The sequence below is a fragment of the Sphaeramia orbicularis genome, chromosome 21 (assembly GCF_902148855.1).
Source record: "Sphaeramia orbicularis chromosome 21, fSphaOr1.1, whole genome shotgun sequence".
In the NCBI taxonomy this organism is placed as follows: Eukaryota; Metazoa; Chordata; class Actinopteri; order Kurtiformes; family Apogonidae; genus Sphaeramia; species Sphaeramia orbicularis.
The window spans coordinates 45,929,456-46,506,171 of record NC_043977.1 but is presented as its reverse complement, the minus strand read 5'-3'; the positions used below and the strand labels follow the sequence as shown (position 1 = coordinate 46,506,171).

The following is a 576,716-nucleotide window of genomic DNA, read 5'->3' as shown; positions in this document are numbered from 1 at the left end:
CCCCCCCTTCTGGTAATGGAAAAGGTGTCCCTAGAATTTGAATATGTGTATAGCCAACATGACAATGTTTTGTCTTTTCTTTCATTCTCATCGTCTTCAGGTACATTCAACTGTTTGCAGTTGTTTTGTAATATAACATTTAGAAGATGTACTGCATCAGTGTGATGATTTTACATTTATATTAGATAAAAGACAGTACTTTCATAGATCTATTTTTTTCTATCATGTGAGACTTTTACCATCAAGCCTTTTTCATAAAGCCCTAATTGTAGCTATTAAGAACCAGTCTGTCTCGGGGTTTTAAGATAATAAGGAAAGACTCTGCTGGTCAAAATATTAAGGTTGAGAAACAAATGAGGATAGAAAAAAATTTAAAACCATTAAGTTTTGCGTAAGGATAGGCATATAAATGCATATGTCAAACTTAATCTAAGAGAAAATAACTTCCAGTATCTTTGTTTAGCATGTGGTCAGGAATAAGCTAAATTACATCAGTTCAAATGTGGTGCAGGTGTAACCACCACCACCCCACCCCCCACATGAGTGGCAGATACCAGAAGTTTTAAGATAGGGAAAAGATTTGTCATGTTTTCTAGTTTTCTTTTAGTTTTTTTTTTTTTTTTTTCAGTTTAGTGTCTTTATGACTAACAAACCCTTGTTAGAAAATGTAATATCTGCAGGCCAGGGGTGACATGAAACTTCTGCCTCAAGTGGGCTCCATGCACCTAAAGGAAAATCAATTTTAGAGGAACATAAACTTTTTTCAATTATTATTGTGGTATTTTATGGTGTGGCTTTAACAGCTGAAAGAGAACAACAGACGAGCAGCAACAAAAGTATTAAACAACAAAGCATGAATTAGCACAAATATGTTTTAGACTTTTTGGTCAGGGCAAGACAATAATGCGTATGATTCAGAGCAAGCCTGAAAGTGTCTTACTCATATCTGTAGCCTAACCCTGACCTTAAAGGCTACCTGGAGCTATTTCAAAAGATCACATATAATAATAGCAGTTCCATCCTATAACTTACATCATAGCCATTTGTCAAGTACACACCAGTACTACGTCACTACTCCGTCAGTCATTCATTCTCAGTGATGTGTTGCCTCTTTCATGGGCTGCTCCAACACCGGTAGTGATGCAGTGTCATTGATTTGTCCGATTACCTGGGCTGCGATGGATGGGTCACTGACCCTGTGCAGCAGACACCAGTCTAAGATGACACATTATCGGCCAGTGTTGATAATGGTGGAGTGCAAAGCTGCACAAACAACAAGCGTAAACACATGCTTTTTACTCAGTCTCGCTCCCTGACGGCTGCTTGTTTACTCACACTTGATCACCCGGAATCAACACAGGTACGTCACACCTGACTGGCAGTGGCAACGGCCCCATAGGTTCTGCCCCTGTGCATAATTCACATAATAAAAAGGTCCAGTGTGGTGCATTTATGGCGATTTTTTTTTTTTTACTAAATTTGCGCTTCTCTTGTTTATAAGTAATACACAAAGCACTATTAATGTTGTAAACACAAGCAGTACAGGTGCACTTTAAGAGAAAGTTTGCTTTGGTTTAGGGATTCTTCAAATTTGTCTGAATCTGAAAAGGAACATCTTAGTCTCTGTGTTTAGCATGTGGCTAACACACAACCTAGACTATATGAGCTCAAACATGTCTTAACGTTAGCCCTAACCCTGATTGCTGACCACATGGATGTCAGAGGGTTTCATGTGCAGTTCTTTTTCAGTCACAGTAGGACCTGGTTTCCCTTCATTCTTTGGCTCAAGTCCCCTGACCGTCCTCCTGTCTTATCAACAGTGTGTTAGGTGGCGGTAGCAAGGGGCCATTGACGGTATTGTAAGGCATTTGCCTAATTAGTTACCAGCTGTAGTCAGAGGAATAATTGATTGCAGGATAATATGGTTGATTTGCAACTCAACCAAGCTAATAATTTGTTATTGATTGAAGCATTAGCAAGGAAAACACTACAGTGAGATGTAGCCCAGCCAAAGTGCTGCAGAAAGTTGATGCCCTGAGTTTTTAATCTACTTTAATGATATTACACCTCGCTAAGCTAACATCGTAAGGCGCGCAGGGCAGGAGATGATGAACTGCTGGTTTCAGCTCAGCACTGTAGACTCATATGTTATGACTAGAGGAGATTGCATTTACTCAAGAGGCAGAAGAAAAGTGTCTGTATGTGCGTTTTGCATTGAGGTGTTTGTGTGTACGAAACACTCGAAAATGGAGGTCACAGAAATGTCTGTAAGTCATTCATGTATTGATATGCATCGCAAGCGTGTGATAAAAGCTCTTTTGGGCAGGGAAGGAAAATGAGGCAAACGTTTTCCTAGCACATCTCTGTGAGCCACACATTTTAAGTAAATTCATTTCTGCTTCATTGACTTGTGCAAACTTCTGCCTCATTGAACAGTCCACTATTGCATTCAATTTTCCAATTTTAATCAGCCATTAAATTAACTTCCAAAGTTTAATTACACATTTTAGATAATTATCTTGAGGGTCAGGGGTTATGTACTTCTTTCAGGGGGCTCATTTCTGAAGTGTAAGGATTTTCTGGGTAGTTTTTCCACTCTGTCCTTCACAGCCTCTCGATCTCTATCCTTTCCTTTTTCATTTGTATTGTAGTTTACTCAGCTTTCTATCTGACTTCTCCAGCCCCCCTTTGGTTGCTTAACATCTTTGCTTTTATCCCACGGATATAGTGTCCTTTTGTGAAAATTTTTTAACCAAAATTTTATACCGCTGCATTCATTTTTTATTCTCTTCCTGTTCCTCTGAGCTGGATTCAATGCTTGAAGCCCCAAGGAACTGAAAGTTTGAAAGAACTGACTCAAAGAGAGATACTTTTCTTTAAAGTCAGGTGTGAAAATGGATCACAGAGTTGTCGGATTTATTCTTCTCATCTTCTTGTCCTTATACAGCTGCATCCCAGAGGCCCACCTTGGCAGTTAGAGGAGAGGTCATCACCATGACAGCGTCCTCGCAGGACTCCACCCCCTTGTCTATGGCCAGCCTCTTTCTGCTCCTTCTCCTCCCTAGTGTTTGCGCACAGAATTCTGCGCACCCAACGACCTCATCCCTGTTGTTGTTTGACCCACTGACCCAACCAGAGTGCACCAAGAGAGAGCATCCAAAAGTCACCATCCAAGGTCAGGCATTGAATATTCTCCCATCTCTCTTTCTTTTATTTTACATTTTCTCCCCTGTGCTACCAACCCTGTCTGAAGTCTCTGTCTTGTCTAAAAAAAAACCCACATACAAAAAAATAAACAATGCCATCCCCTTTTACTAGCTCAAAAACTTATGATATTCAGTACACAATAATACAACTGACACCACAACAGTTAAAGGATGATTAGTTGTTGTTTTTTTTGTTTTTTTTTTATAAACTGTTTACCATATGTAACCAGTCTTATTCTCTACTAGAACCCATCACTTGGGAATGAGGGTGTTACATCAGATACAGAAAGAAAAACATTCTGAGAATTATTTGAACAACAAAACAAAAGTCAATGAAAACATTATTATCTGTGTGAGCATTGATCGCTCACACTTTACAGATTGCGCAGACATCATTCTTTTCTTTTTCTCAAAATGAAGTGGTGAGCAGGTAATCTGGTTTAACTGTTGATATCTTTTCAATCCAACTCATCAATGGACGTGTGTTTCCAGCTTCATTCTCCCACTTGGTAAAATAACAACTTGTTCTCTACATCTCTACATTTACTCATGATTGCTAAAAGTAGAAAAATAGAAAACTATAACACACAAGGAACTTACTTAATCCATAAAGACCCAAACAGCCACTGGTGACCAAAATCATTTACTGATATAAACTGTTTAATACCTATTGAGCCACTAATCCTATCAATCCATGTAAATAATTGGTGTAAAATACAGTTGTTTGTCTTTTCATGGTCATCATATATGACCCATTTGGATGTTCAGAGGCTCCTCAGTGAACGTGGAAACACCGTCATCTTCTACAACACTGATTCACAAGTAAAACCCATGGAGTTGGATCAATGACAGTGGATGGAGACACTTGTTTTATGTTCAGTCACTTTTTCTTCAGTTTTTCTCTTTTTCTGATATAATATAACCCTCAGCTTTAATCAGAGCTTTTATGAACATCTACATGATCAGTGAATTAAATATAGGAAAATACATGATTTACACTGAAAAAAACACAAAGGATGATATGACAATCAATGGTGATAAATCACTTAAAAAAGCTTATATGTAGAGATACATTTATTTGGGAACAGCCGAAAAAGTAGCGCTGGGTTTTAAGGGGTTAAATCAGCAACAGTTGTCCTACATCAGCTACTTTTGCCAAGAGTGTCACAGTGATATATACAACTTGTTTTGCCTCAATATTATGTCACATGGCAACACAATCATTAAATTAAAGTATTCAGTATTCAAGTATTCATTTGCATACAGCACAAGAAGACAAATACAGACAGACCAAAACAAAACAGGTAGGTTAGTAACCAGGTTGACATTAATATGTATATATATATATATATATATATATATATATATATATATATATATATATATATATATATATATATATACAGGGTGGGGAAGCAAAATTTACAATGAAAATTTAGTTGTTTTTTCTCAGCAGGCACTACGTCAATTGTTTTGAAACCAAACATATATTGATGTCATAATCATACCTAACACTATTATCCATACCTTTTCAGAAACTTTTGCCCATATGAGTAATCAGGAAAGCAAACGTCAAAGAGTATGTGATTTGCTGAATGCCCTCGTCACACCAAAGGAGATTTCAAAAATAGTTGGAGTGTCCATAAAGACTGTTTATAATGTAAAGAGAATGACTATGAGCAAAACTATTACGAGAAAGTCTGGAAGATACTATTAAAGAAGAATGGGAGAAGTTGTCACCCCAATATTTGAGGAACACTTGCGCAAGTTTCAGGAAGCGTGTGAAGGCAGTTATTGAGAAAGAAGGAGGACACATAGAATAAAAACATTTTCTATTATGTCAATTTTCTTGTGGCAAATAAATTCTCATGACTTTCAATAAACTAATTGGTCATAAACTGTCTTTCAATCCCTGCCTCAAAATATGGTAAATTTTGCTTCCCCACCCTGTATATATATGTATATATATATATATATATTTTTTTTTTTTTTTTTTTTTTTTTTTTTTCAGAAGCCACATATATGTGCTTCAAAAATATATCAACACGCAAGTAACATATATAGTAACATCAATCCTGATATAGGCAGGATAATACATTGAAATAGAAATTATTGACTTAATTTCACAGGAAAACACATTGTAAATTACGCACATAAAGTACAAGAATGGAATGTAAGCCTTGGCTTAAATCTTGAATGCTCATATGCTTTAAAACTCTCTCACATAACCCTTAACATTGAAACAGTTTATGCTGTTTTTATGGATCTCCACTCGGCAACAGTACAGCATTATACTGTATTACTATCATTTATCCTGAAACCTGACATTCAGGCAGGTCAGCATGCCACCATAAAAATCCAACAGAAAGCAAAAGGGGACAAGATCAAAATGATTGTGTAGAATAATAGTAGTGTTCACTATCTGGCCTGTTCATCTGTACAGTGGGCCAAAAAACCACGTCTTCCTTGTAGCATGAAATAGAACAGAACGGTGTGGAGCACAGAATCACAGATAGATATGGCAGAATGAAAGGTAAACACGCACAAAATTGCTGTGTTTATTTTTGAATAGGGCTGTTTTGGTTCCCTCTGCAAAGAATGGGGAGCGTGATTGGAAGACTTACAAAAAAAAAAATTGCTAGTGAAGATCGAAGAGAGAAAAATGGAAGAAGTGACCTGAGTCTGTTCAAGTGATTAGAAAAAATGCTCCAGCATCTTCAAACTCTGTTGACATTTAGGTGAAGTTTTTCTTTTTTGTACTTGGGTACTTGTGGTTGCTTTGCCCATTTTGCCTATCCAGCCATAGAAACTAAACACTGACATGAGGAGTTTTCTATTGTCCATGTTTCTTTAGTTTTGGAGATTCATTCAAGCTGGTGCAGTGGCGGTCTGTCTTCCTCAGAAAGCCATGCAGGGTCACCTATACATAAAAGTTAAGCCTCTGCCTCTGTCCTGCTTCACCCAGCAGCTCTCCAGATGTCCCGATTAGTCTGAGGGTTTTTCCACTGCTTTACTTCAAAGGCTCTCAGCTTCAGAATGGCTCTCATGGCAGGGAGCTGCAGGGCCGCAGGCCTGTCAAAGCAGGCAGAGCGGGGCATTATGTGGAGGCAGCCATATAGAAAGGACCAGCACAATGAAAGTGCCAGTGAGAACCTGAGATTAGGCCCAGTGATTGATGAGCATTTTATAGGGGCTTGTTGAAGCGCTACCTCATTCACCTGGAGGAGGCCATGGAGCCAGCAAAGAGGGCTTTACTACAGGAATGCACTGAGCCTTTCAGAGGATGCATTCTTTAGGTATATTAGGTCCAGACAATGTAGTCACAAACAGACAGTGTTGTGCAAGTTACTTTGTCAGATTACAAGATTACTTGTTACTGTAATTTAAAAGTAATTTAAAAGAATTGTAATGCGTTACACGACTCCTGTATTACTTTAGAGTTACAAACAGACTCTTATCATAAATGGCACATTCCCACCCCACCCCCCAATGCAAGAGATAAGAGAGCCTTGGGACACATAAATTTGTGCTCCAATGTACATGTGGACAGATACTTTAGTATGTAACCCTACGGTCTACGATGTTCAAATCTCATCCTCAGTAAGTTCAATATATATGATTTGAAGTGTTTTTCCTTGAAAAGGTCCCACTTAAAGGTGGGGTACGAGATCTTAGAAATATGGTTTGAGCAAGCTACATTTTGAAAATACTCAATTCAAAAGTCCAAACGCCTTTCTTCAGACATCCCCCTGAAGCCACGCCTCCAGAGTACTGGCACGTGCAATGCTTGTTCCTGAGGGTTCACAAGCACTGCACAGCAACAATTCGCCGGCTCCAGCCCCGGCTCTAGCTTTGACCCCAGTTCCGACTCCAGATCGATCCCTGATCCATGCATACTTCATTCAGTCTCCTCCAACACCCCTGCTCTTACAGAACAGCCCCAGTTCATACCTATCTGGTTAACGTTACACGTTACACTTCTTCTTTGATAGACATATCACCGTTCAATCATTTTGATTGGGTGCTGAAAATGATTGGATGGTGTTTTTTCAGTCCTGTTCATTCCACAGGTGACTACGTTTTTTTTTTTATTTTTGTGTTAGAGCATTTAATTAATTGGTTGTGATTGGGGTATGAAGGGGATTTTAAGCAAAAATGTGCCAGGAAAACATCTCGCACCCCACCTTTAACATACAATGATTTGAAGGTTAGCTGATGATAAAAAACTAATTTGCAAATTGAAAACATCTGTAACTTTTTAAATAAGAAATTCACAAACTAACTGAGGTTCTGTCTGTGTTCACAGTGACAAAATCATCATGTTTAGAAACTCTGGTAAATTCATCTATTCTCAGACAAAAAAGATGTGAAAACTGGGACTTGAAACAAAGCTGACTGAAAACTCCAGGTTCTGCTGTGACGTGGGATGTGTGGCAATAAATGCTGTATGTTCAAAACTTTTGGAAAAACAAAATAACAAGAGACAGGAGAGTCCAAGGTCCCAGAGACGGTCTTTGACGATTAAGAAAACTGAACAACTAAATAATAGTCAAAGTCAACACAAAACAAAACAACAAAACCAAACAACCTCCTGAATAAAAATAAATAAATAAATAAAAATAAAAAATAAAATAAAAATTGAGTTAATTAAACATGAACTTCGCTCAAACTGGCCTATACAGTTGTATTTGTGTTTGATGTATATTTGGATGTGTCTAAGTGTGTTTATGTCCAAACAGATCAGCTTTAATCCCAACAGTGTGTATCTGAGCAGAGTAAAGGATTAGACATCCTGTTGCCCCTGAGTTGTTCCCTCCACTGGACCATACTATCTGCATTTAGAACCCAACTCCCTCCTCTGGCTCTGAAACATCCAGATAAGGACAAAACTATAAAAAAAAATTTTTCAAAAAAACAAAAAACCTACATGCATCTGCAAATATAACACCTACAAACTTACAACAAAAGTTTATTCATGTCAACGTTTCCACCTTTCTTTGACGTTCAGTCGGATTGTTATTTATTATTAACTTTATTGATCCCTTGGGCAGAGCTCTCTGAGAAATTAAGGTTCCAATTAAGGTTCCAGTTGTAGAAGTTCTAGTAGTAATAAATGATAAAGTAGTAATAATAATCATTAATACTACTACTACTACTACTACTACTAATAATAATAATAATAATAATAACAAATAGGCAATAAGAAAGTATAAGTAATAATAAGTTAAATATGTATCTAAAATTCAAAGATTCAGATATTCTTTATTGTCATTTCGCTAGATGCATAACATACAGAGAATTGAGATACTGTTTCTCTCACCATGTCCAACGTCATGCATTTATAAAAGATTTTAAAAAATAGAATAAGAATAAATAAACAGTATAAAGCGTAAACTATAACAGGATATAAAGTATACATGTCAGTCTATTTACAGTAGCAGCAGTAGTGCAATACAGTAATGGTAAAATAACAGAATTCTTCTTATTATTAATAATAATAAAAATAATTATTATAATTTTTTTTATTCTTCTGTAAGACACTGATTTTAATTGTATAGCTGTTTTATGTCTTTAATCTAGTCTTCTATTTTATTCTTTTATTTTGGGTTTCCCCTGTAAGTAAAAAATAGGTAAAATAAGTGTGTAGGTAGTAGTAATAATAACAATAAGAAGAAGAAGAAGAAGAAGAAGAAGAAGAAGAAGAAAACTAAATGAACAACAGACAAACATTGTACACTAATAAACACCACTGAACAATGACTGAACGTTAACTACTTATTAGTACTATATTTTGTTATTTCATGACTGGTATTACATAAGTTGCCTATTATTTTTGTTGGAATGACAGGGGAAAACATGACAGAAGTAACAACAGTAACTAGGGAGGTGGGACTAAAGAATCAGTTATGAACAGAAAGTAATGAGAAAGATAACCTAAATAAGGGTTAGTGATTGCAGCTGTGGGTGGAAAAATAATTGGTTGGACGTGAAATATACTTCCCTAAACAATCAGATGGCCTCTTTGATCCTCTGTACCTTCTTATCCATTTAGTATTAAATTACGACACCACCTGATAAGATCTATAATGAACTAAATGATAGTTTTGGATTTAATTCAGATATACTGTCGATCAGATCCCACAGAATGCACAGTATTTGTCATGTGAGATGTCTTTTAAGTGTAACATTTTAATTAAAAAAAAAAACAAAAAACAAAAAACTAGAAAAGCACTTGGAGAGCGCAGACCTTCCACAAGGCAGATCAGTCTCCCCCCTATCACCACCAAAATTTAATCATTTGTTCTTTGTGCCAGTATCAACATTTCCTGAAAATTTCCTCAAAATCCGTCTATAGCTTTTTGAGTTATCTTGCTAACAGACAAACAGACAGACAAACAGTGATGAAAACATAACTGTTCCTTGGTGGAGGTAATCACTGAAAGTATCAGTATCAGGTATCAAATATAGGATATGCCAAAAAAAGTCATCAGCATCGATCATAAAAGTGTGGTATGGCCCAGCACTACTTCCAACTAATAACAAAAGTGGCATAAAATATTGGACCCGAGCTGCCTGGAGGTGTCCTGTATGCCGGTATCTTCAGCAGACAGTCATGAAGACAAACAACTGAGACGCATCATGAACACAGCTGACTGTAATGTATGTTTATATGTTGGCTGTCCCTGTGTTTTATGTCAACCACACCTCAGATTAGTGTAGGGATACAGCTCTGGAATCACGCAGCCTCCACCTACAGGTACACGCTGTACGAGCCACAAGATTTAGATGGATGATAGCGGCTCGCAGCAGAAGACTGTAGGTCTGATAAGAGCGGGGTGCAAGGGCAGCGACTGGAACGCTCCGAGTGCAGATACCGAGTCTGTTTTGGGAATTTATGGAACTGGTTGCGCCTTATGTTATGAAGCCTGTGAGTGTGTGTAAAATGTCAGCCCACTGTGTAAGAGAAGTAGATAAAGTCTGCACCCTCATCATACCGGTGCACAAATATCCATCAAGGCAGCAAGATGTTCCATGAGGGAGTATGTGTAAGAAAGTAATGGTTGATAATAAGACTTTTGGCTCTCGCTCAAACAACCACCCTCCCCCTCCTCCTTCTTCAGCCATCGAGAAGAGGAGGAAAGTTATCTGATAGATGTGATGGCTTCACAGTCTGGGTCATCGACGCTTCTCAAATCACTGTAAATGTTCTTGTCTGAAGAGAGACAAAGGAGAGGAGAAACAACCAACGCTCATTTCCCTTTCAGTTCTTTTACTGTCTATACCTCGCTTTGTCTCGCCTGTACATTTCCTTCCACTAGAGGTGTCAAGTAACGAAGTACAAATACTTGGTTACCTTACTTAAGTAGAAATTTTGGTTATCTATACTTTACTGGAGTAAATATTTTTCAGCTGACTTTTTACTTTCTACTCTTTACATTTAAAAAATAGCCTTGTTACTCTTATTTCATTTTGGCTTGTCATCATTCAAATAAAAAAAAAAAAAAAAAACCTATCCAGATAAATGGTGTGATCTGGATAGAGTGAATTTGATTGTGGTTGGATGAGAAGTGTAAACATATACCATTCCAACACCCAATTGCTTTGAAATAAAACCGTCACACCTGACTTTTTGCACCATTCCAATACTTATATTCAACTAGTCATCATATCATCTGCTCCATAAACACATGTTCATGCTCAGTAGTACACATATATGGTTCTTTAATACATTTGCATTGGACTCAGATGTGTTAATTTTCAATGGGCATATATGCAGCTGAAGCAGGTAGACTAGTGCATCCACAATGTTTCAACATTTTAAAGCAGTGTATGACGTCCGTCACCAATTTTTCATCAAATCTGTAAAACCTCAGTCATAGCCTAAGTATCATGAATCCGTAAGTCTTTCTGTGATTACATACCTGAATCACTTCCCTCACAGTGAACAACTTTAAAGTTAACTCCATCACAAGCAGTCTGCTTGTTTACATACCAAACCGATGTCATTCAGGCCTTTTGGAAATTTTGTTGTGAAGTGCATTGTGGAAATGGGAATTCTACGCAGCCGCTGTATGGTCGCAGCAGCAACAAACGTGGAAAGGGCTTCATTTCTTCTTGCCGCTGCGGCTGCATGGAATTCCGAAAAGGCCCAAGTGACAGTTTGGTTTCTGTTTAGTATGTAAACAAACGGACTGGTTATGATGGCGTACACTTTGAAATTATTCACTGTGAGTGAAGTGATTCAGGTGCATAATCACAGAAAGACTAATGGATTTATGATACTTAGGCTGTCACTCGGGTTTTACAGATCTGATGAAAAATTGGTGACGAAAGTCATATGGAGCTTTAATATATCATTATAGTCATTATGGCCTTTAGAAACATGTTTTTTAGGAGGTGGGGTAGTGCACTATAAGCCCCTGTGGCACCGCTGAAGCTTTTGTCCTAATGACATTTTTTTCCTTTACATTTACTTTTATACTTTAAGTAGTTTTGAAACCAGTATTTTTACACTTTTACTGGAGTAAAAAGCTTTAGTTGATACTTTAACTTCTACAGAAGTCTTTTTAAACCCTAGTATTTATATTTCTACCAGAGGAATGGATGGGAATACTTTTGACACCTCTGCTTTCCACCCATTCTTAACTCTTTCTTTGGCTTCCTCCTCAGCTCTCCATCATTTTGCATCACTTTCTCTATCATAGCCCACTCTTTTTTTTGTTGCTGTATAATAGGTGGGGAAATGTATTGCCCACTTTGTACTAGTACCTCCATCTTTTTCATTGGCGGGGTAATGGTGTTATGCTGCTGCTGTCTGAAGAGCTCTTGAGCATCACAAAGCAATGTCTGTTTAACCCCTTAATGCCTGAATATATATACAAGTATATTTAAAAAATAATTATTTGTGTTTTTGCTTTCAAGTAGATGCAAAATTAAGTAGAGATTGTCAATTTGACTATAGCACATAAAATAAAGTTTTGAGTATGTTGCATATTTGCAACAACAGGTAATAAAAAAAACACATTTTGCAGTTTCTGGCATGGAGATGGTTTTATTGATGCCACATTATTTTCAGCATCCTGAAAGTAACACTAACTATTTTAAATATTATTATCCAAACAAACAGAGCTCAAGCTTTTAATTTGGAACGTTGGTGTCAAACTTATTTTAGTTCAGGTTCCACATACAGACTGATATTATCTCAAGGAGGCTGGACCAGTAAAATAATAACACAATATAAATAATGACAACTGCAGATTTTTTTTTTTTTGTGCAAAAAAAGTGAAAGTACATCATAAAGATGTTTACACTTACAAGTATCCTTTAACAAAAACCTGAAAATCCATGAAGTGCAATTTTAGCAATATTTTTACACATGTACATTATAAATGACAGAACACAGTGGATCTACAACAGTGGCGATTTCTCATAGACTGCAAGGGAAGCCTGGCTTCCCCTAAAATTACGAAAATTAAATGGTTAAATATGTATGGTTGTGTTGACATTTTATTGACTACAAATGCGTTAGAACACGTTCATCTCAAAGATGAGTTCGTTCAGAATCAGCTTTATCACAAACCAACGGACGCGATGTTGTTCACTTCTCATACATTCCCGTTGCGCTGTTTTCTCATACAATCTCTGCTCAGTGCATTTGCCCATAGACTGCGGGCGTCTATGGGCTTCAATGGGACTGAATGGAACAGTTTTTTTCATTGCGTCAAAACTGGATGGTAATTGGATAAATGCCACGATGTTGTCCCGCCCCCGGACGCCAGGCGTCTCTGGGGGTGAATGGAGCTGTGGGTGGAGCTCGGCCGGGCTGGACGCCAGAATCTCACGTGCTGATTGGAGGATCAGTCGAAAGGCTGAATCCCGTTTGATTGACAGCTAGTTTCAGATCTACTCCTTCACTGACACAGTTCAGTTTAATACTGTCACACATTCTGCTGTGAAATCAAGAGAGAAAGCACTACGAAATTACTCGTTCATTTCTTGCACTGTAAATAAAACTCACTCATTGTACTTCCTTGTTTCAATTTAACATAATTTCAGTGTTTTCTTGTTTCAGTTACATAATTTAATCATTTGTTGTTCAAGTTTAATATCGTTTTGTAGATAGTTAAATCAATCAAACTGTGGGCTAGGTCGGAGTGAAAGGAACATCTCTTGTTTAAAAAGGCTGAAGTCTTACACTCGCAACACAATGGGCCAAGGCAATCTAAGCAGCCCAGCTCTGATGATATTGAGAGGAAACTGGTCCAGTCCCTGGGAAAGACACCTACTTCGTACGATAAGGTCACTGAGCATTTTCTTATTTTTTTTTTTTTTTTATGTAAGATGACAATGAGCTTCCCCTGTCTGAAAGACGAGCAGCCGCCACTGATCTACAAATACACAAAACATTTAGAAAAATATAGCATTTAACTTATTTACATTTTGTTATACTTGGGTTTGTATGAAAAAAATCTTTGAACATCTTAAGCATCACAAAAGTAGTGGTGAAAAGAAAAAAGTATTCACCATAAATTTGCAATGTTATTTATTTAATTTTACTCTTCGTCTTCCGTCACCAGCTGTGAGTGCTGGTGTTCCCATTCATGATTACAGGGCTGAGTCTAATTGGAGCTGTGCTATCAGTGCGCCGCACTACGTTTGCAAGCCATCAATCAGGGAGCTGAACGGAGCAGAGCTTTAGCATTCGGCTCAGGCTGGGCTCTCACTCTCTGATGGCATGTCACTATATCTGATGTAGGGCTTGAGAGATAGCACGATCAGAGAATAGAAAACATTTAGAGGCTTTATTGCCACTTTATACCTGAAAAGCGGTGAGGCAGCGGCAAATCTACTCTGTTTGCTTTAGGAGCTGACATGCTACATCCTGTCCTGTTATAATATTAAGCCAGGTAGGATACGCGGCCTAATTGTGTAAATACGTCAGGGATTTTACATCATGGTCTCATGTTTGAATAAGGCTCTGAGTCCGTTTTCGGTAAACGTCAAGACATTAATCTTACAAGGTCAGAATAGGTATCGTCGTAGAAAAGGCCATCACATTAGCATAATCACTACAGCTGCACAAGGTTGTACACGAAAAGCAATAAATATAATTTTCAAACACCAATTTGCTTTAAAAAATGCATCTGTCCTTCAGATACTCCTGTTGTCAAAAGTAATCGCATGGCAGGAAGATTATTTTATATGTCTATCAATAATTCATGTTGATGTTTACACCTAGGACAAAGGTAAAACCCACACAGACCTTCATAACCACTGATCGAATGCCTAAATCATAATCCTAACCAAAATACTTTACAGTGTTAAGCCTCTTAACGTCCCCAAGGTATCTGACAACCCATTTTTGTGTTAAGGATTACATCTGAGGCAAACCGATCCTTCAGATTATCTTTGAGTCACATTAAATACAGAAATTAGAACATGTTCCTTTTACAAATGAAACTTAATTACATGTATATTGGAAATACAGTTTTCCAATTTAACCCTAACTCTAGTCCTAACCATATTTACCTCCGCCAAGGAGGTTATGTTTTTGCCAGGGTTTGTTTGTTTGTCTGTCCGTTAGTGTGCAACATAACTCAAAAAGTTATGGACAGATTTGGATGAAATTTTCAGGGTTTGTTGGAAATGGGATAAGGAAGAAATGATTAAATTTTGGTGGTGATCGGGGGTGGGGGGGCCCACGGGGGGGGGGCCACTGATCAGCCTTGGCGGAGGTCTGCGCTCTCTGAGTGCTTCTAGTTTAAGATTAAGATTCATGGAAAAGAACACATGCTAGAGGGTTATAACTGCTACTACATTGCAAAAAAGCAACTCCTTAACTCTAATGATGTTCATTTTGTCTTCTGTTAATAAAATTGTACTTTTCTTTTTTCTTTTGTTCAGACAGGGTATAGTTTTATAGATGTAATTCCTTTTCAAAATTTCCAAAGTTCTGCCTTCTTCCTCATCAATGACAGTCTTGTAGTGTCACTGGAAAGGCCTCTGGTGAACGAATTCCTCCCCCCTGGTGGATTATCTGTGTATTGCGTGTATCTAATTGTATACATTAGGTTTTTTTAAATATCACACTGATCATGTTGAGGGCTTCAAAACTCATGTATCAAATATGATACATTTGGCGTTATAGGGTTAATTTGCATACACCATTAACCTGTAGATAAAGTAAGTGAATGACCAAGTTTACTAAAGATTATAGATGTCTCACTCATATTCACATCATGACCAAGAGGTTATTTTTTACTTTAATAAATACAGTATACTACACTTACTGTATATAGAGGGTCTTAAAACATTCTCTCAATAAAGCAATTTTACTTTGCTGAGGTCAGTCATACTGTCATATCGATTTATAAAAATGTGTTGTATTGATTTTTCTTTCTTTTTTATGCTCGCCATACTGAGAGAAGATGGATAAAGCTCTCAGAAAACCACAATCATCATTCAGTTTACTTTTTATCAACATCTACATGGTCACCAAATGAAATATAGGAAAATACATGATTTATGCTGAAAAAAAAAAGGATAATATTACAATACATGGTGATAAATCACTTAAGAAAGGTAACATATAGAGAAAAATTCATTTGAGAACTGCCACAAAAGTAGCACTGGGTCTTTATGGGTTAACATAACCTTTAGGGTACAGCTGGTATTAAAAAAAAAAAAAAAAAAAGAAAAACTGCTCCAGAGTTAATTTGGACCTGCACTGATTTCTTCAGAAAGATCTCACTGTGGTTGTTTCCTAAGTGTGATTGTTCTGTTCATGTTGATCCAAGCAAAATGCAAACTAGGGTTATATCCAAGTGGTTATTCAGTTTCTAAAAATGAACCCCGACAACAGAACATTAACTACAACAGGTTGTAGGTTTCACTTCTACACTGTACAGTTAGCAACCTTGATATGCTAGTGCTACAAACAGTCTGGAGTGGACCATTGGGAGTTTAACATCAAACTTCATTCCAAGAGCTTGCTCCAGTGATGGAGGGCAACACTAATATTACCTCTTGGTTAGCTTCTATTGCTATAACGTCTTTTTCTTCAACACTGAATGTGGTTTCTTGTCTGCAGTGGGTAATGGTGATAATGGTCACTTAGCAAGCACTTGAGCCATCATTGTGTTTACTGCTCAGAGGCCGTCTGTCCTTCCACAAAGGTGAGAATAAGTCCTCTGGGCACCACTACTTCTTATTCTTGTCTTGTTGGACTGAGGGCAGACTCGATGCAGTAGTAGTTCACTATGCCTCATAACAGCATTAGCATCTTTGTGGAAATGCTGATGATATATGATGTCAAAAATGTTATTTCTGTACACTCCATTCATAAACTTACATCAAATTTTTGACAAAAAAGCCCATCAAATGCACCATTCACTGATGTTACGGTGATAAACTGCATTCAACTACAAAATAAGTCAAAACATCCACCCATTGTGTAACTTATAATCTCTTTTAGTATCATTATTATCCACCACCCTTTTTCTTGATGCATTGTGTGTCAGGAATTTTACAAGTACTGCAGATTACGTGGCATATACTGTTCATAAGGAGCCATAATGTTTGAATTCCAACAATGCTGAAGCTGACACTTTTACAGATTTCATGTCAAAAGGTTTTTATGATACCCCCCCATTTAGTCTCTCTTTCACACGCTGTAAAAATATTGCTCATGTTTCCATCAGTTTTCTAACAACTACACAGTGGGTTCTGGTAAAGTGTCAGCAATGCTGGATGTTGCTTCACTGCTGGTTTGTGCAGAGGCAGCAGACATCTTTACCGGTCACTGACTGAGAGGCTATTAGCCTCCTGGCCCCGGCTCCATTCCTCCTGTGGCTGCTCAGTCCCTGGTCTCTCCACACCCTTTCTCAGCACTGCCCATAACCCGCAGACCCCTCTATCTGAGTTTAGTCAAGTGGGAGGAGGAATGGGGGGGGGGGGGGGGGGGGGGGGGCTAAGAGGACACAGAGATAGAAGCAAAGCTATGCTCCACTGAGGCAAGGCAGCCTCTCTCAAACTATCGCCCTCTGCAAGTCGACGAGATAGTGAGCAACGGGACAGCCATGAGGGTGGAGACTGGAGTGCGAGTAAGGACAAATAGTGATATAAAGAAGACCAAACAAACAAAAAAAACATTTTTTCTAAGGATTTTGGCCAGATAAGGTTGAGATGTGACTGGAATTGGCACTGCATGGAATGTTTTTTCCCGCTTGAAAATGTAAAAGAGATTTTACATTTATGACGCCACTTTAGTTTATTTCCCCCAAAATGTCGACAATAAATGGATATTGTATGTAAATGTGTATTTTATGAGATGGATTTATTCCTGCACAATTATTTTGCCACAGTTGTTATTTCCACATTTCTTGATTTCAGCTTAGCTAAATCTATTCAGTCTGCAATTGTGTATGTGCAAAGTGACACTGGGGGTGATTCTTCATTCACAGAATTGTCTGCCAGATGGCAGATAGCAGTGAGTCTTCTTGTGACCCGTTTCATTAACAATATTGGATCGACCACCTTGCCCCGAAGATAACCATTTTCAATATTGCCTCTTTTCAGTCAGTCTTATTCCCATTAGCAAGACATTGTGTTCCTGTGTACCCGCCTGCAGGAAGATGATGATAGACAGTTACCTTTAGTACAATGTGTGTCATTCATACCTCATTAAACATAGCAGCACTTGAGGGCAGATATCAAAAAGATGCCTGATTGTAATGCTAATGATGAAAAATGTGATATATTGCAAGATATTATTAGCTAAATATGAAGAATAAAAAATTTAGGAAAAGAAGTTTTACCCTGTACTCGTGAGAAAAGAGCAAAAACTGTAAATCCAGAAGCAAAGCAAACAGTTTTGTAAATTAAACTCAGCAGGGATTCTTAGAATTTACCAAAAAGCTACTGGCCCATAGACACTGACATAAGGCCAGGAATTATTAGCCTGGTCAGCCATCCATCTTTCTCAACTGGTAATCTGTCTGGAATCGCACGGCCTGAATCCAAATATGAAAGCGGAACTAACAGAGTAAACCAATCACCGATAAGATGGACCTGACACTTTTTTCAGATAAACTTAAGAATACAGGGTGTCTGCTATATAAACTGTTGCTCTAAAAATTAAATTAAAAGGGTAACTTGATTTCTATTTCAAAACTGAAATCTAAATTATCATTACTATTAGAGTGTGACTATTATCTGTTGCCGCTTGTTGTTTGTCAGACCAACACCGGCAAAAACATAACCTCCTTGGTGGAGGTCATAAAAACTAAGTGTTAAAAAAAAAAAAAGAGAGAGAATACAGGCGGGACTAACAGGCACTGAGTAAACCAATCACAGATAAGACGGACGTGGTGCTTTTGTCAGAGAAACTTAAGAATACAGGGTGTCTGCTATATAAACTACTGCTCTAAAAATTTTATTAAATGGGTAACTTGATTGCGATTTCATAACTGTAACCTAAATTATCATTAATATTAGATAGTGACTATTATCTGTCGCCGCTTGTTGTTTGTTATGTTCTGTATGACAAAATGATAAATAACAAATAACTAATAAAAACTAAATGTTGCAAAAAAAAAAAAGAATACAGGTTGTAATCCAGTCCTTAATTTTGAATCAAGTAAACAACCGGCAACAGTTGTAAAGAAATTTGCAGACTTGGAACTGACTTTGACTCGTGATTAAAGAAGTCAGTGCATATGACGCATTGCGGAACACCTGCCTCCCTAGACTTGTGATTGGTTCAGTTTAGAATAGATCGTGCATATTTCATAGTAGTCACCAAAAGTCTCATTTTTCAATTAAAAGTTTTTGTGCTGACAAGAGGTGTTTTTTTGGGCTCAGCGCAAATGGTATATCACGTAAAACTGCAATGGGAAGACCTTTTTTTGCAACTAGAGTCAGGTGAATTAAAAAACCAGATGTTGACGGATGTTACAACAAGCAAAGAAGAAGAAGAAGAAACATGTCACGGTATGTGCGGACACACCAGGAAACCCAATCATTTTTTAATTTAGTACTAGATAGAGGGGTAATATATAATAATAGTGAATATATCTGTACATCAACACCATATTTACATTCGTTGCCATGTTTATGGAATGACTTCTCCTGTCATCTCGTGATAATAAATAATCAAATCATCGCATTTGTGATTTAATGGAAAATCCGACATTACATGTTTCTGTTTTTTCGACATTTAGTAAATATCGGTAAAGTTTTGCGCTGATGTCCAATGGAAAAGCGAATAGGGACTGGCCCAAGTCCAGTCTGTTTTCTCAGCATTGAATGCACTGAGAAAACCAGATGGCTGGACAAGCTAAGGAATTAGGTTTCCTAATATGTAAACAATCCTACTGCTGAGAAATACTTTCCCACTCAGTAAACATTAAGTAATACACGATGCATATAACCTGTGCATCTCCACTTTTTGTTTATTATAAAGCCAAGAGTAATAAGTTGCAGTTGTGAGTGGAAGTATCTGGATGTTCGTTTACTTGTAAATTAAACAAGTTTACTTGTAAATTAAACAGTAGTAACACAAAGGTCTCAAACTGTCATTTTTTACATAAAGCAGTGTTTTTTTTTACAAAGTGTTATGTTGAAATGAAGGCAAATAACAGACTACTAAGGTAACAGCAGTGACATACTTTGCAATTTCAGCTACATGACAGACCAAAGAGACATGTTTCCATGGCATCAAACTACACAGCCTTATTTTAGCTGTGGTTTTCAAGCTGAACGCTGCCACTCATCATGTTATTCTTTGTGGTACTCTGACTTTAACTGCATCAACCCTGGACTGCAGCAACATTACAGGCAGACCCTCTACTGCAGTGGTTCTCAAATGTCTTACAGCTGAGTACCCCTGAAATCTATTTTTTTAGCCAAGTACCTCCAACCTTCGTTTCAGCATTTTTGATCGAAAAAAATTGGCAAAATTTGTTCCTGTGCCAAAGGTGTCTGTTTTTTGTTTCAAAACTTTGCAAACAAACAATATATATTTAACTGTAACATATTAAAAATAACAAATCTTTATAAGTAAATTTTGAAAAATATAAACTGAAAAGTGCCCTCTCACTGTTAAGAAGAATAAATGAATTGGTCCTTAATGAATAAATTAACCTTTCGTCAACAAAAAGTAATTACTTAATCACTCAAATAAAATAATTTTGAATAATACAAAACTGACTTTTTCTTAAAATGTTACCAGAGCTTAGGGGGGCCTCTGAGTTTAAAAAAATGTTGAAATGAAATAGTCAGGAGTGTCCATTTTATTACCCCTGAGGGGAGGCAAGGGGTATTGTTTTTGGTTCGGTTTGTTTGTTTGCTTGTTTATTAACACTTTAGCAGCAAAAGTATTGGTTGAAGTCATACCAAATTGGGTTTATAAACTGACAGTGACCCAGAATAAATGTGATTACATTTTGGGAAAATTAGGCCAAAGTTACAATTTTTTTATGAATTAAAAAAACCCCCAAACATTTACTTATAATGGGCAAAATTGCAAAACATGATGACATCAGCTCAATCCTTGCCAAAATAATTTACAATACGTGCAAGGGGCGGGGTTTGTTGTGACTGGCACCACTTGTTACCCCGCCCTCCCGAATGGGAGGCAAGGGGTGTTGCTTTTTTCTTTGTTTGTGTGTTTTTTTGTTAACACTTCAGCAGCAAAAATATTGGTTCAATTCATACCAAATTGGGTTTATAGATTGCCAGTGACCCAGAAGAGATGCCATGACATTTTGGGAAAGGTAGGTCAAAGTTCAAATTTTTATGATTTTTTAAAATAAGATCTTCCCATTTACTTATAATAGGCGGAATACATGTGAAGAGTGGGGTTTGTTGTGCCTGGCACCACTTGTTTATTTTGTATTTAGTACATGACAACTTATTGAATGTATTTTTACCCCAAAAATTTCCAGTCCCCGCTGGGCTTCTTCCAAGTACCCCTGCAAAGACTGCTCTACTGTATAATAAGTGCCAGTGTCACTTCTCTCACTTCTGTTGGTCATTTCGTGTCCTTTTTGAACTGTTTTCCTAGGTTCTGTAGAAACACACAAAACTTGCCTCAACTGTATCAGTTGTGGTAATGCTCACTCTTTGTCCTGATGAATGGGTAATGGCAGAATTCAGGAACAGCACAGTTCTCTGAGGCAGTTTTATTAAAGGGGAAATGCAGGTCAAAGTCAATAAACAGACAAGAAACAATTTGGAGTGCCCAAAAATGAGGAAGCTTAAAAACCTTAAGTGTACCTTTAGTTCAGGCTGAATCGGTCCTTTGTACCTTTTATGGTGCTCATCTGGTCTCAAGAGGAGCCATTATGGGGCTATTATGGTATGCTTTTGAAAAATGTACTTTTCAGTACTAAATCCCCTCCTCTACTCTTTGAGTTTGCACCGTGCCCCTAATAGCCAACACCATTTTCCCAGCTCGATGATGGACAAAGTATGATAGGTTAGCTATGCAGCAGACCGACCCATGGGCTCAAATTCAGCAGGATTAGATGAGAACAAGATTGGGAGATTTATCAGACGGCCGTTCCTGTCTGCGTGAAGTTAAAGGAATCTCACATTCCATCAGGTTTGGAGCGATAAATGGATCAGATTGCGTTTGAGCAGTGAGGTTTTGTGTGTGTGTCTGGGCGTTTTTTTTTTTTTTTTTGGTGCACGATTTGTTGTGCTTTCATTCCTCTCAGCTCTATAATATGTTGGTATTTTCCAGCTTTGACTGCTCTTCATCCACACTCAGTCTAATAGCGACTCGGATCAGTCGGGGTGCCACTTCACTCCTCCCACATGCTGTTTGTGTGGGAAGAAGCCGAATGTTTAAAAACTGTTAGACGGAGGAAGACAGAAAGGTTATGATTTATGTCTCTGCCACTGTCCTCATCCCCCTGGCAGCCACAGGCTTACACATTAATCCGTCCGCCTGCCGATAGCAGAGGGGAAAAAGAGCGCTTTAATCGTTCATCAAGTCCAGCTTGAGGCCCATGGGGTGAACCAACCATCGGAGTTGGGGGGGTCATATTCATTCTGCTTTATCGTCCCTGTGTTCCCCCACCACCAACCAAAAGTTATGAGGAGAACCAACAAGCGGCTCATATAAAGCCACTTGTAAGCAGGAGGATAAATGTCAGTCATAGAAAGACCCCCTCCTCATTCACTGTCAGGGAGGTCTTTCTGAGAGCGTAAACAAACTTGGGCTTGCACGCTGCCGCTGAAGCCAATTCAGCCGCGCTTTTATTTTTACAAGCTTTTGAAGTGATATTCATGATGTGAGGAAAAGTTTATAAGGGAGTAATCCTGCTCTGTTCGAATTCCCGGTGATTTATGCTCCACATTAAACTCTCTCAAGTGAATGCTAACAGCTCCTGTTTTTACTGTGAGGTGCATAATGCTTCTGCGGGAATAATTCTCTTGTTATCTGTTTCTCCACTGCACATTCTTATTTTATGGTTTATGCCATATGCTCACTTTTAATGGCCTTATTTTATAGGGAGAATAAGTCACTTTTTAACTACATGTCATTTGTCCAAACATCTTTTCCTATTTCTGGATGTTCTCCAGAATATATTTAGTGTCTAATATATCAGGGCGGGGCTTTGGTTTGGTGAATTTTACCACCTCTACAGACTGGACGACATTTGCCTCAGGACACATTCTACTCTGTATGACCCTCGGTTTTACCTTTTGTGCTGTTATATCATAACACTTTTTTTCCAACTCAGATTGTTCTGTTGTACAGCACCGTTGGTAACTGATATTTTCTACAAGTATCATGAAAATGAAAAGACTACGTCATCACGCATTCACATACATAACACAAGAGTCAAGTGCTAATGGGGCGCCACTGACTAAGCCCTTTAATTAGTCTCCTTTTATTATAGCTCTGGAAAATTGCTTTCAGTGATTGCATTTCCATACTTACAGTATATTGCACACTAACACATGACCTGCAACTAGTACTTGGTTTTTAGATGCATAGTTAGTATCCTCCCACCAGGAAAGCTTAGGTAATTTGTGGTTTCCAGTGTTGGGGAGTAGTGAGTGACCTACATATATTTGCATAAACATCAAATTTATCACCTATATTATAAAAGGGAAGTGTTTGTCTGTGTGTCTCGATGATAGAAAAATTCTGTGATACACGCTGAGACAAAAGACAGAATCACTGGATTCTGGAATCAGAAGATGTTACTTGCAAGAGGTCAAGTACATACAGCAAGATGCAGCAGTTGACTGACTAACAGCAGGAAGTCTAAGTTCTTATGAAAGAATATGGATAATACAACCATTGGTCCAAGTCAGAGCCCTATAAAGAGAGTTATGAGACGCTTTGATGTCGCCACTCTGGTGATCACATGGCTCATGTAAGCCTGAATAGGTCCAAACAAACTAAGCGCTCCCATGTTATTTAAAGGGAGAAACAGCAGTGAGTATGGTAAATCTGAAAATAAACCACACACAACCATTGTGTCACTACTGTATGTACTGTTGTGTGTGTCATACTTTTGAGTAGTGGGGTTGACCACTGAAAGGACTGCATTTATTACTTTGAAAACTTAAATTTTGAGGGTTAAAGGTTGGTGTAAGCTTGGATAGGCCACTTCCTGTGAGTGGTGCTAACTTTACAAGTTCATTCATTCTGCAATTGGACTGTACTCGTAAGGAGATAGACTATTTACCATTTTTAAGTTTTACTATGATAGGACTGAGGTCCAAGCAGAAAACAGTGGTTAGCTGTGAACACTGTGTGTCTGCCAAGCTCTTCTCGGATGTCACAATGTGACATTAACCAGTGGATAGCATGTTAGCGTTAGCATGGATGCTAAACTCATTAAAAACTCAATATTAGCAAACTCAAAACTCAACAGTGTCCTTATTGGATGAGTCGGATCTTACAAGCACCAAGTGACAGAAGTTTTGCTTCCTTTAACTCATGAATAATAACTTTAATGAAGTTCTATCGGCAGAACTCCGCTCTACAGCAACTCTCCTCCTAATTAGCCCATTTCCTCAGCTGACAAACTTAACCAAACACCAGCAGGTTCAGCAAAACAACTAAAATAAAACCACCAATACCAACATTTCTACTAACGTTTCCTTATTGTACAAACGTCATAATTTGTGGTTATAGTGATTAAATCTCAACAGCTGGACAAGTCACACTAGCGAACTATAGGGCTACAGCTGAAAATTGAATGTAACAGTTGTTTAAGACATAAATTTGTACAAACCCTAACCAAATAAAACTGAATTTACAACATGAATGTGCACTAATACAGGAAATACACTTGATCATTTGAAAGATGACAATATCTTATCAACTTACCACTGGAGTTGCTAGATCAGCTGCAGTAGAAATGAATGTGTTCCGACAGTGTTACACTCAATGTTTGGAACTGTTGGTGACTCCACGACCTGGAAGAAGGTGCATATTTCGTTGACAACGGGAGTCTATGGAAGTGTCACAACTCTGATATATTTCGAGGACTCTAGTCCAGGTGTCCAAACAGATTGATGTCGATCAAGTTCATCATTGGCTTAGGTATCCAAAACACGGTGATGCATGGGTTTAGTGACTGCGTTTGCCCTCCTTTCCCACCCACTCTATGGCCTGATTTTCCCCAAGGGCAACAGGCTGTTCTGGTCCCAAACTGGATGGGAAACAGGCAGATAGAGAAGAAATGGTAGACGTACCCTGAGTGGATATGTCTAGACATCCTTACAGGATATGTCATCACGACCCATTCATGACTCGTGCTCTGGACACTTGGTATTTACAGAGAATAGTCTAATATAATTTTCTAACATTTTCCTCCTGTTTAGACTATTTTCAGTAAATATATATTCATATCAACAGATTCCAGAAAATGTTATGAATGTTTTTTGTTTGTTTGTTTGTTTTCCAAATAATAAAAAAAATCAAACTATAATCAATACAAAAATAACAAATGACCACAATATAATGAAAATTATAAAAAAAAAAATAATAATAAAATAAAATAAAATTGATTACAAATGTTTATGTCTGTGATAATATAAAATGAACTAAAATGATTCAGATTCATTCAGTGAATATAATCAACAATGTACAGTTCTTCACCTGTAAAACGTTATCAGTTGATTAACACAATAACATAACACACAAAATCTGGAAAGAGCTGACTGCTGCAGTTTGGCATATTTAGGTATTTTTAGTCAAGGAAGAGACTAGTGAAAACAGCAGGTTGATAAGACCAATATTTTAGGAGATATTAGTGATTTTGGAATACAATAGCCATACACTCACATTGCTATGCTCACAACAGCTGACGGAAAGTCCAGTACCCCATTGCATGATGGGAAATGAAGTTAAAAACAGGAACGACTAACTACTAACTTTAGTCCCTAGATATCGGTATTAATTTACTAATAATCATTTCAATTTTAAAGAATGATTTACTGAACTATTTTTATGTCAGTACTTGTTGGACATGTACATGTTGACTAAAATCCAGCATAAAAACTACCACATCTAGAACCCATGGTTCCCCACGGGTCAACCCACTAGTTTTCTTTTATATTTCGTTTCTCACCTGTTTGTGTTTTTTTTCTACCTGTCTTTTTCTTTGTACTTGTTTGTTGTATGTTGCTGTTCTTAACTGTGAAATTTCCCCATGGTGGTATAAATAAAGTCACATCTATCTATCTGTCTGTCTGTCTGTCTGTCTGTCTGTCTGTCTGTCTGTCTGTCTGTCTGTCTATCTATCTATCTATCTATCTATCTATCTATCTATCTATCTATCTATCTATCTATCTATCTATCTATCTATCTATCTATCTATCTATCTATCTATCCATCTATCCATCCATCCATCCATCCATCCATCCATCCATCCATCCATCCAGTTAAAATAGAAGTTTTACAACATTTATCAGCTCCTTTCCGGTAAATTCTTATGTTCACAATATGAATAAACAAACAGCTCACATGGGACATAGATTCTGTGCTATTCATTCTATCACCCAAAGATAAATTTCTGAACATTCTGACATCAAACTAACATAGTTTTCAAAGTTCGGAGAAAACTGACTTTGAAGAATTTACCCATAAAGACCCAGTGCTACTTCTGTGTTAGTTCCCGAAAGATATTTTCTCCTGATTTAACCTTTCTTGAATGATTTGTCACCATTTATTACAATATTTTCCTTTGTTTTTTGTGTCTTTTCAGTGAAAACCAGGTATTTTCCCATATTTGTCTACTGATCATGTAGATATTCATAAAAGTTCAGAAGTTATTAAGTCATTATTCAAAGTATTATTATTATTCAAAGGTTATGATATCAGAAAGAGAGAAAACTGAAGAAAATGGTATGTTTTGTGCAAAGATTTCAATAACTGAACATAAAAACAAGCATCTCAAGCACACTGGTGAATCAGTGTTGTAGAAGATAATGGTGTTTCCATGGTAACTACAGAGCCTCTGACAGTCCAAATGAGTCATATCTGATGACCAAGAAAAGATGACAAAGTGTATATTACACCAATTATTTACATGGATTGATAGGATTAGTGGATCAACAGATATTAGGTAAATCAAAGGAATGACAATTATAAAGACTTCATAGTGCTATTCCCTTGATATTTTGTATTAATTTGTTTATTTCCATTCATCCACACAACATTCTCAACCCTTTTGATCTTAGATAGGAAGTGAGTTGATATCATGTCTACACTGCTCTATTTTAGTATATAGACGATCTTTGTTTATACTGCTACTGACATTTTTTGTGCCCTCTTGCTGCCACACAACCACTTGTCAAATAAGCACTTTGAGAGACTACTTGTGTGTTGTATAAAAAGGAGACTCTGCTCTAAAAAGGAACAGATTGGCCCAATGTCCAAGCTGTTCATATGGCCAGGATATCTATCTTTATTTTTAGTCATATTTAGCTATAGGTTTTAATCTTTCGACAGTTAAACTTGAATAATACTTGATATGTCTTAAATTAGATTTTCCATTAACCCATAAAGACCCAGTGCTACTTTTGTGGCAGTTCCCAAATGAATTTTTCTCTCTATTCAATATTTCTTAAGTGATTATCTCCATTTATTAGAACATTATCCTCTGTATTTTTTGTTTTTTCAGTGAAAATCAGTTTTTTTCCCCATATTTAATTTACTGGCCATGTAGATGTTCATAAAAGCTCAGATTAAAGTTGACTGTTGTATTAGAAACAGACAAAACTGAAGAAAAAGTGACATTTAAAAAACAATATATCATTAACAGAACATAAACCAAGTGTGTCCATCCACTGCCATTGATCCAACTCTATGGGTTTTACGGGTGAATGAATGTTGTAGAAGATGACAGTGTTTCCATGGTGACTACGGAGCCTCTCTGATCTAAAGGCCATGAAAAGATGACAAACTGCATTTTACAACAAATATTTACATGTATTGATAGGATTAAACAGTTTATTTTAGTAGACGGTTTTGTTGCCAGTAGTTGTTTAGATCTTTATGGGCTAAATCCAAGAGCTTTGGGTTTTTTTTTTATTTTTTTTGCTGCCATGTAATATTTATATATTTAGATTGGTCTTGGACTTTGTATGGATGGCATCACTCAAGTTCTTCCACTGAAATGTAGTTGTTAGCTTGTAAAAATCTGTTAGCTGCGGAGAATTTGAATGTAAATTAGGAGGCTGACAAATTAATATGGACTATTTTAGCTTAAAAAGAATTAATGTGATTTGATAAAGCATGAAAAATATACAGGTTTTAGACATGTTTATAAGATAATCTGCCAGTCAGCCAAGATTAGTCAGAAATACAGTTATCAATGTAATATTGTGAGCTTCAGGGCCATTAGACTGAGGAATGTGAAGACATTCCTAGGCCACATGAAATAATTCACCCATAAAGACCCAGTGCTGCTTTTGTGTCAGTTACCAATTTTTTTTTTCTCTCTCTATTTAACCTTTCCTGAATAATTTATCATCATGTATTACAATATTATTCTAATTTTTTCCCACCCAGTTAAAGTCATGTATTTTTCTATATTTAATTTACTTACCATGTAGATGTTCATAAAAGCAGAGAAAACTGAAGAAAAGGTGAGTTTATCAGCAAAGACATCAATAATTGAGCATAAAATCCATCCACTGTAATTTTCCAAACAAATTTGTCTCTATTTAATCTTTCTTAACTGATTTTGCACCATTTATTATAATATTATCCTCATTTTTTGTTTTTTTCCCAGTTTAAGTCGGCTATTTTCTTATATTTAATTTACTGATCATGTATGTAGATGGTCATAAAAGCAGAGAAAACTATAGAAAAAGTCAGTTTTTCAGCAAAGTCATCAATAATTGAGCATAAAAACAATTGTCTCCATCCACTGTCATTTTCCAAACAAATTTGTCTCTTCTTAACCTTTCTTAAGTGATTTAGCACCACTTATTACAATATTTTGCTCTATATTTTCTGTTTTTTCAGTGTAAATTAAGTACTTCCTGCATTTCATTTTCTGATCATGTTGATGTTCATAAAAATTCAGAGTGGATTCAAAGGTTATTATATTAAAAACAGAGAAAACTGAAGAAAAAGGGACTTTTCGGGCAAAGATATGAATAACTGAACATAAAAACAAGCATCTCTTTCCACTGTCATTGATCCAACTCCATGGTTTTTACTGGCAAATCAGTGTTGTAGAAGATCACGGTGTTTCCACAGTAACTACAGAGCTTCTGAACGTCCAAATGGGTCATATCTGATGACTATGAAAAGATGACAAACTGTATTTTACACCAGTTATTTACATGGATTGATAGGATTAGTGGATCAACAGGTAGACATTTTAGGTTAGTAGATGCTTTCGGTCGAAGGTGGATGTTTGGGTCTTTATGGGATGCCTTATCATGTAACATGAAGAAGTGACTGAAATATCTCAATAAAGGGGTGCTGATGGATTTCTTTAGGACGTCTGAGCTCTTGTCTCATCTTTAAGCCCTAACAAATCCTCTCAAAGTCGACTCATTGCGACTTCTTTGATCTGCTTCCTTCTTCTTTTGGTCAGTTCGCTCATAGGTACAGGTGACAGGGTGAACACAGAGTGTATCAGCTAAACAGCTTCACTATCATTCTCATTTCCCTTAACAGATAACACCAGCCTTTTCATGCTCCATTAAAAATAAAAATTAGACAGCACTTGACACCCTTCAGCAATTTTACTGTCCTATAATATGTCACAATATGGAAACAGTTATAGCAGAACTGCTCCCCTGAAGCATCTGATCTGAAACTGATTTTCATGACACTAGAATTATTATGCACAATAATTATAGATATACAGTACATATTTAATCTATATATAGACTATAGATAGATTTCTTTATTTGACCTGCACAAAAATAGCAATAGAACTAGAATTAAAGTAATACAAAATTTACATAATAATAATTCTTAAAAATAAAGTAGAAGTACATGAAAGAATCTGGAAACCCATTGTCCAATTCAGTAAAAACAAACAAACAAACAAACAAACAAACAAACAAACAAACAAACATATGTTGGACAAATCTTACAGGAAATGTAGAACAAAATACTGTAGGCACCATTGTATTGTATTATGATATTATCATTTTTGTTCTGCGTCTGAAAGTTTTTTTGTGTTGTTTTTCCTCTTGCAACATATAATAAAATATAAAAATTAAGGTACCATATGTTTGTATTTCAAATCAAAACAAAGAGTATCAAACATCGCAGAATTTTAGCTCCTTAATGCGCTGACTATACTGTGAACTTTAATGCACTCTGTGTGTAAATATCTGCTTTGGAGGGTTTTAATTATCTCATTTGTGTGTTAGAAGGACGTTCTTGGTCAGCGGACACGCACAGGATTCTTTAAGTCAATTCCTGGTTTGTTTACATAAGACTGTGAAGCTAAAGATGTGCACTACCAGCATCCCCTCTGCTCCCCCAGCCTGGCCTTCTGCAACCATTAATCTGAGACTGATCTACAGATGGTCCCACTCGCCTCCTTGTACCAGCCTTGTATGGTTTTTACACCCACCCTGCATGTCAAAGATCAGCCCATATGAGCAGAACATCCAAATGCGTATATAGTGTGGAGGAGAATTAAAAATGGCCTTTTGTGGAGTTTGCGTGGTACCAGCATGTACAGGGACCTCTGTGATTTATTACATGGGCTGAGGTTATCAGTGATTTAATCCTGTGTGTGTGTAAAAGTGTTTTACATTCTATTATTAATTTTAAAAGGTTACATCTTTTCTCCGCTCCGGCTACTTGATTAAAACCCACAGTAGCTGTTCCCCATGCTGGTTTTGCTTGCTGATCTCTAAATGAGAACGGAGTTATTGTTGGTTTAATTCATCGTGTAGCCTATCCCTGGTAGCTTTAGGCAAAGTATGCACTGAAGATTATACTTCCTTTTTTTTCTAAGATGCCAGGTGCTACATATTAAGCTTAAGAAAAAAAAAGAAATTAAGAGACCACTACAAATTTGAATCCAACTAAAAACCTCTGGAAGACAATCAAGAGGACGACGGATGGCCACAAGCCACCAAATAAAGCCAGGCTGCTTGTGTTTGTAGGAACAGCAATAAAAAAAACTAACAGCAATATGAAAGACACATGGACTGTGTGAGTCTAAATTAGGATTATTCCTTTAACCCTGTAAAGCCTGAACCCTTAAATCATTGACAGAAAATCCCAGTTCTTTGAAACTGGAGCCTTTATTGGTCCTTCTGAACAATCCAAAAAATTTTTTACAAATGTCAATTTCCATGTATGAGTTTCAATTTTGTATTAAATTTGATACATCAGGTCTCAATGCTCAAATATTTGTATTTTTGAACAAACAAAAACATAATATAATACAAACATGTCTAACAAATTGGTAATTCCTTTTCAAAATTGGCAAAGTTCTTCCTCCTTCCTCATTAATGACAGTCTTATAGTGTCACTGAAAAGGCCTCTGGTGAACAAATTCCTCCCCACTGGTGGATTGTCTGTGTATTACATGTATCTAATTGTATACATCAGGTTTTTCAAGAAAAAAATATCACAATGATCATTCAAAACTCATGTATCAAATATGATACATTTGGTGTTATAGGGTTAAATCTTGCTTTATGAACTCTTCTGAAGGTAAAACATTTGTATTAACACTAAACTTGAATATGAACCTGTTTATTTTTTACTATTTTCTGACCAATTTATCTGATTATTATTATCATAATTACTATTATTATTAACTTTTATCACAGCACTAATACATTAGTGGTTTTTATCATTATGCATCACAAAACAATCAGAAGTAACATATTCTCTGTTCTGAATTCACTCTTGTGTTTCTTTTACATGTCCATGTGTCTGTATAAGTCATATCATTAGGTTTGACTAATGCTGACTTGAACTCGAGGATGAAACAATTTGATTTTGGTGTCCAAAGGTCAGAGGTTAAGGTTGTTGCGACCTCACAAACAGAAAAGAGCTGCATGAACAGATTATGATGCAAGGACAGCGAACAGATTTGTTGTTTCAGTTCTTTGGAAACATGCGCTGTGTGTCTGCAGTTGGATGAGTAGAGGGACAGTGATGAGACTGACTTAAAACAGTCAAGTGTCTGTTGACAGTAAAAAAGAAAAAAGATTCTTTTGCTAGTAATTAAAATCATGTCTGATGCTCTTCAGAAAAGAAAGGCTCTAAATATACTGAATATATGGACTTATTGCTCATCACGTTACAAAAAGTGAGTCAAGTTCAGTGTGACACCCGCATGGTTTCTAATCCACATCTGTAGAAACAGGTTGTGGCAGCTAATTCTCATTTCACTCAAATCCCCATGTCAATACCACCACCCTTAATTACAGTGTGTGTGTGTGTTTCCTCTTTCTGGATGTGTGATCGTCACTGTCTGCGTGAAGAACACTGTATCCTTCTGTCTTTTAATCACTCATATCTCCAGTTAAGTTTCCAGATGACAGAACCATATGGGTCCAATCAATCCTAAAACTGTCCCTTTCTGTGATGCAGAGGTGCTGTGCAGTTACTAGTGACGTTCTGGAACTCTTTGATGTAGTCTTCCTCCCACAGCCTCCAGCTTACACCAGCTTCTTTAATGTTTAAAGAAAATGAAGGTTTAAGGTTTTAAATGTTTGATGACAGCTTCTGTAATGAATAGAGTTATCAGCTAAATGTTATGTTTTTAATTTGTTCATTTTGATCAGCCTGTTCCTGCTCTTGTTGAAGTATAAATTGTGTAGTGTAATATGTAAATGTGACAAGAACTCTGAGGTGAACACTTCATTATGTAGCCTTAATTAATTCATGAACGTATTAAAAACATCATTCATTGGCTTTTTTTTCTCCTTTGCATAAATGGTGAAAAGCTTTTTAACACAGCTTTTCAACTTTGTTAAAACCTTCTGATTCGTCACTAACTGCTGTGATACAGTGTGCAGCATGGGAAATATGGTAAATCCCTTTGTGGTTCACCGTGTAGTAAAATCCGGTTAAAGATCTGCATCTGATTGAGAGAGGGGGAAAAAACTGAATTAAAAAAAGGCTTGTTTCCTGGAGTTTTCAATGTGACATTTCGGGCCCCGCCAGGCGGCCCTTCTGCTCCACTGCTTTGAAATTTTGATTTGTTAAAGCCAGTTTCATGCAGCGCAATGTCGCATGCCATGCAGAGCTGTGTTTGTCTGCATGTCAGGTCGGATCAGGCTCGACGTGGCTGATGTGGTCTGCCCAGCTTTGTCCATCTCTGCAGGAGACAACAGCACAGGCCATGATACATTCACTGCACGGTTCACTTTACTGCACTTAGTGTTGAAAGTGATGATAGAGATCCAAAAAAACCTTTAAAAAAACACTTAACAGCTGTTATTTCTTACTTGTCCCAGCAAAAGGAAGAAAAAAAAGAGGTCTTTAATGGACTTTTTGTTTTAAATGGTGTCATATATATATATATATATATATATATACCCCCCCAGCGAATTCGCATCAGAATTGTCAGCTTTTCTTAACATTTCTGTCTGTTTTTACCTCTTTTACCAACACACAGAACAACATTACTCTGCAAAACAAAAATACATACAATTTGAAACAAATCTACCTGTATCTACCTACATCCCCACTCACTCACCTATTCACCCTCATATACACCTACCCACCTTCCCTCCTTCCTACCTACCTACCTATCTACCCACTTACCTACCTCCCTCACTTCCTTCCTTCCCTCCTACCTACCTACCTACCTACCTGTCTACCTACTTGCCTACCTACCTACCTACCTATCTACCCACTTACCTACCTCCCTCACTTCCTTCCTTCCCTCCTACCTACCTACCTGTGACAGAGCGACCCCGTCACTGAGCATCAGCTGTCTCCTGCTGCGGGCGGAGCGCACACAAACCGGCACCGCACACACATACAGGCACGCACACGCACACTCAAGTCAAACATTCTCTCCCCGTTGATGTCTGTACTCATTCATTAGTTTTCACCACTCACACCCTTCTAACAGTAGCGCAACCGAGGGTGCACACTTGGGAGCTTTTCAGGTAATTTCATACACATTTACACTAGTTTCCAATCTCTTACCTGTGTCGGTATTGAAGCGGCGTTAGAGAACGGAGGGTCATAACCGGGTCGGTATTATAGAGAAAATCTCGCGGGATTTCGCATCACGTAACGTGTAATATATTTGTTTTTGTTTTTCTGATTTTAACCCAAGTAATAATGTATTTGGGTTTGGTAATTGATTAGAAAAATCAGTTGAAATATTAAGTGTTGAATGGTTATTCCTGTTGTGAATAATTATGTTTAAAAACAATGTTAAAAATATGTTTTGTAAAAAAAAGTCTTTAATTGACCGGCCCAGTAGGAAGGGCTTAGTGTTTAAAAGAATGCTGCTGAAGCCCTTAGTGTTCAGTGTTGGCTGGGTTGCATAGCTGGCAACTGTGTCCTGTGATTGTCGTGAGTTACTGAAGAACTCTGCTGATGTATGTTTTTTTTCTTGTGTTTTGTAAATTTGTAAAATAGTAGTGATGTTGAGATGAAGCCTCATGAGGCATTGAACCACTTGAGCCAATTGGTTCGAGAAAGGGTTAATTTCTCGAAGCTTCATGTGCACATGAAACCACCTACTGGCCATGTGTATAATCACAGGCAGCTGTGTCTAAACCACAGTGTGTGATGCATTGAATTTTTGCATGTTATGGCTCTTGGGAATGACTATGAATAACAAAAAATGTTTGACCAAATAATTTCTCTACATAAATTATCACATGTGTATAATAAAATAGTTTTGAATGTATTCTCTGTGTGTAAATTTTCCCCAAATGGTAGTAGCATATGTGGGAGGTTGTGTTATTTTTTGTTTTGTCACTTTAGGAAAATGTCATGGACTTAAACAGGCAGAGGACAGTGAAAGTGCTTGTGGAACTAGGAAGAGGGCACTGAACATGCTTGTGTAACTTGGACAATTATGTACAGGACAGGGAGGTTTTATTCATTTTTGTTCAGAAATAACAGATTTTCAATAGTTTTTGGTTTGAAGTGATTCCTTTTTTTTTTTTTTTTTGACACACCCCTCCGGTGTTTGAAAACACCCTTTCACATGGTACAGAACATGCACCAAACACAAGAGCAACATTATATAAATTGGGGCACAGTCATTTTTTGTCTCTCCCAGTACTCCAGATAACCAAACATTATGTGTCTGAAATAATGTTAGATTTAGTTTACCTTATTAGGAGTTATCAAATCAAAATGTTCCCACACAGGGGAAATCCTCCTCTTCTTAGCTGGCTCCATCCTCTTACTCATCCTTCTCTTCTCACTCTCCTAAATCTTCAAATGATCTCTCTCTCTCTAAACTCTTCAAACTATCTCGAAACTATATAAACGCTATCCAAACTCTAGTATCCAAACTCTGTTCAAACTCTGCACTGACCGTAACTCTCAATCAAAAACCCACATTTTGAACGGAGCCTGAGGGGTTTATTTTGTTGTCAAACCTGAATCACATAGAACCACTGCGCGAAGCAGTCACGTGGTACAGCCGGGCAGCGAGTCTTTGGATGTCATCATTTGCGGCTAATCTGCCCCTAAATGAAGCACGCCTCGATACGCGCTTGGCGGAAACACTCCCCCCATTACTCGACACGCGCTTCGAAGCCTTGACACATCTCGGAACATCATTAGTAAATAGTATTTTTTTGTTTTTCCATTTTTTGGCTACATTTTGTATATATATTGCACTGCACTTTTGGGAGGCCAATGGCAAATAAATTACCACCATTTTTTTGCACCTTCAACTACGTCTGTGGTGTTAGTTTTGAGCAGTTTGGGAAAGAACCCTGCAACACTATCTCCCTTCCTTTTTTCCTACCTTCCTATTTATCTACCTACCTTCCTAACTACCTACCTACCTACATACCTATCTACCTTCCTTCCTTCCTACCTACCTACCTTCCGTCCTTCCTACCCACCCATCCATCCTTCTAAACCGTACCATATACTGTATGCCTTTTGTCTGTAAATCTTGCTACTTTTTTCTCTTGACCCTTAACATTAGCCGGCTTTCACTAACTCCTTTCTTCTCCCTGTCTTTCAGCACTCAGTCCTTGGATTTCCACATTCTCCCACCCTGGTGTGAGAGACTACTCCCAGCTCACCCTTGACCTGACCAGGAATGAGCTCATCGTGGGTGCCAGGTAAGAAACTGTAAATCCACTCAGCTTTTTCACCCCCACAGACCACATTATTGAGAAAATGTGATACCCTTTCTGACTCACATATATGCTGTCGTTTTGGGATAATAATGCTACTTAAGAGCTCTGCTGAGACCTCATTCGACCCAATCATGCTTTGGATTTTGGCAGAGAGAGAATTTGGAAGAAATACGTCATATTGCAATAGTGCTCATGTGTAGACTTTCTCATGAGCTCAACTTTGGCCTGGTTTGACCCTATTAAATGCACATGCAGACACTACTAATGGTTTTCTATGTATTAAACCACACTGTTCTGACTCATGGAGAACATAAGACAATAACTTATACATGATGGAGACTTACAGAACAACCTAAATAATTTAGATCCACACTATCATAAAAACAGCTAAAATAGATTATCTTTTCATACTTAATGTTAAACACATTCAGTGGAGGGAGATATCTATGTTTTTGTCTTGTGCTGCTGCACTTAAGAAGAGTTTTCAGCCATTTATGCTTTACTTAATTATTTATGTTTCATATTATTCTGACAACCTTTTATTTTACTCCCTTCATTTTAACACAAACTGTATTTATTTTCTACCCCTTATATAAAAAAAAAAAAACCTTGTTACTTTATTGTATTATTATTATTTTTTTTTTTTACTTTACATAACTGTGCACATTGCTGACATTAAGGCTATGTTCAGACTGCAGGCAAATGTGGCCCAAATCCGATTTTTTTGCCCATATGTGACTTGTATCCGACCTGTTAAAGACTGTTTGAACAGCACAAATCTGACTTTTTTCAAATTCGATCCAGACCACTTTCATACGTGGTCCTAAATCCGATAGGTATCTGATATTTTGCAATGCGACTTCAGTCTGAACTGCAAGGTTGCATTTATCTGACCTTTGCGTTGTTGAAATGCGACAAACACAATTCTGCAGCCTAGCAGGAGGAGTGGCAGGAAAAATATATTTACTTCTGTAAACAGAGTATGTGTCTGCGTGGTCACATATTACGTCAGAACATCTTTTGCGCATGCTTCAGGGTCTCATTCAGTTCATACTCAAAACTGATAGAAGTCGCATATGAACGAACACACAAAAAAATCAGATTTCACCAAAAAATCCAAATTGTGCGTTAAGTAGGGATAGGAATTGATAAGAATTTAATGATTCCAATTCCATTATCGATTTTGCTTATCAATCCAATTCCTTATTGATTCTCTTATCGATTGTCATTGGGTGAGGGAATAATAGAGTACAAACGGGTGTGTTTGCATTAACTGTCTTTTATATTTCCATCTCTGCACAGACAATATAATATATACAGTATGTACAAATAATAATAAGAGATGACGCCGGGCCCAGTTCAGGGGGTGGGGTGGGGTGATGCAGTGAAAGTGAAATTTAAGATGCTTTACTATTTCCTCTGTTGCCGCATGTCCACTACGTGGAACCAGTTCAGCTCGGCTCGTTCAGCTTGGCTCCCATTATTGCGCACCTCATTTCCTTTCCCCTACCTTGTAGAAACCTACCTTGTTGAAACTTGTATTTGAAGGGGTACGATGTTTGTTGCCCGCACCGGAACCGGAACCGGAACTGGGCCCGGCGTTCACTCTGCCGCTACATTCACAAGCGCTGCTAAGTATCAAATACGTGACATTCCTGTAAATGAATCACTGTGGACAAAAGTTGGAGCATATTGGAGGGATTCCACCCTTTTGAAGAAATGGAAGCTTTGACAGTGTTTCAAGTGGACCTGGTGTCATCTTTTCAGACCGCTGGTTCTCAAAAAAAAAAAAAAAAAAAACGGTTCTCGATTCCCATCCCTAGCGTTAAGACCTACTGTCTGAACATAGTCTATGACTAATTTCAGCATATCACATACAACAAACACACTGTAAAGCATGATGAAAAAAGATGGAACCGGCAGTTGTGGCTGGTGCTAAATAAGAAATATGTGCAAAAAAGAACATGAACACAGCAGATATGAAATCCTGTGTAGAGTCAAAATTTCAATGTTCCAGTCAGCTGCTAGTCATGTTGGTCCACCTGCATTTTTGTGTTTTTTGGGAAAAATAATAAGTGAAAATGTAATGTTCCACATGGGATTCAAACCCCCATCCTTTTTTCCAGGCGGTAACCCTGTAACATTTCTAACCAACCACAGGCCAAATACTAGTATGTAGTCGAATAATGAGATGGCAGTCACTCATATTAACCTGATACCTGACTATAATCTGAACATATGCGTATATATTAATCTGAAGTCATTATCTAAATCAAGGCCAATTGGTAACCAAGAGAAATCACCATATAAAATAAAATAAAATAAAATAAAATAAAATATGATAAAATAAAATGAAATACTAACCTTAATCCTACTACTACTACTACTACTACTACTACTACTACTACTACTAATCATAACAATAATAATAATAATGAAAAAGAGATAGAATAATGATGGCATAACACATCTGATGGGATGAAGGGTAGATAAAGGGTGATTCTTCAATCTTCCAAAGACTCCACAGTCTCATGTTTCTGGAGAAGTTTGATATGAACTACAGGATGAGTATTATATCATAATATTTTAATTATTAATTAAAAAAAAAAAAAAATCATTATTTCAGATTATATTATATTCTTTTTTTTAATGTCAGTTACATTTTAGGTCTTTTTTCTTTGCTCCTCAGCCTGTACTGTTTTTTTTACTTTTACTTTTATGTAGAATCTCCAACAGTTCTTCAGTACATCTTTTCTACACATGTATCTGTACTTCTGTTTCGTTATCACCTCTTGAACATATAGTATCTTATTTGTATATTGTACCCAAACTGATGTATATGCTCTTCCTCTCTCTTCTTTCCAGAAACTACCTGTTCAGACTGGACCTCAGTAACATGTCACTGATACAGGTAGGCGTCTTCATCAATCTTTTCCTCTCTGCTCAGGGTTAATGGTTCCCTGTGGTTTTATTGATTAAGTCAGAAGCTGGAATGGTTTGGTGCTTTTTGCTGTTTGTTTAATGTCATTAGAACAGTAAAAGTCTTCTAAAATGAAGTCATAAAGTAAAGAGAGGAATATCCTGCTATTAGATGTACTGTTTCTGAGGGTCCCAATGTGATAACCGATTCTTACGGTGGCATGGAAATGTTTTACACAAGCTTTTCAGATGGTTTAAGGTGTTGAAGTTATGTTGGAGGAGGACAGTGGGACAGCTTTGTTCCATGGTAGAGACCTGAAAATGACCGTGGAAGTTTTGTGGAAGAATGTGTGGGGTTAAGAGCTCCAGTTTGGGTCTTGTGGGCTGGTAGATGGTCCATAAATGATAGATGAGTGTCACCCTCTGTGTGTGTCTCCATCTGCTATCGAGAAGCACATTCATCCATTATTAGTTTGGAACAGCTTTGGGACTTCAGCTGGTCATATCATCTGATTAGATACTCTGCTAGCAATTTATCACAGAAGTCTAATAAGTACAGTTTCAGCCAACACAAACTCTATGAAGACAAGGACCTGATACTTTTTAGAAGTGGACTGTTCTGTCTCTGGTAAAGGCTGTGAAAATTGACAAAACAACAGGCGAGATCTTCCAGCTTCTAAGAACTTGTTTTATCTTACAAGTATGAGAAATAAGATAAAACCTCTCCATGTTAAACCTCGAATATTGCACACGGGGGCTGTGTTATTCACATTTACAGCACATTTGTTTACAGACTCTCACGATGCACATCTCCCTTCCACGCCTCCTATGATGAATGTGAACCCTTAAAAATGATGAGTTGTGGTCTGTCACTGAATAATTGGACAAAGGATTTTAACTGCTGTTGTTGCCTTTTGTTGTGATTGATACACACATTTCTCTTACATAATGATCATGATCGCAGTTGCCATTTTTTGTGCCTCATTGACTGATTTCGTTTGACGTTTATGAGCACATGCCAGCATGCTTTGCTCCCTCATGCTTGGAGGAAATCACTTAATCATTTGTCACAGATAGTGGTCGGTTATGACGTAACATCTCTATGCTTGGATTTTGTACAGAGGAAGTAAATTCTGAAGGGGAAGCTTTTGAGTTTGGACAGCTATTATCTAGGCTTTTGTTTCACACAGCATTTAACTGCCTCAAAAGTAAAAAAAAAAAAAAAAAAAAAACCTTTTTTTTTTTTTTTTTTTTTAACTTTGAGTCCCTTTAATTAAGAAATAAGATAAATTGGAAGATAAGATCAATGTATAGTACAAAGGAATGGAACATACTTTGGAGAAGCTACTTCATGATAATTCTTATATTATAGGAAGAGTTAACTTAGCAAAATAATGTAAATAGAAGATAAATATTAACATCATTATATGCTATTGTGTCAGCCATGATCAAGGTTTTTGTTTCACACTGCATTTAACTGCCTCAAAAGTTAAAAAAAACAAACAAAAAAAACAATCCCCCCTCCCTTTTTTTTATTTTGTGTCCCTTTAATTAAGAAAATAGATAAGATAAAATAGAAGATAAGATCAATGTATAGTATAAAGAAATGAAACATACATTGGAAAAGCTATTTCACACCATAGCAAGAGTTAACTTAGCAAAATAGTGTAAATAGGAGATAAATATTAACATCATTAAATGTTATTGTGTCAGCTATGATCAAGTTTTTTTTTTCACACAGCATTTAACTGCCTCAAAGGGGGAAACAACTAAAAACTTTTTCTCCCTTTACATACGAAATAAGATAAGATAAAATAGAAGATAAGATCAATGAATAGTATAAAGGAATGAAACATCCATTGGAAAAACTACTTCATACTATTATTATTGCATAATAATCCTATATAATAGACAGAGTTAACTTAGCAAAAAATTGGAAATAGAAGATAAATATTAACATCATTATATGCCATTGTGTACAGTGTAATAAAGTATTATAATCTTGGTTGAGCAATAACAGATAAATAATAAAGGTGTAAAACAGCAATGAAGCCCAACAGATGTGTTTTTAATGCTGTTATTGTTATTATTATTATTATTATTTTATTCAAGAAAGGAAAACCAATATATAATGCATTTTAGATAGTGTCTTGAATTCTTTTTCTTAGTTTAACCAACCAAATCCCCTCCCACCCACTCTTTCCACTTACATATAAAATACCAGTTAACATGAAACAAAACAAAACAAAACAAAAAAAAAAAAAAAGAAGAAGAAGAAGAAGAAGAAGAAGAGGGGGGTGGGCACAACAATAGAAATCATGGTATGTATAAGTTAAATAAAGGACACTTTCATGTGTTCTCTCTAGCTTATAGGGTATATGATGCTATGGGAGGGTGTTGAGCCTATCAAAATACAAAATTAAGGGGTCCCATAGCTTATGGAACTTTGCAGCTGATCCTCTGGTGAAGCTATTATAACCAATGATTAAAAAAAAAGAATGAAAAGACAAGACAGTGACGGCAACAAAATATATGTTCCTTTCAACTTACATGCCTTTTTCTTGTATTATTTTATGTTTCCTTCTTGGATTATTTATTTATTTATTTATTTATTTATTGCCACTTAAGGGTAACTGCACTGACCTTGATTGTCTACAAAACATTACAAAATTTTGAACCTTTTCACAAAAGTAATAAAGTCTTGTTATGTCCTCACTAAGGTTGAAATCTTGAATTTCAGAGTATTTTTATGAGTGTCCTGTAAAAGGTTAACACAAACAGTTGTGTTAATCCATAATAATGCTTGTTAGAGTCTTATAAGTAACTAATATTTATTACAAGTGTGCTGCTGTTAAACAGTTATTGGATGAGTGAAATATACACAGGAGATGAACGCACATAGATGTTCTGTCATCTGTAGTGCAGAAGAAATAATTGAAATGTGTTTTTGTGTGTCTGCTCACACATGCACTGTGTTTTCACCTCCTGCCTGTGGCTGTGTGTGCACGGTGCATGTGTAAAGTACGCTTACAGTAGCTCTTGGGCACAGAGTTGCCGTACAGTTGCATCACCCGTCACAAATGACAAGACCCTGAATCTCAGTGGGATTGTGTAATCTAAACCGGTATATCACTGTCACCGTGTGTTTATATATCCCACAGCAGTACACTGTTACTGCACCTCAAGTCTGTACCATGGCTTTTTTTCCTCTCCTCCTTGTCAGATTTTCCCACAGCACCAACACGAATTTAATTACATATTTTGATTCTGTTAAGGATAATGTCATTTCTTTTAACTCTTGCTAAATCAAGAATCTCACTTTTTGAGTGTAAAGTAAATTCAGAGACAGGAAAATACAGGGCACTAGTCCAATAAAAACACAAATTATCAGACAGAAGTATGGAGTTAATAAGAGCCAGTGCAGGAATGATGCTGTCTGATTTTACAAAATAGTCCTACAGTGTCAAGAAAGATGAGGTGAAAACTGTAATGTGTATTTAATTATAACTATAACCTTGTTTTTAATTTGACTTTGTGCATATATTTTATTACCATTTCCTTTATTTGTTGAATATGTTTCTTCTTTCTGTGGTACCAAGTTGGCCTTTTGTATATTGCAGTATTATTTGGAGTTTTGCATATTGTCAGTTTTTTTTTTTAAATAAATACTTTCAGTAGAATTTTTGACAGTTTTTATACAGTTACAGAAAGACCACCCTTGTTTTCTATAATTTCTTGTTCATTTTAATGCCTGGTACAACTAAAGGTACATTTGTTTGGACAAATATAATGATAATAACAAAAATACCTCATAAGAGTTTAATTTCAGAGCTGATATCTATCCATTTTCCATGGCTGTCTTGATAATAACCAAAATCACTTAAGTTCATAAATCAATAGCTACTGCATTATACTGACAAAAACAATGCTTTTAGGCATTCCATGTTTTCTTTTCTGTCTGTTTTAGTCACATGATACACACAGGAGTTAGTACTTGATTGCATCACCACTGGTTTTGATGACTTTTGATGGTCTAATAATTTTTTCCACAACTGTAGATATATAGTCTCTCTTTTTTGGACTTTAAGAAGCTGCAGCTAAACAGAGTACAGATTCTATTCTATTCTATTCTATTCTATTCTATTCTATTCTATTCTATTCTATTCTATTCTATTCATTCTTTGTCTCCAGGTGAGGTTTTATTTGCATTTTAGAATATGATGCTTTTAATGTGATACCTGCTACTGAGGAAATGCTTCACTTTTCATGAAACTATCTAAAAGGATTCAAACACTGCTATACTGTTGAAAGAGGCAGTGGGACTTGAAAGGGGTCTATGCTATATTAACATGGCCTTCAGGGCATAATATGGCTGTTTCCATTAAAATACAGTTATGGTATTATGGGTAGTATAGTGTGACAGTGGTTATTCCTGTTTCCAGCTCTGACCAGTGCTGCTCATATCTAAATGGGTTCTCTGCAGGCTTCTTCACACCAAGACTTATGTGAATTGGTCAATCTAAGTTGTCCACAGGCAGTGTTGGGAGTAACTGCTTACAAAAGCAATGCATTCCAGTAACAGATTACTTTTTGTTGTAACACAGTAGTGTAAGGCATTACTAATCAATTTTCAGTCATATTTTACTTTGTACGTGTTCAATAATGCTGCTTACAACACACTTTTTGGCCATAATTTGGTAAAAAAAACAAACAAACAAACAAACATATAGAACAGAACAGAATAGAATAGAATAGAATAGAATAGAATAGAATAGAATAGAATAGAATGCCCTTTATTTTCATTAAACTGAATGTATGAGATTGGCGAGCTTCTCCTTTTTCAGTGCAAACAGGTAACTATATATAAAATATAAGTTGCAAAATATGTACGGGATAAAGTTCAGTTGAGTTGAGTTTATTTCAAATATGCAACAAAACAAAGTAATCCTACTTAGTCTTTACAAATGAAACAGATTATAAGAAAACAAAACCAAGAAAAAACAAAAACCTGTACATATACATGAAAACAAAGTATGACTTCATTTGCATGTTTGAAAAGGAGTGGGAGGAAGTATAACTTATTTGATCCCACCCCTTACATCCTGTAAAACAGTGCAGTTAGCTTTATATACAAATATGAAGATAAAAAGATAAAAAAAATGTAAAAAATGTATTGTACAGGATGGTTGAATGGTTAATCTGATCTATGTACAAAACAATCTGAAGAGAAAAGTCTGGGTTCTGGAAGTCAATTTCACTTCATACTTCAGTGAAATTGATAGCTGGGAAACTCAAATCTAAAAGGCTGTCATATACTTCTGAGACTTAATGCTGACTATCAGTGGTCTGCAGTTAACCAGTTAAAATATGTAAAAAGAAAAACAGCTCCAGTGAATTCCTTGAAGTATATTTTTTTTCAGCTGTATTTACTGATTTACAGGTTACAGGTTGTGATTCATGTGAGTGTTATTTCAGAGTAAGAATAGCTCAAAAATCTGATTTGCAGCATTAGTTACGTTGTTATTTGGAGAACAACAACATGCATTATTTTACACTACATTTCCCCACAAGATGAAAGCACATCGCCAGATTTGACTTAGTCTGACAAAGTCCCCTTTCACAGCAGCTTCGACTGAATGACATGATGTGTACAGCTGCCACCCGTGTGTCACTGCTGATATCAATGCTCCCTTTGTCTGCATGTTCTACTTGTCTTGCACTGGGAGAAGAAAGTTGACTTATGAGGGTTTTCATTTGTTTTCTCTCTGGTTGTGTTGTTGTCTGCAGCTCAATGGGGCTGTTCTTCTTGTCCTGAAACAGACATCTGCCATCCTAACATCCTCCTGACACACATACATTCACCCAGACGCCCACGCACATGCATTTATGCACAGCTACTGTCTAAATTTGTCTTTTCCCTCCCCTGCAAACACACTCTGTCAGCTTATTGTGAGCTGTAGGAATGAATGAGATAGATCCTTCCACCGTTTGGCCAACGTGGAGGTGTCATCCATGATGCCAAGACCAAAATCAATGAGAACGTTATACAAACTACCCAGTGAGGCAGAGAAGAGGGGTTTCTACCCCCATGCTCATTTGGCAGCAAACAAAATTAGACCAAAGAGATGGAGGAGGGCGGCATCTTAAAATACTCCTTCTTTTGGTTGGCAAAAGGAAAACAAACCCAAATGCTGCCAGTTTGAGCCTTTGCTTCACCATCAAAGGCTCATTTCTGTGAAATGTTGGGACTACGCACTGGACCTGGTGATTTGAGGTTCTAACGTCCAAACCACCTGTCAGAGACTAAGGCCAAGGCAGTGGTTCTCAAGCTTTTTTGAAGAAATGCCCCTTTATGTCATTATGAGCTTCCTGCCTGAGCTTCTGAAAAAAATGTGTGTGTGTGTGTGGTGGTGGTGGGGGGGGGGGGGGGGGGGGGGGGGTGTTACAGTGCTTCATAGGTAATGGCCCCCTTACCTCATCATTATCTTGTTGCATCCATCCCAACTACGAAACAAGTTGTCGAGCAGCAAGGGTCAGGAGGTGAATGGGTCTGACGGAGCTTTTATATGTACAATAGGTAGCCTAGCTCAATAAGTGCTGTGCCGGGGCGAGGGGGGGATTCACCAATGACATAACATGCTGCTTGATATTGATACTTACGCAGACTAACGCCCCCCCATTTTGCTCTCAGCCTTCTCATTCCAATCGTGCCCCCCCCCCCCTCCAACGGTGTCCCAACACCCCTTGTTGAGAAACACTGATCTGAGGTCTTCATCTGGGTTTGTTTCAGTCTAAACTTGAGTTTGATTTTCCATGTTCCCTCCAAACACTCCTGCATTCTTACTGTTGTTTACATCCACATTATATCTCCATTATATTTTCCTCATTAAAGTGGAAATCTTTGCCTCTGTTGTTGAGACACAAAATAGAGTGTCAACTATTCAAAGCACAGAGCCTCTTATATGTGACAGGGAAAATATCAGTCTCTTGACTGTTTCCATTAAGCATCGCATCACATACAATGCAGTGTTTTCGATTGACTTCAGTGAAACCTCGGCTCTTAAGTAGGCGTAGTCTTGTTTAAGATGCTCCATTCTGTGCAGTGAAAGACTCAGGGCCTCTTCAAGTACTATTAAAGATTAATGGCTCAACAAGCATTTATCTGAAACAGTGTAATTGTATCATGATTCATATGTGAAGAACATGGTCTTTCATTAAGCTTTTAAGGAGAAAAGAAGCAGACAGTGGATGTCAGAGCTCCTCCAGAGATTGTTTAGTCAACATACAGTATGAGGATTAAAGGTTTAAGAACACAGCTATAGTAACGCTTCTTAAGAAAGCAGACTATATCATCAACATTATTATCCTCTGTCTGCTCTGTGCCGTCTGATATTGAGTCTGCGGGGAGCTGATGTTGTTCTGTTTTTCTTGGTAAAGCTAATATCTGACTGTGTTCTGAATGCATACAAACCATAGGTGGATCTTTCTGAGCAGTGTCGGCTGTAGACTCTGATTCTGCAACAGTGGAGGGGCTGAGCATCAAAGCAGTGGAAAAGAGGTGATGAAGTCGACTCAGGGGCTTCTCCAAACTCTAAGGAATTCTTAGAGCTGGCAGCCTTAATGGTGATGCCACACATCCAATAATAATCATTCTTGTTTTTCCTTTGTGGTATGACATCAAGCCTCTACTGCCAGGATTTACTATAAAGGTGCAGTGAGAAGTTTGCACTGCAAAGGCATGGACACAGCATTTAAAAGATTTTAAAACACAGTAGTCAAATTGTTCCATATGTAAACATGTGTTAACAAATTTTGAGTCCAGCGTATTAGGAGGTGGCATCAAGAACAGAGCATTTCATCTGCTGTGGACAAAAAGACCTGTTATATAGTTTTTATTTGTATAATTAGCTCTTATCACATCAGTACCATAAGGTTTTTGTTATCCTTCACACCACAAAAGTTTAGGCCTGTATGAAGCCTTTAGCCCAGACATGGGTATTGTACAGCCCGTTGGCCACATACGGCCTGACAGCTGACCCTGACTGGCCCCCATGAGGTCATTCCCAAATTAAAAGTCAGTGCGAATGCATATCATCATAATAGATGCAACCAATACGATGTCACTGCTCTTATTTTGAAGGATCTGCTAAATTAAAGTTTTTTTGCCCATACTTTCCGTACTTAGCATAAGGCTTATGCACTGATTGGTTTGTTGGTCAGTTTTAGCCCATAAATATGTCAAGCTAATGTTCAAGAAAGAAAGACACATTCTGAATGCAGAATTTTTAGCAAGACATGGACTTTTAAGTTCTTGATTGAAGTCACAGGTAAAGAAAAAGAAAAAGAACTGAGATATGCAAACCAACAAACAAACAAACCTGGATGTATTCATTTTATTTCATGTGAAGTAAATGTGGAGCTGGTTTTGCCCATTTTCGAAAATGTTTTTGTGAATATCCATTAACCTCCTAAGACCCAGGACATGTCAGCAAAGTACAAGCTTTTTTGTTTTTATTAAATAAGTGCCTATATTGGAAACTTCATGATGCAACGGTTTTTTCAGATGCAGTTTTTAACATTTTTATGGAATGTCCTTTGTGGTGGACAGTTTTCTTTTCTTTTTTTTTCTTTTTTTTTGTATAAAGTTGTGAAACTCTTGTCCACAAATGTGGACAGTGGGTCCTAGGAGGTTAAATAGTTGTATTCTGTGCTCCACATTTTCATTGTATCATTGTACTGTTTCATTTACTGTTTTTATATATATATATATATATATATATATATATATATATATATATATATATATATATATATATATATATATATATATATATATATTGAGCAGAGCTGCAGGTGTATTGGTCCGCCCTTAGGAAATGTCAAAGTTCCGCATATGGCCACATAAGAAAATGAATTGCCCACCCCTGCTTCAGCCATTCCCATGTTGCTTTGCACAGATCAGGTCTACGGACAGCGCATGATGATTTACTTTAAAATGTACTTTATTCAAAATGTTTTGTGGATTGGATTGAAGTTCTACTTCATTTACTTCACTAACAGTTGTGTCCTAGATGTTCTTTTCGATTCCTTTTTCAATGTCTCAGGCAAGACTTTGAAGTATTTGGTCCAGTATCGTCTAAAATTCTTGCATGGATGACTATATGCTGTTTCCTAACAGAAACATGTAAAACACTTATGTGATTTCAGGTCACAAGTAACAAAATGTACATATAACACCCACACTCTTTTCAGGTCTACTTGTTTATAGCCATAGTGTTTAGTTTAGTGTAGTTTATTAGTTTGATCCCCATTAGCTGCTGCATACCCCAGCAGCTACTCTTCTTGGGGTCATCAATAACACAAAAGCACCAACAACTTCCCACAACTCACTCAACAAACAGGATGTACATACACTCAACACAACAACACAAAACCAAAAATCAGCAACAGCATACAATACAAAACAATTACAATAATAATACCAACAACAACAGAAAAAAGAATAAATAAACCAAAAATCAGAAACAAAAAAATAAACACATAGAATAAAAATAAAAACAATAAAAACAGCTCCACAACAAACAAAAAAACAAACCATCTAGATGATGTCATTATAGGATATGCAGTAGCTCAGACAGTTATTCTTGGGTAAATATGAAAATTCTCAACCTTTTAGAAAAACTAACTGCTTGAATTTCTGAAATTAAAAATTGCGGCAATGTATTCCATGCCACCATTGCCCCGTATTGCACACTACCCTGTATTTGATTCGTCCTACAAGCAGGCAACAGGAAACGTCTGTCCTCTGACTGACGTGTGGAATGTTGATGGATGTCACTGAAGAAAGTCAGTTTACAGTAGAGAAGTTCAGGTGTTTTTGTAATTATGATGTTTCTAATAAATTTAACTAAAGAGTATCTAATTCTGCCTTTAACATGTAACCAGGCCAGACGGGTGTGAATGTCTCTAGTACTTGTTCTAAATGGACAGTTTAGGACTATTCGAGCTGCTTTATTTTGCACAATTTGAAGTTTATTTAGATTTATTTCTGATGTGTTTGACCAAATGATTGAACAATAATCTAAATGCGACAGAACTAATGATTCCACTTGTGTTTTCCTTATTTGATATGGTATGCAATTCCTACATTGTTTAACAGCACCAATGCTTCTGCCCATTTTATTTAATATTTGCTTTATATGAGAATTCCAAGTCAACATACTATCAACAGTCACACCTAACAGCCTGGCCTCAGCTACTTTTTCTATGTCAGTTCCACCAACAGACAAATTCAAAACAGGGGAGTTTTCTAAAAGATGTCTTGACCCCAACACCATACATTTACTCTTTTCAGTATTGAGCACTAATTTATTTTCTCTCATCCAATTTGGAATTAGTATTACCTCTTCATTTAGAGCTTTTTTAAGTCTGTATCTGTAAGTCTGTATGTGAGTGTCTGTAGAAGAAGATGATGGAACTACTATGATGCCACCGATTAATTTTTGACCTGCTGTTTTGAGGCCTAGAGTATATGTTTTTAGCTACTGCCATGTTTGTTTTTTGGAGCAGGTACATTTATGGTGATTTTTAAAAAAAAATAAATTTCCGCCTTTCTTGCTTATAAATAATACACAAAGCATAATTAATGTAAGCATAGCCAGTACAGATACGATTTCAACTCTTTTCTGTTGAGACCGAGGTGAGGTATTTTGATGGTTTCCTCACCGTGTTGCTCTTCCAGCTGAACTGAACACTACCTATTTCATACCTGCAGAAATGGACCCATCCCTGTGGGACACAAAGCATGGCTGGCTTCACCTTAAAGTAAAGGTTGTCCTTTGAGGTTGGCTGAAAGTCATACTGATGTGATTTCAGAAAAAAAAAAGAAACAACTCACTGATTGACTGAAAAGCAAACCAGACAGGGTGGCCCACTCATGGTCTAATCACAAAGCTGCATTCTTTTGCTGTCCTATTCATCTGCTGGGACTGGACCATTATCAGTGGCTGTAACCACACACCGCTGTCACCATCACCATCCCTCCCCTGCTTTTAGTGTCCGCTTTCCTCCTCTGTGTGAAGCTATTAGGGATGTATGTGTGCTTTGTTTGTGTGGCATCCATTGGGTTTGCCATGACAGGACCAAATTAGCCAGACAGCCTTGCCCAGTCCAATTCAGTGAACACCTGAAGCCGAAACAGCCAGTGTCTGCTCACAAGCATAACAGATGACATATTTGTCTTTTTATATATATATATATATATATATATATATATATATATATATATATATATATATATATATATATATATATATATATATACATATGTACTGGGTGGGGAAGCAAAATTTACAATGAACATTTAGTTCTGCGTCAATTGTTTTGAAACCAAACATATATTGATGTCATAATCATACCTAACACTATTATCCATACCTTTTCAGAAACTTGTGCCCATATGAGTAATCAGGAAAGCAAACGTCAAAGAGTGTGTGATTTGCTGAATGCACTCGTCACACCAAAGGAGATTTCAAAAATAGTTGGAGTGTCCATAAAGACTGTTTATAATGGAAAGAAGAGAATGACTATGAGCAACACTATTACGAGAAAGTCTGGAAGATACTATTAAAGAAGAATGGGAGAAGTTGTCACCCGAATATTTGAGGAACACTTGCGTAAGTTTCAGGAAGTGTGTGAAGGCAGTTATTGAGAAAGAAGGAGGACACATAGAATAAAAACATTTTCTATTATGTCAATTTTCTTGTGGCAAATAAATTCTCATGACTTTCAATAAACTAATTGGTCATACACTGTCTTTCAATCCCTGCCTCAAAATATTGTAAATTTTGCTTCCCCACCCTGTGTGTGTATATATATATATATATATATATATATATATATATATATATGTGTGTGTGTGTGTGTGTGTGTGTGTGTGTGTGTGTGTGTGTGTGTGTGTGTGTGTGTGTGTGTAGACAGGCAAGCGTGTGGAAGCCAGATTTGTAGAGGGCTTTAGAGGGAGGCCATGCAGGGGGGCCATGCAGGGGGCGTGGGGGTGGTGGAAGAGGGCCGCCGAGGTGCTGATGCCAGAGTTTTTAAAGGCTCTGCCCAGGCCGTTCTGTTCAGGCATCTGGGAAAACACCTGCCATGGCCATTAGTGAGCAGGCAAGCGTTGAGGGATGAATGCATAGGCAATCAGTGGAGAAAGAGAGTAAGGGGGTTTGGGAGGGGGCACAGGCAAGGAGGGCTGAGGTATAAAGAAGTGAGGCGGGAGAATGAAGGGCAAGAAAGATAAAACAGAAAGCAAACTAACAGGAAACAAAAGCAGAGAGTGAGAGCAACTGTGAAAAATCAGACCTCCAGAGCTGAGATGAAGACAAATGAGAAACAGAATGTGAGAGACAGTGAGAGGGAGGTGACAAGCTTTCAGTCTTCTCCAAATTTTTTTTCTCTCACAGGATGCGTCTCTGTGGAAAGTCATATCGAATGATTTCCCAGCCTGTACTAACCTGCAGGATGTGTCTGTGGAAAGCTTCAAAGCCTTCAGAGACCATGTTTTTTTTTTTTTGTTTTTTTTGTTTTTTTTGCACACGTCGCCTCCCTGTTGTTGTGTTTTGTCGTAGAGAAGCAGACTTTGGCAAACTCCCCAGAGGTTTTCACTGGCCAAATAGGTAACGGGGATATTTTTCTTCAGCCTGATAAATCGCATCTAATACAATCATCTGTGACAGAATAGAGGTGTGTAAGAGTGGACGAGGAAAGGAAGAAACTACATTTTCAAGTTTCTATATCAAATTTTGGCTTTACAGTCTGTTCAGTAATGTGAGATTAGTTGTGTACTGGGATGAGTCAAATACACATTACAAGAAAAAGCTTGTTATCGTATGCCACTGGCAAAAAGTGCTGAATTTTATCAGCACAAAAGTCTTATGAACTCTTTTGATTTGCATATAATTGAAGCATAACTCCAGTGATCCCAATCTAGTATTTATACGTGCAGAAAGCAGTGTTAGCTGTGCTGCATACTTGCATCAAAAAGTTCTTTCTTGTCTCACAGTCAGGCGTTCATTCATCAGGTGCTTGGCAGTGGCCTTTAGAGCCTGCCATCTCACTGATTACTCCGATAACACCTTTCCACTGCCTATATGAGGCTTTTAACATGCATTATGTAACCCTTTGTATAACCCAGCCTGAAGCTCTGCTAAGTGTCCATTCCCATACAAGTCTATGCAAGAGTTGGGAGCACTGTTGAAGAATCAACAGTAAACCAGTGTTGTATAGACCATGTAGATGTTGGTAATAGTGGATTAAATTTATATAGCTCTTTTCAAGGCACCCAAAGCGCTTTACATTATTGATCCATTATTCATTTGTACTCACATTCATACTCTGGCCAAACGGGCCCTCCGACCACCGCCAAACATTCACACACATTCATACACCAGTGTGAATGACACTGGAGGCAAGGTGGGTGAAGTGTCTTGCCCAAGGACACAACGGCACATAACAAGGACAGAGCAGGAGTCAAACCGCCAACCCTTCGATTATTGGATGACCTGCTCTACCTCCTGAGCCATGGCCATGGTAAGCAGTGATGATGTATTTTGTGGGTGGGGCCTAACTGGTGGCAGAAAGTGACAGTTGTGGTGTCAACAGTACATGGAAGCTGGTGTAAGGAATGCAAAAATCAGGACAGAAACAGAGTAATGAAGATACAGAGGCCTTCTCTGATTATTTTAATGATCTGTCAATGAGAGACAAGGTGTCTTCCAAAGATAAGTTGGCCATTAGCAGTGGGGTAAAGTTTCCTGATCCATAATCACTGGCGGCTCAATGGGTCACAGAGCAAACAAAATGGCTGAAGGTACAGTGGTCCGACATCTGTTTATATCTTGTTCAAAAACCCAGAGTTTACACAAAAGAAAACCTCAAGACATACAAATCCCTCAATGCCTATAACTTTGTACTTTGCGGTCATGTCCAGGATATTGAAAACTGAGATTTGTGTGATGGTTTCGAGTGTTGAGGACCGACGTGCTGCCTACTCAGCAACAAAGACATAAAATGCAGTTTTATAAGATGTGGGTGATCATGGATAAGTTGACCAACTACATACTGACAGACCAACTGCACTTGCATGCTGAGTAAGTGTTGTTTAATGTACATACTGATATGAAATGGGAACTGTAGAGCCCAGATGATTTCATCAGTCCAGTCCGTACATTTAAGCATCTACGGTTTGCCTCAAAGGGCATCTTTAACGACGGTATTCGGTAAAAGTGAAGATCGCTTTTGTTTTCTATTCTGACAACCTACAGCACAACACAACATTTTTCTTCCTCTTTTCTCTCTTTTCTCTCAATTTACCTCCATTGATATACAGTATTTTCTTGCCACCAGTGTGTGTGCGCAACTGCGGTGACATAGACCGCAATGTCGACTCTGAAGTGGTCTATAGTAACAAAGTAATAATACTTCTAATACTTTTGAGCTTTCACACAAACATTACAAATAATACGTCTTTATTTTTTTAAGTTGTTAGTAAGTTGGATCCAAATGTGTTGAAGACTTGTTTTTGTTTACATACATAGATATTTTTATATATACTTTTATACTGTTGTTGTAGTTGTTGTTATTTCTATATAGATATTTTTATATATCCTTGTTCATTTTATACTTTTTGTGGTTGTTTTTTTTAGCTGTTTCTTGAATAAAAGGCATGTTGACATTTTCAGACATATCACTTTTTTTTTTGCCTTTTCAATGAGTTGTTTAATCCAAAAAAATAATTACAGGCTGCAGCTCTAGTTATAACTTATTAGTCGTCTCTTCAAAGCATTTTCTTTCAGCATGTTGTCAGTACTGTTTTTCCATGAGTCATTCTGGTTATTTCGTTTCATTTGGACCCTCTGATAAATGTTTTGGTGGTCCAGCTTTAAATAAATGTTCATTATGATGACATTTCAAGCTAACAGAAAGCTATGATGTGGGTTTTGATCGACAGGTGTGACTAACAGGCCTAACACATTTTGCTTCTACTTATTGGATTTACCTTTTTTTTTTCCAGAGAGATAACTTGACTGTAGTTGTGGTCAATAAAATATTCTAACAAGAGTAAAAGAGTTTTCTTACTCAAATGTTTGATGAATCTTATCTTTTAATGAGTAAGCATTTAGCACTAGCTCACCAACACTTCTTGTACTCCCTATGCTCCACCCTTTTGTCCAAATATGGTCACCTCAGGTTCCGCACGACTCACAATGGTGATGGACAAAACATAAACTTCAGTCCAAAAACTAATGGGTCATACATGTCACATTTGCTACTTCCGCAGCAGAAATAGAAGTCCCACAATTCCCATAAAATCTCACATTGACATCCATACATATTCTAAAGGCACTTAACCCTGTAAAGCCTGAACCATTAAATCACTCACAGAAAATTCCTGTGAGTGGTCCTTCTGAACAACCCCAATTTTTATTTATTTTTTTTAAATATCAATTTCCATGTATGAGTTTCAATTTTGTACCATATTTGATACACCGAGTCTTAATGCTCAAATATTATTATTTTTGAACAAACAAAAGCATAATTTTACACAAACCTGTCTAACAAATTGGTAATTCCTTTTCAAAATTGGCAAAGTTCCTCCTCCTTCGGCCTCCTTCCTCATTAATGACAGTCTTGTAGTGTCACTGGAAAGGCCTCTGGTGAACGAATTCCTTCCCCCTGGTGGATTTTCTGTGTATTGCATGTATTTAATTGTATACATCAGGTTTTTCGAGACAAAAAAATATCACACTGATCATGTAGAGGGCTTCAAAACTCATGTATAAAATATGTTATAATTGGCATTATAGGGTTAATACTGAGTATAAATAAATAAATAAATAAATAAATAAAATGATAATAATAATAATTATTATTATTGTCACCCATTTTCATCTATTATGGCTATTGTCTTGTTTATGCTTATTTGGGTGAAATAATATTATAAACCTCTTGGGATTTTTTTGTTTCAGCTGCACAAGTTATTATATTTATTGAAAAATCTTTGTTTTTCTTGCTTTCCTTTTTTGATTTTATTGTGCAAACCAAACCAAATCAAACCAAACCACACTACAGACTCTCAGAAGAGCCTGTTTACTACATGTCTATTTTGGTTCAATCATTCACTCAGAAACCCTACCTGCATGTGGTGCTCCACACCTGTTACATGTATTTCTTCGGTTCAAAATAACGAAAGCTTATAATTGTCATAGACATACATTTTGTCACAACCATGTTTTCCTCATTTTATTTCCCAGCCCTTCTACATCTTCTTTATACCGTGAAATGAACAAGCTAACTACACAAGCTCAAACACATCATTGTCGTCGTTTGAGCGATTAATGTGAATAAGTGTCCTCTGTCATGGCCTTCAGATCCTAATATGCCTGCACACACAAAAAAATCACATTGCTCAAAAACGATCACCCACCCAACTACCTCTCAGTGGGACCGCTCAGGCATCCCACTCAGGCAGAGCCGACACTGTGAACATCAGATGCTGCTGCTGCTGCTCCTGCTTCATACTGTATTCTTAGAATTTGGTGTCTCTGTTCTATCCTCCACCCTCCTTCTTCTCCTTTCATTTTGAAACACTCTCTTCTCCTCTGTCTTTTTTTTTTTTTGTGGGATGGAGTGCTGGTATTAGTGCTGGTGGTGGGTCTGATTGCAATCCACCCACATGTTCTGTCCTAGCGGCACCCACTGACAGAGCTCTCTCTTGATGTGCCGGTCGGCCTGAGCGCCGCCGCTTTCAGAACAGCGGGAGGAGGTCGGTGGGAGGTGTGTGTATGATTGTATGTGTGTGCGTGTGTGTGTGTGTGTGTGTGTGTGTGTGTGTGTGTGCGGTGGGGGATAAAACAGAGGAGTGGAAGAGTGATAAAACCAGCAGAAGTAGAGAAAAGCTCAAGTGGATGATGGATGAGAGAGGGGAAAGAAGTGTTACAGAAGGCTCTGTTCCTGTCATCTGCTTCTTCCATTGTTTATGTCTCTTTGCTTTAGGATGCAGATCTTCCAGATGTCCTGTAAGAAAAATAAAAACATACATTTTTCACGGGCAAACTTTGGAGCATCTTTGATTGGAATGAATGCTCACTGCTCTCTTTCCGCCTTCCTTATTTTTTTCTCACCTTTTTTTGTAGTTCCGAAGTAATAGAAAATAACACAAGTGCAGCTTAGCTCTTTCTTTCTTGCTCATGTCACAGAGACTAACAGGAGATAGAATATTGATTTGTCTCCTGCTAGCATATTTGTACAAGACCGCAGAGCTACAGAATTCTACTGAATATATTTTGTCTTTCGATTGGATTGCCTTTTTTTTTTTCTGGTTAATGGTAGTCAGTGTTGTCCTTGTCGGTTTGTGTCACACACTCTTTAGTTTTCCTTTAGTCAGCCAAGAAACACCTGCAGCCCATTTCTCACATACATTAACTCATAAAGACCCAGTGCAGACTGATCTCAATGAATGGTGTTGTATGTCACACCAGTTTTTATGGGATTTGGCATGCTATACCTAAGCATTTTCGATGTTTTGCATGTTATTCAACACCATTTGATCACGTGTCAATTTGCGCTAAGATCTCTGCTTCATATAACCCTAATGGCTTATTTATGCTCTATGTTAAAGACGCAGACAAATACAGATGGAGAGTTCTGTCCGTCCTCTGCGTATATTACGTGAGTAATTCTGTCCACTTTCCGGGAGTTTGCGGATGCGTATCGGACTAAACGGAGGACTACTATTGGGAACAGTGGAGGCAGTGTTGAGATTTGAACAGAATCATTTCCATAAATAGCGGCTTTCAAACGACTGTGCGAGTGAGTGAAAAACTACTGACATATTTATGACAACTACCCTTCTCAAAATTAACATTAGTATTCACATAAGTAAAACCTTCTCTGTCATCGCTGTGTTTGTTATTATTAACTTTCTTCTTCTTCTTTTCAAAAAACTTTACTCTTCTTCGTAGTGTTCGGCCAGTATGACAATTAAGAGCGGCGCCCTCTGGTGGATCGATTGAGAAACGCTCATTCAAACATACAGGACGCATGGCAGTATGAAGGCAGTGACGCATGACAACGTTACAAAACGGATGTACCTATTTACGTACGTAAAATGAGCATAAATGAGCCTCAACTCTAACCCTCAGTGTGTGGTATTTGACGCATTGATTCAGGTTGGACAGGGGGGCTAATAACAGCATGAAAATACATGCGGAAAGCTTATAATGTTTATAATGCTCTTTCCAGACTTTTTCAAAACTGCTATTTTTTTCCCCACAAGGCCTTGAATTTATGTACTTTTATACTTATGTGCCTTCTTTTTTGGTTGAGATTGTACCTGTTGTGTGTAATAGAAAAGTTCATTTTAATAAATGCATGTATGACTGAATGAATGCATAATTTGCAGTGAATTATGTTTGACTGACAGAAACATTTTCAAAACATATGAAAACCACAAAAGTGCATGGATATCACACAAACAAGTGTCAATAGAATCATTCCCGTACCGACCAGTTAGTGAAATTAAATCAAGTTTTTATATGTTTTCTTCATGTATTTCTTATCTTACAACATTATGTGCCTTTGAACATACTCTACAATTCGACTATGAGAGAAAATTTTATCCATACTTTATTAAGACTTTCACACAAAATTCCAGACTTTTCAAGGTCTGGAAAACAGCATTTCAAAATTCCATACTTTTTAAGACTTTCAAGACCAACGCAAGCGCCCTGTTGTTAAATGATTTATCTCCATTTATTATAATATTATCCTCTGAATTTTGCATTTTTAAGTGAAAATCATGTATTTTCCTATATTTAATTCATTGATCATGTAGATGTTCATAAAAGCTCAGATTGAAGTTGAGGGTTATTATATCAGAAACAGAGAAAATTAAAGAAAAAGGGACTTTTTCAGTACAATATAATTAAAACTAAACATAAACCAAGTGTCTCCATCTGGATGGACCTTGAGGACATTGTATGGAGTTATTCCTGAAACCATGAAGACCCAGTGCTACTTTTGTGGAGTTCCCAAATGATTTTTTTTCTCTATATTTAACATTTTCTAAATGATTTAACACCATTTATGATAAAATAATTTACTGTATTTTGCATTTTTCCCTTGAAAATCAGGTATTTTCCTATATTTAATGTACTGACCATGCAGATGTTCATAAATGCTCAGATTAAAGTTAATGGTTATTATATCAAAAACAGAGAACACTGAAGAAAAAAGGACTTTTTCAGTAAAATACATCAATTACAACGTAATAAATATAATAATGTGTCCATCCACTGTCATTGATCCAACTCTGTGGGTTTTACTTGTGAATCAATGTTGTAGAAGATGACAGTGTTTCCATGGTAACTATGGAGCCTCCAAACGTCCAAATGGGTCATATCTGATGACCATGGGAAGATGTAAAACTGTATGTTACACCAATTATTTTCATGTATTGTGTTAGTGGATCAACAGGTATTAAACATTTTGATCAGTAGATGGTTTTGGCTGCTGGTGGATATTTGGGTCTTTATGGGTTAAAGATATGTTTTTGTATTTCTGTTTTTTGGAGAAGACTCCAGGCAGGCAGGCAGTTTCCACAGGTTCACACATCTATTGACCTAACTTAAGTACTATCACTGACAGATGAGGACTGAGGGGATTGAGGAGAAAGAATGTGTGCTGCAGGTAAAAAAAAAAAAAAAATAAGATTGAGAAAGGAAATATTGCTTCTTTTGGTCATTTTAGAAGAATTCTTTCTTTTCCATCTTCTCGGGTAAAAAAGAGGGTTGCATCTTTTGTTGCAAGACAATAAAATATCACATTTAAGCTAAAAAAGAAATACTCTTGCCTTTTTTGGCATAACACTTAAATACAGCTGTGAGAAGTTTGTGTCTTGACAGTAAATAAAATCAACTTGACTTAACCGTCTCCAATGCTGCCTCCCAGCTGCCACACACAGCTGTCTGTTTGAATGTGCAGTATGTTCCAATCAATCTCTTGAAAGATAACTAAACCCCAGCATTTCTCTGTTGCAAATTGGCTGTTTACTTGAGTTAGATGCAGCTAAGCTCAGACAGGTGGAGACGGATAAAACACAGGTTTCACGTCCACTGAGTGATTCATCTCAGATTCATAGCTTTGTCTTTCTCAGGGATGGTAAACAGGTAGCTAGTCATTACTCAAGACCTATGTTTAACAAATGCAAATGTAAAAGTGAAAAGCTGACTAATGTGATGTAATTAGTTGTGACATTAAGAGGATTGTTTGAGATGTTTATGATGTGAGATGCAGTAAAGATTACAAAACAATTATTATCTTCCAGGACCATATTCCCCAGAGTCATGTCTGAAGGGAAGCAATAAACTACTGAGTAAATTAACTCATTTTGCTTTTAAGAAGAATGGAGATAAAACAGAAAAACAGGATCTAAGAGGCTTTCATCTAGTGACATGAAATTAATAAAGCAGTGATAATAATACAAGTTAGAAAAAAACAGACATAAGGGTGTCAACTGCACTAAAGAAATGTTAAAATAATAAAGCCCATAATACAATACAGTACAAGACAGACACTCATAGTAATAATATAGTTAGAATTAAACAAGTCTGGAGAAGAAGTTATATAATAGAAGTAAAACAAGAAAAGAAAAGAAGTATAGACCCCAATGTTAGAAAAGGCAGTAAAAAGTTTAATCTGTGATTTCTCTGTTTGCTTGAACTTTTATTTTTCTGAATAAATACCAAATAAAGTTAAATTTCAATGCCTGCAACACACTCAAAAAAGGTAAGACAGAGACATGTTTACCAGTGGACATTTTTTAATCGTGTAGGAGCTGAATTTATTATTACACCATTCCAAGTTGAGTTTATGTCCATTCTTTCTGTTTATAAGACTTGAGCTGCTCAACAGTCCGTGGTGTCCATTGTCTGATTGCCCTCTTCACGACATTTATGCTTTTTCAATGGGAGACAGATGTGGACTGCAGGCAGGACAGTCCAGGACCAGCACTCTGTGACAATGAAGCCACAGAATTTGTGGTGTCTGGAATGAGGCCGGGCATTGTCCTGTTAAAATAACCACAGCCTTCAGGGAAAAGATGTTGACTTGATGACGTTTTTCTCAAAAACAAGCTGAAATGTAGAATTTTCTGACCATAGCACATGTTTTCATTTTCTTTTGGTTCATCTGAGATGAGCTCAGGTCCAGAAAACTCAGCAATGTTCCCGCACTGAATTGATCTCTGTGCAGACTATGAAAGATGACAAGGGTCCCACTAATGTGACACACTTGGACCATCCTTATGTCCATTCAGATCTTGAAGGTTAGTACAGAGTGTTGAGCTGTAATCCATCTCTGTGAAGACCTGGTCGTCTAGTGCAGTGATTTTCAACTGGTCTGGCTTCAGGACCCAATATCACCCCTCAGTGAAAAGCCATGACCCAAACTGATAAAAGTTAATCTTCTCAAATTGATTTAAAGGAATGATATTTTGCTTTTTTAAATGGAATTATGCATTTCAAAACACTTTCCTGTGGTCTACATAAACTGTAAATGCTATGCTTGGGTCTGAATTCTTCATTAATTCAACTCCACAGGTCCATCTTCAACCCTGTTTCTGAGTAATGACACCAGAAAGGTTGTTTGGAGTGCTGGCCCTTTAAATGCACATGAGCCACTTTACGCCCCACCCCCTCCAGGTTGTTGGCTGTGCTGCTCTGTCCCATTCAACCAACAACTGAACATTTTAGGTAGTCGGCTCGAAGTTTGGACATATTTTCAGTATGGACTACAACTGCTGCTACTGACAAACAATTATGCTGTGCTTGGAGAAATGTTTATCAGAAGTCTTGACCTTATATGTGCAAATGTTGTGATGTAACTAGTTAAAGACGCAACAAATGAAGCAGGAATTAAAACAGGTTGTAGAAATCCACTCAATTTTTGCCAAAATGGATATAAAGATAGCTTTGCAGCACCTGGAGGTTTCAAATTCAAACTTTTGGAACTATTAGGGTCCAAATAGACAAATAAATGTATCAAAGATTAATAAAAGTGGGTTTAGCCAAATATGACCCCTTTAATGAAAAGATGGTGTGTTGTTTTGAGCCTGAGATAATAGAGAATATTACAGTATACCAACACAGAAGATAAGTTTAATGATAAACCAAACAGACCAGCAGGTGGTGATGCTAAATATGGTTTTAACCAAAACTAAAAAAATATACTCAGTTAAAAATTAGAAGTTCATTCAGTCACTTATTGAAGCATCAAACACACTGAGGTTTTTGTCCTCACTGTAGGTAAAACCATATCTGATGTAGTCGTTGTCAGACCTGAGTTTCACCGTGACACGAATAGAAACCTTCGGTTCTTCTTTTATGCTGTGAAATGTCTGGTGTTAATTAGCATTACAGTGCATTACCACCTCCTACTGTTGGGGAGTGTGAATGGATGGCGCTTGGTTCCATAAAAAAGTAAAGCACAGGATTTGTTTCTTAAAGGGGTCATATTTTGCTAAATCCACTTTTATTAGTCTTTGGTTCATTTATTTGTGTATTTGGACCCTAATAGTTCAGAAAGTTTGAATCTGAACCCTCCAGGTGCTGCAAAGCTATCTTCATGTTCATTTTAGCAAAAATCAAGTGGATTTCTACAACCTGTTTCAGTTCCTTCTTAATTTGTTATGTCTTCAACTAGTTACATTACAACATTAGCGCATATAAGGTCGAGACTTCTGATGAGCATTTCTCTGAGTATGACATAATTGTTTGTCACCAGCAGCAGTTGTAGTCCATACTGAAAATATGTCCAAACTTTGAGCCAGTTACTTAAAATCTTCAGTTGTTGGTTGAATGGGACAGAGCAGCACAGCCAACAACCTGGAGGGGGAAAGTGGCTCATGTGCATTTAAAGGGCCAGCACTCCAAACGACCTCTCCAGTGTCATTAGTCAGAAATAGGGTTGAAGATGGGCCTGTGGAGTTGAATTAATGAAGAATTCAGACCCAAGCGTAGCATTTACAGTTTATGTAGACCACAGGGAAATGTTTTAAAATGCATAATTCCATTTAAAAAAGCAAAATATCACTCCTTTAACATTATTTTTGGCCAAGACTAAGGCCCACGACCCACTGAAAATGGATCCCCACCAGTTGAGAGCTGCTGGTCTAGTGGATCCACTCTCCTTTGAATACTTAACCTAATAATCATGGAATCTGACACAAAACTGTTCATTATTTGATAAAATGTTCCTGTTTTGCTTCTATCCAAACTTTTTTGCAGGTGTTAGAGGCATCAGAATCAGAATGTGTTTATGCTTAAATATTTTGGTTTAGGTCAGTGCAATACTGAACATTGTACTTCTAGGTTGAATTAAGGCTGAAGTGAGGTAACAAACACACCTGTCAGTTTTCACTGCCTTGTGGAAAATGTCACAACGTTTAGGGAATTGGTTTGTTGTATTATCGTGAACCCTCTGTTCTTGGAAATGCGTGCGGGGGAGGGAGACAGGTCTTTGTCAGTCCATCAGATAATCCAGACATAGATAAGACAGCACTGACACTGAGGTGGAATGTAAACACCATATTACCGCCTGGATCTCCACATATGTGTCCGTCTGTGTCCGTCTACCTGCTCCATTCTCCTGATCCTATCAAGTAAAAGACAAGGCAGCAGACCTGTCCTCTGCCTGAGATGTGTCACCTCAGGAGAACATTAGGTTTTTTCCCGATGTGGAACTGCTGGCACATTTCTCACATGTCATTTCCTCCATGGATTTCTTTTTCTTTTTGGCCTGTCTATTATCTCACTCTACTAGTTTTCTATTGTATGGAGCTATTGGTTTGTGCATTAGTAGGAGGTCTGCACATTGACATCACTGTAGGTGAAGTTGCTCTAGTTACACCCACCGAGGGACAACGTTCAGACTGTACATGATGGGAAAGAATAGCATACGTATTTGCCTTGTATATATTTACACATTTTGTTTTAATGTTGAAAAAAAAAGTACAACCAGCAAACATTTGTATGCCCTCAGGCTTTTCCCTGGGGCTGAAATCAGGTACACAGCCTTTTAGTGTCTGGTCACATACCCAGAGACCACTGTATGATGGCATATTAGGGCCACATAAGAAAATGAAAATGCTTGTCACTACGAGAATAAAGTCGTAACATTTTGAGAATTAAGTCATAATGTAATGACAATAAAGGCATACTCACTCATCAAATAATGGAGAACTTGAAACATTTTGTAAAGTTATACTTTCATTTGGGTTTGGGGAGGAGAAACTTATGAAGTGGTCAGCTGCAGGGCTATCGGTGGTTACACCAGAGAACTATACGGTTTGTTGTTTCTCAAAAAACTGTGAGGATTCTACTCCGAGTTTTGGAGTCCAACAGAAGTGAAAGTTGCTGCTTCGCTTGTTGCGTTCACTGTAAACCTGGAAACTCTGTCGAATTTTCAAAACATTACGACTTTAATTTCATGAAAGTATGACTTCTCATTAAAAAATGATTTTTTTTTTTTTTTGAAACTACGACTTTATTCTCATTATATATTGTCTTCATTCTCGTTAAATAATGAGTTTTTTAAAACTACGACTGTATTCTCATTATATAATGACTTTATTCTCGAAATATTACGATTTTAGAGGGAGGGGGGATGTTTATGGCAGTGGCCATACATAATGGATTTCTGGGAGAGAATAGTACAGAATTCACCAGTGAGTTGTGGATTCAGACTTTCCGAATGACCCGGGCAACCTTTAATGAACTGTTATGTTATTGAACCTCTTATGGCACCAGACTTGTCAGGCCCCTGCCTAGTGAAAATGCATAAAATGTGTTTCCATTACACTTTTGCGCAATACCTCTATATCAAAACGTCTCAAAACATCTCAAAAACTGCCCCATATCCAACTAATTCTGTGAAGGCCTGTGTGTCTTTTTTTTATCTCATATACCTGTTGTGAAGCACATTGAGTCTGCCTTGTGCATGAAATGTCCTCTATAAATGAAGATGAATTGAATTGAATTGAATGAGAGCGTAAAAACAGTTTTTGTGACATTTTTGTGTTTCCATTACCAATTTTTTATTGCACAATTTACATTTTGCGCATTTCTGAGGGTAATGGAAACCCAGCTAGTGTGAGTAAACAAGCAGCAGTCAGTGAGCAAGAGTGAGTGGAAAGTCCATCTAAGCCCAGGTAATCGAACAATACAATGAGTCTGCATCACTACCGGTGCTGGAACAGCCTGTAAAGGAAGAAACATGTCTCTGACTATGACTGACTGACGGATCAGTGACTTAGTACTCACATGTACTTGACAACGGGATATAAAGGAACTGCTAGAATTAGATGTGATCTTTTGAAATAGCTAGTAATGAAAATTTAGTATTTTTAGTATTTATTTATTTGCACATCACAAACAAGAAAAAAAAAAAAAAAAAAAAAAAAACTTCCTTCAAGTAACACCATTGTGCAGGAGAGGATAGAAGCCAAAAAGGCTGATATAAATACAAACAATACACAGAAAAAAAAGAATAAAAATATGATATAACTGAAATAAAAATCAAAAGTAAACAAAATACAAATCAAATGATATAAAGCTTACATTTTTTTATAATAATAATAATAATAATAATAGGAATAATAATTTCATAAAAATTCACTACAGGTACCGTTTAATAGCATTGTTTTATTTTATTTTATAGGAGGCGGTCTAAGCAGTTTAACTCTTGCCTTGGAAGTACTGACGTCCAAATCCCCCAAACCCCCCAGTGCAGTTCAACAGTACCTATTACATACGTTTATCACTTTGCTCTCGGTTATAAAGGAATACACATGCTGTTGCAAACTGTGCTTTTATCCCCAGTTGTGTCTCAGGTCATCATACAAGCAACATATGGAGGGTGACGACTGCAAACCAGGCTTTGAGGTGTCGGAGGAAAGGACTTCAGTTTGACTTTTGATTTTGGATTTTAAGCTCCAAAACACACGCTGCCTCCCTGTGATGCAGTAGATGTGCTGCTGTAGAATTACAGTGTTCTGTGTGGCGGAGCACAGCCAAGCATTTCCCACTGATTGGTTTGCCCTTGTTGTAAATGCTTGGAGGAATGAGGATGGCTGGATAATGGAGTTGTGGAAAAGAAAGACAGTTGTTTTTTTTTCTTTTTTTATGATTCCACTCCCCTAGACTTTGGTTCTTTTCCCTTCCTTTCAGAGTTATATCCACACAGCTATTATCCATAATATGAAAGATCCAAAGTGGAGTCTTGACTGACTTGCTGTAAAGGTCACCTCTTTTTTTTTTTGGAGTTCTTATTTTCCAAGCAAGAGCCTTTTTTCCTTTGTTTCTTGTTAGTTTTCTTGCTGTGAACTTGTCAGAAGTTCTGAGACAGGAGGAGTGAGTGGTCCCCTGTGTGTTGGTGGTCTGGGATTTGTCCTTGACGTGCTGTTTGTGTTCAGGGTTGTTTGAGATGAGCTGTGGTCTCAGACTCCCACCGTCAGCTGATGATGAGCAGCCCCCAGGTGGCTGTCCTGCTGCTCTACATGATGGTCCGTCTCCTTGGAACTAAAGACCTCTTTAGCAGATGCAATGTTGCGAGACAGGCAGACAGTGGCACTTGAGCAAAACTGCACTGTGGCGTTGCACCAACATCTTCAGGAAAATAGAATAAGATTTACTTAGATGAACTGAGTCTTATTGTTAGATATTTTTACAGTCAGTTCTTATGGGTAGGTTTCTCACAAACCAACTATTCACACGAAACTGTACCATGTTTTTTCATGTTGCATTGGTGTTTTTGTTACTTTATTCTAGTGGATTTACAAATGTATTAATAAAAGCAGCGCTGTCAAATGATTACAACTTTATATCTGATTAATCATAGGGTTGCTGTGGATTAATTTCGATTAATTTCGAAATATAATTTTTAGTCTATATAATAATTTTAATCTATATTAAGCATTACCCACAGAATCCCTGACAAATGTATACTTCTCTTTAATAGGGTATTTTTACCTGGAAGTGCTTCGGTGAAAAACTCCTTCATGCAGAGTGTGTATAACACTTTATGTCGGTCGACTTTTCCATCTTGGGTTTTTTTTGTCCCCATATTTCCATCCAAAGGGCCAACATGCTGTTTAGCCTCTTCCATCTTTATTGGTTGGTTCTGCTGTCTGTCACTACCCGATCAACTGACCATTTTTCATGTGTGATGTTAACTCTGCTGGGACAACTGCCTGAAATGTGTTGTCAGAGACGTTCAGAGTCATTCAGCACTGCAGATGGGTTAGTTGCATTAAAATTTTTAATCAGATTAATCATGATGATGGATTAATCTGCATTAACGCATTCATTTTGACAGCCCTAATTAAAAGAAAACACACAACATTTCATGTAAAACTCCTGCATGGAGATTGATTGTATGGTTAATATTTGACATATATCCACCTATGCTGGATCATATTTGTTAAAACAAGCATTTTTGTGATAAAATTGGATTTTTGCGAGAAAAAATCAAGTAGAACCAACACATGGGTGGAATATACCATGTTTATCTTAAATAAATAGAAATAAGATAATATTTTCATCTCTGAAGTGTATTCTAGTGCTGAGCGATACCACACTTTTATGATTCAATATGATACCGATTACTTTTTTGGTATATACATTCGATACCCGACACCAATACTTTCAGCATTTTTTTTTTAATTAAAATGTTTCACTTAAAATACATCTCACATGACAAATACTGTCCATTTAACAGCTTTAATGTACATAACCTTTGGTGGCCATTTTTTTAAGCAATAAAATAAATTTAGAAAAACACGTAATATTAAGTAATTAACATAAATATGAATTAAAATATAAAAATAAAACACAAATAACAAATATAAATATGAATTAAATAAAAAGGTCAAAATAAAACAATAATAAATAATTAACACTTATGAATTAAATAAAAATAAAGAAATAATCCACATGAATGCAAAAATAACAGAATTTTAACATATTCATTGAATATAATGAGATGGTCACTCCTACAAAGACCTTTTTTTTTCAACAAGACCTACACATTTCACATTTTTATAACAGAACTAAGTTACAAAAGAATAAAATTGACGGAACTGGTACAAAACCTTGAAGTAAGTTACCCTATAAGACTCAGACGTGACACAGGTGCTTTTATTTGACATTTTTAAATTAATATCAATACTATATTTGTGTAATCGATCCTCAAATGCATAGTACCGATATATCAATAGCACAGAATCAATATGCCCACCACTAGTTTATTCCTTACACTGAACAAACTGAAACTTTTTACTGGAAAACACACGAAGGTTACATTGTATTTGTGTGCTGCTTGTGGATTTCTTGCACATTCTTGCACACACAACAAACCTCTGCTTTTCTATTTGACCATGTTTACTTGTTTTAACCTATAATTCCCACTCTAAAAACCCTCAGGACTAGTGAATCTGAACTCTGCATATGTAATATAAATGTGTAATAGGCAGCACAGCGTATACTTTCAATGAAAATGTATTCTTTCACTTGTTCTTCACTGAGCCAAGGCCAGTGCATCCCAGAGTAGTTCAGTGCACGTTTGTTTTTCTGATAAACCTTTAAAATTAAATCTCACATACCCAAACACTATTCAAGAATTAATGAATGAAGTTGGTTAATGTACTCTTAAAAAGCTGTGAACGTGTCCACCAGTCTGACAGGATATTGTAATTTGTCCAACATCAGGATTAAAGAGCATGTTATGTTGTATATAAATGTTATATAGTCAAAAATAGTGATGGACGAACATTTGTTAAAGTAACCTCTGCTTTGAACACTTCAGTCCTAAATCATTAGCCTCATAGCATAATTGCCTAAGTCATACACTATATGGGCAAAAGTGGGTTTAGCTAAATATGACCCCTTTAATGAGGACATCATAGCTACAGCTGGAAGATGTCCAGTTCATCCTGATCAATATAAATAATCAATATGATATTTACTACAATATAAAAAATGACATTTGTCATTGTTGTTTTGTATCCCAGACCCCTATTAGAAAAAAAAAAACACCTGAATTCAACATGTCCCAATACTTTTGTCCATATAGTGCGGGGGTCAGTAAGCTTTACAATCTAAAGAGCCATTTTGGACGCGAAAAAGAAGAAAGAATTCTGTCTGGAGCCATGAAAAAAATATCTAAACTCATCTATGTTGTGCCATGAGGAGGCTGTTCAGCAGTAGCCCATTTCTGATTAGTTTGTTATTTAACTTTGCTTTCCCATTAAAATAATGGAAAGTTTGGTGCATTTATGAGATGATATGACTATTATATATTAAAAAAAAAAAACAATCAAGATTTTTGCTGTTTTTAATGTAACATTGTTGGATAACAACCTCCATTTTCATGTTAATAGCCTTACTTTGAAACAGACAAACTATAAACAAATGAAAAACAAGTATGTCTTATTGAATTTTGAAAAAAAAAAAAAAAAAAAAAAAAAAAAAGAACTGTAGCATTGATATACACCTTAGTTGATATGATTAAAAAAATGTTGTCATTATTTCAACCAAAGTGTATGCACATTTTTGAAGATGGACAATGTTAGAATAGATTTAGGCCTACAATAATGTTAAAAAAAATATATTGATTCATTCAGTTAATTTCAACATTTTCCTAATGTTTCTTGACAAAGCCACAGGGAGCCATAAAGAAAAGTTAAAGAGCCACCTTTTGCCCAGGAGCCATAGGTTGCAGACCCCTGATACAGTGGATGATTTAGGCAATTATACTGTGAGAGTAACTAAATGTTTCCTTGTTCTTTGATGAGGGCTGGTGTCATCTTATTACAGACATCCATTAACACTCAACATCTGTTTAAAGCAGAACAAGTGTTAAATTCAAAAAGCAACTGATAAAAACCTTTAACAGATGTCCTGCTGTAAACTTTGGTTGTTTACTCCAACACTGTGAATTGGATTCCATGTTGAAAAAAGAAAATAGAGGAAAGACAGATTTTGCAAGATTTTACTCATTAAAAAAATGAAAGAATAATGAAGCAGTTCAAGCAAAACTGAAAACAGAAAATTATTACTTTTTTTTTTTACTTAAGTGATACCTGGAGTTATCAAGTGAATATTGGTGGATAATTTCTGCACTCAAAGTACAGAATTAAAAATCAGCCCTATTTGTCATGTTTTGTCTTTTGTCTATGTTGTTTCCGTCTTGTTGAATAAGAACATGGTTTCCACTGATTTTCACAGCAGTAAATCAGAATAAACAAAGTGAAAAAATATGCACAAAATAAAGAAATCAGACTTGTTTTCTTACATCTTGTTGCACTTTTTTTACGTCATTTTCTTCATCCTTCATGTTGATCTTCTCATGTATTTTAAATTGTTTTCCTCCCCGTCTCCTCTTATGTGTCATTTCTGTCTTGCTGTGTTTGTCATGTGTGATATGCACTGATGGATGCCCTGGGTATTATCCTGTTTTTCATCCATTTAGGTTGAAATCAGGGCTGATGTTGGGATGGTGCACAATGATCCAAAATACAAAAAGTGGATCATTCCCCCTAGATGCATTAAAACTAAAGTAACAAGCCTGTTTTGCAAATGTAAGGAGTATAATGTACATATGTTCAGGTTAAAATGAAAGGAATAAAAAGAAAAAGTTGTCAGAACAAATAAAATTCAGGTAAATTTAGAAATCTAAAAGCCCATATACTGTGATACAGTTTATAGTGTTTGTTGTTCTGTCACTATTCTAATTTACTTGGGTTATTCTGTATACATTTTTGGTTTGAAACTAGATTATTTAAATTATTGTTTATCAGCTTGTTATTTGTTTGGTGTTTTCTACCACATAATTACAGTGTTCCTGGTTATTTATTCTGTTTGCCGTATGCAAAGTGGTAATGAATGTATTTTAAATTTTTGTGTGTGTATGTGTTTCACTTTTCACCATGTTGCATTTAAGTATGTATGTCTGTATTTGTATATGGATAAATGAGTGTGTGTGTGTGTGTGTGTGTGTGTGTGTGTGTGAATAGATATATAAAAAGGAAGAGGGACATATATATTATTAATAATATTTTAAGGAGAGGGGGTGGGATTAAATAAATTGAACTTCTTTCCACCCCTTTTCAGGCATATAAATGGAACTACATGCTGTTCTTCTGTCTAAGATTGTCATGATCGTTGATATTTGTATTATTATGCATGTTTTGCTTGTTGCATGTTAAATTTCATTGCATGTTCGGAATAAATTGCTAAATCAAATCAAAACAAATATCAATTTCCATGTATGAGTTTCAATTTTGTATCATATTTGATACGTTGGGTCTCAATGCCCAAATATTATTTTTGAACAAACAATAACATAATATAACACAAACATGTCTAACAAATTGGTAATTCCTTTTCAAAATTACCACAGTTCGGCCTCCTTTCTCACCAATGACAGTCTTGTAGTGTCACTGGAAAGGCCTCTGGTGAACAAATCCCTCCCCCCAGTGGATTATCTGTGTATTGCATGTATCTAATTGTATTCATCAGGTTTTTCAAGAAAAAAAATATCATACTGATCATGTAGAGGGCTTCAAAACTCGTGTATCAAATATGATACATTTGGCATTATAGGGTTAAAGGATGAAAATCCATTTTGCCCTAAGTCTTTATTTGCTCAGTTAACCTTTTAAGCGCCAAAGTTGCAATATTGCCACACGCAACATAACTGAACGAAACAGCTTTTTGAAATCTTGATATACAAATTGAATATAAAAAACAAGCAAAAAAAACTCTGGTGCCTATAGGGTTAAGCTTGGTATTATTATTGTTATTATTATTATTATTATTATTATTATTATTATTATTATTATTATTATTATTGTTAATAATAATAATAATAATAATAATAAATATAAATCACAGAGGTACATAAAATAGCAGCAGACAAAAGTGAAAAAAAGTGAAGTGAAATTATTAATTCTGTCTCTGACACACTGCTCAATAAATCTAGACCCATTTCTCACTCAGTTAAATCTACCTACTATAACTTGCAAATCAACACAAGCCCTTAAAGATTTAAAGACTAAAGCTAAAAGCAAACGTGGACAAAGCAAACCAGCCTGTCTGTTCTGAGGATGTTAGGACCGGGTCCAACAGCTGCTTGGACTATTTGCTGTTGTTTGGTCCCAGGGTGCTTTGCTTCCCTGCCATGAGTCAAGGTCAGGAGAGAAAAACTGAGCCAGAGGGTCACAAGGTCAACTGTCACTGTTTGTTCCTTAAAACAGGAAATGTCCTGTGTAAACTCCCTTTTCAACACAGGCTGTTGGGAATGTTCCAGCAGCACTAGTAGAAAAATAAATACATTTGTTGCTTTAGGTGCTGCTGTTGGACGCTGAGAATCCCCAGTGAAGATACTTCCAGAATGTCTGTGTAATGGGCAGTGTTGTACAAATAACTTCCAAACTGTCTTCCAACTTATCCAAACTATCTACTACAGATTACTTGTTACTGTTAGTTAATTGTACTTCCTTACCTTACAATATTACTATCTCGGAATTGTAATGCGCTACATGACTCCTGTATTACTTTTGAGTTACAGACAGAGTCTTGTCATAAATGGTGCATCTGCAGTAGAATTCTAATTAGTCATAAATGGCTTTTTCATTGGACATCTGTGCAAAACTTTACCAATTTTGTTAAATGTCAAAAAAAACAGAAGTGCATAATGTTGTTTTTTCCATGAAATCACAAATGCAATGATTTATTTATTTATTGTCACAAGATGACACACGAAGTCATTCCATAAACATGGGGACGAACGTAAATATCGTGTTGATTTACAGATATATTCATTATTATTATTATTATTATATATTACCCCTCTATCCCATACTAAATTAAAATATGATTCAGTTTCCTGGTGTGTCCACACATACCGCACCATGTTTCTTTTAAAACTCTTCTTCTTTGCTTGTTGTAATGTCTGTCAAAATCCATTTTTTAATTCACGTGACTCTAGGTGTAGAAAAAGGTCTTTCCATTGTAGTTTTGCCACCTGTTGCCAGCGCAAAAGCTTTTCATTGAAAAATGAGAGTTTGGGCGAAATTGTCATTTTTCCATTTGGTAAATTTTTATATGCAAGTTATATTTGTGCAATTTGAGGGTCAATGGAAAAGCGAATATAGAAACGTTAGCTTACCTTGTCGTTGCTGATCACAGGGATCATGCTAACTAGCTTCTGTAAAGCAGTGTTAAGGTTAATAAAGAGCATACGTCCCATGTGGACAATGGACTGTCTTCTGCCGTCTCCACCCACTGGCTGAACACTAACAGGAAATAGAACTTTACAGACACATTTTTGATTCCCTAAGGTCTCATGGTCCTGCTGGTTTTTTTTTTGTTTTTTCATTTAAGCAATTAAATTATGGGCAAAAAGTGTGTTGTAAAATAAATATAGAATAAGAAAAAATAAAGTAAAGTATTGCTGAAAATTGATTAGTAATGCTTTACACTACTGGGTTACAGCCAAAAGTAATCTGTTACTGTAATGCATTACTTTTGTAACATGTTACTCCTAACACTGGTTAATGAGGATATGTACATTACGTATAGTTGTCATGGTACTGGAGGTCAGAGGAGGCGAAGGCAGAGGATCAGAACAAATGAAAGGCCATGGGATGGACATTAAGCTTCCTGCCTCAGACATTCATATCCTTAATTCGCCTGCAGTATCAAACTCCAGTTCTTTGCCCCCGAGTTTGATGAGTCATGGCTGATTTCATTCACACTCTTCATTAATTTCTGTGTGTGCTGCAATTTGGCTGAGATTTAATTATTGATGCGGCCTTTGTCAAAATGGTGGGATAATCTGAGCTGCAGAGCAGGAGGCAGCTGCTCGTCCAACTGGAATGTCTGTGCATCGAAGCTGGATTCAAGAACAATGACCCTAAATATCACATACAAGGCCAGACTCACTGTTTTCACACACCTGAAACTTGTGTCGTTTGCTCTGTTTTTTTCAAATGAAAGTACGATACCTGGGTGACACAGTGATCCAGTGGATAGCACTCGTACCTCACAACAAGAACGTCCTGGGTTCGATTCCAACACCAGTTCTGTGTGGAGTTTGCATGTTCTCCCTGTGTCTGTGAGGGTTCTCTCCGGGTACTCTGGCTTCCCCCAAACACATGCACTGATAGGTTAACTGGTTAATCTAAATTGCCCATAGGTGTGAATGTGAGTGTGATTGCTTGTCTCTACAGAGGGTAATGCACATGAAGTCACCGCGGTTCTGCCCACTGAGTGGGAGAAAGAGGGAGATGAATGTCAGCGTTGGCTTCAATACTGTCTAAACTTAAGAACAATATTTAATAAAAAAATGGGGAAGAGCTGTTGTGCAATTGATTGTATGAGCAGCAGTCGGAGCTATCGTTTTGCAGGCACCGAAAGCCAAAGAAGAGAGAAGTAGATGGATTCACAAATCCAGGAAGCCAAACCTAGATTTGTGGATCCCATTTTGTGCCAGGTAACATTAATTTATGCTGTATTTTTGGGTAAAATCATACCTTAAATTACGTATTGTTTTGGCTAATAATACTTCTTAGTAAAGCTCTTGGTTTCATCATCAGATCTTTCATGGTTTTTGTCTTCATTTTGTGATTATGAACCTTGTGCTCCTACATGATTTGTAAACTAACTTAAACTGAGGCTAACCCAGTTTTTCAAATACGGGGGAACTGGAGAATAAAGCTACAACAGTGTATTAGGGCCACATGAGAAAATAAGAACGCTTTTCACTACAAGAATAAAGTCATAGAATATCGGTATAAAAGCCCGTAATTTTTTGAGAATAAAGTCAAATACAAAAAGAATCACAATATCATGAGAATAAAGTCACAGTTATAAAAAAAAAATCATAATTTAACAAAAATGTCATTCGTTTATGAGATTAAAGTCGTCATATTCCGACAATAAAGCCATAATATTAAAGGAATAATGTTGTAATTTAAAAACAGGTGGGGAAAATATCATAATTGTACAAGAATACAGTTGTACCCTGCTCGTCCACAGCAGTAGTATCTGTGTTGTATAAAGTACATGATATTAACTAGACGTAAATATCCTCAGTACCAGTAGATCATGCATATATTCACTGGGGTCAGTACACGGTCTACTGTAAATGGACTTTGGATCAGTTGGTTCTCTGCCTAGTTTTGGACCCTGGTTGTCAGTGATGATGAAACCATGTATATTTGTTTCAGGTAAAAATAGCTATGATCCCCCACACCCTGGATGTCAGGATATGCAATTTCTGTCCTCATGTCAATGTTCGTGGACCACTCTTTCTTTGGTAGCTCGTATGGATCCATGTCGAGTCGAATTGTCCTTAATTTAATTTCATATTTCACATTTTCCGGGTCTCGTTGTGTTTACTGCTATACTCTGTCATGTTGAGCAGGTTGGTTTTTGACACTCAGTCTGACTGAGAGGGGCGTGGCCCGGGGGGGAAATGACATATGTGCATACCCTCTATATGTCAGCCCTGTGATGAACTGGTGACATGTCCATATGCCTTCCCCCATAAGTAGCTGGGATAGGCTCCAAGCAACCCCCGTGACCCTAGTGAGGATAGAGCAGGTTCAGAAAATGAATGATGAATGGAAGCATGATACCACTAGAACCACCAGGACTTTTGAAAACCTAAAACTAGGTCAAACTTACCTATTACACCTAAATATACTTGTTGTCTGGGGCACCATGAAGGCTAAACGATGTGAGCCCTTTATAAATTCAGTGTGTTATCGATTTGTCGGAGCGGGGGGGGAAGGGGGAGTATGTAGTACGCGGGGTAGGGGCAGCAGTTATATACGTGGGGGTGCAGTCCATGACTAACGTATCTAACTCTGGTGTGAAACAAAAGTGAAACTTAACATACTTTCAACATCTCTATGCCTCTATTATACAGCGGAAATTTTCACAACTTCTAACCTGTATCCACTGGACCCCTTCCACTGCTCTATGGGCCCTCCACAAATGCTGGGCCCCATGAATCTGTCACGTTTACCCCCCTTAACGGCACCCCAGTTTGTCATCATTCATGAAGTACCTCTGTTTACACAAGGATGTCTCAAGTCAGATCTGGAGTGTTTAATCCTCACCTCTGTGAAGTATCTCTAAGAACACCAGCTGCTTTGCATAGGCGTGAGTACAAATGAGTCTAAAATGGCTTTAGTTGTGGGTATTAGAAGAAAACACTTGTGTCCTCCATAAATCTCTGCCTCATTCATCGTAAACTGTTATAAATGACTCTACCAAGTTTTCACATCACACACAAACAAAGGCTATTGCATAGAAACCTAACAAACTAAGCTATATGTTGTATCTGGATCTATCTTGACAATATTTTAACAATATAGAGAGACACAGAACATGATTTAAGTAAAGTCAAAATCTGGAGGATTTTAATATTTTTAAAATGATATTAAATGCACAACTGTCAATACAACCACAAATCCTTTTATTATGACAAACACCTTCAAGAATTAAAATATGTGGTTCCATTTTTGCCCTTTCATACTCCTCTTGACTAGGTGTCAAACAATTTATATATAGACAAGAAGTGACTGTTTCATGGAAACATCAGTCTGTACCAGCAGTTACATCTCCAGAACATCGTACCAAAAGCTGTTGTTAAAAAAGCACCAGTTTCACCTTTTAACTTCTACATTCAGGCCTGGCGTCATTTTGGATGATGTAGACAGGAGTTAAATATTCCTTCTTGAGCAAGACTGAAACTGTGGACTATTTGTGAGGGTATAGATTATCAAGGTTTTTTGTGTGTTTGTTTTTTGCTTCTCGCACAAAGAATGGCCTCAGCTCCAAAATGAGGCCAATGCTTTCATGTATTATTTTATTTCTTTAAAGTTGCAATACCTCTGATGGCCAGTGGGGTTAGTTCTGGCTCCCAGAGGCTTCTGTTGAACTTCTCTCTAGAAATAAGTCAATCATTTATTTTCCTGGTGTCATTCTGGGCTGGTCTGTTTTATTTGGAACCTCTAAGTAATCTGGTCCATCTTTAAGTAGTTGTTCTGTTAATCTGATCTCAGAAGGGTTTTGATGTATGCTGTGTCTGTAGAACAGCTCGCTTACTAACGCCATCATGTTGGACTTTCACGGTGTCTATCTGATGTATAAAATACAGTTTTCCCGACTGTAGTTATTTCACCAATAAGTCTATAAAACTTTGTTTTGAAGGGCTGGATTAAGTATGCAAGTACTTGCATTAGCTCACCTCTAAACATTGCACTGAGAGTGCTTCAGAAAATAAGCACATGAACTTATTCAAGCCAAAAGAGGTACAAAGAATAATATATACTTTTAAATAACTGTACACGGTACAGAAGAGTCAAAAGGTCAAAGATAAAGACTAAGATGAATCTAACCTGGGCTGGTTTACACCCCATAACACAGTAGAACAGTGTTTTTCAACCCTGGGGTCGCAATCCCATGTGGGGTCGCCTGGAATTCAAATGGGGTTGCCTGAAATTCATAGAATTTGATTAAAAAAAGAACTAATAAAAATATTTTTTAATGATTCAGTATATATTTCATTATAATTAAAACACCACACACATTTCCTAATAAAAATCAAGTTAATATAAAATGCAGGATATAATATCTGAGGGGGCATATCTTGATTGACCCGACCATGTGACAGCGTGCGTTACTATGCTTCAACCTGCTGGGACACAGTCGCAGTCAGAAAACCGGACCGACCAGAGAATGGAAAGATTTCTTCACCAGCCTGGCCCAGCTAAGACATCTGTTAGAGAAACTGAGAAGCAGACACCAAAAAGCTGCATTATATACATTACATAGCCTTAATTTCGTCTAAAATTAATGTTTATTTGCAACATTCATTCATTATCTGAGCCCGCTTTATCTTCACTAGGGTCACGGGGGTCGCTTGGAGTCTATCCCAGCTACTTACGGGCGAAGGCAGGGTACACCCTGGACATTTCACCAGTTCATCGCAGGGTTGACATATAGAGACAAACAATCACTCACATTCACACCTATGGGCAATTTAGATTAACTAATTAACCTATCAGTGCATGTCTTTGGATGGTGGGAGGAAGCCGGAGTACCCGGAGAGAACCCACGCAGACACAGGGAGAACATGCAAACTCCACACAGAAAGGTCCCGCCCCCCGTTGACTGGTGTTGGAATCAAACCCAGGACCTTCTTGCTGTGAGGCACGAGTGCTAACCACTGCACCACCGTGTTGCCCAACATAGTATAGCAAACTATTACAGGATCAAAAACTAATTAATTTTAGCCAAAACATGTCTCTGTTTTGAATGTCTCGGATCGCCAGAAATTTGTGATGTTTCAATGGGGTCACGAGTGAAAAAAGGTGGGGGACCACTGCAGTAGAGTAATAAAAAAAAAATCCTTACTCTCAGCCTTAAGAACGACAAAAACCAAGCTTCAGGTCTTTGAGTTGCACCTGAACACACCATACAGATCTGTGTGTGTGGGGGCGTATGAAGTACAGTAAGTGTTTGAGGAAGGGAAGGAATAATCCAATTGTGCTGGTTGGTTGATCATGGAGAGACTGTCTGCTTTCACCTGCCAGTCTCCCTAATGTGGAATTACAGAGAGTGGGAGGCAGCAGCGGAGTAAGTGGGCCCCCGCATACAGGCTGTTAGCACACACTGGAGCACACAGTGTATTCAGCCCCATGCTTTTCCAGCACAGGAGGGGAAAACAGCTTCATGTGCCCGGTTGTGATTGTCACTTTTGTTGTAAAATGTGACTGTAAAACACCTTATTTGTCAGATTGACGCTCTGAAAAACTGCATCACACTCATTTACATAATGCATCTGTGGATTTCATTTCATTTTTTTCATGCAGATTACCTTTGGCCCAAGTGTATCTGACATTTGTATACAGTGTTTATCGCATCAGTGTTAAGTAATGAAGAACGCCGTGTTGGTTTTTATTAAATTTTATTGACTTTTTCACTTGACAAAAGGAGCAGCTGTGCCTGTTTCTCATTGTTTGTGCATAAAGTAGCCACAGGGACACAAAGTTTCATTGCTGCATCTTGCTGGCATGTTTTTGGCAGTTTGTCATAAGCTTTGAAGAGATTAAGTTTCTTTTTTTATTGAGAGAAAATGATTGTTTCTCCCTGCTATGATTGCAGAGTGGATGCAGCACCAGCCTGAGCAACAGACAGGCTAAAGAAACAGGAAGTAGCAAGGAAATACATTCAATAGGTAAAAGAGAAAACACCAGGAGCTTCAAGTTTGTTTTGTTTTTTCATATGCTTTTGTATCTGAAAAGACCCAAAATAAGCAAAATAAGCTGGGCAGAGTGATATCATAGTAATTTAACTCATAAAGACCCAAACAACTATCAACGAACAAAAGCATCTACTGATCTTAAGTGTTTAATACTTTTTAAAGTGCAAACTGTGCAGACTGGGCAACAACAGAAACACTGCACATTTTTCTTTTCCAGTCCGATTCTTGTCCGTTCTCCAAACCTAAACTCTTTGTCTGATCTAGTGACAGATCACCATGACAGTACATTTGTTTGTTGTATGTCCCTAAAATGAGTCCAGGATGCTCCAATGCTAAAACATTAATTCCACCTGCGACATGTTACAACCTGAAGAAACAAAAAAAACCCACCCATGACCCCTCTGCAAGCCATCACGCCTCCCCTAGGGGGCCTGCCCCACAGATTGAGAAACACTGATCTACTGCAACATTGATTCACCGGTAAAACCCATGGATTTTGATAAATGACTGTGGATGGAGACACTTGTTTTTATGTTAAGTTAATGGTATATTTCACTTTCAGTGTCACTTTTTCTTCAGTTTTCTGTTTTGATCGAATAACCTTTGAATTTTCTCTGAGCTTTAATGAACATCTATATGATTTGTGATTTAAAAATAGGAAAATGCTTGATTTTCAAAGAAAAAAAAAACAAAATACAGAGGATTATATCATAATAAATGGTAATGAATCACTGAAGAAAGATTAAATAGACAGAAAAAATAATTTGGGAACTTTCACAAAGTAGCACTGGGTCATTATGGGTTAATACTCGTGTAAACAAATTACTTCAACAGTATTTGTACATGGATGATTCTGTGTCTTATGAACAGGTAGGACTGTGACTGTGATCACTATGTAAGTCACAGGTGTCAAACATATGGCCTGCGGGCTAAAACCAGCCCACCAAAGGGTCTAATCTGGCCAATGGGATTAATGTGTGAAATGCAGAAAATTCACCTAAGATATTAACAGTCATTTTAGTTTAGGAGCCAAATTCAGAGCAAATTCAATCTCAAGTGGGTCAGAACAGTAAAATAATCATAATAACCTATAAATAATGACAACTCCATTTTTTTTTCTTTTAGTATTAAAAAAAAAGTTAAATTACATGAAAATGTTTTCATTTACAAATTATCCTTTCACAAAAAATGTGAATAACCTGAACAAATATGAACCATATAAAATGTTTTAAGAGAAGTAAGTGTAAATTTATCATATTATGTCAGGGATTAAACGTTTTGTGTCTTCGTAGATCCACTGTGATCTGTAACTTGTAATGACCACATGCAAATGAGAATCTGAGGCATTATATTGTTAAAATTGCACTTATTTTTCTTAATAAATTTTAGTTTGTTCACGGTTGTTCATGTGTTTCCACATTTTTTAAAGGATAGTTTGTAGATGTAAACATTTTCTTTTTTGTGTTTGACTTAAACTTTTGTTTTTTCAACAAACCAAAACAAAAGAGGCCAATGCTTTGAATTATCGATTTAGATACCTGTACAAAGTGTGTAGAAAAATAAATAAATAAATAAATAAAATTAGTGAAGAAAGTGATAGATAGATAGATAGATAGATAGATAGATAGATAGATAGATAGATAGATAGATAGATAGATAGATAGATAGATAGATAGATAGATAGATAGATAGATAGATAGAAAAAGTAAATTACAACGAGAGAGGGATTCATGTAGCTCTGTGAGGTGAGGGTACAAAGGATAAAATCAACAAAATCAAGGCCACTGGGACTATCTATCTAACATGGGCCAAAGGATGTAAACATTTCCTTAATGTGATTTAACTTTTTTCACTCTAAAACATAGTGAGCAGTTTGGAGTTGATAATTTTTTATTTATATATTATGTTATTATTTTACTGGTTCAGCCCATTTCAGATCATATTGTGCTAAGTGTTTCCCCTGAACTCAAATGAGTTGATGTGAGTTTCACTTCAGTTACTTCAAATAGTTAGTCTTACTATTTATTATCTTCGCAGCCATTCAACACTTTTCACTTTTTTAAAAAACATTTTTTTCCCTATTTTCTTGGTTAAAGTAGAGCTGCAGTGCTTGATAGTTTTTTTTTTTTTTTTTGTATCATTGAGCCAAAACTACATAATTATCTTCCAGCATATTGTAACTCTACCCCCTTCTGTGGTCTCTGCTTTCAGACTGTAGAAAATAAGCCTGTGACGGGAGGTTTTGGTCACTTGAAGATGTCTAAAGACAAGGACAGGGTTTAAGTAATTACAGAGTGACGGCTGCAATTACAACAGCTGTTAAGATTCAGTCAGATGTAATGTAATTTAACTGGTTGTATGTGTGGGATTTTCAGAGTGCAAATGCTAGTAATTGTGTGAATAAAGGCCTGAATGCAAGTGTTTTATTGCAGCGTGTTTTTGAAGATAACACTGAACCTCACTGTGTCCTTTGAAAACCATGATAATAAATGCTTTCTATCTTCTCTTTAGTTTTTCTATTCTATTCTTGACACAGAGGCTCAGAAAAGTGTCTTCTCTCCTCCATAATGGCATGAAATGTCATAATGCCATCTGAATTTATATTATGTTTGCAGCATCACTTGATAATGCTGTAATTCAGACGGTATTCCACCCTGTTATAGATGTGCATTTTCAACTCTTGATTTTTTCTCCTGCAGATTTAAAACTTTGTACCTTGTTCTAAGAAGGCTGTGCGCTCATAAATGATATGTTTTCATATATAAACTGTATATCCTAGGGATGCATCAATACCACTTTTTTGTACAAGTACTTACATTTGATTACTTGCCGATACAGAGTACCAATGTGAGTATTTAATAATCCCATTAAAGTTCTTAGTTACTTTTGAAAATGTGCTTTATTGTCGTTGTCATTAGTCTGACTGCAACAAAGTGCTGCTACTGACATTTAATGCGTTGGAATGAGCATTTTTCAATCAATCCACCAGGGGGTGCCGCTCTTAATTAACCATACTGGACAAATACCACGAAGAAAAGTAAAGTTTTTTGAGATGAAGAAGAAGAAAGTCAATAATAATAAACATGGTGATGACAGAGGAGGTAATACTAATGTGGATACTAATGTTGATATTGATGAGGGTAGTTGTCATAAATATGTCAGCAGTTTTTCACTAACTCACACAGTCGCTCTTTGAAAAGATCCTCTACCTCCACGGTACCCAGTGGTATTCTCCATCTGGCTAAGCATCCGCAAGCTCCTGGAAAACGGACAGAATTACATACAGAATGTAGGCAGAGGATGGACAGAACGCTTCATCCATATCCGTCTGTGTCTTTAACGTAACTTTCAGTTACCGTTACTTTTGTCACCATTGTTTATTTAGTTAAATCTCCACACATTACTCCTTCACCGCACACCTGCTGCACTTAACTGTGAACGTCACGCTGCTGTAAAGTGGTATCAGTGTGTTTGTATCAGAGCACTTTTACGAGTATGAGTAGAAGTACATGCGCTCAGTATCGGACCGATACCCGATGCATTGGTGCATCCCTAATATATCCTTTATTTAACCAGGTAAAAAATCTCATTGAGATTACAGATCTCTTTTCCAACAGTGGCCTGGCCAAGAAAAGCAGCAAAACACATAGTTTCTGACAAGACATGACATAATCAACACATAATACAAAAAAATTACAATCGATAATTACAAAACAATTATTTGTGCAAGTTTAAAAACAGCTACATTGACCAAGCTCATTGATTTCACATTCCTTTAAAATAGCTTTAAATTCACCTATAGTCACAAGTTGAGATAGATTTCAGTTGTTTTGCAGGACATTCCATGCAGAGGGTGCAGCATATTGAAATACAGTCTGACCCAACTGTGCTTTGGCTCTAGGAACCACCATCACTATGTTTTTCTGTGAACACAGAGCATACCGTTATTGGTTCTTCTGCATGTAAGTACAGAGTTAAGGTGGGAGGAGCCAGAGAATACATTTGTAAATGAAAATCAACCAACGAGACCACTTGCAACCATACTCAAACTCAGGTTCAGATTAGATCTGGGTAGGGTTGATATTTCTTACTTCAGCCTTATGCTGCACTTAAACATTTTTTTTTTTTTTTTTACTTTAATTCAAACGTTTTTCCCCACCTGTCCACCAGGTGTCCTCAGAGTTTTGCCATTTCCCGCTGACCTGACTGCACACCTGTGCTTCCTTCCATTGTGTTGCTTCTTTGCCCTGATATTAGACAGTTTTCAGTGGCACGTAACGGCATTTAATCTGTGAGGCCTTTCCTGTTGCCCATGCAATAAATGAATATTATTATAATATGAGACATTATTATGAATATAGGGTCCATAAAGAGTCTTTACAATTTAGAAATTTACAAAAGCAAATAGACAAATCTGTGGAAATGATTAAAAAAATGAAAAGTAGATATTGAAGTTTTTATGCCTCATTTAATTCACCTCTGTATGGGCAACATTACTTGCATGAAACATATCCAGACAGTACTGGGTTTGTTTCCATGTTGGCTGTATCGTAAGCTCATCATGGTGTCAGTGACATCAGTGATCTTTGCCTCAGGCCATTGATGTCTCATATCTTTGTTAGATCTCTTTATCACAACCCCACAAAAAGAAATTTTGTTTCAATAAACAGCGATACATATTGTGCCTATTCTTGAGGAGTAGCCATTTTTAGGGGTTTAACAGAGCCTATGTCATCAACAGGGTACCTAAAATACACAAATGCAATGTGATTGAAAACTTTGATATACACTGAGTACATAGAACAAATCTGACTAACATGTCTCATCACTTGCTTTTGTAATATATTTTTTTTCAATTGTAAATAGACTTTGTGGACACCCTGAATACTGGAGCCACTTTGGGATGAGATGATAAACAAACCAGTTTATGAACACAGTTTTTTCACACTGAAAACAATACATACATGTATTTTCACCTTACAATAGACAGATAGTTAAATTAACAGAATAATGAGGTTCATGTCTGACATTACACTTACAAACAGTACTGAGGGGCATCTGTTTTATACCATACAGTGGAATACATGGTGTTTTAGATGCAAAGTATTTGTTTGAATCCTGCTTTTCAGTCTTAAAGTGAAGCAGTTGTCAGGAAGGTTTGGAGTACACTGTTTACGGCTGAATGATTAGCTGTTGTTCACCTCTCCTGCTACTCTCTGCTGCTCCTACTGTATTTTTTTTTTTTTTTTTTTTTTTTAAATCAATGGGCGCATTAAGTCCCAGCTTTAAAGATGGTCCAATTTGAACTGAAGCACAGAGACAGATGTGGGATGATGAAACTTCAGGGTTTTTTTTCCTTCTGTCTCTGCAGACAGTTTGGAGATGAAGGTATGGGTTTAGTGACCTTCTGTTTGAGGTGTGTACAGAACAGGCAGAAGATCTGACAGGTGCACATGTATGTGGAGTGATGGCAGAGGATAAGACTGTAGCCATTTCTCAATACCAAGAACGCACAGTACGGTCTTGCAAACTCAGCAAGTACAGTCTTGGTAAGAACAGTCTCAGAGAACGTACTACCTAAGAACACAAGTCTATCTGTAATTGGAACAGCTGAGTACTTGTGAACTTTCCTCCCTGTCTCTGCTTTGTTTCCACCATCTGCTCCATAACGTATTTCCCTCAAATCACCACAGTGTCACTCGATTTGATTTCAATACATTTGTACTAGTATTTACATGTCATTTATACATTTTGTATATTTTTCAAAACTGCAGTACATGTTGTCGGTTCAGCCAGGCACAGACGCCCAGGTCCCGGTCGAGCCAGCACGTACTGCATCTTGGGAATTATTTCCCAGCCAAGTCTGCACAAGTTACCAAGCAGTGCATCCTTTGTTTAAGCTAGCAGACAAGAACAACATCTGGGTATTCCATGTATTCTTGGTTTATGTGAACTTGCAATTGGAACAGTGCTTGGGCCACGACTGATGATGTTTCACAAGAACGTGAGAACGGAAGAACAGACAAGAACACGTATTGAGAAATGGTCTCTGTTTGTGAGACTGAAACACAAAGGGGAGGATGTGGGTATGTGCATGTGCAGCTGCAGAGATGATGAGCTCCTGGTGTTTGTTTTGAATATGTCTGTCTTATAGAAACATAAACATGACCATACATGGGTTTACAGTAGCAGAAAAAATTATTAGACCACCCTTGTTTTCTTCAGTTTCTTGTTCATTTTAATGCCCGGTACAACTAAAGTTACATTTGTTTGGATAAATATAATGATAACAAAAATAGCTCATAAGAGTTTAATTTCAAAGCTGATATCTATCCATTTTCCATGTTTTCTTGATAATAACCAAAATCACTTAAATTCTTACATCAATAGCTATGGCATTGTACTGACAAAACAGTGCTTTTAGGCATTCCGTGTTTTCTTTTAGTGCTGGATTGCACAACCTTTTTTTTTTTTATAACTTTTAATGGTCTAATAATTTTTTCTGCGATTGTATGTTTCATATTTTAGAAGATTATGTGCCTTTGAACATACTCTACAATTAGACTGTGAGAGAAACTTTTTTAAAAAATGTATTTATTTGCACATCATAAACGGCAAGAGAAAAATAATAATAAAAAAACAACAACATCCAAACAAGTAACGTCATTGTGCAGGAGAGGTTAGAAGCCAAAACAGGCTTATGTGAATACCTCCCCGGAAATAAACTATACATAGGAAGAAGAAAAGGAAAAAAAAAAAAGAAAAGAAAAAAAATAATTAAAAATACAACATAATTGAAATAATAATCTAAAGTAAAAACAACTTTTTTCCATACTTTATGAAGAATTTCACACAAAAAATTCCAGGCTTTTCATCATCAGGACAACAGCATTTCAAAATTCCATACTTTTTAAGACTTTCAAGACCCACACAAGCACTCTGTTCTTGATTTATTTCCATTTATCATAATATTATCTTCTGTATTTTGCATTTTTTAAGTGAAAATCATGTATTTTCCTATATTTCATACACTGATCATGTAGATGTTCATAAAACCTCAGATTAAAGTAGAGGGTTATTATATCAGAAACAGAAAATTGAAGAAAAAGGGACTTTTTCAGTACAATATCATTAAAACTGAACATAAACCAATTATGTCCATCCACTGTCATTGATCCAACTTCATGGGTTTTACTGGTGAATCAATGTTGTAGAAGATGATAGTGTTTCCATGGTAACTGCTGAGCCTCTGAACATCCAAATGGGTCATATCTGATGACCATGAACAGATGATAAACTGTATTTTACACCAATTATTTACATGTATTGATAGGATTAGTAGATCAACAGGTATTAAACATTTTGGTCAGTAGCTGGTTTTGGTCGCCAGTGGATATTTGGGTCTTTATGGGTTAAAGATTTGATTTTGTATTTCTGTTTTTTGGGGAAGACTCCAGGCAGGCAGTTCCCACAGGTTCACACATCTATTGACCCAAATTTAAGTACTACCACTGACAGATGAGGACTGAGGGGGTTGAGGAGAAAAAATAAGTGCTGCAGGTAAAAAAAAAAAAAAAAAAAAAAAAAAAAAAAAAAAAAAAGATTGAGAAAAGAAAATACAGCTTTTTTTTTTTTTGTCATTTTAGAAGAATTCTTACTTTTCCATCTTCTCAAGTAAATAAGAGGGACACATCTTTTGTTGCAAGAAAATAAAATATCACATTTAAGCTGTATTTTTTTTTGTTTTAGTCACATGATACACACAGGAGTTAGTACTTGACTGCATAACCATTATTTTTGATGACTTGATGATCTAATCTTTTTTTCCACGACTGTATATACATGAATACTCACTTGTGTTCACTCCATATAGTAGATTAGATGCTTGACTCTGGCACATTTTCACACCACAGTCTGACTTCATTGAAATATTTTCAGTTTAACCAAAGTCATTTTAGAGCATTGGGAGCTGAGCCCATCTAGGCAATTCTTTTATGTCTTTCTCTTTTCTCCATTTTTGGATCGATGTCATCTCTGCAAAGCCCAATCTGTTTAGAATACGTACTATTCAGCTGCTCCAGTCAAAGTCAAATTGGAGTGTAGGGCTGCAACAGTCCTTTGATTACTGCTAATTCTAGTGATCATTTAGGCAGGAAAAAAAAATTGGAAAAAAAACCCCCAAAACTTTTGTAAACACACACACACACACACACACATATATATATATATATATATATATATATATATATATATATATATATATATATATATATATATATATATATATATATATGTAAGGGTAGAGACTGCAATCTGGTAGGATCGGCGATTCTACTAGTAGAAACACCGATCAGAGTCTCTACTGGTAGAAACTCCGATCCTGCTAGTAGAAGGGTTAGGGTTAGGGTTAGGGTTAGGGTTAGGGGTTAGGGTTAGGGTTAGGGTTCGGATCGGAGTTTCTACCAGTAGAGACTCTGATCGGAGTTTCTACTGGTAGAGACTACGATCGGAGTCTCTACTGGTAGAATCGCCGATCCTACCAGATCGCAGTCTCTACCCTGACAAATATATATATTTTCAGCTTTTTCCTCTTCAAACTGGAGGATTAGCTGTGTTTCTTCGTTTTGCATGACAGTGAAATATCTGGATTTGATGTGAACTGTGACAAACACAATTCCAATACATTTTTTATTTCTATTTCTGTATGAATTTTATTTATTATTGTTAGCAACTACACAATTAATACAGAAAATAACTAGGAGATTAATGAATAATGAAACTAATTAATACAAGTTGCCTTGTCTGAAAAGAAAATTAATGCAACTGCTTCACCGTTGGACTGGTTTTTGTTTGATTTTGTGAAACTAATACTTGATAGTGTTCCATGTTATCAAGTTTCTGTCTGTACAAACATCTCCTCCTCTCTAGTATTACACAGCCAGTTTTCCCTTCAGAACAAATTCTGAAAGTTTTTGCCAAAAGATAATCCTGCTGCAAAGTGTTACTTCTGGAAAAAACAGTACATCCGTCAAAATGATTACGTTTCCCATCGCTCCCTCCTTCAGATGACCTTGGTGTGGTAGGTGTCGGTACAATGTTCTGCCAGCTGCTTTGTTTTCACCTGTCAGCCAAAACCTTCACCTGCACGACTTCTGCAGCCTCCAGATCACAGCTCTGTGTCCACTGGTGTTGTGACAGGAACACTCACAGACTTTCTCCTAAATATTCTGAATGCATCCTGCATGGCTGATGAGCATCCACAGCCAAAGACCTTTGGCAGAGCCCAAATCTAATGTGTGTCTCAAAGCAGCACAGGAAGTAAAGGTGAAGGGGTTGAACCAGTGGGTGGGTGTAGAGAGTGTGTCCAGAGATGCCCTACAACTAAAGATGACGTCTTACAAGCTCTGGTATGAAATGATATACACTTCCTGTTTCTTAAGTGGGCATTTTAGGGAGAGTATTTTACCACTCTCTATCTATGATGTTCTATGTCTTTTACATATTCATAGTGTAACGTCTTGAACATATACCTTATGTTTAGTGTGATGAGATATTTTGACTAGAAATGAGAAAAATACACTTGATAAGATTTAGATTTTTGCAGTGCTGGTAGAAGTCAACACTAGTGGAACCTGACATCATGAGCCTGCTGATGTAGTTAAGCGGGAAAAAACCTTTAGCAGTGGGTGGTTGGGGTGCATATGGTGACGGATAAGAGACCCAGGTTCTTCATCCCATCACACACTGTGTTCAGTTTTCTTATTTTAGCCCCTCCTTTGACCTTTCTTCTAACCCCAACCCTTGTTTTTATGCCAAAAGCTAACCATGGCATTGTCTAGATGTCTGCTGAACATCAAAAAATGACAGCCTAGGAATATTGATATGTGATGCCTTGTCATTGTGTCAGTATGTGATGAGTTGGGATATAGTATATATCCACCCTTAAAAAACAGTCTGACAACCAGAATGCTAATTTCCAGATGACAGACACCTGGATTATCTTGCTCGTTAGAGCTATCAGTCATGGTTAATAATATCAGTTGACTTTCTTTTCCACAGTGGAAAGACCAGTGATTTAAGTGACTCTTTTCTTTTAAAATCATATAAATTCTGGCTCTGGTTGTGACAGAGTTTTGGTTGTGTCATTACAGAGTACAAAATATGTTGAAAAACCTATATTACATGTTGTAGGCAGCATACACAGTAAAGGAAAACACATATCAAAGGTACATTTCTTCTCATGTATCTGACTGAAACAACATTTTAGAGTCATAATCTTCATAAGATATGTGGTTTGTTCATCTTCTATTTCAATACTATGACCTAAATAGGCAGGAATGTTACTTTTATTTATTTATTTACAGTCTGTACAATGTACAACAGTAATTTTGTTCCTAGTATTATTTTAGAAGTAAAAATAGTATTGGATCCAGCCCTCCGGGTTCATATCCCATTAAAAATGTGCAATAATGATAATTACAAACATGATCCAGGATTCCTAGTATCAGTATTCTGCTTGACAAGTGGCTGAGACAAGCCCATGACATGCGTCATTGGTTTCCCACCTGTGAGCATCACCAGTGGTGTTCAGTCTCACGTGGATGATGGGTGGGTGGGTGAATGTTTCTCTCCTGCACCACCTGCCCACCAGTTTGTGCCAAACTTGGCCATATTGTCAAATTGTGGGAGTGTGTACATGTGTTAGGTGTGAGTTGCTTCTTAAAATAGCATATAATATAGATGGAACAAGGAGGGAAGTCACACTGGGTGGAGGGTTTTATGTATTTTAATGGAGTCGGATTCAGTAATGATTTTCCTAAATGTTTCTGCCAAAGAAAGCTTTCATTTTTAATCTTACTAATTAAGCTAATATATTCTCATATTTACATTTTTAATGCATTCTACATTGAGGCTACATCAAATTAAGAACCAAACCTGCATCATTGCTAAACAAATCTATCTGGACTGTAACAAGTGCCAGACAGATGCTATCCAAACAACCATTACTCCCCTGACACACTTATTTCCAATATTCATGAGTTATAATTAGTTGTCACACATGATGTTAGCAGTGTGTCAGTGAGAGGCGGCCTTATCAACATAGCGCCACATTTCAGGAACGACCACATTTTCAGTTGCCACTACTTGCGATCTCTCTTGACTTCATTAGCGATTCCAACTCTCCACTCCCCCACTCGCTCTTTTTTTCTCTCATAAAAATAGAATTCATTTTCAAACCCAGCCACCTCTGCAGTAAATGTGATGAATCCCTTTCCCTGCTACTAATTGTATTTTCTGCAATTTTTATTTGGCTATAAAAAATTCATGTTTTTCCTCCCTCCTTTTCCCTCCTTGAAGAAAAATGCTAGGGGCGAAAAGATTCTTATTGTGTCTAAAGAGTGGTGAAATTGGGAGAAATGGAGTGTCAGGCTTAGGTTGGTGGTGGGGAATTGATGGCAGTGAGTGCATGGTTGTTGGCCTTGCTAATAGATGGAAATGAACACCAACGTGCTTCTGAGGCTTCGGGCACGAATAATAAACAGGTTTTGTGTGGCCTTGGGTCATGTTCAAGTATGAAAAATGGGCTGTAACTTGAGTCTCAGAGTGGAAGTGTTAATTGTCTGCAATTTTGTGCATCATGTACAGTGACATCCACTACATTTGAAAAGGTGTGTGTGTGTCGTGCATCTCTAACAAACTCTTATGAATTACTAGTTTGTACATGTTGGGAAGATCACTTTTGCATTGAAGATAGATATTAGTAGTTACCCTGTTATAAAATGATAAATGATGAAACTATTCTAATTCATTTTATTTCTTACTTTTATAAAGGTTCAATACATTCAATATGTTACGTGTGTGTGTGTGTGTGTGTGTGTGTGTGTGTGTGTGTGTGTGTGTGTGTGTGTGTTCATGTGTGTTGGAGTCTAATGTCCTCAGAGTTGGTTGTTTATTGAAGTTACCTAACTCTGTGTCTTTCTTTTGTAGCTGCTCAGGCTGAAGGGGTCGGGGTTGAATTGATGGATTTTCATGGAAAAACCACCCCATCCTCTACATAGAGAGCAGTGCAGGGGCTGTTGTTATAGCGCTAGGCAACCGTGACAGTTGTTTGCTTAGATATTAAGTTAGCTAACATCAACAAATGACCAGCTTCAGTAAAAACTGAACACAGACTCAACAGCTAAATTCCTCACATAATCCAGTTATGTAATACATGTAGAGGTACCTACTCAAGTACAATAATTTGCACATTTTTATACTACTTTTATATTTTTTTAAATTGTGCCCGTTCATACAGTATATCTCTAATTTGCACATATTTTCGATTGCACACTTTTTAAAAAAATACTTTTTCAATATTTTGTGTTGTTATTTAGATGTAAGTGCACTGTCACTGGTAGAGACCACCTGCAAGTTCGTTGCACAACCAGTGTAATGACAATAAAACCTTTTCTATTCTATTCTATTCTATTCTATTCTATTCTATTCTGTTCTATTCTATTCTATTCTATTCTATTCTATTCTATTCTATTCTATTCTATTCTATTCTAGTCTAGTCTAGTCTAGTTTAGTCTATTCTGTTCTGTTCTATTCTATTCTATTCTATTCTATTCTATTCTATTCTATTCTATTCTAGTCTATTCTATTCTAGTCTATTCTAGTCTATTCTATTCTAGTCTATTCTAGTCTAGTCTGGTCTGTTCTAGTCTATTCTAGTCTAGTCTAGTCTAGTCTATTGTAATGCATATTTTTTTGAGCCAGGTAACCTCCAGGGGAGACATAGGGTCAAGATTTAAGAGTGCTTTGGGATGCACTGATCCAGATTAAACTAAAGAATAATTCAGTTCATTTCTAGTGTAAAAATTTTTTCTACACTTAAAACCATGGGACTCATTACAGGAAGTAACAACAGGCTGTCATCCTTGAAAGGGTTGGTAGTAATGCTGTGATAATAATAGTACAGTGGCAATGAAATAAACCTCTTCATTCATTTCCTCAAATGGAAAAAGCTCAGTTGACAACATGCCAACGTCAGATGACTCATCTGTGAAACCGTCAAAATCAAGCACAGGCAGATGCTGCTCCTATAGGTGATGACAACAGGATAGAAGGAAGGCAAGTTCATTAGCACATTCACGAAAATTAAAGTGTGTCAAATTTAAAGTCGATTTAAAGTAAGTGTGTCAAATTTTTAAAAAATGTATTGTTATCATCGATCTGTGGACCTGCTTTTCATTATGGTATGGTGTATGCTGCTAGACCTCTTGGCCAGGTTGCCCTTGTAAAAGAGATTTCGATCTCAGTGGGATTTTATCTTGATAAACAAAGGTTAAAATAATAATAACAATAATAATAATAAAAATTAGATTAGATTAGATTAGATTAGATTAGATTAGATTAGATTAGACAGAACTTTATTGATCCTTTGGGCAGAGTCCTCAGTAAATTGAGGTTCCAGTAGCAGCACAATAGAGCTGCACAATATATTTTATGAGCAACGTCATTGCAATGTATGTGCGCACAATAGTCATATCGCAGGTTCTGCAATGTAGGAGGCAAATGAACTCAATGTGTTCTCATCTAATTTCAACCTGGGTACCTGACACACACTGCGCACAGTGATCCACCAATCACATTCTTAATCAGTTTGGAGTGAGTCACTGGTAACAACATTAAAAAATGAGCAACAAACAACAGAAAATCACTGTAAAGGAAGACTTGGTACCAAAAAGAAAAGCAACATCAGTTATCTGGAATTATTTCGGCTTCAAGAAGGATGATATTGAAACACGTGTTCTGTGTCAACTGTGTCTTGCACCTGTTGCCACAACAAGAGGAAACACAACTAATTAGTTTGACCATTTATGTCGGCACCACACAGATATTATATACTCCTGAGTATTTTTTCGTATTGCAGGATTAAAAAAATTGCACTGTCAGTTTTTTCCAATATCGTGCAGCCCTACAGCACAACAATAAATATACAGACACAAGAAATACTACAAGAAAATAGCAAAACAATAACTCTGAAAAAACATAGTGAAAAAACAGGCAATTGCACGTTAGAAAGTACTCGTAACAAAGTAGTAAAATGTATATAACTTAACTAGCCCTAGCTCAGGTCTTAAATAGACTTTCAGTGGCTGTTAGTGTTCATAATACAGTGACAGCACCATAAACAGCATGTGAATCAGTTTACCTGTAACAGTATATAACAAACACATTTATATCCCGACTGTCTGTTTCTTACCATTGTTAGTTTTTGTGTTAACATGGATATTTGTTAGTGGAACTAAACTAAATAGTAGCGCATCCTGCCCACACATACAGCTTTTATTCATTCTGTTGATGGGAGTCAGACCATTCAGAGTTTGGTACTGAGGGAAGGTATTTGAGAGGGAGGATGCTGAGGCAGGCCTGCTATTCTCACAGGCTCTGTGTGAGTGTGGCTTTGTTCTACGCTGGTGTGAAGAGATGGACAGAGACTAGTGGGGGTTTGGAGTGGGGAGGGGGGTTCTGGTGAAGGTCAGCGGGTTAAGCCGATGGGGATCCTTGGAGATGGGGCCCCGGCGAAAAGGATGGCAAAGCCCCAAGCCATGATTCATCACGAAGGCATCCATCACCCTCTCTCTGTGTGTGTGTGGGTATGTGTGTGTTTACAATGATGTCACCCCATCAGTCCCCAGGCTGTCAGGGGCTGACAGGCAGGGGCTGTGGAGGAGCAGCGCTTTCATTTCAACAGGCGGAGTGATGGACTGCCTACAGAGCGGGCGGGGCTGCTCTCTGAACGGCATGTGCCACGCTGCTCGTCGGGCTCATGGGAAGTGGATTTGAGGTTGTTGTCGACCGTCTGCGTACCGCCATGCTGGCAGCATAAGCAGCGTGACTAGGCACCGGAGCTCTTGCACAGCGGATGAGCTTGTATTTGGTCTTTTTTTTTTTTTTTTCTGCATTTCTTCATGTAGTGCACATTCGCTGTCTGGAGCTCAAGTTTCATTTTAATCACAGTTTACTTTAAATAGCCGTCCCCTGCTGCTGCCTCTCGCTCAGTGCAGTCTGAGGCAGGTTAATTGAAGGGAGCTGCTGTGGGAGACAGGGAGATGAGCTGTAACTATCAATAAGGGCCAGACACCACTTACTGATACTCTTCTAGCTGCAAGAGCTAAACATAGCTTTATAACACTAATGAATTTGTCCCAGTGTTTCTCTCTAGCCTGTGCTTTTTCATGGAGGTAAAATGTTTGTACATTAACATTGTGAGATGAAAGGTGTCACTGACATACACAAACAGGATTATTACCCACTGGTCACAGTTAATACGTAATTGCCTTATCGCTACACTGACTCCAGTTATTATGAATAATCATGAGAACCATCTCCATTCACCTGAATAAAACAGCTGGATGAAGGGAACAATAGGATTTTTCTACTTTTAAGTCATTTATGTTAAAACTGTCCTGTTTAATATTTGTTTTCAAAGTCTCAAAAGCAAACTAACAAGCATTTTGTATTGTGTCTTTCAGTGTTCAATGCTAGCGAATGGTTCTTGTATATCTACCACCCACCCACTCCATTCTTCAATAACAAATTATCTAGAGATTTTATGTATCCATGGTTTGCAGAAATGTACAAAGGCAGTCTTTTTTTTTTTTAGTTACTGGATTGGTAAACAGGAGTGTGTCTGCAAACACACTGATTGTGACACCTGTATCTTATACAAGCCATAATAACTTTGTGCTTCAAAGGAAGATAAGTGAAAAATAATTTGAGTCATTTTTCAAATAAAAAATGTCAAACATTTTCTAGTTGCAGCTTTTTGGTTTGTTTGTTTTTTGTGGGTGGAACTGTTGGCTGAGAACAACAAACTCTGCGTCTGTGACAAATTACATGTTTTTTCACTTTTTCATAGAAGAAACAATTAATCAACTACCTCATCATTAGTTAATAATGAGTGTTTTAATTGTGTGTACAGCCTGTCATGCTTCTCTTTGCTCTTTAATCATTCAGTTTTCATCAACTCCTGGTAAAAATGTCTTTAGTTGCTAGATGTTTGCTTTGTTTACCCCCTTGTCTATCTCAAGTTAAAAGCTGAGGATGTTATAAACAGGCTGTGTATCATAGTTTGGTTGTTGAAAACCACTGACCACTGTCTGTTGCTGGATTCTACATTAATAAGAGCACAGACTTAACTGAATAGATTGTTAAAGCTCTAAGTTGTAATAGAGTGATGTCCCCTTTAGTGTTTTGGCAGGAACAGACTGTTCTGGGAGCGTGATCAATAAAAAAACAATCACACACTCTTGAATGGAATATAATCTCAGTATATATAGCAATAACAGAAATCCCAGGACAATGCACAGATGTTTGACTGGCTCATTAGCCAATGGACAGAACTGCTCAGACGGATGTTTTTGCTCATTAGCAAAAATTTATGCAGAAGCTAATCATCCTAAATCATGAACTTCTACTTCTGCTGGCATAGTTGATAAAATCCATGATCTGTGAAACAAGGGGGATCTATTTAAAGACTGCAAACACAAAGAAGTACTCAGCAATTTAAAGTCAAATCTTGTCATCAGAAAGTGTTTGGCAGCGTTCTTAACTTCTCATTAAATGCCCCTATAACATTGTATTTCCATTTCAGTTCCTGAAGAGTCATATTGTATGCACCGAGGAGCTAAAAAATCTTATTAACTTAAAACTATATTTTCCCAGCAGAATATCTCACTGTATCTTGGGGCTGTACTTTTTAAGTGTCTTCCGCTGAGCTTTAATTAAAGCAAAATGAGGCTTCAAAAAGGCAGACGAATGATATGACTGCGGGATAAATCCACACCCTAAAATCGCCTGCATATAGGTATGGAGGTGAATAAGCCCCTTTCCCCAGTGAAATGTCCTCTTTGGCTCGTGAAATACTGACCCAGTTTACAACTGACCCGACTGGTGCACAGGGCTCAGTGTTTGGTTGCAACTGTTTCCAAACTAGTTGTAATTTAACCCATAAAGACTCAAACATCCACCATTGACCTAAGCATCAGCTGATCTAAACTGTCTACTAATCCTATCAATACATGTAAATAATTAGTTTAAAATACAGTTTGTCATCTTTTCATGGTCATCAGATATGACCCATTTGGACGTTCAGAGGCTCCGTAGTGAACGTGGAAACACTGTCATCTTCTACAATATTGATTCACCAGTAAATCCCATGGAGTTAGATCAATGACAGTGGATGGAGATGCTTGTTTTATGTTCAGTTATTGATAAATTTCCTGGAGAAAGTCACTTTTTCATAAGTTTTCTCTGTTTTAATATAATCTTTGAGTTTTCATGAACATCTACATTAAATATAGGAGAATAAATATAAGGATAAAAACATGATTTACGCTGACAAATGCAAAATACAGAGGGTAATATTGTAATAAACGGTGATAAATTACTTAAGAAAGGTTAAATAGAGAGAAGAAAATCATTTGGGAACTGCCACATAAGTAGCACTGGGTCTTTATAGGTTAAGAAGAAGCAAAATCTAGATCTCGACCTGTGACGACGCTTTAGTGGAGGGTGTTGTGCATGAAAACATTCACTTTGGCAGAAGACAACATGACAGAGGTGGAGGTTTGGATAGATTGATCTTATCTAATGGCAGACTTTTTTAAAAACTTGTAGACACTTCCTACTTGGGTACTGACATCAAAGAAAAGGCGGACCTGTGGGAGGATGAGTAAAATGAGGCCAAAGACACACAACAACGGGGGGTCCTGTTGGCGACTTGCATATGAACAGTTCACACCAACGGAGGGACATCTCTCAGTTCTCTTAACAAGAGCCAGTGCAGCTCCGGTGGCCAAGGAGCATGTGTCCGTGCACATGAAGTAGTGTGTTTGCAGCGCTGTGCTGCCGCCTGCATCCATAATTAAGCACAAGCATCAACAGGAATGTAATTGGCCGGTGGGAGTGAAAGGGGGCCAGTGGAGTAGAGGCAAGTGCTGCAAACTTTCTTCCGAGAAAGAAAGATAGAGACTGGAAGAAAGGAGGAGAAGATGGCGAGAAAGCCATTTACATGCTAATGCCATCCTCAGACCTTCAGCTGCCTCGTACGGTACCTCGCCGGTTACCCTCAAATAAGCTCTTGGCTGCCAGGCCAGTCACCATGTTTACACAATAAACAAACAGCAATGAGGTTCAAGTCTTTTCATGCATCTTTCTGTGCGTGCCTACAGTATTAGCAACAGTCAGTTGTTGCGTAACTGTTTTGTAGTGTCTGAAGGACACAGCTGACTGCTTTTTCAGCCTCTTTGTCATCCTTGGGCTTTTTTCTTGTTTTTGTTTCCTAGGCGACAGAGTGGGCACCGGACGAGGAAACCAGGAGGTCCTGTCAGAGCAAAGGCAAAACAGAGGTAACCTCAATTCCGCCCCCAATTACAAGATTTTGTGTCAGAGCAGCCGGGCTTACAGCGAGGCCATCTTGATATCTTCTAGCTGTTCCAGTGAGGTCCTTATGAGCCTCATGGGAGGGCTCTGTACAAAACAGCTATTTCAGACCCTTCAATCAGGAGTTGTTTTGTTGCAGTGAAGAGAAGAGAAGGGGCAAAGGAAAGAGAAGGAAAATGCTCACTAGACAGCCCAGGGCAAGATAGTCAGACTCTCAAAATGACTGCCTTTCAAAAATGTCTGATAACCAAAGACATGATCAGCTGTCTTGTTTCGATTACTTTGTAGGAACTGATTGCTACGTCATTTTTATCTCCCACAGCGCCTTCAGTGTGAAAGCTGATACCAAATAACAAAAACATACAATCAATTCTTTTTGAATCCTCGCCGCAATTACCTTCCTTCTTCTCTGCAACACAAAGAGGCGCTATTAAAAGAAATTATACTTACATAAAATGGCTCATTACCAATAAATCTATTTCAAGTTTTTGTTCCAAGAGTGTCTGTCAGTCTCACAACTTGGCTTCCATTCACTTCTGAACCAGTATTCATATTTTGCGCCAATCAACTTACAACATTAGAAGCTGGAGATACTGAGTTGCTTTGGTTTTGGTGGAATGCCAGACTGATACCGGAACCCTCAGCCCATTGTTCTTCTCTGTGACATGTCGAACAGCATTTAGCTGAACAAGCCTTCCATCTTAGTTATTCTCTGCTGACTTTCATCTGCTGCATTCTTTTTAACCCCTTTGATCTGTAGACTGAATGTCAGAACTACATCAGAGTCCTGCTGGTGAACAAGACGGAGGTCATGACCTGTGGAACCAATGCTTTTCAGCCGCTGTGTATTAGCCGAGAGGTACAGATAAGTCTGTAATTTAAAATAATAGTTAAAAAGACAAAAACCCTAGAATATTCTAAGACTAAAATTAAACCAACCAAACCCTCACCTGTCTCTTTGCTTCTCTACTGTCCTGTCTGATCGTCTTTCGTAGGTGGGCAACATGAGCAGTGTGCTGGAACGGGTGAACGGTGTCGCTCGTTGCCCCTATGACCCACGACACAACTCCACAGCGGTGGTGACAGAGAGTGGTGAGCTGTACGCTGCGACGGTCATCGACTTCTCCGGCCGAGACCCCGTCATATACCGCAGCCTGGGCGGCATGCCCCCTCTACGCACTGCCCAGTACAACTCCAAGTGGCTGAATGGTACAGTAACACACCAACAAAACACACAAAGAATGTACCTCAACGCAGCTGTCAGAACTGAGTGTTGCATTATACATTTGACATGTACATAATGGCATTTTTGTGTTTTTAGGGAATACATGGAGGCTGTAATAACACTGGCATTAAGGCACTGACAGCTCTCAGATTTAAGGAAATACACCAGGGCTTGGTTTGATAGGTTTAGGGTAAGAGCTTGGTTTAATAATAAAAAAAAAATAGCACCATTAATATGACTATAACAAAATATTGACAATAAACCATGGTCTCCTCTCAACCTAAAACAATTTTTTTTTGTACTTTAACCTAAATATGTCGGGATAAAAACTTTCCCCCTTGAAGCAAAGTCCTGGATTTAGCAAATACACCATTAAGCCCAACTATTTCCAAATATGTTAGTAGCTTGTCTGCTACAAACAAAATGTGTGCCTTGTACAAAAGTAAAATGGTCAATGAAGGATTTACAGTTTACATTTACTTCTTTTGCTGTTCCTCAAGGGGCAGGTGGTAGGTGATGATCATAACACAAAATCTAAGGCTTTGTAATGTGGAGTTTACACCCTAATTCTTGTCAGTTCTACTTTTAGGCTGCCTACAAAGTAGACACGTGCAATGCTTTCATTTCCACAATGAATGCAAGAGAGCCAGGCGATGTGTAAAATGCAAAACATTACTCACACAATAGGAGGTAGCAGAGTCAGGTACATTCCGGGTGTCAAACCAGGTGATATTCAGATCAAAATGGCCACTGAGGAAGAGAGTATTCTGATGTTGATTTTGAATCAGCGGCACCAAAAAAAACATGCCAAATATAGACGGTGGTATGTCGGGCCTCTGAACTGCAGCAGAGATCAGGACGGGGAATTCCAATCTCTCGTTCAGTCTATGTGAATTTTAGACAAGGAGAAGCATTTCCAATATATCTAAAATCTGTCTCTAAATTTGACAGCCTGCTGGCTTGAGTGGCTCGCTTTCTGCTGGAGACTCTGGTGAACCCAGTTGGAGTTTTGGAGTTGATTACATTAAACTACATTGCTTGCGTATTGCCCCCACCACTGACATATATTACATGCATTGCATATTTTAAAAAATGGACAAGACATTTTTAGACGCAAGCATGCATCATGGCGGCCAATGCGTCTCGATGTGTCGCAATGCATTCACGTCTGCGTGCCCTTGTGTTGACTATGAAACAGCCCTTAGGGAGTAAATACACTTAGGAAAAGACTATGGCTTGCAATAACAACAAATACATTATTATTTTTTTAATAATAAGAAGAAATGAACTGGCGACATATCCAGGGTATACCCCGCCTTCACCCATAAGTAGCCGGGAAAGGCTCCAGCAACCCTCGTGATCGTAGTGAGGATAAAGCGGGTTCAGATAATGAATGAATGAATGAATGAATGAATAATAATAATAATAATAATAATAATAATAATAATAATAATAATAATAATAATAATAATAGAAATAACAATAATAATAATAATAATAATAATAATAATAATAATAATAATAATAATAATAGAAATAATAATAATAATAATAATAATAATAATAATAAATTGAATTTATAAAGCACTTTTCATATAAAAGAATCTTATCTTATCTTATCTCTAAAAAGTGCAACTGAGAAAAATAAAAATCTTTGAATAAAACACCAAGTTTCAAATAAACTGCTAAAAGATAATGGAGGCTATGAAAAGCCTGTCTAAACAGGAATGTCCTAAATATGAGCTGGGTTTGGAACGTTGTGAGACAGGTTCGTTTTACCCGACTGATGAAGTGTTGTTGCAATAGTAATGCTTTTGTCATTTTCTTCTCAGATCTTTGCCGACTGTTTTTGGTATTAAACCAAGGCCTAGTATCTTTAAAAAAAAAACGAACTATAGGAAGTGTAATAATGTTGATCAAAACGACCTTATTCATAGTTTACATGATGTTTATAATGAAACGAAGGCAGGATCTTGAGGCAGGGTTGACCACATGCTTTCACTGAGGAATGGCACAAAGGTAGTGGATTCTTCAGTGACAGATTATGATGATATTCTTAAAAAGTAGTTTGCACAGATGTACAATGACACAATTTTAGTCTGGCAACTGGACTGCGTCTGTTAGATATGATGGCTATGAATGGAATGAGTTACAGCTTTGTGTGGTATTTCCCAGGGTTAAAGTTACATTCGCATCACATCAGGTATGGGAAATCTGATCTAACAGGATTAGTAATCAGATCATATCTGTGGATTTTTAAATAATCCACATGAGGCTGAGTCTAAGAGTAAATACTTGTGTCAAACAATATCTGAAAACGCCTGCTGTTACTCAAAACATTTTCTTAGACCTGCTGGAGCGGCAGATGGGCCAAGTCTGCACTTTTGCTTCCATCACAATCGGCTCTTTTGTTAGAGCTAAGATAGATCAATTCAACAGAGGTGTTTTCAAAGGATTACAAAGGCTGTTTGGATATAATGTTTTGTGTGGAAAAACACAGTACAGGTTATGTGGAGGGATTGATAGGATTTAAAGAATAGTGGGGAACATGGAATGCTGTCAATTCTACTGGGGCTGGTGTCAATAATCTCTCTGCTGCTGATGCTGTAGCTTTTCCTCAGAGCTTTGAGCGCTAAAAAATCCATTCACATACTTCGTGACTCCAGGAGCAAAGTAGAAGTAGAAGTTTTTAAGTTAGGTGACATTCCTATTAGGGGGACTGAGTAACCAGGGTGGACTTGTAATACTCAAGGCTGAATCATCAGTATTCTTTGATAACAAGTAGAAGGTCAAAGCTTTATCCATTTGTTAAACCATGACGTCATTTACAGATTCTGAGGCCATATCGGTTCCTTTTTCTGTATTCAGGCTGCTGCAGTGCTGTGTCCCTGAGTCCATAACACACATCCAGCCGTCGTTCTACCACTTTATATCTGGTGACAAAGAACAGAGAATGAAGTGGATGAAGCTGATAAATAAACAAACAAACTATGTTAACTCACAACTATGCACAAAGTGAAAAGATTGACTGCTGTAAACATTTTAAACAGGGTTTAAGACAATTTAAAAGAAAACATGTAACAACAAAATCAGTTTAATTATGTGCTGTATTTAGATAATTTGCATGGTTTTATTCACCAGTAATTCTTTTGTGTCTGTCTCTCAAATGTATCCCTTTGGGCCATGATCTACTGCAGGCGAAATACTGACTTTGGAAAATGACATTAATCACTGTATTTGAACCAAATACATGAATGTAACCCTTTCCTCACTAAGGAAAGACATTATAATAAATACATTTACAGGACCCCCCCCCCCCCCCCATTCAAAAGCAAATATACAAAGGTTTATTCCTCTGCTGTTTCATTGTACTGTTGAAGATCTGGAGGTGGTCACCAACCCCCTTCAATGATAGCTCAATGATCTAAATGTGTTAATTGATAATGCTCTGGCTAGGTGCTGTGTGTAATATGATGGGTAAAATGTAAACACTGAATTTCCCTTCAGGAGTACATAGTAAAGGGTTAGGGTTATACATAGTGATAGCGGTGCATACATACATTGTGGTTATACATAGCACATAGTCAGGGTGCGATTTATTGGGGGGGATGGGGGGATCAACCACCCCCTCTGGTTTTTACATCCCTACTTCTGCATAAATGTCATCCTTGGGCGGGGGGGGGCAACCCCGTCAATGATTAAAAACTAATTGAAATAACAGGTAGGTTGGGACTGAGTTTTCTTACATTTATAGTCAGGCATACTCGAGGTGGACCCAAAGCAGATGCAGAGTCTGTGCCACTCACAGTCTGCGCACAGTGTGCCCATCTCTGTGGGAGCCTTAATTTTCACCTGAACCGAACTGTTGGCAGTCTCGGAATTCGCAAACGTCTCCATGCACATAAATACATTGTATACCTTACCTATCTCTCTCTGTCGCCTACATATCAGTGTCTGTCTGTGTCTGAAAGTGACATTTTTTTGACCCGACCCGCCCCGTCCTGCAGGTAACCCACTGGTCCACTCATCACTAGTACGGATGTACGTCTGCAGATGCTAATGTACATGTTCAACTGCATCTTAATCGATTAGGTTTTATGTTAGGTTTGAGTTTCTCATTGGCCATAAATCATCTCCCATGTTGGTGTGATCGGCCCTTATCCATGGTCCTGAAACTTAATTAGACCATCTCCCACATCGCAGGTGAGGCCGTCGCAGAAAATTAAATGTTTCATGTATTTTTAGCCTGTTGATTGCTTTTTTTTTTCATGATTACCCCCCCCCCCCTCCACACACACACACACACACACACAGTTTTTTGACAAATCTCACCCTGCACATAGTAAAAAACCACCAGTTAACTTGCAAACTAGCCAGTACAATGATGTCCTTTTGCCTCCAGAACTAACAGATCTATCTATCTATCTATCTATCTATCTATCTATCTATCTATCTATCTATCTATCTATCTATCTATCTATCTATCTATCTATCTATCTATCTATCTATCTATCTATCTATCTATCTATCTATCTATGCCTTTTATTTGTTCAGTGACTTCTGTCTTCATTCATGATGTGCATTATTAAACCTGTTATGTGCAAAAAATACCCACCGGTTCCACACAGCATACTCAACTTTCTGGTTATGATGGATTATTATGTACAGTGTGTACTGCAGCGTAAATCAACAAATGACAGGCTGACGGAATGAAAATAGTTCACACAGTTACATGAGAAATTGCAGGTAAATTAAACGTCAGTCTCTGCTAATCAGTCCCTCTGGACCAGCCGTTCTTGTCAAGTCATCGACTAGTGGCTCCTGCCAAAAGAAGCCGGTCTGGGACACAGGCTGAATGTAATATTGTTTTAACTAGCGTCATCAAACTACAGCATCAACCTGTGTGTTTTAAAATGATAATAAATGTTAATGTGCAGTTATGAGGACCCACATCTGAGTCTCCACAAAATACTGGTATCTTAAAAGCCCTTATTTTTTGTTGATCATTTTGATGTAACTGTGGGACTGTTGTGATGCCGAGAGACAGTGGGACATCTTGTTTCTGACAAACAAAAGCATCAAGGAAAGGGCCTCAGTGTAAATAATAGTAAACTCTGGCTCCTCTCCCACAGGAGAACTGTACAAAACAACAACACATATTTACAGATTTCAAATAAAACACATTTTAACCTGACAAAGTAAACACAAAATGAGTGTAAATAATATGATCCTACATACACAAATATAATAATAATAATAATAATAATAATAATAATAATAATAATAATAATAATAATAATGAATTATACTTCAAGGATCTCCTCAATCCCACTGTCATGTTTTCCATGGAGGAAGCAGAGGCTGAGGTCTCAGAGGTGGACTTGTCCATCACCGAAGCTGAAGCACCGAGGTGGTTGGCAAGGTCCTTGGTGGCAACCAGGGGTGGATGAGATTCACCCTGTGTACCTTAAGTCTCTGGATGTGCAAGGACTGTCTTGGTTGACACATCACAGTAACATCGCGTGGCAGTCAAGGACAGTACCTCTGAATTGGCAGACCAGGGTGGTGGTCCCGCTTTTTAAGAAAGGGGACCGGAGGATGTGCTCCAACCACAAGGGGATCACATTCCTCAGCCCCTCGGGGAAAAGTCTGTTCCAGGGTACTGGAGCGGAGGATCTGACTGATAGTCGAACCTCGGATCCAGGAGGAACAATGCAGTTTTCATCCCGGTTGCAGCACACTGGACCAGCTCTACACTCTCCATCAGGTGCTCGAGGGTTCATGGGAATTTGCCCAACTGGTCCACATGTGTTTTGTGGATTTGGAGAAGGCGTTCAACCGTGTCCCTGGGGGAGGGTGCTTTAGTCGTATTGGGTCCGGGGCCCTCTGCTAAGTGCAGTCCGGTCCTTGTATGACTGAAGCAGGAGCCTGGTTCGCATTGCCGGCAGTAAGTCAGACCTGTTGCAGGTGCATGTTGGACTCCGGCAGGGCTGCCCTTTGTCACCGGTTCAGTTCATAATTTTTATGGACAGAATTTCTAGGCACAGCCAGGGGCTGGAGGGGGTCCAGTTTGGGTAAGTCACATGTAAGTCACATAATAAAAAGGTTAATTGTAGTGTATTTATGCTGAGTTTTTACTGAATGTGCCTCTCTTGCTTATAAATAATACACAAAGCACAATTAATGTCGTAAGCATGACCAGCACAGGTACACTTCAATAAGTTAGAAAATGACTGTAGCTTTATAATGATAAATTGTATATTTTCACATGGAGGAAGCTGCAAATTACAAAAAACTTAAACAACAAATCTATTGTCTGTATTGTCAATGCATTTTTTCAAGTATTGGGTAAACATTCTCATGAATAATTTCAGTGTAAAACGCAACAAACACTTCATTGATGTAAGCAGCGATGATGAAACTTTGACAGAGTGTAGAGGAGGCTGGGCTTGAGGAGCTGGAATGGGAAGATAGGATGCAAGAGGAGCGACGGAGTGTGACAATGTGAAGGTGTGTGAGTGTGTGAGGGTGTACACGGTGGTGAGAGTGGATGAAGAGAAGCACTGGGTAGGGAAGAGGATGAGGACGAGGATGAGAGGGAAGCACAGGACATAGACTGAGAAGTCAGTGAGCGATGTAATTATTCCTCACGGCAGGGAGAGGGTGAAATTACAACACACAGCATGCTTTACACCACACAGGGATGAATGCCTGCGCGTGCACGTGAGGGTGTACTTGTATATATGGTTTTTCAATTGTACGCAGGCTTTTTTGTTTTGTTACGTGTGTCTATGTGTGTTTCAGAGCAATGCATAAAGTGAGAGTGTGTGGGAAGGGGAAGAAAGATGAGTGGTAAAGTAGTTCCTCATCAGCATAATCACAGCTTACTACACACACGCACACGGTCCAACACACACATGTGGGTCTACACTCCACATACACACACATAGCGTCACAGACAAAGCCTGGTTTGGCTTCATGGCTGATTGTGTGAGGGTTATGGAGTTCTGTTCCCAGTGGATTGAGAGTGTGAATGAAAATCTCATTTCCAGCTCTAAGCCCCTCCAGTTCAGGAGAACTGACAGCAGGGAGGGGTCCTGGATCTAATCAATCTGTTCCCTTATTGGATTGGTAGCTTGCCAGGTGCTGACCAACTGTTTCCCATCATGCATCTAAATGACATGAGGAGCTATAGCGTGAAATAATCTAAACAATTTCTGTGTGCTTCACTCCATTCCCCGAAGACTTTATTTGCAACAGCATATTTATTCGTACTGCTGTCATTCTCATCTCACACCTTCTGCTTTACTAAAAAGTGTTTTGGCATACATAGCAAAAAATAAAAAATAAAGCCAATGCTGCAGTGCTTCTTGTTTATAACACATCTGTCTCACACATATGTCAGCCCTGAATTCAGAAAATGCCATTTGCATTAGAACTGAGTATTTTAGAAAAGGTACAGCTGTCCTGATAACCATTTCATAAATATGACAAGAAATTATTTATGTATTACTTTTTTTTCTTTTTGTGTAAATATAAATTATTAACTTCTGTATTTTATTAGTTTTCTCTGCGGCATCTGCTCAGACATAGCTTTACTTCTGGCTGCAGCTGCATTATTCATGCATTATAATCAGTATTTGATTTATCAACTGCTTAGCTACCAGTGATCTGATTAGAACATGCAATCATAGGTTTACAGCTGTTTATTATCAGCTTTGTTACATTATCCAACATTGTCCAAACTCTTCTCAATAATAGTAATTAAAACTTTTGTCTTTACACCATACTGTAATAAATAGACACAGTGACCGCTCTTCAAAGGTGAAACCAAAACATCTTCATTTCCCCTGGCAGATGCCTCCATCGCACATTCCCCATTGAGACAACATGCAGGAAAGCAGCACTGTGAGAAGTAACACTAACACCCCCATTTTTGCCTCAGCACCCCTGTCTCAGCTTTCTCTTTCCAAACATCCACGACATTGTCCCAACGCCCCCCCCCCCCCATTGAGAAACACTAATCTAGAGCATAGTTTCAGTTAAATACAGAAAAGAAGAGGGGCCATATCCATGCTAGCAATGACAGTTGCTTATAGCCTGATGTTTAGTATGCATCAGTTTAATATTAACCATTTTAACCAGTTAAGATAAGGAAAGTCAGACCCTTTATTTGGCCTAGTAGATAAGGAGACCCTGGAGACCAACTCTAGGTCTAAGACAGTACCTGGGTCCTGGGCACTGGAGGAGAATTAACTTATACATGTTTTTGATGCATTGATGATGTTAGGACAAAACCCCCCACAAACACAGGAAGAATGAACAAACTCCACAAAGACCAGAAGCAGAGCCCAATTAGCATTTGCTAAACAGTGAGAGAGACAAAGAGAAGCTATTGTAAATATTAATATGATGCCACCATAATTACAGCACTACCGTGCTCATTCCAATTCATAATGAGACATCAAACTGTGAACAGAATTATTTGGTGGTGCCTAATGTGAACTTCAGGGTGGCCCAGTATCATTACACCAGGGCCTGGAATGTCTAAAACTTGGAATGTTGCTGTTGGAATTGGCATCCTTCCCTCATTTTCTAAGCCCCCCCCCCCCCCCACACACACACACACACACACACACACACACACGCACACACACACACTGACAACCTCTGAGCAACTACATACCGAAAAATGGTGAGTTTTGGCAAGGATTTGGGTGACACAATAAGGCAGGCCTGTTTAATTCTTGATGCTGTTTACTTTAGCAGATATTTCTGCATTTAGATTCTAGGGCTCACCTCCCCCCATGTCCAAATATTTAACCAAAATAAGTCTCCTTAACCTTTTTTGCAAAGGTATTTTGGCTGCTTCTGGCTTGACGTCACCCAAGATGACTGTGATTGGTTTAAAGAAATGCAAACCATTCATTGTTTGTTTGTTTTTTTTGCCCTGTTGTAGAACGATAATGGGTTCAGCTAGACCTTTATCCAGTTTTGGCACAGTGCTAAAATGAAGTTGTGGAGGTAGGTCTGACTATGTGAAAGTAATAATTCAGTGGTCAACCTCTGAACTTAGAGAAGCAACAACATTGTTATTTTTACAGTTATGTGGCTCAGAGAGATTTTTAGCAACACAGAGACAAGATGTGCTCAATATTTAATCAAAACTGCCATCTTTCGCTACCTTTAGTAAGCACTTAATTAACCAAAAATCATCAGTTGGGTTGTAAGATGTTGTAGTGTTCAGTAACAGTTTTTAGAGGTGAAGTATGAAATATTTAGGGGAATTTAAGAGGAAATGGAGATATATAGAATAATAGAATATTCATAATTATTTGTATTAGTTTTTTGTTCCCATAGAAGGAATCTTTTATATCTACAGAAAGTGTCCACTATGTTGCACCAGCATGCCTCTAGTTATTCAAATTATCTTATCTTTCTGCACAATTTTAAGTATCACTGGAGTAACTAAAAAGAGTGACAGCTATCGTTTGATCTACTAGTTAATTCTTCCCATTTTCTAATTAATGAAGCACAGATATTTATCCTTTCATCTTTGATTTTCAGGTATAAGTAACATCATAATGAGGACAAAAATGCAATTAAAAAGCCCTGAACAATGAAAATGGTTACTTTGTTCCTAATATATATTTCCTAATAGGCTCTGTGTTAATGTTAGGTGCTGTGTTTGTGCAGAAAATGCAGAAACTGAATTTATCCACAGGGACAATAAAGTGAGTTAACCTTAACCTAAAATTTAGTCAGGCCAATCAGAGTACGTCCCCATTCAGACTGCTAATTGGTCTTAATCAGGGCTTCCTCAGATCCTTAAAAAGTCTTAGGGTCTTAAACGTGATTGTCCTAAATTGAGGCCTTAATTATCCTTAAAATTGAAAATTGTTCCTTTCATTAACACTTAAAGGTCTTAGAAAGTCCACAAACTCAATAAATGTTGTTACCATTTGTCAACTTTGTAATTATAGTTAGTGTTTTAGCACAATGGAGATGGGAATAAGTGGAGCCACTAGCAATCATTTATGATTGAAGGGGTTCCAGTTTGTGCTTTAGCAGCTTAAGCATCAGTAGCAGAAACATTACTCATGAAGAAAAGTAAATAGAGGTAGACCGATACATCAGCCAGCTGATACATTGGGCCGATATATTGATTTTTTTCAGTATTTTATTATTTACATTATTTTCTTTTTTGAAAGCCGATATTTGATTAGTAGTAAAAATGTTATAAGATGTTTGATCAGGCACCTGTGTGGGCAGCACTTGAAGTTTAATAAATGTTAAAATCTTAATTATCTGAGTGTTTCAAATGTATTTTATGGTCAATGTGCTTTTTAAAAAAAATAAAAAAAATTGGCCTCAAAAATCGGCTGTAGATATTGGCCATCGGATGACCAAATTAAAAAAAAAAAAAAAAATCTCCATCAGACTTAGAAAACCCCATATCTGTCGACCTCTAAAATAAATGTAGCATTAGCTGGATTTAAACATGGTTAAGACTGGGTCAAGACACTAACTGAGGGCTATTCTGCTTTTATTGTTGTAAATATAAGAGCTTAAATTTGACCAAAGATGACCTGAAAAATATCTTTAAAAGACATTATTTCACTTTCATCAAACCTGCAAATACCCTGTTTATTTGAAAGAAGTGTAGAGTAGTAACATACAGTTGTCTTTTTTTCCTATCCTTCAGCTAGAATTAGGTTTAAGCTTATAACAGAAGAAGTGTAAGACCTCAGTGCATGTATTAGACTCCTTTTGAAAGGGAGTTTCTGTGTTTAACACAAGGTTAAAACAAAACCAAATTACATAAGCTTATACACGTCTCAAATATAACCTTAACCAATGAATGGGTCACCACTGACCTAGTGGATGTTAGGAGGTTTTAACCATTTAGATGCTGGAGTTCTTTTCATCCTGCCCCCCCAAAGGCAAGGGCTATTGTTTTTGGTTGTTTCTTTGTTTGATTGTTTTCACTGTAGCAGCAAAACTATTGGTTGAATTCATACCAAATGGGGCTTGTAGATTGTCAGTGTCCCAGAATAGATGTGATTATATTTTGAGAAAAGTAGGTCAAAGTTCAAATTTTTTTAATGAATTTTTAAAATCTTTTTTTTTTTTTCCCCATTTACTTATAATGGGCAAAATTTCATGTCTATAAAAACATCAATTTTGTTTCAATTTACTACAAACTTGGCACATATATAGCGACAATTGATATTCTGACATCAGCACACGCATAGACATGATGACGTCAGCTGCATCGACACCAAAATAAGCTACAATATGTGTGAGGGGCGAGGTTTATTGTGCCTGGCACCACTTGTTTGAAGTTTTGTTTTAAATATTCAATTTTGACATCAAGATTTCAAAAAGCACACTGTGGTGCAGTGAATAGCACTTGTGCTATCCAGAAGGTCCTGGGTTCGATTCCAACACCTGTCGATGTGGGTGGGACCTCTCTGTGTGGAGTTTGCATGTTCTCCCCTTGTCTGTGTGGGTTCTCTGGCTTCCTCCCACCATCCAAAGACATGCACTGATACATAGGTTAATATCTTGCTGGACAACACTCTCTAATGAGGGACTTTCACTTTTTTTTTGCATTCGTTGTAGCTGAGAGTGGGGGAAAAGAGGGTTAGCAATTATTTGTTATTGTTGCAAACTGAATATTAGTGATGTCTTACTTCAAATCCCCATTCAACCACATACTGAGACAACCAGACATACAACAGAGCAAATAAAACATAACGTATGGAGGGAGAGAAATATTTACATTCACCTGGAATCTTTTAATATCAAAATAGCTCCACTTTACTGTATGTGTTTGATCTGAAGCTTCATGCAACATAACTGATGGCGGCTTCACTCCTCCAGCACCCAGCCGGGATGAACAATCTGTTTACCGCTCAGCAGGGTGCTGGGAGAACTCTGGCCGTCACATTTGCAGCCCACGCTTTTGCGGCTTCTGTAATATTATGCCGAATCCGTAAGCCCCGCCTGCCCTCGCTCCCCCCCAACACTCAGAGTAAACACAGGTTTATAAAACATACAAAGACACGCATATGCATCCACACAGCGGCTCAGCCTGCCCACCCACTCATATAAACACACACTCCCTTATGTTTTCAGAGCTGATGCGCCGCACAGTTCACACACCAGCACAATTAGCTCCGTCGTATGGCCTTTAGCTGCAGGGAAATAAGCACTCGCACATCGGGATGGTTGTTTCATCAGCCTCACTTGTAGTAATTGTTAGTGACCCAACAGGCGTGACACCACTCACTTGTTCATCTACATGCTTGTTAGCACCAATTAGCAGTCTGAATGAAGACGTACATTACAGTCATTGGTTTGACTACATTTTTTTTATGTCACAGATATAAATATTATCTCTGACTTTCTGAATCTTGTAAAGGAATTTCATTTTCACTTTTCAAGGCTGTTTAGTTTAATGGTTTTTGCTTATTGCACCTTTATTTTTACGAGATAGCTATTGACACAGTAATGTGGCACGAAATATTGGTTTGTCTGTTACCACAGAGCCAATCAGTGCCCTCATTAAATCATGTCGAGACTGGTAACTTACACCCCGAATAAGTACCAAGGCAATCATATAGCAAATAGGTCAAACTGAAGCACAGTGGATGTTAAGGTCACTTGGTAACGTATCAGACTGCAATGTGGAAGACTTGGGTTCAATTTCTGGTTGGAGTAACATTTCCATTTTTTTTTTTTCCTAAATATTTTCAAATGGGGTAGGGGGTGGGAGGTGAAGGTAAATCCGACATTGATATAAATCAGCCACTGGGACAACGTTCAGAGTGCAGAATTCCACAGGACCACAGCACTCAATACACAACTGACACTAAACTGAAGTCACACAGCACACTGCCGCATCTAACATGTAGGTCCGCCCACCTTCTCCCGCCTCCAGAGCAAAGAACACCATAAAACAACATATTTAGTAGTAGTAGTAGTAGTAGTAGTAGTAGTAGTAGTAGTAATTAGAATATATCAAACGCAAAATGTCCAAAGCTGTTGCGATTCTTTATAAAACTTGAGACTTGTTAAGCAAAAAATGTTTGCATATGTTGTATTGTTCACTTGTAATGCCATATATGTCATACTGTGTGGAAATATGGGGCAATGTGTATAAAACTAATTTAGACCCAATAATTAAACTCCAAAAAAAAGCTATTAGAGTCATAAATAAAGCTGGTTATCTCCAATCAAGTAATCCACTTTTTGTAGAATCTGGTTTACTAAAATTTCTTGACATTGTATATTTAAAAACAATGGAATTTATGTTTCGCGTTAAAAGTAAACACCTTCCTTTTTGTATTCAGAAAATTTTTAAGTTAAGAGAAGGACATTATAATTTAAGAGGGATGTTTGTGTTTGAAAAATGTAAAGTAAGAACAAACATTAAATATCACAGTGTTTCAGTTATTGGTGTCAAGCTATGGAACGAACTGAAGGATGAAGTGAAATTGTGTAGCTCACTGTTGAGTTTCAAAAAGAATTTAATTGGTCAAATTATGAAGGGCTATGAAAGTAATATGATTACAAAATAACTTATTACACTGAATGTAGTATAATTTAAGTTTAAGTATTTATCTGCTGCAACTTAAGGTGTGGACATGGACTAAGGATGTAAATAGGAGAAGCAGAAATAAGCCTCCAGCTTCAGTTTCTTCCTTTTTCAGTCACAAAATATGTTAATTTTATGTTTGTTTGTTTTTTTAATATGTAGGTGTTTTGTTTTGTTGGGTTTTTTTATATGTATGTGTTTTGTATTTTGTATTTAACTGAAATAAACATTCATTCATTCATTCATTCATTCATAATTTATTTGTCCATTTAACAGAATACGATATATACATACATACAGTTTGGATTTCTATATTAAGCATGGGCGAAAAGGCGTAGGCTGAAGCAACAGCTTATTTATGCCTACCCTAAATATAGAGTATTTAGAATAATAATTCCTATTCTATACTATATACTATTACTAATTTATCATTTCTTCCATCAATTGCCACAGTACTATGGTAAAAAAATGCACAAAAAAATGAACTGAAGTATACTCCATATATGACCACAGTACTGTGGCAACAAGAGGCGAAAGAGTTCATGGAACAGTATCCATGATTGGCTCTAGTACAAATGCTAACATTTGATTGGCTCTGTGGCAATAGACAAACACATATTTTGTGCCACAGTACTGTGGCAGTAGTCATTGCCAAAAACATTACTATGTGAAATGGTTTTCTATTGTGTAATGCAGTGTTTCTCAACCTTTTTTGAACACAGTCCCACTAACGGCAACAAAGGGGTGTCTTGCAGAGGGTGTCATTCAAGCTAGCACCCCCACTGCTGAAAACACACAGTAAAGCAAAACCACTGAAGAAAAGGAACACAAGCACATACTCACAGCAGCCCATTTACCTGCAATAATGACCCAGAGGTTAAAGGGTTAAATGTATCAAATGATACTAGAATAACTGATTGGTGGTTGGTAGTAAAATGGGAAAAAATGTATTAGTGGTTCCATTTTTTTTTTTTTTTTGTTGCTCCATTGATGCTTAGGATTTGTAAAGCATTAATACTATGATCATTCGAGTGAAACAATGAATACATAAGCTGTTCTGCTAACCTCTGCATCATTTGTTTTCATGTTTGCCTTCACCTGTAGCTTCATTTTTTATCCATAAATAGGACATTGAATTAGAATTCTCCGGATGCTGTGCAGACGGCGCTTTTTTCACACTTTCAGAAGAAGATTCTCTAGTAAAAGGCGTTTTTAGTCCCAGAGGCATGTTCTGTCATGGATGCTGTGTCAATTCTGTATGCTTGTGAATGTGTTTATAGTGTCTTTCCCTTTTTCCCTGTTTTTTCTGGTCGGAATTTAGGGTTTATTCCTCCATTTATGTTTGGGTCTATGTAAATGTACAAGAATGTGCCAAAGTGTGTGATAGCACTACACAAAATGGGTCTCAGAGGAGAATTGAAGTGACAGCAGCAAAGAAGTGTTTTCTGTGTTTCATTGTTTCAGTGTGAAGAATCCCCCTGGAACGAGAGGAAAAAACTATAACAAAACAAACTTTGGTGTGATGAAACCAAAACCTACTTAAATAAAATACACTATTACCACTTCAGATTTGTCACTTTTGAAATGTATAACATGCTTGCTATAAAAATAGACATTTTGGGCTGATGTATCAGACTGCAACGCGAAAGACTTGGGGTCAATTCCTGGTCGAGGTTTTTTTAGGTTTTTTTTTTTTTTTTTTTGAAGATTTTTAAACAGCGGCAAGGGTGCCAGTAGATAAATCCGACATTGATATAAATCAGTCACTGGGACAACATTCAGAGTGCAGAATTTGGCCCACAGCACTGAACTGACACAGAACTAAGAAGTCACACGGCACACTGCCACATCTGAGATGTAGCTCCGCCCACCTTCTCCAGCCTCACTCTCACTGACTGCACAGAGCAAAAAACACCATAAAACAACATATAGAGAATTTAAAACAATAATTCCTATTCTATACTATACACTGTCATTAGTTTGACGTTTCTTCATCAATTGCCACAGTACTGTGGTAGTAAAATGTACAAAAGAATGCACTGAAGTATATGCCATATATGACCACAGTACTGTGGCAACAAGAGATTAATGAGTTGATGGAACGGTATCCCTGATTGGCTATAGTACATTTGTACTATAGCCAATCAGGGATATAGCCAATCGCTCAGGGTGCGATTTGTGAAAAAAAAATAGGGGGGGGGGGGGCAGCAGTTATATATGTGGGGGTGCAGTCCATAACTAACATAACTAAACTTTACATACTTTCAAGGTCCAACTCCTGGGTTCTATTCCTTTCTTATACAGCAGATCTTACAAGAAATTTTCACAACTTCTAACCTGTATCCACTTGGCACATAAATGCTGGGCCCCAGGAATTTGTCACATTTACCCCCCCTTTACAGTGCCCCAGTGCATGAGGACGTTGGTGAATTCTGATACTGCCGATAGTTCGGTTTAGGTGAATGTTAGTGCCAGTAATGTAGGATATAGGTGTAAGAAAACTGTCACAACCTGCCTGTTATTTCAGTTGGTTGGTTGTCCCCCCAGAGGATGAAATTCATCGAGTAGAAGTAGGGATGTAAAAACAAGAGGGGAGGTTGACCCCCCCGCCAACAAATCGCACCCTGCAAATGCTAACATTTTATTGGCTCTGTGGCGATAGATAAACCGATATTTCGTGTCACAGTACTGTGGCAGTAGCCACTGCAAAAAGTATTACTATGTGAAATGGTTTTCTATTGTTTAATGCGGTGTTTCGCAACCTTTTTTGAACAAAACCCCACTAACGGCAACAAACGTGTATCTCGCAGAGGGTGTCATTCAAGCTAGCACCCCCACTGCTGAAAACACAGTAAAGCAAAACCACTGAAGAAAAGGAACACAAGCACATACTCACAGCAGCCCATTTACCCGGAATAATGGGTCAGAGGGTTAAATATTTCAAATGATACGAGAATAACTGATTGATTGATGACATTTGATTCTAGATTTGTTATATTTTTGTCAACCAATGGATGGCATTTGGCAAGAATATTTTTTTTAAACGCTCATAAAGCCTAAGAGGAATGCAAGATTAAATATATAAGGTATGATTTATCACTATCCTGCAAATGTGAGATGATTAAAAGCCAAATGCCTGACATAGCTTGAGGTAAGTGAGAAAATATGGTTGGGGAGATTTGGGTGAAGTGACCATTTAATCTTTTAGCACTCCTCCCAAAGTGTTGCAGATGCTCATGGGTATTAAATCAGTCCAGTATGTTATAAAGCAGATTATCATGGACTTAAAACTCCAGGCTGTTTTTGTCTGGAGGTTTGCAGGTTTGTCTGGAGTATTTGTGATGTGTCATGTGTTTACAATGGATGACAGTAATGTCCCGGTCCCAGTGTTATGCGGTCTGCTTTACCTGATAACAGACCGAGTTGGGGCACCCATTAATCATTTGCTATGTCACCCACAGCAATAAAAGTGGCACAAGCACCCAGTTAAACAGACGTAGCCCCATGGATTTACCATCAAAACATCAGATAGATTTATTAGTAACTGCTTTTTTATCCTTATCTCCTCCCTCTGCACAGTTTCTTATTTACACATTTGACATTGAAGCTTGTAGCTGATGCTTTTCTGCAGACCTTCCTAAACAGTCAAGTTTTTATTACAATCAATATAAGCAGCATAAGGGTCAGAGCCACTCCAGAAGATAAATGTTGCAAATATTTCTGCTTCCCTGAAGTCACCATGTAATCATCCTCCCCCTCCTCCCGACAGAGCCCCACTTCATCTCAGCCTACGACATTGGCCTCTTCACCTTTTTCTTCCTGAGGGAGAACGCAGTGGAACACGACTGTGGAAAGACGGTCTACTCCCGAGTGGCACGAGTCTGCAAGAATGACATCGGTGGGCGCTTCCTCCTGGAGGACACCTGGACCACGTTCATGAAGGCAAGGCTCAACTGTTCGCGCTCCGGAGAGATCCCCTTCTACTACAATGAGCTGCAGAGCACCTTCTATCTACCAGAGCAAGACCTCATCTATGGCATCTTCACGACCAATGTGTGAGTACAAACCAGCAGATTGAAGCACTGTGTCTGTGGAGACAAGCTTAGCAAGGATTATATACAATAAGGCATCTAGTCTAGGGAGTAGTGGTGGGTATCGATTCTGTGGTAGTGATATATCAATACTCAAACACTACTCATTTGAGGATCAATTACGCTAATAAAGTAATAATAATAATAATAATAATAATAATAATAATAATAATAATAATAATAATAATAATAATAATAATAATAATAGGCTATGAATAATAACATATTCCTTGCCAAAATTTTAATTAAAAATAACACCTAACCTAACTTTCCTTGTAAATATAAATTGTATTTTATCTTAGAAATAGAATTTGATTTGAGCAACGCAGTACAGTGTTCAAGGATAATGGCATAAAGTATTTAATTATATAGATAAAAACTACAAGTATTTGGATTTTTAAAATCAATGCTTTGAAAGACTATTTCATTTTTACCTGAACTGGGATTTCTAACTCACAAAAAAGTTCAGAACTACAACTATTTATACATAAAGATGTTTCTTATTTTATTTTACACATTGCATTTGTGATAAGATTATGCTTTTTTCAAGAGAACAACACATTTCCTTTCCTTTCCTTTCCTTTCCTTTCCTTTCCTTTCCTTTCCTTTCCTTTCCTTTCCTTTCCTTTCCTTTCCTTTCCTTTCCTTTCCTTTCCTTTCCTTTCCTTTCCTTTCCTTTCCTTTCCTTTCCTTTCCTTTCCTTTCCTTTCCTTTCCTGTCAACCCTACAGATTTGTAGGTGTTTCTGGTGTCTTTTCATGTTTTTGTACATTCAGTGATAATGTGCTTGAGGCTCCTGCAGTCATCTATAGTTGATGAAACTACTTGATAAACCACCTGCATTTTTCACAGATTCCTCATTTTCTACACACATTTGTCTTAATAAGCTTTGGAGGTTCTGTCTTTTGTCAGTACATACACTCGGACTGTTTTTTACTAAGTTTCACAAGTTTGCAGCTGGGGTTTTTTTTCCCAGAAAGGGGAGTAGATTGATGAATTCCTGGCAGAGCAAAGTTGTAATTTCCTGGTATTCGACCCTAGTACAGATCTCTCCAAAGTTTATAGAATCAGTTAACACACCGTCCATAACTCAAATGTGATATGAGGCATCTCTGATTACATATTGCTCATTTGAAACCTGATATAGCATCTGTACCTGGCATATTTGGCTATAATTCTGCTAGAAAAAGTACATCTGAGAGAATACTTGCAGCGTGAAACAACATTTATAGTGACATTTATCTCCTAAATTAGCTCTGTGTGAGTCCTGGAGGTGAAACCTGTTCCTAGGTTTATGAAAAAGAGCGTTTCTACACAGTTTGTCATACATCCTCTTGAACTAAGCTATATAGAGTATGATTCTATGCAATTTTATTTAAATGAAATCAACTTGTAAACATTAACCTTGTAAAATAGAGAAAATGAACACAGTCCCTTTAAACCAGGGGTGTCAAACATGTGGCCCATGGGCCAAAATCGTCCAATCTGACCCGCAGGATGAATTTAGGAAGTGCAATTACACTGAAGATACTAAAGCTATGCTGTAGGACTTGGTGGGGGTGACACAGCTCCAGTATTCATGGTGTCCACAAAATCTCTGTACAATTTAAATAGATATTACAAAAGCAACTGGTGCAGTGGATAGCACCTGTGCCTCACAGCAAGAGTTCAATTCCAACACCAGTCGATGGGGGTGGGACCTTTCTGTATGGAGTTTGCATGTTCTCCCTGTGTCTGTGTGGGTTCTCTCCAGGTACTCCAGTTTCCTCCCACCATCCAAAGACATGCACTGATAGGTTAATCAGTTAATATAAATTGCTCATCGGTGTGAATATGAGAGTGATTGTTTGTCTCTATATGTCAGCCCTGTGATGAACTGGTGACATGTTCATGGTGTACCCCACCTTCGCCCATAAGTAGCTGGGATAGGCTCCAGCGACCCCTGTGACCCTAGTGAGGATGGAGCGGGTTCAGAAAATGAATGAATGTATGATGTGGCATTTTTAAACTTTTCTTCTGTCATCTTAAAATGCTCCTAATAAGCGTGTGTCAAACTAAAATGTAAAAGAAATCCACCAGGTATTGAAACATCAAAATGTTTAATTCTCATATATTCCTGATAAAAGTCTGGCCAATCATTTTATTCGGTCCAAATAAAATAATTGGCCTGGCTGAGCCTCCTGTCAGTTGTCTGTTACCGCCGTCCCACATCCCATTCCAGTACCTCTGAATCTGATGTTTCACTCACACTGTTCCTCCTGTCAAGGGCTGTGAATGGATAGAACTCAAACAGAAAAACCCGATTACAGCAGTCAGAGTCTGGTGAATGAAGGGTGGAGATAAAGTCCAGGAGTCGTACTTGACTCCACAGACACGTCCACACAAAGCTCAATTTTTACGATCATGCGGACTCCGCGTACACATAGTTGGTATCACACAATGTAGGATGATGTAGGATAATAAATGTATGGACTATGAAACCTCAAACGCGCAGAGTCTTGGCACTCACAGTATGGCACAGTGCGCTGACTATGTGGGAGAATTTATTGTAGGTGATGAGGTGCAGTGAAGACAATGATCCACAGACCAGACCGCTTTCCACTGCGTTAGGTGAGGAGGGGAGCATCAGAGCTCAGGCAGGAGGAAGTGGGCAGGCTTCGGAGGGAGGCGGCTTGTTCATCTTCAAATTTTTAGTAAGTGCTGTGAGACATGCCAGATCGGTAGGTATAGCTTTAACAGTCAAAGGTGTCGAATATGTATTAGTTCAGGGGTCACATACAGGCCAATTTGACCTCAAGTAAAATAATAGCATAATAACCTATAAATAATGATAACTACGAATTCTTTTCTTGTCTTAATGTGAAAAAATAACATTACACTATGAAAATATTTACATTAACAAACTATCTTTTCATAATAAAATGTGAATAACCTGAACAAATATGAGCAACCTGAAAAGTCTAAAGAAAATGAAGTGCATTTTTAACGATATTCTGCCTGATCCTAAATGTTGTATGTATTTGTAGACCCACTGCATTCTGTAAATTGTGTTAATAATAAGCTGAGACGTAATATTGTACAAATTGTTCTTAATTTAGTTCCAAACTCCAAAATTTTAACAATATTATGACTATTACCAAATGTTTGTGTAACATTGGGTGTCATGCGCATGTATAAATGATAAGTTGAAGCATAATATTGTTAGGTCGCACTTATTTTTCTTGTAAAATTTCTTATTTTTCTGAAAGGATAGTTTGGAAATGTAAATATTTTCATAATTTAATGTTTTTATTGCACTAAAACAGAGAGAAAAACTTGAGGTTGTCATTATTTACAGGCTATTATACTATAATTTCACTGAAGCCAAAACGACGACTTTAATATTTGATATTGAAAATAAAATTTTGCATTGAAAATACACCCTGAAACTGAAAAAAGAAACATTGGCATTGAAAACATGTATTGTAACAAATTGTAATGACATCAAAACAGGGACTGGCATTGATAACATTTCACTGAAGTTTAAAAAATGAACATTAAATGTTATATTATTTATTTTTCATTATTTTTTTACATTCTGATGTGTTTTTGAATGGGTGTGTTTTCAATGCGAAATTTTATTTTCAATATCAAACATTAAAAGCGGGATTTTGGCTCCATATCTGGCCCGCTTGAGGTCAAATTGGGCTGAATGTGGCCCCTGAAAGAAAATGAGTTTGACACCCCTGCTTTGAACAAATAACATCTGTGCTCAAGAGTTCATTCAGAAACAAGAATATTAATGGAGGTGCAGTGATAACAGAGATGCATCAAAACACTTCACCTTCTTTTCATCAGACCTCAGATTTCATCACTTCGTCAGGACTGCCACTGTGACATTGTCTCACCTATACAGAGAGTTTAAAGCTCTCCTGCTGCTGCTAATGATCATTGTGGATCCATGCAGCTCTCAGACTGCCGCCATACACAGACCGACTCGTACTCCCTCCACTGTTTGATTGCTCCAGGTGGGGGTGTTACACACTTCATTATAGGGAGGGAATGCTGACTGGCAAAGTGCACAGATTACAACTTCTCTGATGTTTTTTATCTCTGGTAAAATAGAATAGAATAGAATAGAATAGAATAGAATAGAATAGAATAGAATAGAATAGAATAGAATAGAATCCTATCAGTCCATGTAAATAATTGGTGTAAAATGCAGTTTGTCATCTTTAAATCATCATCAGATATGACCCATTTGGATGTTCAGAGGCTCCGTAGTGAACGTGGAAACACTGTCATCTTTTACAACATTGATTCACCAGTAACACCCATGGAGTTGGATCAGTGACAGTGGATGGACACACTTGGTTTATGTTCAGTTAATTCAAGTAATTGAGCATTTTCAAAATGTAGCTTGTTCGAACTGTTTTTCTAAGATCTCCTACCCCACCTTTAATAAGACTTTACATGAGGCTGTAATTGACAGGTCAATTAACCACTGAGTCAGACTTTCTGAATTTCAGTTTTGTGAATAAAGCATGGTTTGTGTGACAGATAGCTCACCTGTAACGCAGACTCACTAAACCATCCTTATAATTTTACATGAATGTCTGATGATGGTTTACAGTGTTAGTAAAGGTAAAGATTAGCATTAGCTCACCCATCACCCCTTGCACTCTGCCATCTCATAGTTTTTGTCCGTGTATGGTCATTTTTGGCTCCAAAAATGGCCAAAACACAAACTCATGGCTTCATGACAGAGGTACAAAATTCAGTGGGAGGTGTCATGGTGGCCCTAGTCTATAGACCACTTCAGAGTTGACGTCACGGTCTATGTCATCACAGTTGCGCACGCACTCTGGTGGCAAAAAAATACTGTATATCAACAGAGGTAAATTGAGAGAATAGAGAAAAAAGACGAGGATAAATGTCTTGTTGTGCTGTAGGGTGTCAGAATAGAAATGCTAAAAAAAAGCAACCTTTAGTTTTACCGAATATCGTTAAAGATGCCCTTTTAGGCAAACTGTAGACACTTATGGTAGAGGCCATTAAACGGACGGACTGGACTGATGAAATCATCTGGAATTCTGGGCTCTGCAGTGTCCATTTCATATCAGTATGTACATTAAACAACACTTACCCAGACGTGCAAGTGCAGTTGGTCTGTCAGTATAGAGTTGGTCGACTTGTCGATGATTGCCCTCGTCTTGTAAAACTGAGTTTTATGTCCTTGTTGCTGACTAGGCAGCACATCAGTCCTCAACACACGAAAACCATCACACAAATCTGGGTATTCAATATCCTGGACATGACTGCAAAGTACAAAGTTTGTTATATATTCCAACCTGTTATGTATTCTTTGTGCTCTTAAACTGAAGGGTCAAAGAGGATGTTCACTAATAAAAAATGGCACGGGCTCAATGAGTTCTTTTCAAACAGTACCGATGGCTGCGTATGTGATTTTTCTCCTGTAAATTGTGCGAATTACCGCTGTATTCTCACCCTTAAAATGTCCGGTGCAACAAAGTTATAGGCATCAAGGGACTCGTATGCCTTGAACTTTTCTTTTGTGTTAACGCTGGGTTTTTCAACAAGATATAAACAGATGTCTGGCCACTGTAGCTTCAGCCATTTTGTTAGCTCTGTGACCCGCTGAGTTGACAGTGAGTATGGATCAGGAAACCTCACCCCGCTCCTAATGGTTAACATATACTTGTAAGACACCTTGTCTCTCATTGACAGACCAGTAAAATAATCGGAGAAGGCCTCTGTACCTCCCATTACTCTGTTTCTGTCCTGATTTTCATGCTCCAGACATCGGCTTCCATGTACTGCACTGCAAAAATCAAAATCTTACCTCATGTATATTTTTCATTTCTAGTCAAAATATCTCATCACACTTAAAATAAGACATAATCATCTAAAGAGTAACTTTTCAGTGATATATAAGAACTTATTTTTAGACAATAGATCGTGAAAATCTTATTTCAAGATATCTTACCAAGATATTTTTCAGTTGTTCCATTGGCAGTTTTTGGTTGTTTTTTTTTTTTTTTTGCTTTTTTGCTTAATTCAAGATTTTTTTTTTTTTTTTGCTTAATTCAAGCAAAAAAAAAAAAATCTACTGATGCAACAAGTCAAAATTATCTTGGTAAGATTTCTTGAAATAAGATTTTCAAGATCTCTTGTCTAAAAATAAGTTCTTATATCTCACTGAAAAATTACTCTAGGTGATTATGTCTTATTTTAAGTGTGATAAGATATTTTGACTAGAAATGAGAAAAATACACTTGGTGTGATTTGGATTTTTGTAGTGTATTGACACCACAACTGTCACTTTCTGCCACCAGTTAAGCCCCTCCCACAAAATATGCCATCAGTGTTTACCAACACTGAAATGGTCTATACTGACAAAACACAGCAGCATAAAACATAAAACTAACAGATCTGCTGTGCAGTTCAGATTAGATACGAATAGTGCATGTGGCACTGATTCATGTTAGCTCAGAGCTGGTGTGTTCATGTGTGTGTACTTGGGTGACAAAGATGATGAGACTGATTGCGAAAGGAATGGCTCTTTTCTTGAGCTTGTGTGTGAGGCTGCCATCCTGGTCATTGCTATTCAGATGTATTCTGTGTTCTGTCAGGGGAGAAGTTGCACCCTGCCTCCCACCTTCTGCTCGCTCACCTGTTTAACTGCCCATACTCGCCACCAAAAGCCTGCTTCCCATTTCCCGTTGGCCTGTAGCCACCATCTTTAGTGACAGAGAGACAAGAGGAATTGGAGAATGTGGAGGGGTAATGAGTAAAATCAGTAAGCTCCAAAGCTTTTGTCCATCTTCCTTTGTCTCCACCCTCCTCGCCTCCTTGTTAGTTGGAAGCAGTTCGTCGATCCTCCCTTCCAAACCTACCTCCCTCATTGGGGTTGGATATGTAAATGCAATCACCAGAAACACTGTCTCCATCTGTCTGGCCTAAATTGAACAGGCTTACAGCTGCTCCCAGGAGTTCAGGGCTGTAACACAGAGAGGAAAGAGTTGGAACAGAGTATTTATCCTCTCTATGTGCTCACTGTGGGCAGGCCTCCATTAAGTAGACCGACCTCCTCTTTCAAATTGACCCCTTTTGGGCTCCTGTGATGTGCTAAAATGAAAAAGCATGGAGTCTCATTGAAATCTATGCATGCACTGTATGTTTAAGCCATAAAAACCCAAACATCCACCACCGACCAAAATCATCGACTGATCTAAACTGTTTAATACCTGTTGATCTGTTAATTCTGTCAATATATGTAAATAATTGGTGTAAAATATAGTTTGTCATCTTTTCATGGTCATCAGATATGACCCATTTGGACGTTCAAAGGCTCTGTAGTTACCGTGCAAACATTGTCATCTTCTAAAACATTGATTAATTAGTAAAACCCATGGAGTTCAATCAATGACAGTGGATGGAGACATTTCTTTTATGTTCAGTTAATGATGTATTTGACTAAAAAGTCACTTTTTCTTCAGTTTTCTCTGTTTCTGATATAACCCGCAACTTTAATTTGAGCTTTTAGGAACATCTATATGATTAATAAATTAAATATTGGAAAATACCTGATTTATACTGATAAATTGCAAAATACAGAGGATAACATTATAATAAATGGTGATAATGCACTTAAGAAAGCCCTTAACCCTTAACTTTAATTTGAGCTTTTATGAACATCTATATGACCAGTAAATTAAATATTGAAAAATATCAGATTTTTCCCAGAAAAATGCTAAATACAGAGGATTATTTTATAGGAAATGGTGTTGTTAAATCACTTAGGAAATGTTGAATATAGAAAAAAAAAATATTTTGGGAACTGACACAAATGTAGCACTGGGTCGTTTATGGATTAACTCTATAGTAAGATTACTGAAGGAGCTGAATGATTGGATTCAACTCAGATATCCCCCAGGAGCATCATAAGGGCATGAAGATTCTGTGTCGTGTACAGGTACCTATTTACGATAACATATGCAACAGGATTAATAGTATTCACAGTAAACATTGAAGTTCAGTAAGAAATAAATTGTCCAAGCATCCTTAAAATAAACAATTTTTTCATCAGTTACAATAGTTGGAGCAATGTGAGTGTGTACATAAATGGTAGGAAAAAAACTGTATTCATCTGCCAAAAAAAATTGTTAGTTTTGGCCACTTTTGTTGCTTGTACTCTTTCATGCGACTGTTATTTCAGTGTGAGTGATCATCAGACAGAACCTAACCAAAGATGGCAACAGAGGTAATTTTTTTCAACCAAAATGAATCAGTAAATGGGTACTCCAACAAGAAAACATCATTCAGGATAGAATAATTTAAATCTGTGTAGAAGAAAAATGTGGTAAAGGTAACAAAATGAAAAACGTGGATGATAGAAAATGAATGCCCATATTTTTTACACCGTAATGGTGTTTGTATGGTAATTAAATTACCCTGACTGACTTACTGTTTAGTGACATCAACTGGGTGACTCTATCCTTAAGTCACAGAACATATGATAAAGTGGCTTCTATGTGCTCATTGCAGTTCCACCTCTTATCAATTCCAAAAGGAAAATCAACAGTTTAATCAATAAAAATCACCACTGTTATGATAGTACTGAACCGTGCAGCCACCATAGGAGGCTATGGAGCACAGGGTTTAGCATTCCACCAGAATAAGGACACTTGAGACCTCAGAGCACGGCCAGGTCTTTTAATTAACTCCAGGCCCTTATTGGCAGAGTCCGTCTGTCATTGGAGCTGCAGTGAGATTCTCCCGCTGAGGTGTCTAACCTGCCATTACTTACTAATTATGAGCCTCCTTATCTATTTCTGGGATGACTTTGCTGACCTCTTCATTTAAGGAGTTCTTGAAGGGTCTCATATCTGCACAGACGAGTGCTCAAACAGTTCATTAAGTGATTAGTTGACTAATTACAAATTGTGATAAATTATTAAAAGAATGCAAATCACTGTCTGCACTTTTCAGATAGGACAATTGGCTACTTTTTTCTCCTTAATCTCACAAGAAATTAATTATCTGTTCATCTTTTTGTGCTTTCCATGCATTCCAATACAAAACAGTAGCGATGTACAGCTGTTTATCCAGTAAGGAGAGAATGATGAGCCTTTACCCGCAGCATGAAAATAGCTATGCACTACATAAACATAAATATCAGCTGTCAGAAGTGCATCCATTTTTATGATGAAACTTTAACGGTTATTGCACTTTCAGTTTCACCATGAAATTACATTAAAACCACAACAAATCATCAAATTTCATAAATGTTCCCAACTGACCATCTCAGATTTGCCTTATATTTTCAGAAATAATGTTATTAGTCCTAGTCCTTTTTCTACAGAAAGAAATGTAAAATACAGATGCATCACAAATATGTAATGCAGAACTATTTATATTGTTCCTCTATATTTTTCCACCTTATCTTTATGCTGCCAAGTTTTTCCATGCACACAGTTCTGTAACATAAACAAACTACAGCAGCAGTAAAAGCATGAAGGTTAACTCACTCTATTATCTCCGCAGGGAAATTTGGTCTCTGCACTTTAACCTAAACCAAACCAAAATTGTAGATGTTTGGTCCTCCACTGAACCACACTGCAAAAATCAAAATCTTACTGAGTGTATTTTTCTCAGTTCTAGTTAGAATATCTCATCACGCTTAAAATAAGACAAAATTACCTAAAGAGCAACTTTTCAGTGAGATTTAAGAACTTATTTTTAGACAATCGATCTTGAAAATCTCATTTCAAAAAATCTTATCAAGAAATTTTTGCTTGTTCCACTGGCAGATTTTTTGCTTGAATTAAGAAAAAAAAAAAAAAAAAAATCTTGAGTTAAGCAAAAAAATCTTGAATTAAAAGTGTGGGAGACTTTTGTGACCAGTTTTTCATCAAATCTGTAAAACCCCAGTCATAGCCTAAGTATCATGAATCTATAAGTCTTTCTGTGATTACTCACCTGAACCTCTTGCATTATAATGAACAATTTCGAAGCGCCATCCACCATAAACAAACCATGTGTTTACAAACAGAGCCCGTAGGTCACTCGGGCATCTTCGGAATTTTGTCGCGACATGCATTGTGGGAAAGGGAGGTTTGCGCAGCTGCCTGGCAGTGATAGCTGCAGAAGCAGCACAACCATACGATATTATATGGATGAAACAAACATGACGTGGAAACGGCTGAAACGGCTGGAGGAATATGCATAGAGGGAAGGGAGCTACTGCCATTTCTATATTGTGTCTGTAGCAGCTGCTGCTGCAGGCAGCGGCCGCTGCAGGCAGCTGCGCAATCCTCCATTTCCCACAGTGCACATCGTGACAAAGTTCCGAAGATGCCCGAGTTACCTCCCGGCTCTGTTTGTAAACACATGGTTTGTTTATGGTGGATGGCACTTCAAACTTGTTCATCGTGAGATTCAGGTGAGTAATCACAGAAAGACTTACAGATTCGTGATACTTAGGCTATGACTGGGGTTTTACAGATTTGATGAAAAACTGGTCACAAAAGTCTCCCACAGCTTTAAGCAAAAAAAAATCTTGAATTAAGCCAAAAATCTTGAATTAAGCAAAAAAAAAAAAAAAAAAAAAAAAGATTGAATTAACCAAAAAAAAAAAAAAAAAAAATTGAATTAAGCAAAAAAAAAAAAAATCTGCCAGTGGATCAAGTGAAAATTATCTTGGTAAGATTTCTTGAAATAAGATTTTCAAGATCTGTTGTCAAAAAATAAGTTGTTATATCTCACTGAAAATGTACTCTTTTGGTGATTTTGTCTTATTTTAAGTGTGATGAGATATTTTGAATAGAAATGAAAATAATACACTTGGTAAGGTTTGGATTTTTGCAGTCCAGATACAGGAAGTTACACAGGGCTGTTTTGTCATAGTAACTTGTCATTTGTTGACATTACCACACTCTTTTATAGACATAGAAACTTTTTACACACGACAATGAAATTATCTCATTCCGCAAAAGTTTAATATTGTTTCGGCTTTTTATCCACATGACACCAGCTTATTTCTAGATTTAACAATCTTAAATTGAAGAAATTTTGTCAAGTGAAATTATCTTGCTACATGGACAGATATTTCACTTGTTTTGAGTATCTTTTCCTCAGATTTAGTGTTTTTATCTTGTTTTTAGACACCCTTTTTTTGCAGTGCTACTTTTGTGTCAGTTCCCAAAGGAATTTTTTTTCTAGATCTAACTTTCTTAAGTGATTTATCATGATTTATTATAATATTATCCACTGTATTTTGCAGTTTATCAGTATACATTAGGTATTTCCTGTATTTAATTTATTGATCATGAAGATGTCCATAAAAGCTCAGATTAACAAATAATTACTACTTATTGGAGGGGAAAAAACTCTGACAAGGAAGTGGCTACAACCAGATGCACCACAACACGAAGACTGGTTAAAAGCAATCTATGAAATTTATGTAATGGAGAAACGGTCCTTTTCATTAAAAGTAAAACAGGATAAATGTATGGAAATGTGGTCAAAATGGACTGTATATATATCACCCTATTGAGGCCAGAATTAAATTAAATGGAAATGATAAGTTATAATTGAAGTGGTTGAATGTACTGGAGCTAAAACATGTATGGATTTTGGAATAATAGAAATAAGGGGAAAATGGGACATCTTTTTGTTCTAAGTTATGTTTAACAATATTCAGTGGTGATTTCTCATAGTCTGCAAGGGAAGCCCGGCTTCCCCTAAAATTACAAAAATTAAATGGTTAAATATGTACGGTTGTGTTGACATTTCATTGACGACAAATGTGTTAGAACACGTTTATCTCAAAGATGAGTTCGTTCAGAATCAGCTTTATCACAAATCAGTAGACTCGATGTTGTTCACTTCTCATACATTCCCGGTGCGCTGTTTTCTCACACGATCTCTGCTCAGTGCATTTGCTCGTAGATGCCGGGCATCTATGGGCTTCAATGGGCTTCAATGGGCTTCAATGGGACTGAGTAGAACAGTTTTTTTTCATTGCCTAAAAACTGGACGGTAATTGGATAAATGCCACGATGTTGTCCCACCCCCGGACGCCGGGTGTCTCTGGGGGTGAAAGGAGCTGTGGGCGGAGCTCGGCCGGGCTGGACGCCAGAATCCCACGTGCTGATTGGAGGATCAATCGAAAGGCTGAATCCCGTTTGATTGACAGCAATTTTCAGATCTACTCCGTCACTGACACAGTTCAGTTTAATACCGTTGCGCATTCTGCTGTGAAATGGAGGGAGAAACCACTACGAAATTACTCGTTCATTTCTTGCACTGTAAATAAAACACAGTCATTGGACTTCCTTGTTTCAATTTAACATAATTTCAGCGTTTTCTTGTTTCAGTTACATAATGTAATCATTTCTTGTTTGAGTTTAATTTCGTTTTGTAGATAGTTAAATCAGTCAAACTGTCAGCTAGGTTGGAGTGAAAGGAGCATCTCTTGTTTAAAAAGGCTGAAGTCTTACACTTACACACAATGGGCCAAGGCAATCTAAGCAGCCTAGCTCTGTCCTCTGTTGAGAGGACACTTGTCCAGTCCCTGGAAAAGACGTCTACTTGGTACGATAAGGTTACTGACCATTTTCTTAAAAAGAAATGGAGGGCCGAATTTATGTTTAAATAACTTGAAAATTTTTTTTTGAAGATGAGCAGCCACCACTGCAAAAAAAAAAAACCAACCAAATAAATAAATAAATAAATAAATAAATATATATATATATATATATATATATATATATATATATATATATATATATATATATATATATATATATATATATAAAGAAAAAAAACAAAAAAGTTACATGTATTGATAGGATTAGTGGATCAACAGGTATTAAACAGTTTAGATCAGTAGATGGTTTTGGTCAGCGATGGATGTTTGGGTCTTTTTAGGGTTAAAATAAAATGAAAAAAAGGATTCCATTCTGAATTTCAGGCATCATAAGTTGCAGCCCTAATTGTGTTCCTCAGTATTAATATCCTCAAACTGGTCATGCATTTCAGAAACACACACTAACAGTATGTGGTCCTTGGCACACACACAATACTCACACAACTAGGGATCCTACAAATCCTTTGTATCCATGGATATTATGCAACTCTCTCATTCTGTGATTCCATTGGACACAGATATAAAGCATGCGCTTAGCAGCCATGTAAAGCACGCCACGTAACTGTACAATGTTTCTGATTTTACACAAGGTTCTCATCTTGTCGCTGAATAAAATCTACCTTGAAATGAACTGTGGGAACCCTGGTGAAAGACCTGCCCTCACCTGAATACACCGACACTTTTATCCACAGATTTCTGGCTTTACTCGTTTAACAAATCTGCTTTTAGCGGACACAGTGTGAAAATAGGTCAAGTCAAGCTAAATATTAAAGAGTGCAATCAAATTTGGCTTCTGAGGTGATTAACTGTGACATTATGTTCAGTGAACTGTGTTCCTCCCTGCATTAGCCCAGATGTAACACCTGGATTCTTGTCCCTGCTATTAAACCTGTTGTGTTGTTTTATTGTTTGGTGTAGGTGTTGCTGACTCAGGCTGCCTCTGAATGTGACTGTTCTGGGCCAGAGCTGTTGCTTTTGCTGGCGTATTGTTGTGCAGTACAAAAATATGTATGGATAATCCTGGCAGCCTGAGTTCAATTTCTGGTCCCTGCAGCCATGCAGCTCTGCTGAGTGGGCCCTTTTTCCTCTTTTCTGCTGCGCTGCAGGTATTCACTGAGGTTGAAACATTGGCCTTAATGTAATTTTAGCTGTTCTTTTTTCCCACATACAATGAGGCTAGATGCATTAAGTAAAAGCCTGGGGATTCAGCTGGCCTTACTTATGTTTGCTATACGTGTATGTGTAAATCTGTATTTTCACATCAACTGCATTTCATTTTGTTTGTCAAGCACATTCAAAACAAACGCATGTACTGAATGGTTAAAAGGTCTCCAGTCACATAAAAGTAAGGGATGTGTAGGGAAATTCACAAATACAACTGCCTCTCCATTTGGTTTAAAGCAGGGGTGTCAAATTCATTTCAGTTCACGGGCCACATTCAGCCAGATTTGATCTGAAGTAGGCCAGACCAGTGAAATAACAACATAATAATATGTAAATAATGTCAACTTCAAACTTTCCTCTATGTTTTAGAATGAAAAAAGTAAAATTACATACAGACTATCCCTTAAAACAATGCAAATAACATAAACAAACTAAAATTTCTTTAGAAAAATAACTGCAATTTTAACAGTCTTATGCTCCAGTTTATAATTTACACATGTGCATTACAACTTACAGATCACAGTGGATCTACAAATACATGAAACATTTACTAACAGATGTTGTTAAAATTGCACTTAAATCTCTTAAGACAGTTCAGGTTGTTCACATTTGTTCCGGTTATTTGTGTTATTTGTGAAATACTAGTTTGTTTTATTGTAAATACAGTAAAATTACATGAAAATTTTTGCATTTACAAAGACAAAATTTTGAGTTGTCATCATTTATAGGTTATTATGATAGTATTTTACTGGTCTGAACCACTTGAAATTCAACTGGTCTGAATGTGGAACCTGAACTAAAATGATTAATATCTTAGTGTAATTTTTGCATTTTACAAATTCATCCCACGGGCCAGACTGGACCCTTTGGTGGGCCAGATTTGGTCCCCAGGCCGCATGTTTTACACTCCTGGTTTAAAGCGTGTATTAGCAGCTTTACCAGGACCAATGTGAAAAATGTGGTTATCTCGTGAGATGCATATCACCAGCCTGTGTCTAGCAGACAGACTCTCTGTTGTACTGATCTGTACTGATTGTGTCTTGCAGAGAGCCAAACAGCCAGACTCATTGCTCAGTTTATTACCTTTCTTGCTCCTTTTACTGGAGGTGTTAGACAGAATTGAGCTACATCTAGCTTTTTTTAAACAAAACAGCCGTAGTATCTGCAACAATGAATCCAGATGGCAGAGTCGCTGACAGAGGTGGAAGAGTAATGTGGGTCTCACATGAATAAAACAGTCTGTATTTTTTTAACTAATCGAATAAAAGAGACCAGCAATGTAGTAGTTCTTTCTTCCAGCAGATTTTATGCAAGGTCATATTTACACATACCTGTGTCCTTGCATGAAGTTTGTATAGAAAATCAGTCTATAGCAGTAGTTTCTACACATTTTCAGCGTGAGAGCCAAGAGAAAAATTGGATGTCTCCTTGGGACCCAAACATTTATGTCATAAGTTGGCATGAATGTACCTTTTTGCTGTCAAAATTCCATCTACTAAAAACCCCCTTTCTGTGACTTTTTCTATTTGTCTAAGTTGTTCCATCTTTTGTATCTGTCTAACCATTTGCATTTTGAAATCTTTTTACTTTTTTTTGTCTTTTACAACATTTTTCTCTTGGGACATCTTATTTGACTTGGCTTTGTTAAGGTCAACATCCATAAACACTTCTTTAGTTTTAATGAATTCACATTTTCCTAATTAAAACCCAACACACACATTGGCAACCTGATAAAAACAGGCTCATGACCCATTTTTGGTCCTGCCCCTATGTTTTTAATTAACCCTGTAACGCCTGGACCATTAAACCATTAACTGAAAATTCCAGTTCTTTGAAACTGGAGCCCTTATTGGTCCTTCTGAACAACCACAAAAAAGTGTTTTTTCAAATATCAGTTTCCATGTATGAGTTTTAATTTTGTATCATATTTGATATATCGGGTCTCAATGCTCAAATATTGTTTTTGAACAAACAAAAAACATAATGTAACACAAACATTTCTAACAAATTGGTAAATCCTTTTCAAAATTAGCAAAGTTCTGCCTCCTTCCTCATTAATGACAATCTTGTAGTTTCACTGGAAAGGCCTCTGGTGAATGAATTCCTTCCCCCGGGTGGATTATCCATATACTGCATGTATCTAATTGTATACATCTGGTTTTTTAAGAAAAAAATATCACACTGATCATGTAGAGGGCTTCAAAACTCATGAATCAAATATGATACGTTTGGCATTATAGGGTTAAAACAATCTCTAAGCTGATGTAGGCAGCCAAGACAGTCAGGGATTCATACACAGGAAATAAAAAGTGATTAGTTTAGGTAAATTTCTTCACGTATGTTGCATATTGCACTTTGAAGGGCCAGTGTGTAATATTAGGGGCATCTAGTGGTGAAAATTGCAAACAACTGAATAAAACACTCACACTCCCCTGTGGTGGCTGAAAAATACACAGAAGATTTCCATTAGAGTTTGAGTTTGTTTTACAGTTGTGGAAAAAATTATTAAACCATCCCTTGTTTTCTTCAATTTCTTGTTCGTTTTAATGCCTGGAACAAACTAAAGGTACATTTGTTTGGACAAATATAATGACAACAACAAAAATAGCTCATAGGAGTTTAATTTCAGAGCTGATATCTAGCCATTTTCCCTGTTTTCTTGATGATAACCAAAATCACTTCAGTTCTTACATCAATAGCTATGGCATTGTACTGACAAAAACAGTGCTTTTAGGCATTTCATGTTTTCTTTTCTGTCTGTCTTAGTCACATGATACACACAGGAGTTAGTACTTGATTGCATAACCATTGTTTTTGATGACTTTTGATGGTCTAATATTTTTTTCCGTGACTGTATCTACTCTGTGCTTTGTGGTTAAGAGGTTATTAACACTGGTCCACGCTCAAAGATGATGGGAATTGACAACATTTAGTGACAAATACTATAAAATGAAAAAAAGAAGAGGAGCTTCTTTGACCCACTTTCTGTGGATGTAAACAATAATTTTCATCTTCCTGACACACATATACACCATTGAAAACGTAATTGTCAATATTATATCTTATACATACCACTTTTACCATCAGCATGCAGTTTGTCACAATCAATGTCATGAATCGACAGGGAAAAAACAGGGAACCTCTTACCTCATGGTTGTGACACTGATGCATCTTCTGTGATGCAAAGCTCTGTTGGCCACAGTTTCTCACTGTACAAAATAACAATAATAAATAATGTTCCCCAGCTGGCTATTTATGTGTCACCCATCACGGTGCAGAGGACAAAGACTGTAATATAGCATATTCTCCCAAGTGTCATGTTTCATCACTGTTGATTGTGGCTAGACGCAGTGGATACCCGTGACCGCAGTCATGACAAATGCAGATCCAAACCTTTCACACTGAGCTGTAGTCACAAAACGTAAAGAAAGATATATTTTGTTGTTGTTGCAGTAGCGCAGGAACAAATAAAACCTTGGCAGACCTTGTGATTTTTTTCAAGATATACTTTCCTCCAATGTACGTGTCACACATTCAGGTTTAACATTTTATTTCATCCTTTTTTTTGTATTTTCTCTCAGAAAAAAAAATCAAATCTGATTTTACAGGCTTGTCCCATTATTGTGGTAAAATCACCATTAACAGTTAATTATTTTTCATTTTCTGCCAATTTCAGTGAATTGTTGCATAGAAAAACTGCCAAGGTGACATCACAAGGCTGCCTTTTGTCCAGCCAGTAGAAAAATACAAAGACTTACTTTTACATATAACAAAAAATCTGTACAAATCTGTAGATGGAACATTTTTCTATGGAAAATTCCCTGTCCTTAAGCAAACGCCCGAACCATTTAGAACTGTTACGCTATTGTAAACCAACGAAATATATATGTGGAAATACTGTAGTAAACTCAGGCCATGGTTCTCGACCGGAAAAAGGTGGTTTGCCCTCTCCGGGTCGGTGGGGAGTCTTTGCCCCAAGTGGAGGAGTTTAAGTATCTCGGGGTCTTGTTCACGAGTGAGGGAAGGATGGAGCGTGAGATTGACAGACGGATTGGTGCAGCGTCTGCAGTGATGCAGTCGCTGTACCGGTCAGTTGTGGTAAAGAAGGAGCTGAGCCGAGAGGCGAAGCTCTCGATTTACCGGTCAATCTACGTTCCTACCCTCACCTATGGTCATGAGCTTTGGGTCATGACCGAAAGGACAAGATCCCGGATACAAGCGGTCGAAATGAGTTTCCTCCGTCGGGTGGCTGGGCGCACCCTTAGGGATAGGGTGAGGAGCTCAGTCACCAGGGAGGAGCTCGGAGTAGAGCTGCTGCTCCTCCGCGTCGAGAGGGGCCAGCTGAGGTGGCTCGGGCATCTGTTTCGAATGCCTCCTGGACGCCTCCCTGGGGAGGTGTTCCGGGCATGTCCCACTGGGAGGAGACCTCGGGGAAGACCCAGGACACGTTGGAGAGACTATGTCTCTCGGCTGGCCTGGGAACGCCTCGGGATCCCCCCGGAAGAGCTGGAGGAGGTGTCTGGGGAGAGGGAAGTCTGGGCATCCCTGCTTAGACTGTTACCCCCGCGACCCGGCCCCAGATAAGCGGAAGAGAATGAATGAATGAATGAATGAATGAATACTGTAGTAAAATACAAGTACCTATTGAAGTTTGTGCTGTGGTATGTGTTGTGTTCAGAGCCAATCGTATGCATTCTGTTAAGTAAATAATATGTAAATCATTTAAAATGTGTGATAAATAATAATTCAAGTTGATTGATTAATTACGCCGACCTTTATTTTGAAATGCCTTTAAGAGTTGCACTATGCATTATGGGTTAGAGATGCATAACAGTGAAGCAGGTGGTTAGAGTCTGTACACGGATGACGCTCCATCTTTTTAACTTCTCCAACACCGTCAAAAGCAATGGCTGCAAGTTTGATTGTTTATTGCTGGAAATAATAATAATAGTCTGTTTAAGAGTCTGTTTAAGCTAAGTTTGTTTGGTAGTTCATTACAGACATTCATAGCGCATTATGTTTGTGCTAATGATGCTAACGATCTATGCTGGTATGTGTGAGTGTCTTCATTAGCAAATCAATAGTTTCACACCTTATGAACGACCTTATTAGCATATTAATGACGCCACATCAAGTCAATTCAATACTTTATTGTCAGTGTATAAAAAAACTACAAGATAGAAATTCAAGCATCTTTCAGGCAGATATAACAAGACAAATACAAAAGCAAAATTAAAGTACAACTCCAAAGTGCAAAAAACTAGCATCAAACACGCAAGTACAGGGTAGGGGGGCAGCTGAAAAAAGTGATGTTTATATTTATGTTCTTACATGTAATGATGTACATGCGTGTCTGTTTGCAAAAACAGGAAAAGAGGCTTTTCTGTCTCTTTGTTTTGTGTAGTTTCACTCATAAGTTTTCACCTGTCACATGAAGTCTGTAGGTTAAGGGGGCAAGGTGCTCCATATCCTGCATCATGAAAATGAGTGTGGTTTTCTGTTTAAGTAAGTTAACATACTGGTTGTATAAAACACATAGTGCAGTATTCATTCATCTTCTGAACCTGCTTTGTCCTCACAAGGGGGTGCTGGAGCCTACCCCAGCTACCTATGGGCAAAGGCAGGGTACACCCTGGATGAGTCACCAGTTCATCGCAGGGCCAACATACAGAGAGCAAATTTTTAGGTTGACCAATTAACGTCTTAATGTCTCTGGAAGGTGGGAGGAAGCTGAAGCATGGAGAGAACCCATGCAAACATGGGGAGAACATGCAAACACCACACAGAAAGGTCCCTGGTTGGAAATGAACCCAGGACTTTCTTGCTTTGAGGTGACAGTGCTATCCACTGCACCACTGTGTCACCCAACAGTGCAATATGTTAACTCTATTTCTATGTTACCTAATGTTGCTGCTGTAGAAGAGCAGAAGAGAGTTATTAAAGAACTCAGGAAGAAGCATAAACATTTTCATGGAAAACTCCTGATGTGCTAGAAATCAGTCTGTATACTGTTATCATGGATGGAGGTAACCGAGACCATCTATAGCATGGGTCATCAACACGGTGCCCGCAGTAACCAGGTCGCCCACAGGGACCACGGGAGTCACCCACAGGCCTGTTCTAAAAATGGAACTAGTCCAGGTGTCTCCAACACGTTGCTCGCGATCTTCCAGTGCTCGCCAAGGGTCAATAATATAATAACACAAAGTTGATTCGCCATTTGGTTAAACAAGTCTAAATTTCCACCCAATCAAAATTACAAGTGTCCTGCCCCCCTCCCGAGATGAAACGGTCAACTAGCTGTCAATCAAACTTCTGCACTGGTTTGCTTTCTGTTATTGGAGAGGGGCGGGGCCCAGGGGGAGCAGGATGAGCCAGATGCCAGGCAGGTAGTGGGTTTAGCCGTGCGACAATGTCAGCAGAGTATAGTCAGGGAGTTATTTTCACAAACAATGAGACACAGACTTCTGTTTGACAAATGTGAAAGACAAATGTGTGTCTGATCTGTAAAAGATGCAACGTGGAGCAGAATTTCACCAAAGTTCACAGCAACTTTTCTGGAGATTTTCTGGTGGGATTCAGCCTCCCAAGAGAGATCGTAAAAGAGCTGAAAAACTAAACCCCTAAAACAACAGTCCATGTTCACTAAACTGACCAAGGCCAGCACTTCAACAGAGGCATCAGTAAAGTGGTTCACATCCTGTACAAGTGCAAACATATGTGCGATATCTGCGCATGCGCTCAGACAGCTGGAGTCGGACCTGAACAGGTGCCTCTGCATTTTACTTTAGTGTGATGACTCGGTAGAAGTGACAGTGGGATGGCGGATTTATGTGCACAAAGTTTTGTTTTAATTGTTATGCTTTCATAGCATATATGAATTTAGAAAAGGTCAAATCCTTCAGAAATACAGCAGCACATGCTGGTGAAGTTTTATTGTGTGAGTGACAACGTTACTTTTCACAATTTCAGAGTATAAAAAATGCACATACGGGTGTGTATTATTTGTTTTTAATAATTCTATAAAATATGCAGGACTGTTCCATTTCATAATTTTGACCTAGTATTATAATATTTGGGAATACAGCATGCACATGCTTGTATTTGTTTTTTTTCTACTTTTGATTTTCTTAATAAAGGAAAAATAATAGTTTCATATTAACACTTTTTAAGTATTGTAAATGTTAAAACAAATAAATATAAATAAATAATAATAAATAAAGAACACAATGTTACAAACGTATTATACAAAATATGCGTATATATGAAAATTAGCTATGTCAATAAACATTGCTAAATTAGAGTAGCCCTTTGGCGACTTCATTATGTAAAAGTAGCTCACAGAAGAGAAAAGGTTGGTGACCCCTGATCTATAGCGTAGAAATGGAGTTAGCTAACATCAACAAGTGAATGGCTCCCACCACAAGACAGACTCTTACACAAACTTAATGTAACCAGATCCAGATTATATGTATTGAACCTACTTGAGTAAATATATTGATGTCCATTTGACCATTTTCTGTGGAACTTATTTGTTCTGCATCTTGCTGCTGTATTATGGAGGATTTAAGGACACCTCTGTATGCTGTGTTATCCACTGAGAGCCTCTGAAGAAGGATAAAGAAAGGGGTGAAATGGAAACTAAGCACATCTATTAGAGAGAAAGAAAGCATGAAAAACAAGACACAGAATCAAGAGAGATCTCCTCTTTTATTCCTGTCTTCTCTCCCCTGTGTTAGAAAACACTTTTCCCACCATTGGAGACATAACAACATGCCGGCTGCACAGCGAGTGCAGGCGCTGAAAAATCAGTTGGGATAGACTCTGTACAACAAGACAGGAAATAGAGGAGTATTTGTGAAGAAGAGCAGTGACAAGCTCAGACTGCTGGGATGAGATGAATCACTTGAAGAAAGTTGCCTCACTCATAATGAAAGTGATCTTTGTGACGAGGGACCTAGGAGAACAGCAGCAAACAGCACAGCAGATGTCAAACAGCTTTTCAGTCACTTTTTCGCGGCCTCAAAACATATGGGTTGCATCCATTAGCGCAACATGTTGTATTCTTTTTAATGCTCAGTTTTTCATGAGTTCTCTTGGCTTTTTGAGAGAAAAAGTGTGTCAAAGTAGTAGATTCCAAATAATCTGGACAGCATCAGACTTTCAGAGTTTGACTTGAGGGTGAGCTGTAGCTACAGTACAACCACAAACCCACACTGTAACTTCCTCTCATGTTAGACTGTGCTTCTGTGTTTAAACTCAAAAGCAGTTGTGGCCGCCGCTTAATTTGCATGTGGTTTCCTGTAGTCGAGGGTTTGGTTACTGCTGGCACACCACAGTGCACCACTCTGCTTCACACTCAGTCTCCGCAGCCCTGTCACTCTTGTTTCCACCAGAACCACTGCTGGAAAACTACAAGAGTCTTTTTGCTCAAGTCTGGAGGTTGTTCTCCTCAGCAGCCTGCTAAGTCAGTCAATGAGCCACCTGTTTGGCATCCTCCAGAGCTCATTTGGAGCTGCACAGCACTCAGCCACCCTGCGGTAATGACAGAACACATTAGTTTTCTGGATCTCCTAGAAAGCATCGTTCAAAATAAAACCAAACATAGAAATCACACGTCTCAAGGGGACTGAGGATGTTTGAGGCCATTAGGAAAGGAGCATTGGTTTGGCAGTACTTGGAAAAACCATGGGATAAAAAGTTTATGTTCTTGCTGCCATTTAGACCAAGACTAGAGTCAACTAGAACATGGTGTAATTTAATATTTGGGAAGTTTGATTTAGACAGCATGTACACAAAGAGACCTTCATCTGGTTGATTGTTACATAATACACCATATTATTACATTTTCATAATTAAAAACAAAGCAACTGCACTGTGTAATAAACTGAAAATCTGAAAACATTTATCGCAAAACATTGGGAAATCACATATGTTCAAGCTGGGTATTTCGAAATGCAGTGAATTATCGTAAAATGTATTTGAGTAGAAATAAAATTGAGTGGGAGGAGTTAAAATGGGAATATATCAAATAACAGCTTCTTGTCTGAGGCTAATAACATTCATTTTGTCGTCTGTTAATGTAATTATACCTTTCTTTTTTCTTTTGTTCAGACAAGGTATAGTTTTTTAGATGTTACCTGCTTGACAGTTTCAAGCAGGTAGCATCTAAAAAAAAACTATACCTTGTTTGAACAAAAGAAAAAAGGAAAATATAACATCTTCTTGTATTACATTAGTTATAAACTGGTACCAGTAAGTGTGGAAGGGACTAAGACTAAATACGACGATAAAGCAGTTTTGTTTTTTTGTTTTTTTTAATTTATCATTTCATGTCATCAAACAGACCAACTCAGGGGTATTATTTTCATGTTTTTTTCTTCTTTATTTTGAATAATTATGTACATATATGATTGTCTTGCAGTGCAGCAGTGTATTTTTACCACAGATAGTGTATCATGATCATTTCATATCATGAGTTACTGTGTGATTCCCACCTCTAATTAAAAAACATAAAATACCAAAGCTAGCATAATTTCTACTGCTGCACCGACAGCTGATGGAATATGTGAGCAGCCAAACTTTAAATATAGCCTGTAACATGCACAACTCTAGACTCTTTGTGACTAAAATATGAAAAAAATATAAATATAGACTTAAAAATGCAGTGTGTATTGAGTGCAAAAGCAGCCTAAGGGTTGATAATCTCACCAAAACTGTTTTCCAAGCCAGAGATACAGCCAAAAGCCTGAATCTCTGGCTCACTGTCGAACATTCCTCTTCTCCTCTCTCTGTGGATCTTGCTGTTTCTGTCTTGCTCTCCATAATGTTATCAGTCACTATCTTTTCACTGACGATTTATCAGCATCCTACAAGCGATGCCAAAGTAGCAGGCTGCTCCATGTGTTGTAAAAACTCTGAGTGTATTGTTGAATGTGTTGGAAGGCAGGAAAAGAAAAAAAAAACAGTCAGCAGTTGCAGGCAGTTAAGAAACTCATTACCTTGCAGCACATTATGTCCAAAGAGTCTCACGATAATAACTTTACCCACACTGCCAGTTTAGCCGGGGTTTACTCTGGCATATGACACCTGTATATGTGTGTGTGTTTGCACATAATCTGTGCAACTGCCTCCCATATCCTCGGCTTAATACTGTCCCCATTCACTGTGCAGCACTGATAGGATAGCTTAGCCTCCAGGAAAGCAAGCCAGAACCGTAGCGCCTGTTTAGTGTGGGTATAAATGATAGCACTTCCATTAAGAGGATGGAATCCACTGCAGAATGGTTTTATTGCACAGCTGGATGGACCTGATTCCTGATACAGCTATACGTTTACTTCCACCTTGTAGGCTGTAATGTATATTATTGTTAAAATAATATTGTTTCCCTCTCTTTCTCCATTTATTCCTGCCCCCCCCCCCCCCCCCCCCCACACACACACACACACACACAACCACACACACACACACACACACACACACACACACACTGTCTTCCCTTATATCATCCGTCCGTAAAGCAACAGTATTGCAGCATCTGCAGTGTGCGCCTTCAACCTGAGTGCCATCACACAGGCCTTCAATGGACCATTCCGGTCCCAGGAGAACCCTCGATCCACCTGGCTTCCGACACCGAACCCCATCCACAATTTTCAGGTGAGTTTATAATCCCAGTAGTAGAACACCCAGTCCAAGTTTTGAAGTAAAAAGGAACCCAAACACATAACAACACCAAAAAATGAAAAGGGGCTGACAGATGAAATTACAGTTGTGTTTTTCAGTATTCAGGCAACAGTAAGGTCTGTGCAATAGTCTCTCACGTCATCAATTGACAGCTCCAGTCCTCTCTGAAGTCTTCAAAATATGCAAATTCAGGCCAAATGAAACAACTATAATGTAGCTTGGTTTAACCCTTTAACTACCCCACTAAGAGGAACCTGATGAGTAACTCAACCATATGGTCAAACAGGCAGTTAAAGGGTTAAGATGTTCTGGTACCGACAAGTTGAACAATGACTAGCCAAGAAGTCCAACAACAACTCACCACTTATGTTCTGATCAGGAAGGCTGTTCCTCCCAGTCATTCTTCTCCAGGTTTCCTAGTCATTGTCAAAATGAACATTGACGTTTCCCACAGGAACAATGGGGTCTGTGAGTGGGACGACCTTTTGTCTAAGGCTGAACACTGCTGTTAGGCACGTAGGCAAACACAACAATGACAGTTATCTTTTCTGCAGCTCAAAGGCACATCAAAGAGACCCTCACATTTTATCAAACTCAAATGAATTCATTCGTATCTCTTAGCTATTCAACATCGCTAACCCTGGATAACTCTAAACAGGAAGACCATCCCTTATTGAGGAGTTTGGTTTCAAGCTGGTTCCTATTTCTTAAACTCGGCTACCAAGATCCAGTTTCCATTCCCAATGACCACCACACTCACAGTGTCCCTTTCCCTGCCTGTTGCTTGGCCAACTTTGTGCCAGACTCCTATTTTGGACCTTGCGTGTTGAGTCCTCATGACCCCATCCAGCCAGGTTCTGTGGGTAACATAGCTACCAGATGCTCACCTGCGAACTCTACCACTGGGCCTTGCTCCGACAGTAGTTTGCAGTTATTCTGTTACAGGGCTCATTGTAGATGATGTTTATCTGGATCTTCACCACAGGCTTGTTTGCCTTGGGCGAACCTGCCAGGAGCATTTAGCTCCAGACAACATAGCCAGAGGATCAGTCAACCATGCAAACCTTTCTGCCCTTACAACACATGATCCAAAGGGGGCCATCGTGGTTTACAAAATAAGTGCAAAGGATCAATTAAAGCTTCCAGCCCTTGTAGGATTTTTTTGTGACCAGAAGCAAGCACATCCATGCCCTGAGATATCTTGCTTTTTTTTTTTCAATTCCTTTGTAATGCAGGTTTTCTGCAGATGTTTGTACAGTATTTATTTTATAGTTGAAGTGCAGTGTTTAGTTATTACCACAATTCCATTCTTTCATTTCATTGACCTGAATGCCACTTTTTGATATGTTTTAAACATACGTTTATTGAGATTTTTATGTTAGATGTATTATTTTCTATGTCTGCATTTGTTGTGTGTGCGCCACAGGAGGTTTGGTTGTTTTCAATTTGGCAGCTAATGAGCAGGATCAGTAATAATAGATATTAAATAACTGAATCAAGTTTTTGTTTATTGTTCTACTTTCAAAGCCAAGTACAACTCCTAATGGCTCCCGGCCCTACAAAAGAATGAGCTATAAGACCAGCATTTAGCTCTGCACCCCAAAACTTTTCTGACGGATGTCAAGTCATTATTATTATTATTCTGTAATGCTGTGGTAAACTGATGTGTCTTAGACTGTTGTTTTATTGTCCTGAAAACCTGCAGTTACTGAAAATAGAATTATCAATTGAGACCAACTAGTCTGACAGTGTATTGATTACAGTGCCTGAATGTGTGAGGTACTTTTCCTTCAGCTTCTCTGTCCTGTATTGTTTCCCTTCTGCCTTTTCACATCTTCCTGACAGCTCACCCTTGTCTCCTTGTCCTCTTCTCTATGTCTAGTGTGGTACCATAGATGATGAGGGCCCCAATGAGGGTTTGACGGAGCGTAGCCTGCAGGATGCCCAGAGGCTCTACCTGATGAATGACGTGGTCCAGCCGGAGTCTGTTGATCCACTGGTCATGCAGGATGACGTCCGCTTCTCCAACTTGGTTGTGGACATTGTTCAGGGCATGGACACACTCTACCATGTTATGTACATCAGCACTGGTCAGTTGAAAAGGAAATGTGACTCATCTTAAATTAGGCTTGGGCAATATGGAAAAAAATCATATCATGATCATTTTTTTCATATCAGACGATAACGATATGTATCACGATATAAATCAAATCACTATTTTTGTCAAGCTTCAATTTCCCATTACTCATAAGTTAATTGTGGTGACATCAGAAGATTATTTTTGATTTAAATATGACTTATTTTCTGTCAGAGATTGAACATGACAGATGTGCTGAAGAACATTATACAACTGTTTCAGACAAATAAAACAGGTACATATATTTAAAACTAAATTAAAAGTCTGACCAGGAGGCAAAAGCTTTCAAGTTTTAAAAGAGAACACAAACAAAACAGACCATCTTCACCAAACAAAGTCAGGGGTATATATGTGGGGGTGCGTTCCTTAACTGCCAAAACTGGCATAAAACCAAAAGTGAAACTTAAGGAAAGGTGAGTGTTTGCGTTCTTCACATAGGCTACATATGTTCATTCGGTACACCTCTGTATTGTATTGAAGGCCCCAAACTGAAACTGTTTGCACCCTACTTTTCAGTAACCCGGTTGCACGAGTTCCAGGTCACATTTTCTCCTGAGGGAACACTCAGTTTCTACCACTGTAGCCCAAACATTAGCGTGTGTGCTGTGGCTGCTCCTATGCCTGTGCTGTGTGGGTCAACCTAATTTGATGTGGCTCTAGGGTGATTGGGGCGGTGCGGCGCTACTTAATTATGATTGGCTGTTCTTATGTCTGTTTAAACATGGACGAATGAATTGTATTGAAATTGTATCGAGCTTGTCTCATATTTCTGTCAAGGAAAAGTTATTTCGCAATATAAATCGTTATCATTTTATTGCCCAGCCCTACCTTAAATGTATAACCCAAGAACCTGAGCATTGAATCACTTCAGTACTGGTCTTCATGCAGTTTCTCTTGTCTTTCTTATACCGTCAGAGTATGGCACTATTCTGAAAGCACTGGCTACACCCAATAAGAACCTACAGGGATGCTACCTGGAGGAAATGGAGCTCCTCCCTCCTGGAGTGCGAGAACCAATCCTAAGCCTCCAAATTCTACACAGCGACAGGTCGCTCTTTGTTGGACTCAATGACCGAGTCCTAAAGATTCCACTGGAGAGATGTTCCACCTATAAAACTGAAACGTGAGTAAAGCACAAAGTATTAACATTCAGGGGAAATTTGCTCTGACCCAGTATCATCATACACACAGTGAGAAGAGTTTACTGAGTGTACACATTCGTTTTATAAGTAAAGTTAACAATGCAGTTAACAAGTCATAAAGATATAGTAAAGGTTTTAAACATCCAAATGTCTGTCTGGAGGGGTGAACATTTAGACTGAATCAAAGATCACACAAAATTTTCATCTCATGTTGACCCCTGGAGTTCTGTAACTATCGGTGTCATCAGTACTTCAGTGTTAGATCATTATGCCGGGTTTATGACCGTAAAGAATTCAGTTTAAGAACTATTTCACATACATACTGGATTTGATGGTGCGTCCTATGTGAATACCGAACAGTATTGGTTAATGGCAAGCACTTGCTTGCGGCTTTTTGTTGTAACTTTGGGATTCTGTGATTGCTTGTAATTTGAGTATTTTCATGGTGCAGCAGGGATCAACCAAGTACTAAATACACACCAACCCATGCACCACATTCCAACACACTGTGCTGACCAGAGTGCACATAGTCTGACCATTCATCCAACTTTGTGTAGGATTGTGTAGCATTTTTGTAAATGGACCCCATGTATACATGATACTAGTGTAGCTTCTGTCTAAAATGATCACAGTTTTATCACAATTTTCAGAAAACTTGTAAAAGAAAATGCATTTAAATCTGCTATACTTAAACATAAAGTGTATTTTCAGACTTTGTCAGTTGGAGTTAGCATTTCTGACAATAACATACTAGCCTGGCCAGCCATCCCGTTTTCTCTGTGTATTCAATACTGAGCAAATGGTCTGGAGCTGCTCCATGAGCTGTGAATTATGCCCAATCTATTTCATACCGGGCCAATTACAAGTCTTGGGGGCAGGAGTTTCATAATGACTTCTTTTTGTCACGAGTCAAAGTTAGTCCCAAGTCTGCAAATTTCTTTACAACTGTTGTTGGTTGTTTGATTCAAAAATAAGGGTTGAATTACAGATTACACCCTGTCCATCTTTCTCAATAAGGAATCTGTCCGGAATCCAGATATGAAGGCGGGACTAACAGGCACTGTGTAAACCAAACACAGATAAGACGAATGTGATGCTTTTGTCAGAGAAACTTAATAATACAGGGTGTAATTGGTAATTCAATCCTTATTTTTGAATCAAACAACCGAGAACAGTTGTAGGGCGATTTCCGGACTTGAAACTGACTTTGACTCATGACAAAAATAATTTGGTGCGTATGAGACATTGCAAAACACCCGCCCCCAAGACTTGTGATTGGTATAAAATAGATCGGGCATAATTCACAGCAAATGGAGCAGTTGTAGACCGTTTGCTCAGTATTGAATATTTATTTATTTCAGTGCTGGGCAGCGATTAAAATTTTTAATCACAATTAATCACGTGGATTTCTGCGATTAATCATGATTAATCGCATAGTTATATTGGGGGGGTTTGCCGGCATCAACAGCGTGTATTGCCTTTAAGTAATATTTCAGACTGGAAGTACTCCGGTGATGAAAAATAATTCCACATTGCAGTGCATCCAAACAACTTTGGCCTTATCAAGCCCACCATCTGAAGACATTTAAAATGAAAATGTCCTTGTAAAAGACCGGTACTTTTCTCCATGTTTATGTCCCCACCAGTTTATTTCCGGTTGTGAGTGATTGACAGGAGTCTTAAGACCACTAATAAGTACTAATACTAATAAGCCCAATAATATGTGATGTTCAGTTGTTAAAAGCAAGCAAAGGGGCCCTCTAGTGGTCGGAATACATTGCACTAACGTATGTTTTGTAGTTGCGGTGTTCCCATAGCCAGTTCGGACATAAGAAGGAACTAACAGACACATTTCTTTCACTCTGTTTGTTAAGCCTGAAAAACGTTTGCCTATGAGTATTTTATGTTCAGTTGTTGTAAGAATGAATAGTATAAAATATCTCTGATGGGAACCTTTGTTGCTGGATAACAAGACGTTGTAAATCTTACGTTAATCTGTAAATGCTAATCATTAGCGTGTCTATGGATTTTCCCATTCAAGTAATCATCGAGCTAGCGATCTTTTTCCCATTCATTTAAACGTATAATGCCATGTAAATGTACTAAGGCAATGAACAGAACTCAGACATATTTTGTATGTATGTTGCAGTTTTACAGTGAGTCTGAGCTGGAGAGCAGTTTTTCAGTGTCCAACTCTTCTTGGGAAACCTGTTGTCTATCTGCCGAGCTAACTGCTACACACAAGCAGGGGAAGAATAATATGAGTGATAATAAAACGGCATTAACGTGAGATTTTAAAAAATTGTCAGCGTTATTTAATGAATGTGTTAACGCTGTAATAATGTGTTAACTTGCCCAACCCTAATTTATTTATTTTATTTATTTGCACATCATAAACAGCAAGAGGAAAATTTAAAAAACAATTTTCATGCAAGTAACACCATTGTGCAGGAGATGATAGAAGCCAAAAAGTCTTATCTAAATACCTCCCCAGAAATAAACAATACACAGGAAAAAACAAGAATTAAAAAATATGATATAATTGAAATAATAATCTAAAGTAAAAGTAAAGTAAAACAATAGAAATTCAAATCAAGTGATATACAGCCTTACATTTTTTCGTAAATTAAAGTCCTTTTCACTGAGAAAACAGGATGGTTGCTCAGGCTCATAACATACTACCTAAACTGTTGATTGAGAAGCTCCTAGACATGACCTCCACCACACTTTGTCATATATTGTACATAAATAGAATAAACAGAAACAGTTTATCACGTAACACTCTATGACAATCGTCTTGCTCAAACTTAATTGTTTTTTTCGTTAATGTACCTCATTTTTAATGATCTGTCAAACCTTTTGAGGCTGATAAGTTAGATTATTGGATGTTAGAAGAACTCACAGAACTTCAATAGTGCATCTTTGGCTGAGTAACTAAATGGATCATACTGGACTGATGTGAGAAGTGGGTCTTCTAACTGGAAGTAGAAAGTGATGAGGCCTGAGAGGGAAAGCGGTCCTGACTTTATGGAAGCATTCATGCACAGCAGTACTCACTGTGTATGTTTTATTGTTCATTTTATGCCTTTTGGCAGTGGATTCTTTTGAACCTGGTTGGTCTTCCATTGAAGGTAATTATCTGTCCTCAACAAGGATTAATGTCTGGAAGACTTCGCCTATAGTCATTAAAGTCCTTATGGAACCAGACAAATGACTGGGGCGGTATCTACTTGCTGGAGGAAATTAATTTGTTGTGCTGTGTTTTTTCCTATTAATGGAGTTTCCGCATAATACAGAGACAGCATTGTTGTTACCTTTGTTTGTGTCTGAATCAGAGAACAAACAAAAAAACTGCATTGCCAGAGACATTTCTCTAACAGCACATTTGTGTGTGAGGAAGCTACAAAGGCAGAGACAGAGAGGAAGAGAGGGAGGAATACCTTTTTGCTCTGCCATCTCCAGTGTTATTCATGTGAAAATCTGTGTCTGGAGGGTGAGTCAGGGGAGAAGAGCTCACTGGCTGTTTGTCCAACCTTCAGTATCTCATCAGTGCTCTCAATCAGCATCCTTCGCCAGCCACCTCAGTCCTTCAAAGTCATCTTCATTTTAGCATACAAATAGCTTGATGCTTTCCTTTTTATTTTTTCTCTCTCTATGTGTATGTCTGCATGGAGGGCAGTCTACTGGGTTAGATTTATGTGTGGGTTGATGCTTGGAAGAATTCTCATGTGCACCCTGCCTGCCTGCCTGCCTGCCTGCCTGAGTCAGCTTGCTATTTCTACCAAACTTGTAGACACTAGGGAACACACACACACACACACAGCGCATGGAGTTCAGGTAGAGAAACTATTGCTTTTAATAAGACGTGGGTGAGATATGGGAGATGAGAAAGAGACACAAATGGAAGAACAAGATGAGAGAAAAGTCATGAGAAATAAAGATCTGTAGATACAGGGAAAAGCGAGCAGCAGAAGTCCTATTTAACACACTATTGGATGAAATGATAAGAACAATGACCTGCAAGGGCACCAGTCGGGGATGGAGGTGGGGGTGAAGTAGGACAGGCCGCCTTTTAAACCCAGTCTGCAATATTAGGCTGCGATTTAGTCTCCTCTGCTCACTTACTCTTAGGTTCTTGTTAAAAGCAGTACAGCCAAAGGCAAACTGAGCTGCAGAATGTGACAGATGTCAACCTGGCGTCAGTGTGATGCCTGAGCTAATCTGGAGGGACTGAAGTCACCAAAAGAGCAGACACATCATGGTATAGAATCAGAGGATTAAGAGAGAAACTAGGCCAGGCAGTGAAACAATGCAACAGAATAGTCTAATATTGATTCATCTGTCCATATTTTGGTAAACGGTGAGTTTAGTAGAACAGCGGTTAAAAGTAGAACCTGTGGGTCAGGATGGCTGTTATCACTTGCTACAGTAAGTGAAAGTAAAGCTGCCATTGCTGTGTTTATATGGACATTAATATTTGAGTAATAATTGGAATTAAGAATCAACAATCCAGTCAGATGCTTCACGGACAATCAAACTTACTTCTACAATCTGGCGTAAATTCATCTGGTACCCTGTAATTGTGGGTGCATGTGTGTATGCTTGTGTATAATATAGTATAAATGTGCAATGTGTTTTATTTGTATGTTGAATGAGTACACTGGATTGTACTGTTTAATGTGAACTATGCTGTTTTATGTAGGGACTAAAGATGATAAGATAAGATAAGATAAGATAAGATAAGATAAGATAAGATAAGATAAGATAAGATAAGATAAGATAAGATAAGCCTTTATTTGTCCCACAAGGGGAAATTTCAGGTTACAGTAGCAAAGCACACAAGAGCAGAAGAAGATGGAAATTAGCATTGGCTATAATCTTGCGTAATAGCACATAATGTGTTTATTAATATGCAGTGTCCCTTTGAAAAACAGAAAGGAAAAAAAAAAAACTTCAAACAAGTGGTGCCAGGCACAACAAACCCCACCCCTCACACATATTGTAGCTTATTTTGGGCATCGATCCATGTGATGTCATCATGTCTATGTACAGGGGTTGGACAAAATAATGGAAACACCTAACATTGTGGCATCATAGAAGGTGTTTCCATTATTTTGTCCAACCCCTGTATGTGCTGATGTCAGTATATCAATTGCCTCTGTATATGTGCCAAGTTTTAAGTAAATTGAAACAAAATTGATGTTTTTATAAACATTTGAAATTTTGGCCATTATAAGTAAAAGGAAAAAAAAAAGATTTAAAAAATCATAAAAAATGTGAACTTTGACCTACTTTTCCCAAAATGTAATCAGATCTATTCTGGATTACTGGCAACCTATAAACCCAATTTGCTATAAATTCAACCAATAGTATTGCTGCTAAAGTGCTAACAAACAAACAAAGAAACAAATAAACCAAACCAAAAACAATACCCCTTGCCTCCCCTACAGGGGGGCAGGGTAACAAATGTCAAAGTCACCCTTCCCGGACTCGAAAAAAGTGTTTGTTTGAGGTTATCTTCCAATATAGACATATATTTGCTAAGAACTCCTTGGCACTCTTTTTTTTAAACTATTAAAATTTCTGTATTATCACAGCATGGTCATGTGTGACCTGTACAACAATATTTTGATACATTTGAGCACCAAACCTAACCAAGAAAATGGACCAGCAGCCTTTAGTATCTATGAATCTTTTGGACAAGTAGAAACTCAAGTCGAAATAGAAGATTCCAGAAGCATGGACGGAATAAAATTAAATCAAGTTTTTACTGGACACCTCAGAAGATTTACAGACTCTTGAATGCACTGATGGTTGTAGTTACGCAAACATCATTTAGGCCAGAATCCACCAAAGCCCTGACCAAATCAAACACAATGAGAAAAAGATTCCACAGTTTCACTACATAAAGCAGCGGTGGAACATTTTTATAAATACTTCGGAGCATGTACATGCTTAAATCATGTAATCACTTTATTCCAATATTAACAGTAAAAGGGACATAATGTAAGATTTAGGAATGCATATGTGTTTAGATGAAGTTTATATTGAGTCCCTTAAGATGGAAACTCTAACCATGATCGTTTCAATCAGATAGAATAAACATTGTCCATGCAGTGACATCTACTTTAACACATGCATAATTTGTTCCAAGAGCTATTTGTAGCATTGTGCCACTTACCAACTTTATATTATAATGAAAGGAAGTTATGAAATAAACTAAAGAGATTCCTAAAACAATTTCTAATTAATCTACAAGTGTTTAAATAAATATTTGTGAGTGTATATATTCACTTATATATGTTTTCCTATCTGAGCCAATAGTGAGTCGATACCATCTGTGTGGATAGACTTTATCAGCTCTTGGATATCTGAATACTTGCTATTGACACTGTGAAGTGAGTAAATAGTAACATCACTGAGGCCTGTATTCACAGACATCAACACTTAATCGATGTTTGTATTTTACTCTGCCAGTTTTTTTTTTTTTCTCCTTTCTTAAGTGTATTGTTGGCAAGGAGTGCTGGTGTCAAAAAAGAGCTTTGGATTGAACAATTACCTGCCAACCTGACAGGAACATCAGTGCTGCTGTTACTACTGCTCTGCTATTCTAGATTCAGTTCACACTACAGTTTCTGACCGTTGGTAACACATTAACATCCCTCAGATCTGCAGAAGACAAACATCTGTGCTTACCAGTGTTTTAGCAACACAAAGCTGAAATCTAAAGGTGTTGCTATGGGGAAGATAGAACAGGAAGACAAATATGTGGACCTTGTGGGTAATTTTATGTTTATGTTGTTTATGTTTACGCATTTGGCAGACGCCACAGAATTTTGCTCTAAGATGACCAGTGAGACCCCTTTCTTCCCCTTTGGAGATAGCAAGATCCAAATCCTTCTAAATGACCTCATACCAAACACATGCATGTTGAATTGAGAGGCCTGAAAACCTGGAAAATGGAAATGTGTATTATGGCAAAACAAAAAATATTTAATGTATAAGCATTATAAAAAGCATGTGATCAATAGAAAACCCTTTTTTACAACAAAATTTTACAACTGGGGAAAAGCAAGGGCTGAAATTCACCAAACTATTACTAATGCTGCCGTTAACTTGTCTCAGACTTAGGAAATGCCAAGAACTGCCAGCTATTTACTAAATGTTAACAAATATGGTTGTGTTTGGGAACAGTAACGTCCAGTTTTATTTAATTAAACCGTGAACACAATATTTTGAAGACCAGCTGGTAAACTGACTACCAGACAGACAACAAAACCTAATGCTGTACTAAATTAATATTAACAATCGCAAATGAAGCTATTGCTGACAGGCCAGGTGTTCTAATTCAGTAAATGTCATGAAACAAATGTGGAACTGAATGTTTTGGTGTCTTGGTTATGTCATTTGTTGAGCACAGCTAAAGAGTTATGTGGAAAAAAAGTCCAGCACAGCAGGCAGTTCATCTAAGAGTTCAACACATTCAAGGGCCTTCTCCATAAGCTCTGACTTTGTATTAAAGGAGCAATAATTTACAAAATGGCTACCAATAGTACTCCTATTAGTGTCCAATTACAGATGATCAGACCAGAGTGACTCCTGGAAAAAATATACTGACAGAATTTTTAGAGAGAAGTTGAATAAAAGTCAGGTTTTATGGAAGCCAGCACCTGTGGCATTAAACTGTAAAGGGGTCACATTTTGCTAAATCCACTTTTATTAGTCTTTGGTACATTTATTTGTGTATTTGGAACAGTTCAAAAAGTTTGAATTTGAGTTCTCCAGGTGCTATATTCATTTTGTCAAAAATAGAGTGAATTTCTACAACCTGTTTTAATTCCTTCTTGATTTGTTTTATCTATAACTAGTTACACCACGACATTTACACATATAAGGACAAGACTTCCGACAAACATTTCTCCAAGTATGTCATAACTGTCAGCAGCAGTGGTTGTAGTCCATACTGAAATTATGTCCAAACTACGAGTTGATTACCTAAAATGTTCAGTTGTTTGTTGTATTAATGAACATAAGTGGTTGAACGGGACAGAGAAGCCCGGTCAACAACCTGGAGGGGGTGGGGCGTGAAGTGGCCAATTTGCATTTAAAGGGCCAGCACTCAAAATGACTTTTCTGGTGTCATTACTCAGAAATAGGGTTGAAGATGGACCTGTGGAGTTGAATTAATGAAGAATTCAGACCCAAGCCTAGCATTTACAGTTTATGTAGACCACAGGGAAATGTTTTAAAATGCATAATTCCATTTAAAAAAGCAAAATATCACTCCTTTAAGGGCATGTCTGTACTAATGTTTTTATTTTAAACCCGTAACTTAACTAACCTGATTGCATGTTTTTGCTACTCATTCTTCCCTGATTCAACAAACCCAGTTTACATGAACTTTTCTAGAAGACAACATCGCCCCTTGACCACTAGCCATTAATTCAACATGGATATCGACAATTTGTAATAATTCTTATGTCCAAAACATTTGCTTCACTGTTTTCACAGATTTCATAGTAGCTTGATGCCCACATCAGTTGATGGCGCACATACATGTTGACACAGCAGTAATTGTAGGTGGACAAATTTATGATATGTACGATTATACGTCACATTTAGTATTACTTTGGCTCACGTGGAACTTTGTCAAAGGGGGTAGATGAAATGGGATGTCATCCTTTGTGGTACTCTCATGAAGGGGAAAACATTAAAAAAAAAAGGCCCTGAGTCAAGGCCATTCGACTTGATACCGACACAGGAAAAGCATCATGAGGCACTTCTTCATCAGCTTTGATTTCCAACTGTGGTTGTTTCAGCTACGTTACGCCACTGCTTCGCTAACAGTAATATGACTCAGGCCTGTCACATGTTAATCCAGGGTTCCTGCTGGGTCTTAAAAAATTTTGAATTTACAAATCTGCAATTAATATCTTAAAAAACTATTTAAAAGGTATTAATTTTGATATGGTAGATCTTAAGTTATGTTGCCATAAACATGTTTACTGTGTTGTGTTTAAATGTGTCTGTTAAATGTCCAAGCTGCAAAGAAAGTAACATTAGTCTACTCAGTTCCACCTGTTCCAACCCAACAATTTATATTGACATTAGGAACCAATTATCGCTAACTTTGCAGCCTCTGGTGAGAAATGATTACAGAACATTCAGCCCAACACATGTGCAGCTGTAAATCACGCACATGTCACCTGAGAAAGCTGACTTTGGGAGTAATTTTTGAAATGGTTCATTAAATTCTGTTCCAGGTAGTCTTAAAAAGGTCTTAAAAAGTCCTAAATTTAACCTGTAGGAACCCTGTAATGCATAGAGTCACTGGAAACAGTTTCAGCTACCTCTAGCTTTGTTTTTTCAGTCAGGCTAAACATTTTTAGCATCAGCACTGAGTCTACTTCACATTGAGACCCACCTGTTGCTCTTTTTCGTACCTCATATTGTCAGTGTGTCTGAAAGAACGATTCATCTAAATTGTCTTGTGCTATGTTCACTGTACCGTCATTCAACTCACATTGCAGTAACACATCTACTGACAGAGTGATGGCTGCCATTTATACTTGGATGGTTTTATAGTTGACTTTGTCTCCTCAACAGCCACATGTGACACATACACACACAGTGAAGAATAGAGGTATTTGCAGTACTGTGGTGGGCGTCATACTTCCAGAGAGAAGTTGAGGTACAATTTATGGACAAGTCATATTTCATCATATTGGTTGTAAGATATCCATTTGTTTGTAATGCAAATATGCATAAACAGTGGTTGTGTAGGGAAGCTTCACATCAATAAACCTGTTTGTAATACTTTCAACGTGCAGTTGAAAAAACGCTGATTCTCCCTGTTTAGCTCAGAGTAGCACAAACATATGTCGGTTTGAATCGCGCTGTTGCAGCCTGAAAACCCAATTAAGTTGAGGGGCTTTTAATGCTCCGTTTCCTTTGTTATTGATCCGTATGGGCTTGCCTCAAAACTCTGCAAGTGCAATAACATTTACATCATCATCTTTAGCCGAAGTGCTTTCTTCTGTTTTTTTTTTTGTTTTTTTTGTCCTCTGAATCTTTTCAGCACCCAGTGATTTGCAGCCTTTTAGTGACGAATGCTGCAGTTTACGTACCAGTCTGTGTGTGTGTGGACATGCCTCTGTGTATTTGTCCTCTATTGGTGGTAATTATATTTGACCTGGGCAATTGGTACCTCTGGCTAACAGCACCACTCTGTCCTCCACCCAGCCTTTCTATCTCTCTATCTCACTCTGTTAGTGGAGTGATTTATTTTGGCCGCGGCATCGTGCTAGCTCAGCTGCGATGTTGCATCCATCAGGTTTTTTTTTTTTTTTCTAAAAACCCCTTTCACTAGGGAAGTAAGGTAGTGTGCGCTGCCAAATAAGAGAGTGAAACTACTTGCCTCACTCAGAACAGTAGCCCAGAGCTCACCACCCTGTACAGAAAGCCAACTTTTAAAGTAAGTGCACTGCTGTCTGGACACGTTTGTTCATTTGTCAAAAGTAGATTTCATCAAAGATTTAAACAGAGGAGGGGGGTAACAAAGTCAACTTTCAACTTGTACTTGTTATTTTGTAACCCAAATATCTGTACTTTCTACTCTCCTTACACTTTCATAGGTTAAAGGTGGGGTAGGAGATCCTGGAAAAATGGTTCGAGCAAGCTGCATTTTGAAAATACACAATTCAAAAGTCCAAACCCCTTTTCTTCAGACTTACCCCCAAAGCGATGCCTCCAGAGTACCAGAGCACACAATGCTTCTTCCCAAGGGTTAAATTGCCCTCCCCCACGCCCCGTCCGTAGATCCATGCGTACCCCTCATTCATTCTCCTCCAACACCCCGTTCTCTTACGATTCACCCCCCCTTCCGCAAATTCCTGCGTACCTCTGAATTCAGTTCTGTTTTTCAGTATATTAGATTAGAAGTTAGACTTTTCACTTGTTGTTTTGATATGTGTTCTAAGTCATGTCGGGCTAGTAAGAAAAGTTGAGAGCCTTTGAGAACACGCAATTCATGCACAAAAAGGGTTTTGCGCAGGGTGGGGGGGTGGGTTGGGGTGGGTTGGGGGTGCAAATGGCAGTTGAGATTGATAGACATATCATCATCCAATCATTTCGATGGGCCGCTTAAAATGATTGGATGGTGTTTTTTCAGTCCTGTCCATGCCACGGGTGACTACATTTTTTTTTATTTTTGTGTTAGAGCAGTTAATTATTTGGTTGCAATCAGGGTGTGAAGGGATTTTAAGCAATGTATTAAAAAATGCTCCAGGAAAACATCTCCTGCCCCACCTTTAAGTTAATTCATGTTATTATCCCTGTAAGGAAATTCAGTCTCTGCATTTTACCAATTCTAATACACACAGATACTATACATACATACTGTCACATACTGTTAATACTGTGAATATTGTGTCTATTTATATTTTATGTCTATTTTTTTGTCCTGCTTAGCTCTATTCTTATCTTACTTTTGTAAAATTTTCTTATCTTATTTCTAGTTGTTGTAATTTTATATTATCTCTATTTTTGTTTGAACTATTGGTGTTTTATTAATATTGGAGCACTTACTAGAGTAGCACTCCTAATTTCATTGTACACACAATGACAATAAATTCTATTCTATTCTATTCTATTCTCATAAAGGCCCAGATCTGACAGAACCTTCTAGCGTTGAGGCAGAAGGTCTAAAAAATGGATTTCTATCTGATAGGTTTTGTTTTTGTTTGGTTTTTAGTTTGCATCACTGCCTGCATTTCCAACGCCAATACTGACTTCATCCTTAACAGATTTGGCAATAACATATGAAAAAGACAATTCCTCAGTGAATCCGTTGGTAAAATGAGGGCGAATATGATAAAAAGTGATGATTAAAACTAAGATTTAAGACAAGACCCTGAAGACATAACAAGATGGAACAAAATATAACCAGACAAAAATAACAAAAATTGCTAAAAAGGTGCTACAAGGAGACTGCAGAGTAGAGAAAAGTCATAATTTTAGCTCTGTTGCTAACATTGAGAACTGATTTTCACATTATATTGCAGCCATGTATGTTATTTTAGTGTTTTTTTTTTTTTTAATTTCATTTCAAGACAGAGTTGTTTAATAGTCTTCAGTATGACATGAGATTCAGTTCAGCTGGAACAAATTTTTACATTTCTGTGTCAAGTCTGTACCTTTTTTTACTTTTACTGCAGTACAGTATTTGCATCAGTTCTTCAACTTTGACCACAGTCTTTTTGACATAAGCTCCTATTGTGCTTATACTGTGACAGATTCCTGGCTCATTTTACTTTGGGAGAAGGACAGCACAGCTTCAAAAAATGCAGGAGAAATACAGAAGCGAAATAACCACAGGAAGGAGGCATAGGAGGAAATAAATCTGAATAAATGAGGATGAAAAGAGGACAAATCATGTTTTCCGTAGCATCTCTATTTCTGCAGCCAAGCCTCCGCTGCATCTTACATAAACATTATCACAAGAGGTACGATTGTCTAGCGGGCGATAGTCAGCCTGAGGGGCTTTGGGTCAATTTGCTGAGCATATGTGTGAGTGTGTGGCTGTTGTGTGTGATTAACAGTGACCTGGCAGCAGTGACGAGGCGGGGGCAGCTCGGTCTGGAGTTTAAAACAACATCAGGAGTCTGCTAAGTGGCCATGGAGGAAAACAGTCGACCATTAGCAGTCACGCTACTGTCTATCTGTGCAGCTTGTTTAAAAAGCATAGTGCAGCTTTCGTTGTAGCATCGGTCCCTGTAGGAGCCTTTTACTGTGGTGTGGACATCCTGTCTGTCTCCATGTGAGGGTATATAGCGGGTCCGTCCCACAGCAAAAAAACACCAATTTACTACCGGTGGCGGCTGACAGGCTGTCAGCGGGCCTCTAGAGCACCCAGGCCTGTAAGACCGAGCAGATGAAGCAAAGCCAAAGAGCAGCAGAGGAAGAGAGATGGTGCTCACGCAGCAGACATATTTATTACCACTCCATGCTTTATATTACAGGCTTTGTTCTGGCTGCAGCTCAGTGTAATCATTTTGCTCTTTGCCTCTTGGTCTCTCTCTGTCTCTTTGTCTATATTGCTTTCAATCTTTCAGCTGTATTTGTGCTATGATTCGGGACGCCGCTATGTTTTAACATCAGTCTCACAACCTTTCCCTGATCCCCTAATACTCCTGTTGTGGACGATAGATTATAAGATGAAAAGAAATACAAGAACCGAGTGACTACAGTGTGTCCATTGTCGGTCAGTCCCGTCGCCAGACTAAAATGCTGCTATTGTGTGAGTGTCTGCAAACCACAGATACACAGTCTCAGTGTAATTTGTCATTGAAGCTACTTTTTCTGCCAATTTTTGGAACTCTGCCATCCAGGTTCAAGCAATATCGCCTTGCATAATGTCTGTAGAGCAGTGGTTCCCAACCTTTTTTGGCTCATGGCCCCATTTTATCATCACAAATTTCTGGCGACCTCCAGCATTCAAAACAGAGACTTTTTTTTTTTTTTTTTTTGCTAAAATTAATTTGTTTTTGATCATGTAATAGTTTGCTATACTATATTGCAGATAAATGTTAATTTTAGATGACATTTAGTCTTTATAATGTACACTATTATGGACGGAGGCAGAAAAGCCAGGTTGAGATTACTGCACAAAGTGAGATTTTTATTTTCCTTGGTCAGGATATGTACAGTCAGTCCAGCTGGTATTTACAAGGCTGGCAATTAATACTGAACAAACAGTAACTCAAACTATGAATAATGAAAGAGCTGCAGCATCTTAAACTGACCACAATGAACATTTGAAAGATAAACAGTACCACAGTGCTTCAATTTCAGCTTCAGAGTTTGTCATGTCTTTTATGCATTGGGATTGTCTCTGTCAACTCACCATATATTTTTTATTAGTAAGTTTTTATTTTTATTAATTACTAGAAATTTCAGGCAACCCCATTTGAATTCCAGGGGACCCCGTGTGGGGTCCCGACCTCAAGGTTCAAAAACACTGTTGTAAAGGGTTGTGAGTTAAGCTTATAGCTGCTATTTTACCTATTTGGGTGCTTCTATGAAACTGGTCCCTAAAAACAGGACATGGGGGCTAAAAATTCAAACCAGATCTAGACTAATGTTATGAAGCAAGTTTGGAAGTACTTTGGGTCTATTTAAAAAAATAAATAAATACTGAGATAAAAGAGACACTATTTTTCAGATAAAACACATTTTTATATTATTTTACATTATATTTAATACAAAAATCTGTATGTAACAAGGCCAAAATGACACGAAAATTACACACTACTATTTTTTTAATATCTCTTTATTCTCTCACAGGTACATTTTGGGGATTGAACAAATTATGTAAGGCAGAGTGTTTTACAAAAATGACCACTGTTGCAAAATCTTTCGCCATTTATATGTGTTTAAATGGGCAGTTTCTGCATGTAACGCAAGTGGATACGATGTTGATGTTGAAAAACAGAAGAGAGGCATCAACTTAAGACACAACACGGCAAAACCTATGCAACTGTATAAAGGAGCTAAAAAGACAAGAACAACATGAAAGACGCAACAAAATAAGAACAACTTAAAAGATGTAAAAAAAAAAAAAAAAAAAAAAAAGATTAGAATTATCTAAAAGATGCAACAAAAAAATTAACAAGATGAAAATGATCATAAGCTTATCTCATGACACTTTATATTTAGAGCTGGTCAAGACCAGGCTCTGAAGATGTGAATACTATTGGTTTGATCAGGGGTGTAGCATTGCGTAGGGATGCTAGGGACATGTCCCTACCAATATCCAGCCACTACTGTGTTGTCCCTACCAATACAACTGCGGTCCGTAGCGTTCAGTCAATGATTATGGCACACAAAGCGTTAATAGTTGGTCTCTGCTAGAAGCCCCACCTCTAACCTTATTGTCACTCTCTGATTGGCTCTGCGGTTTTGGTATTGTACATGTGATTGGCTGTCCCCACTGTTACTCCATCTATTTGTAAAAGCTACAGTTACCCGCTAGTTGGACAAGACAGGAAAAAAAAAAAAAAAGTTGGACAGGACAGGGGGCAGTTCATATTTCCAACCGCTTAGCGTAAGTTTTTAACATTTATGCATTTGTTCTGCTTGGGTCACGTCAGCTAGACGGATTTGAATATCAGAGGTGTCATTTACATTTACATTTGTACATGTGTCTGTTTACCTGCATGTGTGTGCGTATGCATGTCCGTGCGTGCAGAGCCGGTTCGTGGCATAGGCTGATAACTGATAACATGATAATTTATCATTAATTGTCTTAAAAATAAAGAAATGAGAGGAAAAAAACCCAAAAAACAACAACCCCCCCTGTAATTTCTCAGGTGAGCTCTCCCAGACCCAGTTATGTTTGTGTGCATGTGTGTTTTTTAAGGGGGGGGGGGGGGGGGGGGGGCACCAAATTCATATCTCGTCTAGGGTGCCAAAATGGCTTGAACCAACTGACTATGATTGTTTGCTTGTTTGATCAGCTCTACATGACATGAAATTATGATCGCAAATGCAAAAAAACATCAACTCTCAGGAGTGCTGCCTTGGAGTACTTTTGTGTCCCCACCAATGTCAGAATCAAACCTACTCCCTTGGGTTTGATAGTCAAAAAAATGTAAATCCAGGGCGATGCATGATGTATTTTTGTATGTACCAGACATCAAATCTCTCTTTTGGATCTTGGACCTAAAAAATGGAAACCACTGATAAAAGGTAAAAATAGGACCAATGGCCCTGTAGCTTACCGGCCAAATTAAAAGCTTTGGGAAATGTATCCAGATGCCATTTATTATCACCCAGTTATGTGTATTTATTACATTACAGAAATAGCCCATGTTTTGGTCATATTCCAATCAGATCTGTAAAAAATTCAAATTCCAACTTGATATCATTGATACTTACGGATTTATTGTATCAATCCACTTCCTATCTGTTATAATGGGGACATTTTTCAAAGTCGCACCAAATCCAGAATCAGATCCGGATCAAAATAATTTCAATACCTTGTGTTGACATCATCATAAAGAAGCTGTATACCAAGTTTGAAGTCAATCAGAACTGTAGTTTGGGAGAAAAAGACGTTTGAAATTTTTTTCCCCATAAGAGCCCATGTAAAATTTTCCGTCAGTTCCCGGATCCAGATGAAGATCCTGATCCTGATCAGCATGAGGCCATTATGTTTTGATCATCTCCCTATCAGGGCTTGACTGTAGAAATTTCAACATGATATCATTTATATTTACTGAGTTATCCAAATAATTTCACTAACTTTTGTTGACATCATCATAAAGAAGCTGTATACCAAGTTTGATGTCAATCGGAATTTTAGTTTTGGAGAAGAAGATTGAAATTTTTGTAACGGACGACAGATGACGACAGATGACGACAGACGACGACGGATGCCGAATGACGACAATAGTTTACGGCCTGTTGGCTGGTAAACTAAAAACTAAATCCAGAGATAATCTGCCTTCCCTTGCAGATTGTAACCAAACTGATTCAAGACCTTCAGTATTTTGTTGCAAATAGCTTGGACATGATTTAACAGGCACTCCACCATTTTTGCAGTTTAATCCTCTCAAGTTCAGCTCCCTGTGATGAGCACTACTCAGCCTGTGAAAACAGTTGTATAATCATAACCTTCTGCGGCTCTGGAGGGAGGTCTCAGAGTAAAAAAGGATTTTGGAAACTGGAAATTCATAACTCAAAGCCTCTTCAACAAAACGGGATATCAGCATGAATCTAACAGATGCTATGAAGCTGCATTCTGGGACATTTTTTGGTCTATTTAAACTGTGTTTTTAGCTTACCGGCCAACAGGCCATAAGCTATTGTCGTCATGCAGCGTCCGTCGGCGTCGTCTGTCGTCGTCTGTCGTCGTCTGTCGTCGTCTGTTGTCATCTGTCATCATCTGTCATCTGTTACAAAAATTTCAGTCGTCTTCTTCTCCGAAACTACAATTCCGATTGACTTCAAACTTGGTATACAGCTTCTGTATGATGATGTCAACAAAAGTTAGTGAAATTATTTGGATCCGGATCCGATTCTGGATTTGGTGCGACTTTGAAAAATGTCCCCATTATAAGCGATAGGAAGTGGATCTATGGAATAACTTAGTAAATATAAATGATATCAAGTGTAAATTTCTACAGTCCAGCCCTGATGGTGAGATGACCAAAACATAATGTCCACATGCTTGATCAGGATCTTCTTCTGGATCTGGAACTGACACAAAATTTAACATGGGCTCTTTTGGGGAAAAAATTTCTATTGTCTTTATCTCCCAAACTACATTTCTGATTGACTTCAAACTTGGTATACAGCTTCTGTATGATGATGTCAACACAAGGTATTGAAATTTTTTCCATCTGGATCTGATTCTGGATTTGGTGCCACTTTGAAAATTTTCCCATTATAAGAAATAGGAACTGGATTAATACAATAAATCAGTATAAATGATATCAAGTTGGAATTTGAATTTTTTACTGACCTGATTGGAATGTGACCAAAACATGGGCTATTTCTGTAATATAATAAATACACATAACTGGGTGAGAATAAATGGCATCTGGATACATTTCCCAAAGCTTTTAATTTGGCCGGTAAGCTACAGGGCCATTGGTCCTATTTTTTAACTTCTTCATGAGGGTGCACCAAATAGTGTTATTTATTCACACTTAATAATCAGAGCACTCAAAGGTTGACTTTTCAACAGTTAGATGAACGATTGTCTCAAAATGAATGTTTTAATGCCACTTTTGTTATTTTGTCATGACAAAAAAAAATATTTTGTATTATATTTTAGTGTACTAAAGAATGGTTTCATGTTTGAATTTTTTTTTTTTTTTTCATTTTTTATCACTTTAAATGATTAAAATCTTTTTTTAAATATTTTGAATTTTTTAAAAGCAAAGTATATATAGTATATAATATATAGTATATAACAGCAAAAGAACAATATCAACATCCATTTTGTGAGTGAGTGAATCAGTGTCAGAATGTGGGTCATTTTTGACCCACTTATGGAAGTTTGGGGTAGTAATACAAAAATTACAATTTTATAAAATCTTTAAAAGGTAAGTTAAAAATTTTAATGGCATAAAGTCAGTGTTGCAAAATATTTTTTTAGGAATACCTAGAATATGAAATAATAACTTTTTACTACAAAAATATTGCAAGAAAACAATCTCACCCCAGTTATGTATCTAAGGGTTAATAAAGTAAATCTGGCTGTCGTTTTGCTGTTTTATGATTCCCTTCTCTGTTGCTACTTTGTACATCGCAATAACTTTAGCTCATGTGACATTCACAAAACTCACATGGTTTAATTCATTCTGCATTAGTCTGTCAGTCATTTATGAGTAACTTCACAAGGGAATAAAAGAATGACAGAACTGTAACATGTGTTACTGTTGCAGATTCTAATAGTGCTGCTCCTAATATGGGAGCTCCCACATCCTTTTACTCCCTGGATGCAATGTGTTAAAGTTTTTGCCTTGTCCACAGTATTGATTTCTCTAAGTTTGGGCCTCTTGTCCAGGCAGACATTGTGGAGTAAAGTTTTCAGTTACAGAAACAAATTTTAAAAACACTTTCAAAAGTGTAGAATCTGTGTGGACAGGGAAAATAGAGTAATTGGAAAACAACAGTATCACACTCTGTTTTGCGAATTTGTATTATTGCTTTGTGTTATGAAGATGTCCCTGAAACTTCAAATCCAGGTGTATAATTCAGTGCATGACCTGCAGTAGATCAAGGTCAGTTCAGATACCTTTGAACAGACCAGACCAGCCTTATGGACAAATTCATGTCATGTAAAGAATACACTTCCACGACCCCAACCAACATTTAAAGGGTGCCTGTAGTGAATTTTCATTGGATCAAGTATAATACTAGTGATTCCATCAGGTAACTTATGCTATAGCCTGTTGTCAAGTGCATGTGAGCACTAAGTCGCTGCTCCGTCAGTCAGTCATGGTCAGAGACATAGTTCCTCCTTCACGGGCTGTTCCAGCACCAATAGTGACGAAGTAACATTGGTTTGTTTGATTACCTGGGCTGGACTGATGGACTGGTCACCTACTCCATGCAGCAGATGCCAGTCTAAGATGACACAGTGACCCAGTGCTGGGTCACGTCTCTAGGACAGTGGCGGAGTGCAAAGTTTACGGCTGTACAAACAAGTGCGAACATGTGCTTTCCACTTAATCTGGCTCACTGATTGCTGCCTGTATACTCACACTCAATCACCTGGAAACAATGATGATATGTCCCTTACGGCCGGCATTGGCTGCTCCCCATAAGTTCTGCCCGTGCCCCTAAATTCACGTAATTAAAGGTCCAGTGTGGTGCATTTATAGCAATTTTTTTTATTGAATTTGTGCCTGTCTTGCTTATAAAGTAATACGCAAAGCCGAATTAATGTTGTAAACATGACCAGTACAGGGACACTTTAAGGAAACTAACGTTTTAACTGAAGTTGTTACTGCTTCACCTTTTTGACAGATTAACCCTGTAAAGCCTTAACCATTAAATCATCGACAGAAAATTCCAGTTCTTTGAAACTGGAGCCTTTATTGGTCCTTCTGAACAACCAAAAAAAAATGTTTTATGCATTGTTTTGTGGAAAGAGATATTTTGTAAAACAAAGGTCATGTGGACAGAATTTCTTCAAAAAAAAAACAAAAAACAAAAAAAAAAAACAATAGGGGAAGAAAATATCAGTTAAGAAAAATATGTGTAAGTCAGAGGAGGGTGTTAGTGTAGGATAACCCAAAATGGCTGACAGATTTTCATGTCAGTCAATGAGGGAACACAGATTTTTAACTTCAACTTCACAAATCTGATCATTTTTACTTCCTGTACAAAGGTCTACGTGTATTTCTGACTGTTTTTTAATAATATACACTGACCTTGGAGTTTTGAGAATCTTCTAAGAGGTGCTGTTAGTTGATAAACATGGCTGACTGGTGTTATGTTTATACATGTGATTGTCATTTTGACATTCTCCACATGGATTAGATGACAAAGTACTTTTATCTATCATTGCTTTGATGGTGAACAGCATCTTGGTGAGTAGCATCTTAACTGTTGTTTTAAACACTGCAGCACTTTAGGTTTCTCAGCAAAAAAAAGCAAATTTCATATCTTATTCTTTGGGTGTTAGAGAAGTTATTTTTAGCATCAGGTACTTGGATCTATTTAAGTCAAGTCTAGTCTATGTCAATTTTCCAAACGTATTCAAGAGGATTCAGTTTCAAAAAGATTTCAAACTAAATTCAATAAAATGAGTGACGACAACAGTTCAAGGCTGCTTCCAACTTTTTTTTTAGGTTATCTCTGTCTGCACTCGTATCCTCCACTTCTATTTCCTGTCTCTGTGTTTTCATTTTCGTACCCCTTTCCCTTTTAACATATTCATACTTTCTGTCTTTCCGTCACTCTTCTTGCCTGTCTCTTCCTCCCATTCATTTCTCTGTGATTCCCCCATCTCCCTTTTGTTCACCAGGGACTAAAATTCTACATCGAGGACAGCAGGTGCTTTCTGGCAGACAGCCACTTCCCTTTTGTTTTTCAGATTTTTTTTTGGTTTTTTGTTTTTTTCGTTTTTGATCGGGAACCATCGCTCTTCAGCCTGGCTCCGACTGGGCCTAATTGGATGTATTAGCACTGAGAGCTAGCGGGAGATCTCTGTGTTTCCGATTCATCACGAGTAGCCTTCCTAAATGGCCGGCTCAGCCTAGCGCAGTGGGACAAAAAGCCCCAGGGACGGACTCTCTCCCATGGAGAGACGATGAGGGGTTGAGAGCCTGTCAGCAGTGCTCTCCTGAGGCTGGCTTCAGAAAGTGACAGAACTTGTGCAGAGTATATGACGACATATGTTTAACTGAGTCGTACCCTCCAAACACCCTCAGCTAATGCAGTGGCTCTCAACTGGTCTGGCTTCAGGACCCACTATCACCCCTCATTGACAAGCCACGACCCAAACTGATAAAAGTTAAACTTCTCAACTGCATTTAATGAAAACATGGTGTGTTTTGAACCTGATATAATACGGAATATCACACTAAGTTTAATGATAAACCAAACTGACTAGCAGGTGGTGATGATAAATATGGAAATATTCCCTTTAACACTAAATTGGGTGCATTTTTACCAAAACCAAAAATCAGAAGTGTATTCAGTCATTTATTCAAGAATTAAACACACTGAGGTTTTTGTCCTCAATGTAGGTAAAACCGTATCTGATGTAGTTGTCACAGTGCAATTTGCTGGGGGGGGGGGGCTGATCAACCTCCTCTCTGCCCTCTGGTTTTTACATCCCTACTTCTGCTCAATGAATTTCATCCCGGGGGGGGGGGGGGGGGGGGGGGGGCAACCAACCAATTGAAATAACAGGCAGGTTGTGACAGTTTTCTTACACCTATATCCTACATATTACTGGTACTAACGTTCACCTGAACCACACTGTCACCAGTGTCAGAATTTGCGAACGTCCCCATGCACTGGGGTGCTGTTGGGGGGGGGGGGGGGGTTCACGCCAGTGTTAGTGACATTAGTTATGGACCGCACCCCCACATATAACTGCCTCCCCCCACACCGTTTTTTTGACAAATTGCGCACGGTGGTCATTGTCATACCTGAGTTTCGCCATGATTTGAATAGAAATTTTTGGGTCTTTTTTATGCTGTGAAATATCTGGTGTTTATTAGCATTACAGCACATTACCGCAACCTACTGTTGGGAAGAGTGAATAGACGGCACTCAGCTCCATAAAAAAATAAAGCACAGGATTGGTTTCTTAACATTATTTTTTGCCCAGACAATGGAAACGGGTTTGTGACCCACGTTTGGGTCATGACCCACCAGCTGAGAATCACTGCACTAATGTATTCCCAGAGTGTCACCACTGTAGCTAATAATGACTGATTCCAGTCCATAATTTATCAATTCTAGTGATCATATTTGCTATTACACACTGACAGTGTGTCATTAAAGGCGAGGTGAACTATTGTTTTTATGTCTAGTTGTTAAAGGCCCTGTAATAAAAGGAGACACTGGTTTTTACAGCGTCCACAAACTATTTAAAATGCCAATTACACCCCCACAGAGACAATCCGGCAGATTTATCTTCCGATGCCAGTCGTCCAGATGTATTGTTTTATGGGCCGGTGGGTTTTGCCGCTCAGTGTGTTTAAAATTTAACAGGTCATGTTTCGTGGTTCTTCTGTTTTGATATAGTGTGCCACCGGGCACACACAAGCTGCTGAATTAAATATCAGTCAGTAGCCTGCAGACTTGTCAAAGTGATGCTGAAACATAGTGGCACACCCAGAGCAAAGATGCAGCCTTACAGTGCACCAACACCGAAGGGTATGAAGAAATCACACTTAATTATCTTAACATACACAAACAGTTATGTATCTGCAAAGTCAGCGTCCTGTCCCTGCTGACGTCCCTCTACACTGACTGGTACAGAAATTAGGTTTTCTATTCCCATCTCTCCTCCATACGGCCTCTAATTGACTTTTACACCAGAGCTGGTTTTAAAAACACAAGCCCTCTGTGGCATCCAGACCGGGAAGGTATAGAGAGCTTTTGGGTAGTGTTTTATATAGCTGCAGAAAGGTCAGTCTGAGAGCTAAACACCTCAGCACACCCACTTTATCCTATCCGCCAGTAAATCCTACTTTATTAAAAGGCCTCTGGTGAGGAAATGATTGGAGGAAAAACTGCAGCCACAAACCTGAGCTATGTCCCAATTCCATATCATACTGATGAAAGACAATATATGAGCCCCTCAGTAATGATGTTTTTTTCTTTGTATACCTGATGCATTTTAAATAAGACATACTATGTTTCACATTTATGTACAGTACATACTACAAATATGGTCATGATTAATGGAAATACAAAATAATAGTGTAGTGTGAGACTAGTGCATCAGAAGACAGATGTCAGGCTATTATCATGTGTTGTGTTTGTGTTTGTGTTTCATGTGTTGGATTGGAGTCAGGCTCCAACATGTACAGATGGTTTGTGAAGTTTCCATCTTGAGAAAAAAGAAAAATAAGCAAAACTCTTCTACTGTTTGTCTCTGAATGTAACCCTCATTGGACTGGCTGCTTTTCCCTACTTTCGCACAGAGTCATGGAGAAGTTATAGATGTCCATAAACTGATCAGGTGTTGAAACAAACCACCCAAAAGTTATCGACTTCAGAAGTCATACATACAAGCCTAGTTTTACAGTTTATGATTAAATGGGCTGTGATTGTGCATATTATAGCGTGATATTATAATGTTATAGCATAATAAGGTACTTATTATTATTATTATTATTATTATTATTATTATTATTGACCAGAGGGTCTCCCCAAAGGATCAATAAAGGTCTATCTAATCTAATCTGAGCAAATGTAATCTAATGCAATCTAATGTAATGTAATCTAGTGTAATCTAATCTAATCTAATCTCAATAACCAAAATCAGTAAACAGTAACATATTTACTGTCCTGCTGTTATCTTTTTATTTTAATCAGTTCTTGTCATTTTTTCCTTCAGTGATCGTGTTTGTTTTCTCTGCTTTTATATGTTGACTTGGATGAAGGCGCCAACATGTACGGCATTTGTAAAGTTTCAATCTTGACGAGAAGAAAAAGTGAAATGTTTCTACTGCTATTTGTGCCCCGAGCAGGAAGGACAGCGGTCTGATGTTCTCCTGTGTTGTACTGTGTCACAGGGCAGGCCGAGCAGCATGTTTCTCGTGGGCTTTTGGGGACAAGTTCAAGAGTTCAGTTTATTTTGGACAGAGTCTAGGCTGAGGAGCTGCATAGCAAACAGGGGTGAAGAATAATGAGCTTTCTGAACTGTAATTCATGCACAACAGGGAGTAAAATTAGGACTGTCAATGTAGATAATAAGTCCTCATGGTGAAGTATGTAGATTTTAGGGTCCACATATTGTTGTCTACAGTGGGCATTAGATAATATTGTCCTGATTTGCAGCTCAGTGCTAAAACACAAGCTCTTCATTTAGTCTAAAACCGACCCCACTTCACCTTGTTTTTTGTGCACATACATCAGTCCGCAGTCGTGTGGATTTCCTGCTACAGCTAGAGCATTAACCTCCATTCTCACCTACACTATAATCAATCTGTCAGCATTTTTCTTTCCAGCAGATACATTTTTCTGGTCTTAAGAGCTTAGCTTGAACCGTCCAGTCAGGGCAGACGTCTTTATTTTCACCGAGCGGCATTTTTTCTCTAAATAAATGCAAACGGGCTGACTCAAAGACTACAGAAAACACATCTTTCCCCTCAGGTTGGAACCCTCCTGGCACATTTTACCCACATTTAATTAGGCTCAAATCTTTCCACGTCCCCCGTTTCATAAGGATTATTTATTCCCACCTTGAACAACTTATTAACTGTTCCGCATAACTGATCTCGCTATCAGTAAGTGTGTGTGTGTGTGTGTATAATCAGAAAGCCAAATATGAAATTTGCAGAGACGATGGGAATATAAAAGTCCACACATCACTTCCATCACAGATACAATATGACTGACCTTGAGCAGAACATGCCAACGTACTCCTCCCTCTGCCCTTTCAAATGGCCTATTAGCTTCACTAAATTGTGAATTGGCGATTGACCTCGTTCTAATAGCTGTGTTGTCTGGGTTGGGTGTTAAGGTTGCGTAGCTTAATTTCTAAAGTGACACGCATGAAGGTTAGCACTGAACACATCACTACCTTGCTTTTGTCAGATCTGAAAGGTGGGGTGCGAGATGATTTCCTGGAGCATTTTTTACTATATTGCTTAAAATCCCCTTCACACCCCGATTACAACCAATTAATTAAATGCTCTAACACAAAAATAAAAAAAATGGAGTCACCTGTGGACTGAAAAAACACCATCCAGTCATTTTAAGCGCCCAATCAAAATTATTGAACGGTGATATGTCTATCAAACTCAACTGCCATTTGTCCCTCCCCCCTCTGCGTGTACCCCTCTTCGTGTATGAATTGTGCGTTCTCAGAGGCTTGGAGCACTTGTTCAGGAAATGAAGCCAGAGCCAGAGCTTGACTATATTAGCTATATTTGGATGGAAAGTTCACCGGCAAACTGTTTTGTCACTAACATAAATCACTAGGAAATGTAACGTTAACCAGATAGGTATGAACTCTGGCTGTTCTTTAAGAGCAGAGGTGTTGGAGGAGACTGAATGAGGTATGCATGGATTGGGGCCAGAGCTGGATCCGGGGCCGCCGGAGCTGGGCGAATTGTTGCTGTGCAGTGCTCGTGAACACTCGAGAACAAGCATTGCGCATGGCAGTACTCTTGAAGTGTGGCTTCAGGGGGATGTCTGAAGAAAGGGGTTTGGACTTTTTAATTGAGCATTTTCAAAATGTAGCTTGCGCGAACCGTTTTTCTAAGATCTCATACCCCACCTTTAAAGTAAAAGAGATAGAAAGAGCTACAGTCAATACCACAATGTGAAAATACTCCACTACAAGTAAGTGTTCTGCATTCAAAACACTAAGCGTTTGTCTCCTTTCTGTACCTACCTGACCCACTTTCATAGACTTACTCAAAAATAGTTGATTTTTTGTTTCCAAGAAGGATCCATTTGATGATGCCACATATTGATCTTCTCCAACTGTCTAAACCTCCAGATGCTACAGCAGCAGCAGATGAACTCACTCCCTTTTGACATCACCTTGCATCTTCAATATTTCCAAAAAATCACATCAAAGCTCTTATGCAATTTTATCAACTTATATATCATTCATGCTTATAATACTTAAATAGCGCCTTTAAAGCTTCTTCACTGATATTTTATGTATTTTTTTTTTTATTTAATTTTTTTCTTTTCATGTTTATTGAAAGCTAAAAACCAAGTGCAGTTTAGTTTTTATGTTCAAGAGTACACTAAATCAGAGTGTTGTTGTTTACATTTTAGTATGTTTATGTTCTTGGCACATGTTGGCAACTAAATTACAAATGTTCTGGAAGGTTCATTGGACTAAATTATTATTTCTTTTAGGGCTTTGTTTTACATAGGGAAATTGTTCGGTTGCATTGTTCAGAAACTTGCAAATTAGTCTCAAAGATCAGTGTCAAGAATTGTGATAAAAGTGAGATTGTGATTTTGTTTTTTAAAAATTGTGATGTGATATTTTGGCTATTTCGCCCACCCCTAGTCGGTAGGTAGGTAGATAGATAGTGTGTCCATCCACTGTCATTGATCAAACTCCATGGGTTTTACTGGTGAATCAATGTTGTAGAAGATGATGGTGTTTCTATGGTAACTACGGAGCCTCTGAGCGTCCAAATGGGTCATATCTGATGACCATGAAAAGATGACAAACTGCATTTTACACCAATTATTTACATGTATTGATAGAATTAATGGATCAATAGATATTAAACAGTGTAGATCAGTAGATGATTATGGTCGGTGGTGGATGTTTGGGTCTTTATGGGTTAATCACTGCAGTAATTTCTCAATGGAAAGATCTGAACTTTTTTTTTCTTATTCATTTTATTGCTTTATATGCTAAAAGTTGATGGCATTTGAGCTTTTTCATGTACTGTTCAGTAACTTCATTCACAGCAGTACATCATATTCCCTAAAATGGTCATACATTTGTTGCATCACTATTGTATGAGAACCACATCTCTATCTGTTCATGAGCTCAGGAAAACAGGCCTGTTTTCAGCCTTGTGAAAGTGCAAGGGAGTTTTAAAGGGTTTATTTAGCTAAAGAAAGTGGAGAATTTACAACTCAACCCACAAAGGAACACTTCATCCTTGAGTTTATGACAAAAATTCAAAATCACATTTTTGACTGATGTTGCCACTGAACAGGAACAAAAAAAAAGAAAAAAGTATATTCTGAAAAACAGCTAAAGGAGTCTGACAAATGTAGCGGAGTTAAAAGAGGAATATAGCGTATGCCTCTGACATGATAAAAATGGAAATACTAAACTAAAGTACAAATACCTCAAATTTGACATGAGTGAAGGTACTTAGGTACATTCCACATGTCTCGTGGGGTCACCTCTGATCTGATGACTAAGCAATAATGTTTTTATTGGATCAGCTGACCTCAGGTTAGGCACAGAGCCCCAGACCTGGAACACAGAGCTGTATCAACACTTGAAGACTCCACAACCTCCAGGCTAAAACACTGCTGGGCTCTTCAAATAAACCACAAAGATCTGTGCCAGGACCAGGGAAAAATGTACAAAAATGTCCCTTTTCAGCTGAATGTAGGGAAGAGGAGAAGGAGGAGGAAGGGGGCTGAGATGAAGGAGTCGAGAAAAGAGGGATAGAAAGAAGAGGACGGAGAGGCAAAAAAAACAAGAAGGGGAGGATAAGAGAGAAAGGGGTTATTCATTTGATGCCTTTATCCTGCCTTCCTGAGGCGTCCAGATCAGCTCTGGTGGCTTAGCTCAGTCATTAACAGCTTTAGATTTAATTAGCCGTCATTAAGCCTCTGTTTTACTGGAGGAGCTTACAAATATTTAATCACTGTTTGGGTGATGCACACTGTATAGTGTTGTTTGTGTGTGAGAGCCGAGGGAGGAACAATGCACTGAAAAGTTGGATTTGGTCTCCTTTGAGTTGTCTGAGGTGTGCGTGTGGCTTTATTACCGAAATAAAATACTTTAATCAAAATACCTCAGAGGTAGCACTGTTTATACTGTTGTAGGAGTTATTAATAGATTTACTAGTTCTTGAAAAGGGCATTTTCTGTAATCATCAGGGCATCATTGTGTTGTATTTGCTTGCTAAAATAGCTGTCACTCTGTTTTATTGATTGATTGATTGATTGATTGATTGTGCAAATCAACTTCTAAATGCCCTATAGTCTTTCTGTAATTTCTTTTACAGCATCGTTTTAAGTTTAATTATCTTTACCTTATGGTTTTCTTATCCATTGCTTCAAGCTTTGTTAGTGTGTTTTATTTATGAAAAGCTGTTCTAAATATGTTTATTGTACTGTGTTGTGCAGTTTTATGAAGGCTACCATACAATACCAGTCTTTAACTTGAAAGGAGTGATATTTTGCTTTTTCTAAAAATGGAATTATGCATTTTAAAACATTTCCCTGTGGTCTACATAAACTGTAAACTGCTTCGGTCTGAATTCTTCATTAATTCAACTCTACAGATCCATCTTCAACCCTATTTCTGAGTAATGACACCAGAAAGGTTGTATTAAGCGCTGGCCCTTTAGAAATAAATGAGCCACTTCACGCCCCACCCCCTCCAGGTTTTTGACCATGCTTTCTGTCCCGTTCAGCCACTTGTATTCGTTAATACAACCAACAGCTGAACATTTTAGGTAATTGGCTCGAAGTTTGGATATATTTTCAGTATGAACTGCAACCGCTGCTGCTCACAAATAATTATGGCATACTCTGAGAAATGGTTGTTGGAAGTCTTGACCTTATACGTGTAAATGTTGTGATAGTTAGCTAGTTATAAAACGTAACAAATTAAGCAGGAATGGGTTGTAGAAATCCACTCAATTTTTGCCAAAATGAATATAAAGATAGCTTTGCAGCACCTGGACGGTTCAAATTCAAACTTTTTGAACTATTAGGGTCCAAATACACAAATAAATGTACCAAAGACTAATGAAAATAGGTTTAGCAAAATATGACCCCTTTAATTTAATAAATGTCTCACCATTTTAATTCATTCATCATTGTAATTTAGCCTATTACAATGATTTGTTTTTGATTTGTTTTCTTAAAAGCTGAAAAGTCCTAAATGTCTACGTTTAGTGCCATAATTCTAATAATGTTTCTCACTATAAATTGATTAACACTGGAATGTTTTGGTTTTCACTGAAAGGCATTGTTGTTCTCGATGACCCTCCGACTCAGGTCAGTCAGAGCTATGTGAATTGATTCAATCGGCCAACAAGAGGCAGCGCACATTCACGCTAGATGGCCGTTAACCCTGTAACGCCAAACATATATTTGATACATGAGTTTTGAAGCTCTCTACATGATCAGTGTGATATTTATTTTTCTTGAAAAACCTGATGTATACAATTAGATAGATAAATACATGCAATACACAGATAATCCACCAGGGGGGGAGGAATTCATTCACCAGAGGCCTTTCCAGTGACACTACAAAGTTGTCATTAATAAGAAAGGTTGCAGAACTTTGGCAGTTTTGAAAAGGAATTATCAATTTGTTAGACTTGTTTGTGTTATATTATGTTGTTTGTTCAAAAATAATAGTATTTGAGCGTTGAGACCCGATGTATCAAAATGATACAAAATTGAAAGTCATACATGGAAATTGATATTTGAAAAAAATAATTCTGGATTGATCGGAAGGACCAATAAAGGCTCCAGTTTCAAAGAACTGGAATTTTCTGTCAGTGGTTTAATGGTTCAGGCTTTACAGGGTTAAAAATAAATACTCAAAATTTGAGTTTAAATGGAGCCTGTTTAGACGTGGAAACAGTTCTTTGTAAACCATCCATCCAACAACTCTGTCACAGTCAAATCCATCCCAGTGTAGTTGGTTTTATTGTTTTGTACAATTATATTTGATTTTATTGTCATGTTATTCAACCTTTCTTTTCTTTTCTAGTTGTTGTGATTCAAATGGTTTATTCAGCGGTTCATTTTCATTGCTTTCTTCGTAAAACATCTGCTTTCCATGACGTTAATTTGAAAAGGTTCTGCATTAATTATGTGTTAATTATTTAGCTGACCTTGAAACGTGCCATAAGTCAGCTTTCCTGTGAGGTGAACAGATGCAAAGTGACACAATGCTTGTTTTATTATATTAGTACATTGTATTTTATGTAAAACAATATGCTGTAAGGACAAAAGCACTGGGACATATTGAAATTGGGTGTTTCATTGCTAAAAGGGGCTGGTTTACAAAGTAATAATGACAATTGGATCATATAATTTTAGATTTCAATAAATATGATTTCAGTAAAGGTTTTTTTTTTTTTTTTTGTCTTCAGGGTTAATTTTATTTAGGCAAAAGCAAGGCAAGGCAAATTTACTTGTATAGCACCATTTATACACAAGGCAATTCAAAGTGCTTTACAAAGGCATAGAAACACATAAAATTACATTAAAATCATAGAGAAAAAAACATTGATCAAAAGGAAAGTACAGAAAGGATAAAAATAAAGAAAGAAATTAAAACAAGAATAAGACAGTTAAAACTAAAGCTAAAATCAGTCTTGATTAAAATCAATCAAAACGGTTAAAATTGTGAGTTGCAGTTTAGGTATTAGAACTGAAAAAATACTGCTCTAATCAAAGGCAGGTGGAAAGAAGTGAGTCTTTAACCTTGATTTAAAAGAACTGAGAGTTTCAGCAGACCTGCATTTATCATGTCATTGTTAATTTTACTCAATAATGATTTTGTTTTAACCCATAAAGACTGAAAAAGCCATCACTGACCAAAACCATCTACTCATGTAAAATATTTAATACCTGTTGATCCACTAATCCTATCAATACATGTTAAATAATTGATGTAAAATGCAGTTCAACAAGTCATCTTTTCATGGTCATCAGATATGACCCATTTGGACATTCAGAGGCTCCATACTTACCATGGAAACACTGTTGTCTTCTACAACGTTGACTCACCAATAAAACCCATGGAGTTGGATCAATGACAGTGGATGGAGACATTCATTTTTAAGTTCAGTTATTGATATTTTTTGCTGAAAAAGTCACTTTTCTCTGTTTTTTGAGATAATAACCCACAACTTTAACCTGAACTTTTATGAACATCTACATGATCAGTGAATTAAATATTGGAAAATACATGATTTGCACTGGAAAAATGCAAAATACATGTCCCCAAGCAATGTTGGTTTGTTCGTTTTCTGTTGTGTGTATGTGTGTAGAAAATTTCAATAAAAACTTAAGTGAAAAAAGAGCAAAATACAGATGATAATAAGAAAAGTTGAATATATGAAGAACTTGTTTTTCTAAAGTACCCATCTGGTATTTATAGTTTTCATTCATTTGACAGTATAATTATTGAGATGAACATGAATATTTTTATTGCGATATTATTATAAATATTATATTTGAAGTCCTTAATGCTGTACGTAGGATGTGTCCCAATAGTTTTGTCCCTGTAATATATTTTTACCAACGTTTTGATCATTATCTATAATTCACTTACATATTTACAATATTTATTTTGTAAATTGAGTATGAATGTAACTGTTTTAATATGTAGGTCATGTCTTAATGTTCCAATCATTCATTTATTTAATTTATTATGTTATATTATTAGATAATAGGGTTTGTTATGTCATAATGATCTAATCTGTCCGGGGGTTAGAGACATTACACAGGCCTTTAATGCGAATGTTGTCTTTGCTGACTCCTCCCCCTGGTTGTGTCCCTGCAGGCTGTGTTTGGAGGCCAGGGACCCCTACTGTGGATGGGACTTCAGGCAGAGACGCTGCACCACACTGGAGGACAGCTCCAACATGAGCCAGTGGAAGCAGAACATCACAGTGTGTCCGGTAAGAGTGACTTCACCACAGCGTTTACAGCTAACACCCAGTCACACATGGGGCCATGAGGTGCAGGTGTCCCGTTGATCTCATCCATCACATGTCAGGGTTTTTGGGATCTTTTGTGAGTAATTACTCCTCAGTGTGTGTCCCACAAAATAGGATGTACAAGTAGCAGCGTATGGAAGGAAAGTGAATTGGACTGAATTTAAATGCATTAGATTACACTGAGGTAGAGCGGATGTAATTTATCTGAAGCAAAGTGAATTTATTTCCCTATAATCTTTGGAAAACTCTCTCAATCTTTGTAGAAAAAGTCCCGTCTAGCAGTCATTGAGCACTTCTAAACTCATAAATCCTACAGACAACCTCACATACACCCACCAAGAACACACACACACACACACACTCGTTGTGGTTGTTGATGTTGATGCTGACTGGATGTTTTGATTTCCAGCTGCGGAACCAGACGACCAATGGTGGTTTTGGACCCTGGGCACCATGGCAACCGTGTAACAACGACGACGGTGTGGAAGGTGTGAGTGCCTGCTTATGCCGCTCCAGATCTTGTAACAGCCCCACTCCTCGCTGCGGAGGCAAGAACTGTGAAGGCCCCACCATCGAAGTCTCCAACTGCTCGAGGTGCAGAAAGAGGATTTATTCATTTTGACACTGTGATAACGGTAACATAAAATATCATCATAACCAGCAGATTTAATCACCAGCATTCCTAATCCTGATGTGTGGATCCACAAATCTATTGCAAATAATTTTAATCTTTTGAAATAAACAAACTTGCAGAACAGTCCCTTCACTACTCCTTCAGATTCCCTTGCCCTTTGCACAAGCACGAATGTGTCCAACATGGAATGGTATCATGTGGATCAGTCCAAGACAGTGTACCTTTCCCATTTACAGTCTACAAACACCACATTTTTTTCAGTGTACACACAGAGTAGACTGAGAGAAGCATGAGATATTTGTTGAGATATACAGTTAAGTTAGAAGTGTTCTAGACTAGAGCTGCTTAATTCACCTTTAAACAGATTTCTGGACCAGCTTAAATGTACAATATGAAACATTCGTGATCATTCGCTTTTATGAAGCGAATGATTTCTGGACCAGCTTAAATGTACAATATGAAACATTCGTGATCATTCGCTTTTATGAAGATTTTGTTGCAGTCTGTGTTTGGTCAGGAACCAGTTATTTGTTGACATTAATTCAGATGTTGCTCCATTCATAAGCTAATGGTAGCTGGTGTAGCACATTGTTGCACAGTCATCCCTATGTTCCCTAGTGCCTGTGCAGGGTTAGGGTTAACCTTAACCCTGCATAGGCACTAGGGAACATAGATACCAGGGAACATTAGCATTGGGGAGCATAGGTACCAGGGAACATATGTACCAGGGAACATAAGTACCGGGGAACATAACTATCGGGGAACATAGGTAATGGTGAACATTGTTTTGTGTTTTTTTTGTCTTTCGTCATCATTGTTGTATTCACTCGCCTCTTCTATCTTCCCGCTGCTTCAACCAAACATTTCCGCGTCCTCCGTCATCTTCCTTTGCGTGAGTAACGTAAGCGAGTTGTGCCACGTTAAGTAGTCCGTGCGAAATGAAGTGCTTTGAGCTTTACAATTAAATAAGCGATTCCTCGAGGCAGAGAAAATTCCTCGATCATTTTTTGTAATCGAGGTACTCTAATTACCCGAGGAATCGTTTCACCCCTACTCTAAACTACCGACAACATTTCTCCCACATATTGTTATTTAGAGCATGTACAGGGTGGGGAAGCAAAATTTACAATGAACATTTAGTTGTTTTTTCTCAGCAGGCACTACGTCAATTGTTTTGAAACCAAACATATATTGATGTCATAATCATACCTAACACTATTATCCATACCTTTTCAGAAACTTTTGCCCATATGAGTAATCAGGAAAGCAAACGTCAAAGAGTGTGTGATTTGCTGAATGCACTCGTCACACCAAAGGAGATTTCAAAAATAGTTGGAGTGTCCATAAAGACTGTTTATAATGGAAAGAAGAGAATGACTATGAGCAAAACTATTACGAGAAAGTCTGGAAGATACTATTAAAGAAGAATGTGAGAAGTTGTCACCCGAATATTTGAGGAACACTTGCGCAAGTTTCAGGAAGCGTGTGAAGGCAGTTACTGAGAAAGAAGGAGGACACATAGAATAAAAACATTTTCTATTATGTCAATTTTCTTGTGGCAAATAAATTCTCATGACTTTCAATAAACTAATTGGTCAAACACTGTCTTTCAATCCCTGCCTCAAAATATTGTAAATGTTGCTTCCCCACCCTGTATTGTACTCTAATGCATGTATACAATACTAATGTTGTAACTTGGGAAAAGTTCACACATCAATATTTGGTGGAATAACCCTAATTTTCAATGACAGCTTTTATGTGTCTTGGCTCTCCTCCATTGCTGTTGGATGACTTCATGCAGCTCCTGGCATAGAAATTCAAGAAGCTCAGCAATGTTACATGGCTTATGACCATCCATCTTCCTCCAGAAGTTTTCAAAGTGGGTTCAGGTCTGGAGATTGGGTTGGACATGACAGGGTCTTCATCTGGTGGTCCATCATCCACACCTTTATTGACCTAGCTGAGGCTAGGAGCATTGTCCTGATAGAAGAACCAGTCCTCAGAGTTTGGGAACATTGTCAGAGCAAATGTTCAGTAGTTTTCAATAGTTATTTTGGATTCCAATTACTTTTGCAGTACTAATAGCAGTGTTTTTGACTATTGTAAGAAGATAGTGATGGCCACAGTAGTGGTGTTTATACATCTTCTTAAATAAGACATGACTCAGGTGTTTATTCAGTAGAATAAGGTGTGTTTGTGTTAGAATTCAGCAGACACAGGAATGGAATGGCTGTCATACACAAACACATGCTAATTTCAGAGGAAATTGCAGTGGTCTCTTAACTTTTTCCAGAGCTGTAGGCACACTCTCCTAGGCACTGGGGAACATAGGTACTGGGGAACAAAGGTACCAGGGAACATCAGTACCAGGGAACAGAGGTATTGTGGAACAAAGGTCGGCTTCCATTGTTGCAGCTCTAGAGAGAGATAGAAGAGATCTTTTGAAGAACTCCGGAGTGATTTTAGAGGAAACACAACGTGGTTTCCATACATTGAAGTCAATGTAAATGACTGTAATGTTATTGATGCTACATGTAGGCAACAAGGCAACTGTCATTAGCTTAGAAATGGAGTTGGCTAACATCAGTAAATGACCAACTGCTAGCACAAAACAGACTCACACACTAGAGTCACATAAAATAATGAACACATGAATCTTATTTATTGAACTTTAAACTACATTTCCCTTTCACTTACTGATACATTCATATTTACATTGTGATTCCAGTAGTTTATTAAGCCATAAATGCCAAACCATTAAAGGAAAGGAATGATCTTGAATCTTTAGTTTACCTTTGGTTCTCTGCTATAATGGACCCCCCTTTGATCAGCTCTGCATCCTGTTCTTTCAATCTGACCATCTGGGATCCAAAAACCACTTATGAGACCTTTGTGTAGTGCATGTGCAAAAGGCCAAGCTTGGCTCAAAGGACAATGTCATTATGGAGCATGAGGAACCAACTCTAATACTTGATATACTTTTAGTAAACTCATGAATGGCATCTTTTTGTATGATCATTTTTCATAATTTTGCACTATATGCACACAGTGTTGGGCAAGCTACTTGGAAAATGTAGTGAGCTAAGCAACCCGTTACTCTGCTGTGAATGAAGTGTCACTACACAGAAGCTACCACCCCGTCAAATGTAGCACGCTAAGTTACACAAACGCCACAGAAGTAGCTCACTACATGTGAAGCTACTTTAAGTTGCGCCAACTTAACATGGCAATAAACATAAGAAACTACATGTTTAAATTACCAAATACATGCAAAGTCAATTCCATTGGGTTATCAATATGCCAGAGTAACTATAATTAAAGACCAAAGACCAAAAATTACTGGCAAAATACTGACATCTGCAGACCAGGATGTAGTTAATAATGCTCACTACAATCCAATTGGAGTTCAAAGTCACGTGGAAGTCGACGACAGTAAACAGAATACTTTGGATGGCTGTGCAGGCAGGGGACTCACTAAAAACCAGGCGTTTCACTCAGGGGTGAGGCTCTACGTCCTGCATCACACACATCGTGTACATCGTTGACAGTGTACTTTTGAGTTTATCTGATTGGCTTTGATGTGTGGAAGAGAATAATTTATTTAAGGTGAAATATGAACATGGATGCATTATCAACTTCAGATGTAAGATTTTTATTTAAACAAATGTTCAAAAATAACTGTAACCCTATGTTTGCCTCATGTTGAATACATTTACATTCATGCAGCTGCTTGTGTGACCAGTAAAACCTACAAACTGCTCCTGATTAAGTCAGGATCATTTTATAATAGTGAGGAAATACCACTGATGGATTTTTGGGTAAACTAAATAGATTAGTCTGACATGTCACCGTTTCTAAAACAGGGTGTTTTTCTAGACTACTTGAAAAAAAGTTTGTCGAACTGGGGGATGTGAAGTCTTTCGGGGGGTGATGGGATCAGTCCTGGGTGTTTTTTTTGTTCTTCAGGTTAGAACATGTATCAGGTGGAACTAATGTTTTAGCGTTGGAGCACCCTGGACTCATTTTATGGATGTCCACCAAACCAATCGACTGCCATGGTGATCTTTCACTAGACTTGACAAAGAGCTTAGGTTCGGACAGTGGACAAGGACTGGACTGGAAAAGACACATGGGGCATGTTTGTGTTTTGAACAAGTTTGCACAGTTTGGACTTTAATGTTCTGAGATGTGCAATGGAAACAGGCTCATTGACCCACTGATATTGGTCGCATGTTGATCTTTGGTATCAAAATTTGTTTGTTGTTCTAAAAAAAAAAAGGAACTTTATTGCCATAGTTATAAGATAATTGCACATTTCCTATTTTTATTTGGAAAAAATATTGTCACAGTGAGCAGTCTGGTTGAGTTTATTTAGCAAAAATCAAAGTTATTTTTAAGAGGGGAACCGGCTGTAATGCTCTTTACTGTGGGTTTGGCGGCTCTGAAAAGAGCCTTTGTGGTGATCATCATCCACACACCTCAGCCAACAACCATCGGATGTTCTGCAGAACACTGGTTCCCTCTGCGTTGAAGTGAACGCTGTCATCTGACAGGTGGGTCATTCCATGGCAATTCAACCAATGGTCCCCACATGACCCCCTCAGAAAATTCTGAAAAAATTCACACTTGTTCACCTACCAGATAAATGAACACATCCAAAATTTTAATGCCATATCTGTAATAGTTTAGGAGATACACCCCTTTGAAAATTAATGTTATTGCTTTTTTTTTTAATTTTACAAATTTGCTTTTCGGCCAACTTTGAGGAGCTGTATCTCCTTAGGTATTCAAGCCACACTGCTGAAACTTACTGTCTGGGGTGAAATCCCCCTGAAAAGACCATATTTTGCATCAAAATAGTTGTAGGTGCCTTCATGTTTGGTCCATGAGGCCTTGAAATCAGGTGAAAAGGCTAATTCTTCAAAATGTCCTCTCTCTTCAGGCTTGCACTGTGCCATAATGGATGAACGGAGAGACCTAATTTTTTTTGCATGGATTCTGATGGTCAAGATGCAACAATATACTGCAAAAAGACTACATTTCAATGAAAAGTGTTGCTGTGAGGCAATGAATAAAATGGGTCGATTTCAATTTTTCACAAAAATACTCTTTATTTGAGCACTCAAATAACCATGTGGCCAGTTAATGAAAATTTTGAAAATTTTCCATGTCTTCATATATGTTTCAAGATGTTGCGGACAAAATTTTAGCTTTGGAATAGAACTTGTTCTATTTTTAATATTTTTTTTACTGCATGACTATATTTTCTTCAAATTGTATACAAAAGTAGGTGTAAATGGCATTTTTAACAGTATAATGGCATTGATTATCATACAAGTTATGATAATACTTGAGATATTTAAACTAGGGTATGGAACTGTATGATGGTTCGGATAGAATAATTATAGATTTCCCAGAACTGGCTCAGGTTGATGCCTGTAGTAGGGACTTCTCGGAAATTGGATGGAGCTGGTCAGTTGACCCAATTTCACCAGGGTCAATGACATAAATGTAGCTAAAATTTCCCAGAATATTTATGATGCTGGCCAGCCTAATTTTGGGAATTCTATTCATAATCCGGAACAAACTTATTCATCATGGAGGAAAAATGTGTTGTTGGATTGATCTTAAAGAATGAATGTCACAGAAAGATTAGGCTATCATAACTTACGCAATAATCAATGCCATTATACTGTTAAAAATGCCATTTACACCTACTTTTGTATACAATTTGAAGAAAATATAGTCATGCAGTACAAAAATATTAAAAATAGAACAAGTTCTATCCCAAAGCTAAAATTTTGTCCACATCTTGGAACATATATGAAGACATGGTAAAAATTTCAAAATTTTCATTAACTGGCCACATGGTAATTTGGGTGCTCAAATAAAGAGTATTTTTGTGGAAAACTGAAATCGACCCATTTTATTAATTGCCTCACAGCAACACTTTTCATTCAAATGTAGTCTTTTTGCAGTATATTGTTACATCTTGACCATAAGAATCCATGCAAAAAAAAAAAAAAAAAAGTCTCTACATTCATCCATTATGGCGCAGTGCAAGCCTGAAGAGAGAGGACATTTTGAAGAATTGGCCTTTTCACCTGATTTCAAGGCCTCATGGACCAAACATGAAGGCACCTACAATTATTTTAATGCAAAATATGATCTTTTCAGGGGGATTTCACTCCAGACAGTAAGTTTCAGCAGTGTGGCTTGAATACCTAAGGAGATATAGCTCCTCAAAGTTGGCCAAAAAGCAAATTTGCAAAATTGAAAAAAAAAAAACCAAAAAAAAAACACATTAATTTTCAAAGGGCTGTATCTCCTGAACTATTACAGATATGGCATTAAAATTTTGGATGTGTTCGTTTATCTGGTAGGTGAACAAGTGTGAATTTTTTCAGAATTTTCTGAGGGGGTCATGTGGGGCACTTTCTGAAATCTGGTTGATTTGGGATGGAATGACCCAGGTGCATGGTGCGGGTCTCATCTCCAACTCCGCCATGGAAACTGAGCCTCGCATGACGCACCTGGTCCGCTCCATACCCTGTCAGCTGTCCGCTCACTGGTACTGCCAGCAACGATGCGGGAGGATGGGAACGATGGGAACAGGAAGTGGGGAAAAGCTCCATCACTGCCCAGATTTTACTATGCGGTCCACAAGCGCGGGTACGGTGCTTCCAAGAATGTGCATGACGACATTCCAGTAAGACACGCCCACTCTGGGTGAAATGCTTGGCTTATCATGAGTACTGTGCAGACAGCATGTGTGCCATGTGTGCAATCTGGAGTGCTTGTGTTGTGGATTATATAATTACATTTTCTAGTCTAAAAACTGATTCTCCTCTGTGTTAAGCCATATAAAAATAGCGTCTGTGGTCATTACCACGCTACTTGATCAATAAAAGAGTTAAGCTACTGAAACGTTACTTGATTCAGGAAATAGTGATGTTACCGCCAAGCTACTGAAAATTGCAGTAAGTTACTAGCTTTGCTACAAGTAGCGACGCTACTGCCCAACACTGTATGCACATTATATGCATATGGACAATTTGGTATTTCTTCTGTAGTTTAATAGTAGTGTAGGGTAGTAGTGTGACAATACTCAAAGTATTTTTTTTTCTTCCAAAGTACATTTAACTTTTTATTCAGAACGGTCTCATAAGATATTATACAAGACATCATTGGTAAAAAGTACACTGTTGTTTTTTTTTTTTTTTTCTTTAAAGAAAAATGGGTTTCAATAAAGCTCACTGAAAGGAAGAAAAGAAAGAGGGAAAAAAGGAGTAATATAAGTTAAGTAAATAAGTAAGCAAATGGATAATAGTAATGATATTAACAAGCTTGTACACATAGTGAACCACACTTGTAGGTAATTAGATAAAGAAAATACATATATATGTATATATGTATACACACATAGTAGTATCTATAATCATAATACAAAGAAGATATATACATATATAAATATATATATATATATATATATATATATATATATATATATATATATATATATATATATATATATATATATATAAAGAAAGAGAAGGAAAGGAAAAAAATGAAGGAGCCTAACAGTGCATTTAGTGTTTGGATAAAGTACATTTAACTTTTAAGCATCTGATTTAGGATGAAAGTCACGTCCTTGATCATCTGAACCCGAACATCTCTTTTCTGAAACTCTGATATTGACTTGAAAACATCTGCCTCTGTACGCACTTTACACTCTGACAGACAAGGACAAAAGATCCCGAACAGGAGGAGACTGATTAGGAGGCACAGGCGACATCCGGTTCCTCCTTTTGACACTTTCCGTCACCTCCGTTTGCAGGGGAATTGGCCGATCAGTGTTACAAAGAACAGAGCTGAGACAGAAAAGCTCCGGCACCTCCATCCCATTGGAAAGCTACGCCAGATTTAATCCTTGGTGTCGAAATTGAATTGTGCTTTTTACAGAAAGTGGCAATTAAATCATGAGCAGTGCTACCCAGGAACAAAGCACTTAAGCAAATTGAATGAATGTTTCCCTGTCAGAATGAGCTCCCAGTGTGTGCAAGTCTGTTTCTGGAGCTCAGAATCAGTGCAATCATTAGACATCAGAGAACACTGAAGGAAAGGAGAAGACCAAAAGCACTTGTGAATAATTATGCAGCTTTTGGAACCAGTCTGAAATCGGTGTGGTAATATTTTTCTTTGTGTCTGTTGCCATAGAAATGGAGGCTGGACGCCCTGGTCGTCATGGGGACAGTGCAGTACAACCTGTGGTACGGGCTTTGAGCTGCGCCAACGCTCTTGCAACAACCCATCACCCAGACACGGCGGCCGGGTTTGTGTGGGACCAAGCAGAGACGAAAGGTGAGGAAAAATGCCTGTGACAACACAGAAGAATGCATTAATGCAGTAAATCTGTCATTTTTAAATGACATCTGTCCAGTTAAGTGATGATAGACTGTTTTCAACTCGAGGTTTTATTGTCAAAAAATGATGGGTTATGTAATTTTATTATAAAATACAAAGAATCTCAATTGAAAGACATGAGAGTTGGCGGCAGGAGGTGGAGCAGGTCATCTAGTAACCAAAGGGTTGGCGGGTCATAGACATGTGCTATTGTGTCCTTGGGCAAGACACCACCCACCTTGGGTCCAATGTCACTCACACTGGTGTATGAATGTGTATGTTCGGTGGTGGTTGGAGGGGCCGTTTGGCACAAATTGGCAGCCATGCTTCCGTTAGTCTGCCCCAGGGCAGCTGTGGCTACAAACATAGTTTACCACCACCAGAGTGTGAATACGAGAGTGAATGAATAAAGGCTCAAAAATGTAAAGTGCTTTGGGTGCCTTGAAAAGAACTATAGAAACCTAATCTATTATTACCCTGCCCCTGAAGGGGAGGCAAGGGGTATTGTTTTTGGTTCAGTTTGTTTGTTTGTTTATTGTTAACACTCTAGCAGCAAAACTATTGGTGGAATTTTTACCAAATTTGTGACTCAGAATAGATCTGATTACATTTTAGGTAAAATATGTCAACGTTTCAATTTTTCATGAATTTTTTAAATCTTTTTTTTCTCCCATTTACTTTTAATGGGCGAAATTTCACATGTCTATAAAAAAACCTCTGTTTTGTTTCAATTTACTTCAAACTTGGCACATATATAGAGGCAATTGACATGCTGACATCAGCTGGATCAATGCCAAAATAAGCTACAATTCATGCGAGGGGCAGGGTTTGTTGTGTCTGGCACCACTTTTTGTTATTTTTTTTTTTTCACTGTCATAAAAGGAAATTTTCTCCTTCAGTTGTTGGATTATTTAACTACAAGTATCTGATCAAGTAATTTGAGAAGTAATGATTCCAAACAAATGCATTATTACGCACAGACTCAGCACTGTTTTTTTACTTTTTTTTTCCAGATCTTACAATAGTTTATCAGTTATGTGCTGGAGTGTTGCCTTTTTCTGTTTCAGTCATCCATCCATCATATCTGCCTGTTTTGTCCATTTGACATTATAAAATTTCATTAAACCATTTCTGAAAAAGACATTTTAAATATATGCAAATGGTTCACCTTGACTTGCATTTCAGTGAGCTCTTGTATCAATAACGGAGATTCAAGGATACTATACGGTAATGATGGTGGCTAATAACAAAAACGTTAAAGGTTTACTCGCTATTATCACTGTAGGGAAATTCAGTCTATGCATTTTACCCATTTGAATACACACACACACACACACACACACAGTACTGAGCATTAACATTAGCACATATTAGCTGCCATTGAAGCTGCTCAGGGACCAATTCCAGATCATCATAATCACTGTAGTCAGAGACACTGACAGGAGAATGAACCTGTACATGTTTTTCGGTGTTTTTCACAATCGAAGGTTTGTACAAATAACTCCCTTTACTATCTACAGTTATGTATGAGTAACCTTGTACTACTATACAGTATTGTGTGTGACTGTCTATTCATCTCTATGGGATAGAGTAGTTGTTGATACTTTACTGTAAAGTATCTGTTTTAGGAACTCTTCTCAGTTTAGAAAATGCTTTACTTTGACTTTAATTGAAATTTGCGTAGGATATTTTACAAGCTTTTCATCCTCTCTACAATCGCTTTGCACAGTCTCACAGTTTGAAGCTGCTACAATCGACATTTACAACATGGACACACTGATCATCATGTCTGGTGTGTTTATGGAGGCAAATTTACCAACCTTGGTCTTTCTTTGCACAATTATCCCAGGTTCCTTTCTTTTCCCTGGTCCACATTCTTCTTCCTCGATTCAGCTTTTGATCATCTGAGCTTCGCTGTTTCCAACTATTGACTATACAGCTGGACGGCATGCACTGATAACTTTGTATTATTCTTGTACTTTGACTTATGTCACACCCTGACATTCAGTAAATTTGGCTCATAGTCTCAATCAGTGTCTTATGTACAGGGTTCTCATGGAGTTCTAAAAAGTCTTAAAAGTCTTGAATTTACAAATCTGCATTTAATACCTTAAAAAAGTCTTTAAAATACAATTAAATTTGATATGATAGGTCTTGAGCATTTCTGAGTGTCCAAAAAAGTGCTATATAAGTGTGATGCATTATCAGCATTTCCACTGGTAAGGTGCAGCGCCATGGCAAAATGCATGCCACCACACCAAACATTTCATACAAAAAAAAATCATTATTGTCGCATTAGACTTATTATACATTTGTGTAATATATAGTAATAGTCCTGGACAAATGTCCTGTCCTCTCAAATGAAAGTTTGCGAAGCTTCAGGAGGTAGGGAAAAGATAAATGAGCATAAAGTTTCACTTTCACTTCTGCAGGAGGGCACGGGGCATGGACTGCTCTGTGTATTATTATTATTTATTATTAAGTTATGTTGCCATAAACTTGTTTACTGTATTGTGTTTAAATGTGTCTGTTATAAGAAAGAAGAAGAAGAAGAAATCTTACCAAGATAATTTTCCCTTGTTCCATTGGCAGATGCAAGGTTCAGTTCAAGATTTTTTTTGCTTAATACAAGTTAAAAAAAATCTGCCAATGGAACAAGTGAAAATTATCTTGGTAAGATTTCTTGAAATAAAATTTTCTAGATCTATTGTCTAAAAATAACTTTTTATATCTCACTACTCTTTAGGTGATTATGTTTTATTGATACTTTGAGTAGAAATGAGAAAAAATCACTTGGTAAGATTTAGGTTTTTTCCAGTGCAGGACTTAAATTTTAGAGTAATAATCTATCTATCTATCTATCTATCTATCTATCTATCTATCTATCTATCTATCTATCTATCTATCTATCTATCTATCTATCTATCTATCTATCTATCTATCTATATATCTATATATATATATATATGCTCTATTAAAGCACAGTTACAACAACAATAATATTTACAGCCCTTTTCTATGTATTCAAAGACTACTACTAAATGTAGCATGAATAAATCATTTTTAATGATGTTTTACTGTATTCTAATGAATCTTTCAATCTGTCACCTATGGCTTGTATCTCCTCAGGTTCTGTAACGAAGGCGTGTCCTGTCCTCAGCCCATATTCTGGTCCCCGTGGGGCTCCTGGACTAAATGCAGCACAGAGTGTGGTGGAGGCGTACACTCCAGGGTTCGCACCTGTGAGAACGGCAACAGCTGCCCGGGATGTGCACTGGTACGAAACTACACATCTGTTCACGTCAGCGGTATCTGTAAAGAGTTTCCACCTCTGCTATGGACAATAAAGACCAATTGTCTAGATTTTTCATCTGCTGAATTACAATGAGTCATCTGAAAATCCCTGAAGAGAGACGTTGTTATGAAGCTTTATCGGAGCAGATACTGTGTGTGTTAGAGGCTGAAAAGCAAAATGATTATGAAGGTAAGCAGGGGATGATGTGCACAGAGATAACTAAATGCACATTTAGTGTTCTCTATCCAGACCATGTATTATACTCCATCAGCAGGATGTCCACTTGAAGATGATGAATGATGAAAATGTGAAAACACTCAGTAAAATCCTTGGCATCAAAATAAAATGGCACAGTTTGATTTGTTTAAAGTGAAAAAGGCAAGGTGATTTTTTTTTATCGAAGTACAATGATGAGCAGCCTCTGGAGACAATGTTGTTTGTTGAAATGTTTTATTAGTTGAAAAAGGAAACAACATTGATCAGTTCTGTTATTTCCAAGCATATACCCCTTCTGTGTTCTTCTATTTCAAGAGGCGCTTATGACATCTAAGTGACACTGTTTACAGCACTGAAAATATTTGATTAGAAACACTTGGTTGTCTGCCAGCTTCAGCTATTTTCTATTGAATATGTTTTCTGTGTGTTTACTTACTCTCTGAAACCATCATTAGCCCATAAAAACCCAAACATCCTCTGGCAACCAAAGGCCTCAACTGATGTAATATATTTAATACCTACTGATCCACTTATCCTATCAATACATGTAAGTAATTGGTGTAAAATACAGTTTGTCATCTTTTCATGGTCATCAGATATTACCCATTTGGACATTCAGAGGCTCCATAGTTACCGTGGAAACACCGTCATCTTCTTGAACACTGATTCACCAGTAAAACCCATAGAGTTGGATCAATGACAGCAAATGGACACACTGGTTTTAAGTTCACTTAGTGATAGATTTTGCTGAAAAAGTAATCTGAGCATTTATGAACATCAGCCAAACCGAAACCAAACTGTCACTTGGCTCTTTTCAGAATTCCACGCAGCTGCAGTATGGCTGCATTAGCAACAAACATGGAAACACTTCATTGGTTCTTCCTGCTGCGGCTGCGTGGAATTCCGAAAAGGGCCGAGTGACAGTTTGGTTTCAGTTTTGGTTTGGTATGTAAACAAATGGACTGGTTGTGATGGAGTACACTTTGAAGTTGTTCACCATGAGGGAAGTGATTCATGATACTTAGGCTATCACTCAGGTTTTACAGATTTGATGAAAAATTGGTGACGGACGTCATACGCAGCTTTAAATATAAGAAAATACCTAAATTTCACATAAAAATGCAAAATATAGCGTATAATATTGTAATAAATGGTGATAAATCACTTAAGAAAAGTTAAATATAGTGATAAAAAAGGAACTTCCACAAAAGTAGCACTGGGTCTTTATGGGTTAATCATCATAATTAAACTTTCTCCCTATAGTTTTTTCAAATCTTTGTCTTATCGTGATGATAAATAATCATTTCAAAGCACAAGTAACCGTCTGGTTTGTCTTCAGTTTCCTCTGTTTTTGATATATTTTTACTTTTTAAAATTTACTCTGAGCTTTTATGAACATCTACATGATCAGTAAATTAAATCTAAGAAAAAACCTGATTTTCACTTAAAATACAGATGATGATGATATTACAATAAATGTTGATAAATCATGTAGGAAAGGCTAAATATAGAAAAAAAAAAAATTATAATAATTTGGAAACTGCCACTAAGGTAGCACTGGGTCTTAATGGGTTAAACAAACCAAACATTTCTTTCCCAATAATCTCCCCCTGTTGTGTCACCTCTTGTGCTCAGGAGTACAAAGCCTGTAACCTAGAGGCATGTCCAGAGGTGAAGAGGAACACACCCTGGACCCCCTGGATGCCCGTCAACGTGACCCTGGGGGGTGCCCGTCAGGAGCAGAGGATGCGCTACATGTGTCGAGCCCACCTGTCTGATCCCCACGAGCTGCAGATTGGACGGAGGAAGGTGGAGACGCGATTCTGTCCCAATGACGGGACAGCAGCCTGCGAGACCGACAGTAAGTTAATGCAAAAACACGCACTGTGATTTATGTTGCCCTCACATGCTATTGGGAAGATGATGTTCTCCTTTAATAAATTCAAAATTAGGGGTTGTTTACAATTGTGTTCAAGTGCTTTTGTTGTCGTAGCAAAATGAAAAATGACCGATACACAATTTATCGTGACCTGCTACTTGGGTGAAACAGTTTTGGACATGTTAATTCATCTGCCACAGCATTTTTTTTTTTTTTTTGTAATTTTTTTTGCAAATTGTGTATGTTATAATTGTGCAAAATCATCAGGTAACAGCAGCAGAACATTAATAAAAGCAGTGTTTATCATTCGTGATTAATCCCTTGTTGTTTTCCACCATGTTGAAAAGTTCAAAGGTTATTTTCACCTCAGAAACATATGTATCAACCTTTTTTCCCAGTTCCCCAGTTTTGAGTTTGTAAGTAGTATCTATATTATAAAAGCCAAGTGGCCTCTGTGCGTGTGTGTGTGTGTGTGTGTGTGTGTGTGTGTGTCACGGGACTCCAGAAAAAATCTGGAAAGAGCTGACTGCTACAGTTTGGTATACTTATGTATTTTTGGTCGAGGAAGAGACTAGTGAAAACAGCAAGTTGATAAGACCAGTATTTAAGGAGATATTAGTAATTTTGGAATACAATAGCCTTCCAGTCATGTTGCTATACCCCGAACGCTTTGGCGGTGACTGCTGGACAAATGCAGTATAGCATGCACAAATACAGAACAGCATAAAAACTACCACATCTAGAACCTGTGGAGCCCCACGGGTCAATGCGCTAGTTTACCATAATCCCACCTGCACATGAATGCCCCTTCATGTCGTATTTTCCGCTGGGGAACTGGGAAAATTTTTTATACACGAGCTGCCGAGCTGAAAATAATGTTTGAATTTTGCATCACGGCTGAGAGCAACGAGGGATTAATCGGGAATGATAAGCACTGATTTGATTACCGTTCTGCTGCCGTTAGCTGATGATTTTGCACATTTATAGTTCACACTATACTTACACTTTTTTATCTTTCTTGATTTATCTTGTCTCTTAGCTCTCTTAACTCTCTCTTTTTAATTAATGTGCTATAATATATTGTTGTTTTTTAGGGTGCCTGTTGTCATCAGGCCGGGGACTACAGCAGGATACTAACCATGTTGGCTAAAGCTGCCCCTCTTTACTGTGATTGATACAGTTAATTAATTCAGATTGTCCATGATACAATAAACTAAATACAATTTGATTTAAAAAAAAAAACAATTTTCCCCCCAAAAAGTAGAGTTTGCATGTTCTGCCCGTGTGTGTGAGGGTTCTCTGCATTAATAGGTTAATTGTTTAAGCTAAATTGCCCATAGGTGTGAATGTAAGAGTGGCTGGTTGTTCGTCTCTATATATGTCAGTGTAGACATGTCCATGACCTTCTCAAGGAAATAAATGAACGAATGAATGAAAAAAACATTGTAGCAAATGAATTAACATGTCCAAAACTGTGTAAGTCAAGTAGCAGGTCATGATAAATTGTGTGTCAGCCATTTTTAATTTTGCTCCTACAAGAAAAGCACTTGAACACAACACACTTGTAATTCCAAATTCACACGGGAAGGGTTCATCTTCCCGACTGCACGTGAAGGCAGCATTAGTCAAATGTCTGAATGTGGGAAGAAAATAATATGTGAAAGCTACAGCTAAAGTCAGGGGTGGACCAAAATCTGAATATACACAGCTTACACACACCATCTGCAGCTGGGTAGAAATGTAGATGTACATCATATACATGACATCAATTAATGCTGTTACAGAAAAGTGAAGTAGAGCCCCATCCAGGTAATTACTGCTGTCAATCATGTTACCCCACCCTCCCACCTGTCTGGAGAAACCTGTGATTTGCAAAAATTGGGGCAGTGGACGTCTGATGTCATCTCACACCACTTCAATTACAATCTGCTCAAAGATAATAATGGAATTTTTGCCCAGTTACAATAAAAAAAAAACAAAAAAACTATCAAACACTGCAGTTTTACAATGCATATTAAAGTCCTTCTTGTAGCTATTACTTAGTAGGTAAACCCATTCAAAATACATATTAAAAATTATGGAAGAATCTATATACAGTTTAATGGTTTAAGAAAAGTAATGAGTTTCATTTTACTCTTTAATGGCCTTAGAAACTGATTTTTTAATAACATTTCTATTATATTGTTGCTAAACATTGTATTCAGATGAATATATACTTCATTGTGCATTTATTTGCAGCTAACTATGGACTTATCAACTGTATGCCTTATCTTATTTAATCCATTTGTAATGCTATTATTTACAGTTAAAGATGCAAAACTCATAAGACGTCTATTAATGTGATCAGGAAGTCTAATTATCAAGTTTATTACAAGCATTTATAAATGTCTTATAATTTGACAATGAATATGTTTATGATGCTATTATTAACTTATTAAAGGATAATACTGTTATAACGTCTTATAAGGACTTTATTTCTTATTTTATTTTGTACTTATTTTTAAGTGCAAATGTACTTAAATTATGTACACTGATTTTCCTTGAAGGTGAAATGTCATGTAAAATTTCATGTAACCTTCTGTGCAGACTTTTTTGATTTTTTAGATTAACCCATAAAGACCCAGTACTACTATTGTGACAGTTCCCAAATCAAATTTTCTCTGTATTTAACCTTTCTTAAGTGATTTTTCACTATTTATTATAATAAGATAAGATAAGATGTGACTTCATTTATCCCACCCTGGGGACATTTCACAGTTAACAGCAGCAACATACAACAAGTAAGTGCAGAAAAAAAAAAAAAAAAAGTAGAAAAACCACAAATGAGTGAAAAATGAAATATAAGAGAAAAATAAGAAAATTTATATTTATATAAATATTTACTTAAATATAGAATTTAAATGATTTATCCTTTAGATTTTGCTTTTTTTCAGTGAAAGTCAGGTATTTTTCTATATTTAATTTAGTGATCACGTAGATGTTCATAAAAGCTCAGATTAAAGTTGAAGGTTATTATATCAGAAACATAAAAAAACAAAGAAAAAGTGACTTTCTCAACAAATTCTATCATTAACTGAACATAAACCAAGTGTCTCCATCCACTGTCATTGATCCAACTCCATGGGTTTTACTGTTGAATCAATGTTGTAGAAGAGGACAGTGTTTCCATGGTAAATACAGAGCCTCTGAACATCCAAATGGGTCATATCTGAGGACCATGAAAAGATGACAAACTGCATTTTACACCAATTATTTACATGTATTAATAGGATTAGTGGCTCAGAAGATATTAAACATTTTACATTAGTAGATGGTGGATGTTTGGGTCTTTATGGGTTAATGTTTGAAAAGGTTAAAAGCGGAGGTCTGTTTTCAGCGGTGTTTAAACACACCCTGAACAGCTACCATACATTCGTCTGAACAGTGTGAAGGCAGAGGCGTGCTAAAATTTCTCCCAGCAGTAGTGTGACATGGTGAAAGGGCCCTCCTGTTAGAGCTGTTAGCTCCCCTACATGTTGTCAGCGACAGGGTCACAGTCCAACACTCCCACGTACTGTACACACTGACAGAGAGAGGCACAGCTACACAGGGTCACAGTTGGCTGCTCTCCACTGGTGGCGTTTTCATGCCCCCCTCCCCTGAATCGATTACCTGTCTCCCCCTGTCAGCCACCTGGGGGTTGCATCGACTCTGACAAACTGATGAAATACTGACAGCAGGGAACTGTGGGATGCATAAAAGAGACACAGACAGATTCCGAAAGGACAAAGAGAGAAATGTGCCTGCTGGCAAAGTCATTCAACAGGTCTGACTTCCCTCTCACAGAACCAGCACGCTTCACATCTTCTTTAACATGTCTGATCATGTTGAATCCCTGACTTTGATCTGTAGTGGAACTCTTTTATTCACTCCGGTGTTTCCTCAGCCCTGGTCGAGGAGCTCTTAAAGACGCCGGTGGTCAGAGTCGCGGGCACTGGCTGGTTGTCATGGGAGACCTGGTCGAGCTGTTCCCAGAGTTGCGCCAAAGGATACCGCACCCGACGGCGAACATGTGCCGGACCGGAGGGGAAGAGCGCTCCAGTGGCCTGTCGGGGATCTCCAGTTGAGTACCAGGACTGTAATGTCCAGGCCTGTCCTGGTGAGTGGACACGAACACACACTATTATGTCAAAACACAGTATAGTATCATTCTGAACCAAATATGATATCCAACATGATATTCAAATGAGTTCAGGTCAAAGATCATATTTGGTCATTATATGGAGCTGGATACGTATTAAAGGCACTATTTAGGTATTATATGCTTGAATGATATAGAAGTTGATAAAATTGCAACTTAAGTGCAATTCAACTATTTCTGAGTAAGTTTATGAAAATGGGTCAAGTAGGTACAGAAAGGAGATGAGCCCTTTGATCTCAAATGGGCTGGAACAGTAAAATAATAGCATAATTGCCTATAAATAATTTTTCTTTAGTGTAAAAAAGGAAATATATTAGGAGAATGTTTACATTTACAAACTATCTTTTCACAAAAAATGTTATTACAGATCACAGTGGATCTGCAAAGGCACAAAACATTTACTATTTCATATTTCACAGTTCATATTGTTAAAATTTTGTCATTATTTATAGGTTACTCTACTATTATTTTACTGGTCTGCGGCTCATTTCTGGGTTAAATAGTGAATGCAGCCGTTTGCTTCAGTGCAAATAGTGAGCTAACGATGGGTCAGTGAACGCAGAGGCTTAACGGACGCAAAATCTGTTTCTGTGCTCGTTGTGTTCGCTAAACCATTGTTAGCTCACTATTTGCACTGAAGGATGCACTAAACAGGTGCGTTCACTATTTAACCCAGAGATACGAACTGCCTCCTGTACGGTCCAACATTTTTTTTTTTCCTGTCCTGTCCAACTAACAGGTAATTGTAGTGTTTACAAGTAGATGAAGTAACGGCGGGGTCGGCCAATCACATATACGATAGCAAAACTGCAGAGCCAATCGGAGAGTGATAATTAGTTTAGAGACAGGACTTCTAGCAGAGACCAATTATTAACCCTTTGTGTGCCATAATCATTGACTAAACACTACGGACAGCGGTTGTATTGGAAGGGACAAAACAGTAGTGGCTGGATATTGGTAGGGATGTGTCCCTAGCATCCCTATGCAATTCTACGCCCCTGGACCTCCTCACCCTCATCTGACTAGATGGGCCCCCTCAGCTGTCTGCATGAACACAGAGCAAGCCCAGAAACGGGATAGCGCAAAATGCGTTAAATGGACATATTTTGGGTTGCGCTGGGCTTAACAATTTAATGAGTTAGTACAGAAACGAGCTCCTGACCCACTAGAAATTAGTTCAACACCCCTGACTGTTAATATCTTCAGTGTAAATTTTGCACTTTCCAAATTCTCGCCACTCGCTGGATTGGGACCTTTGGTGGGCCAGTTTTGACCCATGGGCCATATGTTTGCCACCCCTGCTATATATATTGTGATACTGACGAGATGCTAACACTATACAAGTATGTGGTAAATTAGAAAAGAATGACAGGAAATTTGAAAATGATATGACAGATGAATAAATGGGGATTTGAGAAATAAGAGGGATTTGTTCCAAAATTGTGGAAATGATTGAAAAACACCAATAAAACCATCACTGTTAAATAACACCAAGGTTACAGCTGAATCTGACCATTGTCCAAACAGCCACATACAAGCAGTAACAGGAAAACAACAGCTTTGTTTTACATTTATCTTACAAATTCAACCAAACTCAGGGACTTGATGATAAAATGTCAAGCACACTTGTACTTAAAGAGTGGTGTTTTGACAGCACTCCCCAAAAGCTTCATCCACTACTAAAAGTTAAAATGCTGTAATTTTGTATGAACCACAACAACATTTAAATGTTGCAGATTATCAGTAAATCCAGTTGTTAATATGTAACGAAGTACTGCATCTTGTTGACTTGCTGTATAATGCAGTGTTTTTGCATGATGATGTGTTAGACCCCTCTTAACCTAGAAGACCAAACTGTCCTATCTTCAAGGCTCAGAGTTTTGAGTTGCAGAAAACGCTGATGAACAGCGTCCTTGTTTCTTGAAGGACAAAACACAAGTTTTGAGTACAGCAAGGTTGAAAATTAAAGCAGAAGCAGGTTTTTTTTAAACTTCTTTCACAAAGTTTTTCCTCTGGTCACATCCTTATGTAGTAGCTAAGAATTCTGGTAGGTGTTGTAACTGACCTTTATGTCAACTTTTAAATGGGAAACATTAATTGAAATTTGGAGTTTAATGTAAAAATATGATGGGTTTTCTGCAGATTGGTAAGTGACTCTCTCCTTCAGTCTAACAGATGATTTCTTCTAAATAAGACCGTAAATTTTTCCCATTGCCTCAACGTCAAACACCTTAATCTGATTGAAAGTCTGTCTAGCACAGCTCATTGTACATTAAACGATCATTTCTATTATGTCCTTAAGGATCAAGTTCTTCTTTTACAACCATTTGAATGTAAGAAGGTCACAAACACTAGAGCACGGTGGTGATAAAGTTGGCTTGTGGTCTTTTTAACTTGTTGGGAGTATTATGAGATAATAAAGAAAAGATGTGCACATTTCAGAGACAGAAATAAAGAGGGAGACACTGAGAGAGAGAGACAGGGAGAGGTCAACGGTAGTAGTAAAATCATGCTGAGTGGATCATTAGCTTCATTAGCTAATGGTTACCAGCAGTGGCAGCAGTGCAGCGAGAGTCCTTGGACAAATGAAGTTATCTATTTCAAACTCCTCATCAAACCATAATCAGCTGACCTAGAACTCTGCTGACCACAGGCTGCAGCTGCACTGACAGCCTACACTTATTAAACTTGACTGAGCACAGGCAATAAGTGCACACACGCATACACACACATAGCATGGCATTAAAAAAACGGTCCTGCTAAGAGCTCAGCTTAAATATTCATGACTAGTACCTTGTGAAACAATGATTTATGGCTGGTCGGTGCGAGGGCTGATCAAATTCCCGCAGTGTATTTAACTGTCAGTTGTTCGTACCCAGATGAAACCCATAGCGGTTAGCTTAGCAGCTGACATGTGTGACCCAGAGAAGCCCTGGTGATGTGACCTTGGTTATCTTCTACCAGGAGGTAGGCGATCAGGAAGCTTTTTGTCATGGCTGTCACGTGTACAGCTGGTTTCACTGTGGCTGTCCCGGGCAGACATGCAGGTGAGAAGGACAAGGCCAAGAGTCAAAGAGAGAATGAGTGTGAAATAGAAATGGATGATGAGAAGGATTGAGGCAATGGAGATCGAAGTGGAGATCGGAATGAATAGTGTGTTGCAGAGTGAAAGTCGGACAGTGCAGGAAGTCAGGAAGTCAGTCATCCAGAGTTTGATTACAGGAAATCCTACGCCTGACCTAAAAAAAAAAAAAGAACTTTATAAGAGAGATGTGTGTTTTCTATAAACCTAGACACCAAACTGACATAAAAATGGCTGTCCATACAGACTAAAGGAGACAAGTAATGCTTTTACAGGGTACAGGGTTCCCACAGGGTCTTAAAAGTCTAAAAAAAAAGTCTAAAAAGTCTTGAATTTCCAAATCTGCATTTAATACCTTAAAAAAGTCTCATGGTGAACAATTTCGAAGTGTACTCCACCATAAACAGTCCATTTGTTTACAAACAGAGCAGGTAGGTCAGTTGGGCATTTTCGGAAATTTGTCTCTACGTGCATTGTGGGAAGTGAAGCTCCACGCAACCGCATTATGGTCACAGCGGCAACAAACATGGAAACAGCTTCATTGCCTCTTGCTACTGCAGCTGCGTGTAGTTCCGCTTCCCACAGTGCATATTGCAGCACATTTCTGAAAATGCCCAACTGGCCAACTGGCTCTGTTTGTAAACAAATGGACTGTTTACGGTGGAGTACACTTTGAAATTGTTCATCGTGAGGGAAGAGATTCAGGTGAGTAATCACTGACAGACTTAAGGATTTTGTGATGCTCAGGCTATGACTCGGGTTTTACAGATTTGATGAAAAATTGGTGACAAAAGTCATACGCAGCTTTAAATCCACAATGATATTGGATCGTTATCAGGTGTCAACCGATACGCAAGACCCCAGGATCGATATTGGCATCAGAACTGAAAAAGTCGGATCAGTACATCCTTACTCCACAAACTATTCCATGGTCTGAATTCTACCACTGACTACATCTAAATGTAAAATGTAAAATCTTTAAATGCTTATGTCCTCAGCGTTCACATCTACTCTCATTTATACCTCTTGTGACTTCAGTGTGATTCAAAGCAAACTGTTATTTTTTGATCATTGCAATTCATTTTTGAGTTGTGGTGCATGTAAGACGCCAAATGAAAACATGTAGGTGAAGAACAGCACATCTCCCAGGACTGACCTTTAATAACTCAGTGCAGAAGAACACTGGAGGACAGTGAAAGTCACAGACCTGTTTGCCAGTCAGGTCAGCAGTCAGACGTTCAGGGAATCCGACACTCAGCCATTCAATCAGGTAAACAGTGACTTGGTCGGAGTCAGTCAGGCAGAGCCATGACTGCCTGGGAGAGCTAGTCAGAGTTAAGTGGTCACAGCCTGCTTCCCTCTCAGCGTCACACTAATCCACTCAGCTAATGGAGTTTTCTGCAGCACTGTGACGTTACCTGGCAACGCCGTCTCTCCCTCTCTCTCTTCCAGTCAAACGGACATCAGCCAGTCAACCAGCCAGTCAATTAGTCAGTCACGCTGTTCTGATTAGATCAGATGAAACATTAACGGTCCCCATGGGAAGAATGAATCAATGCAACAGCAAGACAGGACAAAGACAAAGTAGGATATGATTAGGGAGACAGAAAATCCGAGGGAAACATTTATCACAGTGGTAGAACGTGGGGTTTTTGGCCAGAATCTATTGGAGGGGGGGCTGACAAAAACCCAAGAGTTTATACACATTGTTTTATTGAGACAAGCGCCCACAGCTGGGATCTAAAAAGGGACAGTATACCCCTGTGTGCTGAGGTGTGGAAATGGAATGATTCATCTTCCTGGTGTTAGTGGCCACCTGGGGCCACAAGTACACAAAGTTTACCCCCTTGTGTTTTTGTATTGTTTGTAGTGTCTAATTGTGTGTACTGAGTGAACATTCATATTAATAATATCACAAAAGTGCACTGTTACACCAAAATCCTAAACCTTTTAACTGATGCTGTAAAGCCCAAAGTACGAAAACTGAACCCAGATGCACGACCCAGAGACATACTGAAAAGTTCAGTGTTTATTAAACACCAAGCTCACTGACAGTTCAGTAAAAATGATACAGTACAAAATCTTGAGGATAATGGTGACGGGGATCTTCTCAGGGTGAGGGCCCCGGACCGGAGACGAAAACCCACCGTCTGGTTCAGTAGTACACGTCGGTTTCCCGACTGGGAAGAAGCAGAGGGAGGTCAGTGGCAGAACCAGGTCATACATGGGAAGGCAGTCAAACAGGCAACAGGACATAGGGATCAGGCTAGCTCACGTACCGTAAAAACAGGCGTATAGGTCAAACACACGGTGAGTCAGAAGAAGGCTGAAGTACAGACAGGGATCAGGCAAAAAACAGAGATGGCAAACCAGGTCATACACAGACAGACAGACAGGATCCAAAAAACACTGGTAAGTATCTCACAGGGAAAATACAAACTGGCAACGAACAGGGGAAAACACAGGGCTTAATTACACAAAAGGGAGGGAAGACAATGAGATACAGGTGGAACAAATTAGGGCGGAGTCAGGTAATCACACAGGTGGACACAATCAGGGACAGGAAGCAAAGACACCAGACATGACACACGAGAGAAACTTAAAATAAAACAGGAAATGACAGACAACATAAAAGACAGACAAAACCAGACTATCGTCTGGGGACAGGCTTGACAGATGCAGTGAGTAGCGTCTCATTTCTGAAACAACATCTGTTTGATAGAAGCATAAAGATTGGACTGTTTCATTGGAAAAAGGTCATGTGATCTGATGAGTCCAGATTGACCCCATTCCAGGGTGATGGATGTACCAAGGTGAGAGGAGAGGAGGATGAAGTAATTACCCATCATGCCTAGTGTCTTCAGTACAAACCTGTCGGGGCAGTGTTATGATCTAGGGCTAGTTCAGTTGGTCCGATCTAGGTTCGTTATGTGTCTTTTAGGGATGTAACTATATGAAAATTTCATATCACGGTTATTTTGACTAGGGATGCAAATTATCAGTTAATTCATTAATCATTAGTTGGTTGACCTTATTGACTGATTAACGATTAATTGATAAGTGGCGATTTTCCTGAGACCCTGAATTTTGAACCATTGGATACAGTAAGTGTTTCCTGTGGAATTCATCTGTTGATGTGACGGTGTGTAATGGGGGTTGCACGCATGTGCATTTCACTGGTGGTGGGTGGGTGCACACGCATGTGTGCGTTTCATCGGGGGGGGGGGGGGGGGGGGGGTTACTCACACGTGCGCAGTACGGCCGGGGAATGCATTCGTGCATCACTTTCCACACTACTTATAATACTATAGGGGTACAGGGTGGTGCAGTCCGTGCCCCCGCAGAAGTGAAAGTGAAAGTTTTCACCTATTTATCTTTTCCCCACCCCCTGAAGCTTCGCAAACAAGTGGCCTGTATCAGGAGCCTGAAGGATGTTTTCAGCTTCTGTCTCACTGACTGTGGACTAGACCAACCTCCAGGGAAAACGCTCCAATACCGACCCCACGTTTGTGCGCGTATTTATTCAGGAATGTACCGCTCCCACAAACAGACAGGCTGGTCTGTGTTTGGCTCCACCATGTCCATAAAGACATTCTAACTCATCAACACCAAGATCCGGTTTGATGACCAGGTATCCCATCCGCGGCATCGCAGCGTGGACAAACCGTCAGCCTTCGAAAAAGGTGTGGAAAGGTAGACAAGGGCAATTAACCGCCAATTAATAATTTAATCAAGCAAATTCTTATCGACAATTAATCATGAGTCGATTCCTTGTTTACATCCCTAATTGTGACCAAAATTATCACGGTTATCATTATCGTGGTACTGTTGTAATGTGTTCAAAATGTTCAAAAACTACTTATACACACATTGAGATAATGTAACCAAGTTCTATTTTGAAAAAAACAAACAAACAAAATAACACACACAGTGTACTTTCTGTTGTCAGAAACATTAAAATATTAACATGTCAACATCAAACATACAAATGTGCATTAAAGATGGCACCTTATGGACATAACAGATATCTGCACTGGGGGTGGAAATTAATAGGATTTTATCAAGATCAATGCCATTGTCGATTCTGCTTACCAACTAAATTCCTTATCAATTCTCCAATCAATTCCTGAGTGTTTTTTTGAGTGGGAAAAAAAGTAGTTGGACAGGTCATAGTGAAGCTTGTTTAAGCATTTTCCAGATCAAATCATTCACAATGTCACACATATACACTATTGTACACACACAAACAGAAAGTGAAACACAATCATATTTTCCTGAACTGTTTAGTGAAGAAATGTAAATATTCTGAAAGAATGAGGATTTTAAAACATGTTAGGCTGATCTGATCCTGACTGGTCAGTGGTGATCTGATTCAAACTGGTCAGTGGTTCACTCCTGGTGAGTGACAGACCAACCACAACAGTGGCATATGGTTCAGTTCTTCTGGAGGTCAGTCACTGGATTTACTGTTGAATTTCCTTCAGTTTATAAAATCTCTTCTCCTTTGGTTTTTACATATATCGTGTGTCATTGTACAGTTGAAGTTCACTGGTTTGGGCCCCATTTGAACTGGCATGAGTTTGTCCTGAGTATCTATATTGAGATGGTTTATCTGTTGGGTGATGATCTGAAGCAGCGGGGGCCAGGAGTGCACTTGCTCGCTCGGACAGACCCGGGTCCGCGCGCATGCCCTCGGACAGACCAGGTCCTTGCGGGAGCCCATTATCCCCAAACTCTGGAGCTCTGTCCATGCAGGTGCCTTCCATCATGTTTTCAGAGGCCAAACATTGCAAACTGCACACACACATACCTGGAGTGCCGCTGCCTCTCCAGGAAATGAGCAGTATCACCATGATTTTTAAAGTGCGGTAATCGAACACGGTTATCATGATAATTAGAATTTAAACTCTAATACTAACCGTCGGAAATTTTACCAAGTTTTATCATTGTACCGGCAATCGTTACATCCCTAGTGTCTTTAAATAGAGGTTAGCTGAACCTGAATCCTAATTAAGCCTTTGTTATGGATGTAGCATGTTCTAATGAATTAGTGGGTTTTAGGAAGTTTTGACATCTATACAGGACAATGAGAAAATGCATCTCATGAGATTTTTACCACAGTTGGCTACACATCTTGTAGTCAGGTCTGTACACTGCACACAAACCTAAAGAAAAGTCTTAAGGAAAAACTTTTAAACATTATGAAAGACTTGGATATCAGCAGGTTTTAGGATATTACGTACAAATATCACAACACCAACACTGTCATGAAGGCAGCTGAAGGAACAAATGATGGAGGCTGTTTTCACATAGTTTGCAGCCTGTGCAAAACTTTTTCTGCACATATCACTTTCATTTTCTATTTTGTATTGAGGTGTCTCTCTGGTCTATCTGACCCGAACTGCAGGTTTTTCATTTGGCCTTCCGTCTCTATTACAGTCTTAAAACCTAAAGCTAGTCACCACAGAGCTGACCAAAAACAGACTGGAAGCCATGAGTCAAAAACTGGGATAATAAACCCAAATGAGATGCATATTCCAAACATAGCGTGCTGTGCATTAATACCCCTCAGCCAGAATGGACATACGGACAGACAGACGACAAAACCATTACAATACCCCTTCAGCCTTAAGTTGGCCAAGGAATGAAAAGCCATGTACAGCTCAACTGGAAATTACTATATTCAGAATATGGCCTTTGTCTGAATATCCAACAGAATATGCTGTTTACATGATCCTTACTGAATCTGGAACATCTCTATACCAGAGGAATATTAGTGTGAATGTAAATGTGGTGATTGTAACTGTTGAAACCCAGGCTGATAGAATGTAATATGAGGAGTGTTTCCAGAATGTATTTAATGTGCAGTTTGGAAATGTTTGAAAAAAGTAACAGTAAATTTGGTACCTGAAACAGATGTAATGTGGACTATAGTCTAAACCAAATGTCCATTTTAAATGGAAAACAGCAGAACCATCCTCCACTTCTTCTACTCTGTATATTACAGTCATGTGTAAGATTGTCAGGGTGCTTGTGCAGGTCTTGAAAGTCTTAAAAAGTATGGAATTGTGAAATGCTGTTTTCCAGGCCTTGAAAAGTCTGGAATTTTGTGTGAAAGTCTTAATAAAGTATGAAAAAAAGTTTCTCTCATAGCTGAATTTTAGTGTATGCTCAAAGGCACATAATCTCATAAGATAAGAAATACATGAGGAAAGCATATAAAAAACTTGATATGATTTCACCAGTCGGTCAGTACTGGAATGATTTTAGTGAAACTTGTTTGTGTGATATCCATGCACTTTTGTGATTTTCATAAGTTTTGAAAACATTTCTGTCAGTAAAAATTTCATTTACTGGGAATTATACATATAATCATTCATACATTTATTGAAATGAACTTTTCTACGACACACAACAGGTACAGTCTCAACCAAAAATGTAGGTATGCAAATATAAAAGTACATAAAGTCAAGGTCTTGGGGAAAAAAATTGTAGTTTTGAAAACATCTGGAATTTTAATTTGAATAAAGAGCAAGTACCCAGTATAACTTATGACGCACAAAGTCTATTTAACCAGTTCATAGAAATGGACATTATTCACTTTGTCCTTTTGCTATTTTTAAAGCTTGCTTCAATTTTGCTTGACATTTTATGGGAACATTGCTGTAGTAAATGTATAAAACTTGCTTTTATTGTTGGGAATAGAACACCTTCTGCAGGATAATATGGATAACAGTAGTATGGAACCATCATGGAACCTTTATCTGATTTTCTTATGTAACCTGTGTTGCAGTGAAAGGTACGTGGTCCTGCTGGTCATCGTGGTCTCAGTGCTCAGTGGGTTGTGGCGGTGGTCATTACCAACGCACTCGCTCTTGTAACAGCCCTGCACCGGCCAACGGAGGAGACATTTGCATCGGACTGCACACCGAGGAGGCCCTGTGTAACACCCACACCTGCGACGGTACGGTCATACTTCTACACGAAGCTAGAGCCGACTCATGTCGTCATACCACCGCTGTGCAGTGTCCATGCATGCAGTCATCTCATTCATTGTGTTTTTTTTTGTTTTTCATCATGTCTCCTTTGCTTAATTTCCACTGTCATCTTCCTCTAATGTATAAATTAGGTCATGCATATATGAAAAGATGAACAGAGTCATGCTGAGAAAACAGACCGTCCTGCCAGCATGTCGCTTCCTGCTGGGCTGCAAACTCAAGCACCATGGCAACCCCTCGGAAAAGCCTAAAAAAAGATCCACCTGCATCATCGTCACATTTATCATATGGAAATGTTACATAATGCACCAAAATGTGGATATTAAGTGCATGTTCATATTCAGTATATAAAGCAAACATTCTGAATCTTTTGCAACAAAATAACCGAATTTACCCCCCAAAACAAATCAAACTCCTGACTCTGTTGTAGTCACAGTTTAGTTAAGTTTTACTTTCCCAGGTTTTGGAACAGAAGTTTTCTAGCATTTCTCCTTCAACTAGCTTACAATGTAGGTGAAGACTATCTTCATTGTCCTGCAAGTACTGAAGAACTGCATAAAATAATAACATAATGATTCTCTCTAATGAATTTCTAAAGCAAAGTCTCTTTTCAGATGCAGTAGCTGTTATTTGAGAGAGGGTCCCATCTGGGTAAAACATGTAAAAAAAAAAGAAAAGAAAAGGAAAACCTCTGGTACCTTTTTCCATAACAGGCATTTTGTTGACATTGTACCACATCTGTGATCGTATTGCAAAGCAATTACTCACAACACTACAGTTTTTATCACAGATTTTGCATAACACGGAATGTTAATAATGCCTATAGTGACACAAAAAAACACATAAAGTAAAAGAAAAGCATGTGGTTGTTGATCAAATCGTATCCGGAGTGAAATGAGGTGTTGTAACGATGGTTATTTTTCTTATTTGGAGGGTAACCTCACCGCACCCCAAAGTCTCCCACCACTTGATGATGAGATGGAAGATGTATGACAATGTCTCATGCATGTTTTCACCTCCACCTCTACTTCCAATCTGCTCCCACAAGGGCACTGAAATATTTATGAGATCTGCCTGCTAATCCAAGAGGGGGAAAAACTCCAGCATCAGATCTCGTAATAAGGTTTCAGGCTGAGTCTGATTCTAGCAGCACTTTAATATCAAACAGCTTTCAACATTTTTGGCCGCCATACTGTGATTTTTTTTTTAATCTCTTCGTTTTTCATTTTGTCGGAAAACGAAAAAAAAAAAAAACAGCCCAGACAAATATTCATTGTTCTGTGTCTGTGTCTTGTTGCACAGGATTAAATAGTTTTTTCCTGGTTGTTTTCCCTCAGCTGTGTTTCATTTTGAATTAGTCCAACTGTCATTCATGGGGAAGGGGAGGCATACAATCGACCTCCCTCGCAATTAAACACAAAGGAAGGTAAATGCCTTTCCGTATTTCTCCCTCCCTTTGCTCGGGATGCTAATCTGTCTCATGTATGTCAGGTTTATGTTTTCCTGTCTGATGTGGAATAAGTCTGCCTGTTGGGTGCTGATCGGCCGTCTGCTGACAACCTCTGTGACCCCCAATCCGTTTTCCGCGTCCGTTCATTTATTGACAGGCACGACGTCGGTCATCTATCGGGGTCCCTCTTGCCACCGCCATCCTCTCTGCATGCCTAATTGGAGGCGAGCTGGGCTGTCAGTCACGGGGATATTTGATGCCCCTGTCGCAGGTCATTTGATTAAAGTCTCCGGCAGTAATGGAGGACAGCAGGACGGACTGTGGGGACGGAATACTAACAAGGAGCCTCGGGCCTGATGACGTTCATTTGACTCCCGTACAATCTTGCGTGTGGCACAAATAAATGGAAATAAATGAAGCAATTACAGAGGGCTGTAGTAACGCGTGGTTATTAAAGATGTTTGAGGAGGTGGGTGTGTTTTGTGTGTCTAGATGGTTATGCTGCACGAATGGAACAACTGGTGGAGACAGAGCAGAATGTCGGTGAACACCAGACTGATAGGAAAGGTAAAAGAGGTCTGTCCTCTGCCTCTGCTCGGGCCCCCTCTGCCAAAACTGCACACTTGAAAGCTCCCTGAATAACAATCTAGTTCTTTCAGCAGCCTTTCATTGCAGTAGCCTGTGGTCCCTCCACTCCGGTGCTTTTCAGACGTAGGGTGAAAGAGGGCAGCAAGTGCACGGCTCTAAGGGAGGGGCTGAGAGTTGGGAATTTTCTCTTTCCTCTTGGGTAGGGGCTTTTGTTTACTACTCAGTCGCCTGCTGTGGGGGAAACGGCACTAAAGCTTGGCTCAGGAGACAAACTCTCCGCTATGTACTAAACAAACTCTCCACAGGTTTACTCTTCCAATCCTGTTTACATCACAAACATTTTCTGTCTAGCCGGCCCGGGTCGGGTCAAGTTGGGTTGTTGGCGGCAACTTGGTTGGGCACGCTTGGTTTCCAGGCCATCAGAGTTTGACGTGGCCTCGCAGTTGTCTGGGTCTGCATTGATTGTCTGTTCTTTTCTGTGTTTAGGTGGCTGGATGGCCTGGTCGCTGTGGTCAGCCTGTGATGATTCAGGCTTACAGATGAGGAGTCGGGTGTGCGGTGCTCAGGGCAACACCCCCTGTGTGGGGAACAGCACTCAGCGCCGAGACTGCAATGAAATACCTGGTGAGTCAGCGAGTTCTTGGATGCACCCTGAACCTGGGCGGACCTTAGTGAATTCACTAGAACGGGTTGGAAAAGTCTGTCAGTCGATCCTCGAAATGTGACGTCACTTTAACGGAGTTGTGCTTCGGACTCTAATCTCACTTTGTCGTACCTACGGGTTGTCTTTCTCTCCAAATTTATTGATTTTACTTATGGGTTACCAACAAAGATAACATGTTAAGGTGAAAAGATTTATTTTCAACATGGGCCAGAGACAGGCTTAGTTGAACCTAAGATTAATCTAGAGTTTAGCGAAAAAATAAAACAATCTAGAGTTTATCAAAACTTGGTTTACAATGAGTAGCTAAAGTTGCTAAATGCACCTTTATTGATGGAAAATTAAATGAATACACTTTAAGTGATAAGTAGGCTACGTGCTAGCTTAAACCAATTAAAATGACCAATTAAATAGCAAGTTAATATACCTGCTGCTGGGGCCTAGTAAGTGTAAAAGAAAGGAGAAGTATTACTAAACTGGCCACTGCATTGTTTGTAAGTTAAGTTGCTCAAAAGTTAGACAATTAGCCTAACATTGTTAGCATTAATAGAGCAGTATGACTGAATAAAAGAATTAAATACAGACTGGAAGGTTTAGATCTAACCAAGGTTTAAATATAATCGTTATTCGTTTAAAGTTAGCATTAGATTTTGGTTTGACATAATTTCAAGAAGATTTTTATTACATTTAAAACTTAATCCTCATTGTTTATGATGTTCAGCATGAAATATCATAAACACAACACTAAAAATCTGAAAAACGCATCACCAAAATTCAGAAAAAGAAAAATTAAAATACTGTAAAACACCATTCAATATATTTATAGGTTCATCACGAAAAGTAGACAACTAGCTTGCTATTGAAGTGGTTCTACCTTCCAACAAGCAAAACAATGAACTTAGATAAAAATGTATTGAGTTTGCTTTAAAATGTTTAAAAAAACACTATTAGCTTACTTTATGTCACATCATGTTCAGCAACAACAGCCCTCATCCTCATTCTCCATAAACATCACTGTCTCCTGTGTGTGTGTGTGTGTGTGTGTGTGAGACATCCTCTTTGAGCACTAAACTCATCTGCTTCCATTAATTGGCCATAATTAAGTCCATACGAATCCAACAAGTTATCGACTGACCCCGCCGGCCCCCAGGTGCACCTTGTTATGCTGATGACGATCTAGAAAAGTTTCTCTTGAACTGATCTTTCATGGCCTGTCAGCGTTGGCCTCCTCACACTCAGAATCCCAAATGAGGCCGGACTAGAACGATTAATATTAATGGGATGTCATAACACCAAACCACAGCTAATTTTATTGCAAATTTCAGCGAGGCGATGGATGGATTTGTTAAGGTCACTCACAGAGGAGGGGGCTGGGACGGGGACTGCGAGGAAGCTGAAAAAATTTAACAAATTGGAAAAAATGATTTGTAAATGTGATGCTGTAATTAAAACCACTCACGCACACGTCAACCCCTCCTGCTCCCTTTCACTTTCCTTGGAAAATTTGCGAGGGACAGGACGTGTTGTAGCTGTAAATGACCGTCCTACTGCTGTGTGTCTCTGCCAGAGACGAAGGAGAGCTTTTATTTCACTCAAACGGACACTTTTTCTCCAGAAAGTTATCACGTCCGTTGATGCAAAAAAAAGTCCCAGAGTCTCCGTGGAACCACTGCTGTAACATTTGAACGACATTTCAATTTGTCATTCAGTGTTTTTTGTTTGTGCATGTGTCACCCCCCTGTGGTGTTGTAGTCCTGTATGTGTGCATGTGTGTGCGTGTGTGTGTGTGTGTGTGTGTGTGTGTGTGTGTGTGTGCTGCATGTGTGTGTGTCTGACCCTGTGTTCCTCTCCTCTCTGCAGTCATTCTCCCTGCATCTGGCTTTGATAAGGACCAACACTGTGGAGGTAAGTGGATAAACAGCTGCATTCGCCTCGTCTCTGTGTGCATGTTCAGGTGTTTCCAGCCTGTCCACGTGTGTGTTCTCATGCATTATATGTGCATTTCCATGTGCGTCTTATCCCAGCGTCGATTTAGATGGAGTTGTCCAAGTATTTGGATTATTACGAACAAGACAGAAACCTAGAAAATCTAAACTGAACCCCCACTGATAAGAAGGCCAAACCAATATCCACAGTAAATGCATTTTTCTGTCAAAAGATGCAAGGCTTAAATATGGGAAACATCGTTGACTAATAGCCTTTGTAATTTAATGCTTTTATTCATCACAACAGGAGAGTTCTTAACTTTCATGACACCCTCACTCAGACATAATAATGGGATTACTCCTGGTTACAAGCAGAGAAATGGCACAAAATAGTGTGAAATTTAAAAATTGCTCTTAAAAAATCAGAGCAGCAATAAGAAATCTGTTGAGAGAAATAACACTGTCCTAATAAACACAAACACCAACGTCAAAGCTTAGTATGAGGGTAAACTGAGCGTACGCTGTGTGACTCTGGGCTATCGCAGACCAAAGATGAGAAAATGCAGCTTTATCTTCAGACAGGTTCTGTATGAGACTGCGACAAACGTCCACACAGGACTGTTGTCTTGGTCTCACAACTAATGACAGCACGACCATCCTACAGGATAACTGCACTTACCACAAATGTCTATTTTAGAAACATTCTGATGCACTAATATATCAGTAGCCTCATAGCATAACTGCCTAAGTCATCCACTAAATGGACAAAAGTATTGGGACACATTGAATTCAGGTGTTTCTTTTCTAACAGGGGTCTGGGATACAAAACAATAATGACAAATGTCATAATATAGTTTTATATTGGGATAAATATCATATTGATTATTAATATTGATGTTTATATCTCAAGTCATTTATTTTTTAAATTTATTTTATTGGTTTATTTAATAGGGACCATGCATATTTATGAACATTGCTGTATAAAAAATACACAAGTAAATATGCCAGAATTAGTAAAAATAACTACTTTTCATCTGCGGTCCTTAGGCAGGTGAACATTGTTTTTTTTTTGTTGTTTTTTATCCAGGACTATTTTAAATGTTCTACCTCTAAATTTCTAAAATATTTTTCGTGCTCTGAATGTAAATAATAATTTTCTACAACAACTAACCATCTACTTTCTTCACATCTCACTTAGGAAGAAAAATCTTTCATTAAACTTGAAACAGAAATATTGATGTTTATAAACTACATGGACAAAAATATTCGGACGCATCATGTCTACAGCTGTAAGATGTCCTGTTTATGCTGATTTGGCACATAAACATCAATATTAATCAATATGATATTTATCTGAATATAAAATTATATTATGACATTTGTCATTATTGTTTTGTATCCCAGACCCCTGTTAGAAAAGAAACACCTGAATTCAACATGTCCCAGTACTTTTGTCCACACAGTGTATGACTTAGGCAATTATGCTAGAAGGCTAACGATATGCATTTGTCTGCTGAAATGTGTTTTTTGTGTGTGTGTGTGTGTGTGTGTGTGTGTGTGTGTGTGTGTGTGTGTGTGTGTGTGCTTTTCTTTACCAGTACACGACTACCACTGCTCTATAAACTTTAGCCTAACTTCATCATTTCCTGTTATAGCAGTACATAAAGTAACTCATAAACAAAACAAAACGTTGTAGACAGACATTCAGGAGATTGTATTATCACAGAGTCTGCAAACGTGTCATACTTGTGTTTATTAGATCCATGTCACACAGTATGGCTGTAATAAACATTGTATTCATAACAATGTTGAAATCTCACAGTCTGTAGGAGAGAAATAAAATAACAGCATCAGGTTAACTGAATGTACAGAGGGGTGGGTCAGTGATTAAGGAGCTGATTCCAAACACATTATGTAAGATAGTGTCCTGCTTGGACCAAAACACTTAAAGAGTTTAAATGTAGACGGTATTTTCAATTTCAATATTTATAATATATAAGATTTCAATACTTCCCACAATAACTTCATTATAAAACCTTCTACACATTGTGGAACAATTTGAAAAATTAGTAGTCAATTGTGTAAGAAGAAAAATAAACTTTCTTTCAATTCATAGAAGATTAGATTAGATTAGATTAGATTAGATTAGATTAGATTAGATTAGATTAGAGTAGATTAGATTAGATTAGATCAGATTAAGAAGTCAACATGTAAAAAACAAGTGGTGCCAGGGACAACAAACCCTGCCCCTCACACATATTGTACCTTATTTAGGCATCGATCCAGCTGATGTCATCATGTCTGTGTGTGCTGATGTTAGCATCAACAAATTTCAGCCATTTTATGTAAATTGGGGGGGGGGGGGGATTTGAACTTTGACCTACTTTTCCCAAAATGTAATGACATCTATTCTGTATCTATAAACCAAATCTGGTATGAATTCAACCAATAGTTTTGCTGCTAAAGTGTTAACAAACAAAGAAACAAACCAAACCAAAAACAATACCCCTTGCTTCCCCTTCAGGGGACGGGGAAAATATAAGAAAATGTCAATCTTTTTCCACAATGTATATTACAGCTCAATAACAACATGGTGTTTAATGCTGTACTAATCATTTCATTATAAAGACATAATTAAAAGTGACACTAATGTGATCACCAAAATATTAACACTGTAGTAAATACTAGACAGGTTTGCCTTGTTGCTTCCTTTCATCTTTAAATGTGTTTCCTCATTATTGTTACACATTTGTTTTAGGTTATTTATTACACTGCTACATTACCAAGAAATACTCACTATTTACACCAAATTATTACCTGGATTTATAAAAGGTCAGGTCACTTTTGGGAATTAGGAATTCACCTGGTAAATAAAGGATATAATGAGGAGAAACGTGAATTACAGTGAAATAACACAATTTGTAATTACATTGTGATATAAATTCCAATGTAACGTTACGATCATATACTTATTGCTACTATATTAACTGGTAAATAACTGTTACCCATTCATCAAAGTAGGACTACAGGTATTCCAAACTAAAATATTTTACTTCCTATTTGAAATGGCATATACTTCCCCAGGCTTATTTAAAGTACCACCTGATAAAACACGTTGACTCTTATCCTTTTTTTTTTAATTTCCCAGCATTCACCTCCATCCACTTGATCGCCACTGGCGTCTCGTGTTTCCTCGGGGCGGGCCTGCTGTCCTTCCTGATCTATGTATACTGTCAGCGCTTCCACAAGCCATCGCAGGAGTCCGCCGTCATTCACCCCACCACCCCCAACCACCTCAACTACAAGGGCAACACCACACCAAAGAATGAGAAGTACACGCCCATGGAGTTCAAGGTAGGCAATGGTCACTGTGCAGTTCACAAATGAGACAATTAATAGTGGTATTTATTTGGAACTGGAAGCAGACACACTCGCTTAACATTCAAAACTCAAGGGCAATGAATGCTCTTGCACTTAAGGCTTTTATTCATGCATTTATTGGTATACAACACGAATACAGAAGACGAATCACTGCTCATTTTTATTCCACCTTGCTCCCACAGTAAACCTATAGGCTTTAAGCTTTTCCAACCTTATTAATGGACCCCATTAGCTTTTTAAAGTATTAGTCAGCCTGCACCTCCTGCTGCAATCGCTCCACTGTGCATTCACATTTACAGCGAGTGGAGAGAACACATTCACCTGAGGCTAATAGACCTTCAGCACACTTTAGTGCCCTATTCTCTACAATTTTGTTTTGTTCAAATTCTGAAATAAAGCCAAGATATAATAGATTTTTCTGTGTTGTAAGTCCTTTAAGAGATTACAGTTATAAAACACTCCAATAACCAACCTCTATGTTTGATCCATCACCATTCACCGTCAGATTTTTATAGAACATGAACACTCCAGTCTCTTTAGAACTGATGGAGAACACACAAATAATTAAAGTACTGTTATCTTTTAAGACACAAAACATATTTTGCCTCAGGAGTGAGCCCCATTAGCTTTTTAAAGTATACTGTATACTAATACAGTGTTCATTTTTCCATCTGCAAAATACAAAAACAGTTTTCATCTCAGAGGCCAAGCATCCATTTATTGTTCTGATGGTGCTTCTTTGGGTGATCACAAAACAGCTGAGATTCAGGCAAATTATAATGCTTATAAAAAATACATAATGTGGTTTTCAACAGTTTAACATGAGGCTGAGATATAGAAATGTGTTTATTAGAGAGAGACTAAGAAGTTTACAACACTAGCCTGTGAGCGACAGTAGTTAAAGGTGCCGTATGTAGGATTGTGGCCAAAACTGGTACTGCAATCACATTCAAAATACTGTATAGTGTGGTATCCTCTCCGCCTCTCTCCAGACTAGGGGTTGCCAGATCCAGCATGAGCATCTACTACTAGCATTTCCAGTAATCCTTGCCACCACACCATAAATTTCATACAAAAAAATCATCACCTGACTTATTATACATAAGTATAATATATAAAAGGCCAGGACAAATGTCCTGCCCACTCAACTGAAAGTTTGCAAAAATTCAGGACACAGGGAAAAGGTAAATGAGCCTTAAGTTTCACTTTTACTTCTGGGAAGTACAAGCGGCACAGATCACTACCGAACCCCCCCCCCAATAGTATTATCTGACCCTTTGGATTATACACCGCTACATGAAGAGGTCACTTCCACAGAAAACACTGAACTACAAGGACCTACCAACCTACCATGGCAAGAGACAAGTCCTACACCAGTACCCGGTCTCTTCACCAGTCCCGGACCAGCAGTCTCTTCACCTGGGCCAGGAGAAGAGACTGCAGCCCGGCCCCGGGAGAAGAGACCGCCTGTCTGGGACCGGGTGAAGAGAATGGGTACCGGCTCTCAGTGTTTCTTACCGGGTGAGGAGACCGCAGCAATGGAATGAAAAAAATGTCTGCAGGATTCGAGGACATTTATATACATTTTTGCAGAAACACTGACCTTGAAAAGTCTGGAATTTTGTGTGAAAGTCTTAATAAAGTATGGAAAAAAAATTTTCTCAGTTGAATTTTAGAATGTACTCAAAGACATATAATCTTATAAGATGAGGAAAACATAAAAAATAGGACCAATAGCCCTGTAGCTTACCAGCCAAATTAAAAGCTTTGGGAAATGTATCCAGATGCCATTTATTATCACCCAGTTATGTGTATTTGTTTTATTACAGAAATAGCCCATATTTTGGTCATATTCCAATCAGATCTGTAAAAAAATTTAAATTCCAACTTGATATCATTGATACTTACTGATTTATTTTATCAATCCACTTCCTATCTGTTATAATGGGAAAATTTTTCAAAGTCGCACCAAATCCAGAATCAGATCCGGATCAAAATAATGTCAATACCTTGTGTTGACATCATCATAAAGAATCTGTATACCAAGTTTGAGGTCAATCAGAACTGTAGTCTAGGAGAAAAAGACGATGGAAATTTTTCCCCATAAGAGTCCATGTTAAATTTTCCGTAAGTTCCCGGATCCAGAAGAAGATCCTGATTAGCATGTGGCCATTATGTTTTGGTCATCTCATCAGGGCTGGACTGTAGAAATTTACACTGGATATCATTTATATTTACTGAGTTATTACATCGATCCACTTCCTATCTCTTATAATGGGGAAATTTTTCAAAGTTGCACCAAATCCAGAATCAGATCCGGATCCAAATAATTTCACTAACTTTTGTTGACATCATCATAAAGAAGCTATATACCAAGTTTGAAGTGAATCAGAATTGTAGTTTTGAAAAAGAAGACAATTGAAATTTTTGTAACGGACGACAGATGACAGACTACGACGACGACGCATGACGACAATAGCTTACGGCCTGTCAGCCGGTAAGCTAAAAACTGGATCTGATTTCACTAACCAGTCAGTACTGGAATGAATCTAGTGAAACTCGTTCGTGTGATATCCATGCACCTGAAAACGTTTCTGTGAGTAAAACATAAAGTACTGTGAATTATGCATTCATTCATTCATTAAAATGAACTTTTCTACCACACACAACAGGTACAATCTCAATCAAAAAAGTAGGAACACAAGCATAAAAGTACATCAAGTCAAGGTCTCGGGTTAGGGTGAGGGTTAGAAAAAGTCTGGAATTTTTATTTGGATAAACAGCAAACACCATGTATATAGAGTCTTTAATCTTTAATTTGGTGTTGCATAATGTGACCTGTAGCTTGCTAATTAATGCTGCTAGTACTAATTACTGGTTTTGTACATTTATCACTGTATGGGTTAACATTTACCAAGCAGCCAACTTTAGGCGTTTTCACACTGGGTATCGGAGTACGTGTCCGATTACGTTGGACCCCAAAGTCCACTTAATTTTATCAGTGTGAATGCACATGTTCCATGGCTGAGTACCGTATCCAAGTCCAGCTGAGAAGGTAGTCCTGGTAGACTGTGTGGGTTCCAGTACAGAACATTGCAATGTGAAAGCAATCTGTACCTGAGACCGGAAGTGACCTAATCACCATGAGACCATAGACAGCGCTGCTGTAGTTTCCTGAAAAAGCCTCAGATCCACTTGCCTTATCAACTGAATCACTTGGTGATATATCAGGGACAATGAAGGTCGCTCTTCTTGTCTTTGCCTCAAACAGGCTAACAGATAGAAAAGTATTGCCTGTGAACAGAACAGTCGCTCGGTTGATGAGGTAAGGGTTTGTCATTTCTATGTTTCAGCCCTGTAACACCCACACGTATCACAGGCCGTGATACGTGTTTGTGAACACAACATCTGCAGGAAAGGTGTGAAATTATCCAGGTATGGCATGGATCCGGATACCCAGTCTGAAAACTCCCCTAGAGGCCATCAAATAGTATCATCCAGAAACTAATGGTTGATGTGACAATGGTTATATGCACTTGTTTTATACAGTCAGTGGTTTTATCTTTTTAGCCAACCTGCATTTGATTCGACAAGCTAGACAGGGTCTGAGTACACCTTTTACCAAATATTGTCCAAAGGCCGCTGCAGGCATTCATTTGGCCCTTTCTTGCTTCTTCCTAGTACCTAAGGTCCCAGCAGTGGTAGTCTGACAGCTGGTGCATGTGTTTGTGATGGTGTCAGCTTCCTGACACTTGTTGTCCTGACTGCGACTGTCATTGCTGTGTGGATGCATTGCTGACAGCCTCCGAGCTGCTGAGAGCCTGAACTCATTAGCTTTAATGACCAGAATGAGTGTCCAGACTCTGCAGGATGTGCAGCCGATGTCACTGTGGAGCACTACAGCTCTGTTTATCCAGCAGGTTCCCTCTCCTCCAGGCCAATTTATACTGCCCAGCATTGTGTATTTCACCAGCTCTAACCTGATTATCTTCTTCCTCGGTCCCCAGAGCTGTTCAGATGGATTACATTAGTCTAATGCTTCCCCTGGAAAGTGTTTCACCTTATGTTCTGCTTTTACCAGAGACTCAGCAATTGCATTAAAATAAAATGTGGGTTTTAGACCTCTTTTTATTTAAGAGAACTACAATGAATTCCAGCCAGCTCATATATTAGTACACTGAGTACGCTTGACATGAACTAAATTAAATTTGTTAAATTGGTTTGCTTTGCTTATGAATACACTTTGAGCACATATGCTGTAACCTCATAGCCAGTGGAGGTATTTTATTCACCTGCAGGAAGGATTACTCTAATTGTATGAGAGCAAACAGAGCAAGTTTTTGACATAGATAATAATCCCCATCTTACAGTTTGTTCCGTCTGTATTTGACAAAGCATAGACTCTTAAAATAACTTTGGAACTCTTTCACCATCAAACTAACATGTTTCAGAAAGAAGCACCTCTCAAAAAAATGAAGCTGCACAGTCAAAACACTGAGCCTGAGTGAAAATTTTCAGTCTTTTCCCACCTGATTTCCAGATACATTGTCACTACGTTCAGACTAGAGCCCAACCGATTAATCGGACGGCAGATTAATCAGGCCGATTATAGCTCATCACTGATTAATCAACATCGGCCAATATGTCAACGATTTATTAACTTTTTTGTTGCAGAGATTCTGTCGCTCACTGCCCGTGTGTGTGTGCTGCCCAGAGAGTTAGAGGAACTGTAAAGCCTGTCAGTTTCACTTTCATTTCTGCTCAGACCCCACGCACACAATCACAGACTGCCACCCCTCCCGCACCGTCCGCCCCCCCCGTCCAAAAGTCAGCCCCCCCAGGTTCCGACAAGGATGGATTGCTAAGCTAATCGCCCCCGCTCCGACTCCGGTGTCCCTTACATTTTAAACAATGATTTACCAAACAATTTTTATGTCACTACTTATAAAATATAAAATATGGACTCACATCTTTTTCAAAAGTCTGCTCTCCCCAGCATAAAAACTACCACATCTACAACCCATGGATCCCCACAGGTCACAGACGAGTCTAATATAAAACTATTATACAGCATTTGAAAGTTGTGTAAATTATATTTGTGAGATAGACAAAGATTTATGCAACTCTTAATCCACCTGTTCACAATTATCTAATATAAGATTATTATATCCTGTGTAGATCAGTGTTCATATTTCATATATCAACCATTATATCGGCTATCGGCCAATGTTGGATATCGGCTGATATAATGGATATCGGCTTTTTTTTAGCCCCCAATGTCGGTATCGGCATCAGCCTCAAAAATCCCTTATCGGTCGGGCTCTAGTTTAGACAGCAGGTCTTAATGCACATTTCAGATTTTTGGGTGAAATCTGATTTTTTTTTGTGCCATATTACACATTAAATGTGACTTCTGTCAGTTTTGGGTATGAACTGAATGCAACCCTGAAGTGACCTGTATGCGCAGAAGAGGTCCTGATGTAATACGTGACCACACAGGCACGTACTGTGTTTACACAGTGTAAGTAAATATGGAGGCATCTTGTCTCTGCATGTGTGTTGTGGCGGTTGTTGTTTTTCCCCACCACTCCTCCTCCTCCTGGGACGTAGAATTGAGATGTTTGTTAGATAAATGCGACTGAAGTCAGACTGAAGTTACATTGCAAAGTATGAAATACATATCAGATTTAGGACCATGTATCAAAGAGGCCTGGGTTGGATTTGAACAAATTGGATTTGTGTCACATATTCCTTAAAAAATCAGATTTGGGCCACATTTTCCTGCAGTCTGAACATAGCTTTAGTCATTTTGTGCTTCAAATGCAACATTACTGGGAACAATAGCAAACATCCATAATTACCGACAGACAGACATGAGTGGGCGTAAACAAAGTGAAACACTAGATCAGCCAATATGTGAGCTATACTTCATGACAATCGATACAGTACACGGATTTGCCATACATGAATGTAATTTGTGGACATGTATTGAATTCCATGTATGAAATATACTCTACATACATATGGAGTGGAAATACGCACAGTGTTTCCAGCAGAATGAAACTCAACCTAGGGTGAGGGTGGGTTAGGGGGGTGTCCAAGGAAGGACGGAAGCACAAGAGACATACTTAGAAACATGATACAGTAATACAGGATCCAACATGCTCCACTGGCACTACAGATATTCTAATGAACAAGCCTTTGTAACAATTAAAAAAAAAAAAAAAAGAGCTGCTGTTTTCTAATGCACATAAAATAACAAACCTATCCACACTTTCCTCCCCCACTCATATTTTTTTTTTCTCCTGGGCTCAGTGTGTTCTCATTTGTCTTGTGTGGACCCTCTGGTCTGTCTTTAAACCTTCCTTCATTAATCAGATCTCAGGTCAGATAGAAGCTCTGATCTCTGTCATGTTGGGTTAGGGTCTGTTTGACAGCTCACTGCAGAGTCAGACACATTTCTGTTTATAATAAAAACACGTTTTCCTGACTGTAGTGGGTTCCACTAGCAAGAATGACTATGTTACACAGTGCTTGATGAAGTTTTCAGTTTTCGCTAACCTAAGCTGAGCGTAACCTCATCTATGACCCCTTGGATTCCCGTAGTCCTGCCCCTTTTGTCCAGATATGGTCACTTCCAGATTCAATAAGCCACCATGGTCACAGCCACATTACAAACCACTGGCTTCACAACACCACTTCCTATGAGTACTGTCCATCCAGTAATTATACACTGTTTACAGCGGTGTTTTTAGCTTACTGGCCGACAGGCCGTAAGCTATTGTCGTCATGCGGCGTCCAGCCTCGTCGTCTGTCGTCGTCATCTGTCGTCATCTGTCGTCCGTTACAAAAATTTCATTCGTCTTCTTCTCCCAAACTACAATTCCAATAGACTTCAAACTTGGTATACAGCTTCTTTATGATGATGTCAGCACAAGGTATTGAAATTATTTCGATCTGGACCTGATTCTGGATTTGGTGCAACGTTGAAAAATGTTCCCATTATAACAGATAGGAAGTGGATTGATACAATAAATCAGTAAGTATCAATGATAGCAAGTTGGAATTTTAATTTTTTACAGATCTGATTTGAATATGACCAAAACATGGGCTATTTCTGTAATATAATAAATACACGTAACTTGGTGATAATAAATGGCATCTTGATACATTTCCCAAAGCTTTTAATTTGGCCAGTAAGCTACAGGGCCATTGGTCCTATTTTTCAACTTTGGGGTGTCCCGACCCCTAAAATTCGCCTGGAATTCAAGTGGGGTTGTCTGAAATTTCTAGTAATTGATTGATTAATTAAAAAAAACAAAAAAAAAACAACTTACTAATAAAAAATATATGGTGAGTTGACAGAGACAATCCCAATCCATAAAAGCCATGACAAACTGTGAAGCTGAAACTGAAGCACTGTGGTACTGTTTATCTTCAAAATGTTCATTGTGGTCAGTTTCAGATGCTGCAGCTCTTTCATAATTCATAGTTTGATAGTTTGAGTTACTGTTTGTTCAGTATAAATTGTCAGCCTTGTAAATACAAGCTGGATTGACTGTACATATCCTGACCAAGGAAAATAAAATTCTCACTTTGTGCAGTAATCTACACCTGGCTTTTCTGCCTCCATCCATAATAATATACATTATATAGCCTAAATGTCATTGAAAATTAACTTTTATTTACAACATAGTACAGCAAACTATTACATGATCAAAAACAAATGAATTTTAGCAAAAAAAAGTCTCCATTTTGAATGTCTGGGTTCGCCAGAAATTTGTGATTTTAAAATGGAGTCCCGAGCCAAAAAAGGTTGAGAACCACTGGTTCTGTGTAGGGTTGCATTGATGTTTGTTCATTTACACGGCTAGCATGTCCACACTGTGTCCTTTTAGTCCACTGTAACCTGTAGCAGTGTAGTTTTGCTGTTATTGAGGAAATAAAGTCATGACAAAATCAGTTGCATTTTTTCTTACCTAAATTTGCAGTTTAGTCTTCAAGATCTGAATTTTTCTTTTTTATTTATATATACAGTCGCAGAAAAAAATATTAGACCATCGATAGTCATCAAAAACAATAGTTATGCAATCAAGTACTAAGTCCTACATGTATCGTGACTAAAACAGACAGAAAAGAAAACATGGAATGCCTAAAAGCACTGTTTTTGGCAGTACAATGCCATAGATATTGATTGAAGAACTGAAGTGACTTGGAGTTATTATTAAAACGTGGAAAATGGATAGATATCAGCTCTGAAATTAAACTCTTATGAGCTATTTTTGTTGTTATCGTTATATTTGTCCAAACAAATTGTACCAGGCATTAAAATGAGCAAGAAATTGAAGAAAATAAGGGTGGTCTAATAATTTTTTCCGCTACTGTGTATATTAGCCCTCCCCACCAAAGCTCAGTTTTTTGTTTTTTTTTTTCTTTTTTGCTAAATTGTCTCTAATACAACATTACAGTGTACATATTTGGACAAAATATACATGAGACTGAGGAATTGGGTTGATTTCATATACATATACATATACATATACATACACATTTCTATGAATGTTGTATGTTATGTTATAATTATACATTTCCTTATAGAAAGCAACAAAATGTAGTATGTATTATTATGAGTAAATTTCTGACATTGAGACTGAGGCTAATTCAATAATAATGATAAATAGGACTAGTAGTAGATATTATCTTTTAATGGGTCAAAACATGGTATTCAAAATCTCTCTGATGGGACATTTTAGAGACAATTTGACAGATTAGTGTTGCTAAATTACCCACATTTTTACTTTTAAATTCATTTTTGCTTTAGTTGGACCATAAGGGATCATACAAAATGAGGAGATATTTTATATTGGAATAAATGTTGGAAAGGCAATCAATTAACGTTCACTCTGATGGGACATTACTGTGTTTTGACCCTAATGCTTCTCGTGTTTTTCTCCCTTTCCAGACACTCAACAAGAACAACCTGCTGCCAGATGAACGCTCCAACTTTTATCCCACCCCCCTCCAACAGACTAATGTCTACACGACCACCTACTACCCCACAGCACTCGGCAAATACGACTACCAGCCCAACTCCTCCCCTTCGCCCTGTAGGACCTATAACCACAGCAACAACAGCTGAGACATACTCCCCCCATCCCTGAGCGGCTCTCCAACCCCCTTGCCACTGCCCCCAAAAATGCTCAACACCCCCCCACACCCTTCCCCCCAACGCCATGGCGACAGAACTGCAATACCATGAACTGAAATGTCTCTCGGAGCTCAGCCAGGGTCATCCGTTCGCCATCCCTTTTGTTTTCTTCGCTCCCGTAGTCTCTTCCACACGGCGGAGTCTGTATTTTCAAGGGTGTTTTCTGGAACTTTCCATTCGGGTATGTGGGTTTGGACGACAATGCCTGTGTACCGGTGCAGTCAGGGGTTTTGTACAACCATCTGGGGGTGTGTTATTCTAAAGGCCTGACTGGATATAGCAGTGTCAACTCAGAGCTCTACACAAGGCTCCAGTAGAAAACTTCAGCTTCGGCGGATGAGTCACGGCTTCAAACAGATCAAGAACACCTCGGCACCGGTGGCAGATCCAGCATCAGACAAGAACATAAACCCAACAAGACAAAATAAAGACATTTTGCTGAATCGAAGGAACCATTTTACACCGCACGGTTCCAGACCACATCCTCCAGCCTGTAATAAACTCCACTCTCTCAACGACTAAAGCAGTTACTGAGAACAAACAGGGCATATCGTCTGTCCTTGCCACATAACAAATCTCGAGCGTCAGAACAACAAAAGACAAAACTCAATAAAGTCAATGATGAAATAAATTAAAGATCAAAATCAGCTCGGGTGTGTGGGGCGAACGCACGCCCTCCATTGTTGAGAGACTTCACATGACGGGAAAGATAAGATGTTTTTGTGGAGCAGTCGTGTGGGATCACAGTGCTCAACATCAGCACGAGCAGGAAAGGAACGAAACTTTCCAATGGACGCGAAGAAGGACGTTAAACTCTCAAAGTCAGAGCAAGAGGGGGATTGTGGGAAGCGGCGTGATCTGTACATAAAGCTCTGGAAATGCCTTGGGTGCCTGTACACAGTAGAAGGCAGGGGCGAGTGTGTTTTCTATTTTTTTTTTTGCTTATTTTTTTCGAAGAACAATAAAGACTTGTAGAAAGGAATTAATTGATTCTCCAATTGATTCTTGTGTTGATTCTACTGAGTGCTAAATAGCTCGGTGGTCATATCAAATATGACCAGTGCGCTGAACGACTGGATTGGGTTTTGTATGATGATAGAATAAGCTAGTAGACTGGCACTTATTGTTTGTTTTTTTTTTTTTAATATTTGGTTTTTTTAAGAGGTTTGTTATATGCTCAGACAAGCCGTAGCATAGGAGGACATATTTTGTTAAATAAAATAGCTAATTAATTCTTGTTTCTGTTCACTGAACAGACGCATTATTTTGTTCTTGTGATTCTTCAGCCATTTGCATCTTCAAGACATAACACAATGATGAAACAATATTAATGATATGGTTTTTAAGGAGAATGTCCCTAACAATACAGCAATTCGGCCTGGGTTTAAAAGAAAAACAACTGAATTGAAGCTTGCCTTTGTAAAAATTCATCTGAGTGCATGTGTGTGTGGATACTGTACATGCCAACACATGTACTCTGTATGTTTGAGAGGGGCAACTGTATTTTGTACAATGTAAATGCTTTCACATGTATGACTTAAAGAGGAGGTCTGTAAAGGCGTTTGTACATTTCTTTATTCACATTTGGTCACTGGCACTTCAGACATCCTACTGTTGTTTTTCTATAGTTCATGTATGAGATGTTAATCATTCTAAGTTAAAGAATTGCCTCTGGTTCCTCTGGAGGAGGGAGCAGACACTATTTATAGTCAAAGCTTGGTATATAAAGGGCATTTTCACAGCTATATTTTATTATTATTGCCTGATCGATGAATGCTAACCCAGCGACGCTTTTCCGTTCAGCTACTGTACATGCACGACATGAGAGCTCTATCTGTATATACGAGCGACAGCCTTCTGCAGCCCAATAATGACCCTGAAGAGGATTGTGTAAATGTATCTGTATATTGTATAGCTAACACTGTTTGTTTAAATAAAAAAAAGCCTTATAGTTGTTTAAAACAAAAAAAGTGCAGCAGCTAAGTACACACCGATCATGAGGTTTGCTCGGGGACAGAGCTCCACAATGTGACCGCCCACCCGACCCCCCGTGGTTCTGACCTTGGTTCACAGCTGCTCAAACATCAGACTTTGAGAAACACACAAAACCCAAAACACTGAGATGAACTCAGAGTAGCACTGACTCTACGTGAAGTAATACACATCTTGGCATTCTCTCGCGTAAGGTGGCGATCCGACATTGAGATTTGATCTAAAAGTCATCTGATTGGTCAGTTTCGAGCTCTGTCCCCTGCAATGTGAGGCTCTGTGCCCTTCTATGCAACTTACCAGGTGTACTGTTAGACCTGTCATGTAGACTGTAATCACTGCCTTTTAGACACTGTGAATTTTTGGTACCCTATATTTTTGTATATTGTACATTATAAAGGATAATAAACCTTGATGCCAACACAGCAGTGGGCTCTGCTTCATGTGATTATGGGAGCAAAATCGGATTCTTCACTTATTGGTTATACACTGCCCAGCCTAAAAAAGTCACACATGCAGTATTTGACTGCACCACCTTTGGTTTTACATACAGGAGACATTCACTGTCACATCTTTTTTGCCACATAATGCTTATATAGTGGCACAATAAGGTTCATTATATTTTTTCCATCCAGAGGTGCATTAATTTTTGGTTACTGAAGATGGAGAATTAAACCGCAGCATCAAGTCTTCATCACATCCTAAACTAGAGTCTGGACTTTATGGAGGCTAATCCATGTGTGTAAATGATGTTACATATATATATACACACACATGCACACACATACATACATACTGTGTGAGCCTGTAGTTAATATTGACTGAATCTGTTTGGGTGAGAAGTGAAAAGGATTCTGATGAGTTCTGGTGCAAAGACTAATGTTAATATTCGTTAGTTTTCAGTACTTTATTGGTCAGGGGCTTGTAGAGCCCAAGGGAGTGGGTTTGATTCTGACATTGGTGGGGACACAAAAGTGCTCCAAGGCAGCACTCCTACAAAGGCAGATAAATGTTCTCATACACACACATGAACTCAAATTCACATAAACACAATAACCCCCCTGGACCCCTGCGCATAAAACAGAACATAATACAGCAAAATGTCCAATACCCACAATGCAAGCATGCTACTATATATATGAATAAAGACATGTTAGTATGTAAACTTGGGAAAAAAACAAAGCAATTATTCATTCATTCATCCATTCATTCATTATCTGAACCTGCTTTATCTTCACTAAGGTCACAGGGGTCACTGGAGCCTATCCCAACTACGTGTGGGTGAAGGTGGGGTACACCCTGGACATGTCGCAAGTTCATCGCAGGGTTGACATATAGAGACAAACAGCCAATCACTTTCACATTCACACCTATAGGCAATTTAGATTAACCTATTAACCCACAGTTGCGGAAAAAATTATTAGACCATCAAAAGTCATCAAAAACAATAGTTATGCAACCAAGTACTAACTCCTGTGTGCATCATGTGGCTAGAACAGAAAAGAAAACATGGAATGCCTAGTTTTTGTCAGTACAATGCCATAGATATTGATATAAGAACTGAAGTGATTTTGGTTATTATCAAGAAAACATGGAAAATGGATAGATACCAGCTCTGAAATTAAACTGTTATGAGCTATTTTTGTTGTTACCATTGTATTTGTCCAAACAAATGTACCTTTAGTTGTAGCAGACATTAAGATGAACAAGAAATGGAAGAAAACAAGGGGTGGTCTAATAATTTTTTCCGCGACTGTATTAATGCATGTCTGGATGGTGGGAGGAAGCCAGAGTTTGTTTGTTTGTTTGTTTGTTTATTTATTTATTTATTTATTCATTCATTCATTCATTCATTCATTGCCAGTGCCTCCTTGAATTTTTATTTTTAGATGTAACTCTGACAAATAAAGTCTGTGTATGTCTAAACAGTAACTAGTGCTAGTAGTAGTCTCAGCAGTTAATTGCGATGCAGAATTAACCCCCTGTTGTGTGTTTTCTTTTGGACAGTGTCACAGATGAACTCTGGGTTTTCCAAATGTTATTACAGAAGTTTTGGTTCATACTGTATCTCCTCCAGACAGATGCAGTTTTTTTTCTCCAAAAACTTCACATTATAAAGTCAGATATTTTTTAGAAGTCAAATTGTTGGTTGCATTTCAAAAAGGCAGTTTGACAACCAATTATTAATTAATTATAAATCAGACCACGCACTGCAAATTTAATCACGTCCTGGCCTTGTCCAGACTTTAAACTAAATTCCTTTTGTCAGAGTCAGTAAAAATAATGATTCTAAAACAAGACAAAAACCTAACTACAGAACTGAAAGTACTAACTAGATGGTATTTGACTCTGTGGCAGATGCTTAAAGTGGACAGAGAAGATGACAGTTTATGAAATGTGGGCGGCTTAGAGAACATTAATACACTTGTTGTGAGGCTGCAGTAAAATTAATGGTCTGTGGTTCGATATAACAAAGGAAGCAATAATCATCTGTCTCACTCACAGCACAATCCCGTATATCCTACTGTGAGATTTGCATAACTTCAGCAGTGTATGTGCAGAGATTAAAAAGATGTCTCTCCCTCCAAGTATGATAAAATGGAGTTTTTCAAATATACAGCCATAAAGACTGGATCACCAGAGCAATACATACAATAATTATCTAATCCAATCCAACTTTATTTGTAAAGCACTTTAAAACAACTACAGTGGACCAAAGTGCTGTACAGAAAAAAAAAACAAAAAACAAAACAACAGAGTAAAATACAAGAATAGATTAAAAGACATAGAATAATTATAAAAATAAAATTTAAAAAATTAAAAAATAAATAGATAAATAAAAATACAGAAGAATAGATAAATCCTAAATAAAAGAATAAGATACAAGAATACATTAAAACATAAAAGCTATACAATTAAAAACAACAACAAATAAGAACAATAAGCCAATACCAAATAAAACAACTGAGTAAAAATAATATATTGAAACATCTCGCATGGTTTCAAAAGCCAGGGAGAAAAGATGGGTTTTAATTATGTTGGAAAGGGAATAATTTAGACTACAAGAGAATGAGTAGAATACGGTAAAACATGGGACCGTTGGAAAGAACAGATGACAAACATTTGAACAAGTGAATTACTGTTGTCAGCACTCTTTTACATTGAAATTGTATCCTGTCTGGGCTGAGAAATTACAGTACAGTTAGAAATGAAGTGAACTAAAGTGCATGTGATGTGTAAACTAGGTCGGTCAGGGTCGTCTGGCTCCATAAAAACACAAACAGACAGATAATCATTCCATAACCCATAATATTAATTTTCCTGTCCTTCTTTCAAAGATGCTCAGTGCTGTTTGTTCAGAATTACAAATCAAACTTGTGCTAAAGGAAGTTTTTGTCCATCTCAGAGCCCTGCAGGTGTGACGGTGTTACAGTGGTGTGAAAAATGGATTCAGGAGGTGATCAGTGTTATTTGCTTTTACTTTAGCCAGACGTGCATTGGTGCTTTTATCCCTAAGGAGATGATTTTCTCAGACAGAATGTGTGACTTTGGTGAGTTAACCTGAACCAACTTCAAATGTGAAACTTCCAAAACCTGCAGTTCCTCAATTGTCCTTGATTGTCACCCCAGTCCGACTGTCAGAGCTAGTTTGTCAGTTACATCTTTTTGCCACAGCAAAGCCCTTTTTAAATCAAACTGACCTTTTCACGCTTTTATCACTTCAACACTCGACTACTGCAATGGTATGAAAACAATTTTGTGTCTTTATTATGCAAGCAAAAGGGAAAAAAAGCAAACAAAAAATATAGTTTTGAAACAAAAAAAAAATCAAGATTTGAAAACAAAAATGAAGGTTTACAAAATTTTTAAGCTTAACAAAATCAATTGTGTTCTCATTTTCTTTTATTTCAAATCTGAAACTTCTGCTTGAAGGTGAAAATATTTTGTCATTTTAAAAGTTTTGTTTGCAAGTCCAAAGGTTTTGCACCTCTAAATATTTTACAAATCAAAAACTTTTGCTTGCAAGTTTAACTGAACGTAATGGGTAGGATCTACACGAGCAGAAGGGGTGGATTTCTATTAATAGCTTGCTTTGGATTGACAGTGTGGCTGGTGCCTGGTCCTCCCACCCACTTGAACACGGTAGGAACCACTGTGGGAACAAGGCCTTGGGGCTTGAGCAGATTTGAAATGAAAGAAAATGAGAATACAATCGATTTTGTTAAGCTTAAAAATTTTGAAATCTTCATTTTTATTTTCAAATCTTGATTTTTTTTTGTTTCAAATCTGTTTTTTTTTTTGCCTTTTTACCCTTTGCTTGCATAATAAAGACACAAAATTATCTTCATACCATTGCAGGAGTCGATTCTTGAGCTGATAAAAGGGTGAATAGTTTTTTCTTGGCCAGTTCAATTTAAAAAGAGCTTAACTTTGACTAAAAGTTGTTACTGATAAAAACTAGCTCTGACAGTCGGACTGGGGTGATAATCGAGGAACTGCAGGTTTTGGAAGTTGCACATTTGAGGTTGGTTCAGGTTAACTTACCAACGTCATACATTCTGTCTGAGAAAATCATCTCCATAGGGATGGCTGTGCATTGGCAGTCAGATATGAAACTGGTCGGGGTCTTCAGCAGCTTTCACTTATTTGGATCAAGATGATGAACGGATCAGATGATGAAATGCTTAAACACAGGAAAAACAATGACTCTATTAACAATACAATTCAAAACATACTCTTAAAGGATTTCAATCAAATAACCACAGTATAAAAACAATTAAAGTAAGTAGAATTTACTCAAATATGCATCTAAATCCAGTCAGTGGGTCAAATTGAGTCTCTCCTAGAGGCACATGTTCAGGACAGAGAATGTACAGGGCTTTATTCTTCCTCTTGAAGCAGAGGCGTCAAAGTCATTTCAGTTTAGGGCCACATTCAGCCTAATATGAGCTCAAGTAGGCCGGACCAATATGATAATAGGCATAATAACTGATAAAGAATAATCCAAAATGTTCTCTTTCTTTTAGTGTGAAAGTTCAATTATTTCCTGATGGTGTGACGACCCCTGTTGTCAGGGAATGCTAATCAGGCATTGGTGACACCAGCTTATAGAGCTGTGGCTGGTTTGAACATTCTCCCTCTCTCCTTCCTGGTGATGTGTACATTTAAGTTTTCCCTCTGTTAATTCTTTTTGTTATTCTTAATTAAATCATTTGTTTAATAAATCACTTTCTGTTAACTTTACATGGTGTACTCTATTCTTGTCATGGCTGTGACACAGGATTTCTCAACCTTTCTTGAACTAAGCCCCACTAATAGCATCATCAGCCTACTGGCATCCCCCCCACACACCTGAAAAAAATTGGTGGGACTGGGGGGACGTACTTCTACAAGTAACCTGTATGTGGAGGATGTGGTGGGTTATATACCGCTGTAGATAACCAAGCAATGTAGATTCTGTGCCTCTCCACTTTTCCTCCAGACTCTGGGACCTTGAATTCCAAATGACATGCAAAATGTACTTTCATCTGAAAAGAGGACTTTGGACCACTGAGCAACAGCCCAGTTTTTTTCCCTACAGTCCAAGTAAGACGCTTCTGATGTTGTCTCTGGTTCAGGATTGGCTTTTGTGACATTTGTAGCCCATGTCTAGGATTCATCTGTGTGTAGTGGCTCTTACTGACTCCAGCCTCAGTCCACTCCTTATGAAGCTCCCCCAAATTCTTGAATGGATTTTGCTGGACAATCCTCTCAAGGCTGTGGTTATCCCTTTAGCTGCTGTACCTTTTCCTACCACACTTTTTCCTTCTACTCAACTTTCTATGAATATGTTTGGGTACAGCATTCTGTGAACACCCAGCTTCTTTAGCACTGATCTTTGGTGACTGACCCTCCTTGTGGACAGTGTCAATGACTGTCTTTTGGACAAGTCAGCAGTCAAGTCAGCAGTCTTCCCCATGATTGTGTGGCCTACTGACCCAAACTGAGACCATTTAAAGGCTCAGGAACCCTTTGCAGGTGTTGTGAGTTAATTAGCTGATTAAGTTGTGACACCATGACTTCCCAGTATTGAACCTTTTCACAATATTGAAATTTTCTGAGACACTGAATATTGGGTTTTCATTATCTGTAAGCCATAATCATCAGCGTTTCAAGAAATAAATTCAGTTCAATTCAACTTAATTTATAGAGCACATTTCATGCACAAGGCAGACTCATGTGTGCTTCACAACAGGCATAAAATAAAAACATTAAAAAATATATGTATTTTTTTAGTTGGATATGAAAACAAGCAACAGTCAAATAAACAGTAGAAGAAGGAATGGATTAATGTCCTGGGCATCCCCTGTCCTTTAGACCCTCCTTCTCGGCAAAGAAAAACTCCAAACATCAAGTGGGAAAATAGAAACCTCAGGGAGAACCACAGTGAAGGAGAGATCCACTCCCATGAACGGACAGACTGTAGATGAAACCAGGACTGATGGATGTCCATTTGATGATGTAGTTCCAGTCTGTAAAGATGCAGTAGGGTGGGGGCACATGAGGGGGTCCCTCTTGTTAGATGAAGGTGAGGAGGTCCATCCAGACAGGTGAAGGTGGGGGAGGAGGTCTGGGGTCACAGGTCAGGACAGGGCACAGATGAGTCACCTCAGATCCCTTCGTCATTGAGCCTTAGGGGGCTGCAACTGAAACAGTAGCCACTCCCCCAGGAAAAGGGACACCAGGTTGTTACTGATGAACAGACTAAGTAAACTATACATTGAAATTATAAATACAGACTAAAGTGGTACGTAGTAGCACATGCGCACATACACAACTCAACAGAACAGTCGAAAAAAGGTTAATTTTTAACCTGTTTTTAAAAATGGCTACTGATGTGGCAAGTCTAATTGTATCAGAGTGATCATAAAGGCTTGAAATATTTCACTCTATGTCTAATGAGTCTATGTAATATATGGGTTTCACTTTCTGAAATGAGTGACAAAAAGTATTGAACTTTTTCATGATATTCTAATTTTTTTAGATGTACCTGTATATAAATCTGTGCAGTACACAATCAGCTTCATTTACCACAAACACTGAACACACTCACACCACGATCATGAACACGCAAACATAATGCTGTTATTTTAATTCTGTTTAATTGGTTCAGACTGTTGTATTCCCAGCCCACTCTTTTCCCAGGGCTAGAGGTTAAACATGTGACTCATCAGTTCCTTATCATTTCCAAGACTTTCCACGTCAAACCAGATGGTCTTGGCTGACAGACCCTCAGCTGCTTTTCATGTGCACACAGGAGACGTTTGCCCTCAGGCTTTCGTACGGTATTAAATTTATGTTGTGTCAAGAGAGCGATAAAACACACTCACAGTTTCACATGTACAGATATGAACTGTACATTCATCCTCACCTGCTGCCTGTGAGTCTCCATTCTGTCTGATCCAGTGTCTTCTGATGCTTTGACTCTATGTCCAGTGTCTATGCACTGTAAACTCTATCGTTCATATAATTCCAAATATTACAGACACTCCTCACTATCCAGATAGTGTCCATTCTGCTTCTAACAGTGTCCTTCACTTCATCATCTTTATCACTTTTGACCTTTTATGCTAAACAGAGGTGTCAAAAGTATGCCCATCCATTCCTCAGGTAGAAGTATAGGTACAAGGGTTTACACAGACTTCTGTAGAAGTTGAAGTATCAACTCAAGCTTTTTACTCAAGTAAAAGTGTAAAAGTACTGGTTTCAAAGCTACTTAAAATACAAAAGTAAATGTAAGGGAAAAAAATCCCATTAGGACAAAAGCTCAGCTGGTGCCACAGGGGCCTATAGTGCACTACCACACCTCCTAAAAACATGTTTCTAAAGGCCATAATGAGTATAATGTGATATTAAAATGTTATTGTTGAAACATTCGGGATGCACTAGTCTACCTGTTTCAGCCGCATATATGAATAGTGAAAATGCACACATTTGAGTCCAATACAAATGTATTAAAGAACCATATATGTGTCCTACTGAGCATGAACATGTGTTTATGGAGCTGAAGATATGATGACTAGATGAATATAAGTTTTGGAATGGCGCAAAAAGTCAGGTGTGATGGATCGATTGCAAACTAAAATGGTGTCGGAATGGTATATGTTTATACTTCTCATTCAACCACAATCAAATTCACTCTATCCGGATGGATTTATCTGGATAGTGTTTTGGTTTTGTTTGTTTTTTTTTAACAATGACAGGCTGGAATGAAAACAAGCCAAAATGAAATGAGAGTAACGAGGCTATTTTTAAAATGTGAGGAGTAGAAGTAAAAAGTCAGATGAAAAATAGTTACTCCAGTAAAGTATAGAGAACCAACATTTTTACTTAAGCAAGGTAACCAAGTATTTGTACTTCATTAGTTGACACCTCTGATTGATAGGATTACTGGATCAGCTGATATTAAACAGCTCCAACAGGAGATGGTTTTGGTCTATAGTGGCTGTTTGGGTCTTTATGGGTTAAAAACAAGTTGAGAGAGAAACAATATCTCAATTATCTGTATTTCTCATGGATCTAGTGAATTAGACATAAATTTTGAATCTTTGAATGGTCGGCGTAAAAACACACAGCGGTGCTGCCACATTCTCAGTCCGACACATGTCACAGAAGTACAGCCTCACCCTTCATCCCCAAAACAAATGATTGCGGCAGTGGAATCCTTCGCTGTATGAGAATAGAGGAGATGGATGAGATAGATGAGCCAAGTAGTCAGGGTGTGTCCAGCAGAGTGCCCGTGGATCACTGCTGGTGCCAGTGACCGAGACACCACTACTTTATCATTACACCACTATCATTCTGCTGCTGTGCACAAAATCAAGAACAGTGGCAGAGAGCAGCCACTGTCACAGCGACAGGAAAAGACACCACATAAAATCTGATAAAACATTTTGTCTCCACTCAGGGTTGGGCCCTCATATAAATAACAGAATGCAGGTTGTGTTGTAGCCTGGAGCAACTCCATCACTTGTCAGAGGGGGGAGCAGCCCACTGTTCATCCTCTATTACACACAAAACACACACATTTATAATTTCATATATCATTAGCCTCATAGAATAACTGCCCAAGTCATGCACTATATGAACACTATACGCCCTGAATCTATGGAAATGGGCAGAATGCTCAAATCCTGTCAGACCATCTGAGTTTTAGCCCAGTGAAAACGAAGAGTGAAGTGGAACAAAAGTGGAAAAAACAACTGTCATTTTTTCTTATCTTCTGTCCTTGCCTCCTTTTTCCTTAAAATGATAAAACTATCAATTTTAGATTGCACTTCATCTCTGTGAAACATACAGAATGTAAAGGTTTTGGGCTCTTTATTTAAACACCACACTTTTTCATCACAACTTTCAATGAAAATGTCTCCAATGTGACTCAGAAGTTAAGTTTAAAATTAGGCAGTGTATTATTTTGGTAAATGTCTGGGATATGACACCATTAAACAGCCCACTGAGAAAAACTCAATGTAATGGAAGTAAAACCAGTCAACAGAATACACATAGGCCTGTCTATTTTTGATATTGTAATGTGGAAATATTAGGATTTATAAAGGAGCAGCTACTTCTACATTATGCGGTAACCTCATAGCAAAAAGTCATCCACTATATAGAGAAAAGTATTAGGACAGGTTGAATTCAGGAGTTTCTTTTCTAACAGGGGTCTGGGATACAAAACAATAATGACAAATGTCATAATATAGGTTTATATTGGGATGAATATCATATTGATTTTTAATACTGATGTAGCCATGATGTGGTCCAATATTTTTGTCCATATACTTTATAAACATCATTATTTCCTAAAAGTTTAATGGGAGATTTTTTTCCTGTGAGATGTGAAGAAAGTAGATGGATATTTGTGGTACAAAATTATTATTTACAGTCAGAATGGGAAAAATATTTTAGAAATTTAGAGGTAGAACATTTAAAATCATAGACATGGATAAAAAAAATAAAATCAATGTAAAAACCATTTCTGAGGCATTTTGGAAGCAAAGATAACAATTTAAACCAAACTAACAGATGAAATGACATGTACCACAATATAAACCTATATTATGACATTTGTCATTATTGTTTTGTATCCCAGACCCTTGTTAGAAAAGAAACACCTGAATGTAACGTGTCTCAATACTTTTGTCCATATAGTGGATGACTTAGGCAGTTGTGTTATGAAGCTAATGATACGCCTGCAGTATATGTCCTACTCATTGGGTCCAATGCAGCTTCTGCTGTACCTCTCAATGAGAGAGCAGCCCTTCTCCAGTTTTATTAATGGTCGCAGTGAAAGCATTAATCAGTTGGTATTCTGCTGACAGGCAGATGCAGTGATCGGCGCTCTGGCAGCTGGCCAGGAGGAGGTCGCCACGAGGAGGCTGTGGGCTGGAGGGGGCTACTCAGATAAGATGGTGGAGGAGTCAGGGTGGAGACGGTGGCAAATGGGAAGGACGCACACTCTGTTTCATAATTCAACCTCAGAGCGACAGTGAAGAATGAGAATAACAGTGAGGAGAAGGGAGGAAAACACCAGCCTGGGCTCAGTGAGGATCACTGTTATTAATGAGCAGTTTTGTTAAAACAGAGATAGTATGGTATTTGAAAAATGAGTCAGCATCGTCAACACACACAGCACTGCAATGAGAAGCACATTCATCATGACTTATCTGTGAAATTATTGGCTACTTAAAGGCCTTTGTTTACAATTTTGTTAACATTTTATAAGATGCATGCAACACCCTTTGTTAAATTAGGTGATAAATATCAGAACTGATACTGGCTTCAGAGCAAACAGTGGTGCCTCTTTTCAAAGGGTTTATTCATTTGAACTAATGTTTTTAATATTGGTTTATTAATAAGTAGTATATTGTTAAAGGTCCGGGATGTAAGATTGAGGAGAACCTGGCTGCAGAAATGGAATAGAATATTCATTTTTATGTTGTCTTTAGTGTATAATTATACAAAAATGAGAATCATTCTCATGTCATGGACTTCCTCCTCCTTCAGCAGTTTTTTTTTTTCATTCAGTGTTAAGGAGTTTTATTGTCACCTACTGTGTCTAAGTGTTGACCACAGTTTTTATTGGTTCATTTTAAAACCCATTGCAAACAAAACAAGAAGTAGATGTTTTTTCATCAGTGATGCAGGTGTACTTTACCACCAGATGACACTAAATGTCACACACTTAACCTTTAATTTTAATAGACATTTTACTAGTACATCTAAATAAATCAGTAAGTCATTATTAGACACAACAGTTCATCCACTGTTGTTCAAGTCTGAACTAATTTACTGATTTAAAAGTTGAAAAAACAAACCAGCTCTCCAACTCACAGACCTGTGTTCCACTTTCTTCCACAGATACAGTCTGTTTGCTGCTGAGGTTGGAGCATCAGAGCTGCTTCTACCAAACATCTGCCTTCTGATGAGCTAAAGTTTGAGACAAAACAAACAAAAGTGGTCTTAAAACAACAACATTAAAAGCTCTAAAAACCTCTCAAAGGTGTGGGGAGGTAAGAGCACTGCGTAAAAGTGGTATATTTCAGTTAGTGTTAACTAATGCATGACTCATGGTAATTTAATGCATGAATTAATTCCATATATATTATGACTTTCCCTTGTTCACCATGAACTATTAATGTGGTAACACATGATTGTTAGATAAGGAGCACTATCTGATAATTGAACTGATTTCTGTGGTTCTCCTGACATTTGATTTAATGTTCAAAATGCAGAAACATCTATGTATGGTTACTGTAGCTTTTAGGAGGTCATAAACAAAGTCACTTCTAAACTGATGACTAAGTAATGTTTTAAGCTGCAATGTAATATTTTATTTGGCTCAGGTAGTTTGTTTAACAAGGGAGAAAAGCACTATGTAGTAAATATGTACAAAACAAGTTAAATGTAATTAGAACAAAGTTAATTGTTACTAAATGTATAATAAAGGGCTCACTGACCTACAGAAGGCAGTATTTTTCCATTAGATGGGGTAGCCACAAAAGTGCTATTAAGCACATAAGTAACTGTTGATAAAAGGTATAATAGAACATTATTAATCTTAAAGGAAACCAAAAAAACCTCAGCAAATAAATGGATTATAATACTCAAAAAATGAATTCATGAATTCACTTTCCAAACCACTTAAGCCTACATATACAAACACACTCATCTTCACGTCTACAGGTGGTTTACATTGACCAGTTATTGTTTGTAATAGTACACTTTTGCTCCTAAAGTTGGAAGAAAATATTTTTTTTATCTCTTCTCGTGATTGTGACAATGTGATTTATTCTTGAGAAGCCCATCTATTAAGCATATGTCAGCTAGTATAACAAAATCTATAAAGCACCAATTAAGTTTTTCTGCAAGAACTGAAATCATACGGAAAAAATGTCAGACTTTGAAAACACACCCCCTCCTTCTGCAGCTCTCTCCTCTCAGCCCAAAACACCCAATAATAAATATAGATGAAACTTATGGGATATGTGCAATAGTGTAATTATGTGTGATGAAGACAGGGATATACGCAGGGTGCGATTTGTTGGGGGGGGGATCAACCCCCCCTCTAAATTTTACATCCCTACTTCTGCTCAATTAATTTCATCCCTGGGGGGGGGGGGGGGGGCAACCAACCAACTGAAGTAACAGGCAGGTTGTGACAGTTTTCTTACACCTATATCCTTCATTGCTGGCACTAACATTCACCTGAACCAAACTGTTGGCTGTCTGTACTGAGGTGCCGTAAAGGGGGGGGTAAACATGACAAATTCACGGGGCCCGGCATTTGTGGATACAGGTTAGAAGTTGTGAAAATTTCATGTAAGATCCGCTGTATAATAGAGGAATAGAACCCAGGAGTTGGACGTTGAAAGTATGTAAAATTTCACTTTCATTTCATGCTAGCTTTAGTTATGGTAATATATATACCTGCCCACCCCCCACCCCACCCACCCCACTCCACCGAAAAAAAAAAACATCCCCCCCTCTGTTTTTTTTTTTGACAAATCGCATCCTGGATATATGCAATAGAGATTAAGAGAAATGTGCAATATTATCCTGATGTGCAATAGTGACAATGGGAAATGTGTAATAGTGTCAGAGGGTTATATGTAGGGGACTCTTGTGTAACAGTGACAGAGGGGTATGTGCAGTATAACAGTGTACAATAGTGATAGAGGGATATGTGTTAACACAGCAGTGGGATACTTGCAATATAATCATGTGGAAACCTTTATCAATTCATGCTTGGTGGCTGCCTTGGTCCCCCAGCTTTTGTCGGTTTGTGTGCACTATGTGCTGTTGCTTGTTTTTCTTTTTGTATCTCTTTGTTCAGTTATGGTATTATGTTATTTGTATGTTTTTTGGGGCGATTTGTTTGTCTTTTTTACCTGCCAATGGAACTCGAGAGGGAAATTAGCCGTATGCCTATAATCTCTCATATTTATGTGCAAATGTTTATTGATATGAACTGTCCGATTTTAAAAATCAAGCAATCAATCAATTAATCAATCAAACGGGCCCGTTATGGAAATGGAATGGAAGCCACTTTTCCCAGCTAGGACACATCTGAGTGAACTTCATAATTTGGTTGTAACTACGACTACGACTATGAAGAGAAGAGAAGAGAAGAGAAGAGAAGAGAAGAGAAGAGAAGAGAAGAGAAGAGAAGAGAAGAGAAGAGAAGAGAAGAGAAGAGAAGAGAAGAGAAGAGAAGAGAAGAGAAGAGAAGAGAAGAGAAGAGATCTTATCAGTCATGTAACTATCCTCCCTGTTTGAAAACTCCTGTGATTGGATAAAATCGAGGTGCCATGGGTAGATTTCCTCCAGCCTGGAAACAAAAAGAAGGAAAAGCTGCCTCTCAGACCACTGTTATTCCAATATGCTCAAAGGGCAGTACAGCATCTGTGCACTCCACACTACAAACTATCAACCACCACAGCTTTAATAGCGGCTGCCCAGTGTCGTGTGAGAAAACTGAGCGGCCAGAGTGGATCACAGTTGCATAATATGACCATCTGATGTTTATCCTGTGTTGTTGTGTTTATAGGCAGAGCAGCTGGTTGTTTTTGATGTGTCCTCTGCAGTGTCCCAGAAGGCGAACGGCAGACAGACGTGTCTGTGTTCTCTCACAACAAGACAGGATGGGCAGATCACACAGTGTCTGAAGTTACAGCCAGAATATGCTCTCATCGTCTGTGTGGGCCGGGATGCCGTCGCCTCCGCCATCACAGCTCTCCATCCATCTTCATGGAAAAACAGGCTAATTGTTTTGTATTATTCAGTGGCTTATTATTAATCCACCGGCCATCCTTTTGTGGGATAAGTCTGTCAGGCAGATTCAGTGGGAACTGGTTAGCTTAGTGGCTTGAGAATAAAAGTAAAGGACTGAAGAAGCCACTAAGGGCATTTTCACACAGCATACTTGAGTCCGTACCATACTTGGATACCTTCACACCTTTCCTGCAGATGTTGTGTTCACACCCACGTACTGCGGCTCGTGATCGAGTACGAATGGGTGTTACAGGGCCGAAACAGTAGGTGGCGGTGTGGAAGGAATTCTGTCACTATCCTGCAAACGTGGAAGTCAGAAGAAAACAAACCCTGACCTTTATGTTAGCCTGTTGGGGCAAAGAGAAGCAGAGCAACCTTCGTTGTCCCTGATATATGATTTATGATTTATTTGCACATAATAAAAACAACAAAAGAAAAACAACAACAAACAAGTAACAAGATTGTGCAGGAGAGGTTAGAAGCCAAAAAAAAGGCTTATATGAATACTTCCCCCGAAATGAACAATACACCAAAAAAAAAGGTAAAAATACAATATAACTGAAAAAATATATCACCGAGTGGTTCGGTTAATAAGGCAAGCCTGGGCCGCATGGATCCGAGGCTTTTTCAGGAGACAACAGGAGCACCGTCTATGGTCTAGTGGTGATTAACCCATTTCCGTTGTCGGAGTGGTGATTAGATCACTTCCGCTCTTGCGCACGGATTGCATTCACACGGCAACGTACCGTACTGTAGTCTGGGCAGTCCATATCCAGGAGCAGGGGCGGGGCTTCAGGGGTGGCTGGGGGGCAATGGTCCACCGGCCTGGGACTTGGGGGGCCCGGGATCAAGGATCAGGTCCCGACCCTATCTTCCAAAAGAATCAATTTTCTCACGGTAAATACTTCTTGCATTAATTTCATGTAAGGGCTGCAATGTGTTTGTGGTTAAATAAGTTGCTTCAGCCTTGTTGAGTCATGGTTGGTAAAAATTTTAAAAGATTGACTTTGGTCTCGTAGGTTTATTCAAAACATTGCATACAAGTGTGTGTTGCATTGCTGGTTTCATATTCACTCTCACAGTTGACTTGACAATGTGTAAATTTACAAATGGGTCGCCGGTATTGTCTCCAAATGTATTTTGGGTAAAATCATCAGCAGCAGCCGTCCACCGATGTAATCATCTACCACTAGTCAACGGAGAGTGCAGGCATGTGGACTCAAATGAATGTGGTCGTAAATGGCAGTTATAGGCACAAAAGTGGAGAGACAAAATGCAAAGAAAAGGAGAAGAGAGAGCAAGAAAAAGCCAAGTTAAGATGGAGGACACTTTTTTTTGTCTGTCCGACTCCTAATCCTCCCGGAGATGAACTGGAAACCACTCGCAGTGATTCAAGCCCCCCAATACTGGCAGCACGGTCAGGGAGTCAGATTTACAGGTATAATTCTAACTATTACTCATCGTGTATAAGTGAGGTGTGAGTTGTAAACTGTTGATATGCGGCACCTGCACAGCAAAATTGTGAACGCATAGGCTGGGGGTGGGGAGGAATAGTTCGTAAGACCGGGGGACAGTCCTGGTGCTTGACCACCAGCCCCCCTCGTCACCTGCGCTGCAAAGAGAAGTATCGGACATTGAATAAAAAAGCAGCAGGCTCATTCTCAAAATTAAAGCTCATTAAAAACCAGCTAGCAATTTTTTCCATTGAGAATGAGCGAGCCAAGACAATGGACATACGGCACATTGTGGATGAGTTTGCAGAGCGCAGGCTCGCCGTTTGCCTTTTAAATAGTGGTGAGTAGGTCTACTACTTTTTATTGAATTTGTGATTGTACGTGAACTTGTGGGCCGCCATGCCAACTTTATAAAGCGTCCCAGCTTTTGATCCAGTAGCCTACTGTGCTCTTAGTAGCTGAAGTGTTTCGTTAAAGTGGGTGTCAGATTGATGTGATGTTCATGTCCGTTTGATTGATGTCAAAATTACGTGGTTGCTGTCCGTGGTGCTGAACCCTTACTATCAAATTCTTTGAGCTGTGTGTCAAAAATGTAGTAGTGCCTGTAAGACCCACTGTTGTGGGCATGTGTATGTTGTTAAGCAATGCAATTACAAGCTTTATTGGGTTTAAAGGGCCCGGTCATGTGCGCCACCCCGGCCCGGTACTAACATGTTCCGCCATTGCCCAGGAGTACCTTTTCAACTCGATTCTGGCACGGTACTGGAGCACAGAACAGTTGCATTCACACAGGTAAAATTAAGCAGACTTTGGGGTCCAGCGTACTCGGATACGGACTTGAGTATGCTGCGTGAAAATGCCCTAAAATACAAACTACTCAGGTTTATGTCGCATTCACTGATGGTGTAAACTAAAAGTTATCATGTTAACAGTGTAAAACCTGACCCATTAAAAACTAACCACAAAATTCAAATTTTTTGAAATTGAAATGTTTATTATCCCTTTTAACATAATCCAAACAAAAAAATTTGGCATATAATTTTGTCTATGATATTTTTTTTTTTTGTATCACATTTGATACATTGGGCATTTTTGCAAACTTTTTATTCACAACAACATTAACCTTCGATACAAAAATAAATTTTACCGGTAACATTTTGAAAATATAGAACATTTCTGGTCTTTTTTTTCCATAAAACTTTTTACAACCTTTTTATTTCCTTTGAATGGCACCATAATTATAATATTTTTCAATATTTTTAAAATTTCAACCAAATGACAATGTAAGTCTTCTTCTTAATGTAACAATTTGAAAAATACCAAAGACTTTCCTACAAAATGTGTGTTGGATGATTTAACGTTGGCAACCACATTCAAGAGGGTCATATTGGGTCATATACAAAGACTTTTTAAGGAAAGTATTGATCTTGTTGATAAGATAGAGGTCTCAGAACCTGGTTTTATAGGGTTAACTTGTCACAAAATGTTTCTGTTACATTGTATGCCAAATATACCTTTCAGTTTTTGATACAGAAGAATGAAGCCATCGGACGCTCATGGAGAGAATGTAGAGTGGACAGGCCACGGAGGTCAGATGTTGGAAATAACAGAGAAAGAACATGTTGATCTCTAAGACATGAAGTTTGTTCAAGAAAACCAATCATTGAAGATGCGATCACTACCGATTGTTGGTCCATTTTTTGTGAGTCGCTCTGATATCAGGCTGTGGAAATGGACAACTAATCTCATGAGATGAAGACGGTGGCAGTTTTTCTGCAGCTGTTCTCCAGTAGCTGCAGCCCAGTGCATGGTGGGAAACGTCTGTCTGGACCCTGATTAAACAGCTGATTGGCTGGATTTTGACAGGGATACATGACATATTGTAGAAAGTCAACATTTTCACTGTTTTCCTCATATTTAGACTGTATGTGAGTGACACTGTTGCTGTCGGGGTTTAGTTCTATAACAAATAAATGTTGTGTGTCCGACTCGCTGTTTACTGACAAAGAGGAGAAAATATTTAAAAAGTTACAGATGAAATAATTTCATACCGAAAACCTGCAAATATAATGAAATCACACCAAGCCCTTAGTTATGGAACAGAGGATCATAGTTTATACTGTGTTTTTAGTCATGTGTAAGTCATATACACAAGAGAGTATTGACTGGTACACTTGATGACTTAAACATGGGTGGATTAAGGCTGAAAGCCAGTTCACCCCTTGGTCCTCCCCCTTACCTCCACCCCTCTGTTTTGCGTGTACATGTGAAGGGGTAGTGTTGTCCCGATTCTTAATTAAATGGAGGGGAAGAGCTAAGGCGGAGGGCTGTACAGCCCTTGAAACAGAAATAATTCAGGACCACACTACGGAGGGGTGGGAGAAATTTTCCATAATTCTGTTCGAATCATTGCCCAGATGGAGGTAAACACAGCCAAAAAGTGCAGCAGTGTGCTGAAAGAAACACCAAAATGTACATATTTTTTCTTTGTAAACAACTTAATCATTCGATCAACTGTTTAATGCCATTTCAATGTGTTATAGATCACATTTCTGCGGTTTATAGTTGATAATCGCAAAAAGATGACCAAAGCCCATGGAACAGAGATAGTTACAGCTACTGACGGTATGGTGAATACTTTCAGTAACAAAGTTGTTGCATCTTTTTATAGCGGCATCGATGACTGCTGATGATGTAACAGATGTCGAAGGGTTGTCCCATTTCAAAGGAGAATGTTTCAACCCCTACCCCTTGCAGCTCCATTTCAAGGGGTAGTGTCAAGTACAATGGCCAAGGGGTAGGGGTAAGAGGGAGGGCTAAGGGGTGAATTGGGATTGGGCCTAAACTTGGGTCCAGTCTCCAATGTGTCAAGTCTATTATCACATCATTTGATGCTGAGTTCCCGTTGAATGGTCAGTAGATGGTTAGGTGGTGGTTAGGTCATATTATCACATTGGGAGTGTCATCCTTAACTTCTCTCTCATCCTATTTGTGGTTATTAGCAGAGGTGGCAAAAGTATTCACATTCTGTACTTAAGTAGAAGTACAGCTACTTGGGTGAAAAAATACTCTTGTGAAAGTAGAAATACTGATTCAACTCCTTTACTTAAGTAAAAGTAAAAAAGTACAACTTCTCAATTGTAATAAAGTACAAAAGTAAAAAGTAAAACTGCATTTTTTGCCATGAATGAAACAAGACTTATTTAACCGGCAAAATCATACAGACACTCATATAATCATATAAGAATTTTCACAGGTAAGGGCACAGGTGAAAATAAACAAAATGCGGGCAGGTAGCAGGCCAGGAAGAGAAAAAATAAAAGAAGATTCATCGATGAAAATAATTTTCAGGACATTTAATGATAATGATCATCTAATTTGATTGTGGTTGATCCATGGCCGGTTTGTTTCAGATCCTGTCGTCATTGGGCCCCCAGCGGCAAATGAATTTTTCTCTACATTGACTGATTTATCACCACTCATTATAAAACCATCCACTGTATTTTGCATTCATCAGAGAAATCAGATATTTTTCTATATTTAATCTACTGATTATGTAGATGTGTATAAAAGTGTGTAAAAAGAGAATAAATGCAGAGGTTATGCTATCAAAACTGAGAAAACTGAAGAACACTGATGTTTTCATATCATTGACGGAACATAAAATCAAGCACCTACACCCACAGCCATTTATTAAACTGCTCTTGGTTCTATTGGTGAATCAGTGTTGCATAAGATGGCAATGTTTCCATGTTTACTACGGAGCCTCTGAGCATCTAAATAAGTCATATCTGATGCTGCTGAAAATGGTATTTTAATCTGAATTATTTCAATGTATTGATAGGATTAGAGGTTCTAAATTTAGAATAAAAATTAGGGTAAGTGTAGTATGTTTTCCTTTGGAAACAAATACTGTCCATCTAAAAATGCCAAAAAAAAAAAAAAAAAAAAAGTTGAAGTGCAGTCAAGAGTGTAGAAAACCAACAGGCGCCAAATTAACCCAAACCCTAAAGGTATACTGGTCAGTAAAAGGTTAGTGCCAGCACTATTCTGGCCACATCTGCCACTGGACAAAATCACCTCATGTAAAGAGGAGATAACAGCACACACATATTACAAGCCAGAAATGATGTTCTCCTTGTTCACACAGCAACACTGCAAACAGTCTCTAACTGTCTTTGCTCTGGAAGGAATTTTCCAAAAAGTTCATTTATAGTGACCTTAACCCATAAAGACCCAGTACTACTTTTGAGGCCATTCCCAAAATAATTTTTCTCTGTATTGAACCTTTTTTTAAGTGATTTATATTTATTTATTGCTGGACGCTGGGCTTCTACATGCTGATTGGAGGATCAGTCGAAAGGCTGAATCCCATTTGACTGTCAGCTATTTTGAGATATACTCCTTTACTTGACAGAGTTCAGTTTAATACCATCGTGCATTCTGCTGTGAAATCCAGAGAGAAACCACTACGAAATTATTTGTTCATTTCTTGCACTGTAAATGAAACACACTCACTGTACTTCCTTGTTTCAATTTAACATAATTTCAGCATTTTCTTGTTTACTTGATACGATAAGGTCACTGACCATTTTCTTAAAAATAGGACCAATGGCCCCGTAGCTTACCGGCCAAATGAAAAGCTTTGGGAAATGTATCCAGATGCCATTTATTATCACCCAGTTATATGTATTTATTATATTACAGAAATAGCCCATGTTTTGGTCATATTCCAATCAGAGCTGTAAAAAATTCAAATTCCAGCTTGATATCATTGATACTTAGTGATTTATTGTATCAGTTCACTTCCTATCTCTTTTAATGGGAAAATTATTCAAAGTCGCACCAAATCCAGAATCAGAGCCGGATCGAAATAATTTCAATACCTGGTCTTGACATCATCATAAAGAAGCTGTATACCAAGTTTGAAGTCAATCAGAACTGTAGTTTCGGAGAAGAAGACAATTGAAATTTTTTCCCCATAAGAGTCCATGTTAAATTTTCCATAAGTTCCTGGATCCAGAAGAAGATCCTGATCAGGATGTGGCCATTATGTTTTGGTCATCTCCCCATCATGGCTGTACTGTAGAAATTTCAACTTGATATCATTCATATTTACTGAGTTATTGCATCGATCCACTTCCTATCTCTTATAACGGGGAAATTTTTCAAAGTCGCACCAAATCCAGAATCAGATCCAGATCCAAATAATTTCTCTAACTTTTGTTGCCATCATCATAAAGAAGCTATATACCAAGTTTGACATAAATCGGAATCGTAGTTTCGGAGAAGAAGACGATTGAAAATTTTGTAACGGATGACGGACGACGACGGACGACGACCACATGCTTGTCGGCCTGTCGGCCGGTAAGCTAAAAAGGAACGGAGGGCTGAATTTATGTTCAAATAACCAGACCATTTTTTTTTATGTTAGCCGACAGTGAGCTTCCCCTCTCTGAAAGACGAGCAGCTGCCACTGATGAAATCACATCTAGAATCTGAGGTTTTATTGTATTTTCCCCACAAATTTTCTTTATTACTGTTTTTAAACAGTTGCTCTCTTCCATAGAAATACATGATAATAAGTAAAAATAACTTTTAAAAAGTGTTTCTGTTTGGCATTAAATATAGTCTTTTATTCAATGTCTGTATTGTTGAGCCTGGTATATTGGTAGGGACATGTCCCTAGTGTCCCTACCCAATTCTACGCCCCTGAATGACTAGATAGTTTTGGTCACCGGTGGATGTTTGGGTCTTTATAGGTTAAACTGCAATTGCATGTAGAGATAAAACTCTGAAATATTTAAACAGCTCTGGAAAGACTCAACTCTGTGCATCAGTCTTGTGTTGCATGTCTCTGCAAAACCATCTCATAGATATGTGGTGATGCATCTGAAGGAGAAGCAGGTCCTTGCGGTTTCCTTGTGAAAGGACAGGACGGGTTAATGGTGCCAGAAGTTAACCCCGGCTGACAGAGAGAGATGAGTGGGAGAGACAGAGTGGGCAGTGATGGAGGGCCTCTACTCCTTCTAATAAAGCAAAGCGGGGGAAACCAAATGATGTTAAATCACCTTCAGCACCTCCCTCTCACACAGAGCCAAGCCTCCATGTTCAGCCATTTAAGAAGCTAGTGAAGAACTTTGGGGGTGGAGGGTGTACGCTCTTCCAAGAAGCTTATTTGACGACCATTTGGGTTTATGGTGATTGTGCAGCTCAGAGCCTGTGTGAGCCATTTGTGTTTTATTTAATCTACTTAACCAGATGACGGAGGTTGTAAAGGCTGCCAGCCACACACAGTGAGAGCAATATTGATGACAGCATTGTAAATAAAAACCGCTGATGGCATAGAGATTTTGATAGGGACACATGTATCTTTGTTAGTGAAATGAGGAAGGGTAACCTCGATGCTTCCCCAGCAGATTATGGAGCTGTCACTCAGGAATAACACAAACAAGAACATGCTAAACCCACAGACTACCAAAACCTGGACATCAGGCATTAGGTTGCAGATTATTCTGAAGCCTTGAAGTTGGCATTTTAACCATTGCTAACTTGTTTTTTGTAAAGTGAAGTACCTGTCTTTGGCGGTACGTAAGAACAGGGGGGTGAAACTAATGCTAACACACCAACTAACAGTCATAATAAAGACCACCGTGAAATTTGAGTTATTTGCATTATGCATTAGCATACTATGCTAATGCTATGTTAATACATTCAAATACTATTTAAAACTAGCTGGTCTACTTCGCAGGGTAGCTAGCAGACATAACAGACCATAATGCTGAACTAAACACATGCTAATAAAGCTACTATTAAACTTAATGACCATGGTTAATGCTAATGCTATATGACTGAAAATATCAACCACACTGCTAATTAACAAATGTTGGGTAAAACACAAGCACAAGTATTTTCAACCATTTGCCAAATGTGGGTTAAAGGCTCCCACAGAGTTGAGCGTACTGTGAGCGGGCGTTTGCAGTTTCATAGTCGTATCAAGTCGTATCAGTTCAGTGTCACATTTAAAGGGGTCATATTTTGCTAAACCCACTTTTATTAGTCTTTGCTACATTTATTTGTGTATTTGGACCCGAATAGCTCAGAAAGTTTGAATTTGAACCCTCCAGGTGCTGCAAAGCTATCTTTATATTCATTCCAGCAAAAATCGAGTGGATTTCTACAACCTGTTTCAATTCCTGCTTAATTTGTTATATTTTATTTGTAGTTATGTTACGACATTTGTACATATAAGGTCAAAACTTCCAACGAACATTGATCCGAGTATGCCATATTGTTTGTCAGCAGCAACGGTTGTAGTCCACACTGAAAATATGTCCAAACTTTGAGCCAATTACCTAAAACTTTCAGTTGTTAGTTGAACGGGATGTGAAATTTCGCCCATTATAAGTAAATGTGTGTGTGTGTGGGGGGGGGGGGTTGAAACATTCATAAGAAATTGAAAGTTTGACCTACTTTTCTGACGATGTAATGACATCTCTTCTGGGTCACTGGCAATCTATAAACCCAATTTGGTATGAATTCAACCAATAGTTTTGCTGCTGAAGTGTTAACAAACAAACAAACCAAACCAAAAACAACACCCCTTGCTTCCCCTTTCTGGGGGCGGTGTAATAAAATAAAATAAAGTCACACACCAGAAGGAGCGGGGCTGGTAATCTTCATGACTCAGTCCTGTCACCCCAGAAACTGATGGTCTTATTCGTAACTTCAGAACCACAATTTCAGTACTACTGTTTGTCAGGAAAAAAAACTTTATTCAACAAGTGGTTCCAGGCACATGGATCCAGCTGATGTCATCATGTCTATGCGTGGGCTGATGTCAGCATATAAACTGCCTCTAGATATGTGCCAAGTTTGAAGTAAATTGAAACAAAATTAATATTTTTTATAGACATTTGAAATATCACCTATTATAAGTAAATAGATTTTTTTTTTTTTTTTAATTCATTAAAAATTTAACTTTGACCTACTTTTCCCAAAATGTAATCACACCTATTCTGGGTCACTGGTAATCTATAAACCCAATTTGGTATGAATTCAACCAATAGTTTTGCTGCTAGAGCGTTAACAAACAAACAAACAAACAAACAAACAAAATCAAAAACAATACCCCTTCAGGGGATGGGGTAATAAACAGAACATCCAAAAATAACATTTTGTTACCATTATCATTAAAAGTCACCCCACATAGTTGGACCATGTTTGTGCTACAACATGGACCCGTACCCCCAGGTTCATTTTAATGCACACCAAACATGCAGAGAAGCCATTAGCACTCACATTAGCTTTACAAGGACACTTAATGTAGACAAGTTCTTTGGTGTAAATCATTTATAAAGGCTAAGTTTGGCTTTTGCATGACATTTTGAGCTTCTAAGTGTTCATAGTCTGCATTTGAAGCATGAGAATTTAAAGTGCTTAAACAACAGACAGAAACATAGGTATTAAAGTTTCAAAAAATGAGAAAGTGACAAAGTAATTGGAAATCAGTTTCAGGCCACACATTCACCACACACCCCAACAGGCTTTTAAGCAATTTGCCTGTCCTTGTGTTTGCTTGATCCTTTTTTGTGCAATGTCACCGAAACATATGCACACATGCATCAAAGCCATTGTAATCCATTAACTGACAATTTCTTTCAAAGAAACGTCTCCATAAGAAGGTCAGAAAAGTATTATCTCTGTGCTCCGTCCTCCAAACTATATTATTTCCACAGCAGGTAGAAACAGACTAAAGGCGTATTTTAGTCATGTTGAGTTTAGAAGGAGAAATTAATTAATAGCAGTGTGTTTATACAGAAGATGGGTGTCAAACAAAGGGTGATTTTGGGAAATGCAAAAATTACATTGATAGATATTAACAATCATTTTATTCCAGTGGGCACATTTGATCTGAAGTGGGCCAGACTAAAATTACATTATGACAGTTTTTGCATTTATAAAGTATCCTTTCACAAAACAGTGAATAACCTGAACAAATAAGAACAGCCTGATATGTCTTAAGAGAAGTAAGTGTAATTTTAAAAAATATTCTACCTGTTACTAAGTGTTTTATGTATTTGCAGATCCACTGTGATCCATAAGTTCTAATGCACATGTGAAAATGAGAAGCTGAGGAAAATTGCACTTACTTTTCTTGATAAATCTTAGTTTTTTCAGGGTTATTATTATAATGTTATTCACATTTTTTAAATGATAGTTTGTAGATGTAAAAGTTCTCCTAATTTAATTTTACTTTTTTCACTCTAAAACATTGAAAAAGTTTCAAGCTGACATTATTTATATTTTATTATATTATTATTATTATTATTTTACTGGTCTGAGACACTTCAGATCATATTGGGAGGATGTGGCCCCTAAACCAACCAACTGAAGTAACAGGCAGGTTGTGACAGTTTTTTTACATCTATATCCTACATTACTGGCACTAACGTTCACCTGAACCGAACTATTGGCAGTCTCAGAATTCGTGAAAGTCCCCATGCACTGGGGTGCCGTAAAGGGGGGGTAAAAGTGACAAATTCATGGGGCCCAGCATTTGTGGGGGGCCCATAGAGCAGTGGAGGGGGTCCAGTGGATACAGGTTAGAAGTTGTGAAAATTTGTGTAAGATCCGCTGTATAATAGAGGAATAGAACCTGGGAGTTGGATGTGGAAAGTAAAGTTTGTAAGTAAAGTATGTAAAGTTTTTCTTTCGTTTCACGCCAGCCTAACTTACGTTAGTTATGGACCGCACCCCCACGTATATAACTGCTGCCCCCCCCGACAAAAAAGAAAAGCCCCCCCCCTCTTTTTTTTTTTTTTTGACAAATCGCACCCTAATTCTACCCCTTAAAGCCTGTCACCATCTAATGTTCTAATGCAGTGGTTCTTAACCTGGGTTCGATCGAACCCTAGGGGTTTGGTGAGTCAGTCTCAGGGGTTCAGCGGAGGTCAAGACACACACTCGACTCATTAGTCGAGTGTGTGTGTTGGGCTAGGTCCGTGTATGTAAACAAACGGCTTTGGAGACTCTTTCTCTGATTGACATCCAATATACGCGGTGTATTCTTGTTGCTTGCACCGCGTAGCACTACAACACATCCGGAAGTGTTTATAATCTCTTCCACTCGTCTGACGAATTATTTTCCACATCGTTGTTATGACTTTTGCTACTTCCTGTTAACCACCAGCCATGTGTAGTGTTTGTTTACATTTTCAGTCACTGCACTGGTCAGTTACAATCATGTGACGACCGACGCACCGTCGCAGATGGAGAAAGAGAGTGGCACTTGCCAAGGTGAAGCCACGCATTTCTGAACCGGTCTCTCAAAGGCAACAGCAGAAGTCACACTGATTTGCAGTAAATATTCATTATTATTGTAGCCTGATGGAAATTAGGTGATGGGTGTGTGTTAAAATGTTAAAAATGATGAATAACATAAATACAATAAGTTCATTATTGGAATACATAAGGTTAAAAATTAAAACCATTTCAGTGTGGTAGTATTAAAAAAGGTCATGTCTTTGTGAAAAGGTATGTAATTTGTTGTGAGTTCATGCACTGTATTGGTTTTGTTCTTTGAACACAGTGATGTTAATGCACGGTTCATTTTGTGCACCAGTAAAACATATACACTACCAGTCAAAAGTTTGGACTCACCTGTTTGTTCTTTATTTTCATGATTATTTACATTGTAGATTCTCACTGAAGGCATCAAAACTATGAATGAACACATATGGAATTATGTATTTAAAAAAAAGTGTGACATAACTCAAAGCATGTTTTATATTTTAGATTCTTCAAAATAGTCACATTTTGCTTTTATTACTGTTTGCACATTCTTGGCATTCTCTCAATGAGCTTCATGAGGTAGTCACCTGAAATGTTTTCCAACAGTCTTGAGGGAGTTCCCAGTGATGCTGAGCACTTGTTGGCCATCTGTGGTCCATCTTATGTCATTTAAATGAGAAGGTGAGTCCCAACTTTTGACTGGTAGTGTACCTGTGTCTTGAATTTGAAAAAAATCATATTTTATTTTTTAATAAAGAAGGGTTCGGTGAATGCGCATATGAAACTGGTGGGGTTCAGTACCTCCAACAAGGTTAAGAACCACTGTTCTAATGTCAATAAGTCACACAACTTAGAGCAAATCAGCAAAAATACAGGAATTGTAGCCAAATCACATCACATTCTAATTATATAATGCTTAGGTTTTTATATGTTCTTCAACTATATAATTCTAACAATAGACATCCATTTACTTATTATTTTAGTTTTCATGGCTTGGCAGCAGTAATCCCCTGACAATATATATTTCTGTTTTCCAAGCTGTAGTTTCTATAAACCACATAGCTACATTTCTTGGCTACTATAGAGTCTATAGCTGGTGGATGTGTATTTACTCAGAACTGTGAATATGAAGTTAAAAATTGTTTCTGACAGTGCTTGGTAGTTTGTGACTATCCACAAACAGAAATCATTTTACATATTCTGAGATGTTAGTTTTCAGTCGTAGACATTCACAGTGATTCTCAGACAATTTCCTCTCCATCCGTGACGACTTGTTTTAATGCTACCCACCTCTACAGAGACAGACAGTGTAATGAACAGACTACACAGTCATTTTTCAACATCTTTCTTTCCTCCAAGCCTCAGGGCATTATTACTTCCAGTACTAATTTAGTTTCACTCCTCCACAGCCTCTCCAAACCAATAACTCAAATACCCTGTACAGTCATCAGTTGAAATAAATCATGGTGCATCTGTGTACCTGCTGCAAACTCTATTTTGTCAAGAAAAGCACATAAAAACTCGGTTTCTTTTCCTCTTATCCATGAGCGTTCTGGTGAGATCAGCCCTGCTTGTGGGCGTTAAAGCCAGGAATGCGTAGAATTACCGTATGGCTGTGCACAGTTTTGCATCCCAGTTGTGAAATCAGTCAATCCGGAAAATAGCTGCAAGCCTTTGGTCTTCGAGCATAACAGGAAGATTTGGCATCAACTTTCATCTCTGCTCCTCCATTTCCGTCTCAGGTAAACCCTGCCTGAGCCTGTGGCACTTGTGGCAGATGCAAACCGCTGTTCTGCTGTGTTTACTCCAAACATGACAAACATGTTCATTGTTACATGATCTTTTGCTATGTTTATGCTCTGCTCTTGTTGTAGTTGTTGTTTTGCTGGTGAAAAGATCAGGAGTTTTACAGGTTTACAGCACCTCTACAGAAACTGACTGAACACTGGGTCACAGTTATCGTAGATTACACGATAACAACAGCTACACAACTAAAATAACTCAGATGGATGTACATTCACTACTGCATGTGTGTGTTGTCTTTTATTTTGTGCATCTTTGTGTGGACCTGTTTCCATTGGCTGAAAGTTCAGCATGTGATATTTATTGATATCTAATGGTGAAGCTGCAGATCTTCAACCTTCATCTACGGTGCTCACAAAACACTTGGAAGCCCCTCTTTGGAGCTGATTTGTCTTTATTTGGTATTTTATAGGTAAGGTGATATTTACAATCCACATTTAAAATCAAATGGACAATTTAAAATCAAATGGACAAAAAAAGTATTTATGTTTTTGTTAGTTGTATTTACGTAATTTCCTCAAAAATGTACCCCGCCCATTAATTCTCTCAGCTGCAGAAGGAACCAGGCCTTTATTTGAACAGGGCTTGTGCCAGATGGAGCCCTTTATTTCTTGCCATACTTTAATCCACTCCTGTTTGTAATGTTAATGTTTTGCAACATACTTTTCCACAAACACAGCGTTTCCTTAACCATTTCCAATCCATTGGTTTCCAAACCTGTTATTGTTGTTGGTGTTATTATTATTGACAAAACAGAGCTTTTATTGAATACATTTTGCCTCCCTAGGCCAAAATTGTCAATCAATCAATCAATCAATCAGTCAGTCAGTCAATCAGTTTTTATTTATGTAGCGCCAAATCATAACAAAAGTTACCTCATGACACATTTAGACCAGACTCTTAAGCCAATTTACAGAAACCCAACAGAATCCTCCAGGAGCAAACACTTGGTGACAGTGGAGGGAAAGACTTCCTTTTAACAGGCAGAAACCTGGAGCAGACCCTGACTCCTGGAGGATGGACGTCTGCCTTGACCAGTTGGCATTAAAGAGAGAGGGTAAAGGAGGAGAAAAAGAGAGAGAGAGTTTGGGGGACAGGGGGAAATAGAGGTGACACATGGATGCACAGTAAACTGAACTACTACTGTTAAAAACTAGATCAGCCGGTGTTAGCATAATTACCAATAACTACAACAAATGTCCATAATTGTTAATACTACTACTACAACTACCAGTACTAACAGTGGATGTACTACTACTGCAGCTGTTAGTACAAACAATAGAAACCTCTACCATCTATGGAACATTATAATATACACTATCACAACTATATGAATAAAGAAGTGATGACGATGAAGGCAGGAGAAGAGGGACCACAGCAGCAGGTCCAGAGAGGATCCAGAGAAAACTTGGTTGTTTGTGCAGCACATTTGCATGACAGAGTAGATACTAAAGGTTTTTTTGGGTTTTTTTTTTGCCTCATTTAATTCACCTCTATATGGACACCATTAGTTGCAAGAATCACATCCAGATGGTACTGGATTTGTTCCATGTTGGCTGTATCGTAGCGTCATCAATGGTGTCAGTGACATCAGTGGTCTTTTACTTCAGGTCATTGATATCCCGTATTTTTGTTCAATACACGATATCTTCAACATAATCCCATCGAAAGAATCCCAGAGCAGTGATATCTGGTGATAGAGGTATCCAGGGAATTGGACCATCCCTTCCAATCCACCGGTCTGGAAATGTTTGATTTAGAACCCACCAACATGCAGTCCCCTAGGTGGTGGTTCACCATTCACCTGGAAAATGATGGTTGGTTGAAGGTCATCCAGTTGTGGTGACACATATTTAGTCCAAAGGTCAAAATGTCAGTTTTTCTTCAAAAAAAAAAAAAATGGAACGATGATTCAATTGCACATGATCCCACAAATGTGATTAAAAACTTTGAAAACCACTGAGTACATAGAATAAATCTGATGAACATCTCATCAATTGCTTTTGTAATAGTAGTTTTAAATTCTAAAGAGACTTTGTTGATACCCTGTATGTTTTTACCTCCCTGTAGTTGAGAACTGGTGCATCAACCTCAAATCTGGCCATTATTATAGACCTGGCTTGTAACTACCATTTTATTTTATTTATTTCTGTGTGAACTCATATGATTCCTGCTCTTGGTGCATCTGGGAAATGAGTATGTATTAGTGATTGTCATGTAAATAGTGGGTGAACCCTCTGTAATGTCAGTCATTGGTTTAAGAACTGCAATTCTGAAGCACACAACAAGGCATTTTCCATGTTGGTTTTATTATTAGTTCTGGCCGAAGGGGTATCATCATAATCATTTTGTCGTCTGTCCGTCCGTCTGTTGGTCTGTCTGTCCATTCAATGACGTAATCCCATTATCTGAAGAATGCATTGAAATATCTGCACTAAATTTATACTGTGGAAATATGTTAGCATGGAGCAGAAGCCTACTGAAAATAGGTGACCTTGACATAATTTTTCAGGGTCAAATGGCATCAAATGGAGACATGACTCCTTTGTTGGAGTGATATGTTTGCTTGAAACAGCCTTGTAGTTATAATATCTGAGTACTTTCAAATAAATATGTATGTAATAAGGTTTACACAAAGACAATCTAATCTAAATCATAGGGCAGTAACTTCCATCAGAATCTTACACTATATTTGGCCGAGGGGTATTAAAAGTGCACAGCACATTATGTTGAAAACAAGTGGGAGGAGTTGGAGAACAGTGAAGAATTTAATAAGATTTATTGTAATTTGACCATTTTCATTGGGTTGTCTACTCTAGTGACAGATACGTTCACGACTTTAGAGTGGATGTAAAACAGATGATTCACCTGGTCCAAAGTAACAAGGTTTAGTCCTGTTTGGTCTGTTCGACCTCTGCAAAGAGGCACACCACTATTATCAGTTATTGGATTGGATTAAATTCTTGTCCGTCTGTCTGTGTGTGTGTGTCAACATGATTACTCTTCACCAAATTTCCCTTCATTTTTGGTATTTAGGTGCAACTTGAAAAGGTCTTAGAAAAGTAACGTGAGCACCGACCAATTCAATTCAGTTCAGTTCAATTCATTTATTTATCCCTTGTCAAATTTGGACAGCAAAATTGACCCACATTCATTTAGAATTAGCATTTATATAACCATTAGTGTATTTTTGTTTTGGTTTGTTTTTTAAAATTGTGTTTCTTGTTTAATTAGTCTTCTTTTCAGCCATAGAAAACATTAAAGCTTTTGGACAAACCCATTCAGACAGTTTGTACTTTATCAAACCTATTCCTTCACATACTGAAAAATGATTCATGTTTTTCTTTCTTCCTGGCTTGATTACTGTAATGCATTAAATACAGGAACCAACCATCTGAATTTCCCCTCTTTCATCTGTAACTGGCTCAAAATAATCCCTTGACAGTGTTTGGATCCAACTGCAGAAGAGGAAGGGAAGAAAAGCTTCTCTCCATTGGCTTGCGGTTCAATACTGGATTGATTTAATGCATAATTGTTTCTGAATATATTTAAGTAATTGTTTTCAAATGGTTTAATTGCATAGTGAGGTTTAGACGTTCTTCACATGCTTCCACCATGTTATCCACCCCCTACCTTTGCATTGCTTGAAACGGTGGGATTGAAACAATGCATTATGTTAGAAATGTTGTTTCAGTCACTGCTGGAACCAAAGGAAACAGCTAGAGAAAAAAGGCAATTTCATGCACCCATTATCTTCTCTCCAGCAGAGGATTTAAGACCCAGTGGAGTGTTATTTGGGTGGGTCACTTGGCTCTGAATTGAAGCTTGATTTTCTCTTCCCCCGCCTCTCAGTATTCTTCGTCCACACACACATCCATACTAACTCTGTTTCTCACAGCTTGTGTCTCTGTGCCAGTCCTCAGGTGGTTTTTGGTGTCTCAGCAAAGCTCTCTGATGTCACCATCACACTGTCGGCGGTCCACTGCAGCGTTCAGAATCACATCAGGTGGCGTTGCACTGTACTGCAGAGGGATGGATGGGTTAATGAAACCACTGACCCAGCCTGGACACTCATTGACATCTCACACCTTTAACTTTCTGCTCAGCAGAGTCGCACAGACTGAGAATCTACCATCACTGTTTTTGTGTTTTATCTGCTTTTTGACAAAGACTGCGGTTATAAATCATCAAAATCACATGGTACAGACTAGAAGTTTGACAGACTATGGCCGTTTCTCAATACACATTCTTGTCTGTTCTTGTCTGTCTCTTCTGTTCTTGTTAGCACCCAGGTACTGTTCCATTTAAAAGTCCACACAAACCAAGATCGTATGGAGTACCTGGGTGTGGTTCTTGTCTGCTACCTTAAACCAAGGATGCACTGGTTGGCGACTCGTGTAGACCTGGCTGCAAAATATCCCAAGATGCATTTTGTGCTACTCCCGAAGGTAACGGTGGCCTCTGTGACAACTTACCTCAGAGGTGTTTTATTGAGTAGATGACCATCACAAGATGAAGTGATACACTGTTGGAATGAATGAGAGGCAGAATAGCAAGAAAATACCAGTTTTGTATAGTAACAATGTAATAATACTTCACTACTGTACTCAGGGTGCGATTTGTTGGCGGAGGGGGGGGGATCAACGCCCCCTCTGGTTTTTACATCCCTACTTGTGCTCAATGAATTTCATCCTTGGGGGGGAAACCAACCAGTTGAAATAACAGGCAGGCTGTGACAGTTTTCTGATACCTTTATCCTACATTACTGGCACTAACGTTCACCTGAACCGAACTGTCGGCAGTCTCAGACTTTGCGAATGTCCCCATGCACTGGGGTGCCATAAAGGGGGGCAAAAGTAACAAATTCATGGGGCCCTGCATTTGTGGAGGGCCCATAGAGCAGTGGAGGGGGTCCAATGGATACAGGTTAGAAGTTGTGAAAATTTCATGTAAGATCCGCTGTATAATAGAGGAATAGAACCTGGGAGTTGGACATAGAAAGTATGTGAAGTTTCACTTTAGTTTCATGCCAGCGTTACTTGTGTTAGTTATGGACCGCACCCCCACGTATATAACTGCTGCCCCCCCGACAAAAACAAAACAAAACAAAAAAAAAAACACACACACATACCCTCTGTTTTTTTTTTGACAAATCACACCCTGACTGTATTCAAGTATGTTTTGAGAGAATTTGTACTTTATTGGGTATATTATATTCTGTTTACTTACACTTTTACTTCATTACATTTCCTAACTCAATTGCGTACTTCTACTCTGATACATTTTTAATGCACAATATCGTTACTTGTAATAAATAAATTAAAGGAAGTTTGGTGTTTTCACTGCTATGATTACCAGTGACTGCAACAAAGTCAGGAACCTGATTTTGTCATTGGGCCTAATTGTGTAATGAACAGGTGCAAGCGATGGTCCACACTCAAACTGTCAGTGATCTGTCGATGTGAAAGAAAGTTGAATGAAGCTATGACATAAGACACATTGGTTTCATGTCAACTGTTTAGACTTTGATTCCTTGTTTATGAAGTGTAACAAAGGCTTCATGTTTTGAGGTGCCACATAAGCTTTATAGTTTTCTTTTTTCCAAAATTCTGACATTACTAATCCCAGCAGTAGACTAATCCTATTTAGGTTTCTGAAATCTTGTTTGTTGAGTGTGTGATGTAGGCATCATTTTCAATAATTTGGACTGCTTGTCTTTTACTTGACCATGTGTTAAAATCTTGGATAAACTTATAATATTCTAAATTCTGACTGCATTTGGTTATTGTCATTTACTTGTACTTTTGCTTTCATTACTTAAGTACATTTAATCATAGATTACTTGATATACTTAAGTACAGTAAATACTACATACTTAAAGGCTTTAACTTGAGTAGTGTTTCAGTTGGTGACTTGAACTTCTACCAAAGTCATTTTTTGGGACCTCTACTTCTACTCAAGTGTGACTTTCTAGTACTTTATACAACACTGGAAAATACATCTTTACTATCATGATATTGGATTCAAAGACATTTGTTTATCCAGCTTTGAAGAATAAACAAAATGTATAAAAAAAATCTAAATGACATGTATTTAATTAATATCAATACTTTATGAGGGTAATCGATTCTCAAATGAGTAGTGTGTGAGTATTGATTTATTGATACCATAGAATCGATATGCCCACCACTACTTCTCACTATAGCCTTTGTCTCCAAGTGCTCTATTTTTATTTTTTTCATATGAAATAATAATATAATTTTGTTTTGGACTAGAGAGAGTGAGTATGAGATAAACAGGACATTATTTCAATAAGAGCCAGGGATTTTCTACCCGACTAACATTGTAACAACCACACAGTCAAACATAATAATCCATTGTGACTAATGGCATTTGTACTAAAAGGATTATTCTGGCCATCCCCACCATATCTGCCACAATTTGAGGGAAGGGTTTTTTTTTCGCTACAGTTTTTTCCTAGAATATCCTTTTTTTTTACTGAATAGATGAATGAATACAATTAACTTCTGCTCCCATATGAAAAACACACTTATTATACATTTACATTCATTCATTTAGCTTTTTTTTTTTTTACTGTGTTTCTTTGCAAAAAAAAATAGGAATAGATTGCTATACGATGGACATAAATGATAAAGGAAAAACTGCAAGTGGATTATATGCACTTGGAACAAACAACAGCACATTAACCCATAAAGACCCAGTGCTACTTTTGTGGCACTTCCTAAATTAACCCATAAAGACCCAAAGAGCCACCGGTGACCAAAACCATCTGCTGATCCACTAATTCTAACAAGCCATATAAATAATTGGTGTAAAATACAGTTATTCATCTTTTCATGGTCATCAGATATGACCCATTTGGATGTTCAGAGGCTCGGTAGTTACCGTAGAAACACTGTCCTCTTCTACAACATTGATTCACCAGTAAAACCCATGGAGTTGGATCAACAACAGAAGTTGTAGATGCTTGTTTTTATGTTCAATTAATGATATCCTTGCTGAAAGAGTCACTTTTTCTTAAGTTTTTCTCTGTTGTAAAATAATAACTTTTGAATTTGCTCTGAGTTGTCATGAACATCTACATGATCAGGAAATTAAATATAAAGAAAAATACCTGATGTACACTGAAAAATGCTAAACAGAGAATAATTCATTCATTTTCTGAACCCGCTTTATCCTCACTAGGGTCACGGGGGTCGCTTGGAGCCTATCCCAGCTACATAGGGGCGAAGGCGGGGTACACCCTGGACAAGTCGCCAGTTCATCACAGGGCTGAACATATAGAGACAAACAATCACTCTCACATTCACACCTATGGGCAATTTAGATTAACCAATTAACCTATTAGTGCATGTTTTTGGATGGTGGGAGGAAGCCGGAGTACCCGTAGAGAACCCACGCAGACACAGGGAGAACATGCAAAGTCCACACAGAAAGGTCCCACCCCCCGTCGACTGGTGTTGGAATCGAACCCAGGACCTTCTTGCTGTGAGGCACGAGTGCTAACCACTGCACCACCGTGTCGCCCAAATAGAGAATAATATTAAAATAAATGTGATAAATCACTTAAGAAAGGTGAAGTACAGAGAAAAATTCATTTGCGAACTGCCACAAAAGTAGCACTGGGTCTTTATGGGTTAATTTTTCTCTATATTTAACCTTTCCCAAGTGATTTGTCATTATTTATTATGATATTATCCTCTGTATTTTGTGTTTTTTCCATAAAGATCAGGTATTTTCCTATATTTAATTCACTGATCATGTAAATCTTCATAAAAGCTCAGTTTAAGTTTAGGAATATTATATCACAAACAGAGAAAACTGATGAAAAAGTGACTTTTTCGCCAAAGACATCAATAACTGAACATAAAAAGTGTGTCCATCCACTGTCACGGATCCAACTCCATGGGTTTTACTGGTAAATCAATGTTATAGAAGATGACGGTGTTTCCACGTTCACTACGGAGCCTCTGAACGTCCAAATGGGTCATATCTGATGACCATGAAAAGATGACAAACTGTATTTTACACCAGTTATTTACATGTATAAGTAGGTTTAGTGGATCATAAGTTATTAAACACCTTAGATCAATAAATGATTTTGGTTGACAGCGGCTGTTTAGGTCTTTATGGGTTAATCTGTTCAGTCAGTGTCACAAATAAACCTAGAGGTATTGCAACCTGTACATTTGTATGTATGTCAGCTTATATATATATAAACAATTTAAAGATTTTCAGGATGAGTGTGCCTTTTGAAATATTCCTGTCTGGTGTTCAAATACATCATAACATTGAATTTGTACTTTTAAAGGATCTCTCATTAACACTTGACACGGAAAATATGCTATTCTGGACTTGAATCACTGTGTATTTGTCATCTAATGAACCACTGGGGAATCCAAGGTTCATGTCTAAATTGTTCTATTTATTTTCTCCATTTTTGTTTTTTGAGTGACCTGTTTATAGCTGCACAGTCTGCCATGTTGCACCACTATGGTTCTACAGTAGTTCAGAGCACACTTTGTTTTTTCCATTTTATATCAAGCAGCATTCGGCCTTAAGGTGCACTACTGTCACCTACTATGAGTGTGAAAAAGAGCTGACTGCATTATCCTCTTAAGTGAAAGGCAAAACACTGGCCCTAACAAGGGATGTTTGTGTTTTTTGCAGCCACCAAAGGGAAAAGATAGCATTCAGTCAGTTGCAGTTTTTAACTTCACTGCTAAATGTCACTAGATTATTCACTAAACCTTCGCACAAAACCCCAGTGAGTAGAACCAAAAACGCAACACAACAGTTTTAAGGTGAAAGAAAATGGTGTACCCAAAGAACCATATTTCCTCAATTAGTGTCCAGGCGTTTTTTGTTTTTTTTTTACCTCAGTTGGCGACAGTACCATGCCTTTATTGAATGTAGACTTGTATTGAAATAGTTGTTATTGTGTATTATTGTTCATTGTGTATTGTGTATGTGTTTTATGTTGTTTGGACTTTTTATGGCTGCTACCTTGGCCAGGTCTCCGTTGCAAAAGAGATTCCTAATCTCAATTGGACTTCCTGGTTAAATAAAGGTAAAATAAAAAATAAAAATTGGAAGGAGGTGTTTAGTAGGAAATCTCATTTTAATCTGCTCTTTTTTGAAGTATTTAAAGTATTGCTTTGGGTTTTTCTACAAATGCATCACTTCCTTCCCCATTTCAAACTAAAAGTCCTCTAGAGGATTGAAACCATTCATTGCTGAACAGAACTTTGATCATGTTAGTGTTGTCTTGCGTTTGTGCTTGTAAGTTTTGCTCAAACAGTAATGCTGCGTTCAAAGTAACCTGTAACCTGTATTTTTCCAACCTCTCCCACTTGTGAACTCGTACTAGACTGATGTACTCCCAGTTCTGCATTCTGGCGTCACACAGCCCATGAAACAACAGTGGCGGCCCCCATGGATGCGATGTTATGTAAATTGTTTATTAAAACAAGGTATTGCTCTAATGTTATTTAACTGCAAATATTATGTATAATCAGCAGCTACTCTGGTGTTAGCTACTTTTCAGTCCATTGAGTGCAAGAGTAAATTAACACCAAATACGTATCCAAACATTCAGATAACTTTGATATTGTGGACTTGAATTACAGCAGCTTTTTCAAAATGGCTGGCGCAAAATTGGGGGAATCGGTAGGGAAGTCCACCATTGATAGAAATCAGCTACTGGGACAACGTTCAGAGAGCAGAATTCAGACCACAGCACCAATGCCCACCTTCTCCGGCCTCAATCTCACTGGCTGCACAGAGCAAAGAACCCCATAAAACAACAACATAGAGTATTTAGAACAATAATTCCTATTCTATACTATATACTATCACTAATTTGTCATTGCTACCATCAATTGCCACAGTACTGTGGTAGTAAAATGCGCAAAAGAACGCACCGAAGTAAACGCCATATATGACCACAGTACTGTGGTAACAAGAGGAAAGTGAGTTCATGGAGCAGTATCCATGATTGGCTCTAGTATAAATGCTAACATTTGATTGGCTCTGTGGCAATAGACAAACCCATATTTTGTGCCACAGTACTGTGGCAATAGCCATTGCCTTTTCATATTTTTTGTAATAATGCATTTTCATAATTAACTCACTTCAGCAACTAAATAACTGAAGATTGATGGTGTTAATAGAATATTTAAGCTTTGCATCATAGGTTTTCTTAATCAGTAAAACAAAAAAAAAAACAGAGCTCAACACTTAAACCATCCAATGCAAAATAGAAAAGAAAAGCACATTTATGAGTCAGGGTCCATTAAATGGTCCACTCAGTTCACAGAGGGTGTGAAGCCTCTTTTTCAGTCCTTCTCTGAGGAGCCATATTGAAAACTTTTTCCTCGCTCGTTCTAGCACTTTGAGGACAGTCGGGATGCAAAGCTCAGAGTTTCACAAAGACTTCGATGCTACCCTGATAGAAAGTTAATTGAGCTGTTCACACTTGCTGTTCCCCAGGAGCCTTTCATGAGGCTTCAATGTGCCTTCACAGACTATGCAATTTAGGCATGCTGTCTAAATGGCCATGAAAGGAGGCATCACTCACCAGTCTGTCCTAAAACAAAAGCACCTTCACCCACCTTTGATGAGGAGGAAGGGCGGGTTATGAAAAATTATGCTTTCAGGGTCGAAACAGCTGCATATCATGACAAAGGTGCCAGCAGGAGTCGACAGAGGGCTCGGCTCTTTCAAAAAAGTCCTTCCACATTAGCTGAGCATGGCATCTGCGGCGGAGGTGAGCTGTGATTTAAATAGGCAGCCTGCCGGATCAAAGCCTGTCTCGCTGTTCTTGTGGCTACAGCCTTTCCGCTTGCATGGTTATCATAATTGCTCTTGCTCAGAGGACATGCTGCTTCCGTCAGGGCCACGTCCTCCTCCATTAGAGCTGAGGAGCCTCAGCCAAGCAGAACCAGGCATTACAGGTACACCTTTTTTTCCTCAGGAAGTTAGATACAGCTACTTTTTTTTTTGGTAATAATAAGAGGGTAGTTCATCAGTGACAGCATCATAGCTTAACAGTTTCTGCCTTGACCTTCTTTTACATTTTCATGTTTTACTTCTTCTCCTTAGACACACTACTCAACCCGTCACAGTGCTCTGGGGTGAGTCTGAAGCATCATTTACAAGTGTTTTGATGCTTTCTTGGTAGAAGGAAAATAATATCAGAATGTCCACATAAACCTGTCAAAACAGACATGACAGCATGTTGTTACAGCCGTTTATGAACAGCTTTTGCTCCTTTTTCCAGTGTTTTTACCCTCCTACCACGGTGTCACCTGGACAGAGACACTGTGGATTGCCTCTTGTCACTTTACCACTAGATTCAACAGTGAGCAGCTTGGAGCATCAACAATAGTAGGAATCATAAGTAACAAAAAGCTATAAAACAATTAAACAAAAAAACCCTTTTATTTACATCTGGTTACACACTGTGGCTTTTGCCAGATATTTTCTTATTTGATCATGCGCAAAACTTTTTTGGATAGTGGTCATTTATTATCACATAATACTACACTGCAAGGCCAAAAAAAAAAAAGTTGCACATGCAATATTTGACTATACCACCTTTGGTTTTGATTACAGGAAACATTCACTGTGCGATGTGATATCACAAAATCGCGCAAATATACATGCCACTTTTAATTGACGTGTTATCTGTACGCATTATAAGCTTTCTGCGTGTATGTTCACGTCACGTCAAATACCACGCACTGAGGGTTATGGTTATGGTTTTGTTAACCGGAGATCTTGGCATAAATTGACACACAATGAAATGGTGTTAAATAACACGTGAAAGGACAAAAATGCGTATGTATAGCACACCAAATGCCAAAAGAATTGGTGTGACATACAATGTGATTTGATGAGATCAGTGTGTGTCTCCACTGAGACATCTTTTTTGCCACATAATGCTTATGTTGTGTCACAATAAGGTTCATAATATTTTTTTCATCCATAGTTGCATTAATTTTTGATGATGGAGAAAAGGACCGCTGCATCATGTCTTTATCATATTCATATAAAATCACAGCTTCGGCCAGTATTTGAAGGGAGGAGGCTCATGATGAGTTGAGGGTGCATTTGTCCAAAAAAGGTTGAGAACCACTGGTGTAAATGACACTGGGTTTTATAAGAGCTGTAGACAACTACAGCGGGGTACACATATAAGGATTTACTAAATCTAGTAACAACCAGAAAACTCAATGTGGAACATGTCATTTCGGTTGTCGTACGTCTTGGTGGAGACGTTAAATAGACATTCTCGGGCTTTCCACAGCTCCACGAGCTGGTCCTCCATTTCTGAGGTCCACCGAACTATATGTTTGAGGTCGGCCATAGTTGTTTTTATTTACCCTGCTTCCTTGTTCCTCAGTCAGCTCCCTTCTTGATTGGCTACATTCTGTTCCACGTCACAGAGTCATGACTCTGGAGTCGTCGACTTTCCCCACACACGAAGAATTTAGGACGTAAATATTGAACAAGTTTAACATTTACGACTGTCGGCCCCGACCTGTTTCAGAGCTGATTATTGGGCTAAATTCACTCTTAACACACATCAGACCACAGGATAATCGTATAGGATAATCTTATCAGACATAAGATAATCTGGCGTTTGCCATCCTTGGTCGGGAAGGGGAAAAAATCAGACAAAAACAGCCCGATTATCTTTATGTGTGTACCCTGCTTAAAGGTATGATAGAGGAGATCCTGGAAAAATGGTTCGAGCAGCTACATTTTGAAAATACACAATTCAAAAGTCCAAACTGCTTTCTTCAGACTTCCCTAAAAAGCCACGCCTCTAGAGTACTGGATTGTACTGGCAGAGGGGGGAGGGGGGAGGGACAAATGGCAGTTGAGTTTGATAGACATATCACCATTCAATCATTTTGAATGGTGATATGTCCAATGATTGGACGGTGTTTTTTCAGTCCTGTCCGTTCCACAGGTGACTAAAACTTTTTACTTTTGTGTTAGAGCATTTAATTAATTGGTTGGAATTGAGGTGTGAAGGGGGTTTTAAGTAATATTGTAAAAAATGCTCCAGGAAAACATCTCGTACCCCACTTTCATCACCAATTTTTCATCAAATCTGTAAAACCTCAGTCATAGCCTAAGTATCACAGATCTGTAAGTCTTTCTGTGATTACTCACCTGAATCTCTTCCCACACGAGAACAATTTTGAAGCGTCATCCACCATAAACAAACCATTTGTTTACAAACAGAGTTGGGAGGTAACTCGGGCATCTTCAGAATTTTGTCGCAATGTGCATTGAGGGAAACGGAGGTTCGCGTAGCCACCTGACAGCGGCAGTGGCAGTGCTACCAAATGATATTATATGGATGGAACAAACATGAAGCGGAAATGGCTGAAAAGGAGCAAGTGGAGCTCCGCCTGGCAGCAGCAGCTGCAACAAACACGACACAAAAACGGCTGGAGCTCCGCTTCCCTCCAGCTGTTTCTGTGTTTCAGCTGTTTACGCATCGTGTTTGTTCCATCCATATAATAGCATAAGGTTGCGCTGCTGCCACCAGGTGGCTGCGCTAACCTCCGTTTCCCACAATGCATGTCACGACAAGATTCCGAAGATGCCCGAGTTACCTCCCAGCTCTGTTTGTAAACAAATGGGTTGTTTATGGTGGATGACACTTCGAAATTGTTCACCGTGAGGGAAGAAATTCAGGTGAGTAATCACAGAAAGACTTACGGATTCGTGATACTTAGGCTGTGACTGGGGTTTTACAGATTTGATGAAAAATTGGTGACAAAAGTCTCCCGCAGCTTTAAGATAAAGGCCGGCATAGAAATAGAGTTAGGTAACAGTAACAGATGACTGGCTCTGGGCAAAAAATAGACACTAACACAAACTTCACATAGGCACATGGAGATGCATGGACTCTTTAAACCTCTAAAGTTGTGTTTTGCCTGGTGGATTTAGAAAACAAGAAGAAGAAGTTTGAAGTCAAAGAAAAGTTATATACTGAAATAAAAAAAATAAAAAAATTCAACTGAATGTAGCTCAAATCCAAATGGATGTTTTGAGCTGCAACACCGGTTGATTTGTCATGGTTGTCAAACTGCACTATATGGTAAAATGACTGTTTTCAACTTTTACAGAGGCCATGAAGTTTGGAATTAATGTTCATGTGTGGGTTTGATGTGTTGTTCACACAGGTCATGACTGTCACACACTGTCTGTTACAGCTCATAAAGCTGTAACGAAAATGCTCTGTAAGCATTAAATCAAGCTGCTGAACGCCTGGAGGCATGTGTGTGTCTTCCTTCCATCTCCCATCACTTTATCCTCTGTGTGTGTGTGTGTGTGTGTGTGTTTGGTTTTTTTTTTAAGCTGGTGAAGCATTTATATCTTAATATTTGTTGTTTTTCCCACAGGGGCGACAAAATACCTCAAATCCACCGGTGATGAATTGGGAAATTAGTGGCCAGCTGTCAAATGTCGGTAGCTTGGGTTTTTGCAGCCCATCGCTCCTAATCAAGAGCACCGAGCATTTTTTAATATGTTGAAGATAAAGTAACAGGCTCTGTGATAGCAGTTGTGCTAAATGAGCCATTTGAAAGAGCGCCTCATTTTTCATAATCCCAGGGAAGTCAATTAAGGCACTAGTGGAGCTGAGGGAGGCCCAAGGAGACGCTGAGGTACAGCGCTGGAAAAGAGACACAAGTGAGTCTTAGTCACAGGGGGACGAAAAAAACAAGTAAAGCCTCTGTGGAAACAGGGAAATGGAAGAGGCAGCATGTGCAACGGGAAAACAAAACACGGGGCATGAAAATATCAGACACCGGATGCCTCAGTCGCCTTCAACAGGAACACAAACAGAAGCCAAAACATGCCTAAAGAGTGTATAGTTTAAACACTGACTTCTTTTATTAGAGAAGTAATGAGAGGATGGTTCTTTATTGAACATTTAACCCTTTAACCCCTGACGTGTCTTTGGTGAGCATTGTGAATGTATGGTTTATTTTAAGTATTCATAAAAATTCAACCATTTCCATAGTAAGAAAAATTTCAAAACATGCTGATAGAATAGACCTTGGTCTTTCCATAGACATCTGAGCATGCTCAGTGCAGCCCTACTATCTGAAGAATGGGGGGGGCAAAACACTGAGCAGTGAGTGAGGCATACTTGCTATAAAAAGAGATGGTTTGGGCTTTTTTTTAACACTTTCCCTTGTCATTTTTTGTTTTTACTGTTGTTTGCAGTGTTGTGGAGATTTTCCTTTTTGTTTTTTTGACTGTGTTTTTACCAACATCATAACATCATAACATAACATCACCTACCAATTTCTTGCCAAATCACATCAAGTCAATGATAAGCGCTTGTTAATAGAAACATAAATGTATCTTTCATTTATTTAGTTTAGCTTAAGTGTTTACATTAGTCGTGTGAAAGGAACTTGCAAAGTAAGAATTTCATTGCTCAGCACTGCTGTGTATATGACAATAAACCTCTTGAATCCACATCCACAATCCTGAGTGGGTTCAATTTAGGGATTAACCCGTAAAGACCCAGTGCTACTTTTGTGTCAGTGCCCCCCCCAAATTTTTCTCTCTATTTAACCTTTCTTAAGAGATTTATCACCATTTATTATAACATTATTCTTTTTATTTTGCATTTTTTTCTGTAAATCATATATTTTCCTATATTTATTTTAGATGGTCATGAAAACTTAGAGTTAATTAGAAGGTTATTATATCATGTTATTATCTTACAACAGAAAAAACCAAGTGCTACTTTTGGGTAAGTTCCCAAATGAATTCTTCTCTAGATTTAACCTTTCTTAAGTGATTTATGACCATTTATTATAATATCATCTTCTGTAGTTGTGGTTTTTCAGTGAAAATCATGTAATTTCCTTTATCTAAATCACTGACCATGTAGATGTTCATAAAAGCTCAGATTAAAGTTGAGGGATAGTATATCAGAAACAGAGAAAACTGAAGAAAAAGTGACTTTTTCAACAACATATATCAATAACAAAATAATAAAAAGCATCTCCATCCACTGTCATTGATCCAACTCCATGGGTTTTACTGGTGAATCAATGTTGTAGAAGATGACAGTGTATTCATGTTCACTACGGAGCCTCTGAACGTCCAAATGGGTCATATCTGGTGACCGTGAAAAGATGAAAAACTGCATTTTACATGAATTATTTACATGGATTGATTGATTGTTTGCTGTGTTGTGGTGATTTTCCTTTATTTTTTTTGTTCTTTTTTTTGTTTAATTAATTAATTAATTATAAATTATACATTTACATAAACATGCACTTAGACATAAGGAACCACACAGACACAATGCAATATATACACACACATACATATACACACACGCACACACACACATACACACACACACACACACACACATATATATATATTAGGCCTGTAACGGTACACATACCGAACCGAACCGTTTTGGTATCGACCTGTTTGGTTCGGTACACAGCTGTACCGAAACGGCACAGTATGTTGAGAAAAAGAAAAAGAAACGAAAGACGTTGTTTGATGCGGAACTTTTAATCCGCGCAAGTTTCACACGGACATACTGAAGGACGCACACATTGACCTGTAATACCAAATAGCAGCTGATATAAGATAAAAAAAAAAACAAAACTAGAAGCACTCGGAGAGCGCAGACCTCCGCCAAGGCTGATCAGTGCCCCCCCCCCCCCCCCCGTGGGCCCCCCCACCAGGGTTTGTTTGTCTGTCTGTCTGTTTGTTTGTCTGTCCATTATTGTGGAACATAACTCAAAAAGTTATGGACAGATTTTGATGAAATTTTCAGGGTTTGTTGGAAATGGGATAAGGAAGAAATGATTAAATTTTGGTGGTGATCGGGGGTGGGGGGGCCCACGGGGGGGGGGGGGCCACTGATCAGCCTTGGCGGAGGTCTGCGAACATACATACAACAAACCTACCTATTGAACACCAAAAACGAGAGAAAAAAAACACAACAAAAAAACAACAAGAAGAAGATAATTAATACTATCCACTCCTCTTTACAATGCTGACAGTGCTGTGCAATGTTTGTTTGTTTTGTTTTGTTTTTTACTGTTTTTACTGAGTTTTGACCATGCAACTGCTTTTTTGGAGTTCAGCCAGGTGCCAAAAAGCAGCTGGGCTGATTTAGAAAAAAAGAGCCCAAAACAAAAACTACTGGAACAAAATTCAAATCCTTGTTGTTGTTCAGTTCATGTTCAACATCCTAAATCTCTTACTGATGTATATTCTGAGTGCCTAATTTAGGAAAAACCTGCAAAACTTCAATTCCTCTCTTTGTCCTTCTCTGTTATTTCACCCTGTTTTGAGCCTAAGACACACAGTAAAACAAAACCACTGAAGAAAAGGAACACAAGCTCATACTCACAGCAGCTTTTATGAACCTGAAACGAACACAAATTCACAGCAGCATGTTTACCTGGAATAATGTCTCAGGGGTTAAAGGGTTAATAAATAAAGCTGAAATGCTCACTTTAGTCTCATTGTTGTCAAGGTACTGAAATATTCCCAGTGGTGGCTACTCTTCATCTGTTTTCTTATTCTTATATTCATATTTGAATTAATAGGAGCAATGATAAATAGACTGAAAGATAATTTGTTGCATTACAACTTTATTGTCATTGCTTTGACATCTTCTAATACTATTTCACTTTTAGTCTCTGCATCTTGGCTTCATTCAGACTCAGATTAGGATGAACTTTACTACACCCTCGAGAAAATTCTTGTGACCTTAACGTCAAGAAAAGAAGGAACAGAAAAAAAAAAAGTAAATTAAAACTATTAAAACAAAGGGCAGCTGGGTGTACACAGCTGGGGATACGTCCAGGGTGAACCCCGCCTCTGAGTGATGGGAGTTGGAATAAACTCCAGCAACAGAGGAGTTTACAGTTCAGAAAATGAATGAATGAAACTAAAACAAGTAATGAGGTTGAAGGTCTCTTTATTAGTACCTTAGGATAATTATGTTGTAAATTTGTTAATGAGTGGATTTTATTGTTTTTTTACAGTATCAGTTTCAGTGTTGTCCAGTTTGATGATGCTGGGGATGAATGGCCTTTCATAACATTCAGTCCTGCACCCGCTTCTATATGTGGGTATTCTTAACATTTCAACTCATTCTCAGCATTTAAATTTTAATCCATAAAGACCCAAAAATCCATCACAGACCAAAACCATCTACTGATCTAAACTGTTTAATACCTGCTGAGCCACTAATTCTATGAATACATGTAAATAATTGGTGTAAAATACAGGTTGTCATCTTTTCATGGTCATCAGATATGATCCATTTAGATGTTCAGTAAGGGTGGCCGATACTGGGAATTTTGGTATTGATCCGATACCAAGTAAATACAGGGCTAGTATCTCTGAGACCAGTACTGATACTGATACCAATACTTTGTACTTGAAATGTCATGATCATTGAATAATTTTGTGATTTTGCCTTTAGTTAGTTGATTATGATTATAGTAAAACTCAGAACATAGATTTTAGGCAATTAAACATGTTTATTTTCTATTAACTAACTACAATATAAAAGAATTTAACAGTATAAAAATAAAATAATTCCCCTTTTAAATTTGTGGTGTTACTACAGAGGTGAATGACTTTATTGCACACATCACATGTGGCAGTTTCCCTGTGAGCTGCAGTGAATAAGCTCCACACAGCGCTTTGCTTTCTCTCTGCCATCACGGGCTGCTCTCAGTCAGTGCTCTGACTCTCCACTCTCTGGCAGAGCTGGGGGGAGGGCCAAAGTGTGCCTGAGAGAGCAGAAGAGAGAGAGAGAGAGAGAGAGAGAGGTGCACTGTTTGCACAGACAAACAGACTTGGAGAGAATCTGCACTCGCATGAACTCTGAGCAAATTTGAGTCATTTGCTGGACATACAGAAGAAAACCTACAACAAAAGTATCGATCTCATCACGCTAGTATCGATCTGATACCGATACTCACCTTGGTATCGATACTATCAATATTGAGATCGATACACCCAGCCCTAACATTCAGAGGCTCCATAGTGAATGTGGTAATGCCATTATCTTCTACATCATTGATAACAGTAGTACAGTATTAAACAGTTTATATCAGTAGATGCTTTTGGTCACTGGTGGATGTTTGGGTGTTTATGGGTTAACTAGTATAAATGCTTCATTAACTATATTTACAGCTTAGTGGATTTATGCAGCATTGTGTACATAATCTAAGGGGCTGAGGGTCTGTAACCCTCTGATATTCTGCTTTGACACCGTCTGACTCGTTCTGTTAGTATCTTCCTGTGCTGACAACAAGCCAAGAGGAAGAAAATGAAAGTGAACGGCCGCTGAATGGTTTCTAATAAACAGTCAGCTTTGTAAAACGTATGCATCATTACCTTATCTCTGAGTGAAAAGAAAACACAGCCAGCTCTTTGGCTCATCTCATGTTGAGTGTGTTTGCTTACATGCAGGGCCCATTGTGGTCTTTCTTTTCTTAATCACTTCTCTTTGCACAGATCAAGCAGCTGCTTTTTTTTCTGGTAATTTCCACATCACATGAAACTGGATTTAATCAGAGTTCCCACTGTGAGTGAAACTCCTGCTTCAGTCCAACTGAAGTTCCGTTCATCCTTTATAGGTCATCAATATGAGGTCTATTGGAATATATTGATGTTTTTGCATTTTATCTGTGTTAGAGATTGAATAAATTAGCAGTTAAGTCTATGAGTAGAATGACTTATGAGATCTGGTTTATTTTTACACATTTAAAAGCCTCAGATTAAATCTAAATATGCCCAAACTATGGACTTTAGGTCACTGCAACAATGTCAAATTCTTTATTGAAATGTAAAAATGCTTATAGCAGTGGTTCCCAACCTTTTTTGGCTCGTGATCCCATTTTAACACCACAAATTTCTGGCGACCCTAGACATTTGAAAAAGAGACTTTTTTTTTGCTAAAATTAATTTGTTTTTGATCATGTAATAGTTTGCTATACTATGTTACAAATAAACATTAATCTTAGATGAAATTTAGGCTATTTAATGTATATTATTATGGACGGAGACGGAAAAGCCAGGTGTAGATTACTGCACAAAGTGAGAATTTAATTTTCCTTGGTCAGGATACGTATAGTCAGTCCATCTTGTATTTACAAGGCTGACAATTAATACTGAACAAACAATAACTCAAACTATGAATTATGAAAGAGCTGCAGCATCTGAAACCGACCACAATGAACATTTGGAAGATAAACAGTACCACAGTGCTTCAGTTTCAACTTCAGAGTTTGTCATGTCTTTTATGGATTGTGATTGTCTCTCTCAACTCACTGTATAATTTTTATTAGTAAGTTTTTATTCTTATTTTTATCAATTGCAAGAAATTTCAGGTGACCCCATTTGAATTCCAGGCGACCCCACATGGGGTCCCGACCCCAAGGTTGAAAAACACTGTCTTATAACATTAATTGTTATAAGCAATTAATGGCATAAATTTTGTTATGATTTGGTGCAATCTAAATAAAATTTGATTGATTGATTGATTGATTGATTGATTGATTGATTGATTGATTGATTGATTGATTGATTGATTGGTTGATTGATTGATTGATTGTGCTTACTGTATTTCTTATAAGCAGGAAAGGCACAAATTCAATAAAAAAAATGTCATAAATGCCCCATATTCGACCTTTTTATTACAAGCATGGGCAGAACCCACAGGGAGCAACATTTTTGGGCAGAAGTGACGTAGCTGTGTTTCTGAGTGATCATGTCCGAGTAAACAAGCAGCAGTCAGTGAGTGAGATTGAGTGGAAAGGCATAAATTGTCACTCCCAATATTTTGTTTATTTTCATTTCTGTTTGAAAGACTAATTTTGCACAACATACTGATCAAATCAAATTTTTACTTATATAGTGCCAAATCATAACAAAAGTTATCTCATGACACTTTACATATAGAGTTGGGTGAAACCAAACTCTCAAGCCAATTTACAGGAACCCAACAGAATCCTCCAGGAGCAAACACTTGTGACTGGTGACAGTGGAAGGAAAAACTTCCTTTTAACAGACAGAAACCTGTAGCAGACCCTGAGTCCTGGAGGATGGATGTCTGCCTTGACCAGTTGGGGTTAAAGAGAGAGGGTAAAGGAAGAGAAAAGGAGAGAGAGACACACACACACACATGGGGACACATTTCCTCACCTGAAGAGAGGGACTATATTTTTCAAGTTGAAAGACCACAAAGATTCTCCGCGGCCCAAGGTGTGAGTCGAGCCCTGGTCCATCCACAGACCTGGAACCTCCACAGACCTGGAACCTCCACAGACCTACTATCACATTAATGTACTGTGTGTCACTCTGCCCCAGACATACCATCGTTACTGTTCTGCACATGTGTTCTGACATTCCATAACAGGAAGCACCTGCTTGATCATTATTTTTATTTGTATCATATTATGTTTAATTCCCAGTTAAGTATGTGGTTTTGTATGAATTGACGTGATCCACACCTTTGGTTTGTTCATTATGTTTCGCTTTGTGCTGGTTGCTGCTGTGTCTGTTGCTTCTGGCCATGGTTTTTATCCCTCCACAATGATCTGAAACGTTTGGAAATGAATCAGCAGATCTGCAGCTCCTGAGCAGCAGTGAGTTAAACCTTTACCACGGGGTGGAGGGCAGCAGGGGTCTGTTCCTGGCCCTGCTGGGACAGGTCTTTGACATCCACAGTGGACACAAGGCTTACAGACCTGGTGGTGCTTATCATTGTATAGCAGGTGATTTATGAATGGTGAACCCAGAATCACTGTGAGATATGAATGTGTGACTTTATGACACAAACCTCAGATCTGTCCATGACCCAACCCCACCACCATGACATCCCACTTATCTGGAGAGGCCTGTGTTTCCAGGTGAAGACGCCTCCCTGTCCTTCATCATGGGGGTTTCACAGACACTGGTCTAACAGATGATGTGTCCAGTCTGTCTCCTCTGCAGATGGTTTCCTTCTGTGTTCCCTCTGTACCCTTTTACCACAGGGAATACCACCATGTAGGTATGTGTGACCAGCATCTGTGTTTAGATCAGCAGGGTTTTATTATCTAGAACCTCAAATGTAACATATCATTAGCCTCATGGCATAATTGTCTAACTCATACACAACCGTACAAAAGTATATGGACCCATTGAATTCAGGTGTTTCTTTTCTAACAGGGGTCTGGGATACAAAACAGTAATGACAAATCCAGTTGCAGATCTAGAAAAAATGGAAGCAGGGGGTGCTATACACACACACACACTCATATATATATATATATATATATATATATATATATATATATATATATATGTCACAGTAGAGATTGAAATCCAGTAGGATTCGTAATCATACTAGGATAGATTGAAATTTTAGTTTGTCCTAGGACAAACTGAAATCCTACAAGAAATTAGGATCTGAAGATTAACCCTAACCCTAACCCCTAACCCCCTAGCATTAGTAGCAGCATTAGTAAACATGCACACTTGACAATGGGCTTTGACGAATGATTCCAGACAGACAGACAGACAGACAGACAGACAGACAGACAGACAGACAGACAGACAGACAGACAGACAGACAGATAGATAGATAGATAGATAGATAGATAGATAGATAGATAGATAGATAGATAGATAGATAGATAGATAGATAGATAGATAGATAGATAGATAGATAGATAGATAGATAGATAGATACTTTATTCATCCTGTAGGAAAATTTACAGACTGAACCACTAGTATTATACAAGATCTTTCGAATTAACTCGGAAAGAAAATCCACCACAGGTATCCTTTAATTTTCATTTAAAAACAAATGTTTTTTCAGATGTGAAGACCTTGGCTCCCGGCCACTTTATGCAACTTCTCACCCTTTCCTTTGGATGATTTCTTGGACGACATTTCACTTAAGCTCTGCAAATAAACAAACACACCCATGATATAAAGTATTAATTAGCAACCATAGTCTGTTTACTCTTTTGGCAGGTTTACATCTTTCAGTTTCTATGCATTTTGGTTTTCACATTTTGGCACTGAGAACGCAGGAAACAGTGACAGAAAAAAAGAAAAGAAAGAGCTGAAACCATATCTGAGTGTCAGTTCACAGAAAAGCCAAAAACAAAATGCTTTTCTTTTCTCTGCAGGCTTTGTGATGGATTCATATGACAGCTCCTCCTCTCTAAACCAAATAGATGGCCGTAAACCCACCGTGGATTCATTTAACATTCCCGCAGGCCTGCTTTGTAAATGTCGTGCAATAATTCGAGGCACACCCGACCTTTAACTGTCCAATCTGATCCTACGTACAGCCAAATTCAATCAAGCACTTATTTTTCATGTCGGCTGTGAATTTGAAGCCTGACAAAAGTTCTGGCTCGGGTCAGAGTCTCCGCCACGTTGAATGGCACTGGTTCAAAAGGTCACAAACAGAATAATCTTTCAGACGAATTAAAATGAATCTCAACATCTTTTCATTCACACACATCGACACTAATTAGAAGCAGACCAAGGGCCTCAGTCGCCTACGTCTGTTCGCCTCAGAGAGTTTGGTTCTCGCCTGCAATGGACCATGACCTCATCCCCAGCTGGACCGCCAGGGGGAGGGGCTTAACAGAGGGTTTAACATCAGTGAGGTCATGCCTTTGGGTCATCCTGATTTAGATCCAAAAAAAAAAAAAAAAAAAGCAGAAAAAATGATAGATTTCCTGGAATGCAGGTGTCCTCTGAGAACTTCTCCTAGTCCTGCCTGTAGGCGATGTGTGAGAACATTTACCGCTCTGCCAAGAAAAACAATACAGCAAATGAGTTCAGACCCACAAGAGTGTGATGTAATATGCTTTTTAAAGGCACAGTCTGCCTTTACATGTGAACAAAAGGTTCACTCCTGCCCACCACCAAACACCAGACTGGAACAGGCTGTCGTGGCCATGTTAGCATTCAGATTATGTCTAAATAATAATGAAATAAGAATCTGAAGAATCAGAATCGTGTTTATTGCCATGTAAGTAAACAGGGTTCACATGACTAGGAATTTGTTTCAGTTGTTTGGTTCATACATAGAACATGGAGTAAGTAAGAAACATGCAGTAAAAAAATAACATAAAATAAAATAAATAAGTAAGGTAACATTTAGAATTTTCTAAAATAAGAGAAACTTTGATTTTTCTCATAGATGTGTGTGTTCCCTTGACCTGAGCCTAATGTCTCTACATTTGGGTAATACATCATTTATCTTACCGTACACACTATTGTTTTTTTTATTTTTATTTTTTTTATATATATTTTATTTGCAAACAAGTGACATTTGATAAATTAAGAACAACCAAGGTGCAACATAAAAAAAGAAGTGAAGAAAGAAAGAAAGAAAGAAAGAAAGAAAGAAAGAAAGAAAGAAAGAAAGAAAGAAAGAAAGAAAGAAAAATGTATTCAAAATTCTTGTGTCGGTGGCAAAAAAGATACTAACTGTCTCTTGGTGTAAGCCATTACCCCTACTGTTGGTCAACGCAAAAAGCGACTCATCAGGGTATATACAAAGAAAAAACAATAACAGTAAAGCTCAACTACACTGCAAAAATCCAAATCTTACCAAGTGTATTTTTCTCATTTCTAGTCCAAATATCTCATCACATTTAAAATAAGATATAATCACCTAAAGAGTAACTTTTCCGTGAGATATAAGAACTTATTTTCAGACAATAGAGCTTGAAAATCTTATCTTATCTTATTGTTTTTCTTCTTATTTCTTTTACATGTTTCACACCATTTACTTGTGTATTACATCATCTTCATGTTTGAGGACGTCCTTTTGTCTGTCTGTGATTTTGGTCCAACCCATGCTTTTCAAATTGGACACGTGTTTTTACAAATTTTTTGCGAAATTTCAACTTAGAAAATTTGTCCAACCCATTATTCATTGGATTCTTTTAAAATTTCCCTCATGTCTATCTATCTATCTATCTATCTATCTATCTATCTATCTATCTATCTATCTATCTATCTATCTATCTATCTATCTATCTATCTATCTATCTATCTATCTATCTATCTACCATAGATTTAAAAAAATAAAAATAAAAAATCTTACTATGAAGATTTGAAACAGGGGTATTCTGCTAAAAATAAGAATTTTAGCATTTATTTATTAGGCTTTTCTCCAATCATTAGATAATACTTTCTTATTTTAAGAAAACTTGGTAAGTGCAATTTTCTTTCTGCACCTTATAGGCCTTTTTGCAGTGTTGTTGTTCTTTTACTCCAACCCTTTTCCTTTAACTCTAACCAAAGTGATTTTATGCCTAAATCTAACCAATCTGTGATCATGGCATTGTGTCAATGCATGCAGACTACTGTAGACACCGTAAACTGCTGCTCAAGGGTATGTGATGAATGATGTAATGTGATGAATGATGTGATGAGAGGGAAAGTGTAGGCAACGCTGCTGTCGGCCCCAAAAAACAAAGTCTTCTTTAGGTTTGTTGTCCTTTCAGTCTACTGAAGTCAAACACTGGAACAGCCTGTAAAAAAAACCTAAGGCTGGACACTGGTCTGTCCTGTTTCTTTGACTGTTTTATGTATTTTAGCTGTGTCTTTGTAAATATGTATTAATATGTTAACTTATTCTAGTGTTTTAATTGCCCTATTTATTTAAATTTTATTTTATTTTGTAGCTACCCTTTCCCTCTTACTCAAAAGGCCTTTCCTTTTGCTAGGACACAGTTGTAAATAAGAATGTTTGCTTAAGCTATCTAAGTTTAAATAAATAAAATAAAAACAGTGTGTAACATGAAGGGCTGCTCGTTACATCAAACTTCCTGAACTGCATGGATCATCTTCAATTATTATTACGACTACTACTACTACTACTACTACTACTACTACTAATAATAATAATAATAATAATAAGAAGAAGAAGAAGAAGAAGAAGAAGAAGAATTCATACATATTGAGAAACCATTTGATCATATTTGCCACATTTATTCCTGTTCATCTTAATGTGTTTCAACATTAGAATGTCAGAGTTATCACATCTCTGATATTTTTGTTTTTATCTTTTCTTGGTAGTTTTGTGTGAATACGCACATCAAACTCACACCTGTTATATTTTTGTGCAATTTATCACTTCTGTAATATTTTAACGAGATTAGGCCTATTAACTGTCACATCTTCTAATCTCTCCCTCTCTCTCTCTCTCTCTCCACGTTGTGGCACTTTGCCATCGTCACCCACAAATCAGACATACATACTTTTCACTGTCATAAAAAAAGAAAAAACCCCTGTCATTGTGAAAATTTATTATTTTTTCTGCTCTGTCATGTTTTTCTTTATTTTTGGGAGGTAAAAACTAAATCTAGGTCCCTATCATAGCTGCACCGGTGTGCTTCTATACAGAAACTAGAAAGTGTTGTCTATTATCCCTATAATGCAGAACATATCATGTTTGATACATGACTTTTGAAGCCCTCTACATGATCAGCATGATATATTTTTTTTCTTGAAAAACCTGATGTATCAATAGATACATGTAATAGATGGATAATCCATGAGGGGGGAGGTATTCATTCACCAGAGCCTTTCCAGTGACTCTACAAGAATGTCATTAATGAGAAAGGAGGCAGAACTTTGACAATTTTGAAAAGGAATTACCAATTCATTAGATATGTTTGTGTTATATTATGTTTTTGTTTGTTCAAAAATAATAATATTTGAGCATTGAGACCCAGTGTATCAAATATGATACAAAATTGAAAATCATACATGGAAATTGATATTTGAAAAAAACATTTTTTTGATTGTTCAGAAGGACCAATAAGTCAAATCAAATCAAATCAAATTTCATTTATATAGTGCCAAATCATAACAAAAGTTATCTCATGACACTTTACAAATAGAGTTGCTCAAAACCAGACTCTAGGCCAATTTACAGAAACCCAACAGAATCCTCCAGGAGCAAACACTTGTGACTGGTGACAGTGGCAGGAAAAACTTCCCTATAACAGGCAGAAACCTCGAGCAGACCCAGAGTCCAGGAGGATGGCCATCTGCCTTGACCAGTTGGGGTTAACGAGAGAGAGTAAAGGAGGAGAAAAGAGAGAGCGATAGAGATAGAGAGAGACTGGGGGAGAGGGGGAGAAGGGGGATGTAGGGGGAGACACTTGGATGCAGTTGATGCACAGATAACTGAACTAGAACATCTATGGAACTATATAATAAACACTATCATAACTACAGGGTGGGGAAGCAAAATTTACAATGAACATTTAATTGTTTTTTTCTCAGCAGGCACTACGTCAATTGTTTTGAAACCAAACATATATTGATGTCATAATCATACCTTACACTATTATCCATACCTTTTCAGAAACTTTTGCCCGTATGAGTAATCAGGAAAGCAAACGTCAAAGAATGTGTGATTTGCTGAATGCACTCGTCACACCAAAGGAGATTTCAAAAATAGTTGGAGTGTCCATAAAGACTGTTTATAATGTAAAGAAGAGAATGACTATGAGCAAAACTATTAGGAGAAAGTCTGGAAGATACTATTAAAGAAGACTGGGAGAAGATGTCATCCGAATATTTGAGGAACACTTGCGCAAGTCTCAGGAAGCGTGTGAAGGCAGTTATTGAGAAAGAAGGAGGACACATAGAATAAAAACATTTTCTATTATGTAAATGTTCTTGTGGCAAATAAATTCTCATGACTTTCAAAAAACTAACTGGTCATACACTGTCTTTAAATCCCTGCCTCAAAATATTGTAAATTTTGCTTCCCCACCCTGTATATGGATAAGTGAATGATGACGATGAAGGAGGAGAGAGGCAGGACCACAGCAGCAGGTTCAGAGATGATCCAAGGAAAATCTGTGATGATCCTGGGAAAACCTGTGAGGCACAGAGACTCCAGGGAAGAAGTCAAGTCAGTAACATGAATTCACTGGGGCATAAATAGATGAGAAAATTAGGAGAGAAAAGGTCAGGGAGAAAGAGGAGCTGAGAGGAGGTCAGAGAGGAGAAGAAGCAGAGAAGACCTTAGTTTCTAAAGGCTCCAGTTTCAAAGAACTGGAATTTTCTGTCAGTGATTTCAGTCAGTGAAGTTCAGGCTTTACAGGGTTAAATAAATAGAATAGAATAGAATAGAATAGAATAGAATAGAATAGAATAGAATAGAATAGAATAGAATAGAATAGAATAGAAAACAATACAATACAATACAATACAATACAATATCCTTATTGACATTGTAACAAGTACAACAAGATTTAAAAGTGTGATCCAATCTGTACATCATATATAAAATAAATATAAAACATACAAATAATAGCAGATATAAAACAAGCAGATATCACCACTCAATGTGTATTGGACTTTGGTCTGACCTTGGCAATAAGCTTACTGTTAGGGGTGAAGTTATAAGGTTAATGGTCAGTTGGACAAAGACAGGGTCTTGAGTCAGATATAAATCGTGCGATTTCAGGATGTTGCTGATGAAAGACGACTCATGTGAGTAAAATGTAGCGATATCTTTGGTTGTGGGTCCAAAAAGTGGACATTTTGGTGGTGTGATGAAAGAAAATTCTAAGATAACATTCTAAATTCAGAAATGTGGGATGGCTGTCTCATTATGTGACTGCTGCTATAATCTTCTTCTATCCACAGAGTGTCACAGAAAATAAAACAACGCACTTATAAATGTCAAGTTGTGTACACTAAAAATGTTACCCGCAAGCTCCTTTTTGGACTCTTGACATCCCTATTTGGTCTCTGTTTCTGAGTCGTATGGGGTCATGACCCTCCTCCTCTTCCTCTTTGGATTTTTTCCCATAATTCTTAAGTTTTACTGTTTACCACTATACACAGTGGATGATTTATTCATGTATAAGATTTTACACTTCAGCCATTAACTCAGTAGGTGTGTACTGTCTACATGCAAACTTGATGTCATAATCAAGGATATTACATCCATGTTGCATCATGTGGTTCATAACGACCTTGTCCAACTATTAAAATCTCACAGTCTGAAGGAACCTTAAACAGTTTCCATTAGTGCCTAATCACATAAGTATGAGGATTGCTGGGTTTATTTTTTGTTTGTTTGTTTTGTTTTTAACCTTACTACAGGAGGAGCAGATCATTATTCATAGAGTCAACCAAGTTACACCCCCATGTTTCTACTCCAGCACCAACTGGACTTCCTCCTCTTCTCTTTTACACTTCACAGTCAGCGATGTCCATCTTTAAGGTACGTTACTGTCGCCTTTTGAAGTTTGAAGGGTTAATACATTATTAACCCATAAAGACCCAGTGCCACTTTTGTGTAAGTTCTTAAATAAATTCTTCTCTATATTTAACCTTTCTTAAGTGATTTATCGGCATTTATTATTATATTATTCTCTGTATTTGGTGTTTTTTCAGTGAAAATCATGTTTTTTCCTATATTTAATTTACTGATCATGTAGATGTTCATGAAAGCTCAGATTAAAGTTGAGGGTAATTATATCAGAAACGGAGAAAACAGGAGAAAAAGTTACTTTTTCAGCAAAGATATCAATAACTGAATGCAGTGGTTAAACTGGCTTTTGTGAGGACGGGGGGCCCTTGTGTACCCTACAGTCAATGGTCATCTTATTTCATGAGCATCTACATTCTATTGCCCTCATATTGCCCACAACTTATCAGAATCAGAATCGTATTTATTGCCTTGTAAGTAAACAGGGTTGACATTACTAATAAAATAAAATAAAACCAAATAAAATAAAATAAAACTAGAAAAGCACAGACCTCTGCCAAGGCAGATAACCCCCCCCCCCCCCCCCCCCCCCCCCCCCCCCCATCACCACCAAAATTTAATCCTTGTTCCTGCCAGTATCAACATTTCCTGAAAATTTCAGCAAAATCCTTCCATAGCTTTTTGAGTTATCTTGCTAACAGACAGACAAACAAACAAACAAACAAACAAACAAACAAACAAACAAACAGACAGACAGACAAACCCCGATGAAAACATACAGTCTTAATAAAATAAAATAAAATAAAATAAACATCAAATTTATTTATATAGCATATTTACAACAACACAAAGTGCCTGAAGTGCTGTACAAATCTACAAATTCAAATGCAAGATACATTACAATCTAGTAAAATAAGAATAAATACAACATACACTAAAACTGATTAAAAAAAAAAAAAAAAGATACACAGTAATTAGATAAAACACAACCAGAAGATAAAACAAATAAAAGTCTCACACTTATATTAAAAGCCAGTGTAAATAGGTGCATCTTTAAAAGAGATTTAAAGTGCTCAGTGGACTGTGCACATGTGTCATGTAGGGGCAGAGTGTTCCAGAGCCTTGGACCTGCTATAGAAAAGGCTCTGTTGCCTGTTGTCGTCAGGTGGGTTCTTGGTACGTCTAAAAGCAGATGATTTGAGGAACATGTTTCTCTGGCTGTGACATGCACAGTTAAAAGCTCTGAAAGGTAAGGGGGTGTCAAACCATTCAGGCACTTAAAAACATACAATAGCATCTTAAAGTGGATCCTGTAAGTGACAGGATCCAGTGACAGTAAAGGGGTGATGTGGTGCCGTCTTCTGGTGAAGATGACAGTGTTTCCATGGTAACTACGGTGCGTCTGAACGTCCAAAAGGGTCATATCTGATGACCATGAAAAGATGATAAACTGCATTTTACACATTGCATGCACATTGCATTGATTAGGATTAGTAGATCAACGGGTATTAATCCGTTTAGATCAGTGGGGGGTTTTGGTTACCAGGGCTTGTTTTTATGGGTTAACTGAAAAACCCAGAATGGACAAAACAAACACTGGCCATAATGATGCACTTCATGCTTTTTACAGCTTTTTGTAGGTGAGGGTGAGTGTTATGGTGGGCATATTCACATGGCTGTAGTCTTGTATTTTCCCTCCTAAATGTCATTAAATATCACACATTGAACCTTTAACCCTGTGTTTTTTGGCTCGTGACCCCATTTTAACATCACAAATTTCTGGCGACCCCAGACATTCAAAATGGAGACATTTTTTTGCTAAAATTAATTTGTTTTTGATTGTGCAATAGTTTGCTATACTATGTTGCAAATAAATGTTAATTTTAGATGACATTTATTCTATATAATGTAGATTATTTTGGACGGAGGCAGAAAAGCCAGGTGTAGATTATTGCACAAAGTGAGAATTTTATTTTCCTTGGTCAGGATATGTACAGTCAGTTCAGCTTGTATTTACAAGGTTGAACAAACAATAACTCAAACTATGAATTATGAAAGAGCTGCAGCATCTTAAACTGGCCACAATGAACATTTGAAAGATAAACAGTACCACAATGCTTCAGTAGTCGCTTTTCCATTGCCCCTCAAATTGCACAAATATAAGTTGCACATAAAAATTTACCTAATGCAAAAATAACAATTTCACCAAAAGTCTAATTTTTCGATTAAAAGTTTTTGCACTGGCAAGAGGTGTTTTTTGTGGCGCAAATAGTATATCATGCAGAACTGCAATGGAAAGACCTTTTTTTGCAACTAGAGTCAGGTGAATTAAAAAACCGGATGTTGCCGGATGTTACAACAAGCGAAGAAGAAGAAGAAGAAGAAACATGTTGCAGTATGTGTGGACACACCAGGAAACCCAATCATTTTTTAATTTAGTACGAGATAGAGAGGTAACATATAATAATAATGAATATATCTGTAAATCAACACCATATTTAAGTTTGTCACCATGTTCATGGAACGACTTCTCGTGTCATCTTGCGATAATAAATAAACAAATCATCGCATTTGTGATTTAATTAAAAAACCAACATTAAGCACTTCTGTTTTTTCAACATTTAGTAAATATCGGTAAAGTTTAGTGCAGATGTCAAATGGAAAAGCGACTAGTTTCAGCTTCACAGTTTGTCATGTCTTTTATGGATTGGGATTGTCTCTGTTAACTCACCATTTCTTTTTTGTTAGTAAGTTTTTATTCTTATTTTTATCAATTACTAGAAATTTCCGGCGACCCCATTTGAATTCCAGGTGACCCCACGTGAGGTCCTGACCCCAAGGATGAAAAATACTGCTATAACGCTTTGTTCAGTCTGACAGCCCTAATTATCTGTGTTTGCATATTCAGACTGTGTCCTGATTGATTTTATAAAGTCTTGACAGCAAAGAACCACATGCAATCCAAATTTTGAGAAACGGATCCAAACCACATTTGGAGCTTGTTTGAAATACAGTTCTTGTCGGATTTCTACAGATGCATCTCTGTCTGGAAACTCTGGCCACTCAAATTGGATTTCTTTCTCTTGTCATTCGCAAAAAAAAACACACAATGACAACATCACATCCAGAGTGGCAGAAATACGGAGTGGAATCCAAGCTGCTACTAGTACGACACTGTGGAGAACAATAGTCTGAGAACAGACGCCAGAAGAAACTGTATGTCTGTTGGCACTTTGGAGGGAGGATTCTGCTCAGGCAGGGCTGGAAGGAATGTGAAGCCACAAAACTGTGTCATCAGTGGAGCTACGTGTTTACTGCCTACACCGTTACCATAGCAACTCATACAGATAGGTCACACAAATCTGATCTGATCACCTGCAAATAATAATGAACCTGTTTACATGAGCATAAAAGTCCGATCACTGGGAGTAATCAGGTTATTGCAATAATCAGATCTGACATGTTTATGTGTACATAAGAAATGCGATAATCAAAACACCCTGGACTCACACTAACTGTTATTGTCTTCTGCTTACGTTTGACTACCTAACTTCCGTTCATTATGTTTTAAATTGTGTTGACACATGCACAGACGTAAAAGAATGAAATAAATAAGATTAACCTGTATACATGCAGGAAGACATCAGAGTATTGGGCTCAAATCCAGGTGAGTTAATCTGATTTCTCATAATCAGATTACTGCTGTTATCTGATAAAACATATCTGATTAAATATAAAAATTAAGGCACCATATATGTTTGTATTTGAATATCCATAATATTTTTATTTAGTCCATGTAACATTTATTTGTACATTTATTTCCTTTTACACTGAGAGTAAGACAGTGAAATGATGTTCTGTTCATGTGAGGGGGGTGGGTTGGGTTGGGGGTGCAGACTGTGTATTTTACTTCAGAACAATACAGTACAAATAACTACAGAATGTTTAATACGTACACCAAAGCTCAATGAAGAAAAAAAAAAAAACATATCAGTTTATCCTGTTTACATGATCACTTGAATAATCTGATAACTCCAGCAATCAGGTAATGATCGGAGTATTAGTGTGGATGTAAACAGGCCCAGTGTCAGTCTGTCTGTTCAATAGAGCTGATTTATCATTGGTACTCAGCAAAAGTCTCTTTCAGAACTGTACAATATCCAGGTGTCAAAGAAGACAAATTCGGTCATGTCATCTCAATCCTTCTCCTTCTTACCCTCAGCTCAACTCCGTACAGCACAGGTAACATTAGTTTACGGTTTAATTAAGTGTGTTTATGCATCACCAATTTTTATGTGATTGTCGTCTTGTGCCTCACTTTGTTTTCTAATTGCTGTTTGTTGTTGTCAAATTGTTGTTGTTTTAATTGCTACTGCGGCAGAAATAGTTGGCCACTGAGGACAAATAAAGGTCTTGAAACTTGAATGTGATTTAACCCATAACCCAAACAACTACTGATGACCAAATCATCTACTGATCTAAACTGTTTAATACCTGTTGATCCACTAATCCTATCAATAATTGGCATACAATATAGTTTGTCATTTTTTCATGGTCATCAGATATGACCCATTTGGATGGTCAGAGGCTCCGTACTGAACATGGAAACAGTCATCTTCTACAACATTGATTCACCAGTAAAACCCATGGAGTTGGATCAATGACAGTGGATGGACACACTTGGTTTGTGTTCAGTTATTGATATATTTTACTGAAAAGACACTTTTTCAGCAGTTTTCTCTTTTTCTGATATTATAACCCTCAACTTTAATCTGAGCATTTTATGAATATCTATATGGTCAGTAAATTAAATATAGCAAAATACATGATTTTCACTGAAAAACAACAAAATACAGATGATAATATAATAAATGGTGATAAATCATTTAAAGATGCATATGACTTTTGTCACTAATTTTTCATCAAGTCTGTAAAACCCGAGTCATAGCTTAAGAATCAAAAATTTTCGGAAATTTGTCGCAACACGCAATGTGGGAAGTGGAGCTCCGCAGTAGCAAGAGGCAATGAAGCCATTGTTGCCGCTGTGGCCCTAATGTGGCTGTGTGGAGCTCCGCTTCCCACAATGCACATTGCAACAAATTTCCGAAAATGCCCGAGTGACCTCTGTTTGTAAACAAATGGATTGTTTATGGTGGAGTACACTTTGAAATTGTTCACCGCGAGGGAAGTAATTCAGGTGCGTAATCACGGAAAGACTTACGGATTCGTGATACTTAGGCTATGACTGGGGTTTTACAGATTTGATGAAAAATTGGTGACAAAAGTCATATGCAGCCATGGGACACTGCTACTAATTATGGGCCCCATGAAAGGATAATCATTGTGGGCCCTACAGAAGTTAACACTGTTCTCAATCTGAGGGGGGGAAGGGGGGGGCGTTATGTACGTGCGGTTCACACACAAACGAAACTTAACATTCTTTCAGCGTTTGCCTCCCAGTTTCTACACCTCTCTCATACAGCTGATCTTCCACAAAATTTTCACAACTTCTATATCCACTGGGCTCCCTCCACTGCTCTATGGACCCCCCACAAATACTGGGCCCCATCAGCACCACAGTATGCAGCTTTAAGAGAGGTTAAATCTAGAGAATTCATTTGGGAACTGACACAAAAGTACCACTGGGTCTTTATGGGTTAATAAGATATTAACTCTTCAAACTTCAAAAGGTGAAAGTAATGCACCTTAAAGATGGACATTGCTGACTGTAAAATGTAAAAGAGAAGAAGAGGAAGTCCAGTTGGTGCTGGAGTAGAAACATGGGGGTGCAACTTGGTGGACTCTATGAACTCTATGATCTACCCTCCTATAGTAAGGTTAAAAAAACAAACAAAAAAACAGCAGTCCTCATTCTTATGTGATTAGGCACCTACGAAAAGTGTTCTAAGTAGAGCTACACAATATATCATTTGAGCATCGTCATTGCAATGAACGTGTTTGCAATAGTCACATCGCAGGTCCTGCAATGTAAGAGGGAAATGAACTCAGTGTGTTCTCATCTAATTTCAAGGGTACCTGAAACACACTACACACAGTGATCCAACAATCACAATCGTTCTTAATCAGTTTGGAGTGAGTCGCTGGTAACAACATTGAAAAATGAGCAACGAACAAGAGAAAATCACTGTAAATGAAGACTTGGTGCCAAAAAGAAAAAACGTTAGTTAGTTCTGTGTTGACAATGCCTTTCGCCTGTTGCCACAACGAGAGGAAACACAACTAATTTGTATGACCATTTATGTCAGCACCACACAGCTGTTATATCCTCCTGAGTATTTTTTCATATCGCAATATATATCGCAGGGTTAAAAAAAATTGCAGTGTCAGTTTTTTCCAATATCGTGCAGCCCTAGTTCTAAGGTTCCTCCAGACTGTGAGATTTTAGTAGTTGGAACTTCCATAAAAGAAGCACTGGGTCTTTATGGGTTAAGAATCTAATCTGACTTCCAGCCATAGACAGGTGGAGGTTACAACATGAGCAGACAAATCTGGGTCCAATGGAGGCAGAAGTCCAAACTCAGGACAAAGGCCAAAACCACTAGGGAACCATGAGGAAACCTGTTTAGCAGTCACAGCAGGAAAACACCACATGACAGTCTGGCAGAGAACAGGTGTGTGGTTGCAGGTACAGACAGGTGAGAAATGAAAGCACAAACCTGAGGAGAGCGGAGTCTTCCAGGACGGTAACGCCTCCGTCCACGGGACACGAGGGCTCAGGGGACGGTTTAATGAGTATGAAATGAATGTGATGTCAGTCCAGTTGAACACCTACAGTATCTGTCAGAATGTGGGGCTATTTTCTGGAGGATTAGTGTTCACCCCTCCAGCACAAAACACAGACTTGCAGAATCAATGCCAAGGAGCACTGAAGATGTTCTGGCAGCATGTTTTGGCCCAGTTTGGGGTTTTTTTTGTTTGTTTTTTTCACCTGTCTCTAAATAAACTCAAGTATAAAATGTTGAGATAGAGGGCAGGAGGGCAGGAAAGGTGTGGTGAAAGGCAAGACAGAAGATGAACAACACTGTCACTATGACAAACTGGAAGTCTGGAATTGAAAGATGTGCTTTTTTTTTCTTATCAGGAGCGGAGATCTTGGACTCTATCAGCCTTCCCTGCTTCTCTGACCATTCGATTATTACTCACCAAAGTCCATCCACTTCATGGCAAAGCACTAAGAAAGATAAAAACCACTGTCAGACTAAAAACACAAACTGTGACTCTGTAACTGAAAACACAGCTGAGAAAATAACGTTACATTATTAATAAAGTAATATTTGCATAAAAATAGATTTTTTTTAATGGATATATGGTAAAACATCCTATCCCACAGTGTCCCCTCAGAAAAAAACATCTTATTTTTGGACAAATGTATTTCATGAACCTGCAGAGCTACAGTGATCACCATAACTAATTAATACAATTCTGTATATGAACTGAATGTGAAAAAAAAAGAAAAAGAAAAAAGGGACGTCGATGACATGCACTGGAAAAAATTTAAATCATGTTTGAGGACATCCTTTCATCTGTCTGCGATTTTTGTCCAACCCATGCTTTTCAAATTGGACACATGTTTTTACAAATTTATCAGAATTTCAACTTAGAAAATTTGTCCAACCCATTATTCACCAAATTAAAAAAAAAAAAAAAAAAAAAAAAAATTCACACATGATCTTTACATGTGCCTTTCTCCCACTTTTTGTATTTTTTTTTTTTTTTTTTTTTTACAAATTTTTGAAAGGTTTTTGAAAAGATTGAAAGTTAAGACTCATAATTAAGCAAAAAAAAATCCTGAATCAAGGGGAAAAAATCTGCCAATGGAACAAGTGAAAATTATCTTGCTAAGATTTCTTGAAATAAGACTTTCAAGATCTGTTGTCTAAAAATAAGTTCTTATATCAAATCAAATCAAATCAAATTTTATTTATATAGCACCAGATCACAACAAAAGTTATCTCATGACACTTTATATATAGAGTTGGTCAAAACCAGACTCTAGGCCAGTTTACAGAAACCCAACAGAATCCCCCAGGAGCAAACACTTGTGACTGGTGACAGTGGCAAGGAAAACTTTCCTTTACCAGCAGAAACCTCAAGCAGACCCAGACTGCTAGAGGATGGCCGTCTGCCTTGACCAGTTGGGGTTAAAGAGAGAGAGTAAAGGAGGAGAAAAAGAGAGAGCGATAGAGATAGAGAGGGGGAGAAGGGAGGGAAGTAGGGGGGGGACACATGGATGCAGCTGATGCACAGATAACTGAACTAGAACATCTGTAGAACCATGTAATAAACACTATCATAACTATATGGATAAGTGAGTGATAACGATGAAGGCAGGAGAGAGGCAGGACCACAGCAGCAGGTCCAGAGATGATCCTGGGAAAACCTGAGGCGATATAGCACAGAGACTCCAGGGAAGATCTCACTGAAAAGTTACTCTTTAGGTGATTATGTCTTATTTTTAGTGTGACGAGCAGAAATGAGAGAAATACACTTTTTAGATTTTTTCCAGTGTGATGATTCAGGATTGACAAAGATGCAAAAAAATACCCCAAACAAACAAACAAAAAAAGTGATAAAGTAGGCAGAGCTTACCAATATCCCCGCCCAGTCACACAACTTTTTGCCTCTCCTGCTCACTGATACCCTGCCCACCCAGGGATTAATTGTGAGTCTTAACTTTCAATCTTCTCAAAACCTTTCAAAAAAAAAAAAGAGCAAAAAGTGAGAGAAAGGCACATGTAAAGAACACGTGTGAAATTTGAAAAGAATCTGGTGAAAAATGGGTTGGACAAATGTTCTGAATTTCTTTGTAAAAACACTTGTCCAATTTTAAAAGCATGGGTTGGACAAAAATCGCGGACAGATATAAGGACGTCCTCAAATATGAAGATGATGTAATAGACAAGAAGATGAAAATGGTGTCAAACATGTAAAGGACATAAGAAAAACAATAACTAATAATAACATAAATTATGGAAAACTAACAAAACCAAAAGCACCTTTAACGTCATAAGTGACTAATGTGAAACAATAAAGTAAAAACAAAAACCACTATTATCAGATCATTGTCACTGATGTCATGATTTAGTGATTATTAGATTGATTTCCTTTATTCTGATTGATGACTTCTGTAACATTAAATCAAAATAAAGAAAATTAATGCCATCTGAGCTCCTGTTAGACAAAGAGAACATAAATGATGGTTATTTGTGGTTAGAATCTCTACTTTATGGTTAGAAACAGAAATCTAGAATAACATTCAAAACTATTATGATGATGAAACACTGGTCAGCATCTATATTAGTAAAGCCAAGTGGTCTCTGTGATACTATGCTTTAACCTGCCCGGACACAGTAGAAACCGGACCGAACAGGGAATGGAAAGATTTCTTCATCCATCTGGCCCCGCTAAGACATCTCCGAGAGAAAAATGTCTGTTTTGAATGTCTGGGGTCACCAGAAATTTGTGATGTTAAAATGGGGTCATGAGTCAAAAAAGGTTGGAAACCATTGCTTTACACTCTCTCTTTAACCCCAACTGGTCAAAGCAGTCATCCATCCTCCAGGACTCTGGGTCTGCTCCAGGTTTCTGCCTGTTAAAAGGAAGTTTTTCCTTCCACTGTCACCATTCACAAGTGTTTGCTCCTGGAGGATTCTGTTGGGTTTCTGTAAATTGGCTTAGTCTGGTTTTGACCAGCTCTATACGTAAAGTGTCATGAGATAACTTTTGTTATGATTTGGTGCTATATAAATAAAATTTGATTGATTGATTAATAAAGAAAATAAACCAAAAAAACAAAACAATGTATTTCACAATAATAATTAATAATATTAAGGCAAGTCAAACCCTTAATGTGGGAAAAAGGGACTGAAGTTGAATGAATGTGTGCAGAGAAAAACAAAAACCACAAAACAACCCTGCAATACACTGGAGACGACATAAAAAGAAGCACTTTCCTTCTCTTGTTCTCTAATTAACCCATCAATAACAGGACGACGGTGGTACTTTCTTAAAACTTTCACTTTAATAAGGTGCTGGAAATATTCAACAGTCACATTTGTTCTTTTTCCTTTTCCACAAAACATGGACATTTAAAACCCAAAGGCCAGGAAACCACAGAGTGTGTGCTGCAGAGAAGAACATGACCTTTAACAATATATATAGAGACATGTTAGTCACAGTGTGGAAGGAGACAGAGGCTGAACGCACTGCACCGGGCAATTAAGGCAGAAGGTAAAAGACGACCTTAGTCTGTACAGGGAGAGTAGAACATACAAGGAAAAACAAAGCACCAGATCATATGTTACAGATCTTCAGAGAACCCCAGAAGAAAAGACATTAAAATACTTCTTACATCGAAATGTTAAAGACAAAGTTAGAAAGAGAAGTTGAAGAAAAAAAAAAAAGAAACACCATCTCTAAGTGACAGATGTTCTTCATTTGCCTCAGTTGTGTTTCTTTGTGGTTTCGTCCCCTCCAGACCTGGAGTTTTGTCACATCTCCAGTTTTATCATCACATAAGGAGTCCTAAAATATGGCAACTTCCCTCCTTTTCCCTTTAGGATTTTATGAGGAGATTTTCAGTTGGCGCAGAGACACCTGCTGGTGCTTTGGAAGAAGAGCAGAACGCCGTCACGTCCTCTTCTGTTCTGTCAAATAAAACAATCTCCTGCAGTTTGTGTTAACTATGTTAGTGTTGAGACATTGCCAATAAATACTGGCACGCTACGGAGGAAATTTAATATAAAAAAAAAAAAAAAAAAAATCACAAATATAATTAAACATACAGTAAGTGTCCCGCAAATCGTCAAGATTAATCATAAATAAGCTGAACAATTTGGAAGCAATGTGTGAAAAGTGAGCTTGTAACAGTTCAGATGACTCAGCTGCTTCCATATAAAAAGTTTATTAATAGAAAGAAAAAAAAAGCAGGCTCATCCAATCAGAGCTCTCTGCTCTGGCCACCATCCAATCAGCACTTAAGACCATTTCTGTTGTTCTTTGCATAATATTCATCTTGAAAGGGTGATAAAGTGGTAAAGAGTATGTGCGTCTTAATGGCAGGTGATCTCTCGGGTCACCTAACAGCATGGGGGTGGGGGGGTGGGGTGGGGGGGGTGGTGGTGGTGGGGGTGGGGTTCAGGTGAATCACACAGCCTGCGGTTCGAAGTAGCACTAAAACACCAGGAGGTCCCTCATTTAGCTCTGACTCAGCACAGACAGGCCTGCTGATTGGCTGATGAAGCTCCTTTTACCTCCTTTTTTTTAGCTGAAAAATCAAACCAAACTGAATTCAGCCCGAGCAGCTGAGAACGACATACATGTATATCTTACAACATCTGTAAACAACACGTCATGCTGTGCCTGGTTAAAAAATTAAACCGTTCACAAAAAGTCTGTTTCCATACGAACAGACAGACATATAAAAACAGGTGGTGATGTGTTAGTCATATGGCATTGAGTCATTACGTGTAGAGTAAACATCGATGAGTCACGTCTTGGCAGCCATACAACGGCGATGCATCACTATCGTTACCAATATACACATTTACATTCTGGATGAAGGGGTAGTGTGGGGGGGGGTCTTCTCCCAACCTCCCCTTCAGATCCCTTTGTGTTTTCTCTTTTTCTTTGTGCAACAATAGTTATTCAGTCCTCCCTCATTAACTCGTCTTGTTTTGTCTTTTGTCCCAGCGTGTCACACTGAGACAAAGACGTCAAGGTAGAGACGGTCGTAGGATTCCCTGAAGAAGAGGATGAGGACGAGGCTGAAGAGGCAGGAGCCGGTCAGACACCAGTTCAGCCACGACACATCTGGACAAAGACAAACACAAAAGACAGGTTTGGTTATTTTAACTCATTAGTACATTTAGACTGAGGGGGTTTCCCTTTGAAATGAAGTTCCATTAATGAGAGTCTATAAAAGAAACATTAATGTCACCTGCTGACATGTGGATCTGATTTGTATGTTTGCCACCGTGATCACTGTTTTTTTTTTTTGTGTGTGTGTGTTAACATAAGAGGTCAGGAATTGACACCCATCTGACAAAAATGACACAATGAGATGAAAATGACGTAAACAACAGTTCTCAGTAAACCCCCCTTCACACAATGTGCAACCATAATGTAAATATGTAAATAATATAAAACTTTATACAAAAATACAAAAAACACTCTCTGATCATTTTAAAATTCCTTTATTTATTATGGCATGTTTTAATGGACTTCACTGAGCCCCAACATGTTCCTTCATCAGGGGTCCCCCCTTGACATCCCATAATTAATAAAGGCATTTTAAAATGATAATAGAGTGCCTTGGTTTTTGTATTTTTTGTGCATTGACAATCCCTTCACCAAAGACCACCTCTTTTTTTTCTCCATTCTTTGTTTATTCGGAGAAGCAGAACATACAAAACTTCCCTTTCGGGAACAATTCAATGTCCACACCTCAAATGTGAATGAAAGAGTGAGGTGCTAATCCATGTTTTTTAGTAGAATATAGAACAAATATAACAAATGGGCGGGAGGGGAGGGCTTGCTGTGTTTCTTCATCAACAAGATAAGACACATTAAGACAGTGTTTTTCAACCTTGGGGTCGGGACCCCACATGGGGTCACCTGGAATTCAAATGGGGTCGCCTGAAATTTCTGGTAATTGATAAAAAGTGCACTATGTGTACAGCCATGCGTAACATAGTCTACAACGCCACCTTCTGGCAACACTGTAGAAAATGACCTGCTCCAACAACTTTATGTAAAACGTACATAATTCCCATTTTCTTTGTCTTTTTGTGACTTTCAAAAGTTTGCTTCAGATTCATTTGACTTTTTTCAGTGTGAAAGTCTACAGATGCCTAAAACATGGTGTGTGCTAAAGTGACACTGACCATATCATACATACCTCATGACTAATCAATAGAAATTCCCCACGTACCATACAGGAGATAAGCATAATCTCCTACACTGTCTTCTATAATGATTCTGAATAATTCAATGATATTGGCAGTGTTCCTCATTATCATTGACCCACACTTGAACCCAAACACACTGCAGAATGAGGTGTTCTATTTTCTCAGCTCTGTTCAGGCTCCATTAACCACAGGAGAGGTGCTCTGGCTGTAGGCAATAAAGCTCAATGTGGAGGGCAGATCAGGAGCTTGCCAGATCGCCGAACCGTTGGCATCTTAACTCATCAACACACAAAGAAGGAACCTCTTCTTCTTCTTCAGCCTCTGTGTTGCACACGCTCAGATTTATCGCACAAACAGCCACAAGTTGACACACAGAATCAAGTCTGGACAAAGTCCAAATCAATACACTCCTCTTTTCAAAAGCAAGGTGTGAAGCCAGCCACCGTAACACCATGTAGAGGTGTTTGTCCTGTTAGAGGCTACACACAAAAGAACTCAACTGGAGGCATCCCTTGCTTTAATTCCAGTTAGGGGGGTTTCCAAAATGTGGTTTGAGAGCGAACTTGTTAGCAGCAAGAACAGAAGACTGGTGCTTCTTTGTGAAAAGTTTTGGACGTCAAAGGTCAAGTGCAAAAGAATTAGAAGAATTAACTAACGCAATGTTCATTCATTCATTCATTCATTATCTGAACCCGCTTTATCCTCTCTAGGGTCACGGGGGTCGCTGGAGCCTATCCCAGCTACTTAAGGGCAAAGGCGGGATACATCCTGGGCATGTCGCCAGTTCATCGCAGGGCTGACATATAGAGACAAACAACCAATCACTCTCACATTCACACCTAACGTAATGTAATGTAGCTAATTACGACATTACAAATTGTACCGCTATATTTCTACTGCAGCTCTCAACCAACTTTCTGTTCATTTCTGTCCATAGATATAATTATGGACCTTGACAACGATTAATATACTATTAACTCTTAGACTGCATATGATCAGGGGATGGAGGGACCAAGGCTTTTGAAGTGATGTTTTGAAGCCAGCAGTGACTATATTTGGACGAAAGGGGCAGAGCTGGTGGAGTATAAGGGGTTGGAGCCATCTGCAAGGGGTTAGGGGTGAGCTAATGCTAAGCGCTAGTGTATGGACTAAAATAGTCAAAACTCATTTTACAGTTTTGATAGTGGAACCTATTAAGTACAACTACAGTCTGTCAGGAAATCATGTATTTATCAAGTAAAAAGAAACTCAAAAAGTCTGACATCAAAGCCTTTTATTTGGCCTGAGATCTGATGAAAGGAGGACAAATTTACAGATGGACTACCAGATCACTCATAAAAGGTTCCAAATAGAACAGATGAGACCCAAATGAGTCCTGGAAAAAAATATTAACTTGGTATTTTTAGAGAGAAGTTCTGTGTAAGCCTAGTACTTTTTGGACTCAACTCCAGTGGCTATTAGCAGTATTACATCTTTAATATACTTCTGTATGGGCTTCACTTCTGATGTTTTCACACATTGTTTTAATGAAACAACCCCGAAAAAGAAAAAGAAACACTACCCCTTAAGAACCACTTTAGAGGCCACTGGAGGTCAGACTGAAGTTGAGGGCAGGGCAGCGCAATCTACAACTTTACCATGAGATGCCACTCTATTACACACTGAAACTCTTCTACCTGTGTACTTAACTTCTCAGTACTTTAAGGAGAGTTACTACCTCTACTAGAGCCCCTTTCCCACCACAGGAACCTTTACTTTACCAGAAACTTTGACAAACCTTGGTGCATTTCCACCAAAATTACCCTGGTAAAAAACTTTTCCCTGACCCCATAACTTCCCTGAAAAAAGTTTGAAGCAGCGGGGAAGGACTTTTCAGATTCCTCTGAATTCTTGGGGGCGGGGCTGTGTGCTGAAGCATGCTAAGTGGTGGAACACACTTGTAGCATTCCACACTTCCGTTTACTTCTATACCAGTGGTTTCCAACCTTTTTTGGCTTGTGACTCCATTTTAACATTACAAATTTCTGGCGACCCCAGACATTCAAAACTGACTTTTTTTTTCTAAAATTAAGTTGGTTTTGATCATGTAATAGTTTGCTATAGTATGTTACAAATAAATGTTAATTTTAGACTACATTAAGGCTATATAATGTATATTATTATGGAGAGAGGCAGAAAAGCCAGGTGTAGATTACTACACAAAGTGAGAATTTTACTTTACTTGGTCAGGATATGTACAGTCAGTACAGTTTATATTTACAAGGTTGCAAATTAATACTGAACAAACAATAACTCAAACTATGAATTATGAAAGGGCTGCAGCATCTGAAACCGACCACAATGAACATTTGAAAGGTAAACAGTACCACAGTGCTTCAGTTTCAGCTTCAGAGTTTGTCATGTCTTTTATGTATTGTTTATATTATATATTGTATATATATTTTTTATTAGTAAGTTTCTTTTTTTTTAATCAATTACTAAAAATTTCAGGCAACCCCATTTGAATTCCAGGCGACCCCACGTGGGGTCCTGACCACAAGGTTAAAAAACACTGCTCTACAGCCTTGTTTATTCCATTTCTACAAGCTTGACTTCCTTTGTGTTTTGATCATTTGGAAAGTGGAGCAAAAGAAGACAAGCTACAAGAAGTGAGCAGATGCTGAGGTCGGTTTGATGCTGTTTTGAGTGTTTAAAGTTGCTCTTTTGAGTATACTTGGCTCAAGCTGAGCTGAGCATATTTGTCTTGCTCCTACGAGTGCATCACAATCATCGGTCTGTCCATCCGAATTCGCTAAAGAACATATTCAGCAAATACGCTCTAAAGAAATTCAGCAGGATGAGACAGTGACTTGAAATCACAGTGTTTGAATACATTTTCAGCAGTTTTGAGGTGTGGTGGAAACACAAGGCACCCAGATTACCAGGAATCGTTATTAGTTCCTGGTAATAAAAGTTCCAGGAAATCTGGTGGAAACGGGGCTATTGAGAAAGAATGAGGTGAAGGAGGTGTGGAGATGAAATCAGAGGACAAATGGGAGAAAGAAAGGAGGTGTGGAGAGGGACTGATAGGAAAAGGGAGGTGAGAGATTGGGTTTGAGTGTTTCATTGAAGTGTGAAGACTCCAAAAGCAGCCTCATTAATCAGGAGCATGTGAGCTGGACTGCATGACACCCAGCGTGGAGGCAGGTTAATGGAGTTGTGTTTATCTGACTTGCCGTCTTCTTCATCTAACTCTGCCTCAATTTCTTACATGAACAAAAACATGGCTAGTCCATTTAATGCTGGAGTCAAACTGTCTCTATCTGTATGTGTGTATTTAGGTTGGTAACCTTAAATGAGCACTAACTCTGAGCTGGGTTATTTGAGTAATTCAGTCAGGTAATGAGATAAAAAAACAGTTAAGAAGCTCAATCACCACCCTCTGATCTGAGGAGAAGTAAGTAAAGCAGAGTAAAGTTGAGAGGAAATATACACTAGAACTTGGCTGAATGGTGTGCATGAAAAGAGAGGAATGGGAGGACAGAAGATGAAAGGAAACAAGATAAGAAAAGAACAGAATGAGAGGCTGCTCTGATTTTGGAGCCTCCTCGGATCACCTATTAACTTTAAAGTGAATCATAAGACTTTAATGATTACCATTTTCAGTACAGCCACAACCACAGATCCAGTCCTAAATCCAGACTGAGCACAAGAGATGCCATCTCATATGTAATTAATCCTTCATTTATGCTGTGTCCTCCTGTTTTGCTGTAATTAATCCAAAGGGCCTTTATATTGATTGCTGAATCAAGTTATATAAATGGCTGATAATTAACTTGTTAATGATTATTTTAGGGAATGCAGCCCATTGAGCTGGCACAGCTTTTCCTGTTCTGATGCTTTTCCTTCCTCTTTTTTCACTCTCATTTACACAAATAACATTTCCTCACATTGGTCCTGATGTTGCTACAACACCCATCATCTATTGACTAAATTCGCAAAATTTGAATTTGTAAAAAAAAAAAAAAAAACCATAGCAGCCCCTTGTTTAAGCCAGTGCTTGTTTTGGGATTTATAGTTATAGGGATACCAACCCTTGTCCCCACTAAGACACAATAAGAGATGATAAAGCACCTTAATGCTGGATACTATCAACACAAAACTGAAAAAAGGATGGGAATTCTGTTCTGAGCCATTGTAAAAACATGTCAGATTCTGCAGATCAGGGGTTCCCAGTGTGGAGTACACGTACCCCAGGGGTACTTGGAAGAAGCCCAGGGGGTACTTGAGATTTTAAATAAGTCATCATGTACTGAATATAAAACTAATAATGATGATTCATGCTGAAATATAAAACACAATAAACACATTCATATATTAGTTTTATTGTCAATCATCTTGTTTAAGCTTTGGTAACATTTTAAGAACATTTGTATTTTATATTATTCAAAATGAGTTTATTTGAGTAGCTAAATTATTTTTTGTTGATGAAAGGATCATTTATATATTAATGACCAATTTATTTTATTTTATTTTTTTTAGTTTAGTTTATTTCGAATATGCAACAAGACAAAGTAATCTTACTTAGTCTTTAGAAATAAGCAGGTAGTAAGGAGTCATGGAAAAATAAACAAAAAACGTATACATATACATAACTTCATTTGCACATTCGAAAAGGAATAGGAGGAAGTATAACGTATTTAATCGCATCCCTTCTCCACACAACAGTCTATCCTTTAGCTTCCTATCAGCATAATATATGAAAAATCAAGTCCCTTTATTTTTCTTATCAATTAAAGAGGGCACTTTTCAGTTTATATTTTGCACACAAAATTGACTTTTAAAAATGTGTTATTTTTTATATATTACAGTTAAATATATGTTGTTTGTTTACAATGTTTTGAAAATATAAATAGACACCTTTGGCAAAAAAAAATCTAAATCAAAAATGCTGAAGTGAGAGTTGGGGGTACTTGACTAAAAAAGTATATTTCAGGGGGTATTCCACTGTAAAAAGTTTGAGAACCACTGCGGTAGAAGTACCCTCTCTCTCTGTAGAAAAAAATGACCCATTCTAAAGTGACAAAAATACAGTAATATTATACAATATTGAAAACATAATTATGAATATTAGATCAAGGTTATAATCGTTAACTAAAATGAATGAAATGGCAAAAACTAAAATTGTAAAAACATTTTCATTAACTGAAATAAATAGAAACTCTAATTAAAAGAAAAAAACGATAACTAACTGAAACTGTATTGTGAGCTTACAAAACTAACTAAAGCGTCTAAAAATTATGGATAAAATTCCCTTCGTTTTCGTCTTTGTCAATGTCGGATTGATATCAAATTGATTTATTTCGCTCCAGCATTTTGAGCTAGCGGCACCATACGGCACTTCACAGTCTGTCATGTCTGGTCACTGGTGGTTTCCAGTTGTCTTCTGGTTCCCACTCTACCTGGAACATGCAGACTAAAGCTGGGACAAAGCAGCAGAGTCCTGTCTGGGATTTACTTTAGTAATGAGTGGGGTCGTTTTTTTTTTTTTTTTTTGCGCTCACTGTGTGTGCGCGTGAGTGACAGAGACAGAGCAGAGCTAAAGGACAGAGTCAGTGTTGAACTAACATCCAGGTAAAGAATAGAGTTTATCACCATGAAAAGGCCTTCCAAGCCCTTAACTGCACAGTTTAGAAGAGGAGAAAAGAGGAGGATGAAAACTAATCCAATTACAGAGGTATGTGACCTGTTATAATGTTAAAAAACGTTTGATGTTACTAGCAACAGCTAGCTGAATTGAACTGAAGCAAAGTTGGCTAATAATGGAACTGTAGATGATTAAGATATGAGATATCTGCTAAGGTGTGGTTTACTGATGATGGACTGGGTTATATATGTTTATGAGTGGTTTATATATGTTTCTATATGGTTTATATATGTTTGTATGCAGTTTACTGCTGGTTAATATATGTTTCTATCTGCTTTAACTGCTGGTTAGCTGGTTTATATATGTTTCTATCTGCTTTAACTGCTGGTTAGCTGGTTTATGTATGTTTCTATCTGGTTTAACTGCTGGTTAGCTGGTTTATATATCTTTCTGTCTGCTTTAACTGATGGTTAGCTGGTTTATGTATGTTTCTATCTGGTTTAACTGCTGGTTAGCTGGTTTATATATCTTTCTATCTGCTTTAACTGCTGGTTAGCTGGTTTATGTATGTTTCTATCTGGTTTAACTGCTGGTTAGCTGGTTTATATATCTTTCTGTCTGGTTTACTGCTGGCAGCTTTGTGCATCTCCTCTCACGCTTTGCACATCTTCACACTGTTTTCACGTAAGTGACGTTGTGTATGGATCACACCCTCCCTAACCTGCTATAGGGAATTTATACATTGTACTGTACATGCGTTTGTGTCTCTGCTCACTCAATGAGCCGCCCTAACCCGACCCTCAAATAAAGTGTCCTGAGTAGCCCGCTGATTCGCACCTCACTAATTTCTTTGAAAAGGATGGTGAGGAAGATAAAATATATGAAATAACTAAAACTAATACTAAACTAAACTAAACTAAAACTAAGCATTCAGAAAAAAACGATAACTAATAAAAACTAGTAAACCTGCTCTAAAAACTAATTAAAACTAACTGAATTAGAGAAAAAAAAAGTCAAAACTAATTAAAACTAAACTATAATTAAAAATCCAAAACTATTATAACCTTGTATTAGATTCCATTTTTGTAATTCTATCCTAAATCCCTTTAAACCTTACACAACAACAACACTAACAAAAACAGGCAAGTATCCTACAGACTTTATGCACTACTCTTTAGTTCTTAATTCATTCATTCATTTTCCATATCTGCTAAATCCTCTAAACCCTCCGGGGTTGGAAGTGATCCCTGCTGACACAGGGTGAAGATACAGTATGCCCTGTAAAGGTCGCCAGTTCATCTTCTGGTAATTTTTGGACAGAATTTAACATATATATTGCCTTGTTGAAGATTATATTTTTGCAGTGAAGTGTCCTCACAGGCATGAGTTTCTATGACAGTGGTTGTTTTTCTACTCTGACAGCCTTTATTGATTTTTAAAGCAGAAACTACCTGGTGTTGTAAACATGACGTATAGTGTCCTTGACCAGATCTTGTCTGTTTAGAATTTCTATATGTACTCATGTGATTGAGGACTCTATATATCTATTAACCTCAGTGTGTATTATGGCATTGGCTTGATGGTAATATACACCGCCAGGTCAAAGAAAAGAAAAGGTCACGTAATATTTCATTGGGCTGCCTTTAGCTTTGATTACAAGATACATTCGCTGTGGCATTGTTAATGCTGCACAGTGCTTACGCAATGTCACAATGTTTATTTCATCTCAAGCTGAATCAATTTTTCACCAAGATCTTGTATTGATCATGGAGAGTCTGACCACTGTGTAAAGTCTTCTCCATCACATCCCAAATATTCTCACTGGGGTTCACGTCTGGACTCTGTGGTAGGCCAATCCATGCGTGAAAATGATCCCTCATGCTCCCTAAATCATTCTTCCACTACTTGAGCCTGATGAATACTGGCATTGTCATATTTTAATATGTCTGTGTCATCATAAAACAAAAAATCCACTGATGTTCAGACCTGGTCATTCAGTACATTCAGGTAGTCAGCTCATTTTATGGACACATAATGTTGCTGAACCTAGATCTGACCAACTGAACCAACCCCAGATCATAACACTGCCCCCACAGGGTTGTACTATAGGCACTAGACATGATGGGTAATCACATCATCCACCTCTCTTCTCACCCTGATGCGTCCATCACTCTGGAACAGGGTCAGTTTGGACTCCTCAGACCACATGACCTTTTTCCATTGAACCACAGTCTAATCTTTATGTTCTCTATTACACTGATGGATGTTTAAGACATGAAAATCTACTCACTGCATCAGTTAGAGCAGTGTTTCCCAACCAGTGTGCCGCGGCACATTAGTGTGCCCTAAAAAATCATCAGGTGTGCCGTGGAAGATGATCCAATTTGACCTGACTGGTACTGGAAGAACAGCGTGATATAGATACATACGAGTGGACGCACTAACGATCCACTCAACCACAACAGTCTCCTGTTTGCCTTTGCAAAAATAAAAATAAAAGTGAAAGTGAACCAGCCCCGATGCGGTGCGTTCTGCAGATAAAGCCCCCCCCCCCCTCACTAGTGACGCACGGATTAGCAAGTAACCCCCAAACCCCAGGTATCAGGCTGGGGCAGGGGGGATATCCCTCCCATACTATTACACATCGGACTTCAATCCGGAGGTTCCTCTGAGGGGTCGCTGACGAACCGCTCTCAGCTTTCTTGTTCCAAACACTCTGTGACAATGTGCCCCGATGTGCCCCCCCCCCCCCCCCCCCCCCCCCGAAAAAAGAGAGAGACTCAGAGCTGTTGAGGAGTATTTGTGTGTGTCTTTCTTCAATTCCTGCAGGAATATGAGCTTTGTGTTCAACTGAACAGGTCCAGGTTTCACACCCAGTAAGTACATTGAGACTAGATTTGTATAATATTTCAGTAAATACACTTTTTGTGACATTTTTGTTTGGTGGTGTGCCTTGTGATTTTTCTAAAGTAAAATATGTGCCGTGGCTCAAAAAAGGTTGGGAAACACTGAGAGTTAAAGAACTTGTTTCAGTTAAACAAATACATCACTGCAATAATGATCAAATCTGAAGTGTTTGAGTTAATGCTATGGGGTAAGGTTACTGTCAAAATATTTGTGTGCATACGATAGAAATGTGTGCATATTAGTCGATAGTTGTGCAAAAAAATAAATATCTGTAAACTCTTCATTGAGTTCAATCGTACATAAAATGTTTTGTGTGTGTTTTTTCCATCAGAATATGAATACGTTTTGACAGCAAGAATTACAAACATGAAATGCAACTTTATGATTGCGCTTTCTCCATTACAAAAACAAATTCACCAACGTGTCTCTACTGTCAAAATACGTCACCACCTCTAGAGTTGCACAATATATTGTTTGAGCATTGTCATCGCAACGTTCGTGTGCGCAATAGTCATATCGCAGGTCCTGCAGTGTAGGAGGTAAATGAACTCAACGTGTTCTCAACTAATTTCAAGGTTACCTGACACACACTGCATGCAGCAATCTACCAATCACAATCGTTTGCCGAAGCAGACCATATCCCTGCACATGGAGTGAATCGCTGGCAACAACATTGAAAAATAGGACCAATGGCCCTGTAGCTTACCAGCCAAATTAAAAGCTTTGGGAAATGTATCCAGATGCCATTTATTATCACCCAGTTATGTGTATTTATTATATGACAGAAATAGCCCATGTTTTTGTCATATTCCAATCAGATCTGTAAAAAATTCCAATTCCAACTTGATATCATTGATACTTGCTGATTTATTGGATCAATCTACTTCCTATCTGTTATAATGGGAAAATTTTTCAAAGTTGCACCAAAACCAGAATCAGATCAAGATCAAAAGAATTTCAATACCTTGTGGTGACATCATCATAAAGAAGCTGTATACCAAGTTTGAAGTCAATCAGAACTGTAGTTTCGGAGAAGAAGAAGATTGAAATTTTTTCCCCATAAAAGAGCCCATGTAAAATCTTCCGTCAGTTCGCGGATCCAGATGAAGATCCTGATCAGCATGTGGCCATTATGTTTTGGTCATCTCCCCATCAGGGCTGGACTGTAGAAATTTCAACTTGATATCATTTGTATTTAATGAGTTATTGCATCGATCCACTTCCTATCTCTTATAATGGGGATATTTTTCAAAGTCGCACCAAATCCAGAATCAGATCCGGATCCAAATAATTTCACTAACTTTTGTTGACATCACCATAGAGAAGCTGTATACCAAGTTTGAAGTCAATCGGAATTGTAGTTTGGGAGGAGAAGATGATTGAAATTTTTGTAACAGACGACGACGACGGACTCCGCATGACGACAATAGCTTATGGCCTTTCGGCCGGTAAGCTAAAAATGAGCAATGAACAAGAGAAAATTACTGAAAACGAAGACTTGGTGTCAAAAAGAAAAGCAGTCTTGAATTCTTGAATTATTTCGGCTATAAGAAGGATGATAGTGAAACACGTGTTCTGTGTCGATAGTGCCTTGCTAATGTTGCCACAATGAGAGGAAACAACTAATTTGTCTGACCATTTACGTCAGCGCCATACAGCTATTTCATATCGCAATAAATATCGCAGGGTTAAAAAAAATCAAAATGTCAGTTTTTTCCAGTATTGTGCAGCCCTAACCACTTAACAGGCATTATTTATTGAGGAGAAGATACATCGATTCCACAGACTGCACATGAGTTCAGGTTCCCTTTCCGCAGCAAGATCAGGAAGGATCACTGTGCAAGAAGGCCGACGAAGTCAGAGAACGAAATGAGGTCAAATCAAACCATTTGTACATTATTCTGACAATGGAGAAGGACCCTGAATGCATGCGCTATCTGTGGAATCGATGTATCCTCTGCTCAATAAATAATACCTGTGAAGTGGTGATGTATTTTTGACATTAGAGTGTCGTTGGTGAATTTGTATTCCTAATGGAGAAACCACAATCATAAAGCTGCATTTCGTGTTTGTAATTCTTGTTGTCAAAACTTATTCAACTGTATTCTGACAGAAAAAATACACATAATACATTTTATGTATGACTGAACTCATTCAAGAGTTTACAAATATTTGTTTTTGGCACAACTATGGACTAACATGGACGCATATATTGGACGACAAATATTTTGACAGCAACCTTACCCCATATTATTCCAGGTTGGACGGCTGTGTGCATGCTGTTCAACGGAGTACACTGTGCATGAGTTTGTCAAATGACTCTTGACAATAACAGAAATGTGTGACTATAAATGCCATTGGTATGTATGCACATTTAGAAAACCTTTTGCCTTTTTGTTCCACAATTTTTTTTAAGCTAATCAAAAAATTTGGGGAAAAAAAGAGCCATTTGTGAATTCGGTGACCATGTTGGAGGACATAGAGCAGCTCCATTGATCACAGATGCCATGAACTACAGCGGGGTCTCTCAGAAGGTGTGATCCTATTCAAAGGGCATCACTCTGAACAGTAAACGGTCCATCATATTAACAGCCTAATACTGCAGCTGCCACCTTCAGCAGATCAGAGCTACAGATGAAGACAGAGATGTGGGTCGACAGACATCTTCTGGCTGTAATCAGTCTTAATTGAGGTCAATGCAGCGTTTGTAATTGATGTGGCTCAGTGTGTCTTTAATGGATGCAGCCCATTTTTTGAAATGACTGAGGTGGGGGGTGGGGGGGTGGGGTGATGGTGGAGGTGGGGGGTCATAGCTGAACATGCATAGACAAGCTTCTTGTGAGGAACAAGACTGACAATCCATGAAGTCACTCAGATCATCCTCATTTAGAGGCAGATAGAAATATTATCTATAGATCTAGACCTGCCACACTTTATTAATTAACCCCTGGATCTCGATCGTTTGAACTGACACTGATCATTCTGCAGAAGCGTTGGGATTATTTCTATTCCCTTACATAAAAAAACAATGGATTTGAGGTTTCACTCTTGACATCTCCATAAAACATCATTTTCTACAACAGTTTTCTATGTGATGACCCAGTCTGAGATGAATGAACGTTCAAATGATTTCTTACTAACTATTTTTCCTTTGTAAGAAGTGTGTCTAACACACACTACTCATGGAATAAAAGACTATCTGGAGATTCCAAAAAAAAAAAAAAAGTTTTCTCAAAAGCTCTGAATTGTAACTTCATTCCGATACCAATGCTGTCAGCTTGCTTGCTAACATTAGATGGTATGGCTCATGAAAAGCAGAAATGTTGATGACAGTATTTCTAAATAAAGTCAAGATTGAGATTTCAATAAAATCTAATTATCTGTTTGCTTTACTAGTTTGGGAACATGATCAAATGATTTCTTATTAAATAAATCCATATTATATTAGAGAGTGTCTACATGTATGGTGCTAATGGAACAATGAATAACAACATTTCCATGTTTAACTGAATGAAATGAGCAGTGGGTAAGTTCTTGAGTCCCAGCCATGTATTAATTAAAATAAATAAATATATAAAAAATTTAAATTTTCCATCAGTCTCTCTGACTGGATATGCAACATTGGCTGCAGTTAGCTTGCTAGCTACTGTTTGGTAATGTTACATAATGTGAGTGACTGGACAAAGATTGGCCAACCTGTAAAAAGGGCCTTCACCCATCGGTAACTGGGGTAGGCTCTGGGACACCTGCAACCCAGTAAAGGACTAAGTGGTTCAGAAAATGAATGAAAGAATAATAAAAAAATGATATATTGTATATAAAACATTTACTTGCGACTAGCAACTAGCAAATGATGTGTTTGTGTGTCAACTTTCACTTATTCTCTTAATGTTTCTTCTCACTCATGATTTAAACCTTGCCTGAAAATAAAACCAGTGAGTGAAAAAGGCTTTTATTCTCTCTGGAATGACTGAGCTCTCTAAAGAAATGCAAAAATGCTGTTTGTTGTTGTTGTTTTTTCCCCCAGTTTTTTTAAACACCTCCACAATCTTTATGGGGGGTTGAAAAACTTATTCTGTAAAGGCGTTTTCACTTCAGATGAGCATGCAAAGTTTAGCAACAAGGAGAAAAAAGTTCTTGGGAGTGAAGAACTGCAGCAATTATTTCTCTGTACTGAATAATTCTTGGTTCCCTATCTTTGCAGGAGACTCTTAACAACCCACAGCTGAACCAAAATTCAATGCTACCCCATCTCATCCCTTCTCATCTTCCTCCTCCTCATCTTCCTCTACGAATCTTTGAGGCTCCTTTGCTCCACAATACCTCTCTGCTGCTTGGTATTCCACCTGGTGCACCACGCTAAATGACACAAACACACAGCAGATGAAATCGAAAACGAGGAACAAGCACTGATATTTGGCCCGGAGGCTCCATTCATGTTTCTTAGTCACATGGTTCAGAGACGTTGCACAGATTTTTAAAACACAACAACAGAGTCAAGGGGCCAGTTAGGGCTCACTGAACCAAGACCAGCCTCTCATGGATATTAAAATGGACAAGGAGTAAATTCATAAATGGCTCTCTGCTTCTAAGGAGATGGAGCCATAATTCAGAATGCATAACAAGGCAGTTGGGCAGCCAAAAGGAAAACCCTAAAATGAATTGTAAACTGGAAGCAGATAGAAATCTTTAAGGCCCAAGTTGCCAATTTTCAATGGCAGAAAGTTAAAGGGATTGGCGGAGATGAGACTCATGAAGAATTTATCAGTTCTTAAGTCGGCGCATTATTTACCACATCCATAATGGGACTACAGAGAGGAAATTAGAGTAATGAGAAGGCCCACTAGTCGAATTCCAAGGGGAATTTAGATAATAATCACATTAATCTACACCAGAGTGATCTCTCCTGGAGAACAAAACACAGCTGTTTTCAGAACAGGGCAGGAAACGTGCACTTTAAAAAAAAAAAAAAGAAATCCCTGACAGTGAAGACTTAATTTAAGGCCCATTCATGCTCACTTTACGTACAGAAGTAGGTACATCTGTTTCAAATGTTGTCAAGTGTCACAGTCTTCATACTTAGATGCATTCATTGAGTTGGAATGGGCGTTTGTCAATCAATCCATCAGAGGGCGCCACTCTTAACTAGCATACTGGCTGAATACCACAAAGAAGAGTAAGGTAAGACTAAGAAGAAGAATAATCAAGTCAATAATAACAAACATGCGACGACAGAGGAGGTTTTACTAATGTGGACACTAATGTTGATTTTGAGAAGTGTAGTTGTGTAGTTTTCACTAACTCACACAGTTGCTCTTTGAAAAGTTCCACCACTTTAGAAAATTATTCTCTTTAAATCTCAACACTGCCTCTATGGTTCCCAGTGGTACTGCTCCGTATTCTTTGTTTGGGTTCGTATCTGCAAACTCCCAATGGATGGATATAAATATGGTTTTGTTGAATACAGAGAACGGACAGAACGTTCCGTCTGTAGATAAATGTGCCTTTAACATAGAGCATAAATGGACCTTTATTGTTTAAAGTAGAACAGTTACAGCAAGAAGGTCTTGGGTTTGAATCCAGCGCCTGTGGACTTTGTATGTTCTCTTACTTCCTCCCACCAATCTGAAATGGTTAACTGGTCATTCTAATTGCCTGTAGGTGTGAATATGAGACTGAATGGTTGTTTGTCTGTATATGTCAGCCCTGTGATGAACTGGCGACACCTCCAGGGTGAACTCTGCCTTCACCTGTTGGTAGCTGAGAGAGGCTCCAGCACTCACATGATCTCTAGAGGATTAAGCAGTTCTGGAAAATTAATAAATGAATGGATGAATGAATGAATGAATGAATTTGAAGCAGATTTTTGAAATGTTGGCAAACATAAAATGTAATCACCAGAGTGTTTTCTTTTTTCCATGGATGAAAAAAAGAATAATTTATTCCCCTAAATAGTAACTACCTGCTTCTACTGCCAGCCTGAATTTATTAGAAAACCATATTTCCATCTCAGACTAAGTGTTTTTTTTTTTCCCAAGAAAGGCTAATGCTCCATCCACACTCATATGTTTTCATTTTATCATGCCAAGTGACAACTTAAAGAAGTGATATTTTGCTTTAAAAAAAAAAAAAAAAAAAAATGGAATTATGCATTTTAAAACATTTCCCTATGGTCCTCATAAACTGTAAATGCTATGCTTGAGTCTGAATTCTTCATTAATTCAACTCCACAGGTCCATCTTCAACCCTATTTCTGAATAATGACACCAGAAAGGTGGTTTTGAGCGCTGGCCCTTTAAATGCAAATGAGCCACTTCTCGCCCCACCCCCTCCAGGCTGTTGGCTGTGCTGCTCTGTCCCGTTCAACCAACAACTGAACATTTTAGGTAATCGTCTCAAAATTTGGACATATTTTCAGTATGAACTACAACCGCTGCTGCTGATAAACAATTATAGTGTACTCGAAGAAATGTTCGTCGGAAATCTTGACCTTATATGTGCAAATGCTGTGATGTAACTAGTTATAGATGTAACAAATTAAGCAGGAATTAAAACATTTTGTAGAAATCTACTCGATTTTTGCCAAAATTAATATAAAGATAGTCTTGCAGCACCTAGATGGTTCAAATTCAAACTTTTTGAACTATTAGGGTCCAAATACACAAATAAATGTACCAAAGACTAATAAAAGTGGGTTTAGCAAAATATGACCCCTTTAAGCAAAGTGTCAGAATTTATCTCTGAACATTGTAACATGGATGAAATGCGTAACACATGACAAGCCTAGCTGATAACGCCACTGAATATGGGATTGCATATGGTGTGAATGTAGTCAGTGGTAAAAAAAAAATAAAAAAGCAGAATTTAACACAACAAAAGCTGCAAACAGAAGCAAACTGGAAAAACTAGTTAGAAGTGTTTCCAATAGTGTCAGGTCAGAAGCTTTTAGGAGGTTATAACAGTAGTGGTAGAGTAGTGCAGCAAACTTTACTATGTGTTTTAACAGAAATACATCTTGGTGTGGACATGGCCTAAAATAGCCCCAATATAATGTACAAAGACTTTAATATTTCTATAAACTTTTTCTTATGCCATACTTGAAAATGCACAGTAACTATGCGAATGGAAACAGTGTCATATATACACATTAGTCCTGACTGATAAATTGTCGTTATGATATGTGCTGCCAACCCAAGCAGTGGACGTTTGCCCATAAATCACTGGACACATGGGCCGTTGATTCACACCAGTCAGACCAAGGCAGTTACCTGTCAGCTATCCTCACATTAACTCATGTCAACCTACAAGGCTAGATTATTTACAGTATAGTACATACAGAATTATTGCACCTGATCATTAATAACAAACCTTCTATGTCATTTGAAAAAAAAAACCAAAACATTATTCACTTGTTTTTTGTTGATATTCTGATACCTGCTATATTCCACATGTAAATATTGTTCCATTCAGCTACTTATAATTACAGCGCAAATCATATGATGTAAACATTAGCATAATCCTTGCTTCAGCGGCTTTGCAGCGTAGAGGAAACGAGAGGGAATTATTTTAATGTGCACCAGCCTTAGGTATGAAAACACCCATAATGAACACTGTAAGCAGACTATTTGATTACTACAGGTGAAACATCTTAAATGTGTTAGTAAAGGAGTTCCATTTTATTTTTTTTTTGTAGATACTGTATAAGCAGCCTCAAAAGCAAAATGGTTTAATATCTAAAGAAAAAATGAAAATTCTATGCACAGATTGTATATTAATGTTAGGATAAATGACTGATGTTGGGTTTTTCAAACATACATCAATAATACCTTTGCATCAGGAAAAATTTATTCCAAAACCTTAAATAATGTTCCTTATCTTCATGGCTGTTTCCAGACTTAAAGAGTAAGACTTGACTTTAATAGTTTTTATGACCTCAGGATAATAATCATTGAGATTTCTTATACAGGGTTCCTACAGGTTTCTACAAGACCTTTTTAAGACCTTTTTAAGACTACTTAGAACACAATTTGATGCCTATTTCATGGCCATATTGGCAAAAAATAGAATTTAGGAAATTGTATTTATTTACTCCAATGCCTTGATTCCTACTGTTGTAAATAATTTCTCACCGGGAGCTGCAAAGTTAGCGATAATTGGTTCCTAATTTCAGTATACATGGTCAGGTTGGAAAGGGTGGAACTGAATAGACTAATCTTATTTTCTTTGCAGCTTGGACATTTAACGGACACATTTAAACACAGCACACAAGTTTATGGCAACATAACTTGAGACTTACCATATCACATTTAATACCCTTTAAAGACTTTTTAAGGTACTGAATGAAGATTTTTAAATTCAAGCCTTTTAAGACTTTTTAAAAGGGTCATATTTTACTAAACCCACTTTTATTAGTCTTTGGTACATTTATTTGTGTATTTTGACCCTAATATTTCATAAAATTTGAATTTGAACCCTCCAGGAGCTGCAAAGGTATCTTTATATTCTTTCTGGCAAAAATCGAGCGGATTTCTACAATCTGTACAAATTCCTGCTAAATTTGTTACGTCTATAACTAGTTACGCAACGACGTTTGCACATATAAGGTCAATACTTCCAACGAACATTTCTCAGAGTATGACATAATTGTTTATCAGCAGCAGTGGTTGTAGTCCATACTGAAAATATGTCCAAACTTCGAGACGATTACCTAAAATGTTCAGTTGTTGGTTGAACGGGACAGAACAGCACAGCCAACAACCTGGAGGGGGCAGGGCCGGAAGTGGCTCATTTGCATTTAAAGGGCCAACGCTCAAAACCACCTTTCTGGTGTCATTATTCAGAAATAGAGTTGAAGATGGACCTGTGGAGTTGAATTAATGAAGAATTCAGACTCAAGCATAGCATTTACAGTTCATGAAGACCACAGGGAATTTTTAAAAAATGCATAATTCCATTAAAAAAAAAAAACTAAATATCAATCCTTTAAAACCCCACAGGAACCCCGCTTATAAGCATCAAATACAACATTTATTTTTTTAATATTATACGCTGCTCCAGATTCCTTCACAAGTCCCATATCCTGCAGGAAATACTCAAGTGCACAACAATTAATTATCTGAAAATATACCCCTGAATATACTTTACAACACCAACACTAGGCAACACCATAGATTGGCCAATGAAATATGTGGAAAAGAACCTTCTTTGTGAAGTACTTTGCCAGCTTTTGTTTTACCAACTGCTTTAAGTAACAAAGTCAGAGATGACATTGAATTTCACATAAAAGTCTGAACCTGTGAGTGACAGTAAACACACATCTACAAAGTGTACCTGCCACCGTGAGGAGTGGAGGACACTTGAGTCACTGTTCTGCTGCCGCTCATGTGTACTGAAGTTATGTGTGACCTCACATGTACAATGCACCTGTGCCTGCAGCGAAGTGAGCTTTACGACAAGACAGCTTTGACGTGTCGTATTTTATTAGACGACTTCAGGGTGGAAGTGAAGAAGCGAGCAGCTAAAGTCTCCATCATCTCAGTTTGATCTTTTCCCTCACGACTGTCGCAGGGAAGTTGTCAGGATCCATCAGCAGATCAGACGCCCCTTGGCTCACCCAACCGCCCACCCAACCACCCACCTGCCCACGCACACACACACCTACACACACGCACGCACGCACGCACGCACGCACACACACACACACACACACACGGTAGTTTATCATTCAGATCCACAGAGAGGATGAAAAGTAGAGGATACATCATGTATACTTTATGAGTTTTTGTGTGTTTCTGCACCTGCATACCCACACCTGGTCTACTGCTGTCTAATCTATGATTTATGTGCATTCTGACACACTAGTACAGAGAAGTCAGACTACGTTGCTTGTCATCTGGTTCACGCTTCAGCCATTTTTCAAACAGCTTCATCTTCATCTGAGCCTTCCCAATACTGCTCAAGTGTCAAACATACAGCCCGCGGGCCAAAACCGACCTGCCAAAGGGTCCAATCTGGCCCCTGGGATGAATTTGTGAAATGCAAAAATTACACTGAAGATATTAACAAGGGTATCAAGGGTGTCAAAACCATTTTGTTCACATTCCATATCCAGCCCAATTCGATCTAAAGTGGATCTAATCAGTAATATACTTTCATTATAACCTATAAATAATGACAACCTTAAATTTTTCTCTTTATATCAGTGTAAGAAATGTCAAACTACATGAAAATGTTTACATTTACGAACTATCCTTTCACAAAAAATGTGAATAACCTGAACAAATATAAACAACCTGAGATGTCTAAAGAAAATAATATTCTGCCTGTGTTACTAAATGGTTTGTGCCTTTGCAGATCTGACCTGTAACGCACATGTATAAATGATAAGTTGAGGCATAATATTGTTAAAATTGCACTTTTCTTTAAAAAAAATATTTGTATAGGTTATTCACATCTTTTTTGTTTGAATAGTTTGTAAATGAAAATATTCTCATGTATTAATGTTATTTTTTTGCATTAAAACAGAGGGAAAAATGTAGCGTTGTCATTAATTATAGGTTATTATGTTATTATTTTACAGGTCCAGCCCACTTGCAATCAGACTAGGCTGAATGTGGCCCTGAAGGAAAATGAGTTTGACATCCCTGCATTACTGGGTCTTACTGTGAGACAAGCCCCTGCCCTTTCATCATAACCTCTTTATGCAGTTTTCTCAATGACTGGTAGCCTGCATCTAGAGGCTTTTGAGAGATAACTGATAAGTAATCCTGCTTTCCTCTACCAAACAGCATCTCAGGTTAAAAGAGCAAAGCTGGAGGAAGCAGCCAGACAAGTAGGCCCCAAGATTCACACAGAAAAAAAAACAAAACAAAAGTGTTGAGGATCCATGAAAGAAACCCAGATAGGATTGTTGTGATTGTTGGATAAGACATAGAAGATGCTGATGAAGTGGAACATTTGTAGAGAGGGAGGTGGCATAAAGGACCTGAAGAACTGACTGAAGAAGACTTGTGGTTGCAATTGCATTTCAAGGAAAACAAAGCTGAGGCTGTATATGACTTTAGAGGCACTGGTATTACTATATGGCTCCAATATGTGAAAAAAGAACAAGGGAGAAGATAGGGCAGTAGATGTTTTCCATTACAAGTGGCTTTAAAGTGCTTCTGAATGTAATGGACAAGACGCCGCCGAGTGAAGAAGTGAAGTAGATGCAAAATGACTGGTCATTCTAAGGCAAAAATGCTGCAATAACGATTGTTACATCATAATGAGCTGGGTGTTAGATGGTAAAAGGAACTGAGGAAGGTCCAAGATAATGTGTTCAGAGAGTAGAAAGGGAACAGAAAGAGGAATGGTGGAACTCATGGGAGGAAGTGAGGATGATGTCAGTGGACTGCCAAGGCCCTAAGAGTCATGAGGATAGGTGCCGAAAACCTGATAAGCAACCAAACTGTTGAAGCAATGTTGCTGCATCAGATAAATCATTTGCTGACATCAATACAAGCTGGGCCTGCAACTGTTTAATCTTCTGATAGCCAAATAAAACAGGAAATACACCAGTAAACAATATAAAATGGGGGAGGGGGTATCTGGTTTCCTCTTCTCTGCCTCCCTGTTCAAGTGAAATGCCTTCCTGCTCAACTGAGATGCCTTCCTGTTCAAGTGAAATGCCTTCCTGTTCAACTGAGATGCCTTCCTGTTCAAGTGAAATGCCTTCCTGTTCAACTGAGATGACTTCCTATTCAAGTGAAAAATACATGTTGAGAAAGTATTTCGCACGTGTGTGAGAATGCATTTCATATGCGTATGTGTGCGTTTTCATGTGTGTGTGAATGCATTTCATATGTGTGTGCATTTTCACATTTATGTGTAAATGCATTTCATATGTGTGTGTGTGCATTTTCACATGTATGTGTGAATGCATTTCGTGTGTGTGTGTGTGTGTGTGCGTTTTCACATGTATGTGTGAATGCATTTCATATGTGTATGTGTGCCTTTTCATATGTGTGTGTCAATGCGTTTCATATGTGTGTATGTGTGTGCGTTTTCACATATATGTGTGAATACATTTCATATGTGTATGTGTGTTTTCATGTATCTGTGTGTGAATGCATATCAAATGTGTATGTGTGCGTTTTCACATGTGTGTGTGAATGCATTTCATGTGTGTGTGCGTTTTCCCATGTATGTGTGAATGCATTTCATATGTGTGTGTGCATTTTCACATGTGTAAACGCATCTCATATGCATGTGTGTGCATTTGCATTTTCACGTATGTGAGTGCATTTCATATGATTGTATGTGTGTTTTCACATGTGTTTGTGAATGCATTTCATATGCGTGTGTGAATGGTAATTCTGAATAATGTCCAATACGGCCCCTCATAGTTTTTATGTATAAAGCTGTTAAACTCTTGTCTACAAACGTGGACAGAAAACCTAGAGCTGGGTCTCAGAAGGTTAAAAATCCATTATCAGTCCATTTCTAGTGTAAAACTGTTGTGGTAATAACAATATAAATTCTTACTTATGGTCAAAAGTGTGTTTTGCAGTGTCACAGCAACCTTTACCTTTGATGTTTGGAAACCAAATTCTTCTCTGTTCATCCGAAAGTTGAAGTCAACATTTGCAAATGTTAAGACATTCTGTCAGTCTGTTCCCAAGATAATGCATTTCTAAATGTAATGGGGACAGTAGGACAAACTGTTCAATTGAGATGCACAGACGCACCTAAATGCTAAACTATTACAGTTAACGTCCAGAAATGTTTTTTCCAACATACTGAATCCAAAATGTTTTTCAGTTTAATGAAATAATAAGTATGCAGCTGGGTCTAGAAAAGGAACCAAATGCTGTGCTCTGCACTACAGGCACAAATAACAATTATCAACTGCCTCAAAGCCAACTCTAAGGACTCAGGACACATTAAAATTCTGTTATTTTCTACACACAGGGACAGAAAATAACCATGCTATAAACTGCAGCTTCCTCTTTTCCTCCATAAAGTAATGATCCAATCCAAATGTACTGCTTTAAAGTGAACACGGACACTTCTCCTTCTGCAGGTAAATATACAAAAGGGCTCCATTATCTAACAGCACTTACAGTCAATACAATGAGCTCAAACATTACAGTGAATCAGTAATGTTAAAGGGTATTTGTGAGTGCCGGAGGACTTTTAAGGACTACACTAGCTTGCATGTTTAGACCAAATAACTCCAGTCTTTGTCTCTTTTCTGTTCATGCAAACATACAGCTATGTTTGAGATTCAGGACTATTCCCTAGATATAAAACAATAAATCTACCTGAAAAGTGACTTCACACACTTTTCAACTCACAGTGTTCATGGTTCGACTGTAAAACCAAAGCATCTATTAAACCGGGACTCATTTCCCTGGACAGTCACAACAACTAATTTAACCATTACACAAACTCATATTCTGGGGGAATTAAAAGGCTATGATTTACAGGAGCCAAACCGTACAATGGCACCTCATTCCAATTCAGCCCTTTTACTGTGCTGTTATCACTTTCACATAATTAGAATAATGTGATTATTTGTCAGATTCTCAAAATGAGTAAAAGCATAACAGCATTATTGTTGCAGACTTGAATCATGTTAGGTCAGTGGCTCCCAAAATTTTTCACATTGAAACCCAAAAGGAAAATGTGGTGTTTCCCTGTGACCTAAGCTTATGAAAATGTCATGTGGATTTCATCTACTACATTTGTATGGATTCTACAGTCTTTTCCTAAAGGGATGAAAATGTCGGTTTTTATGGTAACGCAAGCTATCAGAAGTCAGCTGAAACAAACTGTACACAAACATTTGACTATCTTAATCTTTCTCTGTAAAAATACTGTCTCTTAGAGAAAAAAAGTCAAAAATATCATAACAGTGATGTATCAAGGATATAAAACTGTATTTTTAGGGAACCATGGGAAAAGACACTTGAGAAAAAAAGCTTTTTTTTCATGTAAATTTCTGAGCTTTTCCTTTAGTCTCATACAACATCCAAGTTTTACTCTAGTATGTTTATGAAGTCAATCTCTGAGGATTTTCTCAAAATTTTCTTGTAAATGTATTCTTTTCATATCTTTTTATTTTCTTTTTTTGAAAATTGGCAAGTATAATCAAGGAAATTCAAATGCAGAGCTTTTTCCTTTAAGTACTACCTTCCTCCTCCCGCTCCTAATTTTGTTTTGGTTTACCTAAAATGGCCCAAGTTCACCATTATAAATCATCTGATTGTTTAATATTTTACTGCGCTGATTGACGACCCTGTAAAAACAGTTCTGCAACCAATTTTGGCTCCAGACCTGATGTTTGGAAAGGCAGTGTAAATGATTAGTAGATGATAAGAACATTTGTTTACCTGAAACTTTTATTGCTCCTCTACAAGATGAATAACATTAGTTTGCAAAAATGCAGAGTTTCTAGTCAGATAACAAAAAAGCCACACACAAACTAGACCTGAAATCTGAGAGAACTAGAGGAAAACTGATTACACTTAGATTTAATAAGAGGTAAGAAAATTGTGACTCAAATTGTGGATTACAGATCTCAGATGGTAATATTTCAAACGATCTTTCGGCAAGAACACTCCGAACCTCTTTAACTCTTTATCAGGCAAGTGACTATTTTTGGTAATTTCCGCATACATTGAAAGACAGTGACAGCAACAGCTAGAGTGAGAACAGTGAGTCAACAATCTCAGGTCCAATGTGGTCTACAGGGTCTGTAAGGTCCACCCCTGCATGAACAGTGAGTGCCTGCTTTGTTAGGTACCATGAAGTAATGGTACTAATGTAAGGAATGATGTTCAAAGGGATAATGTGGATGTGGACAGGTGTCTGGATCAGCACTTATGTTGGTCTAATATTCCAAAAGTCATGCTCTAATGTTCTAAAATATGTTCCTTTATAATATAAATATGTTCCTTTCACCTTACATGTGTTCTTCTTGTATTTTTTTTTATATTAGTTCTGGTATGACTATTATTTTTTGCCACTTACGGGTAAGGAACCAAATATGGTAACTTCTCTGACTTTCTACATAGTAACTTTTTTTCCCTTAAATTTCAGAAAAGTAATAAAGTTTTGTTATGTCCTCTAATAACACACTATGATTGAAATTTAGAATTTCAGGGTGTTTTCACAATGGGTATCTGGATCCGTGCTGTACCTGGATACGTTCACACCTTTCCCGCAGATGCTGTGTTCACATGCACATACCATGGCCCGTGCCCGAGTACGTGTGGGTGTTACAGGGCCAAAACAGTAAGTGGCAGTGTGGAAGGAATTCAACAATCGCTGTCCAACAAATGCGGAAGTCAGAAGAAGACAAACCCTTATGTCATCAACTGAGCGATTGTTCTGTTCATTTGTCTACAATGGTGGCAATACTCGTCTATCTGTTAGCCTGTTTGAGGCAAAGTGAAGAAGAGCAACCTTTGTTGTCCCTGATATATCACCAAGTGGTTTGGTCGATAAGGTGAGCCCGTGCCGTGCGGATCCGACGCTTTTTATTAGACAACAGGAGCACCCACTATGGTCTCGTGGTGATAAAGTCACGTTTGGTCTTGGGCATGGATCGCTTTCACACTGCAACGTTCCGTACTGGAGTCCACACAGCCTGTACCCAGGACTACTTTCTCAGCTGGACTCGGGTACAGTACTCGTGCACGAAACATTTGCATTCACATTGATAAAATAAAGTGTACTTTGGGGTCAAACGTACTTGGATACAGACTCGAGTATGCAGTGTGAAAACGCCCTCAGAGTATTTCTATGAGTGGACTATAAAGGGTTAAATTTAGAGGAAAAAACACCTAGACGTTCATCAAGATTGTTATTATGATAACATATTTCCCCATGTGGTTAATCTTTGGCCGATGTTGTACCCATCAACCAAGGTTCATGGAAAGTGATGCTGTAGCAGATGTAGTTGTGAAAATTCAGTAACAAAAACATAACCCCCTTAGTGGAGGCAATAACGGTGATATGTTGCATCTCTTCTCCATTTCATGCCTGGTTGCCATACTTGGGACTTTTTAAATTGGCTTAGCAGTCTTTGAGGGTCTCTGATCCCAACGGCTGCTCACGTCAAACAAGAAAAAACATCCACCAGTACGGGCAAGACTTCCCAGAAGGCAGGATCAAGATACAGGTGTAAGGCAGCAGCTGTCAGGCGTCTCGTTGCAATTGAGAAAGTCTTGGCAGAATTGGAGGAGGCTGAGGACTGTGAATATTTATGGGGATTTGAAAATATAACTTTATTTACTCAGACAAACAGGGCAGAAGGACGATGTGTCACATCGCAAATCTGTCATTCCGTCTGACTGGTGTTGTGATGTAGCTAACGAACAGAAAAGGTTAATGAAACTACAGGCAGCTTGGCAGGGATCACAAGGAAGCTGAGACAAAACACAGTCCCAAGTACATGCAAACACACACCCAAAGACATAAAAATACACAGATACAGATGCACACGTACACGGAGGGATGAGCCTGGTTTACTTATGATTTTGCCTTCGTTTGTGAAAGCGCCACAGGCAGGAGACAAGCAGATGACATGCTGTCCTCTCTGCTGTGGGTTTACATTATTGTATCAAAGTGTCAAGCAGCCAAATCAAAGAGAAATCAGTGGTTAAATTACAATGGGACTTTTTTTTTTGTTCTCAATGAGTCAGTTTCTTTAAATTTTTACCACCATCCGCCTTTTATCGACCCTGTCTCCAGGACTGGGAATAGATTTTCGAAAAACAACAGAGCTCGAGGCTTTGAGGAGGTGGTAGGAACCTGCAGGAGGCCAAATCACTCTAGAGATACAAGCACATTCATTCGCAATTTTATGAGATATCACAGAGTGGTTTCAACTGCAAATGGATGTCCAATACCAATATCAATTCCAAAACCACAAACTTAAATATGGGTCAATCCTGATATTTACCAGTCCACTTAAAAATTTGCCTTAAATGAGTGATATTTTGCTTTTTGAAATGGAATTATGTATTTTAAAACATTTCCCTGTGGTCTACATAAACTGTAAATGCTATCCTTGGGTCTGAAATTTTCATTAATTCAACTCCACAGGTCCATCTTCAACCCTATTTCTGAGTAATGACATCAGAAAGGGGGTTTTGAGTGCTGGCCCTTTAAATGCAAATAAACCACTTCACGCCCCACCCCCTCCAGGTTGTTGGCTGTGCTGCTCTGTCCCATTCAACCAACGGGAAGTTTGGACATATTTTCAGTATGGACTACAACCGCTGCTGCTGATAAACAATTATGGCGTACTCAGAATAATGTTCGTTGGAAGTTTTGACCTTATATGTGCAAATGTCGGCGCATATCTAGATATAGACATAACAAATTAAGACGGAATTAAAACAGGTTGTAGAAATCCACTCAATTTTTGCCAAAATGAATATAAAGATAGCTTTGCAGCACCTGGAGGGTTCAAATTCAAATTTTATGAACTATTAGGGTCTAAATACATAAATAAATGTACCAAACACTAATAAAAGTGGGTTTAGCAAAATATGAGAATGGGAATCGAGAACCAGTTCTTTTTGAGAACCGGATCCCAGTAGCTCGATTCCTTGGAATCGTTTGCCTGCCTGCCTGCTTAATGATTCTGCTTATCGATTCCGCCTTCGTTGCGCATGGATGATGATGTCATGTGTACGCTGCATTGTTTTGGTCAGAATGTGGCCAACATGGAGTTGCGGCAGAAACAGTCTAAAAAGACGACACCAGGTCCACTTGGAACACTTGCAAAGCTTCCATGTCTTCAAAAGGGTGGAATCCCTCCAATATGTTCAAACATTTGTCCGCACAGCATGTGATTCATTTACAGGAATTTGATAAGTGTATTTGATACGCTACTTAGCAACGCTTGTGAATGTAGCGACGGAGTGAACACCAGGCCCAGTTGCGGTTCTGGTGCGAGCGACAAACATCGTACCCCCTCAAATAAAAGTTTCCGAAAGTAGGGGAAAGGAAATGAGGTGCACAACAATGGGAGACGAGCCGAGCCGAGTCAAACTGGCTCCACGTAGTGGACATGCGGCAACAGAGGAATTAGTCAAGCGTCTTAAGTTTCACTTTCACTGTGCCCTCCCGGGCCTGCCGTCATCTGTTATTATTATTTGTACATACTGTATATGGTATATTTACTGTGCAGAGATGGAAATGTAAAAGACAGTTAATGTAAACACACCTATTTGTACTCTTTTATTCCCTCACCCAATTAGAATCGATAAGGAATCGGATCGATAAGCAAAAAATAAAATGGAATCGGAATCGTTAAATTCTTATTGATTCCCATCCCTACTTGGACACAACACTTCCAACCGCAAAAAAGGTCTGAAATTACTCAACTTATTATTGGTTTTAATACACTTATGGCTTACATAAAATATATGGCCAAATAGGAGAATCTACAGTCTGTGACATTTATAGTCCAAGCAAGCTTTGGCCCAGGCGAGGGCAGCAGATGAAACACTAGTCTGCCTTGCTCAATAGGATGAATACCACAGAAATAACACAGAACCTAGAAACATTTTTGGCTTTATGCCAATGAACATCTTTCAGTTCAGAAGAACAGGTGCACCTTTATGATGTGGAGCCCAGTTCTACAGTCTGCTGGTGTACAGGCAATATGTCATACAAGAACTCTGAACACTGAATTTGATCTCATGGGAACTATAAAAGCCTGCTGCACAAACAATAAAAATATTGTACAGAAGAAAATCAAAGTGTTTAAAACTGAAAACTGAGTCAAATTTTAACCGTAGGTAGGTAGACATATTTAGGGTTTACCTCAGTGTGTTTCAACCGTGGGGTCAGGACCCCATGTGGGGTCGCCTGGAATTCAAATGGGGTCACCTGAAATTTCTAGTAATTGATTAGAAAAAAAAAAAAATACTAATAAAAAATATATGGTGAGTTGAGAGACAATCACAATACTTAAAACACATGACAAACCCTGAAGCTGAAACTGAAGCACTGTGGTACTGTTTATCTTTCAAATGTTTGTTGTGGCCGGTTTAAGATGCTGCAGCTCTTTCATAATTCATAGTTTCAGTTATTGTTTGTTCAGTATTAATTGTCAGCCTTGTAAATACAAGCTGGACTGACTGTATATATCCTGACCAAGGAAAATAAAATTCTCACTTTGTGCAGTAATCTCAACCTGACTTTTCTGCCTCCGTTCATAATAATATACATATATAGCATAAATGTCATCTAAAATTAACATTTATTTGTAACATAGTATAGCAAACTATTACATGATCAAAAACAAAATAATTTCAGCAAAAGAAAATGTCTCCGTTTTGAACGTCTGGGGTCACCAGAAATTTGTTTTGTTAAAATGGGATCATGAGCCAAAAAACTTTGGGAACCACTGGTTTACCTGTTTTGAATTCCAGCTTCCAGTACCATCCCTACGAACCCTACACAGTACGATCAAAACTGTTCAATGCCAGATTTTTTATCTTCATGTGTGAGGTCTGTAACAGATAAAAAATCTCTTCAGATTTAGAAAATCCTTATGTGTATACTCTGCATTACTTACTGAGCTATCCATCCACAACTCTTGTGTTATTAGTCAACATTGGACTGATTACCACACTGAATACTGGAATAACTCATATCTGTATGATGGGTCTTAACCTCAACCTCATGACTAGAGGTTGTCCATCTCCTGTTAATGAACCCATATATCTCAGTCTTACCTGTGCAGTAGAAGGTGAGGAAGAAGAGCAGCAGGCCAGTGACCAGGTTGCCCAGGAATGTGACAACTCCACAGGTAATGCCTTCAGGGACTGGGTACACCGTCTCTATGAAGAGCTCGAAGAATATGGGCACACTGCTGTTGATGAAAATGCCCACCAGGATACAGGAAGTGTAGAGGATGGCTGCGGAAAGACAAAAGAAACAGTGGGCCAATCAATAAGCTGCATTTTAATTAAGGACACTGATGTAATGGGAGATCATGTCCCATCTGAGCAACTGAAAAAGTGGCGTACTGAAAGTTTCTGGAACAGCAGTGATTTATGCGACCTTCTTCAGCTTTCTACTATTCCATTTGTCCTCAGCTGCACTGAGATTTATGAAAAACTTTCATCCTGAAACAACATTTCATTTAGAGTACCACCCCTTAAGGCGACAATTTATTTGAAACAAAACCAAAGTAGGTGTGTGGATGGAAAATGGCCAGTTTGCACCGAGAACAATGTGTCATATCCCTCTAAGTCCTCCTACGTCTTTCTGGCCTGTGGTGGTAGATGATTACTTGCATTTTTTAGGTTGGAACTTTGGACTCTTTGCTTTGTTTCTCTTCAGTCTGCACGATTGCATGATGGAGCTTTGCACTAGGGCATTAGTGACTTCAGATTTTTTCAGATCAACTTATTTGTCAATAAATTGACTAGTCCTATGATGACATCATCACACTGACAGCAGAGGAACAACACAGACACACAGCCGCTCATCAATGAGCAACTTGTGCTAAAGTTCACTGGAACATTAACAATGTACAGTAAAGAACAGAATAAAAAACTGTCAAGACAGAAGCATTAACAGTCCTTCTCAGACATTTTAACCAAACAAAACATAGGCTTACACCTTGAATTTACTTTTAAATTTAAGTGAACATAAAGTAGGAAAAGGTTCAGAGTGCATTATCTTCATGAAATAAATTAACAGAATAATTCAAACACACTGGCTGTTCACATTATAGGGATGCACCGATACCACTTTTTTCCAGACCAAGTACGAGTACTTACATTTGAGTATTGAGTACTTGCTGATACCGAGTACCGATACGAGTGCTTAATAATCCCATTCCAGTTGTTAGTTCCTTTTGTAAATGTGCTTTATTGTCGTTGTCATTAGTCTGACTGGAAAAAAGTGCTGCTACTGACATTTAGTGTGTTGGAATGAGCGTTTCTCAATTAATCCACCAGGAGGCGCCTCTCTGAATTAACCATACTGGACAAACACCACGAAGAAGAGTAAAGTTTTTTGAGAAGAAGAAGAAGAAAGTCAGCAATAACAGACATGGAGACAACAGATGCAACACTAATATGATACCAATATTGCAGCGTTTTCGCTACAAAGGTTTAAAAGCTTAGCTTCAGCAGGTAGAGAAAAGAGAAATGAGTGATAAGTTTTGTTTTCACTTATGTTGGCGGCGGTCCGCACCGCTCCGTACTCCTGCTGGTATTCTCATTCTGTTTACGCATCCGCGAGCACCTGGTAAACGGATGGAATGTATGCAGAGGACGGACAGAAAGCTGCGTCCGTATCTGTCTGTCTTTAACGTTACTTGCAGTCAGCGTTATTTTTATCACCATCATTTATTTTGAAAAATCTCCACACTCTTCACACTCCCCACACATTATTCCTCCTCCTCGTACCTGCTGCACTTAACTGTGAATGTCAAACGGCCGTAAGTGGTATCGGAGCATTCTTATCAGATTACTTTTACGAGTACACACACTGAGTATCGGAGCCGATGCCGATACTCGTATTGGTATCGGTGCATCCCTACCACATTATTGTTCAGTATTGGTCGTGCTTACATGGTTCACAGAACATTACTTAAGACCATAGTTTTTCTAGATCACAATCAGTTTAGTAATCCTACCTGGGTCATCTTCTTCCTTCAGTCTTGGCCTTGCGCTAGTGATGCGTAGGTGTTTTTTTTTTTTTTTTTGCTTTTGTGGAATTATTTGACCTGCCCTTCCAAAGTGACATTTTTTGGACCCGCACCAACCCGACCTGGGTCCACTGATCCGTTTATCACTACCTTGCCCTCCATGCTTTCATGTAGAAAGATGAGAGTATCGACATGCGCTGAATGAAGGCTGGCATGCTGTTGGGTGATGGAAGGGAGAGAGAGAGTAACACACGACTAGTCGACTCTTCCAAAGTAACGTCGACTTGTGACACAGACGTTGACGCATCGACAAACCGGCTTTTCTGTTAATGCCCTACTTTGTGCTGATGGAGGGAAGTATTAATATGATACTACCATTTCAGAAGGAGTCCAATTTTTCAATAGCTTTCAACATAAGAAATACAAACATATTTAGCTTTTCCACTCTACAGCTCTATCCTCTATAACACATAAAACACACACATTTCACATACCATTAGCCTCATAGCATAACTGCTTAAGTCACAGGTGTCAAACTCCGGTCCTCGAGGGCCGGTATCCTGCATGTTTTAGATGTTTCCCTCTTCCAGCACACCTGACGGTCGTTATCAGGCTTCTGCAGAGTTGGATGACAGGCTTATCATTTGAATCAGGTGTGTTGGAAGAGGGAAACATCTAAAACATGCAGGATACCGGCCCTTGAGGATCTGAGTTTGACACCCCTGGCCTAAGTCATACACTATATAGACAAAAGTATTGGGACACGTTGAATTCAGGTGTTTCTTTTCTAACAGGGGTCTGGGATACAAAACAGTAATGACAAATGTCATAATATAGTTTTATACTATGATAAATATCAAATTGATTATTGATATTTACATTTCAAATCATCATGAACAGGACATCTTATAGCTGTAGACATGATGTGTTCCAATATTTTTGTCCATATAGTTTATAAACATCAATATTTCCTTTTTAAGTTTATTGGGAGATTTTTCTTCCTCAGTGAGATGTGAAGAAAGTAGATGGTTAGTTGTGGTAGAACATTATTATTTACAGGCAGAGCATGAAAAATATTTTAGAAATTTAGAGGTAGAACATTTAAAATCATAGCCATAGATATAAAAACCAAACAAACAAAAAAAAATCAATGTTGAGAGAAACAGTAAAACAACATCTCTGAGGCATTTTGGAAGCAAAGATAAGAATTTAAACCAAACTAGCCAATGAAATTATATCTATCACAATATAAAACTATATTATGACATTTGTCATTATTGTTTTGTATCCCAGACCCCTGTAAGAAAAGAAACACCTGAATTCAATGTGTCCCAATACTTTTGTCCCTATAGTGGATGACATTTTGCTATGAGTCTAACGTATAATGTAGAAGTAGCTGCTCCTCTATAAAACCTAATACTTCCACATTACAATATTGAAAAACAGGCAGGCCTATGTGTACTCTGTTGACTGGTTTTACTTCGATTACATTGAGTTTTTCTCAGTGGGTTGTTTAATGGTATCATATCCCAGACATTTACCAAAGTAATACACTGCCTAATTTCTAAACTTAACTTCTGAGTCACATCTGAGACATTTTCATGAAAGTTGTGATGAAAAAGTGTGGTGTTTAAATAAAGAACCCAAAAGTCCAATCAAAGATTAATAGTTTTATCATTTTAAGGACAGAGGAGGTGAGGAAAGAAGATTAAAAAAAAGTGACAGTAGGTTTTTCCATTTTTGTTTCACTGGGCTAAAACTCAGATGGTCTGACAGGATTTGAGCATTCTGTCCATTTCCTTAGATTCAGGGCAGTGGCAGTTTGGGTAATAATGTGTTTTCAGATCTGAGGGGGTTAAACAGGTGACTGAGAACTGGAATACAGGCTGCTGTTAAGATTTCCTTGGATGTGACTTAGAGGTGGAAACAGTGGCTTCTCTTTCCCACAGGGGCATTAAAACTGCATACGGACTGAGAGGAGAGAGCTGTAGAAGGAAGATGTGTATTTTCAGTTTCTGTTTTCCCCCCAAATTTCAGCTCCTGCAGCTTTAATCAACAATGGTATTATCAGAAAGTACTGATGGTCAACACCCAGCCCTGTTTACACTTTAAATGGAACAACCTCCCTTCCAATCTAACATTCAGTGTGCAATCAAAAATCAATTTAAATTCATTTTTTATGCTCTGTGTTTTATATTTACTTGCAATCACTTTGATTTATTCTTTTGCCAAGATGAGCAGATGCTGACTTCTTTTTCAGGCAAGACTAACCTACTAATATTGAAGTTGGTGTCCACTGGTTCAACCCATAAAAACCCAGTGTTACTTATATGTCAGTTCCCAAATGAAATTTTCCTTTATTATTTATTATAATATTATTATATTAATTATTATAATATTATTATATTAATATTATAATATTATTATATATTATTAATAATAATATTATTATATTATTTATAAATTTTTTTATTTAACCTTTCTTAAGTAATTTATCACCATTCATTACCCCCCCCCCCCCGGAGGGGAGGCAGGGGGTATTGTTTTCTTTCGGTTTGTTTATTTGTTTGTTTCTTTGTTAACACTTTAACAGCAAACTACTAGCTGAATTCATACTAAATTGGGTTTATAGATTGCCAGTGACTCAGAATAGATGTGATTACATTTTGGTTAAAGTAGGTCAAAGTTCAAATTTTTTATGAACTTTTAAAATCTTTTTTTTCCCCATTTACTTATAATGGCTGAAATTTGTTTATGTTAACATCAACACACGCATAGACATAACAGTATCATCTGGATCAATGCCAAATAAGCTACAATACATGTGAGGGGTGGGGTTTGTTGTGCCTGGCACCGCTTGTATATAATAGAATCCTCTGTATTTTATCAGTATAAATCAGGTATTTTCCTGTACTTAATTTACTGATAATATAGATGTTTATAAAAACTCAGATTAAAGTTGAGATATTATATCAAAAACAGAAAAAAAATGCAGGAAAAGTGACTTTTCCAGTAAAATATATCATTAACTGAACATAAACTGAGTGTCCACTGTCACTGATCCAACTCCATGGGTTTTACTGGTGAATCAATGTTGTAGAAGATGACAGTGTTTATACGTTCACTACGAAGCCTCTGAACGTCCAAATGGGTCATATCTGATTATGATTTATAGCTGAGAAACTGCATTTTACATTGATTACTTACATGTATTGATAGGATTAGTGGATCGACAGGTATTAAACAGTTTAGATCAGTAGATGATTTAGGTCGGTGATGGATGTTTGGGTCTTTATGGGTTAATGTGACTGCACTTCTTAGTTAGAATGGAAAAAATACAAGCTGAAAAGTAATGTCTGGCCTAGTTTGTTTTCCAAAACGAACCATAAACCATGAACCTTTTGACCAATTTTAGAACCCCAGCATACAACATAATGCCATCCGCTCTATGTGTGCTCTTTTGTTTGCATTAGCAATCAAAAACTGTTCAGTATGGCTGGCTAGTAAAGCGTCTCATCTCAGTCTTGGCCATTTGGCCTCAAGTGAATATGTGAATGAGAATCAGAGTGGAAGTGCAGACATTAAGCCATCACCTCTGGAGCATCACGGCACCCTCCATCTCCCTTATCACAGCAGATTGGTCCAAATGAGCTCCCCATTAGACTGCACGTCCCTTTAATCACAGAACCTCTGAGGACCCTCTGTGCCTGCCTGCCCACCTGCCTGTGACGGGGAACCCAGGTGCCACTCATATAGCCATCAAAGACAGCCCCCTTGTCTGTCCATCTTTATTCAACTCTAATGAAGCACTGATATCAAACACTTAATGCCTTTAAGCGCTGCACTTTCACCTTAGCTTGTTGCCACCAATTCCCATAAGGAAGCGGGAAAGGAGACAAGTGGTACACATAAGTGAGCTGAGGACGATGACGGCTGGATGAAAATACAACAGCTGGTTCCTAGTCATAATGACAGACTTCAATCTTGAGAATTAATAAGTCAATAATATTTTTCCCAGGAGTCATTCTAGTTCTGCCTGCTTTATTTCAACCCTCTAATAAATATTCTGATGGTTTGTATGGAAATCATTCACCCATTAGTATAATTTTAAAGCTAATAGAAGGTTGTGATGTCTGCTGGGTTGGATATGATTGACAGGTGTGATTGATGGCTCATTCACCTGCCAAATCAGACATGTGAAGCTTCTGTTAAGTGAATAAAGTATTTTTTTCCAAATGTATGGGCAGGCAAGTAAAGGATTGTATTGTACAAATGTGTCATAAAAATAACAATAATAATAATGGATTAGATTTATATAGTGCTTTTCTATTAATGCATACTCAAAAGTGTATACAGTGGATCCATTATTCATTCACTGACACATTCTCACTCTCTACATATGTATCCACATCTGCCTTGGGGCAGGCTGACAGAAGCATGGCTGCCAATTTGCGCCTACAGCCCCTCCCCACCACCGAGCATTCATACGAAATTCATACACCAGTGTGAGTAACAGCACTGGAGGCAAGGTGGGTGAAGTGTCTTGCCCAGGGACACAACAGCACATGACTAGGACAGAGTGGGGTTCGAACCGCCAACCCTTCGGTTATTGGACGACCTGCTCTACCTCCTGAACTCCATGAACTCACTCAGCCTGTTAGTAGAACATAGCTACTTCCACCGTATTGTATCATGTGGTCACTCAGTGTAGTAATTCACCTTAATATATATATTATTATTAACATAGTTATCCAGGGTTCATACACATTTTTCAGGGTCAAAGCACTTTTAAGGGTCATTTTTAAAATTTTCCAGCTCAGCTCCTTATTACTGGGGTAAAATACATGATTCATAATTATTTTTTTCAGATTTTACAACAATGATGTACATTGTATTATGCCATAAATATCTCCAAGTATGTTTCATAATAGCAAAAAGTTTAGAAATTAAAGGAAAACACAAAGTTTCATCCAAAAAAAGGGAAGCCAACGAGAGCCAAAGATTAAGATAAAAATTCACCTGGAGTCGACTTGAGAACACCCGCTAATTTTCTTTTTTGACAATACAGTTTTACTTTTCAAAATGTATCACCTCTCTGTAAGTAGCTTTGGCTTGCCATCTAACCTGGCAGAGTTAATATTAAAAATAAATAAATAAATAAATAAATAACTTCACAGAGTTATAACTGCAAGCACTTTATAGCCCTTAAAGATGCAGGAGACTTTCGTCACCAATTTTTCATCAAATCTGTAAAACCCCAGTCATATCCATAGTATCACAAATCTGTAAGTCTTTCTGTGATTACTCACCTAAATCTCTTCCCTCACTGTGAACAATTTCGAAGTGCCATCCACCATAAACAAACCATTTGTTTACAAACAGAGCCGGGAGGTAACTCAGGCATCTTCGGAATTTTGTTGCGATGTACATTGTGGAAAGCGGAGTTCCAGCCATTTCCGCATCATATTTGTTGCAGCTGCTGCTGCCAGACGGAACTCCACTTGCTCCACTTCCCTCCCACCATTTCTGCATTTCAGCCGTTTCCGTGTTGTGTTTATTTCATCCATATAACATCATATGGTTGCACTGCCGCTGGCAGGGGGCTGCGTGAACTTCTGCCTCCCACAATAATGGCCAACATGGGCAACACAATCAGACTGTAAAAGGTAACATAAAACCTAATCGATTACGATTTCACATCATGTCAAAATAATTCAGCTAATCAGACTAAGTAAACAGTTGGCTCTGATGTCGGACTTCATGTGGCCTTTTTGGCTTTCCTGTTGGTGCATCATCTCCAGTGTTTCGCCCTTCTTTTATCCACATCTCTGCAAACTGCAGTTAATGAAGGCATGTCTGGCCCATTAACAGAGATGAAGAGAGGTCTGTTCAGTGTAGACACGTTCATTCTGTTGCGCTCATCAGTGAGGATGTGATTCATGAACAAAGAAAGTAAGTAAGGTAAGGTACAATAAGGTATACAAAGTATAAGGTATATATGCAGCTCGATTTTTCCCTCTAAAAACTCAATTTTCAATTTCAATTTTTGGGTAAAACTTCAAAAGACAACAGAAGTCAGCATGCTGTTCTCGTGAGCAGCCTGCAATGCAAGGCACTTCTCCCTACCTCAAATCTGTGATGGTATCACGTGATGGGTCCACAGAAATGACACCAATGTGTCAGTGACAGGCATCAGTCATGTGTGCGTGCATGGACCACGTAATGAGTGATCCCCATGAGGCTACATTTAAATTGGAGGATCCATGCGTGGAGGAGACTGGCCCAGGACATGCTGGAGGGGCTATATCTTTGGGCTGGCCTGGGAAAAAACCGCTCTCACAGTGAGGAGGAGGAGCCTACAGCAGCCCGGAGGCGAGTGGGCCAGACACACAAGAGAGATGAAATCAATTTGATGATTTCCCTTTTTTAAAAATCGTCCTAATTAAAAAATCAGATTTTGATTTCAAATCGATTAATCACGCAGCCTTACAGTGTATTTATATGCATGGGGACATTCGTGAATTCCGAGACTGCCGACAGTTCGGTTCAGGTGAAAGTTAGTGCCAGCAATGTAGGCTATAGGTGTAAACTCATTAACACCCTGCCTGTTATCTCTATTGGTTTTTAATCATTGACGGGGTTGTCTCCTCCGAGGATGAAATTCATTCAGCAGAAGTAGGGGTGTAAAAACCACAAGTTTTTACACCCCTACTTCAAATCACACCTTAGTTTTATCAGTACATCTGTGGTTGCATTCTAGTCAGAGACCACGGAGGTCCAGGTCACTTAAAATAATTTATCTGATGCTAAGAAAAAACGTAGTTTTGACTGATAATAGGCATTTTGTGTACTAAGTAGGTTTTATTAGACATTAGATTGCTCAATATGGTTCCTTCTGATCTTATTTCAAGATTGTATGTGCTATAATAACATTTTATCGAGTAAAATTTACTCACAGTGCACAGCAGCCAAAATTTCTTGGCCTTACATAAGACAAGGCATTCTTACAGTGTGGATCAATATAGTATTTAGTGTTAACTTGAATCTTTAAACACTCTTTGCTTCCCTGAAATGCATCATTGTGGTCTTAATTACAGGAACTTAGGTCAAAGACAAGCCTCTTTAAAAGCTTCTCTGCAAATTATTTGCTTAAACTCTGTTCCCAGAAATATATAGCAAATGACACTGATCTTTGTGTGTCCCACTGACCATCTCACGCTGGCATAATAACAGCTTTTTGGCTGATTTTGATGCAGTAGCATGCCAGTCTCTTGAGCGATATGCCAGGTGGATGCACAGGGTTGGAGGAATGCTGCTGCAGACTGCCAATGTCTGGGATAAGAGTATGTGAGATAGAAAGAGAGCAGTGCCAGGGCTTGTAGAATGATGATGGATGATGATGGCTCAACTCAGTAGCTGTGAACAACATGCGTATTGGTTTGGCTTAGAGGAAATGGGGCTATGTCCATTAATGTCTTTAATGGGTTTAACTAATACTGACTTGTACTAAAAGACTGGTTCCACTGAATATAGACTAGATGTACACATACATTTTGCAGTACTTTTTACAGTACTGTATACTCACAAAAAATGTCAGCAAACTAAGTCTCATTGAACCAAATCTAGATTAATATACAATATTAATAGTGTTGTTAGAGTGTGTTTTACTGATTATTTTTCTGCAGCTTTCCTTTTATGAATGGCGATGATCTACTGGTCTGGACTGCACAAAAAAAGTTCAAGTATGACAAAACTGAATGGAATGTATAATCTTTTTAAAGCTCGAAAAGGGGGAAAACTGAATGTATGAACGTTTCTACATGTAGCAAATAATTAAAGCCTCACTCGAATGCAATCATCTGAGAGGCGAACCTTACATGAAAATCTAAATGACTGGGGTGCTGTCATGGTTCACCTGGTGGAGTCCACCCCACGTGGTCTAAGGCCAGACTGCAGTCATCTGGGTTTGATTCACAGCCCACATCCTTTGCTAAATGTTTGCTAAACGTCTCTTGAACTTCTTCCCATCCTTTGTCTGTCCACAGTGCATCCCTAATAAAGGTAAAAATGCCCAAACATATATATCTTAAAAGAAACTGAGCCTCTGCTGAGTCCCTCTCTACTATCCGATCCTTTGTTTCCAACTGTGACTAGGCCCTGGAGGTCCATAAGCTTCCAAAATGTGTAAATGCTGAAACGTTTATGTTTGGAACCTGTAGGTCTGACAACAAATATCTTCAAGGTTTAGAGAACTGTCATATTTTTTTCACTTCTCAGACACCAAGTACACAAGAGGACAGATGTCAGATGTGGATTAAGAAATGTTGAAGACCAAACTCACAGCCAAAATCCATCAAAGTTACTTATTACATCAGACTGACAGCACAGCAATAAAAAAAGACATCAACTGACTCATGGCTTTGTCTGGAGGTCTCAAGGCCATGCTGCACTTAGGAATTTCTTTCAAAAGCCCAGACACTGCAGTCCAGGGGAAACAATTAGAGTTGTGCACTTTAAGTTTGGAGGTTCATTACTTATCATTAGTACACCTGAACAGAGGTGAAAATAATAAGTTGACAATTTTTCAATTTGAGAACTTAGAGAACTTGTGATTTTATGATGATATAACTAAATATTTAATCTATATCAGATTTCCTAAAAGATGTAAGGGCACATTTCTAGACTAGTTCTGGAGGATGCAAAAAGGACAAACTTTTTTTGTTTCACGGAAGGAAAGTGAGGTTTTCCTAAACTGAAGAAAAGCACCTGTATTTGTCATGTTTCTGTTAAATGGTCCTGGCCCTAATTTCCTTGCACTTGGAGTTCCTCAAATGGATCCTTGAAACCAACCCCAAGAGCCCCATGTTAAAATGCCCAATGTACAGCAGAAAAAAGTTTATAGCCTGATCCAAAAAGTGTTTTGGTCTCTATAACTAATTTCCCAGTTTGTGACTGTACAGGGGCTTACAGTTATGTATAATTAAGGGTGTGGCTGCTGTGAGTGACAGGTGAGTGCCACCTGTGGCTGCTGTGTGGACTTTGATTGACAGCCAGCCCAGCTTCTCCATTAGGAGCTCTCAAATATTCAATAAAATATTATTTTTTCCTTAACAGGCAGGTCTGCTGAAAAGCTACGCTAACAAGACCATTAGAGCATTTAGCCAAGGATGTTTACTGGTGCTCATTTACAATACCCAGCCTACCCACCCTTTATACACTGCACAAAGTTCAATGTAATGCTATAAAATACAACTGCACATGTTTTTATATACAAAAGCACATACATTTATCAGCTAGGTGAAATTACTTGATGTCATTTTCTCACGGAATATCTGTGTAGTCAGTATTTCAAATATGATCCTCCCCAGCTCCACTCCATTAGCCAAATATGAGCACTTACATCTTCCAAAAATATGAAATGGGGAAAGCAAAAGTCAGTCTTAAGGTTTACAAACAGCAGTGCATTGTGGGCAATGTAAATGATGCTTCATCCACTATTTATTTACAGTAAGTGTTTCTATCTCTGCTGGTTCTATGGTCTGAACTCGGAGCAAATTAATATTTTATTGATCAAATTATATTGTGAATGTAGGTCTCAAATGTACAGTACAGTGCAAAAGTCGTAGGCCAACATTAGGTTTGTTGGTTTGATTTAGTAAAGTATATATTTCTCAGTCTGGATATAAAAGAAGTACATGCAGCAGGAAAAATAAGAGTTTCACGGAAAAAAACAGCTTCTATAATCCAAAGTGGATGCATTTAGTGTGACCTCCCATTACAATAAACATGTGTTAAACCCTTTTGTTCAGACAATATGAGATTTATTGCATTTATTTCTGATGTTTATACCAGGTTTCATTCAACATATCAGATGTTTCTAACTGTTTGTTCTGCTTCTTGTCATGGGGTCAGGGGTCACACTAAGTAGTAGTGACTTTAACCTTTAGAACACGTTTATTTCAGTTTTTTTGTGTCTTGAAGCTGTGCACATGTTCCCTGTATTTTCTTTACACATTACCATATGTTATGGCCCTTTCTGTCTACTTCTCATGTCATGATAACTATTCTGGAAATATGACATTAATTCCTTGGAACTATCTCTCTCTGGTACTGATAAAAACCCCATAGTCTGTTGGTTTATGAAATGGACTGCAGCTCAAAATGTACATGATTCTGAGAGCCGGAGACACATTAAGGCCCAATCCCAATTCACCCCTTAGCCCTCCCCCCTTACCCCTGCTCCTTGGCCCTTGCACTTGACACTACCCCTTGAAATGGAGCTGCAACGGTTAGGGGTTGAAACATTCTCCTATGAAATGGGACAACCCTTCGCAATCTGTTCCGTCATCAGCAGACATCGATGCCGCTACTAACAGATACGACAACTTTGTTTCCAAAAGTATTCACCATGCTGTCAGTAGCTGTAACTATCTCTGTTTCATGGGCTTTGGTCGTCTTTTTGTGGTTATAAACTATAAACTGCAGAAATGCGATCTATAACACATTGAAAAAGCATTAAGCGGTCGATCAAATGATTAAGTTGTTTACAAAGAAAATACCTACATTTGTGTGTTTCTTTCATCACACCGCTGCACATTTTTGCTCTGTTTACCTCCATCTTGCCAATGATTCAATCAGAATTATGAGAAATTTCTCCTACCCCTCCGTTTGTAGTGTGGTCCTGGAAAATCTCCATTCCAAGGGCTGTACAGCCCTCCCGCCTTAACCCTTCCCTTCAGTCTAATTGAGAATTGTTACAACACTACCCCTTCATGTGTAGGCGCAAAACGGAGGGGTAGGGGTAAAGGGGAGGGCCAGGGGGTGAACTGAGATTCGGTCTGACTGTCTTTGCAAACATTTTCAAAATGAAGAAGCTGAAATCTGCCAAAAAGTTGCTAGTTCTGTTGCTAGGCACTGAAATGAAACAAAAAAGTTGCTAAAAGTATCCTAAAAGTTGCCAAGTGAAGCAAGAAAGCCACTAAATTGGCTGTGGGTTATATATGACTCCCTACTGTGTGCAATGTCACCTTCTGTGTGACGCTGCTGCGGACCCACCTGCAGTGGAGGGGAGGTGAGTGACTCTGCTCAGGCAGGTGAGCGTGAACCAGGTGGAAGAGAGTGAGGCTCCTGCCAGCATCAGAACCAGGATCAGTTTCAGCATCCCTCGAATGGAGTCTGCAAACCTGTGGGAGTCCAGGACAGAGGCAAAAGACAGGTGGGAGATTTACAAGGAGGTAAAATGGAGTTTAAAAAACAGGTTCTTGTCGTGAAACACCAGAACAAAAGTAGACAAGGTTACTGAAGTGAGTAAAGACAACAGCTTCAGAGGCTTCCCTTCAAAAACACAATAAGCAGATATGCAATTTTTCAATGTCTGCTCCTCCTGCGACTTGTGTCATAATCTATTACTTGAGACCTGCTATGCTTCAGAGAAAGGCTAGGTCAATTCCTCCTTGCATTTCCTTCGGAGTGCATCAGTTGTACTTGTCATTACACAACCAGACAGTTTTCCAAGAGCTGATTCAATTTGTTTCACCAGTTAAGCAGGCGCATTTGAGATGCCACACTATTATATTGTGGGAGACAAGTCATTGGGCCATTCCCGAATCCTCTGGAGGTTCGTGGTTTCTCTTTGTAGCCCTTCTCTAAACCCTCATAGTTCATTAATTCCTCTCCGCTCCTCTGGGTATGCACATGTATGCTTGTGAAAGATTAGATGAAACTACAGCAGCCTGTAGCAAAGAAAGACACTAATTACTTTTGTTTTTGTTGCTCAAAGACAAGATGCTTGAGAAAAGTGGGCCGAGCTTGACAATGAACTTTATGCAAGAATTAAAAAGAAGTGTTGGAAATGGCTGATTAGTTCAGCTAGGTTGTGAAGTTCTGTCAGTGTGCTGGGGGCCAGGGGACGAGGGGAAAACTGCATAATGAGAACATTCCACTCACAGCATTCTGGAGTGGCATTTGCAGATGACATTAACGTCTTGTGGGATTTTCTGAGCTGTCGGTCAAAGCATCAACACATTATCTCAACAATCACCGTACATCAGCTGTGTTCTGTATTGGCACCTCTGGACTCCAGATGACCATCAGAGAATTCAAAGGCAGCTTAAAGGGTACCTGTAGTGAATTTTCATTACTAGCTATTCCAAAAGATCATGTATACAACTCTCGGTTCCATCAGGTAAATTACGTTACAGCTCGTTGTCAAGTATGAGTATTAAGTCACTGCTCTGTCAGTCAGTCATGATCAGAGACAAGTTGCCTCCTTCATGGGCTGTTCCAGCACTGGTAGTGATGCAGACTCGTAGTGTCTGATTACCTGGGCTGTGATGGACTGGTCACTGACCCCGTGCAGCAGACACCAGTCTAAGATGACATATTATCGGCCAGAGCTGGGTCACGTCTCTAGGACAATGGCAGAATGCAAACGTTATGGCCGCACAAATAAGCGCAAACGTGCTTTCTAGGGATGTCCCAATCTGATTTACAGATTGGTATTGGCTGCTGATCTGGCATCTTTCAGAAGATCGGAGCAGGTTTAGACACAAAATTGGGCCAATTCGGACCCAGTTCTGGGGCGGGAGGGGGGAGTTAAATACACATCCTGCTCCCTCAAATATAAGTTTCTGAAGGTAGGGGAAAGGAAAATTAGCTGCACAACAGCTTAGAGGAATTAGTAAAGGGTCTATAGGTTTCACTTTAAGGTCAGGTAGTGATGCGCGAGTCAGGTTTTTTTTCAACCAGTGGGGCTGTTTTTTTTCAACCAGTGGAATTATTTGATCTGACCCAACCCGCCCCGCAAATAAACTGGCATTCTTTTGACCCTCCCCCAACCCAGCCCCCAAGTAATGAGTAGTGATCTGCACATCCCTAATGTACGGCGCAGAACGCACCCTCATATAATCCCTGGATGCACCTGTCCATTGACACGCTACAGCTGCCAAAGGCTCTAATTTGTCCCACTGTATGAATTTCGAAAGTACAAAAATGACACTAAAGTTATGAAGAGTCAAAGGTGTCACACTTGTTTTAGTTCAGGCTTCACATTCAGTCCAATTGTGATCCCAAGTAAAATAATAGCAATAATAACCTATAAATAATGACTCCAAATTTAAATCAAAATTTTATTGTAAAAAGTTGGTATCAGATTGGTATTGGCAAAACTAATCCTAAAAAAACCGGACCGGAAGCAAAAAAATCTAGTATGGGACATCACTAGTGCTTTCCACTCAAACTTGCTCACTGACTGCTGCTTGTTTACTCGCATTCGATCACCTGACATCAATGATGGTATGTCACTTCTGGCCGGCAATGGCTGCTCCCCATAGGTTCTGCCCTTGCCTGTAATCCACGTATTAAAAAGGTCCACTGTGGTGGATTTATGGTGATTTTTTACTGAATTTGTGCCTCTCCTGCTTATAAGTAATACACAAAGAACAATTAATGTAGTAAGCATGACCAGTGCAGGGGCCACAGTTTGTGATCGAATGATCTTAACCTGCTGCATGTCTGTTTACAAGAATGAGCTGAACTCTCTAGAAAAGGCAGGGTCATCATAGGGCCAAGCATTCACCACTACACAGACAAGTCTGACAAATCTGCCCACAGCTACATCCCTCAAATCTGCATCACCCATCTGCCACAGCCTGGCGCTATTCCACAAACCTCCAGCTATCCTGGTGCTAGCGAGGGATGAAATCCTTGGCCTACAACCCAGCCAAACCCTCATCATTTGCGGACAGGATCACAGCCTACTCCCTCCTCTGTATCAATTCCAATCTGATCCCTGAAGCAGAACAGCCATAAGTAGCTTATTTCCTACAGTCCACCTCTGATAGTCCCCAGTCTGTCGATAAAGAGCTCTGCCACTGATTAGCAAGACAAGTCAAATTAAAATTAAACTATACATTCAACAGAATCACTACAGGCAGCTACTAACAGGTGATCAGTAGCAGTAAGTAATGTATATAAAGTACAAGGCTAAACAGTTATATTAATAGCAACAGACACATTAATCCACTGTTGAAAATACTCCAAAATAAATGCACTGATTCAGAATAATCAAATCCTGTATGCTTAAGAGTTTATCAGCTTTTCATATGGATTACCCTTCACTAATTCTTAAAACCAGCACATCAGGGCAATTATAACAAATCCACGTACCACTATATTATCAAAATGTTCCTACATTTAACAATATGCTTGCATTGTCATGAATATAACATAGAAAGTAATATTGTTATTTAATCTGATTATTTTCACAATGGACCGATTTGTTTGACTAAATGGGAAAAAATGATGCCTTAAGTGGTCTGAATCAGCCAAAGGAGAGGAATTAACCCACAATGCTAAAAAAAGAACCTAAAATCCTCACATATAAGATACTGAAATCTTGTAATATTTTAACTTTTTGGCTATAAAGTGTAATACACACCGATGCATTTACATCCCTACTGTGGAAGGAATGATGACATATGACGGAGAAAGAAAAGTCAAAGTATTGAAAGGACAAAAATAATGCCAACTTTATGATTAAAATCTTACTTAAACGAGACATTACTTTGCTGTTTACGCCGGTATATTCCCCAGTAATGCAATTCAGAGCTGTTACACTACTCAATGCCTAAAGAGGGCCATGTCATCTCACACGGTAATGTTTAAATTAAATGGAAAACAAGATTTATTGGGCATAAAGATAGCATCATTTAAGTCATGTCTAATCAGATTACATTTTCTGCTCTCCTAGTGCCTGCAGGGTATGATGAAATATTACAGTCAGTGTGATATTATTATCATTTGGGCCTGTCTCTGTTTTTACTGTGAGACGTGGAGTAAATAAGCAAACAGATGCACGTGGTAATATGATGACCAGTGTGTATTTGCAGATTGTCCCAGTTGGCAGGCAAAACAAATTAGACAGGAACTGATACTCATTTGTGTTTGCTCCATCTCATCTCATTAACCTGAAGCATTTCGTGGCTCAGATCCTTTGTGACATGAAGGGGAATAACTTGGTTCTGTTTTCTGCCACCGTCTGCTCCCCCTCCCCTCCATTCTCTCCCTGTTTTCCCCAAGGCTTGTAATGGGAAGATAACAGGGGATGCTTGTTAGTTATTCTTCCTGCAAAAAAAAAAACAACAAAAAATGCGCCTGCCATGCCACTGCTGTCCAATCAGCGTCTGTCTGGGTCGTTGTATTACACAGCTGCCAGACAGTTTCTCAAATGTTTCTGTGACGGGTGCCACACCTTGGAGCATCCGCCACTAATTGAACCCAGCTATCCACCAGCAAGTCACGGGCAATTAAATATTTGCAAGCAGTCGGGGTCTTCTGGTGAGGGTGAAGTGCTAATCCCTGACGAAATTTTCACTTTGCAAAAGTACAAGCCACTTTAAAAGCACCTGCAGCACCAGAAGCATTTGGAAAGGGACATTTTATGGCCCCCTGTGGCAAACCACTAGGCGCTGGCATGGTATTGTTCTAGCCCGAGGGAGAGGACAGTGAGAGGTATATAATAAGTCACATTTTGACATGAACCTCTTGAGGGCTGCCGGTGGGTGAGACACAAGACAAGGCTTGCTCTCTGCTCATTTCATTACCGTAAGCCTTCCTGGGAATGTATTTAATGATGCCATACTAGAGCAAAATGATGAAGAGGAAAAAGCAATGAAAAGAGAAGTAAAATGGGGTACAGATATTGTGGGATCTGCTAATGCTAACAACCTTCTTTTGTTCTAATCAAATATTTGATCTGATAAGTTTCCAAATACAAATTATAATCAATGAGGAGATGTCACGAAAAGAGCCATTCACCTTCATGGATACTTGATGTGAATATCTACTTTCTGTTGGGAAGCAGGTACAAAATACCCCAAATTACCCCATCTCTCTCCACAATGTATTTATTTAATTGGCCTCAAATCATAAAATGACATCTTTTCATTTCATGGTGTATTCACTATTACTACATCTGCAAATATAGACTGGTAACACAGAAAGTGTGTATATGTAGGATGACAGGTTTCTAAGTCTCTGTTCTAAAATCAACAAGAACCATGAGTTCAATCAAATGTATCCACTCTCTCTGTATTATTATCTGAAAACCTGAAGTCAATTCTGTTCATTCTTGAGTCCATGTAAACACTAGTGCCAAAAAAACTACCAAAAAAAGTGAACAGACACAGAGCATCCCCACACCATGATAATGAATTCTAAAGTTATTTTTCATTGCATAGGATAAAGAATGTGGTGTGAGATGGAAGCTCGGATTTGAGGATTCTGGCAGCACTGTTTTGAATGGACTGAAGTTTTTGGAGCTGTTTCTTGGGGATCCCATAAAGAAGGACATTACAGTAGTCGAGCCTTGAGGAGACAAAGGTGTGGACAAGCTTTTCTGCGTCTGAAACACTGAGAGAGGGGCGGAGTTTGGAGATGTTCTTAAGGTGGAAAAAGCAGGTTTTAAACAGGTGTTTGATGTGATTTTCAAATGTGAGGTGTGGGTCCAGTTTCACACCAAGGTTTGTTAAATAGGTTGAGAGTGGTATGGTCTGGTCAGAGAAGGAGATGGAGGGTATGGAGGAGGACTGGACCTGATGGGGGGTGCCAATCAAGATGGCTTTGGTTTTGTCACTGTTAAGGAGGAGGAAGTTGCAATTCATCCACGCCTTTATCTCGTCAAGGCAGGTGGTGAGGGTGGAGAGAGAGGGGAGGGATGTGGAGGACGATGGTGCGGATGATGAGGCGGACGAAGGGTTGGGGTGGGTCTTGAGGTAGAGTTGCATGTCATCAGCATAACAGTGAAAAGAGACACCATGACGGCTGATGACACGGCCCAGTGGAAGGATGTACGTGATGAAGAGGAGCGGGCTGAGGACAGAACCCTGGGGTTCCAGTATAGTATAGTATGTAGCCAGAAACCAATTGATTAAGATCAGTCATTTGTAACATAAAAAAATAAATCAATAAATGAATGAAAGAAAGAACAAATGAATGAATGAAAGAACAAACAAATGAATTAATGAATAAATAAATGTCCACATTGTCCAACTCTAGCTCAAAGTAAAGCAAATACCAAATCATGACAATTATGCAGATATACCCGCTAGTGTATATTGTCAAATATTTGCCTTACAAAACTGTGGTTACTTTAATTTTCACTGCTATTTACTATAAAGTCAGCAGCACATCTGTAAATTAATCGATATTGCTACATGGTCAATAGTGACAACGTGGCATAAGAAAATAGACAATGACAGGCCATCACCATACTGTATATATAAATAATTAATGGGAGACACTGCTGCAATGCACCTTAATGCCAGATACCACCCACCGTGAGGAAACACGGCTGAGTGCATGAAAGGCGAACTATTCCATCTGTAGAGATAAATGATACCAAAACATGATGATTCAACTCATTTTAGTGTTGTTTGTACTCTAATGGAAACATAATTCTGAACATTACCATCTGTTTCTGCAGCTGATCCTTCTAAATCCACGTAAATCTTACACACTGGACCTTTAACTCACCATTGCAGCTCAACTTCATTGACAGATATAATCCTCTGCATTGGCTGCGCTCAACATTACTTCTCTGACAGTGTCTGCCAGAAGCAACATGAATTTGAGTGTTCCCTTTTATTCCTTTAACAGCTGCACACCACTGCAACAAAGACATTAGCACAACAGAAAACACATGTATAAAAATTGAAAATTAACTTTAATGTTCCTTAACCAGCGTGACTGAAGTTTGGTGTTTTCTGAAGTACTGATTATATGTTGATGAAAAGGATTAACACCTTAACTTTACGCAAACAAGCAACAACAGATGGAGCACTACTACTACTAGTCAAAGTATCACAAAACACACATGATATCTGTTCAGAAAGACATCTGCATTACTTCAAGTGTTAGGTGACATACCCACCTGAACATTGACCTTACAGATCCCCCATTAGCATTTCTGACTCCCAGTGGTGATGATTTGTCTGTTTTAAACATGTTGTCTGTTTTAAACAAAATGTTTACATTTACAAACCGTGGCCCTGAAGTGCAAACCACGAACACAAAAGTGAAAACACAAGCACAAAAGTGAAAACACGAATGCAAAAGAGAAAACACGAACGCAAAAGTGAAAACACAAACGCAAAAGTGAAAACACAAACGCAAAAGTGAAAACTTAACTGCAAAAGAGAACACACAACAACATTAACTCTAACGGAAAAAGGTAAGTGGGCAAAGTCAAGGGAAGGTTAACATCTGGTCAAAAAAATTAAATTACAATAATCTACAACAAACATTTTTTTGGGTAGGTAATTACTTATATTTTCAGGAAAATGTATTTTGAAATGAGAAAAAAATTGTGACAAAAAAGAATGTGAATGTTTGGAAAGTGACAAAGTTTTCTGCTGTTGTTCTGGGTTCATTTATAAACTCATAAATAAACTAAATTTATTCGAAATACATTGATATTTGACTATGATATTATTTATGTCATATTCTAAACACACAGTGTTTAAAATTAATAAATGCAAATATCTATGTAAAATACATTTGAATATAATGGTAATATTATTTGTAAGTTCTAAATATTACTAAAAATGTATATGATATTGATAATTGAAATAAAAATGTTTAATTTGATATTTACTTTTGTTGTCCATCTGTGACGCTGCCATTTGTGAAGTCTCTTGCTATTTAGGAATGATCAAGTATTTTTTTCCTCTAACCAATTATTAGGTTGTAAAATAGAGGGTTTAAGGTATACACTGAATGTACTTCAGGATGAAAATGTCAAAGGAACTTCATTTTTGAGAACTATGTAATTCTTGCAAAAAAATAGACATTCATTCTTTGTCCATCTGTGACACAGTAGTTTTTGATATTTTTCATTTAAAAATTTTTGAAACTAAATTTTGTCCTTTGAGTATGTTTAAGATGGCATTTAGACCTTTACAGTTCTGTGTAATATTTGTCTTAAACTTGTCTGGTTCAAAAATTATGAAGCAAAAGTAGTGGGCTGTCCATCCATGACACCCTTGATCTCGCCCAGGTACCTTCAGATGGCATGACTTCACACTGATTGGATGACGTCACTGCCTGTGTCTTTAAGTAATAATTTTTTTTTCCTTCTGTGTTGAGGTAGGTTTACTTCCGGGTAAAGACACGGGCAGTGACGTTAAATGTCAAATTACAAGAAAATGTTTACATTTACAAACTATCCTTTCACAAAAAATGTGAATAACCTGAACAAATATGAACAACCTGAAATGTCTAAAGAAAATTAAGTGTAATTTTAACAATATTCTACCTGTTACTAAATGTTTTGTGCCTTTATAGAGTTGACCTGTAATGCACTTGTATAAATGATAGGTTGAGGCATAATATTGTTAAAATTGCACTTAATTTTCTTAAGAAATTTCAGTTTTTTCAGATTATTCACAGTTTGGACAGTTTGTAAATAAAAATATTTTCACTTATTAATGTTATTTTTTTGCGCTAAAACAGAGGGAAAAATTTGGAGCTCTTATTTATAGGTTATTATGTTATTATTTTACTGGTCCGGCCTACTTGCGATCAGGTTGAGCTGAAAGAAAATGAGTTTGACACCCCTGTTGTACATTCACTATGAACAAGCCTTGTCGAGCACAACCAATGACAGCAGCACATAACACAACATGTGCACTCAGTTGAATTTCTTTTAACAGTCAACTGTTGCTCTAAGCGGAGACTAATCAATCCCTCCACTGACTCAGAGTTTATGTAATCAACACCAATAATTCAACAGCTCTGTTTACATACACTTTCATCTCGTGCCGCAAACAGCTTCATTGATTAACAGTGGGAGTTATGGGCTCATTTCCCTGATTACAACTTTAAGAAAACACTGGGCCTGGCCTGGAAGTGCTGATTGGGCCGCTGCCTGAGATAAGCATATATCCTTCAGAGCAGGAATGAATCCCTTCCTTTTGCAGACTCCACACTTTGTCTTCACGCTGTGACTCCATATCCATCAGCGGAGGTGAAATGGCGGTTGCATTAGCATCTATTCCCCACACTCTGTCATAGTGTCGCTGAACTCAGACCGTATATTAAAAGAAAGAGACCAGATTAAAAAAGCGGGGGCAGAGAGAAAGAGACAGTGAGCCCCTATTTTACCAAAACAACCCTCTTTAATTTTCATTAAGTGATTTATTTGCTATAATTAATGCTATAAATAACCCTCTTAAAGGGCATACGGACTCAATCCTGAAGTTTATAATGTGTGCCTGCAAAGCGGCTGGAATTTTCTCCCCTGTCAGGAAAATTCAAAGCTGATAGTTTCTAATCTGGTTTGGAGGCACAGCTAACATTACTGCACAGAACATGTATAATTTCAACTGGTATTAAAAAAAGACACCATCTGCAAAACTGTCTTTCAAGTTATGGCAAGAATTCCTGCTACACTCTGATAATACAGCAGCTCCCTGTCAATATGAGCAGGGTTCCCGCAGGGTCTAAAAAGTCTTGAATTTACAAATCTGCCTTTAATACCTTAAAAAAAGTCTCTAAATGGTATTAAAGGGGTCATACTTATTCATATTCATACATATCTTCATTATAAAGACTGTAATGGAGTCATTTCTAATATGTGAAAGTAGAAATACTAGACATAATGCCTTTAAACTGTGCAGGGCTGCTTTTAGTAAACCTCTCATTTATGTATTAAAGGGGTCATATTTTGTTTAACCCACTTTTATTAGTCTTTGGTACATTTATTTGTGTGTTTGGACCCTAACGGTTCAAAAGATTTGAATTTGAACGCTCCAGGTGCTGTAAAGCTATTTTTATATTCATTTTGGCAAAAATTGAGTAGATTTCTACAACCCGTTTTAATTCCTGCTTAATTTTTTGTGTCTATAACTAGTGACATCACGACATTTGCACATATAAGGTCAAGACTCCTAACGATCATTTCTCCGAGTACACCACAAGTGTCAGCAGCAGCGGTTGTAGTCCATACTGAAAATATGTCCAAACTTCGAGGCAATTACCTAAAATGTTCAGTTGTTGGTTGGACGAGACAGAGCAGCACAGCCAACAACCTGGAGGGGGTGGGGCATGAAGTGGCTCGTGCATTTACAGGGCCAGTGCTCAAACGACCTTTCTGGTGTCATTACTAAGAAATAGGGTTGAAGGTGGACCTGTGGAGTTCAATTAATGAAGAATTTAGACCCAAGCATAGCATTTACAGTTTATGTAGACCACAGGGCAATGTTTCACAGTGCATAATTTCATTTAAAAAAAAGCAAAATATCACTCCTTTAAATTTGATATGGTAGGTCTCAAGTTATGTTGCCATAAACTTGTTTGCTCTATTGTGTTTACATGTGTCTGTTAAATGTCCAAGCTGCAAAAAAATAGAGTTGGCTCAGTTCCATCTGCTCCAACCCAACATTTTATTTTGAAATTAGGAACCAGTTATCACTAACTTTGCAGCCCCCTGGTGGGAAACGATTCAGAACGGTGGGAATCAAGGCATTGGGGTAAATAAATACATTTTCCTAAATTCTCTGAGTCATGAACTTCTGCCAGTATGGCCGTGAAATGGGCATTAAATTCTGTTCTAAGTAGTCTTAAAAAGGCCTTTAAAAGTCTTAAATTTAACTTGTAGAAACCTGTAAGAACCCCGTATGAAGCAGAACTAAAGCTAAAATATTAAAATGTGTTGTTTTTCCTTCTGAAAAAGTAAGTTATCCTAAAGTGGAACACAGAAAATAGTCAAACCATGCTCTCCATCTAGGCCACTGATTCTTCCTTTTTTTCCCTTTAGCTTGGGGCCCGTTAAAATGAAGCCATGTCTACCTGTGACATAAAGTATCACCACAGGCAGAACTTCAAAGAGTTTCTACCCCTTTCAGTGTTTTCATTTGGATCCCTTTTAGAGGTCCACAGAGATGAAAATATCCAGGAAGGAAAAAGTCCAAATAAGCCACTTTGTGTAGCAGAAATATACTGAACCTCTAGTTGCTCCCAGTAGGCAGGATAGTGACTCACTTTGCCATCTCTTCTGCCACTGCTGTGTGAGTGAGTGTGGAATGGTCAATGTGAGGCACTTCATGAAGGACTTTGCCTGGTAAGGATGAAAAGCACTATATAAATGTAGTCCGTGCAATTTCTTTCCATCCCCCCCATTTTGCTTAGTAAGTACTACCTTCAAAAACAGGTATATATAGGTTAATATTCCTGTCAGGGCCCTTGACTATGGAGCTAATGAAGATCTGGAGTTGCGATATATAACAATATAGTTGAGTTGAGTTTATTGATTTCTCATTGTAAAAAAACAAGTTACAATGAAATTAAGGGTTGCTCTCCTTCAGTGTTGGCACAATGTATAAAAACATATATACAAATGATTAAAAACACAATATATAAAACAACACCACAGCAGCAGAAAATTCTTTAAAAAAGTGCAGAGAGTATAAGTCCAAGTGCGCGCATAAATAAATAAATAATAAATAAGTGGAAGTGACTATTCACGTGTGTCGGTTGCAAAATAACTTTTCCTCAATAGAAATATGAGACATGCTCGATACAATTTCGATAGAATTCATTCGTCCATGTTTTGATAGGCATAAGAACAGCTAACCATAATTAAGTAGCAATGCACCGAACCAATCATACTAGAGCCATGTCAAGTTAGGTTGATGCACACGGCACAGGTGTAAGAGCAGCTGCAGCACACATGCTAATGTTTGGGCTGCAGCGGGAGGTAATGAGTGTGCCCTCAGGAGAAAATGTGACCGAGAACTCGGGCGACCTGAAAAGTAGGGTCTGAACAGTTTTGGTTTTGGAGCCTTCAATACAATACGGAGGTGTACCGAATTAATACATGTAGACTATGTGAAGAACACAAAGACTCACTTTTCCTTAAAGGTGTGAGGGACTGTCGTGACCAATTTTTCATCATATCTGTAAAACCTCAGTCATAGCCTAAGTATTACGAATCTGTAAGTCTTTCTGTGATTACTCACCTGAATCTCTTGCATTACGGTGACCAATTTCGAGGTGCCATCCACCATAAACAAATCATGTGTTTACAGAACTCTGGCATCTTCAGAATTTTGTCGCAATGTGCATTGTGGGAAGCGAAGGCTCATGCCACCGCCTGACAGCGGCAGTACAACCATATGATATTATATGGATGAAACAAACACGACGCGAAAACAGCTGAAACGCGGAAACGGCTGGAGGAATAAGCATAGAGGGAAGGGAGCTCCTGCCGTTTCCACATCGTCTGTAGCAGCTGCCGCTGTCAGACAGCGGCGTGAACCAGCGTTTCCCACGATGCACATTGCGACAAAATTCTGAAGATGCCCGAGTTACCTCCCGGCTCTGTTTGTAAACACATGGTTTGTTAATGGTGGATGGCACCTCAAAATTGTTCACTGTAAAGCAAGAGATTCAGGTGAGTAATCATAGAAAGACTTACAGATTAATGATACTTCGGCTATGACTGAGGTTTTACAGATCTGATGAAAAATTGGTCACAAAAGTCTCCCGCACCTTTAAGTTTCACTTTCAGTTTTATGACAGTTAAGGAACACATCCCCCACATGTATGCCCCCGGCATTGTTTGGTGAAGATGGTCTGTTTTGTTTGTGTTATCTTTTAAAACTTGAAAGCTTTTGCCTCCTGGTCAGACTTTTAGTTCAGTCTTAAATATATGTAACTGTTTTATTTATCTGAAACAGTTACATAATGTTCTTCAGCACATCTGTCATATTCAACCTCTAACAGAAAATAAATCATATTTAAATTAAAAATAACCTTCTAATGTCTTCACAACTAACTTATGAGTAACCGAAAATTTAAGTGTGACAAAAAAAAAGATTTGGTTTATATTGTGATACATATTAATATTGTCTAAAGACAAAATTATCGTGATAGGATTTTTTTTCCATATCGCCCAGCCCTGCCTTCAGTAGTAGTTCACTGGTTCTGATGTGCTAAATGCTAATGCTGATTGCTAATTCTGGGTGCTGTGTGAATTAGAATAATCTTTTTAACCATTTCTATAAATCAAACATTAGCTGATAAAGAAAGTCTTACATGTACAGACAAGTTTTGACTGGTTGTTGTGACAAACTTCTACAGTCATTTGGTTATTTAAATGTACTAAAATTAAATACACGTTCAGATAGGGTCCACATAGTTACAAAAAATTCAGAATTAAGATGGACAATGAATAGTTCTGGCATTATCATGATGTAACCATGGACAGTAAACACATCACAGGAAGTGTTATGAAAAGTAAACTCCACAACTTTTGCTGCTTAATACAAAAAAAGGAAACAATTCACTGTTTTCCTTTTTTCACTTCATCTACAAGAGATGTTGTTTTCATGCACCATGATTTAAGCATACAGAGTTTATTGCTAATGAGCAATGTTCAGGCTGGACATGCACAGGGAACCACCAAAACCAATCCGTTTAACCAAAGCCTCATAACCAGTCATTGACCACAGCTTAGAAATGAAAAGAAATAGAAGACAGACACAGGAAGGGAAGATATGGTCACAAAAAGAAAAGTAACGTCAGCTGTGCTGAATTATTGTAGATGCAGGAAAGATGTTGTTAACCAAAAACAGGTATTTTGTCAGTAACTGGTGAGCAAATTCATGTTGTTAGTTTTATTTTCATTTCCTGCACAGATGTACGCCTACACATGGGTGATTCTCTCTCACTACATGTATTCAAGCTATCATCAAGTAAAATTGATAAGGGAAATTGGAGTTGGACGCAGCTCTAAGCTTCATCAGGTTTTGACCCTTATCTTGGATGTGAGGATTGGCAACATCCAAGTTGAAAACCCCTGAGCTATACTACTACAGATATACAGTCACCAGCCACTTTATTAGATCACTTGGTACCAGGAAGGTATGACCAATAAAATCACCTGAGTGTATAAAACAGGGGCCTCAGACTCATTTTCTGTCAGGGGCCACATTCAGCCCAATTTGATCTTAGATGGGCCAGACCAGTAAAAAAATAGCATATTAACCTATAAATAATGACAACTCCAAATTTTTGTCTTTGTTTCAGTGTCAAAAACCCCAAAACATTAAATTGTGAAAATACTCACTTTTATAAACTATACAAACTAAAAAAAGATGAGAATAACCTGAAAAAACTGAAATTTCTTAAGAAAAATACATGCACTTTTAACTATCATGTCCCAACTTATCATTTATGCATGTGCATTATGGATCGAATTGTTAAAATTGTGCTTCATTTTCTTTAGCTATTTCAGGTAGTTCATATTTGTTTAGGTTATTCACATTTTATTGTTACAGAACAGATTGTGAATGTAAATATTTTCATGATTTAATGTTATTTTTGCACTAAAACAAAGACAAAAATTTGAAGTTGTCATTATTTATAGGAGTCATTATTTTTTTGTGGGTTATTATCAGGGCTCAAAATTAACTTTTTGACCTAGGAGCACTGTGCTCCTAACCCTAAAAAGTTAGGAGCACAGGCTAAAATCTAGGCGCACCACTATTATATAAAAAATTTGGAGAACAAGCAAAACTCTTGGCCATACCAAGTAATATTCCTATTAGGGCTGCACGATTTTGGCAAAAAAAAAAATCCAGATTTTTTCCTCTAAAAACTCGATTTTGATTTTGATTTTTGGGTAAAACTACAAAAGACAACAGAAGTCAGCATGTCGTTTTCGTGAGCAGCCCACAATGCAAGGCACTGCTCTGACCTCAAATCTGTGATGGTATCACGTGATGAACCCCCAGAAGTTTATTTTTTCTTAATTAAATCTTTATTGAATGAAATAGAGTATACAAACAATGTATGCAACAAGAAAATAACATAAGTTTGCCAGGGGGAATACACTATAATACAATGTCCAAATCAGAGGAAATACTTATGTTTTTTATAGCCTTTTTGTTTCCAGATTTATCTAACAGCTTTAAATAAAGTTCAACATCTTTCAAAAAATAAATAATATTTGTTTTTGTGTTACAGAACTTACATTTGTGAATGAAAAATTTAGCAAGTAAGAGGACTAAATTAATTATTTAAATTTTATATATATATATATATATATATATATATATATATATATATATGTGTGTGTGTGTTGTTGTTTTTTTTTTAAATTTTATTTATTTTTTTTTTCCTGGGTATCTGGGCCCACAGAAGTGATACCAATGTAAGTCAGTGACAGGCATCAGTCGTGCGTGCGTGCGTGCGTGCGTGGACCAGGTTAATATAAGTGATCCACATGCGGTTCTGTTTAAAGCTATACCGTATGATGTGGCATTTTTACACTTTTCTTTTGTCATCTTAAAATGCTCCTAATAAGCATGTGTCAAACTAAAATATAAAAGAAATCCACCAGGTTTTGAAACTCAAAAATGTTTAATTCTCATATATTTCTAATAAAAGTCTGAGCAATCATTTTAGTCGGTCCGAATGAAATAATTGGCCGAACCTGGCTGAGCCTCCTGTCAATCATCCATTCTGTTCAGCATCCGATCCATTATCGCCCTCCGCATCCCATATGTGTACCTCTGAATCTGACGCTTCACTCACGCTGCTCCTCCTGTCACTGGCCACAGTCTACTGTCTATGATGTGTATGGATAGAACTCAAATGCACATGTGGAAGGGAAAAAACGGATTTATGAACAGAAACAACAACTAAGGGGAACAAACAGGAGTCTGATGAATGAAGGATGGAGATAAAAGTCCGGAAGTCAGCTGTGCTGGACTGAACAGATAGCTCTGCAGGAAGCTCAGCTTTTATGACCGCAGTACTGATTCAGGTACATGTACTTGGTGTCACACAATGTAGGATTATGTAAGAAGATAAATGTATGGACTATGAAACCTCAAATGTCCACGGAAAATTCGCGGAGGCCGCGCGTTCGCAGTGCGCGTGCTGGGCACCTCATCAGCTGAAGACACTGACCCAGCGCTGCACAGACCAGACCCTTAAATTCAGGGTCTACTGATGGAACAGGGGCCGAGGCAAGTGGATGATGGATCTGATTACTGAGGGAGGGGTCCACGGACACGCTGAAGTGGACCGAACCTCCACTTCCACCTCCGCTTCCATCACGCGCATCAGGTAAGAGGAAAGCGTCAGAGCTCAATGACACTGAGGGATTTACATACAGTTCTATCAGGCTGCCCTCCGCGTCGAAATCCGACGCAGAAGGGGTACCCCCTGCGTCAAATAGTGCCGAACGGGGCTCTGACCATGCGTCCATTTCTGACGACTTGGGATGAGCGGGCGGGGCTTTGGAGGGAGGCGGGTTGTTCATGTTCAAACTTTTGCTAAGTGCTGTGAGAAATGCCACATCGGTAGGTATAGCTTTAAACTGAGGGATCCGTGCGTGGAATAGACTGACCCAGGACACGCTGGAGGGATTCTATCCTGGAGCGGGTGGATGTGTGTGGGCACAGGGCTGTCTGGGCTCCTCTGCTGAGGCTGATGACCCCGAGACCCGGACCCGGATCAGAAGAAGACAGTACGGTACGGATCCGGGACAACGGAAGATGAGTGATCCGCATGCAGTTCTATTTCAGTTGCGGGATCCGTGCGTGAAGCCACGGCTTACATTGCTATAAGTACTGCGGGCTCATGAACACATTTAAAGTCCGGCCATTGCACGGAGTTCTGTGACAGACCGCTGTCACTGATAGGAGGAGGAGCCTACGGGAGCCCGCAAGCGCACGGCCCGCAGGCACGAGAGAGATGAAATCGATTTTACGATTTCCCTTTTTTAAAAATCGTCCTAATTAAAAAATCCGATTTCGATTTAAAATCGATTAATCGTGCAGCCCTAATTCCTATATGTATTTAAGCAATGTTAACAACCTAGAATAAAGTATTTGAATAGAGTATGAAAGAAAAAGCTTACATTGACACAGGTGCAAAACAATTGTCAATGTGTGGTATATACTTTAGTTGGTTCTTGGAGAAGAAAGACGAATCACACCATTATTTGCAACAACCAACTTTTTTATTTCATGGCCTAAAGGCCCTTAGTCACTGTGGTCTACACCACGCCTGAAGTCAAGTCTCCTTGACCTGGTGCCAGAGTGTAGGTACTTCTTGACCGCTGGCAGTGTATCGAAGTCATGCAGTGTTGGACCATCCGCAGAGATGCGCACGCGAGGGGGCGGGGACTAGATTTTCCGCTTCAGTCAGCGGGGCGTGGAGCTTGTTTATTTTCAGCTGACGAGTTACTTCTGCAGCCATTATTCTAGGCGCACGTATTAATTTTCGCTCATTTTTTTATTGGCGCACCGTGCGATCGTAATCTCAAAAACAGTCGCACTACCGAAATTCTCAGGCGCATGCGACTGTAATTCAGTCGCAGTCACGAGCCCTGATTATGCTATTATTTTACTTTAGATCATATTGGTCTGTATGTGGAACCTGAACTAGAATGAGTTCGACAGCCTTGACTGTGGAATTTTTGCACTTTGTAAATTCATCCCACGGGCTGGATTGGAACCTTGGGTGGGCCACATTTGGCCCCCGGGCTGCATGTTTGAGACCCCTAGTATAAAGTATTACACTACTGTACTGTATTTTTAGCTGCTTCTCACTTTTTCAAAGCATTTAAGTGCCAAACTGTATTACATTTGAGTTATAAGAGATTCAACTATAAACAAGGTCTGCAAATGCAAATGACGGGTTACAGTAGATGATTATTTTGTAATTTGACGCCTCAGTGGGTCCATCAAGCTTTCAGCGAGCTGAGCGGTGTTCGCATATTTTTCTTGCACATTCAACCTTTAGAAAATCTAAGATACAGGCAGTAAAGAGGGAGTCTATAACCAGCCAACAATGCCTATGCATTCATGTTCTCTTCTGAAGGTTCCTCAATCCATATTCATTAGTTACACGTTGAGGCAGTCACTCATTAACATATAGAAGAAACTGTGTGACAAATTGGTTGTGAGAGGATGTCTGTTAGAAGGAAGATCTACAACATGGCAGTTGTCTAGAAATGCAAATGTCTTAGCTGTGTGTACTTTCTAGTGTAGATTTACATTAAAACTCTGGGTACTGAAACTCAGTGCCAATACAGCACTGGATCCTATACAGTTGGTACATCAAAGTTAATGAAACATCTGGCAACACATGCAACACTTTTGATTACAGAGAGGTTGCATTAGGTTTTATTTATGTTTTAGGTGATTTATGTGTATCAGAGCTTATCACTCATCCAAAGGGACATGGACTTCAAAGTGCATTCAGGTTCACCTCTTAAAACTTTGAAAACTGCATTTATTTGGACAGCTGAGATGAACTTCAAAGTGCTTTTCATTAACTTACATGTATACTCAAAAATGTCTTGTCTTACTCTTTAATTACAGTATTTTTAAAGGTGCGCTTCCATACAAAACTGTTTTTACTCGTATTTTTTGACATATGTTTGGTCCATGGGTGTTTGTGTTATGTAGTGAATTTGAAAATGAACCTCTACCTCCTCTGTCTGCTATTGCTACTGAAAAGAAATAAGTGGAGAAATCAAGTCAATTATTAAAGCTGGTCAGTCTGAAGTGTTAATGCATGAGCTTGTTAGCATTCATGAGCTCGCCCGGGTGAGACCACGCCCCCCAGAATTTGTGTAGCTCAGTGACAGTTTTCGTATACAGCAAGCTGGGGTGCTGTAAAGGGGGGTAAACATGACATATTCAAGGGGCCCAGCATTCCGGGGGGGGGGGCAAAGAAGCCAGGAGTCTGACGTTCTAAGCATCTTAAGTTTCATTTTTCGTTTCCATCAGTTCCTCTACTTGTTGTGCAGGGTAAAGGAGGCTGAAAAGCCAGGCTCTCATTGGCTAGCTGTTAGCCAATCACAGTCAACCAGATTAGCATGTTGAATATTGATGAGAACTGGCGCAAATTGAGCTGAGTCTTCCAGCAGGCTTTCTATACCATGTTAGAATGGCTTGAAACTTGGTAGCCAAGGCATTTTTTCTACACAAAAGGTTACAGAGCCCATGGTAGAACTTCAGACATTACCACAAAAGTCATGAAATACATGCAGCAGGGCACCTTTAATGACTAGATGCTAAACTCTTAATCATATCTTATTTATTTTGACAAAGACATAAGAATTATATTCAACAATATCAATACTGAACACTTTTAAGAGCTTTCATTGATGAGTTTCAAGTTATTTTAGTGTGATTTTTTAAAATGATATAAACGCTAAAATCGTATCCAATATGCATACATTTTGGCTGATAGCAAATACACCCAGCTGGGGGAATTTTCCATCTACCACTCACCTTAACACACTGTGTGATGCTGTAGTCACTGAACACAAGAAAACATAGTAGGCGGGCCGTCAGAAATAGTTTAATTCTCCTGTCAGTGTCCCTGACCATGGTGCTGATGAAGATCTGGAGTTGGTCCCTGAGCACCTTCAATGGCAGCTCACTGCTCCAAATGTGCTAAGTGTTAATGGTAATCACTATTGCTAGATGCTGTATGTATTAAGGTATGTAAAATGCAAACACCGAATTTCCCTACAGGGATACTAAATTTAATTAACTTTAACCTTTCATATGTGTCATTTCAAAGTTATTACCACACTGTTGCACCATATGCCAATAAACCTATACTGCAGGAAACGCATAATCTCTAGAAGCCTCGAGTCCTAATGCATCAGTTCTGGCACCAGTTAGGGACCAGTACTGTCATTTTAGCAACAGATGCAACTTACAACTTCATGTTAATCTTATAAACATATTTCAACAGCCACACCATTGGACAGACAACAGTATCTATATAAAGTTTACCTGGCCATTGCCACTCCAAACACGCATCCACCAACAGTAGACCAGAAACCGATCCATCCTGCATCCACCTGAATGAAAGAAAGTAGAAGAAAGAAAACAAAAAGAGGTGTAGTTAGTCAGTGTTCAACATGCAGTCCATGACTATGAGGTAGACAGAGCACCGACACTGCAGTCCGCCGGGGCCTGTCAGTCACCACAGCTGGTAAATTGCCTGACAACAAAGTAGCCGGAGAGAATAAAAACAGCTATGTGTGTTTGTGTGTGAGATACTTGTCTGTTTTTATGTACGTGGATGAAAGCTGATTTGTACATCTGGCCTTAAAGTCAGAGGGTAGCCCATTATGACCAGGGCACTGTGGCTGAATCAACATTAGGTAGAGTGGAGCAGGTTTGCGCTCGCACACACTAAACCAGTCGGTGTGTGGCACCCAGGCGAGAACGTCTTTGAGTGCCAATGGAGGTGTTTGGTTCCCATCAATCTCCCTGAGGCAATAACTCACATTCAACCAAATCTAAACCAGATGGAAGATGAGGCAGCAAGAGAGCGGAATCTAAAGTAGGATCTGATGCTTTTTGCTTAATCATACTCTGCACTGACCTGTCAGGAAAGTCTATAATGAAGAAAAGTGGACTATCAAAGTTATTAAATGTAAAATGTATTCTGGCTTAGTAAGTGATGAATGTGGAGGTGTCATTCTATTTGAACAAAATTACAGTCCTCTGGGGATTTTCTGTATCCAAGTCTTCGATAAGATGCTAAAAGCTCACTCGTGTGTTATTTGGGGTAAAGCATATCTCCGGGAAAGCCAAGGTACTTATAGAGACATCACCATATTTGATATAATAGCACTTCTAACACATACAACCAAATGCCACCTGTTACTTATCTATGATGTTTATGCAGCACCAGCTATTGCAAAGGTTTCTAAGCTGTTTAATGTCACATCAGTTCATGCACCAATTTGGGACACTGAACACGAATGACGTGCCAATCCATTTCAATACTAAGATGTAAATTACTGTGTTTCATGTGCCAGTGGAGAGTTAATTAACTGTAATATTCTTAGTGCCTTGGAACATTTAAAAAAATGCCAGATTTGAGGCTTAATCATGTCTGCTGTATTGCGATTGTGTCAATAAGCTGGAAATGACGGATGTTAGGGTCGGGGAGAGCCAGGACTTCGGGCTCTTGAAACATTAGCGCACTTGTTTCTCTTAATTCTCTCTCAATTTCTTGTTATAAGCTGTTTTGAACCAATAATCAAAGACCATATCCTTAGCTTTTACTTTAACGCAGTATTAATGCTGTAATCCAAGAAAATTTACAAAATAGTCTTTAAAGCAGGGGAAGGGTTCTTATCTGGAGGGTGAGTGAATTCTGATAAAGTTGTGCTGTACTCGAGAACTTTTAAAGAGCTTTTGTAAGCAAATAAGAAAAAAAAAAAAAAACAAAAACCTATAACCACACCAAAACAAGCAGGACGCATTGGATTCGCCTTTCAGTTCTATGAATCCTAAATTGCTGTTCTCCATTAAGGAAACAATTACATGTGAGTGATGAGCGCAGTAAGGCACCTGTTTCCTGAGCCATACTCATTATGGTGATGCTTCGCTCTGTGCTCAATCCTTCTGTCTGCAGGTCTAGCACATTTCCTCCACTAGTGCTCACACAGCAGCCGCTCAGGCCCTTACAGTTCAGTGTTTTTGTACTCTACTCCCATTTCTATTCTAGGCCGGCATGAGATGAGGACAATCTGCAGAATGTAATGATGCTGTTCAGTCCTACAATGACAATCTGACTTACAATAAATACTTCATGGCTACATGTCACACACTGAAGCTTCAAATACATTTTGGACATGCAAATTGCTCATAAATATCCAACCAGTTTGTTAATACAGAAGATATTTCATCACCTACAGGGTGGGGAAGCAAAATTTACAATATTTTGAGGCAGTGACTGAAAGACAGTGTATGACCAATTAGTTTATTGAAAGTCATGAGAATTTATTTGCCACAAGAACATTTACAGAATAGAAAATGTTTTTATTCTATGTGTCCTCCTTCTTTCTCAATAACTGCCTTCACACGCTTCCTGAAACTTGCGCAAGTGTTCCTCAAATATTCGGGTGACAATTTCTCCCATTCTTCTTTAATAGTATCTTCCAGACTTTCTCCTAATGGTTTTGCTCATAGTCATTCTCTTCTTTCCATTATAAACAGTCTTTATGGACACTCCAACTATTTTTGAAATCTCCTTTGGTGTGACGAGTGCATTCAGCAAATCACACACTCTTTGACGTTTGCTTTCCTGATTACTCATATGGGCAAAACTTTCTGAAAAGGTATGGATAATAGTGTTAGGTATGATTATGACATCAATATATGTTTGGTTTCGAAACAATTGACGTAGTGCCTGCTGAGAGAAAACAACTAAATGTTCATTGTAAATTTTGCTTCCCCACCCTGTAGATATCCCAGGCTCTTCCTTCTGTTCTTCCTCAGCCTTTGCATTAGCTAACCTTAAAGGTTTTCAGACTGGGTATCTGGATCCATGCTGTACCTGAATACAATCACACCTTTCCCACAGATGTTGCGTTCACAAGCATGTAACCTGGCCTGTGCCCGAGAACGAGTGGGTGTTATAGGCCCAAAACAGTAGGTGGCGGTGTGGAAGGAATTCGGTAGCTATCCAACAAATGCAGAAGCAACAAACCTTTACGTCATCAACCGAGCAACTGTTCTGTTAACAGGCAATACTTCTCTGTTACCTGTTTGAAGAGAAGAAGAGCGACCTTTGATGTCCCTAATATATCACTGAATGGTTCGGTCGTAAGGTGAGCCTGTGCTGCGCGGATCCGAGGCATTTTCAGGAGACAACAGGAGCACACTATGGTCTCGTGGTGATTAGGTCACTTCCGGTCTTGGGTACAACTGCGGAATCTGTGCAGTCCATATCCAGGACTACCTTCTCAGCTGGATTCAGGCACGGTACTCGCACATGGAACGTTTGCATTCACATCTGGGGTCTAACATACTCAAATACGGACTTGGATACCCAGTGCAGAAACGCCCTTAAAGACTGCACTGAATTGCATCATTTAATGTGAGGGTAACTGGGTTAAGGTGATTAGCTGTGGGTCAAAAAATTTCACATGGAACACCCCTTGATGTAAGATTTCCCACTCAGAAAGTCAGTCCAATTCCACTAACCCTCACTAGAAGATTAAAGATGGCTGCTCTTTGCTTTGACTGTGTGAAAGATGTGGTAATTCACTACTGTTGCATACCCGTCTTATTTGTGTTATTGCTAGTTGTGTGTTTGAATGTTCATAAACAGATATTTTTCCTAGTATGTTTTATTCATTATACTTTAGGAAGCCTTTTATACCAAATATTAATGACATGATGATAATGATGATGAAATTACAATTATGACAAGTAAGCAGAACATATTCCAAATCCAAAATTCAAACAAAATTTTACATCTTAGCCTTATTTTAACTAGCTAAACATTCATCATAAATTAGCCGTCTCTTTCTCTTTGGAAATTTGGGGAAATAACACCAGAAATGGGGGAAAAAAAAGGTCTCTCTTCTCTGTCCTAATGAAATGACTAAATATAAAGGTAGATATGTGATGCACTTTCATGTCACTGTGGAAATGTGAAACTGAAATAATCACAGATATAGGAGCTGCTATATTCTTTTTGTGACAAGCCATGTTTCATGGTACTTCCAAAAGATGTTGGCTAGTCTGATATACCAACCAAAAGGGGAATTGTTGTTCACATCTAGCTGTTAACATCATAACCTCTGTTTATAATTAAAAAGGCCTGTCAACCAATGCAGCCAAACAACACCACTATAAAGACTGTTAATAAATCTTAGCTATATCTGTGTCTGTCTTCACCCAAATAAGAGGTAATAAGAAGTACCTGGCTTAAGTATTGATTTTTGCTCTACTACCAGTGTTCTTATTAACAGTCTTATAGTTACCTGATGCTTTGGGTCCATTAGAGGGGAGATCAGATCAGTTGGACCATTTAGGTGCGTCACATGCTCTATTTTTCTTTTTTCTGTCACCATATAAATAAGCAGACAGAGACAAAAGTTGCTCAAATTCCCCCGAGAACCCTAAAACTCATGCTACAGAGTAGGAGCACAGACATGGTTTCACTGCTTAACCCCTAAAGACCCAAACAGCTACCAGCAACCAAAATCATCTACTGATCTAAAATGTTTAATACCTGTTGATCCACTAATTCTATCAATACATGTAAATAATTGGTGTAGCAGTTTGTCATCTTTTCATGGTCATCAGATATGACCCACTTAGATGTTCAGAGACTCCATAGTAAACATGGAAACACTGTCATCTTCTACAACATTGATTCACCAGTAAAACCCATGGAGTTGGATGAATGGCAGTGGTTGTAGATGCTTGTTTTTATGTTTAATTATTGAGATCTTCGCTGAAAAAATCACTTTTTCCCTTCAGTTTTCTCTGTTTTTGATACAATAACCCTCAACTTTAATCTGAGCTTTAATGAACATCTACATGATCAGTGAATTAAATGTAAAAACACCAGATTTTCACTGAAAAACCACAAAATACAGAGGATTATATTATAATAAATGGTAATAAATCACTTAATAAAAGTTAAAGGTGCCCTGCCACACGTATTTCATTACTTTTGTGATAATGTCTGAAGTTCTACCCCGGAACATTCTTTGTGGAAAAAATGCCTTGGTTACCAAGTTTTAAGCCATTCTAATGTGGTATAGAAAGCCTGCTGGAACACTCAGCTGGATTTGCACCAGTTCTCATGAATATTCAACATGCTAATCCACTTGACTCTGATTGGCTAAAAGCTAGCCAATGAGAGCCTGGTTTTCAGTATCCTTTACCCTGCGCAACAAGTAGAGGAACTGGCAGAAACTGAAAATGAAAGTTATCATGCTTTGAACATTTGACTCCCGGCCTCTATGCCTCTCTTGTACAGTGGACCTTACACAGAATTTTCACAACTTCTAACCTGTATCCTCTGGGCCCCCTCCACTGCTCTACAGGTCCCCCAGGAATGCTGGGCCCCATGAATTTGTCATGTTTACCCCCACCCCCCCACCCTTTATGGTGCCCCAGCATGCTGTATACAAACAATGTCACTGACCTAGATGAATTCTGTGGGCGTGGTCTCACCTGAGTGAGCTCATGAATAGTAATGAGTACAGGCATTAACACGTCACATTGACCAGCTTTAATAATTAACCTAATTACTCCACTTATTTCTTTTCAGTGGCAATAGCCGACAGAGGAGGTAGTGGTTCATTTTCAAAATTCACTACATAACACAAACACCCATGGACCTAACATATTAAAAAAAAAAAAAAAAATACAAGTAAAAACAGTTTTAGACCTGCCACAAAGTAGCACTTGGTCTTCATGGGTTAAATTCACTCCCTATTCACACAGTGTTCATAGTGTCATTACATTATGATGAAATAGACATACAAAGGATAAATCCAAGCGAAACAAGAGCTGTTCGTGTATTTGTGAAGAGTTAGTACAGTTTCCAAACGCTGCCCTACTTTGACTTCAGTTTGATCACCACATCACCTCCTGCTGGGCCGTTTACCATCTGTCTGATCTCTACGTGTCTTCAACCCTCTGCCTGTCATTTACATCATTTCTGGCAAGCAGTAAAACACCTGTGGTGAATTTCCAGGTCATAGGAAACTTCTGGAATCTCAGCATGAGTGTGACACTTGACTTGTTGTTGGAGCGGTTTCAGTCATCTGTGGGGGATGTTTTTTTTTTTAGAACTACTGCATGCTAGAAACCACATAAGGTTTTCTGATACAGTCATTTCTGCTGGGTGCAAATCCAGTCCAGACTTCAAAGTAGGTAGTGGCATTTGTCTCATCTTATGTTTGTGCAGCCCCTCAGCAGCCACAGTCACCTCTCAGTCAGTCTGTGAGGCTAGCTGAGAAAACAGACCCAATTATATTTTATTTGGTTGAATCCTGAGGATACAGCAGAAGGAAAAAAGGCTGACAAAGATGGTACAGAGGACAGATAAAACTAGTTCTGCACAGATAAATGACTGCATGATGCAGAGGATAGCATACAGTGTAGAGCTCATTGTTAGTGTAAGTGGTAATAGGCTGGCTGCTGTACTTTTACAACAAAAATGGACATGAAACATTCAGGACAAAGTGGAGACACAAACATCAATCAGGTTTGCAAAGTTATCTGCACTAAGGGCCTGATTTACTAAGATCGCAAATAATGGGCACAAATGTGCTTGCTCGTGCTAAAAAATGCACTTGCTATTGATTTGCGTGTCATGGGTGATCAACTCAGATTGCCTGCGCAAATGACAACAGGCACAAAGTCTTGGAGACCGCCCTAATTAAATGAGGATTTTGCGTGTGCTACTGGTTGTCGTCATGGAGACAGTGCGCTGTAAAAACTGCTCTGGGATATCCCAGTACTCATAAATATGAAGTTGTTCTTTTTCCACACAGAGGGGTGAAAAGGTATTTCTCTGTTATAGTTTATCAGTGGTGAAGTGTGTTATTGGTGAAATAAATACCTTCTCTCTGTATGTCGCTCTGTATAGTGAATGAAAACTTTTAAGTCCCTGGGCATGATAAAAAAAAAACATCCACTTATATAGCCGGTTCAGGAGTCCAGTCACAACATCGTGGACAGCGCTGTTTGTGTGTGTGTGACACAAAATCACCCACTGCAAACAGTTACAGGTTTGGTAAATCACATTGTGCGCGCTAAATAAATATTTGCATCTGCTCCTCCCAAAAATTTTTCGCGTTCTGGCAGAAACGCCCATATTGCATATTCATCAAGGCAAACACGCTAAATGGGTTGTGTGAGCTATTTTGCCCATTTGAGAGCCACAACTCTCATGTGTCTTGTTAGTGGATAAGCTTCAACGTGTTTTTGCGTGCGCAGTCAAGTTTGTGCACGTTTTTACGCGCGCAAACCTATAGTAAATCAGGCCCCAAGTGTTTTACCAGCTACCGCTATTGACAGAGCTTGATCATGGCAGTGGTTGATGGTTAGTATTAGGTTTATTTCTGGAATGACTGACTTTGAAGGAAAATATTAGCTAAAAAACCCAAATTATCAGTAGCACTGCAAGTAAAAATATAGCTCATTTTAATTAAGTTGTATCAGAGTGTTCTTTAAGTGAGTATATGAGCCCCATCTGGCTATGTTTATTCTGGGCAAACTAGATCATCCTTTGGAGGATAATGTATATCCATTGGGGTTACCTGAGTGCAATTGCTGTGAAATTTAAGATATTGAAGGAAAATGGACAAGTGAACTTTGTTTTTAGCCTGTCGGCGTCGTCATCTGTCGTTGTCGTCGTCTGTCGTCATTGTCTGTCATCGTCATCTGTCGTCCGTCACAAAAATTTCAATCATCTTCCTCTCTGAAACTACAATCAATCAGTAAGTATCAATGATATCAAGTTGGAATTTGAATTTTTAATAGATCTGATTGGAATATGACCAAAACGTGGGCTATTTCTGTAATATAATAAATACACATAATTGGGTGATAATAAATGGCATCTGAATACATTTCCCAAAGCTTTTAATTTGCCCGGTAAGCTACAGGGCCATTGGTCCTTTTTATTACTAGCTTACTGGCCGACAGGCTGTAAGCTATTGTTGTCATGCAGCGTCTGGAGTCGTCATCTGTTGCAAAAATTTCAATCGTCTTCTTCTCCAAAAGTACAATTCCAATTGACTTCAAACTTGGTATACAGCTTCTTTATGATAATGTCAACAAAAGTTAGTGAAATTGTTTGGATCTGGATCTGATTCTGGATTTGGTGCTACTTTGAAAAATTTCCCCATTATAGAGATAGGAACTGGATCGATGCAATAACTCAGTAAATATAAATGATATTAAGTGTAAATTTCTACAGTACAGCCCTGATGGGGAGATGACCAAAACATAATGGTCACATGCTGATCAGGATCTTCTTCTGGATCTCAGAACTTATGGAAAATTTAACATGGGCTCTTATGGGGAAAAAATTTCAATCATCTACTTCTCTGAAACTACAGTTCTGATTGACTTCAAACTTGGTATACAGCTTCTTTATGATGATGTCACCACAAGGTATTGAAATTATTTCCATCCTGATCCGATTCTGGATTTGGTGCAACTTTGAAAAATTTCCCCATTATAAGAGATAGGAAGTAGATTGATACAATAAATCAGTAAGTATCAATGATATCAAGTTGGAATTTGAATTTTTAACAGATCTGATTGGAATATGACCAAAACATGGGCTATTTCTGTAATATAATAAATACACATAACTGGGTGATAATAAATGGCATCTGGATACATTTCCCAAAGCTTTTAATTTGGCTGGTAAGCTACAGGGCCATTGGTCCTTTTTTTTTTTTTTTTTTTGGGACTCGTTTGCCTTATGGGCTGGTGAAATGCATTTCCTGGACTCAACAGAAACTGGAATGACATTTGTCTCTTTTACCAATGTCGATCTGCTGGTGAATTTACCTGTTAATTCCAAGTAAAGATACAATTTAATATTTTTGGGGCGAATAAGACAGTAAAACAGTACTGACAGGTTAATCAGCTATCAGCTTTTTCTTGTGCCAAACAATTGCTATTGTGTCTGCCTTTAAAAAGACAGACAAACTTAGACAAAGGTGAGAACACTGTAAGCATGTAGATACTTATAAAGGTTGAAAGACTATGGTAACCTCAGGGGGAAGTTACCTGAAGCTCCACTTAAGCCTGGCTTCAAAAGCTGGTCAATCCTCAAGAAACCCCTAGTTTAAATGCACAGCAAGAATCAACAACTCTACAGCCTGTTACAAAACAGTTTTGTTTCTATAGTCACTTAAACTGTAAGTCATACAGTAAGGATTAAGGTTATGGATAATTAAGGGGTGTTTGTGCTGTGAGTGACAGATAGATGGGTGCAATGACAGGTGGCTGGCCAACGGGTGTGAATGATAGCTAGCTCATCTGGTGAATTAGATCTTTTGGAGGTTGTTTGTCAAAGAAATTAATTTTGAGTTATGGTTAAAAAGTTACAGTGAGAGTGTTTAAGGTTTTTGTCAAACAAATGTTTCATTGAGTTTACTAGTACTTGTGTTTACTTGTAGTACAATGCACATAAGCTAATTTACTGCACATATCATTATTACCTTGATATTGCTGCAGTCTTCTATTAGCCTGACTATATGTGTGTTACACAATATGCAAATTTAGAACACCTACATATATCCAACATTTATCAAGTAGCTAAAATGATTTGTGGTGGTTCAACATAAGATTTTTAATTAGCAGTCACCCATCACTCAAGACACTTCCCCAGCTCCACCCTCTTGACCAAAAATGGTCATTTCCAGAAACAGTCCTCAAACCAACCGGTGACATTGGCCTCTACCTCTGTTCTCAGTCTGTGAAGCTGACACATAGCTGTAGTGCATTATACTGTATCTTCATGGTCCGTGAGGTGAGCAGGATCCAATTTGCATGGTCACGTGTCTCTTTTACATTTTGAATAATAATGGACAGCGTTCAACAGGGACATAATTCTACTGTTGGCTGCATCATTAAACAATTATCAGAGAAGGAAAGGAGTTACAAATAACAATGTAAACACATGTGCTCACCTGCATGTAAGCAGTTATCTGCAGTAAAATGAGCAAATTACTGGAAAGTATGAGGGATTCATTAGAAAGCACTAAATTGCTCTCTTGCTATCAACATGTCTTGGCCTGAAGCAATTACTCTATCTTTTAAAAGTCAGCTTCCTAAACTGGAGAAATTATCAAAGTGTAACATTTTACACAGATTAAAAAACAGAGTGAAGAAATAAATGTGTCCCAGTGCAAAAGCACAAGGTATAGAAGAAGGAAAATCTTTACATACATCCTTTCCTTTCCTGTTTTTAGATTTGATAGAATCAACAAAGCTTCCAGCAGATGAGTTAACATCACAGTTTCCTTCTGCAGGTGCACGGTGTGTTTCAACAAAAATAGTTCAACTTGACTTTCAGAACAAAAATCTTTAGGACTAAGGAACAAAGTCAGATTTAAAACAATTCTACTGTTGCATGACATTCCTCCTCTTCACCATGTTTAGATGCTTGACTGTGCTGTGTAATTTATTTTTCAGCTCAAAGTTGGAAACCCACGGGATATCCTGTAACATAGCTCACCCCATCACTGAAACAGACTTTTATTCTTAACACACGCTTTATCTCTTCAAACTAGATGAATAAAAGAACTGTGGGAAGAGCAAAACATCTTTTAAGAACAAATGAAATCTAAGAACAACTTGGTATGCACTCTGCTTCTTCCTGACAGAGGAATAAATATTGAGGTACATTGAGGACCATCTCATCACATCAGCTCTTTTGTGTGATTTCCTCTGGAGCAGCACCTGTCTGATAGTAACCTTGAAGAGATCCTTGCTTTGTCTCTCAACGTACTGCAGTGTTGTACTGGGATCCAGCAGATGCAAACTATGGTGAGGCGGTTCCTCTAATCTGCACCGCTCTGTCAGTCCGACCAGGCTTGTGCTTCACACCTGGTGGACTGTGATCCAAAAGTAGGTCCATTCTCAGTTGGTGGAGTTCATAAAAAAGATATGTTAAAGAAACATTTTGAAATGTATGAAATTTACTTTAATTTATCACTTCCTGGAATGTACTGTGGAAAGCTGCTTCTGTATGCAGCTATACTGACGTGTGTGTGTGCCTGTCAGTGCTCACTTGTTTGACCTTTACGTCTCTTTTTTCTCACACTTGTTAACTATAGTATTTTTATTCAGAGATTGGCAGGCAAGCTAACAGCTGTAAAGATGGGTTTTCTATAAAGCTCAAGTTAAACTCTATATAAGACGTTACAGTGCAGATTATAGTGCAGCCGAAACCTCTATGTTGTAGGTTTACAGATGCATTAGTTTTCATTTTCCACAACAAGCTTATATAGCACATAATCAGGCCAGATTTTCCTTAATTACTTTACAGAGTACAAGTTATGGTTTTACATTTGATACACAGCAACAATGGACGACTGAAATAGTCAAAGAACTGGGGTTATGTTTGATAACATTATTTCTCCATGTTCCTTAAAGCAGCGTATGACTTTCATCACAATTTCTTTTTCAAATTTGTAAAACCCCAGTGATATCCTAATTATCATTAATCCATTAGTCTTTCAGTGGTTAGACACCTGAATCACTTCCCTCACGGTGAACAGCTTTGAAGATGACTCCATCATAAACACAGTCCACTTGTTTTCATAACAAACTGAAACATCACTTGGGCCTTTTTGGAAATTTTGATGCAAAGTGCATTGTAGGAATGGGAATTCCACGCAACAGCCATTTCACTGTCTTTTGGTGAGTGCTGAACCCAAATGTCACCTTTACCTCCATCCACTAACTAAACTCATTCTTTAAAACAACGCTGGTGAACTGTATAATTTTATGTAGCCATCTAAGCACGGAAAGACTAATGGATAATTGATAATTAGGCTATCACTTGGGTTTTACAAATTTGAAAAAAAATTGTGATGAAAGTCTTACGCTGTAGTCAGTACAGTCTGTTTTATGAAGATGTGATCAAGGGGAATAGAAAGTCTGCGTTTTTTTTAAGTTATTCATTTAATATCAATTTACAATAAAGAACTTGGGTATTGGCTACATTTATTTCTTTGCAAAAACAATCAGTCTTGCATTTCTTATCCATTTCAGTTGCCATGATCTTTAGTGATGCTTTATCCAGAAGAAATAACAATAAAACCAATGATGCAAGGTATGACAATCCAGCTAATACCTTAGCTCCATGGCTCATCATTTGACAGAAATTGTACCTGTACGAAATGCAGTAAACCATGCAAAAAGCAGCACAATATTTGTCAAGTCTGCCATGTGCAATAGCATTGCTCAAATTTGCGCTGGCAACATCAATATGAACAGGCAAACCAAACTGACACTGACTGATCTGAGGGTAGATGATGGGGCTCCATCTGGTCAAATGTTTAACAGCTGAGTTAGAATGCATGTTGTGTGTAAAGTCAATGATTAGTTCACTGGTATGTGAATACTGCTCATGTTCACACTGTAATGATGCTATCAGTCCCCGCTACAGTATGACATTTACAGACAGGGGACACTCAGTCGATAATATCTAATATTGTACAATTGATTTGCATACTATATTGACTATATATTTAATATTTACTACTTGTAATGTGCTAGATAGAGACCCATATTACTTTTTAAAAATATGGTTTTAGAACAAAACTAATCCCTGTAAAAACACTATTTTGTCTAGCATGTTCCATTTTTGCTATTCATATTCAGATTACACATTTTGACTCTCAGACCTCAGATTTAACTCAGATCTCAGGAAGAACAAGATTTACCAGTTGAGAAATAAACATTTAGCGAGGCTGTTTCACCTGCCAACCCTAGAAAGGAGTGCTAAACAAAAATGACAGATAAATTAATAACAATACGTACTTGCTAAGATAAATCAGGATGAAATGTTGCACTTCTAAAGTATCCTGTCCTTGTACACAAAATGAATATGATTTTAATACAAAGGCTCTGACAGAAGGAAGGTTATAATTTTAATTACTGTATGACTTATGGCATAAGATACTGAAATTAATATAAATCATGTTCTGTTAAGATGCACTGATTAGCAAGACAGTAAAAAATATGTAAACTCTGATATTCAATCACTTCCAACTGAGATGAAAATGCACTAATAGTCAAAGTTCCAGACCTGGAAAACTAATTTTGGTGCATGGCGGACGATGCTCCAGTTTCTTGGCTGACTCAGGTTTGAGGAGCTGCAGCTGAAATTGTAGTTTGGATTTTGTTGCTTGGAATAAAAAGACTGTGTAGTAAGTGTTGTGGCAAGTGTTGGTCCTGGTGGAAATAAATCGGGGACGGGTATTATCGTGGTCAATAACAGTCCTCAATCTATAAAGGTGAAAGAGGCTATCTGCAAAGTGCCACTGTAAGAGTTTGAAAACTTTCATCCAATTGCACTGGACTACACTTATGACACCCTCACCAAAGCCTGGTGCAGTTCAGCTTTTCTACAGGTTTTACAATTGGAAAATCAAACTTGGCAAATTGGATTTGTGAAATACTTCTGTGACTTCACTTTGATGCAGAGGAACAAGGTGAACTTGTTTTCTTTGCTGGAACTACTTCACAGAAGGAGACGAAACTATTGTGTTGGACAGAAAAAAAGTAGTGATTTTGTAATCACGTTTTTTACAACCCTGACAAAATAGCAAGGCTGACCGAGGATTGTTCAAATAGTGTTTGGATTGAAGTTTCAAAAAAATGGTACATGAAATGCTGTTCACAGTCACCAGATTTAGAGCCGTCACTGTTCAAAGCTTATACATTGTACTTCAGATGAAACAGTCTTGTTTGCCTTTTCTTCTTACCTGGCTGACTTTGGCTGGTGTAAGGACCATGTCGAGGACTCCTGACCAGCCCGCAATCACTCCTGTGGGGACTGCATAGGCCAAGGCTATCATCAAGAACCGCAAGTTACTGAAAGGAGGAAAAAAAACACAAATTACACTTAAAATGCACTTCAGTCTCTCCAAAAAACTTGACAGTTTCCAATGTATTCTTTCCATTTATGTCATGTATTGTATACTAACTTAATCTGCAACTAGTTGGATAAGTGATTACTGTTTTTGTCATTTCTCAGACAAAAACTCATGCTGGTTCTTGGTGTTCACTAAAATGAGAAACTAAATCACTCTTTGCATATTTTTCATAATCATTTTACTAAATTATTGAATTAATTACTGGTTACAATAATGGAAATTTACCTATTATGAGAATATCTTCATGACTAACTGTTCCTAATTACTACTAGTTTCATCCATTCAATGATTAAGGTTATATGTAGTACTGATATTCCAAACTTTCAACAGCAGCAGAAGTCATGTACCAGAACACACTTAAACCAAAACCACCAACGAATCAATGCTATGTCCACAGACTGTTTCAATTGCTGAATAAAGTATTAAACTCGTTGTCTACACATATATTATGGTATCAAGTTTTCTTCTTCAAACAAAAAGTCATATCTGGTTATTTTGACAGTTGATCAAAATAACACTGTCTTATAATCGCCATGTGCTGCATCAGCTGATAGTTTACATTATAGCTCTGTTAGCTTAGCTCTGTTAGCTTGGCTCTATTTTTTAGAGAGAAATAAGCCACAGCAAAACCACAAATCACCTCTGTTTTCTGCGCAGTTTGTGTTGTCAAAAGATGCACCAAAGATCTGTTTGGAATCGTCCCAACAAGGTCAGAACTGTTTCAGTTTAGTTTGAACAACTTAACAAACAGATGGTTATCAAACATCAATTCCAAAACCACATACTTAAATATGGGTCAATACTGATATTTACCATATTATCCAGAATGCAAGAATTGGAATCATCCAAACAAGGTCAGAACTGTCAATTTAATCTGAATTGTTGGTCAATAAACAACAAACTTAGCAAAGATATTAGCATCACATGACTTTATACCAAAAGCCTCATAACCAGATTCATCCATGTAGATGAAACTATGATTTCAGAATCAAACTCTCTTCTTTTTATTTAGATCTGTGTCCAGTGATGAAAACAACAGTGCTTCTTAGCTTTTATCATTTTGTCACTTTCTTATCTGTAAAAGTTGTTTCTTAACAGCTCTCATCCATGTCACCACTTTCTGGTACTTCGAGGCCCCGTGACACTAGTGCTCTTCACGGTGGCAGACCAGTAGAGGTACTCACTACTGCCCCCTAGTGGTCACATAATCCCCTAAACAGTCAGTCTGCACAGATTCATTTCAAACCTTTTCAATCCAAACATTAGCATCTATGGTGTAACTTCAGACCTCTTTACTATAAAGACTGTAATGGAGTCATTTTTAATATTTGAAAGTAGAAATACTAGACATAACGCCTTTAAACTGTGCAGAGCTGCTTTTAATAAACCTCTCATTTATGTATTAAAGGGGTCATATTTTGCTAAACCCACTTTTATTAGTCTTTGGTACATTTATTAACAGTTCAAAAAGTTTGAATTTGAACCCTCCAGGTGCAGCAAAGCTATCTTTATATTCATTTTAGCAAAAACTGAGTGGACTTCTACAACCTGTTTTAATGCCTTCTTCATTTGTTACGTTTATAACTAGTTACATCACAACATTTGCACATATAAGGTCAAGACTTCCGATGAACATTTCTCTGAGTACAACAAAATTGTTTGTCAGCAGCAGCGGTTGTAGTCCATACTGAACATATGTCCAAACTTCGAGCCGATTACCTAAAATGTTCAGTTGTTGGTTGAACGGGACAGAGCAGCACAGCCAACAACCTGGAGGGGGTGGGGCGTGAAGTGGCTCATTTGCATTTAAAGGGCCAGCACTTTCTGGTGTCATTACTCAGAAATAGGAATGAAGATGGACCTGTGGAGTTGAATTAATGAAGAATTCAGACCCAAGCATAGCATTTAAAGTTTATGTAGACCACAGGGACATGTTTTAAAATGCATAATTCCATTAAAAAAAAACAAAATATCACTCCTTTAAAGGTAACTCAAGACATCTTATTGTGGAACAAATTTACTTTACTTTTCAATTCAAGCAATTTTTACAGGGATAGATGGGAAATTCAGTGAGTCATCCACCTTTCTGTTTGGTTTTACAACATACATTATTTCTACATCTGCTGGTAATATATACCAGATTCAAAATCATCAGTTAATATCAATATATTAACTATGATTGAAAAAAAGTACCTGAGGATACCTACAGTAACCGTAATAACCTACCTTCAACTGACATCTTAACAGCATTTCTTTGAGATGAAACAATGAGCAGATAGACGAAGTATTTCTCTTCCCCCTGCTGTTAACTAGTGCTTGGAGCTTTGCCATCTGCGCTGGGTCTTTTTTACAAGTACACAGCATAGTGTCGCTTTACACACCCACATATGCACAGCTCTGGCTCATCTCCCTGCTCCTGTCACAGCAGCACATCTATCTATGTGACGAGTGCAGCAACAGAAAGATAAGCAGCTACTTGAACACACTGGGCACAGGAGACAGAATGAAAACTGAGTGGTATCAGAGGGTAACATGTACCTGCAACTAAACAATACCCATTCACACTTTTGGATTCCTATGACGTATAAAATACTCCTATAAAAAGGAGGGGAAAAATATCTGGTGAAATTTCAACAAAACATGGTGTTGCTGATGCACCAGTGGAGCTGAATGAGGTACAACAGTTATTAATGACCCTGTGGAAAGAAAAATTATAATCAATGTGCTAATACTAACCTACCTGAAAAGAAATGACTCCCTCCTTGATTATTATTTAATTAAATCTGATGGTGTAATAACTTCTGATGAAAAGATTAGATAAGGCAGTGGTTCTCAAACTTTTTACAGTGGAGTACTCCCTGAAATATACTTTTTTAGCTAAGTACCCGCAATTCTCGCTTCAGCATTATTGAATGAAAAAATTAAGCAAAATTTGTCTGTTTATATTTTCAAAACTTTGTAAACAAACAACATGTATTTAACTGTAATACATTTAAAATAACTAATCATTATAAGTAAATTTTGTGTGCAAAATATAAACTGAAAAGTGCTCTTTTTCATTGATTAAAAAATTGATTAATTGGTCATTAATTAATAAATGAACCTTTCATCAACCAAAAGTAATTACTTAATTATTCAAATAAACTCATCTTGAATAATAGAAAATACAAATGTTCTTAAAATGTGAGCAAAGCTTAAACAAGATGATTGACAATAAAGCTAGAAGTGTTAATTTTATTATATGAATGTATTCATTGTGTTTTATATTTCAGCATTAATTCTCATTATTTATTTTGTATTCGGTACATGATGACTTATTTAATGTACCACCCCCCCCACCCCCAAAAAAACCCGAAAAATTTCAAGTACCCCCTGGGCTCCTTCCAAGTACCCTACATGTACCCCCATTTGAGAAAGACTGAGAAAAGGCATCAGTGCAATAACTTTCTTACTGAGAATTCCATCTCATAGTTCTAAGGAACAGAAGTTACATGTTCATTACACTTTTTAATTATGCATGTATTAATAAAGTATGTTGTTTGAATTATTTTTCATTTACTGTTTATTTTGCTGTTTGCTGAAGGTTTTCTTTTTCATAAACATCTCACCAATGTCATCTAAACTACTGTAACAGTTTACCCATCAGTTTATTTTAGCATACATATGCAGCACTTTATTTCTACATTGAACTTACGATTACATCATATACTTTATCTTACTACTCTAGCTCTTTATTGAAACATTTACTTGACTACTTTAGCATTTACTTCAGACCATTATTTCAGCTCTTTAGACATTATTTCAAGTTAGAGAAGTACTTTTTCAGTCTTTAAGCCTTCATTTCAGCAGTTTATTGATAAATTTAAACAATCTTATCATTTACTTTAGCTTATTATTTCAGCTGTTTATTCATACTTTTAGCTAGCTTGCATCATTTATTTATCCCACTATTTCACCTCTTTATTTATACAATTAGCAAATATTTTATTAGTATACAAGCCTGATATTTCAGTTGTTTGTTTATACAATTGGTGAATGACTGTAATTGTGTTTTAGCCTGCATTACAGCTGTTTATTTACACATTTAGCCAATTATTTTATAGGTTAGCTTACCATTTCACCTCTCTATTCTCTCTATATACTATGAGCTACCTACTGTGTCATTTACCTTCATCCACAATTTCAGCTGTTTATTTGTTAATTTCATCATTCACTTCATTCATTTATTTAGTCATATACATTTAATATTTCATCAATCATTTCAGCTGACTATTTCAGTCATTTATTTATAAATTTGGCAAACCACTTTAATGGTGCCTTTAACTTGTCATTTCAATTGTTTATTCAGACATTTAGCTAAATTTTACAACTTCTCTGCTCACTAACTGAGTAGTTTTTATGTCCACACAACTGCAGTGTTTGATGTAGGTAATTCAGGTGTTTCAATGACTTTACAAAGCTAAACATTTTGTATTTTAATCAAAGAAACTTTTCCTCCTACTTGTGGTGTGGAATCAGTAAAACAGAGAAAAACAAAACAAAACAAAAACCAAAATAAATAAAAAGGCGGGGAAAGAGAGGACCAAATTACCTGTAATAATTTTACAAAGCTTGGCTGGAATCATAACTCAATGATTATTCAGTTATTAAAATTTCAGTGCCTAATTCTGTTGCTGGTTGAATAATCGCTTAATCTTTTCAGCTCTAACTAAAAATGCATTGACAAATAATAGCGGCTTATCATGATATCAAATGATATGAAACTGCACATAAAAGAGAGATAAATACAACCATCCTTTCCCAGTGGAAATAAATGGCTCTAGGCTGCAGATATTGTGCTGCAGGGTCTGATACTAGGCGTCTTCTAATATCTAGTCAGCTTAGTGTGGATCATGAAAAGGCACTTCCATAAGCCTTATTATGAATGCATACCCAGTATGCACACATAGCTCACCTCTGTAGGGTATATGGCACCCCTACAATCACATGCAACCCAATTACAATCACTTGGAACACCCACGCTAATCACCTTTGCCCAATGAGGTGCCATGCTGATTTAAATCAATGCCACCTCCTCAACCCCTAAAAATGTGATTAGAATCACTGGGCGTCTGACAAATGAGGCGGGGCTGGCAGGGCAGGCTGCAGATTCATAGATTGTTTTGTTTTCCTGTCCCCCCCCCCCCTTTTTTTTTTCTTATGTTTACAGATGCTGTTTAACTCCAAACATTTATCCTCTCACCACTATTGTTCATTGTAATGCAGGTGGTGTCCTCAGCAGTATCATGCAGGGGACATCTGGAGAACAGTATGGGCCTCCCACATCCCCATGGCTTCAAATGCTCAACATGCAGACAGATAAAACACACACACACACACACACACACACAGACACACACACACACACACTTAAAGTCATCCTTTGAGTTGCAAACTATAGTGGAATTGCTCCCGAGACACACAACCTGCACTGCTTTATATATAACATATGCACACCCTTTCCCTTTCCTAACACGGGTGTACTTCAGACAATGAATCACTTGTATTCACAGAATGCTTTGAGTCCACGGACAAACATGCACAGCCTTTCTCCCTGCCCCAGGACTGTTTTGTCCTATGCAGTATGAACAGTATGAACAGCATGAAGCTACTTGGCCTTGGACAGTGTATAGAGAGAGAGTCATAAAAAAAAACTCCATGATGGAGCGTCATCTCTGCTTTTCTCCCAGCACCCTTTTCATTAACCTTGCCACAGCGGCAGGAAATCAATACCCATGCACCTTTTTCCTCGTCCGGAAACTTATTTAGATAACCAAATGTAAGCAAGCAGGTCTACACTAGCTACAGGGAAAGAGAAGGGACATTTTTCTCTCTCTTTTCCCCCCTTCCTGTTGGAGATGAAATATTTCCAAAGAAGTTTCAAAGCTGGCAGCATCATCAGCTAAGTGCCATTTGTCCTTGGAAGTCCATGCTGGAGATCAATGCATCAAGATGACAACTTTCAAAGCTAAATTGAATCGGCGGAAGGAGGGGGCATCGGCACTGAGGCTCTAGGCTGTTTGGATCCTTCACAATGTGATCCGAATACAATGACAACTTTGCACCACGTGTAGCGATATTCAGGTTTCCAATTAGACTACTGCTGTGGAGGCAGATGTGAACAGCTGGGTGCGCTCATCAAGCTGGAGATCATTAACCAGCACTCAGACCTTGACAGGCTAAATGGATAAACAGATACATCACTGATAGATATCAGGCAGACTAACTGACTAGTTGGCGGGCACCTGCTGACACTGTCGAGGCCACTTATAGGACTGAACGTTCCCCTTTGTCGCCTTCTGACATTATTGATCTGTCTGTAACTAGTGGTAAAGCAGTGAAAACATTAGAATATCGTCGCTGTGGGGCGAAAAACCTCTTATGTCCTAAACGATCATTTTTCAGGAAACTGGAAAAATGATGTACAGTATATTCTAAATAAATGAATGGAGTCAACCCTTTATTGGGCAAGTGACTATTTTTGGCAATTTCCACACACACTACAAGACACTGACAGCAACAGTTACAGTGAGGCAACAATCTCAGGTCCAGTGTGGTCTACAGGGTCTACAAGGTCCACCTCTGCATGAACAGTGAGTGTACTTGCTTTGTTAGGTACCATGAAGTAATGGTACTAATGTAAGGAATGATGTTCAAAGGGATAATGTGGATGTGGACAGGTGTCTGGATCAGCACTTATGTTGGTCTAATGTTCTAAAAGTGATGTTCTAATGTTCTAAAATACATGACCTTTCACCTTACTTGTGTTCTTGTATTTTTTTTCATATTTACTTCTTGTATTTTTTTTGCCACCTATGGGTACAGAACCAAATACTGTAACTTCATTAACCTTGATTTTCTACATAACAATAAAACATTTTGGAAAAAATTCACATGAAGTCTTGTTAGGTCCTCCAATAACACACTACAGTTGAATTTTTTAAATTTCAGAGTATTTGCACTACTTAATTCTATATTTTATATATTTTTTACATACATTCCTAGTTGCAATACTTCTATTTTTTATTTTTCTAATGTAAATAAGTGTACCTTCATACTGTCATTTGTTGTGCCATGTAATTTCTTGCACTAAACTGGAGAGCTCTACCTCAATTTCGTTGTACTTGTACAATGACAATAAAGAGATTCTGATTTCTATTAGTGAACTATAAAGGGTTAAGAGATGTAGTCACAGGCTGATTTCAACACTTTTCATTGGTTAAATATTTCTAAAACCATCAGGATAACATGGTTAACGGACCAGTAGAATCGTTTTATGACAAAAAAAAGACCAAAAATTGACTTAAAGGTCCCATATTATGCAAATCTCACTTTGTGAAAGTTTTCTTATAGTAGTGTGTGTTGCAGTAGCCTCATTATGAGGTTCGAATTTGAAAACTGTCTGTTTCCTCCCTGCCTTGCTACACCACATTTTGTGAAAATGCCTGCTCAAACGGCCGAGTTTGAGTTGGGTCTGTTTATGACGACATAAGCGGATTTAACTCCTCCCCCTGACTGTGCCCCCACCCTGCATGAAAAGGTGAGCCCCACCCTGGCAAAGTACCTCTTGGACAACAAACATGGCGAAGGCGAGACACGCAAGTTGTGGTGTTGTTGGCTGCACACACCAACACGAAAGTTTATTTTTGCTCCCCACTTCCGAGCCTCTCTGAAAAAAGCGGCTGGATTATATCTTTGATGGTCATGTACCAAACAACATTCCCAAACGCTTGTATGTGTGTGCCTGGCATTTCACGGACGAGTGTTTTTTTAACATGGGCCCATACAGCTCCGGCTTAGCACAAAGACTCCGAATCAAGAAGGACGCAGTACCAACGCTTCGTGACCCAAGTACAAGTGTGGGAGATGTAAGTTCTTATCATTTTTTTGTATCTTTACTGCATAACCCTACATTACGGATAAGCTGGTGGTTGTTGATGTGTACGTCTAACGTTAGCATGGCAGCTAACATAGCTCGGTTACTGCTGCTAACGTTTGCGTCCCTGTTAACATGCAAGAGCTGATAATATCAAGAGACATTCAACATAACTACTCTGAACACGGGCCTTTTGTGGTTGGCATCAGTATAGTTAGCATCAAGCTTGTTAGTAGCTGCCTGCATTAGTGGCGGCAGGCGTCTTTCCGTGTCAGGTCCACGAACCCGACACAACACCACCGTTTTCCGTTGGGGCTCAATCATGCCTCAAGGCAAAGAAAGCCAGTGTTTGGAAAGACGTTCTGTCTGAGACATGTGTATTGTAGACGAGAGAGGGGCTTCACAGTCAACATTAGCGCGTAGTACCACTAGCGTAAGCCGCGTCCTCTCCCAGAGAGGGGAGGGAGAGTGGGTGTGGACAGATGCGTTCATTTGCATACCCGGAAGCAGGCCCAGAAACAGCCTGTTCTGAGGAGGGCTGGTGAGAGTGACTTTTTCGACCGCTGAAACTCCGAACAAAGGATGAATTTGGGGCGAACAAACTTAAATACTATGTTTTTGGGCTTCTGAGACCTATATGACGTGACTGAAAAATAGCATAATATGGAACCTTTAAGAGGTTTACATCTGACAGCAATGACATGTACAATAGATTCTGGAAACTTCTGGATGCTGATTGCTGGGAAAGTAGTTTAAGTTTAAGTAAATGGATGTCTTAATCTTAATTGAAAGTCCAACAAGAATATGCCTGTGCTAAATAAAGTTTTGTGAATATAATGCATGTTATGGAAGGTAAAAGAATGCCTCATAGAAGATCAGAAATGCCTCTGCTTTTACACCACAACCACAAATTCACATGGGTTAAAAAAAAAATTAAAGAACACAGTTTTATTTTGCTTTGTACTACATCTTATTCTGATTTCAAACATTATGAAATTACAATTGTGCGCTTCAGGATTTCAAAAAGTAATAACTCAAAGTAGAACAGAAACACCTCAAGGAATAGAATACTGTTTTAACACCAAAATAAGTGGGTCTATTAAGGTTTTTTAACAAGGTAGACTGGCGGAGGACAGAAGATTGACTCCTTTTACACTGCCGGTAGACAAGTTTGCCTGACAGTTTTTTGTCAGTTTTGTCACAAAGAAGCTGGGAAACAGGGATCCATATATTCCCCACCAATTAGGAGAGGGCCCTTCACCTTGCTGTTGCCAGGGTTGCATCTTTCTTGATGTAAACTATGAAATCATCAATTGAAGATTATTCCTGACTGCAAAAACAACATATAGATGTATAATGTTCTCACTCATCCATTTACATCTAGATCGTGTGTCAAAGCATCACATCAGAAAAATGCACTGAAGGCGAAAAAACACGTGATTCCGCTGCACTGTCATTTGAAATGAGAACGGATGCTGGTTGTACACATTCACACTTCAGAACAATCCCAGATGTCTGTGGGTGTGGGTGTTTCATCCTTTATGAGTAGGTAGGGGTGGGCGATATGGGCAAAAAAAATATCTTGATTATTTTTAAATAAAATTCTCGATAACAATAATTTGATGATATCCTTTAAAATGTGAATTTCTTTCTTTCTTTTTTCTTACAAAAAATGCTGTAAAACTACTTGCTTACCAGGACATCTATGGATAGACACAGCAGTTCAGAACAACAGCTCTTGTTTGCTTTGAAAGTGCTTCATACATATTCTGCAAAACATGAGGGTGGGGGGGTGTTTATGTACGTGGGTAGGGGCAGTAGTTATATACGTGGGCGTGTGGTCCATAACTAACGTAACTAACGCTGGGGTGAAACGAAAGTGAAACCTAACATGCTTTCAACATCTGACTCCCGGCTTCTATTCCTCTATTATACAGCTCGGATCTTACACGAAATTTTCACAACTTCTAACCTGTATCCACTGGACCCCCTCCACATGTCACCAAGAGACTGAATCATGTCCGTTCATTGGCTTCTGAGGCACGCATTTGGCCAATGAGGACTTTCATGCACCTCTCCGTTACCTTCCATGTACCTTCCGTTTGTTTTCTTTTCGAGACAGTATGAATACTCAGTGTAAAATTGCACATTGTCAAATCAACATTCACGATATTATTGTAGGTGATGTATATCGCCCACTTCTATGAGTGGGTTATAAACATCAGAAGTCACGCAGACCAAGGGTAAAATTGCTCTTCTCAGACTTTTTTCCATTTTAAAATGTAGACGAAAGTAATAAAAGTGTGATATTTAGTGACAACTAGGGGTCAAGATGCAGACTGCACCCAGTGAATAACCCTCCCCTCACCCACCTCTACAGTGGCCACAAAAAATGTGTCTTTTCTGTGATTTTTATCCCATAAAGACCCAGTGGTACTTTTGTGTAAGTTCCCAAATTAATTTCTCTCCATACTTAACCTTTCTTAAGTGATTTATCACCACTTATTGTCATACTATTCTCTTTAGTTTGAGTTTTATCAGTATAAATGTTATATTTTCCTATATTTGATTAATTGATCTTGTAAATGTTTATTAAAGCTCAGAGTAAATTTATAGAGGTTATTATATCAAAAGCAGAGTAAACTGAAGAAAAAGGGACTTTTTCAGTAAAATCTATCATTAACTGATAATAAAAACAAGTGTCTCCATCCACTGTCATTGATCCAACTCCATGGGTTTTACTGATGAATCAGTGTTGTAGAAGATGACGGTGTTTCCACATTAACTACAGAACCTCTGTAGTTGCCTTTTCACAGCTAGTGTAGGCACATGATGGACTCCATGAACAGTGAATGTCTTCTTCTCTAAAAAGGTCATTCTAGGATAACAAAATCACTTGATTATACAGTTATAAAAACATAATTATGAATACTGTCATCCACTTCTGCAGTTTGATCCTCCTAAAGCCCTCTAAATCTTGCACACTGAGAACCACAGTCATTGATTTTTCACTTTCCTTTGGAACGGAAAACAATCAACCACAATTTAAATCAACAAATAGCAAACAAAACAATAACCAAAAAACAACACAACTGGAATATAACTAGTTTATAAACTTCTGTTAACTGCTTCTTATTTAAATCCTCAAAACCACAGTACAAATGCTATTCATTTTTTGGAGTTTGATTCTTCCTGATAAATCAACATCCTGTCAGCTTCTTTTTAACATTTGTTTAGGTTTCACTAAATTCTGCCTAGTTTGACTTTTGGCAACTTCATATTCCACAAAGCTAATCAGTAACTTATGCGTTTGGCATTGGAGGAGGTCATGTACTGTGAATTTATGAGAGTGTTTCAGTTGAAAGCAGCTGTCTAATGCAAATGATGAGGGTGCAGAGAATGAACCAATGAGTTAATGTGCTATAAAACAGAAATGAAGAGACTAAAAATAAAGACCAATAGCACTTGTGGTTATTCTGTGTAGATTTTTCAGAATAAGCAAGCTCTTTTCATTATAAAGATTCATGTGATCGACTCATACCATTTTAAGACCTGTTACTTTTCAGAAGTTTAAGGCCAATATGCTGGTTTGGACTCATATTCACACCTGGAAAGTCCTTTGGTCCGCTTATTTGATTTGGATTGAATGCAGACTTTATTTTGTTCATTTGGGTCGGATCGTATTCTCATTGCACTTTTCGCTGGTGGACCAAAATTTGTAAATAAAAGCATGCATGTGACGAACTGTGCTGGCATTGGACAGGAAAGTCGGGGGTGGGGTGAAACAGAGACGGCGGGTGTTGAAGGAAACAAATGTGGAGGTCCTATGTGTATGTATTCTATTTTTATAAACACGAATTTAGGAAAATAATGTTAACTGTCAAGAACAGCTCATTCGCTGCCAGTTTCATAATATGGACATCTGACCAAATGTCAATGAGACATTCGATCTCCTCATTGCTCCATGTCTGTCTATGGCTCATGGCTGCTGCTATGAGCTCTGACTGCCCGTGAGGCTCAGCTACTTCCAGCGGCTATGGTGGCAAGAACAAAAAGGCGCATGGTTCCTTGGTTTGCTTTGGCTCAAGGCCAGTTATATTCAGACCAGAATGAACCGGCCCGGATTCGAATCAAACAAGCGGACCGAGACCACCGCTTCTATGTGGTCTCAATCCGCTTGTTTGATTCAAATCAGAATTCGCATGTTTGTAATCACACCTAAAAAAAAAGTCTGGACTTTCTGGGGAAATGAACTCTGGTCTGTTTTAAACGGACTGTGGTGGAAAAATTTACTTTTTATATTCTATACTCTTTTAATATGTTATACTGTTAAGTGCATGCTGAGTCATTGTTATGTGTGATGTTTACCACTCTGTAGCAACCCCGACTTGGGGACGAAGTTCTTACCTTGAGTTGAAACCCAAACACCTAAATGTCTGAATGTGTAGATAGAGGATGGCGCCTGTATTCAAGCAAGGTTAGAGTGAAGAGGTCCTCATGACCTCTTCACGGAGCAGAGAAGGAGTAGTATGGGGTGGTACGATGTACGTAAGGAATGACATCATAGTTTGAGGGGGTTGGATTTGGTTCTATATAATCTTTAGTTTTCTCTTGTCAATCAGACTTCATTTACAGAGCTTTGTCTGTGATTGATTTCTCAATAAATGCATTTATTATTTTAACTCTAACTTTCTCCCTTTTTCTTTGTGTGAGTTATCAGTTGAACGGTAAATTTCCACGACAGGACCAAATGATACACCCTCAGACTTCATTTGAAGGCTCAAATGTTACCCTAACCCTAACCATAAATTGAGACACAAGGGACCTGATGGATGTTAAGAAGTAAAGAGGCATTCAACTTCACATAGCTTTTCATAATAAATCATCAGCACTGGAAAGTTGTTTTAAAGTTTTAGAATTCTGAATTATTTTGTTGAACTGCTATTTGAACACACAGACTTAGAAATCACTTTCACTGCCTCATATTTAGTCCCTGTGGGAGAATTCAGCAGCTTGATGCTGCTGGACACACACTTTGCACTGCCCAAACAGGTCACTGGAAGACTGCCTATCACAAGTGGAACAGAAGCCCTCTCAGCTGGACGCCCTAGTTAAATTGGCCTATCCGTCTGTGTGTGAACATCTGTCCAAAACTATGCATTAGGTTGAAACCAGCTTGGCCCGTGCCATCTATCTGAGGGTGCTCTTACGGGGAGTTAAGCCTTTCTGTACTGGTTAGGGGTCTGTGGAAAAGCTTGGCACTGCAGTGAAGCTATTTCTCACTGAAGGGGATCAATTGCAGCCAACAAAGCTAGGCCAACTCCCTGGGTGCCATTGGCTAGTTTTTCTTCTCTCCATCCATCCCCTCCCCAGCCCTTTAATCCCCGGCCTCCGCCACAGGCCTCGTTCCTTCACAAGCTGGGCAAAAGGCTTGTGAAGATGCTCATTCCTCAGGTGATGCCATTTCCTCATGGCCAGGGGGATAAATATTACCTGGGTATAAAGTGTGAAGGGGCAGGGATGAGGTGTCGCCGGGTTATAGTGAAGTGTTACTCAATCATTGTCTCCCCATAATGTTTCTCCCAGAGAGGAAAAAGTCCAAGGTGTCGAAACGCCAACGTGTCTTGAGAAAAATGTCTACTGACCTGGATTCTACAGACACAGAGGACAATCCAAGTTATCAGCTACTAGATACATTATAGCTTAGTAATTAATCTGGAGGGATGGCTGGTTTTTTTTGATAAGAACCCAAACAGATGGTGAGCGGCAGACCCCTTCATTAAGATTCCACATCCTTCTCTAAGATCCTGTCACTTTAACTCTTAACAACAAGAAGCGCGTAGTGCATCTGTAAATAAGAAACCTAACTAAATTCAATGGATCTGTAGACATGAGCTGTTAGAGAGCACTGCAGCAGAAATAACATAATACAAAAGCGAACCTCAGAGTTTGACTTGTCTACATCCCAGTCACATAGTGTTTTGACAAATGGATTCAGATAACTTTGTGTGGGAATGTATAAAACAGTTCTAGGGTATCTTTACTGCAGAGCCTCTCCATCACAGGACAACAGACTTTCAAAGAACACAGGCAACTAAAGCAACTGAAAACAGACAAACTACAGACTCTCGAGTCACAGTGGACACAGGAAGTAGACAAACACTAATGAACCTGGATTTGCTTTTGGTTGGTTGGACTATTTATTGGTTGATTAGCATTTCTACACAATTAGCTAATACAGCCAAAGAAGTCAATGGGGTCAAACTACCACATCACATTATTCCTGAAGACATAGACCTCCCAGAAAGTCATCCATCAAATCAATCAGTCAATCAATAAACCAATCAACCAAGTAATCAATCAGTAAGTGAGTAAAGCAATGAAAAATGCTGGTGATATATAAACCCAACATAAACCAAATTTTATAAAAAGTTAGGACATTTTCTCATTTGTTAATTCTTCTAATGCTAATGCTAATAATTCTAATGCTTTGCTAATAATGGACAAACAGTACAAATATTTTCAGTGTTTCATTTTATAAACTAATTTATATAATTCATAATTTAACGTTTGCAATACACTCAAAAACATTGGGACAGCGGCATGTTTAATAAAGTGCCAATGGCCTTTACTGATTTATTACAAATTTCATGGCTTTTCGAACCAAAATGTGGAAGTTTCCACTGTCTTACATTCCATCTGAGATGAGCTCTCGCAGAGTGAACTCGAAGGTCATTCACATTCAGCAGTGGTTCCCGCACTTGGTGTTTACGCATTGAGATTACCCAAGACTCTGTGAATCTTTTTACAATATTGTATTTTCAAGATAGAAATTCTTTTGTAATAGTGTTTTTGAATGAATTGACAGTTCTCTCACAAAGTTTGGCATGAGTGATGAGTCATGACACATCCTTATAAATGCTAATGTCCTGTCCAGAAGCATATGGATATCTATCTGGGTGTACATTTTCCGGTAACACTTTATAATAAGTACACACTATGTATAAATACTGAATTCATCATTTATAAAGCGTATTTCTGACATGAATGCTCATTAGTATATGGTTTAAAAGCACAGTTGTAAATGTTTTACTCATCATTGATAAGCTCATCTACAATATGCTTAATGATTGTATTTTCATACTTTATAAATTATGGATTCAGCATTTAAAAATTTAGTATTGCATCACATACAAACCAGTTATGATGCACATTTATGCTTGCATATACAGTATTCAGACATGTACTAATGGTTAGTGAATATGTTAGTAGGTATTTTATACTAACTCACAAATTTCTTTTCCAATAGATGTCCTATAAACAGTTATAAATACAGGAATCCATTATTTCAGGTAGTTATGAAGTACTTACTACTAATTAAATATATAGTGTGAGCTCATCTAAAGTGTGCACTATCTATGCCATCTAAAGCATTTACAAATGAGATTTAAAGGTTGGCAATGCCTAAAGACTCACAAAAGTTTCAGTTATTCTAACAAAGGAAAGACACAGCACATGGGATTATCAAACAAACTCCATTAATATTTATTGCAACTTCTCACAGGGGTAACCCTCCCCGACCACAATCCCCATGCGCACACGTCCTTCATCAGAGGGCAGCATCCCCCCAGCAATGCAGCCAGCTGAGTCCCAAGCCAATGGACCAACCCCCCTGCCCCAGACAGCATCCAGGGAACAAGGGTGTGGGAAGACCCCACCCCCCCACCCCCACCTTCACCTCCCCACCCCCACCTTCACCTCCCCACCTATCAGTGCTGTGAAGTGTGAGGTGTGTATGCAAGCAGTCAAAATTGAGGAGCAGAAACTGTGCACTGCTGAGGGTGATGCCACACGGGCAGCCTCACCCACCCGAATGGCATCGCCCACCAGGCGCCACACAGCCCGACCCCCAAAAGTGAATGTGTGGTGTCAGTGTTTCTGTGTGTTATGGGTGGGTGAGTGAGTGAAATTAAAATTGAGGAGTTAGCCGCCCCAGGATAATTAAGGTCTTAATTTAGGCCAGTCTTCACTCTGAAAAGCTTTTAAAATGTTGTATTTTTGTGACCCAAAATTCCATTTACATATGGATGAGAGGTCCATATATAGACACAAATATCAGTTTTACAAAATAAACACATGAGTGAGAACAGGGCCTTTGGTTGTTGCCACTTTTATGTCCCATCATGCTCCTCTCAATTGTCACAAATTAACCTGTTAATTGTTGAAACAGAATAGAGGTACTGGTATATCCTATAAATGTTTACTTTGGTTTTGTCTCTGACCCAACTTATTTGTCAGTATCTTGGAGGCATCAACATCTGAATTTCTTTCTGTTACAAATTTAAATAAAAGTCCTGGTAATTCAAGTGAATTAACTCATCAAAGCCTTTTTTTTTTTTCCATTTTAGAGATGTATTTTAGAATTGGGATATGTAGAAAAGATTAAGACAAATAGGCCTAAATGAATGTTCTTGTTTATTTGCCTGTGTATGTGTAGGTGTGATTGTACCTCAGCAGTCGGCAGATGCTGCTTCTGTAACTGAGTCTCTGGCTTGCAGCAGCCACGCTCGGAGGCATCGGTGGGCGTGACGGGAAATAGAGCAAGACGGCTGCAAAAAGCACCGCAATCACAGTCAACTCTGCAAAACACAGCGATAAAGGAGACATATATGTTATCTTCTGACTTCACAGATAGACCAATGTGACATTTTTAAGGAAAACAAGTCAACCTGACATATTCAAAGCCTGGAAGAAAAAGATTGGAGTAATAAAAAGCATTATAGGCTAAATACTCATGCCTGGGTCATTCAGTCATGCAGGGAAAAACCCACCCTTCCTATGCATACTGTATTTGTACATGCTCCTATGATAAAAGCCCAGATAAACTGATCCAGAGTCAGCTGCCCACTACTCAATAACTCCTTGAGACTTTTGTCGACCTCCATTACTATTTCTCCAACACTTCTTTGTCCTTTAAAAGTTAATAACAATAGTACCTTAGGTTAAACAAAAGCAGCAGCCTTATTCTATTACAGCATGGCTGTCTTACTCTTTCGGCGTGCTTTTAATTTTCTGAATCAGTTAAGCATAACAGTTCCAGCAATCTATTTTTCAGGGAGGCAGTTATGAAGATTATAATTGGAGTTTTTGGGTGTTTTCTGGTCTTGGATCCCCTTTGCCTGATTGTATTTGTGTCCCTTGACAGGACTGACATAATGTTGAAATGATGTGTTATTGATCCTCCATGCCCTTGGCACTTCTCGCTCGCTGTCAGTACCTGCATACATAACAAGCTGGGTCCTGTCTCTGATGAAGTTGTCGGAAGTCACTGCTGCTGCCACGGTGCTCGCTCCCTGGGTGTCGTTCGGTGCTGGCACTACCAGAGGTCCCACTACAAATGAGGCTGCACCTCCCAGGTAACAAAAGAGTGAGGCCACAGCAGTGGCGGTGGCTCTCTGGTCAGGGGCAAACCACGTGGTGGACAGGAAAGGACCAGCGCTCATGATGGTTGGACCAGCTAGGCCGTTCAAAAACTGACCCCCGTGTATGAACCTGAAACAGGAAACAGAGGAGAGAAAAACTTTTAGCACTTAAAAAATCCAATCCTTGCCAAGCAATTTGTGAATACTGGTCAGAGATCCACAAACATATTCAGAATGTGTTTTCATTTGTTTTTCCTTTATCGTTTGACACAGTCTATCTTGGAAATATTGCATTGGATGACCTTAACTATAAGGACAAGAAACTATTCTATATTTTTTTGGCAGCAAGCAAAAAAGTCATTACGAGGAGATGTCTTAAACCTGAACCACCAACAAATGAAGACTGGATTAACACTGTTCAAGAAATCTATGTCTACGTGGAAAAACTGTCTTTTTCCCTCAGATTACAGAAGGATACATTTTATAGAATATGGTCAAAATGGTGGGACTATGTCAAGCCTGTGAGATCAGATTTTTTGTAAACAGTGCTATTTGACTCAATACCTATACACTTACTTGTTTACCTATCTAGAAATTTAGAAGACGAGTGGCCACCCCGCCCCCCCATTTAAGTTGTTTTTTTTTTTCTTTGGTTGATATTGTAAGAGTTAAAAACTAGAAAAAGCAAAAGTTTTGTAAATCTTTACATTGTATTGTAAACTGGATCTGCTTTTTCAATAAAAATGTTAATATAAAAAAACCCCAATCCTTATGATATAATTTCATAAGAACATCTGAGTTTTTCTTCTCTAATTTTGACCTTTTACTTTGAATATTATCCCTTTTGTCTCTGAATGTTTTTACTTAAATTGGGCCTAATACAGTGTTGTAACCCCGACATTTAAGTGAGACACCATATCTGAAATGTATGTCAAAAATATGACACCATCCGCATCATAGTAACATGTTTTAAAGATGCATAAAAAACTGCCAAAGCCCATAAGATGTGATGTGTGCTTCACTTGTACAGTGCTGCCTGAGTGCACCAAAATGATGTTTTGTCACTTTGTTAGCATTTATCCACAGTGGGATATCCAGTAGAAATCCACATTAATACTTCAAGTGCTTTAAGATTAAAGCAACACTTAAGTGCCGTGCAAAAAAACTATAAGATAAACTGAAAGGTCAGAGTCGTCATATCGACATTTAGGGTGCATTGACAAACTGACAAAGTCACCTTGTGCAGTGAGTAACAGGCAAGAAAACACTCCACTTTAGAAGCTGCCGGTAACCTTCGAGACATACAGTGAATTAAATTTCCAAAGAAGCACTTCACAGACTGCCAGATGAAGCTGAAATGAAGGGTTGCACTACATGAGCTTGTTTATTTGCATATATGGAAGCCAGATCTGATCACTCAGGACACATGGAGATGCATTCAAATGTCATTTGTGAATGTGGTCAGATCTCTCTGGGCACATGATGTCCAGAAATGTCCGGCCAAGTCTCAACGGGGCAATAGTTTTCTCTATATTGGTGATTTAAATTTGTTCTGACTGAACTGATCACAATAGTGAAGTCTAAAATAATCTGGGTCTCTAATGACCTACAAAAGCTAGTTTTTTTCCTTAAGTGTACCTCTAGCCTGAGAATTTATTCTAAAATGCAATCAGTTTCTTCAACAAGCGTACTGTAAAACGAGTAGCAAGCACTTCTGTTGTGAAATGACTGGACAGAAAAGGTAAATTATATAGAAACCTTGACATCCCTGCCTGATCGCGATGACTGAAACACCCCCCCCCCTTTGTGTTTCTTGTTTGTTTGTTTGTTATAGTTTAGCTACTTATTTTTGTTTTGTTAATTAGACAATTGTTACATCTATTGTGTACTGATTACTTGTCAATATTGGATTTACATTAAGGATTGTCTTCTTTTGGGTAGGGTGGGATTGTGTTAGGGATAAAGAAAAATGAAAGAATGGAAGTCCTTTTTATCACATTGCACCGTCATGCCTGCGAAACTACTTCCAAAAAAGTAAATATATATATTAAAAAAAACAATCCCAGGAATACAACTTAAGGAAATAATAAAAAAAAAAAACCCTAAGAAAATAATTTTTTAAAAAAAGACTCTCTATGGCAGATGGATCACAATTTCCATAAAGAGAAAGAATGTCTCCCATCAAAACTTCTATCATAAGTTTCTCTTTTGACCTTCTCCAGGAATACAAGAAGGAAGACAGTCCCATGGTGCTGCCATTCCAAATGTGGCCCATTTCCAGTTTTCAGTTATGTGGTGTTCAGCCTATCAAGCATATGTTAATATGTGCATTGTTGTGGTTTTTTTTTTTTTAAATTTACATATGTGTGACTTTGCCAATTAAAGTTTAACAGCTGTAACCCAGCATTTCCCATTTGACAGTGGGCCTGTGAGCATGTGCTACCCCACTCTTTCAAGGAGATATCCTCCCGCATAACCTTCCTCCAGGCATTCAGGCAGCCTTCAGAAAACTCACTAGAGCTACAAAACATGTTCCACAAAATTAAATTTGTCTTCTACCATACAAATAATTACAAATTGTTTCCTCTGGAATAGTAGATAATTGGCGTACAGTTAGCTTTTGGGTTTTGGGCAGCAATAAAACTACTTTCTTGTAAAAATTTGAAAAAGTGTTGGTGGGAATAAGAAATGTTGCTTTAATTTCTTCAAATGTCATCACAGCTTCATCATTACACAAATCCCATCCTTTATCTAATCCATAACCCTCAATGAACAAAACCCTGTACAGTCTCCCCCAGGTTTAAAATGGTGATTTCCCAGAGACATAACTAAAGTATAACAAAAAAATCTTCTTTTACTTGTACTTCCTGTGCCTTCTGCCTAATATTATCCTCTTTACATCAACCATTTTCATGCAGCCCATAGTGTAAAAGAAAGTTTTGGGAACTTTAATGAGTTTAGATCTGTAACAGAAAAAGTATATGGCCAAGGTGCATGCATTAAAGCTCAACGAAAAGGGAACAATGTGGCTACAACACACTTTATCAATTATTATTATTATTATTATTATTATTATTATCAATCGACTGATATGATTTTTTTTTTTTTATCATGATGACATTTTTGGCCAATCGTCCGGAGTCTTTTTGATGAAAAATCATGCAACCTTTAACTCAAGATTTTTTTGCTTAATTCAAGCAAAAAATCTGCCAATGGAACAAATGAAAATTATCTTGGTAAGATTTCTTGAAATAAGTTCTATTGTCTAAAAATAAGTTCTTATATCTCACTGAAAAGGTACTCTTAAGGTGACTATGTTTTATTTTAAGTGCGACGAGATATTTTGACTAGAAATGAGAAAAATACACTTGGTAAGATTTAAATTTTTTCCGGTGTGGGACCAAATGATCCCACCATTTCGATTACACAGACGTTCCAGAATTAAGGTGAAATATTCCTGGAACAGAAGTGCTGTGTAAAAGGGGCTGATGAGAATAAAGGCCATTCTTTTCTATTCTATTCTATCTGGAACAAATTATTCAGTTTATGACCAAAACAAGTCTTCCTACTTAAATGATTAAGTTAGAAGTTAAGACAAAAAGACGTGAAGTAATGAAGCGATTGGTATAAATACCAGCAGGTGTGATCATCTCTGGAGAGGTAAGTAACAAGTTGGCCCGCAGAGACTCCAAATTACAGTCTCACTTGTGCTGCTTTCGACAGAGTTGTGTGTGAGACAGATGTACTTGGAGATGTCCCCTGATGCCACCAGACCCATCACCACCAGACCCCCTCCCTGACTGAGACAGCCCGCCGTCAGAGACAGTGCATGGCTGATTGATTGTCTGTAAGCTCAGTGAGGCTGAGCTGCTCTCAGCAGGAAGAATGAAGAACGAGGAGAGAAGCCAAATCCAGAGGAAGAAAACCATGATGAGGAGTGTGGATAAGGAGCTACACTGTGTATTTGCATCTGGATTGTATGTTAGCATTAAGTCAATTTCAAAGGTCCAGTTAGATTAAAGGGGATTTAGGAGGATCTATCTGCACAAATGGAATATAATATTGATAATTATGTATTCATTAGCGGATAATCATACAACAATGACAATCACTGTGTTTCCGTTACCTTAAAATGAACTGATTACATTTATAGACGAAGGCAGGTCGCTGGGCCCATTACATTAAGCCAAAGAAAAATTGTGCCTGAGCGCTAAAAATTTAATAGTTAGTTCACAGGTAAATTTAAAGGTAAACTTATGATTCACACACTCCTAAGTTGGTCATTTGTGATGAAGACGACCCCGCCCCTGAAGGGCAGGCAAGGGGTTTTGTTTTTGGTTTGGCTTGGTTTGTTTCTTTGTTTGTTAACACTTCTTTGTTTGTTAACACTTCAGCAGCAAAGCTATTGATTCAATCCATACCCAATTTGGTTTATAGATTGCCAGTGACCCAGAATAGATTTACATACATACATACAGGGTAGGGAAGCAAAATTTACAATGAACATTTAGTTGTTTTTTCTCAGCAGGCACTATGTCAATTGTTTTGAAACCAAACATATATTGATGTCATAATCATACCTAACACTATTATCCATACCTTTTCAGAAACTTTTGCCCATATGAGTAATCAGGAAAGCAAACGTCAAAGAGTGTGTGATTTGCTGAATGCACTCGTCACACCAAAGGAGATTTCAAAAATAGTTGGAGTGTCCATAAAGACTGTTTATAATGTAAAGAAGAGAATGACTATGAGCAAAACCATTAGGAGAAAGTCTGGAAGATACTATTAAAGAAGAATGGGAGAAGTTGTCACCTGAATATTTGAGGAACACTTGCGCAAGTTTCAGGAAGCGTGTGAAGGCAGTTATTGAGAAAGAAGGACACATAGAATAAAAACATTTTCTATTATGTAAATGTTCTTGTGGCAAATAAATTCTCATGACTTTCAATAAATTAATTGGTCATACACTGTCTTTCAATCCCTGCCTCAAAATATTGTAAATTTTGCTTCCCCACCCTGTACATACATACTTACATACATTTTGGGAAAGGTAAGTCAAAGCTACAATTTTTTATGATCTTTTAAAATCTTCCCATTAACTTATAATGGACGAAATGCGTGCAAGGGGCAGGGTTTGTTGTGCCTGGCACCACTTGTTATTATTATGGTTTGGGTGGATGGATGGATGGATGGATGGATGGTTGGATGGATGGATGGAACATACTTACAAGGGCATCACAACTTATTGACTTAAACTGATGATTTAACCTTAAAATAACTAAATTGATAAATATGTCTGATAAAAATACCCAAGTTCCATGCTAAGTCCACAGAAACATGAACTTTATTCCATAGGGTTCAGGGTGTATATGAACTCTGTGTACAGCCTGTCTGGAATAGATCAATCAGGAGCTGTTTGATACAAGTTAAAAAGTAAAAGTACATGAGGTTAGAAAGGCCAGACAATCAATGCCGGTTTGGGTGCTGTGCAGTAGACACATCTCACTCTACTAAAATGTATTTAGGTTTGATAGCTTGCTGTACAAAATACCTTTGCTCATGCTGCAAAACAACTCTATAACAGAGTGTTTACTCTTCAGTGTGTTTACAGCTCTCTGCCCTCTAACTCTTTCTAACTTTGCTGTCCACTGCCTCTGGGGTTCACAGATAAATGTGTCATGGTAAATACAAAGTGATATGGTCAGTGACAGATTGATTGGAGAATAACTTGTTCACCTTAAATCTCCTTCCCCACATCTCAGAGCTGCCAACATTCCCAGCCTACACATCAGAACCTCCTAATATACCGCTGCTCTTACTTTTTATTCATCCCACTCGTTCCTCTCCATGCATCTCTATCTCAGGTTTCCTCTGTTGAACTGCTCGTTCAACAAGAATTTTAAGAAGCTTCTGGTATAGATCATCTTCTTTTCATCATACTCAGAATATGACATTTACAGAGGTTATTTCTAAGGATTTTGTTTGAGGACTTTGATCCAATCATGTCTTTGACTCGCTTATATTCAGACACTGGGGCCTTCAGCCACTTCTCTACACCATAAAGACAAATGACATGACATAAAGTACTCTGACACTATGTCATTCCCATCTGAGTGTTTAGACCAGGGGTGTCAAACTCATTTTAGTTCAAGGGCCACATATGGGCAATATGATCTCAAGTGGGCCGGACCAGTAAAATAGTGGAAAACAGTGAAAAAAGTCAAACTTAAAGCAGGGTTTGATTTTCATCACTAATTTTTCTTCAAATTTGTAAAACCCGAGTGACAGCCTCATTATCATTAATCCATTAGTCCTTCCGTGCTTACACACCTAAATCACTTCCCTCATGGTGAACAACTTCGAGGATGACTCCATCACAAGCAGTCCGTTTGTTTACATACCAAATCGATAAGTCACTCAAGGCCTTTTTGGAAATTTTGTCGTGAAGTGTATTGTGGGAATGGGAATTCCATGCAGCCGCAGCAGCAACAAGCAATGAAACTGTGTCCACTACCGGGTCAGAAGAAATGGAAGGAATCACTAGTCACTTTTCAATTGACCCTAAACTGCACGAATATAACTTGCGCATAAAAATTTAACTAATGGAAAAACGACAATTTCGTCAAAACATTTCGTTTTTCGATTAAAAGTTTTTGCACTGGCAAGAGGTGTTTTTTTGGGCATAGCGCAAATCATATATCATGCAAAACTGCAAAGGAAAGATGTTCTTCTGCAACTAGAGTCACGTGAATTAAAAAAAAACAAAACATGTTGACAGACGTTACAACAAGCAAAGAAGAGTTTTAAAAGAAACATGGTGCGGTATGTGTGGACACACCAGGAAACTGAATCATCTTTGAATCTAGTACAGGATGGAGAGGTAATATATAAAAATAATGAATATACTTGTAAATCAACACAATATTCACATTCGTCACCATATTTATGGCATGACTTCTCATGTCATCTTCCGATAATAAATAAACAAATCATTGCATTTGTGATTTAATGGAAAAACCGACATTACACCCTTCTGATTTTTCAACAGTTAGCCTAGTAAATATCAGTAAAGTTTCATGCATATGTCCAATGGAAAAGTGACTACTGTTAGTCAACTGTCATCTTATAAAACTGGATGTGTGATCGTGAAAAACAATATTTAGACATCAGTTTCATGGCATTTTTGAAATATGTCACTGCATAGGCATATCATACACGTACTATAAGGAGCGAATGAGCAGCGAGGGCCCGGCCATACCTTGTATGCAAGTGAGGCGTGTATGAAGTTGTTCACTGTGAGGGAAGTGATTTAGGTGTGTAAGCACAGAAAGACTAATGGATTAGTAATAATTAGGATATCACTCAGGTATAACAAATGTGAAGAAAAATTAGTGATGAAAACCATACGCTGCTTTAAGTAAACTTTACATTATAAAAATGTTTACATCTACAAGTTTCCTTAAAAATATGAACAACATATACAACCTGAAATGTCTTAAGAAAACATGATAAAAATATCAGCACTGTAACATGAGAGGAACAAATATCAAATGTCACAGCTTAAAACCATCTATGCTGTATGAGAGTTTGATAGTTAAGCGGAGAGATATAAAATAACTTTTAACTATGGAAAGGAACCAAACCAACTGCTGGTTTAGATAGTACAATGTTGTTTCAAACTCCATAGATGGTGGCATTTTGTTGATGTTTTTGATCTAATACAGGGATTAAAGCAAAAATTTTTCATCTGACTGAAAATTTTCTTCTGGTCAAAATCATTGGCCACTATCAAAAATGATGCAATACAATACTACTATAGCGTACAAGTTTATATAGTCAAATTTGGTTATACTGTAAAACACACTGAATGGGAGAGTGTACAGGTGTAGAAGATTAGTAACATGGATAGAAAAAATGTCATGAATGGTATTGGTGGGGGGTCTGGGGGTCCTCCCCCAGAAAATTTTTAAAGCTTCAGGTCAATTTTGGTGCTCTTTGGTTAATTTTAAAGGGTATGAAAGCCTTTGAAGCAAGTGAAAATAATAACTAGAAGAAAACCTTACTGCAAAAAATGAGTGTAAAACTTTTTATTTAACAATTTAGGAACTCCTAAAACAACTCCAACTCCAACAGCACATGAATTTTGGGGAAAATGTCTGTGTAAATGTAACCCTAACCAACTAATCTTTTATTTTTTCTGCTTTTTGGCACTGCAAATACCAAGGGTGTTACTCATTCATTCAATTTTATCTTCGTACTGTACCACACAGATAGAAATAAGACGCTAAATGGGTCAAAATAAAGCACTTATGCAGTCGGGTGCGTAACCGCGTAAGGCCGCAGCGCGCACAGCCGTACGCACGGGAAGGGCACATACACACAAACACAAACACACACACTAGTCATATACCGGCAAGAGGAGATAAGCTATGAACCCAAACATGAAGGTCCATGTAGATCAGTGGTGTCTTCCTCCCTTTTCGCTGTGGTTCTTTCATAATGAAAGCTACTTGTTAGCACTAAACTAAAGTTAGTCTGGAGACTGAACTTCGGTAAAGCTGAACTTGTCCATGTGTTTCTGAGGCACATAATGAGCAGCGCTTCCTTCCAAAGATAAATAGTCATCAATCTCTCCTCCCGACATAAAAATAAAGAAGTCATCTTATTCTCATCACTGTTAAACCTATCAGCCCCCTGTGTTAAACACCTGCAGATTCAGGACAGTAGACCCAGGACAGGATCGTGGAGAAACACGTGGGGAAGTTACTTCAATATGACTTTTTTCCCCCCTCAATTTTTCCATTTGACGGAAATCCGTCGTGGTGACGGAGAACTTTAATCCCTGATCTAATATGACATATATGTATATATTAATTCAGTGATTGTTGTCATGTAAACACATGCACTAAATTGGATTCTGTTGCATTTATTAATATGTACCTTTAAGAGACAGGCCATCATAGATTGTCATATTTATGTTTGTGATTAATTTCTCTCACCCTCTCTCTCTCTCTCCCTCTCTCTTTTTACATAGTTCTACTTGTCCTGTAAATTTTTGTATGTTGTAACTGTGTGTTGCCAGGACATCCTTGAAAAAGAGGTTCTTAATCTCAATGGGATTTTTTTTCCCTGGTTAAATAAAAAAAATGTAAACAGTGAAAATGTCAATATCTGCAACAATATTTTACTTAGTTTGGAGAACTTTAAGTCTACGTGGTGCAACAAAACTTTGGCATTGTTTTGTTATCAAACTAACTAGTTTTACTGCACCATTCAATGTGGAGTTATCATCCAAATAAAACCCAGAACTTAGCTGGTTCCTCAGGCCATGAGGGCAGAATCCTTTTCCAGAAAATAGGATGTTAAGAGATGCCTGTAAAATGGGGGAAAACTCAGAAAATATTCCTTCTAATTACCTTACATTACTGCATATTTTTAGATGTTTGTGTTGTTTTTGAGCTATGGATTTACTGTTTGCTGAATGACAGTCGACCAGGAGCCAAACCTAATTTAAATCCCATTGTTGTGCTGACCATTTTCCATCTCATTCATGATCTCTTGATTGGCTGAGCACAACTGACCTGCCCAGGTGTAGTTCTAACATTGAGACATGGGAAATGCACAGCCACTCGTAAACATCTCTTCACTTCTAAATGAGGAGTGGTCTAGATACAAGACTTGTCCACCTGCAGTACAGTACCCTGTCATTAAACACAAAGATGACTCCAAGGCTGAATTCCAATTCACCCCTTGCCCCCCCACCCCTCCGTTTTGTGTGTACACATGATGGGGTTGTCCCGATTCTTGATTAGACAAAGGAGAAGGGCTAAGGGGAAGGGCTGTTTAGCCCTCGAAACAGAGATTTGTCAGGACCACACTACGAACGGAGGAGAAATTTCCCATGATTCTGTTCAAATCATTGGCAAGATGGAGATAAACAGAGCCAAAAAGTGCAAGCAGTGTGATGAAAGAAACACACAAATGTACATATTTTCTTAGTAAACAACTTAATCATTTGATCAACTGTTTAATGCTGTTTCAATGTGTTATAGACCACATTTCTGCAGTTTATAGTTGATAGCCATAAAAAGATGACCATAATCCATGGAACAGGGAGGGTTACAGCTACTGACGGCATGGTGAATACTTTCGGAAACAAAGTTGTCGCATCTGTTAATAGCAGAATCGATGACTGCTGATGACGTAACAGGTCGTGAAGGATTGTCCCATTACATAGGGGAATGTTTCAACCCCTAACCCTTGCAGCTCCATTTCAAGGGGTAGCACCAAGTGCAAAGGCCAAGGGTTGGGGTAAGGGGGAGGGCCAAGGGGTGAATCGGGACTGGGCCCAAATCCCACATTCCAGCTCCTCCCCATAGTGATTATGAAACCAAAGCAGGTAGGCACAAAGATAAATGTAGCTCAGTTTGACATCTGGTTCATCTGGTTATCGGTGACCGTCAAAATCCCTACGTTTGTATCCCAAACCCTCTCTTATGGTTTATGTCGTTTTATATCATGATATGATAATACAGTACCTCTTCAGTAAATTCAAGTTATGAGATGGTTTCAAGTAACTGTGTATCCTATTAGATCATCACCTTTTATTTGAATATTCCTACTTAAACTAGAAAAACTGTTTCATAATGTACCATCGTTGCCATTCGCTCATGTCTGTCATGTAAGGAAAACTCTACAGGAATTTGACATAAAGACATCAAAGGTAATGATGGTGAAATGGAAGTTATCTCTGTGTTGACATGTATCAACCTAGTGAATAATGAATGTCCACTGAGAACCAAACTGCCTTCACCTATACCTTGTTTTCTAAAGGAGTATGGTGTTGAATACAGAACAGAATAAAACTGAATATTATGACAGCACTGAGAGGTTGAACATTGACCTTTGATCTTTAGCATATAAAATGTCCTTCCCTCATCATTTTATATTATTCTACATTTGTGTTAGCACATAAATTCACGAGTAAGGCCAAAACAATTTACTACATTTGAAATATAATTGGTTTGTCCTGAGGTCAGGTGAGTATTTGTCCCAAATATGAAGAAATTCAACGAGAGGAGGTCAGGCTTGTCATATACCAACTGGGGCCAAAACAAAAGGAAAATGAGCCAGATTTGACCTCCAAGCCCCAAATGAAGCAGTGCTGAGCAAAACTGAAATGATGAAATGACATTTTATCACATGATGTGGGGACGTAAAAAACTTAAAAACTTGTGGCTCAGGAAAAGAAGGCAATCTGGGATGACGATTTTGCAAAGAATACTTGAGCTTAGTTGTTTTAGTAACATAACACTGCCCAAAAAATCATCGGCTGCCTCTGCCATCAATGGCACAGTCCTGTTGCCTCTGCAAAGTCAAGGCCACGACAGGAGACCCGTCCCACCCTGCCCATCACTTGTTTGACCTACTACCCTCTGGGTGGCGTTTCAGGTCAGTCAAATCCCACACCACCAGACTTATGAACAGTGTCTTGCCCTGGGCTGTGCGGAGTGTCAGCACACACCATACCTCACTGTAATGTGCAATAACCAATCACAGAACATGTGCCTCATGTCTGGCACATGTATGTTTGCCCTGTTGCATTTGCATGTATGTTTACATTGTTTACGCTGTTACATTTGCACTGTTTACACTGTTACATATTGTTTACACTGTTACATTTGCACATTTTTAGACTACTTTTATATTTTTTAAAAATGTATCTTTTCATACAGTATATGTCTAATTTGCACATATTTCGATTGCACACTATTTTATATTTTTTATATATATGTTTGTATCTTATTGTGTTATTTAGATGTAAGTGCACTGTCACAGAGACCACCTGCAATTTCGTTGCATAACTGGTAGCCTACTCTTTTCTATTCTATTCTATTCTGTTCTATTCTATTCTATTCTATTTTATTCTATTCTATTCTATTCTATTCTATTCTCATAAATACATCTGACGTGTTGATCAATTTGTCATTTTATGCTGAACTGCTATTGGTTGCTAACCAGACATAGGACATAGCAGATTTAATACCACACGGTCTTTAGGTGCAAGGTAAGTGGGACAACGGGAACCTGTGGAATGTAGGATAATGTTTTGCTGTTTTAGATATCACTACATTTACATATCTTTCATCTGAGATGGGCAAACATTTGGTGAATAAAAACTCAGACTCCCCTGTTTATTACGGTCATGTCTTTTCACATCTCTTAGATCATTTTGATCACGTTTCATCTGATTTTGAACCCCAAATCATAAACTATACGTAAATGAGTAAACTTTAAGTAAGGATAATTATCACTATCAACAGTTATGAAAACTTTTGGCACGATCACTTTCCGCGCAACAGCTGTGGATGCTTTGAGTAACAGAACTTTTAAAAGTCCAGAAGTTTGATACCCAGCTTCAACGCCTACATAATTTTAGGATGGATGTTGCTGAGAAAATTGCCTCTAATGTGTGTGGTGATGAGGACAGATGGGGAATAACATGAGGATGAACAGTCACATCAGGGAGGCACACTGTGGCAGGAGTTACTTTTTCCTCCAAGAAATGATGTCAGTTAATCTGTATTGATGAACGCTGTCAGACTGAATCCGATCAAGAAAGAGACGAAGAAGCCGACGGAGTTACAAAATCAGTGCTTCAGGTCCACCAGGGCCCACAGACCCAGCTCTCTTATCACGTTGAAGCCGGGCCAATTGAATGTTAAAAGTGGCACCAGAGAAGCCATCGATGTGATGTGTCGGGCCACTGTGGGAGTCACAATGTGTCCTGATGGCCAATCAGACACTGTCTGAGTGAGTCTGGAATCTAACCGATAAACACTTACTAATCACACAGCTCGTCTGTATTTGAATACATGAGAGAGACAGACAGGATGTGGATATTCACGACAGAGAAGTGAGCAGGTTCATGTGTTTGATTTGAAAGCCGGCCTAATCACAGCGTGATCAAGTAATCAGCGACCACTCAGACAACAGCACCTTTGGCCTCCTTTTTTTCTGAAAACAAACACATTCCACTCAGGTCTGTTAGAAATCTGAGGAAGTGCTCAAAACTTCACAGCTGCCTTTGATTCATATAGGAGCTTAAAAAAAAATCGAGAACACAAAGGCAACCGCGTCCCTTAGGAGGTGAATACAAAAACTACTTAAAACATTGCTAAAAGACATAAAACAGCTTGGGAAACAAACCCAGATCTGCAGGGGGCTGTGGAAGGATATTCACTGTGGATACGTGTATATGAGTAGCCAGACGTCTCCTGTTCAGAGGAGCAGGAAACCCAAAACTGTCTGTGATCGCTCCTGAAATGCCCTTGAACGGATGCATCAGAAACACCGGAGTCTGTCTGGTTTCCTCAGATCACCTTCCTGTTTCTCAGGTTGACAAAATCCTCACCTAACCCTTACTCCTCATTCAGAAAAAAATCCTCTTTATGAGAGAAAACACACAAAGTAGTCACACAGCTCACTGAGCTCTTCAGAGCTGACGCTGTGTTCTGAATGCGACAGCAGATCTAGTAGTGACATCTACTGGTGATCCAGAAAACTGCATTATAACGTCAGTCCCCTTCTCAGTGATAAAGCCTGTCATTCAATAAAAAATGACTTCGGAAGCTGTCACTTACTACATTTAATGTGCAAATTAGGCTGAACTGAGTCTGAACTAACATTTAATATGTGAGTCATGTTAGTTCAGCTTTCATTGTGCTGCCTTGACTTCCTCGTTTCCTCACCTTCAACTATTTTCAGTGGCTGAAAGTTCCCATGTTCAAATATTTTACATAGAACCCCAAATAAGAGATACTTTAAACAGTATGGAAAAATGCTAATAAAAAAATAATGCCACAACATTTAAATATGGGCCAGATCAAGCAAAAGTGAACATCAGTGTCAAAAATTTAAGTTTCACCTATCATTCCTCCAATAGGCTCATTTCTTAACTTAAGAACTCTATTTTATGGAATGGTTTACAAAATTTCAGTATGCGAAGTTCCAAGCCTACGGATCAATATAAAATTAAACCTAAAAAGGACTAAAATATGTAAATGCACTATTAAATTTAATAATATCTTTTCTTGTATAAGTGATATTTTAAGTCTGTGAATCTCTAGGAACTAATTATTCAACAGTAGAAGAATATAGAAAGGTTATGTACAATCCAGTTATTTGTCAAATATGTTCTGCTATGAGCTGTATATATATCACTTTGGTTGTCATACTAAATAAAATAAGTGTATTTGCATATTTGTAGTGTTTTAGTTCCAGCAAAGTCTTACTGAACAAAGGTACAAACTGCTGTCTCCGTGTCACAACATATTTGTGTTCATAAAAATATATCATTTAAACATTTTTATCCAATATTGATCACAATTGTAGTTTAACATCATAGCTAAAGCCCTATGTTTCATTTAGGATCAATTTTTTATGAGAACAGCATGCTTTGTACATTTGCGTAAAGTGAAAAAATATGATGTTCATTTTGAGTCACACTGCAGTAATTAAGTATGTAAGTATTTTTACCCCAGAATTTTATTTCTGTAAACTGCAACATGTGTCATGTGAAAGTACTTACTGAGACATATCCATACATGTATTAAACAAGGAGATAAGTTATTTAGTGCAAACACAGAGCTTATTGAACATGAAATGTACCCCCATGTCATCTCACCCATTTGCTTGGACTTATATTGCACTGTAGACAGTAACATAGTATTTTTCATGTTTTGTTTGGTTCCTCACATTCTGGCCACAATACATTCAAGAACACGAGCAGTTTAGGGCTATTAATGGTGTAAAAAGTAATAGGTCATTGTGGTCATGGTTTGGTGCAAAAGCAGCATTCAGATAAGGTCTAATCCTTACACACCAAAGATGGACAGGGGATGGATCAGGAAAATTACTGAAGTGATTAAAAACAATGTTCTTCAAGGACAGATTGGAAGGGGTTTGGATGTTCCAACCTCTATTGCAGGGGTCTGCAACCTGTGGCGGCGGGGCCACGCATGGCTCTTTAGCATCTCTCTATGGCTCCCCTGGTCACAAAACACATGGAATATTTTGAAATGAACTGAATGAGTCATTACTTTTTAACACTGTTATAGGCCGAAATCTATTCTAACTGTCCATCTGCAAAAGTGCGCAGGGTTTAGACGGAATAAAATAATTTTTTGACAGCATAAAAACCAAAATGGATTCTTTTCTTACCATTTTCAAAACAAGAGGCTCAATTTGCATTTGTTCATAGTTTGTAAGTAAGCCACTACACATGAAAGTTGCACTTTTTCTCCATTACACGACATAATTATGTTAAAAAAATTTATACAAATCTTGAATGTTTTCTTTCTTGTAGTCATATAATTTCATAAATGCACCAGACATTGCATTATTGTAATGGAAATCCAAAGTTAAATACCAAACTTATCACAAATAGGCTACAGCAGAGCAGCTACCTCATGGTAAAATGTAGAAGGGTTTACATATTTTTTTGATGGCTCCAGTCAGATTTCCTTCTTTTTCTCCATGACAAAAATGGCTCTTTAGGTTGTAAAGGTTGCTGACCCCTGCTCTATAGTGACATCAGAGCTAAAAGGAACCACATATATCATCTAATTTTCCTCACACAGTGACATGTTTGTTAAAAAAACATTATCAAAATTTTTTAACATGACAATTGTCATTTCTTCTATCATAATAATATCATACAATTATACTCTAATCATTAAGTATAATTACTTAAGTATTTCCTTGTTGAAGGCAGAATACATATGATCAGGATACAACCACACTGCTTCATTTTGATTTAAAAAAAAAAATCCTGTATAATTAAAGTAAATACTGGCTGAAATATACTTGAGTTTGAAAAGTTTGACTGGACAAAACAAGTAATTTCAGGATGTCATTTTTGCCGAGTTACTCTCATTTATATTAAGGTGGTTTAATCTGGCTCACTGGATTTACTTGGTTGGAATAATGTTGGCAAGACTGTCATTTTTCCTCATCTGTGTTTTACTATTTTGAAAGACCCCCAAACCGTAACTACATCCTGAAAACTGCAGGTTTTTACACAGACACATGGCTTTAGTCATTATAATGTCACAATACGCTCCTTTCCTGATAATAGAGATGGGTCTGGACATGCAAGACTAGGCAGGGTTACAAGAAAAGAGGGAAAAAACAAATGATTAATCAAATAGATGGGAAATAATCCAGAGACAGTAATAAGTAAGAAAGTGTCCACATTCAGACCAATATGATCTAAAGTAAAATAACAGCATAATAAGCTATAGCCTAAATAATGACTCCAAATTTTCTTCTTGGTTTAATGTGAAAAAAATATTACATTATGCCTATAAATAATGACAACTCCAAATTTTTGTCTTTTAGTGCAAAAAATAACAATATTACATTAACTATGTATATATATATATATATATATATATATATATATATATATATATATATATATATATATATACACACACACACACACATATACAGGGTGGGGAAGCAAAATTTACAATATTTTGAGGCAGGGATTGAAAGACAGTGTATGATCAGTTAGTTTATTGAAAGTCATGAGAATTTATTTGCCACAAGAAAATTTACATAATAGAAAATGTTTTTATTCTATGTGTCCTCCTTCTTTCTCAGTAACTGCCTTCATACGCTTCCTGAAACTTGCGCAAGTGTTCCTCAAATATTCGGGTGACAACTTCTCCCATTCTTCTTTAATAGTATCTTCCAGACTTTCTCCTAATAGTTTTGCTCATAGTCATTCTCTTCTTTCCATTATAAACAGTCTTTATGGACACTCCAACTATTTTTGAAATCTCCTTTGGTGTGACGAGTGCGTTCAGCAAATCACACACTCTTTGACGTTTGCTTTCCTGATTACTCATATGGGCAAAAGTTTCTGAAAAGGTATGGATAATAGTGTTAGGTATGATTATGACATCAATATATGTTTGGTTTCAAAACAATTGACATAGTGCCTGCTGAGAAAAAACAACTAAATGTTCATTGTAAATTTTGCTTCCCCACCCTGTATACATATATATATATATATATATATATATATATATATATATATATATATATATATATATATATATATATATATATATTTGTTTTTTTTTGTTTTTTTTTTATTTATTTATTTATTTATTTTTTTAACACTTCTTTCAAGTACATTGGATCTAGAATGAAAATAAATGATTTGTTGATTATGTCTGAAGATAATTTAGGAGTTGTTTGTCCATCAGTTCTTACCTCAAAATATCCTTAAAGGTAAACATTAACACTTGTTCAATTTCAAGATAAACATATATTTATCTTGAGTTTACAGCACAAGATGCAATTATCTCAAGGAATATATTATTATTAGGGATTGTAAACGTATACAAAGAAAGCTGACCAGTTTGAGAGAAAAAAATGAATGAATGAATGAATGAATGAAAGAATTGTTTTTTTGTTTGTTTTTTCCTAACCCTGATCAGCTTTGTTTGCATATGTTTACAAGTAGAGGAAGAGGTGTCTGGTGTTTATCGTCCTGTCTCTATTTGCTTTCAGTTCCCATTTACTGTAAAAAGCACATCCAACTGTAAACTGTCAACCCGACCTGCATTAAGCCTTTTAGAAACCAGAAGAACATTGGTGAATATGAGTCAAGATGAAAGTTCAGCTAAAGATCAGGCGCTGCATAAAGATTCTGTTCACTCACAGAATTCCACGTCATAAACCTCAACTCCCAGAATATAACATCAGGAGTAACCTGACAGTAAACACTGCTGTCCCTCTGTTTATAGCACCTTTATGGTATTATAAAAGGGGGATTTCAACAGTCTTATAAATCTACATTGATCTTTTCATTGTGCTGTACTGCTTGGCCTGTAAGAAGAGTTACATAATGCTTTTGGTGTCACAGGAGGACTTTTCTAACATCTCACTCCTCATGTTGCTAACAGGGTTATCAGGTCTTGTGCTGTCAGGTTTTATTTTAAGGGGAAGTGGATTCTGAAAAATATAATCATTGAGCAAAGGTTTAATGAAAACAACTTATCAAACTACATTTTTTACTCCTGTACTATTATTTTTTGCCCTGGAACATTTTAATGCATAAAGACTCAAACATCCACAATCTACCAAAATCATCTACTGATATAAAGTGTTTAATCCCTGTTGATCTACTAATACATGTAAATAATTGGTGTAAATACAGTTATACGTCTTTTCATGGTCATCAGATACGACCCATTTGGACGTTCAGAGGCTCCATGGTTACCGTGGACACGCCATCATCTTCTACAACATTGATTCACCAGAAAAGCCCATGAAGTTTGAACAATGATAGTTGATGGATACACTTGGTTTATGAGATATTTTACTGAAAAAAGTCACTATTTCTTCAGTTTTCTCTGTTTTTGACGTAATAACCTTTGAATTTACTCTGAGCTTTAATAAATATCTACATGATCAGTAAATTAAATACAGGAAAACATATGATTTACACAGAAAAAGCTCAAACTAAAGAGGATAATATTACAATAAATGGTGATAAATCACTTAAGAAAGGTTAAATATAGAGAAAAAATTGTTTGGGAACTGATACAAATGTCACACTGAGTTCTTATGGGTTAAATTTTTTTGGAAAGACCATGACAAAACTGATGAAGTCCTCTATCAAAGAAGGGGTCAGATATAAAAGATGCTACAATAATACAACTACCCTCAGAGGATTGTGAAAAGAATCCAGACTTGAGCTAAATCACCTGCAGAAGGATGAGCCAAGCATGAAAAAAAAGTGCAAACACGGGTTCTGTTTAATTACAACTATAAATATATAACTGAAATAGACCTGTTAAAAGAAAGCATTTGCTAAGAACATTCAGTTTCAAAAACAAGTAGAAGCGTGTTATATTATTCTAGTATTTAACACAGTGTACACAAGGTCAAGTTTGAGATAAGGAGTCTGCAAATGTACTGCACACGTCCGGTCTCAACGCCTGTGTGAGCGTGGACAAGTGTGCTTATGTGCAAGGACGATGCTCTTAAATGAAAGCTGCACAAAGAGCCCTCAAAAGCGGTTGGAATGCGCCGTGTGGACCCAACACGCACTTATACACGACAGAATTTATACTTATGACTGAGAGGCAGAAATCCAAAGCACACAAGACGAAAAATCATAAAGACCTAATATCCAACTTACTGTGAGTGAGACACAAACACAAGGAAAATCATGGTCTTTTTTTTTACTAGCAGGGGTAAAACTAATAACCTTTTAGTTGACAATTAAAGCAATTAGTGATTTTATTATCTTTTTCTGTTCATTTTTTACCACTGGTATAGTAAAATAAGTTTATCTACACACTTAATTCACCTAAAGAATAGGAAGAGACTTTTACTGGTGTTGAACACTGGATCACATGTATGAAAGTCACACTTCTGTTTAACGCTTTGTAAAACAAGTGAAACAAGTAAGTAGACCTTATTAATACCCCCATCCCATCACCCTTCCTGCTTACTGATACCCTACCTACCCAAGGATGACTTTTGAGTCTTAGCTTTCAATCTTTTCAAAACTTTTTAAAGGTTTTTTTTGAAACTGCAAAAATTGAGAGAAAGGACCATGTAAAGGCGATGTGAGTGAAATTTGAAAAGAACTGTGTGAATAGGGTCAGAGACATCAGATGGACAAATTTTCTAAGTCGAAAAAAAAATTTTTAAAAATTGAAATTCAGTCATCAAACTGTGCAGTGCACCTCTCTGAGTCATAAAGAACATGTGTGTGAAATTAGAAAAGAATCGAGTGAATTAGTCTCCGAGTAATAGGATGGACCAAAATATTAGACAGGTGGATGGACGGAAAGATGGACAAAATTCCCTCTGGGGTGGGCGGGAGTATAAAAAAATAACACAGGGTAGATTTTATATATGAATTTAAATATAAAGAAAGTAAGACATTACTTATAATGACAGGTACTATTACAAGTTAAGCATCTTAAGATGAACATCATTTCAAAAAACACCTGTAATAAAGTGGAAAATGACATGGACATTTTCATGCTGCTTTTATGTGGGTGAATACACACAAAACCAAACCATATACATAATGCACTTCACATGCTTCCCCAGTCTCCTTCAAGTGAAAGAAATGTCTGCCTATGTTTATACGTCTCCCCATATCACGTGTTTGCTTTGTTCCTCCTTATGTGTCTATGATATGCCTTTAATGTGTATGTTTAAATCTCATGTTACATGATGTTTGTCTGTTTTAACATTCCTACGCAAAGTGAGATATGATGAAGATGTATTCGATCTGTGAAGACGAATTTCCCAAAGGAGACAATAAACCAACCAACTAACCACCTAACCAACTAACTAACTAACTAACTAACTAACTAACTAACTACCGCATTTTTGCTGAGTAATTATGATTAGGCGAAGGTGATCATTTGAAAAGGCCTAGCAAGAAGAAAAAAATTTAAGTAACACACGGCAAAAGAGGAGTGTCTAAAAACAAGATAAAAAAATTAAGTCTGAGGGAGAAGGTACTCAAAACAAGTGAAATATCTGTCCATGCAGCAAGATAATTTCACTTGACAAGATTTCTTGAATTAAGATTGTTAAATCTAGAAATAAGCATGTCTGCAGATGTATGATTACTTAAAATAAGAAATTAACTCTTAAAACAAGATAAATTATCTAAAACTTCTGAATCTAAGTTTTTTTTTTTTTTTTTTTTTTAAATTTTGGTAAGAACCAAATAATTTGCAGTGTACTAAAATAATGCACAAATGCCAATAGTATACTGTGCACTTTCAATACCCCTCAGCCAAATATAGTGTAAGATTCTGTGGAAAGTTATTGCCCTATAATTTAGATTAGATTGTCTATGTGTAAAATTTATTACATACAAATTTATATTGGTGAGTACTCAGATATTATAACTGCACAAGGCTGTTTCAAGCAAACATATCACCCCAACAAAGTGGTCATGTCTCCATTTGACCATGAAAAAGTATGTCAAGGTCACCTTTTTTCAGTAGGTTTCTGCTCCATGTCAACATGTATCCATAGTGTAAATTTGGTGCAGATATCTCAATGAATTCTTCAGACAATGCGATTATGTCATTAAATGGACAGGCACACAGACAGACAGACAGACAGACAGACAGACCGATAGAGGCAGACAGACCGACCAACCGACCGACCGACAGACAGACAAAACGATTACTACACCCATTTGGCCAGAAGTTGGCTGAGGGGTAAAAATTCAACCATGACTGCTCTGTGTAGCCTTTGGACAGTGTACAGTGCACACGTGTAAGGACTACAAATCGAAAATGACCCAGGAAAAGAAGAAACAACGAGTCGATTTGAACTATGTCAGCAAAGAATAAAGGCACTTTCATGGTGAGAAAGTGAGGTATTAAACTACCTCATTTCTCCCCTGAAATCCCTGCAGGAGAGGAAGCCTTTAGTGCTGGTGCACTGAAACTAGAGGTCGTCTGATAACGGCATTTCAAAGGACGACATAATAACAATAGCTAACTTGAAGTAATTAATCAAGAAATCTGCAACTGATTGTTAAAATATCTAATAATAGGATTTCTACTCAAAGTAAATTAGTAACACTTGAGAAGTCTAATATCAGGCATCAGCCACTATCAGATCACCACCAAAATTTAATCATTTCTTCCTTATCCCATTTCCAACAAACCCTGAAAATTTCATCAAAATCTGTCCATAACTTTTTGAGTTATGTTGCATACTAACAGACAGACAAACAAACAAACAAACAGACAAACAAACCCTGGCAAAAACATAACCTCCTTGGCGGAGGTAATGAAATGTATTTGTAATGAAGGTAAAACAGAAAAAGGTTCTGTCACTTTAAGAGACACCTGCGCAAAGTATTCTGGGATACGCTGTTGGATATGTATGACAGTGTCTAAGGAAGTATTTCCCGTATGTACAGTAGTATTCAGTACAGTTGATATAGTAAAAAGTACACGTTCAGAAACCACATGTGGTCACCTCCTTCTATGTCTGTCAGATTCACATACAGACATTACAGTATTCACTCGCGGCGCTTGTGCCACAGTCCATCCGCGGAGCTCAGACTGTTAGTGTGCAGCGTACACATCCATGAATCCGCGGCGCACGATAACGTGGGTCTGAAGGAAAGAAAAATTTTACCCAAATAAATAGTAACACTTTTAAATGCAAGTAAAAATATATTCTATTGAACGGATCGAATTTTATCGATACGAACATTCAATAACCGATGCATCGCGATATCATTCCAAACTTTTCATTCACTTGCAGCTTCTCTATCAGTGCACTCGGATCATGTACGCGTATGTCAGCGTACTAAAGCGTATTGGATAATCTTCCCATCCCTAGCGCACACCAAACGTCAGTACAAAGTGAAAGTGAAACTTAAGACTTAAGTCTCCTGCTGGTGTGCAGCTCATTTCCCTTTTTTGGAGTGCCTGGATTATTCGTCTTCTCATTTTGGACTTCTTCTTCCATCCAAGATCACCCAATACACTGATTACCAGTTGAAAAACCAGAGCTACCAGCCACCTGTTTTGTAAGTCCAGAGGATAATTTGAAACGGATATTTCTTCATTGATATTTTGCTCTGTATTTTTTTAAATTTTTTTTCCTTTTCATGTTTATTGAACACTACCTCAAAAACCAAGTGCAGTTTAGTTTTTATGTTGTAAGTGTGTACCTTGTCAGTGTTGTTTAAATTTTAGTATGTTTATGTTCTTGGCACATGTTGGCAAAATTGCACAAACTATTTAAATTAAAAATGTTCTGAAAGGTTCTTCGGCCCAAATTGTCTGTTTTATTTTTTTTTCTTTTAGGGCTATGTTTTGCATAGGGAAATTGTTTGGTTGCACTGTTCAGAAACTTGCAAATTAGTCACAAAGATCAATCGCTACCTAGCCAAGGTAGCAGCCACACAAAGACCAAACAACATAAAACACATACATGATACACAATTAACAGTAAAACACAATAACTACTCAACCATAATGGCATCAAGAAAAACAGTGACATGAGAATACTTAGTAACATTAGTTATCTTTCTATACGTTTATGTAATTCAACATGAAACAGTCACTAAAAACTGTCGACATTAAGACAATTCATGACATATTTTTGTAAATCTGGGTCTTGAGGAGACATAAAACCACAGTTGGAACCACTATTGTAATGGCTTTCTCTTTCAGCCTCACGAGACAGAAAAAATAGACTACGACAAACAATGGATTAATGTGCTCCATGAAAGCCAAAAGTTATTTTAAAAATCCCCACATCCATGGAATGAAAAGGATACAGCTCATTGAATGGAAATATAATTTGCTCCCTGCACTGATATTAAATGATATACTGACTGGATTTTATGTATTACGGAGCTCAATAGGAATCATTAGACAGATTACCTCTCAGAAATATTAAATAAAATGACATTTTTAAAGGCGTGTTATAATTGAAACGACCTTCTGTGAGCTTTCTAAAAGAAGAACATCGAGCTTATGAGTAAAACTGAGAATGAAGTGCCGAGGATAACAGGGATCTTTTTATGTTTTCCAGTGATGGCCTGTCAAAGTGGTGTGTGGTGACAGAAACCTGGCAGCGAGGACACACAAAAAGGAGTCAAGGATTCGGTAGCACTGAGCTGACTGACCGCCGACTCTGATACACATCTCAACCGCAAAAAACAGGACCTCAGTCTGAAGTGAAACATACCAGAAAATACTGAAGAAAACTTTTTTTTTCCCTAACAGACATTTCTACCAGAGTTGTGTTTGAGCCGTTGCACTAACAAGACAAGTCAGAGGATTATGTCATGAGGTTTTCAGTTCCTCTGCCTCTGTATTTTGTCTTGGTGTTGTACATTGTTACCCTAAGTCCCAAAGTTGACTGGTCTTGGAGTCCAGCTCGGTACATCCAGTGAAAACCTTTTCTATTCAGTTATTTGGTTTATAGCAGTGTTTTTCAACCTTGGGGTCAGGCCCCCACATGGGGTCACCTGGAATTCAAATGGGGTCGCCTGAAATTTCTAGTAATTGATATAAAAAAAAAAAAAAAAAAAAAAAAAACCTTACTAATAAAAAATATATGGTGAGATGAGAGAGACAATCACAATCCATAAAAGACATGACAAACTCTGAAGCTGAAACTGAAGCACTGTGGTGATGTTTATCTTTCAAATGTTCATTGTGGTCAGTTTAAGATGCTGCAGCTCTTTCATAATTCATAGTTTGAGTTATTGTTTGTTCAGTTTGAATTTGCAGCCTTGTAAATACAAGCTGGACTGACTGTACATATCCTGACCAAGAAAAATAAAATTCTCTCTTTGTGCAGTAATCTACACCTGGCTTTTCTGCCTCCGTCCATAATAATATACATATATAGACTAAATGTCATCTAAAATTAACATTTATTTGCGACATAGTATAGCAAACTATTATATGATCAAAAACAAATTAATTTTAGCAAAAAAAAAAAAGTCTCAGTTTTGAATGTCTGGGGTCGCCACAAATTTGTGACGTTAAAATGGGGTCACGAGCCAAAAAGGGCTGAGAACCACTGGTTTACAGCTTAGATGGCATTACTTGGTTACTTGATAGCTTGGTTTATTCATATATTTACTTACATATTCATCAGGGACAATGCAATGAAATACAGGGTGTCCAGTGTCCACAAAGTCTCTTTACAATTTAAAAATGTATTACAAAAGCAATTGATGAGATATGTTAATCAGATTTGTTCTATGTACTCCGTGGTTATCAAAGTTTTTAATCACATTGTGGGATCATGTGCAGTTGAATCACTGATCCATTTTTCTTCATTGATAAATCAATTACTGTGAATGTTGACCTTCATTTTCCAGGTAGATGGTGTGCCACCACGTTTGGGACTGCATGTTGATGGGTTCCTAAGTCAAACATTTCCAGACCGGTGGATTAGAAGGGATGGCCCAATTCACTGGACACCTCATTCACCAGATATCACCGGCCTGGATTTCTTTCTATGGGGTTATGTTAAAGATATCGCGTACTGAACAAAGATATGGGACATCAATGACCTGAAGCTAAAGATCACTGATCCCATTGATCCCATTGACGAGGCTATGATACAGCCAACATGGAAACAAATCCAGTACTGTCTGGATGTGCTTCATGCAAGTAATGGTGTCCATATAGTGGTGAATATAATGAGGCAAAAAGAACTTCAATATCTATTTATCATTGTATAATAATTTCCGCAGATTTCTCTATTCATTTGCTTTTGTAATACATTTGTTCAATTATAACGAGAATTTATGGACACCCAGTATAATGGACATGTATAAAATCTGATATTCTGTACAAAGCTAACTGCAGTTAGCCAATTTGCTACTGCCGTTCCATTTATGGTTATATTAGAGCTACAAATTATGATAAATATTATTACCATGACATTTTTTTTTTTCTGCCACAGGGTTTGATGCGTGTACACTTTACATGTACACATTTGTGACCTGTTACAACACTTGCCAGATGTTTGTTACATTTTGACCACAAAGAATAACTTAAAACAACAGTTAACCATTAGGTTTCTTCAACTTAAAAATAATTCAGCCTCTAAACGTGACAGAAAGAAGAATTTCACATTTATTGTGATGACCAGTGATGTGAAAATTTAACATTTAACATTTTTTGCAATATTCCTCAGGCCTAAATTCCATATTTGAGGAGATTCGGCTTTTTTGATTGAAATGAAGGAGATTCCACAATTACTAATATTGAGATTAACCTATTCAGTGAAAAAACATATCAAATACAAACTATTAGCTAATAGCACAATATTTTTGTCACATCTTTTTGACATACCCGGAGGGCAGTTAAAAAATAACTTTATAAAATATTGTTGCCCAAGGCCTGAAATCTGTGTAACTGGTGATAGGTATTAAACCTGTCAAATTATTTTGGTTATTATATATTATTTGTGAGATTCTGTTCAGGCTTATTACAGACTTCTAAGTATAAGTCAACCGTGGATCCATCCCATTTGGCAGAAGAGTAACTTATGTCCATTTTTCTAGATTTGTGAATTATAGTTCTAGTTTTATCCAGTTCACAACACAAAGTTACACAACACCATATGTGGAAAAAGTACATTTTTGAGCTTGAATTAGTGATTCTTATTATATTTGACAAACGGCTGACAAGTCATTTCATATTACAAACCCTTTTTCATTATAAAGAAAAGAAATGTGGCCTGGCTTCTGCATTAAATTTGTTTGGAATAAAAAACCAATATGCATAGTTGCTTCTCAATTGGCTGTGGCAGTGGCTTGAAAAGTTTTGTATAATAAATCAAATTGTGGAAATCATGGATTGCTCCTGGCTTCACTGAAACTCATGAGTCACTTTTTAAAAAGGGCTTATTATGCCCATTTGAAGTCCGGGGACTCGTTTGAATAGCGTTGCATGATTTACAGTTAAAAAGCTCCTGCAGCCTCCTGTGTAGCCTCTATTTCCACCACATCTGCAAACTTTGTAGCAAACAGTGGCAGTAGAAATCCACATTCTTTCCTCTCAATATTTATAAAGCAACGGAAACTTCATAAAGGAGTTGTATGATTAAGTCCATGTGTATATTTGTTTTCGGGAAAGTTTATTTACTTTATAGGGTGTCATGAGAGGAGACACAAGAGACTAAAACTGTACCACTTCAGCAAACTGACAAATGAAATGAGCCCAAACAAGTGGGAGAAAGTAAACACTGCAGGAAACAAAACAAGGCAAAACGTGACTATAATACTCCTTTAGCCTCGCATTTACCTTCTCAACAGCACTGAAGACAGGACTGCTTTACTCCTGCTTCTGGCTCTCATTTAGGCACAATTCACAAACGTCAAACCATCTTAGAAGTGCACTACCACCACCAAGTGGACTGGAATCACAACTCTCAGTCGGGGGCTTTTGTAGTCTCATTTCATCTCTTTCGCCGGGTGGAACACCTAGTGGTACATATCTGCAAGTGTTCAGGTAGGTCAAGGTTCCACATGTTCGATTCAAGTGAACTTATGTGTTTATGTGAAGTTTGTGCTCAGACATGGCCCTCTGTTAATGTTAGCCAATGCTGTTTCTAAGCTAATAGTATCTCATGTTTCTTATTGGTGCTGTAGTGGAGACAGATTTTGTGGGGGAAAAAGTCTTCAGTATACAGACTGCTGTCATGGATGTAGTATACAGGGCACTTGTTGATCTAGAAATGGAGTTACTTAACATCAAATGACCAGCTCCCACCACAAAACAGACTTTTCTTTTATTCTAGATTAGGGATGTAATGATATGGAAATTTCATATCACGGTTATTATGACCAAAATTATCACAGTTATCATTATTATTGTGGTATTGTTGAAATGTGCTCAAAATGTTCAAAAAGTACTTATACACACACTGAAATAATATAACCAAGTTGTATTTTGAAAAAAAACTAATAAAGTGACATGCACGATGTACTTTCTGTTGCAGAAACATTCAAGTAATAACATGTAAACAACAAACATACAAATGTGCATTAAAGTTGGCACTTTATGGACACAAGAGATATCTGCACCAGGGGTGGAACTGATAGGATTTGATCAATATCAATGCTATTATCAGTTTTGCTTATCAATCCAATTCCTTATCACTTCTCCTATTGATTCCTGTGGTGTTTTTGAGTGTGAAAAAAAGTAGTTGGACAGGTCATAGTGGAATTTGTTTGAACATTTTCCATATCAAATCATTCACAGTGTCACACATATACACTATTTGTACACACACAAACAGAAAATGAAACACAGTCATATTTTCCTGAACTATTTAATGAACAAATGTAAATATTCTGAAAGAATGAGGATTTTAAAACATGTTAGGCTGATCTGATCCAGACTGGTCAACGGTTCACTCCTTGTGAGAGACAGACCAGTCACAACAGTATCATATGGTACAGTTCCTCTGGAGGTCAGTCAGTGGATTTACTGTTGAATGTCCTTCAGTTCATAAAGCCTCCTCTCCTTTGGTTTTTACACACATCATGTGTCTTTGTACAGTTGAAGTTCACTCATTTGGGCCCATTTGAACTGACATGAGTTTGTCCTGAGTATCTATAATCAGATGGTTTCAATGCTGGGGCCAGGAAGGGGTTAACACTAGCGCAGACCAGGTCTGTCCGCTCGCTTGCTAGGATGGACCGAGTCCATGCGCGTGCTTGTTTGGACCGACCCGCAGTCGGACCCACCGGGTCCGTACACGCGTGCTCCGACAGACCAGGCCTGTGCGCTGGTGTGTTCTGACAGACCCGCAGTCGGACGGACCGGGTCTGTGCGTGCGCTCCGACAGACCAGGTCTGTGCAGGAGCCGCTATCCCCGAATCTCTGGAGCTCTGTTCGTGCAAGTGCCTTCCGCCATGTTTTCAGAGGCCAAACATTACAAACTGCGCATACACGCCTGGAGTGCCGCTGCTTCTTCAGGAAATGAACAGTACCGTGAGTTTTCTAGGTGCCGTAATCGAACACGGTTATCATAATAATTAGAATCTAAACGGTAATACTAACCGTCGGAAATTTTACCGCGGTTTATCATTATACCGGTTATTGTTACATCCCTATTCTAGATATAATTAGGTTGTCTCTTTGTGATCAAGATGTTATTGCAAGAGAGACCAGACTACAATTTATATTTTAAATTACATGTACACATTTAAATAATACATTTCATTCACTCTGAAAACAAAGCATCCCTTAGTGACAATAGTTTATAATTAGAATTAGCGTCTTACTATGAAACTGGGTTTATTTTGGTGTCTGGCACTATGCCAATTTTTTAGACCCAATAATAAAAAGAGAAATTTAGACATAAATCCCCCCAGGATGTACCTAATGATGATTTCAGATAAATGCAAAAAAATTATTCTCTTGCTATGAGCCATCCCAAAATTAATGAATTTTTAATACAATTTTGGGGCCAAAAATAGGACCAAAATTGGGACATGAAAAGCTACCTAGGTGTCAGTGCATTTGATCTAGAAAACATGGCTTGAAATGGTCTTATATGCCATTATAAATAAAGGAACTGTGCTAAATTTGACGATCCTAATTGTTTTTCTAATCCAGACACAGAGGTTTTTCATTCGAGGTTTCATGCATAACCCATCATGTCCACTCACGTTACATGCGGATCCTGCCCATTTAAACACATATAAATTGCAAGTGTTTTTGCAACAGCAGTCATTTTTGTAAAACACTCTGCCTTGCATGTTTAGTTTGATTCCCAAAATGTAGGCTACCTGTAAGAGGAAAAAAAGATTTTTTTAAAAAATAGTAGCACGTAATTTTCATCTCCTTTTTACCTTGTTTATGTCGGGGTAATCATTGCATGCAGAATCATCCCCACACTGCTGGAATACTGCATACTGATGGGGGAGTTCCTTATAGAAACCTGATGTCCGTGTTACATGTGGATTTTTGTATGAGCGCGTCAAATAAAAATGTGTTATATGTGAAAAACAGTTTCTCTTTTATCTCAGTAAACATTTATTTTTAAAATAGACCAAAAGTGCTTCCAAACTTGCTTTCTAACATTAGTCTGCATCTTGGTTGAATTTTTAGCCCCCATGTTCTGTTTTTAGGTGCAATTTCTTACAAGTACCCATTATTGAAAATAGAAGAAAGCACAGCTCTTAGGCCTCGTGAATGAGCTGATTTCGGCATTAGGGAGACAAGTGTTAAAATGACTGAATGATGAGCTATGAATACAACTAAAGATGTCAAGTATCTTGTAGATCCAAAATGTAGTTTCCAACACAAATTTCATCTATTTGGAAATGTTACATAATGAAGTTTTAAATGACTTCTAAAAACTTTAAGGTAGAGTCAGATAAGTATTGACCTCATTCTTCTCATCATTAATTCTTAACTCTGTTCTGGAGTGGAAGTTGGATTACTTCACTGTTTATCATCATTACCTTTATCATCATTACCTTTATCAGCTACTTCCCAAAACATTAACTGTGGGCAGCTCAGACTGCTTAGTGGAAGGAGTGTTAGGTTGAGATATGATATAAAGCACTAGCTGCCACTCAGTGTTTTTATATTAATAAAAGTAATACAATTGTCTGTTTAGTGACTAATCTGACCCAAAAAGACATGATCAGTGTCAGTGGTTTCTATTGTAAATCAACAGTGATGCGCAGCGTTAAAGATACTGTGTCTGAATTTAATTAATTTAAACAGCTATCCATGAACTGTCAGTCCCAGTGAATTGACCTCATAGGCTTCTGTCTCAATGTGCAAAACATCCACTCTCAAAAACAGAATGAAAATGAACAAGCATTACAGTAAGCTCAGTATGAATTTAAGATGTGCAATGTGTCATTGTGAGGCCAGAGATTGAAGTTCAGATTTATTACTGCAACGCATGTAAATGCTAATGTTGGTAGCAAATTAGCTAGCAAGCTAATATTAAAACAAGATACAGTAAATGCAAATATGATCTCTATCTGTTAAACACTAAGCTAATGAATATGTATGGTACCTCCATGGTACCATCTGAATAAAAGAAATTAAATGTGTCAAAAAACAGCTGGGGTTTCTTCAAGAAAATTTAACAGGGAGTAGGTTAAGGCTGTTAACTTCAGACTGATCAGAGTTAAAGTCTTCACTTCTAAAACACAAAACACATATTCCCTTTAAGTAAAAAAAAAAAAAAAAAAAAAAAAAGAAGGTTTTGTGATGATTTTTCACGAAGCATTTTCTCTAAAATTTCACTCATTGTGGACAACATTAGCCATTAGACACCAGATAACTACTATGACAGCATTGAACCCTAAGAGAAAAGCATGAGCCAAGTGCCACATACATAGTTGCTTGGAACAGGTGACTGTTGAAAATTGACATCAGCAAAGTGTGCGCTGGGTTCAGTCTTACCATCGTCTGAGAGGCTGTTCTGTCAGTGGGATGCTCCGCAGGATGGATCCAAGCAACATGAGGAAAGCTGACAGAAGGAGAGACGCCCGCAGCCCTAAAACACAGTGACAGAGGGGGAGATTGAATCATGTCTTCATACTTTATTTACCTATTAAGGCCTACGGTGTCATCAAATAAATATCGTCAAGCCTGTGCGTTTACTTCACTCAGCAGTCCTTCACAGGTTTTTAAGGTAAAAAAAGGACCATTGTCCCTGTATCTCACATGTTCTATCAAAAAACAATAACTTCAATTTGTGGGGTTGTCAGGTTCTGTCCCTATTTTAGAGTGAGTCCTGTGGTCTTGATGCAGGAGATCAATCCAATAGAAGTGGGTGGTACTTTCACTGGAGGTGAACTCAACACATTAAATGAAAGTCCAAATATGACTTCCTATCAGTGCTCAATAGTAACTATATTCATATCTGTAACCATTTCCATGATACAAGCCACCAAAATATGACCCATCATAAGTAAAGGCAAAATTTTAAAATTTCAAAACTTTGTCATAAACTCAAACATCAGAATTTCTGAAAACTGTGAACAAACTTTGTAGACATTGTTCCAAGGAAGGTACCTATAAAAATTGAAATGAATCCGACCAGTAGTTTTGGAGAAGATGGTTGAAATCTAGATATTGGTGGCCTTGAGTTTAACCCTTCAAGGTCACTCAAGCCAAAGGTCAAGGACCCAAATCAAAGTCCATATATGACTTCCTATCAGCGCTCAATAGTAACTATATTGATATCTGAAACCATTTCCATGATATAAGCCATTCAAATATCACCCATTATATGTAAAGAGAAATTTTTTAGATTTCAATAATTCGTCAGAAATTTTAAAAATCCAAATTTCTGAAAACTGTGGACATACTTTGTAGACATTGTCCCAAAGAAGCTACATAAGAAATTTGAAATGAATCCAACCAGTAGTTCTGTGAGAGAAGATATTTGAAGAAATTGCTATCGAAGACAATGCCAGACACAGCGCCTTCACAATAGTTCATGGCCCATTGGCAGGTGAGCTAAAAAAAATGGTACGAAACTGATGGCTTTTGTTAAAGACTCAACATGTGCGAGCTGCACAATATATCATTTTAGCATCGTCATCGCAATGTACATGTGTGCAATAGTCACATCGCAAATTCTGCAATGTAGGAGGCAAATGAATTCAACGTGTTCTCTTCTAATTTCAACCTGTGTACCTGACACACACTGGGTGCAGCGATCCACCAATCACAATCGTTCTTTAGCAGTTTGCCGAAGCCGACCACACCCCTGCACATGAAATGAGTTGCTGGTAACAACACTGAAAAATGAGCAACGGACAAGAGAAAATCACCGAAAACGAAGACTTGGTGCCAAAAAGAAAAGCAACGTCAGTTATCTGGAATTATTTCGGCCACAAGAAGGATGATATTGAAACACATGTTGTGTCGACAGTGTCTTGCACCTGTTGCCACAATGAAAGGAAACACAACTAATTTGATCATTTATGTCAGCGCCACACAGCTATTATATCCTCCTGAGTATTTTTTCGTATCGCAATGTTAAAAAAAAAATCGCAATGTCAGTTTTTTCCAATATCATGCAGCCCTAGTGTTAATGCATCCTTTCTAAACAAAAACTACACCAGTATCAAAACAGCTGATTCATTTCTGTTAGTTGTGTAAACACTGTAGTACTATACTGAATACACTCTTTAGGAGTAACAGCCACAACACAAACAGACAACAGGAATCATAGCTTCTTCATTTAATAACATCTATGTGACAGCAATATACAAACAAAGAGTCTTTCTCCAACAGCTCGGACGTGTCTATTTTCAGTTTCACCCACATGATGCCCATTTAGAGAAACTCTCCCCACTTCCCTGTTCTTGTTCTTCCATGTGAGCTCTGTCATTTGCTGAGGCTTTAACTAACAGGCTGTAGTGGGAAGCAGCTCAATATAGTGTCAGTCTTTAGCTGAACGGACTGCCAATATGGCCTCAGGGTGCTTGTTTTGAATTTGGACATAGTGTACTGCACAGACATCTGAGTGGAAATGGATTCCCTCACTGTGTTTTACTGCTTTAAATACTGACACATCACTACAAGAAACAAACACCTAAAGTGATTGTCATTTATAGTCTATCAGTCTTTTGTCAGGAGTAGTGCTGGGCGATATATTCAACACCCAATACCAATACTTTTAGTGATTTTTTAAAGTTAAAATGCACTTAAAAGACATCTCACATGACCAATACTGTCCATTTAGCATATTTAATCTGCATAACATTTGGTGGCCATTTTTTAAGCAATGAAAGAAATTTAGAAAAACACATAAATAATAAATAATTAACATAAATATTAATTAAAATATAAAAATAAAACACAAACAATAAATATAAATAGGAATTAAATAAAAATGTCAATATAAAACACATAAATAATAAATAATCAACATATATGAATTAAATAAAAATAAAGAAATAATACACATGAATTAAAAAAATGACACAATTTTAATGATTTTGATCATTTTCAGGTGATTAAAGGTTGCTGGTGTTGCTGCAGTGTTGTACATTTTTACAACACAGACTACACTTTGCCATAGTTTTATCCACGGGTGTAAAGTATGCCCACACTAGAGCTTGAAGTACCGTCACAGAAAATATTATTAGACCACCCCTTGTTTTCCTCAATTTCTTGTTAATTTTAATGCCAGGTACAACTAAAGGTACATTTGTTTAGACAAATATAATGATAATAACAAAAATAGCTCATAAGAATTTCATTTAAGAGCTGATATCTAGACATTTTCCATGGTTTTCTTGATAATAACCAAAATCACTTAAGTTCCTATTTCAATAGCTATGGCATTGTACTGCCAAAAACAGTCTTTTAGGCATTCCATGTTTTCTTTTCTGTCTGTTTTAGTCACATGATCCACACAGGAGTTAGTACTGGATTGCATAACCATTGTTTTTGATGACTTTTGATGGTCTAATAATTTTTTCTGCGACTGTAAGTTAGCCTACCTTATAAAATTCAGATGTGACACAGGCGGTTTTATTTAGTATTTATTAGTTATTATCGATACTTTATTAGCGTAATCAATTCTCAAATGCGTGCTGTGTGATTATCAATATATTGATAGCACAGAATCGTTACACCCACCACTAGTCAGGAGTCTCTTTTAAAATAAAAATCATTGCTGGTTTGGTCAGTGAGGTCTTAAAACCTGATTTATTTTTAAGATAATTAGAGAGTAATGTAATCAGGCTTTTTTACAACAGCACTGCAGTCGACAGAGGACAATAGTGAAGTGGTTTCTGTGTGTCTACATTTAGGTTTCACAGGAACAAGGGTCCTTGTATGGTTAAAGGGTGTTACTAAATGCCTTGGAAATTCCTCTTATAAAATCACTGAGGCTGCAGAAAAATTAAAAGGTTCAGGAACCAACCCCAGCTGAAATCTTTCCAGTGTGATGCAATTTTGATAAAATCTCTAAGGTGTGAAAGAGGTTTTCTACATTTTCATATTGGACTTCCTGTTTTCCTGAAATGCAGGCTCCACAAAAAAACAAACTTAAGCTCTTTAAATGTGACCTGTAGTAGAATTAGGATATAAAAGGGAGGTTCCAAATTCCAAATTTTGCCCATTGAATCATATTTGGGGATTCAGTACAATGAAAAATAACTGTTCCTCTTTTTTGGAGGGCATTTCAGTCACGATTTTGATCACATTAGCAAGTCAAATGCAACAGAGTCATAGGAATATATGTTTCCCATTTAAAAATTAGCACAGCTACTTATGACGTATGTGCAGCCCTGTCACAAACAGCTCTACTCACAGATACTCTAACAATCAACATCAACACTCGCTTAACACACTGTTATTCCTGTCTCTCCTTTGTCTCGTCTGTCTGGTCTATTCCTCATTACATACCTATCCTGATAAAGTGGAAAAGTTGTTGAGTCTGCCTTAGGAGACCTGCATTGCCAATACCACTATCATTTCAATAATTTGTCACCTAAAATGTGTACACTTCATGACATTACATTACAGTTTATCTATCAGCTGAGTCACCGATAACATATTTCTATTCAAAGTAGAGTATTGTTTATTTCAAATACTTACACAAATATGCACAGGAATCAAACCAGGCCTCTACCGCTATTTGTAGCTAGGCTAATTCTTTTCTAAGTAAAGCTACACAATTAAACAGGGTTCCTACAGGTTTCTACAAGTTAAATTTAAGATCTTTTTAAGACTACTTAGAATTTAATGCCCATTACACAGCCATACTAGCAAAAAAAACAGTGATTCCTAGAGTGTAGGAAAATGTACTTATTTACATAAGCAGAGATTGAATATTACATGCATACTGTACACAGAACTGAATGTTCTGTGATCATTTCTCACCGAGGGCTGCAAAGTTAACGATACTTGGTTCCTAATTTCAATATAAATTGTCAGGTTTAAATGGGTAGAACTGAGTTGACTAATGTTACTTTCTTTGCAGCTTGGACATTTACCCAACACATTAAAAAACAACACAGCCAACACGTTTATGGCAGCATAACTTAAGACCTACCATATTACATTTAATACCTTTTAACCCATTAAGACTCAAAAATCCACTGTCGACCAAAAGTATCTACTGATCTAAACTACGGATCCACTAATCCCATCAATACATGTAAATAATTGGTGTAAACTGCAGTTTGTCAACTTTTCATGGCCATCAGATATGACCCATCTCAACGTTCAGAGGCTTTGTAGTTACTGTGGAAACACCGTCATCTTCTACATCATTGATTCACCAGTAAAACCAATGAAGTTTGATCCACGACAGTGGATGGAGACACTTGTTTTATGTTCAGTTAATGATATATTTTACTGAAAAAGTCACTTTTTCTTCAGTTTTTTCTGATTTTATAGAATAACCTTTGAACTTACTCTTGAGCTTTTATGAACATCTAGATGATCAATGAATTAAAAATTTAGAAATGCAAAATTCAGAGAATAATATTATAATAAATAGTGATAAATCAATTAGGAAAGGTTAAATACAGAGACAAATTCATTTCAGAGCTGCCACTAAAGTCACACTGGGTCCTTATGGGTTAAAGACTTTTTTAAGTTATTAAATGCAAATTTGTAAATTCAAGTCTTTTAAGACTTTTTAAGACCCTGCGGGAACCCCGATTCAAAGTAGAGTAATTTTTATTTTATATACTTGCACAAATATGCAGAGGAATCAAACCAGACCTCTACAGCTATTTGTAGCTAATCGTTTTCTGAGTAGGCCTACACAATTAAAGCTTCAGTTCCTAATACGTTTTTGGTGTCATCCCATAATTACCTCTGAGCATATTGCAACTCAAGTGGTCTATCAAAAGGTGAGATGTCTGCATCCCCTTTGGCCTCTTAACAGGCTGGAAGATCTACCTCATGAAGAGGGATCTTGGCTAATCACAACCACACGTCAGCTCTTTTTTACAGTAGTTCTTTAAATTTGTTAATGTACCAAAAATGGAAAATTAAAGTATCGAACAATCCTAGTCTACCACAGAGAAGTCAACTAGTCGTCAAACATAATGACTGCTCATTTAGACTTTTTAACACTGATGTCGGCCAAGTTAGAATTTAAGCTGCAGGCCTTGATAGGTTTTTAGCGTTACTGGAGAAAAATTCCAAAATGAACTTCAGCATACTGTAATTCAAGTAGAAGTCAACCAATAATGGTACCCATAGTAATAATAGCTTGGAACAGGAACAAGTCAGTTAATCAGACAGTATCATCATGCCCCACCCCCACAGCATTTCTCACTGAAAATGCATTACGCATTTCCAAAATGGATTTCTTTGACTTTTGTAAAAACAGGTGACTATAAGTACAGAAATTTGGATCGCTGAATGCTAAACTCTGAGCAATGAATCAATAAACATGGAAATGAACATTAAGCTAACTCTAAAAAAAATGTAGCTGGGAATGGTAAATTGAGCTCCATATTATTTTCCTTCAAAGCCAGTATTTCCAATTGAAAGGCCTAATATTAACCATCAGCCCTAACTGAGAAAATGTCCCATTAACTCAATAAATGTCCAGAATTAATTGTACTGGCTATACATTCAGGTGGTCTGAAAGGACATCAAACATCCGCCATCACTTCTTCTGTGTGTTTTCAGGCTGAAGAAAATGTAGGCCAAGATTCTGGTTAGTCATAGGTGTTTTCGGATTGATAAGGGGGTTTAGTCAGGCGTGACCTGGGTGTGATTCTACTACTCTTACTCATATTGATGCATTTCTACCCTTTGTTTTTGAGTCTATTTTTCTGTTTGATTCTGGCTCCTGTGCCTTTAACAGACTTCTTTTAAACCTACTGAGGAAAAAATAGCTCCCTAGAAATTAAAGATTGCCACAGCCAGACCTAATATGAACTCTTGTGATTCTTCAGCATTTAATTCTACCTCAAGTTCTACAAACTCATCAATTAATTGACGTGTAATCCTGTGTTGTCATGGCATTACTACAGAACAACCCATCTGTACCTCATGTGAGTTTACTGACACAAAAAGTCTGTAAACTACATTTTTACAGAGGCCCTTCAGGCCAGCTGCTGCATGCAGGTGTTATGAGTCTTACAGCTGCACTTCTAAATATGTGGATTAGCTCTGACTGACCCATTCTGCTGCATCAGGGCACACACAGAGTATGTCATAACCTGAGCGCATTATGAAGGCTTACTACCACTCCATGACCTGATCACATATGACTTGATCTTAAGACTCGGATGACAACTACTGTGTTGTTGATCATCAACAGTTTCTACCTTTGGGGAGGGGGAAATCCCAGAGGCAAGCCAAGCATTTTCCCCATAGTCAAGTTATAATGGAGCCAGTGTGACTGCGTGTTTCATATTGAAATAACAGCTATGGCCCGTTGTAACCTCTGGATGTCACATCAGGTTTTTAAAAAAGGTCACACCATAGCTTAATGTAATTTGTGAGCTGTCTGCATTCGATAGCTTAGCTGAGCAAAGGGAATAAAGATGAGCCTTAACTTTCAGAGGTCTGAAGGGAGTCTGGAACTGGATTATTTTCCTGAGCTCATACAATCATGTCAGTGATGACTTTCTACCATTTGAGGATACAACATGACCAAGAATAAGGCAAAGCCTAACCCTAAGGCAAACAAAACACACAGAAACCCTAATTGTCGATGAATCAAGATCACAAGTTCAGTTGTGTAATTTCTTGGCTGAACTTTCCTCACCCCATTCACCAGTAGCTGGTTACTAGGACGCTGTTGCTGTTTTGGTCACCTGACAGTGGTGTCAGGATATTAAGGAGTTCAAGTCAGTCAAGTGATGCAGAGGAACTGGTTAAGTGAAATGTGTTATGACTCAGAGGCTCAACTCAAGACACCCTGGTTGCACTGTCTCCACCTTACAGCCCTTTACTACAATGTTCTATAACTGAAAACCATTTACCAAAAGGAAAAAGTTGAAATTTAATTAGTTGATGTTAGAGCCAATATAATAACAATAGTTTGGAGCAGGAAAAAAACAGAAACTCAGTTAACTGGTTAATAATGCTCCCTCTTTCTCCTTTCTTTGTATTTGTAGTTTTATTTTTTCTGTGTGGGTGATTAAATTGGTTGATGACAACAACTGTAGTCCACTTTGGGTCACATTTGAGAAAGAAAATGAATGAACACCAGTACTGAATCTATTATACTATATACACATGCATATATAATACTGTTGTATTGAAATATTTAGGAGTGCAACCTAGTGATTATGGGATGGGACAAAATAAAAATAGAGAAATATTTCAGATTACTTCCATTTTGTGACACTGAAATACCAGCTTCAAATATCAAAATTTTTACTAAAATCTATGGCATGTGTAAGATACAAAAGATTCAGTCAGCATATATTAAAGAGGCACTGAGCTTTTTTGTGTATCTTTTAGAGCCCAACTGATTAATTGGCCCGCTGATTAATTGGCCTGATTAATCAATGGTTGGTCAATATGTCACCAATATATTAACTTTTTTGCTGCGCGGAGATTCTGTTGGTCACTGCTCCTGTGTGTCTGTGCTGCCTGGAGAGTTAGAGGAATAGTAAAGCGTGTCAGTTTCACTTTCACCTCCGCTCCGACAATCACCTCATCCAACAGTCACTACGTATAAAATATAGACTTTTTCCCAAAAGTCTGCTCTCCCCAGCATAAAAACTACCACATCTACAACCCATGGCTCCCCATGAGTCACATACTAGTAAATATAAGACTATTATACAGCGTTTCAAAGTTGTGTAAATTACCTTTGTGAGATAAACAAAGATGCAACTGTTAATTCACAAGTCCACCATTTTCTAATATAAGACTATTATATCCGAGTATATCGATGTTCTTATTTCATATATCAGCCGATACATCGGTTATCGTCCAATATATCGGATATCCGCCTTTTTAGCCCCCAACATCAGTATCAGCATCGGCACCAAAAATCCCATATCGGTTGCACACTAGTATCTTTTCAGCTCAGTTTTCAAATTTTGTTAAAACTGACAACACAGAGTGGTGACTACATGAAGAAGTCCTTTCTTGCCTATTTGAGGCTGCTTTTTCTACAGTTACATTGACACAATAGGTGGATGATTGCCTTGCAACATCATATATGATTTCAGTGTTGTCAAGAGCAACATAACAATATTGTATCATGAGTTACTATGTGATTCCCACCCCAGCTCCAAATTGATTCTTTTAATCCCTAATAAAGTAACAACCTGTAAGTAAAGTGACCTCAGAAAAGGTTCAATAGATTCAAGTTGAACTCCACTGGAGTGGTCAATACCACTCTTCCCAAACCTATTCCCTCATTTGATGCTTTGATGATTCGAGTGGAAAGTACTGCCTAACACTTGAGTATGAAACCTAAAATAAGTGTTCGATTGAGTTGAAATCTGGTGTCTGTGAACATGATTCACATCGTTTCCACTTATAAATATATTCAGTGAGCCCTCCTGTAATAGGGATGGAGGCACTGTCACCCTGGAGGATGCCACACCATCACCTCAAATCAGGATTTCGTTTTAGTTCACCTCAATTGGATAATGAGGCGTTCAGGTGCTCTCTTCTGAAATGGGAATTGAATCAACCAAGCCTAGATGTAGCCTACAGGTCTTGGTACTGACATAGTCTAAAAGGCATTTGATCATAGCCACTAAAATACCTAAAATACCCGCCCATCATCTAAAAGATTAACTACAGATCATAATCTAAAAGATTAACAAACAGAGCAACGAGTAAATCCGGACATGAACACCAACAGCTGATCAATGAAAAGCAGATCAGATCAAGTGTAGGATGTTGTGACAAAAAGTCCCCTGAAGATTTGACCATTTGGGTACTCTAAAGATAAAAATGCATAGTGTTTTTAAGGGTTGCCGACGATAATTCTTCTATAGAAGAAGAAAGGCGGTAAAAACGGGGACACAAACAGTTTAAGGCTAAAACAGGACACAGTGTACCAGGCTGAATACTCACCTCTTTTATCCATTAACCACATAAACAGCAGCCAGGGAACAAACCCTACCGGACCCCACAGCACCAGAACCGCGATGTCGGACTTGGTGAAGCCATAAGCATGCACAGCCGAATTCTGGATGGGACCCCAGAAGTTCCACACCATCCCCTGCATGAGTCCCAACAGGGAAAACAGGCTCAAAACCAGCCATCTTCTGCCGTACACTCTGCTGTTTACTGGGTGAACGTTTGCCTCCGCATGCGAGGGCACGAGAAGAGGTTCCCTTTCGGCCTCGGTGCTCGAAGCGGCACCCATAGTAGCCTTCTGTTTGTCGGGTCAGTATAAAATCCGCGTTTACTGGTTGTACAGTGATATAAACGAGCGGCTTGAGGGGTTTCAGTCGACCAAAAACAAAAACAGCCGATATCCTGTGTCACCAACTTTACTGCGCATGCGCGAAAGGAAACCGTTTCTATCGTTGAAACTGGAGCCCATGGTCCGCCATTTTGGTTCCACTGGTGCTTTAGCTTAAACTGAGCTATTGCAGCGTCCGCAGAGCCAAAATGTAGCAGTTTCCTCTGTGGTTCTCAATATTTAACTGAAACCCTACATTGTCATGTGAGGTTTGTTTACTTCCGCCTAGAATCCCACCAGCACGTGTATTGAAAGGTGAGTTCCACGCGTAACTTTGTTTTTAAGGGAGACCCCTGTCTCTTTCCGACTGTGTAGATAACGATAATCAATATTAATCAATATTACGCTAAAGTGAAGTCTTCTTGATTAGTTAGAACAGTCTTCACCCAAACAACTTTACTTGATCTAGCTGGAAACACTGTCTGGGGAGCTCTTGTTCGCACAATTAACATTTGTCTTTTCCGAAAAGATCTACATCCGCTGAAAACGAGCAGGTTAGCTAGCGTTTATGTTGTCCTTGTGCTTGCATTTAATGACCGCTAGTTAGCATCAGTTTGACAGCGTGGTGCAGTAAATCTTGCTTTAAGATAAAACTAACCAGTTAGCTTGTCCCCAGAGTTGAGAAATGTACTGTAATTGCATGCCAAAACAAATTGGTTAACTAGTTCTGATATTTGAGGGGAAATGGCGAGAAAAAATGACCAGGAGTTACATTATTAAAGTATACAGTTAACGCTAATTTTAGCTTGCGATGAGATTACTACAATCCACAGCATTTTCTTTCATAATGAACACATATGAACTCCTTTTTTAAAAATTAGATAAGATTACCAAGTTACACTAGATAGATTATAATTGCCTGATGATAACAATTATCGATAGTGCAAAAAGACATATAAGATAGACTTACATGGCAAATGGACTTTAGATACCTTCGTCATGACTTTGAGTATACTGTATAGTCAAGATTCAATGGTATAGTGCAAAATAAATATAACTGTGTTTGTGTGTTAGTGATCTTATGAAGACAACGTCCAGAGAACCTTTAACTCATGAAGTATATAATAACTTAGGTAGATGTGTATATATTTATTCATAGACAGCCTGGCCAACAAAAGTCTTCTAAAATTTTGCTGGCCCTCCTTTAGCTTTGATAATGGCAGGCATTCACTGTGGCATCTTTCAGTAAGCTTATGCATTGTCACAACATTTATTTCCATCATTTTTGGACACATTTTGTTAATAAATCTAGTCCTGACCAACTGAAGCAACATGGATCATGACACTGCTCCGACAGGCTAGTACTGTAGATACTAGGCATGATGGGTAATCACTTCATCCACCTCTCTTCTCACCCTGATGTACCCATCACTCTAGAATCTAGACTCATCAGACCACATGGCTTTTTTCCACTGAAACACAGTCCAATGTTTATGCTCTCTATCAAACTAATGGTTGTTTAAGGAATGAGAAGCTATTTACTGCATCAGTTAGGTTAAAGGACTTGCTGCAGCTGAAACATATGAGTCACTGCAGTAATTATCTCGTGAAAGGATCTGAATTATTTGCTTAGTTGTACCCAGGTGGTTGTGTAAAGACAAGAGATGTTGAATATTTGTGAAACATCCAATTTGGCGCTGTCAACATACGTAGAAGACATTGTCACAGCAGTTTTAAAATGTGCTGTGGCTCCCTGCTGTGCAATAGACAAGTTATAAATCTCTGTTAAACAGGGGCAAGTCCCTTTGCACAACATATTAGAGTAACAGATGATACTAGGTTGGGGTCAGGAGGCATTCTGCTGTTTTGCATGCACTGCAAGTTTTTTTAACTCATGCTCGCTGATTAAAAATAGTGGTGTAGCACACACAAATATAGTACAGAACAAAACAGGGCTGGCTTCTTTAGTCTTCTTTAGTACTAAACCTGCAATAGAATTTATTAGAGATTAGGTTTGGTATCTAGGGTGACAAGATTTGTTTTATAATTAATGACTTCAAAGCTCATACCTTCTGTCAGGTAGTTATCAGCAGTTACTCTTCCTGGCTTATCCACCAGGTACAGTATAAATGTGGAGAAAAAAGGAAGTTTGAGTTTTAACGCTTCTTTCCATAATCTCTCCTTGCTGCTCACACATATTTGTGGACTGTTTTGAAGATTGTTTTCCTACCTCTATTATACAGGAGTGCACAGGGCTAGCATCTCAAATAACACAGCACAGATGGAAAAATTTTCCTCAAGCATAAAATATAGAATATTTATTGTGTAGGTCTGCACATGGTATTTTTCTAACTCAAACATACAAACTAGTATATAAAATACAATAATGTTAAAAAGACAAAATGTAGTGACTTTCATTTTGCCTTTTTACAAGATATTGATCTCTGTTCAGTGTCACTGAGGCCTCACTGAGACTAGACACATACGGAACATTTAAATTACATTCTTTATATTCAGTCATTCATTACATTCTTTTTAATTTATAAGCTTTTACAGGCTGTAGTGCTGCAGTTTCAACAAACCTAAATCTTCATCTTCTGTGTTCTACAGACCATGGCTGGCTCCCCCACCATTAAACCCTTTACTGCAGAGGAGACATACCGGATTGTGCATCATCTACAGGAACCTGCAGTGTTCCTGAACATGACCTGTGGTTGGCCTGTTCTTCACTGGACTGTGGACCACCTCTCTGGCTGCCTTGGCAACAAACATGTCAGATTCAGACTGGGAAGAAAAAAGAAGATTAATGGTAATGATGTATGAGGTGATTGGTTCAGACACATCTGGGCTGAAATATTGTCTTTATAATGTACCATTTGGAGTGAGCATGCAAAACAGTTCAGTTCTGAACTGAAGAAATTTCTTACATGAGTGATGAAACAATTTCAAAAGAGCAAAACTAGTCCAGTTGAACCTAGAAGAATAATGACCTGGGCAAATGAGAACTTGCACAGACATCTATAAGTATTGTGACAGTGATGCAAATTTTCTGTTTTCCTCTGTACATGGTGTTAAGCAGCAAAATTATACCGTTTGAAACACTGTATTTAAAATGAAGCGATCAAGAGGTAATTAAAGTTTGGACACTGAGCATTAATTTAGGAGTTTAGCAGCCATTTTCATACAGAGTCCTTCTATTTAGTCATCAATAACTGAAAAGCATCCTGTATTGGGATTGGAATCAGGTGACTGTCTTGGCCACTGAAGACTGCCATTTCTTTTCCTGCTGTTGTGTTACTTTTAAATTACAAAATTTGTGTCTCTGTCCAAATATCTATGGACTTGGCTGTATATCTGACAAAAAGACCCATTTGCTCACCCACAAGTGTCTGTTGAAGTACTCCCATGTATATTCAAGAAGTGTAGATTCTAAATATACGGCTAGTTATACTTTTTAGACTCTATTATACCTTGGAGTGCACACCTATTGGATGGCATTTTCATTAGTTTTCCCTTTTTAAATAAAAATGAGAATAAACATGCATTATAGGCTGGACATTGACACACCTTAGTTAAATGCATTTTTATCCTCTGAAAATATGCTGAAACTTCACATCACCAAAATAAAGTAGCTGGGAATATGTGTAAAAATGAAATGCTTATAATATTAACCCTTAAGGGTCCACAGTCACACGACATTTTCAACATGTGGTAACATCAGAACTCGCCCCTATAGACCACTGGACTCAAAAGTGCAGACTTGAAACTCTCTCCCACTTTTTATTTGATGTTGATAGAGCAAATACAACCGGAGATATGATGTTTTGAAACCGGAGCAAACAAATGTGAATAAAAGTATGAAAATGAGATGGGGCGACCTATGTAAAGATATGGTTTATGTCAAATATTTGAGTATAGTTTTAATTTATTACAATTTTGATTTTATATACCTAATATTTGGAACCAATATTCACTTTTAAAGTATTTGAAAAGGTTCGTTAAGCATCTTTACGTTAGTTATGCAATAAATTATATGCATTTTTCAAATCTGATTTTATATTTTGTGTATGTTTTTTGGCCTTTTGTGTGGATATGATTGGTTAAAGTGAAACAATAATTGGCAGATGAGATAGATGAAGTTGTGCTGAAAAAAAAAGATACCAAACATGGATATAGTAAACTTTTCTTTATATAGTATATTAAGGCAAAATCAATAGGCTCAGACCCCTAAGGATTAAGAAGCTGAAAGGGAATGCATTTGCCCCAAGGTGCATGTAAAAGTACAAATTCAGCTGTAATATAAACTTTGGAGGTGCAGAATAATACTGAATAGGACAGACAGTTACATCGATTTAAATGGATAAAACACCTGAGTGTACATCAGGAAAGCCAGGTTATGTATAAGGGAGCAGAGGAAGAAACTAAAGAGAGATGGGAGTGATGAGAATAGAGCCCCATTCCGTGTTCTCAGAGACAATAAAGCAGACTGTTGCAAGGTCTGTCCTCTGACAGTGATAATTGACTTATTAGACTATACTTACTGGGACCTGATTGACTAATAGAATTTGTGTAATGACCAGATTGCAAATGTCACACAAGAAAACAGAGAATACAACAGTATATTTTTTGTCTTTTACCATCAAGTGTATCTTGGCATCCATGTTGCTTTAAAATGGTTACATTAATGACTCCTTTAATGAAGAACACAGAGCGTGTCCTTTGATAAAAGCTAACTAATTAGATTTCTAAATCATGTTTTTCAGCTGCAACAGCTGACAGGGAGCATTGCTCGTGATGGATTATAAATTTCATCACTCAACCATAGACACAATACTTTGTTTACTGAGACAAAAGCAAGTAAATCACCACCAGTGTGATTTATTTTTCCCATAAAAGGAGCTAAAACAGAATTTCATGCATCTGTGGTGATGTATAGTTGTGTGCTGCTTTCTGTTTTGTGAATTGCATCTCTCTAAGCATATATCAACTGAATGATTTTTGCTGAAACTTTACAACAATTTTCCAGTGATTACTCGCTTTCTTGTCTTTTTAATTGTGTTTTCAGTCAATCCCACAGCCCCTCTGTTTGAAACCCACTGTTCCTTCGTGGACGCCACACTCGCGCAGTTTCTCAGCTGGACCCAGGGCCACAGTGGGACACATGATGGACCTTTCTGTGACTACCCGTCCTCAGAATACTGGGCCTATGCTGACTACAAGTACATTTCACAGCTGCTTGAAGATCAGCCTTCAATGTTTGAGGTGATTAGGCTTCTTCTATATCATAATTGATAATAATGATGTGTAAAAAAGAAAAATTAAATCATTGTGATTGTGTTCCAGTTCATCTCAGTAGCTGGATGAGGTCAAGGTCAGGGCTCTATTCAGGCCAGTCTCTGCTTTGACGTCAGAGTTACCACTTTGTCAAAAATGGCTCTTTGATATGAAATAATGCTTAATATTTAGCTAATAATAATTTTCCCTCAGATGAAAATAGACTTTGTGTTGGTGATAGCCCTGGCCACATTGCATTTTTCAGCTTGTTGTCAGGTTTTGATTGTGTTTAACATATGATGTCTGTTCATTGGACTCATGGATGATATGGTTGTTGAGGTCAGTCTGTCCATTTTTGTATCACCATATCTCAGGAACAGGATAAGAATTGAGTTTTCAAAGATTCAGGTCACTGTAATCTCACAAAGAATGGTATTGGAATGAACTACCATGTCCATCTTTTGTGTCATTTTTATGTTTTTTTTTTTCTCTTTAGAATTCCACTAATTACTCTGTCCTTCAAAGTCATCACTACATACAGTAGAACCAACAGGGGCGGCCTATGTAAAGATATGGTTTATGTCAAATATTTGAGTACAGTTTTAATTTATTACAATTTTGATTTTATATACCTAATATTTGGAACCAATATTCACTTTTAAAGTATTTGAAAAGGTTCGTTAAGCATCTTTATGTTAGTTATGCAATAAATTATATGCATTTTTCAAATCTGATTTTATACTTTGTGTATGTTTTTTGGCCTTTTGTGTGGATATGATTGGTTAAAGTGAAACAATAATTGGCAGATGAGATAGATGAAGTTGTGCTGAAAAAAAAGATACATTCTCATGAGTGCACAATTATATGAGAAGTTTGTTTTACAAGCCGCAGTTCGTGAGTATTTTCATCTTGAAATATGAGTGGAAATCTGCAGTACGAGCGAGCTTCATACTTACTGCCACTAGTACTGAGCTTGTACATGATCCCCCCCAAACAGAAGCAGCCCCTAGCCCCTGCTCACTCAGTTTATGTGTTTTTGTCTCATTGACACAGCATCGCAATTGTTGTTCCTAACTTAAGTGAAGCGAGAGAGAAAACACTAGAAATTGTTCTAACTGACGTGTAATGGAAGGAGATTCTCCTTCCAAATAATAATAATCCTCCTCCTCCTCCACCATCTTCCTCATACACAGATCATCTCATCTTAAGAGGTAAATAACTTAATATAACCAGTTTATTTATTTTACATTCTCATTTACTTTTCTAATTGTTAATTTCTTTCTTACTACACTTTTTCTGTTTTAAAAACCCTTAAAAAGGATTTTTGGGTGGTTTTGAGCGTTTCTTTGGGGGCTCTAATAGATTAATTATATTTAAATTAATTTCAGTAGGGAAAATTGATTTGTAAAACAAGTAAATCGCAAAACCAGCACAGTCATGGCACAAATTAAAATCATTTTGTGAGGTTCTATTTAGTGATGTGCTGATCTGGATTTTTTTGCTTCCAATCCGATTTTTTTTTAAGATCAATTTTGCCGATACCGATCCAATACCGACTTTTTACCTTGAAATTTTAATTTAAATTTGGAGTCATTATTTAGAGGTTATGCTATTATTTTACTTGAGATCACAATCGGGCTGAATGTGGAACCTGAACTAAAACAAGTATGACACGTCTGACTCTTAATAACTTTAGTATAATTTTTGCACTTTCCAAATTCATACTGTGGGACAAAGTAGGACCTTTGGCAGGGCAGTTTTGGCCCGTGGACCGCATGTTTGCCACTGCTGTAGCGTGTCTATGGACAGGTCCGTCCAGGTATTATATGGGGGTGCGTTCCGTGCTGTACGTTAGTGATGCGCGCATCAGTGGGTTACTCAAAGGTCGGGTTGGGGCGAGTCAAAAGAATGTCAGTTTATTTGCAGGGTGGGTTGGGTCGGGTCAGATAATTCCACAAAAGCCCCGCAGGGTAAAAAAAAAACAACTTGCACATCACTAACGGACCTGAAAGTGAAACTTATAGATACTTTACTAATTCCTCTAAGTCTCCCACTGTTGTGCAGCTAATTTTCCTTTTCCCTACCTTCAGAAACTTTAATTTGAGAGCGCAGGGCGTTTGTTTAACACACACACACACACACACACACACACACACACACACACACAGAACTGGGTCCGGATCAGCCCGATCTCCTGACTAAATCTGATCCAGTCTTCTAAAAAATGCCAGATCGGCAGCCGATACCGATCTTTTGATCAGATCGGGACATCCCTAGTTCTATTGTATAATAAGGTTTGGGCAGATGTAGATATAAGCTGCAACTTGACCAGTTTATCTAAAGCGGTCAGTTTGGGTATCAGGTTTTGTATGACCTATATTGAGGTTTGAAGAATCCTGAGCCGTTGTTGTAAGTGGACAGGAAAGCACTGCAGAATACTGACAAGTGTGTGAGACAAGACTGAACACACCAGTCATTCAGCTAGACCTTGTTGTGTGTTTCATTCTGTTTCCGTTGTAGTCATACTTACGTAAGCTGTATAATATTTACTTGTTTGGAGTCATTTCTAAAACTCTGTCTTTTAACTCTGATCAGGCTGTGTGAAGTTTCACAGAAATCCTCCAAATCTATCACAAACTTCAAAAAACTTCAACCCACCAAATGCCACAGTTTGTCAAAGCTTCTGACCTTTTGCCATTTAGCACCAACCCAACTTATCTGTCTCTTTAAAGTGTAAAACGTTTTTAGGGATACTTCATCTTTTCTGAGTTTTCAGCATTTCTGCTCTGAAGAAAAAGTGCACATCATAATGGCTGGAAGGAAAGTTCATACAGAGCCATCTGCTGTCAGTCATTCAAACAGTATGGTTTGAAGTATTAGGCTTCTAGTGACAAATATTATTTGAGTAATTGACATTAATATTGACAACTTAAAGTATCATAAGGAGTAGTATAGCTGAGTAAACGGAAAAAGATAAGTGTTGAATAAAGTCATGCTTTTGGTTTTATATTCCACACAGACTGAACTCTTAGTGAACTTTTCATATATCGCACAGAGTGCAGAAAACTTAACAGAAATTTAAAAAAAAAATTTGTTTACAAGATAATAAATATTGTCAGACACTGTTTGCATGAGGTTTAATTAAAATGTGTTATCCACATAACTAACCTTGCTTTTACAGGAGCTTTATCTTATCGACAAATGAAATATTGAATTAATAAACACAGCCAGACTATTTCCTTTTCAGTGTTGGTTTTTTTTTTTTTTTTTCATAACACTTATGCTCATTTTTCCCTCTGTTTTGACATTTTCAATTAAAATGTTAAGCTGTTGCAAGTAATGATTTTATATTAGCTGCTATTCTTGTTGGCCAGTCGGCAAAGGCATAAAAGTGCCATCCTTTCTTGAGCCACTGCCGCACATTTATTTCATTTTTATCTCAGTGATAAATTTTTATTGGGCATTCACCTGCAATTATTACCTGCTGACATTCATGCCTTTGAGACAGGCAGACAGGGTTTTTTCACAGGATAAATGGTGCTGCTGCAAAAGGCTGCCTGAAGCCTAGATTGACCACTCTGTCATTTACAGCTGCCTGCATATATGGTAATGACTTCATTATTCTGGATGCAGCCATGATTGCTACACCTTTGTGCTCTGACAGGATGTGATTGACAGGTCGCTTTTTCCTAAAAGATGACAAACTGTATTTTGGGTTTTCTACACATAGGCCTCAATTGGTCACCTATAATGGGCTCTGTCAAAGAAATGAATGAGGTTGGGACACATCTCGTGGCTCATAGCAGAGATGTGACAGCTGTGAAAATGTCTACCTGTCATGCCATTATCACCTCCAGTACAAAGCGAGACTTTTTAAATTAGAAATCATAAATCTGGTATGTATTTTCACCTCTGCCAAGGGATGTTGTGTTAGCACCCATGTCTGTTTGTCTGCAGTTTTACACTAGAACTACAACACTGGCTTGATAAGGTAGATGGTGGAAGGGTAGGGCATCATGTGCCAAGGACAAACACTAAACTGCAGCAGCTCCATTAAAAGGAGCAGACCCTGGTGTATGAACTCATACATGCTTACACCAAGACCTCTCAGTCATCTAATTAAATAAAACACCCTGTCATACAATGTAAAAAAAAGATTAAAGCAGTGGTACCACCCTATGGTTGTAGTTCTGTACCAGGCAAGTTGCAGTTTACATCCGTGTCTGTCCTGACACCTGCTGTAAATGAAACAATGACTTTGAAAGAATTTAATCAAATTGATCAAGTGTATTGTTTGGTCAAATGGGTGTTTTCACTACGTTGACATATGTACGTTTTTTACTGAATATTTTGATATCACAGTGAAGTTCCCCATCGATTGTTAGGATAGAGAATATAATCTCCTCATCACTGTATAATATTACAGACTTTAATGTTTCATTTTGAATTTTCGTATATGAACAAACTACATCATAGCTGAAACAATAGCTGCTATTTACACAGCTATTGTATATGTATATGTAGGGATGGGCAATATGGCAAAAATATCTTATCACAATTTTTAAAAACTAAAATCACAGTCTCAGTTTTATCACGATTCTTTCCATTGATCTTTGAAACTAATTTGAAAGTTTCTGAACAGTGCAACCAAACAATTTCCTTATGTAAAAACATAGCCCCATAAGAAAAAAATAAAACAGACAATTTAGGCCAAAGAACCTTTCAGAACATTTTTAATTTAAATAGTTTGTGCTATTTTGCCAACATGTGCCAAGAACATAAACATAGTAAAATGTAAGAGGGAGCAATACCCCCTTAAACAAATGTCCTGCCCCCTCAAATTAAAGTTTCCAAAGGTGGAGAAAAGAAAAATGAGCTGCACAACAGGGGGAAACTAAGTTTCCCCCCCCTAAGAAACTTAGTTTTATGGTTGTATGGTGTGTGCATATTCATTGTTGGGTACGCAGTACAGCACAGAATGCACCCACCGTATAAACCCCCCCAATTCTATGATCTCTCTGCTTTGTCAGATCATCGACATGTTCTAATCCTTTATCATCTAATATTGTCATATCGCACACCCCTATAGATATGTATATGTATATATGGCCAAAGTCATACACACAGTATTTAATTGGACCACCTTGAACATTGATCGTAGGGCACCATCACCATAGGATTGATTATGGTATGTCATGCTTATATAATGGCACAATACACAGTATGTCACAACATTTCTTGTCACCCATAATTACATTTATTTTGGGTCAGGGCCTTGTATTGATGACGGAAGAGTCGGACCACTGCGTAAAGTTCCTGAATCTAGACCTGAGCAACTGAATCAACCCCAGATCATAACACTTCCCCCACAGGCTTGTGCTGTAGGCACTAGGCATTATGGTTAATCTACCTCTCTTCTCATCCTGATCACTCTGGAACAGGGTCAATCTGGACTCGTCATATGACCTGTTTCCATTAAAATACAGTCCAATCTTTACCAACTCCAGCAAATTGAATTTTTCTTAAAGTGTACCTGGAGTGAATTTTCATTATTAGCTATTTCAAAAGATATAATGCATATAATACTAGTGGTCACGTCTAGTAACTTATGTTATAGCCCATTGTCAAGTATGTATGAGTACTAAGTCACTGCTCTGTCAGTCAGTCATGGTCAGAGACATGTTTCCTCCTTCACGGGCTGTTCCAGCAGCGGTAGTGACGCAGTAACATTGTATTTTCCGATTACCTAAACTGCAATGGACTAGTCACTGACCCCGTGCAGATGACACATTATTGGCCAGTGCTGGGTCGCGTCTCTAGGTCAGTGGTGGAGTACAAACGTTACAGCTGCACAAACAACAAGCGCAAACACCTGCTTTCCACTCAGTCTTATTCACTGACTGTTGCTTGTTTACTCACACTCGATCACCTGGAATCAATGATGGTACGTCACTTAGATTCAGCAATGGCTGCTCCCCATAGGTTCCGCCCACGCACGTAATTTACTTATTATAAAGGCTCAGTGTGGTGCGTTTATGGCAATTTTTACCTCCGCCAAGGAACGGCGGAGGTTATGTTTTCATCAGAGATTGTTTGTGTCTTAGCAAGATAACTCAAAAAGTTATGGACAGATTTTGATGAAATTTGCAGGAAATGTTGATACTGGCACAAGGAACAAATGATTACATTTTGGCGGTGATGGGGGGGGGGCTGATCTGCCTTGGTGGAGATCTGCGCTCTCCAGGTGCCTTTCTTGTTTTTGTTTTTTTAATTGAATTTGCGCCTGAGTAATACACAAAGCACAATTGTCGTAAGCATGACCAGTACAGGTACAGTTTAAGAAATGAGAAACTACTCACTGCGTATTAAGTATTTCACTAATTGTCCAATGGAAGGCTCTCAGCTGTTTGATCCAGGTGACAACTTTGTTTTTTATGACTGAGCTGTTATCACAAAGAACATTATATAATGTTGAATGAATGTCTGATGAATGCATGAATGTTTTCTTGTTTTTCTTCTAAATGTTTTCTCACACAGAGCAGGATGAGTAAATCTTAACTAACAGTCGGTTTTGTTCCTACCCATTAGAGAATGTTGATGAATCACATTTGATCTTAAATTGAAAATTTGAGGCGCGTGTAAGGTAATTTTGTTTTGGCAATTTCACAGATGTTGCTGATGTCAGACACAATCAGGAGGAGAAAAGAAATATGAAAGCAAAGAAAATGTCACACAAGAAAAGCACTAAAAACACTATGTCTGTATCAAAACATATTTACTGAGGTAAAAAAACAAAACAAAAAACAAAACATATAGGACATAGGGCAAGAGATCACCCATACCCAATTAAGAAAACAGTCTTGATTAACAAAAAGCTTAATGTGAAAATGGGCCGAAGAACACGGTTTAACCACTGTGTGAGTGTAAGTGGGCTTGTTTCCATCTGCAGTGTAATCCACTTGCAGACCCACAGACCTGCAGGCCTTCCCCGATCAGTATGTGATTCTGTGCTTCACATATTAATTTGATGTTGATTGAATGAAATTAATCTGTTTATTTAGTTATAGGAACCAAGATGACATGGGCCTAGTCATTTTAATATTTCCAGGACTAAGATTTGGAGATGGTGCAGCAGTATTTCATAAACTAAACTCTGAATAACAATGCACTATCCACACATGGCAGTAATGAAAGGATGGCTGAGTGCAGTCGTACCGGTCTGGTTCTGTTATCAGTCAGATTAGACCTAATTATTTTTATTAAGGTTAAGCATTTAAAACTAACTGTTCTTTTTCCATTTATGTTTTCATAGTTAATTTTTCATTATAATTATTAAGCCTTTAGGCGCCGGATTTTTTTTTTGTTTTTATTATTTTTTCTTTTTTTATATTAAATCTTGATATATAGATTTCAAAAAGCTGTAGCTTGGAAGTGGTTAGAGATAAAGTCATACTGTAAATGAGAGAAATATTGGATATAACCCAGAGTTTATGATGGGAATAAATGTATTCCACATTGTGATGTCACAGGGCGGCAGCCCTATTGGATTGCATAACTCTTAGTAAAATTGAATTTGTATGTTACATATTTACATGGAAGTTTTCTTTTGATTTTTTTTTTTTTTTTTTTGTCATTTTATCCTTAAAATAAATGAATTTAATCATTAATAGAAAGTAAAATGCTGCCAGTTTTAGTAGCTTTTGAGCCAAGCAGCAGAGTAGTCAAATCTGTCCTTATCTATCGAAACTAAAACTAAATAAACTTTACTAACTTACTAAACCAGCTCAGGACCACGCTGTTCAAACTGAATTTTCCACTTCATTTTGAAAAGAAACATGCCCTGAAATGGTGTTAGGACTAAAGGGGTTTCTGTCTGCCATTTATTGGTGGGAGGTGGTAACAAGATTTGGCAGCTTATTTGGAGCTATGGTCTGTTTCATTCAGTTATGTTACTTGTCGCAATATTGCAACTTTGGCACTTAAAGGGTTAATATTTCATCCCTCAAAATGCAGCTGGTTTTTGTTCGTTTTGTTTTGTCGGAGCAGTCTTAGAGTTTGAGCTTACCTAAGAACAAGCAGGAAGTCTTACAGTATTGATAAATCTAACAGAGGGTCATGAACACAGTTTATGTGCATTACATTTGCATTATTTACATTCTGCAGCTGCTTCATTTATGAGGATTCCTGCATGTTATTTATCATTACTCCTTACCCATTGGACGCAGGGGTGTTATCGAAGCCTGTGTCATCCATCTGTTTGTCTGTCCATCAATGAAAATACAATTACCCTTCACCAAATCATCTGATCTCCTTTATGTTTGGTAAATGTAAATGGGAATTGTGTGATACCATTCAGACGCACCACTTTTCGCCAAAACGTACTGTCAATAGTAGAGGTAAACATTGTTTTGATGATGCCTATGTCATCATTATGTGTATTTTTAATTTTTTTTTAATTTATAGCAAATGAGTGATGTATTAATGTTGGCTGTTTTATGTCTTCTGTTACCTGCCTAGGGACTGCAGATGAAAAGTAGTTATTCGTACTAATTCTGGCATATTTACGTGGGTGTATTTTTCATACAGCAATGTTCATAAATATCCATAGTCCGTAATAAATAAACCAATAAAATAAAAACTAGAAAGCACTAGGAGAGCACAGGCCTCCGCCAAGGCAGATCAGTGTCCCCCACCCCCCATCACCACCAAAATCTTATCATTTGTTCCTTGTGCCAGTATCAACATTTCCTGAAAATTTCCTGAAAAATCCATCCATAAATTTTGAGTTATCTTGCAAACAGACAAACCCTGATGAAAACATAACCTCTGCTGTTCCTTGGTGGAGGTAATAACCTATGTTTTTTGGGTCATTTGGGGTCAGTGCACAGTCAGTGGGGACAGATAGGAAAAGCTAGCACAGATGAGGTAAGGGGACAGTGACAGGACAAGGGTATCAGGGGAATCCAAGCTTATTTTATGCTAAATTTAGTAGTTTTGGGTAGATGGCAACCAACCATTAGCTTTGTTCAGGTTCTATTTAGAGTTTCTTTATTAAAAGATAGGTTTTCCTTCCTGCTCTCCCCACTTGCTTGCTCACGGGGGAGTTGTGTTTTTTCTTCAATAAAATAAGGCCTTCACCTTTTCCATAATAAGTGCCTTGAGATGATTATTTGTTGTGATTTGGTGCTGTATGCTGTAAGTAAAGCTGAACTGAATTTTCCTGAGTATATGTGGTTGATCATTTTTATCATTTGCAGGATGTAAAGTGGTCCGAATTTGGTTTTGAGGGGCGCGATGGAAGGGAGAGTACCTTGTGGATCGGCACAGAGGGGGCCAACACTCCATGTCACCTGGACTCTTATGGCTGTAACCTGGTACTGCAGGTTCAAGGACGGTAAAGAGCATACAATAATATTTGTATAAGCACCTGAGTAACAAGATTCTGTAATTCACATCATACTTTAATCCATGTATGCAAAGTTAAAGAGTGTAATAACAGCTAACCAGGGCAGTGATAAAAAGAAAGTCTAAATTTTGTGAAGATGAAAGAGAGGCCTTTGTGTGTCACTACCTGACAGCTGATGGTCAATGAAGAGCACAAAGAAGAGCTCTCCATGGAGGAAGTGTCAGTCCAAATAATAAAGAAAATATATCTGAGCCTCAGTTACAAATATTATGAGTTCTTTGGGAATCATAAAATATGATCGCAGACAAGGTGAAAAATGGGGCATGATGGTCATTAAAAGGCTGCTGTAGTAGATAGAGATGATGAAGGGGAAGTGACAGCTGCAGAGTTAAGACAGAAGTATGAGCAGAGGGGACAGACACGGCCAAAACATCTATGCAGTACAATCCAAACAAAAAAGAAATGGCTCATAAGTAACTGAGTATATGTGTAAGCAGTCCATTCATTCAAAATATGTTGCACATCTGCTTTTTTGACAATTATTTTCAAGTCTTCACTGCACTTGAAAATTAGTCTAATGTATGAGTATATTGACCCAGTGCTTTATGAGTTTGTGAGAGTTCTGCTTTCTCTGTGAAAAACCCTCCTGGCTTGGCTGAAAATGAAGTGTCATATACCTGAAAATAGGCTGTTTATCAGAGCTCATGAAAAGTTACCTTTATAAATATACATGGTTTTCAGAGGACACACACACAGTTTCCATACCCTTCAGATTTATTTTCCATTAAGGTAACATAATTAATTGTCTGCTCATACAGTTTTTACAAGCGTGCGATTTACCTGACCCCAATTTAACTTTTGAAGGAAGTTCTTCTCAGATGTTCAGATGTTTATTTAATGGCTTCTATTTAGTTTCAGCCATAGCTGCAGTATTTTATTTGTAAGTACGCAGTCTTTGCTTTTGTTGCAGCTGACCCTTTCCTGACCTCTCTCACACAAAGGTCAGTCAGAGCACACACAGACTGCTCTCAGTGAGTTGCCTGTAGGGCTGCACAATATTGGATAAAAACTGACTGCGATTTTTTTTTTAACCCTGCGATATATATTGCGATATGAAAAATTACTTATATAATAGCTATATAATAGCGATATAATAGCTGTGTGGTGCCGACATAAATGGTCAGACAAATGAGTTGTGTTTCTTCTCAGTGTGGCAACAGGCACAAGGCACTGTCGACACAGAACATGTGTTTCAGTATCATCCTTCTTGTAGCAGAAATAATTCCAGATAACTGACGTTGCTTTTCTTGTCGGCACCAAGTCTTCATTTACGGTGATTTTCTCTTGTTTGTTGCTCATTTTTCAATGTTGTTACCAGTGGTGCTACCAGATTGGTGGATCGCTGCATGCAGTGTGTGTTAGGTACCCTTGAAATTAGATGACAACATATTGAGTTCATTTCCCTCCTACATTGCAGGACCTGCGATGTGACTATTGTGCACACGTACATCATGATGTCGATGCTTAAACGATATATTGTGCAGTGTCTAGTTGCCTGTGTTTGGAACGTCACCACTGTGAAACATTCATTCATTATCTGAACCCGCTTTATCCTCACTAGAGTCGCGGGAGCCTATCCCAGCTACTTATGAGCGAAGGCGGGGTACACCCTGGACATGTCATGAGTTCATCGCAGGGCTGGCATACAGAGATAAGCAACCAATCACTCTTATTCACACCTATGGGTGATTTAGATTAACTGATTAACCTATCAGTGTATGTCTTTGGATGGTGGGAGGAAGCTGGAGTACCCAGAGAGAACCCACAGGGAGAACATGCAAACTCCACACAGAAAGGTCCCACCCCCATCGACTGATGGGGGAATTGAATCCAGGACCTTCTTGCTGTGAGGCATAACTGCTATCCACTGCGTCACTGTGAAACAAAACTTTTTCTATTTCACACCTTTTTTTCCGGCTATAGCTACTCCCTCTATTTCTCACTGACCACAGCTGCTCTCTCCCTTGTTTGTTTAGAGAAGAGGAAAGATGAAGTCCTGTTTAGAAACACAAGCAACTAAGGTTTTTAGTTCATCTTTTGCCGACCTTGGTCGAATATACTATGTATAGTACTCATGGGTTTTGTCAAGACTAAAAAATGCAGCAAAAGTAATGCATAGTTTGTCAGTTTGTAAAAGAAAATGTGACATTGCACTGTCAGGCCAGTTATAATAAGTCTGTGAGTCAGATAAAAAAAAGAGTGCTGGCAGGGCACAGTGTTTCATACATCAGCTCTATGTCGGCACACTGGTGCTGGAAGTGTTCTGCCTGTTCACTGTGCACATCAACTTGAAGGTGCATGGTCATGTAACTGCTGACATGCGCTGTGATCTGTCCTGTGGCCTCTGACAGAGTGGATGTGTCGCACCACTTCAGGACAAAGGGAAGGAAATGGAGACACAGTGAGATGCTGTAAGGGTCACTGTGGGACAAGGACCAAAAGGGAAAAGGTCTTGTAACTTATTTCTGTGCTGCAGTTTTATCTCACTCATTGTAATTGGGTCTCTGATTTCTTGGTCTTAATGTCAAATGAAATCGATCGTGACAATGATCGGTCAGGGAAATGGAATAAAATATAGTAATGTAGAGACGCACGATTATTTGGATCACAATCTCATATGGGAATGTTACAACCTACTCTGCTCCTTATTATCTACACCTTTAACCCTGTGAAGCCTGAACCATTAACAGAAAATTCCAGTTCTTTGAAACTGGAGCCTTTATTGGTCCTTCTGAACAACCAAAAAGCTTTTTTTCAAATATCAATTTTCATGTATGAGTTTCAATTTTGTATCATATTTGATACATCGGGTCTCAATGCTCAAATATTATTATTTTTGAACAAACAAAAACATAATATAGCACAAACATGTCTAACAATGTGGTAATTCCTTTTCAAAATTGCCAAAGTTCTGCCTCCTTTCTCATTAATGACAATCTTGTAGTGTCACTGGAAAGGCCTCTGGTGAACAAATTCCTCATCCTGGTGGATTATCTGTGTATTGCATGTATCTAATTGTATACAATTCAGGTTTTTCAAGAAATAAAAAAAATCACACTGATCATGTAGAGGACTTCAAAACTCATTTATCAAATAGGATACGTTTGGCGTTATAGGGATGATAACAGACTATTCAGTCACTGTTAAGGCAGTCATGCTCATGTAGCATATAGTCACATGACTAAGTAGTATAGAATAGAATAGAATAGAATAGAATAGAATAGAATAGAATAGAATAGAATAGAATAGAATAGAATAGAATAGAACTCGAGAATATTTGTTTATTGGAATTACAATATTGTCCACTGAAATGACAATATGACTTTTTCACCATGTCATGTAGTCCTTCAATTATCCCCCCAAAAATTGTGACTTAAGGAAAAACTAAATTTCACAGATTGAAATTTCAGAGTTAAAGAGGAAACATGTTTTGCTTTTATTGATTTAATATTGGCCCTTGGGCTTTTATCAGCTTTTCTCTGAAATGATCTGTAGGGTTGTCTCATTCTGAATATACATAGACTGTGTAAACACTCACTATATACATAGTATGTAGATGTACAGTCTATGATCATGTTTTTTAATCCATATACTGTACAGAGAAAAATATACGGCTTTGGAAATAATTACTGGACCACTGTGATAAAATAGTGAAAAGTCACATTTTGCATGAAAGGACAGGCTATTCTTGTGTGAAAATATGCAGCAAAAATCTGTAAAAGAGATGCATGAAATATTTGATTTACATCTTTAACAATGAAATAAACTGTATTTAAACCAATGACAACAACATAATTCTTCTCTCTGCGTAAATTAAGGATATCTGATGTTGAAAAGCAGTGAATTCACCCAGAATCCAATGGAAAACGGTCATGCTAAAGTGCTGAGTCTGTTTCTACTCATTATTTCCAAAGCTGTATTTCTTACATGTAAAACTGTTCTGAATCCTATCACATTAAAATTGTCCACTCTTAAACGGTAAAGGATTTGTGTACAGTTCTTTGCCTGCAAAGCATTCTGCCCAGTCTATAGGTTACTTGATCAATAAGTGACATCACCAGGTCAGAAAGGGAAACACTAGGATTTGTTTCAACTTGTACACTTCGATTTTCCCAATAACCTGGGGTCATATCTAAATGAGATGTTTTTCTTTGTGTCAGGAAGTGCTGGCACCTCTTTCCTCCTGAGGATGCAGCTAAACTCTACCCAACCAGGATCCCTTATGAGGAGTCCAGTGTGTTCAGCCAGGTAAATGTTCTCCAGCCAGACCTGAGGAGGTTCCCTGCCTTTCAGAGAGCTAGGACTCACAGCGTCACTCTGGAGCCTGGACAGGTGAGGGTTTTCAGTAGTTAAGCTCCTTTGCTGACCAGACGACACACCAGTGTTCGAAAGAGAAAATATGTATTCTAACACTAACTGTGTAAAGAATCTACATAACCATCACAAACTATGCTAATAAACTGCAAATGATCACCAGCTAAAAACTAGGCACGTACACTGTCAATCTGTAGGTAACAGAAACCGCTTTACTTTAAATCTGTGTCAATAAGTCCAGAAGTTTCCAATACATTTTCCTAAATTTTGACATCAGTGTAGCTTAATATGTTATTTAACACATCATAGGCAAATTTAAGTGAATTTCCTGTGGAAACCACATGTTAAGCACTTTGCCGTAAACCTTGTCAAAATCACGGACATTTTGATGAAACCGTGTTACCGAGTACATTTTAAAATATTTTTAGTCAAAAATTGTATTTTATGCAATCATCATCCTTGCTACGTTTAAGTACTTACAAAGATCTACTGAAATATGTAACACACATTGATATAGGTTATACATGTACAAAGTTAGAACCCATTGAACACCAAACATGTAACTGTGTCACTGCTTGACCTGACCACAAATGCATTTGTCACTCTGTCTTAAGGTCCAAATTGGATATGTAGGAAGTATGTAGAGCACTAAAAACAAACCCTTTGGGGAAAAACAGCTTCTATAAACCAAAAAGCTAGTAATTAGTGTGACCTCCCTTACCCTTTTTACCACAAATGCCAGATCTCGTTTTGAAAACCTACTGTCCACTCACAGAGATCAGACTCAGCTTTACTGTCATTGACCATGTGACCATGTGACCATGTGACGTGATTAAAGGAAACACAGTTCTACAGGTCTGTATGCAGCAAATATAAAATTACAATAATGAATAAAAAAAGAAAGATAGAAGAGCTAAAATAGAATAGAATAGAATAGAATAAAAACTATCATCAGATCCTTTAAAATGGGATAAAAATAAATTCAAATATGTACAGTATTGTATAATGAATGGCAGCAGCAACAGTTTAAGGTGGTGGTGCAATAGAGCATGTACAGCAGAAACATGTGCACCAGAATGATCCATAACCCATCAATAAAAGGCCTTTCACAGAAGCAGACCTCCATCAGTACGCCCCTCTTCTTCTCAGGAGGAGCAGAAAGGCAGTCAAATATAATATTTAGTATATTAACTGTATAGTTTGCAGCATTCAAGTCAGCACCTGTAGTCAAACCAGCTGCTGCTTCATCATTACAGTAACTGTTTCTTCATTGGCAGCTGCGTTTACAAAAAGTACAGTACTAAATAAAGATGAATAATGCATAATGCATTCATTTTTAGACCTTCCTAAAATTTGGTTTTGACATTTCAGGGACTCTATTCACTCAGAGGAACACCTCACACAATGGCTAATGTGCTGTTAGATCAACTAAAAGAAGTAAACAGGTTTAAAATTCCAAAAATTAACCACTTAATGGAATAGTCCAATAGAAATGACATTAACCCATAAAGACCCAAACATCCACCTTTAACCAAAACCATCCACTGATATAAACTGTTTACTACCTGTTGATCCACTAATCCTATAAATACAAGTAAATAATTGGTGCAAAATACAGTTTATCATCTTTTCATGGTCATCAGATATGACCCATTTGGACGTTCAGAGGCTCCGTAGTTACCATGGAAACACCGTGATCTTCTACAACGTTGATTCTCCTGTAAAACCCATGGAGTTAGATCAGTGACAGTGGATGGAGACACTGGGTTTATGTTCAGTTATTGATAAATTTTGCTGAAAGAGTCACTTTTTCTTCAGTTTTCTCTGTTTTTGATACAATAACCATCACCTTTAATTTGAGCTTCAATGAATGAATGAATATGATTAGTAAATTAAATATAGGAAAATACCTGATTTTTCACTGAAAAATACAAAATAAACAAGATATTATTATAATAAATGGTGATAAATCACTTAAGAAATGTTAAATATAGAGAAAAATCAATGTGGGAACTGAAACAAAAGTAACACTGGGTCTTTATGGGTTAATATAATCTCATCATTTTTAATGTGAGCCATCACAGATCTCAGCTGCTGCCTGATAATGTAGACTTATCATGAGAAGGTCAAAAAGGTGCTGAATTGAACATCAGTTGTAAAGGTATTTGAACAGTTAGTCCAGAAAAAAAAAATGTAAAGCTAAGAAAATTAAAATTTAAAGGGGTCATAAAATGATTAAAAAAGAAAGAAAGATTATATTCAAATGATAAGAAAAACATGGGTTTTAAAAGGGAGCACAATGTCAAGTGTTAGTAATGTATTGAACCAGTAGTTGGTACATGGTATAATTACACACCTAAAGGAACATAAATTTGCATTTGTATAGAAATGGAAAGCTCAAACACCTCACCTATGCCTGGATGGGATGTTACGTAACACTGTAGCTTCACGTTTATGTGATGAACTGACTATAAAGTCTGATTTTATTGGTCCTTAAGCTCTGAACATGTAAAAACTAGACTCAACAGTGAGATTTATTTGTCATGGTGTCTTCCATAAAAGTGTAAAGGAAGGCAACGGTCGTGACATGTGTTCTAATGAAAGTGGCATTCTCAGTTATACTGACGCACCTTCAGCACAGCAGAGCTTTTATGTCCAATGAATCCATAGGTTTACGTGCATTAAACTCATCAGTATCATAAGTCATAAGAAAAGGTTATGTGTAGGTCAGTGGAACGGCTGACGGATCAGTTGTGTTCATGTCATCTGCTCTGCTTTACAATCAGAGCGGGTAAAGCTCTGATCCAAGTGGACGGCTTCTTTTGAAGTAGTTCCCCTGGTTGTTTTGATCCGTCTGTGCCTTATTTTAGATTCCAACTGCATTGTTTTATTCTTCAAAAGTCAAAATAGTGACAGAGTAATTAACATGTGCCTCTTTTCTCTATCTGTTTGTGCCGGAGCCCCTGTAGTGAACTAAATCCCTTCCTATCAGCAGCGGTACCCACAGCTGTCACGTAACTAGAGTGGTTGAAGAGTGATGTGCAGGTCAGGGTCAATGCTCTTACCTCTGCACACTCCTTCTGCTTTATTACACCTGCTGAGATAATGATGATGGTTATGCAGTTGACCTTGTTTTTTTTTTTTTTATTCTGAGTGAAAGTCCACTTGGCTACTGTGAGTGGATTCCAGATGGTTTGAAGAAATTTTGATGTTCCCAGTTTTTATTCTTGACCTTTTGGAGGTAGTTCATGTAAAACAAATCAAAGAGAGTCTCTTTGATTTGGCCTCTTGATCCACTGTGGATTTCTCTCATCGTCCCTGTGTAGGTGGGGGCTCAGGTCTGAAGACATGGTTTTGCTCATATGAGATGTAGATGAAAATTTCCTGTAGATAATAAGCTTTTTAGGCTTGGTTTATGGCACCAGTGAATGACCTTCTGGGTCAACCCCTTCTTGCATATTTCCCACATCTATGGACAGTTGATCAGAAAATGTGTGCATGCTTGTGTGTGAAGTGTAGGTTGGAGTCTGCTTACACTAAATGTTCTCTAGCCTGTCTCTTATCTGGAAGTAATGCACTGGAATAAGGGTGAATCATGTCGTTCTTCTTATTTACTTATTTAGAACATGCAAAGTTCTAAATAAAACAAAGCAAAATAAGACAAAAACAAAATAACCTTTAAATTAACAGAATCTATCCTCAAGTGCGTGCAAGTCTGAATTTTGCATAGGCTTCCTTCCACTATCTGCGCATTATTTTGTTATTGTTATTAATTTGTTGTATTCTTTTGTAGGCATTTAGTCAATTTAATATCATGTACAAAAACAACCTCTGTTTCAGCACTACTTCACATCATCGTATCATCCTGCATTTAGTACCATCCAAGAACTATCCTAACAAGCAAAATAATTTAACCCTCATTCCAGAACAGCAGTGGAGGGTACCAGACCCATCTACAGCACTGGACCACAGCTAATGAAGTGTGTAGGTGTGAGACTACTGTTCCTCTCTATCAGGGGTGCCAAACTTAGTTTCTTTCAGGGGCCACATTCAGCCCAATCTTATCTCAAGTGGGCTGAACCAGAAAAATAATAACATAATAACCTATAAATAATGACAACTCCAAATCTTTCACTCTCTTTTAGTGCAAAAAATAATATTAATACATGAAAATATTTTCATTTACAAACTATTCAAACAAAAAAGATGTGAATAACCTGAAAAAAAGACATTTCTTACAAAAAATAAGTGCAATTTTAACAATATTATACCTCAACTTATCATTTATATATGTGTATTACAGATCAGATCTACAAAGGCACAAAACATTCAGTAACAGGCAGAATATTGTTAAAATTGCACTTAATTGTCTTCAAACATTTCATGTTCATATTTGTTTAGGTTAGTCACATTTTTTGTAATTTGACATTTTTTGACACTAAAATAAAGAGAAAATTTGGGGTTGTCATTATTCATAGGTTATTATGATCTGATCCACTTTAGATCTAATTGGGCTGAATGTGGAACCTGAATTAAATGGATTTTGCCACCCTTGATACCCTTGTTATTATCTTCAGTGTAATTTTTGCATTTCAGAAATTCATCCCACAGGCCAGAATTGGGCCCTTTTGGTATGTTTGACACCTGTGCTCTACGTTGTCCACCATAAGCTACAGTTAGTTTACAAATGGACAATACGCAAAAGGCCAAGCAGCCTTTAGCTGTCAGGGATACACAGATGAATCAGCAGATCATTACCAGTCTGTATCGCCCTGTTTGACTGACACTGGCCGTTGGTACATTTGACAACATCAGTTGTGGTCAATATTTAATAAATGTGTTCTGTTCAGTGTTGTTTCAAACATTTTTATGACTGAATTTTTGCCCATTTAAAGGTCATATGACAAAGACCCGAAAGTCCAACAGAAAATAGCATCAGGTTTAAGCCAAATTGTCATTTTCAACATCAGTATTTATGTCAGGCCAAAAGTTTAGTACATCCCTACTTTTGATAACTTTGTAAATCTTACATCTTGAACCTTTAACTATTCTTTGGGTTTGTTTTTCATGATAACTTTTCCACACCACTTGCAGACAGTGCTTATTATGCTATATTCCACAAACTGTCCATCAATCCAAGATGGCTGACAGTGGTAGTCATGCACAGAATACTGCAGACATATGTGCAATCAACTTCTGTGAACATTTAGAATAAACTGTGGTCTTTAAACATCAAAACCAAATGTCAATGTGTGGATATTATGCAGATGTTCGATTACATCAGTTGTACCCATTCAGAGGTTTAAATTAGCTTGTATTTTAATTTAAAAGACAAGAATTACTTAACTCTGATAAAATACTTCTGCTATCTACAGCAATTAAAGCAACAGATGTCACATACATTTGGAGGCAATTGTAATTGTTTTAACTCAGATTATTTAAACATGACTATAGAATAAGCTAAAAGGGAGAAGTGAGTTTTCTTTTCTCATCAGCAGTGTGCGATAGACTGCATATATTTAACCACCAATATTTATTTAACAATTTTTAATATCGTATATCAATATCACAGATAGTTTTTTACTTTAATTCATATATATATAACATAAAAAGACAAAATATTCCGTACAGCTGCTGGCCTTTACATATTTTGTTCCATAGTGTCCACATGAATAGGCTTACAAGTGACTTTTAAATTAAACATAATCTGTAAAGACAACTTTTTTTTTTTTTTTTATTTTAGGCATGTTTTGAGTTATAAAACCTATCTTGAAATGTCAATATTTCACGCCTGAATGGCCACAGTCTCCTCATCAGTGCCTTGAATCCGTCCAGTGGGACCTCTTTGGGTCTGATCTTTTTCTCACTGTGCACATGCTCGGAAAGGTATGCATCGAGGCCCCAGCTCAGATACAGTACCTTTCACCGTACACTTTCCAGTACTTAAGCTGTCCACGGTGAATGGTTTCATTATCTGCACCAGTCTCCTACAAGATGGCTTCACCTCTGCAAATAATAAGGACAAATCATTCCTCTTGTCTCATCAAACCAGCAGCCATGAATGAAACAGGACTGCTGAGGAGCCTGGGAATCAATAAGGCGTGCCCATTTTAATAGAGTCACTTGGTGAATGGATGAAGTATTGACGCAGAAAGTTAAAGATCCACACTGCCATCTAGTGGATGGTCAGTGGAGCTAGTTACTCTCTCCTAATGACGTATGCAGGGTTGTAACAGTTATTGAAAACCAAAACACTAAAGGTCTGAAGTTAACTGAAATTAATATTAAAACATCTGTTTTCTAAAACACAAAAACTAAGTTATAATGAACACTGTATAAAAAACAGAACTGAAGGTGTAATCAGCTTAATTTTCATTTTCTTCCCGTGTTAATTAGTCCTGGTCTACAAGAATAACATGGCTTGGCACACGATGAGCCTTTAAATAAAACAACCAGAACACCAAGGTAACACTGAAGTTAAATCAAAACTAAACTAGAATAGAATAGAATAGAATAGAACAGAATAGAATAGAATAGAATAGAATAGAATAGAATAGAATAGAATAGATCTTTATTGTCACTGTTACAGGAACAATGAAAATCTGTTTAGCAGCTCTGTTCTGTTTAGCAAAAAAGACTATAAAATATCACACAAAACACTGAAAATTGTTGCCAGTGTACAAAACCTACAGCAGAAACTATTGAATATACATATTCTACTAAAGAACTACTAAAAACTACTGAAATATACTAAAAGCTAACTGTATACTACAGATTAGAAATTTGTACATAATAAGTAACATATGTATATAATAAAGATATGTTCAGGCAGTGTGGGATATATACACCTAGATACAACTACTCTGTTCATCAGAATATAAATAAAAGTATTTATTCATTCATACATCTTATTAAAATTAAACTGATGTGTGAAACCTAACCAAAAGATTACATATATGTCCCTTTTGGCAGGGTTTTCTGTAGGTCTGTAGAGGGCTCATATTGTTATTTTACTAAACACTCAGCATTTTTGCAGTGCACCGACTGTAAAAAAAAAACAAAAAAAAACCAAAACATATACATATACATATATATATATATATATATATATATATAAATATATGTATGTATATATATATATATATATATATATATATATATATATATATATATATATGTGTGTGTGTGTGTGTGTGTGTGTGTGTGTGTTCACCTGGCTATTTAAAATCAATAATCATTACAATCGTAGTATACCTATGAAGTATGGGGCTCTATGGTTAAATACTTAAAACAACTTAAGACACTCTAAACTACAAAAAATGCTTTTAGTGCAGTTTTCCCATACACACATTTTTATATATATATTTTTCTCTTTCTTTTTCTTGTTTGGGGTGCTATATATACTTGTGTACTCTCCAATAATATTAATAACATTACATGTCCATATCTTGCATATAGGATGTAATTGTGAATAAGCAAATTTGTTTACTGTTAGGCAATTTTTTTTGTTTGCTTTGCTTTTAGTATTGTCTTTTCTTTTTTCTTTATTTTTTTTAAAGTTTTTCGCTTTTTTTTTTTTTTTTTTTTTTCTTTTTAATTTTACCTTTTTTGTTCTATGAGTACTTTGCCATTTTTATTACTATCATCAAGCATGTCATGTAGGACCAGCGGTGGGAGCGTGAGGGGATGGGAAGAATGGGACATGCTTAATGCCTCTGAAATTGAATATTCAAATGTTCAATGTAACTTAAATCTGCACCAAAAAATGATAAATAAATTTGTAAAAAAAAAAAAAAAAAAAAAAAAAAAAGTTGTAGTATACATGCTGCTGTGCATACGGAGGGGTTTTTTTCTAAGGTTTTTCTTCTCTAAATAAAATTTTTGCCAAGGTGAGATTTTCTGGATTTGCGCATATTAAAGACCTTTCATATCATCTTTCATACATTTTGAAAGCTGCCATGTTTCGTCTTTCAACCGGAGATGTGGACACAATGTGGAATCAACACACAAACATGCTAGTTCGTTGAATGCTGGATACTGGATAGTGCAGTATACATATCCATGAACTCCTCACAAAACACAAATAATTAACTCATTCTGCATCTTAATTTGAACATCCACCACTGGAAAAAGGCCTTGTAGAAGCCAATAACGTAATAACGGACCATAATGTAATAACGACCAATACCGTAATAATGGCCGATAACGTAATAAATTTACCCTTTTTAAAATGTAATAGGCCAATAATGTAATTACTGGCCAATAACGTAATAAAACTCCTGAACCGATAACGTAATAACTTTTGGCCCATAACGTAATAACTTATTACATTGTTGGCTGGTTAGTACATTATTGGCCTAGTAAAAAAAATCTTTGCAAATTTAATAACTGAACCAATAACATAATAATTTATTAATATCACTGTATTTAAGTTTCATTTTATTAGATATAACTGTGATAGAATGGCAAATTTATTACATTCTCAGCCATTACGTTATCGGTCGTTATTACGTTATTGGCTTCTACAGACCTCATTTAGAATAGCAACAGAATATGATGCACACTAACAGGGAATATTACCGTGCATATTAGTGTGCATGTAAATGAATTCATTATAGAATAAATGCAGAACAGTATCCAATTCGGTGCATGTTCTGTCTGTGGAGAGGTGATATTAGTGCTGTAGATGATGATGAACAGACAGTCATTGAGCCTGTTTACATGCACACTAACACTCCGATCATTGTCCAATATCTGGAGTTGTCAGATTAATCAAGTGATCATATAAACAGTATAATCTGATCTGTTTTATCAGATAACAGCAGTAATCTGATTATAACACACCTGGATTTCTCAGTATTCCAATGTCTTCCTGCATGTATACAGGTTAATCTGATTTTTTCATTCTTTTACATCTCTGCATGTGTAAACACTATTAAAATCGTAGAAAACGGAAGTTACGTAGTCAAACGTGAGCAGAAGACAAGTTTGAGTTTATCATCACTATGTACAAACATACACCCAAATAAATTGGATAATGGACCGGAGTGTCTAAACCAGGGTTTTCGATTATCAGATTTCTTAAGTACATGTAAATGCATCAGATCAGAATACAATTATCTGATTACTCCCAGTTATCAAATTTGTATGGTCATGTAAACAGGCCCATTCACTTCTGGATGTACAGTATGAGGTCTACTGTACTCTGGTTGGTTCTACCTCTTGAAACCACTTGACACTCGACACTCGACAGCAGTTTGAGCGCTGTCACAGGCAGGACTGGGTATTTAAATACACAGTTACATCCCCATTCAAAAACCAAAACAAACTTTACTCATAAGGAATCTACAGTCCTTGAAAAAATCATTAGACCACCCCTTGTTTTCTTCAATTTCTGGTTCATTTTAATGCCTGGTACAACTAAAGGTACATTTGTTTGGACAAATATAATGATAACAACAAAAATAGCTCATAAGAGTGTAATTTCAGAGCTGGTATCTATCCATTTTCCATGTTTTCTTGATAATAACCAAAATCACTTAAGTTCTTACATCAATAGCTATGGCATTGTACTGCCAAAAACAGTGCTTTTAGGCATTCCATGTTTTCTTTTCTGTTTGTTTTAGTCACATGTTACACACAGAAGGTAGTAGTTGATTGCATAACCATTGTTTTTGATGACTTTCGATGGTCTAATAATTTTTTCTGTGACTGTAGTTTCAGTCTTCAGCAAAATTCCCAAGTTTTATGAGATTGAGATCAAAACCCCTATATCCTCTGACACATTATCTTTAGTTATAAGAGCAGGTTCTCTAGTGCAGGGATGTCAAACTCATTTTAGTTCAGGTTCCACATTCAACCCAATTTGATTCCTAGTGGGCCAGAGCAGTAAAATAATAACGTAATTACCTATAAATAATGGGAACTTCAATTTTTTCTCTTTGTTTTATTGCGAAGAAAACATTAAATTATGAAAATATCTAGATTTACAAACAATCCAAACAAAAAAGATCTGAATGACCTGAAAAAACAGACATTTCTTAAGAAATATAGTTGCATTTTTAACAATGTTATGCCTCAACTTATCATTCATACATGTGTATTACAGATCAGATCTACAAAGACACAAAACATTTAATAACAGGTAAAATATTGTTAAAATTCTTTCGACATCTCAGGTTCATATTTGTTCAGGTTATTCACATTTTATTCTGAAAGGACAGTTTGTTAATGTAAATATTTTCATAACTTAATGGTTTTTTTGTACTAAAAGAGAAAAATTTGGAGTTGTCTATCTATCGGCACATTAAATCAAGAAAATTTGGAGTAATTATTTATAGATTATTATTCTGCTATTTTACTTGAGATATTGGTCTGTATGCGGAACCTAAACTAAAACAAGTTCTACACTCTTGACTGTTAATATCTTCAGTGTAATTTTTGTGCTTTGCAAATTCATCTCATGGGCCCGATTGGAAGCTTTGGCAGGCCAGGTTTTAGGCCACAGGCCGCATGTTTGTCGCCCCTGCTTTAGTGTATAAGTATATTGTTGCATTAAAAAGGCTCTGACCTTGTGTTTCGATATCTACAAGTATGACACTTTACAATACAGAAACAAGTAAATGGATTTCAAGTATTGGGGCTAACTCATAAACGTTTTACAGATACGTACAAAGGTTTGCCAGGTAAAATAGTCTCTAAATTACATAAAGGGCTGCAGAAACTAAATGGAAACAACACATTACATGTTAAATCAAAATGGGAGGAGGAGCTGTGCATTGTTTTGTCAGAGAGTGATTGGTTTACAATGTGCAACACACAACAAACATCTATTAGCTCTAAAAGATGGAGGGACTTTGGGTGGAAAAGCCTGATTAGATTCTTTATTACACCACATACAGTTGTGCTCATAAGTTTACATACTTTAGCAGAATTTATGATTCTTTGGCCATTTTTCGGAGAATCTTTCACTCGTGGCTAATGGTTGGATGAAGCTATTTATTATCAAACAAATGTGTTTGCTCTTTTTAAATCATACTGACAACAGAATCCATCCAAATGACCCTGATCGAAAGTTTCCATCCCCTAGTTCTTAATCCTCTGTATTGGCCCCTTTAACATCAATGACAGTTTGAAGTCTTTTGTGGTAGTTGTGGATGACTCACTTTATTTTGTCAGATGGTAAAGCTGCCCATTCTTCTTGGCAAAACACCTTCAGTTCCTTAAAGATTTTGGGTTTTCTTGCATGAACTGCATGTTTGAGACCTCCCCAAAGTGGCTCAATGATACTTAGGTCAAGAGACTGAGATGGCCGTTCCTTTACCTTCATTTTTTCTGCTGTAGCCAATGACAGGTCGACTTTGCCTTGTGTTTTGGGTCATTGTCATGTTGGAACATCCAAGACCCTTCCATGCGCATTCTGTCAGGGTATGTAAACTTATGAGCACAACTCTATCACTACTAAAGTAAAAAGACATCAATAATATTGTTGGAGACAGTGTGGGCACGCAATTGCTAATCAGTCTCATATTGTCTGGACATGTACAATATTAAAGTCTTTCTGGTAAAGGTTTTTTGAAATAATGGAGGGACTTTCACGATTCCTAATGTTTTTTTGCTGGGACTGCTACCTGGAGATGTAGTAGAGAAAGAAGACAAATATGTCTTTAAAATTCTTATAATTGCTTCCAATTGCTTCCATTACAAGGAACTGGCTCAAAACTGATGCACCCTGTGAGGATCTGTGGTCCTAATAGAGGAAATTTACTCTATGGAAAGATTGACTTATTACCTATGGATCAAGGACCAGATCTTCGTGAAGTGGTGGAAAAAATGGCTGGACTATAAACAAAACAAAGCATAAATATTGCTGTCATTTAAATATTTTGTGTTCAACCAGTGACCCCTAGTTTCTGTGTTGTAGTGTCTGTTGATAAAATAACTAAAAACAAAGTATAAAAAATGCTCTGACCTCTGTTTATCCTCTGTGTTCAGGTGCTTTATGTTCCCAGACACTGGTGGCACTATGTGGAGTCGGTGGATCCAGTCACTGTCAGCGTCAACTCCTGGATTGAGCTGGTAAGCGTCCCACATGTGTATTCCATAACTTCTTGCTTTAAAAGTGTGAAAAATGAACATTACATGTGAGAAGAGACATGTCGTTTAGTGTTCAAAGGTGAAAACTCCTCTCAGTGCTGAGTAATGAACAGACTCTGGCATTAAAGCATTTGCTGTCATTATGATGAGTGTGTGTGTGTGTGTGTGCACCAGAAGGAATGTGTGCCGCATGAAAAAAAGCTCTTTGCCGCCAGACAAATGTTTATCCGGAGATTAGGTGGCTTGAGTCGTCCCTGCAAGGTCACAGACACGGTTAAGTCCTAAATATGGTGATATATCCTTTTTCTGGATGTCTTTCTGGTCTGCACAGGAAGCGGATGATGTGGCCAGAGTTAGTGAAGCCGTGACCAAGGCTGTGGTGTGTGCGCTCAAAACGACTCCAGCAGATGACAATGCAGATGTCTGGCTCAACCCCACTGAGGTAGCATATTATCTGATCAGTGTGAGGTTAACTGTAACAACCGCTTCGTGTTTGGTTGAGTACGTCTTTGTCTTACCATCAGTGTGCAGCATTCCATTGAACACCAGCAGTCCTATGGCATGAACTTATTTCTTATCCTGAAATCACAAGTTTAGATGATATTCTTCCATTACATTTTAAGCCATCTGTATGAGACCCAAAGCATTAGCTTCATTTAATCACTTTTAACCCTGTAAAGCCTGAACCATTAAATCATTGACAGAAAATTCCAGTTCTTTGAAACTGGAGCCTTTATTGGTCCTTCTGAACAATCAAAACACATTTTTTTCAAATATTAATTTCCATGTATGAGTTTCAATTTTGTATCATATTTGATACATCAGGTCTCAACACTCAAATATTATTATTTTTGAACAAACAAAAACATAACACAAACATGTCTAACAAATTGGTAATTCCTTTTCAAAATTGGCAAAGTTCTGTCTCCTGACAATCTTGAAGTGTCACTGGAAAGGCCTCTGGTGAACAAATTCTTCCCCCCTGGTGGATTATCTGTGTATTACATGTATCTAATTGTATACATCAGGTTTTTCAAGAAAAGAAATATCACATTGGTCATGTAGAGGGCTTCAAAACTCATGTATCAACCAGAAAAGCACTCAGAGAGCGCAGACTTCCACCAAGGCAGATCAGACCCCCCCCCCCCCCTTCCCGATCACCACCAAAATTGAATCATTTTTCCTTGTGCCAGTATCTACATTTTCAGAAAATGTCATCAAAATCCTTTCATAACTTTTTGAGTTATCTTGCTAACAAACAAACCCCAATGAAAACATAACTTCTGCTGTCCTTGGCGGAGGTAAATTTGACACGTTTGGCGTTATAGATTTAATGCATTTAAGTAATTTTTTGAGCAAAAATTTTTCAGGTTGGATGGATTTGATGTGATTTCCTGTATGTCTGAAAGTAAAGATAGAAAAGATTTAGATTTAGGAATATATAATAATCAAGAGGCAACGACCTAATCTCCAAAATGAATCTGTGGAAGTGTCTTACAGTTGTAATACTGCTAATGACCACTAGGGTTGGCTCCAAAATGCATGACTTCCATAGACTTACACTGAATTTTTTTTTCTACGATTCATTCCAGTCTGAGGTTTTGAGGGTTTACTACTCAATAAGCTAGCATTTAGCATTAGCTGAGCCTTGTGCCCTCTTGCTCCTGCACATCCACTGATTGTGTCCAAATACGGTCACTTCCGGCTCCAAAAAGCCAACATAGTGATGGCACATAACTGCTGCCTTCAAAAGCAGAGTTCAGAACCCAGTGGGTGACGTCACTATTCCTCTGTTCATTAATTATATACGTCTATGATACAGATCAGACATTAGAACCATATGTTTTAATCCTGTTTGTCTTTTTTCCCTTTGTTTAATTTGCCTGATTTTTTAACTTGTAGGCCTCGCCAAGGGAAGGTTAACATCTAGATCCAAAAATACATTCGAAATCACCTTTTGAAGACTTACATATTTTGAAAGTACATTACTTCTAGTGTCCAATACAAGTTTTATGTTTTAGAAAGATGTTTTAAAAATGCTTAGATGGTATTATATTCAGCATAAATGTATGTTTGCGTTCTTTGACCATCAGTTCAATTCAAAGCTTAACTGTGATCCTATTGGACATATATTGGATTTAAGATAAGTTGGAAGGTCAGTTTAAAAACCTTTAGCTACTCTTTTTACAGTGGTTACAAATATCTAATAAACTGAGATAAATATATGTTAAAATGTATGAAATTAGTTCATTATGGTACTTGCCTTTGTAGATATTAGACAGCCATATATATATATATATATATACATATATATATAAACATGCTAAATAAACAATTGAAACTTGTAATTATCCTCCCTTGTCCATCTGTTACCAATACACTTTGCAAAACTCTTGCTATTTCATGCCCTTATATATTGAAAAAATACAAACTGTTTACTGTTTTACAAAATAGACACCCTAGAGAACCAACAGTAAAGATTTTACTGTTTTATGAATATTGGAGCTGCAAAAACAGATGTTAATTTTCTGTCCATCTGTTACTGAGGGGTTTTTACTATTTTTAAGCCAGAAAATTAGTTTTTTTTTTTCAATCACACATCTAACAGTACTCATTATTCCCTGCAAAGTGAGGTATCATTCATCTTTCTACCATAAATACCTGTGAAAGGGAAAATAAAATGTAGTAAGGCTGCCCATCCAGTACCACTGGACCACACCCTTGTTTCTATGTTTTCACTCCTTTTTCCCTGTCTTTTGCCAGACCACAGCTGCACATAAGAATGCTGTCGTAATCTTTGTCTTGCCTGGTTAAATAAAGGTTGCATAAATAAAACAAACATTCCCTGACAACAAAATGAATAGTCGGAATAGTTATAGGACATAGTCTGTGAATGAAATATCACAGAAAGAATAGAAGTGAAAAAACAAAGTAAAGTGATAAAAATAAATATGGGTGCTTCTATGAAACTGGTCCCTAAAAACAGGACATGGGGGCAAAAATTCAAACCAGATGTAGACTGTTATGAAGCAAGTTTGGAAGCACTTTGGGTCTGTTTTAAAAATAAATATTTACTGAGATAAAAGAGAAACAATTCTTCAGATAAAACACATTTTTATATTATTTTATATCATTTTTTATACAAAAATTTGTGTGTAACATGGTAAAAAGGACTCAAAAATTACGTGCTACTGTTTTTTCAAATATCTTTTTATTCTTTCACAGGTACATCTTGGGAATTGAATAATGGAAGGCAGAGTGTTTCACAAAAATGACCGCTCTTGCAAAATCACTCACGATTTATTAGTGTTTAAATGGGCAGGTTCCACATGTAATGCCAGTGTACATGATGGGTTACGCGCAAAACCTGGAATAAGACTGAGATTCATGAAAAAACCTGCATGTCTGGCTTAGAAAAGCCACTAGGATCGACACATTTAACAGTGTCTTGATTTATAGCGGTATATAAGACCATTTACAGCCATATTTTCCAGATCAAATACACTGACACCTAGATAGCTTTTCATGTCTCAGTTTTGGTCCTATTTTTGGCCCCAATATTTTATTAAAAATTCAATAACTTTGGGATGGTGCAGAGCAAGTGTATAATTTTTTTTTTTTTTTTGCATTTATCTGAGGTCATCATCAGGTTCATCTCGGGGCGAAATATGTCTAATTTTCTCTTTCATTATTGGGTCTAAAAAGCTGGCAAAGTGCCCATATTTAAGTGTGACTTCTCTTCACGTTAGAGGTCAGTTAGGACGGTAACCAAAGTCTGTACAGTGAGTGGACAGGTGTTTTACTGGCAGCCGGTGCTTGTTGACCTCCATAAGAGTCTTTGTTGTTACAGGACGGAGTATCATCCCATAATGAGAACATGCAGTATGTGAACCTTGCGGTGAGGGCCTGTGCTCAGAGACTCCGGGGCCACTCCCAGTCAACCAGAGACAGTCAAGCAGTCAAGCGAGACTGCAGCGGAAGAGTCAAGAGATGTGGCGATTGTGTGCCCTTCACTGTTCCCTTTGGGCCACATCTCATCCCTGTATATGCTCAGCAAGAACCAAAGGGAATGAACCCGAATGATCCGGAGGTCAAATCCATCCGGAAATGTGTAATCAGATCGCAGCTGGACTGTGCTGAGAGCTCAGAGGCAGCGCAGAGAACAGATCCTGCATCTGCCGTCAGAATCCACCGGGGACAACATGAATGTGGCTCTGCTTTAAGTCACTGTGGAGAAGAGATGGCAGAGGATAATGAGGGATCAGGACACGCAACGATAACCACTAATGACCTGTTAGATTGTCTGGTGCATCCTGATATCATCATGCGTGTCACTGAGCTTTTACTACAAAGACACACAGACCAGACAACAGCAGCGTGTGAACTTGAGTATTCACCAAACAGGAAGACACTCCCCCACTGACTTTGAATGTCAGTGAAAGGTTGTCTTCTGCAAATGTTTCATATCATCATCATTTCTTGAAGGTTCAATTAGTCATTCATTAAATATTATTGCAATACATGCTAATAGCATAGTGGGTCTTTATTCATTATTATTTAAGCATTTATTGATGCCTTATTCTGGGTAATCTTATTGTACACATACTAGACAACTGTTGAACATGGATTATGATCTGAAGTGTTCAGCATCCCCACAGTTGTTCACCTACTCATATCAGATCCATCACACTGAATAATGTCATGATGAACTCAAACACAGTCTGTTCCTTCAGCTGTAAAACATGGACTCTCATTTCTATTATTACTGTTCTACATGGAGTAGATGGGATTTCAGTGTCATTTCAGTCAGTACTATCAGAGTACGCCTCATTTAAATAAATAAATCATACAAATGTCATAAATGAAGAATCCTTGAGTCTGAATCTGATCTGGAAATGCTTTGATTTCAGTGATATGGTGAATGGGTTGTAGTTTTTGAGTTACAGGTGCAGACGGATGGACCCGAGTACAAGAAGTTACTGACGGGAAACTGCTGTAATGGTCTTACTCAAATCAAAAACCAAATGGAAAAAAAAAACTTTATTATATCCTCTCGCATATGCTGCAAAAAAAATATTTTCATGTCTTGGATAAATGACAAACCTTCCTCTAAAACAACTCGGCCTAAAATCCTTATGGAATGCTTTCCTATGGAATATTTGACCTGTTTACTTCATTCCTCAAAGAGACAGTTTATGAGAATTTGGACTTCATACCTTCATTTCACTAACTCATCAGTCACTTCTATGTTTTCATACCTCATCAATGACCGAAAATCTTTGGTGCCTGTTCACAGTAAGATTACCTCTGAGCTCACCTGTCACTGCTTGATTGTCTAATCTTTATTTTATTGTCACTACAAGTCTATACTGTTTTTGTTTTCTGTATCTTGGATTATTCCATTTTTTTTCCCTTACTCTGTTTATCTTCCAACAGCTTCATGTTTTTATTTTCATACAGACCAGGTGTTGTGCTGAGCCATTTGTTGTAAAAATCTAATTAAATTTAATAAAGACAATTTGGGGGGGGGGACAAAGCAAAGATTCAATATACAAGTTGAACTCAGGGTTGTGGGTTTACATTGAGTTGTGTTTGTTTCATGCTGTCATTTGTTGACAAAAGCCAACAGTAGCTAGTGTTCGCACTGTAGAGGAGCAGAAGGAAGCGAACAAAGATACTCATGGAAAAAGTAACCAGTGTCCTCTACTTAGAACTCAATCATTACATTAGAAATGGAGTTAGTTAACATTAACATTAATGAGTGTCTCCCAGTATAAGATAGACAAGTAAAAACTTCACTAAGTACCATGATAAATACAAACCATGTGTAAATCTTACATCTGAACTGTTAAATACAACATCCAGCCTGTTACAACAAATTAACAGTAGTTTTAATTCAGTAATACAAAGTTACTATTTTTGACAGTTGAACTGTAAAGATGAACACTAAGTTGTTGTAAATACTTGGTGGTATTAAACATAACATCCCCTAGATAGCAGTAACTTACTGTTAGCAACATTAATATTTTATGAATATTGGAGCTGCAAAAACAGATGTTAATTTTCTGTCCATCTGTTACCAAGGGGTTTTTACTATTTTTAAGCTAGAAAATTAGGTTTAAACATTTTTTTTCCAATCACATCTAAAAGTGCTGATTATTACCTGCAAAATGAGGTATCATTCATCTTTCTACCATAAATACTTGTGAGAGGGCAAACAGGAATGTAATAAGGCTGTCAATCCGGTACCACTTGGCCAGACTAGTTTTTTTGTTTTCGCTCCCTTTTCTCTGCCTTTTGCCAGGCCACAGTTGTATATAAGAATGCTGTCTTAATCTTTCGCTTGTCTGGTTAAATAAAGGTTGAATAAATAAAACAAAAATTTCAACATGATTATTTTACATGGTATTGTCTATCAGACTTCCTGCCAATGGCCCTAGTGGCCACATAAGAGACTACAACAACAAACCCTCTCAGCATTTTCCCCATAGAGCAGGGGTGTCAAACTCATTTTAGTTGAGGTTCCACATTCACCCCAATATGATCTCAAGTGGGCCGGACTAGTAAAATAATGAAAAAAGTAAAAAAAAAAAAAAATTAAATTAAAAAAAGTTAAATTAAATGATGATAATGTTGACATCTATATCTACAGTGTTATCTACAGTGTTCTCTACAGTGTTCTCTACAGTGTTCTCAGTTTATCAGTTTTGATTTGATTTTAGTGATTTATTTCGAACATGCAATGAAATTTAACATATATGTGAACAAGTAAAACATAAATAATAATACAAAAATCAACAAGCAAGACAATCTTAGAACAACAGCACAATAGTTTCATTTACATGCCTGAAAAGGGGTGGGAAGAAGTGCAACTTAAGTTTCTCACTTACACATGTGCATTACAACTTACATTACAAATACAAACACACAAACATTTAGTAACAGGCAGAATATTCGTCAAATTGCATTTACTTCTCTTAAGACATTTCAGGTTGTTCGTATTTGTTCAGGTTACTCATATTTTGTGAAAGAATAGTTTGTTAATATAAATATTTTCATGTAATGTTACTTTTTTTTTTTTTTTTTTTAACACCAAACCAAAAGTAAAATCTGCAGTTGTCATTATTTATAGGTTAATATGATAACGTTTTACTGGTGTGATCCAACTGACATCTAATTGGTCTGTATGTGGAACCTGGATCAAAACGATTTTTACATCATTTATTGCTTATATCTTCAGTGTATTTTTTCCATTTCACAAATTCATCCTACTGGCCGGATTTGGACCCCAGGCCACATGTTTGACACCTGTGCCATAGAGCAAGTACAATGAAAAAAGACATACTAACAGGACACCCATAGTTACAAATGATTGGGAACATTAGAAATGACTCTTTATTTATTTATTTATTTTTTACATGACGCAATACAGTTTTGGGAACATAAAGGTTTTAAACATTCATGGTTACATATTTTTTTACAGTACAACTTAATGAGAAAATGTCAGTATTGATTTGGTAATGCTACCTATTGGTGGTGTTTAACATAACATTTCCTAGGAGTGTGGTCAATGTTTTCATTAAAGTAAGCATTAGCATTAGCCATGGTTGTCACACTGCCTGTCAATTACCCTAGTGGTCACTTGTGGTACTGCAATTAAAAAAAAAAAAAAAAAAAAAAACTCCCTTGTGGCCCAGAAGTAATTTTCCCCCATGCAATAAAAGCTCTTTATTTGCTTTTAATGACACCATCCCAGTTAAACCTAAACCACAATAAAGCTGCCTTAGTGTCTTTACTCTGATATCTCACTGGAGTATGTAATGATTTGAAGGTGTGAAAAACAAAGATCTTTGACCTCAGAAATCTGTCCTTGTGGATTCAGGTAATGCAATTTCATGCTGCTTTTTCTTCCTCCTTTCATCTGTCAAGGTCTTCCTGAGATTACCCCTGGACGCAAGAAAGTCACAACCAAAACTAATGGTAATGGGATGGGTGACGCCACCGAGTGTCTCGAACATTTCCTTGTTTTGTTGTCTCGTACATACTAATCCTGTTTGCTCATCCCACAGTAAGACAAATGACCACTTACATCAATTCTGTATGCTAATAAGCCAAATAATTCAAGATAATATTCCCAGGATGAGCGCATTTGTTTTGTGCATAATGCTGCCCTGTCATTTAGTCAGGAGAATTGTCATCGAACAGCCTCTAAGGGCTGATTGTAATGGTCTGATGATTGATGGAGGTTTTGTGAGGGACCATAAATATAATGGCTCTGTTTGGATCCCATCTGCTGCCACAGGTCTGGAGACGACGTGGAGGTCAGTGTACAAAAATGACATACTGTTAACCCTTTATTGGGCAAGTGACTATTTTTAGTTATTTCCACATACATTACAAGACATTGACGTCAACAGTTCCAGTGAGGACAGTGAGTCGACAATCTGAGGTCCAATGTGGTCTACAGGGTCTGGAAGGTCCACCTCTGCATGAACAGAGTGTGGAACTGCTTTGTTAGGTACACAGTAGAAAACACTGTCAATTTAACTCTTAGAGAGTTGAATTTAACTCTGTTTCAGATAACATTTGGTCCCACTCAAAATTAGAGTAAAATTTACTCTGTCAAATTTTCAGAGATATTTCTGCTCAATTCGGTGTCAAAATTAACAATGAAAAATGTAAAAATATTTAACACTGGTGTTTTCACACTGTTAAGAGTAATATGATTACACTTTACAGAGCTATTTTTTACTCCAAATTCAGTTTAAAAATTACTGTATAATGTTATAATATTCATTTTTCTGCAGTATTATTTTCTTAGTCAGTTTGTGCCGTACTCTAATATTAAACAATGTAAAATTGCAGGGGTTCCCAAGGGGGTGATCTCAAAGGGCTTAAGTTTGCATTATGAGTTTCAATCACTCTACAACCTACTTTTCTTATAAAAGAGCAAAGTCTTCCCTGTTGTAATACAGTTTCATGGCGACAATCAGGTTCATTATTGTTCTGCCTACAGGTTTGACTAATGGTGTCACATTAATAAAAAATTTCAACAAAAAAAAAGGCCAACAAATGTTGTAAAACAGATATATTAACCTAAATGAACATTAACACACACACACACACACACACACACACACCCCTTGAACTCCTGCGCATTAAATAGAACACAATGAGTAAAATGTCCAGTACCCACAATGCAGTGCCGCAGACTGGCATTAATCATCACTCTGTAGAGTTGAATTTTACACTGTATCTGTGCAGAACTTTATACTTACTTTTAACTCTATTGTTAGAGCTGGTTTACTCTCCATAGAGCTATAAATACTCTGTCTAGGTTAAAATAGCTTGACTCTGAAAGACTGACACTGCATTTTTTACTGAGTACCATGAAGTAATGGTACTAATGTAAATAATGATGTTCAAAGGGATAATGTGGATGTGGACAGGTGTTGGTCTAATGTTCTAAAATACATATTCTTTTCACCTTACATGTGTTTTTCTTGTATTTCATGAATATACTTCTTGAATTTTTATTTAATTTTCTATTTATTTAACCAGTAATGGGTAAGGAATCAAATATGGTAACTTCATTTGCCTTGATTTTCTTCATAACAATGAAACATTTTGAAAAATTTCACAAAAGTAATAAACTCTTGTTATGTCCTCCAATAACACTAAGGTTGAAATGTTGAATATCAGGGTATTTCTATGAGTGAAATGTAAACAAACAAGTCACAATTTCAACATAAAACATCAAGATTGCAGGTGTCCAAAAATTTTCAGCATTCAAAAACGGTGAAACTGACACAACATTATACACATTTTGATTTTCTTTCAAATTCAGAAAAGCACAAAAACATTTCAGCATCAAAGAAATCTTTTTACAGACGTTTATAGGGAGCAGCATTATTGACACCTTTTCCTGAATATGTTTCAATCAAGTATTTTATGACATTAAAGGACCATGCCACTGATTTTGCATGTCTTAATACAATTTGAGCACTTTACAATATTGTGTTTTCCTCGTGCTTTCAGGTTTAGTTTTCCACCTGCCAACGAGTAACTAGATTCACCCTAAAGAGACCTAATGGAGAGAGAACTCATCATGTTTTGTTGAGTTACATTTTTGTTATTCTGGTAATCCAATTGCAAATATGCACAATATTTCACATTGTTACATTTAATAATTAGCATTTAGATTGATTCCTGCTCGGGCAGCAACTGGTAATTATTTTCACTGTTAAATCATCTTTTTTAACCCATAAAGACCAAGACCCAAACATCCACCGTCGACCAAAAGCATCTACTGAACTAAAATGTTTAATACCTGTTGATCCACTAATCCTATCAATACATGTAAATAATTCAGGTAAAATGCAGTTTGTCATCTTTTCATGGTCTTAAGATATGACCCATTTGGACATTCAGAGGCTCTGTAGTTACCATGGCAACACTGTCATCTTCTACAACACTGATTCACCAGTAAAATCCATGGACAGTGGATGGAGACACTTGGTTTATGTTCAGTTAATTATGTATTTTGTTGAAAAAGTCACTGTTTCTTCAGCTTTCTCAGTTTCTGACATAATAACAATCAACTTTAATCTGAGCTTTTATGAACATCTGCATGGTCAGTAAATTAAATATGGAAAAATACCGGATTTTCACTGAAAAAAAAAAGAACAAAATACAGAGGATAATATAACGAAATAGCGCGTTGACCCGTGGGGATCCAGAGGTTCTATATATGGTCGTTTTTATCCAGCAATCACCACCAAAGTGTTGTGGGTATACCAACATGATTGTAAGGCTATTGTATTCCAAAATGACAAATATCTCCCGAAATATTGGTCCTCACAACTTGCCATTTTCGCTAGTCTATTCCGTGACTAAAAATACATAAGTATGCCAAACTGCAGCAGTCAGCTCTGTACGGATTTTGTGTGAATCCGGAGACACACACACGTATGCACACAGAGGCCACGTGGCTTTTATAATATAGATGATGATAAATCATTTAAGAAAGGTTAAATATTGAGAAAAATTCATTTGGGAACTAACACAAAAGTAGCACTGGGTCTTTATGGGTTAAAGTCATGAAGCCAGTCATAGAATCTATGACTATGCATGAGGCTGTGCTCAAACGTGGTGTCACAGCGAGGTTTTATGCTAATGCTAGGTAGATATATTTGAGTTGTGAGTTTTTATTGAGGTCAGTAGATCTTTAAAGACAGCTGGATACAGTCTGTTATGGCTCTTAACACTAAAAACCAGAAAATTATGATAAACGCCAGAAAAGTTTTGTGAGCTTAGGTCATATTTGCATGATTCATGGTGATAGGAACCTCCATCCAGGAGCTGATGCACTGTATGGAAAGTTAAAAAACAAAACAAACAAACAAAAAAAAACACTTTATGATTGATGTTAAATGTGTGGAAATTTTAGTTAATGACCTACAACATGCAAAATAAAGCAGCTATAGTCCTTTAATTTAATTATAGACAAAGAATGTAAACTGCAGCATACTATACGATACGTATATCCAAAGTTTTGAATTTCTGTTGTCAGATCTGATTATTAGATTAATAGAAAATATAAACATTTGACATGGAGTTATATACCACAAATATATACAGCACTTAGGGCCTGATTTACTAAGATCGCAAATAACGGGTGCAAATTTGCTTGCTTGCAAAAAAAAAAAAAAATGCACATGCTATTGATTCGCATGTCACGGGTGATCAACTAAGGTTGCATTTTTATTTTGGTTATACTAATATTATTGTATAATGTAGTTCCATTGAGGGAGGACTCAGAGGACATAGGTGGCAGCTCCCATCCTGGGACTAGTGAGGAGAGAGAATGTGAGGCATAACCCAGTCAGCCATCACCGAGACAGAGCATCTACAGAGTACAATAACTGTGTGTGTGTGTGTGTGTGTGTGTGTGTGCATTTTCATCAATGTAAAAATGGTGTCATTGGTGAAAAATGGTTTGCTAGTTGTGTTTCACAATTTGTGCAATGTTCAAGGTGGTGTATGAGATCTTAGAACAGCGGTTCAAGCAAGCTACATTTTGAAAATACTCAATTCAAAAGTCCACACCCCTTTCTTCAGACATCCCCCTGAAGCCACGCCTCCAGAGACTGGCATGCGCAATGCTTGTTCCTGAGGGTTCACGAGCGCTGCACAGCAACAAATTGCCCGGCCCCAGCTCGGACTCCAACCCTGGCCCCAACCCCGGCCTCGGCCCTGATCCATGTGTACCTCATTCAGTCTCCTCCAATACCCCCGCTCTTACAGAGCAGCCCCAGTTCATACCTATCTGGCTGACGTTACAAATGGCAGTTGAGTTTGATAGATTTATCATCGTTCAATCATTTCGATTGAGCGCTCAAAATGATTGGATGGTGTTTTTTCAGTCCTGTCTGTTCCACAGGTGACAAAATTTTTTTATTTTTGTGTTACAGCATTTAATTAATTGGTTGTAATCAGGGTGCTTAATATGTACTTCAATATATTTCAACATTTAGAGAATCCGATTGCAATTGATTGTTTGAGAAACAAATTCATTGTCATAGTCTGTGGACTCCCTGAAATAGCCTTGGCCACCCTCTGGACACCCCAAAGATAAAAGTCTAGCTCCATCACTGGTGCCACTTAAAACCTGCCTTTCAGACGTGCAAAATATAAACGCAAAATTAGCCGCTGCAATCGGTTTCAGATTTGGTGAATCACATTCCGCACGCTAAATAAATATTTGCATTTACTCCTCCCAATAATTTTGCGTGTTCTGGCAGAAACGCCCACATTGCATATTCAAGGCAAAAACGTTAAATAGGTTGCACGAGCTATTTTGTCCATCTGAGAGACGTGTGTCCTGTTAGTAGATCAGCTTCAACATAGTTTTGCATGTGCAGTCAAGTTTGTGCATGGTTTTACACGCATAAACCTTTAGTAAATCAGGCTCTAAGTGTAATAATTACACTATACACTGATGATAAAGTGGGGGGAATCAGTATGTTCCTTCTTTTTTTTTTTTCTTTTTTTAAACACTTTCATTTCATAAGGTAGGCAGTCACATTCACTACCAAGGTTTCACAAAATCCGTGTGACACAAAACACAAGAAATGTCCAATGATCACATTTTAATTCTTCATTTTCACGAGAAACAGTATCACAAAGAAGACGGAAGGAAACCTGGATTAAAGCCGTTCTCCTCCCTGCGGTGCTTGTTGAACTCATTTAATACTTCACCTTTTGTCGCCATGACGTCAGCTATGGTGGGCGGCGCCATGGTCTACTCACAGTCTGGTGGTCTTACTCGGTTTACTCAGTGCTATGTCGGTACTCTTCTGTTTCTTCATGCCGTCGTCCTCGTCCTCGTCTTTCCCCAAGTCCTCGAGGTAAACCTTGTCCAACTGTTCCGGGTCGACGTAGGTGTAGAAGCAGGCCATGATGGAGAAGATGATGCAGACACCCACCAGCAGACCGGCAAACAGCAGGAACTCCGTCCACTGAGGAACAGAGCCCAGGAAAGGTTATCATGGGGACACGGGGAACAGCCATTTCACTTATCGTTAAGGTTTGCAGCTCTCCAGGGACGGAATATAAAAAAGTAAATAGAATATTTTACAACCAAGACTGGATTATGCTTTATCGACATTGGCAGTAAAAAGGCAGTTTATGGAATGAAATGTCACATTTAAAGTTAGCTTAGTGTTTTAAGAGATACAGAAGGCAGCCATTCAGATGCTTCTTTTTTGTTTTTGTCTCTTGTAAGTCCTCCTCCTCTTATAATAATGATAAAACTCCCTCTTATTATAATATGACTGGATGTAAAGTGTAATTAGAATTCTTTATGATGAAGATTGTGGGTGTTTTTTATTGAAGCCAATGAAGTTTTCTTATAGAATGAAACGCAATAATGAAACTTGATCTACTGTTTGACAGATGCAATTAAAAAGTCCACTCACCAAAAACAAAACATTTACAATACAAATGGAACTTTTGTCAGTATTATATACAGTAACACACAAACTCTGTATTTAATAAATGGGTTACAATATTTGCCCGCCTGGAAGTGCAAGTTCCTAAAAAGTATTAAAGGTTATAGTTTTGCAACCCAGTTAAGCACAGATTGTCCTCGTGGGTAAACAAAACAATCCCTTTAACTCTTTAAAGGGATAATATTTGGCTAAACCAATTTTTATTAGTCTTTGGTATATTATCTATGTATTTGGACCCTAATAGTTCATAAAGTTTGAATTTGAACCCTCCAGGAGCTGCAAAGCTATCTTTATATTCATTTTGGCAAAAATCGAGTGGATTTCTACAACCCGTTTCAATTCCTGCTTAATTTGTTACGTTTTATAACTAGTTACACAACAATATTTGCACATATAAGGTTAAGACTTCTGGCGAACATGTCTCCGAGTATGCTATAATTGTTCAGCAGCAGCAGCGGTTGTGGTCCATACTGAAAATATGTCCAAATTTCAAGCCGATTACCTAAAATGTTCAGTTGTTGGTTGAATGGGACAGAGCAGCACAGCCAACAACCTGGAGGGGGTGGGGCGTGAAGTGGCTCATTTGCATTTAAAGGGCCAGCGCTCAAAATGACCTTTCTGGTGTCATTACTCAGAAATAGGGTTAAAGATGGACCAGTGGAGTTGAATTAATGAAGAATTCAGACCCAAGCATAGCATTAATAGGTTATGTAGACCACAGGGAAATGTTTTAAAATGCATAATTCCATTTTAAAAAGTAAAATATCACTCCTTTAAAACCTAACTTGTCATCGCTGACACACCCTGCACATATGCAGTTTGGATGGTTGTAACTCTTTCACAGTTTGTGCAATTGGAAACATTCCAATGGTTCCTACAACGTGAGACATTGCACTTTATAGGTTTTATTGGATCATTATGGTAACTTCACCCACGTCTGTACTAGAAGCTGGATAAGAAACCGTTTTAGCAGTATTATAACATGCGGTAAATTGTAAATGACTGCTAGATTTGGAAAGTTCTAAGTGCTCTGGAAAAATGGGAAAAAGGACTCACTCAGCATATTTACTAACCTTTTTATGGTCAAAATAAGAAAGAAAGTTCAGACAGAACATTTTAGGCTTAGAGTTTAAAGGGTAAAAAAAAAAAAGCCAATAGAGGACAGCATTATATTAAGGAATTTCAGAGTGGATGACCCCAGTAAGCCTCAGTTTTTGGGGAGGGACTAGTTATATAATGAAATTGTAATATAAATATAAGATCAAAGTGGCTACTGACACAGTACTGTGGCATGAAATATCGGCATGGCGCCTGTGGGTAAATCCAACTATGATATAAGTCACCCAGTGGGACAACGTTCAGAGTGCAGAATTCCACAGGACCACAGGACTCAACTGACACAGAACTGAGAGGTCACACAGCACATTGCTGCATCTAACATGTAGCTCCGCCCGCCTTCTCCAGCCTCCAGAGCAAAGAACACCATAAAACAACATATAAAGTATTTAGAACAATAATTCCTGTTTTATACTACATACTATCAATAATTTGTCATTTCTTCCATCAATTACCACAGTACTGTGGTAGCAAAATGCACAAAAGAATGCACTGAAGTATACGCCATATATCACCACAGTGCTGTGGCAACAAGAGGATAATGAGTTCATGGAACAGTATCTATGAGTGGCTCTAGTACAAACGTTAACATTTGATTGGCTCTGTGGCAATAGACAAACCGATATTTCGTGCCACAGTACTGTGGCAGTAGCCATTGCCATACAATATTAATCTGTTACAGCTACTGAGAAAAATAAGTAATTACTAACCAAACTGTTGGTGATTACAAAAGAGCTGCATTAAATGTGTTGTTTATGTAAAAAGCTAAGAAAATAAAAGCCAGTGGCACAGACTAATATTTAACAGTACATTCCATGTGGAATCAGTACAAAGGCTCAAACATTACTGTATATTTAACAAAAGCGTGACAATCAGTGATGAGAACTGTAAAAAAAAAATGGAGGGTTTTAGGATTTTTGCATTTTATAGACACATTTAAAACATGTTAAAAAGTAATAAAGTCATTCAAATGTTAGATTACTCATTACATTTTAACAGTGTAACTGGTAATGCGTAACTTATTACAGTTAAAACAATGACTTTCCCAACACTGATGAGTCTGTTCTGACCTTTACTCCCAACAGAGGGCGCTGTCTGCACAAACTGGACTAAATTAATCCTCGAGTTGAATCTTTCTCCACCTTCAAGTGACGGGTTAATAATAATGATAATAATTATAGTAATAATAATAATAATAATAATAATGTGTTCAAGCTTTCATTTCTACAAACTTGTGTGAAAGACAAAAATGAGTTCCGAAACTGTTCTCCAACTTGATTACCAGGCAGAACATTTTTATAGAGCTGTCAACTGTCCATCCAAGAATCGATACGCTCATAAATAGGCTTTCTTGATGGTGAAATGTAAAATATAATGCTACTTTTTTTCTTTAGTGACCTACAGCAGTGCATTTAAAGATGTCAGCGAAGATGTCAGAACTGGGTCAAAACTGTTTGAGGCTGTTACATAGATGCAAAAACTGAATACTCAGTGATCTGGCCGGTTGTTGGATTTCTGGCAGGAAGAGAAATTTGGCTCTTTGAGCATTTGGCAGCTCAGTAACCTGATGTTCCACACAGCTGCTACCCACAGATCTGTGACAAACTGTGGTGAGCAGCTCGTTTTATTATTCTGGAGTAGTGGGAGTGAACAGAAGGTGCCGTATTACAGTTACATTACTTTTACAATTATCTCCAAAAGCTACATAAGCCAATTATTCACCCATAGTAAGTCTGATAAACTTCCTCTTAAACAGACTTTTTCATGTTTCATTCCAAGACCTGGTGTCTCCCATAATGCTCTACGATGTACCTGTTCCAGTCCAGCTCCTTCAGCCACGATCAGCACTATGACGTTTCCGAAGGCCACAGTGAGCAACCAACCAGCCTGTAGGACCGACTTCATGTTGGCAGGAGCCTGAAAGGAACAAATCAAAGTCTACAGTTACAGACATGAGCAGCTCCTGAGCATGTATTTAAAGTGAACTTGTGCTGGTCATGCTAACGACATGAAATGTGCTTTGTGTATTACTTATGAGCAAGAGAGGCACAAATTCATAAAAAAAAAAATCCTCATAAATGCACCACAATGGACCTTTTTATTCTGTGAATTACGTCCGTGGGCAGAACCTATGGTGAGCAGCCATTGCCGGACATATGTGACATACCCGCATTAATTCCAGGAAATCGAATGTGAGTAACCAAGCAGCAGTCAGTGAGCAGGAATGAGTGGAAAGCACATGTTTGCACTTGTTGTGTGTGCAGCTGTAAGCTTTACATTCTGCCATCGTCCTAGACATGACCCAGCATTGGCCAATAATGTGTCATCTTAGACTGGTGTCTGCTGCACGGGGTCAGTGACCAATCCATCACAGCCCAGGTAATCAGATAGTATTACCAGTCTGCGTCACTACCGGTGCTGGAGGCAACATGTCACTGACATGTCACTTGGCCCAGTGGTAGCTGGGATAGGCTCCAGCACCCCCATGACCCTCTCGAAGACAAAGTGGTTCAGATGATGAATGAATAGATACGATGTTCAAGAGGCAGCCGTTCTCTTTTAAAGTATTCTTCTACAAACCTAAATTTCAGTCTCCAACACTCTAAAATATTTACTTTGCCTCCTCATAGAGGTCAGCTGAATGTATTACATATATATTAAGATGCTTTTGAAAGTGTACTGTTTAAGATTTAGAGGGATCTGATTGCATGTATTGAACTGAATATTCATAATTCTGTTTTCATTAGTGTATAATCTTGTGAAAATAACACTAGTTGTGTCTTTGTTACCTTAGAATCACACATTTGTATTCAGAGAGGAAGTGAGTTACAGTTCATGAGCTCTGAAGAGACAAAGCAAACACTAGCTGTTGAAACAGACCTTTGCATTTTTCAGGTTTTTAGTGGATACTATAGGTCCTCCTGCAGGGTTGGAAGGAGGTGGACAGGTGAGGGGATTTGGCTGGGTAAATAACCAAGTGACAGAAAACCTTTAGGAAATAAGGTGAGGCTGTATGAAGAGTGAAAAAGACCACTGAGAGTAGGTGTAGATGAATGGGTCAAACACTGTTACGTAACAGACTGGGGTTTGTGTCCTGACACTCATTTGTAGGATTTGACTTCCATTTCTCAGTCACTGTCTGCTTATGTGTAGGAAACAAATGTATTTGGGTTACAGTTAGGAAACATTCATGGTTTAGGTTATGGCAGGCATTCAAAAACCCAACTCCTATGTCCCTGCTGGGAGTCCTGGGAAAAGTTCGGTTGTTGGGGCGAAGCACGTTGGGGACAGCTGACCCCATGCTGCTATGGATGGCGTAACTGCCTGCCAAGAGCCTGTAAACAGTAGGCTGACGATGCTCTGGTCCATCTGTAGCAGGTGTCAAGGCGATCCCAAATACACCTGGGACCTTCTGATCAAGACCGCCTGTCTCACTCTTTTGCTGAACCACATAGGAGATCCTGGAATGAACTGTACGGACTTCAGATATGTGACATGTATCTGAAGTCATGAAGCTTTACGTACATAAGCAGGTATGTCCATTTCAAACAGTGTCAAGCATCACTGCCTTCATACTTCCATGTGTCCATCATTGTGTTGGAATGAGAGTTTGTCAGTCAGTCCACCAGAGGGCGCCGCTCTTAATTAACATACTGGCTGAATAGGCTCTGTGCACCAACTCCATGAAGTACTTCTGATCTTGACAGTGATCAGCAAGTCAGTTTCTGATTAACTTCCTGCTCCAGTCACAACAGTGGGGAAATGGAGGGACAGAAAAACGAGCGCTTCAACTGTCAGAAAAAGGAGTAAATCTAATATGAGGGACACTTTTAAGTTCCAGATGACAGTGGGTCCCGCCAATGAATGTTCATGTGCAATGTACAGCAGAACCATGGAACCTCTTCCATGTGCTTTACTATGTGTTTTATTACATATAATAATAATAATGGATTAGATTTCTATTGGTCTTTACATTAATGATCGATTATTCATTCACTCTCACATTCACACTCCGGTGGTGGTAAACTACATTGGCAGCCATGTAGATATGTAAATACTTTAAAAACTTTACACTTAAATTTTGATACTTTCAAGAACGTTTATTTCCACCCGCTTTTTCTTTTGCACTGGTGTGTTGGATATTGCTGCTATATACTGTTAAATTTCCCCATGGTTGGAGCCATAAAGTCTTATCTTATCTTAGCCACAGCTGTTCTGGGCCAGCCTGACGGAACCGTGGCTGCCAATCCATGCCAAACAGCCCCTCCAACAATTTGGACACAACAGCACGTGACTAGGACAGAGTGGGATTCTAACCGCCAACCGCTTTGGTTACTGGACAGCCCACTCTACCTCCTGAGCTACAGCCACTCAATATAACCAAAGGGAATGTATACAGTAATTGTAAAGGTATGAGAAAAGTGTTGGGTTTTTTAGTAGAGCATTGAGAACATAAACAGAACCTCTGATCCGGCTCTGATGAGTCTGTATAAACCCAGTGACGGACCTGTGAGTAGGAGAACTCCAGTCCTGTGATGGAGAACATGACTTCTCCAGCAGTGATGAGGACGTACTGGGGGATCTGCCATGCGATGTGCACGTTGTTGGCTTTCACATCCACCAATTTGTCAGCCATAATATTACCTGACACCTAATGGAACACAAAGAGAAGGAAGACGCTGTGAGTATGAATGAATCTCCCATCGGTGTTCAAAACGCTACTTTGACGTTCTGCAGCCTGACCTCGGTGAGTACCACTGTATAGGAAGCACCAAAGTCAAGCAGACCCAGGTCAAGACGAGGACAGGAATTTGAGTCGTAGATACAGGTGACTTCTGGGTATCTACAAGACGAAAGAATGAGAAGGACAAAAACAAACTTTATTTGGCTACTGGTATTTCAGCGCTGGTGTCTGTTCAGTGTGTGGGAACAGCATTTAGACTCTGGAAATAAACAGAATTGTGCTCATTGTCTGGAATATGGCGACGCAGGAGAGTCATTTAAGATAAAAATTGTACAAGTCCAGGCAAGGAGGGTAGGAATTCAAGATGGAGATGAAGTTTCAGATATAAGAAGAAAAAAACTTTAATGTTCAATCAGATAAAGGTCATAAAACTTAGAATTTAGGAACATTTTCTCATGAATTTATAGTATGAATTTAACATCTCAATTTACTGGCAATTTGTAAGTTTTTGTTTATTACACTTTTTTTCACACATTTGCAACTTTAACAGAGTAATTTTTTTGCAAATTTATGACTTATATTGATATATTCAGAACTCTACTACTTTAACCTCACAGAATGTTCTAGTTTTGTTGTAATTTTATAATTTTGATCTTAGAAATTCAGATTTTTTTCTTGCAATATGCCAGCCACACTTTTTTTTTTTTAACCTAAGCTCTTTAATACTGTTGAGTTGTGACCAAAAGTTTAGGAAATTACACAAATTTACTCTTTGATTAAGTGTGTAATTTCATTGTCAAAGTCTTTGAAACTTTAATAATATTTCTAACTGTATTTTCAGTGCATCTCAGAAACATATGGAACCATTTTGAAAAACTAAGGCACAAATTTTGCAAAAACAAACCTCGTCATTCCCAGAATTTTTGCACGCTTGTTTATTTTTATTTTCTTTTTTTTATAAACAGTACATGATGAAATAAAAGTCACAATTCTATACATAAATAAAAAACATCAGGACAGATAACACAAGAGATCCCATTCCTGATGAGCTTCCACATGATCTAGTTTGTTCTGTGCAGAAATATATGTCTAAAAAAGTTTTTTGTTTTTCTTTCTTTTTTTTTTTTTTTTTTACATTCATATGAACTCTTTCATTGTTTCATTGATGATGTTTCTGTGTTTAGCTAGAGAAATGATAAAGATGGAATTCAGTATTAAAAACACACACACACAAAATAAAGGTGATGTATGTTATTTCTGCCACTAGGTGTTGCTCAACCAAAACAATATTAAAGGAGGTAGTAGTGGGTGATATTGCAAAGTAGAAAAGGGATCATGCTAGGATGAAAATCTGACATGACTCAGAAATCATGTTTCCAGATAACATAATGAATTAAACTTTACAGTAATGAAGGAAATGGCTGCAGTAAGGTGATAGACACCACTAAAAAGCAACAGATGAAAAGAAATGTTGGAAGTATTTGATGATTGGCATTTGGGTGCTTTTATGAAACTGGTCCCTAATAACAGGACATGGGGCTAAAAATTCAAACCAGAAGTAGACTAATGTTATGAAGCAAGTTTGGAAACAGTGTGGGTCTATTTTAAAAATAAATACTTACTGATATAAAAGAGAAACTATTTTTCAGATAAAACACATTTTTATATTATTTTACATTATATTTAATTCAAAAATCGGCATGTAACACAGTCAAAAGGACACGAAAATTATGCACTACTATTTTTTTGAATATCTTTTTATTCTCTCACAGGTACATTTTGGGAATTGAGCTAATTATGCAAAGCAGAGTGTTTCACAAAAATGACCGCTGCTGCAAAATCATTTGCGATTTATATGCGTTTAACTGGGCAGATTCTGTATGTAACACCAGTGGACACCAGTGGACCAGTGGGTTACGTTCAAAACCTGGAATGAGACTGAGATTAATGAAAAACCTGTATGTTTGGATTAGAAAAACCACTAGGATCATCAAATTCAACCCAGTGTGTTTATTATAGTGCTACATAAGACCATTTACAGCCATGTTTTCCAGGTCAAATGCACTGACACCTAGGTAGCTTTTCCTGTCCCAATTTTGGTCCTATTTTTGGCCCCAATATTTTATTATAAATTCATAAATTTTAGGATGGCTCAGAGCAAGAGTATAATTTTTTTTGCATTTATCTGAGGTCATCACTAGGTACATCCTGGGGGAAAATATGTCTAAATTTCACTTTTATTATTGGAAAAAAGCTGGCAAAGTGACAGGTACCAAAATGAACCCAGTTTCATAGGAAGCACCCATTTGTAAGTCCATAAAAAATCCAACATTTATTTTTAAGTCATTTAATGCTGAAATTTTACATGGTACAGCTTTAAAGCCATTAAAACTCATTGTCACTAAATTCAGTCCAAGTGCTTGAATATAAAACCTGTTGTTGCATCTTTTAATTACTCTGGAAACACCTGATTTTTGAAGTTGAGGAACTAAAATGAAACATGAAAATGGAACCAGTGCCTCCTCTGATGTTTGACCTTTACTGCTGTCATGTGACGACTGGGAATTTTATTTACAAAGGAATTTTATCTTGTAATGTCACATATATGGTATATGGTCCCCACATGAGGCCATCATTCATTTACATAGCAAATGTTCTGATTATCCCACCCCCCAAAGGGGAAGCAAGGGTTATTGTTTTTGGTGTGATTTGTTTTTGTTAACACTTAGCACTGAAACTATTAGTTGAATTCATACCAAATGGGCTTTATGCACAGCCCTACTACTTCCTGTAACTTAAGGCAGTTCCTTTATTTCCTGTCTTTTATTATTGGACACACTGATTAATCCAGGTGTGTCTGACCACAGTAGTCACAACATGAAGTAGCAGACACATCTGGATTAATCAGTGTGTCCAATAATGAAAGACAGGAAATAAAGGAACTGCCTTAAGTTCAGGAAGTAGTGGGCCTGTGCATAGAGCCCATTGGGTTTATAGATTGCCAGTGACCCAGAATAGATGTCATTACATTTTGGGAATGGTAGGTCAAGTTTTTTATTTTTTATTTATTTATTTTTTTAAACTTCCCATTTACTTATAACGGGCAAAATATGTGTGAGGGGTGGAGTTTGTTCTGCCTGGCTGAAGTGAGTCAATAGACTAATGTGTCACTAAATGTTCTACAGTTTCAGGTGTTAAGTTGCACCTTTAGTGGCACAAACATTTGGACTACTGTTAAAAATAACGGGTCATAAAAAGTATAGTTAGGATTTTCCAGCCTGGATTGATATGTACCCTGTATTTATGTACTGAGGGGGGGTTCAGTCCACACCTCTATCCTACAAAACACAAATATTTAACCCCAATTATTTAAAACTCACTGGGTATATGATGTGCTAGTTCAATAGATGGATTATTTACTATGAATGTTTGATTGGCAAACGATCACATGACACTGCTATTTTTTCTTCTTCTCTTGAACCAAAAAAAGGGAGGGTGTGTTTAATTTTAGTTCAGCACTTCCAACACAAACAGAACTGTGTGTGTGTGTGTGTGTATGTGTGTATGATTGCATACTTCCAGGCCCAATACTTCAGTCTATAAAACCTGGTACACACATTAACTGAGTGAGAAGGGATTAGACGGTTTTACATTTTGCATAACAATAATGAAACATGATCTACAGTATATACCCTCCTAGATCCATTTCCCAACTATGAGTAAAACCTCTTTAATTCTTAGGTCTTGCACTGCAGGATAAATACATAGAGTATATCAGGTGACAGTACAGTGTAGACGCTCTCCTTATGAGTCACTATAAAACAGAGCTGGAGGAAAAGTTGTCATATCTAGTAGTGCAGACAGATTTTGGCCACACGGAGGCAGTAAAAACTTTAATATTATATTCTTAAAAGCCCTGAGACATCACAGCTCAGCATGGGAGGTCTGGTAAAATCATACAGTAGGTAACAGAGGAGTCTGTCTTAGTTATTTTAGTTTCAGGCCTTGTCTTTGGGGTCTCTCTTCAATATAAAGCTGGGCCACAATAATTAAATAGATACAAAATTAATCCAATTTTTCTCTTTTCAACAATTTTAAGTGATTGTTTTCTGGCAACATGAACTGAAGCCAAAATATGACTTAATATGTTGTTTATTTACTCTAACTACATGCCAAATGGAACCGGAGAAACACATTCACTTTATTTATATTAGAGGCAAACAGGTTACATTTACAGTTTTGTTGAGCAAGAATCCTCCTGATTTTGTGATTTAAACATTTTCCACATTTTTAAAAGGCATGCTGGATAAACATTATGTTTTTAGTGTTGTTAACATCATTACCTTACATATACTGGAAACCTGAAATTGTTCTACACATTTGCCAAAAATACTATCAATTTCCAGGGTGATAATGAATATACTGTAAATGTTATCTTTGGTTTTCAATTGTTACATTTTTTATTAAATACTTCTTTAAGCAGTCAAATGACCTAACATTAGCCAGTAAAGTAACAGTATAAGTTACGATCGACTGTATATAATTAACGAAAAGCGAAAAACGAGACATGATGCCAGTAGTTTGCCTTTTGGCCATTGCCATCTTGGAGCCAGAGGTGACCATATTTGGACAAAAGGGTGGGTGATGCAACACACTAAATGCTAGATTTGGTGAGTTAGACTTGGTGAATGGCAAACTACACCAAAAAATACATAACAATCATTTTACAGTCTCGCTAATGGAACTTATTAACAACAGTTACAGTCAAAGTGTTTGTCAGGAAAAAAAACAAAGGACCTACAGACAACTTATTAGAGAGGCAAAATAAAACAGATGATAGTAACGACACCCGGAAACAAACTGTCAGCATTTCTAAAGATAAGTTCAGTGTAAGTCTATGGAAGGCTGAACTTTTTGAGCTCCCTCCAGTGGCGGTAAGTGGTATTACAATGTAAAGATCATTCTGTATTTGCTTCATTTCAGAGTTGAGGTTGGTAATTACAAAAGGTATTAACCCGCCCCCTGAAGGGGAGGCAAGGGGTATGGTTTTTGGTTCAGTTTGTTTCTTTGTTTCTTTGTTTGTTAACACTTAAGCAGCAAAACTATTGGTTGAATTCATACAAATACATACATACCAATTGAGTTATCGATTGCCCAGAATAGATGTCATTACATTTTGGGAAAAGTAGGTCAAAGTTAAATATTTTTTATGATTTAAAAAAAAAATTTCCCATTTACTTATAATGAGCGAAATACATGTGAGGTACAAGGTTTGTTATGCCTGGCACCACTTGTTTACAAAATTTAAAAAATCTAGAGTTTTGGAGAAACAACTGGATCCAACCCCTGTTCATTTAAAGGTGCGGGAGACTTTCGTGACCAATTTTTCATCAAATCTGTAAAACCTCAGTCATAGCCTAAGTATCACGAATCTGTAAGTCTTTCTGTGATTACTCACCTAAATATCTTGCATCACGGTGAACAATTTTGAAGTGCCATCCACCATAAACAAACCTTGTGTTTACAAACAGAGCTGGGGGGTAACTCGGGCATCTTCGGAATTTTGTTGCGACATGCATTGTGGGAAATGGAGGTTCACACAGCCGCCTGACAGCAGCAGCGGCCGTGCAACCATATGATATTATATGGATGAAACAAACACGACACGGAAACGGCTGAAACGCAGAAACGGCTGGAGGAATATGCATAGAGGGAAGGGAGCTCCTACCGTTTCTGTGTCGTGTCTGTAGCAGCTGCTGCTGCAGGGGGCTGCGCAAACCTCCATTCCCCACTATGCACATCGCAACAAAATTCTGAAGATGCCCGAGTTACCTCCCGGCTCTGTTTGTAAACACATGGTTTGTTTAAGGTGGATGCCACTTCAAAATCGTTCACCATGATGCAAGAGATTCAGGTGGGTAATCACAGAAAGACAAAGATTCGTGATACTTGGGCCATGACTGAGGTTTAACAGATTTGATGAAAAATTGGTCATGGAAGTCTAATGTATAAGTATACATATACATAAGAAGATAAGATATACTTTAATGATCCCCCAAGGGGAAATTCAAGTGTGTACAGCAGCACAAGACAGTATGCATTTATACCTAGCATTAAAATAGTTTAGTAGCACTTGTTATTGTTATATTATTAATAATCAGAAAACAGCTATTTTTCTATTAATGTCTTATTCCTTAAGACCATATTCTACAAGAATTGAACATAAAACAACCTCCTAAATATGCCTAACTGAAGGTAAATGAAGAGGTTGTGTCTTTTACACTCACAAGTAAAGAGCGAATATGAGATTATATAATATAATACAAGTGCATTGACCCGTGGGGATCCACAGGTTCTAGATGTGGTAGTTTTTATGCTGTTGTGTATTCATGCATGCTGTACCGCATTTGTCCAGCAACGTGATTGTAAGGCTATTGTATTCCAAAATTACTAATATCTCCCAAAATATTTGTCCTATCAACTTGCCATTTTCAGTAATCTGCTCTTTGACCAAAAATACACAAGTATGACAAACTGCAGCAGTCAGCTCTTCCCAGATTTCATGTGAATTCCCAGACACACATACACACACGCACACAGAGGCCACTTGGCTTTTATAATATCCTCCTGACACCCAGCAATGCATTTTTGTCCTCTGTAGGGGACAAAACTTATACAGATTTACTTAAAAAGTGCTGTCCATTACAAAGGACATTCCATTAAAAAATAAATAAATAAAAATAATAAAAATGTACCTGAAAAACTGTTGCATTATGCAGTTTCCAATCAAGACGAGTGTTTAATGTAAAAAAAAAAAAAAAAAAAAAAAAAAAAAAAGCTAAAACTTTCACTTTCCTGGGTCTCAGGAGGATATAGATGAAGAAACTTCGTAATGTTGAATACATCTGCTTTAGTATTATTATCATTAACTCAAACACACAGTGCAGTACCTGTGTTTTACATTTGTTTATTGACTACATGTTTGTGATCTGATGTTATCACTACTGCTACTGCACAAATATTTATTCCTCTGAAGCCACTACTTGACATTATCTGATTTCAAGGAGAAGGTGAGTAAATGCAACTCACCCACATTAGACAGTGGTGTATCTTAGTAAAAGACATTTCATTTTTCAAGAAAAACAGGCAAGAAGAATAAAGAGAGAGTAGAGAAGCTGGTGAAATACTCACTCTCCTCGGTCCACAGTGTAGTTCGGAGACATGCTATAACCTGACATGTGAAAAACCTGAGTGCCCACAGTCAGGTTAACAGCCTCTGGAAGTGTGTTGAAGAACCTGTTGGGTTTAAATAACAGACAAATATTAGAAGAACAGGTGAAGACATAGAGTTGGAGTCCTAACATGTACAGTATCAAGTAAACACACTGATTTACCTCAGATAAGGATTTCCATCTTTATTTTTTTCGATGTTGTCCTTCACCTACATGATACACACAAGGGGGATTCTGTCAATAAGACCAACCTCTGTTCAACATTCAACTTTGACTTGGTTTATTTATGTTTAGATCAGAATTTTTCTCAGAACAGCCCCTATCATGCAGAAATTCAGTAATCACACACTCAAATCAGTGCTTTAGTTCAGTATTGAGGACTTGCAGCTGACGTCACTGGTCATGTGACTGTTGTTTACACCGCCATATTGGTAGGCATGCTATCTGGATCCAGAAAGTCAGAACTGTTGCTTTATATTTTGTTTTTCTTTGGACTCGTGTTTGCATGTTTGTTATTTGCGAGTATGTCTGCTTGTGATGAAGGCACCATAGATGACTTTCAATGTTTACTAACAACAGTGATGCACGGGCAACTCGGAGGCAAAAACACGAGTACCAGCTCCCAGCCGGCTCACATCAGCTGCGTACACCTCCAGGCTCTTCCCCGGAACTCGTGAACGAGCTGATATGTTAGCTCTAAAATGGTCCATTAACTGTCTCTGTCAAAAAGCCGATCCCATCTTCTCTTTCACGGCCGCATAATTTGACTTGACCACATCTGGAAGGCTGTCCCATAGTAGAAAAGCAGACTTGCACAGATGGGTGGGGAGTATTGTCACCAGGTCCCCGCTGAACTCACCGGTGTCGCCTGCTGTACTGCCACTTCCAGCTGCCTCACCCAGCTGAGGAAACTCAAAAGGAGCAGGTAGATCCACAATCATTCTGTCTCTATAGGGTGATAGGTCAGGGGAAGCCCTCCTGGTAGGTTTAAAGGGGACTTCATCACCGTACCACATGATGACAATTCTTTTTTTCCATGCCGCTAAGCGCAACAGACACGCAGGCTAACTATACTGAGAAGCTACGCTAACCGCGGTAATAACTCTAAACAGCGGTCGGCAGAACAGAACCACCGCTGCCACCAATGGAACCGAGCGGTCTTTATGCCTAACTTATATTTGGTGAAAGCCAGTGGCGATTTCTCATAGACTGCAAGGGAAGCCCGGCTTCCCCTAAAATTACGAAAATTAAATGGTTAAATATGTACGGTTGTGTTGACATTTTATTGACTCCAAATGTGTTAGAACACGTTCATCTCAAAGATGAGTTCGTTCAGAATCAGCTTCATCACAAATCAATAGACTTGATGTTGTTCACTTCTCATACATTCCCGTTGCGCTGTTTTCTCACATGATCTCTGCTCAGTGCATTTGCCCGTAGACGCCGAGCGTCTATGGGCTTCAATGGGACTGAGTGGAACAGTTTTTTTCATTGCCTCAAAACTGGAGGGTAATTGGATAAAGGCCACGATGTTGTCCCGCCCCCGGACGCCGGGCGTCTCTGGGGGTGAATGGAGCTGTGGGCGGAGCTTGGCCGGGCTGGACGCCAGAATCCCATGTGCTGATTGGAGGATCAGTCGAAAGACTGAATCCTGTTTGATTGACAGCTAGTTTGAGATCTACTCCTTCACTTGACACAGTTCAGTTTAATACCGCCGTGCATTCTGCTGTGAAATCAAGAGAGAAACCACTCCGAAATTACTCATTCATTTCTTGCACTGTAAATAAAACATATTCATTGTACTCCCTTGTCTCAATTTAACATAATTTCAGTGTTGTCTTGTTTGAGTTACACAATTTAATCATTTCTTGTTCGAGTTTAATATCGTTTTATAGATAGTTAAATCAATCAAACTGTCGGCTAGGTCGGAGTGAAAGGAGCATCTCTGGTTTAAAAAGGCTGAAGTCTTACACTCACAACACAATGGGCCAAGGCAATCTGAGCAGCCTAGCTCTGCAGGACATTGAGAGGACACTGGTCCAGTCCCTGGAAAAGACGCCTACTTGGTATGATAAGGTTACTGACGATTTTCTTAAAAGGAACGGAGGGCTGAATGTATGTTTAAATAACTTGACTTTTTTTTTTTTTTTTTTTTATGTAAACCGACAATGAGCTTCCCCTGTCTGAAAGATGAGCAGCCGCCACTGGTGAAAGCTAAGTAATCAACGGCACACAAGAGTTTAGCAGGTCCATTGTTTAACACGTTGTACGATCAAAGGAAAGCGTGCCTACCAATATGGCGTCGTAAACAGAAAACCATGTGATCATGTGACGTATGTGCAAGACCTCAATACACTGATCAGCCACAACATTCTAAACCCTGACAGGCACAGTGGTATTAACCCTTAAAGACCCAAACATCCAACTTTAACCAAAACCATCTACTGATCTAAACTGTTTAATACTTGTTGATCCATTAATTCTATCAATACATGTAAATAATTGGTGTAAAATACAGTTTATCTTTTCATGGTCATCAGATATGACCCATTTGGACGTCCAGAGGCTCCGTGGTGAACGTGGAAACACTGTCATCTTCTACAACATTGATTCTCTAGTAAAACCCATGGAGTTTGATAAATGACATGGGATGAAGACACTGGGTTCATGTTCAGTTAATGATAAATTTTGCTGAAAGAGACATTTTTCTTCAGTTTTCTCTGTTTTTGATATAATAACCTTCAACTTTAATCTGAGTTTCAATGAACATCTATATGATTAGTAAATTAAATATAGGAAAATACCCAATTTTCACTGAAAAAACACAAAATATGAAGATATTATTATAATAAATGGTGACAAATCCCTTAAGAAATGTTAAATATAGAGAAAAATCTATGTTGGAACTGATACAAAAGTAACACTGGGTCTTTATGGGTTAATATAATCTATAATCTCATCATTTTTAATGTGAGCCATCACAGATCTCAGCTGCCGCCTGATAATGTAGACTTATGAGAATGTCCGAAAGGTGTTAAAAATGAATTGAACATCAGCAGCAAAGGTGTTTGAACAGTTAGTCCAGATAAAAAACAAGAATATAAAGCTAAGAAAATGTATGAGGATCCATAGTGAACATGCAAACACCATCATCATCTGCAACATTGATTAGCTCGTTTTTATGTTCAGTTAATGACATATTTTGCTGAAAGAGTCACTTTTTTCTTCAGTTTTCTCTGTGTTGATATAATAACCTTTGAATTTACTCAGAGCTTTAATGAGCATTTACATGACCAGTGAATTAAATACATGAAAATATGTGATTTTCACAGAAAAATGCAAAATGCAGAGGATAATATTATAATGAATGGTGATAAATCACTTGATAATGGTTAAATATAGGGATAAATTCATTTGGACATCAAGAAAACTTGCTCTGGGTTAATGTCGACTATTTGAGACCTTCGAGGACTACATATTCACTTGTTGCCTAATATCCACTGTAATGAAGTAATCAGTATTATTTCCACTTTTCTGTCAGTGGTCATAAATGACCACTCAGTGTAATGTCTTATTTATTTCTTACTCACCAGGGTGCACTGGATACCTGTGGGTTCAGGGTATACGACGAGGGTGTAGGCCTGCCGCTGGTAAAACGTCTGGTTACACACTGAGGTCTTCTCGTTAAAGCTAATGTTCATTAATAGTTCTTTGTGGGATGCCCCCAGTGGAAGTGTGACATATCCATCAGGGTCCTGTTACAGAAAGTGAGGTTTTATCAGACAGTAAACCATAAGTATTACATTATACAGTTTACATCATAGACTGGAACCTCCAAATCAACTAGAAACATAATGTGCTCGCACTTGAAAACCCTCAGCCTGACTTAATAAAATCTTCCAAATATTGACTCACTGATATGTTGATTTGCAATATGTAAAATGTTTGAGACTGTGAATTAATACTGGAATTGGTTTGTGCAAGAGATGTATAAAGGAATCCAAGATTAATCTAAAACAGGTAAAGAATTAATGTAAATGAACCATAAGTATAAGAGAAATAAGTCCAAGAGAACTACTTTTGTTTTGCTTCACTGTGTATCTTCCCAACATCCAGACCGATTTCAACCTAAATGGATTTAAACATTAGCACATAGAAAAGCCGATCCCTCCGTGCATGAATCAGTCCATATCACAAACAGAAAATAGAATAAAGATGCAATGACACCAGATGGACAGTAAACCGAGACTGTGTCATAATATTTCAAGTTTTGTTGATGACTGTTTACTGATTTGCAAATAATCAAGTTAATGTAATTCATTTTCAGTATTTGTCCTTTCTTATGTAATATGAAGTTCCAATAGTTTAATACTCTTCACATTATGATAAGTTAATTTAGCTTTACACACAAGCAGCAGGTTGAAATACTTTTAAAAGATCTTTTTTTTTAAGATGTCTTTAGTTTTATACCTTTTATACTTTGAGTGATTTGAATGATTTTTGACATTTTGATGGGTATCCTAAAACTGATTTTAATTTGAATGTAATTTGAATACATTGGAATATAAAAGTTTTTCTTCCACCTGAGCCTATTCAGTCTCAACAAAAGACAGCATATTACACCAGTGCTCAGGTCTCTGCACTGGCTCCCTGTGAGCTTCAGGATCGATTTTAAAGTGCTTTTATTGGTTTATAGAACTCTTAATGGTCTTAACCCTATTTATTTATCTAATTTGCAACAATTTGCTGTTAACATATGAGCCCTCTCAGACCTTCAGGTCCTCAGGTTACAACCTGATTTTTGTGACCTACCTGAGGACCTGAGGTCTGCTGCGAGTGTTCATATTTTTAAAGATAAATTTAAAACCTATCTTTTTAGTTTAGCTTTTCATTAAACTCTTACTTTTTAACGTTGCTTTACTCTAATGCTTTTATTTTTATTTCTATTTTTAACTGGGGGACAGTGGGGGGGTTTGGTGTAAAGCACTTTGTGCTGCATGTAACATGTGAAATGTGACATATGAAAAGTGCTATACAAATAAATTTTGAATGATTGATTGAACATCATGGGCTCTATGCACAGCCTCACTACTTCCTGAACTTCAGGTGCATCCTTTATTTCCTGTCTTTCATGATTGGACACACTGATTAATCCAGGTGTGTCTGCTACTTCTTGTTGCGACTACTGATTAATTAGGTACACCTGGATTAATCAGTGTGCCCAATCACGAAAGACAGGAAATAAAGGACCCACCTGAAGTTCAGGAGGTAGTGAGGCTGTGCATAGAATCCATTCACAGTCGGTTGACTTAAAATCAGCCTCATTTGTATTTTCTGTATTATGGATGATGACTGAATAAACATAAACCTGAAAAAACCAAAAGTATATTTCAGAGCCTGTGCTTAGTCTTAATTATATTACATTATACTGTGTTATACTTTTTAACAGTCTGTTTTTACACAAGTGTGTGTACTTTTACTTGATTGTGTACTCTTTCCTCTGGTGGATTTATAACATCTGTGCTTCTAAGGATGTCCAGTGTCCTAACAGTGAGTAAAAACCCTCATAAACCCTGCACAGATGTGTTTTACAGTGTAAACATACACTCATATCTGGGTTAATTAACCTACAATCACCTGTTAAATGTTAAGCAAAAAAAAAAAAGAACTAATACATGGATACAAGTAGAATCCTCCAGACAGACCTGGAGTGTGTCTCTGCAGTGATACTGTTGTTTTCCCGCTCGTGTTTGTTACCTGGAGGTGTTGGATGGGCTGTGAGAAGAGGCTGCTGTCGGGGAGTTTCAGACTGATGTCATTTCCTGCCAAGTTCAACACCTGAACTAGACATTTCTCTGCCGGTGCAGGATTCACCACTGTTTTCTAACAACGAAAAATGAGAGAAAAGCAGTAAAAAAACACAACCCAACACAGGTTTTTGTTTTAATTAGTGAAAGAGAAAAAAAATATTTAAAGTGCTGTTTGGTTACAGTCTTCAAAATGTTAAATTCTATGAAACAATGACAGAATAAGTTTTACTCAAAAGGAATATTTGTCTCTGAGCCACTAGTTCTACTTAAAAACACAGGATATTTTCACTTTTCAGATTCCCTCTAGAGCAGGGGTCTCAAACTCCGGTCCTCGAGGGCCACTATCCTGCATGTTTTAGATGTATCCCTCTTCCAACACACCTGATTCAAATGATAAGCCTACCATCAAGCGCTGCAGAAGCCTGATAACGACCGTCAGGTGTGCTGGAAGAGGGAAACATCTAAAACATGCAGGATACCGGCCCTCGAGGATCTGAGTTTGAGACCCCTGCTCTAGAGTAAGATCTAGAAAATCTATTATGGAAATGAACATAAACCAATGTATATATGCAACTCTTTATCATATATCCTGACAATATTAGCCAACCAGCACATCTGCCATTTATTTACCAATTCATCTTATCAAAATATGTAAGATTTAACACAGTTTATCTCCGAGGCAGATATTCTCCAAAAATAATGTAAACCTGTGTTTTATATTTAAAGATCACAGGTTTATCTGTTTCAGCTTACAATAAAGAGCCTTAAATTCCCTCAAATAATATGACATTACACTATAGCAAATTACATTGCGTTGGGAGACGATATAAAGGAGGGAGTCGATAAATAGCTCAGGAGACAGTTCTACCTCAGATAGAGATATTCTCCTCTTAGTCAGACATCATTTGTATTCTAGTACAAATTCTAGTACTGTGTCAGCAGGGGGACAGGGGACAGGTGAACAGTCTTGTTACGACCCATAGGTGGGTCTATGTGTATGGGGGGGTGTGCATGTGTCTGTGTGTTTGAGTGGACAATGTTTTTCAGGTGTGAAGATGAACTCGTCCACAGATTGGACCAGCCAGTCAGAGGCGGACTTTACAGTCACAGGATCTGGGCCGGTCCCCCGTCACCTTTCCTACACTCCTAACCCTGTTCGTCTATGTGGTGAATGCAGCAGTAGGGGTGGGCTGCCATGTTCTTTGTCTCCATTTTCTCCTGTTTTTGTCCTAAGTAGGGAGGTTAGACTCTGTATTTTGGTTTCCTTTTCTTTTGCAGGTCAGCTTTGGTTCCTTAGTTAGTTGTGTTATGTTTGTTATTTTGGCCTTGGCCTACCCCACAGACAAAGCTGCAGTTATGTCTGATTTTTGTGTCATGTTTATTATTACCTCCACCAGGAGATATTGTGATCGCTTTGTGTGTTTGCGTGTTTGTTTGTTAGTAGGATAACTCAAAAAGTTATGGACGGATTTTCATGAAATTTTCAGGAAATGTTGATACTGGCACAAGGAAGAAATGATTAAATTTTGGTGGTGATCGGGGGGGCACAGATCTGAGGTCTGCGCTCTCCGAGTGCTTTTCTTGTTTGTAAATAAATCACCTGTCTGTTATACGCACAAACCCACATTCTGGGGGGTTCTCTGTGTCTTGGGAGTGAGATAAGGTGTCCATTCATATTCATGCCCTTGGGTACCCTAGCTGGGGCGTAACAGTCTACACATGATAGAGCGAGGGTACTGATTGGCTCTGTGGTAATAGACAAATGAGAAAGTAGTCCTACAGTCCTGTGGTAATAGACCAGGGGTGGCCAACCCTGGTCCTGGAGAGCCATGATCCTGCATGTTTTAGATGTATCCCTCTTCCAACACACCTGATTCAATTGATAAGCCTATCATCAAGCTCTGCAGAAGCCTGATAATGACTGTCAGGTGTGCTGGAAGAGGGAAACATCTAAAACATGTAGGATAGTGGCTCTCCAGGACCAGGGTTGGCCACCCCTGTAATAGACACTTTAAAAAAAAAAATAGCCCAAACTGCTTATTTTCATAACGAGTTGGTCTCACTTGACTGTGAAACTCTGTGTTTAGCCCCCCATTCCACAGGCGGTGAGAGGTGCACTGAGCATGCTCCGATGTCTAGACAAAGAACAACGTCTATTCTCTCAACGGGTTTTGAAATGTTTCCTATTGAGCAAATTGTTGAATTTTTATGAATATTTAAAATAAAACATACATTCAGAACGCTCACCACAGACATGTCAGGGGTTAAAGAGCTTCATCCACGTTTACTTGAAATACATACCACAACGTTGATCTCCACCAGTGTAGCTGCTACAAAGGCCAGTGCTGCAAAAATCATTCCAGTGGCCATTTTCCTCAGAGGCCTAAGGGTCAGAAAGAGTCAATAAAAGGGATTTAGTCAGCACTCAGTACAGTATTTTCATTATCGGTAAAGGCTGCTATAAAAATCCTGTTTATCTGAGTGAATCAGATGCTTTGTTTCCTCATCTGTGTCCTCAATGATCTACTACCTGATAAGAATCTGCCTCATCTCTTACTCTGATGTACCACCATATGTTGCAAATGAACTCATCATAACTTTTAGTTATGCTTTTCCAGAAAATAAATCCTCAAAATAAAACACAAAGTCAAAACTGTTGTGTGATGTGGAAAAATCATTGCACAATAAAGGAAAGACACATCTAAGGTGCAATTGTTGAGGTCACATGGTCCATTTTCGTGGTTTAAGAGGCCTCTCAGACACATATATCTGCAATAAAGATAGCGGTATCCCAAACAACGGGCTGCAACTTACGTGATGTTGATTTTGCAGAGGCCAACGAGCGGATATATGATGAGGTCAAAGATGGGCACAAAAACAAGGATCAGCAGAGCGTTGAGCATCTAGACAACAGGGAGGGAAACAAAACCCCACCTGTCAATGACTATAAAAGCCCAGTAAAAGTCATAAAATCATAAAGTTTAGAGTCAAACGCGGTGAAAGACACTAACGGGGATTCTGATTCAGCTGTAAAGTTGTTTCTCGCCAGATCAGACAGCAGCTATTTTAGGACTCCACATGACGATAATGTGGGGTTTTACATTGGAATTGAAAACTATCAAGAAAATGAAACATTTCCCACCAGGAGAAAGGAAATGATGGAAGAATTACTCATATTCTTTACTTACTAACACTTTTAGTAACACATTGTTAAAATCCTCCAGTACAAAGAAGAGTCCTGCATGTAAAACCTATTATGACATATTTGGATTCATTTTGCTGCTTCATTTTAAGTCTGAACTTACATGACATACTTAGACTGGATAATGAGTAGTTTAATTGACAGAAATGCATCACACAGGATCATCCTATGATTATAACTGTCATGTCAAATTCCTGTGAGGATTTCTCATAAAATCAGAAAAATAGGCCTGTTTTCCATCTTGTCACGATGTGTTTTCTACTGAATCCAAGATGAGTTTGTAAAGCTGAAGAAAGAGGAGGAGATAAAACTCTATCCCAGTGGTTTCCAACCTTTTTTGGCTCGTGACCCCATTTAACATCACAAATTTTTGGTGACCCCAGACATTCAAAACAGAGACTTTTTTTTTTTTTTTTGCTAAAATTAATTTGTGTTTGATCATGTAATAGTTTGCTATACTATGTTGCAAATAAACATTACTTTTAGACAACATTTAGGCTATAGATATGGACAGACTGTACAGGATATGTACAGTCAGTCCAGCTTGGATTTACAAGACTGACAATTAATAGTGAACAAACAATAACTCAAACTATGAATTATGAAAGAGCTGCAGCATCTGAAACTGACCACAATGAACATTTGAAAGATAAACAGTACCACAGTGCTTCAGTTTCAGCTTCAGAGTTTATCATGTCTTTTATGTATTGGGATTGTCTCTCTCAACTCACCATATATTTTTTATTAATAAGTTTTGTTTTGTTTTGTTTTTATCAATTACCAGAAATTACAGGTGACCCCATTTGAATTCCAAGTGACCCCACGTGGGCTCCAGACCCAAAGGTTGAAAAACACTGCTCTACCCACTACCCAGAGTAACACTTTGTCCGTCAGTTTATCGCAAAAAAAAAAAAAAATAGTCACATTTGGAGAAACAAGCTTTTCACTGGACAGGAATATGAAGAAAATCTAAAAGTTCCTTACAAGAGCTCAAACAGATGCAGTGAGGTGACAAGTGGACATTATATTTCTGGGATGTAGTGGAGTATGAAGTATCAGAGCATGGAAATACTCCAGTAAACTACCTCTAATTTGTACTTCGATACACTGAGTAAAAATACCTAGTTACAGTGGCTTGTCAATAGAGGGCGCTAGGGCAGCACCCCACCTTTTTTCTAGTAAAAGCACAAGTGTGCAAGTTTATTATACAGCAGCTGGAGACCAGGAAGCAGAGGTTATTTATAGAGGTGAGTGGAAGTATGATGGGACTCAGATGTCTATTTGTACATCTCTAGGTTTGTACATCTGTGTTTATTTTGTAACATAAAGACATGAGGGAAAGAAACATGGGCCACAATGTTCTCTGAAAAGTAAACACAGCAACACCTCTGAAGATCACGTATAAGCTCTAAACAAAGGAAAAAATATAAATGATTTCACCACAGCTTTTTTAAAAAACCTATCTTTTCATGTTTTTGGATTAAATTGTGTCTTAAAGCTGACGATCTTTTCTTTCTCTTTTAATTGTTCAATTAGGGGGCAGACAAATATAAGAAATGTTTTCTTCTTGTAGATCCTTTCCAGTCATTGAGGTGTTGATTTGAAAATGTAATGAAACTAAACTAAACTAAACTACAGACGGAGAAAACAATGAGCACATGATAGGAAATGCAAAATGGTTTTTACATAAAGTAGTTGGATCTCTTACGAGCTGATGGGTTCTCTTCTTCTATTATCTGTGTTACTGTTTCAAGCATCCCCCATCACTACGTGAAACTATAATTATTTCCAAGTTAGTTAGTTATTTGGTGAGTTTGGACCCCAAATAAGGCAGCCCTGGTTGGTGTGTGTGTATATATATATATATATATATATATATATATATATATATATATATATATATATGTATATCCAGTCTTCCTCAGAAGCGTCTGAGGAAAACTGGAGTCACAGTCGAAACTGTCAAGCAGATAACATCTTAAAACTATTCCTTGTCTGAACAAAAGAAAATAGTATATGTACATAAACAGAAGACAAAATGAATGTCTTTAGCCTTATTTGTATGTATGTGGCAGTTTTACAGTGAGTCTCAAGTAAAAGATTTGGAGAGAAGTTTTCAGCGTCCGGCTTTTCTTGGGAAACCTGTTGTCTATCTGCCGAGCTAATCACTACACTCACACAAGCAGGGGCAGAAGAATATGAGTTATAATAAAACAGCATTAACGTGAGATTAAAAAAAATGTCGGTGTTATTTAATGAATGTGTTAACGTGGTAATAACACATTAACTTGTCCAGCCCTAACATTTTTTTTGTATATATATATATATATATATATATATATATATATATATATATATATATATATATATATATATATATGAAAATGGTTTACACGATTCCTTTTCTACGAGTTTTCTCTCAAGCTTTCAGTTGTGGTCTCATCAGATGGAAGCTGCGCATTTGTCATGCAAAACCAACTCAATAACACCTAAAATCCAACAAGATTCTTCTGTGAGCCCAGAAAAAGAAGACTATGAGTTTGAAGTGATTTGTTAAACTTATTGTATTATTTAGGTTTTAGGTCTTGTTATTAGACAGTGGTTCTAAATATCCTAGTATGTATGTACTGCAAAAGTCAAAATCTTACCAAGTGTATTTTTCTGATTTCTAGTCAAAATATCTCATCACACTTAAAATAAGACATAAACACCGAAAGAGTAACTTGTAAGTGGGATATAAGAACTTATTTTTAGACAATAGATCTTGAAAATCTTATTGCAAGAAATCTTACCAAGATAATTTTCACTTGTTCCAGTTTATGATTTTTGGCTTGAATCAAGCAAAAAAAAATCTTGAATTCACCAAAAAAAATGACCAGAAAAGTGACTCCTTAGGTCAGTGTTTTTCAACCTTGAGGTCGGACCCCACGTGGGGTCGCCTGGAATTCAAATGGGGTCACCTGAAATTTCTAGTAATTGATTAAAAAAAAAAAAAAAACCTTACTAATAAAAAATATATGGTGAGTTGAGAGAGACAATCCCAATACAGAAAAGACATGACAAACTCTGAAGCTGAAACTGAAGCACTGTGGTACTGTTTATCTTTCAAATGTTCATTGTGGTTGGTTTAAGATGCTGCAGCTCTTTCATAATTCATAGTTTGAGTTATTGTTTGTTCAGTATTTAATTGTCAGCCTTGTAAATCCAAGCTGGACTGACTGTACATATCCTGACCAAGGAAAATAAAATTCTCACTTTGTGCAGTAATCTACACCTGGCTTTTCTGTCTCCGTCCATAATAATATACATTATATAGACTAAATGTCATCTAAAAATTAACATTTATTTGCAACATAGTATAGCAAACTATTATATTATCAAAAACAAATTAATTTTAGCAAAAAAAAAAAAAGTCTCTGTTTTGAATGTCTGGGGTCGCCAGAAATTTGTGATGTTAAAATGGGGTCAAGAGCCAAAAAGGTTGGAAACCACTGATTTCGTTGATTATGTCTTATTTTAAGTGTGATGAGATATTTTGACTGGAAATGAGAAAAATACACTTGGTAAGATTTAGATTTTTGCAGTGTGTAGTATGGTGGGAAAATCTGTCAATTTCGGACTCAAGTCAAAAGTGGTCTTTCATGTGAGTATATAGAAGAGGATAGGACAATGACAAAAGTAAGAGTCATTTGACAAGTGGTCAACTGTCATGAGGTAATCAAGGGTTCTGTGGGAGGGGTCAGCATGCTCATGTACGTCAGCATGAGATGTTCTCTACAATTCTAATTGTGTTTACACATGTGTAGACGTAAAAGAATGAAATAAATCTGATTAACCTGTGTACATGCAGGAAGATATCGGAGTATTGGGGTCAAAAATCCAGGTGTGTTAATCTGATTTCTCATAATCAGATTACTGCTGTTATCTGATAAAATATATCAGATTATCCTGTTTACATGGTCAAATAATCAGATAACTCCAGAAATCGGATAATGATCGAGTAATGGTGTGCATGTAAACAGGCTCACTAACAGGAAGTTGGAGTCTACTGTCACTATGTGCGTACATACTCCGAAAGAAATCTGATAATGGACTGGGGCGTCTAATCTAGGCTTTTTGATTGTTGTATTTCTTAAATGCATATAAACACATCAGATATGATTATCACAATTATCTCATTTTTATGGTCATGTGTTATTGTGGTCAACTTGACATCATTATAGTGTGAGTGACTAATTCCCAGCCATATTGTTGCACATTATGTCAAACCATGTCAAAGGTAGCAGACTTTGTGCTTACAGTAACAACTGCTCTGAGAGGAAGAGGAGCTGCCTTACCTGCATTTGGTCAGGCTTAATGATGAAGGTTTCTCCCTGTAATAAAACAAAATGATTTCTCCAGTCATTTAAACTTTAACTTCATAAACTCTGGAACATGTGCAGACGTTGCAGAAACCTATGACAGTCCCTCTAACCAGATGAATAGATGATTGACCAAAGCAGTAAAATATTGCAGCTTACTGGATTAAAATGAAAACATGAAGCAGCATCTGAACAAGAAGATGTTTTATAGAACAGTCTGAGTTATCAGATGAGTAACAGACGGATTATCTATGAGCAGTAAAGGATGTTATAAAGATTTGATAATGTTATTAAAATGTTAAGAAACTCTTACAAAAGCCATGTTCATCCTGGTGGATTGGAGAGTCCAGCGGGAACCCTGAAAAATAATAAAACACAGACTCTTACTGTTGGTTCATTTAGCAGAATTATCCTTTAAACACAGTGGCTTCTGTTTGTTATCCTGAAAAGGGGCCTGAAATAGACCAGGGGTTCATTTGTTTTTCTTTTAATCGTAGAGTTGTTCCACATGAATAATGAGTCTAAGAGGAAAGACATCCAGGAATGTTGAGGTCTCTTAATGAGGTGGTTGTGTTGAGTGTTGGCCAGAGGAGCACAGGGTTATGGGATTTTAGACAGGATTCAAACCCTTAACTTTGGGACTATTAGTGTCTACAGTAAAGAAGGGTTGACCATTACCTTCTTCAACCTTATTACAGAGTAAATGAAGAAATGGAAATTAATCAATTATTTCACAAGACAGACACAAAGAATCTGGACTCTTTAAATACATTCAAAGTCATTTTAAATGAATGGGAAATGGATAAATTCAGATGTGCATGTTTTTCAAACTGATTGAATTGGATTCTGCTTTGAGATGCTTTTAAGCAGTGGTTCTCAGTCTTTTTCTGTCAGCCCCCTTTTGGAGGATGAAAAGTCTGTAGTGCCCCCTCAACCCCAACAACATTATAACAATGGTGCAATTATAACTTTTATTTAAAGAAACATCAGTATCGTAACAATACTCTTAGCTTTTCCTTGAATAATTTGATGTGCAAAATAAAGTAACTTTTTTTAATTTTTGTTTGAACATTCATTCATTTTCTGAAACCGCTTTATCCTCACTAGGGTCACGGGGGTCACTTGGAGCCTATCCCAGCTACATAGGGGCGAAGGCGGGGTACACCCTGGACAAGTCACCAGTTCATCGCAGGGCTGACATATCGAGACAAACAATCACTCTCACATTCACACCTATGGGCAATTTAGATTAACCAATTAACCTATTAGTGCATGTCTTTGGATGGTGGGAGGAAGCTGGAGTACCCAGAGAGAACCCACAGGGAGAACATGCAAACTCCACACAGAAAGGTTCCACCCCCATCGACTGGTGGGGGAATTGAATCCAGGACCTTCTTGCTGTGAGGCACAACTGCTATCCACTGCATCATTGTGAAACAAAACTTTTTCTATTTCACACCTTTTTTTCCGGCTATAGCTACTCCGTCTATTTCTCACTGACCACAGCTGCTCTCTCCCTTGTTTGTTTAGAGAAGAGGAAAGATGAAGTCCTCTTTAGAAACAGACATGGGGAGAACATGAAAACTGCACACAGAAAAGTCCCACCCCCTGTCGACTGGTGTTGGAATCGAACCCAGGACCTTCTTGCTGTGAGGCACGAGTGCTAACCACTGCACCACCGTGTCACCCAACACAGTTTATTTGTATTGTATTTGTATTGTTTGAACAATACAAATAAACTCAACCAGACTGCTCCCTGGCATAATATTTTTCCAAATAAAAGTAGGAAATGCACAATTATCTCCCAACTATGGCAATGAAGTTACTTTTTTTTTTTTTTAGAACAACAAACAAATTTTGGAACCAAAGATGAACATTTTAATAATATCAGTGGCTGTAATGAGCCTGTTTCCATTGCACAGCTCAGAACATTAAAGTGCAAACTGTACAAACTGTACAAAAACAGAAACATGTCCCATTTTTCTTTTCCAGTCCAATCCTTGTCAATTCTCCAAACCTAAACTCTTTGTCTAGTCTAGTGACAGATCACCATAGCAGTAGATTTGTTTGTCGTACGTCCCTAAAATGAGTCCAGGGTGCTCCAACACTAAAACATCAGTTCCACCTGCTACATGTTCTAAACTGAAGAAGAACCCCCCCCGGCAAGCCTTCCCTAGGGGGCTGCCCCACAGTTTCAGAAACACTGCTTTTAAAGAACATTGTTGTATACTTTTAGTACCTTTTAAATTACTGATGGTGTTTTACATGTATGATCTTAGTTCAGTGACTTATGTGTGGTCGTAGAACTGGCTTTTACTGTGTTTTATGTATATTTATGCATGGCTGGGATTTCTATTTTGTGTGACTTTTGCGGCTGCCGTCTTGGCCAGGCAAAAGAGATTTTTAATCTTAATGACCTTATTTTCCTTGTTAAAAAAAGGTTAAACAAAATAAAAAATAAGGGGGTTGTTGTGTACAGAACACACTTCGGACCAAAACCACCAATGAATCAACACTATGTATCCACAAACTGTTTCACTCACTGAATAAAGTTCAAAGCTCATTGTTTACAAGTTTTCTTTTTAACTCATAAAAACCCAGTGTTTTCTGGTAGCTCCCAAATGGATTTTTTTTCTCTATTTAACCTTTCTTAACATTAAATATTTATTATAATATACTCTGCATTTTGCATTTTCATTGTAAATTATGTATTTTCCTATATTTAATTGGGATGCTCATAAACACTCAGTAAATTCAAAGGTTATTATATCAAAACTTTGTGTCAGAAATTAAAGAAAAAATGACTTTTTAGCAAATATATTCATAACCGAACATAAAACAAGTGTCTCCATCCACTGTCATTGATGCAACTCCTGTTGTAGAAGATGATGGTGTTTCCACGGTAACTACAGAGCCTCTTTAAGTTCAAATGGATCATGTCTGATGACCAGGAAAAGCTGACAAACTGTATTTTACACCAATTATTTAAATGTATTGATAGGATTATTGGATCAGCAAATATCAAACAGTCTAGATCAGTAGATAGTGTTGGTCACCAGTGGACATTTGAGTCTTTATGGGTCAAAACTAAAACTCTCAGCGGCTTATTTTGACAATCAGTCAAAACACCAGTGTCTTATAATCTTCACATGCTGCATCAGCTGATAGTTTACATTATAGCTCTGTTAGCTTCGCTCTGTTTTTAGACTGAAAACAGCCGCAGTAAAACCATAAATCACGTCTGTTTTCTGTATGGTTTGTGTTGTCAGCTGCTGAACTAAAGATCTGTTTGGAATCATCCAAAAAAGGTCAGAACTGTCACAGTTTAGTCTGAACCATGTATCAACAAACAGCAGCAAACATTATACCATACCATAATAACTTTGTACCTTCATAAGCCTCATAATCAAACTCTCCTGAGTCAAAGAAACTCTGTAATTTCAGTATCAAACTCTGTGCTTTACATTTAAGCCTGTGTCCAGTGGTGAAAACAACAGTGCTTCTAACTTTAATCACTTTGTCACTTTCTTTGATTCTTGAAGTTATTTCTTACCAGTTGTTATCCCATCTTGACTTTTTCTGACAATTTGGTCAAAGTTGGGTTAGGTTGTGATTTGTGATTTTGTGATTTATTCCGAACATGCAATGAAATTTAACATATATTCAAACAAGCAAAACATGCATAATAATACAAATATCAACAATCATAACAATCTTAGACAGAAGAATAACACAGTAGTTCCATTTACATGCCCAAAAAGGGGTGGGAAGAAGAGCAATTTATTTAATCCCACCCACTCTACCTAAAATATCATTATAATATTAATATTATTATTAAAATGTCCCTCTTCCTTTTACATTACTCTTTCATACTTGATCTATTCACACACACACACTCGTCCATATACACATACGTATGTACATATGTTTAACAGACAAGTACACATACACACATACAAATACACATATAATCTTTTACCAGTGCATTTCTTAGTTGTGCTGGCAAATAAATAAATAAATAATAAATAACTCAAAGAAAGAAATATATACATAAACACCAGTGAATATATGGTGACAATTAATAACCCTCATCCCTATATCTTGTGAAAAATATGTTCTTGTAAGTGTTTTTGAATTGGCTTATGTTTGAACATTCCTTGTGCTGCTCACTCAATCTATTCCATACTTTAACACCACACACAGATATACTAAAACTTTTCCTAGTAGTGCACACCCTCTGAATTTTAAAATTAACTCTACCCATTAAATTACAACTCCCTTCCCTTTCAGTGAATAATTTCTGTATATTTCCTAGTAGTAGATTATTAGGTTAGGTTAGTTTTCATCATTATGTAAGACCCACAGAATGACTCACTACTCCCTCTAGTGGTCACATAAATATACAGGCCTGTCGATATGGTTCTGTTCAGTTCATATTTGTACAAACCAGCATATTGGCATCTTCGGCTGAAGGTCAGGGCTATTTATTCTTAACACTCTAATAGCAATTTTAATGTAGAAATACTACATGTGTGGGTTTTCTGTCCCGCGTATTATATGTATGTATTAAACTTTTATGTATACTATGCAGGCAGTGTATAATTGTACATTTTTGTCTTTTCTCCTCACATACCTGTTGATCAAACAGAGCCCAGAACATTGGCAGTGGGATGTAGAGGACCAGAACCCGCAGAACCATCTTAATTTCCTGGATGAGACGCTTCTGTGGTCACACAAACACAGAGTGAACATATTACTGCTGCTTTCACACCACAAACACACCTTTTACTCCGTCCACACTCAAACAGATGCACAGGAATAAAAATGCTGTCCTTACTGAGTACTTCTCTGCAGCCCAGTCCAGCCAGTGCTTTCTTGGAGGGTCATATCTGGATCTAGTCCAGCGATTTTTGATGGCAAACTGCAAAACGGTAATAATAATAAAAATAAGAAGAAGAAATAGGAAGGAGAAAAGTGAAAGTCCTTGAAGAAGTAAAATAAGATGGTATGTAAATAACAGAAATGGAAAGATCAGACTGAGGCAACAGGTAAATTTTAGGCTTTGTTAAAGCACAAAATGTTTCTTTACAGCACATAATGCTAAATTAATATGTCATCCCTTTAATAAATCATCTGATGTGGCTCACGCAGACAGGGAGATGACTCACCCCAATGCAATTACAGACTTCCAGCAGGATGTTTCCCTGAGGAGGAGTTCTCTTATACAGCCCACTGCCGGCAATGAACACAACTGCACAAGATGGATTAAGAATCAGACAAGAGAACAAGGAGCGAAGAAAACTGTTTATGTTGGACATGGCTCAACTGTGGTGCCTGGTTTTAGAATACAAACATACTTACAAAAGATCAGATTCAGACAAAAACAACCCCGGCAGAGTCGGCTTTATCTTGTTACAGTGGCTTATCGTACACTTAATAAATTATAGTCGGTCGTAAACATGCTGAGCTTCTGTCCGACTGTTCGGATCCAACAGAGAAAAGTTGCTCTATGTCTTTCTGTCGCCGCTCCGGTTGTAAAAGCCCAGTTTGTTTTTGTAGTGCACGGTCAGCCGAACACCAATCCCATAATGATCAAGGGGGACCGAGGATTCAGAGGCAAAGACAACGGACTGTCAGGACGTATGTGGGGGAGCTTTAATCAACAGACGCCTGCACTGAACTCAGCTGGATACAGACGCTCTCTGTGGATGGAGGTCACAGCTGGGGTACTGCATTTTGACAGTGTATTTGGTGGAAATAATATGCAAACAGGGGCTTTGTGTCGCAATCTGATGGGGTTTTTTTTATTCCCAGAGAGCATTAAAAAGCTCTTGAGCTGCAGAGTGGGCTGCAATTTGTCCTTTATTTTTCTAAATGCAACTTCAAAATAAAATGATTTGCACGATTCCTTTTCTACGAGTTTTCTCTAAAGCTTACAGTTGTGGTCTCATCAGATGGAAGTTGCACATTTGTCATGCAAAACCAACTCAATAACACCTAAAGTCCAACAAGATTCTTCTATGAGCCCTGAAAAAGAAGACTATGAGTTTGAAGTGATTTGTTAAACTTATTGTATTATTTAGGTTTTAGGTCTTGTTATTAGACAGTCGTTCTAAATATCCTAGTATGTATGTAATGCAAAAGTCCAAATCTAACCAAGTGTATTTTTCTGATTTCTAGTCAAAATATCTCATCACACTTAAAATAAGACATAATCACCAAAAGAGTAACTTGTAAGTGAGATATAAGAACTTATTTTTAGACAACAGATCTTGAAAATCTTATTTCAAGAAATCTTACCAAGATAATTTTCACTTGTTCCAGTGGCAGATTTTTTGCTTGAATCAAGCAAAAAATCTTGAATTAACCAAAAAAAAAAATACCAGAAAAGTGATTCTTTAGGTCAGTGTTTTTCAACCTTGAGGTCGCCTAGAATTCAAATGGGGTCGCCTGAAATTTCTAGCAATTGATAGAAAAAAACAAAACAAACTAATAAAAAATATATGGTGAGTTGAGAGAGACAATCACAATACATAAACAAGGAAAGCACTCGGAGAGGGCAGACCTCCGCCAAGACAGATCTGTTGCCCCCCACCCCCCTGATCACCACCAAAAAATAAACATTTCTTCCTTGTGCCAGTATCAACATTTCCTGAAAATTTCATAAAAATCCGTCCATAACTTTTTGAGTTATCCTGCTAACAAACAAACAAACACGCAAACACACAAAGCAAAGCGATCACAATACCTCCTGGCGGAGGCAGACATGACAAATTGTGAAGCTGAAACTGAAGGTCTGTGGTACTGTTTATATTTCAAATGTTCATTGTGGTCGGTTTCAGATTCTACAGCTCTTTCATAATTCATAGTTTGAGTTAATGTTTGTTCAGTATTAATTGTCAGTCTTGTAAATCCAAGCTGGACTGACTGTACATATCCTGACCAAGGAAAATAAAATTCTCACTTTGTGCAGTAATCTACACCTGGCTTTTCTGCCTCCGTCCATAATAATATGTATTATATAGACTAAATGTCATCTAAAATTAACATTTATTTGCAACATAGTATAGCAAACTATTATATAATAAAAAAAAAAAAAATAATAATAATAATTTTAGCAAAAAAAAAAAAAGTCTCTGTTTTGAATGTCTGGGGTCGCCAGAAATTTTTGACATTAAAATGAGGTCACGAGCCAAAAAAGGTTGGAAACCACTGATTTAGTTGATTATGTCTTATTTTAAGTGTGATGAGATATTTTGACTAGAAACAAGAAAAATACACATGGTAAAATTTTGATTTTTGCAGTGTGTACTGTGATGGGAAAATCTGTCAATTGAGGACTCAAGTCAAAAGTGGTCTTTCACATGAGGCCCCCCCCCCAAATGAGAGCACAAGGCGGAGTCATAGGAGAGAGTAAATGAGAATGGAGGAGCAATATTTGTATATAGAAGAAGATAGGACTATGACAAAAGTAAGATTACAGTCTTAGTCATTTGACAAGTGGTCAAATGTAATCAAGGGTTCTGTGGGAGGGGTCAGCATGCTCATGTACGTCAGTGTGAGATGCTTTGTGTTCTCTGATACACACGGCGGCTACTGTCCTTGATAACAGAATGTGCTGTGCAGTTAGATACAGATAGTGTAGAATGTTCTGTATGTTGTGACTGGGTGAGTGCAGTAAGACCAGAGGTTTGAAGTTAGGTAAGAATTATACAAGTGATAGAATTTAGCCCATTTAGATAGGAATTACACAAATGGGTCAGATAGGAATTACATGAGTGATATGGTTTCGACAGTTACCCAAGTGATTTAATTTGGCCATCACAGTACCTATATACAGTCACAGAAAAAATATTAGAACATCAAAAGCCTAAAAAAAAAAAAATTACCTTACTGGGTTCCACCCTGATAAGTGACCCAATATGGAGGAAAACTTGGAGCTAAATTTAGACATACAGTCATGGAAAAAATTAGAAGACCATCAAAAGTCATCCAAAACAATGGTTTTATAATCAAGTACTAACTCCTGAGTGTATCATGTGACTAAAAAAGACAGAAAAGAAAACATGGCATGCCTAAAAGCATTGTTTTTGGCAGTACAATGCCATAGCTATTGATGTAAGAACTTAAGTGATTTTGGTTATTATCAAGAAAACATGGAAAATGGCAAGATATGAGCTCTGAAATTAACCTCCTATGAGTTATTTTTGTTATCATTATATTTGTTCAAACAAATGTACCTTTAGTTGTACCTGGCATTGAAATGAACAAGAAATTGGAGAAAATAAAGGGTTGGTCTAATAATTTTTTCTGCGACTATACATCGACGAGCCCTAACATTGTGACCACTGACCAGTGATGTGGTAATAATGTGGATTATATGGTTACAATGGCACCTTTAAGGGGGTGAGATGTATTAAGAAACAAGTGAATATTTAGTCCTCAAAGGTGATCTGTTGGAAGCAGCAAACTGGGCAAACACAAGGTTCTGAATGACTTTGACAAGAGTCTAATTGTGATCTTCAAATCACTGGGTGTTGGGTGATCCTCATCTGCAGTGGCTAGATTCTACCAAAAGTGGTCTAAGAAAATGTAACCAGATCTCAAGCCAGTTGAGCATCTGTAGGAACCCCCTTTGGTCAACAAAATCAGCTCTGACATGAGGCCTAGACTCCACTAGACCTTTGTTCAGGACATGTTGTAGATGTTTGATTGTCTTGTGACCTTAGACCACTTATGGTAGGGTCTACCCACTGTAGACCAGAATCATCCATCAAGGTCTTCAGGTGTGCAGATGTTCTGACATTTGGCCATCACAATTTGGATGACGTCAAACTCACTCACACCCTTATGTTGCCCATTTTCCATCTTCCAACTCATCTACTTCGAGGATTAAATGTTCACTTCCAACCCACTGACATGTCAAAGTACTTGCTCTTTATCCAAATAAAAATTCCAGACTTTTTCAAAACTGCTATTTTTTTCCCCAGACCTTGACTTTATGTACTTTTATACTTGTGTTCCTACTTTTTTGGTTGAGATTGTACCTGTTGTGTGTAGCAGAAAAGTTCATTTTAATACATATATGAATGAATGAATGAATGAATGAATGAAGAATTCACAATAAATTATGTTTTGCTGTCACAAACATTTTCAAAACACATGAAAACCACAAACAAGTTTCACTAGAAGCATTCCAGTACCAACTGGTTAGTGAAATCATATCAAGTTTTTTATGTTTCCTCATGGATTTCTTATCTTACAAGATTGTATGCTTTTGAGCAGACTATAAAATTCAACTATGAGAAACTTAGTTTTTTTCCATACTTTATCAAGACTTTCACACAAAATTCCAGACTCTAAGGTCTGGAAAACAGCGTTTCAAAATTCCATACTTGAATTGAAATTAAATCCTTAAAATTAAAATTTAAAAAATCCTACTTGAATTAAGCAAAAAAATCTTGAATTAAACAAAAAAAAAAAATCTGCCGATGGAACGAGTGAAAATTATCTTGGTAAGATTTCTTGAAATAAGATTTTCAAGATCTATTGTCTTAAAACTAGTTCTTATATCTCACTGAAAAGTAACTCTTTAGGTGATTATATCTTATTTTAAGTGTGATGAGATATTTGGACTAGAAATGAAAAAAATACACTTGGTAAGATTTGGATTTTTGCAGTGCATGTCCACTAATGCACATATGTAAACAATAAACTGAGGCAGTTTTTACTTTTTTCACCCTCAAACAAAGATAAAAGTTTGTAGATTATTATTTTACTGGTCTGGTCCATTTGAGATCAGGTGGAATGTGGCCCCTGAACTAGAAAGCGTTTGACACCCTTGGATTATACTCTCACCTAGAGCCACTATCATCAGAGCTGCAGGAACCCCGAAGGCCAGAGCATAACAGTCCCCACCAAAACACTGTACGTCACCTGAAGGAGCAAATCCACAGTTAGATTCAAGATTCAAAAATGTTTATTGTCATGATGTGTACACATGACAAAAGAAGATTCTCAGATAAGAAGGTGAAAAAGATGTAAATACTCAGATAAAATATAACACACTATAAGAATATGTACACCATAAGTATAAAAAGACATGTAAAAACAGTATGTACAATAAATGAACATCAGTCATCATAGAGACATCAGTCATCAGTGAAGGGATCTGGGCTGAAGCTTCAGATGGTAAAGACTCACCTCTCAGTATAGGAGTGATGATTGTTGATAACAGACTCCCAGCGTTGATTGACATGTAGAAAATGGAGAAGAATTTCTGCCTCTCGGTCACCTGGATGTCACCACAAACATCATCAATCAACAAAGACATGAAACCTATTATAATTTTGCATGTGTGAGTCCCTGAACAGATGAACTCTAACGGTAATGGTTCTTTTGTGTAAGTTTATTTTGCAATTGTAAATTAAAACTGTGGTCAGATATTTCTGGCAGGCAGAAAACATCAACACAGACTCAGCTGCTGTTGGTAAGATGTTAGTCAGTCTGGTTAGAATACAAGCTATGTGTCATTTAGTCCAGCGGTTCCCAAACTTTTTTGTCTCATAACCTCATTTTAACATCACAAATTTCTGGTGACCCCAGACATTCAAAACTGAGACTTTTTTTTTGTTGCTAAAATTAATTTGCTTTTGATCATGTAATAGTTTGTTATACAATGTTACAAATAAACATTAATTTCAGATGACATTTAGTCTATATAATGTATATTATTATGGACAGAGGCAGAAAAGCCAGGTGTAGATTACTGCACAAAGGGAGAATTTTATTTTCCTTGGTCAGGATATGTACAGTCAGTCCAGTTTGGATTTACAAGGCTGACAATTAATACTGAACAAACATTAACTCAAACTATGAATTATGAAAGAGCTGCAGCATCTGAAACAGACCATAATGAACATTTGAAAGATAAACAGTACCACAGTGCTTCAGTTTCAGCTTCACAGTTTGTCATGTCTTTTATGTATTGGGATTGTCTCTGTCAACTCACCATATATCTCACCATATTTTTTTTTTTTATTTGTACTTTTTTTTTTTTTTTTAATTTTATCAATTACTAGAAATTTCAAGTGACCCCATTTGAATTCCAGGCGACCCCACATGGGGTTCTGAGCCCAAGGTTGAAAAACACTGAGTAGTCTGTTTTCTTATTGATGGATGAATAATGTCCAGGATTCACTCATATTTTTGCTTTAGTTTGAACACCAGGTAAGCTAAGCTAAGCTAAGCTAAGCTAAGGTAAGGTAAGGTAAGGTAAGGTAAGGTAAGGTAAGGTAAGGTAAGGTAAGATAAGATAAGATAAGATAAGATAAGATAAGATAAGATAAGATAAGATAAGATAAGATAAGATAAGATAAGATAAGATAAGATATTGTACTGTTATTGTATTGTCTTGTTTGTATGTTTAATCTGCCTTTAAATGTTGAGGACTATGGATGGAAAATAGCTTCTAAATCCGGCATATTTACACAAAGTAATGTTTTTTGTACCGAGTGTTCATTAATATGCATTGTCCTCATCAAATAAACAAATTAAAATAAGATAAGATAAGATAAGATAAGATAAGATAAGATAAGATAAGATAAGATAAGATAAGTCTCTTTATTTTCTGTCTATAGTCTGTCTACTGCTGAGAAGTGGTGAAATGTCAGGTTTTTTTTAGACCTTGTTTACTGGAGGCAGTTTCCTGCACTGACTAGTAACAAGGATCAGAAGAATGTTGAAAATGAACCCTATACTAGATGTGCCATAAAACCCACACTATGTGCTGAGAGTGGATAATTGCAGTTGCCCTATGGACAGATGTACTTTAGGAGGTCCAATCAGAGTCTGTCAAATCCACGGTCATGTCAGTGGAAAGTTGCTGAACTATGATGTCTGTAGTCTAGTACAGACTCTGCAGTAGTAGGAGCTGTTTCATTCTGTGTTTAAGCTAAAGTCAGAGTGTTGGGTCTTACATGCTCCTCGTCAAACTGGTCTCCTCCGAATGCTGCTACACATGGTTTGATGCCTCCGGTGCCAAAGGCTATGAGTATGAGCCCCACCATGGACAGAGCACTGCAAAACACACACATACTGTGTCCAAGAACTGTACGGGATGACCCTGGAGGCACTATCATCTACAAAATCTATTAACTGTAGCATGAAAATCAGACCAATCAGAAAATACAGAACTTTAGCTCATTGAAAATTACGCCTTTAGGATTTGTTGGTAATAAAGGGGAACTAACCTCCTGGACTACTGGAAGTTAGAGCCTTTTTGTACAAAGACCAGAAGTGGGAAATGAGTATTTTGTCACTTATTTATCTAAAGTTTTAATTATTTATACTTTACTCAAGTATGTCTGCACTACTTACACTCTCAAAACAGGCTTATTAGTTTAGTTCTAATGCTATAGTTCATGATTAAATTGAATGCATACATAAAAAATGACTAAATTACAAAACAGTATTTTTTTTAATGCCTGTTTTCTCTGCTTTTTTTAAACTTTATTCTTATCTCCAAATTTTACAGTACACAGAATAAACAAATAAACAAAACTAGAAAAGCACTCAGAGAGTGCAGACCTCCACCAAGGCAGATCAGTCCTCCCCCCAATCACCACCAAAATTTAATCATTTGTTCCTTGTGCCAGTATCAACATTTCCTTAAAATTTCATCAAAATCCGTCTATGTTTGAGTTATCTTGCTATCAGACAAACAAAATAGACAAACCCCGATGAAAACATAACCTCTGCCATTCCTTGGCGGAGGTAAAGAACTAAAAACAGACCATAACAGTTAGAACATCTAAGTTTATCCTTTAGACAAATAAAATACAGACAAGTTCAGGACAAATTAGGCAAAAAGAAAAAAAAAGTCAAAATAAGCATTTCTAAGTATAAGATTAGTCAGGTTCAAGGATTTCTTTGATGAACATACACATTCCATTTTTCCCAATATTTTTTACATTTGTCAGTAGTGAGTCTTAATGTGAAGGTCTGTCTGTTTTCTCTGCTTAAGTAATAATAAAGAAGACCAAAGGACAAAGTGTTCCCATGAAAAAACAAAAAAAAAAGTTGTGTTTCATGGAAAAACTGGTCTGGTGAGTCCAGACTGACCCTGTTCCAGCGTGATGGACGCATCAGGAGAAGAGGGGCAGATGAAGTGATTACCCATCATGCCTAGTGCCTACAGTACAAACCCGTGGGGGTAGTGTTATAATCTGGGGTTGATTCAGTGTCAGGTCTAGGAACAGCAATGTTCTGTGTCAATAAATGGATGGAAATAAATGCTGTGACATCCTATACATTTATAGAAACAATGCCATGGCATTACAGTAGGGCACTTTATTACTGTATTTTGTACTGCTGTGTGCCTTCTAAACACCAAGGTACAGAAAACAACAAAAAACACTGCAAAAATCTAAATCTTACCAAGTGTATTTTTCTCATTTCTAGTCGAAATACTTAAAATAAAAAATAATCACCTAAAGAATAACTTTTCAGTGAGATACAAGAACTTATTTTCAGATAATAGATCTTGAAAATCTTATTTGAAGAAATCTTACCAAGATAGTTTTCACTTGTTCCATTGGCAGATTTTTTTTTTACTTGAATTAAGAAAAAAAAAATCTTGAATTAAGCAAAAAAATCTGCCAATGGAACAAGTGAAAATTATCTTGGTAAGATTTGTAAAAAATAAGTTCTTATATCTCACTGAAAAGTTATTCTTTAGGTGATTATGTCTTATTTCAAGTGTGATAAGATATTTGGACTAGAAATGACAAAAATACACTTTGTAAGATTAGGATTTTTGCAGTGCATGAGTGTTGATAAGTACTGAAGTGACTGCTGTTAAAACTCCTGCATTACAAATAGATATGGGTTGTACCAACTGATATGTCTGAATTAGCTGCTGGTAACTTACATGTGCACATTGTTGTCGCCCACATCAGGAATGGCTCCGACTGACTTGACCACATGACCGATTACATAGACGATGGACAGGTAGATGATGGTTCTGTGGGGACAAAATTGTGATTATGGACACACAAACAAAACTACACTCTGTCATTACCCACCGCCATCGGACTGTACGGTGTTGTTAGACTGACTCATCTCCACATGAAGGGCCACGCTGGAAACACCAAATAATATACATTATTTCTCATTTTAATACTTTAATCCAGGGGTGTCGAACTCATTCTAGTTTAGGGGCCACATACAGTCCAATATGATCTCAAGTGGGCTGGACCAGAAAAATAAGAACCTATAATAACAACTCCAAACTTTTCAGTTTGTTTGAGAGTGAAAAAAGTAAAATTATATGATGAAAATGTTTACATCTACAAAGTATTGTTTTTTTTTTTTTTTAAATGAGATTAACATGAACAACCATGAGCAACCTGAACAATATAATGCCTCAGTTTATCATTTACATGTGCATTATTATAACTTACCAATCACAGTAGATCTACAACTATACCAAATATTTAGTAACAGGCAGAATATTGATAAAAGTACACTTATTTTTCTTTAGACGGTTTACGCTACACATGGTTGTTCATGTTATTCCTTTTTTTTTTTATTTACACTAAAACAAAGAGAAAAATATGGAGTTGTCATCATTTATAGGCTATTATGATAGTATTTTACTGGTAGAACTGAACTAGTATCAACTAGAGGTCAAGTGACTCAGGCACTGGTTCTGTCACATTTAAATTATTGCTTAGCTGTGTGGTCCTGTGCAGCAAAAAAAGAACTTAAAAAAATTCAACTGGTCCAAAATAGAGCAGACAGATTGGCTCTTAACTGTTCCTTCAGAACACACATTACAAAAGTGCAACACAGTCTATCATGGTTGACTGTCGAAGCAAAAATTACATGAAACCTCCTCCTCCTTATGAGGAGTGCTATTGTGAACGGGAAACCTGATTTTCTTACCAACAGAATAAGGCATAGAGGTCTGCAACATAATCATGGCACCACACAGGGTGCCCATGGGTCACCTTGAACTTCCCAAACCAAAAACGAATCGATTGAAAACTTCTATCTTTTACAGGGCCTCCAGTCTATGGAATAAGTTACCATCATACATTAAACATACTAAAAGCTTATATTGATTCAAATAAACAGTCAAACAGGAATTACTGAAGGAAATACAGTAATGTAAATGATTGTTTTGACTCTCACAATCCAAGTTGCTGTAAAAGTTTAAATGTTTTAAGGTTTATGTGTTTAGATGAAATTTTCAGCTTGCTGATGATAATAATGAATTGTAAATTTGTTTTTATTTATGTATGTATTTTGTAAACTGTATTTGTATTTTAATGGACCCTATAAGAGTAGCAACCACTATGGTAGAAGCTAATGGGGATCCGTAGAAACAATAAACAGAAACATATTTTGACATCTTTGACTGTTAATATCTTCAGTGTAATTTTTGCATTTCACATATTTCACCCACAGGCCAGATTGGACCCTTTGGCAGGCAGGTTTTGGCCCATGGGCCATATGTTTGTCCCTCTGGCAGAGCAAACAAAATTCTTATCCTGTCTCATTTTTCATTTTCAGACATTTGTCTTCAAAATACTTGAATTACTTCTACCCTTTATATGATGTTTGGTGAACTAGCCCTTTAATGCATTAGAAATGAGGATACCAGGACTGACTTGAATTTTCCAAGCCAGGAGTCTGCGATCAGAGCCCCCAGGATGGGGGTGAAGTAGCAGAGGCTGCTGAAGGCATGGTAGACAGCGGTGGAGAGGTCATCATCCCAGTGCAGGTAGTTGACAAAGTAAAGCGTCAGCAGTGCTGTCAACAGAAAATACATGAGCATGAGACCAAATAAATCAGGACTTTCCAAAGTCCACTCCAATTGGAGCTCAGAAACTCTGGTAGTACTTAAACAAGTGATGTTTAGCTTTTTTAAATGGAATTATGGATTTTAAAACATTTCCCTGTGGTTTACATAAACTGTAAATGCTGTGGTTAGGTCTGAATTCTACATTAATTCAACTCCACAGGTCCATCTTCAACCCTATTTCTGAGTAATGACACCAGAAAGGTAATTTTGAGTACTGGCCCTTTAAATGCAAATGAGCTTCTTCATACCCCGCCCCCTCCAGGTTGTTGACTGTGCTGCTCTGTCCCGTTCAACCAGCAAATGAACATTTTAGGTAATTCGCTCGAAGTTTGGACATATTTTCAGTATGGACTACAACTACTGCTGCTGACAAACACTTATGTCGTATTCTGAGAAATGTTCATCAGAAGTCTTGACCTTATATGTGCAAATGTCACGACATAACTAGTTATAGACATAATAAATGAAGAAGGAATTAAAACAGGTTGTAAAAATCCACTCAATTTTTGCCAAAATGAATATAAAGATAACTTTGCAACACCTGGAGGGTTCAAATTCAAACTTTTTGAACTATTAGGGTCCAAATACACAAATAAATGTACCAAAGACTAATTAAAGTGGGTTTCGCAAAATATGACCCCTTTAAGTCATCTATGCATATGTATCCACTAGATGCAGGTAAAATGTTTATAAAGTCCAACAAATCAAGAATATCAGGAACTGTTTTTATTCAAATGCACATAATCCACCACATGAACAGTGTTAATAAAAAGCCACAACATAATGTAAGTAATTGATCCCAGACATTGATTTAACCCACTGTTAAAGCTGCTTGAGTTTTTTTTAAAGAAAATTTGATGAATATTGCCAGTAGGTGTGCCGCATCATAAACGCTACCTCGATCAATAAAAAAAACACTGTTTGCATCATTTAAGGTGGAATACCAAATTGTATGGTGCAAAACCCCCACACCACAGCAGAAGAGCTGATACTCCCCACTGCATTAGATACGGTCTCTGTCATACTGGATGAGGCAAGTGCTGCAAAAATAATATTTAGAATATATATATATGATAATACATATACAGTACAGGCCAAAAGTTTGGACACACCTTCTCATTCTTTGCATTTTCTTTATTTTCATGACTATTTACATTGTAGATTCTCACTGAAGGCATCAAAACTATGAATGAACACATGTGGAATTATGTACTTAACAAAAAAGTGTGAAATAACTGAAAACATCTCTTATATTCTAGTTTCTTCAAAGTAGCCACCCTTTGCTCTGATGACTGCCTTGCACACCCTTGGCATTCTCTTGATGAGCATCAAGAGGTAGTCACCTGAAATGGTTTTCACTTCATAGCTGTGCCTTGTCAGGGTTACTTAGTGGAATTTCTTGCCTTATTGATGGGGTTGGGACCATCACTTGTTGTTGTGCAGAAGTCAGGTTGATGCACAGCTGACAGCCCTATTGGACAACTGTTAGAATGCATATTATGGCGAGAACCAATCAGCTAAGTAAAGACAAACGAGTGGCCATCATTACTTTAAGAAATGAAGGTCAGTCAGTCTAGAAAATTTCAAAAACTTTGAATGTGTTCCCAAGTGCAGTCGCAAAAACCATCAAGCGCTCCAACGAAACTGGCTCACATGAGGACCGCCCCAGGAAAGGAAGACCAAGAGTCACCTCTGATGCTGAAGATAAGTTCATCTGAGTCACCAGCCTCAGAAATCGCAAATTAACAGCAGCTCAGATTAGAGACCAGATGAATACCACACAGAGCTCTAGCAGCAGACACATCTCTACAACAACTGTTAAGAGGAGACTGCGTGAATCAGGCCTTCATGGTCAAATAGCTGCTAGGAAACCACTGCTCAGGAGAGGCAACAAACAGAAGAGATTTATTTGGGCCAAGAAACCCAAGGAATGGACATTAGACCAGTGGAAATCTGTGCTTTGGTCTGATGAGTCCAAATTTCAGATCTTTGGATCCAACCGCCGTGTCTTTGTGCGACGCAGAAAAGGTGAACGGATGGATGCTACATGCCTGGTTCCCACCGTGAAGCATGGAGGGGGAGGTGTGATGGTGTGGGGGTGCTTTGCTGGTGACGCTGTTGGGGATTTATTCAAGATTGAAGGCAACCTGAATCAGCATGGCTACCACAGCATCCTGAAGTGACATGCCATTCCATCCGGTTTGCGTTTAGTTGGACCATCATTTATTTTTCAACAGGACAATGACCCCAAACACACCTCCAGGCTGTGTAAGGGATATTTGACAAAGAAGGAGAGTGATGGAGTGCTGCGCCAGATGACCTGGCCTCCACAGTCACCAGACCTGAACCCAATCGAGATGGTTTGGGGTGAGCTGGACCGCAGAGTGAAGGCAAAAGGGCCAACAAGTGCTAAGCATCTCTGGGAACTTCTTCAAGACTGTTGGGAAACCATTTCAGGTGACTACCTCTGGAAGCTCATCAAGAGAATGGCAAGAGTGTGCAAAACAGTCATCAGAGCTAAGGGTGGCTACTTTGAAGAAACTAGAATATAAGAGATGTTTTCAGTTATTTCACACTTTTTTGTTAAGTACATAATTCCACATGTGTTCATTCATAGTTTTGATGCCTTCAGTGAGAATCTACAATGTAAATAGTCATGAAAATAAAGAAGATGCAAAGAATGAGAAGGTGTGTCCAAACTTTTGGCCTGTACTGTATATGGGGGGGTTTACTGCTAAATGGCGGGGGGGCTTAACAATTGAGAACCACTGATTTAAAGTAACATTCTGAGTTTTGGTCTGAAGTCCTAGTGCTTGGTAATATACCAGATGAACTGGTACAGTGGTTTTAACTTCACATTAATGCTCCAACAGACTGGGGTTTCAGCAGTCTCATTAGTTTACCAGCAGCCAGACTGTGCAACAGGGATTTGGTAAAGTTGGGTGTTTGGAGACAGCGCTGTGATAACATTTACTGCACAACAACAGAGTGTCACCAGTGCACATTGTCAGTGTGTTGCTATTGTTGTGTTGTCATGGGATGTAATGACAAGGACCAAAGCCCTGAGGTTAAAGTCAGAGTAAAGTTTTGGGACCAGTGGGAAACAGACCAGCTGTGAGAATGCACTTCCTTATACACAGTTGGAATTAAATATTTTTACTTCTTCTCATGAGATGACTGTGACAATTTAAGGCTAGGTCATGTAATTTATTCTTGATAAAGTGTATCTGGGACTCAGTATGTAATCACTGTGTCTGGTCAAAGGTGATCACTGATGTGTATCAACAGGAAATAACATGCTGTGCACTTTCAATACCCCTCAGCCAAATACAGTGTAAAATTCTGTTGAAAGTTACTGCCCTATAATTTAGATTAGACTGTCTTTGTGTAAAACTTATTACATATATTCATATGTGAAAGTACTCAGATATTATAACTGCACAAGGCCATTTGACCTTGAAAAAGTAGGTCAAGGTGATCTATTTTTAATAGGCTTCTGCACCATGACAAGATGCATCCACAGTATGAATTTGGTGGAGATATCTCAATGGATTCTTCTGATAATGCAGTTATGTCATTGAATGGACAGACAGACCGACAGACCGACAGATAGACAGATGGACAGACAGACGGATGGACAGATGGATGACAAAATGATTACAATACCCCTTCAGTCAGAAGATGGCTGAGGGCAAATAAAAGGAGAAATGTGTCTGAAAACAAAATTATTCCAACTTTATGGGCCACAGTGTTTGTCCACGATGTCCCCTGTGCTTACACAGGTGAGGTGTATTTCTACTCAAACAACAGTCCATGATGAGCCCAAAGACACATGAGAGACTAGAAAGTTAATAACAGGGGTTTATTCAGTGTCCATAATGACTAAGGGTCATTCCGAGGTCTTCCATGTACCATTTATGATATCACGTTGTTAACAGTGAGGCTAAACTAGTGATCACAATGTCATAAAGAGGGTATTTATAACTTAAGTAAAACCTCCAAAGTGGAGGAAAGAACAAAATGAGAACAAAGATTAATTTTACACATAAACTTTCATTTCCTGCTGACATTATAGTGGAAGTTGAGTCCATGTAGATCATATCATCTTCACACTGTGAGATTAACCAAATTGCTGACACTTTCAGAATTTTGTCCTTGGCTGTTTTTGGTCACAAGAGCAGGTCAAAGGTCGTGGGTAAACCCAGTTCAAAGTGGGGCCAATATTTTGTCATGTTTGGTCTGGGATGAGATAGTTTATCAATCAGTTTGACTCCATCTATATTATAAAAGCCAAGTGGCCTCTGTGTGTGTGTGTGTGTGTGTGTGTGTGTGTGTGTGTGTGTCTCCAGGATTCACACAAAATCTGGAAAGAGCTGACTGCTGCAGTTTGTCTTACTTATGTATTTTTGGTCAAGGAATAGACTATTGAAAACGGCATGTTGATAGGACCAATATTTTGGGAGATATTAGTAATTTTGGAATACAATAGTCTTACAATCATGTTGCTATGGCCAGGATGCTTTGGCAGTGACTGCTGGACAAATGCAATGCAGCATGTACGAATACACAACAGCAAAAAAATTACCTCATCTAGAACCTGTGCATCCCCACGCTAGTTATGTTTTTTAAAATTCAATATTTCTGGAGTCTGTCCCACTTGAAATTAAAAAAATTCTCAAAACCCACATTGATCTTGACCCTCTATCTCTTCTCCTTGACTTACCAAATAAGTGTATTAGTAATAAACATTATAGGAAAGTATATAATATTTTAACATTCAGTGGCAGAAAGAACATACTACTAGACTGGACTTCTAATAAACCCCCTACTATTTCTGGATGGAGGAAGCTAATACTGGAGCACACGCCGCTTGACTTTTTGACATGCTTGGTACATTCTAAGATTGACATATTCAATGACATTTGGAAACCCTTCTTGGACTATACTGAAGGAAATGTGTCCTCAATTCTGTCTCGAGCTTTCATCTGCTCTTAAATGGACTTTTATCATATTATATAGATATGAATGTGATGGGAATCTGTCTCTATGCTGACTGTAAATTTCTATTTTTTTGTTTTGACTGTGGTGCTGAGTGGTTTTGTTTTGTTTTGTGTTGTTTTGAAAAATTAAAATTTAATAAATATATTCTAAATCAATCAATCAATCAGGAACACCTTGAGAAAATGTCTTCAATTTTGGCACAAATGGCACAACTTGGATCAGCTGATTAGATTTCCGTTGCCAAAGGTCAAAGGTCAGTGGTGTTTGGACCTCATACATCATATTTTGAAGAATATATACACCACGCATGAACACAAGAGTGAAATATAATGATATGTTGATGCAGTGAGGTTTTATATCCACAGCTACTCGTGTGAACATGAGATCTCAGGAATGCCTTGAGGGATTTTTTTTTTTTTATTTGGCACAGATGTTCACTTGGATTCAGTTCTGAACATTGTCTAGCAGCAGCCCACCATGGCAAAATTATTGCTGCTGCATTTATGAAATATTCTATCATATGGTTGTGTTACCGGACTCTGGTGAGGGCTTTGGATTTGACACAATGGAGTAGTGCAGACATGTGGGAGTTTGCATGATAACAGTTTTTAACTGTTCCATGCACATGTTCCCTTCATTTATGCATGTTGTGGTGTCGAGAAAACCATATCTTGTAAACTGAAGCCACCATTACATATGATGGAATTATAATGTTATATAATCTATGCTCTGACTGAAAAATAACCCACAAAGGCCTACCAGACCTACTGTGATGCACTGTTTATGACCTGAGGAAAATACCCAAATATCTTACAAAATACTATGACGCTAATGTTTGGTCATATTGTTTAGCATTGATAAATAGCAAAAACAGAAAAAAAGACTCACCAGCATTTTCTATCAAGAATCAAAAACAAGTTGAATTTGTGAGTTTGTCAGGTTCTGTCTCTATGTTAGATTCCTCTGGTGTTGATGCAGGAGATCAATCTCCCAATAGAAGTGGGTGGTACTTTCACTGGAGGAGAACTCAACCAATTAAATGAAAGTCCAAATATGACTTCCTATCAGTGCTCAATAGTAACTATATTGATATCTGTAACCATTTCCATGTTATAAACCATTAAAATATGGACCATTATAAGTAGTTTCATTCATTCATCTTTTGAACCACTTTATCCTCGAGAGGGTGCTGGAGCCTATCCCAGCCCCCTGTGCATGAAGGTGGGGTACACCCCATCACAGGGCTGACATAGAATGGGCAATTGAGCTTAATCCATAAAGACCCAAACATCCACCAGCGACCAACAGCATCTACTGATCTAAACTGTTTAATACCTGTTGATCCACTAAAACTATCAATACATGTAAATAATTGGTGTAAAATCATCTTTTCATGGTCATCAGATATGACCCATTTAGACTTCCAGAGGCTCTGTAGTTACCGTGGAAACACCATCATTTTCTACAACATTGATTCACCAGTAAAACCCATGGAGTTGGATCAATGACAGTGGATGAAGACACTAGTTTATGTTCAGTTAATGATATCTTTGCTGAAAAAGTCACTTTTTCTTCCATTTTCTCTGTTTTGATATGACAGTCTTTGAATTAACTGAGTTTTCATGAATGTCTACATCAAATATAGGAAATTAAACACAGGAAAATACATGATTTACAGTGAAAAATGGTAAATATAGATGATAATATTAGGTAAAAATGGTGATAAATCACTAAATAAAGGTTAACTAGAGAGAAAAATTTATTTGAGAACTGCTGCAAAAGTAGCACTGGGTCTTTATGGGTTAACCAGTTAACCTATTAATGCATGTCTTTGGACGATGGGAGGAGGCCGGAGTACCCAGAGAGAACCTATGTAAACACAGAGAGAACATGCAAACTCCACACAGAAAGGTCCGCCCGAGGAATCGAACCCAGGCCCTTTTTGCTGTGAGGCAACAAAGCTGTCCACTGCACCAACATTGCCATGGATGAGAGGGCAATGGGCAAATTTGCGATATTTCAAAAATTCCTCAAAAATCTAAATATTTCAAAAGTGTGAACAAACTTTGCCAACATTGTTCCAAGGAAGCTTGGAAAAAAACTGAAATGAATCTGACCAGTAGTTTCATCAGAGAAGATATTAATAATAATAATAATGTATTAGATTTCTATAGCGCTGTTTTGGACAATCAAAGCGCTTTACATTATTGACCCATTATTCGTTCACTCTCTCACTCCCCCTCTGGTGGTGGTAAACTACATATGTATCCACAGCTGCCCTGGGGCAGACTGAGAAAAGGGTAGCTGCCAATTTGCACCTAGTGCCCCTCCGACCACCACCGAATATTCATTTGCATTCATACACCAGTGTGAGTGAAACTGGAGGCAAGGAGGGTGAAGTGTCTTGCCCAAGAACACAATGGACTGACAAGGATAGAGCGGGATTTGAACCGCCAACCCTTATTGGACGACCCGCCAGATGTTTAAAGAAATTGCTAACAAAGACAACAACAAAGACGATGATGAAGACTAAGACAAAGATGATGACACCGGACACAGTGCCTTCACAACAGCTCATGGTTAAAAAAAGATTTGGCTGTTGAATGGCATCTACAAAATATACAAATGTATCAGTCTGTCAGGCTGAGATTTGGAAAAATGAGTATAAAAAGGATGTTAAATAGACATTTAGAGCAGACATTTTGGTTTGTTCCTGCAAGAGGACCACAGATGTTATTAGTATATGATTATCATAGTAATGGAACCGCTTTGAGTCCCAGGTCCAAACCAACACCCTGAAGCTCAGAGACACAGATGTTAATGACAGCAGTCACACCTGTGTTCGGCCCTGATGAGTCACAATGTCTGCTGATGTCAAAATAAAACATTTTATGGGATGGAACAGCAATAAAACAACGGAGCATTGAGGGGAAATCTTTTACCTATCATATACATCATACAATAACTAGAAGGAATTAAACTCCCTGAGGTTTCTCTCTTTCCCACTGGGTTTTTTGGAGTTTTTCCTTGCAGAGAAGGAGGGTCAAAGGACAGGGGATGTCCTAATAATCCATTTGCTTCATCGACTGTTTAACTATTTAATTATTTGACTGCTTATTTTCATTGTATTTTTTTATCAGTTCAACAAATTCTGTAAAGCTCTGTGAGGCAACCTTGTTGTGATAATGGGCTCTACAAATAAAATAAAATTGAACTGAATTGAAACTACGTCCATATGAGGTACTTTGAAAGACTGTGGAGAAAAAATTTGGAGTAACAAGAAAATCTACTTAAAATGCAACACTTTGTCTGAGCTTCAAGGACAATTTTCTGCACTGCAAAAATCTAAATCTTACCAAGTGTATTTTTCTCATTTCTAGTCCAAATATCTCATCACACTTAAATTAAGACATAATCACCTACAGAGTAACTTTTCAGTGAGATATAAGAACTTATTTTTGGACAATAGATCCTGAAAATCTTATTTCAAGGAATCTTACCAAGAGATTTCAGATTTTTTTTGCTTTAATTCAAGAATTTTTTTTAAATTTTTTTTTGCTTAATTCAAGCAGTCAGAAAACCAGACTGAACAGAGAATGGAAATATTTCTTTGCCTGCCTGGCCCGAAGACATCTCCAAAAGAAAAATGTCTCAGTTTAAATGTCTGGGGTCGCCAGAAATTTGTGATGTTAAAATGGGGTCATGAGCCAAAAAAGGTTGGGAACCATGGGACTAAAGGGTTAAACAAATTTGTGAAGATATCTTCTAATTCTTTTACAGTCGAATTTAAGACACAGATGAGAAAATGGTCTGTTTTTACATACTGTATATGTGTGCGTGTGTGTGTGTGTGAGTGGACTGAAGTAATGTGACAGACAGACATGTGAGGATGGGTGAGGTCATGTGATAAAAGGACACAGAATCAGAGCCTTATCTGTCTGTTACAGCCTCTTTGTTCTATTGCCCTCTTTGACCAACCAGTTTAACAAGCACCATCATCACGCATCTCCACTCATTCTACTTACCCCCCCCCCCCCCCCCCCCCCCGAGGACTTTTTACAAAGAACCATCCCTCCGATACATACACACACAAACACATGACATCCATACTCAGACTGTTACATACCTTTCATGCCATAGTAGGAGAAGCGTTCACAGAACTCATTCACCACTATGAAGCAGATGCTGAGCGGGTAGTTCGTTCCACAAACTTTCTAAAGGAGATAAAGACAGCAGCAACACACCACATGAGACATGAACTGAACAATCCTTCAAGTGATACATCAACAGTTCTACCTGCATAAACGGATGTGTAAGCATATACTTGTTGAGTCAATCAATATTTTCACCATCTCCAGCTAAGACCTAATCGATACTTCGCCACAGAATCGAAAAATTTACAGCACATTTCCTGTTTGTCGATCACATTTTACTCAGGTTAATCATTGTGCAGATATAAAGGTTACACAGATGTCCCATACTGATATGAAGAGCTAAAAACCATATTCAAATGTCCAGTAACAGGTTACGAGTTATTTCACAACAGCAGAAGCTCACATTTTTAAAGACATATATTTAAAGACATTCATTTGACCTTTCAAGGACACTCAAGGTCTAAGGTTATGGCACCAAATTAAAGCCCATCTGTGACTTCCTATCTATTGCCAATTGTAATTATATCAATATCTTCAACTGTTTTGAAGTTATAGCACTTTGAAATGTGTCCCATTATAAACCAATGGGGATTTTTAAAGTTCAAAAAATTCATAAAATAACGAGGAAAGCACTCTGAGAGCGTAGACCTCCACCAAGCAAGTCAGTCCCCCCCCCCCCCCCCCCCCCCGATCACCACCAAAATGTAATCATTTGTTCCTTGTGCCAGTATCAGTATTTCCTGAAAATTTCATCAAAATCCATCCATAACTTTTTGAGTTATCTTGCTAACAGACAAAAAAACAGACCCCGACGAAAATATAACTTCTGGCGTTCCTTGGCATAGATAATTTAAAAAAAATCAATATTTCTCAGATCTTTGAACAAACTTGGTAGACCTCACCCCAAGGAACCTCAGCTATGAATTTCAATTGATTCTAGCAGACAGTTTTGGAGAAGAAGATTCTTAAAAGACTGTTTACGGATGGACGGACAACGAACAACTGATACCAATAGTCCATTGGACCCTTTGAGCTGTTGGACTAAAAACAACTGTCCTTTCATGCACTATGGGACTTTTGATTAGGAATGCAGGAGCTTTAAATGTTTTTGACAATGAGGTTATCATCAACTCTGTAAAACCCCCGTCATAGCCTAAGTATCATGAATCCATTAGTCTTTCCGTAATTACACACCTGAATCACTTCCCTCCCATGAAGCACAGAAGTCATTTCCGTGACTGTTGCGGCTGCGGCCATACTGTGGCTGTGTGGAATTCCGAAAAGGCTCAAGTGACGGTTTGGTTTTGGTTAAATATGTAAACAAACGGACTGCATGTGATGGAGTACACTTCGAAGTTGTTCGCCATGAGGGAAGTGAAACAGGTGCGTAATCACGGAAAGACTAAAGGATTCGTAATACTTTGGCTATGGCTGTTTCTCAACATACGCTCTTGTCTGTTCTTCTGTTCTCGCGTTCTTGTGAAACATCATTAGTCATGGCCCAAGTACGGTTCCAGTTGAAAGTTCGCATAAACCAAGCGCATGGAACACCTGGATGTTGTTCTTGTCAGCTAGCTTAAACCAAGGATGCACTGGTTGGTGACTTGTGTAGACTTGGCTGGCAAATAATTCCCAAGATGCAGTTTGTGCCGGCTCAACCGGGACCCGGCCGGCTGTGCCCAGCTGAACCGATGACATGTATTACAGTTTTGAAAAATATACAAAATGTATAAATGACATGTAAATACTAGTACAAATGTATTGAACTCAAATAGAGTGACACTTTGGTAATTTGAGAGAATACGTTATGGAGCAGATGGTGGAAATACAGCAGAGACAGAAAGGAAAGTTCACAAGCACCAGCTGTTGCAACTACAGATAGATTTGCACTCTTAGGAAGTACGTTCTCTAAAACTGTTCTTACCAAGACTGTACTCACCGAGTTTGCAAGACTGTACTCTGTGTTCTTGGTATTGAGAAATGGCCTGTGACTCAGGTTTTACAAATTTGATAAAAAATTGGTGACAAACATCATACGTGGCTTTAAGGATCAGTTTGACCTAATTCCAAAAAAACATGCAGTGCTTTCCTTTTTTATTTTTTGGTTGTTTCCCCACTTTCCACTGTCTCTAGTGTCCCCTCTGGTCCTGTTAAACCTGGATTTAATAATTCTGTCTCAATACAGTAAAATCCCAACAGTCTTCAAAGGATTCCGGTCACTCCTGTTACAGTGACATTTAGATGTAAAAAACAAACAAACAAACAAACAAAAAAAACAGATATTTTTCCTGTTTGTAACATTCTGTCAGAACAAAGAGTAATTATTTAGAATTGAGTTATCAGAGAAAAGGCAGACAGAAGAACTAAACATGTGGATTCCATTAAAGTCTACCTTATTGGGTTCCACCCTGTTAAGTGACCTAACAGGGAGGAAAACTTGAAGCTAATTTTAGACATAGATCGCTGAGTGATCGACATGTAGTGAATGAACCTTCAAAAGACAAACAGAACATTTACAATGAAGACACCTGTGTGCTCTTTAAACACTGGAACAAAATAACATTCTGCATAAAAACTCTGAACAGGATGGAAGTTTAAGTGTAAAGTTACACTAAGAAAGATAAGACTAAGAGTTGAAGCAAAGACCTCGCATCCTTTCATTCCAACAGAATCACACAGATACTTCTCCCAATGTTACGGACTGAAATCTGTTCTAACAAATAACTTCATCCTTTCCGTCTAATCTCTGTCTCTGTACCCTTCACTACTGTCGACTATCTTATACTGATATAAAGTCAATCTTCATTTTTCTTCTACGGTGTTGCCTCTGTGCTCTCTGGTTTAAGTCTATTTGAGCTGAACTGCAGAATTCTGTAGAAACACAACATTAAAGTTGGCCTTTTTGGAAGGTTTATACAGAAAAAACGATAACTCCAAGATGACACACAGAAAATAATGGTTCTGATTAATTCATAAAGACCCAGTACTACTTTTGTGGCAGTTCCTAAAGGAATTTTTCTCCATATTTAACCTTTTTAAAGTGATTTATCACTATTTATTCTACTATTATGCTCTGTATTTTGCGTTTTAAGTGAAAATCTGGTATTTTTTTCTATTTAAAAGTACTGATCATGTACATGTTTATAAAAGCTCTGATTAAATTGAGGTTTATTATATCAAAAAACAGAGAAAACTGAAGAACAAGTGACTTTTTCAGTTAAATATATCATTAACTGAACCTAATCCAAATGTCTCCATCCATTGTCAATGATCAAACTCAATCAATATTGCAAAAGATGACGGTGTTTCCGAAGTAACTACAGAGCCTCTAAACATCCAAATGGTCATATCTGATGACCGTGAAAAGATTTTACACTAATTATTTACATGTATTGACAGAATTAATGGATTAACAGATATTAAACAGTTTAGATCAGTAGATGGTTCTGGTCACTGGTGGATGTTTGAGTCTTCAAGGGTTAAACATTAAATATTTCAATACTGTTTCAAGTTCTGTTGCTCTGTGAAGTTAATGCTCATTATTTACATTAAATTTTAATCTTATTTGCAGTTCAGAATAGTTAATAATGTAGAGACAATAGTGTGAGCTTCAGTTCACTTTGCACACAACACTAATACTAAGTCAACAGACTTGGAGTCTGTTGACTTAGTATAATTGTGATCGGTTTTTACAAGAGTACTTTTTGCCACAAGTATTCGTAAAAACAGACAACACATAACAGACCTCAGCTCAGGTCTAGATTCAACGATATTATGTGTCCAAAAAATGATGGACATAAATGTTGTCCTATTGCACATGCAAGCTCTACAAAGCTAAACAAGATCCAAGGAACTATTACACGGTAAAAATCTTACTCTTACCAAGTGTATTTTTCTCATTTCTAGTCAAAATATCTCATCACACTTAAAATAAGACATAATCACTAAAGAGTAACTTTCCAGTGAGATGTAAGATCTTATTTTTAGACAATATATCTAGAAAATCTTATTTCAAGAAAAAAAAAGTTGAATTAAGCAAAAAAAAAAAAAAAAATCTGCCAATGGAACAAGTGAAAATTTATTGGTAAGATTTCTTGAAATAAGATTTTCTAGATCTATTGTCTAAAAATAAGTTCTTACATCTCACTGGAAAGTTACTCTGTAGGTGATTATGTCTTAATTTAAGTGTGATGAGATATTTTGACTAGAAATGAGAAAAATACACTTGGTAAGATTTACATTTTTGCAATGTAGACAGTCTGTGAATCATATAAGTCATCTCGTTTGAAGGATTGGATCAGTTTAGAGGAAATATGAAACAGTAGCATAGATGCATAGATCAATAGGTAGATTGGTAAACTAGTGGTGATAGATAGATAGATAGATAGATAGATAGATAGATAGATAGATAGATAGATAGATAGATAGATAGATAGATAGATAGATAGATAGATAGATAGATAGATTGTTCCAAGTAAAAAACAGAAATTCCTCTTTTGTCACGGTCTAAGACAAAGTTCAAAACCCCACTCAGGCTTTAAAAACACAGATACAACAGATAAAAACAAGTCAAACACATAAAATATTTACCAAAAACCCATTAAAACACAGCTCAGTCTACTTTGTTTATCAAACCTAAACACATGATCTGCACTGGAATCAATGTAAATGGACTGAGCTGTGCATCATGCCTCTGTCTGGCCCCTTTAACTGCTCCTCTGCCCCCCTCCTCCTCCTCCTCCTCCTCCTCCTCCTCAGAGAACTCCAAAACTACTTCAGGAACCCAAATTTCCCCAAACAGCGCAGATCCAGTCCATGTGGTTTAGTGCTGGAGAGGATGCGCCTGTTGCATCATCTCACTGCGGAGAAAAAGAGCAATTAAACTACACACACACACACACATACACACACATTCACAAACACACACAGCTGAAGTTGAACTCCAAAGCACCTAGTGGACGTGTTTTTCACAGCCTCCACTCCCGTGTGTCCACGCGTCCCGTTTCCACTAGGACTCCGTGCAACTTTTACAAGTAGAGGAAAGTTAAGCCGCCCAAACACAGGTCAACCCCCCACCCAACAGTCCCCACAGTGACATTCATTTACCTTGCTCATGGTGGATGTGTGTGTTTTTCCTGCAGAGCTCAGACTCTTCACTGCCGCCGCCGCATCGGGAGATCCTGACGCACATCCAAGTCCGTCCCACTCTGAGGACACCAATGTAAAGCCTCGGTCATTTATGCCCCTGAAGCCACTACACAGTTAATATTCCACTAAACTTGGATTCCACTCACTTGTTGCTTCAGGAAAAACACGTCAGGAAGTTTTTTTTTTCTTACGATCCAACTTTTTTTACGCAGCGTTTCAAAAAAAAAAAAGAAGAAGAAGAAGAAGAAGAAGAAGTTTTGAAGGATTTGAAGTAAAAGTCGAGGTTTGGACTTTTTTTTTTTTTTTTTTTTTTTTTTTTTTTACTTTAAGGAGAAAAGATATTTTAATCACATACAAATGGAAGAACAGAGTACAAAGTGTTGTTTTGGACTCACTCCGTGCGCCCCACAGGTCCGTTATCCATCCAGCAGTGGGTCCTTCGTGGATCAGCCGCCCCTCTGCGTGCGTGGACAATAGCGCCGTTGTGGAGTTCAGCCGCAAACCTGACTGTGGGATGGAGGGTCCAAATGTCCTGGAAGTGTTGGACAAACTCCCCTCTGATGAATGAGGCTGAGCTTGTGCATCACTCACTTCTGCTCATTCACCATGACCGACCGACCGAGTGTGTGTGTGTGTGTGTGTGCGTGCGTGCGTGCGTGCGTGTGTCTCTGTTCAGTCAATAAAGGTTCAGTGTGTGAAAGACATCACCTAGTGGTGAAGGTGCAGATTACAGCCACACACTGATGTTTCAAGTGCTGTTTATAAATTTAACTGATCACCACCCTAGCTCTTTGGAACCAGAAGGAACCATACCAGACCATCTACGTCTGTGGTTTCCCTCATTATTGCCCCGGACAGTGCAATCCCAGGGATCAAACATCACCTTGGAGACCTGAGTTCCTCGGTCAAGACCAAACTGAGGAATCTGGGTATCATCTTAGACCAGGACATGTCTTTAGAATTCTACTCCAAACACCTAGTTAAAAACTGTTTCTTCCAACTACGCAACATCTCCAAACTCAGATCTGTGGTGTCCATCAATGAGCTTGAGATGATCGTTCACGCTTTTGTGTCTTCTCGCTTAGACTACTGCAACAGCCTGTTTACATGCTTAAACAAGAAGGAGCTGGCCCGTCTACAGTTTGTCCAGAACTCTGCTGCCAGGCTTCTGACCTGCACAAACAGGAGAACCTACATCACTCCCATTCTTAAATCTCTCCACTGGCTCCCTGTTCTATATCGTCTTCATTTCAAAATTCTTGTGCTAACTTTCCGGGCCCTACATGGCCAGGCCCCTGCATACATTACTTCCCTGATCCAGCCCTACAGCTCGACTCGTAGCTTGAGGTCTTCAGGACAGCACCTGCTGTCGGTTCCACGCACCTGTTTTAGCACATGCAGTGACAGGTCTGTTAAAGCTGTGGCACCACGTCTATGGAATGACCTGCCTCTACACCTACGGTCCATGGACTCTGTAGAGAGCTTTAAGAAACACCTCAAAACCCTCCTGTTCAAAAAGGCTTTTTAGTCTCCCACCTGACCCAGGGCCACCACAAACTGACTACACTCTATGTATTCATCATAAAGTACTCCATGTGTTCCCCCCCCCCCCAGTCTCTCTATATCTCTATCGCTCTCTCTTTTCTCCTCCGTTACTCTCTCTTTTTAACCCCAACTGGTCAAGGCAGACAGCCATCCTTCAGGAGTCTGGGTCTGCTCGAGGTTCCTGCCCGTTAAAGGGAAGTTTTTCCTCGCCACTGTCACCAATCACAAGTGTTTGCTCCTGAAGGATTCTGTTGGGTCTCTGTAAACTTAATTTGATTCTGATTTGAACTGATAAAGCACTTTGTGACTGTGTCTGTGAAAAGTGCTCTATTAATAAAATTTACTTACTTACTTACTTACTTTTTTGTCTCGTGACCCCAGGAGACAAAGCTTCAATTCAGGAAAACTATAATTGATTAATTTTTTAAATCAATTTGAGTCAATTAATCGTTTCAATTGTATGCATCAGTATCACCTTTAACCAGGTTCAGTGATCATATACTGGGACCCAGTTTCACTTGATCTATGAAGAATAATTCACACTGTCACAGTCATTTCATAAGAAAACGTACAAATATTGTATTCCACCTTTATGGTCAACAGTGTATGTAGAGCAATGTTTTTCAACCTTGGGGTCGGGACCCCATGTGGGGTCACCTGGAATTCAAATGGGGTTGCCTGAAATTTCTAGTAATTGATAAAAATAAAAAAAAATGTAAAATTAAAAAAATACATGTTGAGTTGACAGAGACAATGCCAATACATAAAAGACATGACAAACTGTGAAGCTGAAACTGAAGCACTGTGGTACTGTTTATCTTTCAAATGTTCATTGTGGTCGGTTTCAGATGCTGCAGCTCTTTCATAACTCATAGTTTGAGTTTATTGTTTGTTCAGTATTAATTGTCAGCCTTGTAAATCCAAGCTGGACTGACTGTACATATCCTGACCAAGGAAAATAAAATTCTCCCTTTGTGGAGCAATCTACACCTGGCTTTTCTGCCTCCATCCATATTAATATACATTATATAGACTAAATATCATCTAAAATTAACATTTATTTGCAACATAGTGTAGCAAACTATTGCATGATCAAAAAACAAATTAATTTTAGCAAAAAAATGTCTCAGTTTTGAATGTCTGGGGTCACCAGAAATTTGTGATGTTAAAATGGGGTCATGAGCCAAAAATGGTTGGGAACCACTGGGCTGGACACTTCACCCAGCTGGCCTCCAGTGTCACTCACACTGGTGTATGAATACGTTTGGTGTGTATTGACATGCTTCCAGAGTGTGAATGTGACAGTGAATGAATAATGGATCAATAACGTGAAGCACTGCCTTGATAAGTGCTATCGAAACCCAATCCATGATTATTATAAAGCTGTCAGCCACCAGGGGGATTACTAGAAGTGTTGTCTTCAAAGGTAGCCCAGGTTCACTATGTCCATCTTTATATACAGTCTATGGTCAGAGTCAGTGTTTGGTTTGTTCTTTCCACACGTTTGTGGTTAAAGGTTGAATCAGATTTACAGATGCTTGTTTGTGTTGGAGTGTGTTTTGTCCTGGGAGCCAGCTGTTTGTTGACATTAGTGTTAGACTCAGTTTCTAAACTAACTTCTGTCACTGTGGTCCATTTCACTTACTTGTAGGTCAGTCACTTCAGTTTCTCCATAAAAAGCCTGAGCCTCACCCCTGAGTTCTTCGCTGCCTGTTGCAACAGTGTGAGATCATCAGCTCAGAAATGGAATTGGTTAAGAACAATAAGCTTACAACAGACGCACAAGAGCAACACTCAGTCATAGTAGGTGACAGTAATCCACTTTAACACTGAATCACACCTGCAACAAAAACGATAAATGGAGCTAGTGTACAAACATGCCTCAGTGGTGATAAACGGCTGATTCTAAGGATTTGAAAACACAGTGAGTCTTATTTTCAGGGGATTATATGGACATGAAAACATTATAATCTCCATGAAGTGTAACAGCAGAGGTAATAATGTTTTCATCGGGGTTTGTGTGTCTGTTTGTCTGTTAGCAAGATAACTCAAAAAGTTATGGACGGATTTGGAGGAAATTTTCAGGAAATGTTGATACACAAGGAACAAATGATTAAATTTTGATGGTGATCAGATGGGGTGGGAGGGGGGATTTAGGTGAAATTTACAGGAAAGGTTGATTCTGGCACAAGGAAAAATGACAAAATTTTGATGGTGATTGGGGGCGGGGAGACTGACCTGCCTTAGAGGAGGTCTGCGCTCTCCGAGTACTTTTCTAGTTCTGAATAATATACTCCATTTCTGCAATCAGATACCCCTAAATCAGCCTAAAATTTACACACTGGATGGTTATGTAATGGTTAAAGTCATTCACCAGGAAATGAATTGAGTCAATCCAATTTCCAGTTTGTGATGATGTATGTGTGTGTGTCATTGTGGTCACTTTTTACACTGGAAATGACTCCTTTATTTGTCATGTGGGCGACTCTTCTTTTATTTAATTTTTTTTAATTTAACCTTTATATTTAACCAGGAAATATCCCATTAAGATTAAGAACCTCTCATGTAATATTTGGCTGCACCAACTTTGGTTTTAAGTACAGGAGACATTCACTGTCACATCTGTTTTGACACATAATGCTTATGTCATGTCACAATAAGGTTCATAATATTTTTTCCATCCATAGTTGCATTAATTTTTATTATTAATGATGAAGAATCGGACTGCTGCATCAAGTCTTCATTACAGCTTAAATTAGAGTCTGGATTTTATGGAGGTTAATCCATGTATAAAAATGATGGCTCATTCTCCCTGAACCATTCTGTAACAAACCTGATGACCCTCATCAGTCCTGGTATTGTCCAGTCTTTTAGACGTTAAAGACATGAGAGGACACTTACTACATCGGTTAAAGTTAAATAAACAGCCTGGACAAAAAAAAAAAAAAGAACTGCCTGGATTTAACTAAGCAAATAGTTCCGATCCTTCAATGGGTAAGTACTGCTGTGGTTAATAATGTTTCAGCTGGAACAGGTTATTGAACTCTAATTATTATTATTTGTATTATGTTTTATTGTGTTCTGTGTTATGTGCAGGAGTTCAACAAGGTTATTGTGTTTGTGAACACTATGTTCCAAATGAGGCCATGAAGCAGACAGTTCAGTTCCTTCAGTTCAGGTTCTCTTTCATGTGGATTCTTCATGAATATTTTTACAGCTGTGATACTTAAAGGTACAGGTCACAGAACAAGTGTGATCAGTGTAAACAGTGATTATTAGTCCTGTGTAGGAATGTTAAAAACAATACCAGTTAAAGTGTCAAACATTACTGGATAATATGGAAGACTTTGGATTGTTATTTTTTTGTTTTGTTTTTTTTGTAAATTTACAACCAAAAAAGGAACTAAATTAGGTATTCCTGTCAAAATCCTGACACATGATGATTCAGTCATTTCACAAGCAGAGCTGTGATGTCCAAATATGTACTTAAAACTAGTAAGAGACCTGCCACTGGTAAAGTCTGGGACCATAAGATCTGCCCTGAAGCTCTGAAACATGTACTGGATGTGAATTAAAGTCCTGTTCATTTGAAGTAAATGGGATCTAATTCATGATATTGGAAATTCATATAGTACCAAAACAGTCCACAAGAGGGCTGTACTGTTCTATCCTTCAAAACAGTGGCTCTACCAGGAGACAGAAACCACAGCTGAGTGCATTATATCGGCAGTAAAGTTAATTATAAAGCACAATTATACAGTTGTATGGTGTTTAAACACAGAGATAGAGGAGTTTTATGGTTTATCTGTGTGTAATTTGACAGCTGGGACATTGTTTGTGATCATTACTCCATGTTTGTTAGAGACCAGTATCTGCATGACTCACATTAAAGCAGCGTATGACGTTTGTCACCAGTTTTTCATCAAATCTGTAAAACCCAAGTGATAGACTGATGGGTCGAGTTACAGCAAGAAAGCATTGCTGAGACTTCAGAATAAGAAAAAGTGGCTTGCCTGGGCTATGAAACACCGCCAGTGGACTACTGAAGACTGGAAGAAGGTGTTATGGACTGATCAAACCTGCAACTGGAAGTCTTCTCTTCACAGATGAAACTGAGACTTGTTTACTACGACCACTATTGAGCTGTGCTTGAAGCTGTTGTCCTGTGAGTCGCCTATCATACAAGCTGTTGACTCTCAGAAACTTGTCTTCTGATTCTGTTGTGGCCTTGGGTCTGCCAGACCTCTGACTGCCTTATGATGGTGAAGGAAACTGGACTTACTGACACCCTGACTTTCTTGGCAATTTCTCTGTAGGAAAGACCTACATTTTTAAGTGTTATGATAGTCTGTCGCTCTTCTATCATTAATTGCCTTTTCCTCACCATTTTTATAGTAACACATCACTTTCTGCAGTACAATACTGTTCAAATAATGCTCACAATGGTACGGTACCAAAGTGTGTTCCAACACTACTTTTATGCAGACAGAGGAGGTTGTAAGTAATTCAGAAACGTTGGGACACCTGTTGGAATTGGTAGCACCAACTTTCGAGGCTTGATCAACCTCCATTGCTGCAGAACTGCTTTAAGTTGTTAACCCATTTCTTGTTTGCCTTTTTGTATAATTCTGAAATGTCTATTATTTTTCTGTTTTGTTCAACCTTACCTTTTTCTTTCTTTCTTTCTTTTTTTTTTTTTTTTTACCTCTGGCAGTTCACCGCTCACCTTTGTACCATTTCAAGCTGTTCATTGGACTTGAACTGCTTGAATTTCAATACAAAACTGAAAAAATTGGGGTGTTCTAAAACTTTTGACCGGTAGTGTATGTTACCATGGTTACCTCTAATCCCTGATGTTCATGGATCAGTTTCAAAGCCCTGTTTCAATAGCAGTGTTATTAATTTCAGATCATTCTTCTTACGTTTGGATCATTTTTGTTTTGTTTGGATTGTTGACTGGATGACCCTAAGACTGGAAAATGTGTTTAATCACTATGTCAATAATGCCTTATGTCACTAATTTGCATCACAGCTACTGTATGTCCTACATTCACATTAAGTCTCCACTTAATTTAGCATCTGCCTGACAATAATTACACACATCATTTCTTTATAATTTAACTATATTTATATAATTATTCTGTCTTTACTAGTGTGTGAGAACTAGCTGTTCAGATAGATAACAGTGCTCTAGTTAACACACAGGAAGCCTCTGGGTGTTTTGAACATTTACTGTGTTGACAAGAGAATTACATTCATCCTGCTCATAAAGAAACATTTCCTGTAAAATCACCGACCCAGATTAATCTCTACAACCTCAATTCAATTCAGTTTTATTTGTAGAGCCCTATATTACAACAAGGTTGCCTCACAGGGCTTTACAGAATTAGTTGGATATGAAAACAAACAACAGTCAAATAAACAGCAGATGAAGGAAATGGATTAACATCCCGGGCATCCCCCGTCCTTAGACCCTCCTTCTCAGCAAGGAAAAACTCCAAAAACCCAGTGGGAAAATAGAAACCTCGGGGAGAACCACAGTGAGGGAGAGATCCACTCCCATGGACGGACAGACTATAGATGAAACCAGGACTGATGGACGTCCATTTGATGATGTAGTTCCAGTCTGTAAAGATGCAGTGGGGGGGGGGGGGGGGGGGGGGGAGACATGAGGGGGTCCATCTAGTCAGATAAGACAGGTGAGGGTGGGGGAGGAGGTTCATCCAGAAAGGTGAGAGTGGGTTTGGAGGTCTGGGGTCACAGGTCAGGACAGGGCACAGATGAGTCACCTCAAATCCTGTTGTCATTGAGCCCCAGGCGGCTACAACTGAAACAGTAGCCACTCCCCCAGAGGGGAGTGGGGAGAAGGGACACTGGGTGAATAGTAATGAACAGATGAAGTACACTAAATATTGTAAAATATAAGTATAGAAAAAAGTGATATGTAGTACCAGAAACAAGTGATAGGACTAAGTGCTCTGTACTTCCCTCAGCATTATTGGTCCTAGGGCAGCTTAGACTGAACTGTGGGGTTTCGTGTGTTTTTAACCAGCCTGACCATAAGCTTTTTCAACCTGCAAAACCTCCATTATTTGAAAAAAAAAGAAACAAAAAACACTTTTAATCACAAAAACTCGGTATTTGGTAGGACACCAGAGATTGACTGCTCAACACCGTCAGTGCATTGGGATGGAGAACACCCTGCACGTTGGAAGTAATTAAGAAACATTGGGACACCTGTAGGAACTGGTAGCACCAACTTTCGAGGCTTGATCCACCTCCATTGCTGCAGAACTGTTTTAAGTTGTTAACCCATTTCTTGTTTGCCTTTTTGTATAATTCTGAAATGTACATTATTTTTCAGTTTTGTTTAACCTTACCTTTTTGTTTTTTTTTTGTTTTTTTTTTACCTCTGGCAGTTCACCACTTATCTTTGTACCATTTCAAGTTGTTCCTTGGACTTGAACTGCTTGAATTTCAATACAAAACTGGAAAAATTGGGGTGTTCTAAAACTTTTGACTGGTAGTGTAGTAGAGAAGAAGAAATGGGTCGCCGCAATTCATCGAGATGAGGGACCGAACTTCAGAATCCAGTCAGGAAGTATGTTCGTGTGTGACAGGTGTCCTGAACACCGGCATTTCTGGGAAGAGGATTACCAGGGAAACATCGGTGATACTGTGAAGGGAATCAAGAGGTTAATAGTCCCAACCCGGCCCGTGCTTAAACACATTGTCTACACCAGGGGTCACCAATCCTGGTCCTCAAGGGCCGGTATCCTGCTTGTTTTAGATGTATCCCTCCTCCAACACACCTGATTTAAACCATAAGCCTATCATCAAGCTCTGCAGAAGCCTGAAAATGACTGTCAGGTGTGCGGGAAGAGGGAAACATCTAAAACATGCAGGATACCGGCCCTCGAGGACCGGGATTGGTGACCCCTGGTCTACACAGTAACTCACGTTTAATGGCTTTATTTTTGGCTAAAACACACACCATCAATAAATCTCTAATATGTGCTGCTAAGGGACATCTGTGGCTGGGTAAACAGAGATGAAGCTCACTTCACAATCAAACAAACCAGCTGTGGATCAACCACGGTCAAATTAGATAATCATCATCATTAAATGTCCTGCAAAGTATTTTCAACCATGAATCTTCTTTCATTTTTTACACTTCCTTGCCTGTTGCCTGCCTGCATTTCATTTAATTTTACCTGTGCCAGTACCCTCTACAATTCTTTTTTTTTTTTTTTTTTTTCAATCCGTCCCTGCATGTTTTTGCAGGTTCCCCATTGGAGGACTCTGGTGTTTTCCCTACTTTTAACCTCTGGATTCCCTTCACAGTATCACTGATGTTTCCCTGGTAATCCTCTCCCCAAAAATGACGGTGGTCAGGACACCTGTTACATACGAATGTACTTCCTGACTGGATTCTGAAGTTCGGTCCCTCATTTCGATGAATTGCGACCACCCATTTCTTCTTCTCAACTAAATCTGAAGGAAAACCATGACAACTTAAACATAGTTGCCTTTGTTTAGTCGATGTACACTGACGCACACAGCAGTGACACTTCGATATGGCCTCAGCCACTGTTGACAAGTAAACCGGAAGAAACAATACACAAAATCAGTCATTTCAAACAGTTTCTGGGTCATGCATGAAAAAACCCTATTATCATGACTTTATTCTTCCTTAAACCAACCCTCACTGTGTGGTTCTCCAGGTGGTTCATGGTGCTGGGGGCAGGATGGCCCCTCCATGGTCGGACTCTTTAACACACCTTTGATTCTGCTGGTCCCCAAACACTCCCCTCGCTTTGACGTCATCCTGACTCGAACAAAAAGCAGACACATCAGACTCATTCAGTTACGCCCTCTGTCATCCGTTAAACTTCCCGCTGTTGAAAACCACTGTTTAGATCATCCACATCTTCCCTGATCGTTTCTTGTTGTTGTTATTTTCATCTTTGCTGTGTCTTTCACATCATTTTTGTTGCTGCATACTTTATGATGTGTACATTTTCAACTGACATGATATTAATGCTGTAAACCCAACTCTAACATGTCGTATAAATGTTTGTAGAGAAACATTACAGTCTCATTTTGTGCACATAATTAAAAAAAGAAAGAATATGACATTTTCCAAACAGCCTGTTTTCATGGTTTCGAGGCCATGCATCAAACATGCAGTCAACCAAGTAGTGTTTGAAGCTACTGAAATGTGATTCTGATGTCTGAACAGGTCATTGGAGGAGTGTTGGATGGATTAAACATGAATAACCTGTAGATTTATAAGATGTTTACTTTCTGGCTCTAGATATTAGAGGATGACGATGTTGAGATAATGTCCTATATAACTCCCTCAGTCAGAAAGACCTGGAATATGTTATAGAGGAGATGATTGGGACCAAAAGGGAAAAGCAACGGGTTTACTTTGATGCTGCTGTTTCACACCAATTATAACAAAACAAGATGGAAGTCACTGGTAGAAATGAGCAAAAAAGAAGGCTTGGTTGTAAAAAGATAAAAGTGCCGGTTGTATGGGATTTATTTTGGTGATATAAATGCTCACATTGACTAAAAGAATTGCTATTTGTCCACTAGAAAAGTTTCCAGTTAGATGTATTTTTCAGTGTTAAATAATATGATAAAAGTTGTGAATGATTCTCCTCACATTCTCAGTTTTGTGTTACTGAATGTGGCAGCATTTTCCGTTAATACAAGCAGTCGGGTAAAGATGAATTTGCTTTTAATTAGAAACTGGGTTCAACAGGCTGCAACGGAAACAGAAACCTGTGGTCTTTAATCCAACTTTCAGAGTTTGTGTCCAACTGGCCATCTCCTGTCATTGATCAGGAGCAGACTGAGAGTTCACATACATCACTACCTCAAATTTTAACATTTCTGATAAAGTTTTCTTTACCCATATGTGACCATTTCCATATCAACTCTTGAAATTATTTTGAAATAAAGTAAAATTAAATTAAATTCATAAAGTTCCTTATTTAAATGAGCTGTAAAGTCAATGAGAAAACAGCACTTTGAGTCCTGTACATTTTTGGGCTTTTTATTTTATTTAACATTTATTTATTTGACAGGGACAACAGATTTAGCTATCCATTGCTATTAGGGATATAACAATACACTCAACTCCCAATTCGATACTTTCCGAAACTAGGTTAACAAAACAATTTTCTTAACAGAATGAACTTGCAGACAAATTATGACTGAAAAAGATTCCTTTAATTATTTCTCAGACAAAAAACACATTTCTGAGGTAGGGTGTAACTGTAAAACACAAACTATGCAATGAATGTATATTTAAAACACACTCACACAAAGCTTATATAAACTACAAAATATATTTTCCCTTAACTTTAACAAATTACAGAGAATCTCTTTTTATTTCTCTGAGGTAGGGTAAACACCTGACTTCACACTCGCAAAAAACTACTGCATTCTGAGTAGTTGTAGCCATTTTGAAGGGTTAGCTAAGTGATAAGCTGAATGGCAGAGATCGGATGAGAGAGTTAAGGACTGTTTCTTGTGTGATATAAAATATAACTGACTTGTTATCTTTGGATCATATGTATCCATGTGAACATACACTTCACGATGCTTTAGTGCAAATGTGGGAAAAAAACAAAACGTCATCACCATTTACAGGTGATACACTGACTAGGTTTTCTTACCTTTACTGTGACAGCTGTGTTTGCACAATTCTCCGGTTGAAATGAGAAAAGATCCTGCACCCAGCCATTGGAGAAGTGTCCATGAGCCTCAAGAGATTTGTAATTTTTAAACTCTTGAACAGTGTAAGCACTTATGCCGTAAACCATATAGTTAGTGTCCATGGACGGCATCAGCTGCAGCAGTGCTGTGTTGGCTTTCCAGCTGTTTATATATATATATATATATATATATATATATATATATATATATATATATATATGTATATATGTGTGTATATATATATATATATATATATATATATATATATATATATATATATGTGTGTGTGTGTATGTGTGTGTGTGTGTGTGTGTGTGTGTGTGTGTATATATATATATGTATGTATATATATATATATATATATATATATATATATATATATATTTTTTTTTTTTTTTTTTTTTTTTTTTTTCAGATTATATGATGATGTTGTTTGAGGCCAATTTAGCAAAGTACTGATCCCTGGATTTTTTTCTTAAGTTTCTCTTGATACAGTATCCGTTCGTTGTTTTTCTTCTCCATTATTATATTTCCTTACCTCTCCCCTCCATTCTTAAACAGCATTTGCTGTTGATCGCTTACCAACTAAAATGGCACCGGGGACGTGCCTGTGACGTTGGTGTCTAAGACCTGACAGAGACGTTGAATATGTAGTGACGTATGAAGTCGAATAAGTGAAATCAAACATAGATTACGCCCTCTGCTGTTTAAAAAGGAAATTGTTACACATTTGTATCGATTTTTAAAGGTGCCGGAGACTTTCGTGAGCAATTTTTCATCAAATCTGTAAAACCTCAGTCATAGCCTAAGTACCACAAATCTGTAAGTCATCCTGTGATTACTCACCTGAATCTCTTGCATTACGGTGAACAATTTCAAAGTGTCATCCACCATAAACAAATACCATGTGTTTACATTCAGAACCCAGAGGTAACTCGAGCATCTTCAGAATTTTTTTGTCACGACGTGCATTGTGGGAAACGGAGGGTCGTGCTGCCGCTACCACTGCAGGCGGCTGCGTGAACCACCCTGCAGCGGCAGCGCGAGCCTCTGTTTTCCACAATGCACGTTGTAATGTGGAGCGGGAGAGAAGCTTAGCCCCGGATGTTAATAGCATAACTCCAACAGAAATAAAACTGGAAAAGCTGGAGACGAAGTGCAGGGATTTCCACACGGTGCATTTATTCAAATATGTCCAGGTCTCACGACGTACACTAAAACATTCAGGGTAAAACAATAAAATGCACATGTCTCGTTGCTCTCTCTGCTGTCCACCTTATGGAAGTCATAAGAGTCAAGAAAAAGAGAGAGACAAGAGTAATACTTGTTGCACCAAGTGACAAAACGAAAGGGGCGCGCCACCGTGTGGCGTCAACTGGTAATGTTCCATGTGAAACTGTGGCTGTTACAACGTTGTGACAAAAGATTCCGAAGATGCCTGAGTTACCTCCGGGTTCTGAATGTAAACACATGGTATTTGTTTATGTTGGATGGCACTTCAAAATTGTTCACCGTAACAGTAGAGATTCAGGTGAGAAATCACAGAAAGATGCCTCCACACGCCCGCACAGAGGTTAGCTCCACACAGGCATCAGGCGGCGCCCGGATACTAGTCGAGACCAGAGGGGAAGCCACTTTATCCACGATTTGGGAGGCCCTGGAGGTTCCGGTGATACGTAGGGGGGGGAACCCCTGGGACTCCGCCGGGTAGCCCTGTAGGAGCCTTGGGAGCTCCGGCAGCTGATGTGGAGGAGGAGGCGACAATGTCACTGCCGATCATGGTCTGGCTCGGGATGGTGGTTGGTGGTCGGTCCAGATGTGACAGGGCCTCGAAAGACAAACAGAGGAGATATTGCTGTCAGTGTCTTTTTTCCTGCCACGAACCACGACTTCAGACCAAAGCGGCTGTCTGTTCGGCAGTGAAGCAATATAGAAAGATTGTTCATGGGCAACGTCCATACAGGAGGACAGCAACTCCGACTTTGACTTTAGTTCATCGGTGACTCTGTGGATGTCCTCCCTGAGGTGAGTGATGATTTTTGTCTGTTTGCTGAGCTTTGCTGAGTTTGCTCAATACTGGATGTGATTCAGTGTCCACACATTTGATCATATAGTCATTCAAATTCATAGAAAACATTTATCAGATCTTGTTGTGTGTGTTTTGTAAGTGATTTTATGTTTCCTAGTGTGAGTTTGGCTTCTGAGTGTGATGGTCTTACTCTCCCCACTGATTGGACAGATGATCCTGTTGAAGGGCGGTGGAAAAGGTAGAAGTCATGGACCGGGCCAGTGTTGTCCTGTGGAAGATGAGGATAAAGATGTGCACTCTGCACAACATGAGGACCATTATTATCTCATTGTTTTGTCCAGTCCAACCTGGAAACATCCTCTTGTTTTTGTGTTGTTTTTGTCTCAATGTTGACTCTTTTTTTTCTTTTCTGCTTGATGAAGCCACATTTTTACATCATCTTGACATTACTGATCCCACAGTGGGGAAACTACACCAGCAAAAATACAAAAAACAAAGTGCAGAAAGACAGAAACATTCAGTACACAAATTATTTACATATTTGCATATAGTTGTGCAGTATAGTTGTATATCCTCTGTGCCAGGGGCGTAGAATTGCATAGGGACGCTAGGGACACGTCCCTACCAATATCCAGCCACTACTGTTTTGTCCCTATCAATCCAACTGCTGTCAAGGTCAAGGTAAACTTTATTATCCGCAAGGGGCAATTTGTTCTACAGCCAGCAGTTTCACATGGACAACAACCAACAATAAATACAATAAATAATCCATTAAAAACAATAGCACCAACATTACAAAGAATTATTCAGCAGAACAATGGCTGCCAGAACCAAAGAATTACTCATCCTATTGGTCCTCTCCAATTGGCTCTGCGGTTTTGCTGTGGTACATGTGATTGACCGTCCCCACTGTTACTCCATCTACTTGTAAAAGCTACAGTTACCCCCTAGTTGGACAGGACAGGAAAAAAAAAAAAGTTGGACCGGACAGGAGGCAGTTCGTATCTCCAACCGCTTAGCGTAAGTTGTCAACATGTTTGCATTTGTTCTGCCTGGGTCACGTCAGGATTTGAATATCAGCGGTGTCATTTACATTTGTACATGTGTCTGTTTGCGTGTGTATGCATGTCTGTGCGTGCAGGGCCGGTGGACAGGACACCTGTTACACCAGTTCATGGAATGGGTTGATGACTGATAACATAATAATTTCTCATTAATTGTCTTGAAAATATAGAAATGAGAGGAAAAAAAACAAAACGTGAGCTCTCCCAGACCGGTGCTCACTGTGTGTGTGAGTGACAGAGACAGAGTGGAGCTGAATGACAGTCAGACAGGTGTAGAACTAAGCATCCAGGTAAAGGCTGGAGAATTTATCACCATGAAAAGGCCTTCCAAGGCCTTAGCTGCACAGTTTAGAAGCAGAGAAAAGAGAGGCAGAAATATAATCCAATTATAGAGGTATGTAACCTTTTATAATGTTAAAAAAAATGTTCGATGTTACTAGCAACAGCTAGCTGAACTGAAATGAAGCAAATTGGCTAATAATGGAACTGTAGATAATTAAGATATGAGATATCTGCTAAGGTGTGTGGGTTACTGCTGATGAACTGGTTTATATTTGTTTCTATCTGGTTTATATATGTTTCTGTCTGGTTTACTGCTGCTGAACTGGGTTATACATGTTTCTGTGTGGTTTATATATGTTTCTATCTGGTTTACTGCTAGTTGGCTGGTTTATGAATGTTTGTATGTGGTTTATATATGTTTCTGTGTGGTTTATATATGTTTCTATCTGGTTTACTGCTGGTTGGCTGGTTTATGTTTCTATGTGGTTTATATATGTTTCGATATGGTTTACTGCTACTTGGCTGTTAGATATATGTTTCTATGTGGTTTATATATGTTTCTATCTGGTTTACTGCTAGTTAGCTGGTTTATGAATGTTTCTATGTGGTTTATATATGTTTATATGTGGTTTATATATGTTTCTATATGGTTTATATATGTTTCTATCTGGTTTACTGCTGGTTAGCTGGTTTATATATGTTTCTATGTGGTTTATATATATGTTTCGATATAGTTTACTGCTACTTGGCTGTTTGATATAAGTTTCTATGTGGTTTACTGCTGGCTGATTTGTGCATCTCCTTTCATCCTTCATGTATCTCCTCTTCGCACCCCTCCATATGCATGTGTGTGTTTGTGTGCATGTGTGTGTTTTTTAAGGGGGGCAGGCACCAAATTCTTATCTTGCCTAGGGTGCCAAATGGCTAGAACCGACCGACTATGATTGTTTGCTTGTTTGATCAGCTCTACATGATGTGAAATTATGATTGCAAATGCAAAAAAAACATCAACTTTCAGGAGTTCTGCCCCACCAATGTCAGAATCAAACCTACTCCCTTGCTCTGTGCATGCAGAATTTTGTAATCACTGATTCTATGTTGCCTTCAAACTCATATTTCTTTTCTCCATCTTTTTAGATTTTGGACACTTGATTAAGTAAATTTGGCCATAAATTTTGCATCACTGGTCATATTCTTTTACTCTGGGCGGCCCCCATGGTTAAATCTATTTTTTTTTTTTTTCTATTCTTCTACTTCTTCTTCTTCTTATTATTATTACTATTATTGTTATTATAGTTCTTTATTATTGTATAATTTTTTTTAAATCAGCAGTTTCATCTTATCTTAGAGTTGTCAAAATTCCCACATTACCCAAAAGCAGCAGATGCTTTTTGTATTGAATCAGATTTATTCCATTAATTAATTAATTAATTAATTAATTAATTAATTAAACTGCTGTTTCATCTCAATATTTGATGCAACATAATTTCTTAATTTCTACCAGAAAATGTCTCACAAACTTAAAATTTGCCATTTAGGTATTAAGAAAATTAGATTTTTAGTATGATGCTTTTTAAAAAATGTTTTCATTCTGGAATATCAGACATTTTTCCCCCTCACACTTATTAAATCCATGCACATCAGCAGCTCATTCTGCAGAAAAACACAACTAATGTTATTTATCACAGCGTTCAGGCTTAGGTTTATTCATGGGAAACATAGAAATGTCCAGAAATTGGAAGATGATTAATAACAAATGACATAAATATGACAGAATGAATGCTGAAAATCCCCAGAGATGACGATATGCAGTGTTCACAGATTTGTGATTTTAATGTCAAACCAAAGAACCAAAGTTTATTCTGTACATTATACGGAAAAAAACACTTTACAAATACTGATGATCATCTGGAGAAATACCATCGTCATAATGGGATTATTTAAAGGCTGGTTTTTGGTTTCAAATAAAGTTAAGAACCAGATGATTCATTTATGGTATTAAATTAGTCACAAAAAATGCAACAAAATTATGTAAGAAATGGAAATAGACAAAAAAGACAAATATCATATATTGTCATGTGATAAATAACAGGTGACTAACGCCCCTCATTTGTGCCTGAGTGCCACCCCCCCCCCCCCCCAGCTTTCTCATTCAAACGCTCCCTGACGTTGTCCAAACGCCCCTTTTATTTAAATATTCATGTTTTTGTAAAATTATTGTATTTGATTCGTATTTTTTTCTTCATATTAGACAAATGGGGCGGGGCCCTAGTGCCCTCTATTGACCAGCCACCCCGCTTATACATCTATGCAAAAGATATTTGACACAACACTAAAGAAAAGCCATGTTAGTTCTTCTCTGAGTTTTTAGAGATTTGATTGTAGGAAATTTATTGTCTGTTTTGTGGTTGTTGTTTTCTTCCTCACAAGTGATTGAACAATGGAAAATAGTATCACTAACTAAATCCACTGTTGTGTTACTGAAGCTAAAGAAATCACACAAATAATGTGACAAATGACCCAGTTTGCAGAAGTTTGGACCAGAGTCACGTCCTGCTTCACCACTAACAAGTGAAAGAACACATGGTGTCTGTGGAACTGGAATTAAAACAATCTCCAGAGGAAACAACATCTGTTTTAAGTCAAAGTATTTACATGAAGACATGGTTCTATACACATTGTGCTGTCCAGCCTTCTTCAGTCGTCTTGTGTTTTTACAGTGCTTCCCATTGGGGTTCCTTCCAGTCCTCGTGGTGTGAATGCTCTATAAACAGGTTCAGTGGACACAGTCAGAATACTAACTCAGATCACTGTTGATGCTGTGCTGCTGCTCTGGACTCCTGCGGTCCAGCTCCTCTGTCCACAAACTGCAGGTTAATGGGTTTAGCCGGACACAGGAGAGTCCTGGTGATGGGCTGGACAGTGGCTCCTGTTGGATCCGGCCTCACTTCGTAATGTTTTATTAACTGCAAATTAAAACATAAGTAGAATGTTGATGTTGTTAAGGGTTAATGAAAACCTGATCAAGAACCTACTGAGTACTTATTGTGCTGTTTGGCTGAAACACTCAGTCCAAAATCAGAGGTCTGATTTGATCTTTGTTTCTGACCAAATGACAACAAACATGTATTTATTTATTGGTTTAATTAACAGGGACATTGTACAATAATTCACATTTCTGTAAATGCACCAGAGTTAGAATAATGACTATTTTACATCTGCAGTCCTTAAACAGATGTTGAATTGTCACTCTAAAAGGCAGCACAAGGTTATAAACATGTAGTTTATAAAACATCAGCTTAAAATACCTACACACAGACAAGTATAATACAAGTTTTACAATACAAAATTTACAATTAATTTACAATTTTATTTCTGTAACTTTTTCTGTTTTGTGATATATTGTATGTCTGTCCTTGGAAATTAAAAAATCTATACATTAGGGCTGTCAAAATTAACACATTAGTGCAGATTAATCCACCATCATGATTAATCTGATTAAAAATTTAACTCCATTAACCCATCTGCAGCGCAGAATGACTGAATGTCTCTGCCAATGCATTTCAGGCAGTTTGTCCAAGTAGAGTTATCATCACACATGTGCAAATGGAAAGTTGATCCAGTAGTGACAGGCAGCAGAACCAACCCATGAAGATGGAAGACACTAAACAGCAGGTTGGTCCTCTGGATGGAAATATGAGGACAAAAAACCCCGAATACGGAACAGTTTCAAGTTGTTTTGTTGAAACTGTTGAAGGTGTTCAATAAATATGTTAAGTTCATATATATTCCTTTCTTTCTTGAGTCTGTTTGCTCATGCAAAATGAATTGTGACTAATATAGATTAAAAATGAAAGATATTTAATCATGATTAATCGAAATGAATCCACAGTAACCCTGTGATTAATCTGATTACAAATTGTAATGGTTTGACAGCACTACTATAAAAAAAGGCTGGGATTGTAACTTTTCCTCAGACTACAAGACTCCTGTGTATCTGTCTTTTTCTTCCAACGTTCCACAACAGACCAACAGAACACAAGCAGGCAGAGCTCTGTGCTTTTGTCCAGTAGTTAGTCCTATTCAGTCCTGCTCTGTATGCAAAGCAAAGCCTGCTGTTTTCACTGAGTTGCAGACATGTTTCACCTGCTAACCTCATCACTGGGAAACATCAGGGCTATTACAGTTCACAAACATTAAAACTACAAGTAACAGTTTAATAAAACAAAGACTAGGGTTGGACACTTAGAGTAAAAAAAATCTGCATAAGCATGCTAGATTTCAAAAAATATTCCAAGGCACACTAGGATTTGTGTAAAAATAAAATGCCTTTATTACTTCATGGCAATCTTTTAAAATGCAGCCAACGTGCTGCGACCTCTGGTCTTCATCTGGGCTTTTTTCACTACGGAGTTACACACCTTCATACAGTCACTTTAACTAGGGTTGGACACACTTGAAACGTTTTTCAGTGTTCAGAATTTAAGTGATCTGTTTGTGTGAATTCAAAGATAAAACATGAACTCATTTCCCTGAGTAAATATAAATACATATGACACTGAACAATGCAACACATGTTAAAACAGAAGAAATATTCCAGTAAAGTCAGCCTGAATTTCTTTGAATATTAATCAGTTGTGGTGAACAAGAATAAAATATGGGAATTTCGATTTGTAATTTATATTTAATGTCATGCATTCTTTTATCATACCATTATCAGTACATTCCTCTTAAGATCTGAAAAATCAATACTAAAACTAAATAAAGATTTAACAAAACTTGCTTAATACTCAATTCTTCAAACTAGATTTCAATTCAAACTGTTTATACAAGCACAAAACCAACTAAAACTAAACTTCCTCTTTTCTCTCCACAGGGTTTACATGACTACTCAGATTTCATTACACTTTAAATGAGATTTTGGATAAAAGATTCAAATTTAGTTTTGTGATAATGAACTAAAAGTGAAAAAAGTCTGATTATATTTCAAATAAAATTAACTGGAAGAAAAAAGTGCACAGGAGCTAAAGTACATAATAAAATATAATATAATAACCATCAAATCCATATTACTGAAGGTGGAAATTTTTTTTTGTTAGACAGTGCAAGTTTCCCTCATTTCCACAAGGAGGCACCAAATACTGATAAAGGTGAAGATCACATCCTCTACATAGGGGTGTCAAACATACGGCCCATGCACCAAAACCGGCCCGCTAAAGAGTCCACTTGGGCCAGTGGCATGGGATTTCTCTTTGTTTTAGTATAAAATAAATAACATTACATGAAACTGTTTACAAACTATCCTTAAACAATAAATGTGAATAATCTGAACAAATATGAAAAACCTGAAATGTCAAAGGGGAAGTAAGTGCAATTTTAACAGTATTCTGCCTATTTCTAAATGTTTTTGTGTCTTTGTAGACCCACTGTGATCATCTGTAAGTTGTAATGTATGTGTGTAAATGATAAACTGAGGCAGAATATTGTTAAAATGGTGTTTACTTCTCTTATGACATTTCAGGATGTTCATATTTGTTCAATTTATTCATATTTTTAAAAGGATACTTTGTAGATGTGAACATTCTCAAAATGTAATTTGACTTTTTTCACTGTTATTTTTTTACTAATCCAACCCATTTGAGATCATACTGTCCTGTATGTGATCTCTGAACTAAAATAAGTTTAACAGCCCTGTTTTACATTAGAACCACAGGTCTGTCTGCTCTGTTGCATGTTTTCTGGTTTTTACTGACATGAAAGAATTCCAGACTAAAACACTGGTATTTATAAATGTATTTGAGGTCTTCTTCCATCGTACTTACTGGTCTACATCTGCAATGACTTAAATAACTACAGTCTCCGGTCCCATGATCTGTTATCTCTACATGTTCCAAAAGACAGAGCAGAACTGGGAAAGAAAGCTTTTCCATGTTCTGCTCTTTCTGCCTGGAACAACCTACAGAAGGAGATCAAACTGAAGGAAATGGTCTCTTTAAATACATTCAAAAGGATACATCTGAATGTAGATATTTTTGATTGAATCAGATTCTGCTTTGAGATGCTTTTATGACAGCACATGACAAAGACAGGGCAGGATTGGAACCACCAACCCTTCAGTTCTTGAATAACCCCCTCTACCTCCTGAGGCACAGCCACCCCATATCACACCATGCGCAAGGGCAACCACTATGTAAATATGTAAATGATATTAAATTTTAATTCTAATTCTATATTTATATAAATATTTATATAAATACCAAATTTCTTACTTTCTATATTTCATTTTTCATCGGTTTGTGGTTTTTCTACCTGTCTTTTTCTCTGCACTTGCTAGTTGTATGTTGCTATTGTAAACTGAAATTTCCTGTCATGTCTTGTCAGATTTGTTAATTATGTTAATGTTTAGTGTTTCATGTCTTGTCTTTAGTGTTTTGTCTTTGTTTGATTTATCACTTTATGTTAAGTTAGTCGTTCACATTTGGTCCTGTCTTGCACTTCCTGTTTTATTTTGTACACATCTCTTCCCTCTCGTTTCAGACCCTGACTTCCTCCATTTGTGTGTTTTCCCACAAGTGTGATTGTTAGCCCCACCCCTGATTGTTGTCACCTGTGGTCCCCTACCTCATGTATAAAAAGTCCTGTCTCCCTTTGTCTTGTGCTAGTTTGTCTGATTTAGTCATAGTGTTTCATGTCAAGCTGTCTACCAGGTTTTTCCATGTTTGTCAAGTTTTTCTGTAAAGAGTTTTTCATAGAGGTTTGTTTGTAGTTTTTTCTATCCTCCTTGTGAGCGCTTTTTGTTAATCACTTTTTTTTACTATTAAAATACTTTTGTTGAAATCTTAAGTTTTTGTGAGTCATGCATTTGAGTCCTCCATTTCACATGTCAAGGAGTTCTAACATTTCCCCACGTTTTAAGACTTTAATTACAGATTTTTTTGTCTGTAAACATGTTTTTTTTTTTCTGCTGCAATGTTTAGTATTTTAACATGGTCGCTGAGGACTTTTGGACCCTCATGTAGACATTTGTAGGTTTTTACTTTACAGCCACACTGGTTGTTACTTCAGTTTCTTTTTTTTTATTGCTGCATGTTTCACGTCCTTGTTTGACTTCTGTGCAGTTTTACATTTGTGCAAACTGAGGACTGTATTGTTTGGTTCCATATTTTGGTTAAAGATTAAGTAGAATACTTAAAGTTCCCTCTTGTAGTTCATTTGGTACTTTGTATAGTGTCGTTGAAACTGACAAACTCGATACACAGAATGGAATGAACAAGTTTTCTGTCTGCAGCTCAGCTGTGTATAATGTGTTTAAATGTCAACTACACACACATATTAGATCTATATTTATATTTTCACAATGTAAATATGTACATAGTATTTCATTTTAATTCAAATTTTATATTTATGTAAATACCACATTTCTTGTTTTTCTTGTTATGTCATTTTTCACTTGTTTGTGTTTTTTTTTTTCTACCTGTCGTATTCTCTACACTTGCTTCTTGTATGTTGCTGCTGTTAACTGTCAAACCTCCCCAAAGTGGGATGACATCTTATCTTACCCTGGACAGAAGGAGGTACATCTCGAGCTCGGCCACCCGTCGACCCAAACATGCCCGGATCCCAAAACCGAAGGGCACTGAGCCAAACGGGTGCTGCTTGGCCTTCTCCTCTGAACCTCGGAGCCAACGCTGTGGCAGGAAGGCGTGGGGCTCAGGGAAGATGTTCTTATCATAGGACACGGCGTAGTGGCACAGGTGGAACAGAGTCTAGAACACATGGAGATCCAGTTACGAATGTAGAACTACAGGCAGCACAGCACACAGGGTCAATTTGACAATATGTATCAGTAAATGTAAGATTACATGTTAAATCCTAGAACTAAACAAAAAATATTTCAATAAAGGCCTTTTTATAACTGGACTTTTATAAATATTGCTTTCATCCTGTGCAGTCATCAGTCATGCACAAACTGAAAAGGACATAGTGTGACTACAGTACAATAAATCTAAATAAATCATTAAATCCAGTCAGAACATTTAGAGGAACCAGCTGACCTCTACTGAAGGGATGACGTTTCTCTGTGTTCAATTAAAACCTGAGTGACAGGGGCATTCAACTATAGAATATTTCACTATTATAATTAGTATTAGAATAATATAAGAAATGACATATTCTGGATTTCTGAAAAAAAAAAAAAAGTGTTAAAATTGTCATTAAAAACTGTATTTCTATGTCTTGTAACATGTCTGACGGGGATTGTGGGAAGGTGGATTGACAAAGGATTACAGACAACTCTCACCTTTTTGGGAAACAGATGATCTCCAACCACTATCTCATTTTCAACAGTGAGGCGGGCGTTTCCTGGCACCACTGGATATAACCTGTCAATCAAACAACACAGTCCTCAGTTTGCACAAGTGTAAAACTACACAGAAGTCAAACAAGGGTGTGAAACACACAGCAATAAAAAAAGAAAGACAAGAAACTGAAGTGACAACCAGTGTGGCTGTAATGTAAAAAACCCCACAAATGTCCACGTGAGGCTGGGTTCAAAAGTCCCCAGAGACCCCCATGTTAAAATACTAAACATTACAGCAGAAAAAAAACATGTCTACAGACAAAAAATATCTATAGCTATTGTCTTAAATAAGATAATTACAGGTGGCAGTGAAGTTGAGACACTTGCACAGGTTTAGTTTTCATCCAATTTACCAGTTGAAAGTATATTAAGGCTTATATTAAAGTTTATTCTGCATAATTAAGAGTGTAGCTGCTTTGAGTGAGGGGTTTATAAAATTGTGAGGTTTCTTAGCTTGCTAACGAACTAGAGAAGATGGTACAAAGTTGGCATTTCTGTTTTCAAACACATCTGTGTGTTAACATTTACAGAGCAGCTGAAATGATGGAATTACAAATTAACATACTGCACTTTCACCGCTGTCTTGTCCCCAGCTCACTCTTGTGTAAATATGGTCACTTCTGACACCACAAACCAATATAAAAAGGCCAAACCTGAGGTGTCCAAACAGGAGTCCCTCAAACAAGATAGAACATCTGTATGTCCACGTTTATACAGTCTATCTAAAAGCACCCATTACAGGACAGTTAATACAGAACTTGTCATATTTTAATATCTCCTATTATATTATTCAGCTCTTCATCGTTAGGGAAAGGTCTGACTTTTTTTTTCGTTAACAAACTGGACCTGAGACACAGAGGAGTGGGTCGGGGAAGAAACAAAAACAGGAATGATCTGAAAAAGATAACACACCTGTTAGCTTGAAAATCATAGTGAAAGAAATGATGGACCACATACTTTATGTGCCTCTCAGAGCTCATATGTTCATCAAAGAAACAAACACAAAATACAACAAAACAAACCAACAATATATTGTAAATGCTCTCTGGGCCTATGATCAGGACTTGTGTTTTTTTTTCTTTTAGATTATTGACCAAATGTTGTATCACATTCATGGTCTCAGGGTCTAAACCCCAGGTGTCAAACATATGGCCTGTGGACCAATACCTGCCCGCCAAGGGTCTAATCAGCCCCTGGGATGAATTTGTGAAATGCAAAAATTACACTAACAATATTAACAATCAAGGATGTCATTTTAGTTCAGGGGTCACATACACAACAATTCAAATTAAAGTGAATCAGACCAGTGAAATACTGTCATAACCTATAAATAATGACTACTAGAATTTTTCTCTTTGTTTTAGTGTAAAAAAAGGAAAATTACATGAAAATGTTTACATTTACAAACTATCCTTTCACACAAATGTGAAAAACCTGAACAAATATGAACCTGAAAAGTCTTAAGAGAAATGCCATTTTAAAAATGTTCTGCCTGTTACTACATGTTTTGTGTATTTGTAGATCCACTATGATCTATAAGTTGTAATGCACATGTGTAAATGAGAAGCTGAGGCATAATAATGTTAAAATTGCACTTATTTATTTTTTTTTAAATCATGTTATTCCGATTTTAAAGGTAACTTTATGATGTAAACATTTTCATAATGTAATTTTACCTTTTTTAATGTTATTATTTCACTGGTCCGGCCCGTTTGAGATCATATTGGGCTGAATGTGGCCCCTGAACTAAAATTAGTTTGACACCCCTGGTCTACACAGTAGGGACATTCCCTGACTAGTGACTTAGTGAGTAGGGAACACTGGTATCACTGACTTTCTAATCATGTTCTAATACAATGTTCAAAATACAGCAAAACGATAGAAATGGTCTCACCGTAGCGTCTCTCTGATGACGGCCTTCAGGTACGGCATGTGTGATGTGTCGTCACTGGTCGGTATCTTGTCTCCAGGGCAGACTTTTATCACTTCCTGGTATAACTGCTCTTGGATCTCTGGCTCCTTCGCCAAATGGTACAAAGACCACGAGATAGTGTTGGATGTCTGCAACAGAGTAGAGACACAGACACTTACCTCCAGTTTATTGTCACGTCTGAGCTTTTGGTTTCTTCTAACTCAGGGGTGTCAAACTCATTTTAGTTCAGGGGCCACATTCAGTCCAATATGACCAATATGAGTGGGACCAGTAAACTAAGAACATAATAATCTATAAATAATAACTCTAATTTTCTCTTTTGATTCAGCACAAAAAAGTAATATTATGTCTGAGCTTCTCATTTACACATGTACATCACAATTTACAGATCACAGTAGACGTAAAAAGGCACAAAACATTTAATAACAGAATATTGGTAAAATTGCATTTAATTCTATTGTTTGTGGATGTTCAGGTTATTAACATTTTATGTGAAAGGATAGTTTGTAAATAATAATATTTTACATTTTTCTCACAAAAACAAAGAGAAAAATTTGGAGTTATTATTTATATATTATTGTTCAGATATTTTACTATCTGCTATTTTATTATGTTATTGGTCCGATCCACTTGATTGTTAATGTCTTCAGAGTAATTTTGCATTTTCACAAATTCACCTCACAGACTGGATTGAACTCTTTGGTGGGCTGGTTTTGGCACCCAGGCCGCATGTTTGACACCCCTGTTCTGTGTGAGGTCTGATGTCTTTTGTTGGAATCTGTGAGCATGAGTCTGCACTGGTGTAAACTCTATGAGGAATGTGGATCGCAGTATTCACGACCCAAACATGTCATGACTTCATTGTACTCACTGTGTCGACCCCGGCCAGCAGGAGCTCTGTGATGCTGCCCAGGATCTCAGTGACCGTCATCTGTTCACTGAGCAGCAGGTGGGTGAGGTATGCTCCCTCCACGTTCTGGTCCAGGTCCACTTTCTCCTGGAGCTCCTCGATTTTTTTCTGCACCAGCCTCTCAGCTACAATAGAGTAGCGGATGGATGGATGGATGGATGGATGGATGGATAGATGGAATGTGTTATAAACATGATCACAGAGCAAACGATTTGAATAGTTCCATCCCATCCCAGGCCCTCCCCTTTACCCCCACCCCTCCGTTTTGCGCGTACACCTGAAGGGGTAGTGTTGTCCCGATTCTCAGTTAGACGGAGGGGAAGGGCTAAGGGGGAGGGCTGTTTAGCTCTTGAAACAGAGATTTTTCAGGACCACACTACAAACGGAGGGGCAGGAGAATTTTCCCAAAATTCTGTTCGAATCATTGGCAAGATGGAGGTAAACACAGCCAAAAAGTGCAACAGTGTGATGAAAGAAACACAAATGTATGTATTTTCTTTGTAAACAACTCAATCTTGATCGACCGTTAAATGTCATTTCAATGTGTTATAGATCGCATTTCTGTGGTTTATAGTTGATAGCCGTAAAAAGATGACCAAAATCCATGGAACAGAGATAGTTACAGCTACTGACGGCATGGGGAAGACTTTTGGAAACAAAGTTTTCGGATCTGTTAATAGCTGCATCGATGACTGATGATGATGTAACAGGTTGCGAAGGGTTGTCCCATTTCATAGGAGAATGTTTCAACCCCTACCCCTTATAGCTCAGGGTAGGGGTCAGGGGGAGGGCTAAGGGGTGAATTGGGATTGGGCCTGAATATTGTAAATATTGTGTCTATTCATATTTTATGTCTTTTTTAATCCTACTTAACTCTATTCTCGTCTCACTTTTGTAAAATTACATATTCTATTTTCTTATCTTATATTTAATTTTTGTAATTTTACATTTGCTCTATTTTTGTTTTCTGAAGTATTGGAGTTTTATTAACATTGTTGCACTGATATTTTTTTTCTTCTTTTCTCTTCTGCCTTATCTCACTGTAACGAACTGTAGATGTTTGCTAAAAACCATAAACATCCTGTAAGAACTTCAGTTAATAAAAACAAATCTTTATAAAAAAAAAAATATATATTGCACTGACTACAGTAGCACACCTAATTTCACACGATGACAATAAAGGCTCCTCTAACATGTTTGATTCCCATGATTCCAGGGCTATAAGGTAACGTTGCTTACCCACTTTAAAGAGGTAGTCCCAGGAAGCCACAAACCGTTTCCAGAAGGGGAGGTAGGGCCAGACGGACTTGGGGAAGATGATGACAATTTGGGAGAGCTGGAACATTTCTCCCACGGACAAGATGAACTTTTCAGTTTCTTCAGGCACATCCTCATTCATGCAGCCCATTCGAGTCTCAAACAGCACAGAACAGATCCCTGCATGGACAGAAAGAAAAGATGAGACATGACAGAACAGAAAACAAGTGTCTTTATATTACACCTCTACAGGAAACATTTACTGTATGTAACCAAGGTGTAAATTTAGAATAGATATGAGTTTTTGTTTGATGCTCAGGTAAATAACTAGACAAAAACCATAAGCATATCATTAGCATCATAGCATAACTGCCTAAGTCAGTGGTTCTCAAACTATTTACAGTGGAGTACCCCCTGAAAGATACTTTTTTTTAGCCAAGTACCCCCAGTTCTTCTTCAGCATTACTGACTGAAAAAATTAGGCAAAATTTGTTACCGTGCCAAAGGTGTCTGTTTTAATTTTTAAAACTTAGTAAACAAACACATATATATAACTGTAACACATTAAAAAGAACACATTTTTATAAGTAAATTTTGTGTGCAAAATATAAACTGAAAAATGATTAAAAAAAAAAAAAAATTGGTCATTAATTAATAAATGAACATTTCATCAACTAAAAATAATTACGTAATTACTCAAATTAACTCATCTTGAATAATTTAAATTAGAAATGTTCTTAAAATGTGATCAAAGCTTAAACAAGATGACTGACAATAAAACTAGGAGTGTCAATTTTATTATATGAATGTATTTATTGTGTTTTATATTATTTCAGCATTATTTATTTTATATTCAGTACATGATAACTTATTTGATGTATTTTTCCCCCCAAAAAAATTCAAGTACCCCCTGGGCTTCTTCCAAGTACCCCTGGGGGTATGTGTACCCCATTTGAGAAAGACTGGCCTAAGTCATACACTACAGACAAAAGTATTGGGACACGTTGAATTCAGGTGCTTCTTTTCTAACAGGGGTCTGGGATACAAAACAATAATGACAAATGTCATAATATAGTTTCATATTGGGATAAATACCATTTCATTGGTTAGTTTGGTTTAAATTCTTATTTTTGCTTCCAAAATGCCTCAGAGATGATTTTTACTTAATTTTTCTTTTAATCCATGACTATGATTTTAAATGTTCTACCTCTAAATTTCTATTTCTATACATATAAACATCTATATTAATAATCAATATGATATTTATCACAATATAAAACTATAATATGACATTTTTGTTGTCTTGCAGCTCAGACCCGTTACAAAAGAAACACCTGAAATAAACGCGTCCCAATACTTTTCTCCATTTGAGTATGAGTTAGGCACTTACACTGTGAGGCTAACGATATGCTCAAATTCACAGCCCATGTCATCAGTATGTCCTGTTTTGAGCATCTTTTTCAATTGCTTTTACATCATATATTGACTGCACTGTATTACACACTTTGATTACTGCTGTATTCATGTAAAAACATAAACACCTACCTGCGGTTAGAAACACTACCACTACCACTCCTCTAGCAAATCTGTGCAAGTTTATATCATGTCAAAACAGGAAAATGCATTCCCAAGATACTGTTACAAATATGGAAGAACCAGGGATGTCAAACTCATCTTAGTTCAGGGGCCACACACAGCCCAGTATGATCTCAAGTGGGCTGGACCAGAAAATAATAGCATACTAACCTTAAAATAATAACTCAAAATTTTCTCTGTGTTTTCATGCAAAAAAGTAACTGTCCTTTTAACAATATTATCCCTCAACTTCTCATTTACACATGTGTATTACAACTAACGCAGTGGATCTACAAATACACAAAACATATAGTGATGGGCAAAATATTGTTAATATTCCACTTATTTTTCCTGTTTTTTCAAGTTATGTTTAGATTATAATTTTTTTGTGAAAGGATAGTAAATGGAAATGGAAACATTTTCATCAGATAATTTCCGTTTTCAAACAAAAACAAAGAAAAAAATGTGTTTGTCCACTTGATATCAAATTGGCTGTATGTGGCCTCTAAACTAAAATATATTTGACACCCTTGACTATGAGTATCTGTTAATATTGCAAATTCATGCTGCGGGCCGGATTGGACCCTTTGATGGGCCAGTTTTGGACCACGGGCCATATGTATGACACTCCTGCTGTATCCTTAAAGACTTTATTTCTACTTATTTATTAGGGACAGTGCATATTAATGACCATCTACAACAAGTGCAGCTGTAAATACGCCAGACTGGAGCAGCAGTGCTACTTTCCATCTGACTCGACTTTATTTGTTGTTCTATTTGTTCAAGCTACAATAAAGAGTCAATGTATAGTGAAAGGCATACGAACAGCTTTGTCTACAAACATATACAGGGTGGGGAAGCCAAATTTACAATATTTTGAGGCAGGATTGAAAGACAGTGTATGACCAATTAGTTTATTGAAAGTCATGAGAATTTATTTGCCACAAGAAAATTTACATCATAGAAAATGTTTTTATTCTATGTGTCTTCCTTCTTTCTCAATAACTGCCTTCACACGCTTCCTGAAACTTCCGCAAGTGTTCCTCAAATATTCGGGTGACAACTTCTCCCATTCTTCTTAAATAGTATCTTCCAGACTTTCTGGTAATAGTTTTGCTCATAGTCATTCTCTTCTTTCCATTATAAACAGTCTTTATGGACACTCCAACTATTTTTGAAATCTCCTTTGGTGTGACGAGTGCATTCAGCAAATCACACACTCTTTGACGTTTGCTTTCCTGATTACTCATACGGGCAAAAGTTTCTGAAAAGGTATGGCTAATAGTGTTAGGTATGATTATGACATCAATATATGATAGGTTTCAAAACAATTGACGTAGTGCCTGCTGAGAAAAAACAACTAAATGCTCATTGTAAATTTTGCTTCCCCACCCTGTATATAACAGGTATATACAAAAGGAGAGACAAGGCAGAGCTCGGCCCATCTTAATAAAACATGACCTCTGAGGATTGGCAAAATTTTGTGTTTATAATAATGAAAATACCTTTATCGCCACGGATCATGCAAAAAAAAATGTGTTCATTATTGATTCATAATTCATGCATTAGGGAGACTCACCCCATTCAATAAATAAGTTAATGTCAACATAAATGCATAAATTCAATGTTATATTTTGAACTTCTGATGATGAAGACATTAAATAATATAGATCACACACAGCTTATGTATTCATACAACTGGAGCTGTTAATCAGAGAAGCAGAGCTATAAAATCAGTATTAGTGAAGAAATACATACATACTTATTCGCACAGTCACAAAAATATCTGACACATAGCAAGACCCAGCAAGCTCTTCAAAAGGGTTTGTGAAATGCTCAGGTGAATGTTCCATCTTGTCCAGACTGGAGCTGAAACACCAAACCGAGTACATCACATAACACAATCCCAGATACCAGACCCTTACACTTCACTAGATAGCAACTAGCATTTATTTGTATGCATTACTAATTACACTGCTGGTTACTGACACGGTTAGTTGTTTATCCTATGATTAGCAAAGAAGAACCTATCGAAAAGGTCTCCAGCTATTCACACTCAAAAGAGGAGAAAACCATTATATTTCAGAAGCTGAAAAGAGGAAAAGTCTGGCATTGTTACTTAAAAATCCTCAATAATCCTTACTAGCTAGGCGTACTATTCTCTTCAAATGGAAGGACTCATCACCTCCAACACCTGATCAATGGAACAGAGACATCATGCTTAACATATAAAGTTAGAAAAATTTAGGTGCACCCTAAATAACTATCAATAAATTTTCCAAAATATGGAAGCCTCTTTTACACTGCGTGAATATGTTGCCTGGCCTGGAACTTTAAACACATTTTAGGTGTTTATATTGTTATTGGCCTGTTTTGTTTATTCATTTATTTCCTTTCTTTCTTTAACAGTACCAGAATGCACTGTCTTGACTGTCTTTATGCATGTCTTGTTTGTATTGCCTTTTTTTTTTTCCTTGGGTTCTGTTCATCATGTTTGGTATCAATCTCTGTATCATGAATACATTACTTGAAATTATAAATGTTATACTTGTTAAACAAAAAGTTCTATAAATACAGCTAAAAAAATCCTCAATAATAAAATAACATATTGTCTTTTTCTTAAATCAGACAGTTATTGCAGTTATGACTGAATGCTAAAATACTAACAATATACAAATTATTGTGATTTGACCTCCTGAGACCCAGGAAAGAACAAGTTTTGGCTTTTTTTTTAAAAATTAAACAATTGCCTATATTGGAAACATCATGATGCAACCATTTTTTCAGATGCATTTTTAAAAAATTTTAATGGAATAAAAGTTTTTTGGGTATTTTTTGTATAAAGCTGTGAAACTCTTGTCCATAAACTTGGACAAAAAACCCATAGCTGGGTCTTAGGAGGTTCATTTTATTAACCACATGTTGATGGGTAAAAAGCTGTCACAATGACCCTGATTAAAGGTCTTCTCCTGTTCCTAACCCTGTCTGCCAGTGACTGTTTAATACAGCAAGATCAAACACACAAATTATTTCACAGTATCTAATCAGTCAAGGCCAAAGGCATGAGCAGCTGTGTCAAAGGCAACACCCTCACAGGTTCCTCTACATAATAGCACTTTGCTCCACCCACACAGAGAGGTCAAGGACTGGAAAAAGCTGTAGTAAGGCCGAGAGCATTTCAGTCTGCAATATAAGACAAGATAATGGCTAATATGAGACATTATATCAATACACCACCTATTGAATTAGAGGAAAGCCAAGTCTGCAAAGAACACAGAGAACAAAAACAGCAGTGTGGATGTTCTGCTATAATACTGTTATGGGATCTCTGGGATGAAACACCAGTTTTGGGAGTTAGGAATGTTAGCAAGCCTCTTTGTGAAACTGACACAAACAAAAGACTATGTGACCTGCAGTTTTCTTTCACTTGTTCAGTTCATTTGAGTTTATTTCAAATATGCAACAAAACAAACAAAAACAAGTGGTTCTAGGCACAACAAACCCCGCCCCTCGAACGTATTGTAGCTTATTTTGGCATCAATCCAGCTGATGTCATCATGTCTACGAGTGTGCTGATGTCAGCAGATCAGTTGCCTCTATATATGTGCCAAGTTTGAAGTAAACAGAAACAAATTTGAAGTTTTTATAGAAATTTCACAAATTATAGGTAAATGGGAGAAGAAAAAAGATTTTTAAAATTCATACAAAATTTGAACTGTGACCTACTTTTCCCAAAATGTAATCAAATCTATTCTGGGTCACTGGCAATCTATAAACCAAGTTTGGTATGAATTCAACCTACAGTTTTGCTGCTAGAATGTTAAGAACCAAACACACAAACAAACCAAAAACGACCAAAAATCATACTTTAGTGCCTAGAAATAAACAGATTTCAAGAAAACATGAAATCTTATGCATATACATGGAAACAAAATATGACTTCATTTGTATGTTTGAACAGGAGTGGGAGGAAGTGTAACTTACAAATGTGTGACAAATCAAAATAATGAAAATGTTAAAACTAGGAAATGAGGCCTGACTGTTGTCTGCTTACCTTCAAAAGCAAATTTGTAGAGCTCTGTGGTCACGTCATGGACCATCAGCCCGTGACCGCTGGTTTCCCTCAGCCAGGCCACTCTGTGGATGAAGTCTGTCACCACCTCATTGATCGTATTCGAGTAGGACGAGACGTGTTTGGGCTTCAGCATTCGAGGGTTCAGGATACTGCGGATGCGCTGCCACTTGGCACCCATCCTACAAACAGGATTCACAAATGAAAACACTAAACTGCATAGAATAGAATAGAATAGAATAGAATAGAATAGAATAGAATAGAATAGAATAGAATAGAATAGAATAGAATAGAATAGAATAGGCCTTTACTGTCATTGTGTGTACAGTGAAATTAGGAGGGGTCCAATGAAAGTAAGGGTCCAATCCAGCCTGTGGGATGAATTTGTGAAATGCAAAAGTTACACTGAAGATATTAAAAGGACTGGTGTCAAAAGCATTTTAATTAAGGTTCCACGCACAGACACAAACAGACCAATTTGATCTTATGTGGGTCAGACCAGTATAATACTATCATATTAACCTATAAATAATGATAACCACAAATGTTGTCTTTGTTTTAGCATAAAAAAGTACAATTACACAACAATATATATATATATATGCAGTATATATAGAAAAAAATGTGGACATTTACAAACTATCCTTTTACAAAAACATGTGAATAACCTGAACAAATATGTACAACCTGAAATGTCTTAAAAGACGTCAGTGTAATCTTACCAATATTCTGCCTGTTATTAAATATTTTGAGTATTTTTAATTGTAATGTAAGGTGTAATGCACATGTGTAAATGATAAACTGAAGCATAATATTGTTAAAATTGCATTTATTTTCATTTTCATACATAATGTAATTTTACTTTTATTACTGTTATTATTTTACACTTCAGATCATATTGGGCTGAATGTGGCCCCTGAACTAAAATGAGTTTGACACCGCTGACATAAAGTCGTCAAACTGGACTGATCCCTTTAATTGCTCAATGCTCAAGAGGGGTTGAATATTAGCTTAAAATATATAAATTAACCCATAAAGACCCAGTGCTACTTTTGTGGCAGGTTCCAAATTATTTTTCCTAAATGATTTATCAACATTTATTATAAAGTAATCCTCCATATTTTACATTTTTCTTGTGAAAATCAGGTGTTTTCCTCTATTTAATTTACTGATCATGTAGATGTTCATAAAAGCTCAGATTAAAATTGAGGGTTATCATATCAGAAAAAGAGAAAACTGAAGAAAAGTTACTTTTTCAGGCAAATCTATCATGAACTGAACATAAACCAAGTGTGTCCATCCACTGTCATTGATTAAATTCCATGGGTTTTACTGGTGAATCAATGTTGTAGAAGATGACGGTGTTTCCATGGTAACTACAGAGCCTCTGAACATCCAAATGGGTCATATCTGATGACCATGAAAAGACGACTAACTATTTTACACCAGTTATTTACATGTATCAATAGGATTAGTGGATCAACAGGTATAAAACAGTTCATCATGGATGTTTGGCTCTTTATGGGTTAATCTTCCTTCATCTGTGTTGTCTGTCTGCACTGAAGAGGTACGTTGTTCTCCAAAAATATCTGAGAAAAAAACCTCAGTGAGTCACATTGTTGTAGTATGTGAAGAGAATTCAAACTAAAAGCCACAGAGGAACTATTAATGACCAGACTGGTACTTTTTAGTCTTTTCATACTGTAATGAGTTCAGTATGTTTAGTAGATTCACTATAAACACTGGCTAAACTTGGTGGAGGCAAGAAGACAAAGACAGCTGTCGTGTGACTAAAACTGACAGCGTGTTTTTTTTGTGTTCTGGTCTTACAACATTCAATCATGACATGCTGACAGGACTGAATGCCTCCAGCTGCTTATTAAGCAAACAGATTTATGGTCTGAGTCTGTATGGATGTGACTACAGTGAGTAAAAGGTGCCTTAAAGGAAAAGAAGACGCCTCCAAACGAAATAACCAGAGAACAATGTAGCTCTTCAGTACAGACAGACAAGACAGATGAAGGAAGATTAACCCATAAAGAACCAAACATCCACCAGTGACCAAAACCATCTACTGATCTAAACTGTTTAATTCCTGTTGATCCACTTATCCTATTGATACATGTAAATAATTGGTGTAAAATACAGTTTGTCATCTTTTCATGGTCATCAGATATGACCCATTTGGATGTTCAGAGGCTCCATAGTTACCATGGAAACACAGTCATCTTCTACAATAGTTATTCACCAGTAAAACCCATAGAGTTTGATAAATGACAGTGGATGGACACACTTGGTTTATGTTGAGTTAATGATAGATTTTACCAAAAAAAGTAACTTTTTCTTCAGTTTTGTTTGTTTCTGATATAATAACCCTCAATTTTACTCTGAGCTATCTACATCTGTCTACATGACAGCTATCTATCTACATGATCAGGGAATTGAATTTGGGAAAAAAACAGATTTTTTTTCTGAAAAAAACAAAAATGCAGAGGATAAAATTACAATAAACAGTGATAAATCACTTAGGAAAGGTTCAATACAGAGAAAAATTTATTTGGGAATGGCCACAAAAGTAGCACTTGGTCTTTATAAGGTAAGATAAGATAAGATAAGATAAGATAAGATAAGATAAGATAAGATAAGATAAGATAAGATAAGATAAGATAAGATATAAGACCTTAATTATCCCACTGCATGGAGGTTTCACAATTAACAGCAGCAACACACAACAAACAAGGGGAGAGAAAAACCACAGGTAGAACCTCCCCACACAAATGAGTGAAAAATGATATATAACAAGAAAAACAAGAAATGTGGTATTTATATAAATATTTATATAAATATAGAAATGGAATAAAAATAAAATATTATTTACATATTTACATTGTGAAAATATAAATACAATATGTGTGTGTTGTTGACATTTATGTAAAAATGCCCAGTCTGTGGTGTCAAATGGCTTTTGGGCATCAAGACCTAATAAAGTTGCCTGTTCTTTATTCTTTTGTATATGACTGATCATGTGAAATGTCCACCTAATGTTGTCTCTGGTCTTTCTTTTTTTAATGAAAGACCAGACATGTATTATGTCTGGAAGAATGTGTTCTGTTTTTTTGGCTAATATGGACGTAAAAATGCTGTAATCCTGGTTTAATAGACTAATTGGTGGGTAGTTTAAACAGTCAAGCTTGCCTTTCCCCTCTTTTGGGATTACTGTAATTATTGTCTCTCTCCATGATGGTGGAATTTGTCCCCTGTTCAAAACCCAATTAAATGTTTTTAGGAGAAGAGGTGAAAGTTTGTGTTGTTGACATTTAAACACATTATACACAATTCAGCTGCAGACAGAAAATTTGTTGGTTCCATTCTGTGTATTGAGTTTGTCGGTTTCAACTACACTGTACAAAGCACAAAAGAGGGAACTATTCAATATTCTGTTTAGTCTTTAACTAAAATTTGAACAAGTATTATGGTGGTGATACAGAGTGCAAGACCTTCCAGCCACAGACAAACTGATGAATGAAATAGTTTGACCAAACAGTGCGAGATGTTGTTGACTCACTCAGTCAGGGGTCCGTGGGCCTGGTTCCTAAGCTCCCGGTAGGTCCTCCAGTGGGGCATGTCAGTCCGGACCGGGTGTCTCCCCTCCTGCCTCAGCACCTGCTCTATCAGGTCGGCGGTGGCCACGTTCACAACAACCAGAGGACCGTACTTGGACTTCCACAGCGGGCCATAGATCTTACTGTGTTCGATCTTTGAACAGACAGTGTGGGTTAGTGTGTGAGCTGTTCTTTGGTGGTAAACAGATAAAACAAATATTCCCTTGTTAACAGAACCGCAGGAAATTAAAGATGTGTAGGAGTTTAGGTCATGGGTCAACAACATTTGCAATTTAAAGAACCATTTTAGGACAGAAATAGAAAAATAAAACTGTCTGGAGCCAAAAGATACCCTTATACACTGGCAAAAAAAAAGTCACACATGTAATATTTGACTGCACCACCTCTGGTTTTGATTACAGGAGACATTCTTTTTTGCCACATAATACATCTGTAGCGTCACAATAGAGCTGCATAATATATCATTTGAGCATCGTCATCGTGATAGACGTGTGTGCAATAGTCACATCGCAGGTCCTGTAATGTAAGAGGGAAGTGAACACAACGTGCTCTCATCTAAGTTCAACCTGGGTACCTAACACACACTACGCACAGTGATCCACCAATCACAATCATTCTTAATCAGTTTGGAGTGAGTTGCTGGTAACAACATTGAAAAATGAGCAACGAGCAAGAGAAAATCACCGAAAACGAAGACTTGGTGCCAAAAAGAAAAGCAACGTCAGTTATCTGGAATTATTTTAGCTACAAGAGGGATGACACTGAAATGTGTTCTGTGTCGACAGTGTCTTACACCTGCTGCCACAATGAGAGGAAATACAGCTAATTTGTTTGACCATTTATGTCAGCACCACACAGCTATTATATCCTCCTGAGTATTTTTTCATATCGCAATATATATCGCAGGGTTAAAAAAATTGCAATGTCAGTTTCTTCCAATATCGTGCAGCCCTATGTCACAATAAGGTTTGTAATATTTTTGCCATCCATAGTTGTGTTAATTTTTGATTATTGATGATGAAGAATCGGATCGCTTCATCAAATGTTCATCACATCCTAAACTAGAGTCTGGACTTTATCAATCAATCAGCTTTTGTTTATATAGCACCAAATCATAACAAAAGTTATCTCATGACACTTTACATATAGAGCTGGTTGAAACCAGACTCAAGCCAATTTACAGAAACCCAACAGAATCCTCCAGAAGCAAACACATGGAGGCTAATCCATGTGTGGAAATTATGTCTCATTCTCCCTGAACTATTCTGTAACAAGCCTGATGATCCTGATCAATCCTCGCACTGTCCAATCTGTTTGACATTAAAGAAATGAGAGGACACTTAATGGTATCAGTTAGAATTCAATAATACGGTGGCCAACAAGGGCCAAACACATTGCAACAGCCCAATGCGTCTCAGTTAGAGAAAACAGCAGTAAGCACAGAAATGATGCAAATTCACAAACTCAAACACAAGTCTAAACACACCTGACGATCACTATCAGGCTTCTGCAGAGCTTGATGATAGGCTTATCATTTGAATCAGGTGTGTTGGAAGAGGGATACATCTAAAACATGCAGGACAGTAGCCCTCGAGTTCCAGGATTGGACACTCCTGCTTCATACCTTCAAATATAGGCTAGCTCTAATAAACAATAATTGGGGATAACTGTGTTGTTATCAGTACTGCGACATGCCGTGGTGTAACTGTGTTCTGAAGTGTCTGTCATTGCCTGTAGCGTCTTTTCTGTTGTGATTGTATGAGTCTGACAGTTGCCATAGCCACAAAAAGTACTTCTGGATGAATAATAAACTAAAATAACTGAACTATTACTGAAACTTAGTGTGCAGAAATCTGATGTGAATGTATGTAAAGCTCTGACCTCTGCTCTGTCTACATGATGTGTGAAATAACTTCATGAGTTATTACACTATAATGATATATTCACTGACTCACGCTCACTTCATTTATATTTTCTACAAATATATGAAAAGTGAAAGCATTATTATCCCGCTCCCTCGAAGGGGAGGCAAGGGATATTGTTTTTGGTTCGGCTTGTTTGTTTGTTTGTTAACACTTTAGCAGCAAAACTGGTGGTTGAATTTATACCAGATTGGGTTTACAGATTGCCAGTGACCCAGAATAGATGTGATTACATTTTGGGAAAAGTAGGTCCAAGTTAAAATTTTTTAGGAATTTTTAAAATCTTTTTTTCCCCCATTTACTTAAAATGGGCAAAATTTCAAATTGCCATAAAAACGTAAATTTTACCTCAATTTACTTAACACATTGCATACATATAGAGATTAATTTTAGTATCAGTGCAAAATATCTAAGTGATAGCTTGTTTTGGAAATCTTTTGCTATGTTTTTAAATCTTTTTCTTTTCCCGTTTACTTATAATGGGTGAAATTTCAAATGTCTATAAGAACATCAATTTTGTTTTAATTTGCTTCAAACTTGGCACATATATAATTTTTATATTTAGCAAATATTGAATATGGATGAAAGAGTTGATTGATGCCAAAAAAAGGCTCTGTTCCAGGCAACCCATAACTCATGTTTTTCCAACCTTCTACTGGTGAAAATGCACTGGAATTACTTATTTTATCTTCCTGACCCTGCATTGTAATTTCGTTCCGCAGTGCATCTTGGATGTAATTTTGCTGAATAACAATAAAGTGATCTGAGCTCCTCTTTGATTATGCACCGTTTTTCCTCCCCTGTTTCCCTCAAATAAGCAGAGAGCAAACACGTCTGGGACAGAAATAACTGTAAATGAGTATAAGCTCCATACGGTCCTCCATGCTGGTTTGTTTACATCTAACTACCACAATTCCTCGCCCTCAGCCAGTTTAGCGTGACTTGCCTGGAACATTACAAAGTCATGAGTTGTGGCTTGAAGTCGTGATTTACGGGCTCAAAATCCTGCCTGGAACACAGCATAAACTACAGTATATGCGAGGGGCAGGGTTTGTTGTACCTGACCCCTGTTGTGCCGAATTCTACCTCCTGCCGAGAACTGCTCCTCCTTCCTAAGTCAGCCATGAAGAGGCCAATGTGCACCAAATTCACCCTGTCACAACTTTTTCTCCTTTCTGACTGTAGGGTATGAAATTAATTGTGAATTATTCAACCTCTTAACACTATCATAGCTGTGTAGCAATTAAGTAATTAATAATATTGTAAGATATTGCAGTTATGGTTTTTATCTGTTTAAAATTAAAGAATCTACAAACTGTAAGGTATATAAAACCTTTTCAAGATAAATCTTAGATACACAACACACAAGATATGTAACAATAAAAACAGATACTGCCGAAAACTACATCACTTGCGCCAGTTTTCGGCAGGGAGCAGAATTCGGCGCCAGATACTACTGAAAACTGCATCCCCTATCAGAATAAGACTGCAAAACCAAAGGAGTGAAATGACTTGAGCAGCTCATATTTGGAGCTATTCTGGTGTGACAGGGTGAATTTGGTGCACTTTCTCCTCTTCATGGCTGACTTAGGGAGGGGGAGCTGTTTTTGGCAGCTGCTGCGCGATGCAGTTTTCGGCAGGGAGTAGAATTTGGCACAACAGCCCCACCCGTTTATAGGTTATTCTGACCCACTTAAACCCTTTAATGCATGAATTGTGAGAACCTAATTGTGTGAGTGTTGAGTGTTTTTATTCCTCTTTAGGCATGAAAAAAAAAAAAAAAAATGCCATTGAAATAGTTATTTATGAACCTATTTTTCATGGAGTTGCAAAAATGCCTACTCAGCTGGACACCATGTGTTTCATTTTTGAAGCAAAGAAACACGTTTTTACTGATACACTGTGTGAAAACTATGAAATAATTTTTTTTACAGGGTGGGGAAGCAAAATTTACAATGAACATTTAGTTGTTTTTTCTCAGCAGGCACTACGTCAATTGTTTTGAAACCAAACATATATTGATGTCATAATCATACCTAACACTATTATCCATACCTTTTCAGAAACTTTTGCCCATATGAGTAATCAGGAAAGCAAACGTCAAAGAGTGTGTGATTTGCTGAATGCACTCGTCACACCAAAGGGGATTTCAAAAATAGTTGGAGTGTCCATAAAGACTGTTTATAATGGAAAGAAGAGAATGACTATGAGCAAAACTATTACGAGAAAGTCTGGAAGATACTATTAAAGAAGAATGGGAGAAGCTGTCATCTGAATATTTGAGGAACACTTGCGCAAGTTTCAGGAAGCGTGTGAAGGCAGTTATTGAGAAAGAAGGAGGACACATAGAATAAAAACATTTTCTATTATGCAAATTTTCTTGTGGCAAATAAATTCTCATGACTTTCAATAAACTAATTGGTCATACACTGTCTTTCAATCCCTTTCAATCAAAATATTGTAAATTTTGCTTCCCCACCCTGTAAATGTTGTTAATCTGATGTTTTGTCACATTTTAACAAACTCTAATACTAGTTATTACTCATTTTATGGAGATTATATGCAAAAAAAAGACCCAAAAAATTAATGTTAATGACAAAGTCTAACAACAATAACAACCGCCTGATTTACACTCAAACATGTTAATGCAGATCAGGTTTATCAAGAACAGTAAAGTTACAGCCAAGTATGAATTGCAGTGTATGGGATGACGCTTAAGTGTCCACTGTGTTGGCTGATATGGAACTAAAACAATAAAATCTTTGGATACACAAGAGAACAGCTGTAGAATAGCTGTCCACTGTAGTGACCACTATGTATGAAAGGGTTAATTCAAATTGTTCTGTATGTGACCCCTGAAGTAACATGATTTTGACATCCTTGACTGTTAACCCTTTCATGCATAGTGGTCACTACAGTGGACAGCTGTTCAAAGGGGTTCTCTTATATACTTATGGATTTTGTTGTTTTAGTTCCATATCAGCCAACACAGTGGACGCTTATGTATCGTTCCATACACTGTAATTCACACCATTACTGTACATTTGCTGTTCTAGATAAATCTGATCTGCTGTTACATGTTTGACTGTTAAAAAAAAATGCTAATTGTTATTAAACTGTAATTAACAGTTTTGTTTTGTTTGTTTTTTTGCATATTATCTATATGCAGGTATTGTTAAAATGTGAGAAAACATCAAATTAGCAGCATTAAAAATGTTTTTTTACCTCATAGTACATCAGTAAATACATGTTTCTTTGCTTCTAAAATTAAATGCATGACGTCCAGCTGAGTGGACATTTTTGTAATTCCATGAAAAATAGGTTAATTAAAAAAAAATTCAATCACATTGGGGTTTTTTTTCCCACGCCTATAGAGGAATAAAAACACTCAAGAAAAAACTCTTGACTGAGGTTCTCATAATTCGTGCATGAAAGGGTTAATATCTTAAGGGTAATTTTTGCATTTCACAAAGTCATCCCACAAGCCGGATTTGGACCCTTTGACGGGCCGGTTTTGGCCCGCGGGCCGTATGTTTGACACCTGGGTCTTAGAATAACACTTCAAATACTGAACATGAAACTAAAACTACAGCTAAGCCCTCTCAAACTGTTTGCAGGGCTCCATGTGGGTATATTTGTAAACATGTTTAGTGGTTTTTTTTGCAGAAATCTCGGTCAGTGCAGATTGAAGGTGAAAGGTAACCTGAGTGCACCAGGAAAACAAACAGACCCCCCCCCACAGCCCCCTTTCCTCCTAAACCCACTTACTTGCATTTGCTGCGTCGTTTGGAAGTATCCCTTCACAAACAGCCAGTATAAGCTGGTCGGGAAGCTCGGTCCGGGCAGATCGTCGATGGTTTTGGGTTTGGTTCCGTGGCCCATCACGGTGCTGCTGGTGGACGCGGGGCGGTGGACGTCGTCTCCCCGGTCCGTCACCCTCCGGAGCCCCTCTCGGTGTGGACGGCCCATCCGCCACCCGATGTTGGACACACACGTCCTCAGCATGTTGACGGTGGAAATGTGTCCACGGAACGGGACCGGTCCTGTGCGTGTCTTCAACAGCTGATCGTGTTCAGCTCAGACTAGGAGACAGCTGTGGACTTAGGACTGTACTAAGACTAGTGCGGTGTTCCTGGTCCTTTGTTGTCCTCTGTAGTCCATGTCCTTTGTTTGTTGAGGATCAGGTTTTGGCAGAGCTGACTGTCACACATGCTCACAGTCAACTATTCACAAACTCCAATGAGAAACGAGCTTTTCCGGTGGTGTTTGTGTCTGTGCTACTGTAAGGAATGGCATGTACAGGAAACACTCATCTATGGGGGTCCGTATGTTCAGTGGCGGATCCAGAAAAAATGGAGGGGGGGGGGGGGGGGGGGGTTATACTTATGTGATATCCTTCTCCAAATTGCTTGCTTTGTTTACAAAACATACTATATGCATTACAGTCAGGTGTGTATGTGTGTATATATGTAAGTATATGTGTATGTATGTGTATATGTGTGTATGTATAGATCTGTGTATGAATATTTACATATATGTTATTGTATTATGTCACAAGTGTCAAAATATGCGGCCCGGGTCCAATTTGGCCCCTGGGATGAATTTGTGAAATGTAAAAAACATTATCATGAAGATATTACCAATCAAGGATGTGAAAATCATTTTAGGTCTGTTCAATCTGAAACGGGTCAGACCAGTAAAATACAATCATAACAACCTGTAAATAATGAAAAACATAAATTTTTGTCTTTGTTTTAGTGTAAAAAAAAAAAAAAAAAAAAAAGTAAAATTACACAAAAATATTTATATTTACAGACTATCCTGTTACAAAAAATGGGAATAACCTGAAGAAATATAAGCAATATGAAATATCTTAAGAGAAGTATGCAGAATTTTACCAATATTCTGCCCGTTACCAAATATTTTGTGTATCTGTAGATCCACTGTGATCTGTAAGTTGTGATGCACATGTATAGAAGATAAACTAAGGTGTAATATTGTTAAAATTGCACTTATTTTTCCTAAGAATTTTCAGGTTGTTCATATTTGTTCATGCTATGTTCAAGTACAGTTCATAGATGTAAACATTTTCATTATGGAATTTTGCTTTTTTCACTCAAAAACATAGAGAAAACTTTGGTGTTGACATTATTTATAAGTTCTTAATCTATTATTTATGTTATTTTACTGGTCCGGCCCACTTTAGATCATATTAGGCTGAATGTGGCCCCTGAACTAAAATGAGTTTGACACCCTCGTATTTTGTGTTTATGTAAATCATATTATATATGTTCATAATAATATAAAGCCAGAAACCAAATTATTTAATAATAAGTATCAGGCGTATTATAGTATATAGTATAGATATGCTTCGACTAGGAAGATTATTACTGTTATTAATTATTTAAGGAGAAGGGGTGGGAGTTTATAAGTTATGCTTCTTCTCACTCCTTTTTGAATATAATAATAATGATAATAATAATAATGGATTAGATTTATATAGCACTTTTCTATGAACACATACTCAAAGCGTGTACAGTGGATCCATTATTCATTCACTCCCACATTCACACTCCGGTGGTGGTAAACTACAAATGTATCCACAGCTGCCCTGGGGCAGGCTAACAGAAGTGTGGCTGCAAATTCACGCCTACAGCCCCTCTGACCACCAAATAATATTCATATGCATTCATACAGTAGATGGAGTAGCAGCACTGGAGGCAAGGAGGGTGAAGTGTCACAACAACAGTGGGATTCAAACCACCAGCCCTTCGGTTATTGGACACCCTGCTCTACCTCCTGAGCCATGGCCACCCTATTATATGTCTTATGTTTAAGTGGGTTTTTTTTATTTATTTTCTTCAGTTTTGACATTCATTCATTCATTCATTGTCCACCGCTTATCCGGGGCCGGGTTGCGGGGGTAACAGTCTAAGCAGGGATGCCCAGACTTCCCTCTCCCCAGACACCTCCTCCAGCTCTTCTGGGGGGACCCCGAGGCGTTCCCAGGCCAGCCAAGAGACATAGTCTCTCCAACGTATCCTGGGTCTTCCCCGAGGCCTCCTCCCGGTGGAACATGCCCAGAACACCTCCCCAGGGAGGCGTCCAGGAGGCATCCGAAACAGATGCCCGAGCCACCTCAGCTGGCCCCTCTCGACGCAGAGGAGCAGTGGTTCTACTCCGAGCTCCTCCCTGGTGACCGAGCTCCTCACCCTATCCCTAAGGGTGCGCCCAGCCACCCTGCGGAGGAAACTCATTTCGACTGCTTGTATCTGGGATCTTGTCCTTTCGGTCATGACCCAAAGCTCATGACCATAGGTGAGGGTAGGAACGTAGATTGACTGGTAAATCGAGAGCTTCGCCTCTCGGCTCAGCTCCTTCTTCACCACAACTGATCGGTACAGCGACTGCATCACTGCAGACGCTCCATCTTTCCCTCACTCGTGAACAAGACCCCAAGATACTTAAACTCCTCCACTTGGGGCAAAGACTCCCCACCGACCCGGAGACAGTTTTGACATTCATATTCGAAATAAATACATCAGTCAATCAATCAGTCATATTTCACAACACAATAAACTCTTTAATCTGACCTAACCCTGAGGCTTAGATGTAGTAGCATAAGTCTTATAGTAGACCTACCAGCAGTTCATACAGGAAAATGTGCCCTGTTAGAGCTGATAATGTTGCAACAACACATAATGTTACAAAAAATGTTTTAAAAACTCAAAATGTTATGTATGATAGTGGATTAGGGCACCTGAAAAAAAAAAATTAAGGTCCAAGATATATATATTTTTTGTTGTTATCTCAAGTTTATACTTCTTCCTACTCCTTTTCAACCATGCAAAATTCAGACTTGCACGTACTTGAAGACAGATTCTGTTCATTTAAATGTTATTTTGTTTTTGTCTTATTTTGCTTTGTTTTGTTTTATTTTGTTTCTTTGCATGTTCGAAATAAATAAATAAATAAATAAATAAATAAATAAATAAATAAAAATAATTCTTAGAAAAAAAGACAAAATTCTGACTTTAATCTCAGAATTTTGACTTTTTTCTCAGATGAGCAAAAGGTAGGTGAATGTTATGTTTTGAAACTTGTGTACATAAATTTGAAGAAAAAGTTGCTTATATCTGTTTCCCTTCCTTTTACTTATTTAATAGGGAAATGGCTTCCTCCGGAATCCGTTGGATGTGTTGTCACCTAAATCTGTCATTATGTCAGCCTGCTGTATTCCTCCTCCATGCCGTAAAGCAAAAGTGACACTCTCGCTGAAAGTCAGATTTTTTTTTGACAGAATTCTGAGATTAAAGACAGAATTCTGACTTTTTTCTCAGAATAATAATTAAAAAATATATATTGGACCTTTTTTTTTTTCCAGTGGTCCTAATCCTCCTCCATTGTTATAACTGGTCAATAATGTTACAAAATGCTGAGCGCATAATGTTATAACTTATAACATTTCGTGTCAGCTACTGCATTATAAAGTAGGTTAAAAAAATAAAAAATCTTCACATAATGTACCCTAAATAGTATATTAGTTTATTTTATTTAAACTTTGTTTCATTGCATGCAAAATTTTCTTTTCTTTCAGTTTTAAAATACAAATCTAGAATAATGAAAAGACAGTGTATTGCATTGGCTAGTTTACAGTATATGTAACGACACTGTAATTATTAGCTTGCATACACAGACTCTTTGTCTCTTCATCTCACACACACACACACAGACACTCACACACAAAGTCAACGGATATATTAGAGTTTATATTACGCCAGTGCACTGTGTTTGTAGCCTGAGTCCTGTCCAGGTCTACATTGACCTCAAACTTAGGGTTGCCACCTTCAATGTGGACTTAAAGCTGTAAGCAGCACTGAGCAGGCCGTGGCACCAGCATGTCAGGGTGTGACATGGTTAAAGGGTCTGCATGTCGGGCTGTGGCATCGTCAAACGCTCTACTATTCCAATGACCATTCCATTACTGTAGATGTGTTCAGGACATGATCATCTACCATGAGAAGTTTTCGGTAAAGCGGATAATGTATATTGGAGTTATGAGGATTTCCTGTTTTATGACGGAGGGTCAGCAGGGTCATTCCATAAAAACTCCCTCAGTAAGTGTCCTGGCTGACTGACAGACCTGAATTAGTGGTGTGTTGACCAGGTCATGACCTGGCAAGTTTTTAATTACATAAAAAGTAATTTACAAAAACTTTGTGTGCTGGGCATGTATCCCGAAGATTTTGCTATAACTTTGCAGGAGTCGCTACTCATTGACTTTGGACTTTTAGAAGCCAGATGGATAATTGGACTTTTATGGAAAAATATGGACACACCTTCTGTTGGTTTGTGGATAAAAGAGCTGGCTGCTAGTCTTGCCTTGGAAAGACTAACATATATTGTTAAAAAGGACAAGAAATGTGCCTGTTTATGGGATCCATATTTGGCTTTCTTGAAAAACTACAGTTCTTTATGATTTGATTTCCTATTCTGTGCTATAACTGTACACTACTATGGTCTGATTGTATCATTTTATGATTGCATTGTCTGTGACACCGTGGCGCAGTGGTTAGCACTGTCCCCTCACAGCAAGAAGGTCCTGGGTTCCATGCCAACCAGGGACCTTTCTTTGTGGACTTTGCATGTTCTCTGGCTTCCTCCCACCATTCAAAGTCATGTACTGATCGGTTCATTGGTTAATCTAAACAGTTGCCCATTGGCGTGAATGTGAGAGTGATTGTTCGTCTTTATATGTCAGCCCTATGATGAACTGACTGGTTCAGGGTGTACCCTGCCTTTGCCCATAGGCAGCTGGGATGGGGTCCAATACTAATAATAATAATCCTGTTGTTTCCTTTCCCCTACCTTCGGAAACTTGTATTTGAGGGGGTACGACGTTTGTTGCCTGCACTGGAACCAAGACACTGGAACTTGGCTTGGATGACAGCCTGGTGTTCCCTCTGGCGCTAGATTCACAAGCGCCGCTAAGTAGCATGTCAAATACGTGACATTCCTGTAAATGAATCACATGCTGTGGACAAATGTTTGAGCAGACTGGAGGGATTTCACCCTTTTGAAGAAATGGAAGCTTTGCAAGTGTTACAAGTGGACCTGGTGTCGTCTTTTTAGACTGTTTCTGCCTTAACACCATATTGGCTACGTTCTGACCAAAACAATGCAGCCTACAAGTGACGTCATCACGCATGTGCAACAAAGGCGGAATCGATAAGCAGGCAGGCAAACGATTCCGAGGAATCAAGCTACTGGGATCCGGTTCTCAAAAAGAACCGCTTCTCGATTCCCATCCCTATCACTGATGCTAAAAAACTACCAAGTACTGCAGCTTTAATCCTATTGTTCAGATTATTGGATTTTGAAGAACCTCCACAAACCCAAATCAGTGGAACAAGATGTGTGTTATCAACTACAAAAAAGCAGAGAATGAAGAATATTCCTCATCTAAAGATGTGGTATAATTCATATAGATGATATAGTGAACTAGCCTTATAATGTTATTATGAATTATGTTGCACAACAAATCTGTGCACACTGCATACACTGAATGATAAAATGTTGACTTTCCTAAACTGTTACAGCCTTTACATGACAGGAAGAAGAAAACAGAACAGTGTTACATATAAGCAAACAATATAACATCATAAATATTCAACTCATCAGGGTATTAACACCGGCTGTCGACATTTGACAGGTTTTCTCTGGTCTGTTTAATTTCAATCCAGACACCAAAATAACATCCCATGAAATTAAATTCAATGTCTGTGTGGGAACTCACGAACTGCCTGTAATTCTATCTCTTGTACAACAGGTAAAAAGAGGCTGCTTTGTCTGTAAAACTGCAGTTATAGCAAAATGTAAATAGGTCAATATATAACTGAGGGACTTTTGAAGTCCATGGGATATATCTTACAAACATCTTTATTAAAAGTTAAAAATAAATAAATAAATAAATAAATAATGTTTTTTATGTTCATTATGATCATGTCTTTAAAAAATTCCATAATTATTTAATTACTGAAACAATCACTTATTAATAAATAATTAATAAATAATTAAAAAATGACTAGATATATTAAAATGTCAACTAAATAACTGTCCAAATTTAATAACAACCACCCTCTAATTAGTTAAACAATAATAAAATGAGCTTATTCAAAAAATTGTTTTGATTATGTATTTTTTATTAAGTTGAGATAATCATGACAGATATTTATTTTTAAGCAATATATCAAATTTTATATGGAGAACAGCACATTGTATCTGTGTCCAAGAAATCACTTTCAACTAAGTTACCCATTACAAAAACACCTCTGAAGGAAGTGTGTTAATTCCAAATCACATGACCTGCTCCACAAGATGTCATTTCCTCCTAAAGAAAACACTGGTGTGACTCCGTGATATGTTCTTTCTCCTCTTTCTTAGTTATTGAATATAAAGTAGTGTGTGAGTCAAGTGTGTATTTATCACACTCTTATGTCAACAGTGTTACTACAATGTCTTTCTAAATAACTTTCAATTTGGCTCAGTTTTATGTATGATATTTAGAAGAATCTTTCTGAACAAATACCATCTGGTGTTATGGTTATGTTGATTTTAGGCCTGAAAACAGCAAAAATGTCAACTATACCTGTCAACTATGTTACCCTGTAAAGGGAACTCAAAAAGTACCACAAT

The 576,716-nt window shown here is 37.8% G+C and overlaps 5 protein-coding genes across 12 annotated transcripts in view; 2 read left to right on the top strand and 3 right to left on the bottom strand.

Moving 5' to 3' along the window:
• Positions 1–223,345, top strand: part of sema5ba (sema domain, seven thrombospondin repeats (type 1 and type 1-like), transmembrane domain (TM) and short cytoplasmic domain, (semaphorin) 5Ba) — a 364,937-nt gene extending 141,592 nt beyond the window's left edge. Inside the window, exons 3-24 of one of the 6 annotated variants that reach the window (XM_030125702.1) lie at positions 2,948–3,175; positions 35,858–35,957; positions 38,841–38,886; positions 96,623–96,685; positions 97,480–97,578; positions 97,715–97,928; positions 115,317–115,602; positions 139,980–140,109; positions 142,019–142,226; positions 143,189–143,396; positions 174,875–174,992; positions 175,441–175,625; positions 183,883–184,026; positions 187,198–187,345; positions 189,215–189,440; positions 193,384–193,596; positions 203,514–203,684; positions 205,661–205,744; positions 206,243–206,380; positions 208,278–208,322; positions 211,491–211,696; positions 220,686–223,345. In XM_030125702.1, coding sequence (XP_029981562.1) covers positions 2,995–3,175; positions 35,858–35,957; positions 38,841–38,886; positions 96,623–96,685; positions 97,480–97,578; positions 97,715–97,928; positions 115,317–115,602; positions 139,980–140,109; positions 142,019–142,226; positions 143,189–143,396; positions 174,875–174,992; positions 175,441–175,625; positions 183,883–184,026; positions 187,198–187,345; positions 189,215–189,440; positions 193,384–193,596; positions 203,514–203,684; positions 205,661–205,744; positions 206,243–206,380; positions 208,278–208,322; positions 211,491–211,696; positions 220,686–220,862 — 3,390 coding nt within the window. In that variant the 5' untranslated portion in view covers positions 2,948–2,994 and the 3' untranslated portion in view covers positions 220,863–223,345. Of the gene's footprint in view, positions 1–2,947; positions 3,176–35,857; positions 35,958–38,840; positions 38,887–96,622; positions 96,686–97,479; positions 97,579–97,714; positions 97,929–115,316; positions 115,603–139,973; positions 140,110–142,018; positions 142,227–143,188; positions 143,397–174,874; positions 174,993–175,440; positions 175,626–183,882; positions 184,027–187,197; positions 187,346–189,214; positions 189,441–193,383; positions 193,597–203,513; positions 203,685–205,660; positions 205,745–206,242; positions 206,381–208,277; positions 208,323–211,490; positions 211,697–220,685 lie in introns of all 6 variants that reach the window. The other 5 variants (XM_030125703.1, XM_030125701.1, XM_030125704.1 and 2 more) reach the window with 5 other exon arrangements.
• Positions 223,346–290,122: 66,777 nt separating this feature from the next.
• slc49a4 (solute carrier family 49 member 4) lies at positions 290,123–426,053 on the bottom strand. Of its 2 annotated transcripts, XM_030125718.1 has the most exons (10): positions 425,647–426,053; positions 416,069–416,158; positions 390,947–390,950; positions 384,919–385,193; positions 384,151–384,280; positions 367,556–367,664; positions 354,060–354,127; positions 334,288–334,415; positions 321,305–321,487; positions 290,123–291,932 (listed from the first exon to the last, which is right to left on the bottom strand). In XM_030125718.1, the coding sequence occupies exons 1-10, from the start codon at positions 425,939–425,941 to the stop codon at positions 291,817–291,819; spliced, it is 1,398 nt and encodes a 465-aa protein (XP_029981578.1). In that variant the 5' UTR covers positions 425,942–426,053; the 3' UTR covers positions 290,123–291,816. The 2 variants fall into 2 exon arrangements, with proteins under 2 accessions (XP_029981578.1, XP_029981577.1); XM_030125717.1 differs by lacking the exon at positions 390,947–390,950 and having other exon boundaries at positions 416,065–416,158.
• Positions 426,054–426,182: 129 nt separating this feature from the next.
• Positions 426,183–462,589, top strand: hspbap1 (hspb associated protein 1). 2 transcript variants are annotated; one of them, XM_030125716.1, is made up of 8 exons: positions 426,183–426,295; positions 428,591–428,789; positions 431,058–431,242; positions 440,512–440,648; positions 444,881–445,052; positions 457,029–457,112; positions 457,462–457,572; positions 460,981–462,589. In XM_030125716.1, the coding sequence occupies exons 2-8, from the start codon at positions 428,594–428,596 to the stop codon at positions 461,551–461,553; spliced, it is 1,458 nt and encodes a 485-aa protein (XP_029981576.1). In that variant the 5' UTR covers positions 426,183–426,295; positions 428,591–428,593; the 3' UTR covers positions 461,554–462,589. The 2 variants fall into 2 exon arrangements, with proteins under 2 accessions (XP_029981576.1, XP_029981575.1); XM_030125715.1 differs by having other exon boundaries at positions 431,046–431,242; positions 460,981–462,587.
• Positions 462,590–469,599: 7,010 nt separating this feature from the next.
• slc15a2 (solute carrier family 15 member 2) lies at positions 469,600–527,981 on the bottom strand. The gene is made up of 23 exons (XM_030125708.1): positions 527,865–527,981; positions 527,677–527,777; positions 522,543–522,630; positions 513,222–513,363; positions 511,478–511,570; positions 509,526–509,625; positions 507,751–507,841; positions 507,406–507,483; positions 502,716–502,798; positions 502,385–502,468; positions 502,181–502,270; positions 497,861–497,905; positions 497,524–497,559; positions 492,799–492,887; positions 492,286–492,367; positions 489,932–490,057; positions 487,765–487,929; positions 484,337–484,383; positions 484,134–484,238; positions 477,002–477,101; positions 476,766–476,909; positions 474,071–474,175; positions 469,600–470,650 (listed from the first exon to the last, which is right to left on the bottom strand). Exons 2-23 carry the CDS (start codon positions 527,683–527,685, stop codon positions 470,438–470,440), a joined length of 2,115 nt encoding a protein of 704 aa, XP_029981568.1. The 5' UTR covers positions 527,686–527,777; positions 527,865–527,981; the 3' UTR covers positions 469,600–470,437.
• A 16,074-nt stretch (positions 527,982–544,055) lies between these two features.
• Positions 544,056–570,319, bottom strand: cyp27a3 (cytochrome P450 family 27 subfamily A member 3). The gene is made up of 9 exons (XM_030125713.1): positions 569,790–570,319; positions 564,042–564,232; positions 560,459–560,658; positions 554,812–555,009; positions 553,534–553,697; positions 552,624–552,790; positions 550,670–550,751; positions 549,930–550,136; positions 544,056–545,336 (listed from the first exon to the last, which is right to left on the bottom strand). Exons 1-9 carry the CDS (start codon positions 570,024–570,026, stop codon positions 545,178–545,180), a joined length of 1,605 nt encoding a protein of 534 aa, XP_029981573.1. The 5' UTR covers positions 570,027–570,319; the 3' UTR covers positions 544,056–545,177.
• Positions 570,320–576,716: the final 6,397 nt, after the last annotated feature.

Coding starts and splice junctions, on each gene's coding strand:
- slc49a4 (XM_030125717.1), bottom strand. CDS start 425,941: ATGGGTGCCGCTTCGAGCACCGAGGCCGAAAGGGAACCTCTTCTCGTG. Junction 416,159..425,646: donor GTGGTTAATGGATAAAAGAG/GTGAGTATTCAG, acceptor ACTGTGTTTTAG/GGCTGCGGGCGTCTCTCCTT. Junction 385,194..416,064: donor GAACAGCCTCTCAGACGATG/GTAAGACTGAAC, acceptor TTCCTGTTTCAG/GTTCATACACGGGGGTCAGT.
- hspbap1 (XM_030125715.1), top strand. CDS start 428,594: ATGGCTGGCTCCCCCACCATTAAACCCTTTACTGCAGAGGAGACATAC. Junction 428,790..431,045: donor AAGAAAAAAGAAGATTAATG/GTAATGATGTAT, acceptor TTGTGTTTTCAG/TCAATCCCACAGCCCCTCTG. Junction 445,053..457,028: donor TCACTCTGGAGCCTGGACAG/GTGAGGGTTTTC, acceptor CTCTGTGTTCAG/GTGCTTTATGTTCCCAGACA.
- slc15a2 (XM_030125708.1), bottom strand. Junction 507,842..509,525: donor ACCAGTTTGACGAGGAGCAT/GTAAGACCCAAC, acceptor GGTGACATCCAG/GTGACCGAGAGGCAGAAATT. Junction 492,368..492,798: donor CTCTGCAAAATCAACATCAC/GTAAGTTGCAGC, acceptor TCTGACCCTTAG/GCCTCTGAGGAAAATGGCCA.
- cyp27a3 (XM_030125713.1), bottom strand. CDS start 570,026: ATGCTGAGGACGTGTGTGTCCAACATCGGGTGGCGGATGGGCCGTCCA. Junction 555,010..560,458: donor CTACAAATTTGCTTTTGAAG/GTAAGCAGACAA, acceptor CTGTCCATGCAG/GGATCTGTTCTGTGCTGTTT. Junction 553,698..554,811: donor GGACTACCTCTTTAAAGTGG/GTAAGCAACGTT, acceptor ACTCTATTGTAG/CTGAGAGGCTGGTGCAGAAA.